At 48.9% G+C, this 535,923-nt stretch overlaps 2 protein-coding genes across 8 annotated transcripts; both read left to right on the top strand.

The window, feature by feature from the left end:
* Positions 1-50,983: 50,983 nt before the first annotated feature.
* On the top strand, positions 50,984-290,353 carry LOC147095910 (discoidin domain-containing receptor 2-like). 5 transcript variants are annotated; one of them, XM_085974916.1, is made up of 18 exons: positions 50,984-51,617; positions 156,400-156,525; positions 209,083-209,185; positions 210,415-210,643; positions 213,452-213,599; positions 221,585-221,690; positions 223,678-223,864; positions 224,945-225,191; positions 227,832-227,978; positions 234,683-234,852; positions 246,699-246,906; positions 262,867-262,974; positions 273,346-273,590; positions 274,434-274,561; positions 275,849-276,046; positions 279,083-279,317; positions 280,220-280,369; positions 284,066-290,353. In XM_085974916.1, the coding sequence occupies exons 2-18, from the start codon at positions 156,450-156,452 to the stop codon at positions 284,204-284,206; spliced, it is 2,826 nt and encodes a 941-aa protein (XP_085831042.1). In that variant the 5' UTR covers positions 50,984-51,617; positions 156,400-156,449; the 3' UTR covers positions 284,207-290,353. The 5 variants fall into 5 exon arrangements, with proteins under 5 accessions (XP_085831042.1, XP_085831043.1, XP_085831045.1 ...); XM_085974917.1 differs by lacking the exon at positions 50,984-51,617 and adding an exon at positions 118,437-118,537; XM_085974915.1 differs by lacking the exon at positions 50,984-51,617 and adding an exon at positions 146,274-146,868.
* Positions 290,354-294,275: 3,922 nt separating this feature from the next.
* LOC147095909 (uncharacterized) lies at positions 294,276-373,117 on the top strand. 3 transcript variants are annotated; one of them, XM_085974921.1, is made up of 5 exons: positions 294,276-296,567; positions 326,210-326,338; positions 338,080-338,193; positions 346,289-346,328; positions 372,839-373,117. In XM_085974921.1, the coding sequence occupies exons 2-5, from the start codon at positions 326,215-326,217 to the stop codon at positions 372,897-372,899; spliced, it is 339 nt and encodes a 112-aa protein (XP_085831047.1). In that variant the 5' UTR covers positions 294,276-296,567; positions 326,210-326,214; the 3' UTR covers positions 372,900-373,117. The 3 variants fall into 3 exon arrangements, 2 of the variants coding, with proteins under 2 accessions (XP_085831047.1, XP_085831046.1); XR_015074839.1 differs by lacking the exon at positions 294,276-296,567 and adding an exon at positions 338,802-338,824 and having other exon boundaries at positions 326,067-326,338; XM_085974920.1 differs by lacking the exon at positions 294,276-296,567 and having other exon boundaries at positions 326,067-326,338.
* Positions 373,118-535,923: the final 162,806 nt, after the last annotated feature.

Here is a 535,923-nt window from a genome sequence, read left to right as displayed (position 1 = left end):
TCAGACTGGCGTGCGATGCATCCCCTTACGGCATAGGAGCGGTATTGTCCCATAGATTCCCTGATGGCTCAGAACGGCCGATAGCTTTTGCGTCACGCTCATTGAACTCAGCTGAGCGTAAACTATGCCCAGATAGACAGGGAAGCACTCAGCCTGGTATGGGGAGTGAAGAAATTCAACCATTACCTACACGGACAAAAATTTACCTTGCTGACTGACCATCAACCCCTCATCTCCATATTCAACCCTAAAAAAGGTGCCCCCACTATGACGGCACAAAGACTACAGAGGTGGTCCCTTTTTCTAGGGGCACACCAATACAACATTGAATACAAAGGGTCAAAACAGCATGGGAATGCTGACGGTTTATCACGCCTACCATTGCCAACGATAGAAGAGGCACCTACAGTAGACCCAGTAGAGATATTCCACTCTACCATAGTGGAATGTCTACCGGTGACAAATTCTGCCATTGAAAGGGAGACAAGAAATGACCCTACTCTCTCACGGGTCTACGATTTAACAGTGAAGGGATGGCCAGCACATGGCGAACCACTGTCTTGCCAGCATTCTCGCCAAGAAGAGAACAGCTGTCAGTGTGCCGAGGAACCTTGATGTGTGGATCCAGAGTGGTGATTCCACCCAAACTCCAGGATAAAGTGCTAAAGGAGCTTCATGAGGGGCATCTGGGTGGAGTGAAAATGAAGAACCTAGCTAGGGCGTTTGTATGGTGGCCAGGTATCGATGGAGACATCGAAGACATGACCAAGAGCTGCCTAGGATGCCAGAAGGTCCAAAATGCTCCGCCACAGGCCCCTCTACATCCATGGGAGTGGCCCTCATCTCCCTGGCAAAGGGTGCACATCGACTTTGCTGGTCCATTTATGGACTCAATGTTCTTAATCGCAGTTGATGCACACTCCAAGTGGCCGGAGGTAATAAAGATGTCCTCCACCACCACGGAAAAAACGATCACAGTATTAAGGACCATATTTGCCAGGAATGGGCTGCCGGAGCAGATATGTTCTGATAATGGACTGCAATTTGTGTCCGAAGAATTCAGAAGTTCTTAAAGAACAATGGGGTAAAGCACTACACGTCCACCCCATACCATCCCGCCACCAATGGATTGGCTGAAAGGTTTGTCCAGACCTTCAAGAAGGCCATCAAGGCCATGGGTAATGAAGACATAAAACTTCAGCACAAGGTGGATAACTTCTTATTTGCATATAGGAATGCAACGCATATGGTTACTAACCAAACTCCCGCCATGATGTTCTACAATAGAAACCTAAGATGCCGGCTGGATTTGGTCAAGCCCAACAACCGAATGGACGTGGAGAACCGGCAGTTTCAGGTCATGAATGAAAGGCCAACTAGGGCCTTCCAGATAGGCCAACCGGTTTTGGGCCCGGGACTACCGTACCGCGAAATGGCAGCCTGGAACTATCTGCACACGATTATGACCACTGATGTATACCGTGGACATCGGAAACAGCATAATAAGGCGCCATGCTGACCAAATCATCAAGTCATCCGAAAAGGGACAACCTACACCACCACTCTATACATCTAACAATGAAGTAGAGATACCCATATCTACCTCTGATCCGGTGATACTGGAGCCCCGATGAACCCGACACTGGCCTTCAAGCCGAATCAGCCTTGCCAGAAGAACCTACTACACCACCAGAAACTACTACACCCCCGAGGCGTTATCCGGGCCGAGTCAGGAAGCCTCCTGAGAGACTAACTTATAATTAATTAATACAGCAATGTATATTATTTTGCATATAACATGTAATTAATAATTACTTAAAATATGATGTACTAGTTAGCTAGAAGGGGAGGAATTGTGGTGTATGTGCCTTTAAGAGCAATTATGGTGTATGTGCCTTTAAGAGCCCCAGGTGTGCGTAATGCCGGTAATTGCCACTTGGGCTATATAAGCCTGTGTATTGTGTATATCCTTTAGAAACCCCCCCCAGACTTGCTTAGTAAATACCTATGAACCAACTCCTGTCTTCAGTGTCTTTATCTACACACGGACACTACACCCATTACCCCGGGGGTTATAACTAGTGGTCCGACTCGTGGCTATCCCCTTCGACAGCAGGTATTGGCGCAGTTCGTCGCTCATGAACGACGCCCCCCCTGTCAGTGTGGATGTATTTAGGCATGCCGAACGTGCAAAACAGGTTGCCGAGGCACTTGATGACCGTGGCGCTGGTCATGTCTGGGCAGGGGTAGGCGAATGGGAAGCGGGAGTACTCGTCCACAATGTTGAGAAAGTACACATTGCGGTCGGTGGAGGGAAGTGGTCCCTTGAAATCTAAGCTCAGGCGCTCGAATGGCCGTGTAGCTTTGATCAGGTGGGCTCGGTCGGGCCTGAAAAAACGGGGCTTGCATTCCGCACAGGTGCGGCAGTCCCTGGTCATCGACCGGACCTCCTCGATGGAATAGGGGAGGTTACGGGATTTTATAAAGTGAAATAGCCGGGTGACCCCCGGGTGGCAGAGGCCATTGTGGAGGCCCTGTAGCCTGTCCCCCTGGATGCTGGCACACATCCCTCGTGATAGGGCGTCGGGGGATTCGTTGAGGGCCCCTGGCCTATATATTATGTCGTACTCAAACGTGGAGAGTTCGATCCGCCACCTGAGAATTTTGTCGTTCTTGATCTTCCCCCTCTGTTTGTTGTTAAACATGAAGGCTACCGATCGCTGGTCGGTAAGCAGGGTGAAGCGTTTGCCGGCTAGGTAGTGCCTCCAGTGCCGCACTGCCTCCACTATGGCCTGGGCCTCCTTCTCTACCGAGGAGTGCCTGATCTCGAGCCCTTGGAGGGTTCTTGAGAAAAAGGCTACGGGCCGCCCATCCTGGTTGAGGGTGGCTGCTAAAGCGAAGTCGGACGCATCGCTTTTGACCTGGAAAGGGATGTTTTCGTCCACTGCCTGCAGCGCAGCCTTCTCAATGTCATGTTTAATGCTGTTGAAGGCGGCGTGGGCCTCGGCCGTGAGCGGGAAGGACGTTGATTTCAGGAGGGGACGGGCTTTGTCGGAATAATTGGGGACCCATTGGGCGTAATAGGAGAAGAACCTCAGGCACCTTTTCAGGGCCTTGGGAGTGTTTGGTAGGGGTAGCTCCCGTAGGGGGCGCAATCAGTCGGGGTCCGGACCGATTTCCCCGTTTTCCACCACGCAGCCCAGGATACAGAGGCGCGTGGTGCTAAAGACACACTTATCCTCGTTGTAGGTGAGATTGAGTCTGAGGGCGGTTTTCAGAAATCTCGCGAGGTTTGAGTCGTGGTCTTGCTGGTCGTGGCCGCAGATGGTGACGTTGTCTAGGTATGGGTAGGTGGCTGTTAACTGGTTCTCATCGACCATGCGGTCCATCTCCCGCTGGTAGACCGAGACCCCATTCGTTACCCCAAAGGGGACTCTGAGGAAGTGGTAGAGGCGTCCGTTCGCCTCGAAGGCGGTGTATGGACGGTCCTCCGGCCTAATGGGGAGCTGGTGGTATGCCGATTTTAGGTCGATGGTGGAAAACACCCGGTATTGCGCGATTTGGTTAACCATATCCGCTATGCGGGGCAGAGGGTAGGCATCTAGCTGGGTGTATAGATTAACCGTCTGGCTATAATCTATCACCATCCGCTTCTTTTCGCTACCCTTAACTACTACTACCTGGGCGCGCCACGGGCTGGTACTGCATTCGATGATACCCTCCCGCTTGTGTCTTTCTACTTCCGATGCAATGAACCGTCTATCCTCCCAGCTGTACCGCCTACTCTTGGTCGCTATGGGTCGACAGTTGGGTGCGAGGTTGGCGAACAGAGAGGGCGGCTTGACCTTCAGGGTAGCCAGACCGCACACTGTGAGGGGCGGCTGGGACCCACCGTAGGTAAGCGTGATACTTTGGTGGTGGCACTGGAAGTCCAGACACAAGATCACGCTCACACAGAGATCTGGCATTATCAATAGTTTAAAATCTCTGTAATCAGTGCCTTTTACCGACAACATAACCGCGCAGAAACCTGTAATTTTTGAGGTATGAGTCTTATCAGCCATGGCGATTTTGCCCTGTGTGGGGACTATCGTTAGTGAAAGTTGTTTTACCAGGCTAGGATGAATAAAGCTTTCGGTGCTCCCGCAGTCAATCAAGCATTTAACCTTGTTCCCGTTTACCTCTATGTCCACCATCGATCTAGACAACGGATGCGGCCTGGATTGATCCACTGTGATCGAGGCCACCAGTGGGTCCTGGAGGTCCGTGTAGTCGGGGCAAGATGGTGGACTCCATGAGGGTGGACAAGATGGCGTCCAAGATGGCCGCCCCCACGGCGCGCACGCGGCTGGTAGCGGAGTTGGAGGCGGGGTTCCCTCTGCAGACTTTGCTGAAACGTCCTTTCTTCCCGCATTTAAAACAGGTGGTGCCCTTCGCTGGGCACAGATGCCTGGAGTGTTTGTCCTGGCCGCAGAAGTAGCATTTCGGGCCCCGATGCATCGCAGCAGTAGTGGGGCTCCTGGGTGGGGGCTGGGGCTCCGATGGTGCTGGGCTGGCCTGAGACCTGGGAGGTGAAGATGGCTTCCAAGATGGCGGCCCCCACGGCGCGCACGAGGCGGAGTGGGCCGCGTGGCCTGAGGAACAGGATTCAGAGTTCCTCTGGGCCATATCCAGCGATCGCGCTATGCCCATAGCCTGTTTTAAGTCCAGTCCCTCCTTTTCAAACAGTTTCTGCCGAATGTAATTTGAACTGAGGCCCGCAATAAAGGAGTCTCGGATCAGCTCCTCCGTGTACACGATGGCAGACACGGCCTTACAGTTACAGTCTCTGCCCAGTACTTTTAGGCTTAGCATGAAGTCCTCTAGTGGCTCACCATGCCGCTGCGTGCGAGTAGTCAGAAGATGCCTGGCGTACACCTCGTTTATTGGCCGCACGTAGTGGGCCTTCAGAATGGTGCAGGCATCCCCGTAGCTGGTGGCATCTTGGATGAGAGGGGAGACCCGATGGCTCACCCAGTTTCGCAGGATTCCCAGTTTCACGTCTCGGTGGCGGTTGCGGCTGCTATGGCGGTGGATGAGTTTGCAATGAAAAATTCGAAGCATTGGAACCGGTGTCCGAACTGTGTGGCTGCGTCTGAGGCATGGGGGTCCAGATCCAAGCGCTCTGGTTTCAGGAGTCGATCCATCTTGGTGTTTTAGTGATTAAAATTGATGTGCCATCAATAACTCAAAGACAAGGAGTTTAAAGGATTCAACTGAAGGCTTTTAATCACTAAGAACATTGCAGGTCTTTCCACATCGGGTTCGTCTGATAGAATGACTCATACAGCTCTTGAGACCTTTATATGACAAAAGACAAGGGCGTAGCCAATACACACAATAGGAAAAAGGGGGCGGTACACACAATACAAAGCAGGTAAAACACAGGGGCTGGTGAAGGCATATATTTCATCACAGACAGTTTCCTAGCAGAAAAGGGAATTAGGGGTTACGGGGAGCGGGCAGGGAAGTGGACGTGAGTCTCGATTCGGATCAGCCATGATCCTATTGAATGGCGGAGCAGGCCCGAGGGGCCGTATGGCCTACTCCTGCTCTTACTTCTTATGTTCTTATGTAGGAGAGAGGAGAGGAGAGTGGAGGAGAGAGGAGAGGTGGGGGGACGGGTGGGGAGAGAGGAGAGGTGGGGGACGGGTGGGGAGAGAGGAGAGGTGGAGGGGATAGGAGGTGAGGGGAGAGGAGGGAAGGGGAGAGGGGCATGGAGGGTAGGAGGGGACGGGAGGGGAGAGAGGAAAGGAGAGGGGAGGAGGGGAAGAGAGGGGAGGAGAGGAGAGGAGAGAGGAGGAGAGGAGAGGAGGGGAGAGAGGAGAGGAGAGGAGAGCAGGGAAGGGAGAGGGGCATTGAGGGAGGAGGGGATGGGAGGGGAGAGAGGAGAGGAGAGGGGAGGAGGGGAAGAGAGGGGAGGGGAGGGGAGGAGAGGGGAGGGGAGGAGAGGAGAGGGGAGAGGAGAGGAGGAGAGGGGAGAGAGGAGGAGAGGGAGAGAGGAGGAGAGGAGAGGAGGGGAGCAGAGGGGAGGAGAGGGGAGAAGAGGAGAGGGGGAGAAGGGGGGAGAGGAGGGGAGGAGAGGGAGAAGAGGGGAGAGGCGGGGAGAGGAGAGAGGAGGAGAGGGGAGAAGGGGGAGAGGAGGGGAGGAGAGGGGAGAAGAGGGGAGAGGAGGGGAGAGGAGAGAGGAGAGGGGAGAGGAGGGGAGAGGAGAGAGGAGAGGGGAGAAGGGGAGAGGAGGGGAGGAGAGGGGAGAGGAGGGGAGAGGATAGAGGAGAGGAGGGGAGTGGTCAGCAATGTTGACTCTAATTTTGTTTCCAGGTGCGGGCCCTTTAAATTTGCGTGGTGTGTGTGCGGTGTCTCTTCCAGCTGGTGAGCAGCCTGCGTGGGATTTCAGGATCGGTGCATGACCACACGGCCCCACACCTTAGGGGGAACGTTGGTGGTGAGGAGTGGAGAGGAGACGTGTTGAGAGGAGGGGAGGGGAGAGGAGGGGAGGGGAGAGGTGAAGAGGGGAGAGGAGAGGAGGGGGAGAAGAGGCGAAGAGGCGAGAGGAGAGGAGGGGGAGGGGAGGGGAGAGATGAGGAGGGGAGGGGAGGGGGAGAGGAGGGGAGGGGAGAGGTGAAGAGGGGAGAGGAGAGGAGGGGGAGAAGAGGCGAAGAGGCGAGAGGCGAGGAGGGGGAGGGGAGGGGAGAGATGAGGAGGGAGGGGGAGAGGAGGGGAGAGATGAGGAGGGGGGAGGAGAGGGGAGGGGAGAGGTGAGAAGGGGATGGGGAGAGGAGGGGAGGGGAAAGGAGGGGAGAGGAGGGGAGGGGAGGGAAGAGGTGAGGAGGGGAGGGGAGGGGTGGAGAAGGGGAGAGGAGGGGAGAGGAGAGGAGGGGAGAGGAGAGGAGGGGAGAAGTGAGGAAGGGGAGGGGAGAGGAAGGGGAGGGGAGAGAAGAGGAGGGGAGAGGAGGGGAGGGGAAAGGAGGGAAGAGGAGAGGACGGGAGAGGAGGGGGAGGGGAGAGGAGAGGAGAGGAGGGGGAGGGGAGGGGAGGGGAGAGGAGGGGGAAGAGTGGAAGGGAGTGTAGGAGAGGGGAGAGGACAGGAGAGTGGAGGAGAGAGCAGAGGTGGGGGGACGGGAGGGGAGAGAGGAGAGGCGAAGGGGGTGGGAGGGGAGAGGAGGGAAGGGGAGAGGGGCGTGGAGGGGAGAGAGGAGAGGAGGTGGAGGAGGGGGCAAGAGGGGAGGAGAGGAGAGGAGAGGGGATAGGAGGGGGTAGAGAGGAGAGGGGAAGGGAGAAGTGGAGGGAGGAGAGGAAAGGGGAGAGGAGAGGAGGGGAGAGGGGAGGAGGGGAGAGGAGGGGGGAAGAGTGGAAGGAGAGCAGGAGAGGAGAGAGGAAAGGAGAGTGGACGAGAGAGGAGAGGTGGGGGGACGGGAGGGGAGAGAGGAGAGGTGAGGCGATAGGAGGGGAGGGGAGAGGAGGGAAGGGGAGAGGGGCATGGAGGGGAGGAGGGGACGGGAGGGGAGAGAGGAGAGGGGAGGAGGGGAAGAGAGGGGAGGGGATGAGAGGGGAGGAGAGTGGAGGAGAGGAGAGGAGAGGGGAGGAGGGGAAGAGAGGGGAGGGGATGAGAGGGGAGGAGAGTGGAGGAGAGAAGAGGAGAGGGGAGGAGGGGAAGAGAGGGGAGGGGATGCGAGGAGAGGAGAGAGGAGGAGAGGAGAGGAGGGGAGAGGGGAGAGGAGAGCAAGGAAGGGAGAGGGGCATGGAGGGAGGAGGGGATGGGAAGGGAGAGAGGAGAGGAGAGGGGAGGAGGGGAAGAGAGGGGAGGGGAGGAGCGGAGAGGGGAGAGGAGGAGAGGAGGGGAGGGGAGAGGGGAGAGGAGAGGAGAGGGGAAGGGAGGAGTTGAGCAGGGAGGAGAGGAAAGGGGAGAGGAGGGGAGGAGAGGAGAGGGGAAGGGAGGAGTGGAGAGCGGAGGAGAGGAAAGGGGAGAGGAGGGGAGGAGAGGAGAGGGGAAGGGAGGAGTGGAGAGCGGAGGAGGGGAAAGGGGAGAGGAGGGGAGGAGAGGAGAGGGGAAGGGAGGTGTGGTGTATGTAACCTGTTCCACCTTAAGAGAACTACTTTAAGAGATGTACTACTTTCTCTTGGCTGCTGTATACTGTAATACCGGTGGTGACCACACCGGTATATAAGTGTTGTGTAAGGATTTGCTGGGCAGTTCAGCCCTGACCTTCGAATAGTAAAGACCTGTTAAAAGTTATTCTTGTTGTCTGTGTCCAGTGATTTATAATAAGCATAACTGGGACATACAGACTCAACAGGAGGAGTGGAGATAGGAGGGAGAGGATGGGGAGGAGAGGAGGGGACGGCAGGAGAGGAGAGGGAGAGAGGGAGAGAGAGGGAAGGAGAGTGAGAGCAGAGAGAGGAAGGGAGAGGGAGTGGAGAGACAGAGGAGAGGAAAGGGGAGAGGAGGGGAGAGGGAGGGAGAGGAGGGAAAGGGGGGGTGGGAAGAGAGGAGGGGGAGAGGAGTGGGAGAAGGAGGGAGAGGATGGGGAGGGAGAGGAGGGGGAGGAGCGGAGGCTGAGGAGAAGGGAGAGGAGAGGGGCGGCAAGGGATGATGCAGGGGGAGCGGGGGCGAGATGGGGGTAGAATGTAACCTAAATGAAAAGTTGGTCTGGGTGTGTGCACCAATCATTGAGGGAGGAATCGACAAGGGATCACAGAGAGCTGCCTTGTGAGCCGTTAGCACAGGAATGTGTCAGGAGAACAGCTGCTCTCACCAGTCCTTGCCTCGCTGACGATCTCCCAGCACACCCACCGCCCCCCCCACCTCTACCCCACAGGCTCTGCGTAACATGATCTCCTGGACCATTGCCAGCAGTCAGCCTTGGCAGTGATGCTGGCAACAGGGCACAGCAGCTGCTTGGCAGGGACCTTTGAAGGCGTTTGCAGTCGGAGACACACTGTCTGCTCTTCACTAACTCTCACAGAGCGCCGGCTGGGATTGAAGGGGTCGGAGGGGGTGGGGGCTTGAATCCAGGCCTCACGGAACGGGAGGTTGATGCAGGTATCTCTCTTCCCCAGCCCCAATACCCATACATGAGTTGAGCCCCTCTCCCTCATGTCTGTCTTCCTCTCTCCTCTTCCAGATGCGTTGATGCCTTGATGGAGTTTTTTTTAAATTATTTCTGGGGCTATCGGCATGGCCGGCATTTATTGCCCATCCTGAGTTGCCCCCTTGAGAAGGTGGTGGTGGGCCTTCTTCTTCAACCACTGCAGTCCGTGCAGTCAGGATCCAGGATTTTGACCCAGCGACGATGAAGGGACGGCCGTTAGCTGCCCAAGTTGGGCTGTGTTATGAATCTTATGATCCATGAAGAAAGACTCATGAAATAACACTGGACGGCCAGCTGGTGGCACCGTCCAAGGAGTATAAATACTCGGGCGTGGGCCCAGCTTGCCCAGGACATTTTGTAAACAGGAACTAGTGAAAGATAACTAGACCTCCATGTTTTGAAACAAGTTGATTAAAGCCTTGCTTTATACTCAAACCAAGTGCATAGTGAGTTTTATTACGTCAGGCTGCTGTGTGTGGCTCGGAGGGGGACCTTGGAGGTGGCGGTGTTCCCAGGCGCCTGCTGCCCTCCTCCTTCTAGGTGGTGGAGGTCACGGGTTTGGGAGCCGTGATCCCATGAGTGAAGGACTCCATCCGCCGCCTTCACACAAGCGGCGGCCCTGCACGCGCGAGGCTGTACAGTAAGTGTCGGCAGGCGACCAGGAGCTGGCTTGCCCAGGGGACGCTGCGGAGGAGTGCAGTGCCCCCCCTTGTCCCCACCCCCCGCCCCCTCCCGCAAGCTGCTGGCCCAGGCTGAGATCAGTGAACTCAGCAATCAAATCGTGGGCTTCTCTCATCTGTTGCAGTTCAGGCTACAGGGGCCATCGATAGCTTCACTCCCCCCACCCAACACACTCCCAAACCCCAACCCCCGCCCCCCCCGCCAACCCCACCAACTACCCAGGTGTCAAGCCTCTATGTCCTGAGCCATCAGGGTAACTCACAAGTTCTTTTTCTTTCCTGTTAGCGGAGAAAGAAAGAGAGAAAGAGAGAAAGAAAGAGAGAAAAAAAGAAAGAGAGAGAGAAAGAGAGAAAGAGAGAAAGGAAGAGAGAAAGAGAGAAAGAAAGAAAGAAAGAGAGAAAGAAAGAAAGAAAGAGAGAAAGAAAGAGAGAAAAGAAAGAAGAAAGAAAGAAAGAAAGAGAGAAAGAAAGAAAGAGAGAAAGAAATCCTTCCTTCCTTCCTTCCTCCCTCCCTCCCTTCCTTTCAGGACAACCCAATGAAGTACTTTTGAAGTGTGGTCACTGTTGTACTGTAAGAAAAGCGGCAGCCAATATGCACATGGCAAGATCCCACATACAGCAATGAAATAAATGTCCACATCATTTGTTTTGTAGCGATGTTGGTTGAGGGATAAATATTGGCCCAGTAAACCGGGGACAACTCCCCTGTACGTTTTCCAAATAGGCCCTTGGGATCTTTTACAACCACCTGAGAGAGCAGACGGGGCCTCGGTTTAACGTCTCATCCGAAAGACGGCACCTCCGACAGTGCAGCTCTTCCTCAGCACTGCACTGGGAGCGTCAGACTGGATTTCATGCTCAATCTCCCAAATCCGCGACCCCCACCACCTGGAAGGACGAGGGCAGCAGGCGCATATCAACATCACCACCTCCGAGTTCTCTCCAAGCCAAAGACACCATCCCGACTTGGGCATCTATTGGCCGTTCCTTCATCGTGGCTGGCTCAAAAATCCTGGATCTCACTCCAGGAAAAAAGACTCTGAATCCAAGACCTTCTGACTCAGAGGCAAGAGCGCGGCCCACTGAGCCATTTGCTGACAAGGGGTCTACCCGTCCCCCCCACTGAAATTACAATGGGAGGCTGGGAGATATACTATTCATACCCTTTTCTTCATCTGCCTAGCTTGATACCTCTGGAGCTATTGGTGCTTCCTGTAGCCTGTCCAGCAGAACGCTTCCCCCTGATGTTGGTGGCTGGAGTGAGAATTGAACCTGTGTGCTCCAGAATTTGCCCTGATTGATGCACGAGACTTGGGATTGATCTCAGTCGGACCCTCTCTTAAACAGAGACCGTGGCAAAAATTGACGAGATTAGGTTGCCCTGCGGAAATTCTTCAATCTGTTCTACCTGTCAGCACATACTCACTTCTGAATCAGCAGGTTGTCGATTCAAGTTCAACGCCAGGAGCTTTTGCACATAAATCTAGGCTGACACTCCCAGTGGCAGTGCTGAGGGAGTGCTGCACTGTCGGAGGTGGCGTCTTTTGGATGAAACTGTTAGATCCGTGATTCTGAGAGTATGATGTTTTTCAATAACCACACGGATGCTGTAACAGAACAATCAACAGGTATTTACTGGAGTAGGGTAATCTCAAGACTGGGGTACAGAGGCATGCTCAAGGCTTATATATAGGTGTGGTCACTGCCGGTACTACAGTATACAGGAGCTGTAAAAGTAGTTCTCTCTTAAAGGTACATACACTACAGTTCCTCCCCTTTTAGATTAGTAGTACCCATAATATTCAAATAACAATTAACACTATAACATGTACATTAAACAACAATAGTCCATTTATAGATTCAATCTTTGGGGCGGCTTCCTGATCCTTTCGGGATAGCGCCTTTCCTGAGGTTCTTGTTCTTGGTGCGGAGGCGATTCTGGCCCCTTTTCCTCGGTTAGTTCATCGGGTTCCACTGCTACTGGGTCGGAGGTAGATGCTACCGGTATGTCGGGTTCATCCCCAGGTACGCAAGACATGGGGTTGACTCGTTCCTGTGACGCTAAGATCTGATCAACGTGGTGTCTCACAATGTTCTCCCCGACATCCACGGTGTACATTAATGGCCCCTGCCATGTGCATATCGTTCCGGGTTGCCATTTCTCTGTTCGGCAGTCACGGGCCAAGACTGGTTGTCCTACATTGAAGCTCCTTGTCAGCTTCTCATTGATGTGCTGGAATTGTTTATCCTCAACATTTCTTCGCACATTTGGTCTAAGCAAGTCCAGACGAGATCGCAACCTTCGGTTAAAGAACATCATGGCCGGGGTCTGGTTGGTAACTGCATGTGTCGCGTTTCGGTAGGCTAATAAGAAATTGTCCACCTTATGCTGTAGTGGAATTTCATCGTCGCACATGGCCTTTATCACCTTCTTAAAGGTTTGTACGAACCTCTCAGCCAATCCATTTGTGGCTGGATGATACGGGGCGGATGTGTAATGCCTTACCCCATTCCTTCTCATAAATTTTCGAAACTCTTCGGACACAAACTGTGGTCCATTATCAGAGCAAATCTGCTCTGGCAAGCCGTTTCTGGCAAATATGATCCGTAGGACTGCAATCGTTTTCTCTGTAGTGGTTGAGGACATTTTTATCACCTCAGGCCACTTCAAATGAGCATCCACTGCTATTAAGAACATTGAGTCCATGAATGGACCAGCAAAATCAATATGCACCCGTTGCCATGGAGAGGAGGGCCACTCCCATGGGTGTAGAGGGGCATGTGGTGGTGCATTTTGGACCTTCTGGCATCCTGAGCAGCTCTTGGTTAGGTCTTCGATTTGTTGATCGATTCCCAGCCACCACACATAAGCCCTAGCAAGGCTTTTTATTTTCACTCCCCCCAGATGATCTTCACGTAGCTCATTTAGCACTCTCTCCCTTAACTTGGGTGGAATCACCACTCTGGATCCACACATCACTGTCCCCTGGCATAATGACAGCTGTTCTCTTCTGGATGAGAATGCTGGCAACAGTGAGTCGCCATGTGTTGGCCATCCCCTCACCGTCAAATCATATACCCGAGACAGCGTCGGATCATTGCGGGTCTCCTTCTCTATATCCGCGTTCGTAACTGGCAATCGTTCAATTATTGACGAATAAAATATCTCGATAGGGTCCACTGCTGGTGCTTCCTCCACAGTAGGCAGTGGCAGGCGTGATAGCCCATCAGCGTTTCCATGCTGTTTCGTGCCTTTATATTCTATTTCATATTGATTCGCCCCTAGAAACAGGGACCATCTTTGTAACCGTTGTGCAGTCATCACTGGAACGCCCTTCTTAGGATTAAAGATGGAGACAAGTGGTTGGTGGTCAGTCAGCAAGGTGAACTTCTGCCCATGCAGATAGTGGTTGAATTTTTTTACTCCCCATATTAGGCTGGGGGCCTCCCTGTCAATCTGGGCATAGTTGCGCTCGGCTGAGGTTAGGGACCAAGACACAAAGGCTACTGGCCTCTCCAACCCGTCTGGGAATTTGTGCGACAGCACCGCTCCAAAACCATAGGGTGATGCATCACATGCCAGACGAATTGGTAGTGCTGGGTTGAAATGGGCCAACACTTCTTTTGATGTGATCAATTCTTTACACTTCTGGAAAGCTCGTCTACGTTCGTCATTCCACTTCCATGGTACCCCTGTTTGCAGTAGGGTGTTCAGTGGGTGTAATACCGTGGACAAATTTGGTAAGAACTTATGGTAGTAGTTTACCAGCCCGAGGAACGACCTCAGTTGTGACACATTTTCCGGTGCTGGAGCCTTGACTACTGCCTCAATCTTTTCAGGGGACTTATGTAACCCCGCTTCATCGATGACGTGGCCACAATACGAGATCTGCTTCTGGAAAAACTCGCACTTGTGGCGATTAGCTCGTAGCCCATATTCCTTTGATCTGGTGAGCACCTTCTCCAAGTTGGCGAGGTGATCACTGTCATTTTCGCCCGTGACCAGGATGTCGTCCAAATAACACTGGGTCCCTGGAATCCCTTGCAGGACTTGATCCATCGCCCTTTGCCAAACAGCCAGAGCCGATGCTACCCCGAACACCAGCCGGTTGTATTGATAAAGACCTTTATGAGTGTTAATCGTAAGGTATTGTTTCGAGGCTTCTTCTACCTCCATTTGCAAGTACGCCTGGGCTAGATCAATTTTGGTGAAGCGTTTACCTCCAGATAGCGAGGCGAAAATATCCTCAATTCGTGGAAGCGGATATTGTACCATGTGAAGGACTGGGTTCACTGTCACCTTAAAATCCCCACAGATGCGGACCTTCTTTGATTCCCCAGGCGTATTACTCAACGACCTCTTCATTACAGGAACGATGGGTGTAGCCCACTCACTCCAGTCTACTTTGGACAGTACTCCTGAACGTTCCAACCCTTCCAGCTCTGCTTCGACAGCTGGTCTGGTCGCATAAGGCACTGGTCTGGCCTTAAGAAACTTTAGGCTTGCATTTTCCTCTATTTTAATCGTTGCTGTTATGCCTTTTAGTGTTCCGAGTCCCTCCTGGAACACTTCTTTTGCGTCAGTTAGCATATTTGACATTCATCCAGGTGTGACGTCGTCATCCTTTTTGGCCCCAACCTTCAGTGCCTGTATGGAATGCCAATCTAATTGTATCTTCCGGATCCATTCACGTCCTAGCAGTGGTGGTCCTCCATCTGGCAATACATATATATCCATTTTAGGTATTTCCTGGCCTTTATATATCACTTTCACCCTTATTTTTCCTTTGGGGTAGACTTTTTGCCCCGTGTACGTCTTCAAGACAATCTCTGTAGCTTTCAAGGGTATATGTGAAAATAGCCGCTTGTAGTCCCTTTGGTTTATGACTGTTAGGGCTGATCCTGTGTCCAATTCCATTTTCACTTGGACTCCGTCTCTCTTGAGTGTAACCCAGATAGTCTGGTGATCCTCCATTTTGGTTGCCGTATGTAGTTTCAGACAACCCAGATCCTTGCTTCCAGAGTCTGTGTCACTTTTCTGTTCGTCTGAACTACTGTCCATCACCTTGTGTACCTTTTTGTACTTCTCCTGTGGAGATTTCTTACTGTTGGTTTTCTTCCCAGACCTGCAGACTCTTGCTATGTGTCCTGCTTTTCCACACTGTCTGCACGCTTGGTTCTTGAATCAACAATCCTTCTGGTCATGTGTTGTTCTGCCGCAGCGACAGCACTTTCCTGTTCCATAGGACATTTCATTGGTGCCATATTCTTGCGGTCTCCGTTGTATCTCTGCAGCGCCCCTTGCGGCTGCTTCGTGTGATACTGCCATATTGAAAGCCTTGTCCAGCATAAGATCCTTTTCTGATAGAAGCCATTTCTGGGTTCCTTCACTTTGCAGCCCACACACAAACTTGTCCCTTAACGTATATGCTAGTCCCGCTCCAAACTGGCAGTGTTTCGATAGCTTGCGCAGTTCCGTTAGGTACTCAGCATTGCTTTCGTCTTTGTGTTGGTTCCTTTTATGGAACTTAAATCGTTCTGCTATCAGCAGCGGTGTGGGGTTTAAGTGGTCCTGTAGGATTTCTACTATGCTTTCGAAATTCTTGTTCACAGGCTTCTCTGGGGTTATTAGGTTTCGCAGTAACCCATAAGTTTTTGCACCCATGGAATTTAACAAAACCAGTGCTTTCCTAGCATCTGGCACTTCATTCGCCCTGCAGTACACCTCAATACGTTCCACATATGTCGCCCAATCTTCGACTTCATTGTCGAACGTAGAGATACTGCCACTCTTCGGCATCCCTGGGTGTGATTTAACTGTCAAAAATGGCGTCTCCCGCGCGTCCCCTTCTTCTCCGCTGGCACAAAATGGCATCTCCCGCGCTTTCCTTCCTTCCCGCACGGACACTGTTCAGCCCTTGAGCCCTGGCTGTGCTCTGCGCGTTCTTTTTTTTTGTGCGTCTTTCCCGTTTCCGCCGCTCGGTCCTGAACCCTGCTGTTGCTTTACCCTCTCTCTCTCCATTTTGTTTTTCCTCGACGCCGCTCGGTTTTCAACCCCCGGCTGCGCCCTGTGCGCTTCACCCTCTGTCTTACCCCGTCGACGCTGCTCGGCTTTCTCTCCGCCGTCGGTCGGCTCCAGCCGCCGCTGTCCGGGAAGGGTCTGCGCTGTACCTGTTGTCAGTCTATTGCTGATCGTTGTGGCTGGGGAACCAAGCCCGGCTCTCCACAGCCTCCCCTGCGATGTTCACTCTCTGCCGGATGACTGAGCGGTTGCTCGTGGTCGACGCCCGTGCTTCTGGCCTCGACTTTCTTCCACCGCCCTCCCGGAGCGAATCCTCGAAGGGAAATGCAGAGTTGCAGGTAGATTCGAATCAACACTCGTCGCCACTGTTAGATCCGTGATTCTGAGAGTATGATGTTTTTCAATAACCACACGGATGCTGTAACTGAACAATCAACAGGTATTTACTGGAGTAGGGTAATCTCAAGACTTGGGTACAGAGGCATGCTCAAGGCTTATATACAGGTGTGGTCACTGCCAGTACTACAGTATACAGGAGCTGTAAAAGTAGTTCTCTCTTAAAGGTACATACACGACAGAAACGTTAAACCGAGGCCCCGTCTGCTCTCTCAGGTGGATGTAAAAGATCCCACGGCACTATTTCAAAGAAGAGCAGGGGAGTTATCCCCGGCGTCCTGGCCAATATTTATCCCTCAATCAACATCACTGAAACAGGTTACATGGTCATTAGCACATTGCTGTTTGTGGGAGCTTGCTGTGCGCAAATTGGCTGCCGCGCTTCCCACGTTACAACAGTGACTCCACTTCAAAAAGTACTTCATTGGCTGTAAAGCACTTTGAGACGTCCGGTGGCCGTGAAAGGCGCTGTATAAATGCAAGTCTTTCTTTGCCTCTTAGCACCTTGTTATGGAAGCAAAATTGGCAGAAGCCAGCGAGTGGACGCGGACCGCTTGCCTGGTGCTCCCTTTCAGACTCGAACGTGAGTGGCAATGGAAGACAAAAAGAACAGCCATCTGTTTCTGGCCTGGGGTAGACCTTGTACAGAATAATCAGGGCCAGAGTGACCTCCTGGACTAGTTTCGTTCAGCTTGGTTGGGAGGGGGGAGGGTGTCGGAGAGGAATTTCCCAGATTTCCTCCCTCCAAATTGGCCTGAGATTTTACCTGGTTACTCATCTCTCTCAATAAATTTTTTTTTTAATGAGAACGACTTAAGACTTGCATTTATATAGCACCTTGCACCACATCAAGACTTCCCCAAGTGCTTTACAGCCAATGCAATACTTTTTAGAAGCGTAGTCACTGTTGTAATGCGGGAAACGCGGCAGCCAAATTGCGCACAGCAAGCTCCCACAAACAGCAATGAGATAATGGCCGGGTAATCTGTTCTTTTTTAGTGATGTTGGTTGAGGGATAAACATTGGCCCAGGACACCGGGGAGGACTCCCCCCCACCCCCCCACCCACCCCCGCTCTTTTTCGAAATAGTGCCCGTGGGATCTTTTACGTGCAGCTGAGAGGGAAAACGGGGCTTCGGTTTAACATCGGTCTCATCTGAAAGACGGCATCTCCGGCAGTGCGGCACCGAAGGGTCAGTCCAGAGTTTATGCTCAAGTCTCTGGAGTGGGACTATGAACCCACAACTTTCTGACTCTGAGGTGAGGGCGCTACCCACTGAGGCACGGCTGACCCTGATCAAGGGGCCGTGGGATCTTTTACGTGCAGCTGAGAGGGCAGACGGGGGCCCTGGGTTGAACGCCTCATCCGAAAGACGGCAGTAGGAACGACTGGCAGCAGGAGCTTGTCACTAAAATAACATTTTCCCCGCTCGTCTTGGCCAGCTGCCAGTAGAGCACAAAGGCAAATTGACCAGTAATTGGACAGAAATGATATTACGTTTAATGTTGCCGTCTGATTGAATGCTGTGAGACGAAATCAACGCTGTAATCTATTCATTTTGTGTCTGTAACAAAACGTTTCATAGATTGCTGCCAAGATGAAGATTGGCAATGCGTGTGCAGGAAGCCAGTCACTTAAAAATGCTCATACAGTGACATCAAGAGAAGGCACTGAGTTTGCCTTGCTCAATGGAGAGAATGATGTGGAATGCACTGTTTGGAAGGGCAGTGGAAGCACATTCAATAGTAACTTTCAAAAGGGAATTGGATATATACTTAAAAAGGAAAAAAATTTGCAGGGCTACGGTGAAAGAGATGGGGTAGCGGGACTAATTGGATAGCTCGACCAAAGAGCCGCCTGCACAGGCACGATGGGCCGAATGGCCCCCTTCTGTGCTATATCGTTCTACGACTCTACGGCCTGAGTTGTAGCCAGTGTGTGCTGTACATGTACAAGATCTGACACCGAGACACCCGTGAGCCATGCAGTACAGTATCATAGAAATTTACAGCACAGAAGGAGGTTGTAAGGGTAAACCGGGAGAGCTTCTTCTCCCCGAGACGGACCCTCTGATATAAAGGGTCGACGTCCGCCTTATTCCCAATCAATCCCTCGGAGTCCGGAGGTTCGTTCAATAAATCAACTTTATTTACAAGCCGACAGGGGAGTCACTCATCCTGGAATGAATGCTTCCCAATCGCTAAGATCCCCTGCCTTATATACAGTTTTTTGTTCTAAGTCGTGGCTTACATCATACAGTTGATTTCAGGTGCAAATTCTTGCGACCCATGGGCACATTTTGACCGTTTACATAGTCCTGTGAACCCATATGTTATCTTTACCACATTCCTCAATTAGTAACTAACGGATTATGCACTTTATTCAATTAGCAACTGACGGTTTGACCATTTGACCACATTTCACCATACTTCCCTATGGGACATGTACACAACATCTCCTTATATGGTTGGATGTATGCTCAGTTCCTCAATTCCCTTATTTTAGCCCTTTTAACCCTTTCAGAGGCCATTCAGCCCATTGTGTCTGTGCCGGTTGAAAAAGAGCTATCCAGCCTAATCCCACTTTCATAAGAACATAAGAAACAGGAGCAGGAGTAGGCGAATCGGCCCCTCGAGCCTGCTCCACCATTCAATAAGATCATGGCTGATCCAATCGTGGCCTCAACACCACTTTCCCGCTCTCTCCCCATACCCCTCGACTCACCTGTAGTTCAAATGTCTGTCAATCTCCGCCTTGAATATATTCAATGACTCCGCCTCCACAGCTCTCCGGGGTAGAGAATTCCAAAGATTCATGATCCTCTGAGAGAAGAAATTCCTCCTTATCTCCATCTTAAATGGGTGCCCCCTTATTCTGAAACTATGCCCCCTAGTTCTAGATACCCCCACTAGGGGAAACATCCTCTCAGCCTCCACCCTGTCAATCCCCCCCAGAATCTTATATGTTTCATAAGAACATAAGAAATAGGAGCAGGAGTAGGCCATACGGCCCCTCGGGCCTGCTCCGCCATTCAATAGGATCATGGCTGATCCGTATCTAGACTCACGTCCACTTCCCTGCCCTCTCCCTGTAACCCCTAATTCCCTTATCTGCTAGGAAACTGTCTATCTCCATTTTAAATTTATTTAATGTCGCAGCTTCCGCAGCTCTCTGGGGTAGCAAATTCCATAGATTTACTACCCTCTGAGTGAAGAAGTTTCTCCTCATCTCAGTTTTGAAAGGGCAGCCCCTTATTCTTAGATTATGCCCCCTAGTTCTAGTCTCACCCATCAGTGGAAACATCCTCACCGCATCCACCCAATCAAGCCCCCTCACAATCTTATATGTTTCGATAAGATCGCCTCTCATTCTTCTGAACTCCAATGAGTAGAGTCCCAACCTACTCAACCTTTCCTCATACGTCAATCCCCTCATCTCCGGAATCAACCGAGTGAACCTTCTCTGAACCGCCTCGAGAGCAAGTATATCTTTTCTAAAATATGGAAACCAAAACTGCACGCAGTATTCCAGGTGTGGCCTCACCAATACCCTGTATAACTGTAGCAAGACTTCCCTGTTTTTATACTCCATCCCCCTCGCAATAAAAGCCAAATTTCCATTGGCCTTCCTGATCACCTGCTGCACCTGCATACTAACTTTTTATGTTACATGCACCAGGACCCCCAGATCCCTTTGTACTGTAGCACTTTGCAATAAGATCACCTTTCATTCTTCTAAACTCCAATGACTATAGGCCCAACCTGCTCAACCTTTCGTCATATGTCAACCCCTTCATCTCAGGAATCTACCTAGTGAACCTACTCTGCACTGCCTCCAATGCAAGTATATCCTTTCATCACTCCTTTCATTTCTCCTGGTCCGTAGCCCTGTAGGTTACGGCACTTCAAGTGGTTATCCAAGCACTTTTTAAATGCGGTGCGGGTCCCTGCCTCTACCACCCTTTCAGGCAGTGAGTTCCAGAACCCCAGCACCTTCTGGATGACCCGGCCATTATCTCATTGCTGTTTGTGGGAGCTTGCTGTGCGCAAATTGGCTGCCGCATTTCCTGCATTATAACAGTGACTATGCTTCAAAAAAGTACTTCATTGGCTGTGAAGCACTTGGGGAAGTCCTGAGGTGGTGAAAGGTGCTATATAAATGCAAGTCTGGAAAAAAGATCTCTTCTCAACTCCCCTCTAATACTTTCACCAATTACTTTAAATCTATGCCCCCCTGGTTATTGATATTTCTGCTAAGGGTAATAAGTATGGGAGATAATTCATGGCATTTGCCCGAAGTGTCGAGGAGCTGACACTTTGCGGGGGTGCGGGGGAGGGAGTGGAGCAATTATCTCCTAACTTGCCGGGCAGGAATCCCATGGGATCGGGTGGAGCGCTGGTTTTTACAACCCCCAGCCCGATATTGACGTCAACGGAGAGGGCTGTAAAACCAGCATTGCCACCCGATCCCTGTTAAAATTGCACCCACCAATTCAATTTTCCGCTCTCCTCCCGGCGTGTGCAAATCCTCGGCAATTCAAGAGAACGACTCCGCACCTCGGCCTGTCACCCAAGGCGGCTGCTGTTGGGCCTTTTGAGGGCTGCAGCGGCCCACTTTGCAGAAAGGTTGCGGCCAGCTGGCGATGCCCGTGGTGCCCAGCTGTTACTGGCGGAGGCACGGTCACGCCAACAAAGCGAGGCCTCTTTATCTTCAGAGAAACCCGACAGCAGAAAGTGTGGCCTTGTGTATAACGGCCTCCTGTACCCAGCTGAGGAGAGAAAGTTGCCAACAGATTAGGACACAAAAAAAAAACCTCCTGCGTCGGCTGTGGCTCAGTGGGTTAGCACCCTCACCTCTGAGCAGAAGGTTGTGGGTTCGAGTCCCCACTCCATGGGACTAGAGCACATAAATCTAGGCTGACACTCCAGTGGAGTGCTACACTGTCGGAGGTGCCGTCTTTCGGATAAGCCATTAATCTCAGGCCCCGTCTGCTCTCTCAGGTGGATGTAAAATATCCCACGGCCACTATTTCGAAGAAGAGCAGGGGAGTCATCCCCGGTGTCCTGGGCCAATATTTATCCTTCAATCAACATAACAAAAACAGATTATCTGGTTGTTATCACATTGCTGTTTGTGGGAGCTTGCTGTGCGCAAATTGGCTGCTGCGTTTCCTACATTACAACAGTGACTACACTTCAAAAATATTTAATTGGCTGCAAAGTACTTTGAGACGTCTGGTGGTTGTGAAAGGTGCTATATAAATGCAAGTCTTTCTTTCCTGGCTTCCTACAAACTGAGACAGCAGCAGGCAGTTGATAGTGTCACATCATCTACCCGTTCCACAAAGCTGTCAGATGTCTCAAAGAAAGACTTTCATGATCTCTAGACGTCCCAAAGTGCTTTACACAAGAACATAAGAAATAGGAGCAGGAGTAGGCCATTCGGCCCTTCGAGCCTGCTCCGCAATTCAATGAGATCATGGCTGATCTTCTGCCTCAACTCCATTCACCAGCCCTATCGCCATATCCCTTGATGCCCTTACTAGTCAGAAATCTATCGACTTCTGTTTTGAATACACCCAATGACTGAGCCTCCACAGCCCTCTGGGGTAGAGAATTCCAAAGATTCACCACCCTCTGTGTGAAGACATTTCTTCTCATCTCAGTCCTGAATGGCCTACCCTTTATCCTGAGGCTGTGGCCCCTGGTTGTAGACTCCCCAGCTAAGGGAAACATTCTCCCAGCATCCATCCTATCAAGCCCTGTAATAATTTTGTATGCTTCAATGAGATCCCCTCTCATTCTTCTGAATTCAAGAGAATATAGGCCTAGTTTACTCAATCTCTTCTCATACGACAGTCCCGCCATCCCAGGAATCAATCTCGTGAACCTTTGTTGCACTCCCTCTATGGCAAGCATATCCTTCCTTAGGTAAGGAGACCAAAATTGTACACAGTACTCCAGGTGTGGTCTCACCAAGGCCCTATATAATTGGAGTAAGACTTATTTACTCCTGTACTCAAATCCCCTTGTAATGAAGGCCAGCATACCATTTGCCTTTCTAATGGCTTGCTGCACCTGCGCATTCACTTTCAGTGACTCATGTACAAGGACATCCAGGTCCCTTTGAGCATCTGCATTCCCCAATCTTTCACCATTTAGGAAATACTCTGCCTTTCTGTTTTTTCTACCAAAGTGGATAACTTCACATTTATCCACATTATATTCCATCTGCCATGTTCTCGCCCACTCACTGAGCCTGTGGAGATCCCCTTGAAGCCTCTTCACATCCTCTTCACAACTGACACTGCCACCTCGCTTTGCATCATCAGCAAATTTGGAAATGTTACATTTAGTCCCCTCATCCAAATCATTGATATAGTAGTCACTGCTGTAATGTAGGGAAATGCGGCAGTCAATTTGCTCGCGGCAAGATCCCAGAATCAGCAATGAGATAATGACCAGATAATCTGTTTTTTTTTTAGTGATGTCGATTGAGGGATAAATATTGGCAGCTGAAGGCACGGCCGCCAATGCTGGAGCGATGAAATATGGGGAAGCACAAGAGGCCAAAATTGGAGGAGCGCAGAGATCTTGGAAGGGCACTCGAGAGAATTCCCCAGCTCTTCTTTGAAAAAGTGCCGTGGGATCTTTTACGTCCACCTGCGAGGGCAGACGGGGCCTCGGTTTGACGTCTCATTGAAAAATACAACATCTCCAGCAATGCAGCACTCCCTCATTGTCATGTCAGCCAAGATTATGATTTAGAGTCTATGGAATGGGGCTTGAACCCACAACCTTCTGACATCTAACAGTAAGAGTGCTACCCGTGAGCCAAACTACCACAGCAAAGTCAGGAAAGATTAAACAGGCTGGTGTTCCTTTCTCTATAAAAGAGCAGGCTGAGGAGTAATCTGAGAGAGCTCTTGAAGACAATGACAGGGTTCGATAAGGTAGACGTAGAGAAGATGTTTCCACTTGTGGGCGTGACCAGAACTAGGGACCATCAATATAAGAGAGTCACTAATAAATCCAATCGGGAATTCAGGAGAAACTCCTTTACCCAGAGAGTGGTGAGAATGTGGAACTCACTACCACAGGGAGTGGTTGAGGCTATTAGCATAGATGGATTTAAAGGGAAGCTGGATAATCACACGAGGGAGAAAGGAATAGAAGGATATGTTGACGGGGTGAGATGAAGAGGGCTGGGAGGAGGCTCGTGTGGAGCATAAACACAGGCATGGACCAGTTGAGATGTCCTGAGGGTGTGATAAGGTGGTGTTTAAATGCAAATTCCCTTCTCCTGCTACAGTTTCCTTGTCAAAACGGTAAAAAGCAGCAGATTGTCCACAGAGTATAACCGAGTCACATTGATGTACGTTAACTATACTTACACATGGTACGGCAAATTTTAAGTTAATTGACCAAATAAACAGAGGGGAAGACGAGGAGAAATATTCTTATGCAGCCAATTGTTGTGATCTGGAATGCGCTGCCTGAAAGGGTGGTGGAAGCAGATTCAATAATAACTTTCAATGGGGAAAGAGCAGGGGGCAGAGTGGGACCAACTGGAGAGCTCTTTCAAAGAGCCGGCACAGGCACGATGGGCCGAATGGACTCCCTCTGCGCTGTATCGTTCTATGATACACAACCTCCAGCAGGAAGTTGCAGCGTTGACAGCAAAAATTGTAAATGTTAAAATAGATGAGGATATCATCTTAGATAGAATTAGAAAACTTAAAATAGATCGGGCTGCCGACCCAGATGACATCCAACTGAGCGCCCTTAAAAAGATGATGCATGTGCTTTGCGAGCCCCTCGGCCGCATCTTTGATAGCTCGTGAGAGTCGGGGGGACTGTTTGTTTCCACTAACTAGGTTAGGGAGGACCAAGGGGGTCACAATCTCCAGTTAGGTGAAGGCCAGGACTAGGTTGGGCGTTAGAAGGATCTTCATTCCCAAGAGAACAGTGGACCTCTGGAATAGGCTGCTGACTCGTGCGGTGAGCGCTGATTTACTGAATTCCTTCAAGTGTGAGCTGGACCTGTTGTGGCCTGGGCGGAGATCGCTACGTACAAGAGGTCGGTGCCTTGTAATGTTAAACATGGCCAGGGTGATCTCGACTAGTTAATCAGGGCCAGGGTGATCTTGACTAGTTAATCAGGGCCAGGGTGATCACGACTAGTTAATCAGGGCCAGGGTGATCTCCTGGACTGGTTAATAAGGGCCAGGGTGATCTCGACTAGTTAATCAGGGCCAGGGTGATTTGACTAGTTAATCAGGGCCAGGGAGATCTCGACAAGTTAATCAGGGCCAGGGTGATCTCGACTAGTTAATCAGGGCCAGGGTGATCTCCTGGACTGGTTAATCAGGGCCAGGGTGATCTCGATTAGTTAATCAGGGCCAGGGTGATTTCCTGGACTGGATAATCAGGGCCAGGGTGATCTCGACGAGTTAATCAGGGACAGGGTGATTTCCTGGACTGGATAATCAGGGCCAGGGTGATCTCGATTAGTTAATCAGGGCCAGAGTGATCTCCTGCACTGGTTAATCAGGGCCAGGGTGATCTCGACAAGTTAATCAGGGCCAGGGTGATCTCCTGGACTGGATAATCAGGGCCAGAGTGATCTCGACTAGTTAATCAGGGCCAGGGTGATCTCGATTAGTTAATCAGGGCCAGGGTGATCTCCTGGACTGGTTAATCAGGGCCAGGGTGATCTCGACTAGTTAATCAGGGCCAGGGTGATCTCGACAAGTTAATCAGGGCCAGGGTGATCTCCTGGACTGGATAATCAGGGCCAGAGTGATATCGACTAGTTAATCAGGGCCAGGGTGATCGTGACTAGTTAATCAGGGCCAGGGTGATCTCGACTAGTTAATCAGGGCCAGGGTGATCGTGACTAGTTAATCAGGGCCAGGGTGATCTCGACTAGTTAATCAGGGCCAGCGCGATCTCGACTAGTTAATCAGGGCCAGAGTGATCTTGAATGGTTAATCAGGGCTAGGGTGATCTCGACTAGTTAATCAGGGCCAGGGTGATCTCGACTAGTTAATCAGGGCCAGGGTGATCTCGACCAGTTAATCAGAGCCAGTGTGATCTCGACTAGTTAAGCAGAGCCAGGGTGATCCCGACTAGTTAATCAGGGCCAGGGTGATCTCGACTGGTTAGTCAGGGCCAGGGTGATCTCTATTGGTTAATCAGGGCCAGGGTGATCTCGACTGGTTAATCAGGGCCAGGGTGATCTTCTGGACTGGTTAATCAGGGCCAGGGAGATCTCGATTAGTTAATTAGGGCCAGGGTGATCTCCTGGACTGGATAATCAGGGCCAGAGTGATCTCGACTATTTATTCATGGCCAGGGTGATCGCGACTAGTTAATCAGGGCCAGGGTGATCTCGACTAGTTAATCAGGGCCAGCGCGATCTCGACTAGTTAATCAGGGCCAGAGTGATCTTGACTGGTTAATCAGGGCTAGGGTGATCTCGACTAGTTAATCAGGGCCAGGGTGATCTCAACTGGTTAATCAGGGCCAGGGTGATCTCGAATAGTTAATCAGGGCCAGGGTGATCTCGACTAGTTAATCAGGGCCAGGGTCATCTCCTGGACTGGTTAATCAGAGCCAGGGTGATCGCGACTAGTTAATCAGGGGAAGAATGATCTTGACTGGTTAGAAACATAGAAACATAGAGATAGGAACAGGAGTAGGCCATTCGGCCCTTCGAGCCTGCTCCGCCATTCAATGAGATCATGGCTGATCTTCGTCTGAGATCATAGCTGATCTTACCAGTTCAGTACCCCGTCCCCGCCTTTTCTCCGTAACCCTTAATCCCCTTAGCCTTCAGAAATATATCCAATTCTCTCTTGAAAATATTTATTGAATTAGCCTTCACAGCCCTCTGTGGCAGGGAATTCCACAGGCTCACCACTCTTTGAGTGAAGAAATTCTTCCTCATCTCTGTTTTAAATGATTTGCCCGCTATTTTTAGACTGTGGCCCCTGGTTCTGTGCTCCCCGGCCATTGGAAACATTCTCTCTGAATTCAGCCTGTCCAGGCCTGCCATAATTTTATATGTTTCGATGAGATCCCCTCTCAATCTTCTAAACTCCAGTGAGTACAAGCCCAAACTATTTAATCTCTCTTCGTAGGTCATTCCCGCCATTCCAGGTATCAGCCTGGTGAATCGCCGTTGCACTCTTTCCATGGCAAGAACATCCTTCCGCAGATGGGGCGACCAAAACTGTACACAATACTCCAGATGCGGTCTCACCAGCACCTTGTACAGCTGTAGTAAGGTATCCCTATTCCTATACTCGAACCCCCTTGATATGAAGGCCAACATACCATTTGCCTTCTTAATCGCCTGTTGCACCTGCATGCTCTCCTTCAGTGACTGGTGCACAAGAACACCCAGGTCCCTCTGCACTTCCCCATCTCCCAATCTATTGCCATTTAGATAATAATCTACCCTCCTGTTTTTACCCCCAAAGTGGATAACCTCGCATTTATCCACATTATAGTGCATCTGCCACGTATCCGCCCATTCCCCCAACCTGTCCAAATCGCACTGTAGCCTCCTGACATCCTCATCAGAGCCCACCCCTCCTCCTAGTTTAGTGTCGTCAGCGAATTTGGAAATATTGCATCCAATTCCCTGATCCAGATCATTTATATATATTGTGAACAGCTGGGGTCCCAGGACAGATCCTTGCGGCACCCCGCTGGTCACTGCCTGCCACTCCGAAAATGAGCCGTTTATTCCAACTCTCTGTTTTCTATCCGCCAGCCAGTTCTCTATCCACGTTAATACTTTGCCCCCAATTCCATGAGCCTTAATTTTGCATGATAATCTTTTGTGTGGAACCTTATCGAAGGCTTTCTGGAAGTCAAGGTACACCACATCCACTGGCTCTCCCCCATCTATTTTACCAGTTACTTCCTCAAAAAATTCCAGCAGATTAGTCAAACACGATTTACCCTTTGTAAATCCATGTTGACTCTGTCCGATCCTTTCCTCATTTGTCAAGTGCTCCGCTATTTTATCCTTAATAATGGACTCTAGCATTTTGCCCACAACCGATGTAAGGCTTACTGGTCTATAATTCCCTGCTTTCTCTCTACCCCCCTTTTTAAATATTGGGGTAACATTAGCTACCCTCCAATCCACGGGTACTGTTCCCGAGTCAATGGAGTTCCGGAAGATGATCCTTAGAGCATCTGCTATCTCCAGGGCCACCTCCTTAAGTACCCTAGGATGTAGTTTATCAGGCCCCGGGGATTTGTCGGCCTTCAGTCCCCTCAACTTACCCAACACCATATCCCTAGAGATACTAATTTCTGTCAGCTCCTCCCTCTCATTAGTCCCTATGTTTGCCGATATTCCTGGGAGGTTATTTGTGTCCTCCTTTGTGAATACAGAACCAAAGTATGAGTTTAATTGGTCTGCCATTTCCTTATTCTCCATTATATATTCTCCCGAATCGGACTGCAAGGGACCGACTTGGGATTTTACCAGTCTTTTCCTCCTGATATACCGATAAAAGCTTTTGCAGTCTGTCTTTATGTTTGCTGCAAGTTTACTTTCGTATTCTATTTTCCCCTTCCTGATTAATCCCTTTGTCCTCTTTTGCTGTATCCTGTACTGCCCCCAATCTTCCGGTCTGGTGCTTTTTTTTGCCAGTTGATATGCCCTTTTTTTTGATTTTATGCTGTCCCTAATTTCCCTCGTTATCCACGGTTGAGTCACCTTTTTAGGTTTATTTTTATGCCAAACCGGTATAAACATGTTCTGGAATTCTTCCATTCTATCTTTGAATGCTTGCCATTGTCTATCCACTGTCAATCCCCCCAGAAACACCACCCAATCAATCTTACCCAATTCCCGTCTCATACCCTCGTAATTCCCTTTATTTAAGTTCTGGACCTTAGTCTCTGATTCAATTTCCTCACTCTCCATCTCGACTGAGAGCTCGATCATATTATGATCGCTCTGACCCAAGGGGCCTCGTACAAGAAGATTGCTGATAAGTCCCTTCTCATTGCACAATACCCAGTCTAAAATGGCCTGATCTCGAGTCGGCTCCTCGACATATTGGTCCAGATAACCGTCCCGAAAACATTCCAGGAATTCCTCCTCCTCAGAATTTTTACTAATTTGGGTAGTCCAATCAATATGTAAATTAAAGTCACCCATGATGACAGCTGTGCTCTTATCGCACGCTTCTCTAATTTCCCTTTTTATGCCTCCCCTCACCTCCATATTACTATTTGGAGGCCTATATATCACACCCACTAACGTTTTCCTCCCCTTGCTATTTCTCATTTCTACCCATACAGATTCCGTTTCATCCGAGTTAATATCCTTCCTTTCCATTGCATTAATCCCCTCCTTTACCAGCAATGCTACCCCACCTCCCCTACCTTTTTGCCGATCCTTCCTAAATATTGTATATCCCTGGATGTTAAGTTCCCAGCCTTGCCCACCCTGCAGCCACGTTTCTGTAATCCCAATCAAATCATACTTGTTTACCTCTATTTCCACAACTAATTCATCCACCTTGTTCCTAATGCTTCTAGCATTAAAATACAAAGCCTTCAGGCTTGCTTTTTTCACACTCTCATTATGAATTAGTTTGGCCCTTTGTGTTTCTCTCCTTTGCTTATTGCTTCTCACCTTTCTACCATCTATTTCTGACTTCATATGACTTCCCTCTTTTCCACTACCTAGGTTCCCATCCCCCTGCCAAATTAGTTTAAATCCTCCCGAACCGCCCTAGAAAATATTACCCCGAGGACATCGGCTCCCTCACAGTTCAGGTGTAGACCGTCCCCTTGGTACAGGTCACTCCTCCCCAAGAACTGGTTCCAATGCCTCAAGAATTTAAATCCCTCTCCCTTGCACCACTGCTCAAGCCACATATTTAGCTTATCTATCTTACTCTCTCTAAACTTATTAGCTCGTGGCACTGGTAGCAATCCAGAGATTACTACCTTTGAGGTCCTACTTTTCAATTTAGCTCCTAACTCCCTAAATTCAGCTTGTAGGACCTCCTCCCTCTTTTTACCTACATCGTTGGTACCTACATGTACCACGACAACTGGCTGATCCCCCTCCCCCTTCAGAATGCTCTGCACCCGCTCCGAGACATCCTTGACCCTTGCACCAGGGAGGCAACATACCATCTTGGAGTCTCGGTCTCGGCCACAGAAACTCCTATCTATCCCCCTTACAATTGAATCCCCTATCACTATAGCCCTATCCCTCTTTTTCCTGCCCTTCTGTGCAGCAGAGCCAGTCATGGTGCCCTGAACCTGGCTGCTGGTGCCTTCCCCTGATAAGTCATCTCCCCCAACAGTACCCAAAACGGTAAACCTGTTTTGGAGGGAGATGACCGCAGGTGACTCCTGCACTACCTTCCTGCCTTTACCCTGCCTTTTGGTCACCCATTTACTGTCTGAGCTAGCCTTTACCTGCGGTGTGACCAACTCACTGAATGTGCTATCCACAACATCCTCAGCATCGCGTATGCTCCAGAGTGAGTCCATTCGCAGCTCCAGCGCCGCCATGCGGTCCGCTAGGAGCTGCAGCTGGACACACTTCCTGCACACATAGTTGTCAGGGACAGTGTCCCTGATTTCCCACATGGCACAGGAGGAGCATGACACGGGTCTGAGCTGCCCTTCCATGACTTAACCCTTACAATACCTTTTTATTTACTACGATTTAGCTTAATTATTGAATTCTACTTAGAATAAGTTTGTGAAAGTACTCACCAACCAGTCACCTACCTGTTTTCTGGTGTTGTATTTTCACTGCCGCCTCCTGTCCTGGAACCTTTTCCACCTAGGTTAGGCTCCTGAAATAAAATAAATTGAACCTACCTTTTCAACTTCCCCTAACCCCTAAAAGGTTAGAGGAGGTGGAAGGGTGGGAGACACTACACTGTAGTGTTTCGGGTTTAGCAACAGCTCCACCTATATAAGAGTTACTGGCCTCCTGCTCTCCCGACTGCACCAGCTGCTCCCTGGTGACGTCACACACTGATTACTATTTACCCCTCTCCTCTGCTGTTGATTTGGTACGCCTCGCAACTGCCGCCGGTTTTTATGCCAGGCTCCTCCTCGCTGCTCTCTGCTGCTCCGAGTGGTCGGGCCTCGCAACTGCCGCCGGTTTTTATGCCGGGCTCCTCCTCGCTGCTCTCTGCTGCTCCGAGTGGTCGGGCCTCGCAACTGCCGCCGGTTTTTAAGCCGGGCTCCTCCTCGCTGCTCTCTGCTGCTCCGAGTGGTCGGGCCTCGCAACTGCCGCCGGTTTTTAAGCCGGGCTCCTCCTCACCCAGGGCCAGGGTGATCTCGACTAGTTAATCAGGGCCAGGGTGATCTTGACTAGTTAATCAGGGCCAGGGTGATCTCGACTAGTTAATCAGGGCCAGGGTGAACTCGACTAGTTAATCAGGGCCAGGGTGATCTCCTGGACTTTTTAATCAGGGCCAGGGTGATCTCGACTAGTTAATCAGTACCAGGGTGATCTCCTGGACTGGTTAATCAGGGCCAGGGTGATCTCGACTAGTTAATCAGGGCCAGGGTGATCTCGACTAGTTAATCAGGGCCAGGGTGATCTCCTGGACTGGTTCATCAGGGCCAGGGTGATCTCAACTAGTTAATGAGGGCCAGGGTGATCTTGACTAGTTAACCAGGGCCAGGGTGATCTCGACTAGTTAATCAGGGCCAGGGTGATCTCGACCAGTTAATCAGGGCCAGGGTGATCTCGACTAGTTAATCAGGGCCAGGGTGATCTCGACTAGTTAATCAGGGCCAGGGTGATCTTGACTGGTTAATCAGGGCCAGGGTGATCTCGACTAGTTAATCAGGGCCAGGGTGATCTCGACTAGTTAATCAGGGCCAGGGTGATCTCGACTAGTTAATCAGGGCCAGGGTGAACTCGACTAGTTAATCAGGGCAGGGTGATCTCCTGGACTTTTTAATCAGGGCCAGGGTGATCTTGACTAGTTAATCAGGGCCAGGGTGATCTCGACTAGTTAATCAGGGCCAGGGTGATCTCGACTAGTTAATCAGTACCAGGGTGATCTCCTGGACTGGTTAATCAGGGCCAGGGTGATCTCGACTAGTTAATCAGGGCCAGGGTGATCTCGAATAGTTAATCAGGGCCAGGGTGATCTCCTGGACTGGTTCATCAGGGCCAGGGTGATCTCAACTAGTTAATCAGGGCCAGGGTGATCTTGACTAGTTAACCAGGGCCAGGGTGATCTTGACTAGTTAATCAGGGCCAGGGTGATCTCGACTAGTTAATCAGGGCCAGGGTGATCTCGACCAGTTAATCAGAGCCAGGGTGATCTCGACTAGTTAATCAGGGCCAGGGTGATCTCGACTAGTTAATCAGGGCCAGGGTGATCTTGACTGGTTAGTCAGGGCCAGGGTTATCTCGACTGGTTAATCAGGGCCAGGGTAATCTCGACTGGTTAATCAGGGCCAGGGTGATCGCGACTAGTTAATCAGGGCCAGGGTGATCTCGACCAGTTAATCAGGGCCAGGGTGATCTCGGCTAGTTAATCAGGGCCAGAGTGATCTTGACTAGTTAATCAGGGCCAGGGTGATCTCGACTAGTCAATCAGGGCCAGGGTGATCTCCTGGACTGGTTAATCAGGGCCAGGGTGATCTCGACTGGTTAGTCAGGGCCAGCGTAATCTCGAATAGTTAATCAGGGCCAGAGTGACCTTGACTAGCTAATCAGGGCCAGGGTGATCTCGACTAGTCAATCAGGGCCAGGGTGATCTTGACTAGTTAATCAGGACCAGGGTGATCTTGACTAGTTAATCAGGGCCAGGTTGATCTCGACTAGTTAATCAGGGCCAGGGTGATCTCGACTGGTTAATCAGGTTCAGGGTGATCTCGACTGGTAAATCAGTGCCAGTGTGATCTCGACTGGTTAATCAGGGCCAGGGTGATCTCGACTAGTTAATCAGGGCCAGGGTGATCTCAATTAGTTAATCAGGGCCAGGGTGATCTCGACTAATTAATCAGGGCCAGGGTGATCTCCTGGACTGGATAATCAGGGCCAGAGTGATCTCGACTAGTTAATCAGGGCCATGGTGATCTCGACTAGTTCATCAGGGCCAGGGTGAACTCGACTAGTTAATCAGGGCCAGGGTGATCTCAACTAGTTAATCAGGGCCAGGGTGATCTCGAATAGTTAATCAGGGCCAGGGTGATATCAACTAGTTAATCAGAGCCGGGGTGATCTCCTGGACTGGTTAATCAGAGCCAGGGTGATCTCGACTAGTTAATCAGGGCAAGACTGATCTTGACTGGTTAATCAGGGCCAGGGTGATCTCGACTAGTTAATCAGGGCCTGGGTGATCTTGACTAGTTAATCAGGGCCAGGGTGATCTCGACTAGTTAATCAGGGCCAGGGTGATCTCGACTAGTTAATCAGGAACAGGGTGATCTCCTGGACTGGTGAATCAGGGCCAGGGTGATCTCGACTAGTTAATCAGGGCCAGGGTGATCTCGACTAGTTAATCAGGGCCAGGGTGATCTCCTGGGCTGGTTCATCAGGGCCACGGTGATCTCGACTAGTTAATCAGGGCCAGGGTGATTTCGACCAGTTAATCAGGGCCAGGGTGATCTCCACTAGTTAATCAGGGCCAGGGTGATCTCGACTAGTTAATCAGGGCCAGGGTGATCTCGACCAGTTAATCAGAGCCAGTGTGATCTCGACTAGTTAAGCAGGGCCAGGATGATCTCGACTAGTTAATCAGGGCCAGAGTGATCTCGACTGGTTAGTCAGGGCCAGGGTGATCTCGATTGGTTAATCAGGGCCAGGGTGATCTCGACTGGTTAATCAGGGCCAGGATGATCTCCTGGACTGGTTAATCAGGGCCAGGGTGATCGCGATTAGTTAATCAGGGCCAGGGTGATCTCGACTAGTTAACCAGGGCCAGGGTGATCTCCTGTACTGGTTAATAAGGGACAAGGTGATCTCAATTAGTTAATCAGGGCCAGGGTGATCTCGACTAATTAATCAGGGCCAGGGTGATCTCCTGGACTGGATAATCAGGGCCAGAGTGATCTCAACTAGTTAATCAGGGCCAGGGTGATCGCGACTAGTTAATCAGGGCCAGGGTGATCTTGACTGGTTAGTCAGGGCCAGGGTGATCTCGACCAGTTAATCAGAGCCAGGGTGATCTCGACTAGTTAATTAGGGCCAGGGTGATCTCGACTAGTTAATCAGGGCCAGGGTGATCTTGACTGGTTAGTCAGGGCCAGTGTGATCGCGACTAGTTAATCAGGGCCAGCGCGATCTCGACTAGTTAATCAGGGCCAGAGTGATCTTGACTGGTTTATCAGGGCCAGGGTGATCTCGACTAGTTAATCAGGGCCAGGGTGATCTCAACTAGTTAATCAGGGCCAGGGTGATCTCGACTAGTTAATCAGGGCCAGGGTGATCTCGACTAGTTAATCAGTGCCAGGGTGATCTCCTGGACTGGTTATTCAGGGCCAGGGTGATCTCGACTAGTTACTCAGGGCCAGGGTGATCTCGACTAGTTAATCAGGGCCAGGGTCATCTCCTGGACTTGTTAATCAGAGCCAGGGTGATCTCGACCAATTAATCAGGGCAAGAATGATCTTGACTGGTTAATCAGGGCCAGGGTGATCTCGACTAGTAAATCAGGGCCAGGGTGATCTTGACGAGTTAATCAGGGCCAGCGTGAACTCGACTAGTTAATCAGGGCCAGGTGAACTCGACTAGTTAATCAGGGCCAGTGTGATCGCCTGGACTGTTTAATCAGGGTCAGGGTGATCTTGACTAGTTAATCAGGGCCAGGGTGATCTCGACTAGTTAATCAGGGCCAGGGTGATCTCGACTAGTTAATCAGGGCCAGGGTGATCTCGACTAGTTAATCAGGGCCAGGGTGATCTCGACCAGTTACTCAGAGCCAGTGTGATCTCGACTAGTTAAGCAGAGCCAGGGTGATCTCGACTAGTTAATCAGGGCCAGGGTGATCTCGACTGGTTAGTCAGGGCCAGGGTGATCTCGATTGGTTAATCAGGGCCAGGGTGATCTCGACTGGTTAATCAGGGCCAGGGTGATCTCCTGGAGTGGTTAATCAGGGCCAGGGTGAGCTCGATTAGTTAATCAGGGCCAGGGTGATCTCGACTAGTTAATCAGGGCCAGTGTGATCTCCTGGACTGGTTAATCAGGGCCAGGGTGATCTCGATTAGTTAATCAGGGCCAGGGTGATCTCGACTAATTAATCAGGACCAGGTTGATCTCCTGGACTGGATAATCAGGGTCAGAGTGATCTCGACTATTTATTCATGGCCAGGGTGATCGCGACTAGTTAATCAGGGCCAGGGTGATCTCGACTAGTTAATCAGGGCCAGCGCGATCTCGACTAGTTAATCAGGGCCAGAGTGATCTTGACTGGTTAATCAGGGCTAGGGTGATCTTGACTAGTTAATCAGGGCCAGGGTGATCGCGACTAGTTAATCAGGGCCAGGGTGATCTCGACTATTTAATCAGGGCCAGCGCAACCTCGACTAGTTATTCAGGGCCAGATTGATCTTGACTGGTTAATCAGGGCTAGGGTGATCTCGACTAGTTAATCAGGGCCAGGGTGATCTCGACTAGTTAATCAGGGCCAGGGTGATCTCAACTAGTTAATCAGGGCCAGGGTGATCTCGAATAGTTAATCAGGGCCAGGGTGATCTCGACTAGTTAATCAGGGCCAGGGTCATCTCCTGGACTGGTTAATCAGAGCCAGGGAGATCTCGACTAGTTAATCAGGGGAAGAATGATCTTGACTGGTTAATCAGGGCCAGGGTGATCTCGACTAGTTAATCAGGGCCAGGGTGATCTTGACTAGTTAATCAGGGCCAGGGTGATCTCGACTAGTTAATCAGGGCCAGGGTGAACTCGACTAGTTAATCAGGGCCAGGGTGATCTCCTGGACTTTTTAATCAGGGCCAGGGTGATCTTCACTAGTTAATCAGGGCCAGGGTGATCTCGACTAGTTAATCAGGGCCAGGGTGATCTCGACTAGTTAATCATTACCAGGGTGATCTCCTGGACTGGTTAATCAGGGCCAGTGTGATCTCGACTCGTTAATCAGGGCCAGGGTGATCTCGACGAGTTAATCAGGGCCAGGGTGATCTCCTGGACTGGTTCATCAGGGCCAAGGTGATCTCGACTAGTTAATCAGGGCCAGGGTGATCTCGACTAGTTAACCAGGGCCAGGGTGATCTCGACTAGTTAATCAGGGCCAGGGTGATCTCGACTAGTTAATCAGGGCCAGCGCGATCTCGACTAGTTAATCAGGGCCAGAGTGATCGTGACTGGTTAATCAGGGCTAGGGTGATCTTGACTAGTTAATCAGGGCCAGGGTGATCGCGACTAGTTAATCAGGGCCAGGGTGATCTCGACTATTTAATCAGGGCCAGCGCGATCTCGACTAGTTATTCAGGGCCAGATTGATCTTGACTGGTTAATCAGGGCTAGGGTGATCTCGACTAGTTAATCAGGGCCAGGGTGATCTCGACTAGTTAATCAGGGCCAGGGTGATCTCAACTAGTTAATCAGGGCCAGGGTGATCTCGAATAGTTAATCAGGGCCAGGGTGATCTCGACTAGTTAATCAGGGCCAGGTTCATCTCCTGGACTGGTTAATCAGAGCCAGGGAGATCTCGACTAGTTATTCAGGGGAAGAATGATCTTGACTGGTTAATGAGGGCCAGGGTGATCTCGACTAGTTAATCAGGGCCAGGGTGATCTTGACTAGTTAATCAGGGCCAGGGTGATCTCGACTAGTTAATCAGGGCCAGGGTGAACTCGACTAGTTAATCAGGGCCAGGGTGATCTCCTGGACTTTTTAATCAGGGCCAGGGTGATCTTGACTAGTTAATCAGGGCCAGGGTGATCTCGACTAGTTAATCAGGGCCAGGGTGATCTCGACTAGTTAATCAGTACCAGGGTGATCTCCTGGACTGGTTAATCAGGGCCAGGGTGATCTCCTGGACTGGTTCATCAGGGCCAGGGTGATCTCGACTAGTTAATCAGGGCCAGGGTGATCTCGACTAGTTAACCAGGGCCAGGGTGATCTCGACTAGTTAATCAGGGCCAGGGTGATCTCGACTAGTTAATCAGGGCCAGCGCGATCTCGACTAGTTAATCAGGGCCAGGGTGATCTCCTGGACTTTTTAATCAGGGCCAGGGTGATCTTGACTAGTTAATCAGGGCCAGGGTGATCTCGACCAGTTAATCAGGGCCAGGGTGATCTCGACTAGTTAATCAGTACCAGGGTGATCTCCTGGACTGGTTAATCAGGGCCAGGGTGATCTCGACTAGTTAATCAGGGCCAGGGTGATCTCGACTAGTTAATCAGGGCCAGGGTGATCTCCTGGACTGGTTCATCAGGGCCAGGGTGATCTCGACTAGTTAATCAGGGCCAGGGTGATCTCGACTAGTTAACCAGGGCCAGGGTGATCTCGACTAGTTAATCAGGGCCAGGGTGATCTCGACTAGTTAATCAGGGCCAGGGTGATCTCGACCAGTTAATCAGAGCCAGGGTGATCTCGAGTAGTTAATCAGGGCCAGGGTGATCTCGACTACTTAATCAGGGCCAGGGTGATCTTGACTGGTTAGTCAGGGCCAGGGTTATCTCGACTGGTTAATCAGGGCCAGGGTAATCTCGACTGGTTAATCAGGGCCAGGGTGATCTCGACTAGTTAATCAGGGCCAGGGTGATCTCGACTAGTTAATCAGGGCCAGGGTGATCTCGGCTAGTTAATCAGGGCCAGAGTGATCTTGACTAGTTAATCAGGGCCAGGGTGATCTCGACTAGTCAATCAGGGCCAGGGTGATCTCCTGGACTGGCTAATCAGGGCCAGGGTGATCTCGACTGGTTAATCAGGGCCAGCGTAATCTTGACTAGTTAATCAGGGCCAGAGTGATCTTGACTAGTTAATCAGGGCCAGGGTGATCTCGACTAGTCAATCAGGGCCAGGGTGATCTTGACTAGTTAATCAGGACCAGGTTGATCTCGACTAGTTAATCAGGGCCAGGGTGATCTCGACTGGTTAATCAGGGTCAGGGCGATCTCGACTGGTTAGTCAGGGCCAGCGTAATCTCGACTGGTTAATCAGGGCCAGGGTGATCTCGACTAGTTAATCAGGGCCAGGGTGATCTTGACTAGTCAATCAGGGCCAGGGTGATCTTGACTAGTTAATCAGGACCAGGGTGATCTTGACTAGTTAATCAGGGCCAGGTTGATCTCGACTAGTTAATCAGGGCCAGGGTGATCTCGACTGGTTAATCAGGGTCAGGGTGATCTCGACTGGTAAATCAGTGCCAGGGTGATCTCGACTGGTTAATCAGGGCCAGGGTGATCTCGACTAGTTAATCAGTGCCAGGGTGATCTCAATTAGTTAATCAGGGCCAGGGTGATCTCGACTAATTAATCAGGGCCATGGTGATCGCGACTAGTTAATCAGGGCCAGGGTGATCTCGACTAGTTAATCAGGGCCAGCGCGATCTCGACTAGTTAATCAGGGCCAGAGTGATCTTGACTAGTAAATCAGGGCTAGGGTGATCTCGACTAGTTAATCAGAGCCAGGGTGATCTCGACTAGTTAATCAGGGCCAGGGTGATCTCAACTAGTTAATCAGGGCCAGGGTGATCTCGAATAGTTAATCAGGGCCAGGGTGATATCAACTAGTTAATCAGAGCCAGGGTGATCTCCTGGACTGGTTAATCAGAGCCAGGGTGATCTCGACTAGTTAATCAGGGCAAGACTGATCTTGACTGGTTAATCAGGGCCAGGGTGATCTCGACTAGTTAATCATGGCCAGGGTGATCTTGACTAGTTAATCAGGGCCAGGGTGATCTCGACTAGTTAATCAGGGCCAGGGTGATCTCGACTAGTTAATCAGGAACAGGGTGATCTCCTGGACTGGTGAATCAGGGCCAGGGTGATCTAGACTAGTTAATCAGGGCCAGGGTGATCTCGACTAGTTAATCAGGGCCAGGGTGATCTCCTGGACTGGTTCATCAGGGCCACGGTGATCTCGACTAGTTAATCAGGGCCAGGGTGATTTCGACCAGTTAATCAGGGCCAGGGTGATCTCGACTAGTTAATCAGGGCCAGGGTGATCTCGACCAGTTAATCAGAGCCAGTGTGATCTCGACTAGTTAAGCAGGGCCAGGATGATCTCGACTAGTTAATCAGGGCCAGAGTGATCTCGACTGGTTAGTCAGGGCCAGGGTGATCTCGATTGGTTAATCAGGGCCAGGGTGATCTCGACTGGTTAATCAGGGCCAGGGTGATCTCCTGGACTGGTTAATCAGGGCCAGGGTGATCTCGATTAGTTAATCAGGGCCAGGGTGATCTCGACTAGTTAACCAGGGCCAGGGTGATCTCCTGTACTGGTTAATAAGGGCCAAGGTGATCTCAATTAGTTAATCAGGGCCAGGGTGATCTCGACTAATTAATCAGGGCCAGGGTGATCTCCTGGACTGGATAATCAGGGCCAGAGTGATCTCAACTAGTTAATCAGGGCCAGGGTGATCGCGACTAGTTAATCAGGGCCAGGGTGATCTTGACTGGTTAGTCAGGGCCAGGGTGATCTCGACCAGTTAATCAGAGCCAGGGTGATCTCGACTAGTTAATTAGGGCCAGGCTGATCTCGACTAGTTAATCAGGGCCAGGGTGATCTTGACTGGTTAGTCAGGGCCAGGGTGATCTCGACTAGTTAATCAGGGCCAGCGCGATCTCGACTAGTTAATCAGGGCCAGAGTGATCTTGACTGGTTTATCAGGGCTAGGGTGATCTCGACTAGTTAATCAGGGCCAGGGTGATCTCGACTAGTTAATCAGGGCCAGGGTGATCTCAACTAGTTAATCAGGGCCAGGGTGATCTCGACTAGTTAATCAGGGCCAGGGTGATCTCGACTAGTTAATCAGCGCCAGGGTGATCTCCTGGACTGGTTATTCAGGGCCAGGGTGATCTCGACTAGTTACTCAGGGCCAGGGTGATCTCGACTAGTTAATCAGGGCCAGGGTCATCTCCTGGACTTGTTAATCAGAGCCAGGGTGATCTCGACCAATTAATCAGGGCAAGAATGATCTTGACTGGTTAATCAGGGCCAGGGTGATCTCGACTAGTAAATCAGGGCCAGGGTGATCTTGACTAGTTAATCAGGGCCAGTGTGATCGCCTGGACTGTTTAATCAGGGTCAGGGTGATCTTGACTAGTTAATCAGGGCCAGGGTGATCTCGACTAGTTAATCAGGGCCAGGGTGATCTCGACTAGTTAATCAGGGCCAGGGTGATCTCGACTAGTTAATCAGGGCCAGGGTGATCTCGACCAGTTACTCAGAGCCAGTGTGATCTCGACTAGTTAAGCAGAGCCAGGGTGATCTCGACTAGTTAATCAGGGCCAGGGTGATCTCGACTGGTTAGTCAGGGCCAGGGTGATCTCGATTGGTTCATCAGGGCCAGGGTGATCTCGACTGGTTAATCAGGGCCAGGGTGATCTCCTGGAGTGGTTAATCAGGGCCAGGGTGATCTCGATTAGTTAATCAGGGCCAGGGTGATCTCGACTAGTTAATCAGGGCCAGTGTGATCTCCTGGACTGGTTAATCAGGGCCAGGGTGATCTCGATTAGTTAATCAGGGCCAGGGTGATCTCGACTAATTAATCAGGACCAGGTTGATCTCCTGGACTGGATAATCAGGGTCAGAGTGATCTCGACTATTTATTCATGGCCAGGGTGATCGCGACTAGTTAATCAGGGCCAGGGTGATCTCGACTAGTTAATCAGGGCCAGCGCGATCTCGACTAGTTAATCAGGGCCAGAGTGATCTTGACTGGTTAATCAGGGCTAGGGTGATCTTGACTAGTTAATCAGGGCCAGGGTGATCGCGACTAGTTAATCAGGGCCAGGGTGATCTCGACTATTTAATCAGGGCCAGCGCGACCGCGACTAGTTATTCAGGGCCAGATTGATCTTGACTGGTTAATCAGGGCTAGGGTGATCTCGACTAGTTAATCAGGGCCAGGGTGATCTCGACTAGTTAATCAGGGCCAGGGTGACCTCAACTAGTTAATCAGGGCCAGAGTGATCGTGACTGGTTAATCAGGGCTAGGGTGATCTTGACTAGTTAATCAGGGCCAGGGTGATCGCGACTAGTTAATCAGGGCCAGGGTGATCTCGACTATTTAATCAGGGCCAGCGCGATCTCGACTAGTTATTCAGGGCCAGATTGATCTTGACTGGTTAATCAGGGCTAGGGTGATCTCGACTAGTTAATCAGGGCCAGGGTGATCTCGACTAGTTAATCAGGGCCAGGGTGATCTCAACTAGTTAATCAGGGCCAGGGTGATCTCGAATAGTTAATCAGGGCCAGGGTGATCTCGACTAGTTAATCAGGGCCAGGGTCATCTCCTGGACTGGTTAATCAGAGCCAGGGAGATCTCGACTGGTTAATCAGGGGAAGAATGATCTTGACTGGTTAATGAGGGCCAGGGTGATCTCGACTAGTTAATCAGGGCCAGGGTGATCTTGACTAGTTAATCAGGGCCAGGGTGATCTCGACTAGTTAATCAGGGCCAGGGTGAACTCGACTAGTTAATCAGGGCCAGGGTGATCTCCTGGACTTTTTAATCAGGGCCAGGGTGATCTTGACTAGTTAATCAGGGCCAGGGTGATCTCGACTAGTTAATCAGTACCAGGGTGATCTCCTGGACTGGTTAATCAGGGCCAGGGTGATCTCGACTAGTTAATCAGGGCCAGGGTGATCTCGACTAGTTAATCAGGGCCAGGGTGATCTCCTGGACTGGTTCATCAGGGCCAGGGTGATCTCGACTAGTTAATCAGGGCCAGGGTGATCTCGATTGGTTAACCAGGGCCAGGGTGATCTCGACTAGTTAATCAGGGCCAGGGTGATCTCGACTAGTTAATCAGGGCCAGGGTGATCTCGACCAGTTAATCAGAGCCAGGGTGATTTCGAGTAGTTAATCAGGGCCAGGGTGATCTCGACTACTTAATCAGGGCCAGGGTGATCTTGACTGGTTAGTCAGGGCCAGGGTTATCTCGACTGGTTAATCAGGGCCAGGGTAATCTCGACTGGTTAATCAGGGCCAGGGTGATCTCGACTAGTTAATCAGGGCCAGGGTGATCTCGACTAGTTAATCAGGGCCAGGGTGATCTCGGCTAGTTAATCAGGGCCAGAGTGATCTTGACTAGTTAATCAGGGCCAGGGTGATCTCGACTAGTCAATCAGGGCCAGGGTGATCTCCTGGACTGGCTAATCAGGGCCAGGGTGATCTCGACTGGTTAATCAGGGCCAGCGTAATCTTGACTAGTTAATCAGGGCCAGAGTGATCTTGACTAGTTAATCAGGGCCAGGGTGATCTCGACTAGTCAATCAGGGCCAGGTTGATCTTGACTAGTTAATCAGGACCAGGTTGATCACGACTAGTTAATCAGGGCCAGGGTGATCTCGACTGGTTAATCAGGGTCAGGGTGATCTCAACTGGTTAATCAGTGCCAGGGTGATCTCGACTGGTTAATCAGGGCCAGGGTGATCTCGACTGGTTAATCAGGGCCGGGGTGATCTCAATTAGTTAATCAGGGCCAGGGTGATCTCGACTAATTAATCAGGGCCAGGGTGATCTCCTGGACTGGATAATCAGGGCCAGAGTGATCTCGACTAGTTAATCAGGGCCAGGGTGATCGCGACTAGTTAATCAGGGCCAGGGTGATCTCGACTAGTTAATCAGGGCCAGCGCGATCTTGACTAGTTAATCAGGGCCAGAGTGAACTTGACTGGTTAATCAGGGCTAGGGTGATCTCGACTAGTTAATCAGGGCCAGGGTGATCTCAACTTGTTAATCAGGGCCAGGGTGATCTCCTGGACTGGTTATTCAGGGCCAGGGTGATCGCGACTAGTTAATCAGGGCCAGTGTGATCTCGACTAGTTAATCAGGGCCAGGGTGATCTCCTGGACTGGATAATCAGGGCCAGAGTGATCTCGACTATTTATTCATGGCCAGGGTGATCGCGACTAGTTAATCAGAGCCAGGGTGATCTCGACTAGTTAATCAGGGCAAGACTGATCTTGACTGGTTAATCAGGGCCAGGGTGATCTCGACTAGTTAATCAGGGCCAGGGTGATCTTGACTAGTTAATCAGGGCCAGGGTGATCTCGACTAGTTAATCAGGGCCAGGGTGAACTGGACTAGTAATCGGGGCCAGGGTGATCTCCTGGACTGTTTAATCAGGGCCAGGGTGATATTGAGTAGTTAATCAGGGCCAGGGTGATCTCGACTAGTTAATCAGGGCCAGGGTGATCTCGACTAGTTAATCAGGACCAGGGTGATCTCCTGGACTGGCTAATCAGGGCCAGGGTGTTCTCGACTAGTTAATCAGGGCCAGGGTGATCTCGACTAGTTAATCAGGGCCAGGGTGATCTCCTGAACTGGTTCATCAGGGCCACGGTGATCTCGACTAGTTAATCAGGGCCAGGGTGATCTCAACTAGTTAATCAGGGCCAGGGTGATCTCGACTAGTTAATCAGGGCCAGGGTGATCTCCTGGACTGGTTAATCAGGGCCAGGGTGATCTCAACTAGTTAATCAGGGCCAGGGTGATCTCCTGGACTAGCTAATCAGGGCCAGGGTGATCTCCTGGACTGGTTAATCTGGGCCTGGGTGATCTCCTGGACTGGTTAATCAGGGCCAGGGGGAACTCCTGGTCTGGTTAATCAGGGCCAGGGTGATCTCGACTAGTTAATCTTTGCCAGGGTGATCTCCTGGACTGGTTAATCAGGACCAGGTGGATCTCCTGGACTAGTTAATCAGGGCCAGGGTGATCTCGACTAGTTAATCAGGGCCAGGGTGATCTCGACTAGTTAATCACGGCCAGGGTGATCTCGACTAGTTAATCAGGGCCAGGGTGATCTCGACTAGTTAATCAGGGCCAGGGTGATCTCGACTAGTTAATCAGGGCCAGGGTGATCTCGACTAGTTAATCAGGGCCAGGGTGATCTCGACTAGTTAATCAGAGCCAGGGTGATCTCGACTAGTTAATCAGGGCCAGGGTGATCTCGACTGGTTAATCAGTGCCAGGGTGATCTCGACTGGTTAATCAGGGCCAGGGTGATCTCGACTTGTTAATCAGGGCCAGGGTGATCTCAATTAGTTAATCAGGGCCAGGGTGATCTCGACTAATTAATCAGGGCCAGGGTGATCTCCTGGACTGGATAATCAGGGCCAGAGTGATCTCGACTAGTTAATCAGGGCCAGGGTGATCGCGACTAGTTAATCAGGGCCAGGGTGATCTCGACTAGTTAATCAGGGCCAGCGCGATCTTGACTAGTTAATCAGGGCCAGAGTGATCTTGACTGGTTAATCAGGGCTAGGGTGATCTCGACTAGTTAATCAGGGCCAGGGTGATCTCAACTAGTTAATCAGGGCCAGGGTGATCTCCTGGACTGGTTATTCAGGGCCAGGGTGATCGCGACTAGTTAATCAGGGCCAGGGTGATCTCGAGCAATTAATCAGGGCCAGGGTGGTCTCCTGGACTGGATAATCAGGGCCAGAGTGATCTCGACTATTTATTCATGGCCAGGGTGACCGCGACTAGTTAATCAGAGCCAGGGTGATCTCGACTAGTTAATCAGGGCAAGACTGATCTTGACTGGTTAATCAGGGCCAGGGTGATCTCGACTAGTTAATCAGGGCCAGGGTGATCTGACTAGTTAATCAGGGCCAGGGTGATCTCGACTAGTTAATCAGTGCCAGGGTGAACTGGACTAGTAATCAGGGCCAGGGTGATCTCCTGGACTGTTTAATCAGGGCCAGGGTGATCTTGAGTAGTTAATCAGGGCCAGGGTGATCTCGACTAGTTAATCAGGGCCAGGGTGATCTCGACTAGTTAATCAGGACCAGGGTGATCTCCTGGACTGGTTAATCAGGGCCAGGGTGTTCTCGACTAGTTAATCAGGGCCAGGGTGATCTCGACTAGTTAATCAGGGCCAGGGTGATCTCCTGAACTGGTTCATCAGGGCCACGGTGATCTCGACTCGTTAATCAGGGCCAGGGTGATCTCGACTAGTTAATCAGGGCCAGGGTGATCTCGACTAGTTAATCAGGGCCAGGGTGATCTCCTGGACTGGTTAATCAGGGCCAGGGTGATCTCGACTAGTTAATCAGGGCCAGGGTGATCTCCTGGACTAGCTAATCAGGGCCAGGGTGATCTCCTGGACTGGTTAATCTGGGCCTGGGTGATCTCCTGGACTGGTTAATCAGGGCCAGGTGGAACTCCTGGTCTGGTTAATCAGGGCCAGGGTGATCTCGACTAGTTAATCTGTGCCAGGGTGATCTCCTGGACTGGTTAATCAGGACCAGGTGGATCTCCTGGACTAGTTAATCAGGGCCAGGGTGATCTCGACTAGTTAATCAGGGCCAGGGTGATCTCGACTAGTTAATCACGGCCAGGGTGATCTCGACTAGTTAATCAGGGCCAGAGTGATCTCGACTAGTTAATCAGGGCCAGGGTGATCGCGACTAGTTAATCAGGGCCAGGGTGATCTCGACTAGTTAATCAGGGCCAGGGTGATCTCGACTAGTTAATCAGGGCCAGGGTGATCTCAACTAGTTAATCAGGGCCAGGGTGATCTCGAATAGTTAATCAGGGCCAGGGTGATCTCGACTAGTTAATCAGGGCCAGGGTCATCTCCTGGACTGGTTAATCAGAGCCAGGGAGATCTCGACTGGTTAATCAGGGGAAGAATGATCTTGACTGGTTAATGAGGGCCAGGGTGATCTCGACTAGTTAATCAGGGCCAGGGTGATCTTGACCAGTTAATCAGGGCCAGGGTGATCTGCTGGACTGGTTAATCAGGTCCAGGGTGATCTCCTGGACTAGGTTTGATGGCGCAAAGGGGTCGCAGTGGAACTTTTCCAGGTTCTATTTTCCCTTAATGGGCCTGGGTGTTTTATCTGGTTCTTCACCTCTCCCAGGAGATCACACGGTGCCGGCTGGGGCGGTGAGTGTATATATTGTAATGCACGAGTCATCACAACTGTGTGGGACAGGCTGGATGGACCAGTAGGTCTTTCCCTGTCTGTCATTTGTTGGTAGGAATGCACCCAACTTTCCGATGTTTGCTGCCAGGATTGAAGGAAACCAGAGGAAACACTACCGGAAAATCCAGGGCTGGTTCCTGCTCCCTGTCCCTCTGCGGTGCTCCAAGCATCCATAGAGGTTCTGGCTCCTGCGGAGGTTCAATGGGCTTTAGCAGTGGAGATACCAGCACCTGAAATCCGTTGAGCGTCTGACGGGAGCCACAGAACCTTCCGCAGAACCTGCGGGTGGCCAATCGGAAGATTGCAACTGCCTTGCGGTATTCTTAAATAGGAACGGATGAACAGGAGGGGGCCGTTCAGCCCCTCGAGCCCCTTCCGCCATCCAATCAGATCACGGCCGATCTGTATCTTAACTCCATCCACCCGCCTTGGTTCCATAACCCTTAATACCCTTGTCTGACACAATTCTATCAGTCTCAATTTTGAAACGTTCAATTGGTGCCCCCAGCCTCAAGAGCTTTTTGGGGGAGAGAGTTCCGGATTTCCACTCGTGAAGAAGTGCTTCCTGACATCACCCCTGTACAGCCTAATTTTAAGGTTATAAGAACATAAGAACATAAGAAATAAGAGCAGGAGTAGGCCACACAGCCCCTCAAGCCTGCTCCACCATTCAATAAGATCGTGGCTGATCATCGACCTCAACTCCACTTTTCTGCCCAATCTCCATAACCCTTGATTCCCCTAGAGTCCAAAAAGCTATCGATCTCAGCCTTGAATATACTCAAAGACTCAGCATTCACAGCCCTCTGGGGCAGAGAATCCAAAGATTCACAACCCTCTGAGTGAAGAAATTCCTCCTTACCTCAGTCTTAAATGGCCTACCCCTTACCCTGAGACTATGATCCCTAGTTCTAGACACTCCATCCAGGGGAAACAACCTCTCAGCATCTACCCTGTCAATCCCCTTCAGAATCTTGTATGTTTCAATGAGATCACCTCATAGGACAGCCCTCTCATCCCAGGAATCAATCTAGTGAACCTTCGTTGCACCGCCTCCAAGGCAAGTATATCCTTCCTTCGATAAGGACACCAGAACTGTGCACAGTTCTCCAGGGGTGGTCACACCAAGGCCCTGTACAATATGGCCCCCTTATTCTCGACTCCCCTCACCAGAGGAAATAGTTTCTCTCTCTCTCTACCCTATCGAATCCTTTAATCATCTTAAACACCTCAATTAAATCACCCCTTAATCTTCTATACTCAAGGGAATACAAGCCTAGTCTGTGCTACCAGTCCTCATTAATTTAACCCTTTTAGCCCCGGTAGCATTCTGATGAATCTGCGCTGCACCCCTTCCGAGACCAATATATTGGTCCTGAGACGCGGTGCCCAGAACTGAACGCAGTTATTCCGGGTGGGGTCTGACCAGAGCTCAGTACAGCTGAAGTGGAGCTTCCAGCCCGCTGTATTCTGGAGATAAAGGTCAACATTCCATTAGCCTTGACATAATAAAACTCGCTACGCACTTGGTTCGAGTATAAAGCAAGGCTTTAATCAACTTGTTTCAAAACATGGAGGTCTAGTTGTACTTCACTAGTTCCTGCCTTACAAAATGTCCCTGGGCAAGCTAGGCCACGCCCGAGTATTTATACTCCTTGGACGGCGCCACCAGCTGGCCGTCCAGTGTTACTTCATGAGTCGTTTCTTCATGATGATGAGATTTATAACAAGCCTTTCTAACCATTCTGTCAAACAATGGCCGTGGAAGGAGAACCGGGGGCAGTGTATCCAGGGTTTTTCCAATAAGTCAGCCATTGACGCACGGGAGGGGGTGGCTGGGGGTTTGGGCCAGCGGGTGGCACGGGACCTCTGGAAAAATTCCACCCGCCATTCCTGATTTCCAGAATCCTCTTAGTTCCTCACCTCCGTCAACTCTCGACGGTATTATACTTAGCGGGGCACGCCCAGCTATTCACTTTCCCCCCCCCCCCCGCGAAGCGACAGGTCATCCGCGTGTAGCCGATGTGCTCCCCAAGTATGGGGTCTGTTCCCAGTAATTTATTCCTCGCTTGCGTAAAAGCCAAATCCTTTCTCGCTGCTTTGACTTCTATTTCAGCTGTTTCCGCCCCCCAACCCCCACCTCCACCCCCCGCCTCCAGCCCGTAGGAATGCCTGAGCTCTGATTGCAAAGAAAAAGTGCCCTCTGACCTCTGACCTCACTGCTGCAGCATGACCCCTGACCCACCGGGGGGGGTGGCGGCGGGGGGGCCCCAATCATTTGTCGTGCTCTGTTCGCTCTGCACTGCCAAGTTTGGAAGGAGATGAGAATTTTAATACATAACAGGTACAGTTCGCAATCTGTGTCGAGTTAGCTTTTCTGCTTAGAACAGAGAAGGTTAAGGGAAGATTTAATAGAGGTGTTCAAAATCATGAAGGGCTTTGATCGAGTAGCTAAGTAGAGGCTGTTTCCAGTGGCAGAGCGTCAGTGACCAGAGGTCACAGATTTAAGGTGATTGGTAAAAGAACCAGAGGGAAGATGAGGAGAATTATTTTTAACGCAGCGAGTTGTTGTGATCTGGAATGCACTGCCTGAGAGGGTCGTGGGAGAAGATTCGATAGTAGCTTTCAGAAGGGATTTGGATAAAGACTTGAAAGGGAAAAAATTTGCAGGGCTACGGGACTAATTGGACAGCTCATTCAAAGAGCCGGCACAGGCACAATGAGCTAAGCGGCCTCTTTCTGTGCTGTGTGATTCTCTGATTCTATTCTATGAGCTCAGTCAGGTTGGCAATAAGGACACTGTGACTGGCCTCAGCATGCTTGAGCGAGGGAAAGAAAGACTTAAATTTCTATAGCACCTTTCACGACCACCGGACATCTCAAAGCACTTTACAGCCAACGGAGTACTTTTGAAGTGGAGTCACTGTTGTAATGTGGGAAACGCAGCAGCCAATTTGCGCACAGCAAGCTCCCACTAACAGCAATGTGATAATGTAAGCAAATCAGTGTTTTTGTTATGTTGATTGAGAGATAAATATTGGCCAGGACACCAGGGAGAACTCACCTGCTCTTCTTCATAATAGTGCCATAGGATCTGTCACATCCACCTGAGAGATCAGACGGGGCCTCGGTTTAACCTCTCATCCAAACAACTGCACAATCTGACAGTGTAGCACTGCACTGGAGTGTCAGCCTAGCATTTTATGTACTCAAGTCCCTTGGCGTGGGACTTAGAACCCACAACCTTCTGACTCAGTAGGCAAGTGTGCTACCCACTGAGCCACAGCTGACACTAGCGAGTAATCTATCAGTTGGTCCTGAGCACTATCCATTAACTTGTGCTGGTCAGAGCGGGTATCAAGTGAAGTGAGGATCGGGCTTTGTCTGTGATGTCTCCTCAACAACAACAACAACTTGCATTTATATAGCCCCTTTAACACAGTAAAGCATCCCCAAGAGGTTTAGGAAGGGAATTTAGGGGGTAGGAGGCTAAAACTAGCCGTAGCCTCTCCGAGCTTGGGAGGGCTAACATCACCCAGAGCTCTTACTCCCAATGAAGCCCCTGCAGCAAAGTGAGCATGTGCAGACATCAGGTGAGAACAGAATTAAGCTTGGTCGCGATGCCTCCCATGGGGCAATAGCCCACAGGTGATCATCAGTGAAGTTCCCTATTCAGCGCCTGGGCACAAAAGCTTGGCGGGGGCCTAAGCGCTTCTTGCAGACTTGGTTGCGAACTGCACGTGGTTTTAATCTGAGAGAAAGTTTCTCCTCCCGCCCCCTTGCTGGCACCGCAGCTGGGATTAGAAAAGCCGACACAGAGTCCGCGTCAAACCCGGAATCGGAGCGCTTGCCGACCATTGGAATGAGCTCGTCATTCCCTCTCCGGACTGGGAGGAAAACCAGGAGCAATTAGCGCACCAGGTTTTCGATAACCTCTTAACACTGCAACCCCCCCCACTCCTCCCCACCCACCCTTCCCTCCGGGGCCAAGCTCTTTTGCCCCGGGGTTTGGGGGGGGGGTTCATAAGAGTCATAGAATGATACAGCACAGAAAGAGGCCCTTTGGCCCGCCACGCCTGTGCCGGCTCTTTGGTAGAGCTGTCCAATTAATCCCACTCCCTTCTGTGTTACCCATGGCTCAGTTGGTAACACACTTGCCTCTGAGTTCCAAAGGTTGTGGGTTCAAGTCCCACCCCATGGAATTTGAGTAAATAAATTTAGGCTGACACACCCAGTGCAGTACTGAGGGAGCACTGCACTGTCGAAGGTGCTGTCTTTCGGATGAGACGTTAAACTGAGTCCCTGTGTGCTCTCTCAGGTGGACGTAAAAGGCCCCATGGCACTATTTCGAGAGAAGAGTTTAGGGGAGTTATCCCCGGTGTCCTGGTCAATGTGTATCCTTCAACCAACATAACAAAAACAGATTATCACATTGTTGTTTGTGGGAGCTTGCTGTGTGCAAATTGGCTGCTGCGGTTTGTACATTACCACTGACTGTACTTCATTGGCTGTAAAGTGCTTTGAGGCGTCTGGTGGTCATGAAAGGCGCTATAAAAATGTAAAACTTTTTTTCTGCCCTTTCCCCATAACCTGGCCTCATAATTTAACCCATTAATCCCTGGTATCATTTGAGTGAATCTGTGCTGTGACCACTGCCAAGGCCAAAAAATCCTGAGATGCGGTGCCCAGAACTAAACTCAGTAGAGCTGTCCAATTAGTCCCGATCCCCGCGTCCTGCAAAAAAAAATTTCCACTTCACGTATACATCCAATTCCCCTTTCGAAAGTTACTATTGAATCTGCTTCCACCGCCCTTTCAGGCAGCGCGTTCCAGATCGCAACAACTCGCTGCATTAAAAAAAAAATGTCTCCCTCATGTCGCCTCTGGTTCTTTTGCCAATCACCTTAAATCTGTGTCCTCTGGTTACCGACCCTCCTGCCATGGATGTTGTAGAAAGAAAATCCAGCCCTCGGTGTCCGGGCTGGCATGTGGAGACGAGGTAACAATAGGCGCCTAGCGACGCGGAATCGTACCTGACCTTTAACCTTCGGCGGGGGGGCGGGGAGGGGGGAATAGGAGGGGAGCGAGTGAGGGGAGAAAAAAAAAGGTCACGCTTGACTTCCCCCGTGGGCCATGCTCGGAAATGAGAGTGTAGCGAGCTGTATTTTTTTTTATCTCGGCCTTTCTCCCGCGATCCAGTTCTCCTGCTAATGAATAGCGACAACTAGTATTTATATAGCGCCTCTACCGTAGTAAAAACATCCCCAAGCCACTTTGCGAGTGATTGTCAAACAAAAATTTGACACCGAGCCACATAAGGAGATATTAGGGCAGGTGACCCAAAAAGCTTGGTCAAAGAGGTAGGGTTTTAAAGGAGCGTCTTAAAGGAGGAGAGAGGCGGAGAGGTTTAGGGAGGGAATTCCAGAGCTTAGGGCCTGGGCAGCTGAAAGGCACGGCCGCTAATGAGGACAACTGTCGCCTGTTTAAAAGAAGCGTTGATGTCTGGCTCCCAGACAGAGGTGGATGAGATCAGTATTTTCAATTTGTACACTCACTCGCCTGCTCTTTGGTGATGTCACTGATTGATGGAGCCAAGCGGCATCTTAATGAGGGGTGGGAGGAGAGAGCAGCAGAGCAGGGGGGGCGGGAACGAATAGCGCGTTAATCCATTCCAAGAAATGCCCATGGGAGCACTCGGCTGGTAGTGCTGCAGTTTATATAGTAACATTTGTTCAGCGTGAGAGAGAGAGAGAGAGAGAGAGAGACGCGCACACAGACAGACAAAGGGGGAAAGGAGATCAGTCGGTCAAGTGACAGGAGTGCGGAGACTCGAGTCCTTTGTGATCAGCTGTGCCTTTTCTTTCCCTCCTAATCTTTTGAGAAACTATACAATTCATCTGCCTTTTGCTCCACCCCTCCTCCTCCTCCTCCTTCTCCAGTTCCTGGCTTTGAAGAGCTCATGGAGAGAAAATCAAGGCAGAATTCCAGGCGTTGAGTGCAAGAGAGAATAAGCCCACATTGCCCAGCCCTGGGTGGGTTCTTTTTTATTTGGTTTGATTTTTTTTTCCCTTTTTTTTTCTCTCTCTTCTCTTCCGCGCGCTGAAATCACTTCTGAGGGTCCCGCCGGTCGCCATGGAGACGGGAAAGCTGGCCGAAGGTGGTGGCGGCGGCGGCAGCAGCAGCTGCCACTGAGTCGGGATAATCCCGATCTGTTGGTTTTTTTTTAAAAGGAGAAGAGGAGGGAAGGGAGCCTGGAAGCCGCCTTGCCGTCAAGCGAATCCATTTTAGAGGTCAGTCTGCTGAACTTGTTGGGTCGTAACGCCTGCCGGCGGCTTACGCGGGGGGGGGGGCTGTTGGAAGGGGTGGGCCCAGAAAGCTCATTGAGATTCAGTGCACTGCCGCCGAACTCTGGGAGAGCTGCTCTGACTTTCTGCTCTGACTTTCTATCAGGCGCTGGAGACCTGGCTGCCTGTGTTGTGCTACATCTGCTCCAGCTGTCATGGGGAGGGGGGCGGGGGGATGTGGGGATGTGGGGTGGCTGCTTGCTTTGTTGCTTAAACAAATTGACTGTGTAAATTCATGAAACTTTAAATAAAACTTAACAAATTAAATTAAAATTGCATTGGCCGGGTGTGACGATGCACTCCAGTCCCCGCGGTGCCCACCGGTCGCGGAAGGCCTCGAGCGTGCCGGCGGACACCGCGTGCTCCATCTCCCCAAAGCCACCCGGGCGCGAACATAGCCGCAGAAGAGAGGCAGGCAATCGGGCCGAACGACCCCCTCGGCCGCCCGCTGCCTGGACCTATTTATGGCTGGGGGTGGGGGGGGGGGGTGGTGGGGTTTGCTTGTGTCGGGGATGTGCAGTTGCTTTGAATGTGTGAGAGGGATGGTTGAGCTGCAGCAAAGAGAGTCATGAATCTCGCAGCTCAAGCTCTAGCCCTTTTGTTGTGATTATTTCTATTTACATCTTCTCGGCTGCTCGTAGAATGATACAGCACAGAAGGAGGCCGTTCGGCCCATTGTACCTGTGCTGGCTCTTTGAAAGAGCTCTCCAATTAGTTACCGCTCCCCCAGCTCTTTCCCCATTCGCCCTGCAAATGTTTCCTACTCAAGTATTTATCCGATTTCCCTTTCGAAAGTTACTGTTGAATATCGAATACAAGGATGTTGCCGGGAGTAGAGAATCTTAGCTATGAGGAAAGACTGGATAGGCTGGGTTTGTTTTCCTTGGAACAGAGGAGGCTGAGGGGAGACCTTATTGAGGTGTATAAAATTATGAGGACCATAGATAAAGTGGATAGAAAGGACCTATTTCCCTTAGCAGAGGGGTCAAAAATCAGGGGGCACAGACTTAAAGTAATTGGTGGAAGGTTTAGAGGGGATTTGAGGGGAAATTTCATCACCCAGAGGGTTGTGGGGGTCTGGAACTCACTGCCTGAAAGGGTGGTAGAGGCAGGAACCCTAACCACATTTAAAAAGCACTTGGATGTGCCCTTGGGATGCTCTCACCTGCAGGGCTACGGACCAAGAGCTGGGAAGTGGGATTAGGCTGGATAGCTCTTTGTTGGCTGGCGCGGACACGATGGGCCCAAATGGCCTCCTTCTGTGCTGTCACTTTGTTTGATTCTATGAATGTGCTCCCACCGTCCTTTCAGGCAGTGCATTCCACGTCATAACAGCTTGCTGAGCATATCAGTATTCTCCGCATCTCCCCTCTGGGTGCCTTAAATCTGTGTCCTCTGGCTACCAACCCTCCTGTCACTGAAAACAGTTCCTCTTTATTCACGCTGTCAAAACCCTTCATGATTTTGAACCTCTATTAAATCTCCCCTGAACCTCCTCTGCTCGAAAGCTCATAACTGCTGCGTCCATCCCAGTGAGGAAAGAGAGAAGTGCATCTTAACGTTTTCATATTATCATTTTGTCATCTTCTCTCCTTACTCCCAAGTAAGTCTCCCCTTGTTGGAGGCAGTGGGGTGGGGGTGGGGGGGGGGGGGGGTTGGTGGCCTCCATTGTAAAACACATAAGCCGGAGGGCGTGGGCAAGATTGGCACTACAGCGGGGCATCAAGCGGGTGGTAGGGGTGTTCAAGGTTTGCCTGATTGGCACTGCCGCCATTCATCAGTGTGGAGTCCAGCAATACCATCGTGTGAATTTTGAAAGGGGTTGCTGCAGTGGTCTAGTGGGATAGAGAATTTCAGCTTCACGCTTCAGTGCTTTTGAGAATTCTTCTTCTTAGGCAGTCCCTCGGAACCAAGGATGACTTGCTTCCACGCTAAAAATGAGTTCTCAGGTGACTGATGAGTCCAGCGCAGGACCTACAGTCTCTGTCACAGGTGGGGCAGACATTGGTTGAAGGGGCGGGTGGGTGGGGTGCTTGGTTTGGCGTGCGCTCCTTCCGCTGTTTGTGCTTGGCCTCTGCTTGCTCCCGGCGAAGAGACTCGAGCTGTTCGGCGCCTTCCCGGATGCTTCTCCTCCACTTTGTCCGGTCTTGGGCCAGGGATTCCCAGGTGTCGGTGGGGATGTTACACTTTTTCAAGGAGGCTTTGAGGGTGTCCTTGAAGCATTTCCTCTGCCCACCTGGGGCTCTCTTGTCGTGTTGGAGCTCCGAGTAGAGCGCTTGTTTTGGGAGTCTCGTATCGGGCATGCGGACGATGTGGCCCGTCCATCGGGGCTGTTTGAGCGTGGTCAGAGCTTCGATGCTGGGGATGTTGGCCTGAGCGAGAACACTAACATTGATGCGCCTATCCTGCCAATGGATTTGCAGGATCTTGAGGAGGCAGCGTTGGTGGTATTTGAGAATATCCTCCGGGAAACTGCTCAGGATTCAGAATCCGCTTATGGCGGGTGATTTTAACTCTTGGCGATATTGCAACACAGGACGAGATTGGATCAGCCACATGTTATACACCTCACCTGATTTTCCATTCCAAATGCTTCAATGGCATTGTCTTCTAGGTGGCAGCTGTGGCTCAGTGGGTAGCACTCGGTGCCTCTGAGCCCTAGAAAGATTGTGTCAATACTTGCCATAGAGGGAGACGGAGTGCAACGAAATTTCACCAGACTGGCTCCTGGGATGGGGGGGATTGTGCTATGAGGAGAGATTGGGTAGACTAGGCCTATATTCTCTCGGGTTTAGAAGAATGAGAGGTGATCTCATTGAAACATACAAAATTCTTACAGGGCTTGACAGGGTAGATACAGGAAGGATGTTCCCCTGGCTGGGGAGTCTAGAACCAGAGGTCACAGTCTCAGAATAAGGGGTCGGCCATTTAGGACTGAGATGAGGAGAAATTTCTTCACTCAGAGGGTGGTAAATCTTTGGAATTCTCTACCCCAGAGGGCTGTGGAGGCTCAGTCGTTGAGTATTTTCAAGACAGAGATCGATAGATTTTTGAATATTAAGGGAATCAAGGGATATGGGGATAGTGGAAGGAAGTGGAGATGAGGTAGAAGATCAGCCATGCTCTTATTGAATGGCAGAGCAGGCTCAAAGGGCCAAATGGCCTACTCTTGCTCCTATTTCTTATGTCAACGGAAAAGAGTTCAAATCCCACTCCCCAGAGACTTGAGGACCTATTTGTTTAACATCTACATCAATAAAGCCAGAGCCTACCAACAGTGCCACCCTCCCTCAGCACTGCGCTGGCAGAGTAACCTAGATTTGGTGCCTCGTGGAGTGGGCCATGAACCCATGACCTCCTGACTCAGAGGTGAGAGTGCTACTCACTGAGCCACACACAGTCATGAGTGGAATGATGTAACAGGTCATCTCAGTCAAGTGATAGACAGCAGCTTTAAGACATGGAAGGAATAAGATGGGTAATAGTCACTGCATGGCAGGAAAAGGTTCACTAGGTTGATTCCAAGGATGACGGGGTTGTCTTATGAGGAAAGGTTGAGCAGGTTGGGCCTATATTCATTGGAGTTTAGAAGAATGAGAGGTGATCTTATTGAAACGTATAAGATTCTGAGGGGGTTGGACAGGGTAAATGCTGAGAGGGTGTTCCCCCTCTAGAACGAGGGGGCATAATCTCAGAATAAGTGGTCGCCCATTTAAGACGGAGATGAGGAGGAATTTCTTCTCTGAGAGTCGTGAATCTTTGGACTTCGTTACCCCAGAGAGCTGTGAAGTCTGAGCCAGTGAATATATTCAAGGTTGAGATAGACAGATATGTGAGCAACAGAGGAGTCGAGGGTTATGGGGAGCAGGCAGGAAAGTGGAGCTGAGGCCAAAATCGGATCAGCCATGATCTTATTGAATGGCGGAGCAGGCTTGATGGGCCGAATGGCCTACTCCTGCTCCTGTTTCTTATGTTCTCCTGTTCTAAAATGAGATCGGCCGTTGATCCAATGGAGTCCGTTCAATGGAAAGTAAAAATCAGATGGACTGTGAAGTAGGGGCCTGTCCGATCCTGTCCGTTTCCCCGTCGGACGGGTAAGGCTAAAAGTGCCACGAAAGGGTCGTTGAATAGCTAAGAGGAAATGGGAGCGATGGCGTCGGCTACGAAATGAAAACAGGATTGGAGATGAGGAACGAGACTGCAAATCGGCAAACGCATTAAGCTCGTCAGCCAGTGGACGAGAACGGGCAACTTAACATTTCATCAGCGCAGCCTTCATCAGAACCGACAAGGGGACGTAGGAGACTTGCATTTCTATAGCGCCTTTTCATGACCACAGGACGTCCCAAAGCGCTTTACAGCCAGTGAAGTACTTTTGAAGTGGAGTCACTGTTGTGATGTGGCAGCCAATTTGCACACAGCAAGTTCCCACAAACAGCAATGTGATAATGACCAGGCATATGTGGTCTGACGTTACTGAGGTTTACGTGCACCGGCCAGAGAAAGGTGGGTCAGTTGCCGGGAATTTCCTTGCAGGGGAGTCTATCATTCGTCCGGTGTAACTTCAGTGCAAGATCGGCTGCAACGCCAATTGCACGCCGGTGTGGGAGTTCCACTGGTCATGAGATTATGGCAGTCGATTGGCAGACTTCTGGGGGAATTTCCCCAGGGGATTGTTTTTATAATCCTCAAAGGCTGTGCGTAGCGGGCAACAGAACATGTGGCAGCCATGACTCACAGAGAGTGAGTGCTGTTGCTCCATAATAAGAAATTTTGTGAAACTTTCTTTGTAAACCCTGTGGCAAAGATTTAAAGCAGGCTGTCGCGCCTTGTAAATTCCGACTTTAAAGACATGTTTCAGCCACCATTCACGCGCCTATCCTTCCTCAATAAGCCACGGCTCAGTGGGTAGCACTCTCGCCTCTGAGTCAGAAGATCGTGGGTTTGAAGTCCCGCTCTTAGAAGCATAAAATCTAGGCTGACACTCGCAGTGCTGAAAGAAAAAAGAAAGAAAGACTTGCATTTATATAGTGCCTTTCACGACCACCGGACGTCTCAAAGCGCTTTACAGCCAATGAAGTACTTTTGAAGTGGAGTCACTGTTGTGATGTGGCAGCCAATTTGCACACAGCAAGCTCCCACAAACAGCAACGTGATAATTGTGATGAAATATTCCATTCATCACTCATCAGTATTTCTCTGCCTGTGGCTGTGGTTGGTTTCAGTTTCATTTCCATTGTATTGTACTGTGTGTAGGGCTCCGCCCATACCTGGCTCCTATGTAAGCTGGCCCAGCCTGCAGCACATCCAGTATGGCAGACCTCTGGATGGAAGATACATTCTCCTCTGTGTGTTACCTTCTAAGTCAATAAAAGCCTTGTTTTGTTTCGCTAACATCGAGTCTCGGATTTATTGAGGCACATCAATAATGACTGGATAATCTGTTTTAGTGATGTTGGTTGAGGGATAAATATTGGCCAGGACACCGGGGATAACTCCCCTGCTCTTCTTCAAAATAGTGCCGTGGGATCTTTTACGTCCACCTGAGAGGGCAGATGGGACCTCGGTTTAATGTCTCATCTGAAAGACGGCACCTCCAACAGTGCAGCACTCCCTCAGCACTGCACTAGGAGTGTCAGCCTAGCTTTATGTGCTCAAGCCCCTGGAGTGGGACTATGAACCCACAACCTTCTGACTCGGAGGCGATTGTGTGCTACCCACTGAGCCACAGCTAACACACCGCTGAGGGAATGCAGCGCTGTTGGACGTGCTGTATTTCGGATGAGACGTTAAACCGAGGTCCCGTCTGCCCCCTCAGGTGGCTGTAAAAGATCCCAGGGCACTATTTCGAAGAAGAGCAGGGGGAGTTATCCCTGGTGTCCTAGGCCAATATTTATCCCTCAATCAACATCACTAAAAACAGATGATCTGGTCATTATCACGTTGCTGTTTGTGGGAGCTTGCTGTGCGCAAATAGGCTGCTGCGTTTCCCACATTACCACAGCGACTACACTTCAAAAAAGTACCTCATTGGCTCTGAAGCCCTGTGGGACGTCCTGAACAAATGCTAGATAAATGCAAGTCAGTCTTTCTTTCAAGAGATTCAGGTTTCTGTGTTTTCAGGGGTTGGAGGGAGAGATTTTAGCAATGCACAGTTTGTCCGCTAAAGTTGGCTGACCTCTGAACTTTACCCCTGGGGTCGCTACCAGGGGCGCCCTCATAAGGGAGGTCAATACTTCTGTGAGTACACGAGCTGTGCAAGAGGTTTCCATTGCAAACAATTTGAGTATTTCCAGGGCTTGCGGCAGGATTTGTGGCAATCATTCTAAAAGAAAGAACTTGCATTTATATAGCGTCTGTCACAACCTCAGGATGTCCCAAAGCACCTTACAGCTAATGAAGTACTTTTTGAAGTGTAGTCACTGTTGTAATGTAGGAAGCACGGCAGCCAGATTGCACACAACAAGGTCCCACAAACAGCACTGAGATGTCTGGGAATATCTTGTTTTTAGGGTTGTTGACTGTGGGATAAGTGTTGGCCAGGATGCCAGGGAGAACTCCCCCTGCTCTTCTTCAAAATAGTGGCCGTGCGATCTTTTACATCTACCTGAGACGGCAGAGGGGGAGCTCAGTTTAACATCTTGTCCAAAAGACGGCACCTCCGACAGTGCAGCACTCCCTCAGCACTGCATTGTGGTGTAAGCCTGGAGTCTCACTGAGTGGGATTAAGAACATAAGAATTAGGAGCAGGAAGAGGCCATTCGGCCCCTCGAGCCTGCTCCGCCATTCAGTAAGATCATGGCTGATCTTCTACCCCATCTCCACTTTCCTGAACTATACCCATATCCCTTGATTCCCTTAATATTCAAAAATCTATCGATCTCTGTCTTGAATATACTCAATGACTGAGCCTCCACAGCCCTCTGGGGTAGAGAATTATAAAGATTCACCACCCTCTGAGTGAAGAAATTTCTTCCCATCTCAGCCCTAAATGGCCGACCCCTTATTCTGAGCCTGTGACCCCTGGTTCTAGACTCCCCAGCCAGGGGAAACATCCTCCCTGCATCTACCCTGTCAAGCCCTGTAAGAATTTGGTATGTTTCAATGAGATCACCTCTCATTCTTCTAAACTCTAGGGAATATAGGCCTAGTCTACTCAATCTCTCCTCATAGCACAACCCCCTCTTCCCAGGAACCAGTCTAGTGAACCTTCGTTGCATTCACTCTATGGCAAGTATATCCTTCCTTAGGTAAGGAGACCAAAACTGTACACAATACTCCAGGTGTGGTCTCACCAGGGCCCTATGTAATTGCAGTAAGACGTCTTTACTCAAATCCTCTTGTAATAAAGGCCAACCACACAACTAGTCTGACTCCGCAGCAAGAGTGCTACCCACTGAGCCTCAACCGATTACTAGCCCAATTGCTCTGTCATGTACTAAGTGGCTGAAATTACTCTGAGCCATGGCTTGATTAACGTTCTGGGGTAAAATTCCTGCACGCAATCCCTCAACAAAGCGGCTAACCTTTAAAGTAAATGGACGGACCGGCGCCCCCTATCTGCCGACTGACAAGCTGCAGGCACCGAATTTATACGCCACTCGCTTCCTCTGGTCCCTCCCCCTGCAGTTCCTTGCACATACCCCAGCCCAGCAGATCAAACGCAGAGTCGCGTACAAAAGCAAAGGAGGGTGCTCCCCCTCCACACGGTCACCAACAGAGGGGACCAGCGCCATTTCTGGATGGGAAAGAGAATAAGGAAGGGTCGTCTCTCACTTTCCATCACTATAATCCCAAAACTCAGCATACAAGTTTGTTCCCTTCCTCCTCTGAAGATATTGAGGCGGGTTGTCCTGTTCTTGTGCTCGAGACTACCGGGTCCTCAAGGTGTAGCGAGTACGGGTGTGGAGGACCATGCACTTCGAAAAGAACCCGCCCGGTTTTCCGGCCATAAGCGGGCAGGAAATTGGGCAGGCTCCTTTGCACCTGGACACTCCTCCCCACCCGATTTTCCTGTATTGGCTGCACCCAGAAGATTCAATAGCTCCAGTCACAGAGAAGTCCCAAACAGCCTATGCCAGCTTACAGTAGGCAGCTGGAGGCTGGGGCTATCAAGTGGCGAGCAACATCCACGCCATATAAGTGCCAGTTAATGACCATCTCCACCGAGAGAAGGCCCCAGCCCCCTCTTCCTGATCTTCAGGGGTACAGTAGTGTTGTGCTTATTAGCCTAGTAATTCAGAGGCGTAGTCAGGCTTTTGTTCACCTGCCCTAATATCTCCTTATGTGTGTTATATTTTGTCTGATAATCACTCCTGTGAAGCGCCCTGGGACATTTTTACTACATTAAAGGCGCTGTATAAATGCAGGTTATTGTTGTTGTCACGGGAGCGCCACTATATCACGGACTGCGGCGGTTCAAGAAGAAGGCGGCCTACCTTCTCAGGGCAACTAAGGGACGGCTGATAAACGCCGGCCTTGCCAGCAGCGCCTAGGTCGCGAGAACATACGAGAAAAGGAAGGTCCGCCCCATCCACTCATGTGGGGGAGTACCGCGGCCCGATTCTGTTTGCCCTCTGGTACCTCACCCGAGTGGCCACTCTTCATGCGGGCGGGGAGAGCGCCAGCGGCTATTCGACTTTGGGAGGCGTCGCGGCCAAGCCGAATACTTTTCTCGCCCAACATCCTTGCACTTTGCAGCGGGCAAGGGGAGTGGAGGAGGTGTCTGGTAAATAGCGACCATTACAGACCTTTCCCCTCCATAGCCCAATGGAGTCGAGTCCCAATTTAGCCTGTGTGACCACATCCCAGTATAAGTCACCACTTTCAGCAGAGATGAGGAGAAAGGAAACTGGCAGAGAGAGAAAAAAAAAAGGTACTAAAGGTCATTTGGACAAAACCTCATAAGTTAGGCCTCACTGGATGGATCTGAAGGGGAAGTGTTCCTTCTAACCAGTAGCCAACAAATCTTGATCGGTTCAGCCTTTGCTAATTCTGCAATTTGCAAAGTGATTTTTGCTGATTTTCCGCCGTCGTGTTGGTGCCTGCAAATTCGTGGGAATGTGAGGAGTGAAGAATTCCCTTCTCTCCCTGAGAATTTGCAGATGTTGGACTGCCGACCAAAGAGGCCAATCAATTCCGTGGGGAAAACTGAATGTGTTGCAACGGGGACCGATGCCCAAGTCACAAAGGTGGCGGAGAAGCAAGCGGCCACAAGATGTACCAGAGAAATGGAAAAGGGCTAAAGTCTATTCTTTTAATTCACTTTCTTCCTTGAAATTAATTTTAGGAATGACATTTGGGAAAGACTGCACACACCAAGCACACACGCATGCACGCACACACTTAAGCACACACTCACACATGTGCACACACTCTCACACACACATACACACGCACGCACACACATGCACGTACACACGCACGCTCACACTCACACATACATACATGAACATGCACGCGCACACATGCACACACATACACGCACACATGCACGTACACATGCACGCACACATAAACACGCACGCACACACGCACACACACGTACACACACACGCACACACTCACACACGTACACGCTCACACGCCGCACACACATGCACATATACACACACACACGCACACACACACAGCATCAGCAGCAAAATTCAAGGTCGATCTGAACGTGGGTGGTGCGGTACAACAGAGGCTTCGCAAAGAGGCAGCTTTTGCTGGGCTTGAGGTTTGGACCAGGTTCACGGTTTAATTATTTTCACTGTCAGTGGCAAAGCAGTTTGTCGGGGCCACAGGGCTGTTTTCGTTTCGCTATGGAGCTTGTGGAAGGGAAAGATTAAATTCCAGCAAAGTGATGATCTTCTTGGCCCGGGTTGTGGCTATGGTTAGCAGTGGGAGGGTGGCGGGGGGGGAGGGCGGTTATTGTGTCATCGGCAAGATTGAGTGCCATCATTCCTATTTCTATTGGGAATCTGAAGTCGTGCCAGCGACACTTGGTTTGAGAAAGGCTAAAGCCCTCCGATTTCAGCTTTTCTCACAATTACAGAGGCGGCCAACTCAGTTACACTTTCATTACGGCTAAAACTGTGAGAGTTCAGTGATCAATCAGAATGTGATAGGGGATTATTGAATGGTGCAGTACACACTGGGATAAAAAAAATTGTTTTAACTGATACAAAAGAATGGACATTTTGCATTTACACATCATCTTTCACAACTTCAAGACATCCCAAAGGGAGTTACAGCCAATCAAGTACTTTCTGAAGTATCGACACTGTTGTAGGAAACGCGGCAGCCAATTTGCACACAGCAAGCTCCCACAAACAGCAATGTGACTGGATAATCTGTTTTTAGGTGTTGGTTGAGGGATAAATATTGGCCCAGGACACCAGGGAGAACTCCTGCTGCTCTTCTAGCAAGTAATGGCAGGGGGACATTTTATATTTTTTTTATTCGTTCATGGGATGTGGGAATCGCTGGCAAGGCCAGCATTTATTGCCCATCTCTAATTGCCCTTTGAGAAGGTTGGTGGTGAGCCGACTTCTTGAACCGCTGCAGTCCGTGTGGTGAAGGTACTCCCACAGTGCTGTTCGGGAGGGAGTTCCAGGATTTTGACCCAGCGACGATGAAGGAACGACGATATATTTCCAAGTCAGGATGGTGTGTGACTTGGAGGGGAACTTGGAGGTGGTGGTGTTCCCATGTGCCTGCTGCCCTTGTCCTTCTAGGTGGTAGAGGTCGCGGGTTTGGGAGGTGCTGCCGAAGAAGCCGTGGCGAGTTGCTGCAGTGCATCTTGTAGATGGTACACACTGCAGCCACGGTATGCCAGTGGTGGAGGGAGTGAATGTTTAAGGTGGTGGATGGGGTGCCAATCAAGCAGGCTGCTTTGTCCTGGATGGTGTTGGAGCTGCACTCATCCAGGCAAGTGGAGAGTATTCCATCACACGCCTTACTTGTGCCTTGTAGATGGTGGAAAGGCTTTGTGGAGTCGGGAGGTGAGACACTCGCTGCAGAATACCCAGACTCCGACCTGCTCTTGTTGCCACAGTATTTCTGTGGCTGGTCCAGTTAAGTTTCTGGTCAATGATGACCCCCAGGATATTGATGGTGGGGGATTCAGCTGCAGGAATTGTCGTATTCCTAACTAATAACGGAGGTCGACTCAGGAGAACAATCAAAAGGTCTTTAATGTAGGATTAGATGAATTCCCAAAAACAACAGAGATCGATGCAGGAGAGCCATGGATCAGGTCTTTCCCCAATGGGGACGCCACGAGGACTGACTAGGCAGTCCGGTCATTTGCATCGTGATGTCATCGCGTTTGCTCGCGTTTTCCCGCGCTTAGGTAGTCACGTGATTTGCGTCGTGACGTCATCGCGTTTACCCGCGTTTGGGCAGTCACGTGGTTGGCGACGTGATGTCATCGCGTTTGCCCGCGTTTGGGCAGTCACATGGTTGGCGACGTGACGTCATCGCATTTGCCCGCGCTCTTAAAGTGACCACGCCCCGTAAATGCAACCTCTGTATACAAAACCCAGTAATGCCCAACAGAATGATACAGGTTTAGGCTGGTGTTAGAACATCATTAAAGGGAATTATATACAATTAGCTAGATTAACTCAGTGGTACCGCAACATGCGCCCCCCCCCAGAATTCGCTTTAACGGACAAAGTCAAACGGTGAGGTGGTTTGACGAGCCTGTCCGAACGACTCCTGTGGTCTCGAGGCGGTGGCTGCCGGGCGGCTGGCGGTCTGGCGGGTGGTAGCACTTGGTCTGCCGTAACGATGATGGGCGTCCAACCCCGTCTCGGCAGCTGTGCTGGCTGGCGGGCGGTCGAGGTCCATGGCTCTGTCGGTGATCTGCGGGAATGCCGAAACGGGCGATCCTGGAGGAGCTGAACGTGCGTCTTGTCAGATCGGGTAACTCGTCGAGCAGGCGAGCACACTCTTGCAAAGTCGGGAACACACAGGAGACGGTGCGCGACGTAGTGTCACAGCGGTAACACAGAAGAGAGTGACCAGTTGCTGCGTTGATCTGTGATCAGGGGTGGACAGCAATTATCCCGCGTGGCCGATCGCGACTCGGGATGCCCATAGACCCGTACCTCCGTGGTTGCAGTGTCAGTTGTTATTTGGTTGAAACGGGGAAAACTGTAGTGAGGGCGGCAACGCGCCGCCCTCGCGCCGAAATGCGCGTGGAAGAAAACACAGACAAGCAGGCTGACGGGCTGGTGTGGCATCGGCGGGGGATGAGTCCCCGAGGTTTGCGAGGGATGAATCCCCGTGGGTTGCGAGGGGTGAGTCCTCGTGGGTTGCGAGGGGTGAGTCATCGTGGTTTGCGAGGGGTGAATCCTCGTGGGTTGCGAGGGGTGAGTCCTCGTGGGTTGCGAGGGGTGAGCCCTCGTGGGTTGCGAGGGGTGAGTCCTCATGGGTTGCGAGGGGTGAGCCCTCGTGGGTTGCGAGGGGTGAGCCCTCGTGGGTTGCGAGGGGTGAGCCCTCGTGGCTTGCGGGGGGTGAGTCCTGGTGGGTTGCAAGGGGTGAGCCCTCGTGGCATCTCCGCGGGGGCGTGCTCCGATCTTGTGGGCCCAAAAACCTGCAGTACCCGCGCTTTGAGGGTTTCATACTTGCTGTTCCGTTGGGGGGTGTCGAGGAGGCGGACGATCCGAGAGGCGGTAGAGCTGTCGAGTACAGAGACCATATACAGGTACGTGGTCTGCGCCGCATCGATGTTGCACTGGGTGAACAGGGCTTCTACCAGATTAAAGCACGAGGGCGGTTGCTGCTCCCTGAATTGCGGTAGCTTCGGTGAAATGGCTTTTGCTTCCATGGCGTGCTTCTTTTGTGAAAAACGTTCACAAAAATCAGGGTCCGGCTGCGCTGCTTTCGTGAAAAACGTTCATGAAAAACGGGGTCACCAATGTAGGAATTGTTGTATTCCTAACTAATAATGGAGGTCGACTCAGGAGAACAATCAAACAGGTCTTTAATGTAGGATTAGATGAATTCCCCAAAACAACAGAGATCGATGCAGGAGAGCCATGGAGCAGGTCTTTCCCCAACGGGGATGCCACGAGGACTGACTAGGCAGTCCGGTCGTTTGCGTCGTGACGTCATCGCATTTGCTCGCGTTTTCCCGTGTTTGGGTAGTCACGTGATTTGTGTCGTGACGTCATCGCTTTTACCCGTGTTTGGGCAATCACGTGGTTTGTGACATGACGTCATCGCGTTTGGCCGCGTTTGGGCAGCCACATGGTTGGCGACGTGACGTCATCGCGTTTGCCCGCGTTTGGGCAGTCACGTGGTTGGCGACGTGACGTCATCGCGTTTGCCCGCGTTTGGGCAGTCACGTGGTTGGCGACGTGATGTCATTGCATTTGCCCGCGCTCTTAAAGGGGCCACGTCCCGTACATGCAACCTCTGTATACAAAACCCAGTAATGCCCAACAGAATGGTACAGGCTTAGGCTGGTGTTAGAACATCGTTAAAGGGAATTATATACAATTAGCTAGATTAACTCAGTGGTACTGCCACACGGTGATGGTAATGCCGTTGAATGTCAAGGGGTGGTGGTTAAACCCTCGCTTGTTGGAGATAGTCATTGCCTGGCACTTGTGTGGCGCGAATGTTACCTGCCACTTCTCAGCCCAAGCCTGAATGTCGTCCAGGTCTTGTTGCATGCGGGCATGGACTGCTTCATTATCTGAGGAGTTGTGAATGCCACTGAACACTGTGCAGTCATCAGCGAACATCCCCATTTCTGATCTTATGATGGAGGATATCCATCTGAGATGGGGGCCTTGGTGAGCTTCTCATCTGAAAGACGTCACTCTCCAGCAGTGCAGCACTCCCTCAGTACTGTGCTGGGAGTGTCGGTCTGGATTTTGTGCTCAAGTCTCTGGAGTGGGACTTTGAACCCACAATCTTCTGCCTCAGCGGCACGATGTGCTATCCACTGAGCCACGGCTGACACAAGCATTAAAGGCAGCTGCAGATTTTCCTGCACCTAGTCCTCCCGCGCACTGCGGATACAGAAACATCCGATTGGGGGAGAAGTGGAAGCTCCCTCGTGGAGCCGACCAGATTTCCCTAAAGGAGCCGTATCCAGGCGATCCCTTAGCCCCCCGGTGCAGGAACAGGAAACACTGCCCCATTCATAGTTAAAGGGCTGACGGGGCGGGGGAGGTGTGGTGGCGGGGGGTCAGGTTGTGGTGGGGGACAGATCGCGACCTTGAAAACGCTGTCAAGTGGCATAATTCATTGGCACTGCTGTTGACCATTTCCGGAGCCGAGGGTAGCGAGATTTCACAATAGGCCACGCACGCATTTGGGCCTATCGCCATCTTATAGATACATCCCCGGACCCCTCGCCATTGGAGAGCTTCGAGGAACATGGGAGTAGGCCATTCAAGCCCCTCGAGCCTGTTCCGCCATTCAATTAGATCATGGCTGATCTCATAGAATCACAGAAAGTTACAGCATGGAAGGAGGCCATTTCAGCCCATCGTGTCTGCGCCAGCCAAAAAAGAGTTATCCAGCCTAATCCCACTTCCCAGCTCTTGTTTGGTAGTCCTGCAGGTTAGTGCATCCCAAGAGCACATCCAAGTACTTTTTAAATGTGGTTAGAGTTCCTGCCTCTACCACCCTTTCAGGCAGTGAGTTCCAGAACCCCACTGTTGTGTATGTAATATGTGTGCTACTTTGAACCTATGGACAGGACTGCACTACTTGTTGGGCGTAGTGATACGCAGTACCACTCCTGGCCATAGGGGTATAAATAGTACTGTGGGTACTGATCCCCCTCAGTTCCCGCCTGTGGGCATGAAGTAAAGACCTATGTGCAGTCCCTACCTCCAACCAGTAAAGGCCTGTTTGAGTTATACGTTTAAGTCTTTGTGTTAATTGTTCAATACAATACACATACTTAACACCCACAACCCTCTAGGTGAAGAAATTTCCCCTCAAATCCCCTCTAAAACTTCCCCAATTATTTTAAATCTGTGACCCCTGGTTTTTGACCCCTCTGCTAAGGGAAATAGGTCCTTTCTATCCACTTTATCTATGCCCCTCATAACTTTATACACCTCAATAAGGTCTCCCCTCAGCCTTCTCTGTTCCAAGGAAAAGAAACCCAGCTTATTCAGTCTTTCCTCTGTTTCTTAACTCCATTTACCTGCCTTGAAACATAGAAAGAAACATAGAAAAATAGGAGCGGGAGTCGGTCATTCGGCCCTTCGAGCCTGCTCCGCCATTCAATATGATCATGGCTAATCCTCTATCTCAATAAGAGAGGGTCCATAACCCTTAACACCCTTGTCTAGCAAAAAAATCTATTGATCTCAGTTTTGACATTTTCGATTGACCCCCCAGCCTCAACAGCTTTTTGGGGGAGAGAGTTCCAGATTTCCACTGACCTTTGTGTGAAGAAGTGCTTCCTGACATCACCCCAGAACGGCCTGGCTCTAATTTTAAGGTTCTGCTCCCTTATCCTGGACTCCCCCGCACCAGAGGAAATAGTTTATCTCAATCAACCCGATCAAATCCTTTAATCATTTGAAACACCTCGATGAGATCACCCCTTAATCTTCTGTACTCGAGGGAATACAAGCCTAGTCTGTGCAATCCAGTCCTCGTAATTTAACCCTTTGAGTCCGGGCATCATTCTGGTGCTCATTTTATTTTATTTATGCTTGACCTTCCAAGTCTTAAGTCTCCCCTCCAGCGCTGCTGAGATGAAACAACACAAGGTTAAAAATAACACTCGGTTGCAACGCATTCTGAGTCCATTTCCCAGCCTGCTTCGCCAGGCAGTCTCTCCCTCTCTCTCTCTCTCTCTCTGTGTCTCTCACAGCCGGATAAATTTACTGTCGGGGGGGAGTGCTTAAAGAGGAATTGTGGCTGACAGACCCTGGGCCAGTAAGACTAACCAGAACAGCTGGTGTGAAGAGAAAAGAGAAACAAGGCTCTTTTAACCATGCCGGAGCCTGTAAGTGTCTCCCCTGTCTCTAAGCAACATCTGCCTGATGCTTAGGAGTTATGTTGAACTTATATAGAACCCTCGGTTAGACCACACTTGGAGTACTGCACACAGTTCTGGTCTCCATATTATAAAAAGGATATAGAGGCACTGGAGAGGGTGCAAAAAAGATTTACAAGGATGATACCAGAACTGAGAGGTTATAAATATCAGGAAAGATTGAACAGGCTGGGGCTCTTTTCTCTAGAAAATAGACCTGATAGAGCTCTTTAAAATTATGAAAGGGGTTGGATAGGGTAGACATAGAGAAGATGTTTCCACTTGTGGGGGATATTATGCCCGTGTGTAATTGAGACACGGACTGCAGGAGTTGGTTATAACAGGTCTTTACTGAGTGGAGACAAACTGGAACTACTATGCAAAAGTTACTACACAGGCTTATATACAGGGGTGGTCACTACCGGTACTGCAGTATACAGGGGCTGCAGAATATCGTTCCCTCTGCAAAGTACATACACTACAATTCCTCCCCTTTTAGCTAAACAGTACATGACATTCGATTAATAATTAAATAACATATTTACAATTACAGTTGCTAGATACATTAGCTGAAGTTAAGCAATTATAAGTTCAGTCTTTGAGGAGGCTTCCTGATTCTGTCTGGATAACGCCTCTTTGGGGTATCAGGTTCTTCTGGCAAAGTTGATTCGGGATCAACGTCGTTGTTTGGTTCGTCTGCTTCCAATATCACCGATTCTGAGGTAGAAGCAATTGGTACTTCGGTTTCATCACCAGGTGTATCGGATCGTGGTGTGGAATTGACGTTTTCCAGTGACTCTAGAATCTGGTCAGCATGGCGTCTTACAATGCTCTCTCCAACGTCCACGGTATACATTAGAGGTCCTTGCCGTGTGCAGATCGTTCCTGGCTGCCATTTCTCTGTGCGGTAGTCCCGGGCCAAAGCTGGTTGACCTATCTTAAAACTCCTGGTCGGCCTTTCATTCATATTCTGAATCTGCCTGTTCTCCACATCTCTTCTGATGTTTGGCTTAACCAAATCCAAGCGGCATCGTAGTCTTCGATTGAAGAACATCGGAGTTTGGTTGGTAACCGCATGTGTCGCATTCCGGTAGGCAAACAAGAAGTTATCCACCTTGTGTTGTAGGGGTATGTCTTCATTACACATTGCCTTGATAGCCTTCTTGAATGTTTGAACGAACCTCTCAGCCAATCCATTGGTGGCTGGATGATATGGGGCGGATGTGTAATGCTTAACACCATTGTTCTTTAAGAACCTCCGGAACTCTTCAGACACAAACTGTGGTCCATTGTCGGAGCAAATCTGTTCAGGCAGCCCATTTCTGGCGAATATGGTTCGTAAGACTGTGATAGTTTTTTCTGTGGTGGTTGAGGACATTTTTATTACCTCTGGCCACTTTGAATGTGCATCCACCGCAATTAAAAACATCGAGTCCATAAATGGACCAGCAAAATCAATGTGCACCCTTTGCCATGGAGATGAGGGCCACTCCCATGGATGTAGAGGGGCTTGTGGTGGGGCGTTTTGGACCTTCTGGCATCCTGTACAGCTCTTGGTCATCTCTTCGATTTCTCTATCGATTCCCGGCCACCACACAAACGCTCTGGCTAAGTTTTTCATTTTTACCCCTCCCAGATGACCCTCATGAAGCTCATTGAGCACTCTATCCTTCAATTTGGGTGGAATTACTACTCTGGATCCACACATCAAGGTTCCTCTGCACACTGACAGCTGTTCTCTTCTCGGCGAGAATGCTGGCAACAGTGGTTCGCCATGTGCTGGCCATCCCTTCACCGTTAAATCATAGACCCAGGAGAATGTCGGGTCATTTCGTGTTTCCTTTTCTATGTTTGCATTCGTCACAGGGAGACATTCGACTATGGTCGAGTGGAATATCTCCACTGGATCCACTGCAGGTGCTTCTTCCACCATCGGCAACGGTAGGCGCGACAATCCATCAGCATTCCCATGCTGTTTAGTTCCTTTGTACTTGATGTCATATTGGTGTGCCCCTAGGAAAAGGGACCACCTCTGTAGCCGTTGTGCTGTCATTATCGGGACGCCCTTCTGAGGGTTGAAAATGGAGACAAGAGGTTGATGATCAGTTAGTAGAGTAAATTTCTGACCGTGCAGGTAGTGATTGAACTTCTTCACCCCCACACCAGGCTGAGGGCCTCTCTGTCAATCTGGGCGTAGTTACGCTCGGCTGAAGTTAACGAGCGTGACGCAAAAGCTATCGGCCTCTCTGAACCATCAAGGAATTTATGTGACAGTACCGCTCCAATGCCGTAGGGAGACGCATCACACGCCAGTCTTATCGGTAGTGATGGGTTGTAGTGAGCCAATACTTCTCTTGAAGTGATTAGGTCTTTACTCTTCTGAAAGGCCCGCTTACATTCATCGCTCCATTTCCATGCTACTCCAGTTTGTAGTAGGGCGTTCAGTGGGTGCAGAATTGTGGACAAATTCGGCAAAAACTTATGGTAGTAATTCACCAATCCGAGGAATGACCTCAGTTGCGACACATTTTCAGGCGCTGGAGCCTTAACTACCGCTTCAATTTTGTCAGGGGACTTATGTAACCCCTCTTCATCAATCACGTGGCCACAATACGATATCTGTTTCTTAAAAAACTCGCACTTGGGGCGATTGGCTCGTAGCCCATGTTCTCTTAGTCTAGTGAACACCTGCTCTAGGTTGGCAAGGTGTTCACTGTCATCTTCACCTGTCACTAGGATGTCGTCCAAGTAACACTGAGTCCCCGGAATCCCTTGCAGGACTTGTTCCATCGCTCTTTGCCATATCGCCGGAGCTGATGCTACTCCGAATACCAGTCGATTATACTGGTAAAGACCTTTGTGAGTGTTTATCATGAGATACTTCCTAGAGGATTCTTCAACCTCCATCTGCAAATATGCTTGTGCTAGGTCAATTTTTGTAAAACGCTTCCCTCCAGATAGTGAGGCGAAAATATCTTCTATCCTCGGGAGAGGATATTGTACTGTGTGAAGGACTGGGTTCACCGTCACCTTGAAGTCCCCACAGATACGAACCTTCCTTGGCTCCTCAGACTTATTGTTTAACGTTTTCTTCATGACGGGAACGATGGGTGTCACCCACTCACTCCAGTCTACCTTAGATAACATGCCTGCATTCTCCAGATTCTCCAGCTCTGCCTCGACGGCTGGGCGAATTGCATATGGTACTGGTCTTGCTTTGAAAAACTTGGGAATTGCATTCTCTTCTATTTTTATCGAGGCGGTTACGCCTTTAAGAGTTCCCAGTTCTTGTTGAAATACCTCTTTGGCGTTAGCTAAGATTTTTGACAATCGTCCAGGTGTGACTTCGTCATCCTTTTTACCAGCCACCGTCAGTGCCTGAATGGAGTGCCAGTCTAAACTTATCTTTCTGATCCATTCACGTCCCAATAACGGTGGTCCACCATCTTGCAGTATGTACAGATACAATTTCTGTATTTCCTTGCCGTTGTATTCGACAGGCACCCTTATTTTCCCTCTGGGGTATACTTTTTGCCCCGTATACGTCTTCAAGACAATGGATGTCTCTTTCAAAGGTATGTGTGAGAATAGCCGCTCGTAGTCTCGTCGATTCATGACGGTCAGGGCTGATCCTGTATCCAATTCCATTTTGACTTGGGACCCTGCTATCGTGAGGGTGACCCAAATGGTTCGGTGATCCTCTTTTGTGATTATGTTGTGAAGTTTGAGACAGCTTAGTCTCTTGTTCCCGGATTCACTATCGCTCATCTGGTCTTCGGAACTACTGTCCGTCATCTTTTGTACTTTCCTGTACTGTTCCTTAGTAGCCTTTTTGTTGTCGTTAGTCTTCTTCCCAGACCTGCAAACTCGTGCAATGTGTCCCATCTTTCCGCATTGCCTGCATATTTTGTCCTTGGACCAGCAGTCCTTCTGGTCATGGGTTGTTCTGCCGCAGTGATAACATTTTTCAAATCCCCGTGTCATTTCGTGGGTGCCGTATTCCTGTGGCTTTTGCTGTATTTCTGCAGCTCCCCTTGCTGCTGCTTCGTACGATACTGCCACGCTGAAAGCCTTATCTAGCGTCAGCTCTTTCTCTGAGAGTAACCTCTTCTGGGTTCCTTCACTCAGGAGTCCACAGACAAATTTGTCCCGTAGGGTATCTGCCAGTCCTGCTCCGAACTGGCAGTGCTTTGATAGCTTGCGTAGTTCCGTAAGGTAATCAGCATGGCTCTCATCTTTATGCTGATATCTCCTGTGGAATTTAAATCTTTCTGCTATCAGCAGCGGTGTAGGATTTAGGTGTTCCTGTAGGATATCAACAATTTCGTTAAAACTCTTCGCCATCGGTTTGGCTTGAGTAATCAGGTTCCGCAATAGGCCGTACATTCTTGCGCCCATTAAGTTTAGTAGTACCGATGCCTTTTTCTCATCGGCTACTTCGTTTGCCTCGCAATATACCTCGACTCTTTCCACATACGTGGTCCAGTCTTCTATTGCATTATCGAAGGCAGTGATATTGCCAGTCTTCGGCATCTTGGAAATCTAAGATGGCGCCTCCCGCGCTTTGCCTTCTTCCCCGATTTAACAAAATGGTGCCTCCCGCGCTTTCCGTCTTCCCCGCTGCTGCTAGCGCTGTTGCTGGCGTTTTATGCCTTGATGGCGACGCCCTATGGTCTTCACGCACTTCCCCCCGCGCTGCTGCTAACGCCTCTCTCCGCGGTTCCCGTGGCAAACTGCAGCTCCTCGCGGCTTTCTGCGCTTCTAATTTCTTTTATTTCCCCGTCGTCGGAGCAACCCTGTGGGACACTTCCTCCCTCTTCTCGGGTCTGTACGCTGCCCGGCTTCATAGCACCGGCCGCGCCCTGTGTGCTCCACCCTCTCTCTCTCTCTCCTCTTCCCGACAACGCTGCTCGGCCCCGTTGAAAAGCCACCCGATTGAGCTCTAGCCCGCCGCAGCCCAGGAAGGATCAGTGTACTACCTGCCACCAGCCCGATTAGCTGGAACACCATCGACAGGATAACCAAGCCCCGCTCTCGACAGCCTCTCCTGCAAATCTTCAACTCCGATGAATCAGAGGCGGTTGCCCACGGTCGACGCCCGTTTCTTCTGTTTGTTTTTTTGTTTTTTTTCCTTTCTTCCTTCTGGCCTCGACCTCTGACAACTTCGCTTCAGGGATGGATCCCCATGAGGTGGTGCAGACTCTAGTTAAGTTCGGATCTGCTCGTCGCCAGTATTCTGTCCGTGTGTAATTGAGACACGGACTGCAGGAGTTGGTTATAACAGGTCTTTACTGAGTGGAGACAAACTGGAACTACTATGCAAAAGTTACTACACAGGCTTATATACAGGGGTGGTCACTACCGGTACTGCAGTATACAGGGGCTGCAGAATATAGTTCCCTCTGCAAAGTACATACACTACAGGGGAGACCAGAACAAGGGCCGTAAATATAAGATAGTCGCTAATAAATCCAATAGGGAATTCAGGAGAAACTTCTTTACCCAGAGAGTGGTGAGAATGTGGAACTCGCGACCACAGGGAGTGGTTGAGGCGAATATCATAGATACCTTTAAGGGAAGGCTAGATAAACACATGAGGGAGAAAGGGATAGCAAGATATGTTGATGGGGTGAAATGAAGAAGGGTTACGGTATGATATCAATATATAACAAATAAGGAAGGAAGGGTGGAAGAAGGTTCGAAGGAAGAAGGGAGGGAGGGACGAAGAAGGAGGGAAGGATGAAAGGAAGGAAGGAAGGAGGGAAGAAGAAGAGAGGAGGAAGGAAGGAAGGAAAGAAAGACTTGCATTTATATAGTGCCTTTCATGACCTCAGGACTTCCCAAAGCACTTTACAGCCAATGAAGTACTTTTTGAAGTGCAGTTACTGTTGTAATGTAGGAAACACGACAGCCAATTTGTGCACAGCAAGGTCCCACACACAGCAATGTGATAATGACCTGATAATCTGTTTAGTTAGCGATGATGGTTGAGGGGATAAATATTGGGCCCAGGACACCGGGGAGAACTTCCCCTGTTCGTCTTCGCAATAGTGGCCGTGTGATCTTTCGCGCCCAACCCGAGAGGGGAGAAGTGGGGGGGGCCCTTGGTTTGACATCTCATCCGGAAGACGGAGCAACCATAAGGGCGGAAGGAGGAGGGCAACGTTTGCCGTCGCGTCACCACCTCACTGCTTCCTCTCGGCCCTTCCTCTGAGCTCCAGGCCCCAGCGCCAGATTCCACCCCCCCCTTTCACCAATCCAGGTTGCAGTCGCTTCTCTTCCCCTTCACATTCACGAACTCCCGACGAAAAAAAACCCCAACAGTAATAATGCAAAGCCTAAGTGGCAGATTTGCGTGCTTGGAATTCAGGGCCAAGATAATGCTCGAGCGCTGAGTGGGTTAATTCCAAGGCGTCCATCAATCCCAGATTAGACCTGACGAGACTGTTCCAGCAACACAAGGCATCCCCGGGGGTGATGGGGGGAATCAATAGGAAGCCCATCTATGCTTGCCGAGATTGCATTTGTAATGGCCGCTGATTCATCAGTATTCACGGCCGAGCTGAAGCTGATTGGAATTGAATCGTTCGAATTGAGCCTCGCGCTCATAAATCTGGGCATCAACTCTCCCGGGATGTGCAGTAAAAAGTGAATAACACACAGCCTGATTATTCCGGGCGCTGACTGAAGCCCGTCAGCAGGTTTCCCTCAGGCTATGAACAGCTTTGACGGGCCTCGCCACCCTCCCTATCTCTGTAACCCCCCTCCAGCCCTGCAGCCTGCCGAGATCAGGACAGGTAGATAAGGTAGTTAAGAAGGCATATGGGATACTTGCCTTCATTAGCCGAGGCATAGAATATAAGAGCAGGGAGGTTATGATGGAGCTGTACAAAACGCTAGTTAGGCCACAGCTGGAGTACTGTGTGCAGTTCTGGTCGCCACGCTATAGGAAGGATGTGATTGCATTGGAGAGGGTGCAGAGGAGATTCACCAGGATGTTACCTGGGCTGGAGTGTTTCAGCTATGAAGAGAGACTGGACAGGCTGGGGTTGTTTTCCTTAGAGCAGAGAAGGCTGAGGGGAGACCTGATTGAGGTGTACAACATTATGAGTGGCATAGATAGGGTAGATAGAAAGGAACTTTTCCCCTTAGTAGAGGGGTCAATAACCAGGGGGCATAGTTTCAAGATAAGGGGCAGGAGGTTTAGAGGGGATTTGAGGGAAAAACCTTTTCACCCAGAGGGTGGTTGGAATCTGGAACTCACTGCCTGAAAGGGTGGTAGAGGCAGGAACCCTCACAACATTCAAGAAGCATTTAGATGAGCACTTGAAACGCCATAGCATACAAGGCTACGGACCAAGTGCTGGAAAATGGGATTAGAATAGACAAGGCTTGATGGCCGGCATGGACACGATGGGCCGAAGGGCCTCTTTCCGTGCTGTAAAACTCTAGACTATGACTCTATCTCTGCGCTCCTCCAATTCTGGCCTCTTGCGCATCCCCGATCTAACTCGCTCCGCCATTGTCGGTCGTGCCTCCAGCTGCCTGGGGCCCTAAGCTCTGGAATTCCCTCCCCAAATCTTTCCTCCTCTCCACCTCTCTCTCCTCCTTTAAGACGCTTCTTAAAACCTACCTCTTTGACCAAGGTCACCTGTCCTAATATCTCCTTATATGGCTCGGTGTCAAATTTTGTTTAAGAAAACCCCTGTGAAGCACTGTGGGACATTTTACCGCATTAAAGGCGCTATATAAATGCAATGTATTGTTTTTGTAAGCACATAGAATAAGGAACAGGAGGAGGCCATTCAGCCCCTCGAGCCTGTTCCACCATTCAATGAGACCATGGCTGATCTGCATCTTCACTCCATCTACCCACCTTGGCTCCATATCCCTTAATAACTTTACCCAACAAAAATCTATCAATCGCAGTTTTAACATTTTCAATTGCCCCCACCCCGCGCCTCAACAGCTTTTTGGGGGGGAGAGTTCCAGAATTTCCACTACCTTTTATGTGACAAAGTGCTTCCTGACATCACCCCTGAACGGCCTAGCTCTAATTTGAAGGTTATGCCCCCTGTTGTTCTGGACTCCTCCCCCCGCCCCCCCCACCAGAGGAAGTCGTTTCTCACTATCTACACTATCAAACTCTTGGGCAAGAGTCATATAAGGGCAGATAAACCGCAGAATCAGAGCAGATAAACAGATTTCCTGAAATGTCAATATATCAACTTAGTGAGGTCGAGGTTTAGCACTGCTGCGATGCTGCCTTTCATGGTTAAGCAGCCTACTGGCAGTGACTGTCTGGCTTGAGACTTGAAGAATGGGCACTTCAGCGATAATTGGAAGAGCCAGTGTGATCAGATAAGGAGGGAACAGTGGAGGGAAAAGTGTCAGCCGTGGCTCAGTGGGTACCGCTCTCATCGTGGGCACTTAAATTAGAAGGTTGTGGGTTGAAGTCCCACTCCAGAGACTTGAGCACAAAATCTGGGCTGACACTCCCAGTGCCAGTACTGAGGCAGCCTCCGCTGCACTGTCGGAGGTGCCGTCTTTCGGATGAGACCTTAGACCGAAGACCCCGTCTGCCCTCTCAGGTAAGAGATTCCATGGCCGCTATTTTGTAGAAGTGCGGGGGGTGGGGGGCGGAGTTCAACCCAGTGTCCTGGGCCAATATTTATCCCTCAATCAAACACCACGAAAACAGATTATCCGGTCGTTATCACATCGCTGCTTGTGGGATCTTGCTGTGCACAAATTGGTGACAGCGGTTTCCCGCATTACAACAGTGACTGCACTTCAGAAGCATTTTGCATGGGACACAATGAGTTCGTGAAAGGCGCTGTACAAAATCCAAGCTCTTTCTTTCCCCAGTCTAATCGCTGTGGCGGACCTGGGTTGTGGGTGGAAATTCAGATGTAGCCGGGCCTCAGTAATACGTGGTTCCATAATAAATGTCACCGTCGATGTACACAGTGCCTTGCGATTAATGTGTGCGGTGAAATTTCACCTGTCGCAAACCTCAGCGCAGCTCTGTCATCGTCAGATCCTCGGTCCTGACCGCGTCGAGCGAGAGGATTGTGGTCAGGTCCTATTCCTAGAGGTGGCCGCAAGAATCTCTGCTGAGCTCGAAGATCGCCTCAATTTGGATTTCAGTGAGTCTCTGGGAGTGTCTAAAGAACCTTTCCTGTATTGATTCAAACGCTGAAAGTCTTCAGACTGATGGATGGGCTCTGCAAATTATCTCAGACTGGAGAAGCTGGGCTTGTTCTCCTTTGACGCAGAGAAGGTTAAGGGGGAGCCTGAATGGAGGCATTCAAAATCACAAAGGGTTTCGATAGAGTGGATAGGAAGAATCTGTTGGCAGTGGCAGGAGGGTCAGTAACCGGAGGACACAGATTTATGGTAACGGGCAAAAGAACCTGAGGCGAGATGAGGAGAAATGTTTTTTATGCAGCGAGTTGTTGTGATCTGGAATGTGCTGCCTGAAAGGGCAGTGGAAGCAGATTCAATAGTGACTTTCAAAAGGGAGTTGGATAAATACTTGAAAAGGAAAAAAAATTGTAAGGCTATGGGGAGAGAGCAGGGGAGGGGAGTGGAACTATTCGGACAGCTCTTTCAAAGAGCCAGCACAGGCACGATGGGCCGAATGGCCTCCTTCTGTGCTGTATCATTCCATGATTCTACGTAAGTGGTGCTTAGTCAGGAGTCCATCAGCTTCAGGATCCCATTCCCCATTAAATCCCTCACATTTTGTCGGTGTCAGCTGTGGCTCCGTTGGTAGCACACTTGCCTCTGAGTTAGAAGGTTTTGGCTTCAAATCCCACTCCAAGGACTTGAGCATATAAAACTAGGCTGACACTCCTGTGGAGTGCTGCATGGTTGGAGGTGCTGTCTTTCAGATGAGATGTTAAGCCGCAGCCCCGTCTGGACTTAAAAGATCCCAGGGCACTATTTCAAAGAAGAGCAGGGGAGTTATCCCTAGTGTCCTGGCCAACATTTATCCCTCAAAAAACAGATTATCTGGTCATTATCACATTGCTGTTTGTGGGAGCTTGCTGTGCGCAAATTGGCTGCCACGTTTCCTACATTACAACAGTGACTCCGCTTCAAAAGTACTTCATTGGCTGTAAAGAGCTTTGCGACGTCTGGTGGTTGTGAAATTCGCTATATAAATGCAAGTCTTTAAGTCTTTTTAACGGTGGGTAAAATCACGGGGTTGTAAAAGTCGGCATTTTGTCCATTTCCCAAGGGGCGGGTTAGGTTAAAATTGCGCTCCCCCCCCCCCCACCCAACCCCGCCCCTCGCAATCAAAGGGGAAGGGAGATACCTCCCACAGAGAGGGCTGCTGTTCTTCAGACCGCCTCTGCCCATCGAGGTGGAGGCGGAGATCTGAAGAGCTCCTCCGGGGGGGGCAAACCCGACCGCAGGGGCTGCCGGAGTTTCCTGGAGAAGTCGCGGAGACTCCCAGGAAATTCCCGGCCTGCGTCCAGGTTCGTGCTGCGGCCGCTGGCCCGGCTTTGACGCCAGTCGCAGGGCTCACGACCTCGGGACATCCCAACGTTGCTTTACGGCCGACAGAGTCCTTTTTTCTCTTTGACCTCGGAATATAGGGAACCGCGGCAGCCAGCGTACGCACAGCAAGATCCCACCAAAAAAAAAAGCAATTGTTCTGTCGTTTTAGCCACCGAGGAGAGGCAAGTTCAGGGGTCGTAGGAAGATAGGAACAGGAGGAGGCCACTCAGCCCCCTCGAGCCTGTTCCGCCATTCTACCAGGTCACAGCCGAGCTGTATCTCAACTCCATCGACTCGCCTGGGTTCCATAACCCTTAATAACCTTGCCTAATAAAAATCTATCAGTCTTAGAAATTTTCAATTGATTCCCCCCCCTCCCCCAGCCTCAGCAGCTTTTTAGGGGGAGAGAGTTCCCGATTTCCACTACCCTGTGCGTGCAGAATTGCTTCCTGACATCACGGCCTCGCTTTAATTTGAAGGTTATGTCTCCAGGACACTCGAGAGGAAATTCTGCCCACAGCAATCAAGTGAAATATACGGTATTGACTTTCCGATACTGTTTTAACTTTGACTTTTAATAAAACCTGATCCGAAGCCTAAGCTGCATGCCCTGACAGAATTTTAAAAAAATTCATTCTCAGGATGTGGGCGTCGCTGGCACGGCCGGCATTTATTGCCCATCCCTAATTGCCCTTGAGAAGGTGGTGGTGAGCCGCCTTCTTGAACCGTGTGGTGAAGGCGCTCCCACAGTGCTGTTAGGGAGGGAGTTCCAGGATTTTGACCCAGTGTCGATGAAGGAACGGCCGATATACTTCTAAGTCGGGATGGTGTGTGCGACTTGGAGGTGGGGGTGTTCCCATGCGCCTGCTCTCCTTGTCCTTCTAGGCGGTGGAGGTCGTGGGTTTATGCTTATCCTCCAGCTATCGGAAGGGGAGGGGAATGTGAAAGGGCTTGTGTGTCAATTGGGCTGAGATGCACATAGTAAGAAGGTTCTGCTACTCGCTGGGCAATGCTACATTATCAGGTATTGAGTCTATAAAGTCACAGGTTGGTTTTTGGGGACCACGCGCTCACTTATATAGTCCGTCCCTCAAATAGAGCATGAGCTCTCCAGTTACCCAAGACACCAATCTTCATCTATTGCTTTTAATGAGTGATAGTTGGCAGGCTATTTTACCATGGAGGCATCACATCGCGGTCTGATTTGGTCTTCGGCAGGTGCCCATACATGCCAACAGGGGGCCACTTGACAATGATCAGGGGTGATGATGGTGGCTGATCTCTACCCCCCTGTCCGCAGAGGGCAGCTCTATCACTCCAACTACTGCTTAGGCTGCGGTAATGTCACTCAGCAGACCCTGATTAAAGCTGGGGTCTTCCTTGGGCATTGTTGCAGCTGAGGTGCGCTATCACAACAGCAGACAAGGGAAAGGAAGGGAGAGAGGGGTAGAGCGGAGGGAGAGTGGAGGAAGGGGAGAGCGGGAGGGGAGGGGAGAGAGGGAGGGGAGGGGAGAGAGAGGGAAGGGATGGGGAGAGAGGGAGGGGATGGGGAGAGAGGGAGGGGATGGGGGAGAGAGGGAGGGGAGGGGGGAGAGAGGGAGGGGAGGGGGGAGAGAGGGAGGGGAGAGAGGGAGAGAGGGAGGGGAGAGAGGGAGGTGAGGGAGAGAGAGGAAGGGGAAGAGGGAGGGGAGGGGAGAGAGGGAGGTGAGGGGGGAGAGAGGAAGGGGAAAGAGGGAGGGGAGGGGAGGGGGGAGGGGAGAGAGGGAGGGAAGGGGAGAGAGGGAGGGGAGCGAGGGGAGGGAGGGGAGGGGAGAGAGGGAGGGGAGGGGAGAGAGAGGTAGAGCGGAGGGAGAGCGGAGGAAGGGGAGAGCAGGAGGGGAGGGGAGAGCGGGAGGGGAGGGGAGAGAGGGAGGGGTGAGAGGGAGGGAGAGAGGAGAGCAGGAGAGAGGAAAGAGAGATTAAAGAGCAGGGGAGAGGGAGAAAAGAAAGAAAGACTTACATTTATATGACGCCTTTCACGACCACCAGACATCTCAAAGCGCTTTATAGTCAATGAAGGGAAAATGGAAGGAGGGGAGTGGAAGAGGGGGTGAGGTGAGGAGGGAGAGAGGGGAAGAGTGGGATGAGAGGGGGGGCGGGGAGTGAGTGGGGTGAGGCAGGGAGCGGAGGGTGAGGGGGGTGAGGCAGGGAGCGGAGGGTGAGTGGGGTGAGGCACGGAGCGGAGGGTGACGGGGGTGAGGCAGGGAGCGGAGGGTGAGGGGGTGAGGGGGGTGAGGCACGGAGCGGAGGGTGATGGGGGTGAGGCAGGGAACGGAGGGTGAGGGGGTGAGGGGGGTGAGGCAGGGAGCAGCGGGTGAGTGGGGTGAGGCAGGAAGCGGAGGGTGATGGGGGTGAGGCAGGGAGTGGAGGATGAGGGGGTGAGGCAGGGAGCGGAGGGTGATGGGGGTGAGGCAGGGAGTGGAGGATGAGGGGGTGAGGCAGGGAGCGGAGGGTGAGGGGGTGAGGGGGGTGAGGCAGGGAGTGGAGGGTGATGGGGGTGAGGCAGGGAGTGGAGGATGAGGGGGTGAGGCAGGGAGCGGAGGGTGAGGGGGTGAGGGGGGTGAGGCAGGGAGTGGAAGGTGAGTGGGGTGAGGCAGGGAGCGGGGGGTGAGGGGGGTGAGGCAGGGAGCGGGGGGTGAGGGGGGTGAGGCAGGGAGCGGAGGGTGAGGGGGTGAGGCAGGGAGCGGAGGGTGAGGAGGGTGAGGCAGGGAGCGGAGGGTGAGGGGGGTGAGGCAGGGAGCGGAGGGTGAGTGGGGTGAGGCAGGGAGCGGAGGGTGAGGGGGTGAGGCAGGGAGCGGAGGGTGAGGGGGTGAGGCAGGGAGCGGAGGGTGAGGGGGGTGAGGCAGGGAGCGGAGGGTGAGGGGGTGAGGCAGGGAGCGGAGGGTGAGGGGGGTGAGGCAGGGAGCGTGGGGTGAGGTGAAGGGGGAAGAGGCGCCTGGTGAAATAGGGGCCAGAGTCACCTGAGAACAGAAACCTGGAGAGACCCTGGGCAGTGTCAGCACATTCAGGAGAAGGGGAAGAGAGAAAGTGAGCAAGGAGGAGTGTAGACACCAGATTCAAGCTGTAATAAATTGCCTGCTGGAAGGGAAGCTCATGACACCGGCAGTAATCCCTGCTGCCTCCCCACACCTCGATTCAGAAGCCATTTCAAATGTCGTTCTCTGCCGACCCGCGTCGACAATACCGCTTAGCAAGGCAAAGCTTGAGTGCAATGAGGGCAGTGTCGCCATGGCAACTGGCACTTTGATCTCTGAAGTTCTTTCTCTGCTGAATTGACAGCAATTGTTTGCTGCGGCTTCCTGGATCAGTGGGATCGATCGGCATCAGGTCCTCGGGGTGCTGCAAACTCCCAGGTGCTAACATCGGAAGAACAGCACTCTCTGAATGGCCGGGCCCCCTGGTGCTGCTCTCTCCACGCGCTGCGTGCCCTCTGCGGGCCCCGATCAATAGTCTGGCTCAGACAGCGATAGCGAATTAAAGTTTAATGGAAGAGAAGATGGCGGAGGCACAGTTGCTTACATCGCTGTTAACCCCTGAACGAGGCGATTCAGGCTGCGACTTAGCTCCGCTGGTGGCCACTTGAGTCAGGAGCGAGTGGGATCAATCCGTACTCCGAAACTAGAGAGTGTGATGAGGAATGAAAGAAAGAATGAAGAAACAAAAGCGAGAGAGAAAGAGAGAGAGAAAGAAAGAGACAGAGAGAGAGAGAGAGAGAGAAAGACAGAGAGAGAGACAGAGAGAGAGAAAGAAAGAGAAAGAAAGAAAGAGAGGGAAAAAGAAAGAGAGAGGGATAAAGAGAGAGAGAGAGAAAGAGGGAGGGAAAGACAGAAAGAGAGAAAGAGAGAGAGAAAGAAGGAAAGAAAGAAAGAGAGAAAGAATGAAAGAAAGAAAGGGGAGAGGGCAGGGGGAGTGGGACTATCTGAAGGACTTTGCATGAGCTCGACGGGCTGAATGGCCTCCTTCTGTGCTGTAACCATTCTATGATTCTATTCGATGAGGAACTTGCACCGTTCACGTTCTCAGGGCGTCCCCAAGCATCACACAGCCAACAAAGTGCATTTTGAAGAGTAGTGACTGTTGTATTGTAGGAAAGGCGGCGGCCAATTTGCACTCATTTGACCACCTACTGACCTAGAAATTCGTCTCAAGAGGCGGCGGTACCAGATCGGCTGCCCGTTATACGCCACGCCCGATATTCACTTCCGCTGCGGTCAATGAAACTGAATATCAGGTGCTGTGTATAACGGGCTGCCAGTCCGATACCGCCCGAGATGAATTTCTAGCCCGAAGTGTTTGAGTTAGAGCGGGGGTAATTTCCCTTGCTCTCCTGCTAAATACTGGCCGTGGGATCTTGTTCATCCACCAGAGAGGGCAGGCGGGGCCTCGGTTTAACGTCTCATCAAAATAGACGGCACCCCCGACAGTGCAGTGCTCCCTCTAGCGCTGCCCCGGCAGCAGTCAGCCTAGATTTTGTGCTCAAGAGACTGGAGCGGGGACTCTGAACCCACTGAGCCCACAGCTGATACGGTGCAGGGCTGAGGAAGAGTCACTGTAATGTCAGAGGTGCCGTCCTTCAGGCAGCATTTTAAACTGGGCCCGTCAGCCTGTTCCAATGGTTCACGTTGATATTCAAGATCCCCCCCTCCCCGGCATTATTCAAAAACAATTAGGCAGGCAGTTCAGTGTTTCTCCCCTCAGCAGTGACCTGGCCGTTGGTCTCACTGCTGTCTGTGGGATGGTTGTGCAAACTAGCCGTTGCATTTGTCCCGACCAGTCGGCTCTGCACTTCAAAGCAGTCCGTTATTTATTTATGAAGCATTTTGAGATATAAAGAAAGAACTTGCACTTATACAGCACCTATCACGGCGTTCCTAAGCACTTTACAGCCAATGAAGTCACTGCTGTAATGTCGTGAAACGCGGCAGCCAATTTGGGCACAGCAAGCTCCCACAAGCAGCAATGTGATAATGACCAGGTAATCTGTTTTTTAGGTGTTGGTTGAAGGATAAATATTGGACAAGAAACCAGGAAGAACTCCCCTGCTCTTCTTCGAAATAGTGCAATGGGATCTTTTACGTCCACCTGAGAGAGCAGACAGGACCTCGGTTTAATGCCTCATCTGGAAGACGGCACTTCCGACAGTGCAGCACTCCCTCAGCACTGCACTGGAGTGCCGGCCTAGCTTTATGTGCTCAAGTCCCTGGAGTAGGTATTTGAACCCACAACCTTCATAACTCAGTAGGCAAGTGTGCTCCCCACTGAGCCACAACTAATACTATAAGGAAAGGTTAAGCAGGTTGGGCCTATACTCATTGGAGTTTAGAAGAATGAGAGATGGTCTTATTGAAACGTATAAGATTCTGAGTTGGCGAGACAGGGTAGACGCTCAGAGGATATTTCCCCTCTTGGGGGAATCTAGGACATAGTTTCAGGATACAGGGTCCTATCAGCAAAACCTTCTATTCCTTTCCCCCTCATATGCTTGTCTAGCCTCCCCTTAAATACATCTATACTGTTCGCCTCAACCACTCCCTGTGGTAGCAAGTTCCACAATCTCACCACTCTCTGGGTAAAGAAGTTTCTCCTGAATTCCCAAATGGATCTATTGGTGACTATCTTGTATTTATGGCCCCTCATTCTGGTCTCCCCCTCTACGTCTACCCTGTCGAGCCCCTTTCATAATTTTAAAAGACCTCTATCAGGTTACCCCTCAGCCTTCTCTTCTCTCGAGGTTATCCCCATCTTTCCTGATAGGTACCACCCCTCAGTTCTGTCATCATGCTTGTAAATCTATGTTTTTGCACCTTCTCCAGTGCTTCTAGATCCTTTTCATAACACACCAAAGCAAGAGGCAAGCGACGGGCTGGAGAATATATTGTGAGTTCCTTTTTCACAAGGCAGGAGTGGTTTTTAAAACATTAGTTCGACCCCAGCTGGAGCATTGTGTCCAATTCTGGGCACCATGCTTCAGGAAGGACGTGAAGGCTTTGGAGAGGGTGCAGAAGAGATTTACTAGAATGGGTCCAGGGATGAGGGATTACAGTTACAGTGGATAGACTGGAGAAGCTGGGGATGTTCTCCTTAGAGCAGAGAAGGCCAAGAGGAGATTTGATAGAGGTGTTCCAAATCATGAAGGGTTTAGATCGAGTAAATAAAGAGAAACTGTTCCCAATGGCTGAATGGTCGGTAACGAGAGGACTCAAAAACCAGAGGCGTCTTGAGGAAAAACTTTTTTACACAACGAGTGGTTAAGATTTGGAATGCGCTGCCTGATCAGGTGGTGGATACAGAAAGAAAGACTTGCATTTATACAGCACCTTTCACAACCACCAGATATCTCAAAGTGCTTTTTACAGTCAATGAAGTACTGTCACTGTTGTAATGTGGGAAACATGGCAGCCAATTTGCACTCAGCAAGCTCCCACAACCAGCAATGTGATAATGACCAGGTAATCTGTTTTTGCTATATTGGTTGAGGGATAAATATTGGCCCAGAATACTGGGGACAACTCCCCTGCTCTTTTTTGAAGTAGTACTATGAGATCTTCTACATCCACCTGAGAAAGTAGACAAGGCCTCAGACTAACATCTCATAACCGTGTAGCACTCTAACACTGCAGTGGCTCCCTCAGCACTGCACTGGAGTGGAGTGTCAGCCTAGCTTTATGTGCTCAAGTTCCATTGGAGTGGGACTTGAACCCTCAACCTTCTGATTCAGAAGCAAGTGTGCGATCCACTGAGCCACATCTGACACTGTGGTGGATAGAGATTCAATAGTAACCTTAAAAAGGGAATTGGATAACTACTTGGCAAAGTAAAACTTGCGAGAATATGGGGAAAGAGCAGGACTAACTGGATTGCTCTTCGAAAGAGCGGGCACAGACTCGATGGGCCGAATGGCCTCCTTCTGTGCTGTACTATCCGATAATTCTATGACTGACACACCGCTCCATCTGGCACAGAGAGAGTGATGAGCATTCGGAGTTCATTACTGCGCGAGGGCCTTTGGGATTTGCAGTGCATGTTCACCGCACACAGAGCAGAACACACGAGTGCTGAAAATGGCCATTCATTACCAGGGAAGGTAATCACTGGGCTTTGCCTTTTCGCCTGCAGCTAATGAACCCAGTATTTAATAATAATAGACTGACCCCAGTGCCAGATGGTCAGCGCACACACTGGAGTGCCCGGGTTGCCGGTAGCTCGACAGCTCTGAGGGGAGTTGGTTGAACAACTGATTGCTCCTGATTATGCAAAGCCCAGCAAATGCACTCCCGTAGATTTTTTCCCCCCTTTAAATCTTTAGCATCTACTTTCTTTTCTCCACCCATCCCCTCCCCCAGTTTAGCTTCATTCTTGTTTTCAAACCTCACCATGGCCGCCGCCCCCCCCCCCCCGCGCCCCCTCCCTATCTCTGTAACCACCTCCAGTCCTACAGCCCTCCAAAATCTGCCCTCCTCCAATTCTGGCCCCTTACGCATCCCCGATTTCCATCGTTCCACCATTGGCGGCCGTGCCATCAGCCGCCTAGGCCCTAAGCTCTGGGATTCCTTCCCTAAACCCCTCCGCCTCTCTACCGCTCTCTCGCCTCCTTTAAGAAGCTCCTTAAAACCTACCTCTTTGACCAAACTTTCGGTCGCCTGTCCTATCACCTCCCTATGTGGCTCTGTGTCAAATGTTACCCGATAATCGCTCCTGTGAAGCGCCTTGGGATGTTTTACTATATTGATTGCGCTATATAAATGCAAGTTGTTGTTGTTGCAGTTGTCCTGAATACTCCTTTTATATTAACGTGTAGTTGCACAGGCCCCGTCCTCCCACAGATATCTCGCGCGGGTGGGCGTCCTTCACGTGCCAGCTCAGGCTGCGAGGCTGAGGGCTTGTCTGCTCCTCAGTCGTGGGCTCAGTGGATAGACATACTCTCGCCTCTGAGTCAGAAAGTTGTGGGTTCACAGTCCCCACTCCAGACACTTGAGCACAAAATCTAGGCTGACACTCCCAGTGGCAGTGCAGAGGGAGCGCTGCACTCTCGGAGGTGCCGTCTTTCGGATGAGCCGCTAAAACCGAGGCTCCCGTCTGTCCTTTCAGGTGGACGTAAAAGATCCCGCGGTACTATTTTGAAGAAGAGCAAAGGAGTTCTACCCAATATTTATTCCTCAACCAACATCGCTAAAAAAAAAACCAGATCATCTGGTCATTATCACATTGTTGTTTGCGGGAGCTTGCTGTGCGCAAATTGGCTGCTGCGTTTCCCACATTGCAACAGTGACTACACTTCAAAAGTATTTCATTGGCTGTAAAGCGCTTTGGGACATCCTGAGGTCGTGAAAGGCGCTGTATAACTGCAAAAACTTTCTTTCTTTACACCGCCCAGATTGATCGTGCACTTGACAGTGGGTTTTGTGTGGTGTGGTGTTGGGTGGTATGGTTTGTGGTGTGGGGGTTTGGGGGTGTGGTGGTGGAGGGGGTGGGGTGAGGTGTGGGGTGGGGGTTTGGGGGTGTGGTGGTGGAGGGGGTGGGGTGGGCGATAAGCGTTGTGTGGGGGGGGGTTGGATTTTGTTTGGCGGGGTGGGGGTAGTGTGCTGGGGTGGGGGTGGCGTAGGGTGAGGTTGGGGGGTGGGGAGCGTGACGGTGATACGGCGGGCAAACTGCGGGCACAGCCACACGCCACGGCGTGCTGCCCACGAGGTCCTGCCAGAGTCACGACATCTTTGTTTGGGTAGACCTAAATCTTGCCGTCCTGGGTGGTGGAGGGGTAGCTTCACATAAAATCATAAGAAATAGGAGCAGGAGTAGGCCACTTGGCCCCTCGAGCCTGCTCCGCCATTCAATAAGATCATGGCTGATCTTGGGCTGATAGCCACTTCCCTGCCCGCTCCCCATAACCCTTCACTCCCTTATTTTGCAAAAATGTGTCTATCTCCACCTTAAATGTATTTAATGGCCCAGTCTCCACAGCTCTCTGGGGCAGAGAATTCCACAGATTTACGACCCTCTGAGAGAAGAAATTCCTCCTCATCTCAGTTCTAAAAGGGCGACCCTTTATTCTGAAACTATGCCGCTGAGTTCTAGATTTCCCCACGAGGGGAAACATCCTCTCTGCATCTACCTTGTCGAGCCCCCTCAGTATCTTATATGTTTCAATAAGATCACCTCTCATTCTTCTAAATTCCAATGAGTGTAGGCCCAGACTGCTCAACCTTTCCTCATAAGTCAACCCCCTCATCTCTGGAATTAACCTAGTGAATCGTCTCTGAACTGCCTCCAATGCAAGTATATCCTTCCTTAAATAAGGAGACCAAAACTGTACGCAGTACTCAAGGTGTGGTCTCACCAATACCCTGTACAGTTGTAGCAGGACTTCCCTGCTTTTATACTCCAACCCCCTTGAAATAAAGGCCAACATTCCATTTGCCTTTTTCCTCACTCCCCTGGTGCCAGCCGGCGCAGTGCCACAGGAGCGACGGCCCCCGAACCGTGATGCGGCGGTGCCCGCCATCCCGCTGCCGGTGCCCGCCGTCCCGCTGCCGGTCTTGAGAAATTCATGGGCGCTGGGTAGCTCCACTAGCGGTGGAGGCTGCCAGCTGGGTTTATTAGCCACAGAGGAGCCAGCTCGCAGATGGGCCCTGCTGCTAACGGCAACATCCACAGCTTGTGTGCATAAATCAGGCCAAACTAATCACTGCTAAAGGGGGGAGCTGGAGGCACCGCGGTTACAAGTTAATAAATTGCTGCTTAAGCACTTAAACTCCATGGTTAGATTCCAATCAGTTCCACGTGCCTGTTACTCTATGTGAAGAATTCAAACTCCCACGACCACCGCCCCCCCCGCCCACCCCCCCCCACCGCCCGCCCAATTAACTTATGTAGAAGTTGTTACAGCACAGGAACAAGCCATTCGGCCCAACTGGTCCGTGCCAGTGTTTATGCTCCACACCAGTCTCCTCCCACTCTATTTCATCTCAGCCTATCAGATTATCCTTCTATCCCTTTCTTGCACACCTCACCCTGTTAATGTGGCAGCAGGGCAGGAGTGGGGCGGCCATGTGGGATTGCCCCGCGTGCGCCCCATGAATGCCTGCGAATGGTTCCACCTCGCTGTATTATCAGCGCCCTTTCCCCATCTCCTCCTCTGTCTCACCCCTCCCACCCGCTGTTCCTCTGCCCTCCCCACTCCTTCCCCGATCCCACTCCCCCTCCCCCGCCTCTTCTGCGCATCCTCGATTTACTTCACCCCACCATTGGTGGCCGTGCCTTCAGCAACCTGGGCCCCAAGCTTTGGAATTCCCCCCCCCCGGTCCCCGTCTCTCTCTCTCCTCCTTGAAGACACTCCTTAAAACCTACCTCTTTTCCCCTTTGCCCAATCTTCCGGTCACCTGTCCTAACATAGGAATGTAGGAACAGGACAAGGCCTTTCAGCCCTTCGAGAGCCTGTTCCGCCATTCATGAGATCTGTGGCTAATCTGTGACCTAACTCCACCCACCCACCTTGGCTCCATATCCCTTCATACCCTTGGCGAGCAAAAATCTATCGCTGTCAGATTTAAAATGATTAATTGAGCTAGCATCTACTGCTTCTCGTGGGAGAGAGTTCCACACTGCTACCACCCTTTGTGTGAAGAAGTGTTTCCTTACTTCTCTCCTGAATGGCCTGACTCTGATTTTAAGGTTACGTCACCTTGTCCTAGACTCCCCACCAGCGGGAAAAGTTTCTCTCTATCTACCCTGTCAATTCCTTTCAAAATCCTAAAAACCTCTTTTTACCTGGCTCGGTGTCAAATTTTTGCCTGATGACGCTCCTTTAAGTGTCAGCCGTGGCTCAGTGGGTAGCACCCTCACTTCTGATGTCAGACTAGTTGTGGGTTCAGAGTCCCGCTCCAAAGACTTGAACACAAAAATCTAGGCTGACATTCCCCAGTGCAGTACTGTGGGATTGATTCACTGTCGGAGGTGCCGCCTTTCAGATGAGACATTAAACCGAGGCACCGTCTGCCCTCACAGGTGAAGGTAAAAGATCCCATGCCACTATTTCAAAGAAGAGCAGGGGAAGTTACCCCGGTGTCCAGGCCAATATTTATCTCTCAAGCAACATCACTAAAAAAATCAGATTATCCGGTCATTGTCACATTGCTGTTTGTGGGATCTTGCTGTGCGCAAATTGGCTGCCGCATTTCCCACATTACAACAGTGACTGCACTTCAAAAAGTGTTTCATTGGCTGCAAAGCATTTTGGGACGTCCTGAGGTGGAGAAAGAAAGACTTACATTTATATAGTGCCTACCGCAAAATGTGATAATGACCAGATAATCCGTTTTTGTTATGTTGTTTGAGGGATAAATATTGGCCAGGACACCGGGGATAACTCCCCGCCCCCCCCCCCCACCCCCACCGCACTTCTTCGAAATAGTGGCCGTGGGATCTTTTACGCCCACCTGAGAGAGCAGACGGGGGCCTCGGTTTCACGTCTCATCCGAAAGTGGGCACCTCCGACAGTGCAGCACTCCCACTGGAAGCGTCAGCCTAGATTTTATGAGCTTCAATTCCCTGGAGTGGGACTTGAACCCACAACCATTCTGGAGCTCAGAGGCGAAGTGTGCTACCCACTCTTCTTCTTCTCTTCTTAGGCAGTCCCTCGGAACCGAGGATGACTTGCTTCCACATTAAAAATGAGTTCTCAGGTGACTGATGAGTCCAATGCGGGACCTACAGTCTCTGTCACAGGTGGGGCAGACGGTGGTTGAAGGGACGGGTGGGTGGGGTGCTTGGGTTGACGTGCGCTCCTTGCGCTGCCTGCGCTTGGCTTCCACTTGCTCCCAGCGAAGAGACTCGAGGTGTTCGGCGCCTTCCCGGATGCTTCTCCTCCACTTTGTCCGGTCTTGGGCCAGGGATTCCCAGCTGTCGCAGGGGATGTTGCACTTTTTCAAGGAGGCTTTGAGGGTGTCCTTGAAGCATTTCCTCTGCCTACCTGGGGCTCTCTTGCCGTGTCGGTGCTCCGAGTAGAGCGCTTGTTTTGGGAGTCTCGTATCGGGCATGCAGACAATGTGACCCATCCATCGGAGCTAATCGAGCATGGTCAAAGCTTCGATGCTGGGGTTGTTGGCCTGAGCGAGAACACTGATGTGGTGGGGGCTACCCAGCCAATGGATTTGCAGGATCTTGCGGAGGCAGCATTGGCGGTACCTCCCCAGTGCATTGAGGTGCCTCGGCTCCGCACCTCAAGTGTCAGCCCATGTTCCCGGGAGGCGGTTCACTTCACTCTAAGCCGCAGGTGGCAGCGATTAAACCCCCAAAAGCTTCTTTTAAGCGGTGTGGGAAATCTGCCAACAAACAGCTGGAGACTCACAGCGCATGAGAAGGTGGGACCAAAGGGGAATCAGGGGAGGGAGGTCAGAGTCTGTGCGATTGCAAGTGAGCTGACAGTCCCTGGTTAACACTGCGAAGAGGGAGATGGTTGTAGTGCTCCATTTTGCAATCGGTCAAGGCAAATTCCTGTCCCTGTAATTAACTCTCACAAGGTGACCACCTCAAGGCATTGCAGCTCCGCCCATGAAACCCTTGTGCACTGGAGGGGGAGTTTTTTTTTCTTTCTCTTTAACCCTCCTCCCCGCAGAATGCAATGTTCTGGGAGCACAACAAAAGCTGCCTTGTCATTGTAGGCCACTTTAGAGCGAGTGGGTTCAATGGAGCTTGTGCTCTTGTTACACTGGAATGCCGTGTGTGACAATACGACTGAGAGGCTGTGCGATCTGGTGTCTTGTGTGCGTGAAGGCGCCTGGAGCGCTGTGGCTCCTATCAAGGCTTTGCTGTATCAGAGAGTGTTGAGAGGCAGTTTCATACAATACATATTTGCTAACGTGTGTCATCTTGAATCTGCTGTACCTCCAGCTCCAAGTATATTGAGTCATTGCCTCCCCATGCTCTGAATTCATCCTCTTCTGCATTAGGAAAAGGAGAGAAAGACTTGCATTTATATAGCACCTGTCACAACCTCAGAGCTTCCCAAAGCATTTCACAGCCAACAAAGTACTTTTTGAAGTCACAGTCATTGCGTCATAATGGCACAGAAGGAGGCCATTCGGCCCATTGAGTCCATGCCGGCTCTCTGTAGAGCAATCCAGTCAGTCTCATTCCCCCGCTCTATCCCCGTAGCCCTGCAAGTTTATTTCCCTCAAGTGTCTATCCAGTGTCCCCTTGAAAACATTGAGTGTCTTCGCTTCCACCACTTCCGTCGGCAGCGAATTCCAGGTCCTCAATCACTCGCTGCGTAAAAAAGTTTTTCTTCACATCCTCCCCTGTATCTCTTGCCCAAAACCTTAAATCTGTGTCCCCTAGTCCTTGTACCATCAACTAGTGGAAACAGCCTTTCCCCATCTAGCCTATCCAAACCCATCATAATCTTGTACACCTCCATCAAATCACCCCTCAACCTCCTTTGCTCTAATGAAAACAAATCCAGCTTCTCCAACCTGTCCTTGGAGCTAAGATCCCCATCCTCGGAACCATTCTGGTAAATCTCCTCTGCACCCTCTCAAGGGCCTTCACCTCCTTCCTAAAGTGTGGTGACCAGAACTGGACACAATACTCCAGTTGTGGCCTAACCAGCGCTTTATAAAGGTTCAGAATAACTTCTCTACTTTTGTACTCAATACCTCTATTTATGAAGCCTAAGATCCCATATGCTTTGTTAACCACTCTCTCAGTATGTCCCGCCATCATGTGATCTATGCACATTAACTCCCAGGTCCCTCTGTCCCTGCACACTCTTTAAAACTGTGCCATTAAGTGTATATTATTGTCACTGTTGTAATGTAGGAAACACGGCAGCCAATTTGCATGCAGCAAGATCCCACAAACAGCCATGAGATAATGACCAGATAATCTGTTTTTTTAGTGATGTTGGTTGAGGGATCAATATTGGCCCAGGACACCGGGGAGAACTTCCCCTGCTCTTCTTCGAAACAGCGGCTGTGGGATCATATACGTCCACCTGAGGGGAGCGGACGGGGGCCTCAGTTTAACGTCCCATCCGAAAGATGGATGACACCTTTACGATGTGTGCATGTGAAACTGGGCACCTCTGTGGGTTCAAACTATTCCTGGTGAAACTGGAGTTAATGAGACTTGGTGAAACGTTTTGGGTAATAACATACTTTAAAGCTGCTTTTGGTAGCACATGAGAAAAGAAAGCAAGCAATCAATCAAGTAATCAATCAATCAATCAATCAATCAAGCCATTCGGCCCGTCGAGCCCGAGCCGGCTCTCTGCAAGAGCACTTCAGCGAGTCCCACTCCCCTGCCCTTTCCCCGTAGCCCTGCAAAATTTTTTTCCTTCAGGTACTTATACAATTCCCTTTTGAAAGCCACGTTTGAATCTGCCTCCACCACCCTTCCAGGCAGTGCATTCCAGATCACAACCATTCGCTGCGTAATGAGGCTTTTCCTCATGTCGCCTTTGGCTCTTCTGCCAATCTGTGCCCTCTGGTTCTCGACCCTTCCGCCAATGGGAACAGTTTCTCTCTATCTACTCTGTCTAGACCCCTCCGGATTATCATTTCTAAAAGATTCCCCACCACTGAGGTTAAACTGACTGGCCTGTAATTGCTGGGTTTATCCCGACACCCTTTTTTGAACAAGGGTGTAATATTTGCAATTCTCCGGTCCTCTGGCACCACCCCCAAATCTAAGGAGGATTGGAAGATTATGGCCTGTACCTCTGCAATTTCCAGCTTTACTTCCGTCAGCATCCCTAGGATGCATCCCATCCGGTCCTGGAAACTTATCTACTTTAAGTAAAGCCAGCCTTTCTAGTACCTCCTCTTTGTCAATTTTTGCCCCATCCAGTATCTCAACTACCTCCTCTTTCACTATGACTTCGGCAGCATCTTCTTCAAAGAAAGAAAGAGATACAGAAAGATTTGCATTTATGTAGCACCTTTCACAACTTCGGGATGCCCCAAAGCACTTTACAGCCAATGACGTACTTTTTGAAGTGTAGTCGCTGTTGTAAGGTAGGAAACGTGGCAACCAATTTCCGCACAGCAAGATCCCACAAACAGCAATGTGATAATGACCGGATAAGTTGTTTTAGTGATGTTGGTTGAGGGATAAATATTGGCCAGGACACCAGGGAGAACTCCCCCCTGCTCTTCTTCGAAAGAGTGACCGTGGGATCTTTCACCTTCACCCGAGAGGGCAGACGGGGCGACCTCTGTTTAACATCTCATCCAAAAGAAAGAGGCTGGCATCGTAGAAATTACAGCATGGAAGGAGGACATTCAGCCTACCGTGCCTGTGCCATGAATAGCTCTTGCACCGGAGCAATCGAGTCTAATCTCGTTTCCCTGCTCCTTCCTCTCATATCTGAGGGGTAACTTGTGTGGCCACGATAGCTTCCAAGTTGCATGTTGCAAAGTTAAGTCTCTGGCTAGCTGCCCTGCCTAGCTTTAGGGGATGGGAAAGGAGGAAGGCCTTTTGACGTAGACAATGTCAGAATTGGACGTCTTGTCTGTACAGACAAGATTAAAAAAATTAAGCAGGGGTGGGGGAGGAATTTTAACCCGAACACACCCTGCAGGAAACTGATGTGATCGAGTCAACCGCCGCTTTGCACCTCGCCCCATTTTAATTTCCATTGAAGTCTACTTTCCACAGGCTGCGGATGCTGGCGGACAATTAGAGCTTTCAAGGCAAAGATCGATAGATTGATGTCAGGTGAGGGAATTGAGGGATATGGAGTGAGAAAAGGCAGGAAAGTGGAGTTGAGATGGACGTTCAGCCATGATCTCGTTGAAACGTGTAAAATTCTTCGAGGGATTGACAGGGTAGATGCTGAGAGGCTGTTTCCTCCCTGGCTGGAGAGTCTAGAACCAGGGGTCACAGTCTCAGGATAAAGGGGTCGGCCATTTAGGACTGAGATGAGGAGAAATGTCTTCACTCAGAGGGTAGTGAATCTTTGGAATTCTCTACCCCAGAGGGCTGTGGATGCTCAGTCATTGAGTATATTCAAAACAGAGATCACTAGTTCCTTGGGCACTCAGGGAATCAAGGGATATGGGCATGGGGTGGGAAAGTGGAGTTTAAAAAAAATTTGTTTTATGGGATGTGGGTGTCGCTGGCAAGGCCAGCATTTATTGCCCATCCCTAATTGCCCTTGAGAAGGTGGTGGTGAGCCGCCTTCTTGAACCGCTGCAGTCCATGTGGTGAAGGTACTCGCACAGTGCTGTTCAGGAGGGAGTTCCAGGATTTTGACCCAGCGACGATGATGTGGACATTCAGCCATGATCTTTTTGAATGCCAGAGCAGGCTCGAGGGGCTGTATGGCCGACTCCTGCTCCTATTTCGTATGTCCTTGTGATCTAATTGAATGGCGGAGCAGGCCTGAGGGGCTGAATGGCCTGCTCCTGTTCCTGACGTTACTAACCCAGCAGTCTTAAATTCAAATTACCCCAAGGCAGCCATTTAAATTTGCTGCCACCAGGGTTTTGCTTCCAGAGACCAGGAGCAAAGTCACCTCGCCAAGAGAGTGTTCTACGCAGTTCACTTGGTTTATAGTTCGGATGAACGTCGGGCACACATTAGTGTAATGGCCGTGATACTGGACTGGCAACATAATGGTCATCAGTTCAATGGCTATCATGACTGAAATCATCGTGCAACATAGGAACATAGAACATAGAAAAATAGGAGCAGGAGTAGGCCATTCGGCCCTTCGAGCCTGCTCCGCTATTCAATATGATCATGGCTGATCCTCTATCTCAATACCATATTCCTGCTGTCTCCCCATACCCCTTGATGCCTTTTGCATCTAGAAATCGATCCATCTCCTTCTTAAATATATTCAGTGACTTGGCCTCCACAGCCTTCTGTGGTAGAGAATTCCACAGGTTCACCACCCTCTGAGTGAAGAAATTTCTCCTCATCTCAGTCCTAAATGTCCTACCCTGTATTCTGAGACTGTGACCCTTCGTTCTAGAGCCCTCCCAGCCAGGGGAAACATCCTCCCTGCATCCAGCCTGTCTAGCCCTGTCAAAATTTTATACCTTTCAATGAGATCCCTTCTCATTCTTCTAAACTCTTGTGAATACAGGCCTAGTCGACCCAATCTCTCCTCGTACGACAGTCCTGCCTTCCCAGGAAGCTGCTAGATTGCTGCAATGTCCTTCAGAGTAGGGAGCCTGCCACCTCTAGTGTCTAGCCTATACGTGACTCCTAATGCCCTTTGAAGCGAAGAAGGGCATGAGCATGAAATATGGCCACACCCGTGTCACCTGCACCTGAGACCTATCAGCAGGGCAAACACACCTTTGTTAGAATTGAGCACATAATCCAGGCTGACGCTCCCAGTGCAGTGCGGAGGGAGCTTCCGCTGCACTGTCGGAGGTGCCGTCTTTCGGATGAGACGTTGAACCCAGTCCCCGTCTGCCCTCTCGGGGGGGGGGGTGGAGGGGGGGGACGCAAGAGATCCCACGGCCACTACTTCGAAGAAGAGCAGGGGGCTTCACTCCGGTGTCCTGGGCCAATATTTAATCTGTAAAAATCAATCTCGCTAAAGCAGATTATCTGGTCGTCATCTCACTGCTGTTTGTGGGATCTTGCTGTGCGCCGCGTTTCCTACCTTGCAACAGCGATTACACTTCAAAAAGTGCTTCACTGACTGTTAACCGCTTTGAGACATCCTGAACTCGTGAAAGGCGCTGTTGTAAGAACGGAGGTTCCTATCAGAAAGACTGAGTTCGACTCAGGCAATTAAAATAATGAACTTCAATGAAATGAAACGAGTTTAAACTGGAAACTGCTAGAACACATCAATAACAAGTCTACTCTCCTTGAGGGCTCCACCAGGACTGATCCTCTGGTCAGAAGACTGACGTCATGACGTCATCACGTTCTTCCCGCCATCGGGGCATCACGTGACTAACGGCATGACGTCATCACGTTGAAACCGCGCTGTAAAGGTAACTAGACATTGTACAGTCAAACAGTGTAATTAAAGGTACAGGCACAGACAGTAACTACATTGCTGTTAAAGGAATTATGTACAACCGCTCTGAGTCCTTTGGTGGCTCCGCCACACTCTATCAATGCAAGTCTCTCTTGGTTATGCTGAGGCAGTCCATACAACTTGATGTTGAATTCCACTGTTAATATCACAGTTACCTCCTTTCGAATGGTGCTGATGAGTATCTGAGTTAAGAACTGAATTAAGCTTTGCGAACAACAACTTGCGCCTTTAATGTAGTAAAACATCCCAAGGCGCTTCACAGGAGTATTATAAGACAAAAGATTTGACACCAAGCCACATAAGGAGAAAATTAGGGCAGGTGACCAAAAGCTTGGTCTTAAGGAGCGTCTTAAAGGAGGAAAGAGAGGTAGAGAAATGGAGAGGATTATGCAGGGAATTCCAGAGCTTAGGGCCCAGGCAACAGAAGGCACAGCCACCGATGGTGGCGCGATAATAATCAGGGATGCTCAAGAGGGCAGAATTAGAGGAGCGCAGATATCTCGGGGGGGGGGTGGGCGGCGGTGGGGGGGTTGTGGGATTGGAGGAGATTACAGAGATAGGGAGGGGCGAGGCCATGGAGGGATTTGAAAACAAGGATGAGAACTTTGAAATTGAGGCGTTGCTTAACCGGGCGCCAACGTAGGTCAGCGGGCACAGGGATATTATTGCCAACCCGGTGTCTCCTTCCTGTCCATGTGCCCTTACAAACAAAGGACCATGCTGACCACCAGGCAAAGGACCCCCCGCTGACTTCCGCCATTTTGTGTCTGCACAAACAAAGGACACATGCTGATTTCCTACATTTTAAATCCGTCTGTAACCATTTCACAATTCGTTCTGAACGTCGATCTCCACACGATAGCAGCTGTTTTATTACGGTTTCTAGAACCTTGCATCTCGAGGTAACAAAGGCATGGGTGAGAGTTTCAGCAGCGGATGAGCTGAGGCAAGTGCGGAGACGGAGAACGTCAGTACAGATGTCCCCCGCCAAATACTGCAAGGAATACGACCCCCAATGTTCGGCCGATCGATTAACATTAGGAGACCAGCACTGGGCACCGTACGTCCAGCACTGTCCCACTTATAGACCCGTATCCTGCACATGATGCTTTCTACTGGCTGCAAGATAGGCAGTACTGGTGGGATTTCCAATGGGGACACCATCGCTCCAGTCTCTCTTCTTTAGATGGCATCAGGAGAAATGTTTGCCCCCCTCTCTCCACCGCCCTCCCACCTCCGCCACCTTCCCATGGAAACTTCCCAACGTAAGGTGGCAGAATTGAGTCCAACTCCAAATTCAGCCCCCTTTACCAACCTCCCAGGCCCAGGAAATTTGGGGCCTTTGTTCGTAGACCCATTTATTAATAATAATTCATAGAAGACAACTTGGGATGTGCCTCTATTCTGCTGGGACATTGGACATGTGATCAGGTTGAGGAATGCTCATTGCAATGTTAGATTGATATTCTGAAATGTAATGCGGTTACCTCCATGCCCCGACTGCTGTAAGTAAAAATTCTCAGTCTCCAAATTACTGGAATTCACAGCCCCCTAGCATGGCACAAGTCCAGAGAGTAATGGAATACTCTCCACTTGCCTGGATGAGTGCAGCTCCAACAACACTCAAGAAGCTTGACACCATCCAGGACAAAGCAGCCCACTTGATTGGCACCCCATCCACCACCTTAAACATTCACTCCCTCCACCACCAGCGCACCGTGGCTGCAGTGTGTACCATCTACAAGATGCACTGCAGCAACTCGCCAAGGCTTCTTTGGCAGCACCTCCCAAACCCGCGACCTCTTCCACCTAGAAGGACAAGGGCAGCAGGGGCATGGGAACACCACCACCTCCAAGTTCCCCTCCAAGTCACACACCATCCTGACTTGGACGTATATCGCTGCTCCTACATCGTCACTGGGTCAAAATCCTGGAACTCCCTCCTTAACAGCACTGTGGGAGCACCTTCACCACACGGACTGCAGCGGTTCAAGGCGGCTCACCACCACCTTCTGAAGGGGCAACTAGGGATAGGCAATAAATGCCGGCCTTGCCAACGATGCCCATATCTCGAGAATGAATAAAAAATCAACACGACCAACTGTAAATTACAACCCAAGCCCCACCAATTGTAATTATCAAACACAGCTTTCCCTCTCTAATTAGCTCTGAGCCCCCCACCTACTTTTTAATTAATAGCTCTAGCCCACCCTCCCCTAACAACTGAGCTTCACTCGCAGCAATTCTAGCAACATCTGTACAGTATATATTTAATCATAAAATCAAATAGCACAGATGAATCCATTCAGCTCATTGTGGCTCTTTGAAAGTCTCCTGTTCTTTCCCCACAGATCTGCAAATATGTAGGAAGGAAGGGAGGGAGGGAGGACCTGCATTTATATATTGCCTTTCACGACCTTAGGACATCCCAAAGCAAGTGTAGTCACTGTTGTAATGTAAGAACCGCAGCATTCAATTTGCACACAGCAAGCTCCCACAAGCAGCAGTGTATTAATGACCAGATCATCTGTTATTTTAGTGATGTTGGTTGAGGGATAAATATTGGCCAGAACACCAGGGAGAACTCCCCTGCTCTTTGAAATAGTGACCTGGGATTTTCTACATCCACCTGAGAGAGCAAACGGGACCTTGGTTTAACGTCTCATCTGAAAGACGGCACCTTTGACAGTGCACCATTCCCGCAGTACCGCGTCAGCCTAGATTTTGTGCTCAAGTCTGGAGTGGGAGCTTGAACCCACGACCTTCTGACTCAGAGCTGAGAGTGCTACCAACTGCTAAAAATACAAATTATCTGGTCCTTGTTACATTGCTGTTTGTGGGAGCTTGTTGTGCGCGAGTTGGGTTGCTGCGTTTCCCACATTACAACAGTGACTGCACTTCAGAAGTACTTGTAGGGAAGAGCAAAACTAGAGACCATCAATATAAGATAGTCACCAAGAAATCCAATAGGGAATTCAGGAGAAACTTCTTTACCCAGAGAGTGGTGATAATGTGGAACTCGCTACCACAGGGAGTGGTTGAGGCGAATAGCCAAAATCATGAGGGGTCTAGACAGAGTAGATGGAGAGAAACTGTTCCCATTGGCGGAAGGGTCAAGATCCAGAGGACACAGATTTAAGGTGATTGGCAGAAGAACCAAAGGCGACATGAGGAAAAACTTTTTTACGCAGCGAGGGGTTAGGATCTGGAATGCACTGTCTGAGAGGGTGGTGGAGGCAGATTCAATTGCGGCTTTCAAAAGAGAATTGGATAAGTACCTGAGGGGAAAAAAATTGCAGGGCTACGGGGAAAGGGCGGGTGAGTGGGACTAGCTGAAGTGCTCTTGCAGAGAGCCAGCACGAGCTTGACGGGCCGAATGGCCTCTTTCTGTGCTGTAACCATTCTATGAACTGAGCCACAGCTGACACCGTGTATTGTAGAGTGTATTACACGATGCATAGTGAGTTACATCATCTTTGTATCTTTAAAAATCTTGCATAAAAGGTGTGCACTTCCTGTCCTTGAATCTTTCTTCCCCTCATCATAGTTTTGGTCACACTTTTCCGGCAACATTTTCCCATTCAGTTTTGCTATGTAAACTGTCATGGGCTCCAGGCCACTAGGTGGCTCTGTCTTGGGAGTCTTTCTCCCAACTTTCCCACCTTGTCTGTAATAAAACCTCATATTCATCAACTGACTGTGGGCCGCACCAGGGGCAATTTACGTTAAGTATGCCATTTTGTAATATGTCCAGTCTACCCCTGATAATAAAAAATCTTTGGCCCGGATTTTCCGATCGGAGGCTTTCTGTGTGCGGGTGCCTCTGATCTGGAAAAAATCTACGAACTTACCTGCTGGCTCCGTCGGTCCTGAGACTTCCGATCCTGGGCCTCTCCTAGTGCGCGCAGTTCGCAAGCGTCCCTGGGATCACGTGGGCCATGGGAAACCAATGGAAGAACGGAACCCCCCTTCACACTTTTGACAGGTCTCTCCGCGTAGACATGTCAAAAGTATAAATGGGGATCACTCAAAAAACACATCAAAAAATTAAACTTTTTTTTTAAAATCACGTATTTAAAATTAGTTAAAATTACATTAAATTAAATATTTCAAATAAAAAAATAATTTAAGTTTTTTATGGGCCTAAAAATAAACTTACTTTTTTTTAAAAGTATTTTAAAATTATAAATGAGTGAAAAAAAAATTTTGTTTTAACTCTTATGCTGGTAAAAGCAGACCTTACGCCTCTGCTTTTACCAGGCGTAAGATTTTTTAAGGCTTTCAGCGGGCGGAGGTTGTGCAGAAAGCGGAACTCTCTGCCCGCGGAGGTCCTTCTCCCGGGCAGGCTGATGATCTGTCAAGAGGATTCTTGACAGACCGGAAATGCCGGTTTTCAGCGCATGCACTTCGCATGCCTGAAACCGGCACTTGCGAGGCCCCTGTGGGCGCGTACACACCTCATACACACCCGTGGGGGTCAGAAAATATGGGCCTATGTTTTCATAGAATCATAGAATCTTACAGCACAGAGGGAGGCCGTTCGGCCCGTTGTGTCTGTGCCGGCTCTTTGAGAAAGCTGTCCAATTAGTCCCACTCCCCCACTTTCTGTCCGTAACCCTGTAAGTTCCTCATCCTCACGCACCTGTCCAACTCCCTTTTAAAATGATGTATGGAATCAGCTTCCACTGCCTTTTCAGGTAGAGCGTTCCACATCCTGACAGCTCTCTGAGTGGAAACATTTCTCCTCATTTCCCATCTAGATCTTTTCCCAATGATTTTGAATCTATGACCTCTACTTATTGACCCACTTGCCAAAGAGAATAGATTTTTTCTCTATCTACTCAATCAAAACCTCTCACCATCTTGAAAACCTCTATTAGGTCACCTCTTAACCTTCTCTGTTCCAAGGAGAACAGTCCCAGCTTTTCCAATCTCTGTGGTTGTGCTAACGATCCAATGATTCGATTACGCCATGTAAATAACGAAGCAAAGTTTGAATAGGGTGCTAAAATTGGCATGATCAGATAATTTTTAAAACGCTGGACTGTCGTATGAGGAGAGATTGGGCGACTAGGCCTGTATTCACTAGAGTTTAGAAGAATGAGAGGGGATCTCATTGAAATGTATAAAATTCTGACAGGGCTAGACAGACTGGATGCAGGGAGGATGTTTCCCCTGGCTGGGGGGTCTAGAACAAGGGTCACAGTCTCATGATATGGGGTAGGACATTTAGGACTGAGATGAGGAGAAATTTCTTCACTCAGAGGGTGGTGAACCTGTGGAATTCTCTACCACAGAAGGCTGTGGAGGCCAAGTCACTGAATATATTTAAGAAGGAGATAGATGGATTTCTAGACACAAAAGTCATCAAGGGGTATGGGGAGAGAGTGGGAATATGGTATTGAGATAGAGGATCAGCCATGATCATATTGAATGGCGAAGCAGGCTCGAAGGGCCGAATGGCCTACTCCTGCTCCTATTTTTCTATGTTCTATGTTTCTATAATTTGGATTAAGCAACTTTGGAATATAGAGCAGACTGTACAGGATGTGTGTTATGATATAACATGTACAAGGTATGTTGTTTTGAAATATGTATATATAGAGGGCTGTCAGAAATGCAACAGAAGGTGGGTTTTGAAGGGCGGCACAGCTATCTTTTCTGCGAGTCCGCACCTGCTTCTCTTTAGGGAATAAGTATGTCAAGCGAAATTAAAAACAGGACACACCTACGCCTATTTCATTCAGTCCTGCTCCTGTGTATTCAGCTGGGTAAAGGTTAGTCAATATGTAACTAATGACTTCATTGGAGCGTATAAAAGAAAGAGTACACGAACGAAAGATAGACTTGCATTTATATAGCGCCTTTCATAAGAACATAAGAAATAGGAGTAAGAGTCGGCCATTCGGCCCCTCGAGCCTGCTCCGCCATTCAATAAGATCATGGCTGATCATCTACCTCATCTCCACTTTCCCCATATCCCTTGATTCCCTTAATATTCAAAAATCTATCGATCTCAGCCTTGAATATATTCAGTGACTTGGCCTCCACAGCCCTCTGGGGTAGAGAGTTCCAAAGATTCACCACCCTCTGAGTGAAGAAATTTCTCCTCATCTCAGTCCTAAATGTCCGAACCCTTACCCTGAGTCTGTGACCCCTGATTCTAGACTCCCCAGCCAGGGGAAACATCCTCCCTGCATCTACCCTGTCAAGCCCTGTAAGAATTTTGTATGTTTCAATGAGATCGCCTCTCATTCTTCTAAACTCCACAGAATATAGGTCTAGTCTACGCAAACTCTCCTCATAGGACAAGCATGGCCTCAGGACATCACAAAGCGCTTTACAGCCAATTTTGAAGTGTAGTCACTGTTGTAATGTAGGAAATATGGAAGCCGAATTGCGCACAGCAAGCTCCCACAAACAGCAACAAGATAATGACCAAATAATCTGTTTTAAGAACATTGGTTGAGGGATAAATATTGGCCAGGACACCAGGGAGAACTCCCCCTGCTCTGCTTTGAAATAATTGCGGTGGGATCTTTTTCGCCCATCTGAGAGGGCAGTTTGGGCCTCGGTTTAACGTCTCGCCCCGAAGATGGCGCCTCTGACAGTGCGGTGCTCCCTCAGCACTGGCACCGGGAGTGTCAGTCTGGATTATGTGTTCAAGTCCCTGGAGTGGGGACTCAGGCCCAAGTGCTACCCACTGAGCCACAGCTGGCACCAGGAATGCATGAAATGAAAGGGGCTGCACGCCATCAATGTCAATCGCTGATCAATGACAAGCAACATGGGATCTTGCAGACCCCAAATTCCCAAGAGGCTTGCACTCAATAGTTTAGTGACCTTCAAACCCCCCCTCCCGAGCTCCACCACCTAGAAGGACAAGGGCAGCAGGTGCACGGGAACACCAGCACCTCCAGGTTGGCCCCCCACCCCGCAAATCACACACCATCCCGACATGAACATGTATCGCCCACTGTTACTTCATTGTCGCTGGGTCAAAATCCTGGAGCTCCCTCCCTAACGGCACCATGGGAGCACCTTCAACGCACACGGACTGCGGCTGTTCAAGAAGGCGGCTCACCACCACCTTCTCAAGGGGGCAGCTAGGCGCTGGGCAATAAATGCCGGCCTTGCCAGCGACGCCCACATCCCCTGAATGGATGAAAAGAAAATTCCTTTCAGTGGAAGTGTAGGTAGAAAGCAAAGCTGTGGTCAAAGAGTCTGATACTGTAAAGAAAGTGTCAAGTATCCTGTTTTGTTTTTGCCGTGTGAAGCCGGCTCTCTGAGACTTGTTGACGGAGCAGTGCTGGCAGAGGCACGGTGGCTTATTAATAGCTAATAATAATCTCTGTTCAGATCTGCATCAGGCTTTCTGCCTGGCGCAAAGCAGATCCAGACTTGATTGCGATACTTAGTCATTGAGTAACTCGGGAGCAAAGTGTCGTAACGGTTGCACCTCAGCTTGAGGTAGCCCACGTCGGTAGGATGTCCCAACTCTTCCTCTTGCCGAGGAGATATTAGGGCAGATGACCAAAATCTTGGTCAGAGAGCTAAGTTTTAAGGGGCGTCTTAAAGGAGGAGAGAGAGGTCGGGAGGTGGAGCGGTTTCGAGGGAATTCCAGAGCTTAGGGCCTAGGCAGCTGAAGGCATGGCCGCCAATGGTGGATTTCCTCCCGTGGTCACATAGTCAGTGTCACAAACCGTGAGATGCCACTCTGCACCGAACCACTTCCCCAACCTATCATGTAATCAGTTGGGTTTTGGAGGCAATCCGGCAGGTTTCGGGCTAATTTTAAGGTACGGGGGCCACAAATTACCAGACAACTCGCCACGGTGGTGTTGGAACTTTGCCCGTCTCATTACAGTACAACAAGCAAACTGCAAGTATGAAGAGCTGCAGATCGGTTTAACTCGGGATCTGGAGTTCACTCAAAACCTGGCGTTACAGAAACAGCACTTTCTTTTCTGCAGCTAATGCAAGCTCTCAAATGGCCAAGAACTGAAAGAACAGGTTTGGGCTTTGCCTGAACAATTAAGAACAATCAGTCTGCAAACAGAGAAAGGGTTGAAGAGTGCGATTGAGGGGAGGGGAGGGGAGGCTGGCTCCGAGAGAAGTTTCACATTCTCTTTCATCCTCTGCAAATGCCACAGTCCCGGCCAATATTTATCCCTCAAGCAAACATTGCTAAAAAAACAGATGATCTGGCCGCTATCGCCTCGCTGTTTGTGGGATCGTGCCGTGCGCAGGTCGGCTGCCACGTTTCCCTGCGTTACAACAGTGACTACAGTTCAGCAACAAGTTTGGCGCCTTGACCGTCGTGTAAACGCCTCAAGGTGCTTCGCGGGAGAGATTATCAGACACAATTTGACACCGAGCCGCTTGAAGGGATATTGGGACAGGTGGACCAAAAGCTCGGTCGAAGAGGTAGGTTTTAAGGGCTGACTTCAAAGAGGAGAGGGAGCGAGGTAGAGAGGCGGAGAGGTTTAGGGGAGGGAATTCCAGTGCTCAGGGCCTCGGCGGCTGAAGGCCCGGCCGCCAATGGTGGCGCAATGAAAATCAGGGGTGCGCAAGGGCAGCAGGCGCTTGGGAACACCACCACCTCCAAGTTCCCCTCCAAGTCACACACCATCCTGACTTAGAAGTATATTGCCGATCCTTCATCGTCGCTGGGTCAAAATATTGGCACTCCCTTCCTAACAGCACTGTGGGAGCACCTTCACCACACGGACTGCAGCGGTTCAAGAAGGCGGCTCACCACTGCCTTCTCAAGGGATGGGCAATAATTGCCAGCGACGCCCACATCCCATGAACGAATCAAAAAAAGGCCGGAACTGGAGGTCCGAAAAGTGCTTGATTGGCTGTAAAGCGCTTTGGGGTGTCCGCGGGGAACGTGACAGGCGCTTCCTAACTGCAAGCCTCTCTTTGCATATTTCGCAGCTCTGTTTGGCGAAACTGTCCATCCGCCAGTGAGGCCGCCGCAGAGTCCTGTGTGTGGCGTTGATAAGACACCAGAGCCTCCTGACGGGGTTTAGGAGCTGTATTTATAGAACACTTGAACTCAATGCCCAGTGGATTGATAGACGTCTAATTTGGGGACTGAAAAAAAAGCACACACACGGCGAGAGCCACTCCTTCCGACCAGAAATTCCACCGAGCTGTGCCGAGACGTCTCCCACATTTTATGCTTGCATTTGTTTTTTAACCCTCCGCACGTTGGGATCAGAACCAATGACGACAGTGTGGAAGCAAACAATAATTTGCATTTATATAGAGCATTTAACGTAGTAAAACGTCCCATAGCACTTAACAATATCGATGTCAATAAAATGCATTTTTGACACCAAGCCACAGAAAGAGACCGCTGACCAAAAGCTTTATCAAAGAGGTAGGTTTTAAGGAGCGTCTTAAAAGAGGAGAGAGAGGCAGAGAGGCGGAGAGGTTTAGGGAGGGAATTCCAGAGCTAAGGGCTTTGGCAGCTGAAAACACGGCTGCTAATGGTGGAACGATGGAAATCGGGGATGCTCAAGAGGGCAGAATTGAAAGAGAAAAACTCCAGCACCCCAGCACCTTGCACAGAGTGCCAATCCCGATAGGTGGCAAGGGCAAGACAAGGGGATTAACCCGCTCGATCACCTCTTCCCATCCACAGTGGGGCACCGAGCAGCGGGCACCTCGAGGAAGTTATAAGCTGATCGCCGTGCTAAAAGAAAAGAAAGTTTGGGCCTTTCACAACCTCACGGACACCCCAAAGTGTTGTACGGCGTTTACGGGCTCCAGGGGCTGAATAGCCTACTCCTGTTCCGATGTTCCGTACTTGACTTTCCTGTATTCCCATCATTTCCCTTCTCACATTGAAGTGTCTCCAAAGCAAATCACATTATTGTTTTTTCAAAAGAAAGGCTTGCATTATATCATGCCTTTAATGACCTAAGGACGTCCCAAAGTGCTTTACAGCCAATTACGTCCTTTCTGATGTAGTAAAATGTTCCAGGGCGCTTCACTGGAGCGCTATCAGACAACATTTGACACTGAGCCACATGAGATATTAGGACAGGCAACCAAAAGCTCGGTCAAAGAGATAGGGTTTAAGGAGTGTCTTAAAGGAGGAGAGAGAGGGGTAACATGATTGAAACATATTAGATCCTGAGGGGTCTTGACAGGGTGGATGTGGAGAGGATGTTTCCTCTTGTGGGAGAATCTAGAACTAGGGGTCACTGTTTAAAAATAAGGGGTCGCCCATTTAAGACAGAGATGAGGAGAAATTTTTTCTCACAGAGGGTCGTGAGTCTTTGGAACTCTCTTCCTCAGAGGGCAGTGGAAGCAGAGTCTTTGAATATTTTTAAGGCAGAGGTAGATAGATTCTTGATAAGCAAGGGGGTGAAAGGTTATCGGGGGTAGGCGGGAATGTGGAGTAATCAGATCAGCCATGATCTCATTGAATGGCGGAGCAGGCTCGAGGGGCCGAGTGGCCGACTCCTGATCCTAATTCGTATGTTCGTATGTTAGCGAGGTGGAGAGGTTTAGGCAGGGAATTCCAGAGCTTAGGGCCCTCGGCAGCTGAAGGCATGGCCACCAATGGTGGAGCAATTAAAATCGGGGATGGGCGAGAGGCCAGGATTGTAGGAGGGCAATGATCTCTGAGGCTTGTAGGACTGGAGGAGGTTACAGAGATAGGGAGGAGGGAGGGGCGAGGCCATGGAGGGATCTGAAGACAAGGATGAGAATTTTAAAATTGAGGCGTTGCCGGACCGGGAGCCAATGTTCTTCTTAGGCAGTCCCACGGAACCGAGGATGACTCGCTTCCACATTAAAAATGAGTTTGCAGGTGACTGATGAGTCCAATGCGGGACCTACAGTCTCTGTCACAGGTGGGGCAGACGGTGGTTGAAGGGGTGGGTGGGTGGGGTGCTTGGGTTGACATGCGCTCCTTCCGCTGTTTGCGCTTGGCTTCTGCTTGCTCCCGGCAAAGAGACTTGAGGTGTTCGGCGCCTTCCCGGATGCTTCTCCTCCAATTTGTACGGTCTTGGGCCAGGGATTCCCAGGTGTCGATGGGGATGTTACACTTTTTCAAGGAGGTTTTGAGGGTGTCCTTGAAGCGTTTCCTCTGCCCACCTGGGGCTCTCTTGCCGTGCCGGAGCTCCGAGTAGAGCACTTGTTTTGGGAGTCTCGTATCGGGCATGCGGACAATGTGACCCGTCCATTGGAGCTGATTGAGCGTGGTCAAAGCTTCGATGCTGGGGATGTTGGCCTGAGCAAGAACACTGACGTTGGTGCGCCTATCCTGCCAATGGATTTGCAGGATCTTGTGGAGGCAGCGTTGGTGGTACCTCACCAGTGCTTTGAGGTGCCTGCTGTACATGGTCCATGTCTCTGAGGCATACAGCAGGGCGGGTATCACTGCTGCTCTGTAGACCATGAGCTTAGTGCCGGGTTTGAGGCCCTGGTCCTCAAACACTCTCTTCCTCAGGCGACCGAAGGCTGCACTGGCACACTGAAGGCGGTGTTGGACTTCATCGTCGACGTCTGCCCCTGTTGACAGTAGGCTCCCGAGGTATGGAAAGTGGTCCATGTTGTCCAAGGTCTTGTCGTGGATTTTGATAATCGGGGGGGCAGTACTATGTGGCGGGGGCAGGTTGGTAGAGGACCTTTGTCTTACGGATGTTTAGTGTAAGGCCCACGCTCTCGTACGCTTTGGCCAATGTAGGTCAGCGAGCACAGGGGGTGGCGGTGATAGGTGGACAGGACTGGGTTCGAGTTAGGAGACGGGCAGCAGAGTATTGGATGAGTTCATGTTTATGGAGGGTGGAAGATGGGAGGCCGGCCAGGAGAGCATTGGATTGGAATAGTCGAGTCTAGGATGGATGAGGGTTTCAGCAGCAGATGAGCTGAGGCAGGGGTGGAGACAGGCGGTGTTGCTGCTGCAGAGTGCTGTGTTGATAATTTTTTTTGTGGTGTGCTGAAACATCGCCGCAGTCTTCACAGAGTTGATTATTCTATCTCTTGCCTAAGTGGCAGCCTCAGGCTGGGGGGGTGGGGAGCGGGAGGGGCGCGTGGGTTTCCTGTTACCACACCTGTCGCATCCCTTACCTGGAGTGGCCAGGTGCATAGCCTGAAGCAGGGTGTAAGGGTACCGAGAGGTCAGTGCTTGGTGACAGAAAACGGACGGAGGCGGAGGGAGATACAGAGCCGTTTAAAAAAAAAGCAAACATAGCTTCATTTCGAGAGGGATAGAATCGAAAAGCTGAGAAGTTATGTTAAAATTGTATAGAAACTTAGTTAGACCACACTTGGAGTACTGTGAACAGTTCCAGTCTCCATATTATAAAAAAGAATATAGACGCACTGGAGAAGGTGCAAACAAGATTTGCAAGAATGATACCAGAACTGAAAGGTTCTAACTATCAGGAAAGAGTGAACAGGCTGGGGCTCTTTTCTCTAGAAAGGAAAAGACTGAGGGGTGACCTGATGGTGGTCTTTACGATTATGAAGGGGTTCAATAGGATAGACGTAGAGATGTTTCCACTTGTGGGCGGGCGGTGGGGGGGGGGGGGAGTCCACAACTAGGGGTCATAAATATAAATAGTCCATAATAAATCCAATAGGGAATTCAGGAGAAACTTCTTTACCCAGAGAGTGGTGAGAATGTGAAACTTGCTACCACAGGAAGTATTTGAGGTGAATAGTATAGATGCATTTAAGGGGAACTAGATAAGCACATGAGGGAGAAAGGAATAGAAGGATATGTTGATGGGGTGAGATGAAGTCGGGTGGGAGGAGGCTCGTGTGGAGCATAAACACAGTACTCCAAGTGTAGTCGACATGGACCTGTTGAGCCATATCTTTTTCAAGGAGGCTTTGAGGGTGTCCTTGAAGCGTTTCCTCTGCCCACCTGGGGCTCTCTTGCCGTGCCGGAGCTCCGAGTAGAGCGCTTGTTTTGGGAGTCTCGTATCGGGCATGTGGACGATGTGACCCGTCCATCGGAGCTCATCGAGCGTGGTCAAAGCTTCGATGCTGGGGATGTTGGCCTGAGCAATGTTGGTGCGCCTATCCTGCCAATGGATTTGCAGGATCTTGCGGAGGCAGCGTCAGTGGTACCTCCCCAGTGCTTTGAGGTGCCTGCTGTACATGGTCCATGTCTCTGAGGCATACAGCAAGGCGGGTATCACTGCTGCCCTGTAGACCATGAGCTTAGTGCCGGGTTTGAGGTCCTGGTCTTCAAACACTCTCTTCCTCAGGCGACTGAAGGCTGCACTGGCACACTAAAGGTGGTGTTGGACTTCGGTGTCGATGTCTGCCCTTGTTGACAGTAGGCTCCCAATGTAGGGAAAGTGGTCCACGTTGTCCAAGGCCTTGTCGTGGATTTTGATAATCGGGGGGCAGCACTGTGTGGTGGGGGCAGGTTGGTAGAGGATCTTTTCTTACGGATGTTTAGTGTAAGGCCCATGCTCTCGTACGCTTTGGTGAAGGTGTTGACGATGGTTTGGAGTTCGACCTCCGAATGAGTGTAGACGCAAGCATCATCTGCATACTGTAATTCGATGACAGAGGATGGGACGACTTTGGATCTCGACTGGAGGCGACGGAGGTTGAACAGTTTCCCGTTTGTTCTGTAAATTAGCTCCACTCCGGTGGGGAGCTTACTGAGGGTGAGATGGAGCACTGCAGCAAGGAAGATCGAGAAGAGCATTGGTGCAATGACACAGCCTTGCTTGACCCCGGTGCATACGTGAATTGGGTCTGTGGTGGAACCATTGGTCAGGATCACAGCTTGCATGTCGTCGTGAAGCAGGCGGAGGATAGTGACAAACTATTGGGGGCAGCCGAATTTGTGGAGGACACTCCATGATCCCTCATGGTTGACAGCGTCGAAGGCCTTTGTGAGATCAAAGAAGGCCATGTACAGTGGTTCCTTGCATTTCTCTTTTTTTGAGCCATATGGCCTGTTTGTGTGCTGTAAATGCGTTGTAATACTTTGTAATAGAAAGGGCGGAGGGATTTCACGGGCCAAGGCTCTCCCTGCAGAACACCACAAAGTCTGAAAGGTGAATCAGGAAGTAGCGGTTAGATGAATACAGGCAGGGTGGGGGGGAAACAGCCTGAGTGGAGGGGGGGGACAGCGAGTGAGATCAAGGCACAGAGAACGAGATATAAATAGGTCCAGAGCCAGACAGCTAAAGGCTATAAAGAATGAGAACGCTGGACGGCTAACAAGGAATCACAAGATATTCATTCAGCCGAGACTTTCGCATGACATCATGGACCGCAAGAGTGAAATGAGAAGGTTTTATATTCCTCAGCTGAACCCGGGGCCCTCCTGCAATGCGCCAGAAGCTGTGTGTCGCGTATAGTACCACAGCAGGGAGTGATTCCTGCTGTAACAGGTTAATAGTGGTAGCATCCACAATGGGTCTTACGAAACTCTCCCTTCCACCTGATACATGGCATAAGACCACACAGACTGCAAGAACCGAGCACAGTCACCTGGATAGCTGAGGGGGAAAGTCACTCTATCAACAACAGCTTGTATTTATGTAGCGCCTTTAACGTGGCAAAACCTCCCAAAGCGCTTCACAGGAGCGATTATCAAACAAAACTTGACACCGAGTCGCATAAGGAGAAATTAGGGCAGGTGACCAAAAGCTTGGTCAAAGAGGTAGGTTTTAAGGAGCGTCTTAAAGGTGGAGAGAGAGGTAGCGAGGTGGAGAGGTTTAGGGAGGGAATTCCAGAGCTTAGGGCTCAGGCAGCTGAAGGCACGGCCCGCCAATGGTGGAGCGATTAAGATCAGGGATGCTCAAGAAATTGTTATGATTTTACCAGCCCCTTCCCCACCATTCAGAATATCCAAGATCCCTTCCTGGTGCAAAATTAGTCAAAATCTGGCAACATTCCCATTTCTTCTCCTGCAATCCATGCGCTTTTCCCTTTTTTGATGAATCCCTTGGCTTTGTCACCATTTACCTTCCCCCACACGCTTTTCACTCCTACCTCTGGGTCAGAGTTGGATTCAGCTCCCACTCCAGGGACTTGAGCTCATAATCTAGGCGGACTCTCCAGTGCAGTACTGTGGGCGTGCTGCACTGTCGGAGGTGCCGTCTTTTGGATGAGATGTTAAACCGAGGCCCAGTCTGGCCTCTCAGGTGGACGTAAAAGATCCCACGTCCACTATTTCAAAGTGGAGCAGGGAAGTTCTCCCCGGTGTCCTGACCAATAATTATCCCTCAATCAACATCACTAAAACAGATTATCTGGTCATTCTCACGTTGCTGCCTGTGGGAGCTTGCTGTGCGCAAATTGGTTGCCGTGTTTCCTACATTACAGCACTTCAAAAATACTTCATTGGCTGTAAAGTGCTTTGGGATGTCCTGAGGTTGTTAAAGGCGCTATATAAATGCTCCTTTCTTTTTTCTTTTATGCTCCTCCCGTGGGCAAGAGAGCTGATAAGTAGCCTTTTCCCAGTACCTTTCAAGACGGAGCGAGATAGATTTTTGTTGGGTGAGGGTATCAAGCGATCGGGAGAGAAGATACAGATCAGCCATGATCTCATTGAATGGCAGAACAGGCTCGAGGGGCTGAATGGCCTACTGCTGCTCCTAATGTTCCTGGCCAGTGAGTCCCACTCTGGAACTAATGGGTGATACGTGTATTTAGCAGACTGTCCCTGTAATGATTGGCCCCCCTCCCTGTGGACTCCTTTTGCACCTCAACATATTCTGAGACTGGAAGATCAGCGTGCGGGGAAAGAAAAGAAAGAGGTTGCATTTATATAGCGCCTTTCAGGACCTCAGGACGTCCCAAAGCGCTTTACAGCCAATGAAGTACTTCTGAAGCGTAGTCACCTTTGGAATGTAGGAAACGCGGCAGCCAATTTGCGCACGGCAAGCTCCCACAAACAGCTCTTTGAAAGAGCCGGCACAGACTCAGTGGGCCAAATGGTCTCCTTCTGTGCTGTACTATTCTGTGATAACCACCAGATAATCTGTTTTTAGTGATGTTGGTTGAGGGATAAATAAAAAAGAAGGAAAGATAGCCTTGCATTTATATAGCGCCTTTCATGACCACTGGACGTCTCAAAGCGCTTTACAGCCAATGAAGTACTTTTGAAGTGGAGTCACTGTTGTAATGTGGGAAACGTGGCAGCCAATTTGCACACAGCAAGCTCCCACAAACAGCAATGTGATGATAACCAGATAATCTGTATTTGTTATGTTGATTGAGGGATAAATATTAGCCAAGACACCGGGGATAACTGTTCTTCGAAATAGTGCAGCGGAATCTTTTACATCCACCTGAGATGGGAGACGGGGCCTGGGTTTAATGTCTCATCCTAAGCGAGGGCACCTCCGACAGTGCAGCACCCCCTCAGTACTGCACCGGGAGTGTCAGCCTAGACTTTTGGGCTCGAGTCTCTGGAGTAGGATTTGAACCCACGACCTTCTGACTCAGAGGCACAGATGAGCTGAGTGCCAACCTAGAAAAAAACGACCAAATATGTGCAGCAGCTGGCTAGGTGTGAAAGTAGCCCTGAGTGGCTTGGGAAATCGCACTTTATTATCAGTGTTTAAATAACACAACCCCTCCCCCATTGCCTCCCGGTCATCTTCAATCGATGGGAAAGGAACGGCAACCTAGCCTCAGCCTCAGCCAGACTGAGTCAGAGGAGAGCTTCTCCATCAAGCTCAGTGACAGTGTGTGCAAACAGCAGAGGCCAGGGGCAGATTCTGCAAACCAGTGCTTCAGACATGTCTTCCTTTTTCCGCAACCGAGGATTCCCCTCTACCGTGGTTGACACTGCCCTCGACCGTGTCAGTTCTATCTCCCGCACCTCTGCCCTCACCCCTGCCCCTCCCTCCCGGAACCACGATAGGGTTCCCCTTGTCCTCACCTTTCACCCCACCAGCCTCCACATTCAACGGATCATCCTCCGGCATTTCCGCTACCTCCAAAGTGATCCCACCACCAAACGTATCTTCCCCTCCCCTCCCCTTTCAGCATTCCGCAGGGACCGCTCTCTCCGAGACACCCTAGTCCACTCCTCTATCACCCCAAACAGCCCTTCCCCTTCGCCTGGCACCTTCCCGTGCAAGCGGAGGAGATGTAACACCTGCCCCTATACCTCCCCCCTCCCCACTGTCCAGGGCCCCAAACACCCCTTCCAGGTGAAACAGCGATTTACTTGTACTTCTCGCAATCTAGTATACTGTATTCGCTGCTCACGATGCGGTCTCCTCTACATTGGGGAGACCAAACGCAGATTGGGTGACCGCTTTGCGGAACACCTCCGTTCAGTCCGTAAGGGTGACCCCGAGCTTCCGGTCGCCTGTCATTTCAATTCACCGCTCCATTCCCACTCGGACCTCACCGTCCTTGGCCTCTTGTACTGTTCCACGGAAGCTCAACGTAAACTCGAGGAACAGCACCTCATCTTCCGATTAGGCAGTCTGCAGCCTTCCGGTCTCAATATCGAGTTCAACAATTTCAGATCATAACCTCGTCCCCTATTTCATTTTCACATATTTTTCCACTCCTTTCCTTTCCCCCCCCCCTTTCCTTTTGTTTCTCTCTCACACCTGGCAGCTATCTTTTGCCCTGCCAGTACACTTTACACCTAATCACAGCCTATTACCATCCCGTCTAGCTTCTAATCTCTTTTACTTCTTTTGGTTCTTTAATTCTTTTGTCCGATCGCAGCCCTGCCTTCGATCTAGTTCCTTTTCTCTCCAGTTTTGAAGAAGGGTCAAACCCGAAACGTCAACTCAAATTTCTCTCCACGGATGTTGCCTGACTTGCTGAGTTTTTCCAGCATTTTCTGTTGTTATTTCTGCAAACATTTGCTTTGTTCAAACGCCGGTCGGTCCCACCCTACAAAAAAAGTAAACTGCGTGGAGGTGAATGTCCCCCTCGGGCGGGAAGGGGGAGGGGAGTGGCCGAGACTTCGGCAGAAGAGACTCAGGGGAAACCCGGCGCAGGCGGTCAGGACTCGGGTCTGAAATCTCGGATCGGTGACAAATGCAGGTGCTGCGGGACGACAGCATTTCTATAGAGCTTTCAACATGGACAAACATCCCGATGTCACCTACAGTGACAACTCTTCAAAGATTCTCCCCGGTGTCCTGGCTGATATCTATCCCTCAAACAACATCACTAAATAAAACAGATTATCTGGTCATTTTCACATTGCTGTTTGTGGGAGCTTGCTGTGCGCAAATTGGCTGCTGTGTTTCCTACATTACAACAGTGACCACACTTCAAAAAGCGTTTTGAGGCATCCCCTTTCTTTCTGTTGTTCTTCCTTCCTTCCTTCCTTTCTTTTCTTCCTTCCTCTTTCTTTCTTTCCTTCTTTCTTTCCTTTCCTTCCTTCTTTCTTTCTTTCCTTCTTTCTTTCCTTTCCTTCCTCTTTCTTTCTTTCCTTCCTCTTTCTTTCTTTCCTTCCTCTTTCTTTCTTTCCTTCCTCTTTCTTTCTTTCCTTTCCTTCCTTCTTTCTTTCTTTCCTTCTTTCTTTCTTTCCTTCCTTCTTTCTTTCCTTCCTCTTTCTTTCTTTCCTTCCTCTTTCTTTCTTTCCTCTCCTTCCTTCTTTCTTTCTTTCCTTCTTTCTTTCTTTCCTTCTTTCTTTCTTTCCTTCTTTCTTTCTTTCCTTCCTCTTTCTTTCTTTCCTTCCTCTTTCTTTCTTTCCTTCCTCTTTCTTTCTTTCCTTCCTCTTTCTTTCTTTCCTTCTTTCTTTCCTTCCTTCCTTTCTTTCCTTCCTTCCTCTTTCTTTCCTTCTTTCTTTCCTCTCTTTCTTTCTTTTCTTCTTTTCTTTCTTCATAAAGTAAAGCGGGTGCCGAGCCAATGAAGCAGAGCTTAGGAGGGGTGACCAGAAAGAGGTGGCTTTTAAGAAGTGTCTTAAAGGAGGAGAGAGAGGTGGAAAGGCGGAGAGGTTTAGGGAGGGAATTCCAGCCAGGGGGACCTAGGCAGTTGAATTTCTTCTTGACTTCCTGGCAGTTGAGGCTCCATTGCTCTACTTTTCCTGCTGGCAAGAAAATGAGACAAATTTTGACAGTACTCTGACAGGGAAGCACCGACTTCAATAGATTGAATATCGGGCGAGTGAGCTAATAGTCGGCAAATGCCAGTCTGCCTGTTTGGCATCCCCACGCTTCTCCAGTGTTGCCCCATCACTCCTGCATTGGAATGAAGTCGAACACTCTGCACGCCTGGGTCGTGCCTCGCTCCGCACGCGATATGTTCTCCGCGCCGCCGCCACGTGCTTGGGAATGTCGTCTTCTCTTGCAGGCGGCAGCCAGGGTGGCACTAAGTGTCCTCACTGTACTCAGTAGCCAGGCTCACAGCGGCATACAGCAGAGAGTAAATCCTCTCACCCTCGGTGCCTCACGAGTGTGGCCAAGTGGCAGGTTCGTGTGGTATGTGACGCCTCGACGGTGGGCAGTAGCTGCCGCGGAATCCTTCTCTGCTGCCCGCGGTGGAATCTAACACAAGAATGGCGATGAAGTCAACTGCGTTCACTGAAAGGTTAGACGGGAGTCCTTGATAAGAACATAAGAACATAAGAAACAGGAGCAGGAATAGGCCACTTGGCCCCTCGAGCCTGCTCCGCCATTCAATAAGATCATGGCTGATCTTGGGCTCAAAGCCACTTCCCTGCCCGCTCCCCATAACCCTTCACTCCCTTATCTTGCAAAAATCTGTCTATCCACCTTAAATGTATTTAATGACCCAGCCTCCACAGCTCTCTGGGGCAGAGAATTCCACAGATTTACGACCCTCTGAGAGAAGAAATTCCTCCTCATCTCAGTTCTAAAAGGACCCTTTATTCTGAGACTATGCCCGAGTTCTAGATTTCCCCATGAGGGGAAACATCCTCTCTGCATGATACTTTACTCTCAGAGGCTGGCAGCCCTTACCATCTCCTGCTTCAGTTCTGAGGAGGCGTTGGAAAACTTGGAACAGAGAAGGTTAAGAGGTGACCAAATAGTTCAAGATGATGAGGGGTTTTGATAGAGAGTAGATAGAGAAAAACTACTCTTTCTGGCGAGTGGGGTCAATAGCCAGATGCATTGGCAAAAGATCGAGAGGGGGGATGAGAAGACATTTTATTCACTCAGAGAGTTGTCGGGATTGTGAATGCTCGACCTGAAAAGGTGGTGGCAGCTGATTCCATCCATAATTTTAAAAGGAAGTTGGACAGGTTGTTGAAGATGAGGAACTCGCAGGGTTACGGACAAAAAGCGGGGTCCAAGCGCGACTGCTCTCTCAGAGAGCTAGCACAGGCACGGTGGGTCGAGAGCTAGCACAGGCACGGTGGGTCGAATGGCCTTCTTCTGCGCTGTATGTTCCTATCATTCTGAGTTCTGCCAACACTCACTTCACTGTGCATGGTTGAGGCATGAATGAGACCTGATACCAGTGGTTTTTAATGGCGCCTCGTTGCCGGCCTTTATCTAGTGCGGTCCCCAGCACCTCTATTTCTTTGACGCTGCTTTCAAACCCAAAACTGGTGAATGCGTAATGTGGAAAATTCAAAACTTTTTCTGTCCTGGCCTCATTGCAATAGGTTTTCAACCTGCTACGAGTAATAAGGAATAAATATTGGCTAGCACACTAGGGAGAACTCCCCAGCTCTTCTTTGTAATAGGGGCTGTGGGATCTTTTACGTCCACCTGAGAGGGCAGACGGGGCCTCAGTTTAACATCTCATCCAAAAGACAGCTCCCCCCCCCACAACCCCGACAGTGCAGCGCTCCCCTCAGCATTCTTCTTCTTCTTAAGCAGTCCCTCGGAGCCGAGGATGACTTGCTTCCACATATAAAATGAGTTCTCAAGTTGACTGATGAGTCCAATGCGGGACCTACAGTCTCTGTCACAGGTGGGGTAGATGGTGGTTGAAGGGGCGGGTGGGTGGGGTGCTTGGGTTGACGTGCGCTCCTTCCGCTGCCGGCGCTTGGCTTCCGCTTGCTCCCGGCGAAGAGACTTGAGGTGTTCGGCGCCTTCCCGGATGCTTCTCCTCCACTTTGTGCGGTCTTGGGCCAGGGATTCCCAGGTGTCGATGGGGATGTTACACTTTTTCAAGGAGGCTTTGAGGGTGTCCTTGAAGCGTTTCCTCTGCCCACCTGGGGCTCTCTTGCCGTGCCGGAGCTCCGAGTAGAGCGCTTGTTTTGGGAGTCTCGTATCGGGCATGCGGATAACGTGACCCGTCCATCGGAGCTGATTGAGCGTGGTCAAAGTTTCGATGCTGGGGATGTTGGCCTGAGCGAGAACACTGACGTTGGTGCGCCTATCCTGCCAATGGATTTGCAGGATCTTGCGGAGGCAACGTTGGTGGTACCTCTCCAGTGCTTTGAGGTGCCTGCTGTACATGGTCCATGTCTCTGAGGCATACAGCAGGGCGGGTATCACTGCTGCTCTGTAGACCATGAGCTTAGTGCCGGGTTTGAGGTCTTGGTCTTCAAACACTCTCTTCCACTGAGTCCCATTTCACTTTCTCCCCTTCTTTCCCCCATCCCCCTCTGTACCCTTTAAAAAAACAATTCCTAGTGTACGAAGCCAGGTAGGGTCGAGCCAAGTGGGTTGCCGGGTGAGCCTGCCCCTTTAAGAGCTGCACCTATGTTCCACTTTCTCCAGCAACGGTGCGGGGAGGCGGAGCGGGGGAGGGAAGACTGGCTTTTAGTGGGCTGGTCCGCAAACAGCTCAGTATCTGGAGCTCTGAGTGAAGTCCTTTTAAAAAGCGTTTGTGCAATTGTCGAGCAAGCCACTGTTTGAATGGTCAGCTAGCAGGGATGGGGGTTGCTTTGCTGCCCTTACCACCGCCCCCCCCACCCCACCCACCGCCCCACTCCCCCTCCCTCCCTGCTTCCCTCGTTGCCAAGGGGTTAAAACAACATTTCTTCAAACTGCCTCTGAAGTAGACAGAATCCACCACCGCCGCTGGGAGGAGCCTGTGGAACCCGGCGGGTCTCACCAATTGGTCCGCTCGCCACCCCCTCCCCACTCCGAACCAGGCCAGCATACATTATGTTAATGAGCGAGCAGTTTGGTGCCTGAGATAAGAGATTGTGGGGGGGGGTTTACTCACTCCTGGATTGTACAGAGCTGGGCTCATTCAAGTTCCTTATCCTCACCGCTCTGTGCATTGAGCAACGCGTAAAGGGGAAAAGCAGGGTCCAAAAGGGGGAGGCTGAAGACCGAGGTGGAGATCGAACTCCCACCCACCCACCCCCCCCCCCCACCACCGAGGGATTTGGGATTCATCTTTGCACGGGAATATTCGGAGCTGAGCTCAGGAGGGAGTGCGACTGCCTTTTGGATTTGGCTCAAGGTAACAAACACCTAACTTTGCCTACACTTTTCTGGCTGTGCTTTTCTCCCTGTGAGAAACATCTCAAAGCACCAACCCGCACCTACTCCCCCAGCCCTCCCTCCCTCTCCCGCCGATGAATTTTTTTGTCTTGCAGTGTCAGCCATGGCTCAGTTGGTAGCACACTTGCCTCTGAATCAGAAGGTTGTGGGTTCAAGTCCCACTCCAGGAACTTAAAGCTAGGCTGACACTCCAGTGCAGTACTGAGCGAGTGCTGCACTGTCGGAGATGCTGTCTTTCGGATGAGACGTTAAACCGAGGCCCCGTCTGCCCTCTCAGGTGGATGTAAAAGATCCCGCGGCACTATTTCGAAGAAGAGCAGGGGAGTTATCCCTGGTGTCCTGGCAAATACTTATACCTCAACCAACATAACAAAAACAGATTATCTGGTCATCACATTGCTGTTTGTGGGACCTTGCTGTGCACAAATTAGCTGCCGTATTTCCCACATTACAACAGTGACTGCACTTCAAAAGTACTTCATTGGCTGTAAAGCGCTTTGAGATGTCCGGAGGTTGTGAAAGGCGTTATATAAATGCAAGTTTTTCTTTTATAATACTCCTGTGCGGCGCCTTGGGACGTTTTACTGTTAAAGGCGCTATATAAATACAAGTTGTTGTTGTTGAAGAAATTAAAGCAAGATCCCAGGAATTAATTTCCATAAAGTCGCCTTCACCTCAACACCTTTCCTGTTCATCCTCACTGGTGGGGGGGGGCGGGTGGGGGGGGTGGGGGGTGGGGGGCGGGGGGGGGCGGCGCAGGGTGGGGCGGGGGAAGGGGAGAAATATGTCATGGGGTTAAAATCATTGTCCCCAGGCTTTATTCATGATTCGTGATTGTTACGATGAAAAGCTGCGCACTTATTAACTGGACGCATAAAGAGGCACTTTTCTTTATTTTTCCTTCCCGCTCAGCTTTTCTGCCCGCGTTTGCATAACCGATGGCGCCATTATGTCAAAAAGGTTGTGGGTTCAAGTCCTGCCCCAGACACTGCCCTGTCGGAGGCGCCGTCTTTCCGATGAGACAATAAACCCGAAACCCCGCCTGCCCTCTCAAGCGGGACGTAAAAGATCCCGCGGCCACTATTTCGAAGAAGAGCAGGGGGTTGGGGGGGGGGGGTTGCGTGGGAGTTATCCCCGGTGTCCTGGGCCAATGTTTATTCCTCAATCAACATCACTAAAAACAGATTATCTGGTCATTACCTCATTGCTGCTTGTGAGAGCTTGCTGTGCGCGTTTCCCTACATTACAACAGTGACTCCACTTCAAAAGTACTTCATTGGCTGTAAAGTGCTTTGAGATGTCCGGTGGTCGTGAAAGGCGCTATATAAATGCAAGACTTTCTTTTTTATGTTATCAGGGAGCCAAAAGTCTGCACGGGCTCTTCGTATCACTTATTTGGTAACTACACGGCCTAGTCTAGCACACTGATCCCCAGTCTGATTTACCTGGTCTCAGTTGGGACGGTGTGGGAGAAGGGGGTTGGTGGTGGGGAGGGGGTGGCGGAGGGTAAAGATCGCGTTTCAATTGCTTTGATAATGGCGTAAGTTAATCGAGACCGTAATATCTGCACAAGTTGGGGGGGGGGGCGGTGTGGGAGGGGCGGAGGTGTGGGGGGGAATAGAGATTTAAAATTCATTGGTGTAGAAATTGGTCTCGGGCAATGGCGTAACGGACTTATCCCATCGGCCTCCCGTTATACGCCCGGCCCCATAATCAGGTCCGTTGGCTTCACTTGGGCTGGGCGCATTGCCCGATGTGGTACCGCCCGTTTAACACCGCCGGTCAAGATGGATTTCCACCCCAACACATCGATAAAAATTACAGACGGATCGCATGAAGAGAAAAACTGGACGGATCGCATCCCCTTTAACATAGCAATTCTCTATGCGGAAAATCAAAAGCCCCAGGATACGAGACCAAAGGATTTGCTCAATCTGAAAGAAAGTCTTGCCGCGCCTTTCACCACCTCAAGATGTCCCAAAGCGCTTTACAGCCAATTAAGTACTTTTTGAAGTGTAGTCGCTGTTATAATGTAGGAAACACTGCAGCCAATTTGCACACAGCAAGCTCCCAGAAGCAGCAATGTGAAAATGACCAGATAATCTGTTTTAAGGGATGTTGGTTGAGGGATAAATATTGGCCAGGGCACCAGGGATAACTCCCCTGCTCTTCTTCTAAATACTGCCACGGGATCGTTTACATCCGCCCAAGAGGGCAGACGGGGCCTCGGTTCAATATTTGATCCAAAAGACGGCCCCTCCGACAGTGCGGCGCTCCCTCAGCACTGGCACTGGGAGCGTCAGCCTAGATTTTCATGCTCAAGTCTCCGGAGTGGGGCTGGAACCCACAACCTTCTGACTCCGAGGCGAGGGTGCCGCGGCTGAATTAAGTCAGTAAAGAGCCAAGGTGTTTCCCGTGTGGCTGCAGAGGCGGCCCAGGAGGAGTGAGATTCGTGAAGGGAGCGGTGAGACTCAGCACCTCTGCAAGAACAGGGGGATCAAAGGGATCAAAGGGACGACTTGGCAAGACCGAGCTCCCTGGGAGACTCAGTCTCGGAACATCACAGGAAGGTAAACAAACCCCTCGGCCTCAGATGATTTGATTGAAACCATTTTGAGCAAAGTTTAAAGAAACACGCAGAAAACGCGAGGAGTGCTGACGGGAGCAAGATCTCTTTGCCTCGAGCGGTTTGGAAAGTCGCCGCGGATTTCCGCAAAGCTGCCGAGGAATTCCCTCCCTAAACCTCTCCACCTCGCTCTCCTCCTTTAAGACGCTCCTTAAAACCTACCTCTTTGGCTAGGTTTTTGGTCACCTCACAGAATCACAGAATCACAGAAAAGATAGAGGCCATTTCGGCCCATCGAGCCTGCACCGACACATATCCCACCCGATCCCCGTAACCCCTACACCAACACATATCCCACCCGATCCCAGTAATCCCTACACCAACACATATCCCACCCTATCCCCCGTAACCCCACGTATTTAATCCCCCTAACACTAAGGGTCAATTTTTTTTATCATAGCCAATCAACCTAACCCGCACATCTTTGGACTGTGGGAGGAAACCGGAGCACCCGGAGGAAACCCACGCAAACACGGGGAGAATGTGCAAACTCCACACAGACAGTCACCCGAGGCCGGATTCGAACCCGGGTCCCTGGCGCTGTGAGGCAACAGTGCTAACCACTATGCCACCGTGCTGTCCTACTATTTCCTTACATGGCTCGGTGTCAAATTTTGTTTGTATAACCACTTCTGCGTCAGCTGTGGCTCAGTGGGTAGCGCGCTTGCCTCTGAGTCAGAAGGTTGTGGGGTCAAGTCCTACTCCAGGCACATGAACACATAAAGCTAGGCTGACACTCCAATGCAGTACTGAGGGAGTGCTGCACTCAGAGGTGCTGCCTTTCAGCTGAGACGTTAAACCGAGGCCCCATCTGCTCTCCCAGGTGGATGTAAAAGATCCCACGGCACTATTTCGAAGGAGAGCAGAGGAGTTATTCCCGGTATCCTGGCCAATATTTATCCCTCAACCAACATCACTAAAAAACAGATTATCTGGCCATTATCACATTGCTGTGGGAGCTTGCTGTGCGCAAATTGGCTGCCGCATTTCCCACATTACAACAGTGACTACACTCCAAAAGTACTTTATTGGCTGTAAAGCGCTTTGAGATGTCCGGAGGTTGTGAAAGGCGCTATAGAAATGCAAGTTTTTCCTTGTGAAGTGCCTTGGGATGTTTTATTATAATAAATGCGCTATATAAATACAAACAGGTGTTGTTGTTGTTGAGTTTGCTTTAAGAGCTGCGAGCTCGGAACTCGTGCAGGTGGGATTTTCTCTCCCGCCACCACTTATTCAAATGTGTCGGGCGCGCGTTGCCGACGCCCCAACGTTTGTCAAGGGTGGCGGAATGGCGGTCGACACGAGGCCTGGTTTCCCAGGCCTCTCCTGGGTCACAGGGCTTGAGGAAAAGCGGACCCAATGCCTCTTGCGTTATGGGGAAATTTATATGCGAGGCTGGCAGACAGGATGAGCTCAGAGAGGGCACGAGTTGTAAAAGGAGAGAATGGAGGGGCGGGGGGTGGTAGGGCAATGGGGGAGCCCTGGGAGACGCTTGGCTTGGTGGGTAAGGGGAAGGGAGGCAAGCGGCAGATGTAGCTGGACAGCGGCCTCAATCTTAGCGACCAGGGAAGTCCATGAGCTCCTCGCAATTATATAGGGCCCTGGTGAGACCACACCTGGAGTATTGTCTACAATTTTGGTCTCCTTACCTAAGGAAGGATATACTTGCCATAGAGGGAGTGCAACGAAGGTTCACCAGACTGGTTCCTGGGATGCGGGGATTGTCCTTTGAGGAGAGATTGAGTAGACAAGGCCTATATTCTCCAGAGTTTAGAAGAATGAGAGATGATCTCATTGAAACACAGAAAATTCTTACAGGGCTTGACAGGGAAGATGCAGGGAGGATGTTTCCCCTGGCTGGGGAGTCTAGAACCAGGGGTCACAGTCTCAGAATAAGGGGTCGGCCATTTAGGACTGAGATGAGGAGAAATTTCTTCACTCAGAGGGTGGTGAATCTTTGGAATTCTCTACCCCAGAGGGCTGTGGAGGCTCAGTCATTGAGTATATTCAAGGCTGAGGTCGATAGGTTTCTGAATATTAAGGGAATCAAGGGATATGGGGATAGTGCAGGAAAGTGGAGATGAGGTAGAAGATCAGCTATGATCTGATTGAATGGCGGAGCAGGCTCAAAGGACCAAATGACCGACTCCTGCTCCTATTTCTTATGTTCTTATGTTCGCACTTGCTGTTGGAGGTGAGGGTGGAGGGTGGCGGGCAGGCAGGGGAGGGGAGTTTAAGAAAACGGTTGGTAGTGAAGAGAATCCAGGGATTATCTTTGCAGTCCGGGATGATTCATGGTCATTTTCCTGCTGGTGCCGGCCACAAATATCACTGGATTAATTTGTATGCTGGGTTTTGAACTCTGGACCTCTGGGGTGCACTGCTGAGTGTTGGCAGCACTCTCGCCTCCTGCGTCAGAAGCTCATGTGGTTCAAGTCCCACTCCAGAAACTTGAGCAGGCAATCTAGGCCGGCACTCCAGCGTGACACTGAGGGAGCTCTGCACTGTCGGAGGTGCCGTCTTTCAGATGAGACGTTAAACCGAGGCCCCGTCTGCTCTCTCAGGTGGACGTAAAAGATCCCACGGCACTATTTTGAAGAAGAGCAGGAGAGTTATCCCCGGTGTCCTGGGGAGAAGATCTAACCCTCAACCAACATCACTGAAACAGATTATCTGGTCATTATCACATCGCTGTTTGTGGGAGCTTGCTGTGCGCAAATTGGCAGCCGTGTTTCCTACATTACACCAATGGCTGTAAAGTGTTTTCAGACATCCCCTTTCTTTCTGTCGTTCTTCCTTCCTTCCTTTCTTTGTTTCTTTCTTTCATCCTTCCTTCCTTCCTTTCTTTCTTCCTTCTCTTCCTTTATTTCTTTCTTCATCATAAAGTAAAACGGGTGCCGAGCCAATGAAGCAGAGGTCAACAGTTACAACAGTGACTGCACTCCAAAAAGCACTTCATTGGCTGTAAAGCGCTTTGAGACGTCCGGTGGTCGTGAAAGGCGCTATAGAAATGCAAGTCTATCTGTCCTTCTTTAATATTGATCCCTCAACCAACATCACGAAAAACAGATTATCTGGTTGTTATCACAGAATAGTACAGCACAGAAGCAGGCCATTCGGCCCATTGAGTCTGTGCCAGCTCTTTCAAAGTGCTGTTTGTGGGAGCTTGCTGTGCGCACATTGGCTGCCACGTTTCCTACATTACAACAGTGACTACACTTCAAAAGTACTTCATTAGCTGTAAAGCGCTATGGGGCGTCCTGAGGTTGTGAAAGATGCTGTAGAAAGGCTAGACTTTCTTTCGTTCTTACCAGGACCATCATGTTACAGTACCATGATCCAGCACTAATCACCCTTTCATTTTTGTCAAATCTATCCCGGAGTTTTCCAGGAGAATGGAAGACCTCTGCTCTCCAGTTCTCAGCTGAAAAAACGTCACGCTTGCCCTTTTTTATATACTTTCCCCAAATCCCTGCTCTTGCTGGAATTGTAAATCTCGTTTGGACTTGTATCCCTCGAACATGCCGGCTCAGCTGTCATGGAACTTGTTTTTTTCTGCCCTCTAAAGGCGAGTTGGTTCAGGCTAACCTCAAGTTTGACAATCTGCCGACAACTAGTTAGGGAATCAGCAGATGCATTGTGTTCTCCTTAACACTCTTCCCCCGCCACATCCTATTTACCATGGCACAAGCAGCACAGCCTGTTCCCAGCGGAGGGGATTAACCCTCTCACACACCTCTTCCCATTCACAGTCAGACACCGGAGCAGCCTGTACACAGCGTAGGGGATTAATCCTCTCACCCACCTCTCCCCATTCACAGTCAGACACCGGAGCAGCCTGTATACAGCGTAGGGGATTAACCCTCTCACCCAGCTCTCCCCATTCACAGTCAGACACCGGGCAGCCTGTTCCCAGTGGAGGGGATTAACCCTCCCACCCACCTCTCCCCATTCACAGTCAGACACCGGGCAGCCTGTTCCCAGCGGAGGGGATTAACCCTCTCACACACCTCTCCCCAGTCACAGTCAGACACCAGGCAGCCTGTTCCCAGTGGAGGGGATTAACCCTCTCAGCCATCTCTGCCCATTCACAGTCAGACACCAGGCAGCCTGTTCCCAGCGGAGGGGATTAACCCTCTCACCCACTGCTCCCCATTCACAGTCAGGCACCAGGCAGCCTGTTCCCAGCGGAGGGGGATTAACCCTCTCACCCACCTGTCCCCATTCACAGTCAGACATGGAGCAGCCTGTTCCCAGCAGAGGAGATTAATCCTCTCACCCACCTCTCCCCATTCACAGTCAGACACCAGGCATCCTGTTCCCAGCGGAGGGGATTAACCCTCTCACCCACGCCTCCCCATTCACAGTCAGACACCAGGCAGCCTGTTCCCAGCGGAGGGGATTAACCCTCTCACCCACCTCTCCCCATTCACAGTCAGACATGAAGCAGCCTTGTGTTAACGCGATGCCATGTTCTTACTTAATAAAAGCCTTTAGTTTTAAGCTTTAACCTTTTGGATTCAGGCAGTTATTTGGCACATCAATTTTATTAAGTAACAACTTTTGGAAGATGGATCGATTTTTGAAACCAGAGCGTCTGGATATCGATCCCCATTCGGCAGATGCATCGGAAGAAATTTACGCATTGGCTTCAATGTTTTGAACACTTCATCGCATCGATCGATCCGACGGTTAACAAGTTGGGTCTTCTAACCAACTTGGTAAGTCATCAAACTTACTCTATAATTGAAGATATTACTACATATGAAGAGGCCCTCGCAGCTCTTAAGGCCCAGTACCTTAAGTCGGTTAATGAAGTATATGCCAGGTATCTTTTGTCTACTCGCAGGCAATTACCCGAGGATCCCGGGACGATTTCCTGCAGGACCTTAAGGCTTTGGCTAAGGATTGCAACTACAAGGCTGTCTCTGCCATAGTGTATCAGGAAGAAGCCATCCGTGATTCTTTCATATCTGGCCTCCGATCTAATTATATTAGACAGAGACTCCTCGAGAACGACTCGTTAGTTTTAAAAACGGTCGTCGCTACTGCTCGATCGTTAGATGTAGCCCAGAAGAATTTAGAAGTGTATGCATCAGCCCATGCGTCTCTCTCAGCCTCGTGTGTTCCGAGTATGGAGGCATCCATAACACCAATGGAGCCTCCACTTAATCCTATTGTTGCGGCTGTACCTCATGGGTCTAAGTGTTATTTTTTGTGGCCAATCTAAATACCCCAGGCAAAGATGCCCAGCCAGAGAGGCTACCTGTTTTAAATGTAAGAAACGGGGACATTTTAGTAAAGTGTGTAAGGGTAATCCTGTACCCGATGTCTTCTCTGCTGCCGCCTATCGTTTTACTCTAGCCTCGGCTACGGTTGACCAGACCATACCGTGTTCCTTGTCGAAATCTATGATGGACATCAAGATTAATGGTCGTCCTACTGGGTGTTTGATAGACTGTGGCAGTACTGAAAGTTTTATACACCCCAACCTTGTTAACTCCTGTTCATTGAACGTGTATCCTACTCGAAGTGAAATTGTGATGGCGTCCAAGTCCCTTACTTTGGAGGTAACTGGATATTGTAAAGTCACATTGACCATTAAGGATACGGAGTATAAGGACTTTAAACTCCTCATGTTACCTCAGTTGTGTGTGAACTTAATTTTAGGCTTGGACTTCCAGTGTCAGCATGAGAGCGTTACCCTTAAGTATGGTGGATCTCAGCCTCCACTCACAGTCTGTGGCCTTTCTACTTTAAAAGTAAGTCCGCCTTCTTTGTTCGTGAACCTTGCTCCTAATTGTAGACCTATAGCGACTAAGAGTTGACGGTATAGTTCAGAAGATAAAACATTTATAAAAGAGGAAGTGGAAAGGCTTCAACGGGAGGGAATCATCGAACACAGTAATAGCCCGTGGCGTGCCCAGGTGGTGGTGGTTAAAACTAATGAAAAGAAAAGACTTGTGGTCAATTATAGCCAGACTATAAACTTGTATACCCAATTAGACGCCTATCCTTTGCCTTGTATTTCTGAGATGGTGAACCAGATAGCTCAGTACCGCGTGTTCTCCACCATTGATTTAAAGTCTGCCTACCATCAACTCCCCATCAAAATAGAAGACCGACCTTATATGGCCTTCGAAGCTAATAGGTGCCTGTACCAATTCCTTAGGGTGCCCTTTGGAGTGACGAATGGGGTATCCGTCTTCCAACGGGAGATGGATCGTATGGTGGATGAATACGCGTTGGAAGCAACATTCCCGTACCTGGACAATGTTACTACCTGTGGGCGCGACCAAAATCTTGCAAAATTCCTCGAGACTGCAAAGAGGTTAAACCTGACCTACAACGAAAACAAGTGTACCTTCAATACTACACGTTTGTGTATTCTTGGTTGCGTTGTGGAGAATGGGGTAATCGGGCCAGATCCTGAAAGATTACGCCCACTTAAGGAATTACCTTTACCTCACACTGTAAAAGCTTTAAGAAGGTGTCTGGGATTCTTCTCGTACTATGCCCAGTGGGTGGCTAGCTACTCAGATAAAGTCCGACCTCTTATTAAGTCGACGTCTTTTCCGCTATCGGCGGAAGCTCAGGAGGCTTTCTTTAATATCAAACGGGACATTGAGAAGGCAGTGGTATGTGCCGTGGATGAGAAGATCCCTTTTCAAGTGGAAAGTGATGCATCTGATTTTGCGTTGGCAGCAACTCTTAACCAAGCTGGTAGACCAGTAGCTTTCTTCTCTCGTACATTGCAAGGACCAGAAGTTCGACATTCTTCAGTGGAAAATGAGGCACAGGTGATTATCGAAGCAGTCAGGTATTGGAAACATTATCTCGCTAGCCAACGTTTTACGCTTATTACAGACCAGCGATCTGTGGCCTTTATGTTCAATACTAAGCAGAGAGGCAAGATCAAAAATGATAAAAATTTTAAGATGGCGAATAGAAATGTTAACATATGACTATGATATTCAGTACAGGCCTGGAGTATTCAATGAGCCATCAGACGCTTTGTCACAAGGATTATGTGCTAGTCTAGGTGTAGATAAGCTTCAAAATCTCCACGACGCACTCTGCCACCCTGGGGTTACCAGAATGAACCACTTCATTAAGTCCCACAATCTACCCTACTCTATTGAGGAGGTCCGGACAATGACCAGAACCTGTCGTGTTTGTGCTGAATGCAAACCCCGCTTCCATAAGCCGTCCAAGCCAGCTCACCTTATTAAACCAACTCGACCATTTGAGCGTTTGAGTCTCGATTTTAAAGGCCCCCTTCCATCGAGCGACCGTAATGTCTATTTTCTTAATATTATAGACGAGTACTCTCGGTTCCCTTTTGTTATCCCCTGTCCGGATGTGACCAGTGCTGTTGTAATTAAATGCCTCTGCCAACTGTTTTCCTTGTTTGGCATGCCTAACTATATACATACTGATAGGGGTTCTTCCTTTATGAGCGAAGAATTGCGACAGTTTTTGCTATCGAAAGGGATTGCAACGAGTAGAACTACCAGCTATAACCCTCGTGGTAATGGGCAGGTCGAGAAAGAAAATGCGACAGTGTGGAAGGCTATCGTACTGTCTCTGAAGTCGCGAGGCCTGCTGACCTCTCGCTGGCAGGATGTCTTGCCAGACGTGCTGCATTCCATAAGGTCTCTTTTCTGTACAGCGACGAATGCCACCCCTCATGAAAGGATGTTTAGCTTTCCAAGAAAAGCTACTAATGGAATATCGTTACCCACATGGTAGACGACCACAGGCCCTGAGCTGTTGCGCAGACATGTGAGAGGCCACAAGACTGATCCACTGGTGGAGGAAGTACAACTCCTCCATGCTAATCCCCAGTATGCGTACATTCAATATCCGGATGGGCGAGAGGATACGGTCTCTATTAAAGATCTTACACCTGCTGGAGCTCGAAAAGAGTTCGATACTGAAAGTAGAGTTTTCAATCGTGGTATTGGACCTTCAGAGACACAAATCCTAAGTGTGGAAAACACTGATGATTCTGGGAATTCGAATGAACCGGAGTTAGTACGCCGGGAGCAGCCTCAGCAAGAGTTACATCGTTCCCAGAGGACTATCAGACCTCCTGACAGACTGAATCTATAGCAGGGGGTGAATGTGATGAAATAACTCTGTGTTCTGACATTTGTATTGTCTGTTGTTGTTGTACTTGCTAATGTCTGGAATGTTCTACAGATGTAACCACTAATGCTCCTCCCTAGCCCCGCCCCTCTGGATCCTCCGGATTGGTGTGAGTCTTATTCATAAGGGCTGGGTCGGTGATGAATGATGGCTGCCTTGTGTTAACTCGATGCCATGTTCTTACTTAATAAAAGCCTTAAGTTTTAAGCTTTAACCGCTTGGATTCAGGCAGTTATTTGGCACATCACCCTCTCACACACCTCTCCCCATTCACAGTCAGGCACCAGGGCAGCCTGTTCCCAGCGGAGGGGATTAACCCTCTCACACACCTCTCCCCATTCACAGTCAGGCACCAGGGCAGCCTGTTCGTAGCGGAGGGGATTAACCCCCTCACCCACCGTTGCCCATTCACAGTCAGACACCGGGCAGCCTGCTCCCAGCGGAGGGGATTAACCCTCTCACCCACCGTTGCCCATTCACAGTCAGACACCGGGCAGCCTGTTCCCAGCAGATGGGATTAACCCTCTCACCCACCGCTCCCCATTCACAGTCAGACATGGAGCAGCCTGTTCCCAGCGGAGGGGAATAACCCTCTCACCCACCTCTCCCCATTCACAGTCAGACACTGGGCAGCCTGTTCCCAGCGGAGGGGAATAATCCTCTCACCCACCTCTCCCCATTCACAGTCAGACACCGGGCAGCCTGTTCCCAGCGGAGGGGATTAACCCTGTCACCCACCTCTCCCCATTCACAGTCAGACATGGAGCAGCCTGTTCCCAGCGGAGGGGATTAAACCTCTCACCCACCTCTCCCCATTCACAGTCAGACACCAGGCAGCCTGTTCCCAGCGGAGGGGATTAACCCTCTCACCCACCTCTCCCCATTCACAGTCAGACACCAAGCAGCCTGTTTCCAGCGGAGGGGATTAACCCTCTCACCCACCTCTCCCCATTCACAGTCAGACACGGAACAGCCTGTTCCCAGCAGAGGGGATTAACCCTCTCACACACCTCTCCCCATTCACAGTCAGACACCAGGCAGCCGGTTCCCAATGGAGGGGATTAACCCTCTCACCCACCTCTCCCCATTCACAGTCAGACACCGGGCAGCCTGTTCCCAGCGGATGGGATTAACCCTCTCACCCACCACTGCCCATTCACAGTCAGACACCGGGCAGCCTGTTCCCAGCGGAGGGGATTAATCCTCTCACCCACCTCTCCCCATTCACAGTCAGACACTGGGCAGCCTGTTCCCAGCGGAGGGGATTAACCCTCTCACACACCTCTCCCCATTCACAGTCAGGCACCAGGGCAGCCTATTCGTAGCGGAGGGGATTAACCCCCTCACCCACCGTTGCCCATTCACAGTCAGACACCGGGCAGCCTGCTCCCAGCGGAGGGGATTAACCCTCTCACCCACCGTTGCCCATTCACAGTCAGACACCGGGCAGCCTGTTCCCAGCAGATGGGATTAACCCTCTCACCCACCGCTCCCCATTCACAGTCAGACATGGAGCAGCCTGTTCCCAGCGGAGGGGAATAACCCTCTCACCCACCTCTCCCCATTCACAGTCAGACACTGGGCAGCCTGTTCCCAGCGGAGGGGAATAATCCTCTCACCCACCTCTCCCCATTCACAGTCAGACACCGGGCAGCCTGTTCCCAGCGGAGGGGATTAACCCTGTCACCCACCTCTCCCCATTCACAGTCAGACATGGAGCAGCCTGTTCCCAGCGGAGGGGATTAAACCTCTCTCCCACCTCTCCCCATTCACAGTCAGACACCAGGCAGCCTGTTCCCAGCGGAGGGGATTAACCCTCTCACCCACCTCTCCCCATTCACAGTCAGACACCGGGCAGCCTGTTCCCAGCGGAGGGGATTAATCCTCTCACCCACCTCTCCCCATTCACAGTCAGACACTGGGCAGCCTGTTCCCAGCGGAGGGGATTAACCCTCTCACCCACCTCTCCCCATTCACAGTCAGACACCAGGCAGCCGGTTCCCAATGGAGGGGATTAACCCTCTCACCCACCTCTCCCCATTCACAGTCAGACACCGGGCAGCCTGTTCCCAGCGGATGGGATTAACCCTCTCACCCACCACTGCCCATTCACAGTCAGACACCGGGCAGCCTGTTCCCAGCGGAGGGGATTAATCCTCTCACCCACCTCTCCCCATTCACAGTCAGACACTGGGCAGCCTGTTCCCAGCGGAGGGGATTAACCCTCTCACACACCTCTCCCCATTCACAGTCAGGCACCAGGGCAGCCTATTCGTAGCGGAGGGGATTAACCCCCTCACCCACCGTTGCCCATTCACAGTCAGACACCGGGCAGCCTGCTCCCAGCGGAGGGGATTAACCCTCTCACCCACCGTTGCCCATTCACAGTCAGACACCGGGCAGCCTGTTCCCAGCAGATGGGATTAACCCTCTCACCCACCGCTCCCCATTCACAGTCAGACATGGAGCAGCCTGTTCCCAGCGGAGGGGAATAACCCTCTCACCCACCTCTCCCCATTCACAGTCAGACACTGGGCAGCCTGTTCCCAGCGGAGGGGAATAATCCTCTCACCCACCTCTCCCCATTCACAGTCAGACACCGGGCAGCCTGTTCCCAGCGGAGGGGATTAACCCTGTCACCCACCTCTCCCCATTCACAGTCAGACATGGAGCAGCCTGTTCCCAGCGGAGGGGATTAAACCTCTCTCCCACCTCTCCCCATTCACAGTCAGACACCAGGCAGCCTGTTCCCAGCGGAGGGGATTAACCCTCTCACCCACCTCTCCCCATTCACAGTCAGACACCGGGCAGCCTGTTCCCAGCGGAGGGGATTAATCCTCTCACCCACCTCTCCCCATTCACAGTCAGACACTGGGCAGCCTGTTCCCAGCGGAGGGGATTAACCCTCTCACCCACCTCTCCCCATTCACAGTCAGACACTGGGCAGCCTGTTCCCAGTGGAGAGGATTAACCCTCTCACCCACCTCTGCCCATTCACAGTCAGACACTGGGCAGCCTGTTCCCAGCGGAGGGGATCAACCCTCTCACCCACCACTCCACATTCACAGTCAGACACTGGGCAGCCTGTTCCCAGTGGAGGGGAATAACCCTCTCAACCACCGCTGGCCATTCACAGTCAGATACTGGGCAGGCTGTTACCAGTGGAGGGGATTAACCCTCGCACGCACCTCACCCCATTCACAGTCAGACACCGGGCAGCCTGTACACAGTGGAGGTGATTAACCCTCTCATCCACCTCTCCCCATTCACAGTCAGACACCAGGCAATCTGTTCCCAATGGAGGGGTTTAACCCTCTCACCCACCTCTCCCCATTCACAGTCAGACACCGGGCAGTCTGTTCCCTGTGGAGGGGATTAACCCTCGCACCCACCTCTCCCTGTTCACAGTTAGACACCAGGCAGCCTGTTCCCAGCGGAGGGGATTAACCCTCTCACCTACCTCTCCCCATTCACAGTCAGGCACCGGGCAGCCTGTTCCCAGCGTAGGGGGTTTACCCTCTCACCCACCTCTCCCCATTCACAGTCAGACACTGGGCAGCCTGTTCCCAATGGAGGGGATTAACCCTCTCACCCACCTCTCCCCATTCACAATCAGACGCTGGGCAGCCTGTTCCCAACGGAGGGGATTAACCCTCTCACCCACGTCTGCCCATTCACAGTCAGACACCGGGCAGCCTGTTCCCAGCGGAGGGGATTAACCCTCTCACGCACCTCTCCCCATTCACAGTCAGACACCAGGCAGCCTGTTCTCAGCGGAGGGGATTAACCCTCTCACCCACCTCTCCCCATTCACAGTCAGACACTGGGCAGCCTGTTCCCAGCGGAGGGGATTAACCCTCTCACGCACCTCTCCCCATTCACAGTCAGACACTGGGCAGCCTGTTACCAGCGGAGGGGATTAACCCTCTCACCCACCTCTCCCCATTCACAGTCAGACACCGGGCAGCCTGTTCCCAGCGGAGGGGATTAACCCTCTCACGCACCTCTCCCCATTCACAGTCAGACACCGGGCAGCCTGTTCCCAGCGGAGGGGATAACTCTCTCACCCACCTCTCCCTGTTCACAGTCAGACACTGGGCAGCCTGTTCCCAGCGGAGGGGATTAACCCTCTCACGCACCTCTCCCCATTCACAGTCAGGCACCGGGCAGCCTGTTCCCACCGGAGGGGATTAACCCTCTCACCCAGCTCTGCCCATTCACAGTCATAAATTGGCCAGAAAAAGCAATAATCCTGAGGATTGGGAGCAGTTAAGGATTCAACAAAGGAGGACAAAGGGATTAATTAAGAAAGGCAAAGTAGAATATGAGAGTAAGCTAGCAGGGAACATAAAAACTGACTGTAAAAGCTTTAATAGATATGTGAAGAGAAAAAGATTGGTGAAGTCAAGCGTAGGTCCCTTACAGTCAGAATCAGGGGAATTTATAATGGGAAACAAAGAAATGGCAAACCAACTAAATTCATACTTTGGTTCTGTCTTCACAAAGGAGGACACAAATAACCTCCCAGAGATGCCGGGGAACATAGGGCCTGATGAAAGGGTGGAACTGAAAGAAATCAGTATTTGAAGGGAAATGGTGTTAGGAAAATTGATGGGACTAAAGGCCGATAAATCCCCAGGGCCTGATAATCTACATCCCAGGGTACTTAAGGAAGTGGCCCTGGAAATAGTAGATGCATTGCTGGTCATCTTCCAGAACTCGATAGACTCTGGAACAGTACCCATGGATTGGAGGGTAGCTAATGTTACCCCACTACTCAAAAAAGGTGGTCGAGAAAAAGCGGGGAATTATAGACCGGTAAGCCTGACATCGGTAGTGGGGAAAATGCTAGAATCTATTATAAAAGATGTAATAGCAGAGCACTTGGTAAGCAGTGACAGGATCGGACAAAGTCAACATGGATTTACAAAAGGTAAATCATGCTTGACTAATCTACTGGAATTTTTTGAGGATGTAACTGGTAAAATAGATAAGGGAGAACCAGTGGATGTGGTGTATTTGGACTTTCAGAAGGCTTTCGATAAGGTCCCACATAAGAGATTAGCGTGCAAAATTAAGGCACATGGGATTGGGGGCAAGGTATTGACTTGGATAGAGAACTGGTTGGCGGACAGAAAGCAAAGAGTTGGAATAAACGGGTCATTTTCCGAGTGGCAGGTAGTGACTAGTGGAGTACCGCAAGGATCGGTCCTAGGACCCCAGCTGTTCACAATATATATTAATGATCTGGACGAGGGAATTGGATGTAATATCTCCAAATTTGCAGACGACACAAAGCTGGGTGGGAGGGTAAGCTGTGAGGAGGATGTCGTGAAACTCCAGTACAATTTGGACAGATTGGGTGATTGGGCAGAAACATGGCAAATGCACTATAATGTGGATAAATGTGAGGTTATCCACTTTGGTGGCAAAAACAGGAAGGCAGATTATTATTTGAATGGCAATAGATTGGGAGAAGGGGAAGTGCAAAGAGACCTGGGTGTTCTTGTGCACCAGTCGCTGAAGGTAAGTATGCAGGTGCAGCAGGCGGTTAAGAAGGCAAATGGTATGTTGGCCTTCGTAGCAAGGGGGTTCGAGTACAGGAACAAGGATGTCTTGCTACAGTTGTACAGGGCCTTGGTGAGACCGCACCTTGAGTATTGTGTGCAGTTTTGGTCGCCTTACCTGAGGAAGGATGTTCTTGCCATGGGAGGAGTGCAGCAAAGATTCACCAGGCTGATACCTGGGATGGCAGGAATGACGTATGAGGAGAGATTGTGTCGATTGGGCTTATACTCACTGGAGTTTAGAAGATTGAGAGGGGATCTCATCGAAACTTATAAAATTCTGTCAGGCCTGGACAGACTAGATGCAGGACGGATGTTTATGATGGCCGGGGAGTCCAGAACCAGGGGTCATAGTCTAAGAATAAGGGGTAAGACATTTAGGACTGAAATGAGGAGGAATTTCTTCACCCAGAGAGTGGTGAACCTGTGGAATTCTCTGCCACAGGGGGCGGTGGAGGCCAGTTCATTAAATATATTCAAAAAAGGGTTGGATATATTTCTTAAGGCTAAAGGGATCAAGGGATATGGGGAGAAGGCAGGGACAGTACACAATTTGGATGATCAGCCATGATCTCATTGAATGGCGGAGCAGGCTCGAGAGGCCGAATGGCCTACTCCTGCTCCTATCTTCTATGTTTCTATGTTTCTATGTCAGACACATAGCCAAGCTGTTCACGTCAAAGTGGAGGGGGGAGGGGGTGGATTTTACCCGCTCGCCTATCTCTTCACATTCACAGTCAGACACCGGGACCACTTATTCCATGCGGAGGGCAATTGACTATTCAATTCCAGTTTGCTTTCAAGCACCTCAATTCATTTTGATGTGTTTGTTTGCACATGTCTTGACCATTGAGTTATTTCCTGCATCTTGGGTTCTTTTTTCTTTTCTCATTTTAAGTTTGGGCACACACCGGATTCTCTTAAAAACCCATCTGGTTCACTAATGTCCTTCAGGGAAGGAAATCTGCCGTCCTTACCCGGTCTGGCCTATATGTGACTCCAGTCCCACAGCAATGGGGCTGACTCTTAACTTACTTCTAAAATGGCCTAGCAAGCCACTCAGTTGTCAAGAAGGCAGCTCACCACCACCTTCTCAAGGGCAATTAGGGATGGGCAATTAATGCTGGCTTTGCCAGCGACGCCCACATCCCATGAATGATTAAAAAAAACACAGCTTCACCTTCAACGAGTGTTCGGGCAGAGTGTTTTTAGTCAGCACAGGTAGGGCACCATGATACCTTTGGCTTCAGTATCAGCTGTGGCTCAGTGGGTAGCACTTTCACCTCTGAACCTAGAAGGGTATGGGTTCATAGCCCCACAGACTAGAGCACAAATCTAGGCCGACACTCTCAGTGCGGCAGTGAGGCAGCGCTGCGCTGTCGGAGGTGCCGTCTTTCGGATTATCTGGTCATTATCCCATTGTTGTTGGGGGGAGCTTGCTGTGTGCAAATTGGCTGCCGCGTTTCCTACAGTGGAACGGGGTCCTCAGAGTTAAGCTATTAGCCCTTACATGGGATTTTTAGAAAGATAGAAAGACTTGCATTTATATAGTGCCTTTCACGACCTCAGGGTATTCCCAAAGCATTTTACAGCCAATGCAGTACTTTTGAGGTGTGGTCACTGTTGTAATGTAGATAAACACGGAAGCCAATTTGCGCACAGCAAGCTCCCACAAATAGCAATGAGATAACGACCAGATAATCGTATTTTTAGTGACATTGGTTGAGGGATAAGTATTGGCCCAGGACACCGGGGAGAACTCCCCCCTGCTCTTCTTCGAAATAATGTCATGGGACCTTTTACGATCATCTGAGAGAGCAGACGGCGCCTCGGTTTAACGTCTCGCCCGGAAGACGCCACCTCCGACAGTGCAGCCCGCTCCCTCAGTACTGCCCTGGAGGAACCCTCAGAGCCGCGCGTGAAGTTTGAACAGCCCTTACAAAGTTTAGGATTACACCTAAATCAAAAAAGCAGAGGGCTGCAGCAGAACATGGAGTGGGGTAAGGGGGGACGGGTTTGAGGCTGAGGTCTGGGGTTCGCTGATGTCAATGAAAATTCATTGCATAGATTAATAAGTAATGCTTTGGCAACATAAAGCACAGAAGTAAGTGGAAAAAAATAGGCTTCCATTTGTATCTGAAATACATGTATATACATATATATATATCTATAAAGAGAGCAGCACAACTGAAACGGAATGGATAGCAGCTTATCAGAGCCGTCTCAAAAGAGCTTTACTCTAATTTAGTCACTGCACGTCTTTGAATGGCTCTCAGTGTGAGTAAACAATCCCCAAGTGATGAAAGAATGCCTTGTTAGTTCGCTATCGGCGAATGGCCTTGAATTGTCGAATGTTTTTAAAGATTTTAATGTCTAATCTTTAAATGGCAGCTGGTGTGTTTTTTCTTCTTCCTCCCCTTTCTTTACTCAGCAACGGAGGCCTTGTAAAACCAAATTAATAGACAAGGCCTCAGAGCCTGACTGTTACCATAGCGACAGAAAGTTTGTCAGCCGCTTGTGCCCTGGTGCTTTCCAAGATAAAATATTTCAATTTCAATGGGGCTTTCCAAGAGGTTCCTTCTGAATAGAGGAAAAAAATTAAGTTGGGTCAGCCTAACTGCCAGCCAGCTGATTATTTGTAACACGAACAGGAAATTAGGAACGTCAGGAACAGGAGGAGGTCAGTCAGCCCCCTCGCATTCCCCACAGTATTTATTTATAATATTTATAAAGGAGTAAGGTATTAACCTCAATTGCCACATGGGCTGGATTTTGGTCTTTACCACCTGGTCTTCAAGCACCTCCTAGGTGGAATACAGATAGGAAAACCACGCGGTAAGGATCGCAGGGCCCTTATAGAACACGCTAGGATTTCTTTACGTTCATTTCAATTAAAGCAAAATCTGGCAGGTTCAGTTACTGCAAAACTCCATGCCAGAGTTTTCTTTCTGCGCTACAAATAAGCAGGAAATATGGATGATGGATATTGGAGGAGGTTGCAATAGGTCAGACACTGTCCTTTCCCCCTCTGGGACTGGGAGGTGCAGTGGGTCAGACACTGTCCTTTCCCCCTCTGGGACTGGGTGATGCAGTGGGTCAGACACTGTCCTTTCCCCCTCTGGGACTGGGAGGTGCAGTGGGTCAGACAATGTCCTTTCACCCTCTGGGACTGGATGGTGCAGTGGGTCAGACACTGTCCTTTCCCCCTCTGGGACTGGGTGGTGCAGTGGGTCAGACACTGTCCTTTCACCCTCTGGGACTGGGTAGTGCGGTGGGTCAGGCACTGTCCTTTCACCCTCTGGGACTGGGTGGTGCAGTGAGTCAGACACTGTCCTTTCCCCCTCTGGGACTGGGTGGTGCAGTGGGTCAGACACTGTCCTTTCCCCCTCTGGGACTGGGTGGTGCAGTGGGTCAGACACTGTCCTTTCACCCTCTGGGACTGGGCGGTGCAGTGGGTCAGACACTGTCCTTTCACCCTCTGGGACTGGGTGGTGCAGTGGGTCAGACACTGTCCTTTCACCCTCTGGGACTGGGTGGTGCAGTGGGTCAGACACTGTCCTTTCCCCCTCTGGGACTGGGTGGTGCAGTGGGTCAGACACTGTCCTTTCCCCCTCTGGGACTGGGCGGTGCAGTGGGTCAGACACTGTCCTTTCCCCCTCTGGGACTGGGAGGTGCAGTGGGTCAGACACTGTCCTTTCCCCCTCTGGGACTGGGTGGTGCAGTGGGTCAGACACTGTCCTTTCCCCCTCTGGGACTGGGTGGTGCAGTGGGTCAGACACTGTCCTTTCCCCCTCTGGGACTGGGCGGTGTCGTGGGTCAGACACTGTCCTTTCCCCCTCTGGGACTGGGTGGTGCAGTGTGTCTGACATTGTCCTTTCACCCTCTGGGACTGGGTGGTGCAGTGGGTCTGACATTGTCCTTTCACCCTCTGGGACTGGGCGGTGCAGTGGGTCAGACACTGTCCCTTCCCCTTCTGGGAATGGGTGGTGCAGTGGGTCAGACACTGCCCTTTCCACCTCTGGTACTGGGTGGTGCAGTGGGTCAGACACTGTCCTTTCCCCCTCTGGGACTGGGCAGTGCGGTGGGTCAGACACTGTCCTTTCCCCCTCTGGGACTGGGTGGTGCAGTGGGTCAGACACTGTCCTTTCCCCCTCTAGGACTGGGCGGTGTAGTGGGTCAGACACTGTCCTTTCCCCCTCTGGGACTGGGTGGTGCAGTGGGTCAGATTCTGTCCTTTCCCCCTCTGGGACTGGGTGGTGCAGTGGGTCGGACACTGTCCTTTCCCCCTCTGAGACTGGGTGGTGCAGTGGGTCAGACACTGTCCTTTCCCCCTCTGAGACTGGGTGGTGCAGTGGGTCAGATACTGTCCTTTCCCCCTCTGGGACTGGGTGGTGCAGTGGGTCAGACACTGTCCTTTCACCCTCTGGGACTGGGTGATGCAGTGGGTCAGACACTGTCGCTTCCCCTTCTGGGAATGGGTGGTGCAGTGGGTCAGACACTGCCCTTTCCACCTCTGGGACTGGGTGGTGCAGTGGGTCAGATACTGTCCTTTCCCCCTCTGGGACTGGGTGGTGCAGTGGGTCAGACACTGTCCTTTCCCCCTCTGAGACTGGGTGGTGCAGTGGGTCAGACACTGTCCTTTCCCCCTCTGGGACTGGGTGGTGCAGTGGGTCAGACACTGTCCTTTCACCCTCTGGGACTGGGTGATGCAGTGAGTCAGACACTGTCTTTTCCCCCTCTGGGACTGGGTGGTGCAGTGGGTCAGACACTGTCCTTTCCCGCTCTGGGAATGGGTGGTGCAGTGGGTCAGACACTGTCCTTTCCCGCTTTGGGACTGAGTGGTGCAGTGGGTCAGACACTGTCCTTTCCCCCTCTGGGACTGGCTGGTGCAGTGGGTCAGACACTGTCCTTTCCCCCTCTGGGACTGGGCGGTGTCGTGGGTCAGACACTGTCCTTTCCCCCTCTGGGACTGGTTGGTGCAGTGGGTCAGACACTGTCCTTTCCCCCCCTGGGACTGGGTGGTGCAGTGGGTCAGACACTGTCCTTTCCCCCTCTGGGAATGGGTGGTGCAGTGGGTCAGACACTGTCCTTTCCCCCTCTGGGACTGGGCGGTGTCATGGGTCAGACACTGTCCTTTCCCCCTCTGGGACTGGGTGGTGCAGTGGGTCAGACACTGTCCTTTCCCCCCCTGGGACTGGCTGGTGCAGTGGTTCAGACACTGTCCTTTCCCCCTCTGGGACGGGGCGGTGCAGTGTGTCAGACACTGTCCTTTCACCTTCTGGGACTGGGTGGTGCGGTGGATCAGACACTGTCCCTTCCCCTCTGGGACTGGGTGGTGCAGTGGGTCAGACACTGTCCCTTCCCCTCTGGGACTGGGTGGTGCAGTGGGTCAGACACTGTCCTTTCCCCCTCTGGGACTGGGCGGTGTCGTGGGTCAGACACTGTCCTTTCCCCCTCTGGGACTGGGTGGTGCAGTGGGTCAGACACTGTCCTTTCCCCCTCTGGGACTGGGCGGTGCAGTGGGTCAGACACTGTCCTTTCACCTTCTGGGACTGGGTGGTGCAGTGGGTCAGACACTGTCCTTTCCCCCTCTGGGACTGGGCGGTGCAGTGGGTCAGACACTGTCCTTTCCCCCTCTGGGACTGGGCAGTGCGGTGGGTCAGACACTGTCCTTTCCCCCTCTGGGACTGGGTGGTGCAGTGGGTCAGACACTGTCCTTTCCCCCTCTAGGACTGGGCGGTGTAGTGGGTCAGACACTGTCCTTTCCCCCTCTGGGACTGGGTGGTGCAGTGGGTCAGATTCTGTCCTTTCCCCCTCTGGGACTGGGTGGTGCAGTGGGTCGGACACTGTCCTTTCCCCCTCTGAGACTGGGTGGTGCAGTGGGTCAGACACTGTCCTTTCCCCCTCTGAGACTGGGTGGTGCAGTGGGTCAGATACTGTCCTTTCCCCCTCTGGGACTGGGTGGTGCAGTGGGTCAGACACTGTCCTTTCACCCTCTGGGACTGGGTGATGCAGTGGGTCAGACACTGTCGCTTCCCCTTCTGGGAATGGGTGGTGCAGTGGGTCAGACACTGCCCTTTCCACCTCTGGGACTGGGTGGTGCAGTGAGTCAGACACTGTCCTTTCCCCCTCTGGGACTGGGTGGTGCAGTGGGTCAGACACTGTCCTTTCCCGCTCTGGGAATGGGTGGTGCAGTGGGTCAGACACTGTCCTTTCCCGCTTTGGGACTGAGTGGTGCAGTGGGTCAGACACTGTCCTTTCCCCCTCTGGGACTGGCTGGTGCAGTGGGTCAGACACTGTCCTTTCCCCCTCTGGGACTGGGCGGTGTCATGGGTCAGACACTGTCCTTTCCCCCTCTGGGACTGGGTGGTGCAGTGGGTCAGACACTGTCCTTTCCCCCCCTGGGACTGACTGGTGCAGTGGTTCAGACACTGTCCTTTCCCCCTCTGGGACGGGGCGGTGCAGTGTGTCAGACACTGTCCTTTCACCTTCTGGGACTGGGTGGTGCGGTGGATCAGACACTGTCCCTTCCCCTCTGGGACTGGGTGGTGCAGTGGGTCAGACACTGTCCCTTCCCCTCTGGGACTGGGTGGTGCAGTGGGTCAGACACTGTCCTTTCCCCCTCTGGGACTGGGCGGTGTCGTGGGTCAGACACTGTCCTTTCCCCCTCTGGGACTGGGTGGTGCAGTGGGTCAGACACTGTCCTTTCCCCCTCTGGGACTGGGCGGTGCAGTGGGTCAGACACTGTCCTTTCACCTTCTGGGACTGGGTGGTGCAGTGGGTCAGACACTGTCCTTTCCCCCTCTGGGACTGGGTGGTGCAGTGGGTCAGACACTGTCCTTTCCCCCTCTGGGACTAGGTGGTGCAGTGAGTTCGACACTGTCCTTTCCCCCTCTGGGACTGGGTGGTGCAGTGGGTCAGACACTGTCCTTTCCCCCTCTGGGACTGGGCGGTGCAGTGGGTCAGACACTGTCCTTTCCCCCTCTGGGACTGGGTGGTGCAGTGGGTCAGACACTGTCCTTTCCCCCTCTGGGACTGGGTGGTGCAGTGGGTCAGACACTGTCCTTTCACCCTCTGGGACTGGGTGGTGCAGTGGGTCAGACACTGTCCTTTCCCCCTCTGGGACTGGGTGGTGCAGTGGGTCAGACACTGTCCTTTCCCCCTCTGGGACTGGGTGGTGCAGTGGGTCAGACACTGTCCTTTCCCTCTCTGGGACTGGGTGGTGCAGTGGGTCAGACACTGTCCTTTCCCCTCTGGGACTGGGAGGTGCAGTGGGTCAGACACTGTCCTTTCCCCCTCTGGGACTGGGTGGTGCGGTGGGGCAGACACTGTCCTTTCCCCCTCTGGGACTGGGTGGTGCAGTGGGTCAGACACTGTCCTTTCCCCCTCTGGGACTGGGTGGTGCAGTGGGTCAGACACTGTCCTTTCCCCCTCTGGGACTGGGCGGTGCAGTGGTTCAGACACTGTCCTTTCCCCCTCTGAGACTGGGTGGTGCAGTGGGTCAGACACTGTCCTTTCCCCCTCTGGGAATGGGTGATGCAGTGAGTCAGACACTGTCCTTTCCCCCTCTGGGACTGGGAGGTGCAGTGGGTCAGACAGTGTCCTTTCCCCTCTGGGACTGGGTGGTGCAGTGGGTCAGACACTGTCCTTTCCCCCTCTGGGACTGGGAGGTGCAGTGGGTCAGACAGTGTCCTTTCCCCTCTGGGACTGGGTGGTGCAGTGGGTCAGACACTGTCCTTTCCCCCTCTGGGACTGGGCGGTGCAGTGGGTCAGACACTGTCCTTTCCCCCTCTGGGACTGGGTGGTGCAGTGGGTCAGACACTGTCCTTTCCCCCTCTGGGACTGGGTGGTGCGGTGGGTCAGACACTGTCCTTTCCCCCTCTGGGACTGGGTGGTGCGGTGGGTCAGACATTGTCTTTCCTCCTCTGGGACTGGGGCTCTCTATGTGTGTCTCTTTCTCTCTCTATCATTCTGTCTCTGTCTTTCTCTCGTAGAGTGTGACTATCTAGCACTGAGATCATCAGCATGATGAGAAACAAATAACAGAAATGTTTATAAAAGGCAATGTGTGCGAAAGGCACTGATTCACAGGTGCCAGTTTTTGAAGTCACACTCACGTGATTCTGGTTCACCAGTTTATCGCTGAATGGTATTCAGAACAGGCAGGCATGAGTCATGGAGTGATGTCAGCCCTGGTAAAGGGCCCTTTGTGTGATTGAGCAGCCTGAACAGTGGGAGCACTGAATTAAAATGAAACTACCTGCTCATGTAACAATCCCAAATAGACACGATGAGTTATATGGGGCAACCGTCAACAAGTTAAGAAAAAAGGAAAGAGAAAGAAAGAGATAAAGAAAGAAAGAGAGAAAGAAAGAAAGAGAGAAAGAAAGAAAGACTTGCATTTGTATAGTGCCTTTCACAACCTCAGGGCGTCCCAAAGCGCTTTACAGCCAATGAAGTACTTTTGAAGTGTGGTCACTGTTGTAATGTAGGAAACGCGGCAGTCAATATGCGCACAGCAAGCTCCCACAAACAGCAATGGGATAATGATCGGATAGTCTGTTTTTTTAGTGATGTTGGCCCAGGTCACCAGGGAGAACATAAGAACATAAGAATATAAGAAGTAGGAGCAGGAGAAGGCCATACGGCCCCTCGGGCCTGCTCCGCCATTCAATAGGATCATGGCATATCCGAACCTAGACTCACGTCCACTTCCCTGCCCGCTCCCTGTAGCCCCTAATTCCCTTATCAGCTAGGAAACTGTCTATCTCCGTTTTAAATTTATTTAATGTCGCAGCTTCCACAGCTCTCTGAGGTAGCAAATTCCATAGATTTACTACCCTCTGAGTGAAGAAGTTTCTCCTCATCTCAGTTTTGAAGTGGCAGCCCCTTATTCTAAGATTATGCCCCCTAGTTCTAGTCTCACCCATCAGTGGAAACATCCTCCCCACATCCACCCGATCAAGCCCCCTCACAATCTTATATGTTTCGATAAGATCGCCTCTCATTCTTCTGAATTCCAATGAGTAGAGGCCCAACCTACTCAACCTTTCCTCATACGTCAACCCCCTCATCTCCGGAATCAACTAAGTGAACCTTCTCTGAACTGCCTCGAGAGCAAGTATATCTTTTCTTAAATATGGAAACCAAAACTGGACGCAGTATTCCAGGTGTGGCCTCACCAGTACCCTGTATAACTGCAGCAAGACTTCCCTGCTTTTAAACTCCAGAACCTCCCCCCCTCCCCTGCTCTTCTTCGAAACAGCGGCCGTAGGATCACATACATCCACCTGAGGGGAGCTGACGGGGGGCTCGGTTTAACGTCTCATCCGAAAGATGGATGACGACCTTTACGAATGTCTGCATGCGAAACTGGGCACCTCTGCAGGTTCAAACTATTCCTGGTGAAACTGGATTGGAGTTAATGATACTTGGTGGAACGTTTTGGGTAATAACATACTTTAAAACGCTGCTTTAGTAACACAAGAGAAACTGCTGACTGATGTCTGGTACAGATTAATCCTGTTTGTTTCCATGGTTTGCAAAGTGGTCCTGGATGACACCAGGTGATGTTACAGAAATTCCTGACCGCTTTCAAGGTGGGGTGGGAACGAGCTTTTCAAATAACTGCTGCTGGCTAGACCACCCTTGGAGTACTGTGCACAGTTCTGGTCTCCATATTACAAAAGGATCTGGAGAAGGTGCAAAAAAATAATTTATGAGGATGATACCAGAACTGAGAGGTTCTAACTATCAGGAAAGAGTGAACAGGCTGGGGCTCTTTTGTCTAGAAAAGAGAAGACTGAGGGGTGACCTGATGGAGGTCTTTAGGATTTTGACAGGGTTTTATAGGGTAGATGTAGAGAAGATGTTTCCACTTGTGGGGAGAACTAGAGGCCATAAATATAAGTTAATCACTAATAAATCCAATAGGGAATTCAGGAGACACTTCTTTACCCAGAGAGTGGTGAGAATGTGGAACTCGCTACCACAGGGAGTGGTTGAGACAACATATACGATCCTGAGGGGTCTGGACAGGGTGGATGTGGAGAGGATGTTTCCTCTTGTGGGAGAATCTAGAACTAGGGGTCACTGTTTAAAAATAAGGGGTCGCCCATTTAAGACAGAGGTGAGGAGAAATTTTTTCTCACAGAGGGTCGTGAGTCTTTGGAACTCTCTTCCTCAGAGGGCAGTGGAAGCAGAGTCTTTGAATATTTTTTAAGGCAGAGGTAGATGGATACTTGATAAGCAAGGGGGTGAAAGGTTATTGGGGGTAGGCGAGAATGTGGAGTAATCAGATCAGCCATGATCTTATTGAATGGCGGAGCAGGCTCGAGGGGCCGAGTGGCCGACTCCTGATCCTAATTCGTATGTTCGTATGTGCCTCCGACAGTGCAGCGCTCTCTCGTTATCGCACTATTTACCGGGGAATATTGGTCAGGTGGCTGGAGCCCAAGCATGTGTCAACCGTGGCTCAGTGGGCGGCACTTTTGCCTCTTGAGTCAGAAGGTTGTGGGTTCAAACCCCACTCCAGAGACTTGAGCACAAAATCCAGGCTGACACTCCCAGTGCGATAACAAGGGGGCGCTGCACTGTCAGAGGCACATATGAACATACGAATTAGGAGCAGGAGTAGGCCACTTGGCCCCTCGAGCCTGCTCCGCCATTCAATAAGATCATGGCTGATCCGATTACTCCACATTCCCGCCTACCCCCGATAACCTTTCACCCCCTTGCTTACCAAGTATCCATCTACCTCTGCCTTAAAAATATTCAAAGACTCTGCTTCCACCGCCCTCTGAGAAAGAGAGTTCCAAAGACTCACGACCCTCTGTGAGAAAGAAATTTCTCCTCATCTCTGTCTTAAATGGGGGACGTCATTTTTAAACAGTGACCCCTAGTTCTAGGTGCCCATGCCTTTCAGATGAGACGTTAAACCGAGGCTCCGTCTGCCCTCTCAGGTGGGCGTAAAAGATCCCACGGCCACTATTTCGAAGAGCAGGGGAGTTCTCCTCAGTGTCTTGGCCGATATTACAAAAAAAACCAGATTATCTGGTCATTATCATGTTGCTGTTTGCGGGAGCTTGCTGTGCGCAGATTGGCTGCTGTGTTTTCCTACCTTACAACGGTGACCGCACTTCAAGAAGTACTGCATTGGCTGTAAAGTGCTTTGGGGCATCCTGGGGTTGTGAAAGGCGCTATAGAAATGCAAGTCTTTTTTATGTTATTCTCAATATCCACCTGGAAAGTGAAAGTGAGTGAGTATCCCACAGCACCGGCTGGCGAAGGGTTAAACGTGGGACGTCTTTAGGGAGTGAATACCTGAAGTGGGCTGCTTGTTGTTTGACCAGGTTGCCTCTGTTCAGCTCGTCCCCAGACTTGGCCAAGTGAGCTCTAGCTTGGTCCGCACTCGATTCGCCAAGTCCTGCCGTGGGGAGTTTTTTTATTTTGTTGCAAGCACTTGTTCCGTTCGCACTGCTGGGGAGATACCACCCCATCCCTGCGCTGACTCGGGACGATAGCGAGGAATGCGAGGCTCGGCAGGAAGAAAAAAAAAGGCTTCTGTTTCCCAGAATAAACAGAGCGACCTTTCAGCTTCGGGGCAGGGAGCTCGGAGGCAGCAGCGAACACAAAGCCCACTGTTCAAGCCCGGCCGACCTATTTATTTCAATTCAGGCTGCACCTGTCCAAAGGGAACTGAAGGCTTTGGTTAACTCTTTCAGCGCTGAAAGTACAGCCAAGGAGACCATTCTCTTCTCTCGTTCGTTTCGCCTCTCCAAAAAAAAAGAGCCAGGGGTGGAACCTGCTTGGAACCCATTGTTGTCTGGAAGAACAGAGTTGCTGTTTATTCAAGAGGGGACGGAGTCATTCGTTGCTTTGGCCATGTGAATGAGACCACGGTCGCTCACTGTGTAACTGCGCAGAGTTACTGCCTGTACAGCCCGGGTAAGAAATGCTTATTTAGCTGTTCATTCGCCAGGGTAAGAGCTTCTCTCTGTGTAAATGTACAAAGTAATTGTTTGTTCGGTGTGGTCAGAACTGCCCAGTGTGTTACTGTAGGGAGTCGCTGCTCGCTCACCTACACTGGCTCCCAGTCCGGCAACGGCTCAGTTTTAAAACTCTCATCCTTGTTTTCAAATCCCTCCGTGGCCTCGCCCCCCTCTCCCCCTATCTCTGTAACCTCCTCCAGCCGTACAACCCTCCGAGATCTCCGCGCTGCTCCAATTCTGGCCTCTTGAGCATCCCCCAATTTTAATCACTTTGCCATTGGCGGCCGTGTCTTCAGTTGCCTGGGCCCCAAGTTCTGGAATTCCCTCCCTAAACCTCTCCGTCTCTCTACCTCTCTCTCCTCCTTTAAGAAGCTCCTTAAAACCTCTCTACCTTTTTCCTCCTTTAAGACGCTCCTTAAAACCTACCTCTTTGACCAAGCATTTGGCCACCTGTCCTAATATCTCCTTATGTGACTCGGTGTCAAAGCTTGTTGGATAATCGCTCCTGTGAAGCGCAAAGGCGCTATATAAATGCACGTTGTTGTTGTTTTTATAGCTGCAGATCAACTCCTTTGTGTATCTGGAGTTTTGCTGCCCGGGGATAACCCTGTAGCTGCCAGAGGTCCTGCGGATTAACTCTGTAACTGCCAGGGGACACGCGGATTAACCCTGTAGCTGCCAGGGGACCCGCAGATTAACCCTGTAGCTGCCAGGGTACCCGCGGATTAACCCTGTAGCTGGCAGGGGACCTGGGGATTAACCCTGTAGCTGCCAGGGGACCCGGGGTTTAACCCTGTAGCTGGCAGGGTACCCGCGGATTAACCCTGTAGCTGCCAGGAGACCCGCGGATTAACCCTGTAGCTGGCAGGGGACCTGGGGATTAACCCTGTAGCTGCCAGGGGACCCGGGGATTAACCATATAGCTGGCAGGGGACCTGGGGATTAACCCTGTAGCTGCCAGGGGACCGGGGGTTAAACCTGTAGCTGCTAGGGGGCCCGAGATTAACCCTGTAGCTGCCAGAGGACCTGGGGGTTAACCATATAGCTGCCAGGGGACCGGGGGGTTAACCCTGTAGCTGCCAGGGGACCTGGGGGTTAAACCTGTAGCTGCCATAGGGCCCAGGGATTAACCCTGTCACTGCCAGTGGTCCTGCAGATTAACCCTGTAACTGCTAGGGGGCCTGGGGATTAACCCTGTAGCTGCCAGGGGACCCGGGGATTAACCCTGTCACTGCCACTGGTCCTGCGGATTAACCCTGTAGCTGCCAGTGCTCCTGCGGATTAACCCTGTAACTGCCAGGGGACCTGGAGATTAACCCTGTAACTGCCAGGGGACCTGGAGATTAACCCTGTAACTGCAAGGGGACCTGGAGATTAACCCTGTAACTGCCAGGGGCCATGGAGGTTAACCCTGTAACTGCCAGGGGGGGCCCGGGGATTAACCCTGTAGCTGCCAGGGGACATGGAGGTTAACCCTGTAACTGCCAGGGGGGGCCCGGGGATTAACCCTGTAGCTGCCAGGGGACATGGAGGTTAACCCTGTAACTGCCAGGGGGCCCCCGGGGATTAACGCTGTAGCTGCCAGGGAACCAGCGGATTAACCCTGTAACAGCCAGGGGACCCGGGGTTTAACCCTGTAAACTGCCAGGGGACCCAGAGATTAACCTTTTAACTGCCAGGGGGCACAGGGGTTAACCTTGTAGCTGCAATGGGGCCCGGGGATTAACCCTGTAACTACCGGGGGCCCGGGGATTAACCCTGTAACTGCCAGGGGACATGGAGGTTAGCCCTGTAACTGCCAGAGGGAACCGAGGTTTAACCCTATAACTGCCAGGGGTGCCCGATGATTAACCCTGTAACTGCCAGGGGAGCCCGGAGATTAACCCTGTAGCTGCCAGGGGTGCCCAATGATTAACCCTGTAACAGCCGGGGGGCCTGGGGATTAACCCTGTAGCTGCCAGGGGGCCTGGGGATTAACCCTGTAACTGCCAGGGGGCCCAGGGATTAACCCTGTAACTGCCAGGGGGCCCAGGGATTAACCCTGTAACTGCCAGGGGGCCCAGGGATTAACCCTGTAGCTGCCAGGGGACATGGAGATTAACCCTGTAACAGCCGGGGGCCTGGGGATTAACCCTGTAACTGCCAGGGGGCCCAGGGATTAACCCTGTAACTGCCAGGGGGGCCCAGGGATTAACCCTGTAACTGCCGGGGGGGCCTGGGGATTAACCCTTGAGCTGCCAGGGGACATGGAGATTAACCCTGTAACTGCCGGGGGGGATTAACCCTGTAGCTGCCAGGGGACCGGGGATTAACCCTGTAACTGCCAGGGGACACGGGATTAACCCTGTAACTGCCAAGGGTGCCCAGAGATTAACACTGTAACTGCCAGGGGGCCCAGGGATTAACCCTGTAGCTGCCAGGGGACCTGGGGATTAACCCCATAGCTGCCAGGGGGCCCGAGAATTAACCCTGTAACTGCCGGGGGCCCCAGGGATTAACTCTATAACTGCCAGGGGACCCGGGATTAACCCTGTAACTGCCGGGGGCCCAGGGATTAACCTGTAGCTGCCAGGGGTCCCTGGATTAACCCTGTAACTGCCAGGGGGTCTGGGGATTAACCCTGTAGCTTCCAGGGACCCGGAGATTAACCCTGTAGCTGCCAGGGGGCCCGAGGATTAACCCTGTAACTGCCAGGGGGCCCAGGTATTAACCCTGATAGTGCATGGTGGGGGCAGTGGGTGGCGTTTCTACCGCGCATTCATTGGGAGACCGGTGAGCCCCCGCTAAGCAGGAGGAATTGGCTGGTTGTGCCAACCATGGCTCGGTGAGTTGCTCTCTCACCTCTGAGTCTGAAGGTCGTGGGTTCAAGTCCCACTCCAGAGACTTAAGCACAATATCCAGGCTGACACTTCTAATGCTGCACTGTTGGAGGTGCGGTCTTTCAGATGAGACATTAAACCGAGGCCCCATCTGCTCTCTCGGGTGGGTAAAAGATCCCACGGACACTATTTCAAAGAAGAGCAGGAGTACCGTGTACAGTTCTGGTCACCATATTATGTGCAAATAAGATTTACAAAGACGATACCAGAACTGCAAGGTGCCTATCAGGAAAAGATGAACAGGGAAGGCTGAGGGGTGACCTAATAGCGGTCTTTAAAATTATGAAATGTTTTGATAGAGTGGATACAGAGAGAGTGTTTCCACTTGTGGGGAAGAGCATAACTAGAGGCCATCAATATAAAATAGTCACCAAGAAATCCAATAGGGAATTCAGAAGAAACCTCTTTACCCAAAGAATGATGAGAATGTGGAACTCGCCACCACAGGGAGTGGTTGAAGCGAATAGTATAGATACATTTAAGGGGAGGCTAGACAAGCATATGAGGGAGAAGGGAATAGAGGGCAATGCTGATAGAGTTAGATGAGGAAAGAGGAGGAGGCTCGAGTGGAGCATAAACGCCAGCATGGACTGGTTGGGCCGAATGGCCTGTTTCTGTGCTGGAAATCCTATGTAATTCCATGTAACACTTCATTGGCTGTAAAGCACTTTGGGATGTCCTGAGGTTGTGAAAGGCACTATATAAATGCAAGTCTTTCTTTCATTCTTTCCCTTCTTTCTCTTTCTTTATTTCTCTTTCTTTCCCTTCTTTTTCTTTCTTTCTTTCTTTCCCTCGCTTTCTCTTTCCTACTTTCCCTCTTTACTTCTTTTTTTCTTTCCCTCGCTCTCTTTCTTTCCTTCTCTCAATTTTTTCTTTTATTCTTTCTCTTTCTTTCTTTCCTTTCTTTCTTTCTTTTTTTCTTTCCTTCCTGACACTACAATGAGAGACCCCCCCCACCACGTGGAATTTCAGGGGCTGATTTTCCTGTTTGCAGGATCACCTGGGCACAGGTGAAAAATGGGGCGATAGTTTAAAACAGGTGCTAGTGAACCGACAGCCCGTTTTACATAGAATCATAGAATGATACAGCACATAAGGAGGCCATTCGGCCCGTCATGCCTTGGCCATTTTACCTCTCTCCTGATTTTTGTTTCTATTGACTGCAATAGGAGTCAAGATTCGGCTCCATACAGTAACACACCGGGCAGCTCTGACCACACCGTTCAATTACCTTGTACAGTTACACAGCAAGCAATCCTTACTACAACAACGACTTGTTAGTGTAGTAAAACATCCCAAGGCATTTCACAGGGAGCCAATGTAGGTCAGCGAGCACAGGGGGGTGTGATGGGTGAACGGGATGAGTTAGGAAACGGGCAGCCGAGTTTTGGATGAGATCAAGGCAATGTAAGGCAAACAAGCACTACTTTGGTGTGCGACAGGCCTCACAGTCAAGCACACAGCCCACTCACTCCCACAGTGCTCAGGGATCCATCTCCAACGCCAGCCTCAAACTATTTTTAGATGTTTGACCTTTCTGAGGGGGTGAGGGGAAGGGTGGGGAGAGAGAGAGAGAGGGAGAACAAAAGGGTAGATGTGAGATGAGCTCTTGTTGGAGCAAGCGTCAGACCTGCCCTTGGGTTACTTTCCCAATCCAGAGACTTGAGCCCAAAATCTAGGCCGATACTCCCAGCGCAGTACTGAGGGAGCACTGCACTGTCGGAGGTGGTGAGACATTAAACCAAGGTCGCGTCTGCTCTCTCAGGTGGATGTAAAAGATCCCACAGCCACTATTTCGAAGAAGAGCAGGGGAGTTATCCCCGGTGTCCTGGGACAATATTTATCCCTCAATCAACATAACAAAAACAGATGATCCGGTCATTATCACATTGCTGTTTGTGGGAGCTTGCTGTGCGCAAATTGGGGTTTTCCTACATTACAATAGTGACTACAGTTAAAAAAAAAAGTACTTCGTTAGCTGTAAAGCGCTTTGGGGAGTCCTGAGGTTGTGGACGGTGCTATAGAAATGCAAATTCTTTCTTCTTTTGTGCTTGACAGTTTATTTACAGAAAGGGCCTCCCCGCCCTCCACTCCCGGCTTGCCCCCCTCGCCAGCTGGACTGTCTTGTCAAAACAGCTGGTTGGCGCCCGTATCGTCACAGCTGCCCGTTGTTGAGTCAGAGTGTTTCCTGGTTGACACAAGGGCCCTGCCCGCACCACCCCCCCCCCACCAACCCTTTGTCCATGTTCAAAGTTAAATTAAGTTCAATCTTGGGATGTAGGCGTCGCCGGCAAGGCCGGCATGCGTTACACGTCCTGGGTATAACTTGAGCGGTTAGGCCACGCCACATCAGAGGGCAGTTAAGAGTCAGCCACGCCGGCGGTGGGTTGGAGCCATGCACACAACCCAGAGCGGGTAAGGGAGGCAGGATTCATTCCCCGGTGTCAGCTGTGGCTCAGTGGGTAGCACACTCGCCTCGGAGTCTAGAAGGTCGCGGGTTCATAGTCCCCACTCTGGGGGCTTGCACACATATAGCTAGGCTGGCACTCCCAGTGCAGTACTGAGGGAGTGCTGCGCTGTCGGAGGTGCCGTCTTTCAGATGAGATGTTAAACCGAGGCCCGTCTGCCCCCTCAGGTGGACACAAAAGATCCCAAGGCACTATTTCGAAGAAGAGCTGGGGGAAGTTATCCCTGGTGTCCTGGCCAACATTTATCCCTCAATCAACATAACAAAAACAGACTATCTGGTCATTATCACATTGCTGTTTGTGGGATCTTGCTGTGTGCAAATTGGCTGCCGCATTTCCCACATTACAACAGTGTCTCTACTTCATTGGCTGTAAAGCGCTTTGAGACGTCCGGTGGTTGTGAAAGGCGCGATAGAAATGCAAGTCTTTCTTTCTTTAAAGGGCACCGATGGGGCAGTTGGGTTTTTCACGACAGCCTGACAACTTCACGGTCACTTTTAGTGCGGCTCAGTGGGCAGCACTCTCGCTTTCTGAGTCAGCAGGTCGTGGGTTCAAGTCCCACTCCAGAGACTTGAGCACATAAATCTAGGCTGACGCTCCCAGTGCAGTACTGAGGGAGTGCTGCACTGTCAGAGGTGCCGTCTTTCGGATGAGACGTTAAACCGAGGCCCCGTCTGCTCTCTCAGGTGGACGTAAAAGATCCCACGGCACTATTTTTAAGAAGAGCAGAGGAGTTCTCCCCTGGCCAATATTTACCCCCCAACCGACATCACTAAAACAAATGATCTGGTCACTATCTCACTGCTGTTGGTGGGACCTTGCTGTGCGCAAATTGGTACATTTTAGGGTGGGGAAAGGGGGATGGCATTTACACATTGGCCTAGACTTTCCTGGTTACTTTTTAGGAAATGCGGCAGCCAATTTGCGCACAGCAAGGTCCCACAAACAGCAATCAGATAATGACCAGATAATCTCTTTTAATAATGTTAGTTGATGGATAAATATGGGCCAGGACATTGGGGATGACTCCCTGCTCTTCCATGAAATATTAGCCATGGGATCTTTTATGTCCGCTTGAGGGGACAGACGGGGCCTCGGTTTAACGTCTCATCCGAAAGACGGCACGTCCGACAGTGCAGCTCTCAATTCAATTCAATTCGCTTTATTGGCATGATAAGGTACATCTTATGTTGCCAAAGCATCGAAATACATTTATGGTTGAACACATAAACGCAGATCTATTCATACAGTGTATAAACAGATATATCCCTGAGTGTATAAATATACATTCGTATAATTTGTACTCTCCCTCAGTACTGCACTGGAAGTGTCAGCCTAGATTTTTGTGCTCAAGTCTCTGGAGTGGGACTTGAACCCACAACCTTCTGAGTGAGAGGCGATAGTGCCACCCACTGAGCCACAGCTGAGACTACAGTATTTGTACAAGGTGCTCCTCATTTGAGGGTTTAATAGACATATATATAAAAAATAAGATTATTCAAGTTGTGCAGCTGTCTGGTAACCAGGCTGCCGCTGCCGTCCTCCCACAAGGGGTTAAAAGAGAAAGAATAACTAGCCGAGGAGAAATAGATCATGATTACATCTTATCTGATAAGCCCACGATTCTCCAACCCGTTCCTCGCGGTCTGGCGTTACAGTTAGTGGGTGAAGGGTGGTGGGTGGGATATTACTACGGGCGGGTGAAATCCCAGAAACTTCAAGGCAATCCCACAGAAGAATTTGTCTCGATAATCTCGGTTCAGCTCCCGCTGAATTCCCTGCAGCGTTCCAATCCTAGGGCCGGTCTGACAGGAGAAGCCACGAATTGGGAGTGGAGCCTGGAAGTCTGTGCTCGCCTCTGATGCTGAGGTTTGTGTGGAGTGCCGAGGCTGATGAAGGGTTCTGCGTCCCCTTGATGCTTCACTGTTTGCAACTCTTTCATTTCACAGCTGCTGGTTAATTACCTCCGTGTCTGTCTGTTGCTCAGGTGGTCGAGGAAGGAAAGACAGACAGAGAGACAGACAGACTTGCATTTATATAGCGCCTTTCACGACCTCAGGACGTCCCAAAGCGCTTCACAGCCAGTCGGGTACTTTCGAAGTTTAGTCACTGTTGTAATGTAGGAAATGCGGCAGCAATTGTCGCTGTCGCATGCTTCCTGTGATTCTGATGTGTCACACTTCCCGTGACACCCGTGTGTAACGCTTCCCGTGACGCCCATGGGTAATGCTTCCCGTGACGCCCATGGGTAATGCTTCCCGTGACGCCCGTGGGTAACGCTTCCCGTGACGCCCGTGTGTAACGCTTCCCGTGACGCCCGTGTGTAACGCTTCCCGTGATGCCTGTGGGTAACGCTTCCCGTGACGCCCGTGGGTAACGCTTCCCGTGATTCCCATATGTAATGCTTCCCGTGGTGCCAACGTGTAACACTTCCCATGAGGCTCGTGCATAACACTTCCCACGACTCCCATGTGTAACACTTCCCGTCATGCCCATGGGTCACATTTCCCATCACACCCCTGCCTCACACTTCCTGAGGCGCTCTCAGTCACTTAATCATAGTCAAAGTTGTGTCGGCAAATTTGCATGGCCGATTTACTCTAGATCACCCGACTGGCTCGTTCGGCCCACGTGAGGGCCTCCCAGCCTGGTGCGGCCAAGACCCCCAGCCTGGTCCGGCCAAGCCCCCCAGCCTGGTCCGGCCAAGCCCCCCAGCCTGGTGCGGCCAAGACCCCCAGCCTGGTGCGGCCAAGACCCCCAGCCTGGTGCGGCCAAGCCCCCCAGCCTGGTGCGGCCAAGCCCCCCAGCCTGGTCCGGCCAAGCCCCCCAGCCTGGTGCGGCCAAGACCCCCGGCCTGGTGCGGCCAAGCCCCCCGGCCTTGTGCGGCCAAGCCCCCCGGCCTGGTGCGGCCAAGCCCCCCGGCCTGGTGCGGCCAAGCCCCCCGGCCTGGTGCGGCCAAGCCCCCCGGCCTGGTGCGGCCAAGCCCCCCGGCCTGGTGCGGCCAAGCCCCCCGGCCTGGTGCGGCCCAGCCCCCCGGCCTGGTGCGGCCCAGCCCCCCGGCCTGGTGCGGCCAAGCCCCCCGGCCTGGTGCGGCCAAGCCCCCCCGGCCTGGTGCGGCCAAGCCCCCAGCTTCCACTTTCTCAGGAGCTGCAGCTCACCGTGGGAAGGTGTGTTCAAACAAACTGAGAAACAACTGAACCGCCCAAAGCAGGGCTTAGCTGGGAAAGCTGAAACTTGTTACTGAATGGTTCTTATAAATAGGATAACTTATACCTGTCTGCCTGTTGCAGGTCAACTGCTTGTTACAGAAACTGCCCGGATTTTATTTCCGTTCAATGGGGCGGTATCTATAACAGGCGCCCGATCATAATGTCGGAGTCGAGGTGCCGATTGGCCACGATCAATGTTCCCTCTAATTGTTTTGCTGGGTGCACGGCCCCTTTAGTGGGCTGCGCGGCCCATTCAAATCTCCACGCCTGCCTGGTTTCTCCATTGCAAAGCCATTGAGCGGCCTGTGCGGAACCTCCCGACCGTTGCGCGGCCGTGCAGCTTAACAGGAACACTAGTCACGACGGAGGTCTCTTCTTAGGCAGTCCCTCGGAACCGAGGATGACTTGCTTCCACATTAAAAATGAGTTCTCAGGTGACTGATGAGTCCAATGCGGGACCTACAGTCTCTGTCACAGGTGGAGCAACGGTGGTTGAGGGGGTGGGTGGGTGGGGTGCTTGGGTTGACGTGCACTCCTTGCGCTGCCTGCGCTTGGCTTCCGCTTGCTCCCGGCGAAGAGACTCAAGGTGTTCGGCGCCTTCCCGGATGCTTTTCCTCCACTTTGTGCGGTCTTGGGCCAGGGGATTCCCAGGTGTCGGTGGGTAATTTTAAACTAACCTGCCCATCAGGAATCCCACTGGATCAGTGGGGGGGTGGGGGGGGAAACACTGGTTTTGACACTCTCTGCTCAATATTGCTTTCCGTTGACTGCGACGGGGTCGTATAAGCCGCTTCGCGCCGTCAGTTTCCCGACAGGTGGATTAAGTTAAAATTGCCCCCCCGGTCTGACAAAGTGGCAGAATGGGCTGGAGGGGCGGAGCGACCCGTGTTCCTAATATAACTGAATGGCTTTTCGTTTCTTCTGCTTCCAGGGATGAGGAGCTCTTAACCACATCCGCACAGCCTGCGCCGCGGTGGAATCATGGGGCCCACGGTGCCTTTCCTCCTCCTGCTGCTGGGGATGGCCAGCAATCCATCGGGAGCCCAGGTGAACCTCGGTAAGTGTCAAGTCACCGCCGGCACCTCTCATCGTGCAAGCACGAGCAGAAGGAAATCTTCCGCCTTCGTACATGATGTTATTTCACCTCCTTGGAAAAGAAAGACTTGCATTTCTACAGCGCCCTTCACGACCACCGGACATCCCAGAGCGCTTTACAGCCGATAAAGTACTTTTTGGAGTGCAGTCACTGTTGTAATGTAGGAAATGTGGCAGCTAATTTGCGCACAGCAAGCTCCCACAAACAGCAGTGTGATAATGACCAGATCATCTGTTTTAGTTTTGTTGATTGAGGGGATAAATATTGGCCCAGGACACCATGGATAACTCCCCTGCTCTTCTATTGAAATAGTGCCACGGAGATCTTTTACATCCTGCTGAGAGAGCAGACAGGGTCTCGGTTTAAAGTCTCATCCAAAAGACAGCACCTCTGACAGTGCAGCACTCCTTCCGTACTGCATTGGAGAGTCAGCCTGGATTTTGGAGTTCAAGTCCCTGGAGTGGGACTTGAACCCACAACCTTCATGACCCAGGGAGCGAGGATGCGTACCCACTGAGCCACAGGTCTCACAGCTAATGAGTAACTTCCCCCCCACCCCCCCGCCCCCCGCCCCGCCCCGCCCCACATATAGTTCACTGTGGTCTTGTCAGTAACTACAGTAACTAATCGGCACACAGCAAGTGAGATGTGACCTTTTTATTTTGGGTGGTGTTGTTAGAGGGTTGAATGTTGGCCGAATACACCGGGGAGAACTCTCCCATGTTCTTCGTTCAAACAGCGCCGTGAAGATTCTCGATCCTGGTGACTGACTTACATAAATAGGTTGGAATTCGGGGCTGTGTATTAGGAGTGGTGATGTTGATGGGGCACCAGTGCATTGTGCCGTGGATTGGTAAAGTTTTTGATGGTCGTGGTGTTGAGAGGAGCAGCAGGCGTTCATAGAATCACACAGACGGAGACCATTTGGCCCATCGCGCCTGTGCCAGCTCTTTGAAAGAGTGATCCATAGAAACATAGAAACATAGAAGATAGGAGCAGTAGTAGGCCATTCGGGCCCTCGAGCCCGCTCCGCCATTTAATGAGATCATGGCTGATCATCCAAATTCAGTACCCTGTCCCTAATTTCTCCCTGTATCCTTTGATCCCTTTAGCCTTAAGAAATATATCTATCGCCTTCTTGAATACATTTAATGAATTGGCCTCAACTGCCTTCTGCGGTAGAGAATTCCACAGGTTCACCACTCTCTGGGTGAAGAAATTCCTCCTCATCTCTGTCCTAAATGGCTTACCCCTTATCTTTAGACTGTGACCCCTGGTTCTGGACTCCCCCGCCACCTGGAACATCCTTCCTGCATCTAGTCTGTCTAGTCCTGTTAGAATTTTATTAATATAAGAACATAAGAACATAAGAAATAGGAGCAGGAGTAGGCCAATCGGCCCCTCGAGCCTGCTCCGCCATTCAATAAGATCATGGCTGATCTGATCCTAACCGCCAATCCACTATCACAGAACCATCTCCTGAATCTAACAGAATTAGACACACGAAATAGGAGCGGGATCAGGCTACACGGCCCCTGGGCCCGCTCCGCTACCCACAGGGCCATGACCGATCCAAACCTAGACGCATGTCCAAATTCCTGCCCGCTCCCCGTAACCGTTAATTCCCTTTACTTCTAGGAAACTGTCTATTTCTGTTTTAAATTTATGTAATGATGTAGCTTCTACAGCTTTTTGGGGCAGCATATTCCATGGACCTACCACCCTCTGAGTGAAGTAGTTCCTCCTCATCTCAGTTTTGAAAGAGCAGCCCCTTATTCTAAGACTATGCCCCCTCATTCTAGTTTCACCCATCATCGGGAACATCTTCCCCGCATCCACCCGATCCAACCCCTTCACAATCTTATATGTTTCAATAAGATTGCCTCTCATTCTTCTGAACTCCAATGAGTAGAGTCCCAATCTACTCAACCTCTCCTCATATGTCCATCCCCTCATCCCCAGGATTAACCGAGTGAACCTTCTTTGTACTGACTCGAGGGCAAGTATGTCCTTTCTTAAGTATGGACACCAAAACTGTACGCAGTATTCCAGGTGCGGTCTCACCAATACCTTGTACAACTGAAGCAATACCTCCCTATTTTTATATTCTATCCCCCTAGCAATGAAAGCCAACATTCCATTGGCCTTCTTAATCACTTGCTGCACCTGCATACTAACCTTTTGAGTTTCGTGCACCAGGACCCCCAGATCCCTTTGTACTTCAGTACTTTCCAGTTTCTTGCCATTAAGATAATAACTTGCTCTACGATTTTTCCTGCCAAAGTGCATAACCTCACACTTTCCAGTATTGTATTCCATCTGCCAAATCTCTGCCCACTTACTTAGCCTGTCGATGTCCCCTTGCAGGTTTTTTATGTCCTCCTCACTCACTACTTTCCCTCCCATCTTAGTATCATCTGCAAACTTTGATATGTTACACTCGGTCCCCTCCTCCAAATCGTTAATATAGATTGTAAAGAGTTGGGGACCCAGCACTGACCCCTGCGGAACACCACTAGTTACTGATTGCCAGTCTGAGAATGAACCATTTATCCCAACTCTCTGCCTTCTGTTAGATAGCCAATCCTCTATCCATGCCAGAATATTACCCCCAATCCCGTGATTTTTTATCTTAAGCAATAATCTTTTGTGTGGCACCTTGTCAAATGCCTTTTGGAAGTCTAAATACACTACGTCCACTGGTTCCCCTTTATCCACCCTATACGTTACTTCCTCAAAGAAATCCAGCAAATTTGTCAAACATGACTTCCCCTTCATAAAACCATGCTGACTTTGTCCTAATAAATTATGATTATCCAAATGTCCTGTTACTGTCTCCTTAATAATGGACTCCAAAATTTTACCTACCACAGATGAGATCCCCTCTCATTCTTCTAAACTCCAGCAAATATAAGCCCAATCGACCCAATCTCTCCTCATACGTCATTCCTGCCGTCCCAGGTATCAGTCTGGTGAATCTTCGCTGCACTCCCTCCATGGCAAGAACATCCTTCCGCAGATAAGGCGACCAAAACTGCACACAATACTCAAGGTGTGGTCTCACCAAGGCCCTGTACAACTGCAGCAAGACATCCTTGTTCCTGTACTCGAACCCTCTCGCTATGAAGGCCAACATACCATTTGCCTTCTTAACCGCCTGCTGCACCTGCATGCTTACCTTCAGCGACTGGTGCACAAGGACACCCAGGTCTCGTTGCACTTCCCCTTCTCCCAATCTATTGCCATTTAGATAATAATCTGCCTTCCTGTTTTTGCCACCAAAGTGGATAACCTCGCATTTATCCACATTATACTGCATCTGCCATGCATCTGCCCAATCGCCCAACCTGTCCAAATCATCCTGGAGTTTCTTGGCATCCTCCTCACAGCACACATGCCCACCCAGCTTTGTGTTGTCTGCAAACTTGGAGATATTACATCTAGTCCCCTCGTCTAGATCACTAATAAATATTGTGATCCAGTTAGTCCCACTCGCCCCTGCTCTTTCCCCATAGCCCTGCAAATTTTGCCTTTCCGAGTATTTATCCAATTCCCCGACTATTGAATCTGCTGCCACCGCCCTTGCAGAGCATGACAACTCGCTGCGTTAAATAAAAGTTTCCTCATCTCCCCCTCTGGTTCTTTTGCCAATTATCTTTCATCTGTGTCCTCTGGTTCCCGACCCTCCTGTCAGTGGAAACAGTTTCTCCTTATTTACTCTATCAAAACCCTTCATAATTTTAGACACCTCTATCAAATTTCCCCTTAACCTTCTCCCCACATTGAGACCGGCACTGATTGCAAGTGTGCTGGGAGTTCCTCAGGGGTGAGGGAGGGGAGAGGAATGGGGTAACAGGAGGCTGATGCAGCGAAAGGTATTTGCCACAGGGCTCTGCAGGTTGTTATTGCCATATTCACTTACCCATAATCTCATGTTTAGTTTCAAATTCCACTAAAACCCGTCACAACATTCCCCAGTCATAAGCCACACAATTGCGGGGTGGGGGGGTGGGTGTGGGGAGGGAGGGAGGAATCATCCGATCTGAAAGGTCAATGAGGGGAGGCCTCCTCTCCCCACAAGTTGCTCACATGACGGAGAGATTTCGCCAAGCCAGCGGGAGTTAGCACTAATCCACCGACAACCCCCCCACGAGGGAAAATTCATTAAACAACCCCTTTAATCTGCTTAAGTCAAGAGGGCCAGCAGCGATCTCGACTGTTGAGGTTGAGTAGAACGGGCTTATACTCTCTGGAGTTTAGAAGAATGAGAGGTGATCTCATTGAAACGTATAAGATTCTGAGGGGAGATTGACAGGGTAGATGCTGAGAGGCTGTTTCCCCCTGGCTCAGGAGTCTAGAACCAGGGGGCATAGTCTCAGGATAAGGGGACGCCCATTTAGGACTGAGATGAGGAGGAATTTCTTCACTCAGAGGGTTGTGAATCTTTGGAATTCTCTGCCCCAGAGGGCGGTGGATGCTCAGGTTGAGTACATTCAAGGCTGAGATCTTTTTTGGACTCTAGGGGAATCAAGGGATGTGGGATGGGGCAGGAAAGTGGAGATGAGGTGGAAGATCAGCCATGTCCTTATTGAGTGGGGGAGCAGGCTCGAGGGGCCGAATAGCCGGCTCCTGCTCCTAATTCTTATGTTCTAAGTTCCCACTTAAAAAGATACGAGTTCAAACCAGCAGGCAGAAGGCAGATTTGAAATTGGGTGCCGCATTTCCTACATTACAACAGTGACTACAGAATACTATATAAATGTAAGTTCGCTGTCTTTCTTTCTTGCCTCATTTCTCTCTTTCTCTTCATTTCTCTCCTTCTTTCTTTCTTTTTCTCTCTTTCTTTCCCTCCCTCCCGGGGCAGGTCCCCTCAGCAGCCTCTGCACAAATCTCTTGGAAGCCTACCCTGGTCGGGTTAGGAAGGCTGTGGATGTGCCTGGCACCACCGTGGCAGATTTCACACTCTGTGCTCAGTCGCTGTGACTGGAATTTCAAGCACTCGGTGTGTGTGTGTGCAGACAGACACACAGTCGCAGCTGTGTTTAGATGTCTTATTGCTGTTTCTGAGCGAAAACAATCCCGGTGTCTACACTGAGAGGTGCAACAAAGGGTGGCGCTCCCACAGGGTTGCACGGTTTCGTCCCATTAACCTCTTCGGTGCCGAGGTGTTCGCTGCACTTCTTAAAGTGGAACAAATGGTCGTCACTGGTATGTTCTGAAAAAGGCCAATCACGGACTTACCACCATGTGAACCGGCTCCTGGCCAATGCCACTCACTGCCCCGTGACCCGGCCAACGCCACTCACTGCCCTGTGAACCGGCTCCCGGCCAACGCCACTCACTGCCCCGTGCCCCGGCTCCCGGCCAACGCCATTCACTGCCTGGTGAAGCAGCGAGACTCGTCTTCTGCTTTTTGCCTCACTTCTTTATTTTTTCCTTCCTTCTTCCTTCCTCCCTTCCTTCTTTCTTTCCTTCCTTCCTTTCTTTCCTTCCTTCCTCCCTTCCTTTCTTTTCTTCCTTCCTTCCTTCCCTTCTTTCTTTCCTTCCTTTCTTCCCTTCTTTCTTTCCTTCCTTCCCTTCTTTCTTTCCTTCCTTCCTCCCTTCCTTTTCTTCCTTCCTTTCCTCCCTTCCTTACTTTCCTCCCTCCTTCTTTCCTTCCTTCTCTCTTTCCTATATTTCTTCCTCCCTTCCTTCTTTCTTTCCTTCCTTCCTTTCTCCCTCCCTCCCTTCCTTCCTTCCTTCCTTCCTTCCTTTCTCCTTCCTTCCTTCCTTTCTTCTTTCTTTCCATCCTTCTTTTCCTCCCTTCTTTCTTTCCTTCCATCCTTCCTTCCTTCCTTCCTTCCTTCCTTTCTTCCTTCCTTCCTTCCTTCCTTCCATCCTTCCTTCCTTTCCTCCCTTCCTTCCTTCCTTCCATCCTTCCTTCCTTCTTCCTTCCTTCCTTTCCTCTCTTCCTTCTTTCCTTCCTTCCTTACTTTCCTCCTGCCTTCTTTCCTTCCTTCATTTCTTTTTTCTTTCCTCCCTTCCTTCCATTTTCTTTCATTCTTTCTGTCTTTCTTTCTTACTTTTTGTGTGATTAACCCTTTCATCGCCTGTGTAATGACTGGCTTAGTCAATGTACTGGCATCAATAGATTGCGGTATTTCAGTGCCAGTACTGAGGGAGGAGTGCTGCACTGTCGGAGGTGCCGTCTTTCGGATGAGACCTTAAACCGAGGCCCCGTCTGCTCTCTCAGGTGGATGTAAAAGATCCCACGGCCACTATTTTGAAGAAGACCAGGGGGTGTTCTCCCCCCGGTGTCCTGGCCAATATGTAGCCCTCAATCAACATCACTAAAAACAAATTATCTGATCATTGTCACTTTGCTGCTTATGGGAGCTTGCTATGCACAAATTGGCAGCCGCGTTTCCTACATTACAACAGTGACTACACTTCAAAAAGTACTTCATTGGCTGTAAAGTGCTTTGGGATGTCCTGAGGTTGTGAAAGGCGCTATATAAATGCAAGTCTTTTCTTTTCAAAGAAAATCCTGGGAGTTCTCCCCTGGGCTGGGCCTGGGCCAACATCCAACCAACATCACTAAAAACAGATTATCTGGTGATGACCACATTGTTGTTTATGGGATCTTGCTGTGCACAAATTGGCTGCCGCCTTTCCTACAGTAAATAATGCAAGGTGTTATATTAATACAAGTCCTTCTTTCCTTTCTTTTCTAATACCACCAACAGTTCCAGAAACCGCCCTGTCGCATCCCTCTTCCTTATTATTTCGGCCCTCTCTCGGAATCCCTCCCCGCGGAAGCCTGGTGTTTTTATATCCCATCTCTCTTTGATTTGCCCTGAGGTCGTCGTAAATTCGGCGCTGCCTGAGTTGCCCATCTGTCTCACGGACGGTGCCTGTTACGAGGTGAATGGAATGCGGCTCACGCAGAATAGGTGCCGTTTACACACCCTCGTTCAAACATGATCTCCTCCATGAGCTCAGCACATCAAACCGGCCTGCAGATAAAAAACAAAGCCTGTTTGCAGCTGTCCAAACTTGCCGGGACTTGTCAGCCATCTTCAATGCACCTTGGCGCCTCTCGCTCTCTCCCTTAACTGTCATTTCATACAAAGCATCACAAACCACATGCAAAGCCAGTTCTAACCTGACTGAAATGTATCCCCTTTGCCACCCATCAAGGGGGCTGTTCTCACTTGTACGCAAGCTCCATTTTTCCACCTCTACATTCAGGATTTGAATCGTCCTAGCATAAAACATCACCTTTGCCAGAAACAGTGGCAATTTTAACCTAACTCTGTATCTAACCCATGCTGTTCCTGCCCTGGGAGTGTTTGATGGGACAGTGTAAAGGGAGCTTTACTCTGTATCTAACCCATGCTGTACCTGCCCTGGGAGTGTTTGATGGGACAGTGAAGAGGGAGCTTTACTCTGTATCTAACCCATGCTGTACCTGCCCTGGGAGTGTTTGATGGGACAGTGTAGAGGGAGCTTTACTCTGTATCTAACCCATGCTGTACCTGCCCTGGGAGTGTTTGATGGGACAGTGAAGAGGGAGCTTTACTCTGTATCTAACCCGTAGTGTACCTGCCCTGGGAGTGTTTGATGGGACAGTGAAGAGGGAGCTTTACTCTGTATCTAACCCATGCTGTACCTGCCCTGGGAGTGTTTGATGGGACAGTGTAGAGGGAGCTTTACTCTGTATCTAACCCATGCTGTACCTGCCCTGGGAGCGTTTGATGGGACAGTGTAGAGGGAGCTTTACTCTGTATCTAACCCATGCTGTACCTGCCCTGGGAGTGTTTGATGGGACAGTGTAGAGGGAGCTTAATTCCTCCAGCCCCACAACGCCTTTGATATATCTGCGCTCCTCTAAATCTGCCTTCTTGAGCATCCCTGATTATAATAGCTCAACCTTTGGTGGCCGTGCCTTCTGTTGCCTGGGCCCTAAGCTCTGGAATTCCCTGCCTAAACCTCTCCGCCTCTCTACCTCTCTTTCCTCCTTTAAGACCCTCCTTAAAACCTACCTCTTTGACCAAGCTTTTTGGTCACCTGCCCTAATTTATCCTTAATAACAACAGAAAATGCTGGAGATACTCAGCAGGTCAGGCAGCATCCGTGGAGAGAGAAACAGAGTTAACGTTTCAGGTCAATGACCTTTCGTCAGTACTGGAAAAAAGCAGAAAATGGAACAGATTTTAAAGCAAGTTTAGGGGCTGGGAAATGGGGGAGGGGATGAAAGAACAAAAGGGAAGGTCTGTGATAGGATGGAAGGCAGGAGAAGTAAAGAGGCATTAAGAGATATTCAAGGCAAGAGGAGATGGTCATGGGGCAGGTTAAGGAACAAAGGATGGCTCTAGATGAAGTGTGAATTGCGCTGGCAGAATGGAAGACAGCTGCCATGTGGAAAAAGAAGCACAAACAAAAAGTGTGGATAAAAAAATATATATGTGATAGGGGCCGAGGTTCTGATCTGAAATTGTTGAGTCCGGAAGGCTGCAGAGTGCCTAATCGGAAGATGAGGTGCTGTTCCTCGAGCTTACGCTGAGCTTCCATGGAACAATACAAGAGGCCAAGGACGGTGAGGTCCGAGTGGGAGTGGAGCGGTGAATTAAAGTGACAGGCGACCGGAAGCTCGGCGTCCCCCTTACGGACTGAACGGAGGTGTTCCGCAAAGCGGTCACCCAATCTGCGTTTGGTCTCCCCAATGTAGAGGAGACCGCATCGTGAGCAGTGAATACAGTATACTAGATTGTGAGAAGTACAAGTAAATCGCTATTCACCTGGAAGGGGTGTTTGAGGCCTTGGACAGTGGGAAGAGGGGAGGTATAAGGACAGGTGTTGCATCTCCTGCGCTTGCACGGGAAGGTGCCGGGCAGAGGGGAAGGGGTGCTGGGGGTGATAGAGGAGTGGACTAGGGTGTCGCGGAGGGAGCGGTCCCTACGGAATGCTGAAAGGGGAGGTGAGGGGAAGATAATTTCTCCTTATGTGGCTCAGTGTCAAATGTTTTGTCTTATAATACTCCTGTGCGGCGCCTTGGGACGTTTTACTACGTTAAAGGTGCTATATAAATACACAAGCTGTTGTTGTCATTGTATCTAACCCGTGGTGTACCTTTCTTATGATGGTGACTCACCAACAGCGCCAACTGTGTGTAAACACAGCGAAATAGTTCCTGCAGTGGGTTGCCATGGATACAAGCCCTGGTGTGTGGCAATGTTGGTGAAAGTGAGAGCGTCAGCGACACGCGACGGGTAGGCACACCTCTGACCCTTCAGACCAGGTTTCTTCTAGGGGGATGCCAACCCCTCCAGGATTGGCCCTGGAGACTCCAGGAATAACAGGTTAATCTCCTGGACACTGCGGCGAGCAACACCCGGGAGAAAAATCGAAGGGGCGTTTAACATTTTTGTTTAAAATTGTTTTTTTATTTCTTTATTAGTTAGGGGGTGAAATGGGGATGGTTGGAAGATGGCTGTTTGACCGGGCGGGGCAGATGGAGGTGGGAGGGTCCTTTGTTGAAACCTCCAGGGGTATGTCCAACCAGAGTTGGCAACCCTACGTCCCGCCGATCTTTCATCCAAGTTTATAACTCAATATTGGGAAGACCGAAGCCATTGTCTTCAGTCCCCGTCACAAACTCCGTTCCCTGGCCACCGACTCCATCCCTCTCCCTGGCAACTGCCTGAGGCTGAACCAGGCCGTTCCCAACCTTGGTGTTATAAATCTCCTCATCATGAAGAAACGACTCATGAAATAATGCTGGATGGCCAGCTGGTGGCGCCATCCAAGGAGTATAAATACTTGGGCGTGGGCCCAGCTTGCCCAGGGACATTTTGTAAGACAGGAACTAGTGAATTACAAGTAGACCTCCATGTTTTGAAACAAGTTGATTAAAGCCTTGCTTTATACTCGAACCAAGTGCGTAGTGAGTTTTATTACGTCACTTGGTGTCATATTTGACCCCGAACTCACGACTGCACATCAGGCACCGTCGCTAACACCGCCTATTTCCACCTCCATAACATCGCCCGGCTGCATCCCTTGCCTCAGCTCATATGTTGTTGAAAACCTCAGCCATGCCTTTGTTACCTCTAGACTTGACAATTCCAATGCACTCCTGGCCGGCCTACCACGTTCTACCCTACATAAACTTGAGGTCATCCAAAATTCTGCTGTCCATGTCCTAACTCGCACCAAGACCCGTTCACCCATCCTTTCTTCTTTTTAGGCAGTCTCTTGGAACCGAGGATAACTTGCTTCCACACTAAAAATTAGTTCTCAGGTGACTGATTAGTCCAATGCGGGACCTACAGTCTCTGTCACAGGTGGGGCAGACGGTGGTTGAAGGGGCGGGTGAGTGGGGTGCTTGGGTTGCCGTGCGCTCCTTGCGCTGCCTGTGCTTGGCTTCCGCTTGCTCCTGGCGAAGAGACTCGAGGTGTTCGGCGCCTTCCCGGATGCTTCTCCTCCACTTTGTGCGGTCTTGGGCCAGGGATTCCCAGGTGTCGGTTGGGATGTTGCATCACCCCTGTGCTCGCGGACCTATATTGGTTCCAGTTAAGCAACACGTTGATTTTAAAATTCTCATCCTTGTTTTTAAATCCCTCTATGGCTTCGCCCCCCTCACTATCGCTGTAAACTCCTCCAGCCCTACAACCATCTGAAATATCTGCGCTCCTCTAATTCAGGCCTCTTGAGCATTCCCAATTTTAATCGCTCCACCATTGGCGGCCGTGCCTTTAGCTGCCAAGGCCTTAAGCTCTGGAATTCCCTCCCTAAACCTCTCCGCCTCTCCACCTCTCTTTCCTCCTTTAAGACGCTCCTTAAAACCTACCTCTTTGACCAAGCTTTTGGTCACCTGCCCTTATGTCTCCATATCTAGCTCGGTGTCAAATTTTGTTTGATAACGCTCCTGTGAAGCGCCTTCGGAAGTTTTACTACATTAAAGGCGCTGTATAAAAGACTTGAGCACAAAATTCCTGGCTGACAATCCAGTGCAGTACTGAGGGAGTGCAGCACTGTCAGAGGTGCTGTCTTTTGGACAAGACATTCAACCGAGGTCCCGCCTGCTCTCTCAGGGGGATGTAAAAGATCCCGCGGCACTATTTTGAAGAAGAGCAAGAGGAGTTATCCCCGGGCCAATATTCATCCCTCAATCAACTTCACTAAAAAACAGATGATCTGGTCATTATCACATTGCTGTGTGTGGGAGCTTGCTGTGCGCAAATTGGCTGCCGCGTTTCCCACGTTACAACAGTGACTACACTTCAGAAAGTACTCCATTGGCTGTAAAGCGCTTTGGGTCGTCCTGAGGTTGTGAAAGGCGCTTTATTAATGCAAGTTCTTTCTTGCTTTACAAAGCAGGCCTCCATGCCCGCCTTGTACAGTGGCTCAGTTGGTAACACACTCGCCTCGGAGTCAGAAGGTTGTGGGTTCAAGTCCCGCTCCAGGGACTTGAGCATATAAAGCTCAGCTGACACTCCAGTGCAGTGCTGAGGGAGCGCTGCGCTGTCGGAGGTGCCGTCTTTCGGATGAGACATTAAACCCAGGCCCCGTCTGCTCTTTCAGGTGGACGTAAACGATCCCGGGACACTATTTCAAAGAAGAGATGGGAAGTTACCCCCGGTGTCCTGGGCCAATCTTTATCCCTCAACAACATAACAAAAACAGGTTATCTGGTCATCATCACGTTGCTGTTTGTGGGAGCTTGCTGTGTGCAAATTGGCTGCCGCGTATCCCACATTACAACAATGACTACACTCCAAATGTATTTCATTGGCTGTGAAGCGCTTTGAGACATCCTGAGGTCGTGAAAGGTGCTGTATAAATGCAAGTCTTTCTTGCTTTACAAAGCAGGCCTCCACGCCCGCCGTGTACATTATACTATCAGTTCACCTTGGGATAATCAGTGTGTTGGGCCCTCCCACTCTCCTTCAGGACCTCAGTAATGCATCCTTGAACAACAGGTGGCCCGAGCACTCAAGTTACACATTAACTCTTGCTGTTATTAAACAGAGAATTAGATGAAGTATCAAGGAGCTGCTGGGTTCGAAGTTCCAGTAAATGTGTATTGGAGCTGAAGGCAGCGTTAATCATTACTGGGAGCGGGAGAACAATACACACACACACATTCTCTTCAGAACTGTTTAAAGAAAGATATGCATTTCTATGGCGCCTTGCAGGACGTCCCAAAGTGCTTTACGGCCAATGAAGTACTTTTTGAAGTGTAGTCACTGTTGTAATGTAGGAAACGCGGCAGCCAATTTGCGCACAGCAAGATCCCACAAACAGCAATGTGATAATGACCCGATAATCTGTTTTTTTTTTAGTGATGTTGGTTGAGGGATAAATATTGACCAGGACACCGTTGATAACTCCCCTCTGCTCTTCTTTGAAATAGTGGCCGTGGGATCGTTTACGCCCACACCGAGAGGGCAGACAGTGAATGGGTTTAACGTCTCACCCGAAAGGCGGCACCTCCGACAGCGCAGCGCTCCCTCAGCACTGCACTGGAGTGTCAGTCTAGATTTTTGAGCTCACGTGTCTGGAACGTTCTTTCACTGTTACAAAGGCACATTTATTCGTAACGTATCAGACTCACCTGGAACTTCTGATGACCACACTGGGAGCAAGCTGCCCCGGTCAACCAGACACTGCAATTGGGAAGTGTTTGGGGAGGGTATTTGCTGGTGTGATGTGGAAGGGGTTAATGTCCTCCACAGCATCGAGCTGTCTATGACTGTCACTTGGACAAAGCGGGCACAGTGTTACCATTAATTGATTATCTCTCTCGCTGCTTTCTATCCCAGTGTATTCAAATAAGGGATGGGAAAATCAGCAAATAGTTTGTGAGGGGATGAGACTTGACAATGCTGTGGTGAGCGGATAAATCCTCTCCAGTGGGAACAGGCTTGCCTGGTGCTTGACTGTGTCCAGGAATAGATGGGTGAGAGGGTTAATCACCTCCGCGGGGAACAGGCAGCCCCGGTGTCTGACTGTGAATGGGGAGAGGTGGGTGAGAGGGTTAATCCCCTCCTCTAGGAACAGGCTGCCCAGTGTCTGACTGTGAATGGGGAGAGGTGGGTGAGAGGGTTAATCCCCTCTGCTGGGAACAGGCTGCCCAGTGTCTGACTGTGAATGGGGAGAGGTGGGTGAGAGGGTTAATCCCCTCTGCTGGGAACAGGCTGCCCGGTGTCTGATTGTGAATGGGGAGAGGTGGGTGAGAGGGTTAATCCCCTCTGCTGGGAACAGGCTGCCTGGTGTCTGACTGCGAATGGGGAGAGGTGAGTGAGAGGGTTAATCCCCTCTGCTGGGAACAGGCTGCCTGGTGTCTGACTGTGAATGGGGAGAGGTGGGTGAGAGGGTTAATCCTCTCCGCTGGGAACAGGCTGCCCGGTGACTGACTGTGAATGGGGAGAGATGGGTGAGAGGGTTAACCCCCTCCGCTGGGAACAGGCTGCCCAGTGTCTGACTGTGAATGGGGAGAGGTGGGTGAGAGGGTTAATCCTCTCCGCTGGGAACAGGCTGCCTGGTGTCTGACTGTGAATGGGGAGAGGTGGGTGAGAGGGTTAATCCCCTCCGCTGGGAACAGGCTGCCCCGGTGTCTGACTGTGAAAGGGGAGAGGTGGGTGAGAGGGTTAATCCCCTTCACTGGGAATGGGCTGCCCAGTGTCTGACTGTGAATGGGGAGAGGTGGGTGAGAGGGTTAAACCCCTCCGCTGGGAACATGGTGCCCAGTGTCTGACTGTGAATGGGGAGAGGTGGTTGAGAGGGTTAATCCCCTCCGCTAGGAACAGGCTGCCCCGGTGTCTGATTGCGAATGGGGAGAAGTGGGTGAGAGGGTTAATCCCCTCCAATGGGAACAGGCTGCCTGGTGCCTAACTATGAATGGGGAGAGGTGGGTGAGAGGGTTAATCCCCTCCGCTGGGAACAGGCTGCCCGGTGTCTGACTGTGAATGGGGAGAGGTGGGCGAGAGGGTTAATCCCCTCCGCTGGGAACAGGTTGCCTGGTGTCTGACTGTGAATGGGGAGAGGTGGCTGAGAGAGTTAATCCCCTCCGCTGGGAACAGGCTGCCTGGTGCCTGACTATGAATGGGGAGAGATGGGTGAGAGGGTTAATCCCCTCCGCTAGGAACAGGCTGCCCCGGTGTCTGATTGCGAATGGGGAGAAGTGGGTGAGAGGGTTAGTCCCCTCAAATGGGAACAGTCTGCCCAGTGCCTAACTATGAATGGGAGAGGTGGGTGAGAGGGTTAATCCCCTCCGCTGGGAACAGGCTGCCCGGTGTCTGACTGTGAATGGGGAGTGGTGGGTGCCATGAACAGAGGGACAACCAGTAAACTAAGACAAGAGTATATATAAACAAGGCGAAAATATATTTATAAACTCAGGGATATACCTGTTTATACACTGTATGAATGGAACCGCGTTTATGTGTTCAACCATAAATGTATTTTGATGCTTTGGCAACATAAGATGTACCTTATCATGCCAATAAAGCGATTTGTATTGTATTGTATTGGGTGAGAGGGTTAATCCCCATCACTGGGAACATTTTGCCTGGAGTGCAAAGAGGTAAAGCGTTAAAACATCTTTCCCTGAATTTGAAGTAAATGTAGCAACTCAGGCAGAAACTACCCCTGCCCCTCCCCCTCCTCGCCCTTCCCCCTCCCACAGCTACTTCTTATCCTGCATCCACCGCTTCAAACCTCCACCTAGGTAACCAGCGCACAGTTGACCTTTAACCCATTGAACTGCCTGAAAAGAGCTTGGCATTCATGTCGCAGCTCGTTAAATTTTGAAGAAGGAACGGCCAATATATCTCCAAGTCCGGATGGTGTGTGACTCGGTGGGGAACTCGGAGGTGGTGGTGTTCCCATGCGCCTGCTGCCCTTGTCCTTACATTTCAGGACATTTTGCAGATACGCTCCACAGCCAGCAGCTTACTCTCGCGGTGCAGGCGTTGCTGTGATTAAAGGGGAGGATTGGCCCCTTAATCCGTTTGCGGAGGTGCGATTTAAGGGAGAAATGTTAGCCGCTTTAAAAAAAAAAATAGCACCATTAGTATCTCTAAACTGCGCCAGGATGTGGCCTCAGGTTTTTTTTAAATATTCGTTTATGGGTTGTGGGCTGTCGCTGGCAAGGCCAGCATTTATTGCCCATCCCTAATTGCCCCTGAGGAGGTGGTGGTGAGCCGTCTTCTTGAACCGCTGCAGTCCATGTGGTGAAGGTCCTCCCACAGTGCTGTTAGGGACGAAGTTCCAGGATTTTGACCCAGCGACAATGAAGGAACGGCCGATATATTTCCAAGTCAGGATGGTGTGTGACTTGGAGGGGAACTGGGAGGTGGTGGTGTTCCCATGCGCCTGCTGCCCTTGCCCTTCTAGGTGGAAGAGGTCGCGGGTTTGGGAGGTGCTGCTGAAGAAGCCTTGGCGAGTTGCTGCAGTGCATCTTGTAGATGGTACACACTGCAGCCACGGTGCGCCGGTTTAACGTTCCAATCACAATCTCTCAGAACTGCACTGAAAAATTGGTTTAGATTGTAGTCAAGTCCTGCTGGTGGAGGGTGGCAGGGGTGTGGGGTTTGAACCCACAACTTTCTCATTGAGTGACAACTCTGCTTCCAACTGAGCCAATCTGACACTTGGCTAAAGGCTTTGTTTTTGTCTCTTTGATGTTAAGCTTTCAGTTGAGTTGCTTCCAAGTCCAATAAAGAAATCTTCCGAATGCAAGTTATTTGACGATGTTTATTTATTTGGATGAGGATGTCAAGGCCGCAGAGCGGGTGCGGAGGAGATTTCCCAGAACGGTAGCGAGGATGAGGGACTTCAGTTACCTGGCGAGGCTGGAGAAGCTGGGGTTGTTCCCCTTAGAGCAGAAAGGGTTAAGCGGAAATTTGATCGGGATGACCAAGCTCGTGAGGGGTTTCGATAGAGTAAATAAAGAGAAACTGTTTGCAGGGACAGGATGGTCGGTAACCAGAGGACACAGATTGAAGTTGATTGGCAAAAGGACCAGAGGCGGGATGAGGAGAATCTCTTGCGCAGCGAGTTGTGATGATCTGGAATGCATTGCCTGAAAGGGTGGTGGAAACAGATTCAATAATAACTTTCAAAGGGGAATTGGATAAATACTTGAAGGGGAACTATTTGCAGGGCTATGGGGAAAGAGCTGGGGGAGTGGGACTAATTAGGTCATTCTTTCAAAGAGCCGGCACAGGCACAATGGGCCAAATGGCCTCCTTCTGTGCGGTATCATCCTATGATTTTATCTTGAACTTTCCTATGCCGAGCTCATGGATGTCGTTACAAGCTCTCTGTGTACTAGCGACCTTTGAACTTCACTCCTTAGTTCGTTACTCTTGATGGCGGGGTCAAAGTGCAAGGATTAGATGACATTACCAATGGAAGTTTGAATGTTGGCAACAGAGTTGACATGTTTTATTTAGTACAGTTTATTTATATTGGGCTACCAAAAAAATAGTCTCAGCAACCACAGCTGGGTGAAGCGCGATCAAATGGAGCGTGGAGAGTGGCCCCATGTCCAGTATGCCCTGGGGTACACGTGTGACACTGAATTGCTTTGACACAAGCTCATGGCCACTGAACCCCAGGCAACGGGTTCCCAACCTCACCCACAGGGCAGGTACTGGATAGAGAGAGAGAGAGAAAGAGATAGAAAAAGAGAGAGCGAGATAGACAGTCAGAGAAAGAGAGAGAGGGAGACAGAGAGAGAGGGAGAGAAAGAGAGAGAGAGACACGGAGAGGGAGACAGAGAGAGAGATGCAAGAGACAGAGGGACAGAGACAGAAAGAGAAAGAGAGAGAAAGAGACAGAGAGAGAGACAGAGAGAGAGATACAAGAGACACAGAGAGAGAGATAGAGATAGAGAAAGAGTGAGAGAGAGAGATAGACAGTCAGAGACAGAGAGAGAGGGAGACAGGGACAGAAAGACAGAGAGAGCGAGGGAGACAGAGAGTGGGAGACAAAGAGAGAGGGACAGAGAGACAAGAGACAGAGACAGAGAGGGAGACAGAGAGAGATAGAGAGAAAGAGAGACAGAGACAGAAAGAGAGACAGAGAGAGACAGAAAGAGAGACACAGAGAGACAGAAGGGGAAAGAGACAGAAAGGGAGAGAGAGAGGCAGAAAGGGATAGAGAGGCAGAAAGGGAGAAAGACAGAAACAGAAAGGGAGAGAGAGAGAGACAGAGAGAGGCAGAAAGGGAGAGAGGCAGAAAGGGACAGAGAGAGACAGAAAGAGAGACAGTGAGAGAGAAATAGACAGTGAGACAGAGAGAAGGAGACATGGAGGGAGGGAGACAGGGAGAGAGAGCGAGAGAGTGGACCCCCTCCCTCATATCCGGCCAACTTTGGGCTGTGAGAGGTTCATTCTAGTTCACGGGGGTAGATTTCTGTGCGATGGTGTAAAGCGGGTGATAGCAGATCGGGAGCCCGTTGTAAATCGCTCCCAGTGACTTCAACGTAAATAAAAAATGGGGCAAGATGTCAAAAGGTCTGCCGACTCGCTATCACCCGCTTCACACCACGGCACAGAGTCAAGATCAACCCCACTGCTTGAAAGGGCACAGGCAACGAGGGAGAGAAAATATAAATAAATGCAAAGTGAGAGGGATAGTGGCCGTTACATTGTTAGGCTTTGCTGAGATATCTCTTCTGTTGGCGAGTCTCCTCTCCCCTATAAACTGCTGGTGCCCGGGGTTGAACAGAAACCCTTGCTACCGTAATAGCTTCTGGATCGCACCGAAGTGAATAAACCTGATTACCGGGCACTGGCGGCACACTATGTTACAGCTTGCCATGAACAGAGGGACAACCAGTAAACTAAGAAAAGAATATATATAAACAATGCGAATGTATATTTATACACTCAGGGATATACCTGTTTATACACTGTATGAATAGAACTGCGTTTATGTGCTCAACCATAAATGTATTTTGATGCTTTGGCAACATAAGATGTAACTTATCATGCCAATAAAGCGATTTGAATTGTGAATTGTGAATTGTAATAGGCGGCCGATGGAATACCGCCCGTCTTGCACCGATCCCTGCCGCCTTCTTTCTCTGGTCCTCTCACATGCTATCTCTCTCTCTCTCCCTCTCTCTGTCTCGGTGTACAAAATTCTTCCGTCTCTCCCAGCTCCCCTAATCTTTCAGACGGAGTCTCTCAGTCTCTCGGGCAGCTGATAACGGGACCGCCCCTCACTCCTTCCCTTATCACCCTCTCTCTGATATATTTACTGAACCACTGGACTCCGAATCTCCGTGACTGCGTGCTGTCTGCCTCAGCTTTGGTCCTTGACCTTCCTGTAACCCACAGGATTTCTGACATTCTCGGGAAAGTAAAAAGAAATATATTGGCTAGACCACACTTGGAGTACTGTGAACAGTTCTGGTCTCCATAATTTTCTTTCTTTATTATATAATTATAATAAAAAGGATCTAGAGGCACTGGAGAAAGCGCAAAGATTTACAAGGATGATGCCAGAACTGAGAGGTTATAAGTATCAGGGAAAGTTGAACAGGCTCTTTTCTCTAGAACACAGAAGGCTGAGGGGTACCTGGTAGAAGGCTTTAAAATGATGAAAGGGTAGACATGGAGAAGATGTTTCCACTTGTGGGGGGAGACCAAAACCAGGGGCCCTAAATAGAAGAGAGTCACTAATAAATCCAATCGGGTATTCAGGAGAAACTTCTTTAGCCAGAGTGTGGTTAGAAAGTGGAGTGGTTGAGGCGAATAGTATAGATGCATTTAAGGGAAAGCTAGATAAACACGTGAGGGAGAAAGGGATAGAAGGATATGTTGATGGGATGAGATGAAGTAGGGTGGGAGGGGGCTCGTGTGGAGCATAAACACCGGCACGGGCCGGAGGTGCCGTCTTTCAGATGAGACGTTAAACCTCTCGGGTGGACGTAAAAGATCCCACGGCCACTATTTCTAAGAGGAGCAGAGGGAGTTTTTCCCGGTGTCCTGGCCAATATTTATCCCTCAATCAACGTCACCAAACGGATTATCTGGTCATTTATCTCATTGGAGTTTGTGGGAGATTGCTGTGCACAAATTGGCTGCCGCGTTTCCCACATTACAACAGTGACTACACTTCAAAAGTACTTCATTGGCTGTAAAGCACGTTGGGACGTCCTGAGGTTATGAAAGGCGCTGTATAAATGCAATTTTTTTTTCTCTTTCTGTGTCCTATTTCCAAAATATATTGCTGACAAAATACAATAGGGTAGAAATTTGTCTCAGGCGGTATCGAATTGGCCGCTTGTTATACGCCCCGCCCAATACTCAGATTCATTGGTGTCACTGGGGCTGATTATGGGGTGGGGAGTATAATGGGCGGCTGATCCGAAAAGACCCGCTTTGCGCTACCGCCAGAGACTGATCTGTACCCCCTTGCCCCAGGAATCGGAATGGGCGCGAGCTGCTGAACTCACTGTCCCAGTGCATTGAACGCAGGGACTGGGAGACAGAGGAAGTAAGGAAAGATTTGCATTTATACAGCGCCTTTCACCACCTCAGGATGTCCCAAAGCGCTATACAGCCAATGAAATACTTTTGAAGTGTAGTAATGCGCCAACTGGCACACAGCAAGCTCCCGCACACAGCAATGAGATAACGACCAGATGATCCGTTTTTAGTTATGCTGATTGAGGGATAAATATTTTCCCAGGACACCAGGGAAGTGGTGAAGTGTGAAGTGATGCCTTTTGGGAGGACTAACAAGGCAAGGGAAGACACAATGAATGGTAAGACCCTAGGAAGGACAGAGGATCAGAGGGACTTTGGTGTGCATGTACATAAATCCCTGAAGGCAACAGGACAGGTAGATAAGGTGGTTAAAAAGGCATATGGGATACTTGCCTTCATTAGCTGAGGCATAGAATATATGAGCAGGGAGGTTATGATGGAGCTGCACAAAATGCTAGTTAGGCCACAGCTGGAATACTGTGTGCAGTTCTGGTCGCCACACTATAGAAAGGATGTGATTGCATTGGAGAGGGTGCAGAGGAGATTCACCAGGATGTTACCTGGGCTGGAGTGCTTCAGCTATGAAGAGACACTGGACAGGCTGGGGTTGTTTTCCTTAGACCAGAGAAGGCTGAGGGGGGACCTGATTGAGGTGTACAAAATTATGAGGGGCATAGATATGGTAGATAAAAAGCAACTTTTCCCCTTAGTAGAGGGGTCAATAACTGGGGGGCATAGTTTCAAGGTAAGGGGCAGGAGGTTTAGAGGGGATTTGAGGAAAAACTTTTTCACCCAGAGGGTGGTTGGAATCTGGAACTCACTGCCTGAAAGGATGGTAGAGGCAGGAACTTTCACAACATTCAAGAAGCATTTAGATGAGCACTTGAAATGGCATAGCATACAAGGCTATGGACCAAGTGCTGGAAAATAGGATTAGAATAGACAGGGCTTAATGGCCGGCACAGACACGATGGGCCGAAGGGCCTCTTTCTGTGCTGTATAACTCTATGACTCTGTGGAGCACTCCCCTTTGCTCTTCTTCGAAATAATGCCACGGGATACGTGACAGCCACCTGAGAGGGCGGACGGGTCCTCGGCTTAACGTCTCATCCAAAAGACGGCACCTCCGACAGTGCAGCACTCCCTCAGTACTGCACTGGGAGCGTCAGCCTAGATTTCCGTGTTCAAGTTTCTGAAGTGGGACTTAACTCACAATTTTCTGACTCGGAGAGTGCCACCCACTGAGCCACTGGCTGACACAGGGAGTAGGGAACTCACCCATCCACTCCCCTGCGGCAACAGTGTCACAGGTTGTACCTCTCTGTCGCTGGGGAGCATGAGGTGCTCTGCCAGGACGTTCTGATTCCAGTCTCCAGCCTCAGGCCTATGACACTGCCCCGGACAAGCGTAGAGTCATAGAATAGTACAGCCCAGAAGGAGGCCACTCGGCCCATCGAGTCTGCACCGCCTCTTTCGAAGAGCAATCTCATTAGTCCCGCTCCCCCCGCTCTTACCCCATATCCCTGCAAATTTTTCTCCTTCAAGTATTTACCCAATTCCCTTTTGAAGGCTGCTATTGAATCTGTATCCACCACCCTATCAAGCAGTGCAATGCAAATCCTAACCACTCGCTGTGTAAAAAAGTTTTTCCTCATGTCGCCTCTGGTTCTTTTGCCAATCACCTTAAATCTGGGTCCTCTGGCTCTCGACCCTTCCGCCAATGGGAACAGTTTCTCTTTATTTACTCGATCCAAACGCTTCATGATTTTAGCCACCTCGATTAAATCTCCTCTTAGCCTTCTCTGCTCCAAGGAGAACAACCCCAGCTTCTCCAGTCTCTCCACGTAACTGTAATCCCTCATCCCTGGAACCATTCCACCAAAATCTCTTCCGCACCCTCTCCAAAGCCTTCATGTCCTTCCTGAAGTGCGGTGCCCAGAATTGGACTCCAGCTGGAGCCAAACCAGTGTTTTATAAAGGTTTAGCGTAACTTCCTGGTTTTTGTACTCTCTGCCTCTATTTACAAAGCCCAGGATCCCATGTGCTTTATCAAATGCTTTGTTAACCTGTCCGGCCACCTTCAAAGATCTGTGCACAAGCAACCCCCCAGGTCTCTCTGTTCCTGCACCCACTTGAAGCAGCAGCAGTAGCAGGGAATATAAAACACACAAACCTGCGATCCGAAGTCCTCCCAAGTAATCACAGGACGTCACCTGTTCCTCTCTGAGGATGCCCTGTTTATCAGAAAGATTTTCTACTGACTCCCAGTCATTAGCCGTGACTCAGAAGCACTACGGGTTTGGAAGAGGAGCAGCTATTATGCTGAACACATAGGCAGAATTCCCAGGATATTTCTCTCCAGGGAGACAGTCTCCTCATTGTTCTGGGAGCACTCACTGGGGGTTTTGGTGGTTCTGTGGTCTATCGCTGCAATTGGCACTGTGCATTTTTGAAAGCACGATGCACACAGTCATCCCTCCGCTCACAAGTGCGGTTTTACTGTCACGGGTACTCATTGCTCTACAGGTTCAGTTAGGGGAATCTATCACACCAAACAAGGCGCACTAAATCAGAGCTTTTATTTTACAGTGAGGGGTGTGTGATATCAGGGTGTTGCAGTGAGGGGTGTGTTATATCAGGGTGTTACAGTGAGGGGTGTGTTACATCAGAGTGTTACAGTGAGCAGTGTGTTATATCAGAGTGTTACAGTGAGCAGTGTGTTATATCAGAGTGTTACAGTGAGGAGTGTGTTATTTCAGAGTGTTACAGTGTGGGGTGTGTTATATCAGAGTGTTATAGTAAGGGGTGTGTTATATCAGAGTGTTACAGTGCGGGGTGTGTTTTATCAGGGTGTTACAGTGAGATTTGTGTTATGTCAGAGTGTTACAGTGAGATTTGTGTTATATCAGAGTGTTACATTTAGGGCGTGTTATATCAGAGTGTTACAGTGAACAGTGTGTTATATCAGAGTGTTACTGTAAGGGGTGTGTTATATCAGAGTTTTACAGTGAGCAGTGTGTTATATCAGAGTGTTACTGTGAGGGTTGTGTTATATCAGAGTGTTACAGTGAGATTTGTTTTATATCAGAATGTTACAGTGAGGGGTGTGTTAGATCAGAGTGTTGCAGTGAGCGGTGTGTTATATCAGAGTGTTAAAGTGAACAGTGTGTTATATCACAGTGTTACAGTGAGGGATGTGTTATATCAGAGTGTTACAGTGAACAGTGTGTTATATAGAAATATTCGAAACATAGAAGATAGGAGCAGGTGTAGGCCATTCGGCCCCTCGAGCCTGCTCCACCATTCAATGAGATCATGGCTGATCATCCAAATTCAGTACCCTGTCCCTGCCTTCTCCCCATATCCCTTGATCCCTTTAGCCTTAAGAAATATATCCGACTCCTTCTTGAATATATTTAATGAATTGGCCTCCACTGCCTTCTGTGGCAGAGAATTCCACAGGTTCGCCACTCTCTGGGTGAAGAAATTCCTCCTCATCTCAGTCCTAAATGGCTTACGCCTTATCCTTAGACTATGACCCCTAGTTCTGGACTCCCCGGCCATCGGGAACATCCTTCCTGCATCTAGTCTGTCTAGACCTGACAAAATTTTATAGGTTTCGATGAGATCCCCTCTCAATCTTCTAAACTCCAGTGAGTACAAGCCCAATCGACCCAATCTCTCCTCATATGTCATTCCTTCCATCCCAGGTATCAGCCTGGTGAATCTTCGCTGCACTCCTTCCATGGCAAGAACATCCTTCCTCAGATAAGGCGACCAAAACTGCACACAATACTCAAGGTGCGGTCTCACCAAGGCCCTGTACAACTGCAGCAAGACATCCTCGTTCCTGTACTTGAACCCTCTTGCTACGAAGTCCAACATACCATTTGCCTTCTTAACCGCCTGCTGCACCTGCATGCTTACCTTCAGCGACTGGTGCACAAGAACACCCAGGTCTCTTTGCACTTCCCATTCTACCAATCTATTGCCATTCAAATAATAATCTGCCTTCCTGTTTTTGCCACCAAAGTGGATAACCTCACATTTATCCACATTATAGTGCATTTGCCATGTTTCTGCCCAATCACCCAACCTGTCCAAATCATACTGGAGTTTCACGACATCCTCCTCACAGCACACCCTCCCACCCAGCTTTGTGTTGTCTGCAAATTTGGAGATGCTACATCCAATTCCCTCGTCCAGATCATTAATATATATTGTGAACAGCTGGGGTCCTAGGACCGATCCTTGCGGTACCCCACTAGTCACTGCCTGCCACTCGGAAAACGACCCGTTTATTCCAACTCTTTGCTTTCTATCTGCCAACCAGTTCTCTATCCAAGTCAATACCTTGCCCCCAATCCCATGTGCCTTAATCTTGCAAGCTAATCTCTTATGCGGGACCATATCGAAAGTCTTCTGAAAGTCCAAATACACCACATCCACTGGTTCTCCCTTATCTATTTTACAAGTTAGATCCTCAAAAAATTCCAGTAGATTAGTCAAGCACGATTTACCTTTTGTAAATCCATGTTGACTTTGTCCGATCCTGTCACTGCTTTCCAAGTGCTCTGCTATTACATCTTTTATAATAGATTCTAGCAAAGTGTTACAGTGAGGGGTCTGTTATATCAGAGTGTTACTGTGAGGTGTGTGTTATATCAGGGTGTTACAGTGAGGGATGTGTTATATCACAGCGTTACTGCAAGGGGTATGTTATATCAGAGTGTTAAAGTGAGGGGTGTGTTATATCAGAGTGTTACAGTGAGGGATGTGTTATATCAGAGTGTTAAAGTGAGGGGTGTGTTATATCAGAGTGTTACAATGAGCAGTGTGTTATATCAGGGTGTTACAGTGAGGGGTGTGTTATATCAGGGTGTTGCAGTGAGGGGTGTGTTATATCAGGGTGTTACATTGAGCGGTGTGTTATATCAGGGTTTTAAAGTGAAGGGTGTGTTATAGCAGAGTGTTACAGTGAGGTGTGTGTTATATCAGGGTGTTACAGTGAGGTGTGTGTTATATCACAGCGTTACAGCAAGGGGTGTGTTATATCAGAGTGTTAAAGTGAGGAGTGTGTTATATCCAGGCGTTACATTGAGGGGCGTGTTATATCAGAGTGTTAAAGTGAGGGGCATGTTATATCAGAGTGTTACAGTGAGGGATGTGTTATATCAGAGTGTTAAAGTGAGGGGTGTGTTATATCAGAGTGTTACTGTGAAGGGTGTGTTATATCAGGGTGTTACTGTGAGGGGTGTGTTATATCACAGTGTTCTGTGAGGGGTGTGTTATATCACAGTGTTACATTGAGATTTGTGTTACATCAGAGTGTTAGAGTGAGGGGTGTGTTATATCAGAGTGTTTCAGTGAGGGGTGTGTTGTATCAGAGTGTTACAGTGAGCAGTGTGTTATATCAGAGTGTTATTGTGAAGGGTGTGTTATATCAGGGTGCTCTGTGAGGGGTGTGTTATATCACAGTGTTCTGTGAGGGGTGTGTTATATCAGAGTGTTACAGTGTGATTTGTGTTATATCAGAGTGTTACAGTGAGGGATGTGTTATATCAGAGTGTTACAGTGAGGGATGTGCTATATCCAGGCGTTCCAGTGAGGGGCGTGTTATATCAGAGTGTTAAAGTGAGGGGTGTGTTATATCAGAGTGTTACAGTGAGGGATGTGTTATATCAGAGTGTTACAGTGAGGGGTGTGTTATATCAGAGTGTTACAGTGAGGTTTGTGTTATATCAGAGTGTCACAGTAAGGGGTGTGTTATATCAGTGTTTTAAAGTGAGGGGTGTGTTATATCAGAGTGTTAAAGTGAGCTGTGTGTAATATCAGGGTGTTACAGTGAGGGGTGTGTTATATCAGGGTGTTACAGTGAGCAGTGTTTTATATCAGAGTGTTACAGTGAGGGGTGTGTTATATCAGGGAGTTACAGTGAGGGGTGTGATATATCAGAGTGTTAGACTGAGGGTTGTGTTATATCAGAGTGTTACTGTGAGGGGTGTTGTATATCAGAGTGTTTCAGTGAGGGGTGTGTTATATCAGAGTGTTACAGTGATGGCTGTGTTATATCAGAGTGTTACAGTGAGCAGTGTGTTATATCAGAGTGTTACTGTGAGGGGCGTGTTATATCAGAGTGTTACAGTGAGGGGTCTGTTATATCAGGGTGTTACAGTGAGGGTTGTGTTATATCAGAGTGTTACAGTGAGGGGTGTGTTATATCAGAATGTTACAGGAAGGTGTGTGTTTTATCTGTGCGTTACAGTGAGGGGTGTGTTATATCAGAGTGTTACAGTGAGGGTTATGTTATATCAGGGTGTTTAAGTGAGGGGTGTGTTATATCAGAGTGTTACAGTGAGGGGCGTATAATATCAGGGTGTTACAGTGAGGGATGTGTTATATCAGAGTGTTACACTGAGGGGTGTGTTATATCAGAGTGTTACAGTGAACAGTGTGTTATGTCAGAGTGTTACAGTGAGGGGTGTGTTATATCAGAGTGTTACAGTGATGGCTGTGTGATATCAGAGTGTTACAGTGAGCAATGTGTTATATCAGAGTGTTACTGTGAAGTGTTTGTTATATCAGGGTGTTACTGTGAGGGGTGTGTTATATTACAGTGTTAAAGTGAGGGGTGTGTTATATCACAGTGTTACATTGAGGGGTGTGTTATATCAGAGTGCTACAGTGAGGGGTGTGTTATATCAGGGTGTTGCAGTGAGGGGTGTGTTATATCAGAGTGTTACATTGAGCGGTGTGTTATATCAGAGTTTTACAGTGAGAGGTGTGTTATACCAGAGTGTTACAGTGAGGGGTGTGTTATATCAGAATGTTACAGGAAGGTGTGTGTTATATCTCTGCGTTACAGTGACGTGTGTGTTATATCAGAGTGTTACAGTGACGGGCATGTAATATCAGAGTGTTACAGTGAGGGGTGCGTTATATCACAGTGTTACAGTGAGGGGTGTGTTATATCAGGTTGTTACAGTGAGTGGTTTGTTATATCAGAGTGTTAAAGTGAGGGGTATGTTATATCAGTGTGTTACAGTGAGAGGAGTGTTAAATCAGAGTTTTACAGTGATGTGTATGTAATATCAGGGTGTTAAAGTGAGGGTTGTGTTATATCAGAGCGTTACATTGAGGGGAGTGTTATATCAGAGTGTTACAGTGAAGGGTGTGTAATATCAGAGTGTTACAGTGAGGGGTGTGTTATATCAGGGTGTTACATTGAGCGGTGTGTTATATCAGAGTTTTACAGTGAGGGGTGTGTTATACCAGAGTGTTACAGTCAGGGGTGTGTTATACCAGAGTGTTACAGTGAGGGGTGTGTTATATCAGAGAGTTACAGAAAGGGGTGTGTTATATCAGAGTGTTACAGTGAACAGTGTGTTATATCAGAGTGTTACATTGAGGGGTGTGTTATATCAGCGTGTTACAGTGAGAGGAGTGTTAAATCAGAGTTTTACAGTGATGTGTATGTAATATCAGGGTGTTAAAGTGAGGGTTGTGTTATATCAGTGCGTTACAGTGAGGGTTGTGTTATATGAGAGTGCTGCAGTGGAAGATGTGTTATATCAGAGTGTTACTGTGAGGGGTGTGTTATATCACAGTGTTCTGTGAGGGGTGTGTTATATCTCAGTGCTACTGTGAGATTTGTGTTATATCAGAGTGTTGCAGTGAGCGGTGTGTTATATCAGAGTGTTACTGTGAGGGTTGTGTTATATCAGGGTGTTACTGTGAGCGGTGTGTTATATCAGAGTGTTACAGTGAGGGGTGTGTTATATCACAGTGTTACAGTGAACAGTGTGTTATATCAGAGTGTTACTTTGAGTGGTGTGTTATATCAGAGTGTTACATTGAGGGTTGTGTTATATCACAATGTTCTGTGAGGGGTGTGTTATATCACAGTGTTACAGTGAGATTTGTGTTCTTTCAGAGTGTTACAGTGAGGGGTGTGTTATATCAGAGTGTTACATTGAGGGGTTTGTTATATCAGGGTGTTACAGTGAGGGGTGTGTTAAAACAGAATGTTACAGTGAGGGGTGCATTATATCAGCATGTTACAGTGAGAGGAGAGTTAAATCAGAGTGCTACAGTGAGGTGTATGTAATATCAGAGAGTTACAGTGAACATTGTGTTATATCAGAGTGTTACAGTGAGGGGTGTGTTATATCAGAGTCTTACAGTGAGGTGTATGTTATATCAGGGTGTTACAGTGAGGCGTGTGCAATATCAGGGTGTTACAGTGAGGGGTGTGTTATATCAGGGTGTTACAATGAGCAGTGTGTTATATCAGAGTGTTACAGTGAGGGGTGTGTTATATCAGGGTGTTACAATGAGGGGTGTGTTACACCACACTGTTACAGTGCGGGGTGTGTTATATCAGAGTGTTACAGTGAGGTTTATGTTATATCAGAGTGTTACAGTGAGGGGTGTGTTATATCAGAATGTTACAGTGAACAGTGAGTTATATAAGAGTATTACAGTGAGGGGTGTTGTATATCAGAGTGTTACAGTGAGGGGTGTGTTATATCAGAGTGTTACAGTGAGGGGTGTGTTATATCAGAGTGTTACAGTGAGGGTTGTGTTATATCAGGGTGTTACTGTGAGGGTTGCGTTATATCAGAGTGTTACATTGAGGGGTGTGTTATATCACAGTGTTCTGTGAGGGGTGTGTTATATCACAGTGTAACAGTGAGATTTGTGTTATATCAGAGTGTTACAGTGAGGGGTGTGTTATATCACAGTGTTACAGTGAACAGTGTGTTATATCAGAGTGTTACAGTGAGGGCTGTGTTATATCAGAGTGTTACAGTGAGGTGTATGTTATATCAGGGTGTTACAGTGAGGCGTGTGCAATATCAGGGTGTTACAGTGAGGGGTGTATTATATCAGGGTGTTACAATGAGCAGTGTGTTATATCAGAGTGTCACAGTGAGGGGTGTGTTATATCAGGGTGTTACAATGAGGGGTGTGTTATACCAGAGTGTTACAGTGCGGGGTGTGTTATATCAGAATTTTACAGTGAACAGTGTGTTATATCAGAGTGTTACAGTGAGGAGTGTTGTATATCAGAGTGTTACAGTGAGGGGTGCGTTATATCAGGGTGTTACAGTGAGGGGTGTGTTATATCAGAGTGTTAGAATGAGGGGTATGTTATATCAGAGTGTTACAGTGAGGGGTGTGTTATATCAGGGTGTTACAGAGAGGGATGTGTTATATCAGAGTGTTACACTGAGGGGTGTGTTATATCACAGTGTGACAGTGAACAGTGTGTTATGTCAGAGCGTTACCGTGAGGGGTGTGTTATATCAGAGTGTTAAAGTGAGGGGTATGTTATATCAGTGTGTTACAGTGAGCAGTGTGCCATATCAGAGTGTTACAGTGAGGGGTGTGTTATATCAGGGTTTTACAGTGAGGGGTGTGTTATATCAGAGTGTTACAGTGAGGGTTGTGTTATATCAGGGTGCTACAGTGAGCAGTGTGTTATATCACAGTGTTACAGTGAAGAGTGTGTCATGTCAGTGCGTTACAGTGAGGGGTATGTTATATCAGTGTGTTACAGTGAACAGTGTCTCATGTCAGAGTGTTACATTGAGGGGTGTGTTTTATCAGAGTGCTACAGTGAGGGGTTTTTACAACAGAATGTTACAGTGAGGGGTGTGTTATATCAGAGTGTTACAGTGAGGGGTGTGTTATATCAGAGTGTTACAGTGAGGGGTGTGTTATATCAGGGTGTTACAGTGAGCAGTGTTTTATATCAGAGTGTTACAGTGAGGGGTCTGTTATATCAGGGTGTTACAGTGAGGGTTGTGTTATATCAGAGTGTTACAGTGAGGGGTGTGTTATATCAGAATGTTACAGGAAGGTGTGTGTTTTATCTGTGCGTTACACTGAGGTGTGTGTTATACCAGAGTGTTACAGTGAGGGGCATGTTATATCAGTGTGTTACAGTGAGCGGTGTGTTATATCACAGTGTTACAGTGAGGGGCGTGTTATATCAGTGTGTTACAGTGAGCAGTGTGTTATATCAGAGTGTTACAGTGAGGGGTGTGTTATATCAGGGTGTTACAGTGAGGGGTGTGTTATATCAGGGTGTTACTGTGAGGGGTGTGTTATATCACAGTGTTACAGTGAACAGTGTGTCATATCAGAGTGTTACATTGAGGGGTGTGTTTTATCAGAGTGTTACAGTGAGGGGTGTGTTACAACAGAATGTTACAGTGAGGGGTGTGTTATATCAGGGTGTTACAGTGAGGGGTGTGTTATATCATGGTGTTACAGCGAGGGGTGTGTTACATCAGAGTGTTACAGTGAGGAGTTTATTATATCCAGGCGTTGCAGTGAGGGGTGTGTTATATCAGAGTGTTAAAGTGAGGGGTGTGTTATATCAGAGTGTTACAGTGAAGGATGTGTTATATCAGAGTGTTACAGTGAGGGGTGTGTTATATCAGAGTGTTAAAGTGAAGTTTGTGTTATATCAGAGTGTCACAGTGAGGGGTGTGTTGTATCAGTGTGTTACAGTGAGGGGTGTGTTATATCAGAGCGTTACAGTGAGGGGTGTGTTATATCAGGGTGTTACAGTGAGGGGTGTGATATATCAGAGTGTTACACTGAGGGTTGTGTTACATCAGAGTGTTACAGTGAACAGTGTGTTATGTCAGAGTGTTACAGTGAGGGGTGTGTTATATCAGAGTTTTACAGTGATGGCTGTGTTATATCAGAGTGTTACAGTGAGCAATGTGTTACATCAGAGTGTTACTGTGAAGTGTTTGTTATACCAGGGTGTTACTCTGAGGGGTGTGTTATATTACAGTGTTAAAGTGAGTGGTGTGTTATATCACAGTGTTACATTGAGGGGTGTGTTATATCAGAGTGCTACAGTGAGGGGTGTGTTACAACAGAGTGTTACAGTGAGGGGTGTGTTATATCAGGGTGTTGCAGTGAGGGGTGTGTTATATCAGAGTGTTACATTGAGCGGTGTGTTATATCAGAGTTTTACAGTGAGAGGTGTGTTATACTAGAGTGTTACAGTGAGGGGTGTGTTATATCAGAATGTTACAGGAAGGTGTGTGTTATATCTCTGCGTTACAGTGAGGGGTGCGTTATATCACAGTGCTACAGTGAGGGGTGTGTTATATCAGGTTGTTACAGTGAGTGGTTTGTTATATCAGAGTCTTAAAGTGAGGGGTATGTTATATCAGTGTGTTACAGTGAGCAGTGTGTTATATCAGAGTGTTACAGTGAGGGGTGTGATATATAAGGGTGTTACAGTGAGGGGTGTTTTAGATCAGGGTGTTACAGTGAGGGATGTGTTATATCAGAGTGTTACACTGAGGGGTGTATTATATCACAGTGTTAAAGTGAACAGTGTGTTATGTCAGAGCGTTATATTGAGGGGGTGTTATATCAGAGTGTTACAGTGAAGGGTGTGTAATATCGGAGTGTTACAGTGAGGGGTGTGTTATATCAGGGTGTTACATTGAGCGGTGTGTTATATCAGAGTTTTACAGTGAGAGGTGTGTTATACCAGAGTGTTACAGTGAGGGGTGTGTTATACCAGAGTGTTACAGTGAGAGGTGTGTTATATCAGAGAGTTACAGAAAGGGGTGTGTTATATCAGAGTGTTACAGTGAACAGTGTGTTATATCAGAGTGTTACAGTGAGGGGTGTGTTATATCAGCGTGTTACTGTGAGAGGAGTGATAAATCAGAGTGTTACAGTGAGGTGTATGTAATATCAGAGTGTTACAGTGAGGGGTGTGTTATATCAGAGTGTTACAGTGAGGGTTGTGTTATATGAGAGTGCTGCAGTGGAAGATGTGTTATATCAGAGTGTTACTGTGAGGGGTTTGTTATATCACAGTGTTCTGCGAGGGGTGTGTTATATCTCAGTGTTACAGTGAGATTTGTGTTATATCAGAGTGTTGCAGTGAGCGGTGTGTTATATCAGAGTGTTACTGTGAGGGTTGTGTTATATCAGGGTGTTACAGTGAGGGGTGTGTTATATCACAGTGTTACAGTGAACAGTGTGTTATATCAGAGTGTTACATTGAGTGGTGTGTTATATCAGAGTGTTACATTGAGGGTTGTGTTATATCACAATGTTCTGTGAGGGGTGTGTTACATCACAGTGTTACAGTGAGATTTGTGTTACAGTGAGTGGTGTGTTATATCAGTGTGTTACAGTGAGGGGTGTGTTATATCAGAGTGTTACAATGAGGGGTGTGTTATATCAGGGTGTTAAAGTGAGGGGTGTGTTATATCAGAGTGCTACAGTGAGGGGTGTGTTATATCAGTATGTTACAGTGCGGGGTGTGTTATATCAGAGTGTTAAAGTGAGGGGTGTGTTATATCCGGGTGTTACAGTGAGGGGTGTGTTATATCAGAGTGCTACAGTAAGGGGTGTGTTATATCAGTGTTTTACAGTGAGGGGTGTGTTATATCAGGGTGTTACAGTGAGCAGTGTGTTATATCAGAGTGTTATAGAGAGGGGTGTGTTATATCAGAGAGTTACAGAAAGGGGTGTGTTATATCAGTGCGTTACAGTGAGGGGTGTGTTATATCAGAGTGCTACAGTGAGGGGTGTGTTATATCAGAGTTACAGGAAGGGGTGTGTTATATCAGAATGTTACAGGAAGGTGTGTCTTATATCTGTGCGTTACACTGTGGTGTGTGTTATATCAGAGTGTTACAGTGAGGGGCGTGTATATCAAAGTGTTACAGTGAGTGGTGTGTTATATCAGACTTTTACAGTGAGGGGCTTGTTATATCAGAGTGTTACAGTGAGGGGTGTGTTATATCAGGGTGTTACAGTGAGGGGTGTGTTATATCAGGGTGTTACAGTGAGGGGTGTGTTATATCAGGGTGTTACAGTGAGGGGTATGTTATATCAGAGTGCTACAGTGAGGGGTGTGTTATATCAGGATGTTACAGTGAACAGTGTGTTATATCACAGTGTTACAGTGAGAGGTGTGTTATATCAGAGTGTTACAGTGAGGGGTGTGTTCTATCAGAGTGTTACAGTGAGGGGTGTGTTATATCAGAGTGCTACATTGAGGGGTGTGTTATGTCAGAGTTACAGGAAGGGATGTGTTATATCAGAATGTTACAGGAAGGTGTGTGTTATATCTGTGCGTTACACTGTGGTGTGTGTTATATCAGAGTGTTACAGTGAGGGGTGTGATATATAAGGGTGTTACAGTGAGGGGTGTTTTAGATCAGGGTGTTAAAGTGAGGGGTGTGTTATATCAGAGTTTTACACTGAGGGGTGTGTTATATCACAGTGTTACAGTGAACAGAGTGCCATGTCAGTGCGTTACATTGAGGGGTGTGTTATATTAGAGTGTTACAGTGAGTGGTGTGTAATATCAGAGAGTTACAGTGAGGGGTGTGTTATATCAGGGTGTTACATTGAGCCGTGTGTTCTATCAGAGAGTTATAGAAAGGGCCGTGTTATATCAGAGTGTTACAGTGAGGGGTGTGTTATATCAGAGTGTTACTGTGAGGGGTGTGTTATATCAGGGTGTTACTGTGAGGGGTGTGTTATATCAGGGTGTTACTGTGAGGGGTGTGTTATATCAGGGTGTTACTGTGAGGGGTGTATTATATCACAGTGTTACTTTGAGGGGTGTGTTATATCACAGTGTTACGGTGAGATTTGTGTTATATCAGAGTGTTACTATGAGGGGTGTGTTATATCAGAGTGTTACAGCGAACGGTGTGTTATATCAGAGTGTTACGTTGAGGGGTGTGTTATATCAGAGTGTTACAGTGAGGGGTGTGTTATATCAGAGTGTTGCAGTGAGGGGTGTGTTATATCAGGGTGTTACAGTGAGCAGTGTGTTATATCAGAGAGTTTGAGAATGGGGTGTGTTGTATCAGTGCGTTACAGTGAGGGGTGTGTTATATCAGCGTGCTACAGTGAGCAGTGTGTTATATCAAAATGTTACCGTGAACAGTGTGTTATATCAGAGTGTTACAGTGAGGGATGTTGTATATCAGATTGTTACAGTGAGCGGTGTGTTATATCAGGGTGTTACTGTGAAGGTTGTTTTATATCAGGATGTTACTGTGAGGGGTGTGTTATATCACAGTGTTACAGTGAGATTTGTGTTATATCAGAGTGTTACGGTGAGGGGTGTGTTATATCAGAGTGTTACAGTGAGCGGTGTGTTTTATCAGAGTGTTACTGTGAGAGGAGTGTTATATCAGGGTGTTACTGTGAGGGGTGTGTTATATTACAGTGTTACAGTGAGGGGTGTGTTATATCACAGTGTTACAGTGAACAGTGTGTTATATCAGAGTGTTACATTGAGGGGTGGGTTATATCAGATTGTTACAGTGATGGTGTGTTATACCAGAGTGTTACAGTGAGGGGTGTGTTGGATCAAAGTGTTACAGTGTGTGTTGTGTTATATCAGAGTTTTACAGTGAGGGGCGTGTTATATCACAGTGTTACAGTGAGGGGTGTGTTATTTCAGAGTGTTACAGTGAGGGGTGTTTTATATCAGGGTGTTAAAGTGAGGGGTGTGTTATATCAGAGTGTTATACTGAGGGGTGTGTAATATCAGAGTGGTGTGGAGATGCCGGAGTTGGACTGGGGTGGACAAATATAAGAAGTCACACAACACCAGGTTATAGTCCAACAGCTTTATTTGAAATCACAAGCTTTCGGAGCGCTGCTCCTTCTTCAGGTGAAGTGGAGAAATGCATAAAGACACAGCTTATATAGTCAGAGAATCATGTCAGATGTTTACAGGTAACCTTTCCAACTGCCATTTATCACACCTCGGCAGGGAGATAATCACAGCAGTCAAAGGCGTGAATGGTGTCTTTATGCATTTCTCCACTTCACCTGAAGAAGGAGCAGCGCTCCGAAAGCTTGTGATTTCAAATAAAGCTGTTGGACTATAACCTGGTGTTGTGTGACTTCTTACATAATATCAGAGTGTTACAGTGAGGGGTGTGTTATATCAGGATGTTGCAGTGAGGGGTATGTTATATCAGGGTGTTACATTGAGCAGTGTGTTATATCAGAGAGTTATAGAAAGGGGTGTGTTATATCAGTGCGTTACAGTGAGGGGTGTGTTATATCAGAGTGCTACATTGAGGGGCGTGTTATATCAGAATGTTACAGTGAGGGGTGTTTTATATCAGAGTGTTACAGTGAGGGGTGCGTTATATCACTGTGTCAAAGTGAGTGGTGTGTTATATCGGTGTTACAGTGCGGGGTGTGTTATGTCAGAGTGTTACAGTGAGGGGAGTGTTCTATTAGAGTGTTACAGTGAGGTTTATGTTATAGCACAGTGTTACAGTGAGTGGTGTGTTATTTCAGGGTGTTACAGTGAGGGGTGTGTTATATCAGCGTGTTACAGTGAGGGGTGTGTAATATCAGGGTCTTACAGTGAGGGGTGTGTTATATCAGAATGTTATAGTGAGGGATGTGTTATTTCAGGGTGTTACAATGAGGGGTGTGTTATATCAGAGTGTTATAGTGAGGAGTGTGTTATATCAGGGTGTTAAAGTGAGCAGTGTGTTATATCAGAGTGTTACTGTGAGGGGTGTGTTATATCAGAGTGTTGCAGTGAATGGTGTGTTATATCAGAGTGTTACTGTGAGGGGTGTGTTATGTTACAGTGAGGGGTGTGTTATATCACAGTGTTACAGTGCACAGTGTGGTATATCAGAGTGTTACATTGAGGGGTGTGTTATATCAGAGTGTTACAGTGAGGGGTGTGTTACATCAGAATATTACATTGAGGGGTGTGTTATATCAGAGTGTTACAGTGAGGGGAGTGTTATATCCTGGTGTTATCGTGAGGTGTGTGTTATATCAGAGTGTTACAGTGAGGGGTGTGTTATGTCACTCTGTTACAGTGTGGGGTGTATTATATCAGAGTTTTAGAGTGAGGTGTGTGTAATATCAGGGTGTTACAGTTAGGGGTGTGTTATATCATGGTGTTACAATGAGGGGTGTGTTAAATCAGAGTGTTACTGTGAGGGTGTGCTATATCAGTGTGTTGCTGTGAGGGTTGTGTTATATCACTGTGTTTTAGTGAGGGGTGTGTTATATCACTGTGTTACAGTGAGGTGTGTGTTATATCAGAGTGTTACTGTGAGGGGTGTGTTATATCAGAGTGTTGCTGTGAGGGTTGTGTTATATCACTGTGTTTCAGTGAGGGGTGTGTTATATCAGAGTGTTACAGTGAGGGGTGTGTTATATCAATAGTGTTACAGTTTGGGGTCCGTTATATCAGAGTGTAACAGTGAGGGGTATTTTATATCAGAGTGTTACAGTGAGGGGTGTGTGGTTTATTAGAGTGTTACAGTGAGGGGTGTGTTATATCAGAGTTTTAAAGTGAGGGGTGTGTTATATCAGAGTGTTACAGTGAGGGGTGCGTTATATCAGAGTGTTACAGTGAGGGGTGCGTTATATCAGAGTGTTACAGTGAGGGGTGTGTTATATCAGAGTGTTACAGTGAGAGGCGCGTTATATCAGTGTGTTACAGTGAGGGGTGTGTTATATCAGAGTGTTACAATGAGGGGTGTGTTATATCAGAGTGTTACAGTGAGGGGTGTGTTATATCAGAGTGTTACAGTGAGGGGTGTGTTATATCAGAGTGTTACTGTGAGGGGTGCGTTCTATCAGAGTGTTAAAGTGAGGGGTGTGTTATATCAGAGTGTTACAGTGAGGGGCATGTTATATCAGAGTGTTACAGTGAGGGGTGTGTTATATCAGAGTGTTACAGTGAGGGGTGTGTTATATCAGAGTGTTACAGTGAGGGGTGTGTTATATCAGTGTGTTACAGTGAGGGGTGGGTTCTATCAGAGTGTTACAGTGAGGGCTATTTTATATCAGTGCGTTACAGTGAGGGGTGTGTTATATCAGAGTGCTACAGTGAGGGGTGTGTTATATCACTGTGTTACAGTGAGGAGTGCGTTATATCAGAGTGTTACAGTGAGGGGTGCGTTATATCAGGATGTTATAGTGAGGGGTGTGTTATATCAGAGTGTTACAGTGAGGGGTGTGTTATATCAGAGTGTTACCGTGAGGGGTGTGTTATATCAGAGTGTTACAGTGAGGGGCGTGCTATATCAGAGTGTTACAGTGAGGGGCGTGCTATATCAGAGTGTTACAGTGAGGGGTGTGTTATATCAGAGTGTTACAGTGAGGGGTGTATTATGTCAGAGTGTTACAGTGATGGTTATTTTATATCGGTGCGTTACAGTGAGGGGTGCGTTATATCAGAGTGCTACAGTGAGGGGTGTGTTATATCACTGTGTTACAGTGAGGGGTGTGTTATATCAGAGTGTTACAGTGAGGGGTGTGTTATATCAGAGTGTTACAGTGATGGGTGTGTTATATCAGAGTGTTACAGTGAGGGGTATTTTATGTCAGAGTGTTACAGTGAGGGGTGTGTGGTTTATTAGAGTGTTACAGTGAGGGGTGTGTTATATCAGAGTGTTAAAGGGAGGGGTGTGTTATATCAGAGTGTTACAGTGAGGGGTGCGTTATATCAGAGTGTTACAGTGAGGGTTGCGTTATATCAGAGTGTTACAGTGAGGGGTGTGTTATATCAGAGTGTTACAGTGAGGGGTGTGTTATATCAGAGTGTTACAGTGAGGGGTGTGTTATATCAGTGTGTTACAGTGAGGGGTGTGTTCTATCAGAGTGTTACAGTGAGGGGCGTGCTATATCAGAGTGTTACAGTGAGGGGTGTGTTATCACAGAATCACAGAATCACAGAAACCCCACAGTGCAGATAGAGGCCATTTCGGCCCATCGAGCCTGCACCGACACATACCCCACCCGATCCCCATAACCCCTACACCAACACATATCCCACCCTATCCCCATAACCCCACATATTTAATCCCCCTAACACTAAGGGTCAATTTATCATAGCCAATCAACCTAACCCGCACATCTTTGGACTGTGGGAGGAAACCGGAGCACCCGGAGGAAACCCACGCAAACACGGGGAGAATGTGCAAACTCCACACAGACAGTCGCCCGAGGCCGGATTCGAACCCGGGTCCCTGGTGCTGTGAGGCAACAGTGCTAACCACTATGCCACTCTGATATAACACACCCCTCACTGTAACACTCTGATATAACACATCCCTCACTGTAACACTCTGATATAACGCACCCCTCACTGTAACACTCTGATGTTTGTTATATCACTGTGTTACAGTGAGGAGTGCGTTATATCAGAGTGTTACAGTGAGGGGTGCGTTATATCAGAGTGTTACAGTGAGGGGTGTGTTATATCAGAGTGTTACAGTGAGGAGTGTGTGTTATATCTGAGTGGTAGTGTGAATGCTGTGTTATTTCAGTGAGAGTTACAGGGACGTTAGGATGGGGGGCCCTCATTTAACCATCTATTTGAAGATGTTATCCCAGGTATTGAAGCAGCTGTCCAGTTAAGTCTGGCTGCCCGCTCCACCCAGATTCCCGAGAATCTCGTGCTCCAGTAGGCTTAAGCCACCTGCGCTTTTCCGCACGACTTCTCAGGCTGACAGGACTTTCCCCCCACCTCCCCCCCACCTTCCCCCCGCCCCCCCCCTCCCGGGAATGCTGATGAGCTGGGCTCCCAGAGCAGACACATTCCTCCCTGCCCTGCTCAACTCAGCTCGAAAGCAGGGGCTGCTTCAGGACAATCAGCCCGAATGCTCTGCTGGACCTCAGACTGAGAATTCATTGGCTCAGCGAGATTATGAATAAAAAAGACAGACTTGCATTTCTATAGCGCCTTTCACGACCTCAGCCCGTCCCAAAGCACTTTTACAGCCAATGGAGTATCTTGAAGCGTGGTAACTGTTCTACTGTTGGAACCGCGACAGCCAAATCCCGCACAGCAAGCTCCCACAAACAGCAATGTGATAATGACCAGATAATCTGTTTTTTAGTGATGTTGGTTGAGGGATAAGTGTTGGCCCAGGACACCAGGGAGAACTCCCCTGCTCCTCTTCAAAATAGTGCGGTAGGATCTCTTAGGTCCACCTGAGAGGGCAGACAGGGCCTCGATTTGACATCTCATCTGAAAGACGGCACCTCCGACAGTGCAGCACTCCCTCAGTGCTGCACTGGGAGTGTCAGCCTGGATTTTTGCGCTCAAGTCTCATGGAGTAGGGGCCTGAACCCACGACCTCCTGACGCAGAGGCGAGAGTGCTGTCCACTGAGCCACGGCGGACTCGAGGGTACGGTACGCTCCGTGGTCAGGATCTGGGACTGGGACCGCTTTTCCCTTTCAGATGAGACTTTAAACCGAGGCCCCGTCTACCCTCTCGGGCGGATGGTAAAAGATCCCACGTTTCTATTTCAAACAAGAGCAGGGGAGTTCTCCCCGGTGTCCTGGCCAATATTTGTCCCTCAGCCAAGACCACTAACAGAAACAGATTATCTGGTCATTATCAGCTTGCTATTTGTGGGAGCTTGCTGTGCGCAAATTGGCTGCCATGTTTCCCACATTACAACAGTGACTACACTTCAAAGTACTTCTTTGGCTGTAAAGCACTTTGGGATGTCCTGAGGTCGTGAAGGGCGCTGTATAAATACAAGTCCTTTCGTTTCATTTTTTAACAGGTCTGCATGACTTAATGGGCTGTATTTTCCGATCGGAGGCTTCCCGCGTGCGGTAGCCTCCAATCCGGAAAAAATCTACGCACTTACCTGAGGGCTCCCGAGGTGCGTACAGTTCCGATGCTGGGCCTCTCCAACTCCAAGTGCGCAGGGCCCACATATCCCAGAGGCGCATGCGGTTCGCAAGCATCCCTGGGAACACGTGGGCCATGGGGAGCCAATCAAAGAAGGGAATCTCCCTTCATACTGCTCAGTGTTCAGCGCCATTCACAACTCCTCAGATAATGAAGCACTCCATGCCCGCATGCAACAAGACTTGGACGACGTTCAGGCTTGGGCTGATAAGTGGCAGGTAACATTCGCGCCACACAAGTGCCAGGCAATGACTATCTCCAACAAGCGAGACTCTAACCGCCTCCGCTTGACATTCAACAGCATTACCATCGCTGAATCCCCCACTATCAACATCCTGGGGGTCACCATTAACCAGAAATTTAACTGGACCAGCCACATAATTACTGTGGCAACAAGAGCAGGTCAGAGGCTGGGTATTCTGCAGCGAGTGTCTCACCTCTTACTCCCTTTCCACCATCTACAAGGCACAAGTAAGGAGTGTGATGGAATACACTCCACTCGCCTGGATGAGTGCAGCGCCAACAACACTCAAGAAGCTCGACACTATCCAGGACAAAGCAGTCCGTTTGATTGGCACCCCATCCACCACCTTAAACATTCACTCCCTCCACCACCGGCGTACCGTGGCTGCAGTGTGTACCATCTACAAGATGCACTGCAGTAACTCGCCAACACTTCTTCGGCAGCACCTCCCAAACCCGCAACCTCTTCCCCCTAGAAGGACAAGGGCAGCAGGTGCATGGGAACACCACCACCTCCAAGTTCCCCTCCAAGTCACACACCGTCCTGACTTAGAAGTATATCGCTGATCCTTCATCGTCGCTTGGTCAAAATCCTGGAACTCCCTCCCTAACAGCACTGTGGGAGCACCATCACCACACGGACTGCAGCGGTTCAAGAAGGCGGCTCACCACCACCTTCTCAAGGACAACTGGGGATGGACAATAAATGCTGGCCTTGCCAGCGACGCCCAGATCCCATAAATGAATAAAAGAAAAATACACTTGTCAGATAGACCTGCCAAATATATGAATGGAGATCACCCCAAAAACAGTGTAAAACATTAAATAATTTTTTTAAATCACATTTTTAAAATTAGTTGAAATTACAATAAATTAAATATTTTAAACAAAAATTTAATTTTTTGAAAAAAATAATACAAGTTTTTTACAGGGCTAAAAATAAACGTACCTTTTTTACAAAGTATTTTTAAATGATAAATGACTGAAATTTAAAAAAAAATTTAAACTTTTTTTCAACTCTTATCCTGTTACAAGCAGGCCTTATGCCTGCTTTCACAAGGCGTAAGAATTCTAAGGGTTTTCTGCAGGCGGAGGGTCTCCAGAAAGCGGAACAATCCATCCCGCAGAGGCCCTTCTCCAGGGCAGGTGTCCGATCTGTACAAAGGAGACACAATAGGGCTGTCAAGCACTTGTCCCTGGAGACACAGACTGCCCCTTCAGTCCAGCTCGATTCTTGACAGATCGAAAATGCCGGTTTTCAGCGCATGCACTTGGCATGCCTGAAACCTGCATTTCCAATGTCCCTACGGGTGTGTACACAGCGCGTACCCACCCGTAGGGATCGGAATATCCGGGCCAATAGCACGCGATCTGCTGTAATTACCCACTCTCACTAATGCCTTCAAAAGCATTCTTTTGTTTCATTTCTAGTAGTTATCAGGCACGATTGGCAATGCATTCACCATAAAAAGAAAAATAGAAAGAAAGATCTTGCATTTGTATCGTGCCTTTTCTGTTCTCCCCTCATCCGATCTCCCGCACTACCTGCCATTGCTGGTGAAAAGGACACTGATCGTACCAGGGGATCTCGCATCACGCTCTCCCGTCCCCAGCCCACGGGGAGAATCTTGGGCCCGATGTTTCCCCTGGCTGAGGGGCTCTAGAACGAGGGGTCACATGTCTCAGGATACGGGGTAGGACATTAAGACTGAGATGAGGTGAAATTTCTTCACTCAGAGGGTGGTGAACCTGTGGAATTCTCTACCACAGAAGGCTGTGGAGGCCAAGTCACTGAATATATTTAAGAAGGAGATAGATAGATTTCTAGACACAAAAGGCATCAAGGGGTATGGGGAGAGAGCGGGAATATGGTATTGAGATAGAGGATCAGCCATGATCATATTGAATGGCGGAGCAGGCTCGAAGGGCCGAACGGTCTACTCCTGCTCCTATTTTTCTACGTTTCTATGTTTCCCACCCTCCCTTTGTGGGCCAAATCAACGGTTCGCGAGCTGGACTGAAGGGGCAGTCTGTGTCTCCAGGGACAAGTGCTTGACAGCCCTATTGTGTCTCTTTTGTACAGGAAGAGGAGATGGTCAGAAGGTTGCCTTAGCGACAGAGCGGCGCATTTTCGAGGAATTAGCATTCGAGTTCCGAGCTTGTGAATCTTTTCTAAAGGGAGATTTGTCAAAGGCTTATTCACAGAGACAATGCCCCTTTAAAACGACGTGTTAGCAAAGGGACTGGCGTTGGTTGACTTCATTCGCTGCGGGTCAATGAATCTCTCCCATTCCAATGCAATACGTCGGAACACGTATTCAGCATCCTACACAACAGAGACGACACTGATCACAGAAATCGCACAGCACAGAAGGAGTCCATTCGGCCCGTCTTTGAAAGAGCTGTCCAATTAGTCTCGCTCCCCCTTTCCCCACTCTTTCCCTGTGACCCTTGCAAATGTCCTCCTTATAGAGCCATAGAGTTATACAGCACAGAAAGAAGCCCTTTGGCCCATCGTGTCCGTGCCGGCCATCAAGCCCTGTCTATTCTAATCCCATTTTCCAGCACTTGGTCCGTGGCCTTGTATGCTATGGCGTTTCAAGTGCTCATCTAAATGCTTCTTGAATGTTGTGAGGGTTCCTGCCTCTTCCACCCTTTCAGGCAGTGAGTTCCAGATTCCAACCACCCTCTGGGTGAAAAAGTTTTTCCTCAAATCCCCTCTAAACCTCCTGCCCCTTACCTTGAAACTCTGCCCCTGGTTATTGACCCCTCTACTAAGGGGAAAAGTTCCTTTCTATCTACCCTATCTATGCCCCTCATAATTTTGTACACCTCAATCAGGTCCCCCCTCAGCCTTCTCTGCTCGAAGGAAAACAACCCCAGCCTGTCCAGTCTCTCTTCATAGCTGAAGCGCTCCAGCCCAGATAACATCCTGGTGAATTTCCTCTGCACCCTTTCCAATGCAATCACATCCTTCCTATAGTGTGGCGACCAGAACTGCACACAGTATTCCAGCTGTGGCCTAACTAGCGTTTTGTACAGCTCCATCATAACCTCCCTGCTCTTATATTCTATGCCTCCGCCAATGAAGGCAAGTATCCCATATGCCTTCTTAACCACCTTATCTACCTGTCCTGCTGCCTTCAGGGATCTATGTACATGCAATCAAGTACTTATCCCATTCTCTTTTGAAAGTTACTATTGAACCTGCTGCCAGTGCCCTTTCAGGGAGCGCATTCCAGATCGCAACAACTCGCTGCGTTTAACTAAACAAAAATCCTCCTCATCTCTCCTGTGGTTCTTTTTGCCAATTATCTTAAATCTGTATCTAATTCGAGTCTAAAGTAACTTTCAAAAGGGAGTTGGAAATATATAGAGATATATTTGGAAAGGAAATATTTGCAGGGCCACGGAGGAAAGAGCAGGGGGTGGGGGGAGTGTGTGACTAATTGGACAGCTCGACCGGCACAGGCACGATGGGCCGAATGTCCTCCTTCTGTGCTGTCTCATGCTATGGTGGTGGGCCTTCTACCGTGATATGCCCACCCAGTCACATTGGCCCCATCTAGACCAAGGCTAAAGTTAAAGGGGACGATTATTCTCTTGGATGTAAAGCAATGCCTGAGTGTGGCTCGCAGAGGAGCATCAGGTAGGCCTCCATTACTGGTGTGCGGATTCCCTCCCCCACATGAAGGGTCGATAACCAGAGGGCACAGATTCAAGGTGACTGGCAAAAGAACCAGAGGCGACATGGGGGAAAATCTTTTTTACGCAACGAGTGGTTAGGATTTGCAATGCCCGGCCTGATAGTGGCCTTCAAAAGGGACTTGGATAAATACATGGAGGAGAAAAAATTGCAGGGATATGGGGAAAGAGCAGGGGGGGCAGAGTGGGACTAACTGAATTGCTCTTTGAAAGAGCCAGCGCCGACTCGATGGGCCGACTGGCCTCCTTCTGTGCTGTACTATTCTATGATTCTATTGGCCCAGGACACTGGGGAGAACTCCCCTGCTCTTCTTCAAAATAATGCCACGGGATCTTTTTTATCCATCTGAGAGGGCATCTTTAATGTCTCATCTTAAAGATAGCACTTCTGACAGTGCAGCACTCCCTCAGCATTGCGCTGGGAGTGTCGGCCTAGATTATGTGCTCAAATACCTGGAGTGGGACATGAACCCACAACCTTCTGATGCAGAGGTCGAGTGCTTACCTCTTATCCACGGCTCTCCCGAGTACAAGTTGAGGCAAATCTGATCCAACAGGCCTTGGTTTACATTACCCCTGAGTTAGGGGAGGAATGAAGAGCCAGGGCAGTGAAGGGAACCTTGTCTGTACGAACTATTGTTGATCCAATGTCTTACAGTCAAAAGCTGCTACTGAAAAGACTGTGGCCTAGAAATTGGGTTTTGGCTTAGCCAGGGCTTTAGCGCCGGAAGTTAGTGCCGGCGCTAAGTCCCCCTGCGCGCGCCAAAAATTCAGCAGGGCCGCGCCCAAACGGCTGCCGGCGCTACTGAAGGGTCTTCGCGGCGGTAAATCGGCGCTAACTGCCGTTTCGCGCCGCAATTCCGGCGCTGCGGCACCCGATGCGGTGCGGCAGGCTCGGGAAGTGCAGGCCTCCTCCTTCCGTTAAGGAGGAGCTGCCTGCACCCGGCCGCGGCCCGCGCAAATCTGTCTAAAAATGAGCCCGGCACCTCGGACAAGTGCCGGGCTTGCATCTGTTCCGGGGGGTGGGGGGGAGAAGTCCGGGGAGGGAGCTGCGGGCAGGCGGCCGGCGGGAAAGCGGCCGGCCGCCGCGGGGCCTTTAATGCGCCGGCGCAAACTCATGCAAGACTCTGTTGCCAGAGTCTTAGTTGCGGCTGCCACGGGCGAGGCGGCCGCAACTGAATTTCGGCGCTAGGGCCCGTCGGCATGGCAACCGGGACGCTGCGCACACCGATGACGTCATCGGTGCCGGCGCAGCGCTACCGGTGCAACGCCGATTTAGGGCCCCAGGGAATTTTTAAACTGGCCATAACTCTGGCGCTAGTCCCTCTAGCGCCTCAAAAGCGGCGCTAAGGCAACTGAATTTCTAGGCCTGTGGCTTTTTTCTCTAGAAAACAGATGGCTGAGGGGTGACTTGAGAGAGCTCTTTAAAATATGAAGGGTATGAGCGGGCAGACAACAACAACAACTTGTATTTATATAGCGCCTTTAATGTAGTAAAACGTCCCAAGGTGCTGCACAGGAGCGATTATCAAACAGAATTTGACACCGAGCCACATAAGGAGAAATAAGGGCAGATGACCAAAAGCTTGGTCAAAGAGGTAGGTTTTAAGAAGCGTCTTAAAGGAGGAGAGAGAGGTAGAGAGGCGGGGAGGTTTAGGCAGGGAATTCCAGAGCTTAAGGCCTAGGCAACAGAAGGCACGACCACCAATGGTTGAGTGAGCGATTATAATCAGGGATGTTCAAGAGGGCAGAATTAGAGGAGCGCAGATATCTTGGGAGGGTTGTGGGGCTGAAGGAGATTACAGAAATAGGGAGGGGCGAGACTATGGACAGATTTGAAAACAAGGATGAAAATTTTGAAATCGAGGCGTTGCTTAACCGGAGCCAGTGTAGGTCAGCGAGCACAGGAGTGATGGGCGGATGGGACTTGGTGGGAGTTAGGACATGGGCAGCCAAGTTTTGGATGACCTCAAGTTTACCTAGGGTGGAATGTGGGAGGCCGGCCAGGAGTGCGTTGGAATAGTCAAGTCTAGAGGTAACAAAGGCATGGATGAGGGTTTCAGCAGCGGATGAGCTGAGGCAGGGGCGGAGACGGGCTATGTTACAGAGGTGGAAATAGGCATTCTTAGTTATGGCGTGGATATGTGGTCGGAAGCCCATTTCAGGGTCAAATATGACACCAAGGTTGCGAACAGTGTGGTTCAGCCTCAGACGTGGAGAAGATGTTTCCACTTGTGGGGGAGACCAGAACTAGGGGCCATAAGTATAAGATAGTCACTAATAAATCCAATAGGGAATTCAGGAGAAACTTCTCTCCCCAGAGAGTGGTGAGAATGTGGAACTCGCTACCACACGGTGTAGTTGAGGTGAATAGCGTAGATGCTTTTAAGGGGAAGCTCGATAAACCCATGAGGGAGAAAGGAATAGAGGGTTATGCTGATAGGGTGAGTTGAATAGATGGGAGGAGACTCCTGTGGAGCATAAACCAGTTGGGCTGAATGGCCTTTTGCTGTGCTGTGGACTCAGTGTAATCCTGTGTAAAAATAGCATCCTGAGGGAAAACTGAATTCATCACAGGTCTCCTGACAATCAATCCCCCAATACACTTTTACACACACTATCCAGGGCAGGCAGAGCGTGAAGAAGTCTCTGTACTTTCTGCTCTGTGATGCCTACTGCACAATGGGGAGTAGACGGGGTATCTACACGACTGAGCACACCCCCTCCCATCAAGATCTGACTCGTCTGTACGCTATTTGAGTGATATGTGATGCATGCCTGGGGAACATTACCCCACTGCTATGTGCACAGAGAGAGAGGCACGCACACACACACACACAGACAGAGAGAGAGTCACACAGAGATGCACAGAGGGAGAGGGAGAAGAGAGAGAGAGAGACACAGAGAGAGAGAGAGAGACAGAGACCAGAGAGAGACTCACAGAGGGAGAGACAGAGAGACAGAGACACAAGTCAGAGACACAAAGAGAGACACAGTGAGATACAGAAAGAGACACAGAGAGAGAGAGAGACAGAGAGAGAGACAGAGACAGACACAGAGAGCGAGACACAGAGAGCAAGACACAGAGAGCGAGACACAGAGAGAGAGAGACAGAGAGAGAGAAACAGAGACTCAGAGACAGAGACTGAGAGAGAGAGACAGAGAGAGAGACAGAGAGAGAGACAGAGAGAGACAGAGACAGAGACCCGAGAGAGACTCACAGAGGGAGAGACAGAGAGACAGAGACACAAGTGAGAGACACAGAGAGAGACACAGTGAGATACAGAAAGAGACACAGAGAGAGAGAGAGACAGAGAGAGAGAGAGAGGCAGAGACAGACACAGAGAGCGAGACACAGAGAACGAGACACAGAGAGCGAGACACAGAGAGCGAGACACAGAGAGAGAGAAACAGAGACTCAGAGACAGAGACTGAGAGACAGAGAGAGACACAGAGAGAGACAGAGACAGAGACAGAGACCAGAGAGAGACTCACAGAGGGAGAGACACATGGGAAAACCACTTTGAAAAATTATACCAGAAAAACACACTAAGGCCAGAGCAACACCAAATATGCAAAAAACTGGAAAAGCTAGAAATGGCCATAAAAGATAACCAAAACCCGCTAGACTCCATAATAACAGAAAAAGAACTTTTTGAAAAACTCAAGGACCTGCGACCAGGAAAAGCTTGCGGGGCAGACGGCATACTAAGTGAGATGATTAAACACACAGACGATAAAATGAAACTGGCTATCCTAAAACTCTTCAACTTGGTTCTGAGTGTCGGTTACTTCCCTGATATCTGGAACAAAGGACTCATAACGCCCATATACAAAAGTGGGGACAAAGTCGACCCAAATAACTATCGAGGCATCTGTGTAAACAGTAACCTGGGGAAGGTATTCTGTAGTATCATAAACTTATAAACTTCCTTGAGGAGCACAATGTCTTGAGTAAAAGACAAATTGGATTCCTGCCAAACTATAGAACATCAGATCATATCTTTACCCTACAGACCCTAATTGACAAACACGCTCATCAAAACAAAAGCAAAATCTACGCATGCTTTATAGATTTCCAGAAGGCTTTCGACTCCATCTGGCATGACGGTTTATTCCTGAAACTTATCGAAAGCGGGGTAGGGGGAAAAACATATGATGTAATTAAATCAATGTATACAAACAACAAATGTGCAGTTAAAATTGGAGACAAACAAACAAAATACTTCCCACAGGGGCGGGGGGTGATGCAGGGCTCGCCAATCTCACCGACACTCTTTAATATTTACATAAATGAATTGTCAAAACTACTTGAACAATCTACAGCACCCGGCCTCACCCTATATGAATCCAAGGTTAAATTCCTCCTCTATGCAGATGACCTGGTTCTGCTGTCACCAACTAAGGAGGGTCTACAGCAGAACCTGGATCTGCTGGAGTCATACTGCCAGACTTGGGCCATGATAATAAATCCCCAAAAAGCCAAAGTCCTTGTGTTCCAGCAAAGATCCAGACATCAGGGACCCAAAATAAATTTCACACTAGGAACAACCAAAATTGAACAAACCACTAACTACACATACTTGGGCTTAAAAATCAGTTCTACGGGAAATTTCAAACTGGCTGTGAATGAACTGAAAGAGAAAGCAAGAAGGGCTTTCTATGCCATTAAAAAATCAATCCAAATAGAAATCCCAATTAGCATTTGGCTCAAAATTTTCAAATCAGTAATTGAACCAATTGCACTCTATGGCAGTGAGGTGTGGGGACCGCTAACACAACAAGAATTTGCAAAATGGGACAAACACCCAATTGAGATCCTACATGCAGAATTCTGTAAAAGTATCCTCCGGACTCAAAGGAAAACTGTAAACAATGCATGCAGGGCAGAACTAGGCCAATATCCATTAATAATCACTATCCAAAAAAGAGCCACCAAATTTTGGAAACACCTAGAAATGAGCAACCCCCAATGCTATCATTACGAAGCCCTGAAATGCCAAGAGAGGACCATAAAGAAGAATACCCTCAGTCAACTAGTCCTGGGACTCAGTGAAGTAACTACTAACAATAACCAGCCCCAGGACAGTGACAGCGTAACACAAAGAATTCGACCCAACACAATCGTCGCTAAGCAAAAGGAAAAATATCTGTCATATTGGGCAGAAACAACAAAAACCCAAAGCAAACTCAATTGCTACTTGGCCCTAAACAGACAATACAACATGGCTGATTACCTGACCATGGTAAAGGATAGCAAACTGAGAAAAACTTTGACAATGTACAGACTTAGTGAACATAACCTGGCGATCGAAAAAGGTAGACACAGACAGACCCGGCTACCAAGAGAGGACAGGATATGCTCTCACTGCAGTCAGGGAGTGGTGGAGACAGAGATGCACTTCCTCACAGCTTGTAGAAAATATCAGGGCATAAGGGAGAATTTCTACCCAAAATTCACAAAAATATGCCCGGAATTCAGAAATTTGAATGACGACCAAAAACTCCCATACCTACTAGGGGAAGAGAGAAAATGCATAACACTAGCGGCACACTATGTTACAGCTTGCCATAAACAGAGGGACAACCAGTAAATATAAGAAAAGAGTATATGTAAATTATATGAAAGTATATATTTATACACTCAGGGATATATCTGTTTATACACTGTATGGATAGATCTGTATTTTTGTGAACAAACATGAATGTTTTCCGATGCTTTGGCAACATAAGATGTAACTTGTCATGCCAATAAAGCGATTTGAATTGAATTGAATTGAATTGACACAAGTGAGAGACACAGAGAGAGACACAGTGAGATACAGAAAGAGACACAGAGAGAGAGAGAGACAGAGTGAGAGAGAGCGAGACACAGAGAGCGAGACACAGAGAGCGAGACACAGAGAGAGAGACAGAGACTCAGAGACAGAGACTGAGAGAGAAAGACAGAGAGAGAGAGAGAGACAGTGACTGAGAGAGACAGAGAAAGAGACACACACACAAACATAGAAAGAGAGATATACAGAGAGAAAGAGAGAGGCACACAGAGACTGAGAGAGATAGAGAGAGACACATAGAGACGCAGGGAGAGAGACACACAAAGAGACAGAGAGAGACATAGGGCGAGACAGAGAGAGGCAGAGAGACAGAGACTCTGAGATGTAGAACGACAAACAATGGAATCAAGTTGTGATTGAGATAACAATACAGCATCATATAGTGGCCAGTGGTAACAGACAGTGCTGTATACAGTATAATATTTCACATATAGTGCAGTATGGCATGGTATAGTAGGTGCAATGTATATAGAACAGAACAGTATTTCCCACAATCATCTTTTGCACAGTACAGCCCAGCACAGTAGAGCCCAGCACAGTACGCCCAGCACAGTAGAGTTCAGTGTACACTGCCCACTCACAGTATACTGTCCCGAGAGTCACTTACGACCTTGCACTAATGGACGGAACAGTGCAAGGTTGTATTGCAGCCATTAGCTGTATCTCTGCATTAAAATCATGAGATATGATTCACTCATGCTGACAATATCTCACCACATGGCTCTTACAGCACAGAAACAAGCCATTCGACCTATCTGGTCCATGCCGGTGTTTATGCTCCACACGAGCCTTCTCCCAGCCTACATCATCTCACCCTATCACCATATCCTTCGATTCCTTTCTCCCACAGGTGCTTACCTGTCAGCTGTGGCTCAGTTGGTAGCACACTCGCCTCTAGAGTCAGAAGGTCGCGGGTTCATAGTCCCACTCCAGGGACTTGAACACATAAATGCTAGGCTAACACTCCAGCGCAGTACTGAGGGAGTGCTGCACTGTCGGAGGTGCCGTCTTTCAGATGAGACGTTAAACCGAGGCCCCGTCTGCTCTCTCAAGTGGACATATAAGATCCCATGGTGCTATTTCAAAGAAGAGCAGGGGAGTTCTCCCTGGTGTTCTGGCCAATATTTATCCCTCAACCAACATAACAAAAAGATTATTTGGTCATTGCTGTTTGTGGGACCTTGCTGTGTGCAAATTGGCTGCTGCATTTTCCACATTACAACAGTGACTATACTTCATTGGCTGTAAAGTGCTTTGAGATGTCCAGTGATCGTGAAAGACGCTATATAAATGCAAGTCTTTCTTTCTTTCCCCTTACACAAGACACTGAATCCACATTTAGCCACCGTCGAACATTTTCACGGGTCATGATTAGCTACAAGGGACACACAGAGAGAGCTAAGGGTTTCTCCGTAGGGTAATGATTAACGGTGAGCGATTCCAGCACTACCCTCCTGGGTTTGCTGTTCTTAAAGGGGCAGGATCGTCAGCCTGTGAGAGATCTTTAGTTGTTATCGGAGGGGAGAAAACCCATCTTGTTCATGACAATGTCATATGCCAGCGATGGGGCAATGTATTTCAAGACCATTTACCTCATTGCATGGCGCGGGTGAAATTCGACATGGGGGGGGGGGCGGCGCAAAACGGGTGAGAGCGAATCGACCGCCTGTTTTTCACCCCGTCCGACTCGATATCCCACACTTTGCTCTTCCGCCAAAGACCAATTGGAAAGGAAAATCGGGCGAGGTGTGTAAAACGGGCTCTGCGAGTGTCCATTTTGCTTTACCGCCCCTGTGTCTTTTTTATTTCCTGAGGGGGGGTGGGGGAGGAATCCTTTAACGTTGTGGCGTATTTGTTCCTGCACTGCCCTCTGGTGGCCAGCTCTTGCCTGCTGAGATCCTTCTTCACCCGTTCTCCTCCGGAGCAAAGTCAGTCTTGTAGTTTATCGCCCGAGCGGTCATTGTCTTTGCTGCTGCTGATCACGACGTAAGGTCTGTGCACTGGGCAGCATGAAGCTGGCCACACAATTTATGGGACACACAACGAGTCTTCATTCACTGCACTATGGGTCAGTCTATGAGGCCATGGGGCTATATTTTGCAACCCGTACGAGGTGTATACGCGCCCGTAGGGGCCGCGCAAGTGCCGCGCAAGTTCCGTGTTTAGGCGTGCAAAACGCACGCGCTGAAACCTGGAACTTGCGATCTGCCAAGAATCTTCTTGACAGATCCTCCAACTATCATAAGTATGAATGGGGATTCCCTTCTTCCATTGGTTGGGCTGGCCCACGTGATCCCAGGGGCGCTTGCGAGCCTCATGCGCCCCATGGATACGTGGGCCTCTACGCATTTCTACCAGGAGAGGCCCAGGATCGCAAGCCTCCGTATCTCCCGCACCACCAGGTAAATGCGTCGAAAATTTGATGACCAGAGGCCTCCGCCCGCGGGAAGCCTCCGATCGCAAATTCAGGCCCCATATTCCCCATTCATTAGACAGAGCAATCGTTTATCCAACAGAGTCCCCATTCAGCAGACTGATCTTTCACCTGAGTTCAGATTTGTTATTCGATGGGCAGCTTATTCAACTGATCCCAAATCTCTGTTCCAGGGGCTGTTTATTCAGCCAAGTTCCCACTCACTGTGCTGTGTAACAATCTTATTGTCTAAGTCTTGTCTACTGCTCAGGATCAGTATATCCAATATACTTGCTATAGAGGGAGTGCAACGAAGGTTCACCCGACCGATTCCTGGGATGGGGGGATTGTCCTATGAGGAGAGATTGAGTAGACTAGGCCTATATTCTCTAGAGTTTAGAAGAATGAGAGGTGATCTCATTGAAACGTATAAAATTCTAACAGGGCTTGACAGGGTCGATGCAGGAAGGATATTTCCCCTGGCTGGGGAGTCTAGAACCAGGGGTCACAGTCTCAGAATAAGGGGTCGGCCATTTAGGACTGAGATGAGGAGAAATTTCTTCACTCAGAGGGCGGTGAATCTTTGGAATTCTCTACCCCAGAGGGCTGTGGAGGCTCAGTCGTTGAGTATATTCAAGGCTGAGGTCGATAGATTTTTGAATATTAAGGGAATCAAGGGATATGGGGATAGTGCAGGAAAGTGGAGATTAGGTAGAAGGTCAGCCATGATCTTATTGAATGGCAGGGCAGGCTCGAAGGGCCAAATGGCCGACTCCTGCTCCTATTTCTTATGTTCTTATATTACCTTGTATTGAATATACAGCACAGAAACAGGCCATTCGGCCCAACTGGTCCATGTTGGTGTTTATGCTCCACACGAGCCTCCTCCCACCCTACTTCATCTCACCCTATCAGCACGTCCTTCCATTCCTTTCTTCCTCGTGTGCTTATCTAGCTTCCCCTTAAATGCAGGACGGTAGAAGGGGAACTAGATGGACCGTGGTCTTTTTGCATCCAGCGGTCCTTATATGAGATCTAGGATTTACCACTCCACAAGTGCTCTTGGACGATCTAACCGAGCTTTTCTCTCTCTGTCTCTCTCTCTCCGCAGAGCGCTGCCGGTTTGCGCTGGGCATGCAGGACTCCGTAATCAGCGACGAAGACATCGACGCTTCCAGCATGTGGTCCGAGTCGACTGCGGCAAAGCACGCCAGGTAACGACCCAGCCCCTGACCGCTACCCTAGTCCCTAACTTCTGCCCCGGTCCTATCTGCCCGCTCGAGCTCTGGGGCCTGTCCCGTCACCCGCAGAGCAGATGGCAGCTCGCCCATGGGCTGGACATTTAACCCCCTGATTTTAACAGGCGCCGCCCACCAAGAACCTGGGCGAGTTCGAGTCGCACGCCCGCTTTACACCCCGCACCACCCGATTCTACGCTTCTTTGTGATTGCGCGGGCTGGCATAGCGTCTTCCCATTCAGTTAGATTGGGCAGGATTAATCTATCCTCTTACACAAGACACTGAATCCACATTTAGCCACCGTCGAACGTTTTCACGAGTCATGACTTGCTACAAGGGACATACAGAGAGAGCTAAGGGTTTCTCAGTAGGGTAATGATTAACGGTGAGCGCTTCCAGCACTACCCTCCAGGCCCATTCCTCATGAGACATTGGATGAAATTTTAACCCCTTGGCGATACCGTAAAACGGCCAATAGCGGATCGGCCACCCGTCTGTCCAATGGTCCATTCCATCGAATTACATCGAATTTTACAGCGCAGTCACAGGCCATTCGGCACAACTGGTCTGTGCCTGTGTTTATGCTCCACAAGAGCCATTTCCCACCCTGCCTTCATCTAAGTCAAAGGGTTGATGGGGGGAAACTGTTTCCATTGGCTAGAGGGTCGGTAAACAGAGGACACAGATTGAAGGTCATTGGCCAAAGAGCCAGAGGGGAAATGAGGAGAATTTTTTTTTTTTTACGCAGCGAGTTGTTGTGATCTGGAATGCGCCGCCTGAAAGGGCGGTGGAAACAGATTCAATAAATAACTTTCAAATGGGAATTGGATAAATACTTGAAAAGGAAAGATTTGCCAGGCTATCGGGGAAAGAACAGGGGCCAAGTGGGACTAATTGGATTGCTCTTTCAAAGAGCCGGCACAGGCACGATGGGCCGAATGACCTGCTCCTGTACTGTACAATTCGGTGAAAGGAAAATCGGGAGAGGTGTATAACGGGCGGCCGATCCCACATCCCCCGGTTAAAACAATTACCCCCATTGAGCAGATCATCGAGATTATTCCCGTCACTCACCTTTTCCATTTCTTTGTTCTGCTTGGCACTCTTGCAACGCACTCGGTAGATTGACCAGTCGGAGGGAGGCGAGCTCTCCACCTTCTTCTCTCTGTCCGGTGACTAAGCGCTGTTGAATTGGATTCCGCAGGTTGGGTACAGAGCATGGTGACGGGGCCTGGTGTCCGGCCAAGTCCGTGTTTCGCGACAGCACAGAGTTCCTGCAGATCGACCTCCACAAGCTCTTCTTCATTACTCTGGTGGGTACCCAGGGACGCCATTCCAACGGGCACGGCAACGAATACGCTCAATTCTACCGGCTGCAGTACAGCCGGAATGGCAACAACTGGATGACGTGGAAGGACCGGTGGGGAAACGAGGTAATGGCTGCCGCTCTACCACTTGCTGTGCAATTGGGAGAACCGCCGTTTGTTTGTGTGTGCGTGTTTAACCTTTAACCACATGAAGCTTCACATGCGTCCCATCTTGCCATGGGATGGGCTCAGAAAATATTCTGCATCATAAGTCTTTAGGGGGAGAAATTCGGTATCGCCCCGTTTGGGGTGCAATTCCCGGCCGGGCGCAAAGATTAGCGCCTGGCGCTAATTATCGCCTCCGACTGCAAACTTGGCCTCTATCGCCCCTGGAGGTGATTGGAGCGCTAAATCAGGCGATACACACCTCTCTTAAGGCGCTAACGCCGAGGAGCGAGGCACTACCTCAGAGCGCTGGCGAAGCTCATGTGATATCAGTCAGCAATGGAACACAGACACACTGGTGCTGGCCAGTTCTTAAAGGGGAGGGTCGATCTTGCTCTCCATCCACACCCTGCTCATTGCAGCCTTGAATCTCGGCCTGGAGAGACCTGTACATCAAATCTGTTGGAAAGAACAATGGAGAGGCCCAGGGAAAGAGCTCAGAGTGTAGCCCCATAGGCTCTTCTAAATCGATGCAAGAAAGGTCAAATCAAAATGAACCTGCAAAGTGCTGCTCAATACCCAAAACTCCTTCACACAGCGTTGAATCTCTCCAGAAGTCTCTCTCTCTCACTCTCAGAATGTGTGGTGCAAAAATGTCGCCGACAAAAAAAAGCAGGAAGCAGCCGCCTTTAAATAGCGCTCCCCCAGTCACTTCCCGACTGCAAAACATTCCCCTGAACCTGTTGTTGCTAGCGGCAGGCGGAAAGGCAGGGGGCGCCACTCAATATCCGGTCCAGGGCGCTACCGGGGCGTTGCACGCTCGACTGACGTCACGATCTGCAGGCACAGGAGATCATGGCGGTAGTGTTTAGCGCCGCTGCAAAATGTCTGGTCAATTTTGCGAGCGGCGCAAACATCGCCGGACCCAGGCGCTAGTTGCTTTGCGCCCTGTTAGTGCCCTCTTAGGGGCCTAAGGGGAGGCACTAATCAACCGAATTTTTCCCCCTTAGGCTTTCGACTTTTTTACTGTAAGGGGTAGGATCTTAAAGGGGAGCTGTCGCTTGACTCATCTTGGTTCTCGACAGAAGTGGCACCTTGACGGACAAGGTGGAGAAGCAATGTCCTCTTAGCCCCACTATACCTGCCGCTAATAGTTCTTAGACTCCATTCACTGCACTGGGTGAAATCTGTACCAAATGGGATAATATTCATTGGATTGGGTGGCAATCTATTCAAACAGTCCATATTTACTGAATTGGGTGAGAATCTATTCAAACAAAGTCCATATTCTCTGCAATAACCACAGAAAATGCTGGAAGCACTCAGCAGGCCAGGCAGCATCCGTGGAGAGAGAAACAGAGTTAACGTTTCAGGTCTGGGACCCTTCGTCAGAGCTGGAAAAGGTTGGAGATGTAACAGGTTTTAAGCAGGTGCAGAGACATGGAAAGGGGGAGGAGAGGGGAGGGAGGAACTGAAGGAATATTCTGTGCTAGGGGAGGAGGCAGGAGTGGTTAAATGTTGCAAATGGGGATGGCAGAATCATCAACAGCCGCCTGAAAAATGGGGGCAGGGGTTATAGTCTGCAATTGTTGAACTCAATGTTGAATCCAGAAGGCTGTAAAGTGCCTAATAGAAAGACGAGGTGCCGTTCCTCGAGCTTACGTTGCGCTTCATTGGAGCAGTGGAAGAGGCCGAGGACCGAGAGGTCAGAGTGGGAGTGGAGCGGAGAATTAAAGTGACAGGCGACCGGAAGCTCGGGGTCACCCTTACGGACTGAACGGAGGTGTTCCGCAAAGCGGCCGCCCAATCTGCGTTTGGTCTCCCCAATATAGAGGAGACCGCATCGTGAGCAGCGAATACAGTGTACCAAATTTCAAGAAGTACAAGTAAATCACTGTTTCACATATTCTCTGCACTGGATGACAACCCATTCAACCCAAGTCCCTAATCAGTACACTGGCTGGCTGCCTAGTCAACGAGTCTTCATTCACTGCGCTATGGGCAGTCTATCAAACCATATTTCCCATTCATTATGTAGAGCGATGGTTTATTCAACCGAGTCCCCATTCATCGGACTGGTCTTTCACCTGAGCCTGGATTCATTATTCGAGGGGGAGTTTATTCAACTGAACTCCATTCTCTGTTCTCGGGGCTGTTTATTCAGCCAAGTCCCCACTCACTGTGCTGTGTAACAATCTTATTGACTAAGTCTTGTTTCACTTTTACATAGAATGTACAGCACAGAAACAGGCCATTCAGCCCAACTGGTCCATGCCGATGTTTATGCTCCACACGAGCCTCCTCCCACCCTACTTCACCTAACTCTATCTGCATATTCTTCTATTCCTTTCTCCCTCATGTACTTATCTAGCTTCCCCTTAAATGTATCTATGCTATTTGCCTCAACTACTCCCTGTGGTAGCGAGTTCTACATTCTAACCACTCTCTGGGTAAAGATGTTTCTCCTGAATTCCTGATTGGATTTATTAGTGACTATCTTACATTGATGGTCCCTAGTTCTGGTCTCGCCCACAAGTGGAAACAACTTCTCTAGGTCTACCCTATCCAACACCTTTCATAATTTTAAAGACCTCTACAGGTCACCCCTCAGCCTTCTCTTTTCTCAAGTGCCCCAGCCTGTTCAATCTTTCCTGATAGTTATAACCTCTCAGTTCTGGTATTTCCCAATGGGCGACAGTCTTTTCAAGCCTCTTGATTGAGTTTTTTGCATGTCTCCATACTAACCTCCCATTTCTTCCCCCTCTCTAGATTATCACAGGAAATGTAAACCCGTACGATATTGTGTTGAAGGACCTGGGCCCACCAATCATTGCCCGATTTGTGCGATTTTACCCAATGGCGGACCGCGTTATGAGCGTGTGCATGAGGGTCGAGCTATATGGCTGCCCCTGGTTAGGTGAGTGAAGGTTTCATTCTTTCCCATTTCCTCATTGACACAGCTGTGGCTCAGTGTGGTAGCACTCTTATCTCCCATGTCAGAATGTGGAGATGCCGGTGTTGGACTGGGGTGGACAAATGTGAGAAGTCACACAACACCAGGTTATAGTCCAACAGCTTTATTTGATATCACAAGCTTTCGGAGCACTGCTCCTTCGTCAGGTGAACTTCAAATAAAGCTGTTGGACTATAACCTGGTGTTGTGTGACTTCTCACCCATGTCAGAAGGTTGTGGCTTCAAGTCCCACTCCAGGAGACTTGAGCACAAAGTCCAGTCCAGGCCAATCCTCCGAATGCAGTACTGAGGGAGTGCTGCAACTGTCAGCTAGGTGCTGTCTTTCAGATGAGACGTTAAACCGAGGCCCTATCTGCCCTTTCAGGTTCATGTAAAAGATCCCACGACCACTATTTTGAAGAAGAGCAGGGGAGTTCTCCCTGGTGCAAAAGCAAAATGCTGCGGATGCTGGAAACCTGAACTAAAAACAGAAAATGCTGGAAAAAATCAGCAGGTCAGGCAGCACCTGTGGAGAGAGAAACAAAGTTAACGTTTCAGGTTGATGAAGTTCTGACGAAGGGTCATCGACCTGAAACGTTAACTCTGTTTCTCTCTCCACAGATGCTGCCTGACCTGCTGAGTATTTCCAGAGTTCTCCCTGGTGTCCTGGCTGTGGTTTATGTAACCTGTTCCACCTTAAGAGAACTACCTTAAGAGATGTACTACTTTCTCTTGGCTGCTGTATACTGTAATACCGGTGGTGACCACACCGGTATATAAGTGTTGTGTAGGGATTTGCTGGGCAGTTCAGCCCTGACCTCCGAATAGTAAAGACCTGTTAAAAGTTATTCTTGTTGTCTGTGTCCAGTGATTGATCATAAGCATAACTGGGACACACAGACTCAACAGTGGCGACGAGTCCGATCTTACCCTGCGGCAGTTTTACATCCAAGGCAGCTTCGTCCTCAGAACGGGCGTCGAGAAGAGGCATCCGCCCTCATCATCCTGCTGAGCACCATCGCACAGGAGGCACCGAGAACCCGGGTTAAAAAGAAAAATTCTGACCACGAAGCCCTCCATCAGCGACAGGCAGTGATCATCCCTTCTACCATGGTGGTGGGTAAGCCGATCAGCGACACGAGCAGAAAGTCGGCCGCGCTGGCTATGGAGTAGGAGAGGGGAAACGGAGGAATAAGGGCGGAGAACTCGACCACGGCCGGTAGAAAGGGCCGGGCTGCAATCGAGGCCGAGAAGCGCAGCGACTGGGGCAGCTTAAGGCACGAGAGCCGCGGAGAACTCAAACGCAGCCGGTGTAAAGGACCGGGCTGCAAGCGGGGCTGCGAGGCAAAGCAGCGTCAGGGAATTGAGGACCGCTGGGGAGGCGAGAACGGCAGCAGCAAGGCAATCGCCATTGCAGCCAGCGGGGGAAGAAGGCAAACGCGGGAATCCGCCATTGTAGTCGGCGGGGGAAGAAGACGAGCGCGGGAAAGACCGCCATTTTGAGAAAAAGAAAAATTTAAAAACTTGCAAGGATGCCTAAACATGGGAACATTAATACCTTTGATAGCGATAGCGAAGATTGGACCACGTATGTAGAACGTATGGAAGTTTATTGTAAAGCAAATAAGGTACCAGATGATGAGAAAGCACTAACCTTATTAAGCTCAATGGGTGCGAAGACATACGGGCTATTGAAGCACCTTCTATCACCAAATAAACCGGCGGATCAGACTTTCGCGAATATTGTTACTGTCCTGAAAAATCATTTAAACCCCACGCCGCTGATGATAGCGGAACGATTTAAATTTTACAGAAGAACGCAGCTCAAAGACGAAAGCAACGCTGAATTTTTAATTGAACTGCGTAAGCTATCAAAGTACTGTCAGTTTGGAACAGGACTAGCAGATGCGCTGAGAGATAAATTTGTGTGTGGATTGTTAAAAGAAGGAACACAAAAGCGACTGCTTGAGGAGAATGATCTTACGCTTGATAAAGCTGTCACTATTGCAGCATCGCACGAAGCCGCAGCGAGAGGCACGGCGGAAATGCAACTATGGTCACCGGAACTCAGCACCAATCAAATGGTCTTGGGTACAGTAAAATGTTATCGTTGTGGAAAGACAACGCACGATCAGAACCAGTGCTGATTCAAAAATCAGGAATGCAGAAAATGTGGCAGGCTTGGTCACATAGCTAAAGTATGCCGGTCAGGAAAGAAGACCAGCAACAAAAAGTCACCGTAGGAAAAGTACAGAAAGGTACACAAGGTGACAGAGAACAGTTTGAACGAACAGAAGTCAGATTCAGACTCCAGCAGTAATGAACTGGGTAGTCTAAGAGTACACAATGTTGGTAAGGAAGCAGACCTCCAAACAATTTGGGTCACACTTCAGATAGCAGGAGTCCAAGTGAAGATGGAATTGGACACTGGATCGGCATTGACGGTCATGAATAAGCAAGATTACAAAAGGTTATTCCCACATATTCCCCTACGGGATACGGAGATTGTATTGAAAACATACACGGGGCAAAGAGTATACCCCATCGGGAAGATAGAGGTAAACGTGGTCCACAAGGGCAAAGAAAGCCGAGGAATGGACTTATATGTGCTACCTGAGGGAGGTCCACCACTACTGGGACGGGAGTGGATTAGGAAAATAAATATGGACTGGCATTCCTTAAAAGCACTAACGGTAGATTCCGGTAAAAAAGATGTCAAACCTAAACGATTGTCCAGAATATTGGACGATGCTAAAGAGGTGTTTCAACAGGGACTGGGAACACTGAGAGGAATTACGGCAAACATCAAGGTTGAAGAACATGCAAACCCGAAATTTTTCAAAGCCAGACCGGTACCTTATGCGATACGACCTGCTGTGGAAGCTGAGCTGGAAGGGCTAGAACGTTCAGGAGTACTGTCTAAGGTAGACTGGAGTGAGTGGGCCACGCCCATTGTTCCCGCCATGAAGCGTTCATCGAGCAACAAGCCGGGGGTACCGGGGAAGGTTCGCATCTGTGGAGATTTCAAGATCACTGTTAATCCGGTGCTTCACATGGTGCAGTATCCGCTTCCGCGGATTGAGGATATCTTCGCTTCGCTGTCTGGCGGGAAACACTTCACCAAGATAGACCTGGCGCAGGCGTACTTACAGATGGAAGTTGAGGAAGAGTCACGCCAGTATCTCATGATCAACACGCATAGAGGCTTGTACTGGTATAATAGACTGGTTTTTGGAGTGGCATCGGCTCCAGCAATTTGGCAGAGGGCCATGGAGCAGGTATTACAGGGAATTCCAGGCACACAATATTACCTGGACGATATTCTGATTACAGGAGATGATGACGAGGAACACCTTGCAAATTTGGAACTGGTGCTCACCAGATTGAAAGAATATGGACTTCGAGTTAATCGCCAGAAATGTGAGTTCTTTCAGAAGCGGATCTCGTACTGTGGTCATGTCATTGACCAGGAGGGGCTTCATAAGTCTCCTGACAAGATCGAAGCTGTTGTGAAGGCTCCCGCTCCGGATAATGTATCCCAGTTGAGGTCGTTCCTAGGGTTGGTTAACTATTACCATAAGTTTCTGCCAAATTTATCCACGGTGCTGCACCCGCTGAACGCTCTTTTGCAGAAGGGAGTACCATGGAAGTGGAGCGAGGACTGTAAGAGGGCCTTTCGCAAAAGCAAGGCATTGATCACCTCAGAGGAAGTGTTGGCTCACTTCAACCCAATGCTGCCTATTCGTTTGGCTTGTGATGCTTCTCCATATGGTATTGGGGCAGTACTCTCACACAAGTTGCCAAATGGCCTGGAGAGGCCAGTTGCATTTGCATCCAGATCATTGACCTCCGCTGAGCGCAACTATGCTCAGATAGATAGGGAGGCTCTCAGCCTTGTGTGGGGAGTAAAGAAGTTTAATCATTACCTGCAGGGCCAAAAGTCCACGCTTCTGACAGACCACCAGCCGTTGGTATCCATTTTTAACCCTAAGAAGGGTGTTTCGGTGATGACAGCACAGAGACTCCAGAGATGGTCCCTTTTCCTAGGGGCACATCAATATCAGATTGAATTCAAAGGTACAAAGCAGCATGGTAATGCTGATGGGCTGTCGCGCCTGCCACTACCTACAGAGGAGGAGGCACCGACGGTTGACCCTGTTGAGTTATTTCACTCGACCATCATCGAATGTTTACCAGTCACCAATGCAAGTATTGAAAGAGAAACCAGGAACGACCCGACACTGTCCCGGGTCTACAAAGTGACAGTGAAGGGATGGCCAGCACATGGCGATCCACTGTTACCGGCATTCTCAGCAAGACGAGAACAGCTGTCCGTCTGTCAAGGAACATTGATGTATGGAACAAGGGTGATTATCCCTCCTAAGTTAAGAGAGAGAGTTCTAAAGGAACTGCATGAAGGTCATCTGGGGGGAGTCAAGATGAAAAGCCTTGCTAGGGCTTATGTGTGGTGGCCGGGTATCGACCAACAGATAGAGGATCTGACGAAAAGCTGCTCAGGGTGCCAAAAAGTGCAAAATGCACCTCCGATTGCACCGCTGCATCCATGGGAATGGCCTTCAACCCCATGGCAACGTGTACATATTGACTTTGCTGGTCCATTCATGGACTCCATGTTTTTAATTGCGGTGGACGCACATTCTAAATGGCCAGAAGTGATTAAGATGACTACCACTACCTCGGAAAAGACGATCGCGGTGCTGAGAACGATATTTGCAAGAAATGGATTGCCAGAACAAATATGTTCAGACAACGGACCGCAGTTCGTGTCAGAAGAATTCCAGAAATTCATGAAGAAGAATGGGGTGAAACATTATACCTCTGCCCCAGATCATCCGGCTACAAACGAGTTGGCCGAGCGATTTGTACAAACGTTCAAAAAAGCAATAAAGGCCATGAGCGAAGATCAGATTCCACTACAACACAAGGTGGACAAATTCCTACTGGCATATCGAAACGCCACTCATGCAGTGACAAACCAAAGTCCTGCCATGATGTTCTATAACAGGAGGTTGCGGTCCAGGTTGGACTTGTTAAAACCAAATGTGCGGAGGGAAATTGAAAACAAACAGTTCCAGCATATAAATAACAAGACCACTCGGAGTTTCGAAATAGGACAACCAGTGTTAGCCCGGGACTATAAAAACGAGAAATGGCAATCTGGAACAATTCGGGCCAGACAAGGACCCCTGATGTACACGGTAGATATTGGTGAAAATGTAATATGGCGTCATGCTGACCAACTGGTAGAATCGAGAACAAGGGTCGAACCCATGGTTACAGCAGAGACAACCGTGGAAGAAGTTAGTGAACCTGAAGCATCTACCTCAGAAGTGAATGTACCTGATGATGATGTCCAATCCATAAGAGACCAACTAGATGAGTCACCCCAGCAACGAGAATCAGAGACCCCTGAAAGGAGTTATCCAACTCGAATCAGGAGGCCTCCTCAGAGACTGAATCTTTGAACTGTTTTGCATGAAGTTGTATATATATATATATGTTATGTTAAATGGGGATATAACTGTTAAGCTAAAAAGGGAGGATTGTGGTGTATGTAACCTGTTCCACCTTAAGAGAACTACCTTAAGAGATGTACTACTTTCTCTTGGCTGCTGTATACTGTAATACCGGTGGTGACCACACTGGTATATAAGTGTTGTGTAGGGACTTGCTGGGCAGTTCAGCCCTGACCTCCGAATAGTAAAGACCTGTTAAAAGTTATTCTTGTTGTCTGTGTCCAGTGATTGATCATAAGCATAACTGGGACACACAGACTCAACACTGGCCAATATTTATCCATAAACCAACACGTAAAAAATGATTATCTGGTCATTATAAGAACATAAGATCATAAGAAATAGGAGCAGGAGTCGGCCATTTGGCCCCTCAAGCCTGCTCCACCATTCAATAAAATCATGGCTGATCTTCTACCACAACTCCACTTTCCTGCACTCTCCCCATATCCCTTAATATCCATTGCTGTTTGTGGGAGCTTGCTGTGTAAATTGTCTGCCGTGTTTCCTACATTATAACAGTGACTACGCTTCAAAAGTACTTCATTGGCTGGAAAACACTTTGGGACATCCTGAGGTCATGAGAGGCGCTATATAAATGCAAGTCTTTCTTTTTTTTACAAGCACCTATAGAGACACCAAATTTCCCAGGTACAAAACTGGTCTGTGTGTTGGAACACCATGGGATGGCTAGTAGCGGCCTGTTGACATTCGGGCGTGGGGTTTTTCCCCCATCAATGCTCCTGGCATAGATCGGGAGCGCCTATCGAGAAAATCCGGCAATCCCAGATCCCAGCTAGGCCAGTGGTGAAAACCCCATCACTCGCTGAGACCTACCCAACCACATTTAGGAATCATAGATTCATACAGCACAGAAGGAGGCCATTCGGCCCATCGTGCCTGTGCTGGCTCCTTGAAAGAGCTCTCCAATTAATCCAACTCCCCCCTGCTCTTTCCCCATAACCCTGCAAAATTTTCCACTTCAAGTATTTATCCAGTTCCCTTTTGGAAGTTACTATTGAATCTGCTTCCACCGCCCTTTCAGGCAGCGCATTCCAGCAACTCGCCAAGGCTTCTTCGGCAGCACCTCCCAAACCCGCGACCTCTTCCACCTAGAAGGACAAGGGCAGCAGGTGCATGGGAACACCACCACCTCCAAGTTCCCCTCCAAGTCACACACGCCATCCTGACTTGGACATGTATCGGCCATTCGTTCATCGTCGCTGGGTCAAAATCCTGGAACTCCCTCCCTAACAGCACTGTGGGAGCACCTTCACCACACGGACTGCAGCGGTTCAAGAAGGCGGCTCACCACCACCTTCTCGAGGGCAATTAGGGATGGGCAATAAATGCTGGCCTTGCCAGCGACGCCCACATCTCATAAACGGATAAAGAAAAAAAGATCACAACAACTCACTGCATAATAAAATTCTCCTCATCTCCCCTCTGGTTCTTTTGCCAATTAACTTAAATCTGTGTCCTCTAGTTACCAACCCTCCTTCCACTGGGAACAGGTTCTCCTTGTTTACTCTATCAAAACCCCTCATGATTTTGAGCACCTCCATTAAATCTCCCCTTAACCTTCTTTGCTCCAAGGAGAACAACCCCAGCTTCTCCAGTGTCTCCACATAACAATCCGAACACTCACTCACTCACACTCATTTAACATAAATAGAGGTATTGAATACAAAAGTAGAGAAGTTATGCTGAACCTTTATAAAGTGCTGGTTAGGCCACAACTGGAGTATTGCGTCCAGTTCTGGTCACCACACTTTAGGAAGGATGTGAAGGCCCTTGAGAGGGTGCAGAGGAGATTTACCAGAATGGTTCTGTGAATGGGGGATCTTAGCTACAAGGACAGGTTGGAGAAGCTGGATTTGTTTTCATTAGAGCAAAGGAGGCTGAGGGGTGATTTGATAGAGGTGTACAAAATTATGACAGGTTTGGATAGGCTAGACAGGGAAAGGCTGTTCCCACTAGTTGATGTTACAAGGACTAGGGGACACAGATTTAAGGTTTTGAGGATGAGATACAGGGGGGATGTGAGGAAAAACTTTTTTATGCAGCGAGTGGTGAGGACCTGGAACTCGTTGCGACAGAAGTGGTGGAAGCGGAGACACTCAGTGTTTTCAAGGGGAGACTGGATAGACACTTGAGGGAAATAAACTTGCAGGGCTACGGGGATAGAGCGGGGGAATGGGACTGACTGGATTGCTCTACAGAGAGCCGGCATGGACTCGATGGGCCGAATGGCCTCCTTCTGTGCTGTTATGACTCTATGACTATGCGATAGCAGCACACTCACCAACTGACCAATGAACTCACTATCGCACGCGCGCACTCTCATTCCCGTCCACTGCTGCTCAGACACGCCGCACCTGGCTTAACCTACGTCTCTCCTTCTCCTTCTTGCAGATGGCCTGAAAGCGTACAAAGTTCCCATGGGACAGGTAATGAATGTGTCCGGTCTGCCCCTGGTGAACCTCAATGACTCCACATACGACGGACTCCGAATTGAAAGGTAAGAGTGCTGTGTGGGGAGGCCGTGGTGAACGGGATTTACGAGCCAGGGAGTTAGACGGATGCCTGTAGCCCCCACGTCCGGCCTGCTTCCAGTGCCTTGTTCACACAACCTGTCCCCAGGCAAAATCCAACTGGAAGCAGCTCACCACTGGTGAGCTCTCTGCAACACACACACAATTCAATTCAATTCAATTCAATTCAAATCGCTTTATTGGCATGATAAGGTACATCTTATGTTGCCAAAGCATCAAAATACATTTATGGTTGAACACATAAACGCAGTTCTATTCATACAGTGTATAAACAGGTATATCCCTGAGTGTATAAATATACATTCGCATTATCTATATATACTCTCACTCCCAATCTCTCTCTCTCTATCTCACACTCCCAATCTCTCTCTCTCTCACACTCCCAATCTCTCTCTCTCTCACACTCCCAATCTCTCTCTCTCTCACACTCCCAGTCTCTCTCTCTCACACTCCCAATCTCTCTCTATCTCACACTCCCAATCTCTCTCAATTCAATTCAATTCAATTCAAATCGCTTTATTGGCATGATAAGGTACATCTTATGTTGCCAAAGCATCAAAATACATTCATGGTTGAACACATAAACGCAGTTCTATTCATACAGTGTATAAACAGGTATATCCCTGAGTGTATAAATATACATTCGCATTATTTATATATACTCTTTTCTTAGTTTACTGGTTGTCCCTCTGTTCATGGCAAGCTGTAACATAGTGTGCTGCCAGTGCTACACAGCTTCTCTCCTCCCCCAGTAGGTATGGGAGTTTTTGGTTGTCATTCAGATTTCTGAATTCAGGGCATTTTTGTGAGAATTTTTGGTAGAAATTCTCCCTGATGCCCTGATATTTTCCACAGGCTGTGAGGAAGTGCATCTCTGTCTCCACTACTCCCTGACTGCAGTGAGAGCATATCCTGTCCTCTCTTGGCAGCCTGGTCTGCCTGTGTCTGCCTTTTTCGATCGCTAGGCTATGTTCGCTAAGTCTGTACCTTGTCAAGGTTTTTCTCAGTTTGTTATCCTTTACCATGGTCAGGTAATCAGCTATGTTATATTGTCTGTTTAGGGCCAAGTAGCAATTGAGTTTGCTTTGGGTTTTTGTTGTTTCTGCCCAATATGTCAGATATTTTTCCTTTTGCTTAGCGACGATTGTGTTGGGTCGGATTCTTTGTGTTACGCTGTCACTGTCCTGGGGCTGGTTATTGTTAGTAGTGTTAGTAGTTACTTCACAAACAAGTGTGCGGACACTCACAAACATCACACGCAAACACGTGTGAACACACACAAACAAGTGTGCGGACACTCACAAACATCACACGCAAACACGTGTGAACACACAAACACGTGTGCGGACACTCACGAACATCACACGCAAACACGTGTGAACACACACAAACACGTGTGCGGACACTCACGAACATCACATGCAAACACGTGTGAACACACACAAACACGCAAAACACGTGGCGCACACACACACACGTATGCACACCCACAAACACATATGCACACACACAAACACATGTACACAAGCACACACATTTGTACATGTACATAAACAAACACACACACACCAAAGCACAGGCTGTAGGAGGAAGCTCTTACATGCTCTATAGGGTCAATGGACAAGACACAGGAACAGGAGGAGGCCATTCAGCCCCCCCGAGCCTGTTCCAACCATTCATTCAGATGATGGTTGATCTGTACCTAAACTCCATCTACCCAATGTTGATCCATATCCCTTGATACCCTTGCCTAATAAAAATCGATCTGTCTTGAAAATTTCAATTGACCCCCAGCATCCAGAGCCTTTTGGGGGAGGGGGGAGGGGGTGGTGGGGAGAGAGTTTCAGATTCCCACTACCCATTTTTTGTGTGTGTGTGTATAAAAAAAGTCCTTTTTCATGTGGCACTTGAACGGCCGGACTCTAACTGTGGGTTGTCCCGTCCCTTGCTCAGGGTGCACTATGGGGGACTGGGCCAGCTTACGGACGGCGTCCTGGGCATGGACGACTTCACAAAGAGCCACGAGCTACGAGTCTGGCCTGGCTACGATTACGTGGGCTGGCACAACAGTACCGTGAGCCACGGGTATGTGGAGATGGAGTTTGAGTTCGACCAGCTCTGCGTGTTCAGCTCCATGAAGGTAAGTTGGCGACCGCATCATAACCAGTAGCCATGAGCCCTGAGTATCAAGCCCAGGCAACTCTTCTTTCTAGTATTATTATTTTTTTAATAAACTTCTCGATTTGTCCTGTCCTTGGATTGAAGGTTTGGAATGAACGGTTTCCTGAGTGCTGCTGCCTCGTTGACAGTTGAATCCGAAATCAGATCGCTAGCGTCTTTTAAGAGGAGCTAACTTGAGAGATCAGTTCAAAGTTTTGGAAACATGGCCTTCAAACTTTGACGGGTGATTTCTACAAAGTTTTGCTCTTGCCGTCAAGCTTTGCACCATGAAAAGAGATATCAGGAAGTCCCTCGTCCCTGGTACCATGCTGGTAGACCTCCTCTGCACCCTCTCCAAGGCCTTGACATCCTTCCTAAAGTGCGGTGCCCAGAATTGGACACAATACTCCAACTGAAACCTAACCAGTGTTTTATAAAGGCTTAGCATAACTTCCTTGCTTGTGTACTCTATGCCTGTTTTAATAAAGCCAAGGACCCCGCATGCTTTTTCAACTTGTCCTACCACCGTCAAAGATTTGTGTACATACACCCCCAGGTCTCTCTGTTCCTGAACCCCCTTTAAAATTGTACCATTTAGTTCATATTGCCTCTTCTCATCCTTCCTTTCAAAATGCAGATTTATTTAAAGAAATGTATTAAATGAGTAGGACATGTACAGAGCAGTGCAAGCTAATTTGCAACAACGGGCACTAAAAAAACCCATCTGAACACCTCTATTAAATCTCCTCTTAACCTTCTCTGCTCCAAGGAGAACAATCCTAGCTTCTCCAGTCCCTCCACATAACTGAAGTCCCTCATCCCTGCTACCATTCTCGTACATCTCCTCTGCACCCTCTCTCTAAGGCATTGCCATCCTTCCTAAAGTGTGGCACCCAGAATTGGAGACAATACTCCAGCTGAGGCCTAACCGGTGATTTATAAAGGGTTGAGCATAACTTCTTTGCTTTTTGTACTCCGAAACAGAGACCGTAGACTTTGCAAAAATCCTGGTTGAAACTGGCCAAGTGACTTTAACCTCTTTGCCTGAATCTGTTCCCAGGTCCATTGCAACAACATGTTCAGCAGGCAGGTGAAGATATTTAAGTCGGTGGATTGTTTCTTCAGGATGAGCCCCACCGTTCCCTGGGACCCTGACCACATTAGCACCACAATGGTCCTTGACAACAAGAACCCCAGCGCCCGCTACGTCACGGTGCCACTGAATCACCGGGCCGGCCAGGCCATACGCTGCCGCTTTCACTTTGCAGACTCCTGGATGATGTTCAGCGAGATTACCTTCCAGTCAGGTAGGAGGCGATGGCGGTCCAGTGAGGACTTGGGCGCAGGGGTGGCAGCTGAGCCCCCGTTGTGTTAATGCCAAGCGCTGACCAAACTGTATGTGGAGGAACTCCCATCACTGGTTTTGGTCTCTTTATCTAAAGAAGGATATACTTGCCTTGGAGTGGGTGGGGGGGGGTGGGAGGGGGGGGAGGCGGTGCAACGAAGGCTCACTAGGTTGATTCCTGAGATGAGAGGGCTGTCCTAAGAGGAGAGATTGAGTAGAATGGGTCTATACTGTCCGAAGGTTAGAAGAATGAGAGATGATCTCACTGAAAAATGTGTAAAATTCTTTGAGGGTAGATGCTGAGAGGCTGCTTTCCCCTGGCTGGAGAGTCTAGAACCAGGGGTCATAGTCTCAGGATAAGGGGTTGGCCATTTAGCACTGCGACGAGGAGAAATTTCTTCACTCAGAGGGTGGTGAATCTTTGGAATTCTCTACCCCAGAGGGCTGTGGAGGCTCAGTTGTTGAGTATATTCAAGACAGAGATCAATAGATTTTTGGACACTAAGGGAAGCGAGGGATGTGGGGATCAGGCGGGAATGTGGAGTTGAGGTTAATGATCAGCCACGATCTTATTGAATGGCGGTGCAGGCTCCAGGGGCTGTATGGCCGACTCCTGCTCCTATTTCTTATGTTCTTATGGTGGCGACTAGGCCCCGTATCCTAAGTCCTGTTCACCCATCACCCCCTCGTGCTGGCTGACCTACACTGGTTCCCAGTCCGGCAACACCTCCATTATAAAATTCTCATCCTTGTTTTCAAATCCCTCCATGGCCTCGGCACCGCCCCCCCGCCCCCACACACCCCTCCTCCCTTTCTCTGTAATCTCCTCCAACCCTAAATCCCCCCAAGATCGCTGCGCTCCTCCAAATTCTGGCTCCTTGCGCATCCCCAACACTCAAGAAGCTCGACACCATCCAGGACAAAGCAGCCCGCTTGATTGGCACCCCTTCCACCACCTTAAGCATTCACTCCCTCCACCGCCGGCGTACCATGGCTGCAGTGTGTACCATCTACAGGTTGCATTGCAGCAACTCGCCAAGTCTTCTTTGACCGCACCTCCCAAACCCGCGACCTCTACCACCTAGAAGGACAAGGGCAGCAGCCGCATGGGAACACCACCACCTCCAAGTTCTCCTCCAAGTCACACACTATCCTGACTTGGAAATATATCGTCCAATCCTTCATCGTCGCTGGGTCCCTAACAGCACTGTGGGAGCACCTTCACCACACGGACTGCAACGGTTCAAGAAGGCGGCTCACCACCACCTTCTCAAGGGCAATTAGGGATGGGCAATAAATGCTGGCCTTGCCAGCGACGCCCACATCCCAGGAACGAATAGAAAAAAAACTAAAGGGACAGGGTTTATTAATTTTTTCCATTTTTCAAGGAGAGAAATGAGGCAAGTGCTGCCAATTCTGGTTGGACGTATTCCTGCAGGTCTCATCAGGTGACCTCCTGCCTCCAAACCCCCCGCCACCCACACTTCCACCATTGGTCAACCAACATGTCCGTCCTCGCGGAGCCCCGCCTTCCCCGCCAATTGGAAAGCGAATTTACTCACTGATTGGATGATTGGATGATTCTTCACCATCAGTCAAGCAGCTTTTTCTTTTTTTTTAACACCCATAGGGGGAAAAATTGGGTATCGCCCATTTTGGGGCGCTAATATCAGCCGGGCGCCCGGCGCTAATTATCGCCTCCGACTGCAAAATTCGCCTCTATCGCCCCCTGTAGGTGATTTGAGCGCTAAATCAGGCGCTACACACCTCACTTAAGGCACTAATGTTGGGGAGCAAGGCGCTACCTCAGAACGCTACCGAAGCTCAGGCGATGACGGTTACCATGGAAGCCAGACAGACCGGCGCCGTCCAGTTCGTAAAGGGGCGGGGCCATCTTGCTGGCCAGCCGCACCCTGCTCATTGCAGCCTTGAATCTCGGTCTGGAGAGACCTCGAAAGCAATTGTGTTGGAAGCACTAATGGATAGGCCCAGGGAAAGAGCTCGATGCTTAGGAACCTCAAAAGTGGTGCTGAGGACCAAAACTCCTTGTCGGACAGCGTTAAATCTCTCCAGACGTCTGTCTCCCTCTCAACCTGCGTGTACCAAAAATTTTGCCGACAAGAAAAAGCAGGAAGGGCACGCCTTTACATAGCGCTCCCCCAGCCCCTTCGCGACTGCAAAACGTTCCCCTCTACCTGTCGTTCCTAGCAGTTGGTGCGCTACCGGGACGTTGCACGCTCGACTGACGTCACGATCTGCGGGCGCAGGCGATCGTGGCGGTAGTGTTTAGCACCAGCGTACAACAATTGGTCAATTTCATGAGCGGCGCTAAAATTGCCGCGCTCGTGCGCTAAGATGCTAGCGCCCCATTAGCACCCCCCGGAGGTGCTAACGGGAGGCACTAACCAACCAAACTTTTCCCCCTTAAGATTTTTCTCTTGGGTGTTGCTCGTAGCAGTGCGCTGGAGGCTAGTTTTTAATTCCTGGAGACTCCAGGGCCAATCCTGGAGGGGTTGGCAACCCAACGTGAGGTCGAGGGGAAGCAAGTGGAATTTGCCTTGACTGTTACTCACACGCCACTTGCACGTTTCTGCCCTTCTAGCTGTCAGCCCCACCACACCCCGCATCCCTGAACTGAAGCCACGAGCTCCCGCTCCAACTGAACGGGGAACGTTCATTCCTCCTGCCGAAACGGCGACCGTCGATTATCGGGTCACGGAGGCCATGACCCCTACTGTCAGTAACCTAGGTAAGTTACGACGGGTAATAAAAACGAAAGACTTGCATTTGTATAGCGCCTTTCATGACCTCAGGACGTCCCAAAGCGCTTTACAGCCAATGAAGTATTTTTCGAAGCGTAGTCATTGTTGTAATGTAGAAAATGTGGCAGCCATTTTGCGCACAGCAAGCTCCCACAAATAACAATTTGATAATGGTGAGATAACCTGCTTTAGTGATGTTGATTGAGGGATAAATATTGGCCAGGACACCGGGAATAACTCCCCTGCTCTTCTTTGAAATAGTGCCACGGGATCCTTTACATCCACCCGAGAGAGCATACAGGGCCTCAGTTTAGCATCTCGGCCGAAAGACGGTGTTAGATCCGTGTGTTAATGGAGACACGGAATGCAGGAGTTGATTTAACAAGTGTTTACTGAACAAAGTCTGGAGGTGAACTAAACTACACAAGACGCTACACAGGCTTATATACCCGAGTGGTCACTACTGGTACTACAGTATACAGGGGCTTCAAAAACATAGTTCCTCTTAAAGGTACATACACTACAATTCCTCCCCTTTTAGATAAATAGTACATAACATTTTAAGTAATCATTAAATAACATTTTTACAAGAACAATAATCTACACATTTGCTGAAGTTAATCAATTACAAATTCAGTCTCTCTGGAGGCTTCCTGACTCGGTCCGGATAACGCCTCGGTGGTGTAGTAGGTTTCGGTGGTGTAGTAGGTTCTTTTGGCAAGGTCGATTCGGCTTTAATGCCAGTGTCAGGTTCATCTGGTTCCAGTATCACTGGATCGGAGGTAGATACTATGGGTATCTCTGCTTCATCACTAGGCATATAGAGTTGTGGTGTAGGTTGTCCTTTTTCGGATGACTCTATGATCTGGTCAGCATGGCGCCTTATTGTGCTTTCTCCAATGTCCACGGTATACATCAGCGGTCCTAGTCGTGTGCAAATAGTTCCAGGCTGCCATTTCTCGGTACGGTAGTCCCGGGCCAAAATTGGTTGACCTATCTGGAAGGTTCTAGTTGGCCTTTCATTCATGCTTTAAAATTGCCGGTTCTCTACGTCCCTTCTGACGTTTGGCTTGACCAAATCCAGCCGGCATCTTAGTCTTCTATTGAAAAACTTCATGGCGGGGGTTTGGTTTGTAACCACATGTGTTGCATTCCTGTACGCAAACAAGAAGTTATCTACCTTATGTTGTAGATTTATGTCTTCATTACCCATGGCCTTTATGGCCTTCTTGAAGGTCTGGACAAACCTTTCAGCTAATCCATTGGTGGCGGGATGGTATGGGGCGGACGTGTAGTGCTTAACCCCATTGTTTTTTAAGAACTTCCTGAATTCTTCGGATACAAATTGCGGTCCATTATCAGAACAGATCTGTTCAGGCAGCCCATTCCTGGCGAATATGGTCCTTAATACTGTGATGGTTTTTTCCGTGGTGGTGGAGGACATCTTTATTACCTCCGGCCACTTGGAGTGTGCATCCACTGCGACTAAGAACATTGAGTCCATAAATGGACCAGCAAAGTCGATATGTACCCTTTGCCGTGGAGATGAGGGCCACTCCCATGGATGTAGAGGGGCTTGTGGTGGGGCGTTTTGGACCTTCTGGCATCCTAGACAGCTCTTGGTCATTTCTTCGATGTCTCCATCAATACCTGGCCACCACACAAACGCTCTGGCTAAGTTCTTCATTTTCACTCCACCCAGATGCCCCTCGTGAAGCTCCTTTAGCACTTTATCCTTGAGTTTGGGTGAAATCACCACTCTGGATCCACACATCAAGGTTCCTCGGCACACTGACAGCTGTTCTCTTCTTTGCGAGAATGCTGGCAACAGTGGTTCGCCATGTGCTGGCCATCTCTTCACCGTTAAATCGTAGACTCGTGAGAGAGTCGGGTCATTTCTCGTTTTCTTTTCAATGGTAGAATTTGTCACTGGTAGACATTCCACTATGGTCGAGTGGAATATCTCCACTGGGTCCACTGTAGGTGCCTCTTCCACCATTGGCAACGGTAGGCGCGATAACCCGTCAGCATTCCCATGCTGTTTTGTTCCTTTGTATTCTATGTCATATTGGTGTGCCCCTAGGAAAAGGGACCACCTCTGTAGCCTTTGCGCTGTCATAATGGGAACGCCCTTTTTAGGGTTGACTATGGAGACGAGGGGTTGATGGTCAGTCAACAAGGTAAATTTTTGTCCGTGTAGGTAATGGTTGAATTTCTTCACCCCCCACACCAGGCTGAGTGCCTCCCTGTCGATCTGGGCATAGTTACGCTCAGCTGAGTTCAATGAGCGTGATGCAAAAGCTATCGGCCGCTCCGAGCCATCAGGGAATCTATGCGATAATACCGCTCCCACGCCGTAAGGGGATGCATCGCACGCCAGTCTGATTGGCAGTGATGGGTTGTAATGAGCCAACACTTCCCTGGACGTGATCAAGCCTTTGCATTTATGGAAGGCACGTTTACAGTCTTTGCTCCATTTCCAAACTATTCCCATTTGTAGCAGTGCGTTAAGAGGGTGCAGAACCGTAGACAAGTTTGGTAAAAATTTATGATAATAATTTATTAATCCCAGGAACGACCTTAATTGTGAGACATTTTCAGGCGCTGGGGCCTTTACGCCCGCTTCAATTTTTTCAGGTAACTTATGCAACCCTTCTTCGTTAATGACATGGCCACAATATGATATTTGTTTCTGGAAAAATTCGCACTTGGGGCGATTTGCTCATAGGCCCCGTTCTCTCAGCCTCGTGAGCACCTGCTCCAAGTTGGCAAGGTGCTCGTTGTCGTTTTCTCCTGTTACAAGGATGTCGTCTAGGTAGCATTGAGTCCCCGGAATCCCTTGCAGGACTTGCTCCATAGCTCTTTGCCAGATAGCCGGAGCTGATGCCACTCCGAAAACCAGTCGATTGTACTGGTACAGGCCTTTGTGTGTGTTTATTGTGAGATACTTTTTAGAGGCCTCCTCAACCTCCATCTGTAGATATGCCTGTGCTAAGTCAATTTTGGTGAAACGTTTCCCTCCGGATAGTGAGGCGAAAATATCTTCTATCCTCGGAAGAGGATACTGTACCGTGTGAAGAACCAGGTTTATAGTCACCTTGAAGTCCCCACAGATGCGAATTTTTCTCTGTTCTTCAGATTTATCATTATTCAACATTTTCTTCATGACCGGGACGATGGGTGTTGCCCACTCACTTCAATCTACCTTGGATAACACGCCTGCTTTTTCCAAATTCTCCAGCTCTGCCTCGACGGCTGGACGAATTGCGTATGGCACCGGCCTTGCCTTAAAAAACTTGGGAATTGCCGCATCTTCCACTTTTATTGAGGCGGTGGCGCCTTTCAGAGTTCCTAGTTCCTGTTGAAACACTTCTTTGGCGTTAGCCAAGATTTCTTTTAATCGTCCAGGTATGACGTCATCATCATTTTTTTTCTTACTGGTCACCGTCAGTGCCTGAATGGAGTGCCAGTCTAAACGTATCTTTCTGATCCATTCACGTCCCAACAACGGTGGACCACCATCTTGCAGAATGTATAAATACAACTTCTGTATTTCCTTGCCGTTGTATACAACAGGCACCCTTATTTTCCCTCTGGGGTATACTTTCTGCCCCGTATATGTCTTCAAGATAATGGATGTGTCTTTCAAAGGTATATGCGGAAATAGCCGCTCGTAATCCCGTCGACTCATGACGGTCAGAGCTGATCCTGTATCTAGCTCCATTTTGACTGGGGACCCCGCTATCGTGAGGGTAACCCAAATGGTCTGGTAATCTTCTTTGGCAATTACATTATGTAATTTGAGACAGCTTAGTCTCTTGTTTCCGGAGTCGCTATCGCTCTTCTGGTCTTCGGAGCTACTGTCCGTCATCATTTGTACCTTTCTGTACTTTTCCTTATTGACCTTTTTGCTGTCAGCGGATTTTTTTCCAGATCTGCATACACGTGCAATGTGTCCCATCTTTCTGCATTGCCTGCATGCTTTGTCCTTGAACTAGCAGTCCTTCTGGTCATGGGTGGATCTGCCGCAGCGATAACATCTCTCGAAACCCCGTGTCATTTCATGGGTGCCGAAGTCCTGTGGCTTTTGCTGTATCTCTGCAGCTCCTCTTGCTGCTGCTTCGTATGATACAGCCACACTGAAAGCCTTGTCCAGTGTCAAATCTTTCTCAGAAAGTAGTCTTTTCTGTGTTCCTTCGCTTAGGAGACCGCAGACGAATTTGTCTCGTAGAGAATCTGCCAGTCCTGCCCCGAATTGGCAGTGCTTTGACAGCTTTCGTAATTCAGTGAGGTAATCAGCGTTACTTTCATTCTTGTGCTGATTCCTCCTGAAGAATTTGAATCGTTCCGCTATCAGCAGCGGTGTTGGGTTTAAGTGCTCCTGTAAGGTATCAACAATCTCCTTAAAATTCTTGTCCATCAGTTTGGCTGGAGTGATTAAGTTTCGTAACAGCCCGTATGTCCTTGCGCCCATCAGATTTTGAAGTACCGATGCCTTTTTATCATCCGCTACTTCATTCGCCTTGCAATATATCTCCACTCTTTCCACATATGTGGTCCAATCTTCTATATCACTATCGAAAGCAGTAATATTGTCATGTCTTAGGCATCTTGAAAATCTAAAATGGCGCTTCCCGCGCTTTTCCTCCATCCCCGATGGATCAAAATGGCGCCTCCCGTGCTTTTCTTTCTTCCCCGCCGAGTTAAGATGGCGCCTCCCGCGCTTTCCCGCCGCTGCCGCTGCTGCCAACGCTGTTCTCCGCGGTTCCCGTTGCGACCTGCAGCTTTTCGCGGTATTTCTATTTTTTTTTTATATATATCTCTTCAATAGTTTCTCCGTTACTTGGAGAACCGTTCCCGTCATGGAGCGGACCCTCTGGGACTTTCCCCTCCCTCTGCTCGGTCCGAACGCCGACCTGCTTTGCAGCACCGGCCGCCCCCTGAGTGCTCCACCCTCTGTCTTTCTTTGCTTCTGCTTCCCGACTCACTGCGCGGCCCCGTTGCAGAGCCACCCGATCGAGCTCTAGCCCGCCGCAGCCCAGGAAGGATCAGTGCACTACTTGCCACCAGCCCGTTTAGCTGGTGAAACCACAGTTTTTTTTTCTTGCTTCTGGCTTCGACCTTCGTCTGAGGAATCGATCCCCTTGAGGTGCTGCCGAATTGCAGGTAAGTTCGTTTCTAAATCATCGCCACTGTTAGATCCTTGTGTTAATGGAGACACGGAATGCAGGAGTTGATTTAACAAGTGTTTACTGAACAAAGTCTGGAGGTGAACTAAACTACACAAGATGCTACACAGGCTTATATACCCGAGTGGTCACTACTGGTACTACAGTATACAGGGGCTTCAAAAACATAGTTCCTCTTAAAGGTACATACACTACAGACGGCACCTCCAACAGTGCAGCACTCCACTGGAGTGTCAGCCTAGATTTTTTCTACTCAAGCCTCTGGAGTGGGACTTGAACCCATAACCTTCTGACTCAAAAGCAAGTGGCGCTATCAACTGGGCCACAGCTAACGACTTTGGGCTAAGTAGGTGTCTTATGAGCCAAGGAAAGCCTAACTCTATCTCTGACCCTAACCTGAAAACCTTTTTGTTACAAGTACTGGGAGAGTAAGGTGCGATTCTGATTTAGTACTGCAGGGAGGAAATGGAGGTCTCCTTCACAGAATTTATTGTAGGCCCCTATCCCCATCGATACGCCAAGCATGGCTGTTCTGGTTGCTAGGATACACCACTGGCTCCAACCGGCACCACCATGTCAAGGCATCGTTAACATAAAGTCAATGGAAACATCCCCAGATTTGTAGAAAAAATGGTATGGATTTAAAATAAGATTTTTGCTGCTTGGATCACGGTGATTGCCATTTTGAGTGCAACAGTGTGGGAATCAAAAGGACCATACATTACACTGTCCAGTCATAGCCTTGCTGAAGTAGCTACGACTAAGGCTAGGCTTTCAGCTGGCCCATATTGAGACTTTGAGCACACAACCTAGGCTGACATTTCAATGCCTATCATGACCTCAGAACATCCCAAGGCACTTTACAAACAATGAAGTACCTTTGAATTGTGGTCATTGTTCTAATGTAGGACTAGATGCAGCCAATGTGCGCACAGCAAGCTCCCACAAACAGCAAAGTGATAATGGCCAGGTAATCTTGTTGTTTTAATGATGTTGGTTGGAGGATAAATATTGGCCCCAGGATACCCTTGCTCTTCTTCGAAATTAGAGCCATGGGATCTTTTACATCCACCTGAGAGGGCAGACTCCGGTTTAACGTCTCATCCGAAAGACGGCACCTCCGACATTGCAGCGCTCCCTCAGTACTGCACTGGGAGTGTCAGCCTAGATTTTTGTGCTCAAGTCTCTGGAGTGGGACTTGAAAGGGGTCGGCCATTTAGGACTGAGATGAGGAGAAATTTCTTCACTCAGAGGGTGGTGAATCTTTGGAATTCTCTACCCCCAGAGGGCTGTGGAGGCTCAGTCATTGGGTATATTCAAGACAGAGATTGATAGATTTTTGAATATTAAGGGAATCAAGGGATATGGGCCTACTCCTGCTCCTATTTCTTGTGTTCTTATAAAGCCACGACCCTCTGACTCAGAGACAAGAGTGCTGTCCACTGACACCAAGGATGTGGTTTTTGTGCCAACGAATACATTGTCTTCTCTTTCTGTCCCAGATCTGGAGTCATCCGTCTACCTCTCCCCAAACTCTGGGCGGCCTGTCGCCAAGGCCGACAACAGCAACACCTCCATGCTGATTGGCTGTCTGGTGGCCATCATCCTCCTCTTGCTGATTGTCATCTTCATCATCCTCTGGAGGCAATACTGGAAGAAGATTCTCGGCAAGGTAAGAATTTCTCTGAACCTTGGTTAGACCACACTAGGAGTACTGCGCACAGTTCAGGTCATCATATTATAAAACGGATATAGAGGCACATAGAAACATAGAAGATAGGAGCAGGAGTAGGCCATTTGGCCCCTTGAGCCTGCTCCGCCATTTAATGAGATCATGGCTGATCATCCAAATTCAGTACCCTGTCCCTGCTTTCTCCCCATATCCCTTGATCCCTTTAGCCTTAAGAAATATATCTAACTCCTTCTTGAATATATTTAATGAATTGGCCTCAACTGCCTTCTGTGGTAGAGAATTCCACAGGTTCACCACTCTCTGGGTGAAGAAATTCCTCCTCATCTCTGCCCTAAATGGCTTACCCCTTACCTTTAGACTGTGACCCCTGGTTCTGGACTCCCCCGCCATCAGGAACATCCTTCCTCATCTAGTCTGTCTAGTCCTGTTAGAATTTTATAAGCTTCAATGAGATCCCCTCTCATTCTTCTAAACTCCAGAGAATATAAGCCTAATCGACCTAATCTCTCCTCATACGCACTGGAGAAGGTGCAAGAAAAAGATTTACTAGAACAATAGCAGAATTGAGAGGTTTTACTTATCGGGAAAGGTTGAACAGAGAAGACTGAGGGATGACCTGATAGAGGTATTTAAGATAATGAAGGGATTTGATAGGGTAGACGTAGAGAAGATGTTTCCACTAGTGGAGGAATCCAAAACTAGGGTCCATAAACACAAGATAGTCACTAATAAAACAATAGGGAATTCAGGAGAAACTTGCTTACCCAGAGAGTGGTGAGAATGTGGAACTCGCCACCATAAGGACTGGTTGAGGCCAACAGCATAGATGCCAGCCACAAATTTGCCAGATTCAATTTCCCAATTTGCCATGCCGGGACTTAAATGAATGAACGCTATCTCCTGTGTACTTCCAACAAACGCGGCCATGACGGATGCCTCGATCTACAGTGTACAGACACGGGCATCCAGAAAGATCGGTGTACATCTCCTACGTCGGAAATAGGAAGCCCTCATCGCCTCCAAATTTTGCCTACCGTTTGGAGGAGATGAGGAATTCCCATTTCCGACAGCATGGATTTGACCATCCAGCAGAGATCCTGAAGGAAGGCGGGCACCACTGTATTGGGCCTGAGCAACACTGGCAGGACCACACTGATTTCTATGCCACAGAAGGCAGTTGAGGTCAATTCATTAAATATATTCAAGAAGGAGTTGGATATATTTCTTGAGGCTAAAGGGATCAAGGGATATGGGGAGAAAGCAGGGACAGGGTACTGAGTTTGGATGATCAGCCATGATCTCATTAAATGGCAGAGCAGGCTCGAGGGGCTGAATGGCCTACTCCTGCTCCTATCTTCTATGTTTCTATGATTGCCCTTGAGGAGGTGCTGATTTGTACCATTCAGCTGCTTGGCCACAAGGGAGGGCATTAAGGATCAACCACACAGTGTGGCCCACAATGAAATATGGGCAAGACCTGGTCAGAGTTTTTACGTCAATCTAGTCGATTTTTGCTGATGCCAGCCGCAAATTGCCAGATTGAATTTCAGAATTTGCCATGCCATGACTTGAATGCTGATGAAGTTTGGATTGCTCGTCTCGTACCCATAACCCCCACATCTGCCAATGTGGAGCTTACTGATAAATCACGGGGCCACCAGTCTGCGTGAATGGTTATATTTCCACGTGTTTCAATACTAAAGCTGTGAGAAAACTCAAGAACATAAGAATTAGGAGCGGGAGTTGGCTATTCGGCCCCTCGAGCCTGCTCCACCCTTCAATAAGTTCATGGCTGATCTTCCACCTCTACTCCACTTTCCCGTCCAATCCTCATATCCCTTGATTCCCCCAGTGTCCAAAAATCATTCTATCTCAGCCTTGAATATACTCAAAGACTCCGCATTCACAGCCCTCTGGGGCAGAGAATTCCAAAGATTCACAACCCTCTGAGTGAAGAAATTCTTCCTCATCTCAGTCTTAAATGGCCTGCCCCTTATCCTGAGACTATGCCCTCTGGTTCTAGACACTCCAGCCAGGGGAAACAACCTCTCAGCATCTACCCTGTCAATCCCCTTCAGAATCTTATATGTTTCAATGAGATCACCTCTCATTCTTCTAAACTCCAGAGAGTAGAGTCCCAATCTACTCAATCTCTCCTCATAGGACAACCCTCTCATCCCAGGGATCAATCAAGTGAACCTTCATTGCACCGCCTCTAAGGCATGTATGTCCTTTCTCAGATAAAGGAGACCAGAACTGTGCACAGTACTCCAGGTGTGGTCTCACCAAGGCCCCTGTACAATTGTAGTAAGATTTCCTTACTCTTGTACTCCAATCCCCTTGCAATAAAGGCCAACATGCCATTTGGCTTCCCAATTGCTTGCTGTACCTGCTTGCTAACTTGTTGTGTTTCCTGTACGAGGACACCCAAATCCCTCTGAACACCAACATTTAATAGTTTCTCACCATTTAAAAATTATTCTGTTTTTCTATTCTTCCTACCAAAGTGAATAACCTCACATTTCCCCACATTATACTCCATCCCCCACCTTACTGCCCACTCACTTAACCTGTCTGTATCCCTTTGCAGGCTCTTTGATTCCTCCTCACAGCTTAGAGATTCGAATGGATTGGTGGATGATGGAAAACGGTTTGAAGGGATACGGGTGGGTAAATGAGATGAGGACTATTGTCTTGGATGGAGGGTAAACGCCGACACGGACTGGTTGGGCCGGATGGCCTGTTTCCGTGTTGTAACTTCTATGCCGTAAGCCAAATGATTACTCAGAGAGCCAGACCCGATTTAACATTCCACAAAGGCAACTTTCTAAAACTTTTGACTGATGATCTCCTGGCCGAAACGTAGCCAGAATTCCTCTTCCTTTTTACTTTTGTACAATTAAGTGGCAGTGTTGCAATAATCTGTCAATAGGCACACGAACCAGGGGCTAGATTTTCAGTATAGACAGTTTTGGGGCGCTAAGCTTAGCGCCCGCCCGAAGTTATCGCCCGCCCCAAAGTAGCGCCCCGTTGCCGGAAATTCAGTGGCTTCGCCCTAAGAGATTGGTGGAGCGCTAAAAGAGGCGTTCCACTAGTATCTTTAGGCGCTAAGCCGGCGGTGGAGAGCGCAACACCCGAGCTCGGGCGCAGCGCACGGCAGACACTCTGGTGCCAGTGAGCTCTTAAAGGGGAAGGGTGCATGTATTTTTTTCAAATGCAAAGTCTGGGGAGAAACGGGGAGGAGGAGGAGGAGGAGGTGGAGGAGGAGGAGGAGGAGGAGGAGGTGGTGGTGGTGGTGGTGTCCGGAAACATAAATACACCGTTCACAACCACACACTGGATCCTTCCACACAACACATGCAGAGTGCCGTATATAGTGCAGGAGGAGTGCCCTTTAATTTGCGCTCCCCAGGGTGTGTTGCGTTCCATTTTACAAACGCTCTGGACGCCAGCCGCACAATGGGGCGGTCCGACTGAAGTTTGGATTCGGGGCGGCCAAAGGGCGTTGCACGAGGATGTGACGTCATTTTCTGCGCGCGCATCCGGGCGGCCGCTAAACTTTGCGCCGGCGCTAACGGGCAACTTAATTTGGGGCGGGGCGCAAACTGCGCTGCGCCCAGGCGCTACACGCATAGCGCCCGAAAATCACTTCTCTTAAGGCGCTAACTGCTGGCGCAAGCAACTGAAAATCTAGCCCCAGGTCTTTTAATTCATTTATAGACCTCAGCCTGGCCGCCTCTTAAGTCTACGCTGCTTTGAAGTAAATAGGCCAAGGTCTTTAAGCCTATCTAAGTAGCTGACGTTGCTCTTGTGGTTACTTTCCAAACATGGCAACTTGCTTACCCAGAGAGTGGTGAGAATGTGGAACTCGCCACCATAAGGATTGGTTGAGGCGAACAGCATAGATGCCTTTAAGGGGAAACTAGATAAACACATGAGGGAGAAAGTAATAGAAGCATCTGCTGATAGGGTGAGATGAAGCCGGGTGGGAGGAGGACCATGTGGAGGATAAACACCAACACGGACCAGTTGGGCCGAACGGTACCAACCGCAAATTTGCCAGATTCAATTTCACAATTTGCCATGCCGGGACTTGAATGAATGAACGATATCTCCTGTGTACTTCCAACAAGCGCGGCCATGACGGATGCCTCGATCTACAGACACGGGCATCCAGAAAGATCGGTGTACATCTCCTACGTCGGAAATAGGAAGTTGTGGCGGAGCCACCAAGGGTCTCAGAACAATTGGTAATAATCCCTTTAACTACAGTGTAGTGCAACCGCGGTCTGCACCTTTAAACTGTACTGTATTGTGTTTTCCTGCACTCCACGTGATGACGTCATGACGCCGATCACGTGACCACCAGTGGCGCGAAGAACGCGATGACGTCATGATGTCAGCTTCCAGAATCTTCCAGTAGTCGTCGAGTGCCCAGCAAGCTGTATAGACCTGTGTACCGTTTCTCCTGTAGTTTCCCTGTTAACTTCGTTGTTCATTAAAACCTGTTGATTTGATTCATCGAGTCGAATACCTTATTCAGATAGGAACCTCCATTCCTACATTGGTGACCCCGATCTCGTCGGACAACTTTCGTCGAGGATGAACACGAACGCCGTCGCCCTTAAACTGCCGCAGTTCTGGGAACAGCAGCCAGCAGCATGGTTTTTCCAGGCAGAAGCACAGTTCGCTCTCCGGGAGGTCACAACGGATGCGACCCGTTATTATTACGTGGTTGCCGCTCTCGACAGTGCCACGGCCTCGCAGGTCGTCAGCATCCTTGGAAGCCCACCGGAGGAGGGCAAGTACGAAGCGCTTAAAGCCCGTTTGCTACAGGTATTTGATCTTAATAAGTCGGAGCGGGCACGCAAGCTTATTTCCATGCCCGGCCTCGGGGACTCAAAACCGTCAGAGCTGATGAGTCAAATGCTCACGCTGTTGGGCGCGGAACCCCAATGCTTTTTATTCCGTGAGCTTTTCCTCTGCCAGCTACCCGAACCGGTGCAGGCGGCCTTGGCCAACACTGCCATCACAGACGGTGCTGAAATCGCTGCAGAGGCAGACAAGATATTTACTGTTACTCAGCAATGTTGTGCAGCCACGAGGCGCTTTTCCCCCACGCGAGCGAAGCCCAGCCCTCCCCCAGCAGGGTGGTGCGCGTACCACGCCCGTTTTGGCGCCAAAGCTCGATGCTGCCGGCCTCCTTGCAGTTTCCCTCAAGGAAAAAAAAGCTCCAACAAGCCCGCGTCCTACCGGACGGACGACAAGGTCTAGAAAGCACAGCAAGTTAGCTATGGCGGCGGGCTCAGCGGGCAAACTCATTTACGTTACGGATTCCGTTACGGGCCGACGATTCCTGTGCGACACTGGTTCCCAGTGCAGCATCCTCCCTGCTTCAAAGCTGGACCTACTATCCGGCGGCCAGGGGCCTTCCCTCGTGGCAGTAAATGGCGCTGCCATGTGTACGTTCGGGAAATGGACGGTAAACCTTCGCCGGTCAGCGTTTTGTCTGCGACTTCATTACAGCTAAGGTCTCACAGGCCATCCTGGGTGCTGATTTTTTCTGTGCAAACGGTCTGCTGGTCGACGTCCAACACTGCCGACTCATTAATGAGTCCACTTTCCACGCAGTGCCCTGCCACCGCAGCACCGCCGTGTCCTGGTCGGTGGCCTGTGCGATTCCATCACAAGACGGGTTTACGCGCCTGCTCGGCGAATTTCCGGAGCCCACCGGGCCTACTTTTTCGGCTGCAAGCACACGGCACGGGGTGGAGCACCATATCTCCACGACCGGAGCACCCGTTTACGCTCGGGCACGGCGATTAGAAGCCGGCAAGCTGGCAGCCGCAAAGGCTGAGTTCCAGACCATGGAGCGCCTCGGGATCATCCGGCGTTCGGACAGCCCTTGGTCCTCCCCACTGCATATAGTACCCAAACCAGGTGGCGGATGGCGACCGTGCGGGGATTACAGACGCTTAAACGACGCCACGACACCGAACAGGTATCCTATTCCCCACATCCAAGATTTTTCGGCACATCTGGCTGGCAACGCTATATTTTCTAAAGTGGATCTCGTTCGTGGATATCATCAAGTTCCGGTGCACCCTCCAGACGTCCCTAAAACGGCAGTCATCACTCCGTTCGGCCTTTTCGAGTTCCTCCGCATGCCATTCGGTCTAAAAAACGCAGCGCAAGCATTCCAGCGGTTGATGGACTCTGCCTTACGGGACCTGCCCTTCATTTTTGTATATTTGGACGACATCCTAATAGCCAGCAAGGATACGACAGCTCACATGGCCCATTTACGTACACTTTTCGCCCGACTCAGCCAACACGGCCTTATTGTCAATCAGGCTAAGTGCACATTTGGAGTATCCAGCATTGATTTCCTGGGACACAGGATTACCCCAGAAGGTGCCGTCCCGCTAGCCACCAAGGTAGAGGCAGTTACCGCATTCCCGCGGCCTCACACGGTCAAACCCCTACAAGAGTTCTTGGGGATGGTGAATTTTTATCATCGTTTCGTCCCCAAGGCGGCCCGGTTAATGCAACCTCTGTACGAAGCACTAAAAGGGAAGTCGGGCAAGGATGTTCTCACTTGGACACCGCAAATGGACCAGGCATTCCTCGATACCAAGGCGGCGTTGGCGGATGCAACTATGCTAGCACACCCACTCACGGGCGCGACTGTTGCCCTCACTACGGACGCCTCCGACTACGCCATCGGAGCGGTTCAAGAGCAGTGGGTCGATGGGGGTTGGCAGCCATTAGCCTTTTTCAGCCGCCAACTGCGCAAGAACGAGCGAAAGTATAGCACTTTTGACAGAGAGTTGCTAGCCCTGTTTTTGGCCATCCGGCATTTCCGTTTCCTGCTAGAAGGCCGTCCGTTCACTGCATTCATGGACCACAAGCCGCTCACCTTCACCATGGCCAAAACGGCAGAACCTTGGTCAGCTCGGCAGCAGCGCCACCTCACGTTTATATCCGAATTCACAACGGATTTGCGGCACATGTCAGGCAAGGATAATCTCATGGCAGATTGCCTTTCCCGGGTTCCAGTCCAGGCAGTCCACCTGAGCATCGATTTCGTCAGACTGGCAGAGGATCAACTGGCAGACCCAGAGGTACAAGCATTTAGGACCACGCCTTCCAGTTGGCAGGTTGCAGACGTGCCGTTTCAAGCGGCAGGAACCACGCTCTTGTGCGACACATCCATGGGAGTGCCCCGGCCCATTGTGCCGGTCGAATGGCGCAAGAAGGTATTCCAGACAATCCACGGGTTATCTCACCCGGGGATGCGGGCTTCTCAACGGCTACTGTCCCGCAAATTCGTTTGGAAAGGCATGCATTTGGACGTCCGGGACTGGACAAACAATTGCGACGATTGCCAAAAATCCAAAGTCAACCGTCACGTCAAGGCTCCGGTGGCCAGCTTCCCGGTGCCTGAGCGCCGTTTCGACCACGTTCACGTGGATTTAGTAGGTCCCCTTCCCGGGTCGCGTGGATTCACACACCTCCTGACGGTGGTAGACCGGACCACCAGGTGGCCAGAGGCGATTCCCTTGGCCGCTACCACCGCAGCAGACGTCGCCAGGGCATTTCTTTCGTCGTGGGTGGCTCGGTTCGGGGTGCCATCGGACATCTCCTCGGACCGCGGTCCGCAATTCACATCGGAGCTGTGGAACGCAGTGGCACAAGGCCTGGGAACCAAGCTGCACCGTACCACCGCATACCATCCGCAGGCGAATGGCCTGTGCGAAAGGTTCCATCGGTCTCTCAAAGCGTCCCTCCGTGCCAGCTTGAGGGGACCCAACTGGGTGGACAGGCTCCCGTGGGTGATGCTAGGCCCCCGGACAGCACCAAAGGAGGATCTTCAGTCTTCATCAGCTGAGCTGGTTTATGGCCAGACACTCAGAGTACCAGGTGACTTTCTCCCTCCACACACCGAACCATGGTCTGCAGCTCAACAGCTCCTACTTCATCAGGAGGCGGCTAGGAATTTCCTGCCCATCCCAACCTCGCACCATGACCTGCAGAGGCCTCACGTCCCGGCAGAGCTCATGAGTTCGGACTATGTCTTTATTCGACAAGACGGTCACAGAGACCCACTCAAGCCACCGTATACCGGACCTTTTCGTGTCATCGCACCAGGGGAAAAGTTTTTCACAGTCGAAGTCGGTGGAAAGTCTGATACCGTCTCTATCGACCGGCTCAAACCAGCCCACCTGGATCGGAGTGAGCCTGTCGTGGCTGCCCAACCGCCTCGCCGCGGCCGACCGCCGTTAGCCGCCAGACCAGCCGTGCACCAGCCCACCGTCGAACAGCCCGATTCGGCCTCTGACGCGCCTGCACCTCTGACTACCGTTTCTGCCTCGCCCGAGACGCCGCTTCTGCCGCAATCCGGCACTGGTCCTTCCACTAATGCCCCGTTTCCGCTGCCTGACTTTCGTCGCCGTTCGGCCAGGATCATTAAGCCTCCTACTCGGTTGTCAATGCCCGTTAAAGTGGATTCTGGGGGGACGCCTGTGGCGGAGCCACCAATGGTCTCAGAACAATTGGTAATAATCCCTTTAACTACAGTGTAGTGCAACCGCGGACTGCACCTTTAAACTGTACTGCATTGTGTTTTCCTGCACTCCACGTGATGACGTCATGACGCCGATCACGTGACCACCAGTGGCGCGAAGAACGCGATGACGTCATGACGTCAGCTTCCAGAATCTTCCAGTAGTTGTCGAGTGCCCAGCAAGCTGTATAGACCTGTGTACTGTTTCTCCTGTAGTTTCCCTGTTAACTTCGTTGTTCATTAAAACCTGTTGATTTGATTCATCGAGTCGAATACCTTATTCAGATAGGAACCTCCGTTCCTACAAAGTCATCATCGCCTCCAAATTTGCCTCCCGTTTGGAGGAGATGAGGAATTCCCATTTTCAACGGCATGGATTTGACCATCTGGCAGAGATCCTGAAGACGTGTTTCATAAATTTCCATTGCGCTTAAGTTTCTTTCTAAGGTGTTAAAGTTGATGATTGCCTCAGTCATTGCCGGTCGCTGTCTTCCCATGGTGCTCTCTCCTGTCAGGTAGAGTACATAAGAACATAAGAAATAGGAGCAGGAATAGGCCACTTGGCCCCTTGAGCCTGCTCCGTCATTCAATAAGATCATGGTTGATCTTGGGCTCAAAGCCACTTCCCTGCCCAGTCCCCATAACCCTTCACTCCCTTATTTTGCAAAAATCTGTCTATTTCCACCTTAAATGTGTTTAATGACCCAGCCTCCACAGCTCTCTGGGGCAGAGAATTCCACAGATTTACGACCCTCTGAGAGAAGAAATTCCTCCTCATCTCAGTTCTAAAAGGGCGACCCTTTATTCTGAAACTGTGCCCCGAGCTCCCGATTCCCCCACGAGGGGAAACATCCTCTCTGCATCTACCTTGTCGAGCCCCCTCAGTATCTTGTATGTTTCGATAAGATCACCTCTCATTCTTCTAAATTCCAATGAGTATAGACCCAGCCTGCTCAACCTTTCTTCATAAGTCAACCCCCTCATCTCTGGAATTAACCTAGTGAATCGTCTCTGAACTGCCTCCAATGCAACTTTATCCTTCCTTAAATAAGGAGACCAAAACTGTACGCAGTACTCAAGGTGTGGTCTCGCCAATACCATGTACAATTGTAGCAGGACTTCCATGCTTTTATACTCCAACCCCCTTGAAATAAAGGCCAACATTCCATTTGCCTTTGTAGTGACCCCCGAGGGTTTCTAAAGAACAGGGTGAGGCTAGAACCCTTTCAAAGAGCCGGCACAGGCACGATGGACCGAATGGCCTACACCTGTGCCATATGATCTGATGGAGCTCAGTGTGCGAAGGTGCGACCACAGTTCCATGAATCCGCCCACGTTCACCAAGGCGGTGGGGTTTATTACCTCCGCGTTTAATTGCCAACCGAAGCTCTGGCCCAAGTCTGCTACAGGCCGTGCGGCACTTTCTGGAGATTGACTGAAGGGTTGTAGCTCTACTCCTCGGAGTCGAGCTTTCTATCCTCCAGCCACGGGGTTGCCATCGCTCCAGGGTTGTCCCAGAGTCCCCAGGAATGGAAGATTAACCTTCTGGATACTGCCGGGAGCAACTCCCGGGCGAACAAACCCATAGGGGCAATAAAAGAGAATTATGCAAAGGCCTCACAGGGAGGGGTTTTGATAGAGTAGATCGAGAAAGGCTGGCGAGTGGGGTCAGTCACCAGAGGCCATAGATTTAAAATCATTGGCAAAAGATCGAGAGGGGAGAGGTGGGGAATTGTTTTCACTCAGAGAGTCGTCGCTGATTCCAAAATTTATTTTAAAAGGGAGCTGGTCTTGAGGATGAGGAACTTACAGGGTCACAGACAAAAAGTGGGGGATGTGAGACTAAGCACAACTGCTCTTTCAAAGAGCCGGCACAGGCACGACGGGCCGAATGGTCTCCTTCTGTACTGTGAGTTTCTATGATTCTATGGGGGAAAATTGGGTCACGGCCCCCTTTGAGGCGCTAACTTCGCCGGGTCACTAAAGTTAATGACCCCCCAACCAAATTGAAAGGTAGCATCCCAAGCAAGAGGCTGGGCGCTACTGGAAGCGCTCCCCCTCCCTCTTGGGGCGCTCCCATTAAATATGGCAGGGCTACGTGCAGCAGCGCCACACACGCTGGCATGGAGAACCGCGGTACTGCAGGCCTCCCTCCTCTGATTAAAGGGAGGGGCCTAGCGCAGCGCGCATAGGGGCCCTGCTGGACCACCGGGGAGCGTGGGAGCTGGCAAAAGAGCCCGGCACTGAAGAGGAGTTCGGGGCTGACGGATCGCAATCGGCACCCCGCGGGAGGAGGCCAGAGGAGGCAGGTGCTGACAGGCGGACCGAAATAAAAATGGCCGCCCAGCACCTGCCCTTAAATTATCGCCACACCCGTCGCAAAAGCGCACCCCTGACCCTGTCGGACCTCGTGTCCAGTGGTATGTCAGGGGGCATGAGCCAAGTTTGCGGCCAGGGCGCCGCGCACGGTGATGACATCATTGCCGGAGGCACAGCGCGCAGGGCGCTACCAGCTACCGCCGCCGCTAACCTCCTGTTGAATTTCACGGGAGGCGTCAGCGGCACCACGCCCGGGAGCTAGGTGCTTTGCGCCCCGTTAGCGCCCTCCCCACCGGGGCATTAACAGGAGGTGCAAAGCAACTGAATTTATCCCCCATGTGTTTTGTTTCATTTTCTTTGAACAGTTTTGTCTATTAGCTATAAAATTATTGGCGATGTGGGTGGCGGGGGAAGGCTGTTTGACCTGGTGGGACGTTCGGAGATGGGAGGTCATGTGATGAAACTTCCAGGAACACGCCCCCCCACAATCGGAGTCGGTGACTTTATCCAGCTCCCCATACCTCCCCCGCCCCCCCACCTCACCCCCCAACCCCGCCACCCCCCCCACCCCCACCTCACCACCCCCCACCATCGCCCCACACCCCACCACCCCCCCACCACCCCACCTCCACACCACCCCACCACCCCACCACCACCCACCACCCACCACCGCCCCACCCCACCACCCCCCACTGCCCCACCACCACCCCACCGCCCCACCCCACCACCCCACCACCCCCCACCGCCCCAACCCCCACCACCCACCACCACCCCACCACCCCCCACTGCCCCACCACCCCCCCACCCCCACCACCGCCCCACCCCCCACCACCGCCCCACCCCCCACCACCAACCCACCCCCACCCCCCCACCCCCCACCCCCACCACCACCCCACCCCCACCACTACACCATCTGTTAATCCACTCTTCTCCTTATTAGGCGCAACGCAGAATTTTGGACGATGACCTGACCGTTCGGCTGTCGGTGCCAGGTGACACGATCATGATCAACAACACGCAACCAAGCTCCTCGGGGAGCCGCCACTCCAATCTGTACGAGCGCATCAACTCCAGCGACCTGGAGTACCAGGAGCCCAACCGGCTTCGGATGAAGCTTCCTGAGTTGCCGCAAGGAGCTGAGAATGAAGGTAAATCAAGACGACGGCTGTCAGGCCAACTATGGCAAGAAATGGCCCTTTGGGATGTCTATTATTGGGAGATCAAGGGCTGGTCAGCCTATTTTTTGATGGTGTTGGCCGAGGGGACAAACGGTGGGCCGGGACTCTGGGAGAGCTGCCCTACTCTTCTTTCAATAGCTCCACGGGATCTTTTACATCCACCTCAACAAGCAAACAGGGCCTTTCAAAATACATGAGGTGTTTAAGATGATTGAAGGATTTGATTGGGTAGATAGGGAGAAACTATTCCCTCTGGTGCAGGAGAGCCCAGAACAAGGGCGGCATAATCTTAAAGTTAGAGCTAGACCATTTAGGGGTGATATCAGGAAGCACTTCTTCACACAAAGGATAGTGGAAATCTGGAACTACCGCCCCCAAAAAACTGTGGAGGCTGGGGCCGGGGGGGAGGCAATTGAAAATGTCAAAACTGAGATTGATAGATTTTTGTTGGGTAATGGTTATTAAGGGTTACGGAACCAAGGCGGGTAGATGGAGTTAAGATACAGATCGGCCGTGATCTAATTGAATGGCGGAAGAGGCTCGAGGGGCTGAATGGCCTGCTCCCGTTCCCATGTTCCTACATTATCTCTACGTACTGTACTGTTACTTTACTCACCGGGTTCATAGGCTTAACCAATTAACTTACAGCTGTGATACAATTGGCAAGTTTTACTTCTGTTCGATGAAACGCTTAACCCATCTCAATCATTCAACTTTAACTCTTAACATTCTCTCATTCTCTCAGACACTCTGCCTAATTTTCTTTTCTGTTGCAGTCTGTAGAAATCCTCTTGAAACCGATGGAGAAGACAATCGGGTGGAGCGTAAAACGGGCGGGCTGATTTGCTGGCGCCCGTTTTGCGCAAGCGCCCGAGGTGAATTGCACCCCGACCCCCCACTTCATAAAGTTCTTCAGAACTTCCTCTAGCTCTCTGTGTTTTTAGACACCTTCTGCCAACCTTTCCGGAACACTTCCTGGAACCGTCCGGATTCAGGAGTGGGCAAAACACGGCCTCATCGCACCTTACTTTTACTGGGCAAATCCCGTGTATGGGACGAGTGACCAATCAAAAGGATTAATTCTGTCACGTGCTTGCTTTCCAAGGTGTCATTCAACTGACTGGTGTTGTTAAAGTACGGCCGCCAGACTTCAGTCATGCATAGAGTACAGAAGCAATGAAGTTGTGCTAAACCCTTTATAAATCACTGGTTAGGCACCACACTTCAGGGTGGATGTCAAGGCCATAGAGACGGTGCAGAGGAGATTTACTAGAATGGCACCAGGGATGAGGGACTTCAGATACAAGGAGAGACTGGAGAAGCTGGGGTTGTTCGCCTTAGAGCAGAGAAGGTTAAGGGGAGATTTGATAGAGGTGTTCAAAATCATGAGGGGTCCAGACAGAGTAGAGAGAGAGAAACTGTTCACATTGGCGGAAGGGTCGAGAACCAGAGAGCACAGATTTAAGGTAATCGGCAAAAGAACCAAAGGCGACATGAGGATAAAAACAATTTTACACAGCGCGTGGTTGTGATCTGGAACGCACTGACTGAAAGTGGGGTGGAAGCAGACTCAATAGTAACTTTCAAAAGGAAATTGGATAAATACTTGAGAGGGAAAAATTTGCAGGGCTACGGGGAAAGAGCAGGGGGTGGGGTGGGTGAGTGGGACTAATTGGATAGCTCTTTCAAAGAGCCGGCACAGGCACGATGGGCCGAATGGCCTCCTGTGCTGCATCATTCTACGATTCCAGTGTGACAAAGGTCAGAACTCCAATTAGGGTGCTACACTTCTTTATTCTAGTGCTTAGGCCACGGCCAGAACACTGGGGCCTCAGCCCTAATTGTTTCTCGAGGCTCCTCCTGCTCGTCAAGTCATTTTTGTTTTTGCCTTACCCATGAAAAATTACTCAGTTCTCTAGTCCCATGACTTTGAGAGTTATTGCTCAGACCTGGCCAGGCAGGCAATGGTCACCATTGACGACCAGGAACGGATAGGTCACTTTGTCTGAGTTTCAGTCATGATTTAGCGTTTAGCGTCAGCTGTGGCTCAGTTGGTGGCACTCTTGCCTCTGAGTCAGAAGGTTGTGGGTTCACAGTCCTACTCCAGATACCTGAGCACCAAATCTAGGCTGACGCTCCCAGTGAAGTACTGAGGGAGCAATACGCTGTCGGAGGTCCCGCTTTTTGGATGAGACGTTAAACTGAGGCCCCGTCTGCCCTCTCAGGTGGACATATGTGATCCTGTGGTGCTATTTTGAAGAAAAGCAGGGGAGTTCTCCTGGCCAACATTTATGCCTCAACCAATAATACTAAAAACAGGTTATCTGATCATTATCACATTGCTGATTGTGGGAGCTTGCTGTGCGCAAATTGGCTGCCGCATTGCCCGCATTGCAACATGCGACATGAAAGGTGAAAGTCTTTCTTTCAGTCTCACACAATTCAAAGACCTTTCTTTTACATAATGTTTGTGCTGTAGTTGAGAATGGCCAGATTTCCCATGTAGTTACTCTGCCCCAACAATGAGCTTTAACCCTAAAAAGTTATTCCATACTTAACCGGTATTTGGTTTTCTGTGCCAGCCATTAATGAATGTACAAAACAGGTGCTAGGGCAAGGGACAAGTAAGGAAGTATATGATCATCATGGTTGAAAAAAATTCAATATCGGATACAAAGAGCATGTGTCCTGTGCCATTGGATACCCAAACCATGTCATTGGATACATGAAGCATGTGTTCCAGGTCATAGGATACATAAATCATGTATTCTAGGTCACAGGATACATGAACCATGTGTTCTAGGTCATAAGATACAGGAACCATGTGTTCTAGGTCATAGGATACAGGAACCATGTGTTCTAGGTCATAGGATACATGAACCATGATGTAATAAAGACTCACTACGCACTTGGTTGAACATAAAGCAAGGCTTTAATCGACTTGTAACAAAACATGGAGGTCTAGTTAGTAGTCACTAGCTTCCTGTTTCCGGATTGTCTCTGGCCAAGTTGGGCCCTCGCCCGAGTATTTATACTCCTCGGACGGCGCCCTCAGCTGGCTGTCCAGTAGTACTTCCTGAGTTACTTCTTGTAGAAGTTGCGATTTATGACAAACCATATGTTCTAGGTCATAGGATATGGGAACCACGTGTTCTAGGTCATAGGATACATGAACCATGTGTTCTAGGTCATAGGATATGGGAACCACATGTTCTAGGTCATAGGATGCATGAACCATGTGTTCTAAGCCATAGGATACATGTACCACATGTTCTAGGTCATAGGATACAGCAACCATATGTTCTAGGCCATAGGATACATGTACCACGTGTTCTAGGTCTTAGGATACAGAAACCATGTGTTCTAGGCCAAAGGATACATATACCACGTGTTCTAGGTCATAGGATACAGTTACCACGTGTTCTAGGTCCTTGAATACATGAACCATGTGTTCTAAGTCATAGGATGTGGGAACCACGTGTTCTAGATGGCAGGATGCAGTTACCACGTGTTCTAGGTGATGGGCTGCAGGAACCAAGTGTTCTCGGTCATGGGATACGGGAACCATGTGTTCTGGGTCATGGGATACGGGAACCGCATGTTCTAGGTCATGGGATGCGGGAACTACGTGTTCTAGGTCATGGGATACAGGAACCACATGTTCTAGGTCATGGGATATGGGAACGTGTTCTAAATCATGGGATACATGAACCACATGTTCTAGGTCATAGGATACACAAACCATGTGTTCTAGGTCATAGGATGTGAGAACCACATGTTCTAGGTCATAGGATACAGGAACCACATGTTCTAGGTCATTGAATGCAGGAACCACGTGTTATAGGTCATATGATATAGGAACCATGTTTTCTAGGTCATAGGATACAGGAACCATGTGTTCTACATCATAGAATACATGAACCATGTGTTCTAGGTCATTGGATGCAAGGAGAACGAATTATACTTCATTGGATACATCAAGTGTGTGTCCTGATCCATTGCTTATGTTGAGGTATGTCTTAGCCCACTGAATACATGGCTGGTGTACCCTGGTGGATGGCTTGATGGGATAGAAAATCCCCAGCAATAGGGCTAACCAAATAAGTTAACATAGAGGTCCCTGATTTCTGGCCTACTTTACACCGCACATTTATGAAGTATTTTCAAAGAGATGAGTGTGTTCACAGCATCGCATGGGAGAGATGTGAAGAAAAGCTTCTACATATTCTCCAAACAACAATTTGTTATATGTTGACATCATATCGTAACCCTTCTTCATCTCACCACATCAACATAGCATGGTAGGCCATTTAGGACAGAGATGAGGAGGAATTTCTTCACCCAGAGAGTGGTGAACCTGTGGAATTCTCTACCACAGAAGGCAGTAGAGGCCAATTTATTAAATATATTCAAGAAGGAGTTGGATATATTTCTTAAGGCTAAAGGAATCAAGGGATATGGAGAGAAGGCAGGGACAGGGTACTGAATTTGGATGATCAGCCATGATCACATTGAATGGTGGAGCAGGCTCGAGGGGCCGAATGGCCTACTCCTGCTCCTATGTTTCTATCCCTTTCTCTCGCATGTGCTTAACTAGCTTCCCCTTAAATGCATTTTTGTTATTCGCCTCAACTTTTTTTTTATTTGCTTATGGGATCTGGACGTCGCTGGCAAGGTCAACATTTATTGCCCATCCCTAGTTGCCCTTGAGAAGGTGGTGGTGAGCCACCTTCTTGAACCGCTGCAGTCCGTGTGGTGAAGGTACTCCCACAGTGCTGTTAGGGAGGGAGTTTCAGGATTTTGTCCAGCGACGATGAAGGATCGGCGATATATTTCTAAGTCAGGATGGTGTGTGACTTGGAGGGGAACTTGGAGGTGGTGGTGTTCCCCTGCGCCTGCTGCCCTTGTCCTTCTAGGTGGAAGAGGTCGCGGGTTTGGGAACTGCTGCCAAAGATGCCTTGGCGAGTTGCTGCAGTGCATCTTGTAGTTGGTACACACTGCAGCCACGGTACGCCAGTGGTGGAGGGAGTGAATGTTTAAGGTGGTGGATGGGGTGCCAATCAAGCAGGTTGCTTTGTCCTGAATGGTGTCGAGCTTCTTGAGTGTTGTTGCAGCTGCACTCCTCCAGGCAAGTGGAGAGTATTCCATCACACTCTTGACTTGTGCCTTGTAGATGGTGGAAAGGCTTTGGGGAGTCAGGAGGTGAGACACTTGCCGCAGAATAGCCAGCCTCTGACCTGCTCTTGTTGCCACAGTATTTATGTGGCTGGTCCAGTTACATTTCTGGTCAATGGTGACCCCCAGGATGTTGATGGTGGGAGATTTGCCGATGTAATGCCATTGAATGTCAAAGGGAGGTCGTTAGACTATCACTTGTTGGAGGTAGTCATTGCCTGGCACTTCTGTGGCGCGAATGTTACCTGCCACTTATCAGCCCAAGCCTGAACGTCGTCCAGGTCTTGTTGCATGCGGGCATGGACTGCTTCATTATCTGAGGAGTTGTGAATGGCGCTGAACACTGAACATCCCCATTTCTGACCTTATGTTGGAGGGAAGGTCATTGAGGAAGCAGCTGAAGATGGTTGGGCCTTGGACACTGCCCTGAGGAACTCCTGCAGCGATGTCCTGGGGCTGTGATGATTGACCTTCAACCACCACAACCGTCTTCCTTTGTGCTAGGTATGACTCCAGCCAGTGAAGCCTTTTCCCCCTGATTCCCATTGACTTCAGTTTTACTAGGGCTCCTTGATGCCAGACTCGGTCAAATGCTGCCTTGATGTCAAGGGCAGGCACTCTCACCTCACCTCTGGAATTCAGCTTCTTCGTCCATGTTTGGACCAAGGCTATAATGAGGTCGGGAGCCAAGTGGTCTTGGCAGAACACAACTGGGCATCAGTGAGCAGGTTATTAGTGAGTAAGTGCCACTTGATAGCACTGTCGATGACACCTTCCGTCACTTTGCTGATGATTGAGTGTAGACTGATGGGGCGGTAATTGGCCTGGTTGGATTTGTCCTGCTTTTTTTGGACAGGATATACCTGGGCAGTTTTCCACATTTTCGGATAGATGCCAGTGTTGTAGCTGTACTGGGACAGCTTGGCTAGAGGTGTGGCTAGTTCTGGAGCACACGTCTTCAGCACGATAGCCGGGATGTTGTTGGGGCCCATAGCCTTTGCTGTATCCAGTGCGCTCAGCTGTTTCTTGATATCACGTGGAGTGAATCGAATTGGCTGAAGATTGGCTTCTGTGATGGTGGGGACCTCGGGAGTAGGCCGATCTGGATCATCCACTTGGCACTTCTGGCTGAAGTTCGTTGCAAACGCTTCAGCCTTGTCTTTTGCACTCATGTGCTGGGCTCCGCCATCATTGAGGATGGGGATATTCTTGGAGCCTCCTCCTCCCGTTAGTTGTTTAATGGTTCACCACCATTCACGACTGGATATGGCAGGACTGCAGAGCCTTGATCTGATCCGTTGATTGTGGGATCACTTAGCCCTGTCTATAGCATGCTGCTTCCACTTTTTAGCATGCATGTAGTCCTGTGTTGCAGCTTCCCCAGGGTGTCACCTCATTTTTAGGTACGCCTGGTGCTGCTCCTGGTATGCTCTTCTACACTCGTCGTTGAACCGTGGTTGGTCCCCTGGCTTGATGGTAATGGTAGAGTGAGGAATATGCGGGGCCATGAGGTTACAGATTGTGGTGCAATACAATTCTGCTGCTGGTGATGACCCACGGCTCCTCATGGATGCCCAGTTTTGAGCTGCTAGATCTGTTCTGAATCTATCCCATTTAGCACGGTGGTAGTGTCACACAACACAATGGAGGGTGTCCTCAGTGTGAAATCGGGACTTCGTCTCCCTGTGGTAGCGAGTTCCAGATTCTAACCACTCTCTGGGTAAAGAAGTTTCTCCTGAATTCCTTATTGGATTTATTAGTGTCTGTCTTATATACAGTACTAGCTGGGGAGCCCCGCGTTGCGAGGGCAATTTTGGGGCACTTGGTCTCCCTGCCCCTGTGTGTCCCCCCTCTCCCTGTCATGTCCTCTCCCTGTCCTATCCCTCCCTCCCCTCCCCTCCTCTCCCTCCCCTCCCCTCCTCTCTCTCCCTCCCCTCCCCTGTCTCCCTCCCTCCCTCCCCTCGCCCACCCCCACCCCTCCGCTCCCCCACTCCCCTCTGTCCCTCTCTCCGGCCCCTCCCCCTGCCTAGCGCCTGAGGTCCAGAGCTGAGGTCCCCCGCGTATCGCGCGGCTGATGGACGGCCGCTGTGGGCGGGCGGGCGGCGCATGCGCGGTCAGTGCGGGCGGCGCATGTGCGGTCAGTGCGGGCGGCGCATGCGCAGTCAGTGCGGGCGGCGCGAGCCCCCCACGATTTCCCGAGGCTCGGCCCCCCCCCCGCGATTTCCCGAGGCTCTCCCCCCCCCCACCGCGATTTCCCGAGGCTCTCCCCCCCGCGATTTCCCAAGGCTCTCCCCCCCCCGCGATTTCCCGAGGCTCTCCCCCCCCCGCGATTTCCCGAGGCTCTCCCCCCCCCGCGATTTCCCAAGGCTCTCCCCCCCGCTATTAAATTGTTATTTAATTCCCTAACACATCATTAAAATATTTACCTTAGTTCCCTAACACACAGAAAGTGTGGGGGGAAAAATTGTGAAAAATCAAGATGGCGGCCACTCACCTCGGTTCAGAAGGATAAGGCCCGCCCACACACGCACCGATTGGTCGACTGGTCAGGTCACCGAAGCGTAGGATTGGTCAATCGTCGAGTCACTCGACACTCAACTGTAGGAAGGAACCCGCCGTCCGATTGGTGGACCTCGACGTCACACGGTCGCCAATGAGATGCTAATGAGCGGAACGCTGAACGTTTTTGGGATACCGCGGGCGGGATTTTTGTCCGGCCAAAACGTAAATACGCCTATGACCGGTCCGGAATAGCAAGCTTTCTTTTGAGGCGACGCGCGCGTCGGTACGCTCTGTAACTTTCAAACGTATAGAGAACAGACAGACAGACAGACATCGGGACAGACAGACATCGGGACAGACAGAAGAGCCGCTTTATATATATAGATATATGACCCCTAGTTCTGGTCTCACCCGCAAGTGGACACATCTTCTCTATGTCTATCAAACCCTTTCATAATCTTAAAGACCTCTATCAGGACACCCCTCAGTCTTCTCTTTTTTAGAGAAAAGAGCCCCAGCCTGTTCAATCTTTCCTGATTGGTACAACCTCTCAGTTCTGGTTTCAATCCAGTAAATCTTTTTTGCACCCTTTCCAGTGCTTCTATATCCTTTTGATAATACGGAGACCAGAACTCCCAAGTGTGGTTTAACCAAGGTTCAATACAAGTTTAGCATAACCTCTCTGCTTTTCAATTCTATCCCTCTAAAATGAGCCAAGTGCTTGTTTTGCTTTTTTATGGCCTTATTAACCTGTGTCGCTGCTTTCAGTGATTTGTATATCTGTACCCCCAGATCCATTTGCTCCTCTACCCCATTTAGACACTTATTTTCCAAGCAGTATGTGGCCTCCTTATTCTTCCTACCAAAACGTACCACTTCGCACTTATCTATATTGAAGTTAATTTGCCAATTACATGTCCATTCTGCAAGTTTATTAACGTCTTCCTGTATTTTGTCGCGATTCCCCTCTGTATTAACTACACCCCCCAATTTGGTGTCGTCTGCAAATTTTGAAATTGTACTTCCGATTCCCGAGTCCAAACCGTTTATGTAAATGGTGAACAGCAGTGGTCCCAACACTGATCCCTGTGGAACACCACTTCCCACCTTTTGTCAATCTGAGTAACTACCTAACCCCCTATTCTCTGTCAGATTCTACCGCTGCATATGGCTTGGGTGTTTCTCTTTGTTCAGCTCCAATGCTTATCTTGGTCAACTGCATTGTAAATTTTAAACAAGCGAGTTAATTGGCCAAACTAAATAGAGGGCACGGTAGCACAGTGGTTATGTTGCTGGACTAATAATCCAGAGGCCTGGACTAATGACAAGCAGTTTAAATCCCACCATGGCAGCTGGGGAATTTAAATTCAATTGATTAAATAAATCTGGAATAAAAAGTAATGGCGACCATAAGAACATAAGAAATAGGAGCAGGAGTAGACCAATCGGCCCCTCGAGCCTGCTCCGCCATTCAATAAGATCATGGCTGATCTGATCCTAACCGCCAATCTACTATCACAGAACCATCTCCTGAATCTAACAGAATTAGACACACGAAATAGGAGCAGGATCAGGCTACACGGCCCCTGGGCCCGCTCCGCTACCCACAGGGCCATGACCGATCTGAACCTAGACTCATGTCCAAATTCCTGCCCACTCCCCGTAACCCTTAATTCCCTTTACTTCTAGGAAACTGTCTATTTCTGTTTTAAATTTATGTAATGATGTAGCTTCTACAGCTTTTTGGGGCAGCATATTCCATGGACCTACCACCCTCTGAGTGAAGTAGTTCCTCCTCATCTCAGTTTTGAAAGAGCAGCCCCTTATTCTAAGACTATGCCCCCCAGTTCTAGTTTCACCCATCATCGGGAACATCCTCCCCGCATCCACCCGATCCAACCCCTTCACAATCTTATATGTTTCAATAAGATCGCCTCTCATTCTTCTGAACTCCAATGAGTAGAGTCCCAATCTACTCAACCTCTCCTCATATGTCCATCCCCTCATCCCCGGGATTAACCGAGTGAACCTTCTTTGTACTGACTCGAGAGCAAGTATGTCCTTTCTTAAGTATGGACACCAAAACTGTATGCAGTATTCCAGGTGCAGTCTCACCAATACCTTGTACAACTGAAGTAATACCTCCCTATTTTTATATTCTATCCCCCTAGCAATGAAAGCCAACATTCCATTGGCCTTCTTAATCACTTGCTGCACCTGCACACTAACCTTTTGAGTTTCGTGCACCAGGACCCCCAGATCCCTTTGTACTTCAGTACTTTCCAGTTTCTTGCCATTAAGATAATAACTTACTCTACGATTTTTCCTGTCAAAGTGCATAACCTCACACTTCCCAGTATTGTATTCCATCTGCCAAATCTCTGCCCACTTACTTAGCCTGTCTATGTCCCCTTGACCATGAAACTACCAGATTGTCATATAAACCCATCTGGTTCACTGATGTGCTTTAGGGAAGGAAATCTGCTGTCCTGACCTATATGTGACTCTAGACCCACAGCAATGTGGTTGACTCTCAACTGCACTCTGAAATGGCCGAGCAAGTCACTCAAGGGCAATTAGGGATGGGCAATAAAATCTGGCCTTGCCCATGATGCCCACATCCTGTGACTGAATAAAAAAAAGGTCAGGTTTCCCTCTGTGATGAACACACACGGGGCCCGATTTTGTGGATCGTGCGGGAAATGGGCGGATTCCCCGGATGTGGGGTGCCGACCCTAAAAAAAATGGGTCAGCCAGCTGCACGCAATTTTCCCTCAAGTGGCCAATTAAGTTCCAGCGTGTGGGCAGCCTTGCTAATTGTCCATTTCCAGTCAGAAAGCCCCACAGTATGATGTCATCATTCGTGGTGCTTTCAAGGTCCACAGCAAGCACTGCATCCTCTGCAGGCTTCCAAACGAACCATGCAGGATGGCAGAGGAGCCTGCAGCAGCTGTGGCCAGTACCAGACCCCGAGCTGCCTCCAAGTTCGACGAGGCTTCACTGCAGGCATTATTGGATGGCGTTCGGGCCCACAGGGAGGTCCTCTTCCCTAGGTCAGGGAGGAAGAGGCCTCCCACTGAGACCAATGATGCAGGTGTCAGCAGATGCCAACTCGCCGGGAGTCACCAGAAGAACCTTGGTATTACATCTCTTTACTCCCCCACAGTACCATCCAGAGCCCCCGTCCTCACTGTGGAGGAGGAAGAGGCTGTGCAGCCAGACTCCTCAGAGGAAGCTCCAACCTCTGAGGGCACAGCGTCAGCAGAAGTAAGCACGCCCACCACCAGCGCAGACACTCACACCTCAGGGGGACCTTCGGGACATAGAGTAGTGTTGTCACCTGGTGTTCCACAGCTCACAAGTGAGCCTCAGAAGATTCTGGAGACAGGGACAGCAGCGGAGAGTCCTCGTCGGAGGGCGCAGGACTCTGCCAGCTCAGCTCAGCTGCACTGCATGTCGACCCTCTGCCTCTGGGTTCATCCGCAAGAGAAGAGGTGATGGATCTCCATGCACAGATGCAGGAGTCTCTGGCAGGTTTTGTCTCCAGGGTCACTGCGAGTGTGGAGCGAATGGAGGAGTCCATAGCAACCATGAGCAGAGCCTTTGTGGAGTCATTGGCGCATGAACGCATCACCATGGAAAGGTTGGCAACCTCCATGGAAGAGATAAGTCACCAGGGTATGGAAAACATGGTGAGTGCTCATAAGAGAATGACATCTCTTGAGGAGCGATGGCCATCTATTGCACAGAGAAACCAGACCTTCATGGAAGTCCTTCTGAGTAGGACTGCCAGTGCAGAAACGGGTCCCCATGGTCCCCTAATGTGCAGCAAGGTGCTCTCAAGCCACTTCCAAGCGCTGGCCCCTTCTGGCCTGTGCAGCTTCAGGTGAGTGAGCAGCAGCCTGGTGCTCCTGTTGCTGATCTTGCTGTTCCTGGTTCTGCTGCTGCCGCCTCTGCTGCTGGAGATCCTCTAATGGCAAGAAGGGAAGGAGAAAAAGGCGTCCCATGCTTCTGGTAGATGCCTCCGCTGAGGAAGCACTGAGTGAGGGTGGCGAGAGGGGCTTCCCAGGAGCTCACACTGGAGAAGTGTGTGAGGCTCCAACCTTCCACAGCCTTGAAAAAGTAGCCTCAAGCCTGCAACAACAAGGTCCTTCAACATACAAATGCTCTCCGTTTAAATCTCAGCTTTCCCGAATGACCTGCAGCTGAGAGCAAGCAAGCTGGGATGCTTCACGCCAGGTTTCATCAGCGGGGTTCCCCACAGGCGTGTTTAGCGTGGAGAACCCTTGAAAATAGCTAGGGCCCCTTAAAATGGCATTAAACATGCCAATAATTGCTGATTAGGGTCCCGACGGCCAGTCCCGCCAGTGGTGGGCGGGACTGATTCGGGTCGCAGAGAAACGGCGGTCCGAAAGTCAGACGGGGCGGGGAAGCAGGCAGGGGGGGGTCGTGACCCCCTATTTCTGCGATTTTCGGCCCCCGCCCGCCTGAAAACCCGCCTGACGGCTGGCAGAAAATCGGGGCCACTATCTAATGTGCACAAACCTATTAGCACATTGAAACGTAACAACGGAAGTCTGCCTCTCGAGCCAGCTCCGCCATTCTATTAGGTTGTGGCTGATCTGCACCTCAACTCCATTGACCCACCTTAGCTCCATATCCCTTGAGACCCGCGCCCAACAGAAATGTATCGGTCTCAGTCTTGCGAGCTCCGACTGACCCGCAGCCTCTTGGGGGTGGGGGGGGAGAATTCCAGATTCCTACTACCCTTTGTGTGGAAAAAAAAATGCTTAGTGATATCACTCCTGCAGATAGGCAAAGTTTTGCTGCATGGTTATCTCTTGCCCTGTTGCTCAATGGTGGCGACACCTAACTAACACAACATTACAGGAAGGCGGTGCTGATTGCCTGTACGATACCTGCCTCCCGTCCCAGGAACAAAACTGCACCTGAATCTATAAATAACCCATTGCGTACAGGCGAGGTGGCATATTCAAAAGCAGGCTGTCACGCAAGGATGCTTCTTTTGACAAAACTGCTGATAAAGGCTGAAGAATTTGGCCTAGAAATTCAGTGGGCTGCGCCACCCGTTAGCGCCTTAAGAGGGCGCTAAGTGGGTCGGAAGCCACTGGTCACGCCTCCCGCTACATTCAGCGGGACGCTAATGGTGGCGCTAGCCGTTAGCGCTGCGCCGTTACCGATGACATCATCAGTGTGCGCAGCGCCCCGCTAACGCCCTATTTAGATGCGCCCCCTGCTTTAATGCTGGACGCTATGTGCGACCGGTTTAGGGGGGCCTACCTGCGGCGGTAGAGGCGCTAATTAAAGGAGAGGTGCAGGGCGGCCATTTTTGTTGCTGGCCACTGGCCAGCACCTCTCCGCGCTGCCGTCCCCGGCCTCCTGAGCCGCCCCCCCCCCCCCCCCCCGCGGAGTGCCGACTGCATTCCAAGAGCCCGGCACTTCTCCTCAGTGCTGGGCTCTTTTGCCGGCACTCGCGACCCTCGATCACGCTGCACCAGGCCCCTCCCCTTTAAGAAGGGAGGAAGGCCTGCAGTACCGCAGTGCACCGTGCCACAGCGTGTGGCGCTGCGGCACGTTGCGCAGCGATATTCAGTTGCAACGTCCCAAGAAGGATGCGGGGTGCCTCCAGTAGCGCCGCACTTCCCTCTGGGGCGCGCCAACTGAATTTCCGGCGGGTGGTCGCGACTGCTTCCGGGGCACTACTTTTAGCGCCCTGGCGAGGCTGGCGCCCCAAACGGGGCTATCGTGAATTTCTTTGTCTGCATTAAATGCATCGGGGTAGAAACTCACCCTGGGCCGTGGCATTGGCTGCTTGCTGTACGCCCAGCCTGATATTCGGCTCTGATTGAAGTCCAAGCACCTGAATATCGGCCGGGGCGTAAAACGGGCGGACAGTGTGATGCCGCTCATTTTTACGCAACCGCCCGCATTGGATTTCTACCCTACAGTGCTGTAAAGGCTATAGAAAGATGGACAACTTGTACGTTGCAAATGGGCTGAAGGTGGTTTCTGGGGGTGAAATTGGGAATGGGCGCAAAAACAGGCGCAATCGCATTTGCCGCCCGTTATACCACACGCCCAATATTCAGTGCAATTGAAGTCAACGGGACTGAATATGGGGCCGGGCGTATAACAAGCGACTGATTCGATACCGACCATCTTACACACCCCGCCCGTGTCCAGTTTCACCCCAATGTCTTTACCATTGGTACAAGTTCCCTTGTGACTTGCATTGATCTTATCATAGAAACATAGAAACATAGAAGATAGGAGCAGGAGTAGGCCATTCGGCCCTTCGAGCCTGCTCCGCCATTTAATGAGATCATGGCTGATCATCCAAATTCAGTACCCTGTCCCTGCCTTCTCCCCATATCCCTTAATCCCTTTAGCCTTAAGAAATATATCCAACACTTTTTTGAATATATTTAATGAACTGGCCTCCACCACCCTCTGTGGCAGAGAATTCCACAGGTTCACCACTCTCTGGGTGAAGAAATTCCTCCTCATTTCAGTCCTAAATGGCTTACCCCTTATCCTTAGACTATGATCCCTGGTTCTGGACTCCCCGGCCATCATAAACATCCTTCCTGCATCTAGTCTGTCCAGGCCTGACAGAATTTTATAAGTTTCGATGAGATCCCCTCTCAATCTTCTAAACTCCAGTGAGTATAAGCCCAATCGACACAATCTCTCCTCATACGTCATTCCTGCCATCCCAGGTATCAGCCTGGTGAATCTTCGCTGCACTCCTTCCATGGCAAGAACGTCCTTCCTCAGATAAGGCGACCAAAACTGCACACAGTACTCAAGGTGCGGTCTCACCAAGGCCCTGTACAACTGTAGCAAGACATCCTTGTTCCTGTACTCGAACCCTCTTGCTATGAAGGCCAACATACCATTTGCCTTCTTAACTGCCTGCTGCACCTGCATGCTTACCTTCAGCGACTGGTGCACAAGAACACCCAGGTCTCTTTGCACTTCCCCTTCTCCCAATCTATTGCCATTCAAATAATAATCTGCCATCCTGTTTTTGCCACCAAAGTGGATAACCTCACATTTATCCACATTATAGTGCATTTGCCATGTTTCTGCCCAATCACCCAATCTGTCCAAATCTTACTGGAATTTCACAACATCCTCCTCACAGCTTACCCTCCCACCCAGCTTTGTGTCGTCTGCAAATTTGGAGATATTACATCCAATTCCCTCGTCCAGATCATTAATATATATTGTGAACAGCTGGGGTCCTAGGACCGATCCTTGCAGTACCCCACTAGTCACTGCCTGCCACTCGGAAAACGACCCGTTTATTCAAATCAATATTCTAAGGATATGCTGATGGGGTGAGATGAAGAGGGGTTGGAGGAGGCTCGTGTGGAGCATAAACGCCGGCACGGACCCCATTGTGCCGAACGGCCTGTTTCTCTGCTGTCGGCTCGATAGAATTCGATGCATTAAAACAACACCAACTTGTATTTATATAGCGCCTTTAACGTAGTAAAACATCCCAAGGTGCTTCACAAACAGGGATGCTCAAGAGGTAAGAATTAGAGGAGCGCAGATATCTCGGGGGGTTTGTGGGGCTGGAGGAGATTACAGAGATAGGGAGGGGGCGAGGCGATTGATATAGGTCTGGTCCTAATGTTATATCACCTAGCGTCTTAATGGTTTGGAGATGTAATGGTTCATCTATGAGGAGGAATGAGGAGGAATTTCTTCTCTCAGAGAGTCGTGAATCTTTGGAATTCTCTTCCCCAGAGAGCTGTGGAGGCTGGGTCATTGAATATATTTAAGGTGGAGATAGACAGATTTTTTGAAAGGTAAGGAAGTCAAGGGTTATGGGGAGCGGGCAGGGAAGTGGAGTTGAGGCCATGATTAGATCAGCCATGATCTTATTGAAAGGCGGAGCAGGCTCGAGGGGCCAAATGGCCTAATCCTGCTCCTACATCTTATGTTCTTATGTCTCTTATATTGATCTTGGTAGTTGTGACATGGCTGGTATGAGGAATGAAGGTAGTAGTTTTTTCTGAAAGGGTCGCAGAGGGGAGCATTGAGACCCCGGGGGGGCACTGAGGAAGATGTAGCTCCAGAGCATTTTGGTAACATTGCGTCGTTCTCCCACCATCCTTCCCCTCCCCTCCCCCACCCTCCGTGTGTGCTGCTCCATCCTGTTGTTTGTGTTCATCCACCCTGTTGTTCATCCACCCTGTTGTGTTCCCTCCTCTCCAACAGCTCTTCTGTTAAACAACCCAGCCTATCACCTTTTACTCTCTGCAAACCCTCATCTGATTGGAGGCCCTGGCTGCTCTAAGGACCAGCTTAAGCCAATCAACACTGATGGTAAGGACCATACCAAGTTGGGATGGCGGTTGGGTGGGATGGGGGTGGGGGAGGGTGGGCTGGGCTGGGGAGGATGTGGGGGGAGGGGGTTTTAGAGGGGAGGTTCTGAATGCCCAGTCCATCGGGCTACGTTCCCTTGACTTCTGAAACGCTGTTCATATCACAGATAGAGGCGTCAATTTGAACCTAACCCGCCCATCGAGCAAACAGACGGGATCGGCCGCGACGCTGATTTTTACACCCCGCCCCGATTTAACTCTCCATTGAAGGGCAGGGTGTAAAACTGGCCTTCCACCCGATCCCGTGGGATTCCCGCCCGCTGAGTTAGGTAAAAATGGTCACCCACGAGTCTACATTATTTTTGTAACGATTGATGATCCTGTTAGACTGATACCCATATCTGCTTAGAATGGTGCGAGGTTAAAAGGGCTGAGTTATATTTTTAATGCTAGAAAGAATGACTTGCATTTATATAGCGCCTTTCACGACCACCGGACGTCCCAAAGCGCTTTACAGCCACTTTTTGAAGTGTAGTCACTGTTGTAATGTAAGAAACGCGGCAGCCAATTCGTGCACAGCAAGCTCCCACAAACAGCAACGTGATAATGACCGGATAATCTGTTTTAGTAATGTTGATTGAGGGATAAATATTGGCCCAGGACACCGGGGATAACTCCCCTGCTCTTCTTCAAAATAGTGCCTGGGGATCTTTTACGTCCACCTGAGAGGGCAGACGGGGCCTCAGTTTAGCCTCATCTGAAAGACGGCACCTCCGACAGTGCAGCATTCCCTCAGTACCGGCACTGGGAGCGTCAGCCTGGACTTTTGCGCTCCATTCTCTGGAGTGGGACTTGAACCCACGACCTTCTGACTCAGAGGCGAGGGTGCAACAAACTGTGCCACAGCTGACACTAACGTTAGGAAAGAGCTGATCACAGCTGGCTTTTTGCTACCGTTAGAAAGTGGCGGTGAGGCAGTCGTGGATAACCCCACAGAGCTGACGTGACGTCAGACCACTTCCCCGCGCTGACCTTACAACCGCCCGTCAAGGGTCACCGCTCCGTCAGGCCACACCCAAGCCCTAGAATCATAGAAAGTTACAGCACGGAAGGAGGCCATTTCGGCCCATCGTGTCCGCGCTGGCCAACAAAGAGCTATCCAGCCTAATCCCACGTCCCAGCTCTCGGTCCGTAGCCCTGCAGGTTACAGCATCCCAAGTGCACATCCAAGTACTTTTTAAATATGGTTAGGGTGTCATGAATCTTATCATTCATGAAGAAATGACTCATGAAATAACACTGGGCGGCCAGCTGGTGGCGCCGTCCAAGGAGTATAAATACTCGGGCGTGGGCCCAGCTTGCCCAGGACGTTTTTGTAACCAGGAACTAGTGATGTAAACTAGAATCTCATGGTTGTGAAACAGTATAAAAAAGCCTAGTTTTATACTCAAACCAAGTGCTCAGTAGTCTTTTTACATCATAGGGTTCCTGCCTCTACCACCCTTTCAGGCAGTGAGTTCCAGACCCCCTCCACCCTCTGGGTGAAGAAACTTCCCCTCAAATCCCCTCTAAACCTTCCACCAATTACTTTAAATCTGTTTTGGTTTCGACGAGGCGGTTGAATTCGTGCAAGGAACGGCAATAGAGCGGGGCCGTTAGACCCCACAGCGGTGGTACTCTGCCGGGCCATGCAGATGTGGAAGGTTGGCTTGCGCTGTGTAGTGGAGGCACTGGGCTTAGAAATTCGTCTCGGCCAGCAATGCAAGAACGGGCGGTAGCACGTCGGCTGCCTGTTGTAGGCCCGGCCCCATATTCGGTTTCATTGGAATCTAAAAATAACCGAATATCAGGCCGGGCCTGTAACGGGCGGTCAATGCCATGCCGCCCGTTTAGCACGGCCGCCCGAGACGGATTTCAAACCCCACTGGACTGGAATTAGGCTCATTTAAACCTAACCCACCCATCGGGAAAGTGAGGGGATGGGAGTGGGGCCGGTTATATGCCCAAACCCGATTGTACACTCCACGGAAGCCTTGGGAGAGTGGTACTGGGCTGGGGGGGCGTGAAGCCAGCGTTCCGCCCGCTCCCATGGGATTCCCGCCCGGGCGAGCTGGGGTTTAAAGTTACCCATAATGCAGCAGTTGTTGACTTAAGGTGGGCAGTCAGTAAAAGCATCCTCATTTCGTCGTCGTTGATCATGAGGATAGCGTCCTTCAATAAATAGCAGTCACCACGGATGTTGTCTAATGGCCGCTGATATAAAATGGCACGCGGTTCCAAGGTTCGTCGGGTATGCGTTGTGTCTTCAGACGTGCCAGAGGAGAATGCAGTAGCGGTGCAGAAATACCGTGTGGCACAAAGATCAGAAGCATTCAGCCTGCGTGTGGCTCATTCATCGGCAACTACTCCCCAGTCTTGGGCCTGTCTGTTTTGTTCTCTTTCCTCATTGAAACTTATAAAATTCTAACCGGATTAGACAGACTAGATGCAGGAAGGATGTTCCCGATGGCCGGGGAGTCCAGAACCAGGGGTCACAGTCTAAGGATAAGGGGTAAGCCATTTAGGACTGAGATGAAGAGGAATTTCTTCACCCAGAGAGTGGTGAACCTGTGGAATTCTCTGTCACACAGGGCAGTTGAGGCCAATTCATTAAATATATTCAAGAAGGAGTTGGATGTATTTCTTGAGGCTAAGGGGATCAAGGGATATGGGGAGAAAGCAGGGACAGGGTACTGAATTTGGATGATCAGCCATGATCTCATTAAATGACGGAGCAGGCTCGAGGGGCCGAATGGCCTACTCCTGCTCCTATCTTCTATGTTTCTTTTCAGTAGATGGAAGCTTGCAGGAAACGAGCCAAAAATCTACAGATTACATAGCATTACATCGCACTTACAACACAGAAACAGGCCATTCAGCCCAACCACTCGGTGCTCCGCACGAGCCTCCTCCCACCCCTCTTCATCTCACCCCATCTGTATATCCTTCTATTCCTTTCTCCCTCGTGTGTTTATCCAACTTCCCCTTAAATGCTTCTGTGCTATTCGCCTCAACCATTCCCTGTGGTTGCAAGTTCCACATTCTTACCACTCTCTGGGTAAAGAAGTCTCTGGTGAATTTCCTATTTGATTTATTAGTGACCATCTTATATTTAGGGCCCCTGGTTCTGGTCTCCCCTCACAAGTGGAAACATCTTTGCTACACCTATCCTATCGAACCCTTTCATAATTTTAAAGACCTCTATCAGGTCACCCCTCAGCCTTCTCTTCTCTAGAGAAAAGAGCCCCAGCCTGTTCAGAATTTCCTGATAGTTATGTAAGGGGTCGTTTTAACGAGCTTATGGTGTGCTAAATCGGTTTTGATTTTCGCACTACTCGTGAGCGGTTTCGAAGCGCTCCCCCCTCACGGTTCTAGACACTGGGCTTATCGCCAGACAACCTTTGTGTGTTGGCCCAACTCGTGACTCGGAAGACAAATGGTCAGATGAGACAGATTGAGTTTTAAATCAAAACGATCTTTATTTTTGAAAGAGAATGTACACAGAGAAAAATGGCAAGAATAAATGCAGACGAAAAATAACGTTTCTCACAGAGGACTAAATTATACACTGAGAAAAATAACTTTAAAGCATATAAACAGTTCTAAAATAGCGATAAGCTAAAAGTGGGGGTGAGGGAAGCACACGGACACATCGAGGGATAAATCACACTCCTGACTTACAAATACCCTTAACGTTACAAACCCTCCTGTTACTAAATATACCTCAATTATGTCAGTTAGGTAGAGTTGGGCCTTTATGCTCACCAGAATTTCAAAACCCTCTGGACCTTGGTACTTCTTGTTACGTCTGGAATTTCCGATCTTCCTTATGGGACTGGCTCCTGGACCCTGTTACTTGGTGTCGTCCGGGACCTCCGACCTTCCTTATGGGACCGGCTCCTGGACTCGCTCTCCTGTACAAACTTTGGAAGTCCTCCGAAATCCTCGAGCCGTTTTCTGTTCCGCACGGTCCTCGAACTCCTGATGGTAACTGGACTTGGACTTCACGGTGTGAACCGTCTCCGGAGGAGTCTTCCTTACTCTGGTCGAATCTTAGACTGGCTTGCTGACGATTTACCTGAATGGTTATACTCTTTTCTGGCCCTAATCTTGGCGCCAAATCAACCGTTTTCCTTTGTTAAGGTTGCTTTAACAAAAGCAAGCACATTAATTTTAACTGCTCGCAAATTGAACTAATGGGAATCCGATTAGTGTCCCTTCGTTTGTGTGTGCTCAGCGGTTTCTGAGATCGGTTACCGCTCTGCCAGCGATTAGCGCACCTCCAGGTGCTAATAGTTTTGTTTACTGCTGTAACCACATTACAATATCAAAAACAGTAAGGTTCTGGATTCTTCTAATCGATGATGACTCAGACTGCTTTAAGGTACTGTGTGTGTGTCCTTTTGAACTGGGCCATGAGAACTGCCAACTCCATTCTGTGTTCTCACAATGTGGCCACTTCAGGGGCCCTACCCGTATACTGTATTTCATGGATTTTTGCGAATCCTACAGTTATAACCTCTCAGTTCTGGTTATCATCCTTGTATATCTTGTTTTGCACCTTCTCCAGTGCCTCTAGATCCTTTTATCCAACACAGGCACAATGGGCTGAATGGCCTCCTTCTGTGTTATGATTCTAGGGGAAGGCATTGATGGGATTTCTGGTAAGAGACATCATCGCTCAGGCCAACATCCCCAGCATCAAAGATTTGACCATGCTCGATCAGCCCCAGCGGACGGGCCACATCGTCCACATGCCTGATACGAGGCTCCCAAAACAAGAGCTCTACTCATAGAAACATAGAAGATAGGAACAGGAGTAGGCCATTTGGCCCCTCGAGCCTGCTCCGCCATTCAATGCGATCATGGCTGATCATCCAAATTCAGTACACTGTCCCTGCCTTCTCTCCATACCCCTTGATCCCTTTAGCCTTAAGAAATATATCCAACTCCTTCTTGAATATATTTAATGTATTGGCCTCTACTGCCTGCTGTGGTAGAGAATTCCACAGGTTCAACACTCTCTGGGTGAAGAAATTCCTCCTCATTTCTGTCCTAATTGGCTTACCCCTTATCCTTAGACTGTGACCCCTGGTTCTGGATTCCCCGACCATCAGGAACATCCTTCCTGCATCTAGTCTGTCCAGTCCTGTCAGAATTTTATAAGCTTCAATGAGATCCCCTCTCATTCTTCTAAACTCCAGCAAGTACAAGCCCAACGACCCAATCTCTCCTCATACGTCATTCCTGCCATCTCAGGTATCAGCCTGGTGAATCTTCACTGAACTCCTTCCATGGCAAGAACATCCTTCCTCAGATAAGGCGACCAAAACTGTACACAATACTCAAGATGTGGTCTCACCAAAGCCCTGTACAACTGCAGCAAGACATCCTTGTTACTGTACTCAAACCCTCTCGCTACGAAGGCCAACATACCATTTGCCTTCTTAACCGCCTGCTGCACCTGCATGCTTACCTTCAGCGACTGGTGCACAAGGACACCCAGGTCTCTTTGCACTTCCCCTTCTCCCAATCTATTGCCATTCAGATAATAATCTGCCTTCCTGTTTTTGCCACCAAAGTGGATAACCTCACATTTATCCACGTTATATTGCATCTGCCATGCTTCTGCCCAATCACCCAACCTGTCCAAATCATCCTGTAGTTTCTCGGCATCCTCCTCACAGCAAACACCCCCACCCAGCTTTGTGTCGTCTGCAAATTTGGAGATATTACATCTAGTTCCCTTTTCTAGATCATTAATATATATTGTGAATAGCTGGGGTCCAAGGACCGATCCCTGCGGTACCCCACTAGTCACTGCCTGCCACTCGGGAAAAAAAATGTTTATTCCAACTCTTTGCTTTCTGTCTGCCAACCAGTTCTCTATCCAAGTCAATACCTTGCCCCCAATCCCATGTGCCTTAACTTTACACGCTAATCTCTTATGCGGGACCTTATAGAAAGCTTTCTGAAAGTCCAAATACACCACATCCACTGGTTCTCCCTTATCTATTTTATCAGTTACATCCTCAAAAAATTCCAGTAGATTAGTCAAGCACGATTTACCTTTTGTAAATCCACGTTGACTTTGTCCGATCCTGTCACTGTTTTCCATGTGCTCTGCTATTACATCTTTTATAATGGACTCTAGCATTTTCCCCACTACCGATGTCAGGCTTACCGGCCTGTAATTCCCCGTTTTCTCTCTACCACCTTTTTTGAATAGTTGGGTAACATTAGCTACCCTCCAATCCATGGGTACTGTTCCAGATTCCATCGAATGTTGGAAGATGATCCGCAATGCATCTACTATTTCTAGGGCCACTTCCTTAAGTACCCTAGGATGTAGATTATCAGGCCCTGGGGATTTATCGGCCTTCAATCCCATCAATTTCCCTACCACCATTTCCCTACAAATACTGATTTCTTTCAGTTCCTCCCTTTCATCAGACCCTATGTTCCCCGACATCTCTGGGAGGTTTTTTGTGCCCTCCTTTGTGAAGACAGAACCAAAATATGTATTTAATTGGTCTGCCATTTCTTTGTTCCCCATTATAAATTCCCCTGATTCTGACTGCAAGGGACCTACGCTTGACTTCACCAATCTTTTTCTCTTCACATATCTATAAAAGCTTTTACAGTCAGTTTTTATGTTCCCTGAAAGCTTACTCTCATATTCTATTTTCCCTTTCTTAATTAATCCCTTTGGCCTCCATTGTTGAATCCTAAACTGCTCCCAATCCTCAGGTTTGCTGCTTTTTCTGGCCAATTTATATGTCCTCTCCTTGGATCTTATGCTGTCCCTAATTTCCCTTGTTAGCCACTGTTGAGTCACCTTTTTTGTTTTATTTTTATGCCAAACTGGGATGAACAAATTCTGTAGTTCATCCATGCAGCCTTTGAATGTTTGCCATTGCCTATCCACCATCAACCCTTTGAGTGACATTCCCCAATCAATCCTACCCAACTCGTGCCTCAGACCATCGTAGTTTCCTTTATTTAAATTCAGGAACCTAGTCTCTGAGTCAACTACTTCATTCTCCATCTTAATGAAGAATTCGATCATATTATGATCGCTCCAACCCAAGGGGCCTCGTACAACAAGATTGCTAATTAATCCTTTCTCGTTACATAATACCCAGTCTAAGATGGCCTGATCTCTGGTTGGTTCATCGACATATTGGTCCAGGAAACCATCCCGTAAACACTCCAGGAATTCCTCCTCCACAGTATTGTTACTAGTTTGGTTGGCCCAATCTATATGTAGATTAAAGTCACCCATGATGACTGCTGTGCCCTTATTGCACGCTTCTCTAATTTCCCTTTTAATGCCATCCCAACCTCCGCATTACTGTTTGGAGGTCTATATACCACTCCCAGTAACATTTTCTGCCCCTTGGTATTTCTCAGTTCTACCCATACAGATTCCACATCATCAGAGCTAATATCCTTCCTTACAATTGTGTTAATCCCTTATTTAACCAGCAATGCTACCCCACCTCCCTTTCCTTTTTGGCTATCTTTCCTGAATATTGAATATCCCTGGATGATGAGTTCCCAGCCTTGGCCACCCTGGAGCCATGTTTCCGTAATCCCAATCAAATCATATTTGTTTACCTCTATTTGCGCAGCTAATTCATCCACCTTATTATGAAAGGGCACAAAGCCTTCAGGCTTGTTTTTTTAACGCTCTTAGACCTATTAGAATTATTATTTACTGTGGCCATGTTTGATTTAAACCGTTGATTTCTTTGACTGCCACTTTTGTTTTTCTCCTTCCTATCTTTTGCTTTTATCCTTGTTTCCCTTTCCTCTGTCCCCCTGCTCAGGTTCCCAACCCCCTGCCATTTTAGTTTAAACCCTCCCCCAGAGCACTAGCAAACACTCCCCTAGGACATCGGTCCCGGCCCTGCCCAGGTGCAAACCGTCCGGTTTGAACTGGTCCCACCTCCCCCAGAACCGGTTCCAATGTCCCAGGAATTTGAATCCCTCCCCCTCACACCATTCCTCTAGCCACGTTTTCATCTGAAATATCCTTCTATTTCTACTCTGACTAGCACGTGGCACTGGTAGCAATCCTGAGATTACTACCTTTGAGGTCCTACTTTTAATTTACCTCCTAACTCCCTATATTCAGCTTTTAGGACCTCATCCCGTTTTTTACCTATATCGTTGTACCTATATGCACCACGACAACTGGCTGTTCACCCTCCCCTTCCAAATGTTCTGCAGCCGCTCTGAGACATCCTTGACCCTTGCACCAGGGAGGCAACACACCATCCTGGAGTCTCGTTTGCGGCCGCAGAAACGCCTATCTATTCCCCTTACAATAGAATCGCCCATTACTCTAGCTCTACCCCACTTTTTCCTCCCATCCTGTGCAGCAGAGCTACCCCTGGTGCCAGGAAGTTGGCTGCTGCTGCCTTCCTCTGATAAGCCATCCCCCCCAACAATACTCAAAGTGATGTATCTGTTTGAGAGGGGGATGTCCACAGGGGACCCCTGCACTACCTGCCTGTGCCTAGTACTCTGTTGGTCACCCGTTCCCTTTCTGCCTGTCCAACCTTTGCCTGCGGTGTGTCCAACTGATCAAACGTGATATCCACGATGTCCTCAGTACTCGGAGCTCCGACACGGCAAGAGAGCCCCAGGTGGGCAGAGGAAACGCTTCAAGGACACCCTCAAAGCCTCCTTGAAAAAGTGCAACATCCCCAACCGACACCTGGGAATCCCTGGCCCAAGACCGCACAAAGTAGAGGAGAAGCATCCGGGAAGGCGCCGAACACCTCGAGTCTCTTTGCCGGGAGCAAGCGGAAGCCAAGCGCAAACAGCGCAAAGAGCGCACGTCAACCCAAGCACCCCACCCACCCGCCCCTTCAACCACCATCTGCCCCACCTGTGACAGAGACTGTAGGTCCCGCATTGGACTCATCAGTCACCCGAGAACTAATTTTTAGTGTGGAAGCAAGTCATCCTCGGTTCCAAGGGACTGCCTAAGAAGAAGAATGGCATCATTTTGAGTTGTGTAACAGTGGACGTGACCGTCAGAATTTCAGAGCGTAAAAAAATAATGGACTGCAACCCGGTGGAACCAGCTCCACCCTAAACTCCAAATTCCACCCGCTCCCATCCGATTGTTGCCTTACTACCTAAGGCCAGGAATGTGGGGCCCTCACGGTGCGCACATGATGCGCCTTGTCCAAAATAGCTTGCTTTGTGCTTTTGCCTTAATTACCTGTAAATGCTTGTAATGTTGTGTGAAAGAACGCTCCCTGATTTCACTCCTGAATCGCCGAGCCATAAGCACTCATGTTAAGATTATGTCCCCCTCATCCATCTGCATTTAAAGGGAAGCGAGATAAGTATATGAGGGAGAAAGGAATAGAAGGCTGTGCTGAGAGAGGGAGATGAAGAAGGGTGGGAGGCGGCTCGTGTGGAGTGTAAATGCCAATATAGACCAGTTGGGCTGAATGGCCTGTTTCTGTGCTGTAAATTCTGTGTAATTCCATCCAAAGCCCGCTCTCAGATGCGTCACTCCCTCTCGTCCAGTTCAACAGCATAACCTTTGACTCGTTGCCGCGGGGAACCATCGGAAAGCCTGTGTCTGTCCACTGATTGGGAGCCCTCTCTTGATGGGAGTGAACAGAAGTAGCGGGGGAAGCTTATGCTGATGGGGTAAATAGAATCATAGAATGGTTACAGCACCGAAGGAGGCCATTCGGCCCGTCGAGCCCGTGCCAGCTCTCTGCAAGAGCAGTTCAGCTAGTCCCACTCCCCCGCCCTTTCCCCGTAGCCCTGCAATGTTTTCCCCTTCAGGTACTTATTCAATTCCCTTTTGAAAGCCACGATTGAATCTGCCTCCACCACCCTTTCAGGCAGTGAATTCCAGATCCTAACCACTCGCTGAGTTTTTCCTCATGTCGCCTTTAGTTCTTCTGCCAATCACCTTAAATCTGTGTCCTCTGGTCCTCGACCCTTCTGCCAATGGGAACAGTTTCCCTCTGTCCATTCTGTCTGGACCCCTCATGATTTTGAACACCTCCGTCAAATCTCCTCTCAACCTTCTCTGCTCCAAGGAGAACAACCCCAGCTTCTCCAGCCTGTCCATGAAGATGGCTGGGAGGGGGCTCGTGTGGGACATAAACGCTGGCACAGACCAGTTGGGCCGAATGGCCTGTTTCTGTGTTATAAAATTCTGACTAATTCTGGATTCCCCCCCATCGGAGGAAATAGTTTCCCTGTGTACCTGCTCTATCGAAGCCCCAGACACACAGAGGGTGTTTTTCTTTCTCGTGATTATTCATCCTCTCCCCTTTTCTTTCAATCCCAGCATGCAACGGGGTGTATGCAGAGCCTGACCTCACCAAGATGACTTCCCAAGCAGGCTCCCAGAATAGCGTGCCGCACTACGCCGAGGCGGACATCATGAACCTCCAGGGAGTAACTGGGAATAACACCTACGCTGTGCCTGCCATCACCATCGACGCGCTGGCCGGGAAGGATATCGCCGTCGGCGAGTTTCCGCGGCAACGGCTCGTTTTCCGAGAGAAGCTGGGGGAGGGGCAGTTTGGGGAGGTAAGTCCCGGGGGGGATTGGGCGGGGGGCGGGGGTGGTTGGGGTGGGGGAGATTTTAATTGATGTCTAAATAAAAATAAAGAGAAAAGGCTTGAATTCTTTAAGGTGCTGTTAGGCTTTTGCGAAAGGATTTTTGACTAGGTGGTCACTTAAAAAAAATGATCAAGCGATGGAAAGTAACTTGAGCACAATTCAGTGAAACGGTGTGGAGCGTCTCCACTGGGTCGATAATGTGACGGAGTCTACACAGTTAATCCAGCGCTGGCCACAACTGCACGAAACAAGTCAATATTAAATAGGTAGTAAGAGGAGGGGTGGGGCCGATTAGGGGCCAAAAAGGAGACCTACGCATGGAGGCAGAGGGCGTGGCTGAGGTACTAAATGAGTACTTTGCATCTGTCTTCACCAAGGAATAGGATGCTGCCATAGACATAGTGAAGGAGGAGGTAGAGGAGATACTGGATGGGCTAAAAATTGATAAAGAGGAGGTACTAGAAAGGCTGGCTGTACTTAAAGTAGATAAGCCACCAGGACAGGATGGGATGCATCCTAGGATGTTGAGTGAAGTGAAGGAGGAAATCACAGAGGTACTGGCCATAATCTTCCAATCCTCCTTGTGCTAAGCGGGCAGCACAGGCACGATGGGCCGAATGGCCTCCTCCTCTCCTGCGCTGTAAGAATCAATGACTTCACATACACCCGACGGAGACGTGTGGATGGTACCAGGACGTTGCACGGGGAGCTGGGCTTTACTCCCCGAGCAGGACTGGCGGTATTGTTTGAGAAGTCAATGGAGGGGGAACATGCTGAAGCCAATACCTTTCTCTCCTCTATCTCTTTCAGGTTCACCTGTGTGAAGTGGAGAGTCCTCAGGATCTGGAGAGCCTGGGCTTCCCCTTCAACATCCGCAAAGGGCGCCCCCTGATGGTAGCGGTGAAAATGCTGCGCTCGGATGCCACTAAGAATGCCAGGTGGGCCGTCGGCCTGTCCACAAACAGTTTGCCTTTGCCTTCTCGTCATCTGCAGCTCAGAGGGGGGATCAGTTCGACTCTCCTCCACTCGCAAAGCCCTTTTTTTTTTCCCATTGCGTTTCGCAGCTGAGTTCAGTCTCTCTACCAGGAAATGGGGCGGTAGCAATCCCATGCAGTGATATCCTTTCCTGTATTTCAATATGAAAGGAGTCTTAGGAACATAGGAACAGGAGTCGGCCATTCAGCCCCTCGAGCCCGGTCCGCCATTCGATGAGATCATGGCTGATCTGTGATCTAACTCCATATACCCATCTTTGCCCCATATCCCTTAACGCCTTTGGTTAACAAAAATCTATCAATCTCAGATTTAACTTTAACAATTGGCACAGCATTAACTGCCGTTTGCGGAAGAGAGTTCCAAACTTCTACCACCCTTTGTGTGTAGAAGTGTTTCCGAACTTCACTCCTGAAAGGTCTGGCTCTAATTTTTAGACTATGCCCCCTAGTCCTAGACTCCCCAACCAGCGGAAATGGTTTTTCAGTCTTCATTTCAGAATCTTCAATCCTAATGGCACTTACATATTAAAGACTTAACTAAAAGGAGGTGAACCAGACTATTTGACCCTGAGCTGAGCTTCCGACCCCATATCCTCTCCATCACTAAGACCGCTGGACTCCCACCCTCCACCCTCCCTAAACTTGAGCTCCTCCAAAGCTCTGCTGCCCGTGTCCTAACTCGCACCAAGTCCCATTCGCCCATCACCCCCTGTGCTCGCTGACCTACACTGGCTGCCAGTCCGGCAACGCCTCGATTTTAAACGTCTCATCCTTGTTTTCAGATCCCTCCGTGGCCTCGCTCCCCTCCCTATCTCTGTAACCTCCTGCAGCCCTACAACCCTCTGCGATCTCTGTGCTCCTCCAATTCTGGTCTCTTGCGCATTCCCCACTCCCTTTGCCCCACCATTGGTGGCCGTGCCTTCAGTTGCTTGGGCCCTAAGCTCTGGAATTCCCTCCCTAAACCTCGCCGCCTCTCTCTCCTCCTTTAAGACCTTGCTTAAAGCCGACCTCTTTGACCGAGCTTTTGGGTCGCCTGCCCTAATATCTCCTTATGTGGCTCGGTGCCAAATTGTTGTCTGATAATCGCTCTTGTGAAGTGCCCTGGGATGTTTTACTGCGTTAGAGGCGCTGTATAACTGCTAGTTGTTGTTGTAATGCATCAAGCTATAAAATGGGAGTCCCTGCGGCAAGCGATGGGTCAGCGTTTGACCTTTGTCTTTCTGTCTGCAGGAACGACTTCTTAAAGGAAGTGAAGATCATGTCACGGCTAAAGGATCCCAACATTATTCGGTTGCTGGGGGTGTGCATGCGCGATGATCCACTCTGCATGATTACAGAGTACATGGAGAATGGAGACCTCAACCAGTTCCTTGGCAACCATGAGCTGGAGGAAAAGATCGCCACTGCAAACAACATCCCAAGCATCAGGTTAGAACTGGTGTTAGCAAAGGGGAAGAAAGCACTTTGTTACTTTGATCGCCTTTTTAATCCTTTTCTTGTAGAGTAGACAGGCGCTCCATACAGTTACATAGAGGAATATTTCATGAGCACGGCTGTAGCCCCATGGCTTAGTGGGTAGCCACTCTCATCTGTGAGTTAGATAGGTCGTGGGTTCAAATCCCACTCCGGTAGGACTTGAGCACATACTCCAGGCTGATGCTCCCCTGTGCCAGTGCTGAGGGAGCGCTGCACTGTTGGAGGGGCCGTCTTTTGGATGAGACGTTAAACCGAGGCCCCCATGACTGCCCTCTCAGGTGGACGTAAAAGATCCCATTACCACTATTTCGAGGAAGAGCAAGGGAGAGTTCTCCCCCGGCGTCCTGGGCCAATATTTACCCCCTCAACCAACATCACTAAAAACAGATTATCTGGTTATTTATCTCATCGCTGTTTGTGGGATCTTGCTGTGCAGTAATTGGCCGCCGTGTTTCCTACATTACAACACTGACTGCACTTCAAAAAAAAAAGTACTTCATTGGCTGTAATTTGGGATGTCCTGATGTCTGGGGAGGCGGGTTTGGTGGCGGGAATGCTGGGAAAATGGCAGAATCTGGGGGCGGGCTTAACAAGGTCAATCAAGGGAAAATGGCGTGGGTTGGCCTGAAGTCGATGGAGGCGGGACTAAAACCCAACAAGTGGGAGTCCCGCCTCCAAAAGCTCCCCATTGGCAAAATCCAGCCCAAGGTTAAAGAAAAATTACGTTACAACATTATTCTAAACCAGCGACAGCTGAGTAAAATAATTTTTCTTTAATTTTGCACGGTGAAAAATCTACCACATGCAGAGTCCAATCCTTACCCTGCTGAAATGTACAACAAGTTGTAGAGTGAACGGAATTAACAGCAGCCCCACATGGTTCGGTAGTGAGCGAACCTCAGCACCTGGCTGGACAGTGACTCGAAACAGTTAGCAAGGTGGGCGATGGCCTCCGGTCGCTGTGGTGTACACAAATTCTGTCGCTTACATTCCGGACATAAAAAGCTCGGCTTTCGCACAGGCCGAGAAGAAGCCTCTACTACAACAGGCAGAGGAGCGTCGTAGCAAGACTCTTAACACTGGCCGTTTCCTCGGGCCTCCCGCCAATCGTACCTCCAGGCGGAAACCCCCCCCGGATCAGACGGTGTTCCGTTGACCTTCAGCCAAATTGACCCCGGCCAATCGGGGTTTGGCGGGGGGTGGGTTAAGCTCCAGAGGAAATTCCTACCATGAGTCTTCACGCGCGGGCAGTTGTGTCCTTAGCCTGCCTTGGAATTACAAAATATTACACAGTATTGACAGCACAGAAACAGGCCATTTGGCCCAACTGGTCCATGCCGGTGTTTATGCTCCACACGAACATCCTCCCACCTTACTTCATCTCACCCCATCAACATATCCTTCTATCCCTTTCTCCCTCATGTGTTTACCGAGCTTCCCCTTAAATGCATCTGTGCTGTTCACCTCAACCACTCCCTGTGGTAGCGAGTTCCACATTCTAACCAATCTCTGGGTAAAGAAGTTTCTCCTGAATTCCCTATTGGATTTATGAGTGACTATCTTATATTTATGGCCCCTCGTTGTGGCCTCGTCCACAAGTGGAAACATCTTTTCTACACCTACCCTATTAAACCCTTCCATAATCTTAAAGACCTCCATCAGGTCACCCCTCAGTCTTCTCTTTTCTAGAGAAAAGAGTCCCAGCCTGTTCACTCTTTCCTGATAGTTATAACCTCTCAGTTCTGGTATCATTCTAGTAAATCTTTTTTGCACCTTCTCCAGTGCCTCTATGTCCTTATCATCACATGGAGGCCAGAACTCTGCACAGTACTCCAAGTGTGATTTAACCATGGTTCTATACAAGTTTAACATAACCACTCTGCTTTTTAAATCCCTCCATGGCCTCGCCCCCTCCTTATCTCTGTAACCTCCTCCAGCCCTACAAGCCTTCGAGATCTCTGCACTCCTCTGATTCTGGTCTCTTGGGCATCCCCGATTTTAATCGCTCCACCATTGGCGGCCGTGCCTTCAGTGGCATTAGCCCTCCTTATACCTCTCCGCCTCTCTACCGCTCTCTCTCCTCCTTTAAGACACTCCTTAAAACCTGCCTCTTTGACCAAGCTTTTGGTCACCTGTCCTAATATCTCGTTATGTGGCTCTGTCTCAAAAATGTCTTTATTGATAACGATCCTGTGAAGCACCTTGGGATGTTTTGCTACGTTAAAGGCGCTATATAAATGCCAAGTTGCTGTTGTTGTTGTTTCAATTCCATTACTTCTCTGCTTTTCAATTCTGTAGAGTTCTCTTCTGTTAGGCACCGAGGATGGCTTGCTTCCACACTAAAAATGAGTTCTCAAGTTGACTGATGAATCCAATGCAGGACCTACAGTCTCTGGTCACAGGTGGGGCAGACGGTGGTTGAAGGGGTGGGTGGGTGGGGTGCTTGGCTTGACGTGCGCTCCTTCCGCTGTTTGCACTTGGCTTCCGCTTGTTCCCGGCGAAGAGACTCAAGGTGTTCAGCGCCTTCCCGGATGCTTCTCCTCCACTTTGTGCAGTCTTGGGCCAGGAATTCCCAGGTGTTGGTTGGGGATGTTGCACTTTTTGTTCCTCTGCCCACCTGGGGCTCCCTTGCCGTGTCGGAGCTCCGAGCAGAGTGCTTGTTTTGGGAGTCTCGTATCCAGCATGCGGACGATGTGGCCCATCCGTCGGAGCTGATCGAGCGTGGTCAAAGCGTTGATGCTAGGGATGTTGGCCTGAGCGAGAACACTGATGTTGGTGCACCTATCCTGCCAATGGATTTGCAGGATCTTGCGGAGGCAGCGTTGGTGGTACCTCTCCAGTGCTTTGATGTGCCTGCTGTACATGGTCCATGTCTCTGAGGCATACAGCAGGGCGGGTATCACTGCTGTTCTGTAGACCATGAGCTTGGTGCTGGGTTTGAGTTCTATAGAGAATGAAGTTCACCGTCTCTCCCTCTCTCTCCCTCAGTTACCCGAGCCTGGTGCACATGGCCAGTCAGATTGCATCAGGCATGAAGTACCTTGCCTCGATGAACTTCGTGCACCGCGACCTCGCCACACGGAACTGCCTGGTCGGCGAGAACTACACCATCAAAATTGCCGACTTCGGGATGAGCCGGAACCTGTATGCTGGGGATTACTACCGGATCCAGGGGAGGGCCGTGCTTCCCATTCGCTGGATGGCTTGGGAAAGCATTCTGTTGGTAAGTGGCGGTGATGATGATGAAATTGCGGTGTTGCTGCACGCCTGGCCTTTCTTCTCCCGCTGCCCGCCTTTCAGACGCGACGTCGAGAGGAGGGGAGCAATTTTAACCTTACCCACCCGTCGGGAAACTGACGGGATCGGGGGGCGCGGTGCTGGTGAAAAATTCCCCTGCCCCAATTTTATCTGAGGGTGAATTAGAGTCAAATCAGGTACAGGAGGAGACATAGTGAGAGGAAAAAAGATCAGATTAAGAGAGAGAGAGAAAAAAATAGGAAAAAAATTAAAAATTAAGAATTTGACACCTTTTAAATCTCTAACAACAATTGACTACGTGCAGGGAATCAAACTGAACAGTTTAAATTGTTCCCTTTCCGGGCCAGAGAGGTTGATTGGCGTTTCATTGACAATTATCGCATCGTTAAAAAGGTACTTACACTCCTAACTACCAGCCTTAACTTATTGGGGCAAGTTTAATGGGGCAATTAAGATGCAAATCCAGAAAGTTTTTAAAAATAAAGCGGTGCGGGGGGGGGTGGGGGGGTGATTGAGGGCGAGATGCAGTTTGTACGAAGCAAATGGCGGATTGGAGTAAATCGGCCGGCAAGTTCTGGAGATTCGCCACTCACGGCATATCGCTTCATCCCCTGAACTCGATAGGCCGATTTGCGCGTTAATAACGGCGTGCGTCAGGAGCTCGGCCGTTCATTTTTTCCCAGTGGGATCGGGCCCGATCAAATTATTGCTCCGAAACCGTGCGCGGTGGAACCCCCCCCCCCCCGCCCCCACCAGAACCCGAGTGAGTATCTGGATGTTGCCATCACTGTACGTGAAGTGCGATGCTGTCGATGGGAGAGAGGGGGGCAATGGATGTTCACTTTCCACTTGTGATCCCCCTCGCAGGGAAAGTTCACCACCGGCAGCGACGTGTGGGCGTTCGGTGTCACATTATGGGAGATCCTAATGCTGTGCAAGGAGCAGCCGTACTACCATCTGACGGATGAGCTGGTCATCGAGAACGCTGGCGAATTCTTCAGGGAGCTGGGCAAGCAGGTAACGCTGAGGAAAAGGGAGCCAAAAAATGGCACAGAGGTTTTTGGGGAAAGGAACGTAGGAACAGGAGTGGGCCATTCGGCCCCCTTGAACCTGTTCCGCCATTACATAGACGTTTACAGCACAGGAACAGGCCATTCGGCCCAATTGGTCTGTGCCGGTGTTTATTCTCCACACGAGCCTCCTCCCAACCCTACTTCATCTCACGCTATCAGCATATCCTTCTATTCCTTTCTCCCTCATGTGTTTATCTAGCTTCCCTTTCAATGCATCTATACTATTCACCTCAACCACTCCCTTGTGGTAGCGAGTTCCACATTCTCACCACTCTCTGAGTAAAGAAGTTTCTCTAGAATCCCATGTTGGATTTATTAGTGACTACCTTACATTTATGACCTCTTGATTTGCACTCCCCACAAGTGGAAACATCTTCTCTCCGTCTGCCCTATCAGACCCCTTCCTAATTTTAAAGACCGCTATCAGGTCACTCCTCAGCCTTCTCTGTTCTAGAGAAATTAGATCATGACTGATCTATATCTTAGCTCCATTTACCCACCTTGGTTCCACATCCCTTAATATCTTTAGCCAACAAAAGTCTATCAACATCAGTGTTTAAGGGTCAATGAAATCTTTAACAGTGGAATACACATATCAACAATGTATGCCAACGTTTCCTCTGCATGTTTAGCATGTGGCGTCCCCACCCATGAAACTAGGCTCGATCCCTACTGTGTGGAAGATGCCTATAACTCAATAATAAACCAGATCCCATTGGAGATGTAATCCATCCTTTTTAGACCGATACACAGAGATTGGTGAACCTTACCCATTACCTATTTTTCTTAGTAATGTCTGTTATCAAGATATGGGTGCTCTTGCATCTAGTGTACAATATCAACTGGACATCATGTCCTAGGTTTTTCAAGCCCCATCCCGCCAGTTTTCCAGTTGATTTGGGATAGGCGGACTAGACAGATGCCTGAGATGCACGCTGCATTCTGCCCTCCAATCTCATCCCCTTTTCCAGAGTGAGGGTCCAGTGGCACAAAAATGCACCTGCCCACATCTTCAAAGGATGTGACAATCATAGAATCATAGAAATTTACAGCACAGAAGGAGGCCATTCGGCCCATCTTGTACCTTCCGGCCGACAAAGAGCTATCCACCCGAATCCCACTTCCCAGCTCTTGGTCCGTAGCCCTGTAGGTTACGGCACTTCAAGTACATATCCAAGTACTTTTTAAATGTGATGAGGGTCTCTGCCTCTACCACCCTTTCAGGCAGTGATCTCCAGACCTCCAGCACCCTCTGGGTGAAAACATTTCTCCTTAAATCCCCTCTAAACCTCCGACCAATTACTTTAAATCTATGCCCCCTGATTATCGACCTCTCTGCTAAGGGAAATAGGTCCTTCCTATCCACTCTATCTCGGCCCTCATAATTTTATACACCTCAATTAGGTCTCCCCAATGAGGGAAGTATTTGTCCACATCCTCTCCATCACCAAGACCGCCTACTGCCACCTCTGTAACATCGCCCGTCTCTGCCCCGTCTCAGCCCATCTACTGCTGAAACCCTCATCCATGACTTTGTTACCTTCAGGCCTGACTATTCCAATGCACTCCTGGCCGGCCTCCCACCTACCACCCTGTGTAAACTTGAGCTCATCCAAATCTCTGCTGCCCGTCTCCTAAGTCCCGTTCACCCATCATCCCTGTGCTCGCTGATCTACGTTGGCTCCCGGTCCGGGCAACACCTCGATTTAAAAATTCTCATCCTTCTGTTCAAATCCCTCCATGGCCCGCCCCTCTCCCGATCTCTGTAACCAACTCCAGCCCGACAAGTCATCAAAATCTCTGTGCTCCTCCAGTTCTGGCCTCCTGTGCATCCTCGATTTCCTTTGCTTCACCACTGGCGTCCATGTCTTCAGCTGCCTAGGCCCTTTGCTCTGGAACTCCCTCCCTAAACCTCTCTACCTCTCTCTCCTCCTTTAAGACCCTCCTTAAAACCTACCTCTTTGATCAAGCTTTTTGGTCACCTGTCCTAATATCTCTTTATGTGGCTCGGTGTCAGATTTTGTTTGATAATCGCTCCTGTGAAGCGCCTTGAGATGGTTTTACTACATTAAAGGCGCTACAGAAATGCAAGTTGCTGTTGTGGTTCAAATTATGGACACAGAAAGGGGCTGCCTGTTAGGCCCCAGGATCCAGTGGTCAGCTCTGTGGCCTAGAATGTTAAAAAGAAAGACTTGCATTTATATAGCGCCTTTCACGACCACCGGACGTCCCAAAGTGCTTTACAGCCAATGAAGTACTTTTTGAAGTGTAGTCACTGTTGTAATGTAGGAAATGCGGCAGCCAATTTGCGCACAGCAAGCTCCCACAAACAGCAATGTGATAATGGCCAGATCTGGGTTATTTTGTTATGTTGATTTAAGGGATAAATATTGGCCCAGGACACCGGGAAGAACTCCCCTGCTCTTCTTCAAAATAGTGCCATGGGATCTTTTACATCCTCCTGAGAGAGCAGGCGGGGCCTCAGTTTAATGTCTCATCTGAAAGACGGTGCCTCCGACAGTGCAGCACTCCCTCAGTACTGTACTGGAGTGTCAGCCTAGATTTTTGTGCTCAAGTCTCTGGAGTTGGCCTTGAACCCACAACCTTCTAACTCAGAGGCGAGAGTGCTACCAACTGAGCCACTGACTGACATTGGGGCAGGGTCGAGGGTTGATGGGGAAGGGCTGTGCAAGGCCCTCTTAGACTGTACACATTCCCCCATCAGCAAGAAAGAAAATGTTTCAGATTCATTTTTAGTCTGTTGAGGCTGGTTTGCTCGAGGCTCCTCTGAGTCTCCGCACCGCCACCCCCCCCCAACCCCAGTCCAAAGCAATGGCCCAGGGGTATGTGGGAAACCTGACCCCGGGGCTGGATAGTCAACAAGGGGGGTTGGGGGGAGGACAGCCATCCTAGCGGTGGGGACATAGGAACAGGAGTGGGCCATTCAGCCCCTCGAGCCTGTTCTGCCATTCAATGAGATCGTGGCTGATCTGTGACCTAACTCCGTATACCCGCCTTTGGCCCATATCCGTTAATACCTTTGGTTAACAAAAAGTTATCAATCTCCGATTTAAAATTAACAATTGACCCAGCATCAATTGCCGTTTGCGGAAGAGAGTTCCAAACTTCTACCACCCTTTGTGTGTAGAAGTGTTTCCTAATTTCACTCCTGAAAGGTCGGGCTCTAATTTTTAGGCTATGCCTCCTAGTCCTGGACTCCCCAACCAGCGGAAATAGTTTCTCTCTATCTACCCTATCTGTTCCCCTTAATATCCTGAAAACTTCGATCAAATCACCCCTTAACCTTCTAAATTCCAAGGAATACAACCCTAGTTTGTTTGGGACAAAATCCCCACTGGAGATGCCCCTGTGAATAGGAAACCCTCAGCCAGTCTACATGGCCTTGGCTCTTTCCCCACCCCTTGCGGAAAAAGTTCTGACTGTTCCGATGTCCTAAGAGCGTAAGAATTAGGAGCAGGAGCCGGCCACATGACCCCTCAAGCCTGCTCCGCCATTCAAGAAGATCATGGCCGAACTTTTACCTCAACTCCACTTTCCCGTCCTATCCCCTGATTCCCTTAGTGCCCTGTTTTTGAGAATTGAATTAACTGCTCTCGTACTCCAACTTGTGTTCCCGCAGGTGTATCTTCCCCGCCCGGTTATTTGCCCGCAAGCTCTTTACGACGTGATGGTCCGCTGCTGGTGCCGGGACTCGAAAGATCGGCCAACATTTCAGCAAATCCACCAGTTCCTAACAGAGGACGCTATGAATATGGTGTAAGGGGACTTCCAGCGCCTGCTGGATGGCATAATCTCTGCGATGACCAAGATGAAAAGACGATCACGGAAAAGGGATCTTTTGGGGGCCAACAGCGCTACCGCAACTTTCTTTTGGGGGTTGGGTGGGGGGTGGGGTTAATCTCTGGTGTTTGCTGGTCACTTTTCTTTACTTCTGGAGTAGACACCCGAATGGACCTTGAGTGAAACCCAATCTTAGGCACTTAGTCTATTTGTCACAACATTTCGTGTTGCTTCCCGGAGTCGAAACTGACATATAGATTATGAGACTCCTAATGGATTTACCTATGATTGCCACCACAGATCTGCTTCCCCCCCACCCCGCCAACACGAGGACACTCAATGCTCTTCTAAAATTGAGCTCGGCAGCCAATTTTCCCCAGGTAAAGCCTGGGAGAGCAGGTGGGGCGGGGGGGGAAATGCCTGTTGAGGAATGATTGAAAATAGCGATTCTCTTCTTACTGGGAGACACTGGAATTTTAAACTGTACGACGGGTGAGAATGCTCCACAACATCTCTCTCCCCTGGGGCTTACAACGCGTTTCACCTCAGCTTCATGCCGATTCGGCGCAGCCAGTGGCGGCAGGCTCTACAGCGTCATCTCACCTTTTGTTTCCAAGCCTTGGACACATCGTACTACTGTGATACAGAATGTTTTTTTGACTACTAAGAATTCGAATGACCGTGGGAGAAAGAGAAAATAACGGATATGTGGCAAGGAAAGACAATGCGCGTGCGTGTGTGTGTTAGAAGGCAGAGAAAGCAAGGGAGAATGGGAGAGATTGAATGGTCAACCATTCAAAGTCAGCGGATGGGAGATCTAGAATATGTGCGTGTGTGTATCAGAGTGAGAGAGACAAAGTTGCTGTCATATTGTTTACTACAATCACAGGAAGAAAAATAATGGGATGGTGGCTCCAACTGCGTCAAGGATTATCTGCTTTGCGAGCCCAGCTTAACGAGAGACACAACTACTGAAATACAGATTTTTTTCCCCCCCCCCAATCAAGGAGGCCACCTGGAACTACAGGATGAACTCCTGATGGGTCACGGGATTCCTGCAGCAATGGCTTCCCAATCTGGGCCAACGTTGGACTACTGTAAAATAACTTGGATCAGCGCCCCGTAAAGAGGATGGATGGGTTCAAGATCCTGGGGGCCTGCTGTTAAAACAATGTGCGATTTTTTTTTTAATCAATCATCAGACTGCAATGGTACTTACTAATTAGCGTTAAGAGACACTTGTACTAATCGGTCGACAAACTTTCCAAACGACTACTCGATAGTAATTAGTAGGACCTCCAACAGCTGCTTTGGGGCTGCTCACCAAATGAACTGCAAATTGGGTTGGTGATTTATTTCCTTAGTGTGCGTAACTATTGCTTTGGGTAGAGTAGGCAAGGGCATGAATTCAGGACAAAACACCTGGTTAAACCGCCACACCCAAATAGCCAGTGCATAATAATTGGGTCTTTTGAGCTGGGAGGCTGATAGACTGTTAGCGACCGGGCCGTTAATGAGAGGTTGCCTTCAATAGGAAGCGCCCTAATAATATCGATGAGAGCCAACAAACTACTGAGAGGGCTGCTTCCAACGTTGGAGGCATCCGAGGAAGAAATAGATGTAGACGGAACTACTGATTAAACATCCGGACTACTGCATATAAAGACAACCACAGACTTAATTGTGAATTGTAGCATTGCTTCTTCTATCCCAGTGCTTCACTGCCTTGAGTTATCCCTGCCGACCCTTACCTTTCTCCCGCTGCTTAGCTAAGTCTGACAGCATGACAGGACATCGCCACCTCAGTCTGAGAGGAAGCAAAAACACGCCGGACGGGAATCCCCCCGGGATCAGGTGGAACGCTGGTTTTGCACCCCGCTGAATTTTGGTCTCCATTGAAGGAGAGTAAATATCGGCCAGGGGTGGAAACCACGCTGCTCCCACTGTTTCCGTGCATTAATTACCATTCATCGTTACACTGAGTTACATCTAGTCTACAGCACAGAAACAGGCCGTTCGGCCCAATGGGGTCCGTGCCAGTGTTTATGCTCCACACCTGCCTCCTCCCACCCCTCTTCATCTCACCCCATCAGCATAACCTTCCACACCTTTCTCCCTTCACGTGCTCCTCCAGCTTCCCCCTTGTTCCCATTAATGACTGCACAGCAAACTCTGGGCTAGAAACAACATTGGCGGATTACGGAAAGATCGCAGAATACGCTCATATCGGATTCCTCTCCCCACTGTTTTAATGGAGGCGTGGACCCATTTATTTCAACTTTCTTTTTAATTCATTTATGGGATGTGGGCATCGCTAGCAAGACCGGCATTTATTGCCCATCCCTTATTGCCCTCGAGAAGGTGGTGGTGTGCAACCTTCTTGAACCGCTGCAGTCCGTGCGGTGAAGGTACTCCCACAGTGCTGTTAGGTAGGGAGTTCCAGGATTTTGACCCAGCGACGATGAAGGATCGGCGATATATTTCCAAGTCAGGATGGTGTGTGACTTGGAGGGGAACTTAGAGGTGGTGGTGTTCCCATGCACCTGTTGCCCTTGTCCTTCCAGGTCAAAGAAGTCGCGGGTTTATGAGGTGCTGCCGAAGAAGTCTTGGCAAGTTGCTGCAGTGCATCTTGTAGATGGTACACACTTCAGCCACGGTGCGCCAGTGGTGGAGGGAGTGAATGTTTAAGGTGGTGGATGGGGTGCCAATCAAGCGGGCTGCTTTGTCCTGGATGGTGTCGAGCTTCTTGAGTGTTGTTGGAGCTGCACTCATCCAGGCAAGTGGAGAGTATTCCATCACACTCCGGACTTGCGCCTTGTAGATGGTGGAAAGGCTTGGCCAACAGTACTCTGCAGGCTTCTTTCTGCTTCAGTGTGGGCGACACCAACAAAGTATCATTGAATTATTCTACCGGGAGAAGATGATTATATATATTTGTCCGAATAAGCTGTCTCCCATTGCTCTCTCTGTCAGTAACAGTGATGCTGGGATTCTGGGAAGAATAACTTTCAAAATTGGCACTAGTCAAGAGATGAAAACTAAGTACAAATTAGAAATCTGTTCACTGTATCCAACGCACTGTGCGAGGCAGATGCTACTAACACTTTCTGGGAGGGAAACCAATCAAATAAGCACGTGCCGTAAGGCCCATAGATGATTGCAGCACAGTTTTAGGGTACGGTAGCATAGTGGTTATGTTACTGGACTAGTAATCCAGAGGCCTGGACTAATAATCTGAGGCGACATGAGTTCAGATCCCACCATGTGCAGTTTGTGAATTTGAATTCAGTTAATTAAATAAATCTGGAATGAGAAACTAGTATCACTAATGAAATTATCAGATTGTCGTAAAAACCCATCTGGTTCACTAATGTCCTTTAGGGAAGGAAAGCTTACCTGGTCTGGCCTATATGTGACTCCAGACCCACAGCGGCAATGTGGTTGACTCACTGCCCTCTGAAATGGCCTAGCAAGCCAAGTTGTCACCACCATCTTCTCGAGGGCAATTAGGGACGGGCAATAAATGCCGGCCTTGCCAGCGATGCCCACACATCCTGTGAATGAATGAAGAAAGAAAAGGAGGCCATTCAGCCCATCGTGTTTGTGCCGGCTCTTAGAGCAACTCAAAACCAATCTCACTGCCGCGCCCACCTACCAGTGATGCCGTGTCTTCCTTTGCTTCAAGGCCTCCTACGTCGGCAACCACCCAATGTCAATGGGTGGAATCCAAGACGATTAGCAATTATTTTTGAGATTTTTCCTCATCCCAACTTCTCAATTCAGATAATATTTCACAAGCACAACCGTTAGCTTCAGGCAACTCCAGGTACGTGGCAAGGAGCAATTTTAACCTAATGAGAAACTGATGGAATTGGGTCAACTCCCCCACCCCCCAAGATACATAAACTAGACTTGTATTCCCTGGAATCCAGAAGGTTAAGGGGTGGATTTGATTGAGGTTTTTAGGATTCTGAAAGGAATTGATGGGGTAGATAGAGAGAATTTTTTTCCCGCTGGTTGGGGAGTCTAGGACAAGGGGACATAATCTTAAATTCAGAGCCAGGCCACTCAGGAGAGAAGTCAGGAAACACTTCTCCACGCAAAGGGTGGTAGAAGTGTGGAACTCTGGCGGAACAAGCTCGAGTGGCTGAATGGCCTACTCCTGTTCCTCTGCTCCCCTGTCTCACAGCCCACCAGATTTTCCTTTCTATTATCCTCAGTAGAAAATAAAATGGGGCGGGGCATAAAATGGGAGGCCAACCCAATCCTGTAAGTTACCCAGCATGGGTTAGGTTAAAATTGCCCCCCATGGAAACTATTAGTTGAACTGATGCAGAGTCCTGGTTGGGAGATACTTAAAGCCTTGCTTCTGGTAGCATTGGTGCTACTTTGTGAATACTGGTTCATAAGAACATAAGAAATAGGAGCAGGAGTAGGCCAATCGGCCCCTCGAGCCTGCTCCACCATTCAATAAGATCATGGCTGATCTGATCCTAACCGCCAATCTACTATCACAGAACTATCTCCTGAATCTAACAGAATTAGACACATGAAATAGGAGCAGGATCAGGCTACACGGCCCCTGGGCCCGCTCCGCTACCCACAGGGCCATGACTGATCCGAACCTAGACTCATGTCCAAATTCCTGCCCGCTCCCCATAACCCTTAATTCCCTTTACTTCTAGGAAACTGTCTATTTCTGTTTTAAATTTATGTAATGATGTAGCTTCTACAGCTTTTTGGGGCAGCATATTCCATGGACCTACCACCCTCTGAGTGAAGTAGTTCCTCCTCATCTCAGTTTTGAAAGAGCAGCCCCTTATTCTAAGACTATGCCCCCTAGTTCTAGTTTCACCCATCATCAGGAACATCCTCCCCGATCCAACCCCTTCACAATCTAATGGCCTAGAAATTGAGTTTTGGCTTAGCCAGGGCTTTAGCGCCGGAAGTTAGTGCCGGCGCTAAGTCCCCCTGCGCGCGCCAAAAATTCAGCAGGGCCGCGCCCAAACGGCTGCCGGCGCTACTGAAGGGTCTTTGAGGCGGTAAATCGGCGCTAACTGCCGTTTCGCGCCGCAATTCCGGCGCTGCGGCACCCGATGCGGTGCGGCAGGCTCGGGAAGTGCAGGCCTCCTCCTTCCCTTAAAGAGGAGCTGCCTGCACCCGGCCGCGGCCCGCGAAAATCTTTTTAAAAATGAGCCCGGCACCTCGGACAAGTGCCGGGCTTGCTTCTGTTCCGGGGGGGGGGGGGGGAAGTCCGGGGAGGGAGCTGCGGCCAGGCGGCCGGCGGGAAAGCGGCCAGCCGCCGCGGGGCCTTTAATGCGCCGGCGCAAAGACTTGTAAGACTCTGTTGCCAGAGTCTTAGTTGCGGCTGCCACGGGCGAGGCGGCCGCAACTGAATTTCGGCGCTGGGGCCCGTCGGCATGGCAACCGGGACGCTGCGCACACCGATGACGTCATCGGTGCCGGCGCAGCGCTACCGGTCTACCGCGGCGGAAGGGCCCCAGGCAATTTCGGCGCCGGCGCCAATTGCAGCGCTAGGCCCTCTAGCGCCGCAAAATCGGTGCTAAGGGCACTCAATTTCTAGGCCTATATGTTTCAATAAGATCGCCTCTCATTCTTCCTTCACCACCGTTCTCACATAGACGTAGTGCTTCAGACCCTGTTTCTATAACAGTCATTGTTTCTAAAGCTTGAGACCCTCCATACTCCTCCCAGTCGGACGAGATGTATTGAGCTGTCTACAAACTCAACTACTGATCAAACTAAACGTTAAACGTTTGACCCGGAAGCTAGGAACATGGTGGAAGTGTTCTTGAATCATGTAAAGAGTAGCTGGTAATCCGGATGTTAAAGTTATTGTCGGTGAGTAAGCCTTTGTGTAGTGTAGCTGTTTAACAAATGTTGGTTATTGTGAGATGTTGATGGATAATTTTTTTTTTCTAATCCTTCTGTCTTATGCTGGATTCGAACTTGTCCTGGATTCTGTTGAGGATGTGTACATAGTTTACAAAGAGATTTTTACAGTAATATATATGAAATCACTTTGCAGCTTCTCTGTAGGTCCTACCATGCTTGCATTTTTCTAGATGTTTGTAATAAAGTCTCCTTTGACTGTTTAAAAAAAAAACATTTGGAGAGCGTGTTATTAAGTGTCTCTTTGTAGGTGTCAGCCGTGGCTCAGTGGGCAGCACTCTCGCCTCGGAGTCAGAAGGTTGTGGGTTCCGAGTCCCCACTCCAGAGACTTGAGCACATAAATCCAGGCTGACACATTCCCCAGTGGCGGTGCTGAGGGAGTGCCGCACTGTCGGAGGTGCCGTCTTTCGGATGAGCCGTTAAACCCAGGTCCAATGGCCCCTGTAAGCTGCGCGGCTGCCCAGGGGTCCCACTCAGCCGGCTCGCCAATAGAAAAACCACGCAGGCGCGGCATTCTGAATGGGCCGCGCAGCGCCTTCAAAGGGGCAGCGTGGCCCGAGAGAATTAGTGGGAACATTGCCGGGGTCCCGTCTACCCTCTCAAGGCGGGCGTAAATGATCTCCGCGGCCACTATTCCGATGAGGAGCTGGGGAGTGTGGCCAATATTTATCCCTCAACCAACATTGCTGTAAAAACAGATGATCTGCTCATTGTCACGTTGCTGTTCATGGGATCTTGCTTTGCGCAAATTAGCTGCTGCATTTTCCACATTACAATAGCGACTGCACTTCAAAAAAGTGTTTCATTGGCTGCAAAGCGCTTTGAGACGTCCTGAGGTCGTGAAAGGCGCTGTATAATGGCAAGTCCTTTCTTTTAGTGCCTGTAAAATGTAACAGTCAATTCTTAGCCTAAGTGGGTCTTCAATCTCTTTGCAGCTCATTGTAACCAAAACATTCAGACAGACATGAAGAGAACTGTGGTGGAGCTAGAATCAGAGAACCTTGACGTTACATAAAATTACGTGTAATGCCCAGCACAGAAACAGGCCATTCAGCCCAACTGGTCTCTGCCAATATTTATGCTCCACACAAGCCTCCTCCCCCATCCTACTTCATCTCACCCTATCAGCTTATCCCGGTCTTTCACCCAAGTCCAGATACGTTATTCGAGGGGGAGTTTGTTCAACTGAACTCCATTCTCTATTCTCGGGGCTGTTTATTCAACCAAGTCCCCACTCACTGTACTGTGTAACAATCTTATTGACTAAGTTTTGTTTCACTTTTACATAGAATGTACAGCACAGAAACAGGCCATTCAGCCCAACAGGTCTATTCCAGTGTTTATGCTCCACAGGAGATTCCTCCCACCCCTCTTCATCTACCCCCATCAACATACCCTTCTATTCCTATTCTCCCTCATGTACTTATCTAGCTTCCCCTTAAATGCATCTATGCTATTTGCCTCAACTACTCCTTGTGGTAGCGAGTTCCACATTATGGGTAAGGAAGATAGATACTTAATTGATGGTGAAGCGCTTTGAGACGCTTTGAGGTGGTGTAAGGCGCTATGTAAATGTAAGTTCGTTCTTTATGTAGGGGCATGGTAAACGTATACTCTTTGAACGCATTACAGGTAGCGATCAGAGAAAACCCTGCTTCCCCGAGTCAATTCGTTAGAAATTGCAGCTAGGACACAATAGGAGAACAGACGAATGGGCCCAATCTCGGTCTCTGGTGGGGTGGCAATCTTCGGATGGGGTGAAGCCCTGCCCAAGTCTACGCAGGAGGAACAGGTTTTTTAATAGTTGTTATCGTTTGCCACTTTGCATTATTTTGCATTGGGACGTCATGTATGCACCTCAAAATTCAAATCGGACTACAGAATGTATACATACTGAATAACAAGTTGTGCAGTTCGGCTGTGCAGAGCCAGGTTGGCATGGCAACATTGATACACAAGGGTTCAAAAGGGTTCAAAAACACATCAATAGTAACCACATTACTCAGATAACAAAACTGCACATTTATTCAACATATGCAAACCATTTAAAATGTGCCCCTAAGGATTCGGGTGTTCCGCAAAGCGGTCACCCAATATGCGTTTGGTCTCCCCAATGTAGAGGAGACCACATCGTGAGCAGCGAATACAGTATACTAGATTGCAAGAAGTACAAGTAAATCGCTGTTTCACCTGGAAGGGATGTTTGGGGCCCTGGACAGTGGGAAGTGGGGAGGTATAACGATAGAGGTGCTCAAAATCATGAGGGGATTTGATGGAGTAAATAAGGAGACACTGTTTCCACTGGCAGGAGGGTCGGTAACCAGAGGACACAGATTTAAGGTAATTGGCAAAAGAACCAGAGGGGAGATGAGAACTTTTTCTTACGCAGCGAGTTGTGATCAGGAATGAGCTGCCTGAAAGGGCGGTGGAAGCAGATTCAATAGCGATTTTCAAAATAGAACTGGATAAACACTTGAAGGGGAGGAAATTGCAGGGCTATGGGGAAAAAGTGTAGGGGAGTGAGATCAATTGGATAATTCTTTCAAAGAGCCGGCACAGGCACGATGGGCCGAATGGCCTCCCCTGTGCTGTAAGTTGCTGTGATTCTTAAGAATAAAGGAACAATTTGCATTCATGTAACACTTTCACCTCCTCTGAACGCCTGAGAACCCTTCAGAGCCCATGGATTACGTTTAGATGTGTGTGCTATGAAGGCAAACCCGCAGGCAATTTCTGTACAGCAGTTTCCCAGGAACAGCAAATGTCCAGTTCACCTGCTTTTGGCACTGCTGGTTGAAGACTGTGTGGTGGACAGGACACCGGGAGAACTGCCCATCCTTCTTCCAACAGTCCTCGTGGGATCTTTCCTTCCACCTCATCGGACCGTGGTTTAACATTGCATCCAAAAGACGCCACCTAATGACAATATAGCTGTCTCTGAGGGTCATTTTAACTCTCGGCAATGGTCTGAAATAGGCGATAACGAATTGGCTGTTATAAACCACGCACAAATTTCCCTTCAGCTGTGTCAGCTGTGGCTCAGTATTTTTTTATTCGTTTATGGAATGTGGGCGTCGCTGGCAAGGCCAGCATTTATTGCCCATCCCTAATTGCCCTTGAGAAGGAGGTGGTGAGCCGCCTTCTTGAACCGCTGCAGTCCGTGTGGTGAAGGTGCTCCCACAGTGCTGTTAGGGAGGGAGTTACAGGATTTTGACCCAGCCACGATGAAGGAACGGCTGATATATTTCCAAGCCAGGATGGTGTGTGACTTGGGGGGTAACTTGGAGGTGGTGGTGTTCCCATGCGCCTGCTGCCCTTGTCCTTCTAGGTGGCAGAGGTCGTGGGTTTGGGAGGTGCTGCCGAAGAAGCCTTGGCGAGTTGCTGCAGTGCATCTTGTAGATGGTACACACTGCAGCCATGGTACGCCGGTGGTGGAGGGAGTGAAATTTTAAGATGGTGGATGGGGTGCCAATCAAGCAGGCTGCTTTGTCCTGGATGGTGTCGAGCTTCTTGATTGTTGTGGAGCTGCACTCATCCAGCAAGTGGAGAGTATTCCATCACACTCCTGACTTGTGCCTTGTAGATGGTGGAAAGGGTGTTGATAGGGTGAAATGAAGTAGGGTGGGAGGAGGTTCGTGTGGAGCATAAACATCAGCATGGACCTGTTGGGTGGAATGGCTTGTTTCTGTGCTGTAAGTACTATGGCCTAGAAATTCGGTGGGCTGCGCCACCAGTTAGCACCCAAAGAGTGCACTTAGTGGGTTTAGCGCCACTGGCCACGCCTCCTGCGAAATTTAGCGGGGCGCTAATGGTGGCGTTAGCCTGTAGCGCTGCGCCGCCACCGATGACGTCATCGGTGTGCACAGCACCCCGCTACCGCCCTGATCGCAATATTTGGTCGCGCCCCCCGCTGCAACGCCGCTCGCAATTTGCGACCGGTTCAGGGGGCCTACCTGCAGCAGTAGTGGCGCTAATTAAAGGGGCGGTGCGGGGCAGCCATTTTTTTGCTGGCCGCCTGCCAGCACCTCTTCGCGCCGCTGTCCCCGGCCTCCTGAGCACCCCCCCCCCCTGGGCAGTGCCGGCTGTGTCCCAAGAGCCCGGCACTTCTCCTCGGTGCCGGGCTCTTTTGCCGGCACTCGCGATCTCCGATCGCGCTGGTGCAGGCCCCTCCCCTTTAAGAAGGGGAAGAAGGCCTGCAGTACCGCAGCGCGCCATGCCGCTGCGTGTGGCGCTGCGGCATGTTGCGCTGCGATATTCAGTTGCAGCGCCCCAAGAGGGATGCGGGGCTCCTCAAGCAGCGCCCCGCTTCTGAAACTGAATATTGGACTGGCGCAAGTGGCTCCGTCCGGAGCAGTAATTCCGGCGCCCAGGCGAGCTTGGCGCCCCAAACGGGGCGCCACTGAATTTCTAGGCCTATGTCTTATGTAAGAAGGTTTCCTGAATTTCTGGGTTTTAAACTCATTGTTGAGGTAATGTAGAAGCGGCTTTGTTCTGGATGTACCCAGTGTTATACTACTTTACCCCTTTCCAATGAGATTGCTAATCTCACTTATTGAGCCGGGAAATTAGACAACAGCAGGTGGGAGTGACCAAGCCATACATTCTGTGGACATCCCCCCCATCTCACCAAAATTCAAGACCTCAGCCCGATCATTGAACTGGGAATGTAAGTCAGAAACTGGAGCAGAACCTCGTGTTGTCACATGGTGGGACTCAGATGCACAATAAATGCACAGACAGCATGTTCCCCCTTTGTAAGTGTGGTGTATCGGCCATGGCTCAGTGGGTAGCACTCTCGCCTCTGAAGTCAGAAGGTTGTGGGGTCAAGTCCCACCCTAGAAACTTGAGCACAAAAATCTAGGCTGATATGCTGAGGCAGTGCTGCACTGTCGGAGGTGCTGTCTTTCAGATGAGATGTTAAACCGAAGTCCCATCTACTCTCACGGGTGGATGTAAAAGATCCCACAGCACTATTTTGAAGAAGAGCAGGGGAGTTATCCCTGGTGTCCTAACCAATATTTATCCCTCAATCAACATCGCTAAAGACAGATCATCTGGGCATTATCACATTGCTGTTTGTGAGAGCTTGCTGTGCACAGATTGGCTGCCGTGTTTCCTACATTACAACAGTGACGACACTTCAAAAAGTACTTCATTGGCTGTAAAGCACTTTGGGTCATGAAAGGCGCGATATAAGTGCAGCGAAGATTCACCAGACTGATATCTGGGATGGCAGGAATGACGTATGAGGAGCGATTGGGTCGATTGGGCTTATATTCGCTAGAGTTTAGAAGAATGAGAGGGGATCTCATTGAAACTTATAAAATTCTAACAGGACTGGATGCAGGAAGGATGTTCCCGATGGTCAGGGAGTCCAGGTCTAAGGATAAGGGGTAAGCCATTTAGGACAGAGATGAGGAGGAATTTCTTCACCCAGAGAGTGGTGAACCTGTGGAATTCTCTACCACAGAAGGCAGTGGAGGCCAATTCATTAAATATATTCAAGAAGGAGTTAGATATATTTCTTAAGGCTAAAGGGATCAAGGGATATGGAGAGAAGGCAGGGACAGGGTACTGAGTTTGGATGATCAGCCCTGAATGGTGGAGCAGGCTCGAGGGGCCGAATGGCCTACTCCTGCTCCTATCTTCTATTTTTCTATGTTTCTTTTGTTTATTTTGTAAGATTACTCACTTTCCTATCTCTCGGGTTTAATATATTGAGTGGAGGAGGGAGTCTCAAACAAATTCAATTGCTCTCCCAACACTTTGCTATTTAGTTCAGCTCATGCAGTTCTTAATGTGAAATTACTGTACAGTTCCCTCAACTTCAACAGATTCGATAAATACTACCTTGATGCACTGCCCTCAGGGCGATGAGATGATCAGAGTCTTTGTCCTCGAAGGCTTCTTCCCGACGCCCATCTCCTATGTTTCATAGAACAATCCTGGCTCCTTGGAGACATGGGCAGTTCGTGATCGCTGGCATGATGCTCTCTTTGACCAATCTTTTATCTGCGTTTGAAGGGGTGGCCTCTCCCGAGAGGCTGTCTTGTGTGTGCAGCAAGACTCTTTGAAGGAATCCTCACCCCGTTCCTCTATCTCAACCACCAGATCTGCTTATCTTTTCGCGTCACATTTATTCTGAGATCGCGTGTCTGCTCGTTGCAAGTTAGCCTTTCAGTTTAACGAACGATGGGGAAGTTCGAACGGGCAATCGCTCAGCAGTGAGAGGAACGCGTTTGAAACCACAAAGAGTTAACTGTTTTAATTGGAGGCGTGGTGCAGAACCTCATTTGATTCCAGCAAGATAATCCGTCTAGTACAATGGGCCAACAGAGCATAGCTGCCGGCCGGAGTACAGGGAGGTGATCTCGCCGCTGTGCTGGGATACGGGGCCGTTTGATATTGCTGCATGACTTAAGGATTGGGTGAGTTGTGGCCAGTTGACACCTGGTTCAGTGAGCAGCTGATAGGTGGGTAAGAAAATTGTGTGGAGGATACAAAGAATCTCCAAAGGGATATAAATCGGCTACGTGAGTGGGCAAAAATCTGGCAGATGGAGTTTAATGTGGGAAAATGCGAGGTTATCCACTTTGGTAGGAAAAATAAAAAAGCAAAATATTATTTAAATGGGGAGAGATTATAAAATGCTGAGGTGCAGAGGGGCCTGGGGGTCCTTGTACATGAATCACAAAAAGTTAGCATGCAGGTAGAGCAAGTAATTAGGAAGGCAAATGGAATGTTGGCCTTTATTATTAGGGATGGAGTATAAAAGTAAGGAGGTCCTGCTACAACTGTACAGGGCATTGGTGAGACCACACCTGGAGTACTGCGTACAGTTTTGGCCTCCTTATTTAAGGAAGGATATACTTGCATTGGAGGTAGTTCAGAGAAGGTTCACGAGGTTGATTCCGTAGATGAAGGGGTTGTCTTATGAAGAAAGGTTGAGCAGGTTGGGCCTATACTCATTGGAGTTTAGAAGAATGCATTGGAGTTTAGAAGAATGAGAGGGGATCTTTTTGAAACGTATAAGATTCTGAAGGGGCTTGACAGGGTAGATGCAGAGAGGATGTTTCCCTTTGTGGGGGAATCTCAAAGTGGGGGGCATAATTTCAGAATAAGGTGGCACCCTTTTAAATCAGAAATGAGGAGAAATGTCTTCTCTCAGAGAGTTGTAGCTTTCAAAAGCTCTTACAATAATTTGTCCGTGACTACACAAACCACTCTGGGTCCAGGTATATTGTGTATCAGTAAAACAGGTTTATTAAGCATTAAACATCCAGTACAAAGAAGTAATACTTAACAAGGAAATAGTCACATTCTGTTCATTGAACCCCGGCGTTCCTTCTGAGTGACTGCGGCGCGGTCTCCTGATGTATCTTGCTCTGTTTTGTTGACCGAAGCTCGCTTCCTTGGGATCTTGCTGTGTTCTGTTGACCGAAGCTCCTATCAATCTCTGGTTACACGGTGCACTGTTTTCGATGTTAAAAACCTGTATCTTTATACCCTTTTTCCTCTCACTTTGCCTACGTAATTAACCCTCTGACACCTGGTAAAAAGCCTTGCTTCCCTCGTTAGCCATCTTATGACCTTGTAGACCTCACTAGGTTTTTCTCTATGCATAACAAAGTACCCTTATCTCAGATGTTCACTTTTCACAGAACATTTCCTAGAATGTTTTCTAAATAGTCTGTCCATCCTATAGCTGTACCAATGAAGGATGTCTCCAACTCCTATCTCTCTCTCTAGCTCTTATCTCTTTTCCACATTACCAAATATCATGTCCCCAACAATCTTCGTGTTTGTGCAGCACAACATTCCATTACTTCAGTAATTTAAAACAGAGGCTTTTAGTCAGGTTGGCATAATATTCCATCCTGCTTTGCTCTCAGCCATTCGCCATTTTATACAGACTTCTAAGCTTTTAACATACAATTTCACATATTATAGTTATATAAAAATGGTTATAGAATCTTAATAATGTTTACTAAATCCAACAGGTACACCCTATCCTACAGGGTCATGAATCTTTGGAATTCTCTTCCCCAGAGAGCTGTGGAGGCTGGGTCATTGAATATATTTAAGGTGGAGGTAGACAGATTTTTGAACGATAAGGGAGTCAAGGGTCATGGGGAGCGGGCAGGGAAGTGGAGTTGAGGCCAAGATCAGATCAGCCATGATCTTATTGAAAGGCGGAGCAGGCTCGAGGGGCCAAGTGACCTAATCCTGCCTCTACGTCTTATGTTCTTATGTTCTTATGGCTTTTATTGACTAAAGAAACAGGGAAAAAACTTGCATTTCTACAGCGCCTTTCACGACCTCAGGAGGACTCAAAGCAGTTAAGCAACACTTCGATTTCAAAATTCTCATCTGTAGGAATAGGTGTATTCCTAACAAATAACGGAGCTTGACTCGGAAGAACAACAAACAGGATTTTAATGTTGAATTAGATGAAGTACAGCAAACAACGTAGAACAATGCAGGAGAGTCATGGAACAGGTCTTTCCCCAGTGGGGACGCCACGAGGACTGACTAGGCAGTCCGGAGGTTTGTGCGATGACGTCATCGCGTTTGCATCGTGACGTCATTGCGTTGCTCGCGTTTCCCGCGCTCGGGGCGTCACATGACTTGCGACGTGATGTCATCATGTTTGCCTGCGCTTGGGGCAGTCACATGACTCGCGTGATGACGTTATCATGTCTACCCGGCACCCGAGATTGGAGCTGGCCGTTGCGGCCGAAGTCGCGGGAGCGGGAGACCGAGCTGGGCCGGCGATTGCCACGGGAGCGGGAGGCCGAGCTGGGTGGGCTCGCGTTAAGGTGAGTCACGTGATGCGCGACGTGACGTCATTGCGTTAGGTCGCACTCTTAAAGGGGCAATGGCCCGAACAGGTAAACTATATATATACATAGGTAAGTTAAAGAGAATTATGTATCATAAGTAAGGGACACCTGGTGGTACCGCTACACATCCTTGTTTTCAAATCACTCCATAGCCTCGCCCCTCCCTATCTCTGTAATCTCCTCCAGCCCCACAACCCCGCCCCCCCCCCAAGATATCTGTGCTCCTCCAATTCTGCCCTCTTGTGCATCCCTGATTATAATTACTCAATCATTGGTGGCCGTACCTTCTATTGCCTAGGCCGTAAGCTCTGGAATTTCCTCCCTAAACCTCTCCACCTCTCTAACTCTCTTTTCACCTTACGGCGCTACTTAAGTCCCACTCCAGGGACTTGAGCACAAAAAAGGAGGCTGACACTCCAGTGCAGTGCTGAGAGAGTGCCACACTATCGGATGTGCCGTCTTTCGGATGAGACCTTAAATGTCTGCTCTCTCAGGCGGACATAAAAGATCCCATGGCACTATTTTGAAGAAGAGTGTGGGAGTTCTCCCTGGTGTCCTGGCCAATATTTCTCCTTCAGCCAACATAACCAAAACAGGTTACCTGGTCATTATCACATTGCTGTTTGTGAGAGCTTGCTGTGCGCAAATTGGCTGCCACATTTCCCACATTACATCAGTAACTCCACTTTAAAAAGTACTTAATTGGCTGTAAAGCACTTTGAGATGTCCGGTGGTAGTGAGAGGCGCTATATAAATGCAAGTCTTTCTTTCTTTTTTAACCCTTTGACCAAGCTTCTGGTAATCTGTGGAGAACATAGGAAGAGGATTAGGCCATTCAGCCCCTCGAGCCTGTTCTGTCATTCAATGAGATCATGGCTGATCTTCGACCTAACTCCATATACCCCACCTTTTGCCCATATCCCTTAATACATTTGCTTATCCATGGTCTGGATGGATCATATCCACGCATTTTTCAAAGAATCTAGGGAAGAGATAGCAGAGGCATTACAACGCATATTTAATAATTCAGTAGAAAAAGGTATAGTGCCAGAGGACTGGCAGATAGCTAACGTAATATCGATATTTAAGAAGGGGGATAGAACAAGTCCAGGGAATTATAGACCAGTCAGCTTAACATCGGTAGTAGGAAAAAGAATGGAATCCCTACTAAAGGAAACAATTGAAGAACATCTAGAAACCAAAAATATAATAATGAATAGTCAACATGGATTTCAAAAGAGAAAATCTTGCTTGGTCAACCTTATTGACATTTTTGAAAGAGGTAACAGAGAGAGTAAACAATGGTAATAATGCAGTAGATGTAATTTATCTGGATTTCCAAAAGACCTTCGATAATGTACCCCATAATAGACTGATGAACAAGGTCAGAGAATGCGGAGCCGGGGACAAGTAGCAGAATGGATTGCTAGCTGGCTTCAAGACAGAAAGCAGAGAGTGGGAGTAAAGGGTAGCTATTCACAGTGGCAGAAGGTGGGTCGTGGTGTTCCACAAGGATCAGTGCTGGGACCACTGCTGCTCAATAGTTACATTAACTGTTAGATCCGTGGTTCAGTGGATAAATAATTACACGGATGCTGTACATAAACAAATAACAGGTCTTTACTGGAGGAGGGTAATCTCTAGACTGGGTTACAGAGGCATGCGCACAGCTTATATACCGGTGTGGTCACTGCCGGTACTACAGTATACAGGAGCTGTAAAAAGTAGTTCTGACTTAAAGCACATACACTACAATTCCTCCCTTTTAAGATTAATAATACCCCCTTAATATTCAAATAACAATTACATTTTTACATGTACATTCAATAACAAAAGTCCATTTATAGATTCAGTCTTTGGGGCGGCTTCCTGACCCTTTCGGGATAGCGCCTTTCCGGAGGTTCTTGTTCTTGGTGCAGAGGCGATTCTGACCCCTTTTCATCGGGTAGTTCATCGGGTTCCACTGCTGCTGGGTCTGAAGTAGATACTACCGGTATGTCGGGTTCATCCCCAGGTACTCGAGACATGGGGTTGACGCATTCTTGTGATGCTAAGATCTGATCGACGTGGCGTCTCACAATGTTCTCCCCGACATCCACTGTGTACATTAATGGCCCCTGCCTTGTACATGTCATTCCGGGTTGCCACTTCTCTGTTCGATAGTCCCGGGCCAAGACTGGTTGCCCTACATTGAAGCTCCTTGTCGGCTTCTCGTTGATGTGCTGGAATTGTTTGTCCTCAACATTTCTTCGCACATTTGGTCTGAGCAAGTCCAGACAAGATCTCAACCTTCGGTTAAAGAACATCATGGCCGGGGTCTGGTTGGTAACTGCATGTGTCGCGTTTCAGTAGGCTAATAAGAAATTGTCCATCTTATGCTGTAGTGGAATTTCCTCGTCGCACATGGCCTTTATCGCCTTCTTAAAGGTTTGTACGAACCTCTCAGCCAATCCATTGGTGGCTGGATGATACGGGGCGGATGTGTAATGCCTTACCCCATTCCTTTTCATGAATTTTTGGAACTCGTCGGACACAAACTGTGGTCCATTATCAGAGCAGATCTGCTCTGGCAACCCGTTTCTGGCAAATATGGTCCGTAGTACTGCAATCGTTTTCTCTGTAGCGGTTGAAGACATCTTTATCACCTCAGGCCACTTTGAATGAGCATCCACTGCTATTAAGAACATTGAGTCCATGAATGGACCAGCTAAATCAATGTGCACCCGTTGCCATGGAGAGGAGGGCCACTCCCATGGGTGTAGAGGGGCATGTGGTGGTGCATTTTGGACCTTCTGGCATCCTAAGCAGCTCTTAGTTAGGTCTTCGATTTGTTGATCGATTCCCGGCCACCACACATAAGCCCGAGCTAGGCTTTTCATTTTCACTCCCCCCAGATGACCTTCATGTAGCTCATTTAGCACTCTCTCCCTTAACTTGGGTGGAATCACCACTCTGGATCCACACATCACTGTCCCCTGGCATACTGACAGCTGTTCTCTTCTGGATGAGAATGCTGGCAACAGTGAGTCGCCATGTGCTGGCCATCCCCTCACCGTCAATTCATATACCCATGACAGCGTTGGATCATTGCGGGTCTCCTTCTCAATATCTGCGTTTGTTACTGGCAATCGTTCAATTATCGATGAATAAAATATCTCGATAGGGTCCACTGCTGGTGCTTCCTCCACAGTAGGCAGTGGCAGGCGCGATAGCCCATCAGCGTTCCCATGCTGTCTCGTGCCTTTATATTCTATTTCATATTGATTCGCCCCTAGAAACAGGGACCATCTTTGTAACCGCTGTGCAGTCATTACTGGCACGCCCTTCTTAGGATTAAAGATGGAGACAAGTAATGTAATGAAATCTGTTTGTCTTGATCCTGTATTCGTTTTGCACTCATGTATATTACCCTCCCCCACTGTGTATAGTTTCACTTCCTCTTTCCCGACTAACCTGGGAGGTTCCAGGTCTTGGCTCTTGGCTCCGCCCCTGACTTCTCTTACATAAAGATCCCAGGATCTGTATGACTCATTCCTGTGAACCAGTCGGCGTGTTGAGATGTTAGCTCTGATCTTAGTGATTAAAAGCCAACTTGTTTAAGTCTATAACTTCTAGTTTTGTGGTTATTGAAGGCCCATCAATTTTAATCACTAAAGAATACTAGGATGGATCGACTCCTAAAACCAGAGCGTCTGGACTTGGATCCACATTCTGCTGAAGCATCAAATCAATTTGGACACTGGCTCAAATGCTTCAAACTCTTCGCGAGGGCCTCATCCGCTAGCGAGGTAGATAAACTGAGTCTACTGACTACTCGCGTAAGTCATCGGATTTATTCGTTCATCCGGGATGCCACCTCTTACACGGAGGCCATCACTATCCTGAAGGCCCAATACCAGAAGCCGGTAAATGAAGTGTACGCCAGACATCTGCTGGCTACACGCAGGCAGCGACCAGAGGAATCAATGGGTGATTTCTTACAGGGCCTAAAGGACCTGGTCTGGGACTGTAACTGCAAGGCCGTGACGGCCAACGCGTACTCTGATGAATTGGTCCGCGATTCCTTCATCACGGGCCTCAAATCGAATTATATCCGGCAGAGACTGCTGGAGAAAGAGGTCCTGGACTTAAAAAAGGCAGTGGCCACTGCGCGATCGCTGGACGTGGCCCAGAAAAACTCTGACTCTTATTCTTCCGGCCATGTGGCCCTCACCGCCTCGTGCGCACCGAGGGGGCCGCCATCTTGGAATCAGCCATCTTCCCCATCCAGGTCTCAGACCAGCTCTACGCCGCCGGAGTCCCCACACAGAAGTTCACCCAGGAGTTCTACTACAGCGGCAATGTCTCGAGGCCCGAAATGCTACTTCTGTGGCCAGGCCAAGCACCCCAGACAACGATGCCCAGCGAAGGACACTACATGCTTCAAATGTAAGAAAAAGGGGCATTTTAGCAAAGTCTGCAGGGGGAATCCGATTTCCAACTCCGTCACCGCCTCGTGCGTGCCGTGCGGGCCGCCATCTTGGGATCCGCCATCTTTTCCCGACTCAACGGCCGCCCAGGGCCCAACAGTGGCTTCGATCACGGTAGATCAATCCAGGCCACACCCGTTGACAAAATCCATGATGGACATACAGGTAAACGGGAATTTAACGAAATGTTTAATTGACTGTGGGAGTACCGAGAGTTTTATCCACTCTAGCCTGGTACGGCGGCACTCATTAACGGTAACCCCTACACGGAGCAGAATTGCTATGGCTGCTAAGCCCCACACTTCGGACATTTTGGGCTACTGTGTGGTAACACTGACTGTAAAAGGCACGGACTACAAGGATTTTAAACTCCTCGTGATGCCAGAACTCTGTGTTAATGTAATCTTGGGCCTGGACTTCCAGTGCCACCACGAAAGTGTCACGCTAGCATATGGCGGGTCCCAGCCGCCACTCACAGTCTGTGGCCTATCAACCTTAAAAATCAGCCCGCCCTCTTTATTCGCTAATCTCGTTCCGAACTGTAGGCCCATAGCGACCAAAAGTAGACAGTACAGTCTGGAAGACAGACACTTTATCAAGGCGGAAGTGGACAGACTCCAGCGGGAAGGCATTATTGAATGCAGTACCAGCCCGTGGCGTGCCCAAGTAGTCATAGTTAAAAATAGTGAAAAGAAACGGATGGTAATTGACTACAGCCAGATTGTTAATATTTATACCCAACTGGACGCCTACCCTTTGCCCCGCATATCAGAAATGGTCAACCAGATTGCGCAATACCGAGTCTTCTCGACTATCGACCTCAAATCCGCGTATCACCAGCTCCCCATTAGAATGGAGGACCGCCCATACACCGCCTTCGAGGCGAACGGGCGCCTCTACCATTTTCTCAGAGTGCCCTTCGGAGTAACAAATGGGGTCTCGGTCTTCCAACGTGAGATGGACCGCATGGTTGACGAGAATAAACTACAAGCTAGCTACCCCTATCTGGACAATGTCACTATCTGCGGGCACAACCAGCAAGACCACGATCTAAATCTTGCGAGATTTTAAAAAACTGCCCTAAAGCTGAATCTAACCTACAACGAAGACAAATGTGCCTTCAACACAACCCGTCTCTGTATCCTCGGCTGTGTGGTGGAAGATGGGGTAATTGGACCGGACCCTGACCGATTACGCCCCCTAAAGGAACTGCCCCTGCCACACAATCCCAAAGCTTTAAAAAGGTGCCTGGGATTTTTTTCATATTATGCCCAATGGGTGCCCAATTACTCTGATAAGGCCCGACCCCTCATTAAATCGACGTCCTTCCCACTATCAGCTGAAGCTCGGGAGGCTTTCACCAGTATTAAACAGGACATTGAAAGGGCTGCAGCGTGTGCAGTGGACGAATGCATTTCCTTTCAAGTCGAAAGCGATGCGTCAGACTTTGCCTTAGCTGCGACCCTCAATCAGGCTGGGAGACCTGTGGCCTTCTTCTCCCGAACCCTTCAGGGACCTGAAATCAGGCACTCTTCTGTCGAGAAGGAGGCACAGGCTATAGTGGAGGCAGTGCGGCACTGGAGACACTACCTAGCCGGCAAACGTTTCACCCTGCTCACCGACCAGAGGTCGGTGGCTTTCATGTTTAATAACAAACAAAGGGGGAAAATCAAGAATGACAAAATACTCAGGTGGAGGATCGAACTATCCATGTTCGACTATGATATTATGTACAGGCTGGGAGCCCTTAATGAACCCCCAGATGCCCTATCGCGGGGAATGTGTGCCAGCATTCATACGGACAAATTACAGGGTCTCCACAACGACCTCTGTCACCCAGGGGTCACCCGACTATACCATTTTATAAAGTCCCGCAATCTGCCCCACTCCATCGAGGAGGTCAGGGCAATGACCAGAGCCTGCCGCATCTGTGCGGAATGCAAGCCTCGTTTCTACAGGCCTGACCGTGCACACCTTATCAAAGCCACACGGCCATTCGAGCGCCTAAGTCTGGACTTCAAGGGACCCCTTCCCTCTGCCGACCGTAACGTATACTTCCTCAATATCATTGATGAATATTCCCGGGTGACTGTCTGTGTGGAGTTTGCACATTCTCCCCGTGTTTGCGTGGGTTTTCTCCGGGTGCTCCGGTTTCCTCCCACAGTCCAAAGATGTGCGGGTTAGGTTGATTGGCCATGATAAAAAATTGGCCCTTAGTGTTAGGGGGGATTAAATACGTGGGGTTACGGGGTTACGGGGATAGGGCTTGTGTGGGATGGCTGTCGGTGTAGGGACCGGGTGCTAGGGTTTGGATGATCAGCCATGATCTCGTTGAATGGCGGAGCAGGCTCGAAGGGCCGAATGGCCTACTCCTGCTCCTATCTTCTATGTTTCTATGCTTCCCCTTCGCCATTCCCTGCCCAGACATGACCAGTGCCACGGTCATCAAGTGTCTCTGTAATCTATTCTGCATGTTTGGCATGCCGAACTACATACACAGCGATAGGAGGACGTCATTCATGAGTGACGAGCTGCGCCAGTTCTTGCTCTCGAAGGGGATAGCCACTAGCAGAACCACTAGCTACAACCCCCGGGGTAATGGGCAAGTGGAAAGGGAGAATGCTACTGTTTGGAAGGCTGTCACGTTAGCCTTAAAGTCAAAAGGCCTTCCGACCTCCCGCTGGCAGGAAGTCCTCCCAGATGTGCTCCACTCCATAAGGTCTCTGTTATGTACAGCCACTAATGCTACCCCTCACGAAAAGATGTTCGTTTTTCCCCGGAAATCCACCTCGGGCATATCTCTACCCGCGTGGCTGATGTCTCCGGGGACAGTACTATTGCGGAAGCACGTGAGAGGCCATAAAACGGACCCCCTTGTGGAAAAGGTACAGCTCCTCCATGCAAACCCTCAGTACGCCTATATCGAACACTCTGACGGGCGAGAGGACACTGTTTCCATAAAAGACCTCGCTCCCTCGGGGAGCGGAGAGAACGATGGGAGACTACCCGATGAAGTCCTACACTACAAAGAGACAGGACGCCCAGAGGTATCAATACCCAACTTTAACCTGGAGGACACTGCAGATAACCTGGAAGACACTGCGGAGGCCCGGACAGCGGAGGAACCAGAATCCACTCCCCTAGAGGCACCCCAACCGGCTTTGCGCCGATATCTGAGAACTGCAAAACCTCCTGACAGACTCACTTAAAGCAACTTTTAAGAAACATCACCCCGATGGACTAAATCTATAGAAGGGGTGAATGTAATGAAATCTGTTTGTCTTGATCCTGTATTCGTTTTGCACTCATGTATATTACCCTCCCCCACTGTGTATAGTTTCACTTCCTCTTTCCCGACTAACCTGGGAGGTTCCAGGTCTTGGCTCTTGGCTCCGCCCCTGACTTCTCTTACATAAAGATCCCAGGATCTGTATGACTCATTCCTGTGAACCAGTCGGCGTGTTGAGATGTTAGCTCTGATCTTAGTGATTAAAAGCCAACTTGTTTAAGTCTATAACTTCTTGTTTTGTGGTTATTGAAGGCCCATCCCTGCCCCCACCTTGGGAAGCCTGACCACCTCTCTCTGTTTCTAGCCCCGGCATACAAACCGCTCATCAAAAGAGGGAGAACATCAGTGAGAGCAGTGAAAGTATGGCCAGAGGGGGCAGTATCGGAGCTTCAGGACTGCTTCGAACGCACTGACTGGGGCATGTTTGCCCATAATGACGTCGAGGAATACGCATCCACAGTGCTATTCTACATCAACAGCTGCGTCGAGGTCGTCACAACCCATAAAAATATCAGGACATACCCCAACCAGAAACCCTGGATGAACGGAGAGGTCCGCTTACTGTTGAAAGCACGCGACGCAGCATTTAAATCTGGCGACGCGGCGGCTTACAGTGCAGCTAGGACCAACCTAAAAAAGGGTATCAGGACTGCCAAAAGGAAACAGACACTGCGGATAGAGGACCACTTCCGCAACAACTCGGACCCCCGGCGCATGTGGCAAGGCATCCAGTCCATCACTGACTACAAGGGCAAAAACACCAGTCCCCCGGTTAGCGATGCCTCCCTTCCGGAGGAGCTTAACAACTTCTACGCTCGCTTCGACAGGGACAACATGGAGCCGGCTACCAAAGCCTTGCCACCCCTGGAAGACCAGGTGCTCACTCTGTTGACCTCCGACGTAAGGGGTGTTCTACGCGGAGTGAACACACGAAAGGCTGCTGGACCGGTTAGCATCCCTGGACGGGTACTCAAGGAATGTGCTGATCAGCTGGCTGATGTCTTCACCGCCATCTTCAATCTGTCATTGGCCCAGGCAGTAGTCCCTACATGCTTCAAGACCGCTACCATTATTCCTGTGCCAAAACAAACGGCTGTGACGTGCCTGAACGACTATCGACCTGTCGCACGCACACCCATCATAATGAAGTGTTTCGAGAGACTGGTCTTAGCCCACATCAAAGCCAGTGTTCCTGCCTCCCTTGACCAACACCAGCTTGCCTATTGTGCAAACAGATCAACGGAGGATGCAATCACAACTGCTCTACACTCGGCACTGAATCACCTAGATGGTAAGGAGACCTACATCAGAATGCTGTTTATAGACTACAGCTCAGCATTCAACACTATCGTCCCCAACAAGCTGGCCACCAAACTCCAAACTCTTGGCCTGAACACTTCCCTCTGCAACTGGACCCTGGACTTCCTAACAAACAGACCCCAGTCTGTCAAATTAGGTAACCACACCTCCCCCCCCACCCGACCCTGAACACAGGGGCCCCACAAGGATGTGTGCTGAGCCCCCTCCTCTACTCCCTCTTCACCCACGACTGTGTGGCTGTTAATGGTTCCAACACCATCATCAAGTTTGCAGATGACACCACGGTAGTAGGCCAGATCACCAACAACGATGAGTCAGCCTACAGGGAGGAGGTCCAGCATCTCGTGAAGTGGTGCGCCGATAACAGCCTGGCCCTTAACACCAAGAAAACAAAAGAAATCATTGTGGACTTCAGGAAGTCCAAAGGCGGAAGTCACACCCCCATCCACATCAATGGGGCTGTGGTGGAAAGGGTGGACAGCTTTAAGTTCCTCAGAGTCCACATCACGGAAGACCTCTCCTGGTCCCTCAACACCTACTCTCTGGTGAAGAAGGCCCAGCAGCGCCTATATTTCTTAAGGAGGCTGAAGAGATGTAATCTGTCACCCCTGATCCTCTCTAACTTTTACCGCTGCACTATAGAGAGCATCCTGACAAACTGTATCACAGTATGGTATGGCAGCTGTAGCTACTATGACCGGAAAGCCCTGCAGCAGGTAGTCAAAACTGCCCAACGCATTACCGGCACCCGGCTACCGACCATAGAGCACATATACCAGAAATGCTGTCTACGGAGGTCACGGTCCATCATCAAAGACCCTACCCACCCCAGCCACAGTCTGTTCGCCCTCCTACCATCTGGGAGATGCTACAGATGCATTCGCACCCGTACGACCAGATTTAGGAACAGCTTCTTTCCCAGGGCTGTCATCCTACTGAACTCCACAAATAAACTCTAAAGCCTGCACATCTGCCAATGCACTTTATTATGGTCATATTTATGTTAATATACTACAAGCCAAATGTATGTTGAATGTTTAAATGTCTTAATCCAAATGTACACTCTCGGGAGCCGCAAGCCTACATTTCGTTGTACTGCACTTGTGCACTAACAATGACAATAAAAGTTGATTTGATTGATTTGATTTGATTTTGATTTGAAGTGGTTGGTGGTCAGTCAGCAAGGTGAACTTCTGTCCACGCAGATAGTGGTTGAATTTTTTTACTCCCCATACTAGGCTGAGGGCCTCCCTGTCAATCTGGGCGTAGTTGTGCTCGGCTGAGGTTAGTGACCGAGACGCAAAGGCTACTGGCCTCTCCAACCCGTCTGGGAATTTGTGCGACAGCACCGCTCCAATGCCGTAGGGTGATGCATCACATGCCAAACGAATTGGTAGTACTGGGTTGAAATGGGCCAACACCTCTTTTGATGTGATCAATTCTTTACACTTCTGGAAAGCTCGTCTACGTTCGTCATCCCACTTCCATGGTACCCCTGTTTGCAGTATGGTGTTCAGCAGGAGTAATACCGTAGACAAATTTGGTAAGAACTTGTGGTAATAGCTTACCAGCCCAAGGAACGACCTCAGTTGTGACACATTTTCCGGTGCTGGAGCCTTGACTACTGCCTCTATCTTGTCAGGGGACTTATGTAACCCCTCTTCACCGATGACGTGGCCGCAATACGAGATCTGTTTCTGGAAAAACTCGCACTTGTGGCGATTAGCTCGTAGCCCATATTCCTTTAATCTAGCGAGCACCTTCTCCAAGTTAGCGAGGTGATCACCGTCATTCTTGCCCGTGACCAAGATGTCGTCCAAATAACACTGGGTCCCTGGAATCCCTTGCAGGACCTGATCCATCGCCCTTTGCCAGATAGCCGGAGCCGAGGCTACTCCAAACACCAGCCAGTTGTATTGATAGAGACCTTTATGGGTGTTGATCGTAAGGTAATGTTTCGAAGCTTCTTCTACCTCCATTTGCAAGTACGCCTGGGCTAGTTCAATTTTGGTGAAACGTTTACCACCAGATAGCGAGGCGAAAATATCCTCAATTCGTGGAAGCGGATATTGCACCGTGTGAATGACTGGGTTCACTGTCACCTTAAAATCCCCACAGATGCGGACCTTCTTTGGTTCCCCAGGCGTATTACTCAACGACCTCTTCATTACAGGAACGATGGGTGTAGCCCACTCGCTCCAGTCCACTTTGGACAGTACTCCTGAACGTTCCAACCCTTCCAGGTCTGCTTCAACCGCTGGTCTGATCGCATAAGGCACTGGTCTGGCCTTCAGAAACTTTGGGCTTGCATTATCCTCTATTTTAATTGTTGCTGTTATTCCTTTTAGTGTTCCTAGTCCCTCCTTGAACACTTCTTTTGCGTCAGTTAGCATTTTTGACAGTCGTCCAGGTGTGACGTCGTCATCCTGTTTGGCCTTCACCTTCAGTGCCTGTATGGAATGCCAATCTAAATGTATCTTCCAGATCCATTCACGTCCTAGCAGTGGTGGTCCTCCATTTGGCAATACATATATATCCATTTTAGGTATTTCCTGACATTTATATGTCACTTTGTGGGGGACTACGGTCTCCCGCGTAAAGAAATAGGCAACACAGCGAGCTACAAGAAACAGGTCTTTACTCCAACTCTCACAATACAGTACTGAATTCGTGAAGCCCGCGAACCTGTGATGACTCACGGATTGGTCACCTGCTGGAACCTGATTGGCTTTCCTTCTCTCAGCAGCAGGCAAGTCTGAACGTGCCTTATTCCTCTCAGCTTGCAACTGTCTTGCGGGGGGAGGGGAATACAGCAGTTAAAAGGGGATTATACAGGTTTATCTACATACACACAGTGTTTCCCCAATGTGGCAACACATACGCCCCCCCAGAATCCTCGTTAACTGTAAAAGTCAGTCTCTGCGGAGGTTTGACCAATCGGCCGTAGCGGCTGTAGTAGCCATCTGGCGTGTGAGGAGGGCTGTCTGGGAGGTCGGCCGGTTGGTTCGTCGGCTGGTCTGGCGGCTGGTCTGCCGGTGGGCTGGCTGGACAGGCTGCCGGCGAAGGTGGGGCGGCGGCCGGAAAGTAAGGTTCTGGCGTGTCTTGGTCCTCTTGTGGGGCGGCCGCCAACGTGGGAGGTCTGCCCCGCCGTGGGGGAAGAGCCGGCCGAAACGGGAAGCTAAGGTCCAGGTGCGCCGGTTTGAGGCGGTCTACTGAAATAAGGTCCGGCTTCCCGCCGACATCGATAAGAAAAGCTTTGTCCCCCGTCTCCAATACTGGGAAAGGGCCGGTGTATGGTGCCTGCAGCGGGCCTCTGTGTGCGTCCCGGCGCACGAAGACGAACTCCGCATGTCGTAAGTCTCGAGGCACGTAGGACGGCTGCGGGTCGTGTTGCGAAGTGGGCACTGGACGGAATTGCTGGGCCGCGTCCTGGTGCAGGGAAAGCTGTCTGGCGGCCGACCACGGCTCCGTTGTCAGGGGGAGGAAGTCGCCTGGTACTCTGAGCGGTTGGCCGTAGACCATCTCGGCTGCAGAGGCGCGGAGGTCCTCTTTGGGCGCGGTACGCAATCCCAGGAGAACCCAGGGTAGTTTGTCGATCCAGCTGGTATCGACCAGGCTGGCGCGGAGAGAGGCTTTCAAAGAACGATGAAAGCACTCGCAGAGCCCGTTGGCCTGCGGGTGGTAGGCTGTTGTCCTGTGCAACTTGGTGCCGAGGCCGGCGATGATGGCATTCCACAAGTGGGAGGTGAACTGGGGGCCTCTGTCCGAGGATATGTCGGTCGGCACGCCGAACCGGGCCACCCATGTCGAGACGAATGCTCGCGCGACGTCGGTCGTGGTGGTGGAGGCGAGGGGAACCACCTCGGGCCATCTGGTGGTGCGGTCGACGAGCGTGAGCAGGTGTGTAAAACCGTGCAACGGCGGCAAGGGGCCTACCAGATCGACGTGGACGTTGTCGAAACGCCTCTCGGGCACCGGGAAACGCTCCAATGGCGCCTTGGTGTGCTGCTGGACCTTAGCGCGCTGATACGGCACGCATGTGTTGGTCCAGTCTCTCACATCCTTGTGGAGTCCAGGCCAGACGAACTTGGCGGACAGAAGTTTCTGAGACGCACGCATCCCTGGGTGTGAGAGGCCGTGGATGATGTCGAAAACTCGCTTGCGCCAGGCGGATGGAACGACTGGCCTAGGCGAAGGGACTGAGACGTCGCACAGGAGGGTTGTGCCAGCTGCGTGGAAGTGGATGTCGGCCAGGGTGAGACTGGTAGTTGACGTCCTGAGGGCCTGGATCTCCGTGTCGGCAGCCTGGTCTCTCGCCATGCTGGCGTAGTCGACGCCCAGGTGCACTGCATGGAGCGAGGGTCTTGAAAGGCAGTCGGCCACCAAATTATCCTTGCCGGCGACGTGGCGGATGTCCGTGGTGAACTCCGAGATGAAGTTGAGTTGGCGCTGTTGGCGCGCGGACCAGGGTTCGGTTACTTTGGCTATGGCGAAAGTGAGCGGCTTGTGGTCCACGAATGCGGTGAACGGCCGGCCTTCCAGAAGGAAACGGAAGTGCCGGATTGCCAGGAACAGGGCCAGGAGCTCTCTGTCGAACATGTTGTAAGCCTGCTCGTTCTTGCGCAGCTGTCGGCTGAAAAATGCCAGTGGCTGCCACGCGCCTTCGACCCACTGTTGCTGGACGGCGCCGACGGCGTAACCCGAGGCGTCCGTGGTGAGGGCAGTCTTGGCGCCCGGGATGGGGTGGGCCAGTAGTGTGGCGTTGGCCAAGCCCCTTTTGGTCTGGTGGAAGGCTGTCGCCATCTCGCTGGACCAGGTGAGTTGCTCTTTGCCCGTTTTGCCCCTGGTGGCTTCGTAGAGGGGGCGCATGAGTGCGGCGGCCTTGGGCACGAACCGATGATAGAAATTGACCATCCCCAAAAATTCCTGCAGCGCCTTAACCGAGGTGGGCTGGGGAAAGTCCGCCACCGCCTGCACCTTGGAAGGTAGGGGAATGGCTCCCCTTGGCGAGATTCTGTGGCCGAGAAAGTCAATTTGGGCTGCTCCAAACTGGCATTTGGCCGGGTTGACGATTAGCCCATGTTGGCTGAGGCGCTGGAAAAGGGAGCGCAAATGCGCGATGTGCTCGGCCTTGCTGGTACTGGCCACGAGGATATCGTCCAGATAGACGAACAGGAAGCTCAGGTCCCGTAGGACGGAGTCCATGAGCCGTTGGAAGGCCTGTGCGGCATTCTTAAGCCTGAAGGGCATGCGCAGGAACTCAAACACTCCGAAGGAGGTGATGACCGCCGTCTTCTGGACGTCTGCGTGGTGGACGGGGACCTGATGGTAGCCGCGAATCAGGTCGACCTTGGAAAAGACGGACTTTCCTGCTAGGTGTGCCGCGAAGTCTTGGATGTGCATAATGGGGTATCTATCGGGTGTGGTGGCGTCGTTGAGCCGTCTGTAGTCGCCGCAGGGGCGCCAGCCACCGCCCAGCTTGGGCACAATATGGAGGGGGGACGACCAAGGGCTGTTCGAGCGGCGGATGATGCCCAGTTTTTCCATCGTGACAAATTCTTCCTTGGTCACCGCCATCTTGGCTGGGTCCAGGCGTCTGGCTCGAGCGAACACTGGTGGTCCCGTAGTGGCGATGTGGTGCTCGACCCCATGCTTGGCTGCCGCGGCAGAGAAGGTCGGTTGTGTGAGCCTCGGGAAATCTGCGAGTAGGCGGGCATAGTCGTCATGCGCCGGGGCGGAGCAGGACCTGACGAGGGCCGGGCTGTTGCTCTGCTGGCAGGCCAGTGAAGCGAAAGTTGCTGCGTCGATCAGGCGCCTGTTGCGGACGTCGACCAGGAGTCCGTGGGCGCAAAGAAAATCGGCGTCCAGCAAAGGATGTGCCACCGAGGCCGTCATGAAACCCCACGTAAATCGCTGGCCGTTGAAACAAACCTCGGCCCGTCGCTTTCCGAAAGTAGCGATGGCTGCGCCATTTGCCGCCACGAGGGGTGGGCCGCTGCGGCCTGCCTGGATGTCGAGCTGGGAGGCAGGAATTATGCTGCATTGGGCTCCGGTGTCGCAAAGGAATCTGCGCCCTGAAAGAGAGTCGGTTATGTACAGCAGTTTACCTGCGGTGCCAATGGCCATCGTGGCGGCGGGGGTGGGTCAAGCGGGCCTAGGCGGCGGCGCGGGGCTGGTGCGTTGGGCCGGGCGGCCATCTTGGTTTGATCGAAAGAGCAGGGTGCTCTGCAGCGTTGGGCCTTGTGGCCGAAACGCGCGTGGTAGTAGCATAGTTCTGCGGCCTGGCGTGGCGGCGCGCGCTCGGTGGTGTCGGGGAGCCTCGCGGCTGCACAGCCGAGTTGGGCGACGGTGAAGACTTTGTCCGCGGCGGCTGCCAGTTGTATGCAGTCCGTGATCGGGGACCCCGCGAGGGCAGTCTGTACCTGCTGAGGAAGCAGGCTGAGGAAAAGGGCCCGAAACAAAAAGCACTGCGGTTCAGAGCCCAGGAGCGCAAGCATCCGGCTCATCAACTGGGTCAGGGTAGAATCGCCGAGGCCTGGTAGTGAGAGAAGCCTGCGGGCCCTCTCCTCCTTGGACAGGCCGTAAGCCTACAGCAAGCGGCCCTTAATGGTTGAGTACTTGCCGGTCTGTGGTGGGTTCCCCAGCAGGTCGAGAACTTCGGCGGCGGTAGAGCTTGCTAGTGCTGAGATTACGTGGAGGTACCTTTCTTCATCGTCTTGAACCCTGCGAAGGGTGAATTGGGCCTCCGAGTGTGAGAACCAAGCTGGTGCTTGGTGTTCCCAGAAGGTGGGGAGCTTCAAGGACGCGGCGCCGGCCGACATCAAGCTACTGCTGGTTGCCATCGGGTTGTTACTGGCCTCTGTAGGGCTGCGTGAGCCAAGGGCTTCGGCTGCCGACATTCGGGGTCACCAATGTGGGGGACTATGGTCTCCCGCGTAAAGAAATAGGCAACACAGCGAGCTACAAGAAATAGGTCTTTACTCCAACTCTCACAATACAGTACTGAATTCGTGAAGCCCGCGAACCTGTGATGACTCACGGATTGGTCACCTGCTGGAACCTGATTGGTTTTCCTTCTCTCAGCAGCAGGCAAGTCTGAACGTGCCTTATTCCTCTCAGCTTGCAACTGTCTTGCGGGGGGAGGGGAATACAGCAGTTAAAAGGGGATTATACAGGTTTATCTACATACACATAGTGTTTCCCCAATGCTTTCACCCTTATTTTTCCTTTGGGGTAGACTTTTTGCCCCGTATACGTCTTCAAGACAATCTCTGTAGCTTTCAAGGGTATGTGTGAAAATAGCCGCTTGTAGTCTCTTTGATTTATGACTGTTAGAGCTGACCCTGTGTCCAATTCCATTTCCACTTGGACTCCGTTTATCTTGAGTGTAACCCAGATAGTCTGGTGATCCTCCATTTCGGTTACATTATGTAGTTTCAGACAACCCAGCTCCTTGCTTCCGGAGTCTGTGTCACTTTTCTGTTCGTCTGAACCACTGTCCATCACCTGGTGTACCTTTTTGTACTTCTCCTGTGGAGATTTCTTACTGTTGGTTTTCTTCCCAGACCTGCAGACTCTTGCTATGTGTCCTGCTTTCCCATACTGTCTGCACACTTGGTCCTTGAACCAACAATCTTTCTGGTCATGTGTTGTTCTGCCGCAGCGATAGCACTTCCCTGTTCCATAGGTCATTTCGTTGGTGCCATATTCTTGCGGTCTCCGTTGTATCTCTGCAGCGCCCCTTGCGGCTGCTTCGTGTGATACTGCCATACTGAAAGCTTTGTCCAGCGTAAGGTCCTGTTCTGATAGAAGCCGTTTCTGGGTTCCTTCACTTTGTAGCCCACACACAAACTTGTCCCTTAACGTGTCTGCTAGTCCCGCTCCAAACTGGCAGTATTTCGATAGCTTGCGCAGTTCCGTTAGGTACTCAGCATTGCTTTCGTCTTTGTGTTGGTTCCTTTTATGGAACTTAAATCGTTCTGCTATCAGCAGCGGTGTGGGGTTTAAGTGGTCCTGTAGGATTTCTACTATGCTTTCAAAATTCTTGTTTACCGGCTTCTCTGGGGTTATTAGATTTCGCAGTAACCCATAAGTTTCTGCACCCATGGAATTTAACAGAACCAGTGCTTTATTAGCATCTGGCACTTCATTCGCCCTGCAGTACACCTCAATACGTTCCACATATGTCACCCAATCTTCGACTTCATTGTCGAACATAGAGATACTGCCACTCTTCGGCATCCTTGGTTTTGCGTTAACTATCACCAATGGCGCCTCCCGCGCTTCCCCTTCTTCTCCGCTGGCACAAAATGGCGTCTCCCGCGCTTTCCTTCCTTCCCGCGCTCGCCCGTCTTCTCCGCTGCGGCTTCGCAAAATGGCGTCTCCCGCACTCTTTCTTCTTCTCCGCGGCTCAATGGCGCCTCCCGCGCTCTCCCTGCTTCTCCGCGGCTCAATGGCGTCTCCCGCACTCTCCCTGCTTCTCTGCGGCTCAATGGCGTCTCCCCTTGCTTTGCCCCGCGGACCCTGATCAGCCCGTGATCCCTGGCTGTGCTCTGTGCGTTCTTCTCTTGATATTTGTCGACACCGCTCAGTCTAGAACCCAGCTGTTTCTTACCCTCTCTCTCTCCGGTTTGCAGTATTTTTCCTCAACGCCGCTCGGTGATCAACCCCCGGCTGCGCCCTGCTCTCTTCGCCCTCTTTCTTACCCCATTGACGCTGCCCGGCTCTCTCTCTCTGCCGTCGGTCGGTTCCAGCCACCGCTGCTTGGGAAGGGTCTGCTCTGGATCTGTCGTCGGTTTCTTACTGCTCGTTGTGGCTGGGGAACCAAGCCCGGCTCTCCACAGCCTCCCCAGCGAAGTTGGATCTCTGCCTGACTGCTGGGTGGTTGCTCGCGGTCGACGCCCGTGTTCCTGGACTCGACTATTTTTTTAATTTTTTATGTTGCAGGTAGATTCGCATCAACACTCGTCGGCACTGTTAGATCCGTGGTTCAGTGGATAAATAATTACACGGATGCTGTACATAAACAAATAACAGGTCTTTACTGGCGGAGAGTAATCTCTAGACTGGGGTACAGAGGCATGCGCACAGCTTATATACCGGTGTGGTCACTGCCGGTACTACAGTATACAGGAGCTGTAAAAAGTAGTTCTGACTTAAAGCACATACACTACATTAACGATTTAGACTTAGGAATCAAAATCACAATTTCTAAATTTGCGGATGACACCAAATTGCGGGGGGGGCTAGTCAATACTGAGGAGGACTGCAACAAATTACAGGAGGACATTAATAAACTTGCAGAATGGGCATATACAGGAAACTTTGTGTTATCTGGAGGCTAAATGTTCGGCAAGCTCGAGCCACCGGCAAAAATCAGGAGCCGTTTTGTTAGGTTTTTTTCCTTCTCGTGGCTTTTTTTTCAACAGTCAGGCTCTGCAAAGTCTCTCTGAGGCTGTTGCTAAGCGACAGAGATGCTTCCAAGGTACGGCCGACTGTTTAGAAGCTGTTGCTAAGCAACAGGGTTTGTTGCCAGATACGGAGCTCAAAATCTCCGTATGTTTCAACATTAGCACTGGTTTGTCCGGCAGTTTTGATGGGACGGCAACAGCTCGGTCCCGTCGGTGCCGGATATCACAAAGTTTCCTGTATTTTGATTTTCAGAAGTCCTTTGACAAACTCCCACATAAGAGGTTAGTGTGCAAAATTAAAGCACATGGGATTGAGGGCAATATGCTGGCATGGATTAAAAATTGGTTAACAGACAGGAAACAGAGAGTAGGAATAAATGGGTCTTTTTCAGGGTGGCAGGCGATGACTAGTGGGGTACCGTAGGGATCAGTGCTTGGGCCCCAGCTATTCACAATATATATCAATGATTTGGATGAGGGAACTAAATGTAATATTTCCAAGTTTGCTGATGACACAAAACTAAGTGGGATTGTGAGTTGTGAGGAGGATGCAAAGAGGCTTCAAGGCGATTTAGACAAGTTGAGTGAGTGGGCAAATACATGGCAGATGTAGTATAACGTGGATAAATGTGAAGTTATCCACTTCGGTAGGAAAAACAGAAAGGCAGAGTATTATTTAAATGGTCTTCTCTTCTTAGTCAGTCCCTTGGAACTGAGGATGACTTGCTTCCACACTAAAAATGAGTTCTCAGGTGACTGATGAGTCCAATGCGGGACCTACAGTCTCTGTCACAAGTGGGGCAGACGGTGGTTGAAGGGGCGGGTCGGTGGGGTGCTTGGGTCGACGTGCGCTCCTTCCGCTGTTTGCACTTGGCTTCCGCTTGCTCCCGGCGAAGAGACTCGAGGTGTTCGGCACCTTCCCGGATGCTTCTCCTCCACTTTGTGCGGTCTTGGGCCAGGGATTCCCAGGTGTCGGTGGGGATGTTACACTTTTACAAGGAGGCTTTGAGGGTGTCCTTGAAGCGTTTCCTCTGCCTACTGGGGCTCTCTTGCCGTGTCGGAGCTCCGAGTAGAGCGCTTGTCTTGGGAGTCTCATATCGGGCATGCGGTCGATGTGACCCACCCATCAGAGTCAGTCTTGAAAATACTCAGTGACTCAGCATCCACAGCCCTCTGGGGTAGAGAGTTCCAAAGATTCACAACCTGAGTGAAGAAATTTCCCCTCATCTCAGTCCTAAATGGCCGACCGCTTATCCTGAGCCTATGCCCCCTAGTTCTAAACACTCCAGCCGGGGGAAAACAGCCTCTCAGCATCTACCCTGTCAAGCCCTCAAAAAATTTATAGGTTTCAATGAGATCAAGTCTCATTCTTCTAAACTCCAGAGAGTATATGCCCAGTCTACTCAATCCTTCTTCATAGGACAACCCTCTCATCCCAGGAATCAATCTAGTGAATCTTCGTTGCACCCCCCTCTATATCCTTCCTTAGGTAAGGAGACCAGAACTGCACACAGTACTCCAGATGTGGCCTCACCAAAGCTCTACCTAATTTATGTTACCAACATATGAGATTGATAGGCAGGAAAAGACCAGCAAGCCTGCCCGACATACCAAGGTGGCAGGAGCTTCATGACTAGTCACTTCCTACCTGCCTTCGCACCCCAATGCCCACCTCTCTACATGCACCCCCCCACCACCCGCACCCCCCCCCCCCATCCCCTCACCCCGCCCAAACCCTCACGGCCGTGTAATCTCCCGGGAGAGGCAAAAAAGAGAAAAAACCAGGGCCAGTAAGGGAAAAAAATACTCTGTAAAATTCCTCTACGACCCCCTTAGGCAAACAAAGCCTGGACCAAGTGTTGTCTATAAAGACACTTACCTTCAAGTCGTTTAATAACAAATTCTAAAGTTCTATTGTTTTATTTTTTTTAAGTTCAATTTCATTCCAAGGTACTTTAATAGTTGAATAGAGTCATAGGGGGAAAAATTCAGTTGGTTTGCGCCTCCCGTTAGCGCCTTAAGAGGGCGTGAATGGGGCGCAAAGCAACTAGCGCACGGGCGAGGCGATATCTGCGCCTCTCGCGGAACTGACCGGACATTTTGCGGCGGCGCTAAACAATACCGCCGATCTCTTGCGCACGCAGATCTTGACGTCATTCGAGAGTGCAACGCCCTTGTGACGCCCCGGAACGGAAATTGAGTGGCGCCCCCCTCCTTTCCGCCTGGCGCTACCAACGATGGGTAGACTGGAACGCTTCCCAGTCGCTGTGGGGCTGGGGGGGGGGGGCGTTATTTAAAGGGGGCCTCTTCCTGGCTTTTGTGTGGTAGACATTTTTGCACCAATCGTTCTGAGAGAGAGAGAGAGATTTTGAGAGAGATAAAGAGAGAAAGAGAGACTTCTGCATTGAGTCAAGGCTGTCTGAAGTAGTTTTGGCTTCTAACAATAACTTTGCAGGTACTTTGGTTATTGACCTTCATTACTTTGACTGCCAAGATACTATGGGGGCTGCAATGAATGGGGGCGTCGTCCTGCGCCATCGCATTCGGAGGGCACAGAGACGCAGAGAGAGAGTGGCAATCATGGCCAGATGGAGGAGGGCCAACAGGCCTCTGTACAGGAGACCTTACCCTCCCAGGGTATTTCGCCAACAATTCTCCTACATTAATATGTCTGAGGAGCAGTGTTTGCGAAGGCTGCGCTTCAGCAAGGAGGTGGTCACTGAGCTCTGCCACCTGCTGCAGCAAGATCTGCAGCCTCAACTGAGGAGCAGGACGTCTCTGTCGGTGGCACTGAAGATAACAGTGGCTGTCAACTTTTATGCCACCGGCTCATTTCAATCAGCTACTGGGGGCATCGCCAATATCTCCCAGTTCGCGGTGCATTGCTGCATCCGTCAGGTCACAAATGCCCTCTTTAAAAGGAGACGAGAGTACATCTCTTTCCCCATGACCCGGACAAGCAGCAAGAACGCGCAACGGGCTTTGCAAGGATAGCGGGCTTCCCCATGGTGCAGGGTGCCATTGACTGCACCCATGTGGCTTTGCGTGCTCCGCATGAGAATGCCGAGGATTTCCGCAACCGAAAGGGCTTCCATTCCTTAAACGTTCAGTTGGTCTGTGACCACAGACAGCTGATACTCGCTGTCAATGCCCACTATCCTAGCAGCAGCCACGATGCCTTCATCCTGCGCCAGTCTACTGTGGCAGAACTTTTCCAGGCATCGCATCACCCAGGTGGTTGGCTTCTCGGGGACAAGGGGTATCCTCTGTGCACCTGGCTGATGACACCACTCCGTATGCCCAACACCCCTGCTGAGCTGCGGTACAACGAGAGCCATCAAGCTACCAGGAACATCGTTGAGCACACAATCGGCGTGCTCAGGCAACGGTTCCGCTGTCTGGACCATTCTGGAGGAGCCCTGCAGTACTCGCCTGAGCAAGCCTCCCACTTCATTGTTGTGTGCTGCATGCTGCATAACCTGGCAAACCTCAGGACCCAGCCAATGCCACCAGGCCTTGGAGCACCACCAGAGGAGGAGGAGGAAGAGGAGGATGATCATCAGCAGCACCAAGGCGGGAGGGAGGCACACAATGTAGAAACTGGAAGGGCCGTCCGTCAAAGGCTCATAGCAAGCCGCTTCTGGGCCCTGTCTGGGGAAATGGCTTCTGCCATTGAGAACAACCTGAATGAAACCAACCCGCAGCCCCTAAGCCGGTCAAGGCAACAATGATTGCAAAGACCAAACATGTACATTTTGAATACAAAAACGTTTTTATTTTACAAACACTGTGTGTGTCATTTCCGCATGACAAACTAATAGAAAGAAACACAAAAAAAAAACTGTCATTAACATAACTGGCTCTCACAACCTGGAGACAATGTCCAAAACAGTAAAAAAAAATTGACCACGAAACTCAGCCTTTATTAAAAAAATGAACAACATTTTGTCACACCTCCTACTTTTTGCCCTCCAAGGGTGATCTCCTTCCATTGCGCACTTCCCCCCTTCCCACCCTACAGCTCCTCCATAATGGGACCCCAGTGGCTGCAGCAAGGCTGGTGGAAGGCTGCTGATTGCAGTCTCAGGTTGTGACAGATGCCCTTGAGGGACGGCCTGGACCAGCTCTGGGCCTGGAGGGCCCGGCTGCTGACTGCTCCAACTCTGCATGGGTGGCAGCAGTCTGTCCTACAGGCGGTGGCAAGTGCAGTGGAGAAGTGACAGTGGTGGCAGCAGGAATGCTGTCATCTTGAGAGAGGACATCAACTCCCTGCTCGACCAACACACTGGCACTCTGTAAGGGGTGGTGGGTGGGTTGTTTGTCAGCTTCACCTCTGACTCCTTTGAGCGGTTCAAATCGCTCCCACTCCCTTTTGTTCTGGACTTTGGACTTATTTGGGGGTTGCAATAAACTTGCAACAGACACCTGGGTTAGTCAAAAGAATTCAGATCTTTATTGAGACAGGAAAGTATACAATACAATGAAACTTATACTTTAAAAGGGTGGGGAACACACGGAATAAGCGAGGGAGAATTACAATACACAAAATCCCTTACCCTCCCAACCCCACTAACACTAGCTAGGCTGGAATCCAGAGGACCAGGAAATGCTCACCAAAATGACTTTCTTGACAGATGTAGAGGTTCGCGATTTCAGGGTTCTCTTTAGTTGTGGCGGTTGGGGCCTGCCGTACCTCGGACATGGTAGAAGACTGCACCTGCGTTGGGTCTTCAGTTTTGGGTTTGTCCGCAGATGCGGTTAGTCGCGCTGATGGATCTATCGGGTAAGTACCCAATTTCTTTTGGTTAGGGCTAGCTTTAGGGTCTTTTGTGTCCAAACCTTACCCAGGGGTAAGTCAGACTAGCCTGTAGAGTGGAAACAAGTCTTTGGTTCGTGAGTTTTTCGGCAGTTGGTTTCTTGTTGGTCGCGGTGGCCCAATATTACCTGGTTGGTTTTAATATTGGCGGTTGTTGGCTTCTGTGGGCCTTTGGTTGCCGCGATCTCTGTTTCTTCTTTCTTCCTTCAAGTCTCCGATGATGATCTTTCTCTTGAGCTGGTTGGCTGAACTTGAACTCGAACTGGCTATCCGTCGAACTATCTCACTGTTTCCGCTGTCTGTACCGTTTGAACTGAAAAGGCAGGCCTCAATTATACTAATTTGGGGCCTGGCTTATTTGACCACCAAATCTCGGGTTTCGTTAAATTTGGCAGGCTCATTATTTTTAATGTGTTTTAAAACTTTAACGAGCTTTGGGGATGGCCCATCCAAACTTAACGAGTTTAGGGGATGGCTCATCTAAACTTTACCGGCCTTTAACTGGTTTCAGGATTGCCTTGAAACCAGTTTTAAAATGCAAAATGTTTGTCAATCTCTTTACAGGAAACTTTGTTATATCCGGCACCGACGGGACCGGCGTGTTACCGATCTATCAAAACTGCCGGACATACAAAGTTAATGTTGAAGCATACGGAGGTTTCATCTCCGTGTCTGACAACAAACACTGTTGCTTAGCAACAGCTTCTAAACAGTCGGCTGCAGCTGCAAGCGTCTCTAGCTGAAGCTGTTGCTATAGCTACAGACCTTGCAGTGCCTGACTGGGGAAAAAAAAGCAACGAGAACTAAAAAAAACTTATAGAAAATGGCTCCTGATTTTTGCCGTTAGATCGAGTATTCCGGACATATAACCTCTGGATAAACCAAAGTTCCCAGTAATTGGTTTTGGACTGTGGTTTGTTTGTGGTAACCTGTAGGGCTAATGTTCCTTCCTTTGTATTGCTGGGGGCATGTCCTGTTTATTCGATACCTGGCTCTGTGACTTCTTGGCGGGAAAACAGTCTTCATTGTCCTTATGTAAAACTGGGGCGGCCCTGGACATTCCTTAGACAGTCCAATATCCAAACTCGGGCGTCCACTCTCCTCCCCTTTGTCCCAGCCTTTTGCAAGCCTGAACATATCCTTTTAAACCAGCCAAAACTTCCTGGGATTTTTATTTTAAATCCCTTTGGCCCAATAACTCCTTAAAACAGTCCAAAATCTCTTCCTTAATTTAACTCTTTGAAATTCTTCTGTTAGGCCCAACCATACAATTATCCTTTTTACAGATTTCTTCTGTAATGTTCCAAAATCATCTTTAAAATAATGCTTTCCTTCTGTTCTGAGGTTGTGCAGAAATTTTCAAACATTACAACTCCCACAGGGCAGCACCTCAGCATCCGGAGCAATCTGCTGCAGCACAGATTGCTGGCCTGTTGAGGCGCAGTGAGAGCCCCGGGGAAATGTGTCCGAACCAGCGAGGATGGCAGCAGTCAGTGCTCGCGTGGCCTCAGTCTGAGTCTGCATGAGAGCAGTCAGAGATGGGCTCATGGCAGCCACTGACTGCATTGCAGCACTAAGCAGTTGCGTGGCATCCGCCTGTGCTACAGCGAAATGCTCCACACTCTTTGCCAGTGATTCAATGCATTCGGGCACCCTTCCCACTGCACCCATGAGCTCAGTGTGCCTCTGCACCGCCTCGGTGTTCATTTCAACGAGGAGCCGCTCCTCCTCTGCATCCAGTGCAGTAGGACTCGATGGCATACTCTCCCTCCGGGGAGAAGGCCCCCGAGCTTCCCTACTCCCATCGCGTTGCTGCAGCCCGCTGGGTCCTGGAGCTTCACCCTCATCAGACCATTCCCCCCTGCTCTCCTCCAGGGAAGGTGTGTTCCCAGTGTGGGCATGGGCTTCCTCGGAAGACGGTGGCGCTGATGCTCCGGCTTCCTCTTCCTCCTCGCCTTCAGCTTCACTCCCACTGGCAGCTTGAGGGCCCATCTCCTCACCTGGTGAATCACCATCTGAAAGCAGGGTGGTACAAGAGTGGCTTTAGCGTGAGGACAGGGTGGCAGCAAGGGAGGCATGAGTGCAGTGATTTAGTAATTTGGATTGAAAGTGTCAAAGGCTGGTGTTGTGAGGAACAAGTGGAAGGAGAGAGGACAAAAAGGTGATGATCTTACCATTGCTGTCCAGAACGGGGTCGGCGTCTCCAATGGCGACGGGACCGATCACCCGGCTTGCCACTATCCTCTGGACGCTCACCTCAAAATCGCTGAGGGGTTGCAGCTGAGGCCGCCCTCCACCCGTTGCTGCTGTCTCCTATTATGAGATAGCTTGGCCTGCAAGAAAAAGGATGGTGTCTGAGTAAATATACAGCCATGGTCTTGCCTGATGTGCCTCCCGTAGTTGAATAGCCCTTACTGTGTGGAATGTGCGTGTGTGTTTGATGAAAGGGCCATAGGTGTTGGATGAGTGTTGGGCATTGGGGCTTTTAAGACACTCTGGCCATAGTGTGAGGTTGAGATGGAGGGATGGAGAGGTTTTGAAAAAAAGCCACTCACCCTGACGACCCGAGTGAGGTCATTGCACTTTTTTCTACATTGGATATGGGTCCTGGGCACCATGCTCCTTGAGGAGCCGCCCTGAGCCACCTCCCTCCACACTCTTCTGTACTCACGTGGCAAAGGCCTCCTGCCACTCTCTGGGTACAGAATGGATCTTCTGCGCTCCACTGCACCAACCAGAGCCTCCAAGGCCCACTCGCTGAAGCGCTGTGCTCGCTCCCTGGCCCTCTCCATAGTCCTTGGCTGGAAGATTTAGGCACAGGTCTGTCCAGGCCGAGATTCAAGGCTCCAATGAGCAGGATGTGGCTGCAGAGCAAGATCGACCCTCCCCTTTAAGAACTGACCGGCGCCAGTGTGTCTGTGTTCAATCGGTAACTGACAGCACCTGCGCTGCACCCGCCCTCGCTCCTCACTCCTCGGCCTTAGCGCCTTAAGACAGGTGTGTAGCGCCTGATTTAGCGCTCCAATCACCTCCAGGGGCGATAAAAGCCAAGTTTGCCGTCGGAGGCGATAATTAGCGGCAGGCGCTAAATTTTGCGCACGGCCGAGAACGGCGCCCCAAACAGGGCGATACTGAATTTCTCCCCCATAGAGTTATACAGCACAGAAAGAGGCCCTTCGGCCCGTCATGTCCGCACCAGCCATCAAGCCCTGTCTATTCTAATCCCATTTTCCAGCACTTGGTCCGTAGCCTTGTATGCTATGGCGTTTCAAGTGCTCATCTAAATGCTTCTTGAATGTTGTGAGGGTTCCTGCCTCTACCACCCTTTCAGGCAGTGAGTTCCAGATTCCAACCACCCTCTGGGTGAAAAAGTTTTTCCTCAAATCCCTTCTAAACCTCCTGCCCCTTACCTTGAAACTATGCCCTACTCCATGTAACAAATAAGGATTGAATCCTGCATTAAGCACCTGGAGAAACTGTTGTTCTCCTTAGAGCAGAGAAGGTTAAGAGGAGATTTGATAGAGGTGTTCAAAATCATGAACGGTTTTCATAGAGTAAATAAGGAGAAACTGTTTCCAGTGGCAGAAGGGTCAGTAACCAGAGGACACAGATTTAAGTTGATTGGCAAAAGAACCGGAGGCGACATGAGGAAACACTTTTTTACACAGCGAGTTGTCGTGATCACTGCCTGAAAGGGCGGTGGAGGCAGATTCAATAATAACTTGCAAAAGTGAATTGTATGAATATTTGAAGGGGAAACATTTGCAGGGCTATGGGGGGGGGGGGGGGTGGTGGGGGAGGAAAGAGCAGGGAGGAGTGGCACTAATTGGACAGCTCTTTCAAAGAGCCGGCACAGGCATGATGGGCCGAATGGCCACCTTCTGTGCGGCAAAGTTCCGTGATTCTATGAAACTGTTTTACAGATTAAATGATGCACCAAATTAAAAATTCCCCTGGTGGCGCCTCATCCCATCGACCCGCATCCTTCACAGCCAACTTCACGCAGGCGATGACGAACTCAACCTCCAATGTCTATACCTCTTCCAAGCAAGGTTAGTGTCAGAAGGTGTGATTATAACCCAGTGTGAAGGTTTCCACTGTCAATTGTGATCTCATCAAGAACGAGCTCAAGAACGAGCTCAAAAAACCATTCATCCTGAAAGTGGCGCTTAAAGAAAGGAAGCGAACAGTTTGTTTGACCTTCGGCCCTTCAACGCCATGGACATTTTCTGCTGTTTAGGTTTTAATACAGGGAATGGGTTATTTAGTTGGTTCATTCGTTTCCGGTGGCCCTTTTTGTAGGTCACTGCACTTGTTGTAGAACTAACTTTGTGCTGAGTTTTGGAAGCGTTATTCCTCTGTTCCCCTTTCCCCCCACCCCACCCCTAAAAATTGTCAAAATTATGTTGAGGTTAGTCCGAATGAAATGCAGGGTCCCGAGGGTTGGAGACCTATGCTTCTGTTTCCATTTCCCTTCATCATAGACATATAAGGGCTCTAGCTGAAGTCCTTAAAGATGGAAGAACAGGGTTAGAAGGATGGTAATTCTGGGCTGATTGTGGATAAATGTGCCATCCGCTCCCTTGGTTGAGTGTGAAGGCTTTGAAAAGTATCGTGGGGTGAAATTTGACTTGGGTAGTGGGGTGGGGGGACATAAAATGGGTGGAATCACATTTCCCGCCCATTACACCACACGCCCAGTATTCAGTGCTATTGAAGCGACTCACCTCCTGACTCCGCAAAGCCTTTCTACCATCTACAAGGCACATGTCAGGAGTGTGATGGAATACGCTCCACTTGCCTGGATGAGTGCAGCTCCAACAAGACTCAAGAAGCTCAACACTATCCAGGACAAAGCAGCCCGTTTGATTGGCACCCCATCCACCACCTTAAACATTCACTCACTCCTCCACCAGCGTACCGTGGCTGCAGTGTGCACCATCTACAAGATGCACTGCAGCAACTCGCCAAACCTTCTTCGGCAGCACCTCCCGAACCTGCAACCTCTTCCACCTAGAAGGACAAGGGCAGCAGGCGCATGGGAACACCACCACCTCCAAGTTCCCCTCCAAGTCACTCACACCATCCTGACTTGGAAATACATCGGTCGTTCGTTCATCGCCGCTGGGTCAAAATCTTGGAACTCCCTCCCTAACAGCACTGTGGGAGCACCTTCACCACACGGACTGCAGCGGTTCAAGAAGGCGGCTCACCACCACCTTCTCAAGGGCAATTAGAAATGGGCAATAAATGCTGGCCTTGCCAGCGACGCCCACATCCCATAAAAAACAAATGAAAAAAACAGAACTAAATATCGTGCAGGGCTTACAACGGGAGATTGATGCGTTGCCACCCATTTTTCAACCTCTCCCCCACTCAAGTCCAATTTCCTTCAACTAATCAGCCTCCCGTGGCATCGCACGGAAAGTCAAGACCAAGTGTAGTCTTCAGCAGATCGATACAGCTCCTCTGCTGGCTCCATTGGCGAGTCCACCGTGTGGTGTGGAGTTCAACCTGGAGTCCGCTGTCAGGGGGTGGGTATATGCTGATGACGTTGGACTGTCCTCACCGCCTCCACCTCCTCCCACCCCCTCCAGTCGAACAACAGGTGTAAATTTACGAGCCGGGCTCGGGTAAGAATGATGAGCGAGTTACATAAGAACATAAGAAATAGGAGCAGGAGTAGGCCATTCATCCCCTTGAGCCTGCTCCGCCATTCAATAAGATCATGGCTGATCTTCTACCTCATCTCCACTTTCCTGCACTATCCCCATATCCCTTGATTCCCTTAATATTCAAAAATCTATCGATCTCAGTCTTGAATATACTCAACGACTGAGCCTCCACAGCCCTCTGGGGTAGAGAATTCCAAAGGTTCACCATCCTCTGAGTGAAGAAATTTCTTCTCATCTCAGTCCTAAATGGCCAACCCCTTATTCTGAGACTGTGACCCCGGTTCTAGACTCCCCAACCAGGGGAAACATCCTCCCTGCATCTACCCTGTCAAGCCCTCTCATTCTTTTAAACGCAAGAGAATATAGGCCTAGTCTACTCAATCTCTCCTCACAGGACAACCCCCCCCTTCCCAGAACCAGTCTAGTGAACTTTTGTTGCACTCCCTCTATGGCAAGTATATCTTTCCTTAGGTAAGGAGACCAAAACTATACACAATACTCCAAGTGTGGTCTCACCAGGGTCCTATATAATTGCAGTAAGACGTCTTTACTCTTATACTCAAATCCTCTTGTAATAAAGGCCAACATTCCATTTGCTTTCCTAATTGCTTACTGTACCTGCATGTTAACTTTCAGTGATTCATGTACAAGGACACCCAGGTCCCTCTGAACAGCAACATTTCCGAATCTCTCACCATTTAAAAAATACTCTGCTTCTGTATTTTTCCTGACAAAGTGGATAACTTCACATTTCTCCACATTATATTCCATTTGCCATGTTCTTGCCCACTCACTTAGCCTGTCTATATCCCCTTGAAGCCTCCTTGCAGCCTGCTCACCCAGCTTTGTATCATCAGCAAACTTGGATATATTACATTTGGTCCCCTCATCCAAATCATTGATGTAGATTGTGAATAGCTGAGGCCCAAGCACTTATCCTTGCGGTACCCCACTAGTTACAGCCTGCCAATCCGAAAATGACCCATTTATTCCTACTCTCTGTTTTCTGTCCGTGTTAGTATATTACCCCCAATCTCATGAGCCCTAATTTTGTTTAATAACCTCTTGTGTGGCACCTTATCGATTGCCTTCTGAAAATCCAAATACACCACATCCACTGGCTCCCTCTTACCTATTCTGCTAGTTACAACCTCAAAAAATTCTAACAGATTTGTCAAACACGATTCTCTTTCATAAATCTGTGTTGACTCTGCCCAATCCTATTATTATTTTCTAAGTGTCCTGTTACCACGTCCTTATTATTATTTTCTAAGTGTCCTGTTACCACGTCCTTAATAACAGATTCTAGCATTTTCCCTACTATTGATATCAGGCTAACTGGTCTGTAGTTCCCTGTTTTCTCTCTCCCTCCTTTCTTAAATAGTGGGATTACATTTGCTGCCTTCCAATCAGCGGGAACCGTTTTAGAATCTATGGAATTTTGGGAAATGACAGCCAATGCATCCACTATCTCTTTAGCCACCTCATAGAGTCATAGGGGGGAAAATTCAGTATCGCCCCATTTGGGGCGCGATTATCGGCCGTGCGCAAAGTTTAGCGTCTGGCGCTAATTATCGCCTCCGACTGCAAACTTGGCTTTTATCGCCCCTGGAGGTGATTGGAGCACTAAATCAGGTGCTTCACACCTGTCTTAAGGCGCAAAGGCTGAGGAGCGAGGCGCTACCTCAGAGCGCTGACGAAGCTCATGTGATGACAGTCAGCAATGGAACACAGACACAATGGCGCTGGCCAGTTCTTAAAGGGAAGCGTTGATCTTGCTCTCCATCCACATCCTGCTCATTGCAGCTTTGAATCTCGGCCTGGAGAGACCTGTACATCAAATCTGCTGGAAAGAACAATGGAGAGGCCCAGGGAAAGAGCTCAGAATGCAGCCCCCACAGTCTCTTCTAAATTGTGGAGATGCCGGAGTTGGACTGGGGTGGACAAATGTAAGAAGTCACACAACACCAGGTTATAGTCCAACACCTGACGAAGGAGCAGTGCTCCGAAAGCTTGTGATTTCAAATAAAGCTGTTGGACTATAACCTGGTGTTGTGTGACTTCTTACATTCTTCTAAATTGATACAAGGAAGGGCAAATCAAAATGAACCTGCAAAGTGCTGCTCAGTACCCAAAACTCCTTCACACAGTGTTGAATCTCTCCAGAAGTCTTTCTCTCTCTCAGAATGTGTGGTGCAAAAATTTCACCAGCAAAAAAAGGCAGAAAGTGTTCACCTTTAAATAGCGCTCCCCCAGTCCCTTCCCGACTGCAAAACGCTCCCCTCAACCTGTTGTTGCTAGCGGCAGGCGGTAAGGCAGGGGGCGCCACTCAATATCCGGTCCGGGGCGCTACCGGGGCGTTGCGCACTCGACTGACGTCACGATCTGCCTGCGCAGGAGATAGTGGCTGCAGTGTTTAGCGCCGCCGCAAAATGCGTAGTTAATTTTGTGAGTGGCGCAAACATCGCCGCGCCCGGGCGCTAGTTGCTTTACGCCCCATTAGCGCCCTCTTAAGGTGCTAACGGGAGGTGCAAACCAACTGAATTTTTCCCCCATAGAGTCATAACGGCACAGAAGGAAGCCATTCGGCCCATCGAGTCCATGTCAGCTCTTTGTAGAGCAATCCAGTCAGTCCCATTCCCCCGCTCTATCCCCGTAGCCCTGCAAGTTTATTTCCCTCAAGTGCCTATCCAGTCTCCCCTTGAAAACATTGAGTGTCTCCGCTTCCACCACTTCCGTCGGCAGCGAATTCCAGGTCATCACCACTCACTGCGTAAAAAGGTTTTTCCTCACATGTATCTCTTGCCCAGAACCTTAAATCTGTGTCCCCTAGTCCTTGTACCATCAATTAGTGGGAACAGCCTTTCCCCGTCTAGCCTATCCAAACCCGTCATAATCTTGTACACCTCTATCAAATCACCCCTCAGCCTCCTTTGCTCTAATGAAAACAAATCCAGCTTCTCCAACCTGTCCTTGTAGCTAAGATCCCCCATCCCCAGAACCATTCTGGTAAATCTCCTCTGCACCCTCTCAAGGGCCTTCGCATCCTTCCTAAAGCGTGGTGACCAGAACCGGATGCAATACTCCAGTTCTGGCCTAACCAGTGCTTTATAAAGGTTCAGCATAACTTCTCTACTATTGTACTCAATACCTCTACTTATGAAGCCCAAGATCCCATATGCTTTGTTAACCACTCCCTCAATATGTCCCACCACCTTCAGGGACCTATGCACATTAACTCCCAGGTCCCTCTGTCCCTGCACATTCTTTAAAACTGTGCCATTAAGTGTATATTGCCTCTCCCTGTTCCTTCTGCCAAAGTGCATCACCTCACACTTCTCTGTATTAAATTCCATCTGCCACTTGTCTGCCCATTCTGCTAGCCTTTCTATGTCCTGTTGCAGTCGATTGGTATCATCCTCACTGTTTGCCACACCCACAAGTGTGGTGTCACGGCAAATTTAGAAATTCTACTCTGTATTCCAATATCCAGGTCATTTAAATGTATCAAAAAAAGCAGTGGCCCCAGCACTGACCTTGGGGAACACCACTGTCTACCATCCTCCAGTCTGAAAAACAGCCATTTACCACAACTCGTTGTTTTCTGTCCTTAAGCCACTTCCTTATCCAAGCTGCCACTGACCCACCTATTCCATGAGCCTCAATTTTGCCTTCTATGTGGTACTTTGTCAAACGCCTTCTGAAAATCCATGTAGACAACATCCACTGCATTCCTTTAATCAATCCTCTCTTTCAAAACCCTAGGATGTAGGCCATCAGGTCCAGGGGATTTACTGGCTTTCAGTCCCATTAGTTTCTCCAGTACTATTTTTTTTGCTAATTCAACATACAATAGTTATTAGTTACAGCAAGAGCAGAGTCTCCATGGAATGGAACCTCGGCCTGAGCCTGCTGAGTGAAGAGAAAAGAATGGGGCATTGTGGTTGCAAACATCATCCATTCTTTACTTCTGGTGACATGGCAAACGTGTTCTTATGGCATCTCTTTACACTCTGCCCCGTCCTAACTCGCACCAAGTCCCGTTCACCCATCACCCCTGTGCTCACTCACCTACATTGGCTCCCAGTTAAGCAACGCCTCGATTTCACAATTCTCATCCTTGTTTTCAAATCCCTGCAAGGCCTCGAACCTCCTCCAGCCCCACAACACTCCGAGGTATCTGCGCTCCTCTAACTCTGACCGCCCCAATTTAAATTGTGCGCCATTGACGGCCGTGCCTTCAGCTGCCTGGGCCCTAAGCTCTGGAATTTGCCCCCAAAAGCTCTTTCTCCTCCTTTAAGACGCTCCTTAAAACCTACCTCTTTGACCAAGCATTTGGTCATCTGCCCTAATTTCTCCTTATGTGGCTCGGTGTCAAATTTTGTTTTATAACGCTCCTGTGAAGCGCCTTGGGACATTTTGCTATGTTAACTGTTGAGTCTGTGTTTCCAAGTGCAGTTATAATGAATAACAGGACACAGACAACAGAAATAAGTAAACAGGTCTTTAGTGATTGAGGGTCAGGACAGAACTGAGGTACACTTTGCTCCGCAGGGTTTATATACCGGTGTGGTCACCACCGGTACTACAATGTACAGGAGCCGTTAAAAAGTAGTCCATCACCTTAAGGTATCCTCTTAAGGTAGTACAGTTTACATACACTACAATTCCTCCCCTTTTAGCTTAACAGTGGACACCCCCAATTAATACACTACATGGATAACATATATACAATTTACACACAAGAACTGTTCAAAGATTCAGTCTCTGAGGAGGCCTCCTGATCCGGCCCGGATAACGCCTTTCAGGGATCTCTGGTTCCCGTTGCTGGGGTGACTCATCCACTTGATCTCCTATGGATTCAACATCATCCAATACGTTCGAGTCTGAGGTAGATGCTACAGGCTCAATAAGTTCTTCAACTGGTGTCTCTGCTGTAGACATGGGGTCAACCCTTGTTCTCGATTCCACAAGTTGGTCAGCATGACGTCGTATTACGTTCTCTCCAACGTCTACCGTGTACATCAAGGGTCCTTGCCGTGCACGAATTGTCCCAGGTTGCCATTTATCATCCCTATAGTCCCTGGCCAACACTGGTTGTCCTATTTCAAAACTACGAGTGGCCTTTTTATTTACATGCTGGAATTGCTTGTTTACGACTTCCCGTCGCACATTGGGTTTTAACAAATCCAACCGGGACCGCAACCATCTGTTATAGAACATTATGGCAGGGCTTTGATTTGTCACTGCATGCGTGGCATTTCGATACGCCATTAGGAAATTGTCCACCTTGTGTTGCAGTGGAATATGATCTTCACTCATGGCCTTTATCGCCTTTTTGAACGTTTGTACAAATCTCTCGGCCAACCCATTTGTAGCCGGATGATATGGGGCAGATGTATAGTGTTTCACCCCATTCTTTTTCATGAATTTCTGGAATTCTTCTGACACGAACTGTGGTCCGCTGTCTGAACATAATTGCTCCGGCAATCCATTCCTTGCAAATATGGTTCTTAGAACTGCAATCGTCTTCTCAGAGGTAGTGGTCGACATCGTAATCACTTCTGGCCATTTAGAATGTGCGTCTACTGCTATCAAAAACATGGAATCCTTGAATGGACCTGCAAAGTCGATATGCACACGTTGCCATGGGGCTGAAGGCCATTCCCACAGATGCAGCGGTGCAATTGGAGGTGCGTTCTGAACTTTTTGGCACCCTGAGCAGCTTTTAGTCAGATCCTCTATTTGTTTGTCGATACCTGGCCACCACACATAAGCCCTAGCAAGGCTTTTCATCTTGACTCCCCCCAGATGACCTTCGTGCAATTCTTTTAGAACTCTCTCCCTTAATTTAGGAGGAATAATCACCCTTGTTCCATACATCAATGTTCCTTGACATACGGACAGCTGTTCTCGTCTGGCTGAGAATGCTGGTAACAGTGGTTCGCCATGTGCTGGCCATCCCTTCACTGTCAAGTCGTAGACCCGAGATAGTGTCGGGTCATTTCGGGTCTCTCTCTCAATACCCGCATTGGTGACTGGTAAGCATTCGATGATGGTCGAGTGAAATATCTCGACAGGGTCAACTGCCGGTGCCTCTTCCGCTGTAGGTAGTGGCAGGCGCGACAGCCCATCAGCATTACCATGTTGCTTTGTACCTTTGAATTCAATATCATATTGATGTGCCCCTAGGAAAAGGGACCATCTCTGAAGCCTCTGTGCCGTCATTACCGGAACACCCTTCTTAGGGTTGAAAATGGAAACCAACGGCTGGTGATCTGTCAGCAGCGTAAACTTTTGGCCTTGCAGGTAATGGTTAAATTTCTTAACTCCCCACACGAGGCTGAGAGCCTCCCTATCTATCTGAGCATAGTTGCGCTCAGTGGAGGTCAATGATCTGGATGCGAAGGCGACTGGCCTTTCTGAGCCATCTGGAAACTTATGTGAGAGCACTGCCCCGATACCATATGGAGAAGCATCACAAGCTAAGCGAATAGGCAGCGTTGGGTTAAAGTGAGCCAACACTTCCTTAGAGGTGATCAGTGCCTTGCTCTTTTGAAAAGCCCGCTTACAATCATCGCTCCACTTCCATGGTATTCCCGTTTGCAAAAGAGTGTTTAGCGGGTGTAACACCATGGATAAATTTGGAAGAAACTTGTGGTAATAGTTAACCAACCCGAGGAACGACCTCAACTGGGATACATTTTCCGGTGCTGGAGCTTTGACAACAGCTTCGATCTTGTCAGGTGACTTATGGAGCCCCTCCTGGTCAATGACGTGGCCGCAGTACGAGATTCGCTTTTGAAAGAACTCGCATTTCTGGCGATTAGCTCTTAGCCCATATTCTTTCAATCTGATGAGCACCTGCTCCAAATTCGCGAGGTGATCATTATCGTTATATCCTGTAATCAGGATGTCATCCAGGTAGCATTCTGTGCCTGGGATTCCCTGCAATACCTGCTCCATGGCCCTTTGCCAAATCGCTGGAGCCGATGCCACTCCAAAAACCAGCCTATTATACCGATATAAGCCCTTATGTGTGTTGATCGTGAGATACTGGCGTGACGCTTCATCAACTTCCATCTGTAGGTACGCCTGTGCCAGGTCTATCTTGGTGAAGTGCTTCCTGCCAGACAGCGAAGCGAAGATATCTTCAATCCGCGGAAGCGGATATTGCACCGTGTGAAGAACTGGATTAACAGCGATCTTGAAATCGCCACAAATGCGAACCTTCCCAGGTTCCCCCGGCTTGTTGCTCAACAAACGCTTCATGACAGGAACAATGGGTGTAGCCCATTCGCTCCAGTCCACCTTGGACAGTACCCCTGAACATTCTAGCCCTTCCAGCTCTGCTTCCACAGCAGGTCGTATCGCATAAGGCACCGGTCTGGCTTTGAAAAATTTTGGGTTTGCATGTTCTTCAACCTTGATGGTTGCCGTAATTCCTTTCAGTGTTCCAAGTCCCTGTTGGAACACCTCCTTAGCATTGTCTAAGATTTTGGACAGTCGTTTAGGTTTGACGTCGTCCTCCTTACAGGCATCCACAGTCAGTGCTTGTATGGAATGCCAGTCCAAATTTATTCTCCGGATCCATTCCCATCCCAGTAGTGGCGGACCTCCATCAGGTAACACATACAAGTCCATTTTCTGACTTTCTTTACCATTGTAGACCACATTTACTTTTATCTTTCCTTTGGGGTATACTATTTGCCCCGTGTATGTTTTCAATACAATCTCCGTATCCCTCAGGCGAATGTGCGAGAATAACCTTTTGTAATCTTGCTTATTCATGACCGTTAATGCCGACCCTGTGTCCAATTCCATCTTCACTTGAACTCCTGCTATCTGGAGCATGACCCAGATAGTTTGGTGGTCTGCTGTGTTACCCACATTATGTATTTTCAGACAACCCAGCTCCTTACTGCTGGAGTCTGAATCCGTCTTCTGTTCATCCGAACTGTTCTCTGTCACCTTGTGTACTTTTTTGTACTTCTCCTGCGGTGACTTTTTGCTGCTGGTCTTCTTTCCTGACCGGCATACTCTCGCTATGTGACCAAGTTTGCCACATTGCCTGCATTCTTTGTCTTTGAACCAGCACTGGTTCTGGTCATGCGTTGTCCTTCCGCAACTATAGCACTTTACTGCGCCCAATGCCATTTCATTGGTGCTGAATTCCAGTGGCCTTTGCTGTATCTCTGCAGCGCCCTGTGTTGCTGCATCGTGGGATGCTGCAATGCTAAAAGCTTTGTCCAGCGTAAGATCCTTTTCCTCTAGCAGTCGCTTCTGGGTTCCTTCCCTTAGGAGCCCACACACAAACTTATCTCTCAGTGCGTCTGCTAGTCCGGTTCCGAACTGGCAGTACTTTGATAACTTGCGCAGTTCTGTTAGGAATTCAGCGTTGCTTTCTTCTTTAAGTTGAATTCTTTTGTAGAATTTAAATCGTTCCGCTATCAGCAGCGGTGTGGGGTTTAAATGCTCTTGCAGGATAGTAACAATATCCGCAAAACTCTTCCCTACCGGTTTGTCTGGGGTTACCAGGTTCCTTAATAACCCATACGTCTTCGCACCCATCGAGTTTAATAGGGTTAGTGCTTTCTTATCATCCGGTACATCATTCGTTGTACAGTAAACTTCGATGCGTTCCACATAAGTGGCCCAATCTTCCACATCGTTATCAAAAGCAGTGATGTTACCCGTTTTTGGCATCCTTGCTGAGTTTCTCCTTTCCCTTCGGATATTATTTAATATGATGACTTTTAAAAAAAAAAATTATTTAAGATGGCGGCTTTTCCCGCGCTTGACGGCTTTTCCTGCGCTTGTCTTCTTCCCCCGCCGACTCAAGATGGCGATTCCCGCGCTGTTGCCGTCCACGCCTCCCAGCGGTCCTTCATGCCTTTATTTTCCTTGCGCTGCTGCTCTTGTTGCCCCGCCGCTCCCGCGGTCCTTGTGGCAATAAAGCGCTTTTCTGGCTGCTGCGCGTCTCTGCCCCGATTGCAGTCCGGCCCCTGACACCGGCTGCGGTCATGTTCTCCGCCCTTTTCTTCGTTTTCCCTCCCCTTCTCCCACTGACAACTCGGCCGACCTCCCCCCCGTGCCGCTCGATCGGGCTTACCCGCCGCTGTCGTAGAAGGGATGATCACTGCCTGTTGCTGATGTTGGACTTCGTGGCCAGAAAACCAACCCGGGTTCCCGATGGCCTCCCGTGCGATGCAGTGCTCAGCAGGATGTTGAGGGCGGATGCCCTTTTTCGATGTCCGTTTCTGAGGACGAAGCTTCCTTGGATGCAAAACTGCCGCTAGGTACGATCAGACTCGTCGCCACTGTTCAGTCTGTGTTTCCAAGTGCAGTTATAATGAATAATAGGACACAGACAACAGAAATAAGTAAACAGGTCTTTAGTGATTGAGGGTCAGGACAGAACTGAGGTACACTTTGCTCCGCAGGGTTTATATACCTGTGTGGTCACCACCGGTACTACAATGTACAGGAGCCGTTAAAAAGTAGTCCATCACCTTAAGGTATCCTCTTAATGTAGTACAGGTTACATACACTACATTAACGGGGCAATATCAATGCCATCTCATTAAAACATACAAGATTCTATCTCATTGAAACATACAAGATTCTGAAGGGGGATTGACAGGGTAGATTCTGAGAGGTTGTTTCCCCTGGCTGGAGTGTCTAGAACCAGGGGGCACAGTCTCAGGATAAGGGGTCGGCCATTTAAGACTGAGATGAGGAGGAATTTCTTCACTCAGAGGATGGTGAATTTTTGGAATTCTCTGCCCCGGAGTGCTGTGGATGCTGAGTGTTTGAGTATATTCAAGGCTGAGATAGATAGATTTTTGGACTCTAGGGGAATCACGGGACGTGGAAATCAGGCAGGAAAGTGGAGTTGAGTTCGATGATCAGCCATGATCTTATTGAATGGCAGAGCAGGCTCGAGGGGCCGTGTGGCCGACTCCTGCTCCTATTTCTTATGTTCTTACAAGTTGTTGTTGCGAAGAGGAAAGCAGAAATCACCCCGCTCCCCTCCCCCCCTCCCGTCCCGCCCCCCCAACCGACACAGCACAATTTCGAAATAAATTTTAAAATCTCGGACACATTCTATTTTGCAGTCAATCCTGAAAATGGCATGGGAATGACTGGTGTCATCATCATTGGGACGACAGTGCTAATCGTCTTTGTAATCTTCTTGGCAATTGTAATAATTAAAAGAAACAGAGCTTATGGTAAGTATTTGGAATTAAATTTTTCGTTTTCTCATGGGCCTCAGTTTATTACATAGAATTGCATCGAATTACATAGAATTTACAGCATAGGCCCAACTGGTCCGTGCTGATGTTTATGCTCCTCACCAGCCTCCTCACCACCCTACTTCATCTCACCCTATCAGCATATCCTTCTATTGCTTTCTCCCTCATGTGCTTATCCAGCTTCCCCTTAAATCCATCTGCGCTATTCACCTCAACCACTCTCTATGATAGCGAGTTCCACATTCTCACCACTCTCTGGGTAAAGAAGATTCTCCTGAATTCCTTATTGGATTTATTAGTAACTATCTTATATTTTTGGCCCCTAGTTCTGGTCTTCTCACAAGAGGAAACATCTTCTCTATCTCTACCCTATCGAACCCCTTCATAATTTTAAAAACCTCTATCACCTCGGCCTTCTCTTTTCTAAAGAAACAGGCTTCAACCTGTTCAGTCTGTCCTGATAGTTATAAACTCTTTACTTAGATATTTACTGTCAATCGGCATAGCCAATGAATATTTAAAAGATGTTCCATAAACTCTATAACTGTGTCGTAAACCGGTATCACCATTGCTTTATTTTGCAGTTTCACGGCAAGAAGTCAGAGAGGTGAGTTCAGTCCATAATCAGCTTTTTAAAATAAATGTGGGAGACTTACTGAAAGTACATTGCAGCACTCCAGTGAAACTGAATAAAGTCACAACAAGTCTGTATGTTTCTGTCTCTCTCTCTCTCGCTCTCCCACTCTTTCTCTATCTCTCTCTCTCTGTCTCTTTCTCACTCTCTGTCTTTTTCTCACTCCCTAGCCGCGATTTTGCCAGCGCTCAGAGGGCGGGTTCGGAGTCGGAATGATTGACAGCGGATTGGGAGCCCGCTCCGAACTCACCTCCATGTAAATTTCCAAAGTGTCGGGTCTGCGATTTCAGCACAGACCCGACACCAAGCGGCGGGGGAGGCATTTAAGATGGTTAAATGCTTGTTAAGAGCTTGTTAACTACTATTTTGCCAGCCTATTTCTATTTTACCACTTTTCTTAATGAGGTTCGCATCGTTTGGAGATCACGTCAGGTATGATCTTACTGAAACAAATAAGATACTGAGGGGGCTCGACAAGGTAGAAGCAGAGAGGATGTTTCCCCTCGTAGGGGAAATCGAGAACGCGGGGGCAAAGTTTTAGAATAAAGGGTCGCCCTTTTAGAACTGAGATGAGGAGGAATTTCTTCTCTCAGAGGGTCGTAAATCTGTGGAATTCTCTGCCCCAGAGAGCCGTGGAGGCTGGGTCATTAAATACATTTAAGGTGGAGATAGACAAATTTTTGCAAGATAAGGGAGTGAAGGGTTATGGGGAGCGGGCAGGGAAGTGGCTTTGAGCCCAAGATCAGCCAGGATCTTATTGAATGGCGGAGCAGGCTCGAGGGGCCAAGTGGCCTATTCCTGCTCCTATTTCTTATGTTCTTATGTAGCTCGGGTTCTCTATGTCTCCCCATTGCTGTGAATAGGTGACAGCTGCAAAAGTGGTATGAAAGCTACCATTTCACAGCTGTTCACTTTCCAATGTCAGAAGCTTGAGCCTTCAGGACTCGGAAGACACTTTTGATATATATGCAGTTTGGAAGTGCTTGGAGTAAACTCTCTATCCACTGTCACCTCCTTGGAGCAAGCTCTCTCACCATTGACAGATCGCTTCTGTCATCTCAACTTCAGCTGCCATCTATTCCAGAAACATCGGTGCCCTTGAAAAAATCTCACCTTGGTCCCCTAAATCCCTTCACGATCAGCCCCAGCACCAACATCACCAGGCACACCAACATCACCAACAACAACAACACCAACCTTCTCTGCAATCACCTGATGCTGCACAGGACACAGGGCATCAGCACCCGACAGCATTGCTGCCTGGGAGGCCAGCGATGGCATCACCATGGCGCTGTACACCCTGGCTGCCACATGATGCACAAGGTTGACAGCACCCCACACCAGCACCATAAAGCATCCCTACAATGTCCAAGCCATTCCTTTCACACTCATCACAATTGGGGGGTGGGGGTGGGGGGGAAGTTATGTTTCAACATTCACTGGAACTCACTAAGACACTTCTAAATGTGAGCATAGATCTGTCCAATAAGGTAAAGTGTTGAAACTATAGATTTCAATGTTTGACAACACATTAACAGAAACTTCACATGAACATTGGCTAAACCACACAAGTGCCTACCCTTGTGTGTTGTTAATTCGTAAGCTTGCAGAAGAATGTGGGTGAGTGTGAGGGGTGCCTAGTGAGAGGGGAAGTGATAATGTAGATTATCTCCCTACTGTCTGCCACAGGGAAAGTCATCGCAAGAATCCTCCTCAATCGCCTTCTCCCAATGGCTGAAGAGTTCCTCCCAGAGTCGCAATGCAGATTCCGCCCACTAAGGGGCACAATGGATATGATCTTCACTGCGCGTCAACTACAAGAGAAATGCAGGGAACAGCATCAACTGCTGTACATGGCCTTCTTTGACCTCACAAAGGCCTTCGACACCATCAACCGTGAGAGATTATGGAGTGTCCTCCTCAAATTCGGCTGCCCTCAAAAGATTGTCACCATCCTCCGCCTGCTTCACGACGACATGCAAGCCATGATCCTGACCAACGGATCGACCACAGACCCAATTCATGTACGGACCAGGGTCAAGCAAGGCTGTGTCATCGCACCAATGCTCGATCTTCCTGGTTGCAATGCTCCTTCTCACCCTCAGTCAGCTCCCCACTGGAGTGGAGCTAAACTACAGAACAAACGGGAAACTGTTCAACCTCTGTCGCCTCCAATCCAGATCCAAGAACCTCCCATCCTCTGTCATCGAATTACAGTACGCAGACGATGCTTGCATCTGCGCACACTCTGAGGCCGAACTCCAAACCATCGTCAATGCCTTCACCGAAGCGTACGAGAGCATGGGCCTTACACTAAACATCCGTAAGACAAAGGTACTCTACCAACCTGCCCCCGCCACACTGTACTGCCCCCCCGATTATCAAAATCCATGACGAGGCCTTGGACAATGTGGGCCACTTTCCATACCTCGGGAGCCTACTGTCAACAAGGGCAGACGTCGATGGCAAAGTCCAACACCGCCTTCAGTGTGCCAGTGCAGCCTTCGGTCGCCTGAGGAAGAGAGTGTTTGAAGACCAGGACCTCAAACCCAGCACTAAGCTCATGAGCAGCAGTGATACCCGCCCTCCTGTATGCTTTAGAGACATGGACCATGTACAGCAGGCACCTCAAAGCACTGCAGAGGTACCACCAACGCTGCCTCCGAAAGATCCTGCAAATTAATTGGCAGGATAGGCGCACCAATGTCAGTATTCTCGCTCAGGCCAACACCCCAGCATTGAAGCTTTGACCACGCTCGATCAGCTCCGATGGACGGGCCACATCGTCCGCATGCCCGATACGAAACTCCCAAAACAAGCGCTCTACTTGGAGCTCCGACACAGCAAGAGAGCCCCAGGTGGGCAGAAGAAATGCTTCAAGGACACCCTCAATGCCTCCTTGAGAAAGTGCAACATCGCCACCGACACCTGGGAATCCCTGGCCCAAGACCGCACAAAGTGGAGGAGAAGCATCGGGGAAGGTGCCGAACAGCTCGAGTCTCTTCCCCGGGAGCAAGCGGAAGCCAAGCACAAACAGCGGAAGGAGCACAAGTCAACCCAAGCACCCCACCCACTCACCCGCCCCTTCAACCACCGTCTACCCTACCTGTGACAGAGACTGTAGGTCCCGCATTGGACTCATCAGTCACCTGAGAACTCATTTTTAGTGTGGAAGCAAGTCATCCTCGGTTCTGAGGAACTGCCTAAGAAGAAGAAGAGAAGAATGTAGTTAGAGAGGGACTGGTAGAGGTGCAAAGTAAGTTGGTGTGAGTAAAGATGTGCAAGAGTAGGGTAGGGAAGACAGAGTAATGTGGATGTGATAAGTGGCACAGCAGATGAGGTTGAGTGTGGCTTGGCAGTAACGCTTTGTGATCTACTGAGATCTTTGAAAGACTTGCGCAACTGCAGCCTGGTCCTCCTGATGAAATCCCTGCTTGTGCCCTCCTGTGCAATGTGTAACCAGGCTGCGTTACAGTCAGAAATGGGAGAATTTATAATGGGGAACAAGGAAATGGCAGAGCAATTAAACAAATACTGTGGTTCTGTCTTCATGGAAGAGGACACAAATAACTTCCCAGAAATGCTCGGGAACCAAGGGTCTAGTGAGAAGGAGGAATTAAAGGAAATCAGTATTAGTAAAAAAATAGTGCTGGAGAAATTAATGGGACCAAAAGCCGATAAATCCCAGGGCCTGATAATCTGCATCCCAGAGCACAAAAAGAGGTAGCCATGGAAATAGTGGATGCATTGGTTGTCATCTTCCAAAATTCTATGGATTATGGAACAGTTCCTGCAGATTGGAGGGTGGCAAATGTAACCCCACTATTTAAAAAGGGAGGGAGAGTAAACAGGGAACTACAGACCAGTTTGGCTAACATCAGTAGTAGAGAAAATGCAAGAGTCTATTATAAAGGATGTGATAACAGGACACTCAGAAAATATCAAGGGGGTTAGATAAAGTCAACTTGGATTTATGAAAGGGAAATCGTGTTTGACAAACCTGCTGGAGTTTTTTGAGGATGTAACTGGTAGAATAGATAAGGGAGAACCAGTGGATGTGGTGTATTTGGATTTTCAGAAGGCCTTTGATAAAGTCCCACATAAGAGGTTAGTGTGCAAAATTAAAGCACACGGGATTTGGGGTAATATACTGGCATGGATTGAAAATTGGTTAACAGACAGGAAACAGAGAGTAGGAATAAATGGGTCTTTTTCGGGGTGGCAGGAGGTGACTAGTGGGGTATCGCAGAGGTCAGTGCTTGGGCCCCAGCTATTCACAATGTATATCAATGATTTGGATGAGGGAACCAAATGTAATATTTCCAAGTTTGCTGACGACATGAAACTAGGTTGGATTGTGAGTTGTAAGGAGGATGCAAAGAGGCTTCAAGGCGATTTAGACAAGTTGAGTGAGTGGGCAAATACATGGCAGATGCAGTATAACGTGGATAAATGTGGTTACCCACTTCGGTAGGAAAAACAGAAAGGTAGAGTATTATTTAAATGTTGATAGATTGGGAAATGTTGATGTACAGAGGGACCTGGGTGTCCATGTACACCAGTCACTGAAAGCAAACATGCAGGTGCAGTAAGCAGTTAGGAAGGCAAATAGTATGTTGGCCTTCATTACAAGAGGATTTGAGTACAGGAGCAAGGATGTCTTACTACAGTTGTACAGGGCCTTGGTGAGACCGCACCTGGAGTATTGTGTGCAGTTTTGGTCTCCTTACCTAAGAAAAGATATACTTGCCATAGAGGGAGTGCAGCGAAGGTTCACCAGACTGATTCCTGGGATGGCAGGACTGACGTATGAGGAAAGATTGGGTTGACTAGGCCTGTATTCACTAGAGTTTAGAAGAATGAGAGGGGATCTCATTGAATCACAGAATCACAGAAACCCCACAGTGCAGATAGAGGCCATTTCGGCCCATCGAGCCTGCACCGACACATATCCCACCCTATCCCCGTAACCCCACGTATTTAATCCCCCTAACACTAAGGGTCAATTTATCATAGCCAATCAACCTAACCCGCACATCTTTGGACTGTGGGAGGAAACCGGAGCACCCGGAGGAAACCCACGCAAACACAGGGAGAATGTGCAAACTCCACACAGACAGTCACCCAAGGCTGGATTCGAACCCGGGTCCCTGGCGCTGTGAGGCAACAGTGCTAACCACTATGCCACCGTGCTGCCCTCGTTGAAACGTATAAAATTCTGACAGGTCTAGGCAGACTGGATGCAGGGAGGATGTTTCCCCTGGCTGGGGGGTCTAGAACGAGGGGTCACAGTCTCAGGATGTGGGGTAGGACTTTTAGGACTGAGATGAGGAGAAATTTCTTCACTCAAAGGGTGGTGAACCTGTGGAATTCTCTACAACAGAAGGCTGTGGAGGCCAAGTCACTGAATATATTTAAGAAAGAAATAGATAGATTTCTAGACACAAAAGGCATCAAGGGGTAGGGGGAGAGAGCGGGAATATGGTATTGAGATAGAGGATCAGCCATGATCATATTGAATGGCGGAGCAGGCTCAAAGGGCCAAATGGCCTACTCCTGCTCCTATCTTTCTATGTTTCTATGTTGATCTCCTGCGGAGGTCTCTTCCGCCCGTGGGAAGGGAACAGAGCCTGCCTGTGTGCTGTGACTCCCTCCATAAGCATATGGAGGGAGTTGTGGGAAAGCCTGGGTGCTGCCGTGCATCTTTGTGCAGCGCTTGTCAGTGTTTGGAGCACCTCAATGCTGTAGAACACTGACAGCACTACTGTCAAAATCAATTTGGACATGGCCCCTCTAAGGAAACCGGCTGATGACGCGTCATCAGATGACGTCATCAGACCCGCTTCCTACTAATTGGCCGGGAACCTCGCAGGGCCGGCTTAACAAGCCCTATTAATGTAAAATCACTTGGAGCATGTGGGCCGCAGTAGGCAGCAGGCTGGGACCGCGACACCGACCCCGGCCGCACCGGACCGATCTCGGTCGGCAAAATCGTGGCCCCGTCTCTTCCTCACTTTCTCTCTCTCCCTCTGTCCATTTCTCACTCACTCTCTCAGTTCAGTTCAGTTCAGTTCAGTTCAAATGCTTTATTGGCATGAAAGTTTACAGAGAACCATATTGCCAAAGCTTACATAGCAAAAAGGTACAGTTTTCCAACATTCTCTCTATCTCTCTCTCTCTGTCTCTTTCTCATTCTGTCTTTTTACTCCATTGCTCTCTCCCTTTGTCTCTTCCTCTGTGTTTCTCTGTCTGTTCCTATCACTTTCTCACTCACTCTTTCTCATTCTCTCTGTCTCTCCTTCTTTCTCTCTTTCTTTGTCTCTTTCTCTCTCTCTATCGCTATCTCTCTCTCTCCTTAATTCAGGATTTGAAAAAAAATTAACGAGGCTGAAACCTGAAAATAAAACAAAAGAAAATGATGGGAATACGCAATTGGTACGTTAGCATTTGAAAAGTAAAAGACAAGTTAGCCTGGGTAGAAACCTCCCACGAAATAAGAGAAAGGGCGGGGAGACAATGGGCAAAAATCCTTTGCAGGACTGGCCAACTACAACAAAAAACAGGGGAGGAGGCAAAAACGTACATACATTATTGGTCAGAAATGTGTTGGAATAAGTACCAGATATCCTGATTGGGTGAGATGGTTTCTGCACTTAAGTATGAATAATCAAGAGCAGGTCAGAGGCTGGGCATTCTGCAGCAGGTGTCTCACCTCCTGACTCCCCAAAGCCTTTCCACCATCTACAAGGCGCAAGTCCGGAGTGTGATGGAATACTCTCCACTTGCCTTGATGAGTGCAGCTCCAACAACACTCAAGAAGCTCGATACAATCCAGGAAAAAGCAGCCCGCTTGATTGGCACCCCATCCACCACCTTAAACATTCACTCCCTCCACCACCGACGTACCATGGCTGCAGTGTGTACCATCTACAAGATGCAATGCAGCAACTCGCCAAGGCTTCTTTGGCAGCACCTCCCAAACCCGCGACCTCTTCCACCTAGAAGGACAAGGGCAGCAGGGGCATGGGAACACCACCAGCTCCAAGTTCCATTCCAAGTCACTCACACCACCCTGACTTGGAAATATATTGACCGTTCCTTCATCATCACTGGGTCAAAATCCTGGAACTCCCTCCCTAACAGCACCGTGGGAGTACCTTCACCACACGGACTGCAGCGGTTCAAGAAGACGGCTCACCACCACCTTCTCAAGGGCAATTAGGGATGGACAAAAATGAATTTTTAAAAAATCAGTCCATATACAGGATTGAGTCTCCTTTGAGCCAGCAGTAATTTCACTCTAGTTATTATTGGAAGGTTTGTCAAATATTTTGTGATATAGAAATAGGAAGAATGTAAGTCATAATTTGTGCTACCTGCTGTGTTTCAAGGACATTAACTACCATTCAATTAACCTATTTATCTGATTTATTACAGGTTACAAGGACAACCACTGTAGAATGACATCATTTAAAAGGTAGGAGCTCATGCGTATTATGTAATTATTGATAATTACCTGACTATTAACTATAATGCATTTGTTTTATTCCAACCTTATGAATAATCAGAAAACGTCAAACTGACAGCAAAATTGCAACATAAAATTTATATAAATGTATTATATATTATATATCTGCGCTTCTCTAATTCTGCCCTCTTGAGCATCCCTGATTATAATCGCTCAGCCATTGGTGGCCGCGCCTTCTGTTCCCTAGGCCCTAAGGTCTGGAATTCCCTGCCTAAACCTCTCCGCCTCGCTACCTCTCTTTCCTCCTTTAAGACGCTCCTTAAAACCTACCTCTTTGACCAAGCTTTTGGTCGCCTGCCCTAATTTCTCCTTATGAGGCTCGGTGTCAAATTTTTTGTCTTACAATACTCCTTTGCAGTGCCTTAGGCCAATTTACTACGTTAAAGGCGCTATATAAATACCAGTTGTTGTTGTTATATAGTTAAAATATATATATATATGGTAGATGCAGAGAGGATGTTTTCCCTCGTGGGGAAATCTAGAACTCGGGGGCACAGTTTCAGAATAAAGGGTCGCCCTTTTAGAACTGAGATGAGGAGGAATTTCTTCTCTCAGGGGGTCGTAAATCTGTGGAATTCTCTGCCCCAGAGAGCTGTGGAGGCTGGGTCATTAAATACATTTAAGGTGGAGATAGACAGATTTTTGCAAGATAAGGGAGTGAAGGGTTATGGGGAGCGGGCAGGGAAGTGGCTTTGAGCCCAAGGTCAGCCATGATCTTATTGAATGGCGGAGCAGGCTCAAGGGGCCAAGTGGCCTATTCCCGCTCCTATTTCTTACGTTCTTATAAAATAAAGATTTACATCTAGACATATCATCATGCTTTCAACATCGCAGTGTAATGGATATGCAAGCAGGTGCAGCAGGCGGTTAAGAAGGCAAATGGTATGTTGGCCTTCGTAGCGAGAGGGTTCGAGTACAAGAACAAGGATGTCTTGCTACAGTTGTACAGGGCCTAGGTGAGACCACACCTTGAGTATTGTGTGCAGTTTTGGTTGCCTTATCTGAGGAAGGATGTTCTTGCCATGGAGGGAGTTCAGCGAAGATTCACCAAACTGATACCTGGGATGGCAGGAGTGACGTATGAGGAGAGATTGGGTCGACTGGGCTTATACTCGCTGGAGTTTAGAAGAATGAGAGGGGATCTCATTGAAACTTATAAAATTCTAACATGACTAGACAGACTGGATGCAGGAAGGATGTTCCCGATGGCCGGGGAGTCCAGAACCAGGGGTCACAGTCTAAAGATAAGGGGTAAGCCATTTAGGACAGAGATGAGGAGGAATTTCTTCACCCAGAGAGTGGTGAACCTGTGGAATTCTCTACCACAGAAGGCAGTGGAGGCCAATTCATTAAATATATTCAAGAAGGAGTTGGATATATTTCTTAAGGCTAAAGGGATCAAGGGATATGGGGAGAAGGCAGGGACAGGGTACTGAATTTGGATGATCAGCCATGATCTCATTAAATGGCGGAGCAGGCTCGAGGGGCCAAATGGCCTACTCCTGCTCCTATCTTCTATGTATCTACATACTAGACTCCCAATCTAAACAGCATGAGGAGGTTATTTGACTTCGGCCGATGGTGTAAACCGGGCGAAGTCAGATTAGACCACAGTTGTATATATCTCCCGATTTTAATTACCGTGGACTTTTAAAAGAAATGTGTACTGGGCGGCTGATCCGATATCGCCCCCATTTTACATTATCGACAAAAGTCAAAATTACCACCCCCCCCCACACACCCCCCCCGCCTCCCCCCCTCCCCCCGCCCCATGCGTTCAGCTCCCATTGCCGCAGGTTTGTGGTCTGGTTCTGGAAAACTGTCAGACTGCAATAGAAAACACACAACTGTCTCACCAGCGGCTTTCAGGGGAAGGCAATTTGCTATTCCCAAGCTGTTCTAGTCTTCACAACTGACACTTTAATGCCCTCTGGACTGACCTAGTAACCCACTCAGTTGTATGCATTTATTGTACAACAACAACAAAAACCGCAAGTGACCATGTACAGAATGTACCAGTGAAAAAGTAAATGTACTGCGAGACATCTGCAAACTAACAATCAAGATTCAGTATCTAAAAGCAGGGGTGCTAATGAAATCACTCAAATATTTTTGCCCCGCATATAAGCTGAGAACGGAACACTGGAATTTAGGAGCGGAACTTTAATTTTGGTTACAATGTTGGTGTCCATTCAATGCTGGTGTCCATTCAATGCTGGTGTCCATTCAATGCTGGTGTCCATTCAGTACTGGTGTCCATTCAATGCTGGTGTCCATTCAATGCTGGTGTCCATTCAACGCAGGTGTCCATTCAATGCTGGTGTCCATTCAATGCTGGTGTCCATTCAATGCTGGTGTCCATTCAATGCTGGTGTCCATTCAGTACTGGTGTCCATTCAATGCTGGTGTCCATTCAGTACTGGTGTCCATTCAATGCTGGTGTCCATTCAATGATGGTGTCCATTCAATGCTGGTGTCCATTCAATGCTGGTGTCCATTCAATGCTGGTGTCCATTCAACGCAGGTGTCCATTCAATGCTGGTGTCCATTCAATGCTGATGTCCATTCAATGCTGGTGTCCATTCAATGCTAGTGTCCATTCAATGCTGGTGTCCATTCAATACTGGTGTCCATTCAATGCTGGTGTCCATTCAATGCTGGTGTCCATTCAGTACTGGTGTCCATTCAATGCTGATTTCCATTCAATGCTGGTGCCCATTCAATGCTGGTGTCCATTCAGTACTGGTGTCCATTCAACGCAGGTGTCCATTCAATGCTGGTGTCCATTCAATGCTGGTGTCCATTCAATGCTGGTGTCCATTCAATGCTGGTGTCCATTCAGTACTGGTGTCCATTCAATGCTGGCGTCCATTCAATGCTGGTGTCCATTCAACGCAGGTGTCCATTCAATGCTGGTGTCCATTCAATGCTGGTGTCCATTCAATGCTGGTGTCCATTCAATGCTGGTGTCCATTCAGTACTGGTGTCCATTCAATGCTGGTGTCCATTCAGTACTGGTGTCCATTCAATGATGGTGTCCATTCAATGCTGGTGTCCATTCAATGCTGGTGTACATTCAATGCTGGTGTCCATTCAACGCAGGTGTCTATTCAATGCTGGTGTCCATTCAATGCTGGTGTCCATTCAATGCTGGTGTCCATTCAATGCTGGTGTCCATTCAATACTGGTGTCCATTCAATGCTGGTGTCCATTCAATGCTGGTGTCCATTCAGTGCTGGTGTCCATTCAGTGCTGGTGTCCATTCAATGCTGATGTCCATTCAATGCTGGTGTCCATTCAATGCTGGTGTCCATTCAATGCTGATGTCTAATCAATACTGGTATCCATTCAATGCTGCACCCATTCAATGCTGATGTCCATTCATTACTGTTGTCCATTCAATGCTGTTGTCCATTCAATGATGATGTCCATTCAATGCTGGTGTCCATTCAATGCTGGTGTCCATTCAATGCTGGTGTCTTTTCAATGCTGGTGTCCATTCCATGGCAGTGTCCATTCACTGGTAGTGTCCATAGAAACATAGAAACATAGAAGATAGGTGCAGGAGTAGGCCATTCGGCCCCTCGAGCCTGCTCCGCCATTCAATGCGATCATGGCTGATCATCCTAATTCAGTACCCAGTCCCTGCTTTCTCCCCGTACCCCTTAATCCCTTTAGCCTTAAGAAATATATCCAACTCCTTCTTGAATATATTTAATGAATTGGCCTCTACTGCCTTCTGTGGTAGAGAATTCCACAGGTTCACAACTCTCTGGGTGAAGAAATTTCTCCTTATTTCTGTCCGAAATGGCCTACCCCTTATCCTTAGACTGTGACCCCTGGTTCTGGACTCCCCGACCATCAGGAACATCCTTCCTGCATCTAGTCTGTCCAGTCCTGTCAGAATTTTATAAATTTCAATGAGATCCCCTCTCATTCTTCTAAACTCCAGCGAGTGTAAGACCAATCGACCCAATATCTCCTCATACATCATTCCTGCCATCCCAGGTATCAGCCTGGTGAATCTTTGCTGAACTCCTTCCATGGCAAGAACGTCCTTCCTCAGATAACGCGACCAAAACTGCACACAATACTCAAGGTGCGGTCTCACCAAGGCCCTGTACAACTGGAGCAAGACATCCTTGTTCCTGTACTCAAACCCTCTCGCTACGAAGGCCAACATACCATTTGCCTCCTTAACCGCCTGCTGCACCTGCAAGCTTACCTTCAGCGACTGGTGCACAATGACACCCAGGTCTCATTACACTTCCCCTTCTCCCAATCTATTGCCATTCAGATAATAATCTGTCTTCCTGTTTTTGCCACCAACGTGGATAACCTCACATTTATCCATGTTATATTGCATCTGCCATGCTTCTGCCCAATCACCCAAACTGTCCAAATCATCCTGGAGTTTCTCGGCATCGTCCTCACAGCACACACGCCCACCCAGCTTTGTGTCGTATGCAAATTTGGAGATATTACATCTAGTTCCCTTGCCTAGATCATTAATATATATTGTGAATAGATGGGGTCCAAGGACCGATCCCTGCGGTACCCCACTAGTCACTGCCTGCCACTCGGAAAAAGAGCCATTTATTCCAACTCTTTGCTTTCTGTCTGCCAACCAGTTCTCTATCCAAGTCAATACCTTGCCCCCAATCCCATGTGCCTTAACTTTACATGCTAATCTCTTATGTGGGACCTTATCGAAAGCCTTCTGAAAGTCCAAATACACCACATCCACTGGTTCTCCCTTATCTATTTTACCAGTTACATCCTCAAAAAATTCCAGTAGATTAATCAAGCATGATTTACCTTTTGTAAATCCATGTTGACTTTGTCCGATCCTGTCACTGTTTTCCAAGTGCTCTGCTATTACATCTTTTATAATGGACTCTAGCATTTTCCCCACTACCGATGTCAGGCTTACTGGTCTATAATTCCCCGTTTTCTCTCTACCACCCTTTTTGAATAGTGGGGTAACATTAGCTGCCCTCCAATCCATGGGTACTGTTCAAGATTCCATCGAATGTTGGAAGATGATCAGCAATGCATCTACTATTTCTAGGGCCACTTCCTTAAGTACCCTAGGATGTAGATTATCAGGCCCTGGGGATTTATCGGCCTTCAATCCCATCAATTTCCCTAACACCATTTCCCTACAAATACTGATTTCTTTCAGTTCCTCACTTTCATCAGACCCTATGTTCCCCGACATCTCTGGGAGGTTATTTGTGTCCTCCTTTGTGAAGACAGAACCAAAATATGTATTTAATTGGTCTGCCATTTCTTTGTTCCCTATTATAAATTCCCCTGATTCTGACTGCAAGGGACCTACGCTTGACTTCACCAATCTTTTTCTCTTCACATATCTATAAAAGCTTTTACAGTCAGTTTTTATGTTCCCTGCAAGCTTACTCTCATATTCTATTTTCCCCTTCTTAATTAATTCCTTTGTCCTCCTTTGTTGAATCCTAAACTGCTCCCAATCCTCAGGTTTACTGCTTTTTCTGGCCAATTGATATGTCCTCTCCTTGGATCTTATGTTATCCCTAATTTCCCTTGTTAGCCATGGTTGAGTCACCTTTTTTGTTTTATTTTTATGCCAAACTGGGATGAACAAATTCTACAGTTCATCCATGCGGTCTTTGAATTTTTGCCATTGCCTATCCACCGTCAACCCTATGAGTGACATTCCCCAATCAATCCTACCCAACTTGCACCTCAGACCATCGTAGTTTCCTTTATTTAAATTCAGGACCCTAGTCTCTGAGTCAACTACTTCATTCTCCATCTTAATGAAGAATTCTATCATATTATGATCGCTCCGACCCAAGGGGCCTCGTACAACAAGATTGCTAATTACTCCTTTCTCATTACATAATACCCAGTCTAAGATGGCCTGATCTCTGGTTGGTTCCTCAACATATTGGTCCAGGAAACCATCCCGTAAACACTCCAGGAATTCCTCCTCCACAGTATTGTTACTAATTTGGTTAGCCCAATCTATATGTAGATTAAAGTCACCCATGATGACTGCTGTGCCCTTATTGCACGCTTCTCTAATTTCCCTTTTAATGCCATCCCCAACCTCTGCATTACTGTTTGGAGGGCTATATACCACTCCCACTAACGTTTTCTGCCCCTTGGTATTTCTCAGTTCTACCCATACAGATTCCACATCATCAGAGCTAACATCCTTCCTTACAATTGTGTTAATCCCTTCTTTAACCAGCAATGCTACCCCACCTCCCTTTCCTTTTTGCCTATCTTTCCTGAATATTGAATACCCCTGGATGTTGAGTTCCCAGCCTTGGCCACCCTGGAGCCATGTTTCCATAATCCCAATCAAATCATATTTGTTTACCTCTATTTGCATAGCTAATTCATCCACCTTATTACGAATGCTCCTCGCATTGAGACACAAAGCCTTCAGGCTTGTTATTTTAACACTGTTAGACCTATTAGAATTATTATTTACTGTGGCCATGTTTGATTTAAACCATTGATTTCTCTGACTGCCACTTTTGTTTTTCTCCTTCCTATCTTTTGTTTTTTTCCTTGTTTCCCTTTCCTCTGTCTTCCTGCTCAGGTTCCCAACCCCCTGCCATTTTAGTTTAAACCCTCCCCCAGAGCACCAGCAAACACTTCCCCTAGGACATCGGTCCCGGCCCTGCCCAGGTGCAAAGCGTCCGGTTTGAACTGGTCCCACCTCCCCCAGAACCGGTTCCAATGTCCCAGGAATTTAACTCCCTCCCCCTCGCACCATTCCTCTAGCCACGTATTCATCTGAAATATCCTTCTATTTCTACTCTGACTAGCACGTGGCACCGGTAGCAATCCTGAGATTACTACCTTTGAGGTCCTATTTTTTAATTTACCTCCTAACTCCCTATATTCAACTTTTAGGACCTCATCCCATTTTTTACCTATATCCTTGGTACCTATATGCAGCACGACAACTGACTGTTCACCCTCCCCTTCCAAAATGTTCTGCAGCCGCTCAGAGACATCCTTGAATCTTGCACCAGGGAGGCAACACACCATCCTGGAGTCTCGTTTGCAGCCGCAGAAATGCCTATCTATTCCCCTTACAATAGAATCCCCTATTACTATAGCTCTACCCCTCTTTTTCCTCCCATCCTGTGCAGCAGAGCCACCCCTGGTGCCAGGAAGTAGGCTGCTGCTGCCTTCCTCTGATAAGCCATCCCCCCCAACAGTACTCAAAGTGGTGTATCTGTTTGAGAGGGGGATGTCCACAGGGGACCCCTGTACTATCTGCCTGCGCCTAGTACTCTGTCTGTTGGTCTCCCCTTCCCTTTCTGCCTGTCCAACCTTTGCCTGCAGTGTGACCAACTGCTTAAACGTCATCCTCAGCATCGCGAATGGTCCAGTATGTATCCAATTGCAGCTTCAGTGCCGCAATGCGGTCTGCCAGTAGCTGCTGCTGGACACACTTCCTGCACACATGGTTGTCAGGGACACAGGAAGTGTCCCTGAGTTCCCACATAGCGCAAGAGGAGCATACCACGGGGCCGGGCTGTCCTGCCATGACTTACCCTTTAATTAATTGAAATTAAATTACATCAAATCAATCCCACCAATTACACTACAGTTAAATGGTATATTTAAGGGCCCTGGTTTACCAACAGTTCCCACTACACCACAGAGAGCTCAAAAACTATAAATCACAGAGTTAAAGTTTAAAAAGAGAGAAATACTCAACAACCAATCACTTACCTGCTTTCTGGTGACGTCACACTTCGATTACTTTTTACTTCTCTCCCTCCCTCTGAGTTCGGAGATTGGAAAGCCTACCTAGTTTCTGCCACTGGTTTTATACCTCACCGCCGCTCAGCCACCTCGTCTCCCGCAGGTCCGCCGCCGCCGCTCTTGTTACGTCCATGTAATAATGAGACACAGACTGCGGAGAACGGTACAATAGGTGTTTACTCAACGTGGCTCAGACTGCAACTGAACTGTACAGATTACTACTCGGCGTTATATACAGGTGTGGTCACTGCCGGTACTACAGTATACATGAGCTGTAAAAAGTAGTTCCCCACTTAAAGGTACATACATTACAATTCCTCCCCTTTTAGATTAACAGTACCATAACACTCATTTAACAATTAAATATCAAACTAATTACAATTAACACTTTTAACATGCAACAGTAGCTGAAAATAGTCTATTTATAAATTCAGTCTTTGGGGAGGCTTCCTGATCCTTTCTGGATAGCGCCTTTCCCGAGTGTCTTGCCCTTGGTGCGGAGGCGATTCTGGCCCCCTGTCGTCGGTTGGTTCATCAGCTTCCGATGCTACTGTTTCTGGGCTAGATGCTACCTGTACGTCTTCAAAATAATTTTTGTGTCTCTCGAGGGTATGTGTGAAAATAGCCGCTCGTAGTCCCGTCGGTTTATGATTGTTAGGGCTGATCCTGTGTCCAATTCCATCTTTACCTGGACTCCTGCTATCTTGAGAGTGACCCAAATGGTTCGGTGATCCTCCGTTGTGATCACATTATGTAGTTTCAGATAACTCAGTTCCCTGCTTTCGGAGTCGTTATCACTCTTTTGTTCATCTGAACTATTCTCCATCATCTTATGTACCTTCTGGTACTTTCCTTTGGTCGGTTTCTTATTGCTGGTTTTCTTTCCCGACCTGCAGACTAGTGCTATGTGTCCTACTTTTCCACACTGTCTGCACACTTTGTCTTTGAACCAGCAATCATTCTGGTCGTGTGTTGTTCTGCCGCAGCGATAGCACTTCTCTGTTCCATATGACATTTCGTTTGTGCCATAGTCTTGCGGTCTCTGTTGTATCTCTGCAGCGCCCTGTGCTGCTGCTTCATATGATACCGCAATGCTGAAAGCCTTTTCTAGCGTAAGGTCCTTTTCAGATAAAAGCCATTTCTGGGTTCCTTCCCTTTGAAGCCCACACACAAACTTGTCCCTTAAGGCAGCTGTCAGTCCCGCTCCAAACTGGCAGTGTTTCGATAGTTTGCGCAGTTCTGTTAAATAATCAGCATTGCTTTCATCCTTATGCTGGTTCCGTTTGTGAAACTTGAATCTTTCTGCTATCAGCAGCGGTGTGGGGTTTAAATGTTCCTTTAGTATCGTTACTATGTCTTCAAAACTCTTTTCCATTGGCTTCGTTGGGGTTACTAGATTTTGTAATAAACCATACGTCTTTGCACCCATTAAATTTAACAATACCGACGCTTTCTTGTCATCTGACACCCCATTTGCCTTGCAGTACACCTCTATTCGTTCGACATATGTAGTCCAATCTTCGACTTCATTGTCAAATGCGGTGATACTGCCACTCTTCGGCATTTTGGGTGTGGTTTAAAATGACGTCTCCCAATGGCTTAAAATGGCGTCTCCCGCACTTTCCTTCCTCCCCCGCTGCTGCCAACACCGCTCCCGGCGGTTCTCGTGGCAATGGCTGCGCCCTGTAGGTTTTGCGCGATTCTCCTGCGCTTTTGCCAACACCGCTCTCGGCGGTCCTCGTGGCAATGGCGGCGCCTCGCGGGTTTCTGCACATCTCTCTCTCCCTCTCTCCGACACTGCTCGTCCCCTGAACACCAGCTGCGCCCTATGCGCTCTGCCCCCTCTCTCTCTCCCCCGTCGACGCTGCTCGGCCCTTTGCTGTGCCGCTCGGTTGGGCTCTAGCCCGCCGCTGTCCAGGAGGGTTCTGCGCACTACCTGTTGCCAGCCCGTTTCGCTGGACCACCTCGACTGGAAAGCCAAGCCTGGCTCTCGACAGCCTCCCCCGCAATTCTCGAGTCTCTGCTGGATGACTGGGCGGTTGCCCGTGGTCGATGCCCGAGTCTCTGGCCTTGACCTCCAATCCACTGATCTCCAGGAACGAATCCCCGGGAGGTGATGCAGAGTTGCAGGTAGGTTCGAACCTGCTTCGTTGCCAATGTTACATCCGTGTAATAATGAGACACAGACTGCGGAGAACGGTACAATAGGTGTTTACTCAACATGGCTCAGACTGCAACTGAACTGTACAGATTACTACTCAGCGTTATATACAGGTGTGGTCACTGCCGGTACTACAGTATACATGAGCTGTAAAAAGTAGTTCCCCAATTAAAGGTACATACATTACAGCTCTGAGGCCTACCTGGTCTCTGGTGCCTCTTTTAAAATCGCCGCTCCGCCGAGTCTCCCGCATGTCCGCTCTCACCGCGCTGAGGCCTACCTGGTCTCTGGTGCCTCTTTTAAATTTGTTGCTCCGCCGAGTCACCCGCAGGTCCGCTCTCAACGCTCTGAGGCCTACCTGGTCTCTGGTGCCTCTTTTAAACTGGCCGCTCCGCCGAGTCTCCCGCAGGTCCGAAGTGTTCATTCAATTCTAGTGTCCATTCAATGGCGGTGTCCATTCAATGCTGGTGTCCATTTAAAGCTTATATCCAATCAGTGCTGGTGTCCATTCAATGCCTGACTCCATTCAATTCTGATGTCCAATCAATGCTGGTGTCCATTAAATGCTGGTGTCCATTCAATGATGATGTCCATTCAAAGATGATATCCATTCAATGCTGGTGTCCATTCAATGCTGGTGTCCATTCAGTGCTGGTGTCCATTCAATGCTGGTGTCCATTCAATGCTGGTGTCCATTCAATGCTGGTGTCCATTCAATGCTGGTGTCCATTCAATGCTGGTGTCCATTCAATGCTGGTGTCCATTCAATGCTGGTGTCCATTCAATGCCAGTGTCCATTCAATGTCAGTGTCCATTCAATGCTGGTGTCCATTCAATGCTGGTGTCCACTCAATGCTGGTGTCCATTCAATGCTGATGTCCATTCAGTGCTGGTGTCCATTCAATGCTGGTGTCCATTCAATGCTGGTGTCCATTCAATGATGGTGTCCATTCAATGCTGGTGTCCATTCAGTGCTGGTGTCCATTCAATGCTGGTGTCCATTCAATGCTGGTGTCCATTCAATGATGGTGTCCATTCAATGCTGGTGTCCATTCAATGCTGGTGTCCATTCAGTGCTGATGTCCATTCAATGCAGGTGTCCATTCAATGCTGGTGTCCATTCAGTGCTGGTGTCCATTCGATGCTGGTGTCCATTCAATGCTGGTGTCCATTCAATGCTGGTGTCCATTCAATGCTGCTGTCCATTCAATGCAGGTGTCCATTCAATGCTGGTGTCCATTCAGTGCTGGTGTCCATTCAGTGCTGGTGTCCATTCGATGCTGGTGTCCATTCAGTGCTGATGTCCATTCAATGCTGCTGTCCATTCAATGCAGGTGTCCATTCAATGCCTGTGTCCATTCAATGCTGGTGTCGATTCAATGCCATGATCTTATTGAATGGCGGAGCAGGCTCGAGGGGCCGATTGGCCTACTCCTGCTCCTATTTCTTATGTTCTTATGTTCTTATGTAATGCTGGTGTCCATTCAATGCTGGTGTCCATTCAATGCTGGTGTCCATTCAATGCTGGTGTCCATTCAATGCTGATCTCCATTCAATGCTGGTGTCCATTCAATGCTGGTGTCCATTCAATGCTGGTGTCCATTCAAAGGCAGTGTCCATTCAATGCTGGTGTCCATTCAGTGCTGGTGTTCATTCAATGCTGGTGTTCAATCAATGCTGATTTCCATTCAATGCTGGTGTCCATTCAATGCTGGTGTCCATTCAAAGGCAGTGTCCATTCAGTGCTGATTTCCATTCAATGCTGGTGTCCATTCAATGCTGGTGTCCATTCAATGCTGGTGTCCATTCAGTACTGGTGTCCATTCAATGCTGGTGTCCATTCAATGCTGGTGTCCATTCAAAGGCAGTGTCCATTCAGTGCTGGTGTCCATTCGATTCTGGTGTCCATTCAATGCTGGTGTTCATTCAATGCTGGTGTTCAATCAATGCTGATTTCCATTCAATATTGGTGTCAATTCAATGCTGGTGTCCATTCAATGCTTCTATCCATTCAATGCTGGTGGCCATTCAATGCTGGTGGCCAGTCAATGCTGGTGTCCTTTCAGTCACGGTGTCCATTCAATGCTGGTCTTCATTCAAAGCTTATATCCAATCAGTGCTGGTGACCATTCAATGCCTGACTCCATTCAATTCTGGTGTCCAATCAATGCTGGTGTCCATTCAATGCTGGTGTCCATTCAATTCTGGTGTCCATTCAATGCTGGTGTCCATTCAATGCTGGTGTCCATTCAATGCTGGTGTCCATTCAATGCTGGTGTCCGTTCAATGTTGGTGTCCATTCAATGCTGGTGTCCTATCAATGCTGGTGTCCAATCAATGCTGGTGCCCTATCAATGCTGGTTTCCATTCAATTGTGGCTGGCCTGCCCTGGGATAAACTGAATGCTGCTTTCTGAGTCCAATGAACAGCAGCCCATGTTGGACCTAATGGAGCCTAACATGGTGCTTTCTATGATTGACAGTGTCACTGGCCTGTCAAATAACCGCAATGACTTTCTGTTTGTAAGTGCTGCCCTCTGTCCGTGATGGGACCCCTGTGAAATGGCCATACTGAAAGCGAAGAGCATTTATATGGAATTCCAGAACAAATGAATTTTTTTAGTATTAAAATGCTTCAGATCAAATTAAAGCATGCACTTTTGAACCTCACAAGAAGCTGGATTGACAGGTCATAGACTAACGAGTTATTTACCACACACTATTTGTGTTGGGGAGTCTAGGACTGGGGGCATAGTCTAAAAATTAGAGCCAGACCTTTCAGGAGTGAAATTAAGAAACACTTCTACACACAAAGGGTGGTAGAAATTTGGAACTCTCTTCTGCAAACTGCAGTTGATTGTTAATTTTAAATCTGAGATTGATAGCTTTTTGTTAACTAAAGGTATTAAGGGATATGGGCCAAAGGGGGGTATATGGAGTTAGGTCACAGCTCAGCCATGATCTCATCGAATGGCGGAACAGGCTCGAGGGGCTCAATGGCCTCCTTCTGTTCCTATGTGTGTTAATAGCTAAAATTCTACAAGATATCTTCATTTATAATTCTTCCATTAGTGTCTGTTGTTATTTTGCATACACACAGAAAAGACCATTATTGCTTCCTGAAAAATGTTAGCAAATCAAAAGACGCTTGTGTTGAGATACCGCAGCAAACGTGGGAGTCGAGACCAGAGCTAGTAGACTGAACAGCTTTTTATTTCAGCCTCATGGCAAAACAGGAACTGGAAGAGCCCACGCCTGACTTAAATACTCCCCAGACAGGAAGTGCTCCCGGCAGACTGTCCCTGTGGGAAACAAGTTGCTGGAGGAAAGGGCCCCCGGTTGGGGGCGTCTGCTTAAACTGTCCGTACCGCCGTGAGCGGATTGTGTCCAGTGGTGGCGTGTCGCCACAGAGCTCCCCCCAGAATCCACTTAGGAGGAGTGGACGAGTCGTGACGGTGGTCTGATGGTTCTGCCGCAGCGGCTCTGCGTGATCGCCGGTCTAGTTGGCGGGATCTGGCGGTTCGCCGCTGGCTGTGCTGGCTTGCTGGCGGGACGGCCTCTAGTTGGAGGCCGGGCCACGGGGACCTGTTCCCCTGGTTCTGTGTGTGCTGGTTTGAGCCGGTCGATGGAGACTGTCTCGACCCTGTCGCCGAGTCGCAGCTTGAAGACCTTGTCCCCGGTTTGTAGTACTTCGTACGGTCCGTCGTACGGGGGTCGCAGGGGTCTGCGGTGCACATCGTGTCGCACGAAGACGAAGCGCGCCTGCTGTAAATTTGGCGGAACGTGAGGTGCGAGTTCGCCGTGTCGGTTGACAGGAAGTGGGGCGAACTGCTGAGCGGAAGAGAAAAAGTTGAGCCGCTGCTGGTCGGCCGACCAAGGCGTGGTAGCCTCCGGAAGGAATTCGCCTGGGACGCGCAGCGGTTGTCCGTAGACTAACTCCGCTGCCGAGGACTGGAGGTCTTCTTTGACCGCGGTGCGTAGGCCTAGTAGTACCCACGGTAGGCGGTCAGTCCAGGTACTGTCCTGCAGGCCGGCGTGGAGTGAGGCATTGAGTGACCGGTGGAAGCGTTCACAAAGCCCGTTGGCCTGCGGGTGGTACGCCGTGGTTCGGTGGAGCGTCACACCGAGGTTGCGTGCTGTGACCGTCCAGAGTTCGGAGGTGAACTGGGCGCCTCTGTCGGAGGTTATGTCGGCCGGTACGCCGAACCTCGCTACCCAGGTGTTAACGAACGCCCTGGCGATGTCGGCTGTGGTGGTGGAGGTCAGCGGCACTGTCTCAGGCCAGCGTGTGTAGCGGTCGACCATCGTGAGGAGATAAGTCTGGCCTTGCGATGGCGGCAGGGGCCCGACGATGTCGACGTGTACGTGGTCGAAGCGGCGGCTGGGTACCTCGAAGTCTCCCAGGGGTGCTTTTGTATGCCGTTGTACCTTAGCCCGTTGGCAGGCGAGGCAGGAGGTGGCCCAAGTCCGAACATCTCTGCTGAGGCCGCGCCAGACGAAACGCTGGGAGAGGAGTTTGACGGACGCGCGGGAACCCGGGTGGGAGAGCCCGTGGAGCGCGTCGAAGACGCGGCAGTGCCAGGTTTCAGGGACGACCGGCCTGGGTTGGCTGAGTGTGATGTCGCAAGTAACTGCCGTGGCTTCGGGCCCGTGCGCGACCTTGGCTAGGCGTAGCCCTGGCAGGCTGGTAGCCGCCGAGAGGAGGTCTGGGTCCGTGAGCTGGGCCGCTGCTAGTTGCGTGTAGTCGACCGCGAGGTGATTCGCACAGATGGCGGGACGGGAAAGGCAGTCGGCGATAACATTGTCTCTACCGGAGACGTGCTGGATGTCCGTGGTAAACTCGGACACGGGTGCGAGCTGGCATTGCTGCTGAGCGGACCAGGGTGCGGTGTGCTTGGCCATCGCGTATGTGAGTGGCTTGTGGTCCACGTACGCGGTGAAGGGGCAGCCTTCCAGGAGGAACCTGAAATGGCGGACCGACAGGTGGAGCGCGAGAAGCTCGCGGTCGAAAGTGGAGTATTTGACCTCCGGGGGGCGCAGTTGGCGGCTGTAGAAGGCAAGTGGCTGCCACGTGCCATTAACCCACTGCTCGAACACGGCCCCAACCGCGTGGTCGGAGGCGTCGGTGGTGAGCGCGACCCGGGCGTCGGCCCTCGGGTGCGCGAGCAGAGTGGCGTCGGCGAGCGCGTTTTTGGTGGCATCGAAGGCGGCTGACGTGTCAGTGGTCCAGGCTATGGCCATCTTGCCGGATTTACCTCGGAGGGAGTCATATAGGGGCTTCATGAGGGCTGCAGCTCTGGGGATGAACCTGTTGTAGAAGTTCACCATCCCGAGGAACTCCTGGAGGCCCTTGATGGTTGTGGGGCGGGGGAACTGCTGGACGGCCTGCACCTTGTTGGGCAGGGGGACGGCCCCAGCAGGGGTGATGTGGTGACCGAGAAAATCGATCTCGGTTAGGCCGAATTGGCACTTCGCCGGGCTGAGGATGAGCCCGTGTTGGGCTAGGCGCCCGAACAGGACGCGAAGGTGTTCGAGGTGTTCTTGTTTGGAGGAGCTGGCCACGAGAATGTCGTCTAGATAGACGAATAGGAAGTTCAGGTCCCGCAGGACCGAGTCCATAAGGCGCTGGAAAGCCTGGGCTGCATTCTTGAGGCCGAAGGGCATCCTCAGGAACTCGAACAGGCCGAATGGGGTGATGACGGCCGTTTTGGGGATGTCCGCGGGGTGTACGGGGACTTGGTGGTAACCGCGCACCAGGTCGACTTTGGAAAAGACGGTTCGTCCGGCCAGTCGGGCCGAGAAGTCCTGGATGTGAGGCACCGGGTATCGGTCAGGGGTGGTGGCGTCGTTAAGGCGGCGGTAGTCCCCACAAGGGCGCCAGCCTCCGCCGGGCTTGGGGGCGATGTGGAGGGGCGAGGCCCAGGGGCTGCTGGAGCGGCGGATGATGCCGAGTTGTTCCATGGTGGTGAACTCGGCCCGCGCGATTTCCAGCTTGGCCGGGTTGAGCCTGCGGGCATGGGCAGAAACTGGAGGACCGGTGGTGGGGATATAGTGCTCCACCCCGTGTTTGGCGGCTTTGGCCGAAAAGGTCGGGTTGGTGAGGGCGGGAAACTCGGCTAGGAGTGCCGAGTAGTCGTCCACGGCCCTGGCGAGGCAGTAGGTCGTCAGGCCGGCCGAACGGTCCGGGGTAAAGGCGCCGGGGATGGTGGCCATAGTGTTGGCGTCGACGAGGCGGTGCCTCGGAATGTCGACAAGGAGGCCGTGGGCGCGTAGGAAGTTGGCGCCGATGAGTGGGCAGAGGACCTCGGCGGTGAGGAACTCCCAGCGGTAGCGGCGGCCCGCGAGGACGAGCGTGACCATGCGGGTGCCATATGTGCGGATGTCCGAGCCATTGGCGGCGGCCAGCGTGATACCTTGTGTGCCGCGTTGGATTTCGAGGGCGGAGGCGGGGGTGATGCTGTGCTGGGCCCCTGTGTTGCACAGAAATCGGCGGTTGGTTCTGTCGTCAGTGACGTACAGTAGAGGCCCCTTTTGCCCCACGGCCATCGCAGGGGCCGGTGCGGGGGGGGAATTGAAGGTACACGGTGGCGTGCAGCGTTGGGCCTTAGTGCCAAAATGGGTGTGGTAGTAACAGTGGCCCGGAGTGGTAGGGCGGGCGGGCCTGGTGGGCCGGGGAGACCGCGTGGTCGTTGCCGCGAGGCCGGGCGTGACGTCGCGCGCGGACTGTGCAGAGAGCAGCCGGTCGGCCTTTTCTGCTATGTCATTCAGGTCCATGGAGCCGGACTCCACAATGAGCGGGCGGATGCTGGCGGGAAGCTGCCGAATGAAAAGCGTGCGAAAGAGGGCGCCGGGGGGCTTGTCGTCCACGAGGGACAGCATGTGGGAAAGCAGGTCTGATGGTGAAGCGTCACCGAGACCGGGGAGGTCAAGGAGTTGGCAGTGGCGCTGGTAAGAGGACGTTTGAAATTTTTTAAGGAGCGCAGCCTTCAGATGTTCGTACTTGCCAGTCTATGGTGGGTCCTGCAGCGCTGCCCAAACTTTGGGGACGGTAGCGTACATGAGCGAGGAGACGAGGTAGTCGTACTTCGTGGTGTCACCTGTGATGCCTTTCAGCCGGAATCTGGACTCGGCTTGAACGAACCAGGCTTCGGACAAGTTTTCCCAAAAGTCTGGTAATTTAACCGTGACTGCGTTTGTATCCGCCATGCTAGCTTAGGATTCGTCCTGAGCGTCGGGGTCACCAGTGTTGAGATACCGCGGCAAACGTGGGAGTCGAGACCAGAGCTAGTAGACAGAACAGCTTTTTATTTCAGCCTCATGGCAAAACAGGAACTGGAAGAGCCCGCGCCTGACTTAAATACTCCCCAGACAGGAAGTGCTCCCGGCAGCCTGTCCCTGTGGGAAACAAGTTGCTGGAGGAAAGGGCCCCCGGTTGGGGGCGTCTGCTTAAACTGTCCGTACCGCCGTGAGCGGATTGTGTCCAGTGGTGGCGTGTCGCCGCACTTGCTTCATTGTATCTGAGGATATCTCACTTAATATCGCCCCCAACTCACCACCCCCCATTCAGTGGCGCCCCCCTCCTTTCCGCCTGGCACGACCAATGACAGGTTGACTGGAACGCTTCCCAGTTGCTGTGGGGCTGGGGGGGTGCTATTTAAAGGGGGCCTCTTCCTGGCTTTTGTGTGGTAGCCATTTTTGCACCACTCATTCTGAGAGAGAGAGAGAGATTTGGAGAGAGACAAAGAGAGAAAGAGAGACTTCTGCATTGAGTCAATGCTTTCTGAGGTAGTTTTGGCTTCTGACCATAACTTTGCAGGTACTTTGCTTTTTGACCATCATAACTTTGATTGCCCAGATACTATGGGGACTGCAATGGATGGGAACGTCGTCCTTCTCCATCACATTCAGAGGGCACAGAGATGCAGAGAGAGAGTGGCAATCATGGCCAGACAGAGGAGGGCCAACAGGCCTTGGTACAGGAGACCTTACCCTCCCAGGGTTTTTCGCCAACAGTTCTCATACATTAACATGTCTGAGGAGCAGTGTTTGCAAAGGCTGTGATTCAGCAAGGAGGTGGTCACTGAGCTCTGCCACCTGCTTCAGCCAGATCTGCAGCCTCAACTGAGGAGTAGGACGTCTCTGTCGGTGGCAGTGAAGATAACAGTGGCTCTCAAATTTAATGCCAGCGGCTCCTTTCAACCCGCTACGGGGACATCGCCAATATCTCCCAGTTCGCGATGCATTGTTGCATCTGTCAGGTCACAAATGCCCTCTTTAAAAGGAGACGAGAGTACATCTCTTTCCCCATGACCCCGGACAAGCAGCAAGAACGCGCAACGGGCTTTGCGATGATAGCGGGCTTCCCCATGGTTCAGGGCGCCATTGACTGCACCCATGTGGCTTTGCGGGCGCCGCAAGAGAATGCCGATGATTTCCGCAACCAAAAGGGCTTCCATTCCTTAAACGTCCAGTTGGTCTGTGACCACAGACAGCTGATACTCGCTGTCAATGCCCACTTTCCAGGCAGCAGCCAGGATGCCTTCATCCTGCGCCAGACTTCTGTGGCAGACCTTTTCGAGGCACCGCTTCACCCAGGAGGTTGGCTTCTCGGGGACAAGGGATATCCTCTGTGCACCTGGCTGATGACACCGCTCCGTTCACCCAGCACCCCTGCTGAGCTATGATACAACGAGAGCCATCAAGCTACCAGGAACATCGTTGAGCACACAATCGGCATGCTCAAGCAACGGTTCCGCTGTCTGGACCATTCTGGAGGAGCCCTGCAGTACTCGCCTGAGCGAGTCTCCCACTTCGTTGCTGTGTGCTGCATGCTGCATAACCTGGCAATCCTCAGGACCCAGCCAATGCCACCAGACATTGGAGCACCAGCGGAGGAGGAAGAGGAGGAGGAGGAAAATGAGGAGGATGAGCATCAGCAACACCAAGGCGGGAGGGAGGCACAAAGTGGAAAGGCCGTCCATCAAAGGCTCATAGCAGGTCGCTTCTAGGCCCCCTCTGAGGGAATGGCTTCTGCCATTCAAACAACCTGAATGAAACCATCCCGCAACCCCATAGCCGGTCAAGGCAACAATGAGTGCAAAGACCAAACATGCATATTTTGAATACAGACACTTCTTTATTTCCCAAACTGTGTCTCATTTCCACATGACAAAGTAATGGAAAGAAACACCAAAAAAAACAGTCATTCACATAACTGGCTCTCATAACCTGGAGACAATGTCCAAAACAGTAACAAAAATTTGCCCACGACACTCGGCCTTCAATAAAACAATGAAAAACATTTTGCCACACCTCCTACTTCTTGCCCTTCAAGGGTGATCTGCTTCCCTTGCGAAATTGCCCCCTTCCCACCCTGCAGCTCCTCCGTAATGGGACCCCAGTGGCTGGAGCAAGGCTGGGGGAAGGCTGCTGAGTGTCAGAAACTGAGACTGCAGATGCCCTTGAGGGATGGCCTGGACCAGCTCTGGGCCTGGTGGGCCCGGCTGCTGACTGCTCCAACTCTGCATGGGCGGCAGCAGTCTGTCCTACAGGTGGTGGCAACTGCAGTGGAGAAGTGACAGTGTTGGCAGCAGGAATGCTGTCAGCTTGAGAGACCGACACACTGGCACTCCCACGGGGCAGCACTTCAGCATGCGGAGCAATCTGCTGGAGCACAGATATCTGGCCTGCTGCAGCGCGGTGAGAGCCCCAGGGAAATCTGCCTGATCCAGCGAGGATGGCAGCAGTTAGTGCTCACGTGGCCTCAATCTGTGTCTGCATGAGACCAGCCACTGACTGCATTGCAGCACTTAGCATTGTGTGGCAGCTGCCTGTGCTACAGCGAAGTGCTCCACACTCCTTGCCAGTGATTCAATGGATTTGGGCATCCTTGCCACTGCAGCCATGTGCTCAGTGTGCCTTTGCTCCGCCTGGGTGCTCATTTCAGTGAGGACCCGCTCCTCGTCTGCGTTCAGTGCAGCAGGACTCGAGGCCATACTCTCTGTCCGGGGAGAAGGCCCCCGAGCTTCCCTAACCCCCTCACACTGCTGCAGCCCACTGGGTCCTGGAGCTTCACCCTCATCAGACCATTCCCCCCTGCTCCCCTCCAGGGAAGGCGTGTCCCCAGTATGGGCATGGGCTGCCTCGGCAGAGGGTGGCGCTGATGGGTCCGGCGTCCTCTTCCTCCTCGCCTTCAGCTTCACTCTCACTGGCAGCTTGAGGGCCTGTCTCCTCACCTGGTGAATCACCATCTGAAAGCAGGGAGTTACAAGAGTGGCTTTAGCGTGAGGACAGGGTGGCAGCAAGGGAGACATGAGTGCAGCGATGTACTGATTTGGACTGAAAGTGTCAAAGGCTGCTGTTGTGAGGAACAAGTGGAAGGAGAGAGGACAAAAAGGTGATGACCTTGCCATTGCTGGCCAGAACGGGGTCGGCGTCTCCAGTGGCGACGGGACCAAGCATCCGGCTTGCCACAATCCTGTGGACACACTGCTCAAGGTCGCTGAGGGCTTGAAGGTTAGGCCGCCCTCCACCGGTCCGTTGCTGCTGTCTCCTATTATGAGCCAGCTTGGCCTGCAAGAAAAAGGACGGCGTCTGAGCAAATATGCAGCCATGATCTTGCCTGAAATGCCTCCCATGGTTGAATAGCCCTTACTGTATGCAGCCATGATCTTGCCTGAAATGCCTCCCATGGTTGAATAGCCCTTACTGTATGCAGCCATGACCTTGCCTGAAATGCCTCCCATGGTTGACTAGCCCTTACTGTATGTAGTGTATGTACCCGTCTACCTTTAAGAGAACTATTGTATGTAACCGTTCACCTTTAAGAGAACTATTTTAGGTGTGGCACTACTTTGTTTGGCTTCTGTATACGGTAATACCGACGGTGACCACACCAGTATATAAGTGTTGTGCCAGGAGTTATTGGGTAGATTCGCCCTGACCTTCGAATAGTAAAGTCCTGTTTTAAGTTACTCTTGGAGTCTGTGCATTAATTAACTAAACAACCCACAGACTTTACAGTGGCGACGAGTCCGATCGTACCCTACGGCAGCAATACGTCCGAAGCAGTTAACGAGCGTTGAGAAGAGGCAACCGCCCTCGTCGTTCTGCTGGGAAAAAACTCGAGGCTGCAGAACTAGAAAGGACGAAGAATTTAGAGACAAAGACTTCCATCAGCAACAGGCACTGACTGTCCCTTCTGCCACGGTGAGGAGTGAGCCGATCAGCACGAGAAGCAAGGCGGCCACGGTGACTGTGAGTAAGGGAAAGTAAAAAGAATAACCGGAGGATAAGGGCGGTGCACTCGACCACGGTCGAGGGGGAAAGGAGCCGGGCAGAAGTCGGGTCCAGAGGCGCTGAGACAGGGGCAGCGTGGAGCAAGGAAGCCGCGGTACAGACAGGCTGGGGGACGCAACGGCGTCGTGAGACAGCTAGACCGCGACCGGCGAAAAAGGCCGGGCAGCGACCGAAGCCACGAAGCGCTGCGACCGGGAACGTAGGCGCGGGAAGAGATAAACTCAGCCGCAGCCGGGGAGGGAAGCACCGGACTGCGAGAGGGCTGGGAGGCGCGATTGGGAGCCGAGCGAGCGGGAGAAGTAGAGCCGACCAAGGGAGACTGAGCGAGAGCCAGTCCAGCGGCTGAAACTGTTCTCCGTCAACGGGGTGTACCCAGCGCCGGTAGAGCCGAGCGAGCGGGAGAGAGACCGAGCCCGAACAAGGGGAACTGAGCGAGAGCCAGCCCAGCGGCTGAACCTGTTCGCCGTCAACGGGGTGTACCCAGCGCCGGTTGCCTTGCCGAGAAAAGGGAAAGCACTGAAGCCGACGCGCAGGCTGTGAATCTGAAAGCCAGCGGCCGTCGCCTGTGGGGGAAAGTGTACCCCTCCCGCTAGGGAAGAAACGCGGGAAGCCGCCATTAGGCGGGGAAGAAGACAGAAGCGGGAAACCGCCATTGAAGTGGGCGGGGAGAGAAGATAAGCGTGGGAAACCGCCATTTTCGCGGGAAAACCGCCATCTTAGAAAAAAAAAATAAGTTAAAGAAATAATTCGGGGTGTTATCAGAAAGAGAGGAAGATGCCTAAGCATGGTAACATCAATGATTTTAATGCCGAGGTAGAAGACTGGGCCACGTACGTGGAACGCATCGAGATCTATTGTGAGGCCAATAAAATAGAAGAAGATGACAAAGCTATAACCTTGCTAAACTCGGTGGGCGCGAAGACATACGGGCTCTTGAAGCATCTACTATCACCAGCTAAACCGGCGGATCAGACTTTCGATGATATTGTGGCTGTTCTGAAGGATCACTTGAACCCCACACCGTTGATGTTGGCGGAACGATTCAAATTCTATGCGAGAACGCAACGGAAAGATGAAAGCAACGCAGAATACTTGGTCGAATTGCGTAGACTAGCGAAATACTGCCAGTTTGGAGGGAATCTGACAGAGGCATTGCGAGACAAGTTCGTGTGCGGGTTGGCAAAGGAAGGAACGCAAAAGCGACTACTCGAAGAGAACGACCTTACACTTGACAGGGCTGTCCTTATTGCAGCATCGCACGAAGCCACAGTGAAGGGAACTGCGGAAATGCAGCTAAAGACAGCAGCACTAAGTGTGGATCAAATTACCTCGACAACAACAAAATGCTATCGTTGTGGGAAGACAACACACGACCAGAACCAATGCTGGTTTAAGAACCAGGAATGTAGGAAATGTGGCAAACTGGGTCACATAGCTAAGGTATGCCGGTCAGGGAAGAAGACCAACAACCAAAGGAAGCCATCACAGGAAAAGTACAACAAGGTACACAAGGTGGCTGAGAAGAGTTCAGACGAACAGAATTCAGACTCAGACCCAAACGGCCAGGAGCTGGGTAGTCTGAGAATTCACAACGTGAGTAAGGAAGCTGACCTACAAACTATCTGGGTCATGCTAAAAATAGCTGGAATCCAAGTGAAAATGGAGTTGGACACTGGATCAGCTCTATCAGTCATAAATCGAAGGGATTACCACCGGCTATTCTCACATATACCCTTAAGAGATACCAAGTTCATATTGCAGACATACACGGGGCATAAAGTATACCCCATGGGAAAGATAAGAGTCAAAATGAGAGATAGGGGTAAAGAACACCCAAGAATGAACTTATACGTACTACATGAGGGAGGACCACCACTTCTAGGACGGGAGTGGATCAAGGAAATAGACATGGAATGGCACTATCTAAAAGCCATAACGAGTGAGGACTCGGTGCAGACAATCAGCTCAGATTCTGACACGGATGACGATAAGACCAACCCAAATATGAAAGACAAGGCTGAAATGGACTTGCCGACGAAGGTTGGAAAAACGAAGGCATGCATAAAGGCTTATGCTCCAGAGAAGAACAAAGTTTCAGAGCAGAACTCCACCGAACAACGACAACCTAGTTTGACAGAAAATTCTGAGCCTGTTCAAGTTACGGACATATCCATGACGGAAGAACACCGAGCTCGGACTCAAACTTATTTCAAATTACGACAACAATTAGAACAATTGAGTTACCGTCTCGTACAAGAGATGAAAACAATGAAAAAGTTCTATGACACCGAATGGGAGAATCTGGAAAGACAACAGAAGCAGCTAGCTCAAGCAGAGAGCGACCATAGAGCCATCGTGACCAATTACCGATCACATCTCCCTTATGCTGTTCAGGAGTTAGAATATTTGCAGGAAGAAGCAAATGAAGAGGAATCTTCAGGAAGCCAGGATTTTATTCCAGTTCTTCTCTACGACTCCTTACAAGCAGAGTGTGAGAAGTTGAAAGAACAGTATGAACAGGCCCAGGCTACAATTCTGGAAGGGGTTAACTCGGCAACCTCCGAAAAGCTAGTTTCAGTGGAAGCATATGAGCAACTGAAGGTTGAACATGAGCAAGAAGTCCAAAGGCTGCAGGAAATTCTTGATGAGCTCAAGGCCAAGACAGACTCATCGGTAGAAGTTCCATCCATAGATGAGAAATTAGAGGTGAAAGACATGGCAGAACATGAAAGACAAGATGTACAAGAACTCATAAAAATATTAAAGGAAACCCAAGACAAATATGGGGCGGCAATGACCGAGATTCAACAACTTGAAGAACAGATTCAACTGGGAATCCATTCAGTGGAAGAAAAGGGAACTGTAAGAAACACAGAGACTGTAAGAATGGCCTCTGAACATGAGCTAGAGAGCATCAAGGCGCAACTTCTCCGAGCGCTGGAAGCCAAAGTACAAGAAGAAAAGAAGGTGAAAGCATTGGAGGAAAAGGTGGAGGAAATGGAGAAGACTCTGACCCACAGTGTTCCCGTGGAAGAGTTAACGGTCAGCCAACTCCTTCATATGCTGAAGGACAAGACTCTACAATGGGAACAATCTGAACACGAGCTTCAATCTTCAAAGGGAAGGAGTTCGGAGCTCTCAAAAGTTATGGAAATAGCTGAGGTTGCAACACAGATTTTACAGGGATGCCAAAAGTACGCTGAATCACGTCAATGTGAACAGCAGAATGTTGAAACAGCTGCTCCAGTAGAAGGATTGAATAGCCTGATCAATCAATCCCCGAGGGAAGGGGAAGTATGGAAATCACAAACGAGGTCATTAGTGAAGGATTTGCAGGAAACCCAGGAAGAGCGGGATGTATATGAACGCATGAAGAAGTTTCTTCAGGAAAGATGTCTAGGGAGGGAACAACAGTCGGCTAATGTCCAGTTGGGTACGGAAGAAGTAGCAGGCCCTCTCGCTAGACTAGCTCAGGACGACACCGAATATTACCATGACCTGTTGAGTGACACGGAATATTACGATGACTTGGTCTGCCCAGCTTGTGATGAAAACTCCCAAAGTGCAGAAATCAGGATGAAGCACTTAAAGTCTAAGGAACATAGGGAGATGGTGGCGCTACAGCTGGCAGCGGATAAGGGAGCCCCGAGAGTCTCCAAGAAGCAGAAAAGAAAAAGACGAAGCAGAAGACGATAACCATCTAAATCATTATCACTTCTATCAGATCATGCACGTGGGCCCCACCAAGGGGGCCAAATCAGTTGGAAAGTAGGAAAAATTACCAAGGCAGTCCAGCTGTTTGTAAAAGTCAGCACTGCTGGTTCAGCAGGACGGAAGTTCAAGCTGTTAAGCCAAGGGAAAGACTATTGGATGAGTCACGCTAGAAATGTGAACCGGCTACACCACAGAGATGTTGTTCGGACCGAGTCAAGACCAGAGACTGAATCTGTGAACTGTTTCCCACAGAGACTATATCTGTGAATTGTTTTACATGAAGTTGATTATATGTTATGTTTAATGGGGAATAAGTATGTTGTAAGCTAAAAAGGGAGGATTGTAGTGTATGTACCCGTCTACCTTTAAGAGAACTATTGTATGTAACCGTTCACCTTTAAGAGAACTATTTTAGGTGTGGCACTACTTTGTTTGGCTTCTGTATACGGTAATACCGACGGTGACCACACCAGTATATAAGTGTTGTGCCAGGAGTTATTGGGCAGATTCGCCCTGACCTTCGAATAGTAAAGTCCTGTTTTAAGTTACTCTTGGAGTCTGTGCATTAATTAACTAAACAACCCACAGACTTTACACTGTATGTAGCCATGATCTTGCCTGAAATGCCTCCCATGGTTGAATAGCTCTTACTGTATGCAAAGTGTGGAATGTGCGTGTGTGTTTCATGAAAGGGCCATAGGTGTTGGATGAGTGCTGGGCATTGGGGCTTTCAAGACCCTCTGGCCATAAAGTGAGGTGGAGATGAAGGGATGAAGAGGTTTTGAAAAAAGGCACGCGCCCTGACAACCCGAGTGAGGTCGTTGAACTTTTTCCCGCATTGCACAGAGGTCCTAGGCACCATGCTGCTTGAGGTCACTCTGTGAGCCACCTCCCTCCACGCTTTTCTGTATTCGCTTGGCAAAGGCCTCCTGCCAATCTCTGGGTACAGTAGAGATCTTCTGCGCTCCACCGCGCCAACCAGAGCCTCGAAGGCACGCTCGCTGAAGCGCTGTGCTCGCTCCCTGGCCCTCTCCATAGTCCCTGGCTAGAAGATTTCGCCACAGGTCTGTCCAGGCCGAGATTCAAGGCTCCAGTGAGCAGGGTGCGGCTGCAGAGCAAGATCGACCCTCCCCTTTAAGAACTGACCGGCGCCAGTGTGTCTGTGTTCAATCACTAACTGACAGCACATGCGCTGTGCCCACCCTCTGAGGTAGTGCCTCGCTCCTCGGGCTTAGCGCCTTAAGAGAGTTGTGTAGCGCCTGATTTAGCACTCCAATCACCTCCAGGGGCGATATAGGCGAATTTTGCAGTCGGCGGCGATAATTTGCGCCGGGCGCTAAACTTTGCGCCCGGCCGATATTCGCACCTCAAAATGGGCGATACCGAATTTCTCCCCCTATTACTGTTGTTAAGGGCCGTGTCATGAGGACTGGGTGTATCATGATGTATCTGCAATTATTAGTCGTTTAACTGTCATTTCATGGTGACTTATTTTCCCTTTTTTTAAGCAGATCTCCTCAGCAACCTCGGATGACAGCGGAAATCACAGTAAAGTTTGAACATTTGGGATAACTCTCTTTAAAGGCATTTTATTACAAAGGCAATTGAATAGAATGCTTGATAAAATTATTAACCTGTTCATGATTTTTTAAAGAAATCTGTATCATGTGATTCAAAGATTATTAATTGTCGCCATGTGTTGCTTTGTGCTATTGAGCATGTATTTTAATATATGCACCCAGCAAATTTGTATTTTTCAAAATTATATTTATTAAACCACCTAATTGACAGCCGTAGCATTTGATCTCTTGGTGATTATTTGGTACTGGTTCACTATGAAACATCTGTAGGGGACGGCAACTTTTAAAAAGCTGCTGTATCAAGCTAACGCGTGCTTGCAGTGGGTGACTTATTAGAAGCTTGCTGCCGCATTGGCCACAGTTTACAGATGGGCAGCTGGAATCTGAATCCGCCCCAGATGCTTCCAGTCCATTCAAATGGGCCGCCTTGAGAAACCTGCCTGATTTTTCGTCTTGCGAACCTTTGGGCGTTGAGACTAAGAGGGCAAAATTAACCTAACCGGTCCGTCGGGAAACCCACAGGATCGGGTGGAATGCCGGTTTTTACGCCCCCACCCAATATTGCTCTCCCTGTTTTCAATGGAGAATAAATCGGGGTGGTGTATAAAACCAGCATTGCTCCCCGGGCGGATTAGTTTAAAACTATCCCAAAGGTGTAGCAATCGAATAAGAAGTGATAAAAGAAAGACTTGCACTTATATAGCACCTTCCACAACCTCAGAACATCCCAAAGCCTTTACAGCCAATGAGGTACTTTTTGAAGTATGGCCACTGTTGTAATGTAGGAGACACAGCAGCCAATATGTGCACAGCAAGCTCCCGCAAACAGCAACCTGATAAATGACCAGATAATCTGTTTTGTCTGAAAGACAGCTCCTCCGACAGTGCAGCGCTCCCTCAGCACTGCACTGGAGTGAAGTGTCAGCCTAGATTTTGTGCTCAAGTCTCTGGAGCAGGGCTTGCGAACCCCACCAGCTTCTGACTGAGAGGCAAGTGCGCTACCCACTGAGCCACGGCTGACACTTAATTGACAACACAAACGGGGAATGTAACCCTCGAACCTTCTGTATGCTTTAAAAAGAGGTAGGCAATGAAAACGCAGGAGATGTAACGGGTCGAGATTTCCAATCGTTTAATCAGTTGTCTCGTAGGAGGCTTATTAAAAAATTCAGCCATCTTTTATAAGGGGAAAGAAATGTATGCAAATCTGGACATCAAGTCAGTTGACAGTCAAGAAACAAGGGGTTGGGTTTAATGTGTGAAATATCTTTGTGCAGCGTGTGGTGGAGAATGGAATCCTTTGCCACAGGGAACAGTCTAGGGAGACAACATTGCAAGTTTTAAGGGAATAGTGGATTGAATTAAAGCAAGCTATAGGGGGTGGAATTTGAAATGGAAGGGGACAGGGGGCGTCGCTTTGGCCGCCCGTTATGCGGCCTGCCCGATATCCAGTTCCGGTGAATACTGGGCATCTGATATAACAGGTGGCAAAAGCCATTCCGCCTGCTTTGTGTCTCTGGCCAATGTCCAATCTCACCCCCATAGGATTACATAGGTTTACATAGGATATACAGCAGAGAAACAGGCCATTCGGCACAACCAGTCCATGCCGGCGTTTATGCTCCACTCAAGCCCCCTCCTGTCTTTCCTCATCTAAATCTATCGGCATAACCTTCTATTCCTTTCTCCCTCATATGCCTGTCCAGCCTCCCCTTAAATGTATCTATACTATTCGTTTCAACCACTCCCTGTGGTAGCGAGTTCCACATTCTTACCACTCTTTAGGTAAATTGGTTTCTTCTGAATTCCCTATTGGATTTCTTGGTGACTATCTTATATTGATGGTCTCAAGTTATGCTCTTCCCCACAAGTGGAAGCATTCACTCTGTATAGAGTCATAAGGGGAAAAATTTGGTTGGTTGCGCCACCCGTTAGCGCCTAAAGAGGTCGAGAAGTGGGGCGCTAACCAACTAGCGCCCGGGCGCAGCGAACCCTGCGCCTCTTCCCAAATTGAGCGGACATTTAGCGCCGACACTAAACCATTGCGCCCGCTCACCGACGCACGCAGATCATGACATCATTTCAGTGTGCAACGCCGTTGGGTGGCGCCCCCCTCCGTTCCGCCTGGCGCTAACAAGGACAGGTTAGCTTGAACGTTTCCCAGTCGCTGTCGGGCTGGGGGGATGCTATTTAAAGGGGACTCTTCCTGGATTATTAATGGTAGCCATTTTTGGACCACACCTTCTGTGAGAGAGAGAGAGAGTTGCTCAGAGACAAACGGAGAGCCATTTCTGCAGTGAGCCAGCGCGGGCTGAGGAACTTTAGCCTTCTGAACATTACTTTGCAGTTGGTAAGCTTCTCAGCTGGCATAACTTACAGTGTGCAATTACTATGGGGGCTGCAGCGGGAGAAATCTCCTGTGTCCCTAACAACCATGTGTGCAGGAAGTGTGTCCAGCTGCAGCTACTGGCAGACCGCATTACGGTGCTGGAGCAGCGATTGGATACATACTGGACCATTCGCGAAGCTGAGGACGCCGTGAATAGCACGTTTGATCAGTTGGTCACAAAGTTGGCACAGGCAGAGAGGGAACGGGTGACCAACAGGCAGAGTAGTAGGCGCAGGCAGGTAGTGCAGGGTTCCCCTGTGGCCATCCCCCTCTCAAACAGATATACCGCTTTGGATACTGATGGGGGGGATGGCTTACCAGGGGAAGGCAGCAGCAGCCAACTTCCTGGCACCAGGGGTGGTTCTGCTGCACAGCACGGGAGGAAAAAGACTGGGAGAGCTATAGTGATAGGGGACTCTATTGTAAGGGGAATAGATAGGCGTTTCTGCGGCAGTAAACGAGACTCCAGGATGGTGTGTTGCCTCCCTGGTGCAAAGATCAAGGATGTCTCAGAGAAGCTGCAGAAAATTTTGGAAAAGGAGGGTAAACAGCCAGTTGTCATGGTGCATATAGGCACCAACGATATAGGTAAAGAACAGGGTGAGGTCCTAAAAGCTGAATATAGGGAGTTAGGAGGTAAATTATAAAATAGGACCTCAAAGGATTGCTACAAGTGCCACGTGCTAGTCAGAGTAGAAATAGAAGGATATTTCAGATGAATACGTGGCTAGAGGAATGGTGCAAGGGGGAGGGAGTAAAATTCCTGGGACATTGAAACCGGTTCTGGGGGAGGTGGGACCACTACAAACCGGATGGTCTGCACCTGGGCAGGACCGGGACTGATGTCTTTGGGGGAGTGTTTGCTAGTGCTGTGGGGGAGGGTTTAAACTAAAATGGCAGGGGGTTGGGAACCTGAGCAGGGAGACAAAGGAAAGGGAAACAAGGATAGAAGCAAAAGACAGGAAGGAGAAAAACAAAGGTGACAATCGGAGAAATCAAGGGCTAGATTTTCAGTATAGACAGTTTTGGGGCGCTAACCTTAGCGCCTGCCCGAAGTTAGCGCCCGCCCCAAAGTAGCGCCCCGTTGCCGGAAATTCAGTGGCTTCGCCCTAAGAGGTTGGTGGAGCGCTAAAAGAGGCGTTCCACTACTATCTTTAGGCGTTAAGCCGGCGGTGCAGAGCGCAACACCCGAGCTCGGGCGCAGCGCACGGCAGACACTCTGGTGCCAGTGAGCTCTTAAAGGGGAAGGGTGCATGTGTTTTTTTCAAAGGCAGAGTCTGGGGGGGAAAAGGAGGAGGAGGAGGAGGAGGAGGAGGAGGAGGAGGAGGAGGAGGAGGAGGAGGAGGAGGATCGGAAACATAAATACACCGTTCACAGCACACTGGTTCCTTCCACACAACACATGCAGACTGCCTTGTATAGTGCAGGAGGCGTGCCCTTTAATTTGCGCTCCCCAGGGTGTGTTGCGTTCCATTTTACAAACGCTCTGGACGCCAGCCGCACAATGGGGCGGTCCGACTCAAGTTTGGATTCGGGGCGGCCAAAGGGCGTTGCACGAGGATGTGACGTCATTTTCTGCGCGCGCATCCGGGCGGCCGCTAAACTTTGCACCGGCGCTAACGGGCAACTTAATTTGGGGCGGGGCGCAAACTGCGCTGCGCCCGGGCGCTACACGCATAGCGCCCGAAAATCACTTCTCTTAAGGCGCTAACTGCTGGCGCAAGCAACTGAAAATCTAGCCCCAAGGGTTTAAAAGAAACATGGCCACAGTAAATAATAATTCTAAAAGGTCTAAGAGCGTTAAAAAAACAAGCCTGAAGGCTTTGTGTCTTAATGCGAGGAGCATTCATAGAGTCATAGTGTCATAGAGTTATACAGCACAGAAAGAGGCCCTTCGGCCCATCGTGTCTGCGCCGTCCATCAATCCCTGTCCAGTCTAATCCCATTTTCCAGCATTTGGTCCATAGCCTTGTATGCAATGGCATTTCAAGTGCTCATCCAAATGCTTCTTGAATGTTGTGAGGCTTCCTGCCTCTACCACCCTTTCAGGCAGTGAGTTCCAGATTCCAACCACCCTCTGGGTGAAAAAGTTCCTCCTCAAATCCCCTCTAAATCTCCTGCCCCTTACCCTGAATCTATGCCCCCTTGTTATTGACCCCCCTACTAAGGGGAAAAGTTCCTCTTTATCTACCTTATCTATGCCCCTCATCATTTTGTACACCTCAATCAGGTCCCCCCTCAGCCTTCTTTGCTCCAAGGAAAACAACCCCAGCCTGTTTAATCTTTCTTCATAGCTGAGGCGCTCCATCCCAGGTAACATCCTGGTGAATCTTCTCTGCACCCTCTCCAAATCAATCACATCCTTCCTATAGTGAGGCGACCAGAACTGCACACAGTACTCCAGCTGTGGCCTCACCAGCGTTTTGTACAGCTCCATCATAACCTCCCTGCTCTTATATTCTATGCCTCGGCTAATGAAGGCAAGTATCCCATATGCCTTTTTAACCACCTTATCTACCTGTTCCGCTGCCTTCAGGGATCTATGTACATGTACATCAAGGTCCCTCTGACCCTCTGTACTTCCTAGGGTCCTACCACTCATTGTGTATTCCCTTGCCTTATTTGTCCGTCCAAAATGCATCACCTCGCACTTTTCAGGGTTAAATTCCATTTGCCACTTTTCCGCCCATCTGACCAACCCGTTTATATCGTACTGTAGCCTGAGGCTTTCCTCCTCGCAATTTACCACCCCACCAATTTTCGTGTCATCCGCGAACTTACTGATCATACCTTTTACATTCTCATCCAAACCATTTATGTAGATCACAAACAGCAAGGGACCCAGCACCGATCCCTGAGGTACCCCACTGGACACAGGCTTCCAGTCACAAAAGCAACCTTCGACCATCACCCTCTGCCTCCTGTCACTCAGCCAGTTTAGGATCCAACGCGCCAAGGCACCCTGGACCCCATGAGCTCTTACCTTCTTGACCAGTCTCCTATGCGGGACTTTGTCAAAAGCTTTGCTGAAGTCCATGTAAACCACATCCACAGCATTTCCCTCATCCACCCCCCTAGTCACCCCCTCGAAAAATTCAATCAGATTTGTCAGACATGGTTTACCCTTGACAAAGCCATGCTGACTATCCCCGATTAATCCTTGCCTCTCCAAGTGGAGACTAATTTTGTCCCTCAGAATTTTTTCCAATAATTTCCCTACCACAGATGTTAGGCTCACTGGCCTGTAATTCCCTGGTTTATCCCTGCTACCCTTCTTGTATAATGGTACTATGTTAGCTGTTCTACAGTCCTCTGGTACATCCCCTGTGGCCAGAGAGGTTCTGAAAATTTGTGTCAGAGCCCCTGCAATCTCCTCCTTTGCCTCATACAGCAGCCTGGGATACATCTCGTCCGGGCCTGGGGATTTATCCACTTTTTGGCCTGCTAAAACCGCTAGTACCTCCTCCCTCTCGATGCTAATATGTTCAAGTATGTCACAGTCCCCTTGCCCGATTTTTATGTCTACATCGTCTTTCTCCATAGTGAACACAGATGCAAAAAATTCATTTAAAACCCCGCCTACATCATCTGGCTCTACACACAGATTGCCACTTTGGTCCCTAATGGGCCCTACCCTTTCCCTGGTTATCCTCTTGCCCTTAATATACTTATAAAACATCTTAGGATTTTCCTTTATTTTGCTCGCCAGTGTTATTTCATGGCCCCTCCTCGCCCTCCTAATTTCTTTTTTAAGTATGCCCCTGCACTTTTTATACTCCTCTAGGGCTTCCTCCGTCTTTAGTCTTTTGTAACTGCCAAAAAAAAACCTTTTTTTCCTAATGCATTTTTGTATATCCCTTGTCATCCAAGGTTCCCTTTGCTTGTTGGTCCCACCCTTGACCTTTACAGGAACATGTTGGCGTTGTACTCTCTCTCTTTCCCTTCTGAAAGTCTCCCACTGTTTTGATGTGGATTTTCCTATAAGTAGCTGCTCCCAGTCCACTTTGGCCAGATCCTGCCTTATCATATTAAAATCGGCCTTCCCCCAATTTAGAACCCTTATTTCCGGGCCGTCTTTGTCTTTTTCCATGACCACCTTAAATCTCACCGAATTATGGTCACTGTCGCCAAAATGCTCTCCTACTGACACTTCCACCACTTGCCCGGCTACATTCCCTAGAATTAGGTCCAGTACCGCCCCCTCTCTTGTAGGACTTTCTACATGTTGGCTCAAAAAGCTCTCCTGGATGCACTTTAAGAATTCTGCACCCTCTAAGCCTTTCACACTCTGACTATCCCAATTAATATTGGGGAAGTTGAAATCCCCCACTATTATTACCCTATTATTTTCGCACTTCTCTGAGATTTGCCTACATATCTGTTCCTCTATCTCCCCCTGACTGTTTGGGGGCCTATAGTACACTCCCAGCAAAGTGCTTGCCCCCTTTTTGTTTTTAAGTTCTACCCATATGGCCTCATTAGAGGAACCCGTTAATATATCATCCCTCCTTACAGCAGTAATTGACTCCTTAATTAATATTGCAACACCCCCTCCCCTTTTACACCCCCCTCTGTCTCGCCTGAAGATTCTATACCCCGGAATATTGAGCTGCCAGTCCTGACCCTCCCTCAACCATGTCTCCGTGATAGCAACAATATCGTACTCCCATGTGTTCAACAACAACTTCAGTTCATCCACCTTATTTGCAAGACTCCTTGCATTAAAATAAATGCCTTCCAGCCTTGCCATATTCCCTTTTGCCTTCACATATTTGCTCTGCCTTCCCAGCTGACTTGTTTTTTCCTCCGTATTTGGCTGTAAATCACCCCCTACTATAGCTCCACTCTGTATCCCATCCCCCTGCCAAGTTAGTTTAAACGCCCCCCAGCAGTGCTAGCAAACCTCCCGCAAGGATATTGGTCCCCCTCTGGTTCAGGTGTAAACCGTCTGACTTGTACAAGTCCCACCTTTCCCAGAAGCAGACCCAGTGATCCAGGAAACTAAAGCCCTCCCTCCTGCACCATCCCTTTAGCCACGCATTCATCTGTTCTATCTTCCTATTCCTATACTCACTAGCATGTGGCACCGGGAGTAATCCAGAGATTACAACCTTTGCGAGGTGAGGCCCGATCAGAGCATTGGACCTGTGAGGGGGCAGTGACCGGCAGAGCTTAAAAGCGGCGGCAGTTTCAAATTGGCGGCAGTTGCGAGGTGAGGCCCGATCAGAGCATTGGACCTGTGAGGGGGCAGTGACCGGCAGAGCTTAAAAGCGGCGGCAGTTGCGAGGTGAGGCCCGATCAGAGCATCGGACCTGTGAGGGGGCAGTGATCGGCAGTTGCGAGGTGAGGCCCGACCAAATCAACAGCAGAGGAGAGAGGTAAAAAGTAATCCAAGTGTGACGTCACCAGGGAGCAGGTAAGTGATTGGTTGGTGAGTATTTCTCTTTTTTAAACTTTAACTCTGTAGTTTATAGTTACTAGGGTCTTTTCTGGTGTAGCAGGGACTGTAGGTAGACTATACAAGTGCCTTAGAGATATCTTTAATTGGTGATAGTGAATTAATTTAAATTAATTAAAGGGTAAGTCATGCCAGGAGAGCCCAGCCCCGTGTTGTGCTCCTCTTGCTCTATGTGGGAATTCAGGGACACTGCCGGTGCCCCTGATGACCACATGTGCCGGAAATGCATCCAGCTGCAGCTACTAGCAGACCGCATTGAGGCACTGGAGCTGCGGGTGGATGGGTTGTGGAGCATTCACGATGCTGAGAGGGACGTGGATAACATGTTTAGTGAGTTGGTCACACCGCAGGTAAGGGCTGCACAGGAAGAAAGGAAATGGGTGACCACCAGGTGGAGCAATAGAAGCAGGCAGGTAGTGCAGGAGACCCCTGTGACCATTCCCCTCTCAAACAGGTATACCGATTTGGATACTGTTGAGGGGGATGACTCACCAGGGGAAGGCAGCAGCAGCCAACTTCCTGGCACTGGGGGTGCTCCTGCTGCCCAGGAAGGGAGGAAAAAGAGTGGGAGAGCAATAGTGGTAGGGGATTCTATAGTAAGGGGAACAGATAGGCGTTTCTGTGGCCGTAGACGTGAATCCAGGATGGTTTGTTGCCTCCCTGGTGCCAGGGTCAAGGATGTCACTGAGTGGCTGCAGGGCATTCTGGAGGGGGAGGGTGAACAGCCAGAGGTCGTGGTCCACATAGGTACCAACGACATAGGTAAAAAGAGGGATGAGGTCCTGCAGCAAGAATTTAGGGAGCTAGGTCGAAGATTAAAGAGCAGGACCTCAAAGGTTGTAATAAGGTGGATGAATTAGCAGCGCAAATAGAGGTAAATGAATATGATATGATTGGAATTACGGAAACATGGCTCCAGGGGGACCAAGGCTGGGAACTCAACATCCAGGGGTATTCAATATTCAGGAAAGACAGGCAAAAAGGAAAAGGAGGTGGGGTAGCATTGCTAGATAAAGAGGGGATTAACACAATTGTAAGGAAAGATATTAGCTCTGATGATGTGGAATCTGTATGGGTAGAACTGAGAAATACCAAAGGGAAGAAAACATTAGTGGGAGTGGTTTATAGACCCCCAAACAGTAATGCAGAGGTTGAGGATGGCATTAAAAGGGAAATTAGAGAAGCGTGCAATAAGGGCACAGCAGTCATCATGGGTGACTTTAATCTACATATAGATTGGGCTAACCAAATTAGTAACAATACTGTGGAGGAGGAATTCCTGGAGTGTATACAGGATGGTTTCCTGGACCAATATGTCGAGGAACCAACTAGGGATCAGGCCATCTTAGACTGGGTATTATGCAATAAGAAAGGATTAATTAGCAATCTTGTTGTGTGAGGCCCCTTGGGCCGGAGCGATCATAATATGTTTGAATTCTTCATTAAGACTAAGGTCCTGAATTTAAATAAAGGAAACTATGATGGTATGAGACGTGAGTTGGGTAGGATTGATTGGGTAATGTCACTCAAAGGGTTGACGGTGGATAGGCAATGGCAAACATTCAAAGACCGCATGGATGAACTACAGAATTTGTTTATCCCAGTTTGGCATAAAAATAAATCAAAAAAGGTGACTCAACCGTGGCTAACAAGGGAAATTAGGGATAACATAAGATCCAAAGAGAGGGCATATAAATTGGCCAAAAAAAGCAACAAACTTGAGGATTGGGAGCAGTTTAGGATTCAGCAAAGGAGGACAAAGAGCGACGGACCTGGGTGAGGAGCGAGGAGCGGCGGCAGTTTAAAAGCGGCGGCAGCGAGGCGAGGCCCGACCAGCGCGACGGACCTGGGTGAGGAGCAAGGAGCGGCGGCAGATTAATAGCAGTGGCAGCGAGGCGAGGCCCGACCAGAGCGACGAACCTGGGTGAGGAGCGAGGAGCGGTGGCAGTTTAAAAGCAACGGCAGCAGCGAGGCGAGGCCCGACCAGAGCGACGGACCTGGGTGAGGAGCGAGGAGCAGCGGCAGTTTAAAAGCAACGGCAGCGAGGCGAGGCATACCAATTCAGCAGCGGGGAAAGAGGTAAAAAGTAATCAAAGTGTGACGTCACCAGGAAGCAGTTAATTGATTGGTTGGTGAGTATTTCTCTTTTTTAAACTTTAACTCCGTGGTTTATAGTTACTAAGGTCTCTCTGGTGTAGCGGGGACTGTTGGTAAACCATTTAACTGTAGTGTAATTAGTGGGATTGATTGATTTAATTTAAATTCAATTAATTAAAGGGTAAGTCATGGCAGAACAGCCCGGCCATGTGGTATGCTCCTCCTGCGATATGTGGGAACACAGGGACACTTCCTGTGCCCCTGACAACTACATGTGCAGGAAGTGCATTCAGCTGCAGCTACTGACAGACCGCATTGCGGCACTGGAGCTGCGATTGGATGCATACTGGAGCGTTCGCGATGCTCAGGACATCGTGAATAGCACGTTTACATAGTTGGACACACCGCAGGTACAGGTTGGACAGGAAGAAAGGGAATGGGTGACTAACAGGCGGAGTACTAGGCACAGGCAGGTAGTGCAGGGGTCCCCTGTGGCCATCCCGCTCTCAAACAGATACACCACTTTGAGTGCTGTTGGGGGGGATGGCTTATCAGAGGAAAGCAGCAGCAGCCAACTTCCTGGCACCAGGGGTGGATCTGCTGCACAACACGGGAGGAAAAAGAGTGGGAGAGCTATAGTAATATTGAATTCTATTGTAAGGGGAATAGATAGGCGTTTCTGCGGCCGCAAACGAGACTCCAGGATGGTGTGTTGCCTCCCTGGTGCAAGGGTCAAGGATGTCTCAGAGCGGCTGCAGAACATCTTGGAAGGGGAGGGTGAACAGCCAGTTGGCGTAGTGCATATAGGCACCAACGATATAGGTAAAAAGCGGGGTGAGGTCCTAAAAGCGGAATATAGGGAGTTAGGAGGTAAATTTAAAAATAGGACCTCAAAGGTAGTAATCTCAGGATTGCTACCAGTGCCACGTGCTAGTCAGAGTAGAATTAGAAGGATATTTCAGCTGAATACGTGGCTAGAGGAATGGTGCAAGGGGGAGGGATTCAAGTTCCTGGGACATTGGAACCGGTTCTGGGGGAGGTGGCACCAGTTCAAACCGGACAGTTTGCATTTGGGCAGGGCTGGAACCGATGTCCTTGGGGGAGTGTTTGCTAGTGCTGTGGGGGAGGGTTTAAACTAAAATGGCAGGGGGTTGGGAACATGAGCAGGGAGACAGAACATAAGAACATAAGAACATAAGCAATAGGAGCAGGAGTAGGCCAATCGGCTCCTCGAGCCTGCTCCGCCATTTAATAAGATCATGGCTGATCTGATCCTAACCGCCAATCTACTATCACAGAACCATCTCCTGAATCTAACAGAATTAGACACATGAAATAGTAGCAGGATCAGGCTACACGGCCCCTGGGCCCGCTCCGCTACCCACAGGGCCATGTCACATCCGAACCTAGACTCATGTCCAAATTCCTGCCCGCTCCCCGTAACCCTTAATTCCCTTTACTTCTAGGAAACTGTCTATTTCTGTTTTAAATTTATGTAATGATGTAGCTTCTACAGCTTTTTGGGGCAGCATATTCCATAGACCTACCACCCTCTGAGTGAAGTAGTTCCTCCTCATCTCAGTTTTGAAAGAGCAGCCCCTTATTCTAAGACTATGCCCCCTAGTTCTAGTTTCACCCATCATCAGGAACATCCTCCCCGCATCCACCCGATCCAACCCCTTCACAATCTTATATGTTTCAATAAGATCGCCTCTCATTCTTCTGAACTCCAATGAGTAGTGTTAAGTCTGTGTGTCCCAGTTATGCTTATTATAAATCACTGGACACAGACCACAAGAATAACTTTAACAGGTCTTTACTATTCGGAGGTCAGGGCTGAACTGCCCAGCAAATCCCTACACAACGTTTATATACCGGTGTGGTCACCACCGGTATTACAGTATACAGCAGCCAAGAGAAAATAGTACATCTCTTAAGGTAGTTCTCTTAAGGTGGAACAGGTTACATACACCACAAGTAGAGTCCCAATCTACTCAACCTCTCCTCATATGTCCATCCCCTCATCCCCGGGATTAACCGAGTGAACCTTCTTTGTACTGACTCGAGAGCAAGTATGTCTTTTCTTAAGTATGGACACCAAAACTGTATGCAGTATTCCAGGTGCGGTCTCACCAATACCTTGTACAACTGAAGCAATACCTCCCTATTTTTATATTCTATCCCCCTAGCAATGAAAGCCAACATTCCATTGGCCTTCTTAATCACTTGCTGCACCTGCATACTAACCTTTTGAGTTTCGTGCACCAGGACCCCCAGATCCCTTTGTACTTCAGTACTTTCCAGTTTCTTGCCATTAAGATAATAACTTGCTCTACGATTTTTCCTGCCAAAGTGCATAACCTCACACTTTCCAGTGTTGTATTCCATCTGCCAAATCTCTGCCCACTTACTTAGCCTGTCTATGTCCCCTTGCAGGTTTTTTATGTCCTCCTCACTCACTACTTTCCCTCCCATCTTAGTATCATCTGCAAACTTTGATATGTTACACTCGGTCCCCTCCTCCAAATCGTTAATATAGATTGTAAAGAGTTGGGGACCCAGCACTGACCCCTGCGGAACACCACTAGTTACTGATTGCCAGTCTGAGAATGAACCATTTATCCCAACTCTCTGCCTTCTGTTAGATAGCCAATCCTCTATCCATGCCAGAATATTACCCCCAATCACGTGATTTTTTATCTTAAGCAATAATCTTTTGTGTGGCACCTTGTCAAATGCCTTTTGGAAGTCTAAATACACTACGTCCACTGGTTCCCCTTTATCCACCCTATATGTTACTTTCTCAAAGAACTCCAGCAAATTTGTCAAACATGACTTCCCCTTCATAAAACCATGCTGAATTTGTCCTATTAAATTATGATTATCCAAATGTACTGTTACTGTCTCCTTAATAATGGACTCCAAAATTTTACCTACCACAGATGTTAGGCTAACCAGTCTATAGTTTCCAGCCTTCTGTCTACTGCCCTTTTTAAATAAGAGTGTTACATTAGCAGTTTTCCAGTTTGCCGGGATCTTTGCCGAGTCCAGGGAGATTTGGAAAATTATTACTAATGCATCCACAATCCCTACCGCCACTTCCCTCAAGACCCTAGGATGTAAGCCATCAGGTCCAGGTGATTTATCCACCTTGAGTCCCATTATTTTACCGAGTACCACTTCCTTAGTGATTTTGATCATGTTTAGCTCCTCCCCCGCTATAGCCCCCTGTTTGTCCAGTGTTGGGATATTCTTCATGTCTTCTACTGTAAAGACTGATACAAAATATTCATTCAGTGTTTTTGCCATCTCCATATTTCCCACCATTAATTTCCCGGTCTCATCCTTTAAGGGACCAACATTTACTTTAGCCACCCTTTTTATTTTTATATAACTATAAAAACTCTTACTATCTGTTTTTATATTTTTTGCTAATTTACTTTCATAATCTATCTTCCCTTTCTTAATCAATCTTTTTGTTATTTTTTGCTGTCTTTTAAAGTTTTCCCAATCCTCTATCCTCCCACTAGATTTGGCTACCTTATATGCCCTTGTTTTTAGTCAAAAACTATCCTTAATTTCTTTACTTAGCCACGGATGGCTGTCTTTTCTTTTACACCCTTTTCTTCTCAGTGGAATATATATTTTTTGGAAGTTGTAAAATAACTCCTTAAATGTACACCACTGATCATGTATCGTCTTACCCTTTAATCTATTTTCCCAATCCACTCTACTCAATTCCGCTCTCATACCTTCATAGTCTCCTTTATTCAAGCTTAGCATGCTTGTTTGAGATCCAACCTTCTCACCCTCTAATTGAATATGGAATTCAACCATGCTATGGTCACTCATTCCAAGGGGATCCTTTACTAGGACATTTTTAATTAATCCTGTCTCGTTACACAGGACCAGATCTAAGGTTGCTTGCCCCCTGGTCGGTTCAGTTACATACTGCTCAAGAAACCCATCCCTAATACACTCAATGAACTCATCCTCAAGGCAGCCCTGCCCAATTTGATTTGTCCAATTAATATGATAGTTAAAATCCCCCATAATCATAGATGTTCCCTTATTACAAGCCTCAACTATTTCCTGATTGATACTCCGTCCAACAGAGTTGCAACTGTTCGGAGGCCTATAGACTACGCCCACTAGTGTTTTTTTCCCCTTATTACTCCTTATCTCCACCCAAACTGTTTCATTATCCTGATCTTTTGACCCAATATCATTTCTCTGTATTACAGTGATTCCTTCCTTTATTAACATAGCCACCCCACCTCCCCTTCCTTCCTGCCTGTCCTTCCTGATTGTTAAATAACCTGGTATGTTTAATTCCCAGGCATTGTCACCCTGCAGCCATGTTTCTGTAATGGCCACAAGATCATACCCATATGTAGTTATTTGTGCCATTAACTCATCTATTTTGTTACGAATGCTACGTGCATTCAGATAGAGAACTTTCAAATATGTTTTGTGACACTTAGTTCCTGCTTTTGCCCTTTTTATTACTTTACCTTTTACTCCATACCTTCTGCCCCTTCCTGACACGCTCTGGTTTTTAATTTCCCCACTGCTACCTAAGTCTATGACCTTCTCTGTTGTCATTTTTATTATTTCCTCTCTAGGAACCTCCCACCCACTAGTTAGTTTAAAGCCCTCTCTACAGCCCTAGTTATATGATCCGCCAGGACTCTAGTCCCAGCACTGGCCAAGTGAAGCCCGTCCCAATGGAACAGCTCCCTCCTGCCCCAGTACTGGTGCCAGTGTCCCAGGAAGCAAAACCCATTTCTCCCACACCAGTCTTTGAGCCACGCATTTAACTCTCTAATTTTATTTGTCCTAGCCAAATTTGCTCGTGGCTCAGGTAATAATCCAGAGATTATTACCCTTGAGGTTCTGTTTTTTAATTTGACCCCTAGCTGCTCATACTCCTTTAACAGAACCGGCTTCCTAGTCCTATCTACGTCGTTTGTACCAACATGGACCACAACAACTGGATCCACCCCCTCCCACTGCAAGTTTCTTTCCAGCCCAGAGGAGATGTCCTTAACCCTGGCACCGGGTAGGCAACACAGCCTTCGGGACTCTCGCTCTCAGCTGCAGAGAACTCTATCTATCCCCCTAATAATATTATCCCCTACCACTACAACATTTCTATTTACTCCCCCCTCTTGAATGGCCTCCCATTCCACGGTGCTGTGGCCAGGTTGCTCATCCTCCCTGCATTCCCTGCTCCTGTCCCCACAGGGAGTAAGAACCTTGAACCTGTTGGACAAGAGCAAGGGCTGCAGCTCCTCCAGCTCTACCTCCTGGATCCCCGTACCTGCCTCACTTGTAGTCACACCGTCCTGTCCCTGACCATGGGCTACATCTGAATTAATTAACTTCATAGGTGTGACCACCTCCTGATACACAGAGTCCAGGTACTTCTCCCCCTCCCTGATGTGTTGCACTGTCTGAAGCTCAGACTCCAGCTCATCAACACGGAGCTGGAGTTCCTGTAGCAGCAGACACTTGTCACAGACGTAATCACCGTGAGCCTCAATGGGGTCCACCAGCTCCCACATCTCGCAACAGTAACACATCACCTGCTCCATTCTATGTAATTAATTAAATTTTTTATTGTTAGTTATGGACACCCTCTGCCCGATTTTAGATGCTAGTATCCCCTTTAATTAATTGGATTTAAATTAAATCAATCCCTCTAATTACACCAGTTAAATGGTTTAACAACAGTCACTCTGCACCAGAAAGGCCTTATTAACTACAACCCACAGAGTTAAAGTTTGAAAAGAGCACCTAACACCCCACTTACCCTAACTCACACTTACCCAAACTCACAGCACTCTCTGCCGACTCGCACTCAGTGCTTGCTCGCACTAGTCTTTTTATACTGTTTGTTTGTTTACAGCCAAATGAGTCACCCCTGCTGATTGGTTAGAAAACTGGTTTCCACTGCCTGCTGTGCCAATTTACTCCTACTGCAGTGTAACCTTGTTTTACTCTTCTGAAACCAACAGAATCCCAAATATTTAACTTTTCCCCTTTACTTAAACTGCTTAAGTAATCTTATCAAGAATGATTTAAAGAGAAATAACAATTAAAGAACTCTCACACTTACCCAAACTCACAGCACTCTCTGCTGACTCGGAAAGGGAAACAAGGATAAAAGCAAAAGATAGGAAGGAGAAAAACAAAAGTGGCAGTCAGAGAAATCAATGGTTTAAATGAAACGTGGCCACAGTAAATAATCATTCTAATAGGTCTAAGAGCATTAAAAAAACAAACCTGAAAGCTTTGTGTCTTAATGTGAGGAGCATTCGTAATAAGGTGGATGAATTGACAGCGCAAATAGAGGTAAACGAATATGATTTGGTTGGGATTACGGAAACGTGGCTCAAGGATGGCCAAGGCTGGGAACTCAACATCCAGGGGTATTCGATATTCAGGAAAGATAGGCAAAAAGGAAAGGGAGGTGGGGTAGCTTTGCTGGTTAAAGAGGGGATTAACACAATTGTAATGAAGGATATTAGCTCTGATGATGGGGAATCTGTAAGGGTAGAATGGAGAAATACTAAGGGGAAGAAAACGTTAGTGGGAGTGGTATATAGACCTCCAAACAGCAAGGCGGATGTTGGGGATGGCATTAAAAGGGAAATTAAGGAAGCGTGCAATAAGGGCACAGCAGTCATCATGGGTGACTTTAATCTACATATAGATTGGGCTAACCAAATTAGTAACAATACTGTGGAGGACGAATTCCTGCAGTGTTTACGGGATGGATTCCTGGACCAATATGTCGAGGAACCAACCAGAGATCAGGCCATCTTAGACTGGGTATTATGTAACGAGAAAGGATTAATTAGCAATCTTGTTGTACGAGACCCCTTGGGTCGGAGCGATCATAATATGATCAAATTCTTCATTAAGATGGAGAATGAAGTCGTTGACTCAGAGATTAGGGTCACCAATTTAAATAAAGGAAACTACGATGGTATGAGGAGCGAGTTGGGTAGGATTGGTTGGGGAATGTCACTCAAAGGGTTGACGGTGGGTAGGCAATGGCAAACATTCAAAGACCGAATGGATGAACTACAGAATTTGTTCATCCCAGTTTGGCATAAAAATAAAACAGAAAAGGTGACTCAACCGTGGCTAACAAGGGAAATTAGGGATAGCATAAGATCCAAGGAGAAGACATACAAATTGGCCAGAAAAAGCAATAATCCTGAGGATTAGGAGCAGTTTAGGATTCAACAAAGGAGGACAAAGGGATTAATTAAGAAAGGGAAAATAGAATATGAGAGTAAGCTTGCAGGGAACATAAAAACTGACTGTAAAAGCTTTTATAGATATGTGAAGAGAAAAAGATTGGTGAAGTCAAGCGTAGGTCCCTTGCAGTCAGAATCAGGGGAATTTATAATGGGGAACAAAGAAATGGAAGACCAACTAAATGCATATTTTGGTTCTGTCTTCGCAAAGGAGGACACAAATAAACTCCCAGAGATGCCGGGGAACCTAGCATCTGATGAAAGGGTGGAACTGAAAGAAATCAGTATTTGTAGGGAAATGGTGTTAGTAAAATTGATGGGACTGAAGGCCGATAAATCCCCAGGGCCTGATAATCTACATCCTAGGGTACTTAAGGAAGTGGCCCTAGAAATAGTAGATGCATTGCTGGTCATCTTCCAGAACTCGATAGACTCTGGAACAGTACCCATGGATTGGAGGGTAGCTAATGTTACCCCACTACTCAAAAAAGGTGGTAGAGAAAAAACAGGGAATTACAGACCAGTAAGCCTGGCGTCGGTAATGGGGAAAATGCTAGAGTCCACTATAAAAGATGTAATAGCAGGGCACTTGGAAAGCAGTGACAGGATCGGACAAAGTCAACATGGATTTACAAACGGTAAATCATGCTTGACTAATCTACTGGAATTTTTTGAGGATGTAACTGGTAAAATAGATAAGGGAGAACCAGTGGATGTGGTGTATTTGGACTTTCAGAAGGCTTTCGATAAGGTCCCGCATAAGAGATTAGTGTGCATAATTAAGGCACATGGGATTGGGGGCAAGGTATTGACTTGGATAGAGAACTGGTTGGCGGACAGAAAGCAAAGAGTTGGAATAAACGGGTCGTTTTCCGAGTGACAGGCATTGACTAGTGGCGTACCGCAAGGATCGGTCCTAGGACCCCAGCTGTTCACAATATATATTAATGATCTGGACGAGGGAATTGGATGTAATATCTCTAAATTTGCAGATGACACAAAGCTGCATGGGAGGGTATGCTGTGAGGAGGATGTCGTGAAACTCCAGTATGATTTGGACAGGTTGGGTGATTGGGCAGAAACATGGCAAATGCACTATAATGTGGATAAATGTGAGGTTATCCACTTTGGTGGCAAAAACAGGAAGGCAGATTATTTTTTGAATTGCAATAGATTGGGAGAAGGGGAAGCGCAAAGGGACCTGAGTGTTCTTGTGCACCAGTCGCTGAAGGTAAGCATGCAGGTGCAGCAGGTGGTTAAGAAGGCAAATGGTATGTTGGCCTTCGTAGCAAGAGGGTTCGAGTACAGGAACAAGGATGTCTTGCTGCAGTTGTACAGGGCCTTGGTGAGACCGCTCCTTGAGTATTGTGTGCAGTTTTGGTCGCCTTATCTGAGGAAGGACATTCTTGCCATGGAAGGAGTGAAGCAAAGTTTCACCAGGCTGATACCTGGGATGGCAGGAATGGCGTATGAGGAGAGATTGTGTCGATTGGGCTTATACTCACTGGAGTTTAGAAGATTGAGAGGGGATCTCATCGAAATCTATAAAATTCTGTCAGGCCTGGACAGACTAGATGCAGGAAGGATGTTTCTGATGGCCGGGGAGTCCAGAACCAGGGGTCATAGTCTAAAGATAACGGGTAAGCCATTTAGGACTGAAATGAGGAGGGATCTCTTCACCCAGAGAGTGGTGAACCTGTGGAATTCTCTGCCAAAGAGGGCGGTAGATTCAAGAAGGAATTGGATATATTTCTTAAGGCTAAAGGTGTCAAGTGATATGGGGAGAAGGCAGGGACATGGTACTGAATTTGGATGATCAGCCATGATCTCATTGAATGGCGGAGCAGGATCGAAGGGCCGAATGGCCTACTCCTGCTCCTATCTTCTATGTTTCTATGTTGCTATGTTAATTAAGAGGGGGGAAATAGATTATGAAAGTAAGCTTGCAGGGAACATAAAAACTGACTGTAAAAGCTTTTGTAGATATGTGAAGTGAAAAAGATTGGTGAAGTCAAGCGTAGGTCCCTTGCCGTCAGAAACAGGGGAATTTATGATGGGGAACAAAGAAATGGCAGACCAATTAAATACATATTTTGGTTCTGTCTTCACAAAGGAGGACACAAATAAACTCCCAGAGATGTTGGGGAACATAGGGACTAATGAGGGGGAGGAACTGAAAGAAATCAGTATTTGTAGTGAAATGGTGTTGGGGAAGTTGACGGGATTGAAGGCTGATAAATCCCCAGGGCCTGATAATCTACATCCTAGGTGTAATGATCAGTAACCTGTCATTCTGGAATGGTACACTAGGTGGTGCTGTATATATATAAGAGTGGGCTACCCAGGATGCACTAGGCTACCCACAAGGCAGCAGTCAAGATGGAGGCCTCTACAGATACTGTACCTAGTCCACATGTGCTCAATAAAGTGTCTAGCAAAAGCTAGCCAGTTCTTAATAAAAACTAGTTATTAATGAACATAACATGGTACCAGGATTGGTAAGATCTGCTGAATATTGTGCAACGTGACATGGAGAATTTGAAGCCACCAGAGCGTTTGAAACTCACAGGAAATGTCGACTACAATTGGCAGACTTTTAAACAACAATTCGAACTCTTCATTGCTGCCATCGGGTACGGTACGAAGCCAGACGCAAGGAAAATAGCGTTGCTGTTCACGGTTGCAGGCCCACAGGCGATAGAGGTATTTGATACATTTGTATTTAATCCAGAGGAGAACAGAGAAAAATTAGACGATGTGCTAAAGAAGTTTGATACACATTGTTCTCCCAAAAGGAATGAAACCTATGAGAGGAACATCTTCCGTTCTCGGACACATCAGCAAAATGAGACTTTTGATAGCTTTTTGATTGATCTGAAACTGAAAGCACAGACATGTAATTTCTCTGAGCTGAAAGCATCCATGATTCGTGACCAGATTGTGTTTGGTATTCATGATAAAAAAAGTCAGGGAACGTCTGTTGAGAGAAACCGAACTAACAATGGAAATTGCTGTGAAAATATGCCAAGCTAGCGAGCTAGCTCAAAAGCATGCCAAGACTTTCAGTGAAATCAATGATGATGCGATTGCAGTAAGTGCTGCTGTCAGTGCTGTGTCCTACAAGGGGAAGAAACATGGGCAGAACAGAAGTGAAAAGCAATCGGAGGAAGGAATTTTTAATTGTAAACGCTGTGGTTACGAACACCAGTTAAAACAATGTCCAGCGTTTGGAAAAATGTGCACAAAATGTCATGGAAAGAATCACTTTGCCAAACAATGCTTTTCAAAAGTAAAAACTAAGAAAGAGCAATGAGTTAATGTAATTGAGGACATTGATTTAAGTGAGGCATGTTTTGTAGGAATGGTGTCATGTGACAATATCAAAAAGGATACAGAAAATGTGCAGCCCTCAGGAATTAACAATGCTGAACATAAAGTTAATGCAGTAAAAGAGGACAAATGGATGATCCCACTGCAGGTAAATGGAGCATTAGTTACCTTGAAACTAGACACTGGGGCAAAAGCAAACTTAATCAGTATGAGTGACATTAACAATATGAAAGAAAAGCCCAAAATACAGAAAAAGTCAGTACTACTGAAGGACTATAATGGACAGAAAATAGATAGCTTAGGTGTATGCAGACTTAAAGTGACAGTCAAAGACAATGTGCATCATCTCATGTTTTCTGTTGTGGCTGAAGGACTTGATTCACTACTGGGTGACAAAGCTTGTGAGGACTTAGAACTGGTCAAGAGAGTCTACCATATAAACTGTGCCATAAGCCGACCAGATGACTCGGTGGATTCTGTAGTGAATAATTTCCAGGATGTGTTCAAAGTATTTGGAGTTCTACCATTCACTTACAAGATCCAGCTAAAGCAGGATGCTCAGCCAGTGGTACATGCTCCACGAAGAGTTCCAGCACCCCTGCGTGACCGGCTCAAGAATGAACTGGACAGAATGACCACACTAGGAGTCATCAGGAAAGTCGAAGAGCCAACAGACTGGGTTAACTCCATGGTATGTGTAAAGAAAAAGAACAATGATCTAAGAATATGCATGGATCCAAAGGACTTAAATGCAAACATAAAACGTGAACACTACCAGATTCCCAAGCAAGAAGAAATCACCAGTGAAATGTCAGGTGCCAGACACTTTACAAAGCTCGATGCCTCACAAGGATTTTGGCAACTAAAACTGGATGAAGAGAGCACCAAATACTGTACCTTCAACACACCATTTGGCAGGTATTGTTTCCTCAGAATGCCTTTTGGGATAATATCTGCATCTGAAATCTTTCATAGAGCGATGGAACACATAATTGAAGGTCTGGAAGGAGTTCAGGTCTATGTTGATGACATCATCGTCTGGGGCTCCACACTGAAAGAACACAATGAGAGACTGACTAAAGTGCTACAGAGCATATGCCGGAATGGACTGAAGCTCAACAAAGCCAAGTGTCAGTTTGGTGTCCAGGAAGTCACTTTCCTAGGAGATAATCTATCTGGTAAAGGAATAGAGCCAGATATGGAAAAAGTAATCGCCATACTCAAAATGCCCCGACCCACTGACAAAAAAGGAGTGCTACGCATCATGGGGATGATAAACTTCATTGGAAAGTTCATTCCTAACTTGTCAGCCAAGACAGCCTGTCTGCGAGACCTGCTACGTAAAACAAATGAGTTCGCATGGACAGAAAGACATGAACAAGAGTGGATGAACCTCAAAACAGTGCTGACAACCACACCTGTACTCACCTTCTTTGACCCAACAAAAAGAATCAAAGTGTCAACGGATGCATCAAAAGATGGCCTAGGTGCGGTCTTGCTACAAGCAGAGGGTAAAGATTGGAAGCCTGTTGCCTATGCCTCCAGGTCTATGACTGATACTGAGTGTCGATACGCCCAGATTGAAAAGGAATGTCTAGGCTTGGTAGTTGGACTAGAAAAGTTTCATGGCTACATATATGGACTTCCCACCTTCACAGTTGAGACAGACCACAGCCCACTGGTTGCCATCATAAAAAAGAACCTGAATGAGATGTCTCCAAGGATTCAATGACTCATGATGAAGCTGCAAAAATATGACTTTGAACTGATCTTTGAACACACCAGGCAAATACATAGTGTTAGCAGATGCACTATCCCGAGCACCCACAATGAGTCATGTGAGCTCTACTGAAGAAGACGTGGATTTTCATGTGAGTATGGTCACTGCGGCGCTGCCCGTGTCAGACACAAAATCAAAGCAAATAGCAGAAGAAACAGTAAAAGATACGGGCCTAGAAATTGGGTTCTGGTCTTGCCCGGGCTATAGCGCCAGAAAGTTTGCGCCAGCGGTAATGCGGCAGCGCCCGACGAAAATTCGGGTGCGCCGGGCCCAGACGGCGGCGGGCGCTAAAACCCTCCTTTAGCGCCTCAAAACGGGCGTGAACTTGGGTTTCCCGGCGCTAATCCCCCGCTGCGGCACCCGATGCGGTGCGGCAGGCGGGGGAACTGCAGGCCTCCTCCTCCTGTTAAGGAGGAGCTGCCTGCAGCCGACAACTGTCCGGCGGATTGACCCGACATCTGAGCCCGGCACCTCGGGGAAGTGCCGGGCTCGCATGAGACACTGATCAGGGCCGCGGGGGGGGAATGCAGGAGTCCGGGAAGGGAGGTGCGGGCAGGCGGCCGCCGGGAACGCAGCCGGCCGCCGCTCCACCTTTATGCGCCGGCGCACACTGGGGGAAGACTCTGTTGCCAGAGCCTTAGTTGTGCCTGCCACGGGCGAGGCGGGCGCAACTGAATTTCGGCTTGGGGCCGGGTTACCACGGCAACCGGGACGCTGCGCACACCGATGACGTCATCGGTGCCGGCGCAGCGCTGCCGGTGCAACGCCGATTTAGGGCCCCAGGGAATTTCTCAACTGGCCACAACTCCAGCACTAGGCCCTCTAGCGCCTCAAATGCGGCGCTAAGCCTACCGAATTTCTAGGCCACAGTATTACAAACAGTAATAGAGAACATTCATCATGGTTGGCCAAAAGGTTCCTGTCCAAAATATTTTCACATAAGGTCAGAATTGAGTGTCGCAAGTGGACTATTACTAAAACAGAACAGAACAGTCATTCCACAGGCTCTACGTCAAGACATGCTCAAAGGGATTCATGAGGAACACCTCAGAATTGAAAAATGCAAAAGGAGAGCAAGAGACACTGTTTATTGGCCTGGCATAAATAAGGACATTGAGAACATGATAGGCAAATGTGAGACATGTCAGAAACACCAAAACAAACAAGCAAAGGAACCAATGATAGTCGCTGACATACCAACAGCACCATGGCAAAAGGTTGGTATGGACCTTTTTCATTTAAATGGTAAAGACTATCTAATAGTGATTGACTACTATTCTAACTATCCTGAGATGGCGCTGCTTTCAAGCACCACAGCAAGCATTGTCATAATGCATGTGAAATCCATCTTCGCCAGACATGGAATTCCCAGGATTGCCATTAGCGACAATGGTCCGTGCTTCAACTGTAAGGAGTGGCAACAGTTTGCAGCACATTATGACTTTCAACACATCACATCCAGTCCTTTGTATGCTCAGTCGAATGGTAAGGCAGAGAAAGGTGTTCAAGTTCTCAAGCAGCTACTGAAGAAAGCAACAGAAAGCAAGTCTGATCCTTATCTCGCCCTGCTGAGCTACCTAGCCTCACCTTTAGACTCTGGTTCTTCACCTGCTGAACTCCTAATGGGTCGCAAGTTGCATACCACGCTACCCTGCTGTGCAAAATAAAAGCAGAGTAAGGAACTGAGACAGAGACTTCAACTGTTAAAGCTGAAACAGAAATCATAGTATGACAAGTCATCCAAAACTCTGAAACCATTGACAAGGGATGATGTTGTCAGGATTGAAGATCCAGATGCATGGAACAGGAAAGCTACAGTTCTTGAGCAAGTAGGACCAAGGTCATACACTGTTAGAACTGAGGAAGGACAGATTCTCAGGAGGAACCGCCATTCCCTCCTAAAAACACAAGAGACTATCGAAGAGCAAATCGATGACAATGCCGCAACTGAATCTTGTCACTCACCACCAGAACAATCTAACACAAACACACATACAGGCTCTCATGAAAACATATCAGACTTACCTGTGCTGAGAAGATCCACACGTGAAGTAAAAAAGCCTGATAGACTTAATCTTTGAGTACAAAGAAAACTACATTGAAAATGTATTGACTGTTGAAGATGTTTATGTTGTTATTGATTGATATTGATTGATACTGATTTTGTTTAACCTCAAAGAAAGGGGGATGTAATGATCAGTAACCTGTCATTCTGGAATGGTACACTAGGTGGTGCTGTATGTATATAAGAGTGGGCTACCCAGGATGAACTAGGCTACCCACAAGGCAGCAGTCAAGATGGAGGCCTCTACAGATACTGTATCTAGTCCACATGTGCTCAATAAAGTGTCTAGCAAAAGCTAGCCAGTTCTTAATAAAAACGACTAGTTATTAATGAACATAACACTAGGGTACTTAAGGAAGTGGCCCTGGAGATAGTAGATGCATTGCTGGTCATCTTCCAGAACTCGATAGACTCTGGAACAGTACCCATGGATTGGAAGGTAGCTAATGTTACCCCACTATTCAAAAAGGTGGTAGAGAAAAAGCCGGGAATTATAGACTGGTAAGCCTGACATCGGTAGTGGGGAAAATGCTAGAGTCCATTATAAAAGATGTAATAGCAGAGCACTTGGAAAGCAGTGACAGGATCGGACAAAGTCAACATGGATTTACAAAAGGTAAATTGTACTTGACTAATCTACTGGAATTTTTTGAGGATGTAACTGGTAAAATAGATAAGGGAGAACCAGTGGATGTGGTGTATTTGGACTTTCAGAAGGCTTTCGATAAGGTCCCGCATAAGAGATTAGCTTGTAAAATTAAGGCACATGGGATTGGGGGCAAGGTATTCACTTGGATAGAGAACTGGTTGGCAGGTAGAAAGCAAAGAGTTGGAATAAACGGGTCGTTTTCCGAGTGGCAGGCAGTGACTAGTGGGGTACCGCAAGGATCGGTCCTAGGACTCCAGCTGTTCACAATATATATTAATGATCTGGATGAGGGAATTGGATGTAGTATCTCCAAATTTGCAGACGACACAAAGCTGGGTGGGAGGGTATGCTTTGAGGAGGATGTCGTGAAACTCCAGTATGATTTGGACAGGTTGGGTGATTGGGCATAAACATGGCAAATGCACTATAATGTGGATAAATGTGAGGTTATCCACTTTGGTGGCAAAAACAGGAAGGCAGATTATTATTTGAATGGCAATAGATTGAGAGAAGGGGAAGTGCAAGGAGACCTGGGTGTTATTGTGCACCAGTCGCTGAAGGTAAGCATGCAGGTGCAGCAGGTGGTTAAGAAGGCAAATGGTATGTTGGCCTTTGTAGCGAGAGGGTTCGAGTACAGGAACAAGGATGTCTTGCTGCAGTTGTACAGAAGTAAGAAGTCACACAACACCAGGTTATAGTCCAACAGTTTTATTTGAAATCACAAGCTTTTGGAGCGCTGCTCCTTCATCAGGTGAAGTGGAGAGATGCATAAAAACACAGCTTATATAGTCAGAGAATAATGCCAGATAATTACAGGTAATCTTTCTATCTGCCATTTATCACACCTCGGCAGAGAGATAATCACAGCGATCAAAGGTGTGAATGGTGTCCAAACAGGTTAGTCAGGAAAACATTACATCAAAGGACAATGAGGTGGGGTCACAAGGGGTCAAATGTTGCAGATGCTGGGGTCTGTATGAAAAACAAAAAACAGACAAAAAAACATATTTTTTTTTTGCTGGAAATCACAGCAGGTCCGGCCGCATCTGTGTAGAGAGAACAAGCCAATGACGACTTGAGTCTGGGTGACCCTACGTCAGGTGGGGTTACATGTAGTGTGACATGAACCCAAGATCGCGGTTGAGGCCGTCCTCATGAGTGCGGAACTTGGCTATCAGTTTCCGCTCGACGATTTTGCGTTGTCGTGTGTCGATGACGATGAACACCTCGCTAAGGCCATCCCCACGCCTCCACTACTCATCTTCAAACAGCCGCCTAACCTCAAACAGACCATCGTTCGCAGCAAATTACCCAGCTTTCAGGAGAACAGCGACCACGACACCACACAACCCTGCCACGGCAACCTTTGCAAGACATGCCAGATCATCAACACAGATACCATCATCACACGTGAGGACACCACCCACCAGGTACATGGTACATACTCATGTGACTCGGCCAACGTTGTCTACCTCATACGTTGCAGGGAAGGATGCCCCGGTGCATGGTACATCGGCGAGACCATGCAGACACTGCGACAACGGATGGACGGACACCGCGCAACAATCGCCAGGCAGGAGTGTTCCCTCCCAGTCAGGGAACACTTCAGCAGTCAAGGACATTCAGCCTCCGATCTTCGGGTAAGCATTCTCCAAGGCGGCCTTCGAGGCACACGACAACGCAAAATCGTCGAGCAGAAACTGATAGCCAAGTTCCGCACTCATGAGGACGGCCTGAACCGGGATCTTGGGTTCATGTCACGCTACATGTAACCCCACCTGATGCAGGGTCATCCAGACTCGAGTCGACATTGGCTTGTTCTCTCTACACAGATGCGGCCGGACCTGCTGTGATTTCCAGCAACAACAAAAAATGTTTTTTTGTCTGTTTTTTGTTTTTCATACAGACCCCAGCATCTGCAACATTTGATCCCTTTTGACCCCACCTCATTGTTCTTTGATGTAATGTTTTCCTGACTAACCTGTTTGGACACCATTCACACCTTTGATCGCTGTGATTATCTCTCTGCCGAGGTGTGATAAATGGCAGATAGAAAGATTACCTGTAATCATCTGGCATTATTCTCTGACAATTTAAGCTGTGTCTTTATGCATCTCTCCACTTCACCTGACGAAGGAGCAGCGCTCTGAAAGCTTGTGATTTCAAATAAAACTGTTGGACTATAACCTGGTGTTGTGTGACTTCTTACATTTGTCCACCCCAGTCCAACTCCGGCATCTCCACACTGCAGTTGTACAGGGCCTTGGTGCAACCGCACCTTGAGTATTGTGTGCAGTTTTGGTCGCCTTATCTGAGGAAGGATGTTCTTGCCATGGAAAGAGTGCAGCGAAGATTCACCAGGCTGATACCTGGGATGGCAGGAATGACGTATGAGGAGAGATTGGGTCGATTGGGCTTGTACTCACTCGAGTTTAGAAGATTGAGAGGGGATCTCATCGAAACCTATAAAATTCTGTCAGGCCTGGACAGACTAGATGCAGGAAGGATGTTCCCGATGGCCGGGGAGTCCAGAACTAGGGGTCATATTCTAAGGATAAGGGGTAAGCCATTTAGGACTGAGATGAGGAGGAATTTCTTCACCCAGAGAGTGGTGAACCTGTGGAATTCTCTACCACAGAAGGCAGTGGAGGCCAATTCATTAAATATATTCAAGAAGGAGTTGGATATATTTCTTAAGGCTAAAGGGATCAAGGGATATGGGGAGAAGGCAGGGACAGGGTACTGAATTTGGATGATCAGCCATGATCTCATTGAATGGCGGAGCAGGCTTGAGGGGCCGAATGGCCTACTCCTGCTCCTATCTTCTACGTTTCTATGCATTGGATGGGAACGTCGTCCTTCTCAATCATATTGACAGGGCACAGAGATGCAGGGATAGCGTGGCAGGCAAGGCCAGACGGAGGAGGGCCTACAGACATCGGCACACAAGACCTTACGCTGCCAGGGTTTTCCGCCAACAGTTTTCGTATATCAACATGTCGGAGGAGCAGTGTTTCCGAAGGCTGCGCTTCAGTAAGGAGGTGGTCACTGAGCTCTGTCACCTGCTTCAGCCAGATCTGCAGCCTCAACTAAGATGCAGGACATCTCTGTCGGTGGCTGTGAAGATCACTGTGGCTCTAAACTTCTATGCCAGCGGCTCCTTTCAGGCCACTACTGGGGACATTGCCAACATCTCACAGTTCGCGGTGCATTGCTGCATCCATCAAGTGACTAATGCCCTCTTTAAAAGGAGACGGTAGTACATCTCCTTCCCAATCACCCCAGATAAGCAGCGAGAGCACGCAGAGGGCTTCGCAAGGATAGCAGGCTTCCCCATGGTGCAGGGCACCATTGACTGCACGCATGTGGCTTTGCGGGCGCCTCTAGAGAATGCGGAGGATTTCCACAACCGAAAGGGGTTCCATTCTTTGAATGTGCAGCTGGTCTGTGACCACCGACAGCTGATACTCGCTGTCAATGCCCACTTTCCAGGCAGCAGCCACGATGCCTTCATCCTGTGCCAGACTTCTGTGGCAGACCTTTTTGAAGCCCCGGCTCACCCAGGAGGCTGGCTTCTCGGGGACAAGGGCTATCCTCTGTGCCCCTGGCTGATGACCCCGCTCCATTCGTCCAGCACCCCTGCTGAAGAATGTTACAATGAGAGCCATCAAGCGACCAGGAACATCATTGAGCACACAATCGGCGTGCTGAAGAAACGGTTCCTCTGTCTGGACCATTCCGGAGGAGCCCTTCAGTACTCACCTGAGTGAGCCTCCCACTTTGTGGTTGTGTGTTGCATGCTGCATAACCTGGCAATCCTCAGGACCCAGCCAATGCCACCAGACATTGAAGCACCAGCAGAGGAGGAGGAGGAGGAGGAGCACCAAGACGGGAGGGAGGCACAAACTGCAAGGGCCGTCCGTCAGAGGCTTATAGCAAGTCGCTTCTAGGCCCCTCTGAGGGAATGCTTTCTGCCATTCCAAGAATATGAATGGAACCGTTCTGCTACCCCTAAGCCGGTCAAGGCAAAAATTAGTGCAAAGAACAGACATGGACATTCTGAATAAATAAACTTCTTTATTTAACAGAATGTGTATCCTTCCCGCATGAAAAAGCAATGGAAACAAACAGCAAAACAAACAGACTGCCACATAACTGCCTCTCACACCCTGGAGACAATGTCCAAAACATAACTGTCTCTCACACCCTGGAGACAATGTCCAAAACATAACCAACATTCAGACCAGCATCCTCGGCCTTGAATGAAAGAAATAACATAATTTAGCAGCACCTCCTACTTTTTGCCGCTCGATGGTGATCTGCTTCCCTTGCGGAATTGCCCCCTTCCCGCCCTGCAGCTCCTCTGTCGTGGGACCCCAGTGGCTGCAGCAAGGCTGGGGAGGCCTGCTGACTGTCCGAAACTGAGACCGCAGATGCCCTTGAGGGACGGCCTGGACCAGCTCTGGGCCTGGAGGGCCCGGCTGCTGACTGCTCCAAATCCGCATGGGCGGAAGCAGTCTGTCCTACAGGTGGTGGCAGCTGCAGTGGAGAAGTGCCAGTGGTGGCATCAGGAATGCTGTCATCCTGAGAGCGGAAAGCAGCTCCCTGGTCGGCCGACACACTGGCACTCTGACGGGGCAGCACCGCAGCATGCGCAGCAATCGGCTGATGCACAGATTGCTGGCCTGCTGTGGCGCGGCAAGGGCCCCAGGGAATCCTGCCCGATCCAGCGAGGGTGGCAGCAGTCAGTGCTCGCGTGGCCTCAATCTGTGTCTGCATGAGACCAGCCACTGACTGCGTGGCAGCACTCAGCACTTGCGTGGTAGGTGCCAGTGCTTCGCCGAAGTCCTGGAGAATCCTTGCCAGTGCTGCGCCAAAGTCCTGGGCACTCCTTGCCAGTGTCTCAATGGAGTCGGGCATCCTTGCCACTGCAGCCATGAGCTCAGTGTGCCTCAGCCCAGCCTGGGCGCTCATTTCTGCGAGGGCACGCACCTCTTCTGCGCTCTGTGCAGCGGCCCGACTCGCCCTCCGGGGAGATGGCCCCCGAGCTTCTCTACCCCCCTCGCATTGCTGCAGGCCGCTGGGTCCTGGAGCTGCATCCTCCATTCCCCCCCGCTCCCCTGCAGGGAAGGCGTCTCCCCAGTCTGGACATGGGCTGGCTCGCCTGAGGGTGTTACAGATGGTCCGGCTTCCTCCTCCTCGTCACCTCCAGAGTCACTCGCACTGGCAGCTTGAGGGCCCGCCTCCCGAGCTGGTGATGCAGCATCTGAAAGCAGGGAGTGGCTTTAGCGAAAGGACAGGGTGGCAGCAAGGGATGTATGAGTGCTGCAATGCTCTGAGTTGGCTCGAGAGTGAAAAAGCATGCTGGTGTGGGGAACAAGTGGAAGGAGAGAGGTCAAAAAGGTGATGACCTTACCATTGCTGTCCACAATGGGGTCGACATCTCCAGAGGCGACGGAGCAATCAACCGGCTTTCCACAATCCGGTGGACTCGCTCCTCCAGGTCTGTAAGGGTCTGCAGGTGAGGCCGGCCTCCTCCGGTCCGATGCTGTTGCCTTCTATTATTGGCCAGCTTGGCCTGCAAGAGAAAGGACGGGGTGTGATGAAACCTGCAGCCCTGATCTGGCATGACATGCCTCCCATGGTCGATTAGCCCTTACATTATGCTGCCCTGATCTGGGGTGACATGCCTCCCATGGTTGATTAGCCCTTACATTATGCTGCCCTGATCTGGGATGACATGCCTCCCATGGTCGATTAGCACTTACATTATGCACAGAGCTGAATGTGCGTGTGTGTTTCCAGAAAGGGCCATGGGTGCTGGATGACAGCTGGCCATTGGGGTTTTGCACACCCTCTGGCCATAAAGTGAGGTCCAGATGGAGGGATGAAGATGATTCTGAAAAAGGCACTCACCCTGACGACCCGAGTGAGGTCGTTGAACTTCTTCCTGCATTGCACAGGAGTCCTGGGAACCATGCTGCTGGAGATGACTCTGTTGGAAACCTCCTTCCAAGCTCTGTGATAGTCGCTGTGTTGAGGCCTCCTGCCATTCTCTGGGTAGAGTACAGATCACCTGCGCTCCACCGCGCCAACCAGAGCATCCAATGCCCCCTTGCTGAAGCGCTGCGCTCTCTCCCTGGCCCTCTCCATATTCATGCAGTTGTCGACGCCACAGGTAGGTTACCGCCGAGTTTGAGGCCTACGAGGCGCAGGATGCGGCTGGAGATGATAATCGATCCGCCCCTTTAAGAGCTGGCCGGCGCCAGCGTGTCTGGTTGAAATCGATAATTGACAGCACCTGCGCTGTGCCCGCCCGCGGAGAAATTGCGTCGCGCCGCCGGGTTAGCGCCTTAAGACTGTTGTGCAGCGCCTGATTTAGCGCCGCAATCACCTTCAGGGGCGCAGCTACCCAATATCGCTCGAGGTGGCGATAAATTGCGCCTGGCGCTAAACTTTGCGTACCGCCAATACTAGCACCCCAAACGGGGCGATACCGAATTTCTCCCCCATAGAGTCATACAGCACAGAAAGAGGCCCTTCGGCCCATCCTGTCCACATCAGCCATCAAGCCCTATCTATTCTAATCCCATTTTCCAGCACTTGGTCCGTAGCCTTGTATGCTATGGCGTTTCAAGTGCTCATCTAAATGCTTCTTGAATGTTGTGAGGGTTCCTGCCTCTACCACCCTTTCAGGCAGTGATTTCCAGATTCCAACCACCCTCTGGGTGAAAAAGTTTTTCCTCAAATTCCCTCTAAACCTCCTGCCCCTTACCTTGAAACTATGCCCCTTGGTTATTGACCTCTCTACTAAGGGGAAAAGTTCCTTTCTATCTACCCTATCTATGCCCCTCATAATTTTGTACACCTCAATCAGGTCCCCCCTCAGCCTTCTCTGAATCCACTCTATCAAAAATTTTCATAATTTTAAAGACCTCTCTTTGGTCACCCCTCAGCCTTCTTTTTTCAAGAGAAAAGAGACTCAGCCTGTTCATCCTTTCCTGATATGTATACCCTCGCATTTCTGGTATCATCCTTGTAAATCTTCTCGGCACCCTCTCCAGTGCCTCTATATCCTTTTTATAATATGGCGACCAGAATTGTACGCAGCGCTCTAAGTGTGGTCTAACCAAGGTTCGATACAGGTTTAGCATAACTTCCCTACTTTTCAATTCTATCCCTCTAGAAATAAACCCTAGTGCTTGGTTTGCTTTTTTTATGGCATTGCTAACCTGTGGCGCAACTTTTAGTGATTTGTGTATAGAGCAGGGAAGAGAGAGTAAGGCAGTGGGATTAGTTTTGGGTTACAAAGTATTACAAAGCATTTACCGCACAGAAACAGGCCATTCGGCATCAACAGGTCCATGTCGGTGTTTATGCTCCACTCGAGCCTCCTCCCACCCTACTTCATCTAACCACATATCCTTCTATTCTTTTCTCCCTCGTGTACTTTTCTAGCTTCCCCTTAAATGTACATTACTATTCGCCTCAACTAATCCTTGTGGTAGCGAGTTCCACATTTTAACCACTCTCGGGGTGAAGGAGTTTCTCCTGAATTCCCTATTGGATTTATTAGTGATTCTCTAATATTTAAGGCCCTTAGTTCAGGTCTCACCCACAAGTGGAAACATCTTCTCTACGTCCATCCTATCAAACCCTTCATAATCTTAAAGACCTCTATCAGGTCACCCCTCAGCCTTCTCTTTTCTAGAGCAAAGAGCCCCACAGCCTGTTCGCTCTTTCCTGATAGGTATAAACTCTCAGCTCTGCTATCATCCTTGTAAATCTTCTTTGCACCTTCTCCAGTCGCCCTAGAAAAATAAAGTCTGGGTCACAGAGTTGTCTTGTCATAGAGTTATACAGCACAGAAAGAGGCCCTTCGGCCCATCGTGTCCGCGCCGGCCATCAAGCCCTGTCTATTCTAATCCCATTTTCCAGCACTTGGTCCGTAGCCTCGTATGCTATGGCGTTTCAAGTGCTCATCTAAATGCTTCTAGAATGTTGTGAGGGTTCGTGCCTCTACCACCCTTTCAGGCAGTGAGTTCCAGATTCCAACCACCCTCTGGGTGAAAATGTTTTTCCTCAAATCCTTTCTAAACCTCCTGCCCCTTACCTTGAAACTATGTCTTATGTGCTGCAAATGTTTATGCATCTAGCGTTTCAGCTGCTCAGAGAATAAACTTGCTGATCCATCGTGAGAGCTATGACGCAGCTTTTCACAGCAGTTCATGTCACGTGTCTCATCCTTTTCCCCTTGTTGTTTCTATCATCAGAATACATCAACCGGGTGCAATAGCTTTGCATATGTATTAGTCCTATTGCACAGTGAACAGAAAAAGAGTCAGTGTAGAACTGAATGCGCTCGATCGATGAATGGTTGCATTCGGAAGGGCTCCTTCATCACCGAGTGTCAGCTGTGACTCAATTGGTAGCACACTTGCCTCTGAGTCAGAAGGTTGTGGGTTCAAATCCCACTCCAGCGACCTAAGCATATAAAACTAGACTGACACTCCAGTGCAGTGCTGAGGGAGTGCTGCACTGTCGGAGGTGCCGTCTTTCAGGTGCAACGTTAAACCCAGGCCCCGTCTGCTCTCTCAGGTGGATGCAAAAGATCCCCAGGCACTATTTCGAAGAAGAGCAGGGGAGTTATCCCTGGTGTCCTGGCCAATGTTTATCCCTCAACCAACACAACAAAAACAGATTATCACATTGCTGTTGGTGGGAGCTTGCTGTGTGCAAATTGGCTCCTTCGTTTCCTACATTACAACAGTGACTACTTCATTGGCTGTAAAGTGCTTTGAGATGTCTGGTGGTCGTCTTCTTCAAAGCCTGGTTAGAGTGTTTATATTTCAAAGATGAATATAGGTTCACGTGACTAATTTTACATTGAAACACAAGCCGCAATAACAGTAGGAACGTAACAGGACATCCAGCTCAAAGTGTCAGACATTAGCACCATAAAATGCAGTGTACTTGTGTCAACTAGCTCCTCATTGAACGACTGCAGTGCCCCTTTCCAATTAACTTGCCAAAAAAGAAACATTTTATTAATGGAAAATGGGCTCGGAATCCTCCCTCGAAACTTCCTTCTACTCCCCGAACCCAAGTCCTGAATTACTATACGGAATTACTGCACATGCAAAATTCTTAGAGGGCTTGACAGGGTAGATGCTGAGAGGTTGTTTCCCCCTGCCTGGAGAGTGTAGAACTAGGGGTCACAGTCTCAGGATAAGGGGTCGTCTATTTCTTCTTCTTCTTAGGCAGTCCCTCGAAACTGAGGATGACTTGCTTCCACACTAAAAATGAGTTCTCAGGTGACTGATGAGTCCAATGCGGGACCTAAAGTCTCTGTCAAAGGTGGGGCAGACTGTGGTTGAAGGGGCAGGTGGGTGGGGTGCTTGGGTTTACGTGCGCTCCTTCCGCTGTTTGCGCTTGGCTTCCGCTTGCTCCCGGCGAAGAGACTTGAGGTGTTCGGCGCCTTCCCGGATGCTTCTCCTCCACTTTGTGCGGTCTTGGGCCAGGGATTCCCAGGCGTCAGTGGGGATGTTGCATTTTTTCAAGGAGGCTTTGAGGGTGTCCTTGAAGCATTTCCTCTGCCCACCTGGGGCTCTCTTGCCATGTCAGAACTCTGAGTAGAGCGCTTGTTTTGGGAGTCTCGTATCGGGCATGCGGACGATGTGGCCCGTCCATCGGAGCTGATCGAGCGTGGTCAAAGCTTCGATGCTGGGGATGTTGGCCTGAGTGAGAACACTGACGTTGGTGCACTTATCCTGCCAATGGATCATATCGGCCATTTAGGACTGAGATGAGGAGGAATTTCTTCCCTCAGAGGGTTGTGAATCTTTGGAATTCTCTACCCCAGAGGGCGGTGGAGGCTCAGTCGTTGAGTATATTCAAGGCTGAGAGCGATAGATTTTTGGACTCTGGGGGAATCAAGGGATGTGGGGATGGGACGGGAAAGTGGAGTTGAGGTAGAAGATCAGCCATGATCTTATTGATGGCGGAGCAGGCTCGAGGGGCCGTATGGCCTATTTCTTATGTTCTGAGCTTCTTATGGAAGTAAGTCTAACCCCTTTTTTAAATGTAAGTGAGGAATTGCATTGCATGCAGGAAATGAATGTGACATCATGGTGCAATTATCCCAGCTCTGGTCTCAGGGTAGGGGACTCGTGCTATGCAGCTGGTTTGCATTTGGCTGATGGCTCTCCTGATTGCAGAACGCTAGTTTCTGTAACAAGAATTAAGCTTCGAAAGACGTGCCAAGACACAAGATCAGTCACACAGGTGGAAGAAAAGGGAAAGCACTCCAAACTCTGGGAATGGAAGCTTATCACAGAAACCTCACAGAAATCTCACAGTACAGATAGAGGCCATTTCGGCCCATCGAGCCTGCACCTTTTATTGGCTCCCATAAAAGCCGTTGGAAGTAAATAGAGCGGTGGGGGAGCGGGGGGAGGGAGGCAACTGCAATTACTGGAACTCTGAAATAATAACAGAACATAGGAACAGGAGTAGGCCATTCAGCCTCTCCAGCATGCTCCACCATTCAATGAGATCATGGCTGATCTGTGTCGCAACTCCATCCACCCGCCTTGGTTCCATAGCCCTTAATACCCTCACCTGATAAAAATCTATGAATCTCAGTTTTGACATTTCCAATTGATCCCCAGCCTCTACAGCTTTTGGGGGAGAGAGTTCCAGATTTCCACTACCCTTTGTGTGAAAAAGTGCTTCCTGACATCACCCCAGAACGGCCCGGCTCTAATTTTAAGGCCATGCCCCCTTGTTCTGGACTCCCCCCAACCAGAGGAAATAGTTTCTCTCTCTCTTTACCCTCTCAACTCCTTTGATCATCTTAAACACATCAATTCGATCATCCCTTAATCTCCTGTACGCGAGAAGCCTACTCTGTGCAACCTGTCCTCATAACTATGACTACACAGAAGGCCCTCCAGCATCTGAAAAGAGAAAAGATAGGTTAGCACTTTGGATAGGTTCTTGGCCAGACTTAAAATGAAAGGCAGGACCAAACAGAGCTCAACACCAACTGGACTCCGTAGCAACGACTTCTGTTTCATCGCGGAATTGTGCACCAAATCCACCCCCCGGCACCACAACCCCACCCTACCTGCCCCCTCTCCAGCCCGTGATATTCATGCATTCATTCTAATGATTGGAATATCATGAGCTGGGGGCAACATCTCCTGATATGCACTCGTGGGACTGACACCATCATCACTAAAGCAGAGCATGCGGGTCTCTTGTCTCAATTTTTTTAATTAAAGTTCCTTAATAATCATTGCCTTCAGTTTTACTAGGGCTCCTCGATGCCACACTCGGTCAAATGCTGCCTTGATGTCAAGGGCAGTCACTCTCACCTCACCTCTGGAATTCACTCTAGCTAAGGTCCAACCAGTGATTTACATATGAACATACGAATTAGGAGCAGGAGTAGGCCACTCGGCCCCTCGAAGCCTGCTCCGCCATTCAATGAGATCATGGCTGATCCGATTACTCCACCTTCCCGCCTACCCCCGATAACCTTTCACCCCCTTACTTTTCAAGAATCTATCTACCTCTATCTTAAAAATATTCAAAGACTCTGCTTCCACTGCCCTCTGAGGAAGAGAGTTCCAAAGACTCACGACCCTCTGTGAGAAAAACATTCTCCTCATCTCTGTCTTAAATGGGTGACCCCTTATTTTTAAAGAGTGACCCCTAGTTCTAGATTCTCCCACAAGAGGAAACATCCTCTCCACATCCACCCTGTCCAGACCCCTCAGGATCTAATATGTTTCAATCAAGTCACCTCTTACTCTTCTAAACTCCAGCGGATACAAGCCTAGCCTGTCCAACCTTTCCTCATAGGACAACCCGCCCATTCCAGGTATTAGTCTAGTAAACCTTCTCTGAACTGCTTCCAATGGATTTACATCCTTCCTTAAATAAGGAGACCACTACTGTATACAGTACTCCAGCTGTGGTCTCACCAACGCCCTGTATAACTGAAGCATAACCTCCCTACTTTTGTATTCAATTCCCCTCACAATAAAGGATAACATTCTATTAGTTTTCCTAATTACTTGATGTACCTGCATACTAACCTTTTGCGATTCATGCACCAAGACACCCAGATCCCTCTGCATCTCAGAGCTCTTTATGAAAGGTTTACCTTGCTTTTGTAATCTATGCCTCTTTATAAATCCCGTATGCTTTTTTTAACAGTTTTATCAACTTGTCCTGCCACCTTCAAAGATTTGTGTATGTGAACCCCCAGTTCTCTCTGTTCCTGAACCCGATTTAAAATTTTACCATTTATACTCGCTCTCCCCATTTCTTTCCAAATTGTGTCACTTCTAATTGTCTCAGTTTTGAATTTTTCAAGTGACCCAACCTCAAAAGATTTTTGAGGGAGAGAGTGTGTGTGAAGAAGTTTTTCCTGACATCATCTCTGAATGGCCCAGCCCTAAATCTCTCTGCTCCTCCACAGTTCCCAGCTTCTCACCATTTAGCGAGACAACAAGCGAGAGTCTAACCACCTCCGCTTGACATTCAACGTCATTACCATCGCCGAATCCCCCACCATCAACATGCTGGGGGTCACCATTGATCAGAAACTTAACTGGACCAGCCACATAAATACCGTGGCAACAAGAGCAGGTCAGAGGCTGGGTATTCTGCGGCGAGTGTCTCACCTCCTGATTCCCCAAAGCCTTTCCACCATCTACAAGGCACAAGCCAGGAGTGTGATGGAATACTCTCCACTTGCCTGGATGAGTGCAGCTCCAACAACACTCAAGAAGCTCAACATCATCCAGGACAAAGCAGCCCATTTGATTGGCACCCCATCCAACACCTTAAACATTCACTCCCTGCACCACTGGCGTACCGTGGCTGCAGTGTGTACCATCTACAAGATGCACTGCAGTAACTCACCAAGGCTTCTTTGGCAGCATCTCCCAAACCCGCGACCTCTTCCACCTAGAAGGACAAGGGCAGCAGATGCATGGGAACACCACCACCTCCAAGTTCCCCTCCAAGTCACACACCATCCTGACCTAGAAGTATATCGCCGATCCTTCATTGTTGCTGGGTCAAAATCTTGGAAATCCCTCCCGAACAGCACTGTGAGAGTACCTTCACCACACGGACTGCAGCGGTTCAAGAAGGTGGCTCACCACCACCTTCTCAAGGACAACTAAGGATGGGCAATAAATGCTGGCTTTGCCAGCGATGCCCACATCCATAATCCCGAATTTTAAAAAAATTTAGAAACTACTCTGATCTATCTTTCTTAGGTCCAAAGTGGATGACCTCATACTTCCCCACATTGAACTCCAGCTGCCACAGTTTTGCCCACTCGCTTAATCTATCAATGTCCCTTTGCCACTTTCTGCTCCCATCTACACTATTTACTGTGCCACCTAACTTAGTGTTGTCAGCAAACTCAGATACACAGCTCTGTATTCCTTCATCCAAATCATTGATAGATATAGTGAAAAAAGGCGGCTCACCACCTTCTCAAGGGCGATTAGAGATGGGCGATAAATGCTGTCCTTGCCAGTGACGCCAACATCCCATGAACGAATAAAAAAAAAATAAGACATTGCCTTTGGGTCCCACTCCAGAGACTTGAGCACAAAAATCTAGGCTGACACTTTAGTGCAGTGCCTCAGTACTGAGGGAGTGCTGCACTGTCGGAGGTGCCATTTTTTGGATGAGACATTAAACTGAGGACCCTCGTCTGCTCTCTCAGGTGGACATAAAAGATCCCATGGCACTATTTCGAAGAAGAGCAGGGGAGTTATTCCCGGTGTCCTGGCCAATATTTATCTCTCAGTCACCATCACAAAAACAGATTATCTGGTCATTATCACATTGCTGTTTGTGGGAGCTTGCTGTGCGCAAATTGGCTGCCATGTTTCCGACATTGCAACAGTGACTACACTTCAAAAGTATTTCATTGGCTGTAAAGCATTTTGGGACATCCTGAGGTCATGAAAGGTGCTATATAAATGCAAGTCTTTCTTTCTTGCTCATAATACCCTGTGCAACTAAGACATTTCCTCTAATTGGCTTTATTAGAGGAAGAAGAGGAGGTGAAGGAGGTGAGGTCACCACAGCTCCTTCATATAAAGGCGGTCCACCTACACTCTTCGATAACCAAAGACAAGTGTTCAGCTGGATCCTGGATCCTCAGCAACGCCTCAGTTTTAAAATTCTCATCCTTGTTTTCAAATCCCTCCATGGCCTCGCCCCCCCTCCCTATCTCTATAACCTGCTCCAGCCCTACAACCCTCCCTGATCTCTGTGCCCCTTCAGCAGCCCCGATTTTCATCGCTCCGCTATTAGCGACCGCGCCTTCAGCTGCCAGGGCCCTAAGCTCTGGCATTCCCTCCCTAAACCTCTCTCTCCTCCTTTAAGACGCTTCATAAAACCTACCTTTGACCAAGTTTTTGGTCACCTGTCCTATTGGCCTGGATATTCCGATCCCTACGGGTGGGTATGCGCTGTGTACCCACCCATAGGGACATTGGAAATGCCGGTTTCAGACATGCACTACACATGCGCTGGAAACCGGCATTTCCGATCTGTCAGGAAAGCTCTTGACAGATCCTCCAGCTGCCCGGGAGATTGGCCTCTGCGGATGGAGAGATCCACTTTTTGGAGACCCTCCGCCCGCAGAAAACCCTTACAATTCTTGCGCCTGGTAAAAGGCATAAGGGCTGCTTTTACCAGGATAAGAGTTGAAAAAAGTAAAAAAAATGTTCCCACTGATTTTTTATTTAAAAATATTTTAAGGAAAGGTAAGTTTATCTTTAGTCCCGTTAAAAAGTTTAACTTTTTTTCAAAAATTTAAATTTTTGTTTAAAATAGTTAATTTATGTAATTTCAAGTCATTTTAAAAATGTGATTTTTTTAAAAATGTAATTAAAGTCTTTCTTTGTTTTGGGGGTGATCTCCATTCATACATTTGACAGGTCTTCCTGTCAAATATATGAAGGGAGATTCCCTTCTCTGATTTGCTCCCCATGGCCCACATGATCCCAGGGATGCTGCAAACTACCTGCGCCTCAGGGATAAGTGGGCCCTGCACACCGGCAGTTTGGAGAGGCCCAGCAGCGGAATTGTGCACCTCCTGTGAGCCCGCGGGAGGCCTGCGATCGGAATATCTGGGCCAATATCTCCTTATGTGGCTCGGTGTCAAATTTTGTTTGATAATCACTCCTGTGAAGCACCTTGGGACAGTTTACTACGTTAAAGGCGCTATATAAATGCAAACTGTTGTTGACCAATACAGCATTGAGAATCCCCAGGACTCCAGCAGGGTTTCAATGAGGTCCATCTGCCACCCATTCCTTTGGACTCCTGCCCATTCTTAAGGCCATCATATTTTCCACTGGAAGTGATGTTCAATCCATCTGACCATATATGGACAGTCATGAGGTAAGCATATGCAAATGATGGTGAAACTGTTATCTGAAATGTTTCCCGTCATTAGCGCCATGGCAACTTTGGATGCAAGGGATGTTTGTTTGTCCCTGGTCTCCAACGTTGCTAGGTGCGGCAGAGGGAGGACTTTTAACAGGTTGCCGTTCATACGTCCAAACTCTGCTGTAAGATTTGCAAAATTTCTGCATGTCCCCGAAGGTTATCTATATATATAAAGCGGTCGATCTGTCTGTCTGTCTGTCTTTCTGTCTGTCTGTCTGTCCTCGGGTGTGCGTCTGTCCGGCTATGCGCTCGAAACTTATACCGCGTACCTACGCGCGCGTTACCTCCGAAGAAAGCTTACGCTTCCGGGACGCTGGTAAGCGTATTTACTTTTCGGTCGGACGAAAATTGTTCACGCCTTATGCAAAAAACCTTCAAAATTAAACTCATTATCTGCTAGCATTGATTGACTGACGTCAAGGTTCGACCAATCCTGTGCCGTCACGATTGACCAATCCTACAGTCCGGTCCCCTGATGGTTGGCCAATCGGTGTGTGTGTGTGTGGGCGGGACTAATCGTTTTCATCTCGGGGATCTGGCAGCCATTGTTTCAGTGCCATGCCTTCAGCTTCCAGCTCAAATTACTTTGAAAGTTAGTCGGCTGAAAATTCAGTAGCCTTAGCGCCTCATTTGAGGCGCTAGAGGGCCTTGCGCCGGAGTTATGGCCAGTAGTGAAATTCCCTGGGGCCCTAAATCAGCGTTGCTCCGGTAGCGCTGCACCGGCACCGATGACGTCATCGGTGTGCGCAGCGTCCCGGTTGCCGTGGTAACCCGCCCGAACTCCGAAATTGAGTTGCGGCCGCCTCGCCCGTGGCAGCCGCAACCAGCGTTTTGTCAGAGGTGCCTTACTGCAGTTAGCGCCGGTGCATTAAAGGCCCCGCGGCGGCCGGCCGCTTTCCCGCCGGCCGCCTGCCCGCAGCTCCCTCCCCGGACTTCTCTCCCCCCCCCCGGAACAGATGCAAGCCCGGCACTTGTCCGAGGTGCCGGGCTCATTTTTAAGCAGATTTGCACGGGCCACGGCCGGGTGCAGGCAGCTCCTCCTTAACGGAAGGAGGAGGCCTGCACTTCCCCAGCCTGCCGCACCGCATCGGGTGCCGCAGCGCCGGAATTGCGGCGCGAAACGGCAGTTAGCGCCCTTTTCCAGGCGCTAAGACCCTTCAGTAGCGCCGGCAGCCGTTTGGGCGCGGCGCCACTGAATTTTTGGCGCGCGCAGGGGACTTAGCGCCGGCACTAATTTCCGGCGCTAAAGCCCTGGCTAAGCCAAAACCCAATTTCTAGGCATCTCTTTTAAAAATAACATAAGATTTACCAAAAACGTTTTATAAGTACTTTCATTTTCATCTTTCAAGGCATTAAGTGTGTGTGTGGGCGGGACTAATCGTTTTCATCTCAGGGATCTGCCAGCCATTCTTTCACTGGTTGCAGCTCAAACTACTCTCCTTATCCAGCTTTGAAAAAGTTAGTTTCTCTTTTAAAAATAACATAAGATTTACCAAAAACGTTTTATAAGTACTTTCACTTTCATCTTTCAAGGTATTAAAAGGTAGAAATGTTGCCTGGCAGCACATTCACAAAGGGACACAGACAGGGCCCTAAAGCCTGGGACTCGATTTAAAATGTTGCCCAGCACCAGATTCACAAAGGGACACAGACAGGGCCCCAAAACCTGGCACTCGATTTAAACCACCTGCCCCAAAACAGCCCTGGCAAAGCCGGGCTCCCCCACCCCAAAACAGCCCTGGCAAAGCCGGGCTCCCCCAGCTAGTTATTAATAAACGGGACCCTGCATTAAAAAGGGTACCCAAGATGGCGTCCGTGCCTCGTGGCAGAAAGCCTGTGGGATTCCAAAATGGATTCTGCAATGTAGACAGCTTGGGAGAAATCAAAACTAAGGCTGCAGGCTTTTTTCTGTGAAGAGAAGCATTTGTGTTTTGGAACCAGACAGGACTTTGAATTATGTATTAGACCGAATTGGAGACAAAATCCAAATTCAGTTAGGCCCATAGTCAAGGCCATCGAGTTGTTTACATACATAATTGGAAACAGATTAACACAGCCATCGAGGCTGGACAGGCCCATCAAGGAACATTTATGACAAAACAAGTCAGTTATCGGGCCGGTAGATGCGATTACCGGCCATCTAAAAACAGTCAGTGTAGATTGCTACCATTGTTTAAATTAACCCGCCAAGATTAAGACAAAGAACTAACCTGACTTGGCGCACAGATAAGGGTTTTTCGAAAAAGGTATAATTGAAGAACCCGGGTGTAATGATCAATAACATGTCATTCTATAGTGGACACTAGGTGGAGCCGTAGAGCTGTGTAGAGCTGTATATAAGTCTACACTACCCAGCTGTATACATATTAAGACTACATTACCCATGAGGCACTAGGCTACCCACAAGGCAACAGTCAAGATGGCAGCCTGCACACAGGAGCACACATGCTGCATCTCTACAGATACTGTACCTAGAGAACGTGTACTGAATAAATGACTAGCTAGAAGCTAGCTGTGTTCATAATATGAATGTCTAGTTATTAATGAACATAAGATGGTACCAGGGTGGTGAAGATCTGCTGAAAATTGTGAAAAGCGACATGGAGAATTTGAAGCCACCAGAGCGTTTGAATCTCGAGGGAAACATCGACTACAATTGGCAGACTCTTAAACAACAATTCGAACTCTACATTGCAGCCATCGGATTCGGTACGAAGCCAGACGCAAGGAAGATAGCATTGCTGCTTACGGTTGCAGGCCCACAGGCGATAGAGGTATTTAATACATTTGTATTTAATCCAGAGGAGAACAGAGGAAAATTAGAAGATGTGCTAAAAAAATTTGATGCACATTGCTCTCCCAAAAAGAACGAGACATATGAAAGATACATCTTCCGTTCTCGGACACAGCAACAAAATGAGACATTTGATAGTTTTATAACTGATCTGAAACTGAAAGCACAGACATATAATTTCTCTGAGCTCAAAGCATCCATGATTCGTGACCAGATTGTGTTTGGTATTCATGATAAAAAAGTCAGGGAACGTCTGTTGAGAGAAACCGAACTAAATTTGGAAAATGCGGTGAAAATATGCCAAGCCAGCGAGCTAGCTCGAAAGCACGCGAAGACTTTCAGTGAAATCAATAATGATGCGATTGTAATGAGTGATAATGCTGCTGTCGGTGCTGTGTCCTACAAGGGGAAGAAACGTGGGCAGAATAGAAATGAAAAGCAATCGGAGGATGAAATTTTTAATTGCAAACGCTGTGGTTACAAACACCAGTTAAGACAATGCCCAGCGTTTGGAAAAATGTGCACAAAGTGTCATGGAAAGAATCACTTTGCCAAACAATGCTTTCCAAAAGTACAAACTAAGAAAGGGCAACGAGTTAATGTAATTGAGGACACTGATTTAAGTGAGACATTTTTTGTAGGAATGGTGTCATGTGACAATATCAAAAAGGATACAGAAAATGTGCAGCCCTCAGAAATAGACAATGCTGAACATAAAGTTAATGCAGTAAAAGAGGACAAATGGATGATCCCACTGCAGGTAAATGGAGCATTAGTTACCTTGAAACTAGACACTGGGGCAAAAGCAAACTTAATCAGTATGAGTGACATTAACAATATGAAAGAAAAGCCCAAAATACAGAAAAAGTCAGTACTACTGAAGGGCTATAATGGACAGAAAATAGATAGCTTAGGTGTATGCAGACTTAAAGTGACAGTCAAAGACAAAGTGCATCATCTCATGTTTTCTGTTGTGGCTGAAAGGCTTGATTCACTACTGGGTGACAAAGCTTGTGAGGACTTAGAACTGGTCAAAAGAGTCTACCGTGTAAATTGTGCCATAAGCAGACCAGATGACTCGGTGGATTCTGTAGTGAATAATTTCCAGGATGTGTTCAAAGGATTTGGAGTTCTACCATTCACTTACAAGATCCAGCTAAAGCAGGATGCTCAGCCAGTGGTACATGCTCCACGAAGAGTTCCAGCACCCCTGCGTGACCGGCTCAAGAATGAACTGGACAGAATGACCACACTAGGAGTCATCAGGAAAGTCGAAGAGCCAACAGACTGGGTTAACTTCATGGTATGTGTAAAGAAAAAGAACAATGATCTAAGAATATGCATGGATCCAAAGGACTTAAATGCAAACATAAAACGTGAACACTACCAGATTCCCAAGCGAGAAGAAATCACCAGTGAAATGTCAGGTGCCAGATACTTTACAAAGCTCGATGCCTCACAAGGATTTTGACAACTAAAACTGGATGAAGAGAGCACCAAATACTGTACCTTCAACACACCATTTGGCAGGTATTGTTTCCTCAGAATGCCTTTCGGGATAATATCTGCATCTGAAATCTTTCATAGAGCGATGGAACACATAATTGAAGGTCTGGAAGGAGTTCGGGTCTATGTTGATGACATCATCATCTGGGGCTCCACACTGAAAGAACACAATGAGAGACTGACTAAAGTGCTACAGAGCATACGCCGGAATGGACTGAAGCTCAACAAAGCCAAGTGTCAGTTTGGCGTCCAGGAAGTCACTTTCCAAGGAGATAATCTATCTGGTAAAGGAATAGAGCCAGATATGGAAAAAGTAAACGCCATACTCAAAATGCCCTGACCCACTGACAAAAAAGGAGTGCTACGCATCATGGGGATGATAAACTTCATTGGAAAGTTCATTCCTAACTTGTCAGCCAAGACAGCCTGTCTGCGAGACCTGCTACATAAAACAAATGAGTTTGCATGAACAGAAAGACATGAACAAGAGTGGATAAACCTCAAAACAGTGCTGACAACCACACCTGTACTCACCTTCTTTGACCCAACCAAAAGAATCAAAGTGTCAACGGATGCATCAAAAGATGGCCTAGGTGCGGTCTTGCTACAAGCAGAGGGTGAAGATTGGAAGCCTGTTGCCTATGCCTCCAGGTCTATGACTGATACTGAGTGTCGATACGCCCAGATTGAAAAGGAATGTCTAGGCTTGGTAGTTGGACTAGAAAAGTTTCATGGCTACATATATGGACTTCCCACCTTCACAGTTGAGACAGACCACAGCCCTCTGGTTGCCATCATTAAAAAAAACCTGAATGAGATGTCTCCAAGGATTCAATGACTCATGATGAAGCTGCAAAGATATGACTTTGAACTGATCTACACACCAGGCAAATACATAGTGTTAGCAGATGCACTATCCCGAGCACCCACAATGAGTCATGTGAGCTCTACTGAAGAAGACGTGGATGTTCATGTGAGTATGGTCACTGCTGCACTGCCCGTGTCAGACACAAAATCAAAGCAAATAGCAGAAGAAACAGTAAAACATACAGTATTACAAACAGTAATAGAGAACATTCATCATGGTTGGCCAAAAGGTTCCTGTCCAAAATATTTTCACATAAGGTCAGAATTGAGTGTCGCAAGTGGACTATTACTAAAACAGAACAGAATAGTCATTCCACAGGCTCTACGTCAAGACATGCTCAAAAGGATTCATGAGGGACACCTCGGAATTGAAAAATGCAAAAGGAGAGCAAGAGACACTGTTTATTGGCCTGGCATAAATAAGGACATTGAGAACATGATAGGCAAATGTGAGACATGTCAGAAACACCAAAACAAACAAGCAAAGGAACCAATGATAGTAGCTGACATACCAACAGCAGCATGGCAAAAGGTTGGTATGGACCTTTTTCATTTAAATGGTAAAGACTATCTAATAGTGATTGACTACTAGGGTTGCAAAATTCTGTGAATTTTTAAAAGAGCAAACTTTCCATGGGAATTTTTGGGAATTTATGGGAATTTGGGGAATTTATGGGAATTGATGGGAATTTTGAGTTTTTTTGCACACTGATGGTTTTTGTCTCTGACCCTTATATTATCTTTGTCGTCAAAATAGACATACTGTTCCATACAAATAAAAACAGGCTTTCAAAACTTTATTTAGGTTATAATTTTGAACTTTATTGAACCCCCACAAAAAAGACCCATCTAAAATAAAATAAAAAGAGCGTCAGCTTATTTAGCCTGTAATTTGTCCTTATTTTGTCCCTTTGAGTCTTCCACTCATGAGTCTTCTGAGTCTTCTACTCCTCATTGCTCCTCCTGATTCTCTGACTCTGGCCCTGACGTGTCCATTTCCTCCTCTGTGTCAGTGTCTAGCTGTGTGGTGGACACTTCTGTATCTGGCTCAATAAGTTGTAGGTTCGCCCGGATAGCCACCAGTTTCTCCACTCTCTTGTTAGTCAGCCTGTTGCGCACCTTTGTATGCGTATTCCCAAAAAGTGACCAGTTTCGTTCAGAGGCCACTGATGAAGGTGGGATTTGGAGTATCACCGATGCAATAGGTGACAGGGCCTCAGATGCACAAAGTCCCTTCCACCAGGTATGTGCACTGATATGCTTGCATGATTCCCATATCCCATCCCCATTCCAAAGACCTTGCTTGGTAGAGAACTTTGCCAGACTTCCCAGAACTTTGCCCACATCCAGGTTGAGATGGTGTGAGAGGGTAGAAATCACACTGTAAGCGCTGTTGATCTGTTCTCCAGAAAGTATTGGTCTCCCAACATGCTTTGGGTCCAGCATGTATGCTGCAGCATGAATCGGCTTGACACAAAATTCTTGACGCGTCTGTATGAATTGAACAATTGCCTTCTCCTCTGCTTTGAGCAGCAGGGATGTGGGTAGGGCAATGCTGATTTGTTCTTTTAAATCAGTAAAAAGCCTGAGAACATCTGACAAGACAGCGTCATCTCCTTCAATCTGAGCAATTGCAGATGCTACTGGTGAGAGTAGTTTAAGGCTGCTAACCACTCTCTCCCAAAACAAATCAGCCAGCAGTATTTTCTTGATGGTGGTTTCCATATCCCCAGACTGGGATATTGCCATTTCTTGCAGCGACTCCTTACCCTCCAGAAGGCTGTTGTACATTATGACAACACCACCCCATCTAGTGTTGTTGGGCAGCTTCAGTGTGGTGTTCTTGTTCTTTGTCATTTGCTTGGAGTTGTAGGTTGCTGCAACTACCTGTTTTCCCCTGACATACTTAACAACTTGCTTGGCTCTCTTGTACAGTGCTTCCATGGTTCTCAAACCCATGATGTCCTTGAGGAGCAGGTTAAACCCATGAGCTGCGCACCCAATAGGCGTAATATGAGGGTCGGCCTCCTCCATTTGAGCCCAAGCAGCCTTCATATTCGCAGCATTGTCAGTAACTGCTGCAAAGACCTTTTGTGATCCAAGATTGTTGATGACTGCTTTCAGCTCATCAGCAATGTATGTGCCTGTGTGTCTGTTGTCCTTCGTGTCTGTGCTCTTGAAGAACACTGGGAGAGGAGTGGAGACGATGTAGTTTATGATGCCATCCCCTCGTACATTTGACCACCCATCTGAGATAACTGCAACACAGTCTGCCATCGCTATCGTTTCTTTGAGCTTTCCTTGGACTCTGTTATACTCAGCCTCCAGCAAATAAGTAGACAAAGCATGTCTGGTGGGAGGACAGTATGCAGGGCGAAAAACATTGAAAAATCTCTTCCAGTACACATTGGCTGTGAGCATGAGGGGTGAGCCTGTTGCATATACAGCTCGAGCAAGGTACTCATCTGCATTTTTCTGGCTATGGTTATCCATTGTATCAAAGAACCTTCCAAGTGGGCCAGGAGTTGCTGATGATAAGGAGCCTGATGCTGAATGAGAACCATCATCTTCTTGAATGGAAGCAGAGGAACTCTGGGCTGACTGCTGTGAGCTTTGAGTGAAGTTGTTGTATTTGGATAAATGCTGCTGCATCTTTGTGGCATTCTTTACATATGGCTTTCGACAGTGTTTGCACATGTACACAGTCTTTCCATCTTTAATGCCTGGGGTAAAATGCTTCCACACATCCGACGGTAAACGTGGCATTGCTCTATGCAGAGAAATAAAGGGCATTCATCTCTGTGTCGAACTGCGGTCGATCAGCACGATTGCAACAGGGTGAGTACATTTTTGCTGATGCTCCATGTGATGGAAGCATGACCTGTACACACACGACGCTACATCACCAATAGTGTATTATTTTGTATATTTTAAATTGAAGGACAACAGAGTTCAACAAGTAACTGGTTTATTTGGTATAATAAAGTCTGATTTACTTACTGCATCATCACAACATCAGCAGAAAACAAAATGACTTCCCTCAGGACCCCTAACCTAGATCTTTAAAAAACTATAGCAGTCTTACAGATGCCTGCAGGCCAATCACAATTCGATATGCAAATATTACAAATAGAGGGAGCTAATCGCTCATCCACTCATCCAACCAATCAGGACACATTTGTTCACAGTCACACACAAAACTTGTAATTATTAAAACAAGCCAAGTAAGAAGATAAACATATATTGATTAAGAAATTCCTTAATAATTAAGATTCCATCTCTGTTAGTAATTTTAAGAGAGGACCTGTGGAAAAAAAAGAAAGAAATACAAAAAAAACAATATTATGCTAGCATGTGCTTTTTTGGGCAAAATTCCCAAAATTCCCAAGCTAAACTTCCCGTGGAAAATTTCCGGAAATTTACCAGAAATTTACCGGAAACTTTCCACCCCTTTGCAACCCTATTGACTACTATTCTAACTATCCTGAGATGGCGCTGCTCTCAAGCACCACAGCAAGCAGTGTCATAATGCATGTGAAATCCATCTTCGCCAGACATGGAATTCCCAGGATTGCCGTTAGCGACAATGGTCCATGCTTCAACTGTAAGGAGTGGCAACAGTTTGCAGCACATTATGACTTTCAGCACATCACATCCAGTCCTTTGTATGCTCAGTCGAATGGTAAGGCAGAGAAAGGTGTTCAAGTTCTCAAGCAGCTACTGAAGAAAGTGAAAGAAAGCAAGTCTGATCCTTATCTCGCCCTGCTGAGCTACCAAGCCTCACCTTTAGACTGTGGTTCTTCACCTGCTGAACTACTAATGGGTCGCAAGTTGTGCACCACGCTACCCTGCTGTGCAAAAGAACAGCAAAGTGAGGAGCTGAGACAGAGACTTCAACTGTTAAAGCTGAAACAGAAATCATACTATGACAAGTCATCCAAAACTCTAAAACCATTGACAAGGGATGATGTTGTCAGGATTGAGGATCCAGATGCATGGAACAGGAAAGCTACAGTTCTTGAGGAAGTAGGACCAAGGTCATACACTGTTAGAACTGAGGAAGGACAGATTCTCAGGAGGAACCGCCGTTCCCTCCTAAAAACACAAGAGACTATTCAAGACCAGATTGATGACAATGCCGCAACTGCATCTTGTCATTCACCGCCAGAACAATCTCATGAAGACACATCAGACGTACCCATGTTGAGAAGATCCACACGTGAAGTAAAAGAGCCTGATAGACTCTTTGAGTACAATGTAAAGCTTTGAAAATGTGTTGACTGTTTTGAAAATGTTTATGTTTATAGAGCACTAACAAAAGTGTTACTGATATTATCTTTATTGTTTTCTTGAAAGTTGATTGATATTGATTTTGTTAAACCTCAAAGAAAGGGGGATGTAATGATCAATAACATGTCATTCTATAGTGGACACTAGGTGGAGCCATAGAGCTGTGTAGAGCTGTATATAAGACCACTACCCAGCTGTGTATATATTAAGACTACATTACCCATGAGGCACTAGGCTACCCACAAGGCAACAGTCAAGATGGCAGCCTGCACACAGGAGCACACATGCTGCATCTCTACAGATACTGTACCTAGAGAACGTGTACTGAATAAATGACTAGCTAGAAGCTAGCTGTGTTCATAATAAGAATGTCTAGTTATTAATGAACATAAGACCGGGTAGCAATCGGGGGCTGCTGCTTCTCTCTTCTCTGTTGGACTCTTCTGCCCCCTCGCCCTCGTGGCTGTTGCCTTTCCCCCATCCCACGCTTACCCCCTGGCCTTTGCCCGTGTCTTTGTGCTGCTCCATCTGGACATCACCCCGACACTGCATCGGGCGGACACGGACAATTCAGGCCAGGCGAGGTGGGACGCGAAGAGGGGACGAGGGAAGACCAACAGCGGGTAGGTTTCGAATCATCGGGCCTTCAGCCTCAGCTAACCTTCGAATATCTGCACACAAACTCAAACTGGCGGCTGTCGACAAAGAATCATCCCTGCAAGGTAAAGTACCCAAACAGAGACTTTAACTTTGGGGTACTCGAACCTGGACAACGCCCTTGCAGCACCCGGAGACCACGTGACGACAGCAGGCTCCAGAGAACACCAAGAGCGAACCCCGAACCCCACTGCTGTTTTGAGCTGAGCAAACTCTTTTTGATTGGTGAGCATAGATTCTGGCCCCTCATAGCTTAATCTAGTTAGGTATAGGGGGTGGGATAAGGATAAGGGGATTGTTAAGATACAGTTGTTTTCCCTTGATGTGCCATGTGTTCCCCATTCCCTGTATAAACATAGTTATTTGTATTTGCCTGTAATGTTATACTGGTAACTTCTTTTAAGACTGTATCAATTTTTCCTGTTCAATAAAATCTTGGATTTTGCTTACATCCAAACCACCTGTCTACTCGAGTTTCCTGTATCGCTGCCTGTACCTAAGTCCGGTGTCTAGAACCCAGGGGCGTGGGAGCGATTCGAACCGCTCACAAACAGTCAGGGGCATAACTGACTGGGCGCACGCGTCACACCCGCCACCCCCTACACTGCGCCACTCCCAGGGCAGAATCGCCGGTGAAAGCTGGCCTAGAAAATGTCAATGACCAGAACCTCGGCGGGAATAAAGGGAGTATTCTTGTCCTGGGCAGAGCGTCATGTCGCTTCACTGGCACAATACTCTCTGGAGTTTAGAAGAATGAGAGGTGATGACAATGAAACATATAAGATTCTGAGAGGGATTGACAGGGTAGATGCTGAGAGGCTTTTTCCCCTGGCTGGAGAATCCAGAACCAGGGGGCACAGCCTCAGGATAAGGGGTCAGCATTTTAAGACTGAGATGAGGAGAAATTTCTTCACTCAGAGGATTGTGAATCTTTGGAATTCTCTACTCCAGAGGGCTGTGGAGGCTCAGCCGTTGAGTATATTCAACAACAACAACAACTTGTATTTATATCGCCCCTTTAACGTAGTAAAACATCCCAAGGCGCTGCACAGGAGCATTTTAAGACAAAAAATTTTGACACCGATCCACATAAGGATAAATTAGGGCAGGTGACCAAAAGCTTGGTCAAAGAGATAGGTTTTAAGGAGCGTCTTAAAGGAGGAAAGAGAGGCAGGCTTGAGGGGCCGAATGGCCGACTCCTGTTCCTAATTCTTATGTTCTTACAATGGCCAACCCACATCTCTGCACCACCATATTTTCCCTTGGTGCCGCTGTGTGGTCTCCTAGCTAGGTCTAATCTGGTGCTCCTCCTATGTGCTGCCTGACAGGCATGTGAGGTGACTAAATATGTCAGCTTCCTGGGACTATGGTGACCTTATCATCTTGGCTCCTTACAACTTGAGAAGGATCAGCTACATAAGAACATAAGAATTAGGAGCAGGAGTAGGCCACACGGCCCCTCGAGCCTACTCCGCCATTAAGTAAGATCATGGTTGATCTTTGACCTCAACTACTCCTCCCCGCCCTATCCCCATATCCATTGATTCTCTTTGTGTCCAAGAATCTATCGCTCTCAGCCTTGAATATACTCAACGACTGAGCCTCCACAGCCCTCTGGGGTAGAGAATTCCAAAAATTCCAAAGCTACAGGCTGGATCTCAAGTTCTGCTGCCTCGGCAACCTGGCCCTGCCATTTTAAAGATGCATCTGCAGGCATCTGAGGAGACTGGCCAGAGTGAGAGCTCGTTAGATCGACGATCACGAGAAACTATAGAATAATGTGGAACACTTTCCTGTCAACTCAATGGCATTGGCTCTGCAAGGACACTGATCGGGAGGCCAGATGGTATCCACGAGATCAGTACCCTGTGCTTGTCTTTAATGAGCCAGCAATTCCGTCCAACCTGGAAGAGACAACTTGTTGGCCACTCATCGCTTCCACTAGGCTCCACGTGTCTCTGTGAGGAGGCCTCTATTGCCGTCCTGCCTGGTTGTTGCCACCTGCTCCAGGGTGTCCTGTGAAGCGATCCCTTTGTGACGTCACACAGGTGAGTAATGAATTTCAATGGCAAATGAATTTCAACATAGACGACTGTGAGGTGGTGCATTTTGGTAGAAAGACTAAGGAGGCCATATACTGCTTGGAAAATAAGATTCTGAATGGGGTAGAGGAACAGAGGGATCTGGGGTTACAGATTCACAAATCACTAAAAGTAGCGATGCAAGTTAATAAGGTCATAAAAAAAAAAGCAAACACAGCACCGGGGTTCTTTTCTAGAAGGATAGAATTGAAAAGCAGAGAAACCTGTGTAGAAAAGCAAAATACTGCGGATGCTGGAAACCTGAAATAAAAGCAGAAAATGCTGGAAACACTCAGCAGGCCAGGCAGCATCTGTGGAGAGAGAAACAGAGTTAACGTTTCAGGTCGATGACCCTTCGTCAGAACCTTGTATAGAAACTTGGTTAAAAAAAGACTTGCATTTACATAGCAACTTTCACAACCATCAGATGTCCCAAAGTGCTTAACAGCCAATTAATTTTTTTTTGAAGTGTAGTCACTGTTGTAATGTAGGAAACACAGCAGCCAATTTGCACACAGCAAGCTCCCACAAACAGCAATGTATTGACCAGATAATCTGCTTATTTTAGTTGATGTTGATTGAGGGATAAATATCAGCACCAGGACATTGGGGATAATTCCGCTGCTCTTCTTCAAAACAGTGCCATAAGATCTTTTACGTCCACCTGAGAGAGCAGACAGAGCCTTGGTTTAACGTCTCATCTGAAAGACGGCACCTCCGACAGTGCAGCACTCCCTCAGCACTGTGTTGTGTATGTACCTTTAAGGGAATAACTGGTTTTAGACTGCAGTACCGGCAGTGACCACCCCTGTATAAAAGGCCCTAGCAGGCTTCTGTATTTCAGTCTGACGTTGCCTCCTGTTCAGTAAAGTACCTGTTAAACTGTTCTCCCGAAGTCCGTGTATTATTGAGGCGTGGACTTTACAGTGGCGATGAGTAAGTTCGAACTCACCTGCAGTGTGGCATCATCTCACGGGGATCTCGCCCTGAGAGGAGGGTTCTTGGAGGTCATAGCCTGAGCAACGGGCGTCGACCGAGGGCAACCGCCCAAAGAATTCATCGGTGTTCGGAGAATTGCGGAAGAGACTGTGGAGAGCTGTGCTTGGCTCCCCAGTTAAGGTGTTCCAGCAAATCGTGCTGGTAGCAGGTAGCGCGCTGACCCTTCCGGACTGCGGCGGGCTCAAGCTCGATCGAGCGGCTCTACAAAACGGGCCGCGCAGCGTTGCCGGGAAAAGAAAACAAGAGAGAGAGAGGGTGGAGCGCACAGGGCGCGGTCGGTGCTCAAGAACAGTGCAGCGGAGAGAAAATAAACAGGGGGAAGGAAAGCGAGACGCGCCGAAGCTGCGGGTCGCTGCCATTACCCTGTAGAATGCTAGGAGCAGTGTGGCAGCAAGGTGAAGAAGCAAAAGCGCGGGAGGCGCCATTTTATCCCGTTGGGGAAGAAGCAAAAGCGCGGGAGGCGCCATTTTAAATCACCCAAGATGCCGAAAAGTGGCAGTATCTCTGCTTTCGACAACGAGGTAGCAAACTGGACCACGTATGTGGAAAGAATTGAAGTGTACTGCAAGGCAAATGAGGTGGCCGATGGAAAGAGGGCGTCGGTATTATTAAATCTGATGGGTGCGAGTACGTACGGCCTATTGCGGAATTTAATTACCCCAGCTAAACCAATGGAGAAAAGTTTTGAGGAGATTGTTTATATCTTACAAGAACACCTAAGCCCTACACCACTGCTGATAGCAGAAAGATTCAAGTTCCATAAAAGAAACCAGCACAAAGATGAGAGCCATGCTGACCAGATTCTAGAGTCACAGGAACAAGCCAAACCTATACCACAAGCATGTGCACCTGGTAATGAGCCCAAAGTACAGATTTCGTCTACCTCAGAAGCAGTGGTATTGGAAGCTGACGAACCAACCAATGACAATGAGCCTGAATCAACTCCACCGCAAGAACAGGATACTCGAGAAAGGCGCTATCCAGTCAGGATCAGGAAGCCTCCTCAAAGACTGAACTTATAAATGATTATTTCAGTTGATGTATATAATACCGAGAAAATTGTAATTGTAATTAGTTATTATTTAGTTGTTAAATGAATGTTATGTACTGTTTATCTAAAAGGGGAGGAATTGTTGTGTATGTACCTTTAAGGGAATAACTGGTTTTAGACTGCAGTACCAGCAGTGACCACCCCTGTATAAAAGGCCCTAGCAGGCTTCTGTATTTCAGTCTGACGTTGCCTCCTGTTTAGTAAAGTACCTGTTAAGCTGTTCTCCCGAAGTCCGTGTATTATTGAGGCGCGGACTTTACACACTGTACTTGGAGTGTCAGCATAGATTTTTGTACTCAAGTCCTTGGAGTGGGACTTGAACCCCACAGCCTTCTAACGCAGTGGCAAGAAGTGCTATTCACTGAGCCAGGTTGACACACAATAATGTAAACAGGTTACATCACACTTAGAATACAGTTCTGGTCTCCATATTAAAAAAAGGATATAGAGGCACGGGAGACGCTACAAAAAAAGGTTTACAAGGATGATGGCCAGTCTCCTGCCCTTTCACGTCAAACAGGAAGATTCCAGCTCATTGCCATTAAAATTACCTGAACGACCTGGAATACAGAGTAGAATTTCTAAATTTGCCAATGACACCAAACCTGGGGGTGTGGCAAACAGTGAGAATGATACCAATTGACTGCAACAGGGTATAGAAAGGCTAGCAGAATGGGCAGACAAGTGGCAGATGGAATTTAATACAGAGAAGTGTGAGGTGATGCATTTTGGCAGAAGGAACAGAGAGAGGCAATATACACTTAATGGCACAGTTTTAAAGAGTGTGCAGGGACAGAGGGACCTGGGAGTTAATGTGCATAGGTCCCTGAAGGTGGCAGGACATAATGAGAGAGTGGTTAACAAAGCATATGGGATCTTGGGCTTCATAAATAGAGGTATTGAGTACAAAAGTAGAGAAATTATACTGAACCTTTATAAAGCGCTGGTTAGGCCACAACTGGAGTATTGCGTCGAGTTCTGGTCACCACACTTTAGGAAGGATGCGAAGGCCCTTGAGAGGGTGCAGAGGAGATTTACCAGAATGGTTCCGGGGATGGGGGATCTTAGCTACAAGGACAGGTTGGAGAAGCTGGATTTGTTTTCATTAGAGTAAAGGAGGTTGAGGGGTGATTTGATAGAGGTGTACAAGATTATGACAGGTTTGGATAGGCTAGACGGGGAAAGGCTGTTCCCACTAGTTGATGGTACAAGGACTAGGGGACACAGATTTAAGGTTTTTGGGCAAGAGATTCAGGGAGGATGTGAGGAAAAACTTTTGTACGCAGCGAGTGGTGAGGACCTGGAACTCGCTGCCGGTGGAAGTGGAGACACTCAATGTTTTCAAGGGGAGACTGGATAGGCACTTGAGGGAAATAAACTTGCAGGGCTACGGGGATAGAGCGGGGGAATGGGACTGACTGGGTTGCTCTACAGAGAGCCGGCATGGACTCGATGGGCCGAATGGCCTCCTTCTGTGCCGTTATGATTCTATGACTATGACTCTATGACCATCAGAAGCTAGCTTTGCTGTCAAGCCTATATATTATAAATCATTTCTGAAATCCCTGAAGGAGGCTAGAGTCCCATTGTAACAAAAGCGAGCGCTGTGCAACACACCCATACTGTTGTGGATTTGGTTTAAAAGAAAGAAAGACTTGCATTTATATAGCGCCTTTCTTGACCACCGGACATCCGAAAGCGCTTTACGAAGTACTTTTTGAGGTGTTGTCACTGTTGTAATGTAGGAAACGTGACAGCCAATTTGCGCACAGCATGCTCCCACAAACAGCAACGTGATAATGACCAGATAATGTGTTCTAATGATGCTGAGTGAGGGATAAATATTGGCCCAGGACACCAGGGAGAACTCCCCCTGCTCTTCTTCAAAATACTGCCAGGGGATCTTGTAACTCCACCCGCGAGAGTAGACGGGGGCCTCGGTTTAACGTCTCATTCGAAAGACGGCACCTCCGACAGTGCGGCACTCCCTCAGTATTTCGCACTCAATTTCCCCGGCCGTAATCTTTCCCCGACTTGGGTCTTCCCTGAACAGCGCATTTCCTTCCGGTCCGGCCCCTCCGCCATCGTGGGTTTCGGCAATGCAACGAGTGTTGCCAGGAAACTTAGCCTGTCGGGTAGTCAAACGCAGGTAGCACTTCCAGCCAGCCCTGGGTTATAGCCCCAATCCTGGTTTCAGTGAGAGCATCACAACAAGTCTATCCCTCCCTGGCTGAAATCAACAAATGTCGATTACGGGCGGGGGGGCGGGGAAGCCTCCCCGAGCGTGAGACCTCGTGCGGTTCGTGTAGCTCGTTGCCAAAACCACGCCCTTCCCTACATGTTGCCCAGCTAGAGTTGTTTTGAATCGCTCCACCCATCCCTTGCTTGTCCTCAGCCTGCGTTTCTGTCATCAGAGGAGTTAGAGACTAAGCTACGTAAACGGGTTTGTGGATCGCTCTACTTAACTGCCTGTATTTATCTCTGCTGTTCTTTGCTTCATGCAAAGGACCGTGGTAGCCTATATATACCAGCGGATGCTCAATGGGCTGATGTTCTGCTCAGTGTAAATGCTGTAGTGGGTGATTGTCAGATAATGGGGCTTCCAATATATCTGCCCCATAACAGTCACTCTTAGTGTTGGAAAGAAGGAAAGACCCGACTGAAAGCAAGCCCAGCGTATTTTAGCGTCAAGTTGACCAGCTCTCGCCTCTCCAAAATCCGCTCCCCTAGGATTTGAAACAAAGACGCCTGGAATTGGAAATTCTCTCCATGAATCTCAAAAGATTGTTGCGAATGACAGAAATGGCCATTTGCCCTGTGCACAAGGGAATAAAGTCATGGCCAATTGTTAAAACTCGACGGGCGATGAGATCCACCCATTTTCCGCCCAGTGGACTTTGGAGGGACTTTGCCTGATCCAGGCCAACACTTCGGTGCATTGTCGGAGGTGCCTTCTTTCCGGATGGGATGTTGAACTGAGATGTCCACGGCAGTGTTAAAGGTCCAGTGGCACTGTATAAAAAGAATTGGGAGTTCTCCCACTGTCCCCGCTGCGTGATATCTGTATGGCAGTTGGTTATTGAAAATACCTTTGAACAAAATGGGGAACAGATATATCTCACAAGGAGTGTAATTTTGACTTTGGCCGATAGTGTAAAATGGGTGATAACGATTCAGCTGCCCATGATACACCTCACCCAATTTTCCTTTCTATTGACTTCAATGGAAAGCCAAATCAGGCAGGCGGCCAATTCGATGTCACCCATTTTATAGCATAGCACTAAATTAAACTGACCCCCAATGACACCAAATATTACATAGCGGAATTTAGACGCCCAAGTTTTTTTTTATACGCATATGGGATGTGGGCATCACTAGCAAGGCCAGCATTTATTGCCCATCCCTAGTTGCCCTTGAGAAGGTGGTGGTGAGCCACCTTCTTGAACCGCTGCAGTCCGTGTGGTGATGGTACTCCCACAGTGCTGTTAGGGAGGGAGTTCCAGGATTTTGACCCAGCGACAATGAAGGATTGGCGATATACTACTAAGTCAGGATGGTGTGTGACTTGGAGGGGAACTTGGAGGTGGTGGCGTTCCCATGCGCCTGCTGCCCTTGTCCTTCTAGTTGGAAGAGGTCGCGGGTTTAGGAGGTGCTGCCGAAGAAGCCTTGGCGAGTTGCTGCAGTGCAACTTGTAGATGGTACACACTGCAGCCACGGTACACCGGTGGTGGAGGGAGTGAATGTTTAAGGTGGTAGAGGGGCTGCCAATCAAACCAGCTGCTTTGTCCTGGATGGTATCGACCTTCTTGAGTGTTGTTGGAGCTGCACTCATCCAGGCAAGTGGAGAGTATTCCATCACACTCCTTACTTGTGCCTTGTAGATGGTGGAAAGGCTTTGCGGAGTCAGGAGGTGAGACACTCGCCGCAGAATACCTAGCCTCTAGTATCAGAATTCAAAACAAATAAGCCCTCCTGATGTAAGATACTTTGGTTGTAGTTTTCATATAATAAAATTAGACTATATCAGCACTGTCATGAACTGGATCTGTGGGCGTGTGCTTACAAATGAGTTGGACATCTCTGTTACGGTGTCTGTGGCTGAATAGATCTCAAGATATTTGAACGGGGACCAATAACTGACATTGACAATGTTGCACATAAATGCTACTAACCCTGCATCGTCTAACTTTATGATCTACCTGTTGTTTTCTCAACTGCCCACCCCAAATGAGAATGGAAATACCCAGTAAACATAAGAACATAAGAAATAGGAGCAGGAATAGGCCACTTGGCCCCTCGAGCCTGCTCCGCCATTCAATAAGATCATGGCTGATCTTGGGCTCAAAGCCACTTCCCTGCCCGCTCCCCATAACCCTTCACTCCCTTATCTTGCACCTTAAATGTAATTAATGACCCAGCCTCCATGGCTCTCTGGAGCAGGGAATTCCACAGATTTACGACCCTCTGAGAGAAGAAATACCTCCTCATCTCAGTTCTAAAAGGGTGACCCTTTATTCTGAAACTGTTCCCCCAAGTTATAGATTCCCCCACGAGGGGAAATATCCTCTCTGCATCTACCTTGTCAAGCCCCCTCAGTATCTTATATGTTTCAATAAGATCACCTCTCATTCTTCTAAATTCCAATGAGTACTCAAGGTGTGGTCTCACCAATACCCTGTACAGTTGTAGCAGGACTTCCCTGCTTTTATACTCCAACCCCCTTGAAATAAAGGCCAACATTCCATTTGCCTTTTTGATTACTTGCTGTACCTGCATGCTAACTTTTTGTGCTTCATGCACAAGGACCCCCAGGTCCCTCTGAACTGTAGCATTTTGTAATCTCTTTCCATTTAAATAATAATTAGCTTCTTTATTTTTCCTGCCAAAAATTCTTCCAAAAAATTGGAAGAAATCATCCCTTTCCCCTCCCAACCTTTGCAAGTTGCTACGCAGGACTCACAGTGTATTTCCACCTGTGTATGCCAACAGTGCGGTTTCACTATTGTTGATCAACTAGATCATTTCTCTTTGTTACTAAGGCAAAGATTGCACGCACGAATCTGCTCAGCTAACCACACACATTTTCACAGTCACTAGGTGATGTGACAAATAACTGCCTGAATCAAAGAGGTTAAAGCTTAAAACTAAAGGCTTTTATTAAGCAAGAACATGGCATCGAGTTAACACAAGGCAGCCATCATTCATCACCGACCCAGCCCTTATGAGTAAGACTCACACCAATCTGGAGGATCCAGAGGGGCGGGGCTAGGGAGGAGCATTTGTGGTTACACCTGTAGAACATGCCAGACATTAGCAAGTACAACAACAACAGACAATACAAATGCCAGAACACAGAGTTATTTCATCACATTCACCCCCTGCTATAGATTCAGTCTTTCAGGAGGTCTGATAGTCCTCTGGGAACGACGTAACTCTTGCTGAGGCTCCTCCCAGAGTACTAACTCCGGTTCATTCGAATTCCCAGAATCATCAGTGTTTTCCACACTGAGGATTTGTGCCTCTGAAGGTCCAATACCACGATTGAAAACTCTACTCTCACAGTCGAACTCTTTTCGAGCTCCAGCAGGTGCAAGATCTTTAATAGAGACCGTATCCTCTCGCCCATCCGGATATTGAATGTACGCATACTGGGGATTAGCATGGAGGAGTTGTACTTCCTCCACCAGTGGATCAGTCTTGTGGCCTCTCACATGTCTGCGCAACAGCACAGGGCCCGTGGTCGTCAACCATGTGGGTAACGATACTCCATTAGTAGCTTTTCTTGGAAAGCTAAACATCCTTTCATGAGGGGTGGCATTCGTCGCTGTACACAAAAGAGACCTTATGCAATGCAGCACGTCTGGCAAGACATCCTGCCAGCGAGAGGTAGGCAGGCCTCGTGACTTCAGAGACAGTACGATAGCCGAGGCATTTAATTACAACAGCACTGGTCACATCCGGACAGGGGATAACAAAAGGGAACCAATAGTACTCGTCTATAATATTAAGAAAATAGACATTACGGTCGCTCGATGGAAGGGGACCTTTAAAATCGAGACTCAAATGCTCAAATGGTCGAGTTGCTTTAATAAGATGAGCTGGCTCGGACGGCTTATAGAAGCGGGGTTTGCATTCAGCACAAACACGACAGGTTCTGGTCATTGTCCGGACCTCCTCAATAGAGTAGGGTAGATTGTGGGACTTAATGAAGTGGTTCATTCTGGTAACCCCAGGGTGGCAGAGTGCGTCGTGGAGATTTTGAAGCTTATCTATGCCTAGACTAGCACATACTCCTTGTGACAAAGCATCCGATGGCTCATTGAATACTCCAGACCTGTACTGAATATCATAGTCATATGTTGATAGTTCTATTCGCCATCTTAAAATCTTATCATTTTTGATCTTGCCTCTCTGCTTAGTATTGAACATAAAGGCCACAGATCGCTGGTCCGTAATAAGCGTAAAACGTTGGCCAGCGAGATAATGTCTCCAATACCTGACTGCTTCGATAATCGCCTGTGCCTCCTTTTCCACTGAAGAATGTCGAACTTCTGGTCCTTGCAATGTATGAGAGAAGAAAGCTACTGGTCTACCAGCTTGGTTAAGAGTTGCTGCCAACGCAAAATCAGATGCATCACTTTCCACTTGAAAAGGGATCTTCTCATCTATGGTACATACCACTGCCTTCTCAATGTCCCATTTGATATTAAAGAAAGCCTCCTGAGCTTCCGCCGATAGCAGAAAAGACGTCGACTTAATAAGAGGTTGGACTTTATCTGAGTAGCTAGCCACCCACTGGGCATAGTACGAGAAGAATCCCAAACATCTTCTTAAAGCTTTTACAGTGTGAGGTAAAGGTAATTCCTTAAGTGGGCGTAATCTTTCAGGATCTGGCCCAATTACCCCATTCTCCACAACGCAACCAAGAATACACAAACGTGTAGTATTGAAGGTACACTTGTTTTCGTTGTAGGCCAGGTTTAACCTCTTTGCAGTCTCTAGGAATTTCGCGAGATTTTGATCATGCTCCTGTTGGTCGCGCCCACAGATAGTAACATTGTCCAGGTACGGGAATGTTGCTTCCAACACGTATTCATCCACCATACGATCCATCTCCCGTTGGAAGACGGATACCCCATTCGTCACTCCAAAGGGCACCCTAAGGAATTGGTACAGGCACCCATTAGCTTCGAAGGCCGTATAAGGTCGGTCTTCTATTTTGATGGGGAGTTGATGGTAGGCAGACTTTAAATCAATGGTGGAGAACACGCGGTACTGAGCTATCTGGTTCACCATCTCAGAAATACGAGGCAAAGGATAGGCGTCTAATCGGGTATACAAGTTTATAGTCTGGCTATAATCGACCACAAGTCTTTTCTCTTCATTAGTTTTAACCACCACCACCTGGGCATGCCACGGGCTATTACTGTGTTCGATGATTCCCTCCCGTTGAAGCCTTTCCACTTCCTCTTTTATAAATGTTTTATCTTCTGAACTATACCGTCGACTCTTAGTCGCTATAGGTCTACAATTAGCAGCAAGGTTCACGAACAAAGAAAGCGGACTTACTTTTAAAGTAGAAAGGCCGCAGACTGTGAGTGGAGGCTGAGACCCACCATACTTAAGGGTAACGCTCTCATGCTGACACTGGAAGTCCAAGCCTAAAATTAAGTTCACACACAACTGAGGTAATATGAGGAGTTTAAAGTCCTTATACTCCGTATCCTTAACAGTCAATGTGACTTTACAATGTCCAGTTACCTCCGAAGTAAGGGACTTGGACGCCATCACAATTTCACTTTGAGTAGGATACACCTTCAATGAACAGGAGTTAACAAGGTTGGGGTGTATAAAACTTTCAGTACTGCCACAGTCTATCAAACACCCAGTAGGACGACCATTAATCTTGATGTCCATCATAGATTTCGACAAGGAACACGGTATGGTCTGGTCAACCGTAGCCGAGGCTAGAGTAAAACGATAGGCGGCAGCAGAGAAGACATCGGGTACAGGATTACCCTTACACACTTTACTAAAATGTCCCCGTTTCTTACACTTAAAACAGGTAGCCTCTCTGGCTGGGCATCTTTGCCTGGGGTGTTTAGATTGGCCACAAAAATAACACTTAGACCCATGGGGTACAGCCGCAACAATAGGATTAAGTGGAGGCTCCATTGGTGTTATGGATGCCTCCATACTCGGAACACACAAGGCTGAGAGAGATGCATGGGCTGATGCATACACTTCTAAATTCTTCTGGGCTACATCTAACGATCGAGCAGTAGCGACGACCGTTTTTAAAACTAACGAGTCGTTCTCGAGGAGTCTCTGTCTAATATAATTAGATCGGAGGCCAGATATGAAAGAATCGCGGATGGCTTCTTCCTGATATACTATGGCAGAGACAGCCTTGTAGTTGCAATCCTTAGCCAAAGTCTTAAGGTCCTGCAGGAAATCGTCCAGGGATTCATCGGGTAATTGTCTGCGAGTAGACAAAAGATACCTGGCGTATACTTCATTAACCGACTTAAGGTACTGGGCCTTAAGAGCTGCGAGGGCCTCTTCATATGTAGTAATATCTTCAATTATAGAGTAAGTTTGATGACTTACCAAGTTGGTTAGAAGACCCAACTTGTTAACCGTCGAATCGATCGATGCGATGACGTGTTCAAAACATCGAAGCCAATGCGTAAATTTCTTCGACGCATCTGCCGAATGGGGATCAATATCCAGACGCTCTGGTTTCAAAAATCGATCCATCTTACAAAAGTTGTTACTTAATAAAATTGATGTGCCAAATAACTGCCTGAATCCAAGAGGTTAAAGCTTAAAACTAAAGGCTTTTATTAAGTAAGAACATGGCATCGAGTTAACACAAGGCAGCCATCATTCATCACCGACCCAGCCCTTATGAGTAAGACTCACACCAATCCGGAGGATCCAGAGGGGCAGGGCTAGGGAGGAGCATTAGTGGTTACATCTGTAGAACATTCCAGACATTAGCAAGTACAACAACAACAGACAATACAAATGCCAGAACACAGAGTTATTTCATCACACTAGGTGATTCCTTTCAACATATGAGCTGTCAGTAATGTCAAAAATAGGAATCTGGTCTAATGCAGCTTGTTTAATAAAAGGACATCTATGTTTTTCTATAAGGTGTCAGCTGTGGCTCAGTGGGCAGCACACTTGCCTCTGAGTCAGAAGGTTGTGGGTTCAAGTCTCCACTCCAGGCACAAAAATCTAGGCTGACACACTCCACTGCAGTGCTGAGGGAGTGCTGCACTGTCGGAGGTGCCGTCTTTCGGATGTGAGTTTAAACCGAGGCCCCGTCTGCTCTCTCAGGTGGATGTAAAAGATCCCGCAGTGCTTTTTCGAAGAAAAGCAGGGGGGAGTTATCCCCGGTGTCCTGGGCCAATATTTATCCCTCAATCAACATAACATAAAACTGATTATCTGGTCATTATCACATTGCTGTTTGTGGGAGCTTGATGTGCCCAAATTGGCTGCCGCGTTTCCCACATTACAACAGTGACTACACTTCAAAAGTACTTCATTGGCTGTAAAACACTTTGGGACGTCTGGTGATCGTGAAAGATGCTATATAAATGCAAGTCTTTCTTCAGACTAAATAATGTGGATTACGTGCAATGTTCACCTCATCGTAAAGGCAAAAGCAATGAATTATTAGTCATCACCATCCAGGAAATCAGCTGTGGATTCACTGGTATAGTGACTATGATTAGACAGTTCATACAAAAAGGACAACTTACTGACGAGCGTGTTAAAGAGCAGTGATAATGTCCTAGATCTTGCTGGAGTGGGGCCATCTCGCGTCGTGCCTCGTTAGTTCCACTTTTCCCCTCGCCCTTCAGCTCAGAAGGGCTTCGCCCTGTAACGTGCTGGAACCGCGAGCTGATAACAGGGCACCGGGGCATCTGGGACCTTAATGAATGGCCGGATCTAACAGAGTATCTCCTTAGCCAATGAGATATAATGATTGAGAAAGAAACAGAGGAATGCAGAGAAGGGAATTAGAGTCAGATCAGGTACATCAAGAGAGGGAAAGAAAGATTGGATTAAGAGAGAAAAGAAAGACTTACATTTATATAGCGCCTTTCACGACCACCAGACATCGGAAAGCGCTTTACAGCCAATGAAGTACTTTTTGAAGTAGAGTCACCGTGGTAATGTAAGAAACGCAGCAGCCAATTTGCTCACAGCAAGCTCCCACAAACAGCAATGTGATGATGACCAGATAGTCTGTTTTTGTTATGTTGGTTGAGGGATAAATATTGGCTAACTCCCCTGCTTTCCTTCGAAATAGTGCCATGGGATCTTTTACCTGAGAGAGCAGACGGGGCCTCAGTTTAATATCTCATCCAAAAGAGGGCACCTCCGACAGTGCAGCACTCCCTCAGCACTGCATTGGAGTGTCAGCCTAACTTTGTGTGCTCAGGTCCTTGGAGTGGGACTGGAACGCACAACCTTCTGACTCAGAGGCGAGTGTGTGCTACCAACTGGGCCACAGCTGACACTGACACAGCTAAAACAGAGGGAAATGAGACAAAAAGGAAAAGTAACAAAAAAAAATTTTAATTAAATTTTTAAGAATCTCTAACAACAATTTACTACCTGCAGGAATGAGACTCCACGGTTTAATTTTTTCCCTTTCTGGGCCAATGAGGTTGAGTAGCATTACAGGAACATAAATCTGGTCATTAAAAAGGTACTTACACAGTTAATTACCAGTCCTAACTTTCTGCAGTGAGTTTAATGGTCAATGAAAGTGCAAATACAGCAGTTTGTTGACACTCACGGGCAGGTTGAGGGCGAGCTGACGCTTTCGCGAGGCTAACAGCGGAAAGGCGCAAATCGTCCGACAATTTGTGGTGACTCACAATTCACAGGGTATCTCTTCCTCGCCACAAGTTGCTGGACGATTTGCACTAATAACGGCGAGCGCCATTAAACTCAACGCTATTTTGGCAGCAAATCCTGGGCCACTGTAATGCGGGGAACATCACTGGACATGGTCACTTCTGGTCAAAGCAGCAAAAAGAAAAGAAAGAAAGACTTGTATTTATATAGCGCCTTTCATGACCACCGGACATCTCAAAGCGCTTTATAGCCAATGAAGTACTTTTTTAAAAGTGTAGTCACTGTTGTAATGTGGGAAAAGCAGCAGTCAATTTGCACACAGCAAGCTCCCACAAACAGCAATGTGATCATGACCAGATAATCTGTTTTTGTTATGTTGATTGAGGGATAAATATTGGGCCAGGACACCGGGAATAACTCCCCCTGCTCTTCTTCAATATAGTGGCCGCAGGATCTTTTACATCCACCTGAGAGAGCAGGCGGGGCCTCGGTTTAACATCTCATCCAAAAGACGGCACCTCTGACAGTGCCGCACTCCCTCAGTACTGCGAGTGTCGGCCTAGATTTTTGTGCACAAGTCCCTGGAGTGGGGACTTTGAGCCCACAACCTTCTGACTCAGAGGCGAGTGTGCTACCCACTGAGCCACGGCTGACACAAACTTTGAGATTAAAACGTTAAACTGAATCAAACAATCTGCTGAAATGGCACATTCAAGATTGGAATGTTTCCGGCCCAATCTTGTTGTGTTCAGCGAGTTGCGCTGGTGTCAGTTGTAACACTGTTTAACTGACCTCGAATATAATCTTCTACAAGCAGGAAACCAGTCGTGCTTTTTGTAAAGGTTGGCAAACTCCAGCTGCTTCTCGAAAATACTGATACTATATATTCCAATGGAACTCGATCACTGGTGGTTTAACCTTGGGTCACACTTGTTTTCCGAAAATGAAAATGTAATTTTGTGCAAGACGGGCAATATCGAATTGGCCGCCCATTATACACCTCTACCACTTTTCATTTACTTCAATGAAGTAGGTTTTATTTACTTATTCATGGGGTGTGGACGTCGCTGGCATGGCCAACATTTATTGCCTGTCCCTAATTGCCCTCAAAAAGATGGTGGTGAGGTGCCTTCTTGAGTACAACTGAGTGGCTCGCTACGAGTCAGTTAAGAGGCAACCATATTGGCTGTGGGTTTGGAGACACATATAGGCCAGACCGGGTAAGGACAGCAGATTTCCTTCCCTAAAGGACTTTAGTGAACCAGATGAGTTTTTACGACAATCCAGTAGTTTCGCGGTCATTATTACCGATACTAGCTTTTTATTCCAGATTTATTTAACTAAATTTAAACTCCCCAGCTGTCGTGGTAGGATTTGAACTCATGTCTCACGTGGATCATTAGTCCAGGCCCATCTGAATTACTAGTCCCGTAACATAACCAATGACATGAATCTTGTCATTCATGTGGAAATGACTTATGAAGTAAAACTGGGCGGCCTGCTGGTGGCGCTGTCCAGGGAGAGTATAAATACTCGGGCATGGGCCCAGCTTGCTCAGGACATTCTTTAACAGGAACTAGTGAAGGACACAACTAGATCTCCATGTTGAAAAACAGTTGATTAAAGCCTTGTTTAATTCTCAGACTAAGTGCCTGGTAGTTTTCTTACGTCAACCACTCTGCTACCGTTCCCTTAATCGTGACTGTATGACAGTATAACATTAATGGAGTCAATTTGAGCAAATTCTGGGCCAATGTAATGCAGGAAGCACCACGGGACACGGTCACTTTCAGCCAACTAAAGAAAACACGAGCTTTGAGATTAAAACGTTAGACTGAATCAAACAATCTGCTGAAACAGCACATTCAAGAGCGGAATGTTTGGGTTAGATCTCGACTCTGCAACAGTGTCAATTTCAACTTAATCCGCCCATCGGGAAACTGGCCAGATCGGGAGCAACTCTGGTTTTACAACCTGCCCCGATTTCACACCCCGTTGATGTCAACGGGGGGGGGGGGGGGAAGGAATATTTGCCAGGGTGTAAATCTGCTGTTCCACCCAATCCTGTGGGATCCCCGCCCGTTGAGTTGGCTTAAAACGAGCACCCATGAGATCTTTGACATCCACCTGCGAGGGCAGGCGTGACGGCGACTCGTCTGGAAGCAGAAAAGACCTCTCTCTCTTTATTTATTCACCACAGCTGCAGGAGGGGCTATGGAATAATTCTTGGTGTCGAAGGGGAATTGTGGCTTTCCAGCAGCCTGCGGGGGCAATTGTCATTGGTCAGAAAGGCCAACTGAAGGCTGGAGTCACTGGAGAATTACAATCAGAATTGAAAACTCATTGCAGGGTTCGTTTTAAGGCAACTCACGGGCGGGAATCCCGCGAGATCGGGTGGAACGCCAGTTTTACACCCCGCCCGATATTAGTCTCCATTGGCGTTGCACCCGACCCCGTCTGTCTCCCCACGAGCGGGTTGGGTTAAAATTACCCCGATTTCACGGGAACGCAGAGGGATAGTGGGAGGAATTATCAGATCGTTCGGAGGGGCCCCTGCTGACTAGAATCAAATCTGGCATCAATTTTAACTAAGGGTTAAGATATGATATGGGAGGATGTTTCCCCTGGTTGGGGAGTCTAGAACCAGGGGGCACAGTCTCAGGGTAACGGGTCGGCCATTTAGGACTGAGATGAGGAGGAATTTCGTCACTGAGAGGGTGGTGAATCTCTGGAATTCTCTACCCCAGAGGGCGGTGGAGGCTCAGTCGTTGAGTATATTCAAGGCTGAGATCGATAGATTTTTGAATACTAAGGGAATCAAAGGATATGGGGATTGGTCAGGAAGGTAGAGTTGAGGTAGAAGATCAGCCATGATCTTATTGAATGGCGGAGCAGGCTCGAGGGGCCGAATGGTCGACTCCTGCTCCCATTTCTTACGGTCTTACGATCTCTCTGGAAAGAATTCAGCATCTAGTTATCCAAATGCAAAAATCAATTTTAAAAATTCACCAGTGGCTCAGTGGGTAGCACACACTCACCTCTGAGTCAGAAGGTTGTAGGTTCACAGTCCCCACTCCAGGGACTTGAGCACAGAAAGCCAGGCTGACACTCCAGTGCAGTGCTGAGCGAGTGCTGCACTGTCGGAGGTGCCGTCTTTCAGATGAGACATTAAACCGAGGCCCCGTCTGCTCTCTCAGCTGGAAGTGAAAGATCTCACAGCACCATTTTGAAGAAGAGCAAGGGGAGTTCTCCCCAGTGTCCTGGGCCAATGTATACCCCTCAATCGACATAACAAAAACAGATGATCTGGTCATCATCACATTGCTGTTTGTGGGAGCTTGCTGTGAGCAAATTGGCTGCCGCGTTTCCCACATTGCAACAGTGTCTCCAATTCAAAAGTACTTCATTGGCTGTAAAGTGCTTTGAGACGCCCGGGGGTGGTGAAAGGCGCTATAGAAATGCAAGTCTTTCTTTTTCCAGTGCGAGTCTGTGTAACAATGTGAAAATGGACACTTTTTTTCTCTTTGCTTAAAAACGAAAACACATCAACAGTTCTTTCTTATTGATTCTAGTTTCTCCCGAGCTGCCATGGTGGTGTCTGAGGATATTGACAACGGCAATGCAGCAGAACCGAGTGCTCCCATCCTTATCAGCCCAGCGCCTGACCTGGAGGAAATCGACATCAGCGCCAGAAGTTCTCCAATTGACCATTCGAAAGGTAATAGACCCAATCCCGTTTATCTGAAAAAGAAAACGTATTGGAGGACGTTTGGTTGATAGGAATTTGGATGATCAGCCATGATCGCATTGAATGGCGGAGCAGGCTCGAGGGGACGAATGGCCTACTCCTGCTCCCATCTTCTATGTCTATGTTTCTATAATGACGGCGGCCTTGTTTATTTATTTGTTTTTATTTAGTCGTTCACCGGATGTGGGCATCGCCGGCAAGGCTGGCATTTATCGCCCATCTCTAATTGCCCTCGAGAAGGTGGTGGTGAGCCGCCTTATACAACCGAGTGGAGACCTTATTGAGGTGTTTAAAATTATGAGGGGCCTAGATAGGGTGGATAGGAAGGACCTATTTCCCTTAGCAGAGGGGTCGATAACCAGGGGGCACAGATTTAAAGTAACTGGTCGGAGGTTTAGAGGAGATTTCGTCACCCAGAGGGTGGTGGGGGTCTGGAAATCACTGCCTGAAAGGGTGGTCAGAGGCAGAAACCCTCACCACATTTAAAAAGGGCTTCGATGTGCACCAACCTGCGGGGCTATGGACCAAGAGCTGGAAAGTGGGATTAGGCCAGATAGCTCTTTGTCGGTCGGCGCGGACACGATGGGCCGAAATGGCCTCCTTCCGTGCTGTAAACTTCTATCAGTGGCTTGCTAGGCCATTTCAGAGGGCAATTAAGAGTTAACCACCTTGCTGTGGGTTTGGAGTCACATATAGGCCAGACCAGGTAAGGACAGCAGATTTCCTTCCCTAAAGGACATCAGTGAACCAGATGGGTTTTTACAACAATCTGGTAATTTCATGGTTACCATTACTGATACTAGTTTTTTATTCCAGAGTTATTTATTAACTGAATTTAAATTCCCCAGCTGCCATGGTGGGATGTGAACTCATGTCTTTGGATCATTAGTTCAGGCTTCATGGATTACTAGCCCAGTGACATTACCACTATGCTACTGCACCCACTTTTGCCTGCTGTGTACTGCAGTGAGCTTCAAGCTTCCAGAAACGGATCGACAATTTGCAGGGCTGGCGGGGGGGCGGCGGGGATAAGGGCAGAGGGAGCAGGGATAATCCGGTAGCTCTGTCGAAGAGCCGGCAGCAGGCATGAATCGACGAATGGCCGCCTCCTGGGCTGTCGGATTCCGCGGGATAGAAATTCACCTTGGAGCCCGTGGTGCAAAAATCGAGAGAGAGAGAGAGAGGTCGCAGAGTGCAACATCTGAAGCAGTGAGCACACATCAGCTTCATGTTAGTAATATCCTCACAAAAAGATCTGGATCTCCTCACCCGAATTCAGGCGGAGGCAAGTTGTGCTTTTTTTTCCTCAGATGTTCACCCATAAGGGGCAATTTTAAGTGAACCCACCCATCGGGAAACTGACCGGGTCAGGTCCAATATTGGTTTTACGCCCCGTCCGATTGAAGTTCCACCTGATTTTGTCGGTTTTCCACCAGCCCTGTTAGGTTACAATTGACTCCCCCCAACCCGCTTCACCAAGTATCCGCAATTACCCCCGTTAGATTAGTTAAAGTTACAGTTGTACAGTTTTAAATGATGTGGGCTTATATTATGTAATGCAGTTACGCTAGCCAGTTCCCAATCCTTAGGAATAGCCCTCAGTTCATGAACTTGGGGAGTTGTCAGCTATAGCTTGTCTACTTCCGGTTCCAATCTCCTTTTAAGATTCGCCTTGGGAATCTTTTTTCCCAATCTCCATTCACCATTGGCGGGGCAACATATACAGTGGGTGCCTTGGCGGGAAAATGTTTTTATTCGTTTTTTTTATGGGATGTGAGCGTCGCTGGCAAGGCCAGCTTTTATTGCCCATCCCTAATTGCCCTTGAGAAGGTGGTGGTGAGCCGCCTTCTTGAACCGTTGCAGTCCATGTGGTGAAGGTACTCCCACAGTGCTGTTAGGGAGGGAGTTCCAGGATTTTGACCCAGCGACAGTGAAGGATCGGCGATATAGTTCCAAGTCAGGATGGTGTGTGTGACTTGGAGAGGAACTTGGAGGTGGTGATGTCCCCATGCACCTGCTGCCCTTGTCCTTCTAGGTGGAAGAGGTCGCGGAGGTGCTGCCGAAGAAGCCTTGGCGAGTTGCTGCAGTGCATCTTGTAGATGGTACACACTGCAGCCACGGTACGCCGGCGGTGGAGGGTGTGAGTGTTTAAGGTGGTGGATGGGGTGCCAATCAAGCGGGCTGCTTTGTCCTGGATGGTGTCGAGCTTCTTGAGTGTTGTTGGAGCTGCACTCATCCAGGCAAGTGGAGAGTATTCCATCACACTCCTTACTTGTGCTTTGTAGATGGTGGAAAGGCTTTGGGGAGTCAGGAGGTGAGGAAAATTGAGGGTGCGCTGCCCATGATTGTCTGCCCATTAATGTGAGACAAAGCATCTCCAAATTTCTGATAAGGCGCCCACCGCATGACACACCCACCAATACGAGGGGGTTTGGGAGCATCCCACCCGATATTCTAAGTATCTGTGATGACGTCCACAATTGTGATAATCTCTTTTTTTTTCTCTTTCCGATTCAGAATCAAAGTCTCTCCATGAACTGCGTGAGTTATGCATTAACATGTAAAAAAGAGAAGGCTGAGGGGCTGACCTGATAGAGGTCTTTAAGATTCTGAAAGGGTTCGATAGGGTAGACGTAGAGAAGATGTTTCCACTTGTGGGGGGAGACCAGAACTAGGAGCCATCAATATAAGATAGTCACTAATAAATCCAATAGGGAATTCAGAAGAAATGTCGTTACCCAGAGAATCTGGAACTCGCTACCACAAGGAGTAGTTAAGGCAAATAGCAGAGATGCATTTAAGAGGAAGCTGGGGCCCTTTTCTCCAGAAAAGAGAGGCTGAGGGGCTGACCTGATAGAGGCCTTTAAGATTCTGAAAGGGTTCGATAGGGTAGACGTAGAGAAGATGTTTCCACTTGTGGGGGGAGACCAGAACTAGGGGCCATCAATATAAACTAATAAACTTCTTTACCCAGAGAGTGGTTAGAATGTGCAACACTCTACCACAAGGATTGGCTGAGGCGATCAGCTTAGATGCATTTAAGGGAAAACTAGCTAAGCATAAGATTGGCACGTTAGGTTAAAACTGCCCCCACATCTCTGAGATGAGCCAATGCGATTGCTACAATTTTGCACTTAATTTGTCAGGAGGATTTGTTTTACGAAATGAGTTGTTGTGATCTGGAACGCACTGCCTGAAAGGGTGGTGGAAGCAGATTCAATAGTAACTTTCGAAAGGGGAATTGGATAAATACTTAAAGGGGAAATAATTACAGGGCTATGGGGAACGAGCATGAGGGAGAAAGGAATAAAAGGTTATGCTGATAGGGTGAGATGAAGAGGGCTGGGAGGAGGCTCGTGTGGAACACGGACCAGTTGGGCTGTTTCTGTGCTGTTACGATACAGCTGGCAAATTAGAAACTTCCTATTGGACACGACAGGAAGACTGGCCCCTATATTCACAGCCTCCAACTTTCACTTGCTGTTTAGAATGTTTTGTTAAGTAACTGCATGGGGTGTTTTATCTGCCGTCCGTACTGTTGCCTTAAGTTTCACACGTTTCCGTATTTAAAAAAAATCTCCTAAACAATTCACATAAATTATCTTAATGCGTTTTATTATTAACATTATTCCATTTCTACTCGCAATCATTTGCAGTGACTTGGGCTTTTGACATCCTTTGCTTTTTATTGTCCGTTTTTAGCGTCATCGCATCTATGTTGGGTTTGTAGGGAATGGCGTTATTATGGTATGTTATAAAGGGTGGTGGGGGCAGATTCAATAGTAGGAATTGGATAAATACTTGAAGGAGAGAAAATTGCAGGGCTATGGGGAAAGGGTGTGGGGGGAAGATGGGACTAATTGGGCAGCTCTTTCAAAGAGCCGGCACAGGCACGATGGGCCGAATGGCCCCCCAGAGGGCTGTGAATGCTGAGTCTTTGAGTATATTCAAGGCTGAGATCGATAGATTTTTGGACTCTAGGGGAATCAAGGGATATGGAGATCTGGCGGGAAAGTGGAGTTGAGGTCGATGATCAGCCTTGATCTTATTGAATGGCGGAGCAGACTTGAGGGGCCGTATAGCCTACTCCTGCTCTTACTTCTTATGTTCTTATGTTCTGTGCTGTAAGATTCTATGATTAACCTCATGACATAATATTATCACCAAGGGGGCGATTTTGCCAGCCCTGGGGAGGCGCGTTTGGAAGCAGGACTGCCGGGAAAATGGCAGAACCTGGGGGTGGGTATCCATCCTGCCCCCAACCCGCCACTGTGCCAACTTCCCAGGAGGCGGGTAGCCGACCCACGCCGGTCCCGCCGCCTCGAGGCGGGAAGGGGATTAGTGCCAATTAACTGCCTGTTAACAAGTAGTTAACAAGCAGTTTTTTGGCTAATTCCCATTTTGAGCCCTGAAGTGTGGTCTTCCCGATGGCTCCGAACCTCACCAGGGTCAGTGAGGTGGGCCGTCGGTCTGCGGGGGTCGGAAGGGCCGAGATGTCCGGTGTGCAGGTGAGTGATGGGTGCATGTGTGCAAAGGTAAGTGTGTGAGGTGTGTGTAAACTGTTTTAATAAGTTTTACTTACCTAAACTTCTTCCTGCAGGCTTCCTCCCTTCAGGTCTCGGGGGTCCCTCAGCTCACTGGCACAGAAGGCAGAATGGCCGCTGAACTGTCAAAAGCTGTAGCCTTCTGCTTTCTGCTCAAGAGAGCTCTCTAACTCAGCCTGAGTAACAGGACTGAAGTTAGAGGACAGATTGTCAGTGATTGACAGCTTCACAGAGCCATCAAACACTGACATTTCATCTGTCAAAAGCTTTTGACAGATGAAACGTCACTCGCTGACGTCACCTGTTACCGACTTTCCCTTAATTCGCCTGCTAAGCCCGCTGGACGGGGCTTAGCAAGGTCAATCAAGGGAAAATAGCGTGGGTTGGCCATAAGTCGATGGACGCGGGTCTAAAACCCGACAAGTGGGAATCCCGCCTCCAAATACTTCCCATTGACAAAATCCAGCCCGAAGTTTCTACAGGAGTTGCAATTGTGAATATGGGACTGATGAATGAGATGGTGCTAATGAGACTGTAGTGTATGTACCTTTAAGAGAGAACTACTTTTACAGCTCCTGTATACTGTAGTACCGGCAGTGACCACACCTGTATATAAGCCTTGAGCATGCCTCTGTACCCCCAGTCTTGAGGCTACCCTACTCCAGTAAACACCTGTTGATTGTTAAGTTACAGCATCCGTGTAGTTATTTGAAAACATCATACTCTCAGAATCACGGATCTAACAGAGACAAAGAAGAGTTTTCTGCTCTCGTCGTCACTTAGGGGGCAATTTTAACCTGACCCGCGAGATCGGGTGCTCAGCTGGTTCTACACCCCGTCCGATTCTCTTAAAGTCAACAGAGAGTAAAATCGGGCAGGGTATAAAGCAAGCGTTGTACCGGATGCCATCAGTTTCCCGATTGGCGCGTTAGGTTAAAATTGCCCCCACATCTCTGAGATGAGTCAATGCGATTGCTACAATTTTGCGCTTAATTTGCCAGGAGGATTTTTTTTATGCAGCAAGTTGTTACGATCTGGGATGCTCTCTCTGAAAGGGCGGTGGAAGCAGATTCAGGAGTAACTTTCAAAAGGGAATTGGACACACACTTAAAGGGGAAATAATTACGGGGCTATGAGGAACGAGCAAGAGGGTGGGACTAATTGAATAGCTCTTTCAGAGTGCCAGCACAGGCACAATGGGCCGAATGGCCTCCTCCTGCGCTGCGATTTTTATGATTGAATTAATTCATTAATCACATTAATTCTGTGATTCTGTGCCTCTTGATTTAGCTTGCTGCTACGTGGAGGCGACCCTCTTGTACTCTTAGGTCCCGCAATAAATACAAACTTGCACTTAACCTGAAATCCTGATCACTTCATCTTAGCGCTGTAGGAAAGTATTTTGAATGTATACACTCTCGCTCACATCCCTTTCAGAATTGAAAAGACCAAAATGAGCAATGGATGGCAAAAAAAAATAATATTTCAGAGGAATCCAAAAATACAGCAAATGATTATAGCAGAATTAACCTACTGCTCCAGCTTGATGGATTGACAATGATTAAAATGGAATTACACAAGCATATAGCTTTTTAGGGGCAAAATGCAATCATAGTTGTGTGACATTAATATAAACTGTAATGGAAAGTTGTAATTTTCTGTTTATTAAAAATTGTCCATTTACAAAACATTAACTTCGATATATTTTTAACACTAAACAGGCTATCAGGAGCTGTCACTTCCAAAAAGTTGCGAAGATCATTGCGTGATTGGCGTTAATGTATCTTTTGTACGCTTTCTCATTTATTTTTAGATCTGAAAACACTCAGCGATATATTCGGTAAGAATGAGTCATTTCCAACTATTGGATTTCAAAGCTTGCCAAACTGCTGAATGTAGTGGTCTGGGCTTCACTGGTCCAACAACTAGCTGGTCCAGATTATCCCCGTAGACAGGGTGCCAGAATGACCTAACTTTCTGCAATACTTGAACGGAAAGAAAGATCTGGCCCTTAAATCACCTCTCACATCCTTAGGATGCTTCACAGCCAACACGGCAGCCAATTTGCACACTGCAGGGTTTTACAAACAGCAATGAGATAAGTGACCTGAATAGGGAGGGGGTGAAATTAGACAGGGACGGGGATGCAAAACAAGCAGAATGGCCCATTATACGCCCGACCCCATATTGAGTGCTATTGAAGTCAACAGAACCGAATATGGGGCTGGGTGTATAATGTGCCTGATTTGCATAGGATTACATAGGATATACAGCACAGAAACAGGCCATTTGGCCCACTCAGTCCATGCCGGTGTTTATGCTCCACTCGAGCCTCCTCCCGTCTTTCATCATCTAACTCTATCAGCGTAACCCTCTATTCCCTTCTCCCTCATATGCTTGTCTAGCCTCCCCTTAAATGCATCTGTACTATTCGCTTCAACCACTCCCTGTGGTAGCGAGTTCCACATTCTTACCACTCTTTGGGTAAAGAAGTTTCTTCTGAATTCCCTATTGGATTTCTTGGTGACTATCTTATATTGAGGCCTCTAGTTATGCTCTTCCCCACAAGCGGAAACATTCTCTCTGTATCCACCCAATCAAAACCTTTCATAATTTTAAAGACCTCTATTTGGTCACCCCTCAGCCTTTTTTCAAGAGAAAAGAGACCCAGCCTGTTCATCCTTTCCTGATATGTATACCCTCGCATTTCTGGTATCATCCTTGTAAATCTTCTCTGCACCCTCTCCAGTGCCTCTATATCCTTTTTATAATATGGCAACCAGAACTGCACGCAGTACTCTAAGTGTGGTCTAAACAAGATTCGAAACAGGTTTAGCGTAACTTCCCTACTTTTCAATTCTATCCCTCTAGTGCTTGGTTTGCTTTTTTATGGCCTTGCTAACCTGTGGTGCAACTTTTAGTGATTTGTGTTTTTGTACTCCGAGATCCCTTTGTTCCTCTATCCCACCTAGACTCGCAACCTCCAAGTGATAAGCGACCTCCCTATTCTTCCTACCAAAATGTAATACCTCACATTTATCTGTGTTGAACTTCATTTGCCAATTATATGCCCATTCTGCTTCAACAAAAAAGCGCCTAATCGAAAGATGAGGCGCTGTTCCTCGAGCTTACGCTGAGCTTCTGTGGAACAATGCAAGGCGCCGAGGACAGAGAGGTCTGAGTTGGAGTGGAGCGGTGAATTAAAGTGACAGGCGACCAGAAGCTCGGGGTCCCCCTTACGGACTGAACGGGGATTCCCTTCTTTGATTGGTGCCCCATGGCCCACGTGATCCCGCTGACGCTTACGAAGCGCCTGCACCCCTGCACATTTCGTAGTGGAGAGGCCCAGGATCGCGAGCCTCGGGGCCTACAGAGCCAGCAGGTAAGTGCGTAGATTTTTTCCGATCGGAGGCATCCGCCCGCACGAAGCCTCCGATCGGAAATTCAGACCCACAATGTTTTACTTTCTAAAGCCTAATTGCATTACTTGGATTATGTGGCAGGAGGTATACTCACGAGGCTATTAACAATCACGCTGGGGTTGATCAGACCGCAAACGATCGCCGTCAGAAAGCTGATCAGGTTTCTGCTCTACGACACTTGGAGCCCAACTGCTCGAGTTCCTCTCCTTCTGTTCCTTCCTGTCGACCATAGGGGCTGGCCTCTGGCTGTGCTAATCCTGCTGTCTTATATTGTCCGAATACTCCTTCTTGCCCGATACCAGACGTTTCCTGTGGTTTTGCACTTTGATAGCTCCTTATCGAAACTCTTGCCGACATGGCCGCAGCTCCTTTGATGTGCGGTTTCGTTTACGGATGCATTTCCTTGCTTCTGATGTCTGTGAGCTTTTTCTTTTTTTTAAAGCGGCAGGTCGTTATCTTGTTAGTCAGACAGGCCTTCCAAGGTTGAATATACAGCCCACTGAAGCCCAGACTTTCAAGTTTATGTTTTCAAAGTTTCTTAGAGGGCCTTTTCTTTAATTGCCCACAGCAGGCTTGGGCAGTTTCTGAGTTCAGTTTTAATGAGCTTTAAGCTCCTATTATACTGTCCATCGAGGTCATTCACTTTGTTGTAGACTGATTCTACATCGATTCTGTAGTGTCCGAGTAGCAATAATACACGGACTGCAGGAGAACAATAATGACAGGTATTTACTGAACAGAGGGTAAGTTAAAACTGAAACTACAGAAGTCTGCTATGGCTTTATATACAGGTGTGGTCACTGCCAGTACTACAGTATAAAGTCAGTTCTCTCTTAAAGGTACATACACAACAATTCCCCCCCTTTTAGATAAACAGTACATAACACTCTTTTAACAATTAAATAATAACTAATTACAATTACAATTTTCTCTGTACTATATACATCAACTGAAATAATCATTTATAAGTTCAGTCTTTGAGGAGGCTTCCTGATCCTGACTGGATAGCGCCTTTCTCGAGTATCCTGTTCTTGCAGCGGAGTCGATTCTGGCTCATTGTCATTGGTTGGTTCGTCAGCTTCCAATACCACTGATTCTGAGGTAGACGCAATCTGTACTTCGGGTTCATTACCAGGTGCACATGCTCGTGGTATGGGTTTGGCTTGTTCCTGTGACTCTAGAATCTGGTCAGCATGGCGTCTCATGATGCTCTCTCCAACGTCCACTGTGTACATTAGTGGTCCCTGCTGTGTGCATATCGTTCCTGGCTGCCATTTTTCTGTTCGGTAGTCACGGGCCAAGACTGGTTGCCCTATCTTGAAGCTCCTGGTTGGCTTCTCATTGATGTGCTGGAATTGCTTATCTTCAACATCTCGTCTTATGTTTGGTTTGAGCAAATCCAGGTGACATCTTAGCCTTCAGTTGAAGAACATTATGGCTGGAGCTTGGTTGGTGACTGCATGTGTCGCATTCCGGTAAGCAAACAAGTGGTATGTCGTCATTATACATCGCCTTTATTGCCTTTTTAAAGGTCTGAACAAACCTCTCAGCCAATCCATTTGTGGCTGGATGATATGGGGCAGATGTGTAATGTTTCACCCCATTATTCCTCAGAAACCTCCGCAAATCCTCGGACACAAACTGTGGCCCGTTGTCGGAGCAAATCTGTTCTGGCAAGCCATTCCTGGCGAAGATGGTCCGTAGGACTGCAATAGTTTTCTCCGTGGTGGTGGAGGACATTTTGATGACCTCTGGCCATTTCGAATGGGCATCCACGGCGATTAGAAACATTGAGTCCATAAATGGACCAGCAAAATCAATGTGTACCCGTTGCCATGGAGATGAAGGCCACTCCCATGGGTGTAGCGGGGCCTGTGGTGGAGCATTTTGGACCTTCTGGCATCCTGTGCATCTCTTGGTCATATCCTCGATTTCTTTATCGATTCCCGGCCACCACGCAAACGCCCTGGCTAGGCTCTTCATTTTTACCCCTCCCAGATGACCCTCATGAAGCTCATTGAGCACTCTATCTCTCAACTTGGGTGGAATTACCACTCGGGATCCACACACCAAGGTCCCCCGGCACACTGACAGCTGTTCTCTCCTTGGCGAGAATGCTGGCAACAGTGAGTCGCCATGTGCTGGCCATCCCTTCACCGTCAAATCATAGACCCGAGAGAGTGTCGGGTCATTTCGGGTTTCCTTCTCTATACTTGAGTTAGTAACAGGTAGACATTCGACTATGGTCGAATGGAATATCTCAACAGGGTCCACTGCAGGTGCTTCCTCCACCATAGGCAACAGTAGGCGCAACAGCCCATCAGCATTTCCATGCTGTTTCGTACCCTTGTACTCTATGTCGTACTGATGTGCCCCTAGAAAAAGTGACCATCTTTGCTGCCGTTGCGCCGTCATCACCGGAACGCCCTTCTTTGGGTTAAAAATGGAGACCAGAGGCTGATGATCAGTCAGTAGGGTGAATTTCTGCCCGTGCAGATAGTGATTGAACTTCTTCACCCCCCACACCAGGCTGAGGGCCTCCCTGTCAATCTGGGCGTAGTTATGCTCGGCTGAGGTTAACGAGCGCGACGCAAAGGCTATTGGCCTCTCTGAACCGTCAAGGAATTTGTGTGACAGCACCGCTCCAATGCCGTAGGGTGACGCATCACATGCCAACTGAATCGGTAGTGTTGGATTGTAGTGGGCCAATACTTCTTTTGAAGTGATTAGGCATTTACATTTCTGAAAGGCACGCTTACACTCATCACTCCAATTCCATGTTACTTCAGTTTGCAGCAGGGCGTTCAGTGGGTGCAGAATTGTAGATAAATTCGGCAAGAACTTATGGTAGTAGTTCACCAACCCAAGGAACGACCTCAGTTGCAACACATTTTCCGGTGCTGGAGCCTTGACTACTGTCTCAATCTTGTCTGGGGACTTATGCAACCCTTCCTCATCAATCATGTAACCACAATACGAGATTTGTCTCCTGAAGAACTCGCATTTGGGGCGGTTGGCTCGTAGCCCATATTCTTGTAATCTAGTGAGCACTTGCTCCAGGTTTGCAAGGTGTTCACTGTCATTTTCGTCCGTAACCAGGATGTCATCCAAATAACACTGGGTCCCCGGGATCCCTTGCAGGACTTGTTCCATCGCCCTCTGCCAAATAGCCGGGGCTGATGCTACCCCGAATACCAGTCGGTTGTACTGGTAAAGACCTTTGTGAGTGTTTATCGTGAGGTATTTCCTAGATGCTTCTTCCACCTCCATTTGTAGATACGCTTGGGCCAGATCAATCTTCGTAAAGCGTTTCCCTCCAGATAGTGAGGCGAAAATATCTTCTATCCGTGGAAGTGGATATTGTACTGTGTGCAGGACTGGGTTCACAGTTACCTTGAAGTCCCCACAGATGCAAACCTTCTTCGGCTCCCCAGGCATGCTGCTCAATGATTTATTCATTACAGGGATGATGGGTGTGGCCCACTCACTCCAGTCCACCTTGGACAGCACACCCGAATGCTCCAGACTCTTCAGCTCTGCTTCAACGGCTGGGCGGATCGCGTACGGTACCGGTCTGGCCTTAAAACATTTTGGGTTTGCGTTATCTTCGATTTTTATCGTTGCCGTTACTCCTTTTATGGTCCCAAGTCCTTGTTGGAACACCTCTTTCACGTCAGTTAGAATTTTTGACAGTCGTCCAGGTGTGACGGCGTCATCCTTTTTGTCAGTCACAGTTAGCGCCTGAATGGAATGCCAATCCAATTGTATTTTTTGGATCCATTCACATCCCAATAATGGTGGTCCTCCATCTTGTAGTATATATAGATACAGTTTCTGTGTTTCCTTGCCGTTGTATTTAACTGGCACCCTTATTTTTCCTCTGGGGTAGACTTTTTGCCCCGTGTATGTCTTCAATACAATGGACGTGTCCTTCAAGGGTATGTGTGAGAATAGCCACTCATAGTCTCGTCGATTCATGACAGTTAGGACTGATCCTGTGTCCAATTCCATCTTTACTTGGGACCCTGCTATCATGCGGGTGACCCAAGTGGTTCGGTGATCCTCCTTTGCGATCACGTTGTGTAACTTTAGACAACTTAGTCTCCTGCTCCCGGAGTCATTATCACTCTCCTGACCTTCTGAACTACTGTCTGTCATTTTTTTTACTTTCTTGTACTTTTCCTTAGTAGTTCTTGTAGTGTTGGTTTTCTTTCCCGACCTGCAGACTCTTCCTATTTATCCCATTTTCCCACATTGCCTGCATACTTTGTCCTTAACCTAGCAGTCCTTCTGATCATGGGTTGTTCTGCCGCAGCGATAGCACTTTTCTGCTCCATACGCCATTTCGTTAGCGCTGTATTCTTGTGGTTTCTGTTGTATTTCCGCAGCTCCCCGTGCTGCTGCTTCGTAGGATACTGCCACGCTGAAAGCCTGTTCTAACGTCAGGTCCTTTTCCGAAAGTAGTCGTTTCTGGGTTCCTTCACTCTGGAGCCCGCAGACAAACTTATCCCTTAAGGTGTCTGCCAGTCCTGCTCCGAACTGGCAGTGCTTCGATAACTTGCGTAGTTCCGTAAGATAGTCAGCATTGCTCTCATCTTTGTGCTGGTTTCTTTTATGGAACTTGAATCTTTCTGCTATCAGCAGCGGTGTAGGGTTTAGGTGTTCCTGTAAGATATTAACAATCTCTTCAAAACTTTTCTCCATTGGTTTAGCTGGGGTAATTAAATTCCGCAATAGGCCGTACATTCTCGCGCCCATCAAATTTAATAATACCGACGTCTTCTTTCCATTGGCCACCTCATTGGCATTGCAGTACACTTCAATTCTTTCCACATACGTGGTCCAGTCTTCTACCTCGTTGTCGAAAGCAGTGATACTGCCACTCTTCGGCATCTTGGGTGATTTAAAATGGCGCCTCCCGCGCTTTTTCTTCTTCCCCAATGGAATAAAATGGCGCCTCCCGCGCTTTTCCTTCTTCCCCAATGAAATAAAATGGCGCCTCCCGCGTTTTTCCTTCTTCCCCTTGCTGCCACGCTGCTCCTAGCATTCTACAGGGTAATGGCGGCGACCCGCGGCTTCGGCGCGTCTCACTTTTCCTTCCCGTCGTTTTATTTTCTCTACGCTGCTCGGTTCTTGAGCACCGACTGCGCCCTGTGCACTCCACCCTCTCTCTCTCTCTTTCCTCCCGACGACACTGCGCGGCCCCTTTGCAGAGCCGCTCGATCGAGCTCGAGCCCGCCGCAGTCCGGTAGGAACGAATTTTACGTTAGGAACGGATTTGCGTAATGGAGCTGGAAACGCAGGCAGCATTGTTTCTTGGCATGTGTAGGGATGTTAACTCCGGTCCTGGTGACTAATGGTCCATTTCGGCAACAATCAGGCCAAACGCAAAGCAATACTTGTTGCCCGCCCTACAGAATCATTAATAAACTTGTGAATGCGGATGTAGAGAATGTTACCTTATTCCTTAGAACCTTCTACTTTTCTTCAATAAGGGGGAGGAGAGAATTGCTCCCCGTCGCTATGTCCCAACATCATTTTGACTTTGAGCGATAGTGTACGATGGACAATATTGGCCTTGAATTTCGGAACCCCACGAGTGCATGCGAGGTGTGTATAGGGGCCGCGTAATTTCCGGGATTAGGCGCGCGAAGCTCACGCGCTGAAACCCGGAAATTGCGATCTGTCAAGAATTATTGTGACAGATCATCCGCATGCCCAAGAAAAGTGCTTCTGCGAGTGGAGAGTCAGGCTATTTGCTCAACATCCGCCCGCTGAATACCCGTGAAATTCTTACGCCTGGTAAAAGCAGGCGGAAGGCCTGCTTTTATCAGCATAAGTGTTTTAAAAAAATAGAAAAGTAAGATTCTATCACTCACTTATAAATTAAAAACACTGTCCAATAAGGTATAGTTATATTAAGCCCTCTTAAAACATATTAAAAAAAACTTCAAAAAATTTAATTTTTGTTTAACATATTTAATTAAATGTCATTTTAATTAATTTTATATATGTAATGGTTTTTCCTTATTTATTTGAGTGCGTTGGTGCATTTTTGCTGTCATCCCCATTCATACTTTTGACAGTACCGTGCGTACCGGACTGTCAAAAGTATGAATGAGGAATTCCATTCTTCCATTGGTTGGGCCGGCCCACGTGGTCCCAGGGGGGCTTGCAAACTGCATGCGCCCCTGGGATACGTGGGCCTCTGCGCATTTCGAAGAGGAGAGTCCCAGGAGCGGGAGCCTCGGTATCTACGGAACAAGCAGGTAGGTTTGAGGAGGATGCCGAGAAACTACAGGATGATTTGGACAGTTTGGGTGATTGGGCAGAAGCATGGCAGATGCAATATAACGTGGATAAATGTGAGGTTATCCACTTTGGTGGCAAAAACAGGAAGGCAGATTATTATCTGAATGGCAATAGATTGGGAGAAGGGGAAGTGCAACGAGCCCTGGGTGTCCTTGTGCACCAGTCGCTGAAGGTAAGCATGCAGGTGCAGCAGGCGGTTAAGAAGGCAAATGGTATGTTGGCCTTCGTAGCGAGAGGGTTTGAGTACAGGAACAAGGATGTCTTGCTCCAGTTGTACAGGGCCTTGGTGAGACCACATCTTGAGTATTGTGTGCAGTTTTGGTCACCTTATCTGAGGAAGGATGTTCTTGCCATGGAGGGAGTGCAGCGAAGATTCACCACACTGATACCTGGGATGCCAGGAATGACGTATGAGGAGAGATTGGGTCAATTGGGCTTGTACTCGCTGGAGTTTAGAAGAATGAGAGGGGATCTCATTGAAGCTTATAAAATTCTGACAGGACTGGACAGACTAGATGCAGGAAGGATGTTCCCGATGGTCGGGGAGTCCAGAACCAGGGGTCACAGTCTAAGGATAAGGGGTAGGCCATTTAGGACAGAAATGAGGAGGAATTTCTTCACCCAGAGAGTGGTGAACCTGTGGAATTCTCACAGAAGGCAGTAGAGGCCAATACATTAAATATATTCAAGAAGGAGTTGGATATATTTCTTAAGGCTAAAGGGATCAAGGGGTATGGGGAGAAAGCAAGGACTGTGTACTGAATTTGGATGATCAGCCATGATCGCATTGAATGGCGGAGCAGGCTCGAGGGGCCGAATGGCCTACTCCTGCTCCTATCTTCCATGTTTCTATGTTCGTGGAATTTTTCCTGCCCCTTACCTTGAAACTATGCCCCCTGGTTATTGACCCCTCTACTAAGAGGAAAAGTTCCTTTCTATCTACCCTATCTATGCCCCTCATAATTTTGTACACCTCAATCAGGCCCCCCCACCCCTCAGCCTTCTCTGCTCCAAGGAAAATAACCCCAGCCTGTCCAGTCTCTCTTCATAGCTGAAACCCTCCAGCCCAGGTAACATCCTGGTGAATCTCCTCTGCACCTTCTCCAATGCAATCGCATCCTTCCTATAGTGTGGCGACCAGAACTGCACACAGTATTCCAGCTGTGGCCTAACTAGTGTTTTGTACAGTTCCATCATAACCTCTCTGCTCTTATATTCTATGCCTCGGCTAATGAAGGCAAGTATCCCATATGCCTTTTTAACCACCTTATCTACCTGTCCTGCTGCTTTCAGGGATCTATGTACATGCACACCAAGGTCCCTCTGATCCTCTGTCCTTCCTAGGGTCCTACCATTCATTGCTTAAGTGCAACGTTTTCCTCTGATTTTTTTCCTTTGCGCGAAATGGTAAAGAGAACCATTTACAATCACAGCGGCCAGAACAGTCATTCACCCGCGATGAAAGCAATGAGACTTAAGTTGAAGGAGGTCCTTTTCGCAAGGGCTGCAGAGGTGTTTCTCCTTAGAGGCTCTGTTCCAGGACCCACTGTATATTTCTTACCGTCTCATGTTCCTGTACCAATTGGAATAAATTGTGCTTTATCCTTTAGATCCAGATAAATTTCATGAAAAGGCAGGTGAGCGAGAAAATCCAGAGTGTTATTTGGCTGGAAAGCCTTGGAGGCGGGACGAGGGGCTGGCGTAGAGTTACCAATTCTGGGTTGACCGTATTCCTGGAGTCAAAATCTACCCCGTCAAATTTCTGTCTTGACGTCTCTTGAATTAGAGTTCAACTCCCACGTCCTCTGTCTCCTGACCCGTCTGGTCTGCAATAGGGTTATTAGCCGTAATATTGTTCTACCAGGAACCCCCGAGCTCTACCGTGTGCGATTTTCAGCACGAGCTACAAAAATCACAGTCAGGACGAGAATTTTGATGAAGTCATTTTCTCTGCGCCAGGGACGCCGAGGTAAATTATAGCCCCCACCTCGGTCCTGGCTGTTCCTCTAACTCAACGGGGAGATGGGTTAAAATTGCCCCCAGATGATTTCAAACGGGTACCTGCATTATAACGCGCCCCTAGTTTTATCTCAAATGCCAATGTTATCTGGTCAATGTAACTTTTATTTTCCTTTTTGCCTTGCAGATTCCTTAAAGGCCGATACTGTGGAAGGTGCAATACCCATAAACACTTTAACAACAACAACAGCAACTTTTTGTTTATATAGCGCCTTTTACATAGTAAAATGTCCCAAGGCGCTGCACAGGAGTATTTTAAGACAAAAAAATTTGACACCGATCCACATAAGGAGAAATTAGGGCAGGTGACCAAAAGCTCGGTCAAAGAGGTAGGTTTTAAGGAGCGTCTTAAAGGAGGAAAGAGAGGAAGCGAGGTGGAGAGGTTTAGGCAGGCAATTTCAGAGCTTGGGGCCTTGACAACAGAAGGCATGGCCACCAATGGTTGAGCGATTATAACCAGGGACGCTCAAAAGGGCAGTGTTAGAGGAGCGCAGATATCCCTTGGGGGGGTGCGGTTGTGGGTCTGGAGGAGATTACAGAGATAGGAAGGGGCGAGGCCATGGAGGGATTTGAAAATAAGGATGAGAATTCTGAAATCGAGGCGCTGCTTTACCGGGAGCCAATGTAGGTCAGCGAGCACAGAGGTGATGGGCGGACGGGACTTCATGCGAGTTAGGACACGGGCAGCCGACTTTTGGATGACCTCAAGTTTACATAGGATGGAATGTGGTAGGCCAGCCAGGAGTGTGTTGGAATAGTCAAGTCTAGAGGTACCAAAGGCATGGATGAGGGTTTCAGCAGTGGATGAGGTGAGGTAAGGGCGGAGACGGGCGATGTTACGGAGGTGGAAGTAGGCGGTCTTTGTTATGCTGTGGATATGTGGTCGGAATCTGATTTCAGGGTCAAATATGACACCAAGGTTGCTTTCAAGATTTCACTTGATGAGGGACTTGTCCTCCAGGTCATTGAAGCAAAGAGTGCTGCACGACCAGATTGGAAATAACATTGTTAGTGAAATACTGACTCTTAATGATGGGGGCGGATTTCTCTCAATCTCCCTGTCCGAGCATGGTGCCAAAGAGGTTGATTGTCAACCTGCCACTGGTTGTGAAACGGACGCTGGGGAATCGAACTGACATCAACAGAAATGAGAATTGGGTGGCGGCTTTTCTCTGCCTGGATGGCAAGTTGAAAAGATGTGCCATTGGACCGTCCCAGGGACAGCGACAATAGGACAATCCAGCAGAGAGCAGCGCACGCCCTACACGGAGCCCACCCCATTCTGCACCCCACCCCATTGTTTTTCTCGTCCAAGAAAAGGGCAGGAAATGGATTTCATCCTGGCTCAGTCTGATGGACTCAACGCATTTTGTGTGGACATTAACAGCAACAACAACTTGCATTCACATAGAGCCTTTAACGTAGTAAAACGTCCCAAGGCACTTCACAGGAGCAATTATCAGACTATAAATTGGCCCCTGTATTTCTTTATATAGTTTTTTTCTCTTGTTTCCTCACATGGTAGCTGTTAATATTGCTGCCATCATCATTCAGATCTCATCTGGAGCCATCTTTTGTTTCTTAACTTGTTCCTTGTGCCTGACACTATCATCCCTTTTGTCAGTCAATCTCTCCTGCCTTCCATCCTATCACAGACCTTCCCTTTGTTCTTTCCTCCCCTCCTGCTTAAAAATTTCTCCTCCCTAAACTTTTCCAGTTCTGACGAAGGGTTCGACCCGAAACGTTGACTCTGTTTCTCGCTCCTCGATGCTGCCGGACCTGCTGAGTGTTTCCAGCATTTTCTGTTGTTATATCAGACAAAATTTGACACCGAACCGCATAAGGAGATATTAGGACCGACTTGGTCAAAGAGGTAGATTTTAAGGAGTGTCTTAAAGGAGGAGAGAGAGGCGGAGAGATTTAGGGAGGTTAATTCCAGAGCTTAGGGCCCAGGAAGCTGAAGGCATGGCCGCCGATGGTGGAGCGATTAAAATCGGGGAGGCGCAAGTGGCCAGAATTGGAGGAGCGCCAATATCTCAGAGGTTTGTAGGGCTGGAGGAGGTTACAGAGATGGGGAGGGGGCGAGGCAATGGACGGATTTGAAAACAAGGATGAGAATTTTAAAATCGAGGCGAGACTTCACATTGCAGTTGCACTTTAAAAAATATTACTCCTAATACTGTCAACAAGTTGTTTTATTTTGTATGAACAGTAAATAATGAGCTCAATATATTCCAGCTAATGATTTACAAATCTGATAAAGTCCACCGCCAACGCGGTGATGTGACACCTTCATTGATCCTGAGTTCGAGAGTTGACACAATTTGGTTCAATCTGTCGTGGAACTAACTAACTCAGAATAGGCTTGAAACTTGTCTGAATTACGTTATTATTTTCACCACAGCATTTTAAATGTTGCAAATGGAGGCATCGCTTTTAGTGTATTTTACACACTGTTGAAAACCAAGAAAGGTACTGAATAAACTCCATAAAACATCATCATATAACAAGAAAACAATTTAGAAAATTTATTAAGGGAGGAATTCCTCTGGTGTCTCTATAGAAACATAGAAGATAGGAGCAGGAGTAGACCATTCGGCCCCTCGAGCCTGCTCCGCCATTTAATGAGGTCATGGCTGATCATCCAAATTCAGTACCCTGTCCCTGCTTTCTCCCCATATCCTTTGATCCCTTTAGCCTTAAGAAATATATCTAACTCCTTCTTGAATATATTTAATTAATTGGCCTCAACTGCCTTCTGTGGCAAAGAATTCCACAGCTTCACCACTCTCTGGGTGAAGAAATTCCTCCTCATCTCCGTCCTAAATGGCCTACCCCTTATCCTTAGACTGTGACCCCTGGTTCTGTCTAGTCCTGTTAGAGTTTTATAAGTTTCAATGAGATCCCCTCTCATTCTTCTAAACTCTAGCGAATATAAGTCTAATCGACCCAATCTCTTTTCATACGTCATTCCTGCCATCCCAGGTATCTGTCTGGTGAATCTTCGCTGCACTCCCTCCATGGTAAGAACATCCTTCCTCAGATAAGGCGACCAAAACTGCACACAATACTCAAGGTGTGGTCTCACCAAGGCCCTGTACAACTGCAGCAAGACATCCTTGCTCCTGTACTCGAATCCTCTCGCTATGAAGGCCAACATACCATTTGCCTTCTTAACCGCCTGCTGCACCTGCATGCTTACCTTCAGCGACTGGTGCACAAGGACACCCAGGTCTCGTTGCACTTCCCCTTTTTTCAATCTATTGCCATTCAGATAATAATCTGCCTTCCTGTTTTTGCTAACGAAGTGGATAACCTCGCATTTATCCACATTATACTGCATCTGCCATGCATCTGCCCAATCACCCAACCTGTCCAAATCATACTGGAGTTTCTCTGCATCCTCCTCACAGCACACACGCCCACCCAGCTTTGTGTCATCTGCAAACTTGGAGATATTACATCTAGTTCCCTCGTCTAGATCATTAATATATATTGTGAATAGCTGGGGTCCTAGCACTGATCCCTGCGGTACCCCACTAGTCACTGCCTGCCACCCGGAAAAAGACCAGTTTATTCCAACACTTTGCTTCCTGTCTGCCAACCAGTTCTCTATCCAAGTCAGTACCTTACCCCCAATCCCATGTGCTTTAACTTTGCACACTAATCTCTTATGTGGGACCTTATCGAAAGCCTTCTGAAAGTCCAAATACACCACATCCACTGGTTCTCCCTTATCTATTCTACCAGTCACATCCTCAAAACATTCCAGTAGATTAGTCAAGCATGGTTTACCTTTGGTAAATCCATGTTGACTTTGTCCGATCCTGTCGCTGTTTTCCAAGTGCTGTGCTATGACATCTTTTATAATGGACTCTAGCATTTTCCCCACTACCGATGTCAGGCTTAACGGTCTGTAATTCCCCGTTTTCTCTCTACCACCTTTTTTGAATAGTGGGGTAACATTAGCTACCCTCCAATCCATGGGAACTGTTCCAGAGTCTGTAGAATTTTGGAAGATGACCAGCAATGCATCTACTATTTCTAGGGCCACTTCCTTAAGTATCCTAGGATGTAGATTATCAGGCCCTAGGGATTTATCGGCCTTCAATCCCGTCAATTTCCCTAACACCATTTCCTTACAAATACTGATTTCATTCAATTCCTCACTCTCATTAGACCCTATGGGCTAGAAATTCAGTAGGCTTTGCGCCCAGTTTTCGCCCAAAGAGGGCTTTTGCGCCACTTGCTGAGCTTTCACCGATATTCAGCGCTGCGGTAATGGCGGCGTTAGCCAGTAGCGCTGCGCCGCCACCGATGGCGTCATCGGTGTGCGCAGTGCCCCGCTACCACCCCGCTACTGGCCCGACCGCCATATTGAGTTGCGGCCGCCTCTTCCGCAGCGGCCGCAAACAGCGATCAGAAAACGGGGCCGTACTGTAGCGTTAGTGGGGCGAGTTAAGGCGGATGTGCGGCCGCCCGCTTTTTCGGCGGCCGCCTGCCCGCACCTCCTTCCCTGGCCTCCTCCACCGCCCCCCCCCCCCCCACGGCATTGCCGGCTGTTTTCCGGGAGCCCGACACTTCTCCGTGGTGCCGGGCTCATTTGCCGGCACTAGCAAGCGGCGATCTCACTGTTGCAGGCACCTCCCCCTTAAGAGAGGGAAGAAGGCATGCAGTACCGCAGCCTGCCGCTCCGCAGCGGGTGGCGCTGCGGCACCTAGCGCGCCGATATTCAGTCTCAGCGCCCCAAGCGGGGGCGCCAAAACCCTTGAATAGCGGCCGGCTTCGACGTGGGGCGCTGAAACTGAATTTCCGGCGGGCACAAGTGGCTCCGCGCGCAGCGGTAACTTCTGGGCGCAAGCGAGCTGGCGGGCCCAAACTGAATTTCTAGGCCTATGTTCCTGACATCTCTGGGAGGTTATTTGTGTCCTCCTTTGTGAAGACAGATGTAGCGAGATAGTCAACGCATTGACAAAGAACTTGTTTGAAAGAAAGAAGGAGCTTGCATTGATATAGCGCTTTTCACGACCTCAGGACGTCCCAAAGCGCTTTACAACCAACGCAGTACTTTTTGGAGTGGAGTCACCGTTGTAATGTGGGAAACGCGGCAGCCAATTTGCGCACAGCAAGCTCCCACAAACAGTAACGTGATAATGACCAGATAATGTGTTCTAGTGATGTTGGTTGAGAGATAATTATCAGCCCAGGACACCAGCGAGAACTCCCCCTGCCCGTCTTCGAAATAGTGGCCGTGGGATCTTTTACGTCCACCTGAGAGGGCAGACAGGCCCTCAGTTTAACATCTCATCCGAAACATTTGTTATAAATAGAAACCAGAGAAATTCTTCCCCCCTCAAGTTTCAGTGTTTCATAAAATGTACTGTTCAGGTGTTTCTGGATCTCCGACAATCTTATTAAAAGGTCTCCTTAATATGCAAAAGAAACGTCATCTTCCCGTCTCATTGACTAGTAAATGGAAGTCATTGCTTTAAGACGCGGTGTTAATGAGCAGATACTAAATACAATGCTTGTTTAATTTGTTTTTCAACAACAGGAAAGTTAGCGATTAAAGAGGAAGGTAGGTGTTTTCCCTATTTTACATTCCTCGCTCCAATTTCCTCCCCGAGCCATTTCAGAAAGCGCTGAGATAGCCAGACTATAACAACTCCAGGGCATTGACCCATGAACCCGGATAGCCACACCCTCCATCAATGGCTGCACATAGTGACACCTCTATTCCTGGCCAGGATGGAGATGATTGGGTAATTCCCCTGTCAATCACGCTGTGAGTGACGAGGATTGATTTTACTCACGTAATTTGTATGTAACTATCCTTTCCTCACTGCATTTAACTGGGGAAATCACCCTGCTTTTATCGGGAGACGTTGCTATAGTTTCGGCCATGGGTTCTGTTTGCTGTAGTTGGTGGAGAGACTCCTTTTTAAAAATAGACTCTGTTGGCTGTTTGCTGCAGTGCGCTGTTTAAATAGACACTATTTTGCTGAGTAAATCGACCTTGTTTGCAGTAAAATAGACTGTTTGGCATAAGTCCCGCCCTGCCTCCAACTCATTGGCTAACACAGTGGTGTCTATTTCACGTGGAATGATATAGTAGCGGGATGTTGCCTCCGAGCTTGCTCCATCCGCGCATGCAGAGCTACCGGAGGTATCCCTTGCAGAATGGATTCTGCGCTGATCTCCTCTTTCCTTGTCCAGCTCCAGTAATGATCCAGGTCTCAAGTAATTATGGAGTCCCATCAACTGCCATCAGTTCAGTTTGGCCAACTCAACACAGATTAGACATCCCCCGGGATCTTTTTTTCCCCGGTTTGCCTCACGCTGCTAATGGGCTTAGTCACTGAACTTGTGCAAGAACCAATTGAAAGTTATGCTTTATTTATTCAGAGCTTCAAGACTTATTGACCAAAGGAGGTGGGTATCCAACATCAGCGGGGCCTGTAAATTACTGGCCGATTTTATACGCTATGGTAAAAATCATTAAGAAGGAGCTTGTCAGGGTAGACATAGAGAAAATCTTTCCACTTGTGGGGGAGACCAGAACTAGGGGCCATCAATATAAGACAGTCACCAATAAATCCAACAGGGAATTCAGGAGGAACTTCTTCACCCAGAGAGTGGTGAGAATGTGGAACTCGCTACCGCAGGGAGTGGTTGAGGCAAATAGCATAGATGCATTTAAGGGGAAGCTGGATAAGTACATGAAGGAGAAAGGAATAGAAGGTTACGCTGATAGGGTGAGATGAAGTAGGGTGGGAGGAGGCTGGTGTGGAGCATAAACACCAGCATGGACCAGTTGGGCCGAATGGCCCGTTTTTTGTGCTGTAAATTCGATGTAATATTGGCGGAAGAACGCATAAGAATGTCATATCCTGGAATGCCCTATTTGGAATGTCCTGGAATCCCCACACGGACTGTGGTGGTTTAAGAAGGCGACCCCTTCCTGCCTTGTTCAGGTAACTGGGGACGGTCAATACACATGGTCTTAGCAGCAATGTCCACATCCCAGGAACTATTAATCAATGGAAAAAGATATTCCTCTGGCCACTATTTTAGCCATTGATGATAAACAGCTTAACACTTAAATTAGACAAGAGGAATTTCATAGTGATTCTTAATCTGTAATGTTTCGGTCTTTAGATTGCATATTCAGTGGGGTAAATTTTCAACTGCCCTCCTGAGTCTATAACTGAAGGATCTCAATAGAAATGAGTGATTAGTAGATTCAGAATGTATAGCAAGGGGGAAATTTACTCAAAAACCTGAATTTAGCCTCTCGGAATACTAGTGCAGTGTAGTCGGATGAGACGTTAAACCCAGACCCCGTCTGCCCTCTCAGGTGGAGGCAAAATATCCCATGGCCACTATTTCGAAGAAGAGCAGGGGGGAGTTCTCCCCCGGTGTCCTGGCCAATATTTATCCCTCAACCAACATCACAAAAATAGATTATACGGTCATTGTCACATTGCTGTTTGTGGGAGCTTGCTGTGCACAAATTGGCTGACACATTTCCTACATTACAACAGTGACTCCACTACGAGGGGTGACCTAATAGAGGTCTATAAAATTATGAAAGGTTTTGATAGAGTGGATAGAGAGAATGTTTCTACTTGTGGGGAAGAGCAAAACTAAAGCCCATCAAGATAAGATAGTCACCAAGAAATCCAATAGGGAATTCAGAAGAAACTTCTTTACCCAGCGAGTGGTGAGAATGTGGAACTCGCTACCACAGGGAGTGGTTGAAGTGAATAATATAGATTCACTTAAGGGGAGGCTAGACAAGCATATGAGGGAGAAGGGAATAGAGGGTTACGCTGATAGATTTAGATGAGGAAAGACGGGAGGAGGCTCGAGTGGAGCATAAACGTCAGCATGGACTGGTTCGGACGAATGGCCTGTTTCTGTGCCGTATATCCTCTGTAATCCTATGTAAAGTACTTCATTGGCTGTAAAGCACTTTGGGGTGTCCTGAGGTCATGAAAGGCGCTGTATAAATACAAGTCTTTCTTTTCTTTTTCTTTTAATGCTTAATACGTTTCATTGGGGCACAATGTAAAATGAATGCTGTCCAATTAGCAGCACGCTGTGCACCCCTCTGATTTTCCTTACTGTTGATTCAATGGAAAGAAAAACTTGGCATGGTGTACAACAGGTGGCTAATGGATATTGCACATCTTACACTGTCGCCTAAAGTTAAAAATCACCCCCATTGTTTACTATTTTTTTTATTAGATTATGGGATGTGGGCGTCGCTGGCAAGGCCAGCATTTATTGCCCATCCCTAATTGCCCTTGAGAAGGTGGAGGTGAGCCACCTTACATAGAAACATAGAAGATAGGAGCAGGAGTAGGCCATTCGGCCCTTCGAGCCTGCGCCGCCATTCAACGAGATCATGGCTGATCATCCGGTCCCTACACCGACAGCCATCCCGCCCAAGCCCTATCCCCGTAACCCCACGTATTTAATCCCCCCTAACACTAAGGGTCAATTTTTATCATGGCCAATCAACCTAACCCGCACATCTTTGGACTGTGGGAGGAAACCGGAGCACCCGGAGGAAACCCACGCAAACACGGGGAGAATGTGCAAACTCCACACAGACAGTCACCCGAGGCCGGATTTGAACCCGGGTCCCTGGCGCTGTGAGGCAACAGTGCTAACCACTATGCCACTATTCTTGAACCGCTGCAGTCCGTGTGGTGAAGGTACTCCCACAGTGCTGTTAGGGAGGGAGTTCCAGGATTTTGACCCAGCGACGATGAAGGAATGGCGATATACTTCCAAGTCAGGATGGTGTGTGTGACTTGGAGGTAGTGGTGTTCCCATGCGACTGCTGCCCTTGTCCTTCTCAGTGGAAGTGGTCGCGGGTTTGCGGGATCCTGCCAAAGAAGCCTTGGTGAGTTGCTGCAGTGCATCTTGTAGATGGTACCCACTGCAGCCACGGTACACCAGTGGTGGAGGGAGTGAATGTTTCTATTGATTATTGGTCATTCAAGACTTGAAGACTTCAATTGCAAAGCAAATAATGTTTGAAATCATTGATGAAACCAAGCAACAGGGTATAGTAATCTGGGATGTTATGGTTAAGGTTATCCACCAGGTGGTGCTGTAGCCAATGCTGCTGCTAAGGTCAGGGGTTGCTTCCTGTTAAGGTCAGGGGGTTTGCTTCCTGCCAGGTCAGCAAAGGTGCAATGCCTGGATGCAAGCCTGCCTGGTTGTTTCGCAGTCATTTAACAAAGTACTCATATTAATCCTAATACCTCGCCTCTTTGAGTTCCTTGTCTCACTACATGGATTTATCACATTTGGCGATGAGGTAACAAAAGGACCCTGAATAAAGAAGAAAAGTCTGCCGGGACGTTTAAACAACAAAATCACGAGCTACAGTTAGCTACCAGTTGGAAGAGAGCATGGCTGCCATGGTAGGAACGGTTTCCGCTTTTGATATTCAAGCACAAACCTGGGAGGAATACTGTGAAGTGTTGGGTTATTTTTTTGAAGCAAATGAAATAAATGATGCCGGAAAAAGGAAAGCCATTCTGCTTAGTTCAGTGGGAAGCCAAACCTACAGTTTGATGAAGAATCTGCTCAGTCCTGAAAAGCCTGGAGATAAATCGTTTGTTGAATTAGTGGCCTTGCTAAAATAACATTTCAACCCTAAGCCTAGTGAGATTGTACAGCGGTTCAAGTTTAATTCAAGGAACAGGAAAGAGGAAGAGAGTATAATGGACTATGTAGCGGTGTTGCGTAAATTAGCACAAGATTGCAATTATGGGAACAACCTGAAGGAAATGCTGAGAGATAGGCTAGTTTGCGGAATAATGGATGACCGAATGCAGCGCAGATTATTATCCGAGACTGGGTTTACTTATGAAAAAGCATTGGAACTTGCTCAAGCCATAGAGACAGTGAACCGAGATGTAAAAGAAATACAGGGTTCAGACAGGGCTAATGCTAAGCAAGTTGAAGGTCAGGTTGTTGTGCACAAGTTAAACATGCGTCAGAAACCACAACGTGAGCATGTGAAGGCATGTTATAGATGCAAGGGCGATCACCTGGCGAGTGAATGCCGGTTTCTGGAGGAAAAGTGCTACAAGTGTGGGAAACAAGGACACATAAAACAAGCCTGCAGGGCAATATCACCTGTGGAGGAATCCAAACCAAAAAGGGGAGGAAAGCAAAACCAAGGAAGAGAAGTGAAAAAACATGGAGCACACCACATCAGCGGGGAAGCTGAGGAAGAAGAGGACATGTTCATAATGTATAGCATGTTAGAGAACATTCCAAAAGTGGCTCCTATCACATTGCAACTGACAGTAAATGACTCTAAGGTAAACTTTGAAGTGGATACAGGGTGCGGCGTGACCATAATCAACAAGGCAGAGTACTCAAAATTGTGGAACCGTGCAAAAGTTCCAGAGTTAAAGCCTTGCTCCCTGCATCTTAAAACATGTACAGGCGAACGAGTAGCGACATTAGGTACAGCTAAGGTAACTGTGCAACACAGGGACACAGTGGAACAGCTACCTGTAGTTATAGTATCGGGTACCGGACCAAACCTGTTAGGTCAGGGCTGGATAAAAGAACTTAAATTAGACTGGGGAGCAGTACATCAAATAGATGCGGGCAAACAGTTGACTTTGCAAGAAGTGTTGAGTGAACATGCGAATGTGTTCAAAGAGGAACTTGGCACATTTAATGGCCCCCCAGCTAAGATTTATGTAGACAAGGAGGCACCGCCAAGGTTTTTTAAACAACGACCTGTGTCTTATGCCATGAAGCCAAAGGTAGAAGCTGAGCTTGACCGTCTATTGAGAGAGAACATACTGGAGCCAGTGAAATGTTCGGAATGGGCAGCTCCCATAGTACCTGTTTTAAAACCGGACAATTCGGTAAGACTCTGTGGAGACTATAAATTGACTGTCAATCGGGTGTCCAAACTAGAGCAGTATCCTATTCCCAAAACAGAGGATCTCTTTGCAAACCTGGCTGGAGGAAAGAAATTCCCAAGTTGGATATGAGTCATGCCTACTTGCAGATTACACTGGATGATGAATCAAAGAAGTATGTCACCATAAATACACACAAGGGTTTGTTTACATATAACCGCTTACCGTTTGGTGTCTCATCTAGTCCAGCTATCTTCCAGAGGACAATTGAAGGTGTACTGCAAGGGATTCCACATGTTTCCATCTATCTGGATGACATTCTGGTGACGGGAAGAACCGACCAGGAGCATCTGAGCACTCTGAGAGAGGTACTACAGAGATTGGAGAGGGCAGGGTTCCGGCTCAAGAGGAGTAAGTGCACTTTCCTGGGGAATGAGGCAGTGTTTCTGGGACACAGAGTGGATGCCACTGGTCTCCATCCACTCAAGGAGAAGGTACAAGCACTGCAGGACGTCCCTGCTCCTACAAATGTGGCTGAGTTAAAAGCTCACCTGGGATTGCTGAACTTTTATAACAGGTTTTTACCAAACTTGTCAACTGTGTTAGCACCTCTTCACAAACTACTGCACAAGGAGACACAGTGGCAGTGGTGAGAGGAGCAGGGGGTTTCATTTGAACAGTCCAAGAAACTGATGCTGTCGTCGGGTGTGCTGGTTCACTACAATGCAGAGAAAGACATCATTCTCTCTTGTGACACTTCACCTTACGGGGTGGGGGCAGTTATTTCACACTGCATGGAAGATGGAACTGAAAGACCAATAGGGTTTATGTCCCGAATTCTAACACCAGCGGAAAAAAACTATTCCCAGTTAGACAAAGAGGGGTTAGCAGTAATGTTTGGGTTACAGAGGTTCCACAAGTACATATATGGCAGGAAGTTCACCATATGCACCGATCATAAACCTCTTCTCTCTCTTTTCAATGAAATGAAAGCAGTTCCACAGATGGTGTCACCCCGGATCCAGAGGTGGGCCGTGACGTTGAGGGCATATGAGTATGTCATCGTCTACAAGGCGGGCAAGTACCATGGGAACGCAAATGCCTTGAGCCGTCTTCCACTGCCAGGCACACCTACCCGTGCAGCTCCAGAGGACAGAGTGTTGATGTTGGAGGACACTGACACGGCACTTGTGACTGCAGAGCAAGTAAGAACATGGACAGGTAAAGATCCAGTACTGTCTAGAGTTCGAGAATATGTGGTGAGGAGATGGCCACAGCATCCGGAAGGGGCTGACTTCACACCCTACAGTGTCAGGAAAACAGAGCTGAGTGTGCAGGATGGTTGCGTGTTGTGGGGAGCACGAGTGATTATTCCACAGCCAGCATGACAGTCTATCCTAGAGCAACTACATCAGTGTCATCCTGGGGTCTCGCGTATGAAAGCCTTGGCTAGGAGTTACTTGTGGTGGCCAAAGCTAGATGAGGAGATAGAAAATCTAGTCAAGACATGCAGCACTTGTCATGAACACCGGAAAGCACCAGCAGCGGCTCCTCTCCACCCCTGGGAGTGGCCGGATAAACCATGGAGAAGATTGCACTTAGATTATGCGGGTCCATTCATGGGGAAGATGTTCCTCATAATCATTGATGCACATTCCAAATGGATGGATGTTTATCCTTTAAATTCTGCTTCCGCCGCTACTACTATAGACTGCCTGCGTCGGAGCTTCAGTAATCAAGGGCTACCGGAGATCGTGGTAAGTGACAATGCCACTTGTTTTGTGAGTACAGAGACAAAAGAGTTCTTGTGAAAAAATGGCATAGTGCAGGTGACCTCGGCTCCATATCATCCGTCCTCAAATGGATTTGCAGAGAGAGCCGTACAAACATTTAAAGAGATGATGAAAAAAAGTGCAGAAGGGAGATTAGCAACCAAAGTGTCACGGGTTCTGTTCAGCTACAGAATAACACCTCAATCCACCACAGGACTCTCTCCTGCTGAGATGTTATTAGGTCGTAGACTACGCTCCACTCTTGACCTTGTCCACCCAGACCTAAAAAGGAAAATGGAAAACAGACAAAACAAACAAAAAGAGAACCATGAGCAAAGAACAAAGACCGAAGTTTTGGAGAAGGAGATGCGGTCCTTACCAGGAATTTCAGTTATGGACCCAAGTGGATTCCTGGCTTCATAGACTCAATGACCGGTCCCGTATCATACAAGGTCATGTTGGGTGATGGTAGGGTAGTATGCCGACATGTAGATCAGATACTTACCAGACAAGGGGAAATTGAAATGAAGGTTCCAGATGCAATGGCTGAGGACAGGTTTGCCCCCAGTTATCCAAGTGCATCTGTGGTGCCACCACCAGGGACAGAGACAATTCCACAGGAACCCATTCATCAAGAGGAAACCATAGTTGCAGAGTCAGATACTCCGAGCACTGCTCAGGAGCAGCTGGTGGCTTCACCACAAACAAGCAGGGATTTTACTGTCAGACATTCACAAAGGTCTCGCAAGCCACCAGAGAGATTGATACTGACCTGTTAGATTCGTCAAGTATGGAACATGGTGAATGGAGACTTCTTATGTGACCCTTAGGAATGGTTGTTTGTTAAGAAATTCATTCTGAAATCTTAAGGGGGGAGGGATATAGTAATCTGGGATGTTATGATTAAGGTTATCCACCAGGTGGTGCTGTAGCCAATGCTGCTGCTAAGGTCAGGGGTTGTTTCCTGTTAAGGTCAGGGGGTTTGCTTCCTGCCAGGTCAGCAAAGGTGCAATGCCTGGATGCAAGCCTGCCTGGTTATTTCGCAGTCGTTTAATAAAGTACTCGTATTAATCCTAATACCTCGCCTCTTTGAGTTCCTTGTCTCACTACCTGGACTTATCACACAGGGTCAACAATTTGTGATTTCTAAAACGTATTTGGAGGATGCACCTCCGACAGTGCAGCACTCCCTCTGTACTACACTGGGAGTAACAGTCTAGATTATCTGCTCAAGTCTCCGGAATGAGACTTGAACCTCTGACCCTCTGACTCACAGGCGACAGTGCTACCAACTAAGCCACAGCCGACACTGTACAAAATATGCTATTGTAGGTATTCGGGTTCACCAGTTGTAGGTGTTGGACGAATGCCTATCAAATAATCGAGGTCGACTCCAGGAGAACAATCAAAGAGTTCTTTAATGCAGGAACAGATGAATTCAAACAGCTTGCCGAGATTGGTACAGGAGAGCCATGTAGTAGGTCTTAACCAGACGGAGACGCCACGAGGACTGACTAGGCAGTCCCGTGGATTGCGTCATGACATCATCGCGTTTTCCCGCGCTTGGGGAGGTCACGTGATGTGCGACGTGACGTCATCACGTTTGCCCGCGCTTGGGGCGGCCACGTGATAGGCGACGTAATGTCATCGCGTTAGCCCGCGTTTGGGTGAGTCACGTGATGCGCGATGTGACGTCATCGCGTTTACCCGCATCATCGCATTCGCCCGCGTCATCGCGTTCGCCCGTGTCATAGCGTTCGACCGCGCTCCCAAAGGGGGAATGCCCCGTACAGGCAAACCGTATCGTTACGTTAAAGGGAATTATGTACGGTAAGTAAGAGACACTTGGTGGTACCGCTACATGCGCCCCCCCAGAATTCGCTTTAACGGCCAACGTCAAACGATGAGATGGTCTGACGAGCTTGTCCGAACGACTCCTGTAGCCTCGAGACGGAGACTGTTGGGTGGCTGGCGGTCTGGCGGGCGGTCGTACTTGGTCTGCCGTAACAACGATGGGTAGCTGGTGGTCAGGCAGGCGGTCATACTTGGTCTGCCGTAACGACGATGGGTGGTCGGTGGTCTCGGCGGTCGTGCTGTCTCGACTTGGCGGGCGAGGTCCAAATATGTGGTCCGGTAGATGGGGTCTTGAGCGGATCCCGATATGCGTAAGGGTGAATAAAACGTATTCAGCCCTGTGAAGGACCGTGGCGTCCTGGCGAATAAAACGTATTCAGCCATGCGAAGGACCGTGGAGACGTGTGACCTCTGCAGCCCGTGGTTCGAAGCGGGCGCCGGGGGGAAACAGCTGGCCGACTCTTGGTGGTTTGCAAGCTGGGCCAACGCGGACTATGGCTCCGTCGATGTTGGAAGAAATCCCCAGTCTGATGAAATCTGCAGGAACGCCAAAACGGGCGATCCAGGAGGAAATGAACATGGGTCTTGGCAGGTCGGTGAACTCGCCGACAGGCGAGCGAACTCTTCGGCAGTCAGGAACGCACGGAACGGTGCGTGCCATAGTGCTACTACGGCAACACAGAAGAGAGTGAACCGTTGCTGCGTTGATCAGTGATCGGTGATGAAAGAAATTTTTGCGTGGCCGATCGCGGCCACGGGATGCCCATTGGACCCGTCCTCGATGGTCGCAGCGTCAGTAGATGTTTGCTTTTGTTGAGGGGAAAAACTGCCGGGAGGGCGGCAACGCTTCTAGTTGTTGTTGATTTAGGGGAAAAACCGCTGGGAGGGCGGCAACACTTCGCCTTCACGCCGAAAAGCGTGGTAGAAGAGACAGACCAGCAGGCTGATGGGCTGGTGCGGTGTCGGCAGAAGATGAGTCTTCGTGGTTCGCGAGGGATGGGTCCGCCTGGTTCGCGAGGGATGGGTCCTCGTGGTTCGCGAAGGATGGGTCCTCGTGGTTCGCGAGGGATGGGTCCTCGTGCTTCACGAGGGATGGGTCCTCGTGATTCACGAGGGATGGGTCCTCGTGGTTCACGAGGGATGGGTCCTCGTGGTTCACGAGGGATGGGTCCTCGTGGGTCATGAGGAGCGAGTCCTCGTGGGTTGCGAGGGGTGGTTTGCGAGGACTGAGTCCTCGTGGCATCTCCGCCGGGGCGCGCTCCAATCCTGTGAGCCCAAAAACGTGCTGTACCCGCGCTGTGAGGGTGTTATACTTGCTGTTCTGCCGTGGGGTTGTTGAAGAGGCTGACGCTCCGAAAGTCGGTAGAGCTGTCAAAAACGGAGACTGTATCCAGGTACGTGGTCTGCGCCGTATCGATGTTGCACAGGGCGAACGGGGCTTCTACCAGGATAAAGCACGAGGGCGGTTGTTGCTCCCAGAGTTGCGGTAGCTGAGCGAAACGGCTTTAGCTTCCTTGCGTGCTTCTTTCGTGAAAAACGTTCACGAAAAATCGGGGTCCGGCTGCGCTGCTTTCGTGAAAAACGTTCACAAAAACGGGGCCACCAATGCAGGTACTGATGAGCTCCCATCCTCACGTCATTGGTCACCAATTGTAGGTATTCGGGTTCACCAGTTGTAGGTGTTGGACGAATGCCTATCAAATAATCGAGGTCGACTCCAGGAGAACAATCAAAGAGTTCTTTAATGCAGGAACAGATGAATTCAAACAGCTTGCTGAGATTGGTACAGGAGAGCCATGTAGTAGGTTTTAACCAGACGGAGACGCCACAAGGGCTGACTAGGCAGTCCCGTGGATTGCGTCATGACGTCATCTCGTTTTCCCGTGCTTGGGGCGGTCACATGATGTGCAACGTGACGTCATTGCGTTTGCCCGCGCTTGGGGCGGTCACGTGATGTGCGACATGACGTCATCGCGTTAGCCCGCGTTTGGGTGAGTCACGTGATGCACGACGTGACGTCATCACGTTTACCCGCGTCATCGCGTTCGCCCGCGTCATCACGTTCGCCCGCGCTCCCGAAGGGGGAACGCCCCGTACAGGCAAACCGTATCGTTACGTTAAAGGGAATTATGTACGGTAAGTAAGGGACACTCGGTGGTACCGCTACACTATATACATACAGATGCTTTCTTTCACCAATGCTTAAAGCATTTGTCTGAAATTATTTTCCGCCGTTACTTGCCATATATATTACGATGGCACCTCAAAGCACTGGAGAGGTACCACTAACGCTGCCTCCGCAAGATCCTGCAAATCCATTGGCAGGATAGGCGCACCAATTTCAGTGTTCTTGCTCAGGCCAACATCCCCAGCATCGAAGCTTTGACCACGCTCGATCAGCTCCGATGGATGGGTAACATCGTCCGCATGCCCGATACGAGACTCCCAAAGCAAGCGCTCTACTCGGAGCTCCGACACGGCAAGAGAGCCCCAGGTGGGCAGAGGAAATGCTTCAAGGACACCCTCCAAGCCTCCTTGAAAAAATGCCACATCCCCACCGACACCTGGGAATCCCTGGCCCAAGACCGCACAGAGTGGAGGAGAAGCATCTGGGAAGGCGCCGAACACCTCGAGTCTCTTCGCCGGGAGCAAGCGGAAGCCAAGCGCAAACAGCAGAAGGAGCGCACGTCAACCCAAGCACCCCACCCACCCGTCCCTTCAACCACCATCTGCCCCACCTGTGACAGAGTCTGTAGGTCCCGCATTGAAACATAGAAACATAGAAGATAGGAGTAGGAGTAGGCCATTCGGCCCCTCGGGCCTGCTCCGCCATTCAATGCGATCATGGCTGATCATCCAAGTTCAGTACCCGGTACCTGCTTTCTCCCCATATCCTTTGATCCCTATAGCCTTAAGAAATATATCCAACTCCTTCTTGAATATATTTAATGAATTGGCCTCTACTGCCTTCTGTGGTAGAGAATTCCACAGGTTCACCACTCTCTGGGTGAAGAAATTCCTCCTCATTTCTGTCCTAAAAGGCCTACCCCTTATCCTTAGATGGTGACCCCTGGTTCTGGATTCCCCGACCATCGGAAACATCCTCCCTGCATCTAGTCTGTCCAGTCCTGCCAGAATTTTATAAGTTTCAATGAGATCCCCTCTCATTCTTCTAAACTCCAGCGAGTACAAGCCCAATCGACACAATCTCTCCTCATACGTCATTCCTGCCATCCCAGGTATCAGCCTGGTGAATCTTCGCTGAACTCCTTCCATGGCAAGAATATCCTTCTTCAGATAAGGCGACCAAAACTGCACACAATACTCAAGATGTGGTCTCACCAGGGCCCTGTACAACTGTAGCAAGACATCCTTGTTCCTGTACTCAAACCCTCTCGCTATGAAGGCCAACATACCATTTGCCTTCTTAACCGCCTGCTGCACCTGCATGCTTACCTTCAGCGACTGGTGCACAAGGACACCCAGGTCTCGTTGCACTTCTCCTTCTCCCAATCTATTGCCATTCAGATAATAATCTGCCTTCCTGTTTTTGACACCAAAGTGGAGTACCTCACATTTATCCATGTTATATTGCATCTGCCATGCTTCTGCCCAATCACACAACCTGTCCAAATCATCCTGTAGTTTCTTGGCATCCTCCTCACAGCACACACGCCCACCCAGCTTTGTGTCATCTGCAAATTTGGAGATATTACATCTAGTTCCCTTGTCTAGATCATTAATATATATTGTGAATAGCTGGGGTCCAAGGACCGATCCCTGCGGTACCCCACTAGTCACTGCCTGCCACTTGGAAAAAGACCCATTTTTTCCAACTCTTTGCTTTCTGTCTGCCAACTAGTTCTCTATCCAGGTCAATACCTTGCCCCCAATCCCATGTGCCTTAACTTTACACGCTAATCTCTTATGTGGGACCTTATCGAAAGCCTTCTGAAAGTCCAAATACACCACATCCACTGGTTCTTCCTTATCTATTTTACTAGTTACATCCTCAAAAAATTCCATTAGATTAGTCAAGCATGATTTACCTTTTGTAAATCCATGTTGACTTTGTCCGATCCTGTCAATGTTTTCCAAGTGATCTGCTATTACATCTTTTATAATGGACTCTAGCATTTTCCCCACTACCGATGTCAGGCTTACTGGTCTGTAATTCCCCGTTTTCTCTCTACCACCTGTTTTGAATAGTGGGGTAACATTAGCTACCCTCCAATCCATGGGTACTGTTCCAGATTCCATCGAATGTTGGAAGATGATCAGCAATGCATCTACTATTTCTAGGGCCACTTCCTTAAGTACCCTAGGATGTAGATTATCAGGCCCTGGGGATTTATCAGCCTTCAATCCCATCAATTTCCATAACACCATTTCCCTACAAATACTGATTTCTTTCAGTTCCTCCCTTTCATCAGACCCTATGTTCCCCGACATTTCTGGGAGGCTATTTGTGTCCTCCTTTGTGAAGACAGAACCAAAATATGTATTTAATTGGTCTGCCATTTCTTTGTTCCCCATTATAAATTCCCCTGATTCTGACTGCAAGGGACCTACGCTTGACTTCACCAATCTTTTTCTCTTCACATATCTATAAAAGCTTTTACAGTCAGTTTTTATGTTCCCTGAAAGCTTACTCTCATATTCTATTTTCCCTTTCTTAATTAATCCCTTTGTCCTCCTTTGTTGAATCCTAAACTGCTCCCAATCCTCTGGATTACTGCTTTTTCTGGCCAATTTATTTGTCCTCTCCTTGGATCTTATGCTATCCCTAATTTCCCTTGTTAGCCACGGTTGAGTCACCTTTTTTGTTTTATTTTTATGCCAAACTGGGATGAACAAATTCTGTAGTTCATCCATGCGGTCTTTGAATGTTTGCCATTGCCTATCCACCGTTAACCCTTTGAGTGACATTCCCCAATCAATCGTACCTTATTTGCGCCTCAGACCATCGTAATTTCCTTTATTTAAATTCAGGACCCTAGTCTCTGAGTCAATTACTTCATTCTCCATCTTAATGAAGAATTCGATCATATTATGATCGCTCCAACCCAAGGGGTCTCGTACAACAAGATTGCTAATTAATCCTTTCTTGTTACATAATACCCAGTCTAAGATGGCCTGATCTCTGGTTGGTTCCTCGACATATTGGTCCAGGAAACCATCCCGTAAAAATTGGACTCATCAGTCACCTGAGAACTCATTTTTAATATGGAAGCAAGTCATCCTCCGTTCCGAGGGACTGCCTAAGAAGAAGGATTTTACGATGGGCTGTTCTAAAGTATCGGAGAGAGGAAGGTGCTCAGACTGAGTGGGTGAGCATTGCTTTCAGGGTCTCTGTTATTGAAGTTGCTCCGCTTTGTACTTTTTGTCTTGCAGAAGAGAAATGGCTGACCCTGGATTTAGGTAAAACAATTCACCGAGTTTAACTCATTCTTGTAGCAGAAAGGTCCTTCTAGGTCGCTATAAACCCGCCACCCATTCTCTCCATAAATCATACCCATTGACACACACACAAACATTCTGTGTTGCACACACCACACATGGACATGCACTCATCTCTCTCCTGCACACGACTGAGAAACATCGGGCTAGAAATTCATCTTGTGCATGGCCCGAATATTCGGTTCCATTGCAGTACAACAGGCAGTCCATGAGGTTCTACGCGTGTTGCACTACAAGACAAATTTGTATCCCACAGTGCCCAGAGCAACTCTTCCCCCAGAATTATAGTTGTGGTGATTTAAATCCCTCCACCATTGGCGGCCATGCCTTCAGCTGCCAAGGCCCAAAGCTCTGTAATTCCCTCCCTAAAGCTCTCCGCCTCTCTCTCCTCCTTTAAGACGTGCCTTAAAACCTACCTCTTTGACCAAGCTTTTTGGTCACCTGTCCTAATAACTCCTTATGTGGCTCAGTGTCAAATTTTGTTTGATAATCGCTCCTGCGATGCGCCCTGGGATGTTTTACCAGAGTCATGGAGTCATAACGGCACAGAAGGAGGCCATTCACCCATCAAGTCCATGCCGGCTCTCTGTAGAGCAATCCAGTCAGTCCCATTCCCCTGCTTTATCCCTGTAGCCCTGCAAGTTTATTTCCCTCAATTGCCTATCCAGTCTCACCTTGAAAACATTGAGTGTTTCCGCTTCCACCACTTCCGTTGGCAGTGAATTCCAGGTCATCACCACTCGCTGGTTAAAAAATTATTCCTCACATCCCCCCTGTATCTCTTGCCCAAAACCTTGAATCTGTGTCCTCTAGTCCTTGTACCATCAACTAGTGGGAACAGCCTTTCCCCGTCTAGCCTATCCAAACCCGTCATAATCTTGTACACTTCTATCAAATCACCCCTCAACCAACTTTGCTCCAGTGAAAACAAATCCAGCTTCTCCAACCTGTCCTTGTAGCTAAGATCGCCCATCCCCGGAACCATTCTGGTAAATCTCCTCTGTACCCTCTCAAGGGCCTTCACATCCTTCCTAAAGTGTGGTGAGCAGAACTGGACGCAATACTCCAGCGCGATATAAACTACTTCAAATGTGCTGTATAAATGCAACGTGTTGTTGCTGTTGTGAATTTAAAAGAGGTTTAATATGCATATATATATCTGTTAACAGAAACTCGGTTATTTCGAGCAGAAACAGGTGAGTGCGTCGGAACTGTAAAACTCCCTGACGTTTAAGTTCATATTTTCAGGAATAACAGGATAGACAGATTTTTGAACAATAAGGGAGTCAAGGGTTATGGGGAGTGGGCAGGGAAGTGGAGTTTAGGCCAAGATCAGATCAGCCATGATCTTATTGAGTGGCGGAGCAGGCTCGAGGGGCCGAATGGCCTACTCCTGCTCCTATATCTTATATGTAAAGAACATTTTTTTTTTAGTTCGGTTACCTGGTTCACGTCAGGCGCAGGTGACTTTCTTTTTCGGAATGATGAGCGCGAGTTCAAATTCATAATTAATGAGTGTCGGATTCATGGCTGCAGGACACATTTGCTCCCACTTGAAGGGTCTATTGTTTGACCGACTAAACGTCACTGCATATTACATTATGTTACATGGAATTTACATAGCGGCCAATCCTTCATTGTCGCTGGGTCAAAATCCTGGAACTCCCTCCCGAACGGCACTGTGGGAGCACCTTCAACGCGCGGACTGCAGCGGTTCAAGAAGGCGGCTCACCACCGCCTTCTCAAGGGCGATTAGGGATGGGCAATAAATGAACTGATTTTTTTTTAAACACAGAAACAGGCCATTCAGCCCAATAGGTCCATGCCGGTGTTTATGCGCCACACGAGCCTCCTCCTCCCACCTTACTTCATCTCGCCCTATATCTTGATATTTTCTGAAAATACCATAATTTAACAATAGGATATGCTGGACCATCTCTCGTGACATTGCGCATTTTGGGGAGTGGGGGGGGGGCGTCATTTTAACTTTGAGGCACAGTGTAAAACGGACAATATCCAGTTAGCAGTCCATCATACACCACGCATCGATTTATCTTTCTGTTGAAGCCTTTTAGCCCCAGTATCATTCTGAAGAGAGAGGGTGGGAGGGATGGTTTAGCGGATAGGCAGATGGCTTCCCATGTTTTTGAAACCCGCTGAATGTCAGAGTGCATTTGTCCTTCTATTGGTGCGTCCGGCAATATGCCATTCGAATGACACTTAATTGTTCATTGGTTCCCAGCGCTAAAATCGCTCCTGGAATTTCATCTGGAGTTGGGTGAGAAATGAAGACAATTATCTGCTTCCCTCTTTCTAAATGGTTATATGTGTGCTGATGAAATAAGTTTGGACGGGCAGGTCAGTGATACTGACATGCTGTGAGTCTTTGTCCTATCGCACTGCTCCAAACAAGTTCAAGATGAAATTCAATAACAGAACCTCAGCTTCTGCCTGGACACACTTCAGAGCTCTGCATTCAACGAGAACTTCAACAACTGCAAACCTCAGCAGTTAGATTCTTCCATTTGCAATACACTATTATCCCTTCCGTTTTACATAAGAACATAAGAATTAGGAGCAGGAGTCGGACATTCGGCCCCTCGAGCCTGCTCCGCCATTCAATGAGATCATGGCCAATCTTCCATCTCAACCCCACTTTCCTGCCCCAGCCCCACATCCCTTGATTCCTCCAGAGTCCAAAAATCTATCGATCTCTGTCTTGAATATACTCAACGACTGAGCATCCACCGCCCTCTTGGGTAGAGAATTCCTCTGAGTGAAGAAATTTCTCCTCATCTCAGTCCTAAATGGCCGACCCCTTATCCTGAGACTGTGACCCCTGGTTCTAGACTCTCCAGCCAGGCTAAAGAGCCTCTCAGCATCTTCCCTGTCAAGCCTTCTAATAATTTTACATGTTTTAATGAGATCACCTCTCATTCTTCTAAACTCAAGCTTCTACTCAATCTCTCCTCATAGGACAGCCCTCTCATCCCAGGAATCAATCCAGTTTTCAAGCTGTTTTGCTCACATCTTCAAATGATAGTAAAATCAGGCAGGGTGTAACATGGGCGGCCGATCCTATCCCATTGGTTTGTAAGCCACTAAATCCAGTGAAAGCAATGACCGGGTGGGCGGGGAGGAACATAGGAACAGGAGGAGGCCATTCAGCCCCTCGAGCCTGTTCCACCATTCAATGAGATCATGGTTGATCTGTGACCTAACTCCATATACCCACCTTTGCCCCGTATCCCTTAACACCTTCGGTTAATAAAAATCTATCAACCTCAGATTTAAAATTAACCATTGACCCAGCATCAACTGCCGTTTGCAGAAGAGTTCCAAACTTCTACCGCCCTTTGTGTGTAGAAGTGTTTCCTAATTTCACTCCTGAAAGGTCGGGCTCTAATTTTTAGACCATGCCCCCTAGTCCTAGAATCCCCAACCATCGGAAATAGTTTCTCTCTATCTACTCTATCTGTTCCCCTTAATATCCTGAAAACTTCGATCAGATCACCCCTTAACCTTCTAAATTCTAGGAATACAACCCTAATTTGTGTAATCTCTCCTCGTAACTTAACCCTTGAAGTCCGGGTATCATTCTGGTAAACCTACGCGGCACTCCCTCCAAAGGCCAATATATCCTTCCTAAGGTGTGGTGCCCAGAACTGCTCACAGTACTCCAGGTGTGGTCTAACTAGGGTTTTGTACAGCTGCAGCATCACTTCTGCCCTCTTGTATTCTAGTCCTCTAGATATAAAGGCCAGCATTCCATTAGCCTTTTAGATTATTTTCTGTATCTGTTCATGACATTTTAATGCTCTGTGTACCTGAACCCCCAAGTCTCTTTGGACACCCACTGTTTTTAGCTTTTCACCATTTAGAAAGTGCCCTGTTCTATCCTTTTAGGTCCAAAGTGGATGACCTCACATTTGCTTACATTGAAATCCATTTGCCACAGCTTTGCCCATTCACTTAATCTACCAATATCCCTTTGTAATTTTATGCTTTCATCTACACTGCCGCCTATCTTTGTGTCATCAGCAAATTTGGATATATGACTTTCTATGCCATCATCTAAATCGTTAATAAATATTGTGAATAGTTGAGGCCCCAACACAGATTCCTGCGGGACACCAGTAGTCACATCCAGCCAATCTGAGTACCTACCTATTATCCCTACTCTGTCTCCTGCCGCTCAGCCAATTTCCTAACCAGGTCAATAATTTGCCGTCAATTCCATGGGCTTCTACCCTCGAAAGCAATCTCTTATGTGGGACTTTATCAAATGCCTTCTGGAAGTCGATATAAATAACAGCCATAGACATTTCCCTGTTCACTACTTTAGTCACCTCTTCAAAAAATTCAATCAGGTTTGTCAGACATGACCTGCCTTTCACAAATCCAGGGCAATTCCTCTCTGCCATGTATGCAGAAAAATGAGAACCCTGTATAAAAAGGGAGATTTTAAGACCTGGTTACATGTACCCCACTTGGAAATTACCACCTATCTGTACTCTTGACTTCTGCTAATTGTTCTTAGAATCATAGAATCTGACAGCACAGAAGGAGGCCATTCGGCCCGTCGTGTCTGTGCCGGCTCTTTGAAAGAGCTATCCAGTTAGACCCACAACACAGCTTTTTCCCCATAACACTGCCATTTTTACTGCATCAATTATTTGTCCAATGAGTGCTGCACTGTCGGAGGTGCCGTCTTTCGGATGAGATGTTAAACCGAGGCCCCGTCTGCTCGTGAAAGATCCCATGGCACTATTTCAAAGAAGAGCAGGGGAGTTATCCCCGGTGTCCTGGGCCAATACTTATCCCTCAACCAACATTACAAAAACAGATGATCTGGTCATTATCACATTGCTGTTTGTGGGACCGTGCTGTGCGCAAATTCGTTGCCGCGTTTTCCCACATTACAACAGTGACCGCACTTCAAAACGTACTTCATTGGCTGTAAAGCGCTTTGAGAGGTCCGGTGGTCGTGAAAGGCGCTATGGAAATGCAAGTCTTTCTTTCTTTCAATTCCCTTTTAAAAGTTACTATTGAATCTGCCTCCACCGCCCTTTCAGGCAGCGCATTCCCAGATCGTAACAACTGGCTTGTGTAACAAATGAATCCTCCTCGTCTTCCCCTCACCAATGCCTTTTCTCCAGTCTACAATGGCATGGTCCTGTATGACTATGTAAGTTTTAATTAAGTGCTTCACAGTTCCTTCCTTGAAACAGTAAAAAAAAGACCTTGGAAGATGAAAGTTTTTGCTGATTTATTGGAAACAGTTTCAGAATTATTCATGAAACTACTGCTGTTGATTTAATACAGAATTGAAATTCGATCTGGAAACATACAGACATGTATGATCGCCGGGAGCAAGCGGAAGCCAAGCGCAAGGAGCGCACGTCAACCCAAGCACCCCACCCACCCGCCCCTTCAACCACCGTCTGCCCCACCTGTGACAGAGACTGTAGGTCCCGCATTGGACTCATCAGTCACCTGAGAACTCGGTTCCGAGGGACTGCCTAAGAAGACATCTAACTATTATTGCTCTGGAAGATATGTACCTATACTCCATAAAGTTGTACATTATGGAAATTAAAAACATTCGTTCTGACTTGAGCCCGGTATGAACACATTCATAACGAGAACTAAACCAAGCAAGGCCCCCTTTTCCAAATATATCGGAAATCATTATTCTTTCGTCTTGAAGAAATTGAACATTGTAAAAAATCTGTGACCTGCTCATAGTAAATAGAATTGTAGAAATGTCAGCAAGGGAGAAGTCTGCGTGCACGGCAGTTACATGCGCGGAAGGCCATTTAGAATCGGAAATTCATGGGAAGAGGCGATGAAACAGGTCAGCCAGTGGTTTGGTTAGGTCAGGTGGCGCACATATTCAATAAGGCTCTGCTTCCCCTTTTCCAGAGCTGCGAGGCTGTGGCAAAAGACCAGGTGAGTGCTTGGCGACAGCATGATGTCCAGTTGAAGAAACTGTATCCTGTAAAACTATATCCTAAAGAGCCAGAAGAAAATATAGGAGAGGCGGTCATTTTAACCTAACTGGGGATCGGGTGGAACGTCGGTTTTACACCCTCCCCCGCTCGATATTATTCCCGTCGACTTCGATGGAGAGTAAAATCTGTGTGGGAAGGGTAAAATCCACCCCATCCCATCAGTTTCCCGATGAAATTCGTGCGGATTTTAACAACGTCGACATTTGGCGTTTAGATAAATTAAGACCTGCAGTGAAATAAATCATCCAGTGACAGGAGACTAGCTTATGAAATGGTGCCATGGGATCTTTTACGGGAGGTTATGCTTGAACTGTATCAAACACGAGTTAGGCCACAGCTAGAGTACTGCGTGCAGTTCTGGTCACCACATTACAGGAAGGATGTGATTGCACTAGAGAGGGTGCAGAGGAGGTTTGCGAGGATGTTGCCTGGGCTGGAGAATTTTAGCTGTGAGGAAAGATTGGATAAACTGGGGTTGGAACAGAGGAGGCTGAGGGGAGACTTCATTGAGGTGTATAAAATTATGAGGGGCCTAGATAGAGTGGATAGAAAGGACCTATTTCCCTTAGCAGAGGGGTCAATAACCAGGAGGCATAGATGTAAAGTAAAAGGTTGGCGGTTTAGAGGAGATTTGAGGGGAAATGTTTTCACCCAGAGGGTGGTGGCGGTCTGGAACTCACTGCCTGAAAGGGTGGTAGAGGCAGAAACTCTCACCACATTTAAAAAGTACTTGGATATGCCCTTGAAGTGCTGTAACCTACAGGGCTACGGACCAAGAGCTGGAAAGTGGGATTAGGCTGGGTAGCTCTTTGTCGACCAGCACGGACACGATGGGCTGAATGGCCTCCTTCTGTGCTGTAGATTTCTATGATTCTATGAATGGCGAGTCGGCAGCCCTATTTTACACCCCCACCCCCCGACTGACTTCGACTGAAAGGAAAATGGGCGGAGTGTCAAAAAGGGGCTGCTTGATTGACTGGTGCCCGATTTGCCCTACCGCTCGAGGCTAGTTTTACCCCCTTCCTTGTGGATACCCCACGGCGACGACATTAGTCTTCACCCACCCACCACCGCCCCCCCCCCCACCCCCCGCTACCCCAAGTTACATCGGACGCCCTGGAAATTCCCATCGGAAATTCATCTCCTCAATCTCTAAGGAATCCCTGTTAAATTGGAAACTGGGCAGTAAAATTCAACTGAGGTGGGGCGCCAAAAATGAGTTACTGGAAACGTAACTCGGATGGTTTCTATAACAGGCTGGTCGATCCGTAATTCCAGCTTTCACGCACTGGCGTCAAGTGGGTTGTCAACCCCACTGCATTTCAGGAGCTGAGGTTCAAAGGGAGCTAGGGCACATGGAATTGGGGGTAATATACTAGCATGGATTCAGACAGAAAACAAAGAGTAGGGATAAACGGGTCTGTTTCAGGAAGGCAGGCTGTGACTAGTGGGATACTGCAAGGATCGGTGCTTGGGCCCCAGCTATTCACAATCTATATCAATGATTTGGATGAGGGGGACTAAATGTAACATTTCCAAATTTGCTGATGATACAAAGCGAGGTGGCAGTGTTAGTTGCAAAGAGGATGTGAAGAGACTTCAAGGGGATCTCAACAGGCTCAGTGAGTGGGCAAGAACATGACAGATGGAATATAATGTGGATAAATGTGAAGTTATCCACTTTGGTAGAAAAAACAGAAAGGCAGAGTATTTCCCAAATGGTGAAAGATTGGGGAATGCAGATGCTCAAAGGGACCTGGGTGTCCTTGTACATGAGTCACTGAAAGTGAATGTGCAGGTGCAGCAAGCCATTAGGAAGGCAAATGGTATACTGGCCTTCATTACAAGAGGATTTGAGTACAGGAGTAAAGAAATCTTACTCCAATTATATAGGGCCTTGGTGAGACCACACCTGGAGTACTGTGTATAGTTTTGGTCTACTTACCGAAGAAAGGATATACTTGCCATAGAGGGAGTGCAACAAAGGTTCACGAGATTGATTCCTGGGATGGCGGGACTGTCGTATGATAAGAGATTGAATAAACTAGGCCTGTATTTTCTTGAATTCAGAAGAATGAGAGGGGATCTCATTGAAGCATACAAAATTATTACAGGGTTTGATAGAGTGGATGCTGGGAGGATGTTTCCCTTAGCTGAGGAGTCCAGAACCAGGGGCAACAGCCTCAGGATAAAGGGTAGGCCATTCAGGACTGAGATGAGCAGAAATTTCTTCACACAGAGGGTGGTGAATCTTTGGAATTCTCTACCCCAGAGGGCTGTGGAGGCTCAGTCATTGGGTATATTCAAAACAGAAGTCGATAGATTTCTGACTAGTAAGGACATCAAGGGATATGGCGATAGGGCCGGTGAATGGAGTTGAGGCAAAAGATCAGCCATGATCTCATTGAATGGCAGAGCAGGCTCGAAGGGCCGAACGGCCTACTCCTGCTCCCATTTCTTATGTTCATATGTAACTTTGGTCATTCTTATTGGAGATGCGATTAACTGTTCACTTTCCTCTTTCAACTCAGCGTCATCCGACACTTCTGTGAGCGATGGTCAGTAAACGTTTGCACGCCCGCTGCTCAGTTCTGGTTCTTAATCTAACTTTACAAATTCACACGCGTTACAGCTGAGTTTAAAATAAAAAAACAGAAAAATGTTGGAAACACTCCGCAGGTCAGGTGGCATCAGTGTTACAGCTGAACTATTTAAGAAAGATTTTATGACTCCAAATTTTGTGCAGCTGTTTTCGAGTTTGTGTGGGTGTGCGTGCGAGACCGAGGCCCCCGTCTGCCCTCTCAGGTGGACGTAAAAGAATCCCACGGCTACTCTTTCGAAGAAGAGCAGGGAGAAGTTCTCCCGGGTGTCCTGTCAAATATTTATCCCTCAACCAACATCTAGATACAAAAAAAAATCAGCTGGTCGTTATCTCATTGTTGTTTGTGGGATCCTGCTGTGTGCAACTTGGCTGCCGTCTTTCCCACATCACAACAGCGACTACGCTTTAGAATAAGTATTTCATTGGTTGTAAAGCGCTTTGGGGCGTCCTGCAGTCAGGAAAGGCGCTGTAGAGATACCCATCTCTATTTTCATTTTTCTTTTCATGTTGGTTCCGTGGGTTCGTTAGTCATTTTCTAGTCGTATCTTTTTTTTTTATTGATAAATACCTTTGGAACCTCATTAGCTGCAACATGATATTCCACGAATTGAATCGTTTCATTTGAGGGGGGAAAAACAGGCTTCCGGCCTAATTACAGTATTTAAATTAAGGTAACGCCCGCTGGGAGCGGGTTGATCGCCCGTTGATCGCTGACCTACATTGGCTCCTGGTTAAGCAACACCTCGATTTTAGAATTCTCATCCTTCTTTCCAAATCCCTCCGTGGCCCTCGCACCCCCCCCCCCGCCCTATCTCTGTAGCCTCCTCCAGCCCGACATCCCCCCACCCCCCGCCGCGAGATCTCTGCGCTCCTCCAATTCGGGCCTCTAGCGCATCCACGATTTTCATCGCTCCACGACTGGCAGCCGTGCCTTCAGCTGCTAAGGCCCTAAGCTCTGGAATTCCCTCCCTAAACCTCTCCGCCTCTCTTTCCTCTTTTAAGACGCTCCTTAAAAACCTACCTCTTTGACCAAGCTTTTGGGTACCTGCCCTAATAGCTCCTTATGTGGCTCGGTGTCAAATTCTGTTTGATAATCACTCCTGTAAAACACCTTGGGATGTTTTATTATGGTAAAGGCACTATATAAACGCAAGTTGTTGTTGTTGTTCAATTCCCCGAATTTGCTACAGGTAGGGCAGAGGTGAAATCTTCCCCGTGTTTGAAAAGCGGACAAAACATCAGAATTCTTCAAAGGCATTTTCTAGTTGTTTCGGTTTTTAAAAAATGAATAAACACCTTTGGAATCTCATTCGCTGTAACATGAATAAAGATATTCCATCAATTGAATCGTTTCATTTGGAAGTTTATTCTACAGCCCTGGTAATTCTGGCCTCTCCGTTGAACTACATTTTTGTTTCACAGACACAAAGGGGGCAGAATTAGAAGCAGGTAAAATTAATTATTGTGTCGCATCCCTGTTTTTCAAGTTGCAACGGATCTCCCGTGGCATTGCTCTTGGATAGAGCAGGGCCTGGAGTGTGTTATCTGACACTTAGCATGGTCCAGCTGCAGCCTAAGCATAAAAATGTATATCCTGTCACTGTACTTCAGCAAATGTATTGCAGCAATAGACGTGACTGCTGCCAGTTGAAGAGAATATGTACCAGTGGAAAATACGTTTCTTGCAAATATGCTTTTAGAGAGAAGTGACGTAAGAAAACTACTAGGCACTTGGTCTAAGCATTAAACAAAGCTTTAATCAACTGTTTTACAACATGGAGGTCTAGTTGTGTCCTTCACTAGTTCCTGTTAAGAATGTTCTGCGCAAGCTGGGCCCGTGCCCAAGTATTTATACGCTCCCTGGACAGCGCCACCCGCAGGCCGCTCAGTATTATTTCATAAGTCTTTCTTTCATGAATGACTGATTCATGTCAAGAACTACATAGAAATTACAGCACAGACCATTCAGCCCAACAGGTCCATGCCAGTGTTTATGCTCCACACGAGCTTCCTTCAACCTTACTACATCTCAACCTACCAGCATATCCTTCTATTCCTTTCTCCCTCATGTGCTTATCTAGCTTCCTCTTAAATGCTTCTTTGCTATTCGCATCAACCACTCCGTAGGAACATAGGAGGGAACCTAGGAACAGGAGCAGGCCATTCAACCTCTTGGGCCTGTTCTGCCATTCAATTAGATCATGGCTGATCTGTATCTTAACTCCATTGCTGCTTACAACCGCTAGGGAATTCAGGAGAAAATTCTTTACCCAGTGAGTGGTGAGAATGTGGAACTCGCTACCACATGGAGTAGATAAGTACACGAGGGAGAAAGGACTAGAAGGGTGTACTCATAGGGTGAGATGAAGTAGGGTTGGGAGGCGGCTTGAGTGGAGCATAAACACTGGCATGGACTAGTTGGGCCGAATGGCCTGGTTCATCCACGCCTTTGTTACCTCTAGACTTGACTATTCCACCGCACTCCTGGCTGGCCTCCCACATTCCACCCTACGTAAACTTGTGGTCATCCAAAACTCGGCTGCCTGTGTCCTAACTCGCACCAAGTCCCGTTCGCCCATCACCCCTGTGCTCGCTGACCTACATTGGCTCCCAGTTAAGCAGCGCCTCGATTTCAAAATTCTCATCATTGTTTTCAAATCCCTCCATGGCCTCGCCCCTCTCTATCTCTGTAATTTCCTTCAGCCCCACAACCCTCCAAGATATCTGCGCTCCTCTAATTCTGCCCTCTTGAGGACCACTGATTATAATCGCTCAACCTTTGGTGGCCGTGCCTTCTGTTGCCTAGGCCCTAAGCCCTGCCTAAACCTCTCCTCCTCTCTACCTCTCTTTCCTCCTTTAAGACGCTCCTTAAAACCTACCTCTTTGACCAAGCTTTTGGTCACCTGCCCTAATTTATCCTTATGTGGATCGGTGTCAATTTTTTTTTTGTCTTAAAATACTCCTGTGCAGCGCCTTGGGATATTTTACTACGTTAAAGGCGCTATATAAATACAAGTTGTTGTTGCTGTTGTTCCTGTGCTGTAAATTCCATGTAATTCTATGTAATTACCAACATAGCCATGTTCCTGAACCAAACACTGGCTTATGGGTTGCGTTAACTATCATTTCTGTATTGGAAACAAGATGGCGGTCGCCACAATGTCTACCTCTTAGCTAGTTACATTGTACAAAAAAAATAAGCCTCCGACCTTTCCTGGTGCCTTTTTTGCAGCTGGGAGTGAAACTTCAACAACCTTCATGGAAGGAGGCGGTTGAAAAAACCAAGGCAGTCCTCTCGATCCGAACGTCCCATGCGACTCCCTGATTTAAGGCTGCAGCGGTTATTCATTTATGATATATTTTTATTAAAGGCTACAAAAAATTGAAGGCAGCTCTTCAAGAAGCAGGTGAGGCAACCAACAAATTAAAAAGGGGGGGCCAGAATTGAGCTGGTCGCTATCTCTAATGACACAATAAACGCTCTAATCTGGATTTGGAAGGCGTATTGGGGTCTTTTAACACACAGTGTGGCTAAAGAAGCTATTGGGAGCCCAGGTCTGATGCCACAACCTGTAGCTATCTGATTCAAGTGTTGATATGGTGAGAATGTGGAACTCACGACCACAGGGAGTGGTTGAGGCGAATAGCAGAGATGCATTTAAGGGGAAGTTGAATAAACACATGGGGGAGCAAGGAATAGAAACATAGAAAAATAGGAGCAGGAGTAGGCCATTCGGCCCTTCGAGCCTGCTCCACCATTCAATATGATCATGGCTGATCCTCGATCTCAATACCATATTCCCGCTCTCTCCCCATACCCCTTGATGCCTTTTGTGTCTAGAAATCTATCTATCTCCTTCTTAAATATATTCAGTGACTGAACCTCCACAGCCTTCTGTGGTAGAGAATTCCACAGGTTCACCACCCTCTGAGTGAAGAAATTTCTCCTCATCTCAGCCCTAAATGTCCTACCCCGTATCCTGAGACTGTGTCCCTCGTTCTAGAACCCCCCAGCCAGGGGAAACATCCTCCCTGCATCTAGTCTGACTAGCCCTGTCAGAATTTTATACGTTTCAATGAGATCCCCTCTCATTCTTCTAAACTCTCGTGAATACAGGCCCAGTCGACCCAATCTCTCCTCAACGGCAGTTCTGCCATCCCAGGAATCAGCCTGGTGAACCTTCGCTGCACTCCCTCTATGGCAAGTATATCCTTTCTTAGGAAAGGAGACCAGAACTGCACACAGTACTCCAGGTGTGGTCTCACCAAGGCCCTGTATAACTGTAGTAAGACATGCACCTGTACTCAATAGATGGATATGCTGTTTGGGGGTAATGAAGAGGGGTGGGAGGAGGCTGGTGTGGAGCATCAACACCAGCTTGGACCTGTTGGGCCGAATGGCCTGTTTCTGCGCTGTAAATACTAGGTAAGGCTATGTAAGTTATGGGAAGTGGGCAGATAGCAATGCTAATTATACATAGATGATCAGATAGGATGGGCTAGATTTTCCTCTTTACCGTTTAGCATTCCCCAGGAAGGAAAATGTGGGCAAGACTCGCAGACCCTTTTCGATCCCGTTTGAAACATCAAGCAAGCTACCATTACTAAAATTACCCTTTTGAAAACGAGCTAGTTCACCTCCTCAGTCAATTCCAGTGGATTTTTGTAAAGCTGGCCTTATTGGGCTGGAACTTCACTGGTGCAAAATGAGCGCCTGTTTTTCAGTCCATCTGAAGTACTGTTCCATTGAAGTCAAATGCAAAAGAAAACCATGAAGGATGGACAAAATTGCCTAATCATTAAAAAAAAAAGGATATCTGGAACCACGTCAGTCATAATGTAAATGAAGATATTCTACGAATTGAATGGTTTCATTTGAAAAATGATCCAGATGCATATGGAGGTAATTTATTCCGCCACCCTGCTAATTATGGATTCTCTGTTGGGTTAAATCTTGTTTCACAGAAGCGAATTACACAAAAAAAGATGAAGGTAAAATCCATTATTCTGTCGCAGGCCTAATTTTCTACTGCTGACTGATCCCCCGTGGCATTGCTCGCGGATAGAGCGGAGCCTGGAGAGTGTTTTCTGTATCTTTTTGGGGGTAATTTCAACCTAACTCACTGGGTGGGGAATCCCGCGGGATCGGGAGGAACGCTGGCTTTACACTCCCGCCCAATATAACTCCCCGCTGGTTTCAATGGAGAGTAAAATCGGACAGGCTGTAAAACCAGCATCGCACCCGATCCCGTCAGTTTCCCAACGGACGGGTTAGCCTAAAATAGCTCCCTATTATTAGTGTGGTCCAGCCGCAGACTAAATATAAAAATGTATATCCCATCACTGTCATTCAGCAAATGTACTGAAGCAATCAACATGACTGACGCCAGGTGAAAAAAGTTATGCACCGGTGGAAAATACATTTCTGGCAGATTACGTTTGTCATATTCTCTACCCTACTGCTTTATAAAACTTGTCTGAGATATAAATAATTCTGTCGATTGAGAGACTGAGTTGACCGAAAAAGATGAAGGTATAATTCAGCATTCTACCAGGCAGACTTTTTTTCATTATGGATGTGTCCTGTTACTGGAAGAAATATTGCTGATCATTGAAAACGAAACAGAAAAATTGCATTACCGAATCGACAGCAAGTTTCAGTTACTTGTACAGGTTGAGCGTCCCAAATCCGGAGTTCTTGAATCTGGAATGTTCCGGAACCCGGACTCTGGGACAATTGGTGGCAGGGGTCCAGAATCCGTAAAGTGTTCCAGAATCCGGACACCCTCAGGGAGGCTTACCAAAAGCACAACCTGGGCACAGGCATTCCCGGACTCGGCACGTGTTTCTGATGTCCGAAGTCCAGAAATATCGCAGCCTGGGCTCGGGCGTTTCCGGACTTCGGACATCAGAAACACGATCCGAAGTCCGTAAAGACCCGAAAACCGACTCGGCCTCGGTCCCAAGGTTGCCGGATTCGGGACGTTCTACCTGTATTAGTCAGTGTAGAAATAGAAGGATATTTCAGATGAATACGTGGCTAGAGGAATGGTGCGAGGGGGAGGGATTCAAATACCTTGGACATTGGAACCGGTTCTGGGGGAGGGGGGACAAGTTCAAACCGGACGGTTTGCACCTGGGCAGGGCCGGGACCGATGTCCTAGGGGGAGTGTTTGCTAGTGCTCTGGGGGAGGGTTTAAACTAAAATGGCAGGGGGTTGGGAAGCTGAGCAGGGGGACAGAGGAAAGGGAAACAAGGATAAAAGCAAAAGATAGGATAGAGAAAAACAAAAGTGGCAGTCAGAGAAATCAACGGTTTAAATCAAACATGGCCACAGTAAATAATAATTCTAATAGGTCTAAGAGCGTTAAAAACAAAAGCCTGAAGGTTTGTGTCTTAATACGAGGAGCATTCGTAATAAGGTGGATGAATTAGCTGCGCAAATCGAGGTAAACAAATATGACTTGATTGGGATTACGGAAACATGGCTCCAGGGTGGCCAAGGCTCGGAACTCAACATCCAGGGGTATTCAATATTCAGGAAAGATAGGCAAAAAGGAAAGGGAGGTGGGGTAGCATTGCTGGTTAAAGAAGGGATTAACACAATTGTAAGGAAGGATATTAGCTCTGATGATGTGAAATCTGTATGGGTAGAACTGAGAAATACCAAGGGGCAGAAAATGTTAGTGGGAGTGGTATATAGACCTCCAAACAGTAATGCAGAGGTTGGGGATGGCACTAAAAGGGAAATTAGAGAAGCGTGCAATAAGGGCACAGCAGTCATCATGGGTGACTTTAATCAACATATAGATTGGGCTAACCAAATTAGTAACAATACTGTGGAGGAGGAATTCCTGGAGTGTTTACGGGATGGTTTCCTGGACCAATATGTCGAGGAACCAACCAGAGATCAGGCCATCTTAGACTGGGTATTATGTAACAAGAAAGGATTAATTAGCAATCTTGTTGTACAAGGCCCCTTGGGTCAGAGCGATCATAATATGATCGAATTCTTCATTAAGATGGAGAATGAAGTAGTTGACTCAGAGACTAGGGTCCTCAATTTAAATAAAGGAAACTACGATGGTCTGAGGCGCGAGTTGGGTAGGATTGATTGGGGAATGTCACTCAAAGGGTTGACGGTGGATAGGCAATGGCAAACATTCAAAGACCGCATGAATGAACTACAGAATTTGTTCATCCCAGTTTGGCATAAAAATAAAACAAAAAAGGTGACTCAACCGTGGCTAACAAGGGAAATTAGGGATAGCATAAGATCCAAGGAGAGGGCATATAAATTGGCCAGAAAAAGCAGTAAACCTGAGGATTGGGAGCAGTTTAGGATTCAACAAAGGAGGACAAAGGGATTAATTAAGATTGGGAAAATAGAATATGAGAGTAAGCTTGCTCGGAACATAAAAATTGACTGTAAAAGCTTTTATAGATATGTGAAGAGAAAAAGATTGGTGAAGTCAAGCGTGGGTCCCTTACAGTCAGAATCTATAATGGGGAACAAAGAAATGGCAGATCAATTAAATACATATTTTGGTTCTGTCTTCACAAAGGAAGACACAAATAACCTCCCAGAGATGTCGGGGAACATAGGGTCTGATGAAAGGAACTGAAAGAAATCAGTATTTGTAGGGAAATGGTGTTAGAGAAAATGATGGGTTTGAAGGCTGATAAATCCCCAGGGCCTGATAATCTACATCCTAGGGTACTTAAGGAAGTGGCCCTAGAAATAGTAGATGCATTGCTGATCATCTTCCAACATTCGATGGAATCTGGAACAGTACCCATGGATTGGAGGGTAGCTAATGTTACCCCACTATTCAAAAAAGGTGGTAGAGAGAAAACGGGGAATTATAGACCGGTAAGCCTGACATCGGTAGTGGGGAAAATGCTAGAGTCCATTATAAAAGATGTACTAGCAGAGCACTTGGAAAACAGTGACAGGATCGGACAAAATCAACATGGATTTACAAAAGGTAAATTGTGCTTGACTAATCTACTGGAATTTTTTGAGGATGTAACTGGTAAAATAGATAAGGGAGAACCAGTGGATGTGGTGCATTTGGACTTTCTGAAGGCTTTCGATAAGGTCCCGCATAAGAGATTAGCGTGTAAAGTTAAGGCACATGGGATTGGGGGCAAGGTATTGACTTGGATAGAGAACTGGTTGGCAGACTGAAAGGAAAGAGTTGGAATAAACGGGTCTTTTTCCGAGTGGCAGGCAGTGACTAGTGGACCCCAGCTATTCACAATATATATTAATGATCTAGACTAGGGAACTAGATGTAATATCTCCAAATTTGCAGACGACACAAAGCTGGGTGGGCGTGTGTGCTGTGAGGAGGATGCCGAGAAACTCCAGGATGATTTGGACAGGTTGGGTGATTGGGCAAAAGCATGGCAGATGCAATATAATGTGGATAAATGTGAGGTTATCCACTTTGGTGGCAAAAACAGGAAGGCAGATTATTATCTGAATGGCAATAGATTGGGGAAGGGGAAGTGCAACGAGACCTGGGTGTCCTTGTGCACCAGTCGCTGAAGGTGAGCATGCAGGTGCAGCAGGTGGTTAAGAAGGCAAATGGTATAGAGTCATAGAGTCATAGAGTTATACAGCACAGAAAGAGGCCCTTCGGCCCATCGCGTCCACGCCGGCCATCAAGCCCTGTCTAATCTAATCCCATTTTCCAGCATTTGGTCCGTAGCCTTGTATGCTATGGCATTTCAAGTGCTCATCCAAATGCTTCTTGAATGTTGTGAGGGTTCCTGCCTCTACCACCCTCTCAGGCCTTCGTAGCGAGAGGGTTTAAGTACAGGAACAAGGATGTCTTGCTGCAGTTGTACAGGGCCTTGGTGAGACCACATCTTGAGTATTGTGCAGTTTTGGTCGCCTTATCCGAGGAAGGATGTTCTTGCTATGGAAGGAGTTCAGCGAAGATTCACCAGGCTGATACCTGGGATGGCAGGAATGACATATGTGGAGAGATTGGGTCGATTGGGCTTGTACTCGCTGGAGTTTAGAAGAATGAGAGGGGATCTCATTGAAACTTATAAAATTGTGGACAGACTAGATGCAGGAAGGATGTTCCCGATGGTTGGGGAGTCCAGAACCAGGGGTCACAGTCTAAGGATAAGGGGTAGGCCATTTAGGACAGAAATGGGGAGGAATTTCTTCACCCAGAGAGTGGTGAACCTGTGGAATTCTCTACCACAGAAGGCAGTAGAGGCCAATACATTAAATATATTCAAGAAGGAGTTGGATATATTTCTTAAGGCTAAAGGGATCAAGGGGTATGGGGAGAAAGCAGGGACCGGGTACTGAATTTGGATGATCAGCCATGATCGCATTGAATGGCGGAGCAGGCTCGAGGGGCCAAATGGCCTACTCCTGCTCCTATCTTCTATGTTTCTATTATGCAAAGACTACCACAATCCTTTTGCAATTGGTTAAGTGAATTAGTAACAGCCTTGGCCAATAGTATGTGCCTCAAAAGAAACCCAAAACCATCAAGAATTCAGTGTATTCATAATGATACCAGGGCTAAAAACGTTAAATAATGAGGACAGATTGCATAGACTAGGCTTGTGTTCTCTTCAGTAAAGCTAATTAATGGCTGTTCCAATTGAGGTCTTTAAGATGATTAACGGCTGTTGATAGGGTAGACAGAGAGAGAAACCATTTCCTCTGGTGGAGGGGAGTCCAGAACAAGGGGGCATGACCTTAAAATTAGAGCTCGGCCATTCAGGGATGATGTCAGGAAGCCTTTCTTCACACAAAGGGCAGTGGAAATCTGGAACACTCTCCCTAAAGAGCTATGGAGGCTGGGAGGGTCAATTGAAAATTTCAAAACTGAAAGTGATAGATTTTTGTTGGGTAAAGGTATTAAGGGATATGGAGCCACGGTGGGTAAATGGAATTAAGATCAGCCATGATCTCACTGGATGGCGGAACAGGCTCGAGGAGCTGAATGGCCTCCTCCTGTTCCTATGTATCCCACTACTCTGTAGCGTGGCCTTAGTGCGATGCCCCACCTTCCCTAATTGAGTGCGTATCTCTAAGACTGGAACAGGGACCAAACCAGCCAATGAGCAGCGGTTACACTGCCTCCTTTCACTATCGGTGAGAGACCCAGTGGAGATGGCATCGTAAGTCTCGGAGCCGCTCCACTTGGTGCCCTCTGTGGGCAATGTAGGAGGGGGAGGGGCAAGTAGAGACTGCGGTACCTTCTAGTTTGGGCAACAGATTCTACAGGATTGTCCTGGGATGAGAGGGTTGTCTGATGAGGAGAGATTGAGCAGATTGGGACTATACTCTCTGGAGTTTAGAAGAATGAGAGGTGATCTCATTGAAATGTATAGCATTCTTAGAGGGCTTGACAGGGTAGATGCCGGGAGGATGTTTCCCCTGGCTGGAGAGTCTAGAACTAGGGGGCACAGTCTCAGGATAAGGGGTCGGCTATTTTGGACTGAGATGAGGAGGAATTTCTTCACTCAGAGGGTTGTGAATCTTAGGAATGCTCTGCCCCAGAGGGCTGTGGAGGCTCAGTCATATATTCAAGGCTGAGATCGATACATTTTTGGACACTAGGGAAATCAAGGTATATGGGGATACGGCGGGAAAGGTAGAAGATTAGTCATGACCTTATTGAATGGCGAAGCAGGCCTGAGGGGGGCTGTGCGGCTTACTATGCATGTTCTTATGTCAGAGACCCCTTGCCCGCCTTTGAAAGTCTACTGGCGCCCTTTATTGGGAAAACTGATAGGGATCTCGGAGCAGGATGTACATTTGTCCTCTTGGCAAAGCAGATATAAATGGTCGAAATAGGACAGCTGCCAAAGTTGATGGGGTGCGATTGATGCAAGTATATCTCCATAAAATAATCTGAAGTGGTGCTTTTAATCTAACTCGCCGAGCGGGAAACCCCCAGGATCGGGTGGAATGCCGGTTTTACAGCCCCGCCCAATATTAATCCTCATGACTTCAATGGAAAGTAAAATCGGGCCGGGGTGTAAAACTCGCGCTGCACCCGATTAGGTTAAAATTTCCCCCAAAGCTTGACGGTTAACTGGTATTCAGCGCGATGGCCCGATCTGTGACCGTACAGGATTAGCATTTCTACTGTTTTTACTTTCTTCCAGAATGCAAAAAATTGGCCAAAGCACTTGAAGATCTAAGTGAGGCAAAACAGAATAATAAAAATGTCTCTCTTTTTCTGTTACAACCTTTGCAACAACGCACGTAACTCCGATAGCCCCCATTTATATTAGTATCCTTCTGCTGCCAGGGTTTAATTACCATTCCCCTATTTCGATTTCATCCTAAGCTCCCAGGCTTTCTAGGAGTGAATCGATCATCTTCGCTGCACTGAAATCCCTTGCTTTCGGAAGCCTAGGATTTGGAATGTCTCCTTAAAAACACCCGAACCGTCAGATATAAAATAATTGGCTATATCTTTTAATGTGAAAAGCAAAAAATATCAGACTGTTAGGTGGCGTTTGAAGTTAAGTTCCGATTTCAGAGATGCCAGGATAGAAATAGAAATCCGTCTTACGTGGTAGCGCAAGAGTCAGTACGGCATCAGCCGTCCATTATATTGAGGATAGGCCTGAATAGCAGGCGGGGCGTAGAACGGGTGGGCTACAAAGGGATACCGCTCGTTGTGTGCTGACACCCGAGTGAAATTTCTACGCCGCCATTTTGATAATGAAGACAGCTGTCCAGGTGCTGGTCTGAGAGCGATAGATGGTCCTTGATGCGCTATCAATTACTCATAAAAGACAGAGTTAAGAGAGTAACTAAAGGCTTTTATTAACAAAAGAATGAAGGTCTGCCTCGAGTGGTCGACCGGTCCAGAAATACAAAGGGCTGGGGAGCAGTCACCTTTATACTGGGACTTGTGGGAGGAGTCAGCCGAGGCATGTCCAGGCATGTACGCAGTGGAATACAAACAGTGGTTTACCACATTCACCCCTTGTTTAAAATTGAGTCCGGCGGGGTGAAGTGTATTAAAAGTTAGTGTATTGGAGTCTCTCCGGAGGTCTTGTCTGCCGCTGTGATCGGCGTGGCGACGGCAGGGGTAGTGGAGCTTCCAGCGTCGAGTCCCGCGTAGGCTGTGGCACAGGCGTGTCGTCCTCGTAGATGTCGAGCGGGTCGCGGGGCCCAGGCCTGCCGTCTGCTGGGGCTGGATATCGGATCGTGGGGGGGGGTGGTAGTGAGTAGTGGGTTACTGCGGCCCCCGAGGGTGCAAGGTCTCTTATGGAGACTGTGTCCTCCCGCCCGTCCGGGTATGCAATGTAAGCATACTGGGGGTTGGCGTGGAGGAGGTCGACCCTCTCGACCAGGGGGTCCGTTTTATGGGTCCTCACGTGTCTTCTCAGTAGGACCGGCCCTGGGGACGTCAGCCATGGCGGTAGCGATGTCCCCGCTGTGGACTTCCTTGGGAAGACAAACATTTTCTCATGAGGGGTGGCGTTAGTGGCAGTGCAGAGCAGTGACCGAATAGAGTGGAGCACATCGGGGAGCACATCCTGCCAGCGGGAGGTTGGAAGGCCCCTAGACTTTAAGGCTAGCAGGGCGGCCTTCCAAACTGTCGCATTTTCTCTTTCCACCTGTCCGTTCCCCCGGGGGTTGTAACTGGTGGTCCTGCTTGTGGCAATACCCCTAGTTAGCAGGTACTGACGGAGTTCGTCGCTCATAAACGATGAGCCCCGGTTGCTATGGATATAGCTGGGGAAACCGAACAGGGTGAAGAGGTCGTTCAGACATTTAATGACCGTGGCACTGGTCATGTCCGGGCAGGGGATGGCGAACGGGAAACGGGAGTACTCATCAATAATATTGAGGAAGTACACATTGCGGTCGGAGGAGGGGAGAGGCCCTTTAAAATCAACGCTCAGGCGCTCGAAGGGGCGAGTGGCTTTTATCAGGTGGGCCCTGTCTGGTCTATAAAAGTGCGGTTTGCACTCAGCGCAGACTTGGCAGTTCCTGGTCATGGTCCTGACCTCCTCAATAGAGTAAGGCAGGTTGCGGGCCTTGATGAAGTGGAAGAACCTGGTGACCCCCGGGCGGCAGAGGTCATTGTGGAGGGCCCGCAGTCTATCGATCTGCGCGCTGGCGCAGGTGCCACGCGATAGCGCATCCGGGGGTTCATTGAGCTTCCCGGGCCGGTACAAGATCTCGTAATTGTAGGTGGAAAGTTCGATTCTCCACCTCAAGATCTTGTCATTTTTGATTTTGCCCCTCTGCTTGTTGTTAAACATGAAAGCAACTGAACGCTGGTCAGTGAGCAGGGTAAATCGTTTTCCGGCCAGGTAGTGCCTCCAATGACGCACAGCCTCCACAATCGCCTGGGCCTCCTTCTCAACAGCGGAGTGTCTGGTCTCCGGGCCTTGGAGGGTTCGTGAAAAGAAGGCCACGGGTCTCCCCGCCTGATTGAGGGTAGCGGCCAGGGCAAAGTCGGACGCGTCGCTTTCCACCTGGAAGGGGATGGATTCGTCCACTGCGTGCATGGTGGCTTTGGCAATGTCCTCCTTGATACGGTGGAAGGCTAAGCGGGCCTCTGCCGTCAAGGGAAAAGAGGTGGACTTGATCAGCGGACGGGCCTTGTCCGCATAGTAGGGGACCCACTGGGCGTAATAGGAGAAAAACCCTAGGCACCTCTTCGGGGCCTTGAGGCAGTGGGGCAGTGGGAGTTCCATAAGGGGACGCATCCGGTCGGGGTCGGGGCCGATGACTCCGTGTTCCACAACACAGCCAAGGATGGCGAGGCGGTTTGTGCGGAATATGCACTTCTCCTTGTTATATGCCAGGTTCAGGAGTTGGGCGGTGCGGAGGAATTTTTCGAGGTTTGCGTCATGGTCCTGCAAGTCACGGCCGCAGATGGTCACATTGTCCAGATATGGGAAAGTGGCCTGCAATGCATTTTGATCTACCATCCGGTCCATCTCCCTTTGGTGACGCCAAAGGGAACCCTAAGGAAGTGATAGAGGCGGCCGTTTGCCTCAAAAGCAGTATACTGGCGGTCCTCAGGGCGGATAGGGAGCTGGTGGTACGCTGATTTCAGGTCAATGGTCGAGAAGACGCGGTACTGCGCGATCTGGTTGACCATATCAGCTATGCGGGGGAGTGGGTAGGCGTCCAGCAGGGTGTAGCGATTTATTGTCTGGCTGTAGTCGATGACCAGGCGCTGCTTCTCGCCGGTCTTAACGACCACAACCTGGGCTCGCCAGGGGCTGGTGCTGCCCTCAATAATCCCTTCCTTCAGGAGCCGCTCCACTTCGGTTTTAATGAAAACCCTGTCCCCGGCACTGTATCGCCTGCTCTTTGTGGCGATGGGCTTACAGTCGGGGGTGAGGTTAGCAAACAGTGGGGGGGGGGTGACTCTGAGTGTGGAGAGGTTGCACCTGGTGCACGGCGGGCAATTTGGAAGCTGCTGGCTGCGGACTGTGAGTGGGGGTAGGGGTCCACCGTACGCCATCGTAACACTTTTAAGGTGGCACTGAAAATCTAACCCCAGCAGGACGGCAGCGCAGAGGTCAGGCAGGACCAGAAGTTTAAAATGATCGTACACAGTCCCGTCTACTACGAGTGTCACCACGCAGTAGCCGCCGATGTCCGCCGACTGGGACTCGGAGGCCATAGAAATCCGCTGGTGCGCAGGCAGGACTGGGAGAGAGCAACGCCGCACCGTGTCGGGGTGGATGAAGCTCTCCGTGCTCCCAGAGTCAAAAAGGCAGATTGTATCGTGACCATTTACCTTAATGTCCATTGTGGAACTGGCCAGCTGGTGCGGTCTCGCTTGGTCCAGTGTAACGGATGCCAGCGTAGGGGTCGGTGTGTCGCTGCGGGTATCAGATGAGGCGGTGTTGGGGGCCTGCTGCGTTCCGGCTGTCATCCAAGATGGCGGCGTCCATGATCCCCATGTGGCTGGAGGCGTCCAAAATGGCTGCTGTACCGGTGGTTCGCACATGGCCGGGGAGGCCCAAGATGGCGGCCCGCATGGCCCACACGCGGCGCTGCTGGGTTTCGGGGTGGCTTTGGCCCTGCAGACGCTAGCGTAGTGTCCCTTCTTCCCGCAGCCCGAGCAGATCGCGTTTTTCGCCGGGCAGCGCGCTCTGGGGTGTTTTGCCTGGCCACAGTAGTAGTATTTCTGGCCTTGGGGCACTGCCGTCTGGCCTTGGGACACTGCTGCGGTAGTTGGGCCGTTGCTGGGGTGTGGCTGGGGTGGCACGGCGCTATGAGGCGGTCCTACCGTGTCCCAGGCTGTCATTCCCCGCGGCGTCCACGGTGCAGAGGAGTAGGCATCCATGCCCCGGTAGGCTGCATCCAATGATAGTGCGAGTTCAGAGGCCTTGTTGAGGTCGAGGTCACTCTGCTCCAACAGTCGCTGTCGGGTGTAATTGGATCTGTGGCCCGCTACAAAAGCGTCCCGGATAAGTTCCTCTGTGTACACGGTGGCCTTTACATCCTTACAACCACAGGCCCGGCCAAGCACAGACAGTGCCTGAAGGTATTCCACGGTCGATTCCCCAGGTTGTTGTTTACGACTCCCCAGGAGGTGCCTGGCGTACACTTCGTTCACTGGGCGCGTGTACTGGTCCTTGAAGAGCTTGATAGCGTCCGCGTACGAGGTCGCGTCTTGGATGACCGAGTACACTCGGTGGTTCACTTTGGAGGTCAGGACATCCAGTTTGTCCTCGTCCGATTTGATTGCTGCGGAGGCGGTCAGGAATTTTTCGAAACACTTAAGCCAGTGAGTAAACTTGGTGGATGAGTCGGCCTCCCGATGATCTAAGTCCAGGCATGCTGGTGTGAGGATCTTCTCCATTATAAAAATTTTGTTAATAAAATTGATGCGCTATCAATTACTCATAAAAGACTGAGAGTTAAGAGAGTAACTAAAGGCTTTTATTAACAAAAGAATGAAGGTCTGCCTCGAGTGGTCGACCGGTCCAGAAATACAAAGGGCTGGGGAGCAGTCACCTTTATACTAGGACTTGTGGGAGGAGTCAGCCGAGGCCTGTCCAGGCATGTACACAGTGGAATACAAACAGTGGTTTACCACAGTCCTCTTGGAGTTAGTGGCCGCTTCTGGCTGAACTACTCACGGCTGACCACCGCCCCCCCCCCAACGCCCCCCGCCAGTAGCTTATCTTCTAAACTGAAGGCCGTTCTCGGCGTGCTCAGGAGCTATTGGAGAAGGAAACCCTATCTGACCCAATGGTGCCCAAATTATCCCCGGTGTCCTGGCCATTATTTATCCCTCAATCAACGTCACTTAAAAAAACCCAGATTATCTGGACATTGTAATATTGCTGGTTGTGGGAGCTTGCTGTGCGCAAATTGGCTGTCACGTTTCCTACATTACATCAGTGACTACACTGAAGTGACTACTCTTGATTGGCTGTAAAGCACTTTGGGACGTCCTGAGGTCGTGAAAGGCGCTGTATAAATGCAAATCTTTCTTTTTTTTGAACACTTTGTTGTTTATTATTGTCTCGTGAAACAAACTCCTGAATGATCGATTTCTCTCTTCTTTTTTTTCCTCTCTCCTGCAAACCAGAGGCTAGTCTTGCAGCAGGTAGGGTGGCAGTATTTCTTTGAACGTTCTCTCCAATCAAAACCCTATCCAGAAAATGCTTTCAGTGGATACGCAACGTACAAAACACACAGGAGCATATTTATACTCGTTCAATGAATGTCGCTAAATTTACGCTAACTTGTGCCAAAAGACGTCAGCAACAAATGTACCTCACCTCCTCTTTTACAGAAGTTGAGAAACTTCGGAAAAATTTCGGTAAAGGCCTTAGCCTGAAATTCACTTCAAGTTGGTTAAAAATGCAACCCATTGTTGACCGCCAGTGAAACGACAATGGATGTTACCATTTTGTGGGTAGATTGGCCAACAGACATCAATTAATGGTCCCCCTGCTTTCTATGTTTCTTTCTTTCCCATTTCAACAGTTGACACTTGCCAACGATTGGAAGGTAAGATCGCCACTAAATCAGAAATGGGATGAGAGGGCTGTCCTATGATGAGAGATTGTGTGGAATGGGCCTATACTCTCTGAATTTAGAAGAATGAGAGGTGATCTCATTGAAACATACAAGATTCTGAAGGGGATTGACAGGGTAGATGCTGAGAGGATGTTTCCCCTGGCTGGAGTGTCTAGAACTAGGGGGCATAGTCTCAGGATAATGGGGTAGTCCATTTAGGACTGAGATAAGGAGGAATTTCTTCACTCAGAGGGTGGTGAATCTTTGGAATTCTGTGCCCCAGAGGGCTGTGAATGCTGAGTCTTTGAATATATTCAAGGCTGAGATCGATAGATTTTTGGACTCTAGGGGAATCAAGGGATATGGAGATCGGGCGGGAAAGTGGAGTTGAGGTCGATGATCAGCCAGGATCTCATTGAATGGCGGAGCAGGCTCGAGGGGCCATGTGGCCGACTCCTGCTCCTATTTCTTATGTTCTTATGTTCTTTGAAAGTTATTTAGATGTTCCTGCCTCCAAGAGTGGCATGGCTTATCGTTTCCACTTGGGATTCCAGTGTCATCACATAACTCAAAATTGAAATTGAAAGGGCTCACTTTTTTCCATATCCTGGATGATAACTTGAGTTAAAAGTCTGAATAAAATGAAATCAGTTCTGATAGCGGGGTTATCCCGACCCGATATTGGGTTTCATTGAAGTCAATGGAACATGAATATGGGGCCGGGCGTGCGATAATGCCTGTTTTGCGCCCCGCCCGTGTTCAATTTCACTCCCTTTGCCTCCTGCTCCAACCAACATATCTCAAATGTAATTGTCTTGCGCCAGCTAAATATTCTAAAAACTTCAGAAAATGCTGGAAATTCGTAGCAGGTCAGGCAGCATCCGTGGAGAGAGAAACAGAGTTAACGTTTCAGGTCTGGGACCCTTCATCAGAACTGGAAAAGGTTGGAGATGTAACAGGTTTTAAGCAGGTGCAGAGACAGGGAAAGGGGGGGAAGGAACTGAAGGAATAGTCTGTGCTAGGGAAGGAGGCAGGAATGGTTTAATGTTGCAAATAGGGATGGCAGAATCATCAACAGCCGCCTGAAAAATGGGGGCAGAGGTTATAGTCTGAAATTGTTGAACCCAATGTTGAATCCAGAAGACTGTAAAGTGCCTAATCGAAAGATGAGGTGCTGTTCCTCAAGCTTACGTTGAGCTTCATTGGAACAGTGCAAGAGGCCGAGGATGGAGAGGTCAGAGTGGGAGTGGAGCGGTGAATTAAAGTGACAGGCGACCGGAAGCTCAGGGTCAACCTTACGGACTGAACGGAGGTGTTCCACAAAGCGGTCACCCAATCTGCGTTTGGTCTCCCCAATGTAGAGGAGACCGCATCGTGAGCAGCGAATACAGTATACTAAATTGCAAGAAGTACAAGTAAATCGCTGTTTCACCTGGAAGGGGTGTTTGGGGCCCTGGGCAGTGGGAAGGTAGAAGGGCAGGTGTTGAATCTCCTGCGCTTGCACGGGAAGGTGCGATCTGCAATATTTTGCTACTCTAAAAACTTCCTTTTTGCTGTTGTTCCACATTGAGTAAAACAACCTCTTGCGTGAAGAACGTAGAACGTTTTCACAACTGTATCACAAAGAATGACACCAGTATTGCTCTCTCACTAAGTAACTGTCATCTGTTTGCTCTGCTGCCCCGTGTCCTAACTCGCGCCAAGTCCCGTTCACCCATCACCCACTGTGCTCGCCGGCCTACATTGGCCTCTCGGTCCGGCAAAGCCGGAGTTTTAAAATATTCATCCTTGTTTTCCAATCCCTCCAAGGCCTCGTCCCCACCCTTCCTTTCTCTGTAACCTACTCCAGCCCTACAATCCTCTGAGATCTCCTCACTCCTTCAATTCTGGCCTCTTGTGGATCCCTGATTTGAATCGCTCCACCATTGACGGCCGTGCCTTCAGCTGCCTGGACCCTAAGCTCTGGAATTCCCTCCCTAAACCTCTCCAGCTCTCTACCTCTCTCTCTCCTCCTTTCAGACGCTCCTTAAAACCTACCTCTTTGACCAGGCTTTTGGGCCAGCTGTCCTAATATCTCCTTCTGTGGATCAGTGTCAAATTTTGTTTGACAGTCGCTCCTGTGAAGCGCCCTGGGAACATTTTACTATGTTAAAGGCACTATATAAATGCAAGTCGCTGTTTATGTCAAAATACAGCGCCACGAAAAAAAGATCGCATTTGTGATATTGGCATCATTTTGGGCTGCATTATGATGATTGTATTGCACGGCAGTGAGCTGAGTTCAATGTACAGGAGAAATATATACAATGAGACCACACCTTGAGTATTGTGTGCAGTTTTGGTCACCTTATCTGAGGAAGGATGTTCTTGCCATGGAGGGAGTGCAGCGAAGATTCACCACACTGATACCTGGGATGGCAGGAATGACGTATGAGGAGAGATTGGGTCAATTGGGCTTATACTCGCTGGAGTTTAGAAGAATGAGAGGGGATCTCATTGAAACTTATAAAATTCTAACAGGACTAGACAGACTAGATGCAGGAAGGATGTTCCTGATGGCGGGGGAGTCCAGAACCAGGGGTCACAGTCTAAGGATAAAGGGTAAGCCATTTAGGACAGAGATGAGGAGGAATTTCCTCACCCAGAGAGTGGTGAACCTGTGGAATTCTCTGCCACAGAAGCAGTTGAGGCCAATTCATTAAATATATTCAAGAAGGAGTTAGATATATTTCTTAAGGCTAAAGGGATCAAGGGATATGGGGAGAAGGCAGGGACAGGGTACTGAATTTGGATGATCAGCCATGATCTCACTGAATGGCGGAGCAGGCTCGAGGGGCCGAATGGCCTACTCCTGCTCCTATCTTCTATGTTTCTATGAATTCTCTATCCCAGGGGGCTGTGGATGCTGAGTCGTTGAGTATATTCAAGGCTGAGATAGAATGATTTTTGGACACTAGGGGAATCAAGGGATGTGGGGACGGGGCGGGAAAGTGGAGTTGAGGTCAATAATCAGCCTTGATCTTACTGAATGGAGGAGCAGGCTCGAGGGGCCAAATGGCCAACTTCTGCTCCTGTTTCTTATGCTTCTATATATTTATATTCCTCCTCATTGTACTCTTTTCAGCTCTCCAGTTGACTTACGAAGAATTTGGTAGGACTGAATTATGATCCGAAGCTCTCGAAAACACATGTGGGGACGCGGGCAAGTAAAATCTGTCTTAGAAACATAGAAGATAGGAGCAGGAGTAGGCCATTTGGCCCCTCGAGTCTGCTCCACCATTCAATGCGATCATGGCTGATCGTCCAAATTCAGTACCCTGTCTTCAGCAGAGTGCGACACCAGACGATAATGGATCTGCTGCCCCGTATTTACCTTCATTAGGAATGGAAAATGGCGGTTTGACGGGGGGAGGGGGGGCCAATGCATTGGGCCACCTATTTGCTACCGCACATTTTGCGCCTCTACCGATATTGAATTTCACCCCCGGGGCAAAATGGACTCTTCCATGTGCCACTATGGGGACGATTTTGACCAATGGCGCAGATCAGTTACCCGCCTCCTGAAAGATGGCACGGAGGCGGGTTGAGGGTCAGGATGGGCACCCGCCCCCAGATTCTACCATTTTCCCAGGAGTCCCGTCTCCAAACCCGCCTCCCCAGGGCTGGAAAGATCGCCCCCTATATGTTGTTTTAGGCACTTTTGGAATTAAATTGGTTGCTAGTGCAAGACGGGCTATCTCAGATCAGGATTGATTTGAATGGAACAGCAAATCAGGCGGTGTATAGAATGGGCCGGCCAATATTGGCCCCTTTCTGCCCTAGGCAAGATCCATTTCATCCCCCCCCCCCACCCCCAACCACCACCTTTATGAATTTCTACAAATAGCATCATTTATAAAACGCGAGCAAGATTAAATGGATAATTTCATGCGGGAATCCCACAGGATTGGGTGGGTCGCCAGTTTTACACCCCGCCCGGTATCATTCTCCCGTTGGAGAGTAAAATCGGATGCGGGTGTAAAACCACAGTCGCACCCGATCTCATCAGTTTGCCAACGAGCAGGTTCAGTTAAAATTGCCCCCAGGATACGTCAGACAGCTTTCTAACCAATAAACGCCGCAATTTCAACCTCACCCAACTGTGGCCCCAGCTGTTCTGAGATGAGGACCACCTCAACCCATCCCCACCCCCCCCCCCCAATCCCCCCAGGGTCCCTCAGAACCTCCCGCTACTGAGGTGGCAAGGAAGAATCATACGAACATACGACGGACAGGTAAAGACCCTCTAGTCCATCGAGCCCGTCCCACACAATTGTGATACCTACAATATCTACATCTCTCCACCCCACCTGAAACCATGTGATCTCCTGGGAGAGGTGACAAACCATGTTTTAAAAAAAACCATGCCGATTTGGGGGGGGGGGGGGGGGGGGGAATCTGGGAAACTCCTCTCTGACCCATCTAGGCGATTGAAACGAGTCCAGGAGATCACTCTGGCCCTGAATTCCCTGCAGTGCCTACCTTCTGTAAGAGGTGATCTCCGCCCCAGCCAGAAACAGGTCCAGCTCTCGCTTGAAGGAAGGAGACATCAGGAGGGTGTGGGTTAAAGGGCGGAAAGTTAATGGGAGCAAAGGTTAGACACGGTTTGATGGTATAAAATATTTCAAGGGGAATTGTGTTTGGACCATGTTTTACAAGTTAGCATGTGTTTCAGCGTTAGCTGTGACTCAGTTGGTAGCATCTTGGCCTCTGAGCCAAGAAGGTCATGGGTTCAAGTCCCACGCCAGCAATTTGAGCACAGAAGTCTAGGCTGACCCTCCAGTGCAGTACTGAGGGAGCACTGCACTGTCTGAGGTGCCGTCTTTCAGATGAGACATTAAACTGAGGCTCTCTCAGGTGGAGGCAAAAGATCCCGAGGCCACTATTCAATAGCAGAGCTGTGGAGTTACCCCCAGTGTCCTGGGCCAATATTTATCCCTCAATCAACATCGCTAAAAACGGATTACCTGGTCATTATCTCATTGCTGTTTGTGGGAGCTTGCTGTGTGCAAATTGGCTGCCGCAATTCCTACATTACAACAGTGACTACACTGCAAAAAAAAAGTATCTCATTGGCTGTAAAGCGCTTTGGGACGTCCGGTGGTTGCATATAAATGCAAGTCTTTATTTCTATTTTTAAAAACTGTTCTCTTGTCAGTTATTAATCAGGAGTTCAGTTTGGGACACGACCCTTTCCTTTGATTTACTTAACTCTTCCTAAAAAAATAATTGTCCACATTGTCTACAACTATGAGTGCAGGCGCCGCAGTTTATTGCTCATAGGTTCAGCACAGATAGTATCACCGATGTTCTGAATGATCTATTCTTACCCATTTTGTCATTGCGTGCAGTTAAAAAGTTGAGTGGAAAAGTGTAAGGTAAGTGGAGGCATCGTATTATTTATATTCACCCTCGTCTCCTTCGAAAATGCCCAACTCTGCCCCCAACTCCCACCTCCCTGTCAAAGAATTGCCTCTGGTCTGGAGGTGGGACGTTGATCTCACTCATGTCCCTTTCCTCGAAAACTTTCAACCTGAAACTAAAGGTAGGGGATTGGAGCTATGCATCAATATGTGGCTCCCCATTATGTATATGTGATGGTGTTATGACTACCAGTAACCCCAAGGTAAAACCAGGACAAAGCAGTCCGCTTAATTGGCAGTCCGTCCACCACCTTAAACATTCACTCCCTCCATCACCGGCGTACCGTGGTTGCAGTGTGTACCATCTACAAGATGCACTGCAGCAACTCGCCAAGGCTTCTTCAGCAGCACCTCCCAAACCCGCGACCTCTTCCACCTAGAAGGACAAGGGCAGCAGGCGCATGGGAACACCACCACCTCCAAGTTCCCCTCCAAGTCACTCACACCATCCTGACTTGGAAATATATCGGCCGTTCCTTCATCGTCGCTGGGTCAAAATCCTGGAACTTCCTCCCTAACAGCACTGTGGGAGCACCTTCACCACACGGACTGCAGCGGTTCAAGAAGGTGGCTCACCACCACCTTCTCAAGGGCAATTAGGGATGGGCAATAAATGCTGGCCTTGTCAGCGATGCCCACATCCCGTGAATGAATATAAAAAACCACAGTAAGACCAGTTATCACGCAGAACTGGACAATGGTCTAAAGCCACACAGCTCAGCAACTCCATTGTAAACCCACAGATAACAGTGCAGTGTAAGAGCAGGCCAGAGGCTGGGAATTCTGCAGCGAGTGTCTCACCTCCTGACTCCCCAAAGCCTTTCCACCATCGACAAGGCACAAGTAAGGAGTGTGATGGAATACTCTCCACTTGCCTGGATGAGTGCAGCTCCAACAACACTCAAGAAGCTCGACACCATTCAGGATAAAGCAGCCCGCTTGATTGGCACTCCATCCACCACCTTCAACATTCACCACCTTCAACATTCACTCCCTCCACCACCGGCGCACTGTGGCTGCAGTGTGTACCATCTACAAGATGCACTGCAGCAACTCGCCAAAGCTCCTTCAACAGCACCTTCCAAACCCACGACCTCTACCACTTAGAAGGACAAGGGCAGCAGATGCATGGGAACATCACCACCTACAAGTTCCCCTCCAAGCCACACACCATCCTGACTTGGACCTGAATCGCCGTTCCTTCACTGTCGCTGGGCCAAAATCCTGGAACTCCCTCCCTAACAGCATTGTGGGTGTACCTACACCATATGGACTGCAGCGGTTCAAGAAGACGGCTCACCACCATCTTCTCAAGAGCAATTAGGGATGGGCACTAAATGCAGGCCTAGCCAGCGACGCCCACATCCCATCAATGAATAAAAAAATATATTTTTTAAAAATACTACCAGGGAGGTTGTGTGGTTGATACATAATACAGAGCCCATAGTCAAACTGAGGTAACTTCAGTTGTGTGGAGAGACTGGAGAAGCTGGGGTTGTTCTCCTTAGAGCAGAGAAGGTTAAGGGAAGATTTAATCGAGGTGTTCAAAATCATGAAGGGTTTTCATAAAAAAGGAGAAACTGTTTCCAGTGGCAGAAGGATCGATAACCAGAGGACACAGATGTAAGGTGATTGGCTAAAGAACCAGAGGGGACATGAGGGGAAAAAAATTAAAGCAGCGAGTTGTTATGAGCTGGAAGGGCGGTGCAAGCAGATTCAACAGTAACTTTCAAAAGGGAATTGGATAAATACTTGAAAAGGAAAAATTTGCAGGACTATGGGGAAAGAGCAGGGGATGGGACTAATTGGACAGCTCTTTCAAAGAGCCAGCACAGGCTCGATGGGCCGAATGGCCTCCTTCTGTGCTGTATCACGCTATGATTCTATGATGTTAGTCTCTTTGGTGCAGGGTTTCTGCCTGTCATAGATACATAGATACATAGAAGATAGGAGCAGGAGTAGGCCATTCGGCCCTTCGTGCCTGCTCCGCCATTTAATGAGATCATGGCTGATCCTTTAATTCAGTATCCCGTCCCCGCCTTCTCTCCGTAACCCTTAACCCCTTTTGCCCGTAGAAATATATCTAATTCCCTCTTAAATATATTTAATGAGCTGGCGTACACTGCCCTCTGTGGCAATGAGTTCCACAGGTTCACCACTCTCTGAGTGAAGAAATTCCCCCTCATCTCTGTCCTAAATGGTTTAGCCCTTATCCTTAAATTATGTCCTCTAGTTCTGTTCTCACCCGCCAAGGGAAACATTCCTTCTGCATCCAGTCTGTCTAGACCTGTCAGAATTTTATACACTTCTATGAGGTCCCCTCTCAATCTTCTAAACTCCAGTGTGTACATCCCTAAACTACATAGTCTCTCCTCATAGGTCATTCCCGCCATTCCTGGTATCAGCCTGGTGAATCGCCGCTGCACCCCCTCCATGGCAAGAACATCCTTCCTCAGATGAGGCGACCAAAACTGTACACAGTACTCGAGGTGTGGTCTCACCAGTGCCCTGTACAGCTGCAGCAAGGTATCCCTGTTCCTGTATTCTAACCCTTTTGCTATGAAGGCCAGCATACCGTTTGCCTTCTTGACCGCCTGTTGCACCTGCATGCTCGCCTTCAGTGACTGGTGTACAAGAACACCCAGGTCTCTCTGTACTTCCCCCTCTCCCAATCTATTGCCATTTAAATAATAATTTGCCCTCCCGTTCCTGCACCCAAGGTGGATAACTTCGCACTTGTCCACATTATAGTGCATCTGCCATTTATCCGCCCAATCGCCCAGTCTGTCCAAATCGCTCTGGAGCTTCCTGGTCTCTTCCTCTGAGCCCACCCCACCTCCTAGTTTAGTGTCGTCTGCAAATTTGGAAATGCTGCATCCGACTCCCTGATCCAGGTCATTAATGTAAATTGTGAACAGCTGGGGGCCCAGGACAGATCCCTGTGGTACCCCACTTGTTACTGCCTGCCATTCAGAAAATGAGCCGTTTATTCCAACTCTCTGTTTTCTATCTGACAGCCAGTTCCCTATCCACGCCAAAACTTTCCCCTTTATCCCATGAGCCTCAATTTTCCATGCTAATCTTTTATGTGGGACCTTATCGAAGGCCTTTTGGAAGTCCAGGTACACCACATCTACTGGCTCTCCCCCATCTATTCTACCAGTTACTCCCTCAAAAAATTCCAATAGATTAGTCAAGCACGATTTACCCTTTGTAAATCCATGTTGACTCTGTCCTATCCTGTCCCCATTTGCTAAGTGCTCCGCTATTTCATCCTTAATGATGGACTCCAGCATTTTGCCCACAACTGATGTAAGGCTTACAGGTCTGTAATTACCTGCTTTTTCCCTACCCCCCTTTTTGAATAGTGGGGTAACGTTAGCTACCCTCCAATCCATCGGCACTGTTCCCGAGTCTAATGAATTCTGAAAAATCATCCTTAGTGCATCCGCTATCTCTAGGGCCACCTCCTTCAGTACCCTAGGATGCATGTTATCAGGCCCTGGGGATTTGTCCACCTTCAATCCCTTTAGCTTCCTTAACACCATATCCTTAGAGATATTGATTTGCGTCAGTTCCTCCTTTGCCAATGTCCCTATTTTTCCCGATATCCCAGGGAGGTTTTTTGTGTCTTCCTTCGTAAAGACTGACCCAAAGTATGCATTTAGTTGATCTGCCATTTCCTTATTTCCCATTATATATTCCCCCGTATCTGACTGCAATGGACCAACTTTGGTTTTCACCAGTCTTTTCCTTTTGATATATTTATAAAAGCTTTTGGAGTTAGTTTTTATATTTTCCGCCAGCTTGTTTTCGTAAGCTATTTTGCCCCTCTTGATCATGCCCTTTGCCTTCCGTTGCTCTATCTTAAACTGTTCCCAATCTTCCGCTCTGGCGCTTTTTTTGGCTATTTTATACGCCCTATCTTTGGATTTTATGCTGTCTCTAATTTCCCCTGTTATCCACGGTTGAGTCACCTTTTTAGATTTCCTTTTATGTCCTTAATGTTCCATTTCCATATTGCAGGAAATGCGAAAGTTTCCCATGGGTTAGAGTCCGTGGTTTCCGATCAGAAGTGGGACATGTTCCATCACAAGGAATACGTTGGATGTTTTTAAGCAGTGGTTCAGTACATTTTTCTTCGTATGGCGGTAGGGGGGGTTTCGCTATACATAGTATTTACAGCACAGAAACAGGCCAGTCGGCCTCAACTGCTCTCTGCCGGTGTTTATGCTCGACACCGGCCTCCTCCTACCCCTCTTCATCTCACCCTATCAACATATCCTTCTATTCCTTTCTCCCTCATGTGCTTATCCAGCTTTCCCTTAAACGCAACCATGCTGTTCGCCTCAACCACTCCCTGTGGGCGTGAGTTCCACATTCTCACCACTCTCCGAGTAAAGAAGATTCTCCTGAATTCCCGATTGGATTTATTAGTGATTAACTTATATTTATGGCTACTAGTTGTGGTCTCACCCGCAAGTGGAAACATCTTCTCTCCATCTACCCTACATAACCCTTTCATAGTCTTAAAGACATCTCAGGTCACCCCTCAGTCTTCTCTTCTCTAAAGAGAGGTAGAGAATACCAGGCTATTGACCCAGGGTGGATGAATGGCAATACACGTCCAAGTCAGGCTGGGATACTGCTTTTGTCCTTCTTAGTGACTGAGATGACAGGGAAGGGAAATGCTGTTGGAATAATCTTGGTGAGTTGCTGTCGTGCATCTTGTAAATTGTACCTATTACAGCCACAGTGCACCAGCGGTGAAGGGGTGGGATATTGAGTCCAGTGGCAGAGATACAATGAAACAATGGCGATACACACCCAAGTCAGGATGGAGGTATGACCAGGGTGGAACCTGGAGCTGATGGTGTTCCCACAACATTACTGCTTTTGTCAAGTGGGTTGCACCTTCCTGGACAGTGGCGAGCTCCTTGAGTATTGCTGTGGCTGAACCCACCCAGGCAAGTGGTGAGTATTCCAGCAATGTCCTGACCTCAGCCTTGTAGATGGTGGAGAGGCTTTCAGAGGCGAGTTGATGAGCCATTCTTTGCAGAGTGCCCAACCTCTGCTTTCCTTCTTGGACTAAGCTGTTGATTTGGATGATCCAGTTAAGCTCCTAGTTTATGGTAACGTTGACCCCCCCCAAGATGTTGATGGTAAGAGACTCGGTGATGGTAGTGCTTTTCAAGGTCAAGGGAGATGACCGGGCTTTCTTTTGTTCCAGGGGGTCATAACCTGGTCCTTATGTGGTGCGAATGTCAGCTGTCACTTGTCAGCCCAAGCCTGGATACTGTCCAGGTTCTGCTGTAGGAACATAAGGAGGCCTTTCAGCCCCTCGAGCTTGTTCCGCCATTCAATGAGATAATGGCTGATCTGTATCTTAACTCCATCCATCAGCCTTGGCTCCATATCCTACTTTTACCCTCGTCTAGCACAAATCTATCGATCTCCAATTTAAAATTATTAATTGAGCTAGCATCTACTGCTTTTTGTGGGAGAGAGTTCCTCACTTCTACCACCCTTGGAGTGAATAAGTGTTTCCTAACTTCTCTCCTGAATGGCCTGGCTCTGATTTTACGGTTATGAAGCATTGCCCCCCACCAGCAGAAAGAGTTTCTCTATCTTCCCCATCAATTCCTTTCAAAATTCTAAAAGCCTCAATCAAATCGTCTCTTAACCTTCAAACCTCGTAGGACAACTTCCTTTAAAAAGAAATTGTAAATAGAGGCGAGCACTGTGCTGCCGTCCGTGAGCCACCCTGCTCCTGATCTTATGACAGAGGGAATGTCATTGGCGAAGCAGCTGAAGATGATTGGGCCAAAGACACTTCTCTGAGGAACTCAAGAGTGGAGCATAAAGGGTTAAATTAATGAAGGACAGGTTGCACAGACTAGGCTTGTATTCCCTCGAGTATAGACGATTGATGGCTGATCTAATTGAGGTGTTTAAGATGATTAAAGGAGTTGAGAGGGGAGATAGAAATTATTTCCTCTGGTGGGGTTGGGGGCCGGGGGGTGGGGCGCCGGGGTTTTGTGGGGGGGGGTGGAGTCCAGAACAAGGGGGCATGGCCTTAAAATTAGAGCGAGTCCGTTCAGGGCTGATATCAGCAAGTACTTCTTCACACAAAGGGTTGTGGAAATCTGGAACTCTCTCCACCAAAAAGCTGTTGAGGCTGGGCGGGGGGGGGGGGGGGGGGCGGTCAATCGAAAATGTCAAAACTGAAGATTGAGAGATTTTTGGTAGGTGAGGGAATTAAGGGTTACGGAACCAAGGCGGGTGGATGGAGTCAAGATACAGATCGGCTGTCATCTAATGGAATGGCGGAACAGGCTTGAGGGGCTGAATGGCCTCCTCCTGTTCCTACAAACACCGGCATAGAACTGTTGGGCCGAATGGCCTGTTTCTGTGCTCAAAAATACAACATAACTCCTGCAGTGATGTCCTAGGGCTGCAATGATTGTCAGCCACCAATCATACCTATCTTCCTGTATGCCCCCAGCCACCAGAGGATTATCCCACTGATACAAAAACAAAATACTGCGGATGCTGGAAATCTGAAATAAAAACAGAAAATGCCGAAAGTACTCAGCAGGTCAGGCAGCATCTGAGGAGAGAGAAACAAGAGTTAACGTTTCAGGTCGATGACCCTTCGTCAGAACTGGAAAAAGCTGGAGATGGAACAGGTTTTTAAGCAAGTGTAGGAGTGGGGGAGGGGAGGAAAGAACAAAAGGGAAGGTCTGTGATAGGATGGAAGGCAGGAGAGATTAAGAAACAAAAAGGATGATGGTGCAAGGCAAAAGGAGATGGTAATGGGACAAGTTAAGAAACAAAAGATGGCTCTAGATGAAGTGTAAATGGCAGAATGAAAGACAGCTGCCATGTGTGAGAGAGAAGAAAAATGGGGGGAAAAAATGATAGGGGCAGAGGTTATGGTCTGAAATTGTTGAACTCGATGTTGCGTCCAGAAGGCTGTAAAGTGCCTAATCGAAAGATGAGGTGCTGTTCCTCGAGCTTACGTTGAGCTTCACTGGAAGAGTGTAAGAGGTCAAGGACGGCGAGGTCCGAGTGGGAGGGGAGCGGAGAATTAAAGTGACAGGCGACCGGAAGCTTAGGGTCACCCTTACGGACTGACCTCAGTTTTGCAAGGTGCTCCTTGGTACCATGTTGGGTTCAACATCCGAGGACAGCCGCTCGCGACTCTGGAATTCAAGCTCTTGCACCCGGCTCTGGATCAAGGCCGCAGTGAGCTGAATGATTCAAGTGGAAGCTGAAACTGAGCATTGCGAGTAGGTTGTCAGCTATTGGAAATTTGACACACTACAAAAACACGAGACTAACTTGAACTTAACCCTATTATTAAATCTAGGTTCCATCCATATATTCACATGAATTTTTTTTTTCCAGATACTACCACGGAATCAAGGCAGAGCAGACTGGGAACGCCTTATCCTCCAACTATTCTTGTGATTATAAATGCTTGCAAAAAAAAGAGAAAAACCGCTAGAACCTTGTACTTCCACAGATGAAGGGATTGGAGTGAAAGAACATAACATAGATACATAGAAGATAGAAGCAGGAGTAGGCCATTCGGCCCTTCGAGCCTGCTCCGCCATTCAATGAGATCATGGCTGATCATCCAAATTCAGTACCCGGTCCCTGCCTTCTCCCCATATCCCTTGATCCCTTCAGCCTTAAGAAATATATCCAACTCTTTCTTGAATATACTTAATGAACTGGCCTCCACCGCCCTCTGTGGCAGAGAATTCCACAGGTTCACCACTCTCTGGGTGATGAAATTCCTCCTCATTTCAGTCCTAAATGGCTTACCCCTTATCCTTAGACTATGACCCCTGGTTCTGGACTCCCCGGCCATCAGAAACATCCTTCCTGCATCTAGTCTGTCCAGGCCTGACAGAATTTTATAGGTTTCGATGAGATCCCCTCTCAATCTTCTAAACTCCAGTGAGTATAAGCCCAATCGACACAATCTCTCCTCATACGTCATTCCTGCCATCCCAGGTATCAGCCTGGTGAATCTTCGCTGCACTCCTTCCATGGCAAGAACGTCCTTCCTCAGGTAAGGCGACCAAAACTGCACACAATACTCAAGGTGTGGTCTCACCAAGGCCTTGTACAACTGCAGCAAGACATCCTTGTTCTTGTACTCGAACCCTCTTGCTACGAAGGCCAACATACCATTTGCCTTCTTAACCGCCTGCTGCACCTGCATGCTTACCTTCAGCGACTGGTGCACAAGGACACCCAGGTCTCTTTGCACTTCCCCTTCTCCCAATCTATTACCATTCAAATAATAATCTGCCTTCCTGTTTTTGCCACCAAAGTGGATAACCTCACATTTATCCACATTATAGTGCATTTGCCATGTTTCTGCCCAATCACCCAACCTGTCCAAATCGTGCTGGAGTTTCACGACATCCTCCTCACAGCATACCCTCCCCCCCAGCTTTGTGTCGTCTGCAAATTTGGAGATATTACATCCAATTCCCTCGTCCAGATCATTAATATATATTGTGAACAGCTGGGGTCCTAGGACCGATCCTTGCGGTACCCCACTAGTCACTGCCTGCCACTCGGAAAATGACCCGTTTATTCCAACTCTTTGCTTTCTGTCCGCCAACCAGTTCTCTATCCAAGTCAATACAATGCCCCCAATCCCACGTGCCTTAATTTTGCACGCTAATCTCTTATGCGGGACCTTATCGAAAGCCTTCTGAAAGTCCAAATACACCACATCCACTGGTTCTCCCTTATCTACTTTACCAGTTACATCCTCAAAAAATTCCAGTAGATTAGTCAAGCATGATTTACCTTTTGTAAATCCATGTTGACTTTGTCCGATCCAGTCACTGCTTTCCAAGTGCTCTGCTATTACATTTTTTATAATGGACTCTAGCATTTTCCCCACTACCGATGTCAAGCTTACTGGTCTATAATTCCCCGCCTTTTCTCTACCACCTTTTTTGAATAGTGGGGTAACATTAGCTACCCGCCAATCCATGGGTACCGTTCCAGAGTCTATCGAGTTCTGGAAGATGACCAGCAATGCATCTACTATTTCTAGGGCCACTTCCTTAAGTACCCTGGGATGTAGATTATCAGGTTCTGGGGATTTATCGGCCTTCAGTCCCATCAATTTTCCTAACACCATTTCCCTACAAATACTGATTTCTTTCAGTTCCACCCTTTCATCAGACCCTATGTTCCCCGGCATCTCTGGGAGGTTATTTGTGTCCTCCTTTGTGAAGACAGAACCAAAATATGTATTTAGTTGGTCTGCCATTTCTTTGTTCCCCATTATAAATTCCCCTGATTCTGACTGCAAGGGACCTACGCTTGACTTCACCAATCTTTTTCTCTTCACATATCTATAAAAGCTTTTACAGTCAGTTTTTATGTTCTCTGCAAGCTTACTCTCATATTCTATTTTCCCTTTCTTAATTAATCCCTTTGTCCTCCTTTGTTGAATCCTAAACTGCTCCCAATCCTCAGGATTATTGCTTTTTCTGGCCAATTTATATGCCCTCTCCTTGGACCTTATGCTATCCCTAATTTCCCTTGTTAGCCACGGTTGGGTCACCTTTTTTGTTTTATTTTTATGCCAAACTGGGATGAACAAATTCTATAGTTCATCCATTCGGTCTTTGAATGTTTGCCATTGCCTATCCACCGTCAACCCTTTGAGTGCCATTCCCCAATCAATCCTACCCAACTCGCTCCTCAGACCATCATAGTTTCCTTTATTTAAATTGAGGACCCTAGTCTCCGAGTCAACTACTTCATTCTCCATCTTAATGAAGAATTCGATCATATTATGATCGCTCCGACCCAAGGGGCCTCTTACAACAAGATTGCTAATTAATCTTTTCTTGTTACATAATACCCAGTCTAAGATGGCCTGAATTCTGGTTGGTTCCTCGACATATTGTCCAGGAAACCATCCCGTAAACACTCCAGGAATTCCTCCTCCACAGTATTGTTACTCATTTGGTTGGCCCAATCTATATGTAGATTAAAGTCACCCATGATGACTGCTGTGCCCTTATTGCACGCTTCTTTAATTTCTCTTTTAATGCCATCCCCAACCTCCGCCTTACTGTTTGGAGGTCTATAAACCACTCCCACTAACGTTTTTTTCCCCTTAGTATTTCTCAATTCTACCCATACAGATTCCACCTCATCAGAGCTAATATCCTTCATTACAATTGTGTTAATCCCTTCTTTAACCAGCAATGCTACCCCACCTCCCTTTCCTTTTTGCCTATCTTTCCTGAATATCGAATACCCCTGGATGTTGAGTTCCCAGTCCTGGCCTTCCTTGAGCCACGTTTCCGTAATCCCAACCAAATCGTATTTGTTTACTTCTATTTGCGCAGCCAATTCATCTACCTTATTACGAATGCTCCTCGCATTAAGACACAAAGCCTTCAGGCTTGTTTTTTTAACGCTCTTAGACCTATTAGAGCAGGAGCAGGAGTAGGCCAATCGGCCCCTCGAGCCTGCTCCGCCATTCAATAAGATCATGGCTGATCCAATCTTGGCCTCAACACCACTTTCCCGCTCTCTCCCCATATCCCTCGACTCTCTTGTAGTTCAAATATCTGTCAATCTCCGCCTTGAATATATTCAATGACTCCGCCTCCACAACTCTCTGGGGTAGAGAATTCCAAAGATTCCCCACCTTCTGAGAAAAAATATTCCTCCTCATCTCCGTCTTAAATGGGCGACCCCTTATTCTGAAACTATGCCCCTAGTTCTAGATTCCCCCACTAGGGGAAACATCCTCACAGCATCTACCCTGTCAATCCCCTCAGAATCTTATATGTTTCAATAAGATCACCTCTCATTCTTCTAAACTCCAATGAGTATAGGCCCAACTTGCTCAACCTTTCGTCATACGTCAACCCCCTCATCCCAGAAATCAACCTCGTGAACCTTCTCTGCACTGCCTCCAATGCAAGTATATCCTTCCTTAAATAAGGAGACCAAAACTGTATGCAGTACTCCAGGTGCGGTCTCGCCAGCGCCCTGTAAAGTTGCATCAAAACTTCCCTACTTTTATACTCCATACCCCTTGCAATAAAGGCCAACATTCCATTAGCCTTCCTAATTACTTGCTGTACCTGCATGCTAACTTTTTGTGTTTCATGTACTAGGACCCCCAGATCCCTCTGTACCGCAGCATTTTGTAATCTCTCTCCATTTAAATAATAATTTGCTTTTTCATTCTTCCTTCCAAAGTGGATAACCTCACATTTTCCCACATTATACTCCATCTGCCAAATTTTTGCCCACTCACTTAACCTATCTATATCCCTTTGCACACGGTTTGTGTCCTCCTCACAACTTGCTTTCCCACCTATCTTTGTATCGTCAGCAAATTTGGCTACAGTACACTCGGTCCCTTCATCCAAGTCATTAATATAGATTGGAAATAGTTGAACAAGAGCAGAACAGTCACCTACACGAGACAGACAGCAGTGTTTTGCTATGATGGAGATGAAAGGCTACGGTGGAGACACAAAGGCGTGATTCTTCCAGCTTCATGATTGGGCAGTAAACCTGGCCATTATAAGAGCTGCCCGATTCGCATCTCTATTGATCTCATACAATGAGCGACCGATCTGCTCCACTACTTTACTGCCCCCAGGGCGGTGAAATTGAAAATTAACCCCCCCCCCCCCAACAATGGGGTAGATTTTCAACTTGCCACCTGAGCATAAAAGTAGTCCTTGCTGGATCGGCCACATGTTCTAGAAATCGTCCAATTTTCATTGACTTCAGTGATGAATACAAACGGGGGTGGTTTCTATAACAGGCTGCCGATCTGGCAAGGGCCATTTTTACACCCGGTCGGCCAGTTGAGAATCTTTTCCCCGATGTGTCTAAAGGTCTCGGATTTGGTGGAAAGAACACTTGGAGGCAGCCAAGGACAAATTAAAGGGGCCAGAATTCGCTGAATAAGTAGCGGCGTGTGAACGACGCTCACCGTTATTAATGTGTAAGTCGTCCAGCAAGTCGCCCCAAGTTGCTGGGCGATTTGCGCCGCTCTGCCGTCAGCCTCACAGAAACGGCAGCTCACCCTCAACCTCCCCGTGAGTTTCATGATATGGCTGCATTTGCACGTTAATTGCCCATTAAACTCGCCACAGAAAGTTAAGTTTGGTAATTAGCAGTGTAAGTACCCCTTTAACAACCTGATAATTGTTAATGACTGCCAATCATCTCTCTGGCCCAGAAAGTGAACAATTAAAATTGTGGAGTCTCATTCCTTCAGCTTATGAATTGTTGGAGATTTTAAAAACTTCAAATTTAAAGGTTTTTAATTTCTTTTCTTACTTTCCCTTTCTGTATTTTTTTTTCCTCCCTCTCTTAATCTAATCGTTCTTTCCCTCTATTTCTCTTTCTGTACTTGATTTGACTCTAATTCACCCCATTTCCTTCTTCGTCGTTCCTCTGTTTCTTTCTCAATTCTTAAATCTCATTGGTTAAGGAGACAGACTGTTGGTCCTGTCATTGACCAAGGTCCCAGATGCCCCATCACCCTCATTATCAGCTCACACTTCCAGCAAGTTTTGGCACAAATATTTTTGAGCTGAAGGGTGAGGAAAGAAGTCCAACTAACCGGGCATGCCCTGGAGATGCCCCATTTCAGCAAATTCCAGCCCCAGGGTCTTGTATCAGATATTTTCCTGGGTTACAGCGATACTCATCACTTCAATAAGCAATCTGAGCATCTTCTAAAAATACTTGGTATTTATATGTAGAAAAACATCCCAAAGTGCTTCACAAAGGCAAAATCTAAAAGTGGACACTGAACCAAAGAAGGAGAGATTAGGAGGGGGTGATCAAATGATTGGTTAAAGTGAAGGGTTTTAAGAAGGGTCTCAAAGGAGAAAGGGGAATATGGAAAGGTGGAGCTATTTAGGGAACATAGGATCAGGAGTCGGCTATTTAGCCCCTCGAGCCTGTTCTGCCATTCAGTGAGATCGTGGCTGATCTATGACCTAACTCCATATACCTGCCTTTGCCCCATATCCCTTAATACCTTTGGTTAACAGAAAGCTAGCAATCGCAGTTTTAAAATTGACAATTGATCTACCATCAATTGCCATTTGCGGAAGAGAGTTACAAACTTCTACCAACCTTTGTGTGTAGAAGTGTTTCCGAACTTCACTCCTAAAAGGCCTGGCTCTAATTTTTAGGCTATGTCCCCTAGTCCTAGCCTCCCCAAACCGGGGAAACAGTTTCTCACTATCTATCCGATCAGCTCCCCTTAATATCTTGAAAACTTCGATCAGATCACCTCTTAATCTTCTAAATTCTAGGGAATACAATCCTAGTTTGTGTAATCGCTCCTCATAATTTAACCCGTGGAGTCCAGGTATTATTCTGGTAAACCTACGCTACTTTGCTTCCAAAGCCAATACATCCTTCCTGAGGTGTGATGCCCAGAACTGATCACGGTACTCCAGGTGTGGTCTAACTGGGGCTTTGTATAGCTGGAGCAAAACCTCTACAGGAAATTCCAGAGCATGGGGTCAAGGTGGCTCAAAGCACAGCAGCCAATTGTGGGACAAAGAGGTGAGATAATGCACAAGAGGGGCAGAGGAAAAGTGACATAAGAACATAAGAAATAGGAGCAGGAGTAGGCCATTCGGCCCCTTGAGCCTACCCCACCATTCAATGAGATCATGGCTGATCTGATCTTGGCCTCAACTCCACTTTCCTGCCTGTTCCCCATAAGCTCGACTCCCCCGTAGTTCAAATATCTGTCTATCTCAGCCTTGAATATGTTCAATGACTCCGCCGCCACAGCTCTCTCGGGTAGAGAATTCCAAAGATTCACGACCCTCAGAAGAAATTCCGCCTCATCTCCGGCTTATATGGGCGATCCTTTATCCTGAAACTATGTCCCCTAGTTCTAGATTCCCCCACGAGGGGAAACATCCTCTGTGCATCTACCCTATCAGGCCCCCTCAGAATCTTATATGTTTCAATAAGATCCCCTCTCATTCTTCTAAACTCCAATGAGTATAGGCTCAACCTTTCTTCATAAGACAACCCCTTCATCTCTGGAATCAACCTCGTGAACCTTCTCTGAACTGCAATGCAAGTATATCCTTCCTTAAATAAGGGTACCAAAACTGCACGCAGTACTCCAGGTTTGGTCTCACCAGCACCCTGTACAGTTGTAGCAAGACTTCCCTATTTTTATACTCGACATGAAGTTTAGTCAAAAGGAGGAGTGCTAGGGTGGCTCAGTAGGTAAACGCTTTACATCCTAAGGTGCTGTGTCCTGCAGAACAGAAAGTCACCTCGTTCAGTTCATAGAATCAGAGAAATTCACAGCACAGGAGGCCGCCATTTGGCCCATCTTGTCCGTGCTGGCCGACAAAGAGCTATCCACCCCTAATCCCACTTTCCAGCACTTGGTCCCTAGCCTTGTAGGTTACAGCAATTCAAGTACATATCCAAGTACCTTTTAAATGTGATGAGGGTCTCTGCCTCTCCCACCCTTTCAGGCAGTGATCTCCAGACCCCCACCACCCTCTGGGTGAAAACATTTCTCCTTAAAATCCCCTCTAAACCTCCGACCAATTACTTTAAATCTATGCCCCCTGGTTACTGACCCCTCTGCTAAGGGAAATAGGTCCTTCCTATCCACTATATCTAGGCCCCTTATAAATTTATACACCTCAATTAGCTCTCCATTCAGCCTCCTCTGTTCCAAAGAAAACAACCCCAGCCTATCCAATCTTTCCTCATAGCTAAAATTCCCCAGCCCAGGCAACATCCTCGTAAGTCTCCTCTGCACCCCCTCTAGTGTAATCACATCCTTCCTGTAATGTGGTGACCAGAACTACACGCAGTATTCTAGCTGCGGCCTAACTAGTGTTTTATACAGTTCAAGCATAACCTCCCTGCTCTTATATTCTATGCCTTGTCTAACAAAGGCAGGTATCCCATATGCCTTCTTAACCACCTTATCTACCTGTCCTGCTGCCTTCAGGAATCTGTGGACATGCACTCCAAGGTTTGAGGAGCTTGGCATCTCACCTGGGGTGATAGATGGAGGGTGAAGCCTGCATCTACGAGTTACAGGGAACACGAAACAATCCCATCCTCGTCCCAGCTTTCCACCACCGTCCCACTCTTCCTTGCATTCCACTGAACCTGCTAAACTGCTGAGAGAGCAGGACGTCAAGTGAAGGCGGTGTTGGGAGTGCCCATTAGGCCCCTACAGGTTGAATAGCTGGTGGGCACTGCCAAGGCTCGGCGGAGTGAATCACTGAAGCCTGACTGGTGCCCTGGAGTAATTATACCTTTACCACTGGACGAAGAACAGGCTCTAGTGAATCAGTCGCCAGTTTGACACCTTGTCCGAATGTCTTTTCCATTGAAATGAGGGGGGGGGGGGGGGGGGGTTAATTTTAACTTTGAGCAATGGGGTAAAGCTGGCGCTATCGAATCAACCGCTCGTTAAGCATCCCACCCGATTTTCCTTATCACTGCGGTCAAAGTATCCCACTGGATGCCAACCCAGAATTCGGAGCGCGGAGCTCTGGTCTTCTCACTCGCTGGTCACCGCTCTGGAGCGGGAGTTTGAAACCCTGCACCTTCTGACCCCAAGACAGAAATGCTAACCTCTAAGCCAAAGGCTCGCTCCCGGTTATTGGTGGCAGCATGAAAACTCTCACCCAGGACCTTGTCACATTAGCGCAAAGCAGAGAGAGCTATAAATGTTTTAACATATGCAAAAGAATCAAAGCTGTTGCTTCTATTTACGTTGACAATGTACAAGTTGTTAGAGATTAGTTACAATAAAACAATTTTGGCAACTATTACTGTCACAATAAATTAATAATGAAAACGAATCCTTCTGTCGTTTTATTCCTACCTTAAAAGAAAGAAAAACTTGGATTTATACAGCACCTTTCACAACCTCAGGACGCCCCAAAGCACTTTACAGCCAATTAAGTATTTTTGAAGTGTGGTCACTGTTGTAATGTAAGAAACGTGGCAGCCAATTTATGCACAGCAAGCTCCCACAGTCAGCAATGTGACAATGACCAGATCATCTGTTTTAAGTGTTGAAGAATACATGTTGGCCAGGACACCGGGGAGGACTCCCCTTATCTTCTTCGAAATAGTGTCATGGGATCTTTTACGTCCACCTGAGAGGGCAGACGGGGCCTCAGTTTAACATCTCATCCAAAAGACGGCACCTCCGACAGTGCAGCGCTCCCTCAGCACTGCCACTGGGAGTGTCGGCCTAGATTTTTGTGCTCAAGTCTCTGGAGTGGGACTCTTGAACCCACGACCTCCTGACTCGGAGGCGAGAGTCAGCAGCTCTACCATTGGGCCACAGCTGACACACAGCTGAAGCTGGATTGATTAAACCCACTGTACGACTCTGGTGTCCAATTACAAATGGCGCACATACACATTTCACTAAAAAAGCATTGTGCTTACTTCCTGCCAATAAAGACTCTGGGGGTAATTTTAACATTGGGCAATAATGCAAAATCTCATTGAATGGCAGAACAGGCTCAAGGGGCTGAATGGCCGACTCCTGTTCCTATCTATATATATAAAGCGGCTCGTCTGTCTGTCTGTCCGCCTGGTCTCTATACGTTTGGAAGTTACAGAGCGTACCGACGCGCGCGTCGCCTCAAAAGAAAGCTTGCGATTCCGGACCGGTCATCGGCGTATTTACGTTTCGGCCGGACAAAAATCCCGCCCGCGGTATCCCAAAAACGTTCAGCATTCCGCTCATTAGCATCTCATTAGCGACCGTGTGACGTCGAGGTCTTCCTACAGTCGAGTGTCGAGTGACTCGACGATTGACCAATCCTACGCTTCGGTGACCTGACCGGTCGACCAATTGGTGCGTGTGTGGGCGGGCCTTATCCTTCTGAACCGAGGTGAGTGGCCGCCATCTTGATTTTCCACGATTTTTTCCCCCACACTTTCTGTGTGTTAGGGAACTAAGGTAAATATTTCAATTATGTGTTAGGCAATTAATTAACAATTTATTTGAGTTTTATATTGTGTTTAGCAACCCCCCCCCCCCTCCTCCTCACCCTCGCGCAGGGGGGACTCGGGGCCTGAAGCTGAAAAAATTTCTCTCTCTCTCTTTCTTCCCTCTCCTTCTCCTCTTCCCTCTCTCTCCTTCTCCTCTTCCCTCTCTCCTCTTCCCTCTCTCTCCTTCTCCTCTTCCCTCTCTCCTCTTCCCTCTCTCCTCTTCCCTCTCTCTCCTTCTCCTCTTCCCTCTCTGTCTCTCTGTCTCTCTCTACTTCCCCCTCTCAGGTGTCGCGGACGGAGTGCGGGCGCGCCGCCCGAAGTTTCCCGCTCGCTAACAGCCTTGCCGGCTCCCGCGGGCCGCTCGCACTGACCGCGCATGCGCCGCCCGCACTCACCGCGCATGCGCCGCCCGCACTCACCGCGCATGCGCCGCCCGCACTCACCGCGCATGCGCTGTCCGCCCACCCGCAGCGGCCGTCCATCAGCCGCGCGATACGCGGGGGACCTCAGCAACGGCACCGGACCTCAGGCGCTAGGCAGGGGGAGGGGCCGGAGAGAGGGACAGAGGGGAGTGGGGGAGCGGGGGAGAGGAGGGAGGGGAAGGGAGGGAAGGAAAGGGAGAGGACAGGGAGAGGACATGACAGGGAGAGGGGGGACACACAGGGGCAGGGAGACCAAACGCCCCAAAATTGCCCTCGCAACGCGGGGCTCCCCAGCTAGTATTCCTATAAAATGGGCGATAGCGACTTCACTGGAAAGGACTAATGGATAGCTAATTAAATATTGTCCATTGTACACTATCGGCCAAAGTTAAAATTATCTCCTCTGCCCCCAATCCCACTCGACCTCTTTGGAACTGAGACAACACGTTCTAGTTTTCCAGTGGGTAAATAATATAGAAAATAAATAAAACTCGGGCTGGTGGTCAAACTTGAGAATAAAAGAAGACAGACTTGCATTTATATAGCACTTTTCACAACCACCGGACATCCCAAAACGCTTTACAGCCAATTAAGTACTTTTTGAAGTGTAGTCACTGTAATGTAGGAAACGCTGCAGCCAATTTGCACACAGCAAACAGCTACATGATAATGACCAGATAATCTGTTCTTTCAGTGACGTTGATTGAGTGATAAATATTGGCCCAGGACACCAGGGGATAACTCCCCTGGTCTTCAATATAGTGCCACCGGATCTTTTACATCCACCCGAGAGGGCAAACAGGGCCTCGGTTTAACATCTCACCCGAAAGACGGCACCTCCGACAGTGCAGCGTACCCTCAAGACTGCACTGGAGTGTCAGCCTAGATTTTTGTGCTCAAGTCTGTGAAGTGGGACTTGAACCCACAACCTTCTGACTCAGAGCTGAGTGTGCTACCAACTGAGCCACAGCGGACACAAAAATATAATAAATCGTGAAGTGAAAATGGACCATTCAACCCGGTGAGTATTTGGGCAGGTGTTACTGATCTAATTACCAAAGGAACAGGAGTAGGTCATTCAGCCACTCGAGCCTGTTCCGCCATTCAAATATAATGGTCTTCTCAACCTCCTGGGCAGACAGGGCACAACGCTAAATTGCAGCCCCTGTAATATATCGACATTGAGCGCTTACACCATTCAGATAGTGGGTGAATTTCCCAAGGGCCCGAGCCATTGTGACACTTGAAAAGACTGACGTTGGGGGAAAATGGTGGGCAGTAAATGGGTTTTTCCATTACCGGACAAGCTTACAAACAGAAAATCCTGGCACACGCTACGCTAGTGCTCGTTAGATTCAGGAGGTTAAATATTGGGAAGACTGAAGCCATTGTTTTTGGTCCCCGCCCCAAACTCCGTTCCCTAGCCACTGACTCCATCCCTCTCCCTAACATCTGTCTGAGGCTGAACAACACTGTTCGCAACCTTGGTGTCATATTTGTCCCCGAAATGAGCTTCCGACCACATATCTGCAGCATAACTAAGACCGCCTATTTCCACCTCCGTAACATCACCCGTCTCCGCCCTTGCCTCAGCTCATCCGCTGCTGAAACCCTCATCCATGCCTTTGTTATCTTTAGACTTGACTATTCCAACGCACTCCTGGCTGGCCTCCCACATTCTACCCTACGTAAACTTGAGGTGATCCAAAACGCAGCTGCCCCGTGTCCTAACCCGCACCAAGTCCCATTCACCCATCACCCCTGTGCTCGCTGACCTACATTGGCTCCCAGTTAAGCAACGCCTCGATTTCAAAATTCTCATCCTTGTTTTCAAATCCCTCCATGGCCTCGCCCTTCCCTATCTCTGTAATCTCCTTCAGCCCCACAACCCCCACCCCCAATGGATATCTGCACTCCTCTAACACTGCCCTATCGAGCATCCCGGGTTATAATCGCTCAACCTTTGGCGGCCGTGACTTCTGTTGCCTAGGCCCTAAGCTCTGAAATTCCCTGACTAAACTTCTCTGCCTCTTTCCTCCTTTAAGACACTCCTTAAAACCTCTCTCATTGACCAAGCTTTTGGTCACCTGCCCTAATTTCTCCTTATATGGCTCAGTGTCCATTTTTTTTCATCTTTTATTACTCCTATGAAGCACCTTGGGACATTTTAATGTTAAAGGTGCTAGATAAATACAAGGTGCTGTTGTTGTAGGGGATCATTCATCCCACTGTGATTTATAAGGAGGGAGGGGCTGGTCAGTGATCGACAGCTGCCAATTAGGAAGAAACCAATTAGCAAAGCCCAACCCAATAATTCAAGCTCCAGATCACGTACTCCAAATTGAGCCTCAGACGTACATGGGAATATTTTCCAAGGAGTTATAACCTGGTACGGAGAAGAGGCTTTCCATTTAATTGGTTAATGTTTCATGGGTTTATTACATCATAAATGTTATTTCTATTTGTAAACTTTCAACTGGGGTGAGGGGTAAATTCAAGATTAACAAAAAGTTCGGAACACTTCGATTGGTTTCATAGAAACATAGAAGATAGGAGCAGGAGTAGGCCATTCGGCCCCTCGAGCCTACTCCGCCATTCAATGAGATCATGGCTGATCATCAAATTCAATACCCTGTCCCTGCCTTCTCCCCATATCCCTTGATCCCTTTAGCCTTAAGAAATATATCTAACTCCTCGTTTCGTTTCTTCATTTTATTGACGACATTTGCTGACTGTTACTTTTCTAGGTCCATAGCACCAGTTCCGGTCATTTACTCGCCTTGCTTTTGAATTAGGCATTTCATACATCCTTCAAAAAGAGAATTGGATAAATACTTGAAAAGGAAAAGTTTGCTGGGCTAATGTGGAAAGGGTGCAGTGGGAAATGTGACTAATTGGACAGCTCTTCCAGAGAGCTGGCACCAGCATGATGGGTCAAAATGCCCTCCCTTCTGTGCTGTACAATACTATGGTCTCCTCTACATTGGGGAGTCCAAATGCAGATTGGGTGACCGCTTTGTGGAACACCCCCGTTCAATCCGAAAATGTGACACTGAGTTTCCGGTCGCCTGTCACTAATTCTCCGCTTCACTCCAACGCTGCTCTCTCTGTCCTCGGCCTCTTACACTGTTCCAACATAAGCTCGAGGAACAGCAACTCATCTTTCGATTAGGCACTTTACAGCCTTCTGGACTCAACAATTTCAGACCATAACCTCGGCCCCCGTTTTCTCTCACATGGCAGCTGATGATGATTCTGCTATTGCCATTTACACCTCATCCATAGTCATCTTTTGTTTAACTTGTCCCATTACCATCTCCTTTGGCCTTGCACCATCATCCCTTTGGTCTTTTAATCTCTCCTGCCCTCCATCCTATCACAGACCTTCCCTTGGTTCTTTCCTCCCCATCTCCCTTGCCCTGCCCCTACACTCGTTTAAAAAATCTGTTACTTCTCCAACTTTTTCCAGTTCTGACGAAGGGTCATCGAACTGAAACGTTAACTCAGTTTCTCTCTCCACGATGCTGCCTGACCTGCTGAGTACTTCCAGCATTTTCTGTTGTTGTCTATGATTCTCGTGCTGTTTTACCAGTACCAATAGGATAGGTGCACCAATGTCAGTGTTCTCGCTCAGGTCAACATCTCCAGCATCAAAGCTTTGACCACGCTCGATTAGCTCGAATGGATGGGCCACATGCCCAATACGAGACTCCCAAAACAAGTGCTCTACTTGGAGCTCCAACACGGCAAGAGAGCCCCAGGTGGGCAGAGGAAAGGCTTCAAGGACACCCTCAAAGCCACCTTGAAAAAGTGCAACATCCCCACCGTCACCTGGGAATCCCTGGCCCAAGACCGCACAAAATGGAGAAGCATCCGGGAAGGCGCCGAATACCTCGAGTCTCTTCGCCAGGAGCAAGCAGAAGCCAAGCGCAAACAGCACACGCCAACCCAAGCACCCCACCCACCTGCCCCTTCAACCATAGTCTGCCCCACCTGTGACAGGGACTCATCAGTCACCTGAGAACTCATTTTTAGTGTGGACGCAAGTCATCCTCGGTTCCGAGGGACTGCTTAAGAAAAGTTTTACCAGTAGCAAATTAAAGCTAGCAAGCTGCAAGAAATAGATTCATAAAAAGTATTACGCGCAGACATAGTAAGGTAGAGAGGTGACGGTAAGGTGCAGTACATTCCCTTCGGTTTGGCACCAGTGTGAATGACGTTCAAGCAGAAGTACAAAATCGACAAAAAAATTCAGTGGCGAAGTCAAGAATTTGGCATTAATTTTATTTTTAAATATATATATATATGTATTTTATGTAGAACTATATACAGTTTAAAATTATAGAGCTGCTTTTACCACAATCAGTTCACAAGAATAATGAAACATGCACCCATGCAGAACACAAGCCATTTTGGGGGAAAACAGACACCACACTTGCCAGCATGTCTCTCAGTCTGCATCCATCTGCCGTCAGCCCAAAGCCTGTGAAACATCACCCCACCAGGCGAAGCGACCACACTTTGCTGGAGAGCTGGGCAGAGTGCACCTTGTTTGATTGGGTTTGTGATCTACTCCACTCTTGCTCCAGTGTAGTCAACTCTCTACATTCTTGGGAGCCTGGCAGTGTCTTCGGCACCCTCTGCTGGTACAGCCTGGGAATTGACTGCTGATACCAACAGCCAACGTGCTCGGATTATATTCGCCCGTTTCAGCGGAGACGGCAGCCCGTTGATTTTCAATCTCAACGTTTATTTGAAAAATAGTGAACAGAGAAATGTCAAAACCACAAAAAAGGGGTAAAAAATCCGTCTTGGGCCAGCAGTGCAAGAGGGCCGCCCATTCTACGCCTGCCCCGATATTCAGGTTTCTGTCATTGTCAGCAGAACCGCTTGTCGGGTGAGGCGTGTCACGAACGGCCGGTGCCATACCGCCCGTTTTCCGTTACCGCCACGAGACGGATTTCTACTTCCAAGTGCTTGAAGCAATACCAGAAAATGCAGGTCCATCGCCAAAGCAAAGACGGGTTAACATTTAAGAGCTAAAGCCTTCCTCAGAACTGGGCCTCGGAAGAAGGGTACGCCACGGAGAACGACCCGTCTTTTCCCTCAGCAGATGGTGGAAGGGTATTGCCAGTATTTTCCAATTTGGTTTCAGATTTCCAGCAGATGCCGTTTTCCTTTGTGCCTTAATCTTACAAAAAAAACTTTCATTTCTCGGCTTGTATCCATGCACGACACAGCGCCAAGCCCATGTAGCACACACAAGGAATCACCACGACTTAACACGCTGGGGACAAAGCTCACTTGTTGAGCGTTTGAAACGCATTCTTTTTCCACAGAAGTTACTAAGGAAAAAAAATGGATCATCGGGATTAAAGGCAAGTGGTCAATCCAACTGAAATCATAATTTGTTTTGATTTTAATTACTTCCACCAAATGAAAACAGGAGACGGCACATCTTGGGCATGTGCCGGACCATTTTACACATTCAGATCAATTTTACTGCAATATTTGATTGCCCTGCCCCTCCCTCCCCCCTCATCCTAACCAAATGTCTTAAAGTTAACTTTCCTCAGTAGATTTCACACACCTGCTTTGATTCTCTCGACAATTTTCGCACACACTGCCTCAATGTATGATACAATTATTGAAAATTAGGACGATGCCACTTCCGCAAAAAAAACATATCTGCAACTTGTTACCCAACAGCACGGTGGGAGCACCTTTGCCACACGGACTCCAGCGGTTCAAGAAGGCAGCGGCTCTCACCACCATCACCTGCTCAAGGGCAACTGGGAACGGCAATAAATGCTGGCCTTGCCAGCGATGCCCCCACCCCGAGAATGAAGTTTGAAAGAAAAAAAACACACATTTTAAGTGCATAAGGGAGAGGAAACATTTGCTCTGGTCACTTGGTGCAACATCATCGTGAAGTTGATCGTCAAGTCTTCCCCCCCCCCATCCATCCATCTCGTTTGATAGTTCCAGTGGCATTGTTACCGTGTGACATACAACATACGCGGGGAGCAAAAGTTCCTGGAGGATGTATTCCAAGAGGCGGCCGCCCCAGATGGAGAAAAATAGTGCAGCGAAGGAGAAGGAATTTAGGTGGCCATCCACAGGAGAAACCAGTCCAGGAAAACCCTACAAGACGATAGCAAAATACTGCGGATGCTGGAAATCCAAAATAACAGAAAATGCTGGAAAAACTCAGCAGGCCAGGCAACATCCGTTGAGAGAGAAATAGAGTCAACGTTTCAGGTCAAAACCCTTCATCAGGACTGAAAAAAACACAGGGAATGAAACAGATTAAAAGGCCAGTTTGGGGGCTGGGAAATGGGGATGAAAGAACAAGACCATGGCAACACCAACATCTCCAAGTTCCCCTCTTAAGTCACACACCATCAAGACTTGGACGCTAATCGTGGTTTCTTCATTGTTACCGGGTCAAAATACAGGAATTCAGCTACCTACCACCATTGTGGAAGCACCACCATCCACAAAGATTCAAGAAAATAGCCCACCACTACGTTCTCAGATCAACGGGGGGGGGGGGGGGGGGGGCAATAAATGGAGTCTTGCAAGCGACACCCACGTCCTGTGTTGACTTGGCATGGAGTGATGAGCCAAGTAGACACTGGAGATTCCCATGCTGTGGCCCATTTAAGACGGCCAGAAAACCTTGGATAAAGCCCGGAAAGCTGCTACACACAAGCTTAAAGCTGTGGACATCCGAGATAAAACTTTGACATGGATAAGGAATTGGTCGAGAGGAAAGAGGTACGAGTTAGCAGAATGTTGTCGAGATGCACTGAGTGGAATGGGGCCCAGGGATCAGTGCGATTCTGCATAAATGACTCAATGAAAGTTGCCAAGATGGTAAGAAACTAAGAGGGCAAGAGCCCCCAGTAAGGCACCTGAGGAAATACCGAAGGAACTGGCAAGATTTGCAAGTGGGCACAACTATTCCAAGTGAAAAAAAAAAGCAATACAGGCAAGCGAAGCATCTTACATATTGGAAAAGAACTTACTTCATGAATGGTGCCAGAAAAATAGTAAACATTCGAAACACTTTTACTAATTTGCTGACAACTCATCTAATTCAATTGATGAAATTAGTCAGCTATTCTGCCCAACAAACGCACAGCTTTCTACCGGAGTTTCAATGAGTCACAAGGCGAGCGGGCATTCTGTGCTAGAAGCCTCTCGATCTTCATGCTCCATGCAGTGAAAACGGCCCTAATAACTATAACATATTGGACGTTAATCGTGGTTTCTTCATTGTTGCTGGGTCAAAATACTGGAACTTCAGGTCTGGTCGGTACAGACACCCCAGTCTAAGTAAAGGGGGGGGGGAGGGTTAAGGAAATGGTGGGGAGGGGAAACGACAGCTCCATTGTGATTCTCCAGAATGTATAGGGAACGGGGTTCTATGAAGAATGCACAAACTGGGAAATGCCGATAAAGCAATAATTACACTGGCAAAAGGCCCATATAAGCCAGCGCCAGTACACTGAACAACTCGTCGACACAATCGGGGGTATTCACTCAGCGAGAAAACAGCAGCGAAACTGCCTGTTGTATTGATGCTTTTGTGTGCATCGAGGTAACATCCAAAGCCGCTTCACATTTATCATTTTCAGATCCCTCTACCTTGGCGAGGGGGTGGGGGAGGAGCCTAGGAGGTCGACTCAGTCCGGCTGTAAACACTGGGCGAGAAGCCAGGCCACAAGAGCAGAAAAAAAAAAATTTTTTAAATCATCACAGGAATTTACAGCCTAAATGATCCTAAATTACCACAGACAGTTGAGGCTAATTCATTAAATATATTCAAGAAGAAGGAGTTAGATATATTTCTTAAGGCTAAAGGGATCAAGGGATATGGAGAGAAAGCAGGGACGGGGTACTGAATTTGGATGATCAGCCATGATGTCATTGAATGGCGGAGCAGGCTCGAGGGGCCGAATGGCCCACTCCTGCTCCTATCTTCTATGTTTCTATCCTGTTAACAGCCACAAGGCGATAGGTGCAAATAGGAATATTGCATGATCTTACAATTCCAATATATTCATTTAGCCGGAGTGGACTCCTTTCTGCAACCGTGGACAAATTTGGAGAGTCAGGGCGGTGATAAATACTACATCTTCCCTTCCCTAAGGCTTACTCGTCTCGTGTGGGCACAGAAACAGAACTGCAACAAAATCAAATATGTTTAAAGGGGGGGGGAGAGAGAAAGGGGAGGGCAGTCATCCTAAAGTGACTCGTCCTCCCTCCACCCACCCACCCACCCTACCCCTCCCCTCACTCCACTGACAACAAATTACCATTAACACAAACAATTTTTGCTCAGGAGTACTGCGCTCCAGTTCTTCATAGTCAATCTAATCCCCCAACCGTCTTTCAGCCCAGGAACGGATATTTACACAAAAAGCCCGGCGCCTTTCCCTCGAAAAGATAATCAATTAACGTCAACACTGTACGGGCTAGCAAAGAACCAGCAAAGCACAAGTGAGGAGTATAGTGAAGTATGAATGATCTGAGGGTGGTATATAAGCAGCTTTCCTCAAAGCAATTCAGACACTGCTCTCCCTCCAATATGTTCTTACGCTTATTTAGATACAGATCTGATGAAGCTGTTTTTTTTTTTTGTTTTTTTTTTTAAAACATACAAAAGGCATAAATCGTCAACAACAATGCAGTTTATCCATTACTGTCCAATAGACAAGTACTTGGAAAACAGTTAAGCTCAGCTGGT

This window comes from Somniosus microcephalus, unplaced genomic scaffold (genome assembly GCF_052327205.1).
Source record: "Somniosus microcephalus isolate GS21.2 unplaced genomic scaffold, FLI_Smic_1.0 unresolved_chr1, whole genome shotgun sequence".
Lineage (NCBI taxonomy): Eukaryota > Metazoa > Chordata > Chondrichthyes > Squaliformes > Somniosidae > Somniosus > Somniosus microcephalus.
This window is presented reverse-complemented; position numbering and strand designations above follow the sequence as displayed.

What these genes read in the sequence shown, in the direction of transcription:
- LOC147095909 (XM_085974921.1), top strand. Translation starts at nt 326,215, where the DNA reads ATGATGCACCAAATTAAAAATTCCCCTGGTGGCGCCTCATCCCATCGA. An exon ending in CTATACCTCTTCCAAGCAAG is followed by an intron (nt 326,339 to 338,079) that starts GTTAGTGTCAGA and finishes TCTATTTTGCAG; the next exon opens with TCAATCCTGAAAATGGCATG. An exon ending in TAAAAGAAACAGAGCTTATG is followed by an intron (nt 338,194 to 346,288) that starts GTAAGTATTTGG and finishes GATTTATTACAG; the next exon opens with GTTACAAGGACAACCACTGT.
- LOC147095910 (XM_085974916.1), top strand. Translation starts at nt 156,450, where the DNA reads ATGGGGCCCACGGTGCCTTTCCTCCTCCTGCTGCTGGGGATGGCCAGC. An exon ending in CGAGATTACCTTCCAGTCAG is followed by an intron (nt 225,192 to 227,831) that starts GTAGGAGGCGAT and finishes CTGCCCTTCTAG; the next exon opens with CTGTCAGCCCCACCACACCC. An exon ending in TCAGGGAGCTGGGCAAGCAG is followed by an intron (nt 280,370 to 284,065) that starts GTAACGCTGAGG and finishes GTGTTCCCGCAG; the next exon opens with GTGTATCTTCCCCGCCCGGT.